The 576,716-nt window shown below is 41.1% G+C and overlaps 6 protein-coding genes, 2 long non-coding RNA genes, 1 other non-coding gene and 1 pseudogene across 27 annotated transcripts; 6 read left to right on the forward strand and 4 right to left on the reverse strand.

Annotated features, from left to right (window-relative positions):
• Positions 1 to 26,860: 26,860 nt before the first annotated feature.
• Sowahb (sosondowah ankyrin repeat domain family member B) lies at positions 26,861 to 32,097 on the forward strand. The gene has a single exon (XM_013141276.2). The coding sequence runs from the start codon at positions 27,024 to 27,026 to the stop codon at positions 29,403 to 29,405; it is 2,382 nt and encodes a 793-aa protein (XP_012996730.2). The 5' UTR covers positions 26,861 to 27,023; the 3' UTR covers positions 29,406 to 32,097.
• A 4,669-nt stretch (positions 32,098 to 36,766) lies between these two features.
• Positions 36,767 to 57,376, forward strand: LOC134475731 (uncharacterized). Its single transcript, XR_010046949.1, has 3 exons — positions 36,767 to 38,126; positions 38,263 to 38,394; positions 52,621 to 57,376. It is a non-coding gene; the product is annotated as an uncharacterized LOC134475731 (long non-coding RNA).
• A 74,463-nt stretch (positions 57,377 to 131,839) lies between these two features.
• Shroom3 (shroom family member 3) lies at positions 131,840 to 446,974 on the reverse strand. Of its 6 annotated transcripts, none has more exons than XM_013141402.3 (11): positions 446,036 to 446,974; positions 321,068 to 321,222; positions 198,689 to 198,811; positions 176,002 to 176,133; positions 164,704 to 167,557; positions 158,847 to 158,920; positions 153,345 to 154,229; positions 152,533 to 153,024; positions 150,443 to 150,593; positions 134,690 to 134,962; positions 131,840 to 132,808 (listed from the first exon to the last, which is right to left on the reverse strand). In XM_013141402.3, the coding sequence occupies exons 1-11, from the start codon at positions 446,177 to 446,179 to the stop codon at positions 132,440 to 132,442; spliced, it is 5,652 nt and encodes a 1,883-aa protein (XP_012996856.1). In that variant the 5' UTR covers positions 446,180 to 446,974; the 3' UTR covers positions 131,840 to 132,439. The 6 variants fall into 6 exon arrangements, with proteins under 6 accessions (XP_012996856.1, XP_063103296.1, XP_063103298.1 ...); XM_063247226.1 differs by lacking the exon at positions 446,036 to 446,974 and adding an exon at positions 424,517 to 436,770; XM_063247228.1 differs by lacking the exons at positions 321,068 to 321,222; positions 446,036 to 446,974 and adding an exon at positions 293,980 to 295,177.
• LOC111753882 (U6 spliceosomal RNA) lies at positions 212,413 to 212,518 on the reverse strand. The gene has a single exon (XR_002788651.1). It is a non-coding gene; the product is annotated as a U6 spliceosomal RNA (small nuclear RNA).
• LOC134475732 (uncharacterized) lies at positions 226,485 to 251,938 on the reverse strand. The gene is made up of 2 exons (XR_010046950.1): positions 228,760 to 251,938; positions 226,485 to 227,078 (listed from the first exon to the last, which is right to left on the reverse strand). It is a non-coding gene; the product is annotated as an uncharacterized LOC134475732 (long non-coding RNA).
• LOC101788783 (eukaryotic translation initiation factor 2 subunit 1-like) lies at positions 327,097 to 342,840 on the forward strand (annotated as a pseudogene).
• On the forward strand, positions 365,689 to 368,567 carry LOC111753829 (coiled-coil domain-containing protein 160-like). The gene is made up of 2 exons (XM_023560622.2): positions 365,689 to 366,032; positions 366,837 to 368,567. Exon 2 carries the CDS (start codon positions 367,055 to 367,057, stop codon positions 368,024 to 368,026), a length of 972 nt encoding a protein of 323 aa, XP_023416390.1. The 5' UTR covers positions 365,689 to 366,032; positions 366,837 to 367,054; the 3' UTR covers positions 368,027 to 368,567.
• Positions 374,191 to 374,625, forward strand: LOC100718345 (phosphatidylinositol N-acetylglucosaminyltransferase subunit Y). The gene has a single exon (XM_003477581.4). It carries the CDS (start codon positions 374,206 to 374,208, stop codon positions 374,449 to 374,451), a length of 246 nt encoding a protein of 81 aa, XP_003477629.2. The 5' UTR covers positions 374,191 to 374,205; the 3' UTR covers positions 374,452 to 374,625.
• Positions 446,975 to 453,985: 7,011 nt separating the features above from the next.
• On the forward strand, positions 453,986 to 544,073 carry Ccdc158 (coiled-coil domain containing 158). 14 transcript variants are annotated; one of them, XM_063247232.1, is made up of 25 exons: positions 453,986 to 454,186; positions 459,366 to 459,503; positions 466,209 to 466,351; positions 469,155 to 469,372; positions 472,021 to 472,130; positions 472,454 to 472,781; positions 473,345 to 473,421; positions 476,028 to 476,138; positions 477,651 to 477,765; positions 490,214 to 490,333; positions 491,157 to 491,354; positions 492,558 to 493,040; positions 499,797 to 499,986; positions 501,999 to 502,151; positions 505,685 to 505,797; positions 508,409 to 508,567; positions 509,797 to 509,889; positions 510,610 to 510,735; positions 524,937 to 525,085; positions 527,647 to 527,706; positions 529,346 to 529,405; positions 532,975 to 533,039; positions 534,232 to 534,387; positions 540,872 to 540,979; positions 543,871 to 544,073. In XM_063247232.1, exons 3-25 carry the CDS (start codon positions 466,282 to 466,284, stop codon positions 543,945 to 543,947), a joined length of 3,339 nt encoding a protein of 1,112 aa, XP_063103302.1. In that variant the 5' UTR covers positions 453,986 to 454,186; positions 459,366 to 459,503; positions 466,209 to 466,281; the 3' UTR covers positions 543,948 to 544,073. The 14 variants fall into 14 exon arrangements, 11 of the variants coding, with proteins under 11 accessions (XP_063103302.1, XP_063103301.1, XP_003477617.1 ...); XM_063247231.1 differs by having other exon boundaries at positions 453,986 to 454,142; XM_003477569.5 differs by having other exon boundaries at positions 453,986 to 454,123; positions 459,366 to 459,507.
• Positions 544,074 to 545,907: 1,834 nt separating this feature from the next.
• Stbd1 (starch binding domain 1) lies at positions 545,908 to 549,749 on the reverse strand. Its single transcript, XM_003477655.5, has 2 exons — positions 549,475 to 549,749; positions 545,908 to 547,769 (listed from the first exon to the last, which is right to left on the reverse strand). Exons 1-2 carry the CDS (start codon positions 549,608 to 549,610, stop codon positions 547,060 to 547,062), a joined length of 846 nt encoding a protein of 281 aa, XP_003477703.1. The 5' UTR covers positions 549,611 to 549,749; the 3' UTR covers positions 545,908 to 547,059.
• Positions 549,750 to 576,716: the final 26,967 nt, after the last annotated feature.

The following is a 576,716-nucleotide window of genomic DNA, read 5'->3' on the forward strand; positions in this document are numbered from 1 at the left end:
ATACATAAACAGCCCCCTAAAATAGAAGACCCAATCAAAACACAGGCAATTGAAATGAATAGACACTTCTCAGAAATACAGATGATAAATACAGGAAATTTGGTCACCTTTCTCTCTGACTGTGCTTCCCAGTCAGGTGAAATCTCTAATCATAAAAAGATTAAATGTAAATGTGTAATGAACTCTTGCTCTGGTCCTATGCAATAACAGGATTATACTGTTGTTGGATTTAATATACTGATGTCTGGATTTAATTTTATTTCTTTAGAGAAATTATATATGTGTGTATATGTACACATCTTTGTGATACTCGGGATTCAACCCACGGGTGCTCTACCACTGAGCTATATCTATCTCTTCCATTTTTTAAAATCTGGAACAGGTCTTACTAACTTGCCCAAGCTAGCCTTGAACTTGTGGTCCTTCTCCCGCAGCCTCCCAAGTAGCTGGGATTACAGGTGAGTATTCCCATAGCTGGAGATGTAAACATTGTCGGAAATCCTTCAAGAACATTACTTTTTAACATTTCATTGATTATGTCTGATTATAGATGTACTATGACATCTCTGCAAGTACATCTTGAAAAAACACAAGGAGAAAGAAATCACATAATCCTGTTATTCAGATAGCAACCATCAATCTTTCTGTATAGTCACTTCTTCTAGATTATTTCCTATGCATGTGGTACGGTTCATAGCTAGATGTACCTCCAAGAGCCTCAAGCACTCACAGGTGACGCTTTTGACTGGTGAGTAGATTCTGAGGGAGTACAGCTGACTAGCTGTTAGAAAAGAGGTGGGGTCTGGTCAGAAGAGGCGGCGACTGGGGGCGTGGTCTGGATGGTTTAATCTCCCTCCCTGCTTAGGTCTGATTGGAAGAGGTGGTCCTGGGGGTGTGGCCTGGAAGGGCATATCTGCCTTCTCAGCCCTTCCTTCTCTCCCTACCTCCTCGACCTGCCAGGCCCAGAGCAGCAGAGCACAGCCATGCTCCTCTGTATGTCAGCCTGCCTTGGGGCCAAGAGCGACTCTGACCTGAAAACATGAGCCAAAATAAACTTCTTCCTTAGTTAGTGGGTGTTTGATATTTTGTCCCAGCAATGAGCAAAACAACTAAGATATATTTACATATATGTAGATACATTTGGGAAAACAAAAGTGGCATTATTTTATAATTATTTTCCACTTTAAAATACCTCAGAATATTTTCCATACTAATGCACACAAGTCAGTTCTTTTAAAAATGTTTTAACTACCTATTAAAATACAGATTTCTGTATTTATTGTTACAAATAACCCTGCAACCATTGACCTAGCATATATATCTTTCATTACTTGTCCTTAGAATATACGCCTGGAAGTGGAATTGGTAAACACTGTAGGAATTTGAGAACAATCCTCAGTGTTTGCTGCCTCCCTCTAACTGCTTCCAGTACTATTTTTTGGGGGGGGGGATCGAACTCAGGACCTTGCGCTTGCTAGGCAGACACTTGTGCCCACTGAGCTAAATCCCCAGCCCCACTTCCAGTACTTTTTATTAACCCTTTTCTATATTTCAGGAGCACTGTACTGTAGGAATGCTCTGTACAGACTGCTACGTGGAAAGATTACAAAGTAGAGATACCCGCTATGGTTCTTGTTATCGTTTTGTTTGGGGGACAACAGAGGCTGAAATCAGCAAAACAGGTGACCATTATAGGGGTCAGGGTGGCACCCAGGGATGAGCTAGGCAGGTCACACAGAAGAGAGAGAGCTCATACCTTCAAGCACTGCCAATGCCAGAAGCAGCTTCATTTGCCAATCTCTGTTGCTCTGCTTAAGCTCGGATGCCTGGGTAAAAGTCTGGTTGGTCTGGCTTGGATTATGTGCCCATGCCTGACCACTGAGTGTCTGGTGCTCACACAACTTTGTTCCACCACAATCCCACAAAGTTAGTTCCTAAAAGAAAGTAAAAGAGCTGCTAGATAAGTGTCTTGCTTGGGCTGCTGTAACAAAATACTGTAAACTGGATGGACTGTAAACAAATTTATTTCTCAGAAGCTTGGAGGCTGAAGTTTGAAATCAGGTGCTAGGGTGGGCCAGGCACAGTGTGGCATGCTTATAATCTTAGCACAAAGGGAGGATGAGGCAGAAGAGTCACAAATTTGAGTCCCGCCTGAGCAATTCAGAGAGATCTTACCTCAAAGTGAATAAAAAATGGGCTGGGGACTTGGCATCATATTAGAGTGCCCCTCAGTTTGATCTTCAGTATGGGAAAAGATGGAAGGAAGGATGGAAGGAAGGGAGGGATGGACGGACAGATAGATGAAAGAGGGTGAGAGTGAGAAAGGAAGAGACAGAGAGATGCTGCAGTGCTAAGTTCCAGTGAGATTCTTCTTCCAAGTCACAGCCACAGAGTTCTCCAGCCTCTTGTTAGTCTGCTTTGGTTTTGAAATAGGGTTTTTCTGTGTAGTTCAGGCTGGCCTAGAACTCTTTGTGTATCCCTGGTTGACCTCAAATTTGAGATAAGCCTTCTGCCCCAGGCTCCCAAGTGCTAGGATCACAGGTTATGCCACCATGCCTTGCTTTCGGGCCTCTCATAGGGGCTGTACCCTCATAACCTAATTAGTTCTCAGCAGCTCCACATCCAAATACCGTCGCATGGGGATTAGTTTCAATATATGAATTCTATTTGAATTAGAATATGTGTATGCTAAGGATATAACTTTAGGTCTACAAAGTTCTGAGGCAGTGATATCTGAGAAAATATGTCGGTAAATGTAATGCAACATTTAATCTTAAGTGGTGGCCTAGGTAAGGCTCAGAGGGAAACTATATTTAATACTAAGTAAAACTCATCTAACCAGGTGTGGTGGTATACATGTTTCCTAGTACTCTAAGAATGCTGAGGCAGGAGGGTCACAAGTTTGAGCCCATCCTGGGCAATTTAGTGAGACCTGTTGCAAAATTTTTTTAAAAGTGGGAGTATAGTTCAGTATGAAGTTGAATCCCCAGTACAACACATGCATACACACACACAGAGAGAGAGAGAGAGAGAGAGAGAGAGAGAGAGAGAAAGAGAGAAAGAGAGAGAGAGAGAGAATTCAGATTCCCAGCTACCAAGTTTCCACATTTGTGCTACATTCATCCAAGATGCTCCAGATGGCATCTTGGGGACCCCTCCACTGTAGCACCCACATAACATATCCCAGCACCTATTCACCTACAACTGCTCCACCTGCCACTGTCAGGTGTCCCCCTCAGCACCATGCAGGAGCCAGTAATTCCTCTTCCTTTTTCCCCCATCTTTTCTGTTTTAGGATCTGGGAGGTAGCAAGAAAGAAACCCCTAAGAGCCATGTTGTATGTTGAATTTTCAGGGAGCAGAGGCAAAAATGGAGCTTGGGGTGCAAGATATTTATTAGGCATCGAACCCGTGAAAGCAGCTGGGTGTGATGGTGCACACCTGTAATCCCAGAACTCTGGAGGCTGAGGCAGGAGGACTGCTGTAAGCTTGACCCAGCCTGGGCTACATTGCGAATTCAAGGCCAGCCTGAACAACAGAGTGAGACCCTGTCTCAAACAAACAAACCCAGAGGGAGAATTTGAACCCTGATGCAGATTCAAAGATGCTGGAGTCAACTAGGTGGGGCTTCAGGAGTGAGCACTGTACATCACAGTGGTCCTCTTTGGGTGGAAATAACCAGGTCATTGTGTCCTCTCAGTCAGTGAGTTTGGCGTGCTCCTGAAAGGGTGACCTCCACAGGGTATGGCTTCGATGCTGAGGTTTGGATAGCAGAAAGAGGTGACGGCTGGGACTGCTTGCTGACTGCACTCCTGAGGCTTCGACACAAACCTTTGAAGGAGATTCGTGCCAAGTATTTTCTGTTTACTACAAGCCACAGAACTTTTTCTGCTTCTCTTCTTTCAGAAGCTGAGGCCGAGGATTGCTGAGTTCAAGGCAAGCCCCTGCCTCAAGAAATACATAAATAAATTAAAAATGATTCTGAATTTACAAGCAAGGTAATAAGATGGCAGGAGTGGTGGCTCATGCCTGTAATCCCAGCACTCGGGAGGCTGAGGCAGGAGGATGGCTGAGAGTTCAAAACCAGCCTGGGCTACAAAGTGAGCTCAAGGCCAGCCTGAACTGCATAGTGAGAACTTGTCTCAAAAAAGACAAAAAAATACAATAAAATAGAATAAGTAAATAAATAAAGGAAAAATAGAAAAGAACATTAAAAAAAAAGATGGCAGAATCCCCAATACCCCACCTTTGGTTTCTCCCATTGGTAATGTGGCAAATTGGTAGAAACACCTGTGAAAATAATGAAATGATGCTGATACATTATTAACTAAAGTTCACACCATATTCAGATTTTCTTAGTTTTTAAATTTATGTCCTTTTCTGGGCCCAGGATCCCCTATAGGACAGCCCCTGAGGTTAGATGCCCTGTTTCCTGTGGCTCCTGTCCACCATGGAAGTTTCTCAGTTTTTCATTGCCTTTGATTATTACCTGGTCAGTTGTGGAGCACCCTAGATGCATATTTTGTAGGATGCTTCTTAATTTGGATCTGTCAGTCAGGTGTGATGGTGTCTGTAATCCCAGCATTCAGGACTGTGGCAAGAGAATCATGAGTTTGGGGCATAGTGAGTTCCAGGCCAGCTGGAAACCCTATCAAAATAAAGAAAAACAAACAGAAACATTCAAAAAAGGTGGATTTTCCCAGCACTTGGGAGGTTGAGGTAGGAGGCTGGCCACAAATCAGAGGCCAGTCTGGGCTATGTACTGAATTCAAGACCAGCTTGAACTACAAGGCAAGACCCTTTCTCAAAAAATTTTTTTAAAAAACTTCTCTGATATGAGAACTTCAGCATGGAGTAATGAAAAAGAATTAGAAAATTTTAAAAAGCAAAATTTCCTTAGCAAATACTATTTTCTACACCAGGATTTTAACATACCTGAAGTTTCTCCACTTACAAAAGTTTCTTTTATTTATTGTGCCTCATAAAGAGATGCAAAAATGCTTTAGTGGGATGCAAATATCCCTTACCTATAAAACTACAATGTAAACATTACTTAGAACCACGAAACTGTTTCAGTGGCAGAGTAATAATTCTTAACTGTTGGAGTCTTACTATTGGATATAGTAAGTGCTTTACATGCTTATTCCTCTTAATTATCAGATTATAAAATGGGGTTTCCCAAAAGCAAAGTAAAAACTGTGCAGGTAGCCATTTATTTGGTGAGACGGTCCCAGAAAGCACATATGAGGTCATGCAAAGTAAGACAGGGTGGGAAAATTTCAGTTAACAAGCAGATGACTCTGGGAATTCAGCCCAGCGGGGATCCATTGTAGGAACTATGAATTAAGCCTCTAACTTGTCCCATTGACTCATCAAGGGCAGGAACATTTGTCCCTCCCTGGAGGAGGATTTCACCCAGGACATTAAATTCCTGGTACCTTTGGGCTGTGCAAGCTCCTGTGGCACCAGAAAAAGCCTAAGGGAAGCAAGGAGACAAGACAGGCCAAGAGGTGGCAGGTGACAGGAACCATCCTCTGCAGCTACCAGGGCTGAGCACAGGGTAGGATGCAGTGACAGTGTTTGCTATGCAATCACTCACCCTGCCCTCGTTGAATAAATTAGAATTCAGAAAGGTTACCTCTGCCCCAGGTGACAGCCCCAGTACACAGGTACCTTCTGAAGATGGTGGAATCAATGACAGAAATTTGGAGCTGGGAAGCATGTTAGAGATTTTTGGTTTTTTGAGGTTGGCTCTTGTTATGTAGTTCAAGCTGAACACAGATTTACTATGTAGCTCAAGCTGGCCTCAGACTCACAATGGTCCTCCTCCCTTAACTTCCCCAATGCTGGGATTAGTTATGCACTGCCACACTCAGTAGAGATTGCTAGTTTTATTCCCTAAAATAGGAAATTGAAGCTGAGAAGTGGTACAGCAACTTGTAAGTCTAAGGCCACAGAGGTGGATGGATTCAGAGCAGAACACAGAAATGACACCACAGACTTGCCCACAAGCAGGGCTCCTTATGCCAGTGCAGTGCTGGTAAATACATGTACTAGTTAAGAAACATAAAAGACACATTTACTTTTATTGCCAGTTTAATGCACATTACATTGGAAAATTAAGTTGTAGAAGGCCCCATTTCTTCTACTAGTGTCATAAGCCTGTGCCTGATGGGATGTTCAAGATGATTACACAGGTGATTATTCCTCCTCATGTTGCTGAATGCTTTCTCCATGAAGTTATTTCCTAAATAAAAGTGTTACCACTGAAATCACATTAGCCGTTAAAAATAAATGAACTGCTTGATAGGAACCACTTTGGGTGAACTAAAGTGTTATTCAATTAGCAAACCAAAAATTGTCTGCATAATCTTATTCATGTTCACAATTTCTTGAAAGTGCTTTGAACAGACTCACATAACTTAAAACATTAGAAAAATAAAATGTTTTCTGTAGGGCAAAAGGCAGTCTATAATGACTCATCATAAGATGACAGCTGCAATCTTTAAAATGTCATTATTCTTTTCCAATTATGATTTGATGAACTAACTCAGTGAAATACAGTTAAATATTCTCCATTGAAATAACACTAAAACTACAGCTTGCATTTTTAGAGAGGAGACAATCTTTTCATTTCATTTTATTTTATTTGTATTTTCAGCACTGGTGATTGAACCCATGAAGTGTTGAGCTGAGTTATATCTGTAGTTGTTTGTGTTTATTTATTTACACATATATATATTTTTAAAGGTTCACTGTTAAAAAATAAATAAATACGTAAATAAAAAGATCTCTGTTAGTTCCGCAGGCTGGCCTTGATCCTCCTGGATCAGCCTCCTGAATAGCTGGTATTTTACAGACTTGTGTTACCATGTTAAGTAAAACAAGTCATTAATTAAAATTTCAATTTGCAAATTAATGCCATATATGGTGATTCTTACTAAATAAGACCAAGTTGCAGTACGTGTTTTTGTCATTTTCTGGTCACTGGGACAAATACCAGGTGCCTGAAATTGAAGGGAGGAAAGGTTTATTTTGGGTCACAGTTTGCAGAGGTTTCAGTCCATCGTTGGCTGGGTCCAAGGCAAGTAAGCCTGATGCAGGAGTAGGATTGAGGAGAAGCTGTTCAAACTGTGGTTGTGGGAAGAAGGAGAGATTAATAAGGGAACCGAGCAGAGAGAGCCACCCTTCCAGGCCGCACCCACAGTTGACTGCCTCTTCCAATCCGATCAGGGAGCGAGATAAACATTTCCAGGCCACGCCCACAATGACCGGCTCTTCCAACCAGATCCCACCTCAGAACAGTAAATCAGCTCTGCCACTCCATTCTGCCAATCACCTTTCAGAAGCCTACCTTTGAGTGTGAGGTATTAGGGAGCATCTCGCTATATAAACCGTAATAGTATGACACTGATATTATTCCTCAAAAGAAAGACCCCGTATCCACACACATTGTCTGGCTTTTCCTTCATTATTTTTAACCACTTTGTAAGAACCCATTATATTTACATCTATTTGGCAAATATTTAGCTGATATAATGCCACATGAATTGCTATAAAGTTTTATCCTCGTCCAAATCTAAAACTAGGGTCTTTGTTTGCCTGCTCCCTGCCCTAAGGAGACAGAAATAACATACTTTATTCCTGCTTTCTTGAATATAGTTCTTTTCATAATGGACTATTTCTTATTCCTTTAAAATCTGTATATAAAAACGTCCAAGAATGTTCTTCCTATCTGTAGGTGTAGAATGTGTTAAAAGACAAAATTACAATAATGTAGTTTAAAGATCTCAGTTGACTTTATTTGTGACTATAGAATCCAGCAATTTTTCATTGCAGATCAAATGTTCGTTTTACTGACTAGATCACTGGAGTTTGATTTTACAGACAGAAAAGGACTGAAGAAAAATAGAAAACAAAGAACAAAAAATGGATCGGTCATTTCAAAATTACCTTCCTTGTGAAAAGAGATGGGAACAATAGAAAAAATAACATTACTTATTTGTTTGTTTTGGTAGTGATTAAAGCAGAGGAAACTGCATTATTATGCCAACTAAAACTGATCTATTTGGGAAATTGTGCTACGCTCCTTCTCTCCTTTGGTATCTCAGGTTAGTTTCCACTTGGTTCCATTTGAACTTCCTGTAAATGATTCCATTTTGCTCTTTTCACCTAATCTTTTGGGACACAGTATAGCTGACAACAAAGACCACCTAAAATTTTTATTTAACAGCCAAAAAGGTGGAGGCTGAAGAGGAGAGAGGGACAGAGCAAGCATGGAAATAATGGGCTCTTCCAAAAAAGTGGGGATTTAGCTCAGCGGCATAAGCGCCTGACTTCTAAGCAGACAGTTGTGAGTTCGATCCCTGGTACTGATAAAAAGGAAAAAGACAAAAAAAAAAAAAAAAAAAAGTCAAGGTAATAAAAAATCTACTGAGGGAAATATAATTTGTTATAGTCATTCCACCATTCACATTTACTTGAAAGCAGTCACTGGTTTGTTTCAAGATCCCACTGAGATTCGTCCTGATGGAAATGAATATAATCAGATGGTGTTCAGACAGAATTACGGTACATAATTTTAGGAACACAGAACTCATTATCTTTGATAAGGTAAATAAGAGAAACTATTCACTTCTTTAAGGTATACCTAATAAACATTTATATGGTCAAGAATGGCTCCTCTAAACCAAGCATGACAGTACACAGATGTGATCCCAACACTCGAGAGGCTGAGGCAAGAAGATGGCTGCGAGTTCGATGCTAGTCTGGGCTATATAGTGAGTCCAAGGCCAGCCTAGACTATGTAGCAAGACCTTCCTTCATAAAACAAACACAGAGAATGACTCTTCTTAAATGTTGTGCTAAAAAAAGCTAAAATGCAAAGTTAAAAAGATTGTTATTAGCACCAAGAGATTTGTCATTCTGTGCTATGCTTATTGCCCTAGTAACCAGGTACCTGGAGCACTGACCACATAGTTATAGATTAACTCACATGTTGCTATACTGTTCTGTATGCATCATCACCTTAGTAACCTGCTTGCTGTGTCAACCTTTGTTCCCTTTGTGAGAGACAAATGATGCTGTGTCAACCTTTGTTTGCTTTGTGAGAAACAAATGTTCCTGGAATTAACCAAGGAAAGAAATTGCGAAACCCACCAACTGCGAAATGCCTCTGACCTCAATCAAAGGGAAACGAAGGTCTTCCTTGTTCCTGTTTCTCATCGCTATGTACGTAACGGTCAATGAGCTAATGGTAATGAGCTATAAAAATTTGTCAAAATTCTAACCCAGTTGCACAGCTTTGCAAAGTCCACCTGCGCTTTGCCGCTGGTGCCAGCTTAAATAAAAGCGCTCTTTTTGTTTTTAATATAAGATGTCTTTTTCTTGAATAACATCTTGGGGCCTTGTTTTTGGGGTACAGCAATAAAATGTCAGAATTTTCTTTTTGTGCTGTGGAAGATGGTGGCCAGGTTAACTCTACCACTAAATGACACATTCACCCTTTATTTATTTTAAAACATGGTTTCACTAAATTGCCCCAGCTGACCTCAAACTTAAAATCCTTCTGCCTCACCTCCCAAATACTGGGATTATAGGTATGCACCATCAAACTCCACTTTAAAATGTTAGTATTTCTGGAATTCAGGGAAAATGAGTGATTAGCAACAATTCTGTCTCTGAGATTCAGAGTCTAGGCACCAGAAAGTAACAACTTTGGGAAGAAAAAAACAGGAAAATAGATCCCTCGGAATTGATCCCCAGGAACCAGGAAGGATCTGACAGAAAAATTAAAACTTACAGAGAAATTGAAGGGACAAAACACAACACCTAAAAGGGAAAGGAGAATCTGCACTTTCTCACCAGCTCCAGGCTCATGGGTGGGAAGAAAGGAAGAATGTGAAGGTGGGGCCGGCATGGTAATGCACACCTGTAACCCCAGCACTTGGGAGGCAGGAGGCAGATACAGGAGGATTGTTGTGAGTTCAAAACCAGCCTGGGCTACAAAGCAAGCGAAAGGCCAGCCTGAACTACATGGCCAGACCCTGTCTCAAAAAGATCAAAACAAAAGGCAAACAAAAAAAGTGACAAGGAGAACTCCAGAGGGCTTCAGGGAGAAACAGGTGGTGAATCAAACAGGCAGATGAGGTCAGCTGCAACAGCTGGAGAGTGACGCCATGCAGGTGCCCACTATCGCTGCTGGAGAAAATGAGTGGTTGCATGGATTCCAAGAGGGTGAAATGTTTGAACCCAGGGCTCAGAGCAGCCAAGGGGTGGCTTCAGTTCAGGGCTCCAACCATTATGTTCCCAGTGATCAGGTGGGGGACACCTATAGGAGACAGCTGTCATCAACCTGGCAAGAGACCACCTGAAGGGCTTAAGCTAAAGGACACAGGCCAAGGCCAGGCTCAGCCCTAACTGCCCTGCTTTTGAAATTCGCAGAATTGCTGCCTTCACCCTAATCTTGCCTGCTGTGGTCTGCATCCAGCATGGGTCTGGGGTCTGCCTGCCTTCCCCAGCTATCAGTGTAAGCAGTCACATTTTGACTCCACACTGCCCCCAAATTGTAGATCCTGGAAGAAAATGACATGGTCATGATCACAGAGAATTTTTTTTTTTTTTTCTGTTTCTGTATGTGCTGTTTTTTTTTTTTTTTTTTTTTATTGTATTGTTTTTTCATTTTCTTTCCCTTTTTTCTTCTTAGCCAGTTTATTGGGGCTTAGGGAATTTTCCTTTGTCCTTCTTTGTTGCTTTTCATTTCTTTTTCTTACTCCTTTTTTTTTCTTTTGTCTTCTTGCTTTTGATTTTTTCTTCCTTTAACTTTTTCTCTTATTTTTAGTCTCTAAATATTTCCTTTTTCTCTTATCTTTTATTTCTTGTCAGTTTTTTCTTTCACTTTTACCTAATTTTATAAACATCTTTCTATGCCCTAAAAAGCTCTTTTGTACCAATTCTAAGTTTAAAGTTTCAGAGATTTCCTCCTGTGTCTCCCCACTCCCCAACCTAAATTTTTAACAGTATAACCATAAAGCTTTGTTAATCTTATAATAGTCAATACTGTAAAATTACTGTTGAATTCTTTTCTGCCATTAGTGGAGATATAGCTGACATAGTTAGTACGTATCAGCTGTTAGCCAGTACCTGGGTTGTCTTAATGTTTACCCAATAATTGTAGATTTCTTCTCTAGCATTCAGGGCAGTGCATAATTGGTTCTTATGGTAAATTAATATCCAATTTGTCTTGGATATTACTACTATCGCTGATTCACTTTATATTAACAGGGTCACGTACTTGTATTTCTCTATAAACCAACACTCAGATTACCTTAGTGACATCAACAGTGCTAAAGTACATTCCCAAAGGACTTGGTTGCTGAGCTAACTAGACTACACCTTCCCTTCACAAATTAACCAAGGTGTTGGATCTTGTGACTCTGACAAAGGATTATAGTTATCCACGCCCAAAGTACATCACTGAAAAGCATAGATTAGGGATCTCTGTACTAGCAACAAAAAGTTTTTAAATTTCAGTATAAAACAAACAAAAAAATAGGAAAAAAAGGCAATAAAATGGCTCCCCAATTTTTCAACTCTTCCTAAGTCAATCTATGGCCACCTAGGGGCAGAATGTCATAAGCCATACATCCAAAATACTAGAAAGAATAATAGAGAAGCTTAGAAAACATACCAAAGGGATACTCAGTGGATCAGAGAAGATAGAGTTAAACATAGGATGGAAGTAATAACCAAATTAGTGCAGGAGAGTTTAGAAGACACTAACAAAAAGCTAGATGAGCTAAAGAAAATAATACAAAATATGAATGACCAGTTTACTATATCACAATTGAAAGAATTAGAAGATAAGCTTTCAAGGATGCAAAGACACAAGACAACAGGAGAAAAGTAGACCCAACAACTGCTAGATAATGTAAAGAAGACTAAGCTAAGAATAATTAGAATAAGTGGAAGATCAGAGCCAGGCGTGGTGGTGCACACCTGCAATCCCAGCACTGCAAGGCTGAGGCAGGAGGATCACCATGAGTTCAAGGCCAGCCTAGGCTATATGGCAACATGCTGTTTCAAAAAAGAAAAGAAAAGAAGAAAATCAGAAGACAATACAAATGGCATAAAAAAAGAAAAAAAAAACCTGTTCACAGAAATAATGGCAGAAAACTCCCCAAGTACAGGGAAAGAAATGAGCACGTATACAACATGAAATAGCCACAATCAAAAGTGAAGCTCTTGGTGCTACATTACCTGCAAAACATGGGAAGTCAGCACAGGGACAAAATATTAAAGGCTGTTAGAGAAAGACAATTAGGCTGCCTAATGCCTAATTAGGACATGGTAGTATACCTCTTTAATCTGAGCACTTGGGAGACTCGGGCAGGAGGACTGCTGTGAGTTCCAGACCAGCCTGGGCTACCTAGTGATTTTCTGGCCAGCAAGAACTGCACAGCAAGACCTGGTCTAAAAAGAAAAGAAAGAAAGATAACAAATCACATACAAATGTAAATCCATTAGAATTATAGCAGACTAGCACTGGGACTTGGCTCCTACAAGAAAAGAAAATTTATAACAGACTTCATAAACACTAAAGGCCAGGAGGACTTGGAATGAAGTGTCTTAAACCCTAAAATATAACGACTTCCAACCCTAATTTATGCATCCTGAAAATCTTTCCTTCAAAATTGATGGAAAGGGCCGAGTATGGCATCACACACGCTCTAGGACTTGGGAGGCTGAGACGGATGACTGTCAACAAGTTTGAGGCCAACTGAGGCTACAAAATGAGTTCAAGGCCAGCCTGAACTGAACAGTGAAACTGTGTCTCAAACACACACACACACACACACACACACACGAGTTGATGAAAAAATAAGGTAAAAATTTGGTCTGTGAGCATAATTTGTTTGTCATCCAAAATATATGTATATCAAAGCAAATTTCTCTATAAGAAATACTAGAAACATCAAGAGAGTGAAAACAACCTACAGAATGGAAAAATAAATCTGCCAAAGGATTAACATCCAAAATACATAAAAAAAACCTCAAAAAGTTAGACCCACAAATTTCAAGAACCAATCAAAATGATGAGAATCTAAAATAAACAGGTATTTCTTAAGTGAAGAAATACAAGTGTTCAATAAATACATGAAGAAATGTTCACCATCACTGGCCATTCAACACATGCAAATTACAACACTGAGATTCCATCTCACTCCAGAAAAATTAATTATCATCAAGAAATCAACCAATAACAAATGCTGGGGACAGGGGTCCTGCATTATAGGTAGGAGAACACGTTGGTACAACTCCTATGAAAATCAGAATTAAAGATGCCTCAAAAAAGTAAAAAGAAATTTCTTTTGACCTAGCTGTTCCCCATCTAACCATCTTCCCCAAAGAGTTAAGGACATCATAGTACACACACCCATATTTATAGCAGCACAACTGATAGTAGCTAACTCTTGAAAGCAGCCTATATGTCCATCAACAGATGAATGGACAAAGAAAACGTGGTATTCATATACAGTGGAGTACTACTTTGCCCTAAAGAATGATAAGTTTGAGTCATTTTTAGGAAAATGGATAAACCTTGAGACCATAATTTTATGTGAAGTAAAAGTTTAAATACTGCACAGCAATATTTAGTTATCCCTCAATGCTTCATAGGTGTGGCTTTGGGAAGTTGGCCAAATCATGGCTGTGCAATACTGGATTAAGGATGTGATAACTGGATCACCCCTCTAATTGGATTAGAATAGTTTTGGGTGTTACTGAATGAATTTACTGAAGAGAGAAGCCCAATCCATGGTGTGAGTGGTACCATTCATTAGGCTTATAGCTTGGATGAAACATAAGGGGACTGAAAGCAGGCAGGCTCACTGCATTTTGCCTGCCCTGCTGTGGACTGTTTGTCCTCTGTGATGCTCCTCTGCCATAGCACCTTGACTTGGAACCAACTATGGACTGAAACCTATACAAACTGTGAGCTAAAATAGACCTTTCCTCTTTTAATTTTGGGTGTGGAGTATTTTGTCCCAGTAACAAGAAATGTAACTAAAACACAATATATAAATAAAAAACAAAATAATAGACAAAAACAAAAGAGAAAGAGAAAACTTGTAATTCAGAAGAAACAATGTATCTAAAAGTATATCTTGAGCCAGACATGGTGGTACATGCCTGCAGTCCCAGCACCCGGGAGCTGAGACAGGAGGACCTCTGCAAGTTCAAGGCCAGGAGGACCTCTGCAAGTTCAGGTTAAGTAGTAAGACCCTGTCTCAAAAAACCAAGTATTGTATTAGTATTAACAATTGTGTTATGTGTTTTATGTGGGGGGGGTTGCCTTTTATTCTGGATGTTCATTTGTAATATGATAATTAACTTTATAAACACTTACAAAATGAATGAATCTAGTGGCAAAAAATGTTAATACTTTTATTTCAAAGAAGTGTCTCAAAGTAGCACAATTGCCTCTTTTTATATTCAAGGACTAGTGCTTCGGTACTAAATACTTTCTTGTAGTGTTTTCAAGCTTCACAGACAGTGTCCATTTAGCAAGTGCTACTTTCTCTGTAAACCCCAGCAGTTCTCCAACACCTGCAGGGGTCCAGCAGTTCCATTCTACTCTAACACTACTCATAGTCCTTGCAGACCCCATAGGTTACACGCTCAGTTGTACACAACTGTCTTCACCTCAGAACTGCAAACTCAGAGGTCAGCAACACTCCTTACTGTCTGGTGTGGCTACAAATCCAGCGTTCTTAAGACTCCTTCAGACTTGATAACTTGTTAAATGACTGGCAGAACTCAAGAAAGCACTGTACTCCAAGTACCATTTTGTTACAAAAGACACAGATTTTTTGTTTTTTGCTTGCTTGCTTGTATTTTGAGACAGGGTTTCACTAGTTCTGTGTCTTACTTTTCTTTTGTTATTGAGACAAAATATCCCACACCCAAAGTTAAAGGAGAAGAGGTTCGCTTAGTTCATAGTTTGTAGAAGTTTCAGCCCATAATTGGCTAGTTACAAGTCAGGGTGGCTTGGCAAAGAGATGTTGAAGAGAACAGTTCATGCATGCACAAAATACCAAAAGCAACAAAGGAGCTTAACAGCATCTTTCTGCCCTTTTATCTTATCCAGACTACTTAGCTCACACCCACGAATCAATCCCAGTGTCTCATGCTCTACATCTAGTGACCTCTGAAAAAGCACTCCCATCACTGATGAGACATTGCAGAGACATCTAGACAAGCCATAACATCCTGGCTGGACTAAACTTGCTACATAGCCTGGGCTGGCTTCAAACTCACCATCCTTTTGCCTCAGCCTCTCAAGTGCTAAGATTATAGGCATGCAGCACTGCACCTGGCATGAAGGATGCAATGTAGACTCAGCCACACAGAAAAGATGCAGAAAAGGGAGAAGTCTGCAGGAGCAGAGGTGTCAGCTTCGTGGAATGAGCGTGTTATATGTTCACCAACAAGGAAGTTGGCAGAACCTCCTTAGAGTTTTTTTTAAAGGTTTCATTATATCACCATGATTAAACCATTAACCACACAACTACATGCAATCTCCGGTCCCTCTCTTCTTCTCTCCCCAGAGGTGAAAGAGTGAATTAAACGCAGCAGTCCTCTGATCCTGCCCTAGGACTTCCTGGTGAAGCCAGACGCTCCCTAGAAACCACGGGCAGGCCTCCCAGGAGTCACTCTACTAGCACAGAACACACATGGCCAAAAAGGGCTTTTATGAAGAACAGAGGGCACTTTTCCAAATAACAAAGGAATCCGAAAATCCCCAAGGTCTTAGAATTATAGAAGGACAAAGACCAAATATGCTGTGTATTATTTTCAAAACATCCCAGTGATGAAACAAAACAAAACAAAACAAAACAGAAAAACGAAACCAAAACAAAACAAAATAAAAACCCTACTGTATATGCAAGAGTAGTGATGAATGGGAGAGAGAAAGCAAGAATATACATACCTGTTTTAACATGTTTGTCAAATCATGGTACAAAATGGAATACGTGATATTTTCCTCAGTTTAGAAATTGAACTGAGGCAGAAAGATTACTGCAAGTTTGAGGTCAACCTGAATTACAGCAAGACCCTGCCTCAAAAAAAAAAAAAAAAAGAAAGAAAGAAAAGAAAAGAAAGAAATTGAAGTTACATTTCATGATAGAGTCGTGTATATGTGTGTATATACATACACTTAATTTTAAATTAAAAAAATGGGCATTTGTTAATGCTCAGTAATGGCAGATTGGGAAAGTTAGCTATTGGGAGAAGACCAGACCTCATAACGATTAGCAGTAGCCCCCAATTCTTCCCTTTCCCCAGCCACCTGGAATCTACTTCCCATCTGTGTGGTTTTGCCTACTCTGCACATAGAGATGAAATCATACAATATATGGTCATTTGAGATTGGCTGTCTTTACTCATGCTGTAGCACAGATCAGCAGTTCATTCTGCATTTTATTTGTTCATTATCTGCCAGTATACTGATGAGCTCTTTCCAATTTTTGGCTATAATGAATAATGCTACTATGAACATTCTTGGATAAGTTTTTGTGTGAACATATATTTTTGTTTTCTATCTTGAGGGTCCTCCAAAGACCCTTGTGTTAAAGGTTTGGACCCAGCTTGGCACTCGTGAGAAATAATGGAGCCTTTACATTGTGGAGTCTCCTTGGGAGGTCTTAGGGTAGTGGTGAGCTTACAGCACACATGCTACTTTGTCAAATGCTCTAAAACTTTTGCTATCACAGCTTTAGGTCACTAGAGATGGTCCTTGAAGGGTAGTGAGACTCCAGTCCTTTCTCATCTTTGTTCTCCAGCCATGCAATGAGAAACTTGTTCACTACACGCTTCTACCATGACGTGCTGCCTTGCCATGGTTCCAAAGGCAGCAGGAACAACCAACCATGGACTGAAGCCTCTGAAACCATGAGCCAAAATAAACCTTCCCTCTTTTTAAGTTAATTATCTCAGGTACACACACTTAGGAGTAGAATTGTGCCCTATGTTATCTCTGTGCTTAACTTTTTGAAGAGCTTCTGTGATACTTTTCAAAGGAGTGGCACCATTTTACATTCCCATTGGCAGTGGCTCTTACATTTCCACTCATACAGACGCTAAAATTATGCCCTTAGTTCTATTTTTTAAAATGATGTTATTGCCCTGGCTTGGGTCAGATGCTGTCCTTGCATCTGTGCAGCTAAAGAGTTACCCAAGAATACAGCCACCCGTGGCTATGAGAAGGAATGTTCCCTGGGGGAAAAAATGATACACAGGCAAATCTAATACATGCCTACCACGGAAACCTAAAGTTTTAGGCTAGTAACCTTCCCTCCAGTGATAATATTGAATGAGTAGAAGCACTTGAATTGATAAAATAACCAGTAGGGTGCTATTGGGGTTCAGGTCATACATATCTGGGGCCTTGTGTAAATATCCTAAAATATTCATGATAATCCCATTCAATAATTTGTCCTCCTCAAAAGGCCAATGGTGCTTTAGTTGATAAACTCAGTTCTATACTAGTAAACTGCTCTTTTTAGGTTGAGAATCTGCCTAGCCAGAACAGTCTATTTCCCAGATTCTCTTTGCAGCTGATTGTGGCTGTGGCATTACCCTCCTACAAGGAAATAGCAATGTGGTATACAACTTTTCACAAGTGTCCTTTGAGAGAGGAGTTACAGCCTTCTCTCTGCCTTCTTCCCTCCTGTTAGCTGGAATGCAGATACGATGGCTAGTGCTGTAACAGTCATTTAGAGGATGGAGTGGAAATCCCATTCAAGCAACAGTAGAACATGGATATGGAAGGAATCTGGTTCCTTAATGATTACAGTTATATCAACTTTGAGATGCCTGTAGTTGCATGTGAAAAAAATAAACTTTTTAAAAAAATTATCTTTTTAATTAAAAACAAGATGAATCCTTTTGTGCTTCTAAGGTTTCCTTTAAAAATTTATGCCCTGCTGGGGATTTAGCTCAGGGGCAAGCACCTGCCTTGCAAGCAGACGGTTGTGAGTTCAATCCCCAGGACCAATAAAAATTTAAAAAAAATTCATGTCCATATTATCTGTTTAAATAACTATGGACAAGCCATAAGTCTGCACCAAGTGGGCCCTGGCTCCTCTTTCCCCAAGGGCAGCTCATTCTTGGTTCTTATAAACTTCTTTTTTTAATATCACTGTTATTGTGCTTTCTGCCACTCTTAGCTAAACCAGATTCATATAAGCTAGGCACCTTTTCAATTGTTTGTCTCCCTTGTTTGGTTTTGCTTTTTGTTTTTGTTTTGTTTTGTTTATAAGTGCTGGAGATACCACCCATGACCTTCACACTGAGCTACAACTCCAGCCCTTTTTTCATATTTCATTTTGAGACAAGGTCTCACTAAATTGCCCAGAATGAGCTGGAACTTGTGATCCTCCTGTCTCAGTCTCCCAGAGTACTGGGATCAGAAGTGTGCACCACCAGGCTTGGCTTTGCTTATATTCTTATGTACTATATACTTTCCCTGTGACTTCCCATAATTCACAGTGCACATAGGTCTGCCTGTGTGCAAGCCACAATTCCCTTGATGCACATACATACCAAAACAAATCTGATTTATTGAGCCCTTCCTGCATGCTAAAGACTATTCTGTGAAACCACTTTACATTGCATTAACTTTATGATTTCCTACATCAAATAAATAAATCCTATTACTCCCACCTCTTGCTTTTTTTTTTCTTTTGTAATACTGGCAGTAAACTCAGGGTCCTGCACATGCTAAGCAAGCACTATACCACTGAACTATAGCCATCCCACATTTTTTATTATTTTATTTTACTTTTTTGAGACAGGATCTCACTATGTATTTCAGGCTGGGCTTGAAGTCATTATGTAATCCAGGCTGGCCTTAAACTCATGGACATCCTCCTCCCTCAGGTTCAGTGCTGAAATTACAAGTGTGTACCATCTCACATCATTTTGACTTGGAAAAGTTAAGACTCAGAAAAATTGGGTGACTTGCTCAAGTTCATACACAGTGTACATGGGAGATGCCCTCCTTCCAGAGCCCCTGTCTGTAACCATCCTTCAAGATACCAAACAATTAATGAAATCCAGGACAAACTGGCAATGTGAAAACTAATAGTCCTTTATGATTAATAAGCAAGAAGGACCCTAATCAGAATTGCAGCTACCTCAATACAAAGTGACGATGCCTCTTGAAACTTGGGAGAAATCAATGTGCATTTACCAAGGATTCTTTTGGTTAGTAGACATTTTGGTAGAGTGCTAAATTAGAATCCTTACCACTGTTTAGATATGTGCCAAATGAAGCATATACATATGAAATGTTAACACATTTATTAGATTGCTAATAAAACATGGAAAAGGGAAAGTCTGGGAAATTGCATGCCCTTCACATGTAATCAATGTAGTCATGTATTTTTAAAAATTAACTTATAGTCTGTCAGGCAACATAGAGACCATATGTAATGATTAAACTAGATGGCCAGCTCCATTAGCCTGAGAGACCCCAGGCACATTTCTGGAGTGTGGCAGTGTGAGTTTTGGGACATGACACTTCTGTGGCTTCCCCTAAGGAGAGGACCTTCTACTATTTCTCCCCTCTAAATGTTTGTTGGACACTTGGATTATAAAATGTAAGTATCTTTGGTTGTTTTTTCAGACAATGTCTTGCTGTGTATTCCAGGTTGGCCTTGAACTCATGGGGATCCTCCTGCTTCGGCCTTCTGAGCGCTGGGGCTGCAGGTGTAAAGACCTGCAGTGGGCTGATAACATCCGAGTATCTTGAATTGACACTCAAAACATTCCACAATCAGTTACCAGTCTATCTTTTATTTGGTTGTTTTTTCTTTTTTTTTTTTTTTTTTAATTTTATTTTGAAAGTATACAACAGAACAAGTCAGAATAAAGCCAACTAAGATCGTACAGTGAAATTGACACAGAACTTCACAGCAGGTTACTGGGATAACAGTAATAGGTATCACAGTATATTTTGTTACCTTTATAATAGTTGTTGTTTCAATCACCTATATCAAAATGATATGAAATATAGAACACTATAGAACTTATCAAAACAGAATATTGAATGGAGCAGTAGCATTAATCAGAAAAGAGCAAAACAGTGATAAAAATATTTGCCTTCAAAGAAATGGTAGAAGGAAGTCCCCTTTATTTGCTATAGTCAACCTCCCAGGAGATGCTCAGATTTCTGGTTCCCATTTGCTAATGGGCGGGGGGCAGGGGGGAGTCAGGGAAGTAGGATATTTGACTCTAGGCCATGTAGCAGTAGGTTCACTATTGCTTAGCAGGGAGGCAGGATGGTCATTTGTTTTCACAGCATCCTCAGTTCCAACATGGCGTGGATCTCAGGAGCTGCTGCTGGTTCTTCCCCTGGGAGACCTGTAGTCTGCCACCCTGCCTCCGCTTACCAGGGAGGGGAGGTGCTGGCTTGGCTTCCCAGAGACCTAAGTTCCAACCTGGCGTGGATCTCAGGAGACACTGCTGCTTCTCCCCCTGAAAGGGCTGCAGTCTCTATTCGGTTGTTTTTCAGTCCACCAGCTTTTACAGAGATGTGAAGGGTTACAATGTGCATGAGGGACAAATAAATAAGAGAATCGTGGTTGCTGCCCTGGGAAGGTCTAGCAGGGAAGAGGCCCAACAAAGCAGGCTGGGGGATTCAGTAAGTTAGAGTAGTGAGTATTTCTCACTGAGTTGCAGCAAGAAATACTGAGTTACACAAGCCCTTAATGCAATGTTGACTCCGCAGTAGTTATTAAGTTGTAGAAGGGTCACACATGCAGTCATCAAGACGACTCCCTTGTTTTAGGGTCAGCTGAATTGAGTTTCTGAAGGAAATTTAAGTCAGTTATAATAAAGAAAGAAGGGAAATGGTTGGAGAAAGACTTTGCTTGACTCCTCCCCGTTCCCTCATTTAGTGGGTTGAAAGACAGGGCCCCCAAAGATATATATGTATCCAATCTGGAACCTGTGAATGTTTCTCTCTCCCTCTCTCTCTCTCTCCTTCTCCCTCTCCCTCCCTGTGTCCCTGTGAGGAATGGAGACAGGAGGGGAGGAAGATGACAACAGAGAAGTCATAGAATCTGTCAGGAGGAAGAAGTGACATGGGGCCGAGTGGAAGCATGAAGACAACAATCAGAATATTTTATGGGAAACAGGAACGAGGGGCTAACTGATGCTGATTGCAGCCAAAACCCGTCTGGCATGAGTTCTGGCTCTGCCGTTTATTGATTATAAATTAGTGGGAAATTAAGTTATCTGGATCTTGGTTTCCTCAACTATAAGGCAGAGGTAATAATAGCTTCTACCTCCTGGGACACTGTTGGGGAAATTAAATATATTAATATGTTTGAAGCACTGGGCTGAAGGTCTGGCATACAGTATGAAATAAGTCTCCTGAAAATATTATTAGAAATAGTAGCAAATTTAGAATTCAGATGTGAACACTGGAAAGAATTTCCAAATCGTTAGTCTAATTCTCCCATTGTACAAATGGAGAGACTGGGGCTTCAACAGAGGGACTGAAAATTGGTCAGATAGAAAGTGATGGCTAGGCACTGAGACAAGATGAGATTAATTATCTGACAATCTGTATTTTTTTCTAGATGCACTACACAGATAGATTTGGGAATCATAATAGGTGATTATTTAATCTGGGGAATAGGGTGGCTAGGGCAGAACCAAAGAATGAGTAGAGAATGTGGAATGAAGGAATGGAAAGAAGCACTAGCAAAGGGACTGAGAGAGAGAGAGAGAGAGAGAGAGAGAGAGAGAGAGAGAGAGAAGCAGACAGACAGACAGACAGAGAGAGAGAGTTATAGAAGACAAGACAAGGTATTTTAAAAACCAAAACTGGCCAGTCGGGTCAAGTACACAGGTTAGGAAAGATAATTTTAGTGCAAAAATGAATGACTATATTTGAAGGCAATGTGCTACAGAAATCAGTTTTTTGAGACATTTGCTATGATGTAAATGTCTATATTCTTCCAAAATTCATATGTCACAACTTATCCTAAAAGTGATAGTATTTAGGAGGTATGACCTTTGGAAGTGACTAGGTCAGGAGGGTGTACCCCTCATATCTGAGATTAGTGCCCTTCAAAGGGCTGAAGTGACAGCATTTCCCCCACACTTAGAGGCACCATCTATGCAGCAGGTCCTCACTGGACACTGAGTCTGCTGGGTCCAAAGCCTTGAACTTCATGGTCTCCAGAACTATGAAAAATAATTTCTCTTGTTTAAAAATCACCCCAGCCAAATGTGGTGGGGAATCCCTGCAATACCATTACTCTGAGAAGATAAAACAGAAGAATTGTGATTTCAAGTCCAGTCCACGCAATTTAGTAGCTTAATGAGACCCTATCTCAAAATAAAAAATATAGAAGGCCTGGGGATATAGCTTAGTGTAAAAGTCTTGGATTTGATCCCCAGTACTGTCAAACAGCCACTGCCAGTGGAATTCAGACCCTGGTGTTACGTGTTGCTTCTGTTTGGTGAGACAGAACCATACATGAAAGGTAACAGAGATCCTATTAGACACAGGCCCTAAATAACTACATGGAAAATAGTTTTCTGCTTCTCTGTAAAAGCTGGGGTTACAGGTGGTGTCACACTTTTTGCTAATGGGGGAAAGTGTCTGTCTCCCAGGGAATCCCTCTACCGGACTCTGGGCTCCAGCCCCACCCCAGCCCATTTCGTCAATTATTTACTGTCTCCCTACTTCTTCAATATACCCTTCTCTCTGCGCACAGACACGGTCATATCTGTTCTGAAACAACAATCTCCGGTTACCTGCTTTGCTTAGCCCCTCTGCGGACGTCTTCCTGCTGTCTTTGTGAATGAGTCTCTCTCACACTTGGCCTGCCTGACCCCACCATCACCCTCTGGGCCCGGCCCCTTTCCCCAGCTCCCTTATGACAGCTCCCCATCCTCACCGCCGCTGACCCAATGGCTCTGCTCTTATTTCATGTCATGTCTTATCTACCTTGGCAGTGTCTCTGGCGAGCTCTTCCTCCTTCTGCTCCTGTGCTTCTGTGACGTGCCTGGCAGTCTCCCTTTCCCCTCTAGCCACCCTTCCAGGTCCCCTCCACAGGTCTCCTTTTCTCTTTCACTGGTAAAGATAGGCCCAGCGTCTGTCCCTTCAGTGTGCTGCTGCCCCGAAGAATTGCGCCATGAAGCACTGAGCTATATACTCAGCCCTTCCTATTTTTTGAGTCAGGTCCTTGCTACATCACCCAAGCTGCTCTTCAACTTGTGATCCTCCTGCCTCAGTATCCCATAGCTGGGTGACGGTCAAGCACTGCCGTGCCTGGCTGCCTGTGTGTCTTTCTTAGCAAATTCATCCTCACCTGTGGCTTAAAGGTCCATTTGTCAATACTAATGTCACACATCCTTGGTTCCCCAAACTTACATCACCAACTGCCTTCCAGATACTTTAGTTGCAGTGGGTACCTCAAATTTAGTATGTCCAAAATGGAATTTATCATTCCATCCATTTCCAAAACAACTCCTTCATGTCCTGTCCTGATACATGGTAACCACTGCCCATCCAGCTACTCTGCTAGATGCATGGCAGTGACCCAAACTAATTCTGCACCCCCCAGGTTACCTGGCTCCCTGGCTTAGCCACAGACTCCTGTCTCCCAGGCCCACCTGCTCACCTCCCTTTCTCAGCCACCATGGGACTTTCCTGGATCTTCCCTTTTCCTTCTCTTTCTTGGATCATTTTTGTGTGTCCTGCTGACAGCTTGACTTCTCTCCTGCCTAAAGATTTGATGTTGTTTCTCTCTTTGTTCTTATTCATATAAAGTCACTTTTTCTTGAACGTCTTTTTGAAGTGAAAAAGTAATATTGTAAAATAGTTTATCAAGCTATTTGAAAGTTAAAAATCACTCTTCAAGTGATCCTCAAATTTTCCTCCCACATTTTTTTTTTTCTAAAACTAGGGAATTTTTTCCCCTGGGTAACATTCAAATTTGTGACCTTCCTGCCTCAGCCTCCTGCAGGGGTGGGATAACCGGCCTGTGCCACTGCACATGGCTCTGCACTTCTTTGAAAAGGCTGTTATTCGTTTACATTTTAATATCTCTGAAATCCTAACATATCATGTAATCAGCACTGCTTTGGATTTGGTTCAGTACAGGACTGTTCTGCCAAGTGTTCTTTTCTCATTAACACCAGTCCTAATTCCAAGCCAGCAATGTCGACCTTCCCCCAAGCCCAGATAGGGTCAGGTTGCAACCCTCAAGAAAACTCTGCATAGGCTCTGCCCCTGCCCAGCCCTGCATCTGCAGACTCCCACCCTTGCAGTTTCTTGTACATCCAAGTCTTCCTCAAAGCCAAGTAAGCCAAGCGGCTCTATTCACAATGATTCCCCAAAATAGCTGTGCTGAACCAGGTCCCTTTGCCTTTGCACTAAGGTGTCTTCTGCCCTTCTCACCCTTTCTACTCTAAGTTGCTTCTTATTCGAAAAATTGTCCTAACCCCCAGGCTCAGGTTCCACTTCTCTCCACCTTCCAGCTATGGCATTTATCTCTGCAAAATCACAGCTCCATGAACATGGGCTTCTCAAGCATACCTTGCTTATAAACTGTACAGTGGCTCCACAGTCTTTTGGAAATAGTGAGGGAAGCAGGAATGAGGGAAGCAGCAAAATGTCCCCTGACACAATTCTAACAAGACAGAGAATGGCAGGCAGGTCTGCATGATGAACCGCCTGGAACTCAGAAATTTAAAGCAATTTGATTTCTTCACTTTTGTTCTTGTTTTTCACTCCTGAAGGCCTATTAACTCCACTCCCAAAGACAAGCTAATTTCAACAACCAAACTTGCTTCCTTGCTTGCTTTGTTTTTTTTTAAAACAAATTCTATACAGTTAAGGCTGGTCTTGAACTCACTATGTAGCTCAGGCGGGCCTCGAACTCACAGGAATTTCCAGTCTCAGCCTCCTAAATGCTGTCTTTCAGGTGTGTACCACCATACCCAGCTCAACAACCACATTTTAAAGACAACTTCCTCGCAAGTCTTTTTAGTGCTTCAAGTACAAAGACTTCTACATCACAACAACCCCTTTGAAACAAGCTCCTTATTTTGAAACCAAATGTTTTGAAAAGGATTAGACGGGGGCTCTTTGCGCTTGCCAGTCTAAAATGCCCACCTGAGCATTCCACTTGGACTGATCTAAGTGTGGTCTCACTTCTGTACTCCCACCAAGATTCAACCCCAGGAAAAAAAATACAGAAGAAAGTTGATGCTTAATACAAAACTTTTGTTTTAATAACTACCCTAAGGGCTGAAGAGTTGAAGAGACATAAATGGAAACATTTACCCTTCAACCAAGCATTAGTTTTAAACTCTAGAAAATGCTCAAAATAGTAAAAACAAAACAAAGAGTTCCCCAGCTTTTCTTTCTGATCTAGATAATTTAAAGCCAATGAATCCAGGAAACAGTTGGGGATTTAAGTAAAACTCAGCTAATGTGGCACACACAGCTGTCCCTAGGACAGGTCCACACTAAAATACACAATCGCAGGAGCAATATGCTTTCAACAGTCTTGGTAAAAAGAACAGGGGCCCATGAAAAAACCAGAAATTGTGGAGCAAAAGAAGGAAAGATGAGAAAGAATCAAAGGCTCGGGGAAATAAAGAATGAGAATAGGAAATGCAGCTGATGTGGAAAGATTCTGAGAATATGTGTGCTATGGAAACTGGGGCTGCGATAAACACCTATCTTGCAACAGAAAGAGATGGGAAGGGCCTACTACAGAAAGAGTTTCAGGCTGAGGTGGGTGAGGGCGGAGATCAAACCCTGAGGGGTAGCCTTGGCTTGTGAACAGGGCTGATAAAGAACAGTGAGGCAGATCAGGATGCATGGAGAAAACAGAAGGAGCTTGCAGTACCTCTCTCTGTCTCTGTCTGTCTGTCTGTCTCTCTCTCTCTCCTGCTCCTCCTCCCTCCCTCCCACTCTCCCTCCCTCTGTGTGTGTGTGTGTGTGTGTGTGTGCTTTAATTCTAATGTCTTTCTGGAGGCTAATGAAAAGCCCCACTCTACAGCTAGTCTCTGAAGGAGGGCAAGGTCCATAGTTCTTCCATGGAGAGTAAGAGAAGCAACCATTCTAACCACATAGGACCAGGAGGGCCAGACCCAGCTGGCCTGCCCTGGTTCAACATTTTAAATGTGTGTGTGGGAATCTTACAAAGCCTTACCTTGAGCAAGAAAACACAAAACAGACTCTACAAATCTCTTCTGTTCAGGAAGTTTCAATTAAACAAAGCCAAGGTAACACCAGGTATCAGATACCTTTACTGGAGACATAACTCCTCCTGATTCTGGCTCCAAGGCAATGAAAATCCAGCAGTAATTTCCTTGCACCTTAACTCCAGATAACGACAGACAAGGTAAAAAGGCAGAAGCCAGCCTCAGTCTGTGAGGTCAGAGGGATTTCTCTTCTCAGCGCAGACTTAGGTGGGTGCGTTTAGACCGGCGGAGCAGCTTCTTTGGTATCTCGCTGTCAGGAAAGGTTTGGTTGGGACGCAAAGTGGATCCCAATGCTGCCACCAGGAATATGAAATCCCTTCCCAAAGGCGGTAGTAAAGGCCCCTTTGGAGAGACTGCAGGGCGCTGGTCTGCCACCGACCCAGCCTTCACCTGTGCGGCGCTGAGCGCAGGGACCCCCTCGGTGGCCTTTGTCCCCGCGTGCCGCCACTCACCTCCCAGCGGCTCCGCGGCGAAGGGCGAGACCTGGAGGGCGGAGGGACGGCGGGGCGGGCCGGGAGGAGGTGTCGCCCAGGCGCAGGTGAAACCGACTCGGGCCTCTCCCGGGAACTTGCGCGGCGGGGACTCGCGTCGCCGGGGGCTGTGTGGGAGCCGCCTGCTCCAGCCCGGGGGGCCCCCGGGAACTGCCGGGCCCCCTGGCGCGCTCGGGGCGCCGCCTGGAGCGCAGGTGACCCCGGCCCGGCCGGGGTGGGGGTGCCGGCAGCGATGGCCCGGGAGCTGAGCCAGGAGGCGGTGCTGGACTTCCTGTGCCAGGCCGGGGGCCAGGTGACCAACGCCGCGCTGCTCGGCCACTTCAAGAGCTTCCTGCGCGACCCCGCCGCTCCCCCAGACCTGCGCGAGCGCCGCCGCGAGCTTTTCAAGGGCTTCGTCAACTCGGTGGCTGCGGTGCACCACGACTCGGACGGCACCAAGCGCGTGGTGCTGCGGCGCAGGTACCGGGACCTCGTGGGGGAGGGGACGGGACCGGGGGCGCCCCCCGGACCGCAGCGGCGCGGAACACGGCGGGATCCCGCGACTGCCCTGGACCAGCCGGGGACCCCGGGCCCCGAGACCCCGAATCTGCAGCGCCAGTACCCTGCATCCCCTGTCCAGGACAGATCTGAGCCGATAACCCAGGAGACCCCGAACCCTGAAACTCAGCGTCTGCAGCGCCAGCGCCCCGCACCGTCTGCTCAAAACAGGCAAGAGCCAGTGACCTCTGGGACCCCGAACCCCGAAACTCAGCATCTGCAGCGTCAGCACCCTGCGCCATTTGACCGAGACAGGCCAGAGCCATTGACCCCAGGTGCCCCAAGCCCTGAAATTAGGCATCTGCAGCGTCAGCACCTCGCACCCCCTGACCGGGACAGGCAGGAGCTGGTGACCTCGGGGAGCCTGAGCCCCAAGACTCCACATCTGCTGCACCAGCACCCTGCGCCCCCTGTCCAGGATAGGTCAGAGCCAGGAACCTCTCACCCTGAGACCCTACACCCCGCAAACCCACACTTGCAGCGCCACCACCCCATGCCTTCTGCCCAAGACAGGCCAGAGCCGGTGACCCCAAGGACCTTGAGCTCCGAGACTCCACATTTGCAGTGGGTCAGCCCTACACCCCTGGCCCAGGACAGGCTAGAGCCTGAGACCCTGAGTCCCCTGCACCCCGAGACAGCACACCTGCAGCTGCAGCGCACACGAGAGTGGGTGTCTAGGCACCAGCAGATGCCTGAACCTGCAAATCAGCGCCCAGTGCGGGCCTGGTCCGTGCTGCCGGATGACTTCCTTCAGCTGAGCTCAGAACCCGCAGTCAGCATCTGGAAGACTGTACAGGCAGAGCCCACTCTGTGCTCTCGGGGTCTCATTCCCGGGGACCCCACCGAGTCCTCGGAATCCTGGCTGGGGAAACCTCCACCTACTGTCTTTCGGAGCATTCGCTGTCAGCTGTCCCTACAGGATCTGGAAGAGTTTGTGGACCAGGAGAGCCATGGCAGCGAGGAGAGCAGCAGTGAGCCCAGAGAGTCCCCCTGGGGCTCGGAAGAGAGGCTGCAGGCTGCCCCCAGGGCCCCAGACCTGGAGGAGCACAGGAATCCAGCCCAGGGCCTCTCTGTACTCACAAAGGAAAGCAATGTTACCCTAAGATCTCAGAAGCTTGGAGGGGGCAACCACTCCTCCATGCAGGCCCCAAGAGGGGCAGAGGAGCCTTTGCCCAAAACTCGGAGGTCATTCAGGAGGAGTCCTCAGCCAGGGAGGGCCACTGTGTCCTCCTCTGATGAGGAGAGTCTTGATGAGGACATGCTGAAAAGGACTCGTCGCCCCCCTCGACCCAGGAGACCTTCCAAGGCAGGACCAGTGCCTAGCCCAAGGGTGGTTGTTGCTTTGACAACAAAACTGGCAGGCACTAAAGCGATTGTGGCTGAGCCTAGTAGGCCACGCAACTGGTGGGTCCTCGATGGGGAGGGCCCCGAAGCCTTGGTACCACACAGACCTTTTGAGCACAAGTCATCCCTGGTCCCCTTAGAATCCAGGGAACATGAATGGATTGTGAAGCTTGCTAGTGGCTCCTGGATTCAGGTATTGGCTTTGTTCTGGAAGGACCCCCAACTGGCTCTGCGCAGGGACTTTCTGACTGGCTACACTGCTCTGCACTGGATAGCCAAGCATGGAAGCCTCTGTGCACTCCAGGACTTGGTCTCGGGGGCACGGAAGACTGGGATTGTGCTTGATGTGAATGTGAAATCCAGTTGTGGGTATACCCCGCTGCACCTTGCCGCCATTCATGGCCATCAGGGAGTTATCAAATTGCTGGTGCAAAGGTTGGCTTCTCAGGTGAATGTCCGGGATAGCAGTGGGAAGAAACCCTGGCAGTATCTGGCCAGTAATACCTCCAGGGAAATACGGCAGCTACTAGGAGCTCCTCAGCCCATTTTCCCTGTACATCCTTTAGTCCAAAAATCTCCTACCAGGAAATCCAAGAGTCGGGAAATATCTAGACACATTACCCGAAAGACTTCCTTGGCTGCACTACTCAAAAGTCAGCACAACAAATGGAAATTGTCCAACCATCATGAGAAATTCCCCACCTCAAGGGAGAGAGAAGAGTACAGTGACTAGTGGTCCCTCTCCCCATGGCTGATCTTTGGGCTTCTCAATGAGAGAATTTGGGGGGAGAATAGAAGAAGATGGAGGAGCTACTAAGGAAGGAGGTCACCAGTAGATGAGGCATCATGTCGGCTTTTGAACCTGTCCTTGAAACCTGGACCAGGAGACAGAGCCAAGCCCTAAAACCTAGGAGCTGTCCTTCCTACTCTTCTGCCAGGGTGGATCTGGGCACAGTAAGTCACACTGGTTTCTACAGCCACAATCCCAGGCCTTGGCAAGAGAAGGGACAGATGTCTAACAACAAGAGACAACTCGAGGAATTGATAAAGTTCAGGCAAAATTGTCTCTGGCTTTTCCTCATTTGGAGAAGAAATCTTGGCTGAGAATGGAAAGCACCAGGTTTAAAATCAGATGGCTTTCTCTTTTTCTTTATGTGCTTTTTGGCACTGAAATGAATGAAGATCATTACTTGAGAGTAGAATTTGACTGAGGAGACTGTGCAGCCCTGTCCTTCTCATCCCACCTGAGGTGGCTGATTTGCACCTCTTCTGGGTGTCTGACGGGAGAAGCAGGTGGTGAGACCCGCTGTGACCTTCACTCTCCACCCTGGCCTTCAGGCCCTGCTTTTTTTGTATCTACCCAAAGGGAACTTTACAAATATAAAAACCATGCAGCTCATTTACATAGTGACAGAAATCATCTTGCGGGGAAACTTCCTGTATAACAATTGGAATTGCCTTTAATAATTTTTAGTAGGTTTCAAAGGCCAAGTGTTGGTCCTCGCAAAAGAGAAACAGTTTCTCTCTGGGGAAGCAATAAGAATATGTGGTAGGGTGAGAATGGTTCCCCATCACAACTTTCCTAAGCTGCTATCTATAATTTTATTTGCACTAAACTTGTTGCCAATTAAGATTAAATATTAGCCTTGAAGTACTGTATACCTAACAGGAAGTGTTCCTTTTAATCGCTTAGTGAGGGGACTGATCTTTGTGGGCCACACAGTGAGGGGTCAGCTAGTTCCCTCTAAACTGCAGCAGAGTGGTGAGATTGCTAAACGTGGATCCAAAAAGGCCAAAAAATTCAACGTTCAGGGGGAAATTGTTAAGTTTTGATGCTAATGTTTTCATATGTTGGGGCACTGCTGCTGCATCCTTTTAAGTATTCTTGTGTTTCTTCTCGTTATATTTCCCCACTAAGAGACAAGCAGAACTTTATAATTTATTATAATATCTTTTTGCTGATTACTGTTAATGCTGTTAATGTATTTTATCAAAATTGTGTCTTAAATGAGTATCAAATGTTTGTGTTTCTTTGTATTTGTACTTTATACTTTTGCTGAAATAAATTTTTTAAAAAACTTTTTAGTACTGGGGATTGAACCAGGGCCTCAGGCAAGCCAGACAAGTGCTCTACCAATGAAGCCCAATCCCAGACCCTATCTTCTTTGAAATTTAAAAAGGGACAATAATTAAATCTGCAGGCTTTTCCCCCCAAAGACCTACATGAAGGGTGAAAATTTGGCAAATGAAAAAAGAGAAAGAGAGGGAAAGAGAGAATGACTGGTGGGGCTTGGTTTAGAGTAAAAGAATGCAAGATAAACAGCTACGTAAACACAGTAGTAAATACCAACCTCTCAGAACCAAATCGATAAATTGAATTATCTAACAATGTTTTTCAAAGTGCTGTGAGATTTGTAAAAGTGGGTGACTTTCCTCCTCTTGAAACTCAAAATCTTATATTTATTCTTGGTTTACTTTATACCTTATCTGGCTCCCAAGGGATCTGTCAAAGATGCACTGTGTTACATAAAGCTTGCGAAGCTGAGCAAGAGGGGAAAAGGTGGCACCAGGACTGAAGGCAGACAACTGCAACACAAGACAAAATCTCTAGGTGCCACAAGTACAAAATTAAATGCTCTGGATTTCAAGAGAAAGCGAGGGTAGGAAGGGAGAGGGGATCAGGAGACAGAGGGACTGAGAAGTCGTTAGGCTGGGAAAATCAGAGAGGGCCTCGTGGAGGCCAGGAACCTTTACCTGAGTGATACTGGCCATCCCAAGAAACCAGCTGTGGTAGTTCTACCACATTCTTGACCTCTGCTTCAGTGTGTGGTTTACACAGCTCCAGTGCGGCTGGTTGATTGCTTACTGGTTAGAACACAGTCCTGGGTCTCAAATTGTTTCTCAGTAGGATCTGTCACATCCCTCCAGCCTTTGTCCACACAGCATGCCTGATCTAGTCCTGTCTTACCTGGTCAGCATGCTGTGCTGGAGAGGGGTCAGGGATTGTTATAGAGTGGACCAGACTCCTCCTGCTGCAGTGTTAGGCAGTCCCGCCCCAGCACTCTGCCGGCTCCTGCCAGTAACTCCTTGCCATTGCCCCAGTAGCTGCACCAGATGCACTGGGTGCTTGTGGCCTGATCCTCTGAGTTTGTCTTGGTGCTGGATTCCTTTGATTTAGAAACCCCATTTTTGTTCTTTTTCTGGCAAAGACAGTTCAAATGCAGCCTGATGGAAAATTCCACAAAGAACACTTCCAAGCAAGGTGTATGGCTCCTTCCCCAGAGTTCAGTGGCACACTTCATGATTACTGATACATCCTGTCCAAGCAAATTGTATGTTTGGATTTTTCTTAGGACTTTGAACACCTATAGATTAAAAAAAATGGTTTCAATTCATCTCAGTATTCCGCCCCCCCCCCCCCGCCCACCACACTCACACTTTTTTTTTTCTTTCTCAGTATGTTGTCCAGGCTGCTCCAGAACTCCTGGATTCTCCTGCCTCAGTCTCCCACAGAGCTGAAACTACAGTCACTGCCACTCTGCCTGGCTGAATATAATGGGTGTCCATGGAGCATCCATCATCCAATATAGTGAGGATTAATTTCTAGCTTCAACAGTTCATTGGATGCCAGGGAAAGAGGCTTGAGAGTATCGTCACTGAACACTCCTAGCACTGTGCCATGGGTAGACCCCTACATTCAGGCTGGAGGATGCAGGGAAAGGGCAATGTTTGGGGCATTTTCTAAGATACCTCTGCTGTAAGTGCTAGAAATACAAAGTTCAATGAAATATTTACATTTCCGTCTCTGCTGTGTTCCTGGACAGTGAAGTCAGGAGATTAAAGGGTAGTCAAGTGGGCCTTGAGGGGCCAGAAGACAAAGATGCTGTGGGAGGCAAAGATGCAAGTGGAAAGGTCATCTAACACCAGTTTGAACAAAAGATTTTTAATGAGATGATAAATAGCTCAGTGTCATAAGTGCCTGCCTAGCAAATAAAAGGTCCTGAGTTTGATTCCTGGTACTAAAAACAAATACATATATTTAGGCACTTTCTAAGAAGACAAGGATTGTGAAAGCTCTTCTCTTAAAACAGTGTTACCATAAATTCAGATGTTTAGGAGGGGTCTTTTTTAAAATTATTGTTTTATTAGCACTTGTTTGCAGTCTGTAATGATTACACTCATTCTGGGGAGTGGGTGCACGTATACAATACATTCTAATTCTTTTTACTGGTCAACTCCCTCCATTCCCAGTTGCCAAAGATTTATCTCCCTGTTTCCTGTTATCTTTGATTTTGCTCTTTAAATTATATCTGGTGCTTCTCCTGTAAGAGAAACCATGCAATAGTTAATCTTGTGTGGCTAATTTATTTCATTTAACATCATTGTCTCAAGGTACATCCATTTTCTGGCAAATGTATGGTCTTAATTTGAATACAGAAAAAGTTTTTTCTCACTTTTAAAATGTAGTTTAAGTCTTTAGTATTCATAATACCTGTTTGCTACCAAACAGTGGTAGGCAACAAAGCAATTTAACAAATGATAAATTTTAATTCTTTTGTTTGTTTTTGTTTTTGAGACAATGTCTCGCTATATAGTACAGCCTGGCATTGAACTCACTATGAACTCACTATGTGGCCTTGAGCTGCCTTAGATCAGTCTCTCGAGTACTGATATTAGAGGTATACACCACCACATTTGACCAGTAAATTTCAGATTTTTTTATTGTAGCTTTCTATTTTTTGTTTTGTTTGGTTTGGTTTGGTTTAGTTTTCCTGGTGATGCCGGTATCAAACCCAGGGCCTTGTGCATGCTAGGCTAGTGCTGTCCCACACAACCACACACCTACCCCAACAACGTGATTCAATATTAAAGATAAACATTAGAAATTGTTGATCTTAGGTAAACTGCTTACACAGGCGTAATCATAAAGTAGTGGATTTCAATGTTACAAATGAACTGTGAATATTAAATACATATATGGTAGTCTCATTTTCTGCTAGGAAAATTGCAGATGTTTACCATCTCAGTGTGCTACACATGGAGTGCAGGGTTCCAGATGCTTTGGTTCCCCTATAATTTTAAAATAAATTTTGGGCTAGAATTCACATGCCATACAATTCGCCTAATTAAAATGTGTCATTGAATGGTTTTTAATATATGGCTAAGTTATGCAGCCATCACCATAACACATTCCTGTACAAATCTGAGAAATACTGATCCAGGCAATGGAGAGCCACTGCAAGTTTAATGCAGGCAGTGATGAAAACAGTCATTCCTTTGTAAGGGGGGTAAACTAGAAACAGACCAGTTACTGTAATACCTTAGAGTAACTCAGAGTAGAAATATAAGGAATTTGACTCAGTGAGCTAGATAAAATGATAAGACTGAATATTTACAGGAAGGAAAGAAATGTTTTGGCTGGAGGGGCTGATTTAATTGATCAGAATTAGGAAGGGGTAGGTAAGATCTAAAAGGGTTGTTCCACTTCCTCTTACCTCTAAAATTCCCTGGTGCCACAGTTAAATCACTACATTTCTGTGGCGACTGAATAGGATTAGGGTGCCCCTGCCCCTAAGATTGTAAATTCCATCTTTATTTAGCAGAGCGTGCTGCTGGGTATGCTTGGGTTTGCCAACATCAAAACAAATTAGAATTTCCAGTGAAAGCTAGATACTATAGTTTCCTGTCCTGACTTGGACCAGACCTGCAACTTCTCAGTTTTCTTATTTGGGAGCTAGGAATAATATTCACAGCAATGTAACAGATGAGTTATTGGAAAGGTGCAAATGAACTAATACAAAGTCCTTGGAAAATGACTGGAGTCAGAGCAATTTCTCATTAAATGGTTGTTATTATTTACTTAAAATATACAATTCACTTAAATTTCTACCTATGCAAATGACAAATTCATTAGTTGATTAAAAGGTGCTGCAAGAACAAAATTGACTATAAAGCCAAGCAAGCTCATTTTCTTACACTGCTACATAAAAAAGTTGCTTGTATTTCTCATTTCAAATGAGAAAGATTATTCAGACATCTCTGACATTAGCTAGGGTTTGTCATTAAAGGACTTATGTCTAATTAAAGTCACATAAACTCACAACAGTCAACTTAGTAGCTCTGGTGTGTCTGGAACTGAAACCTGGGCAGAGCTCTGAAGGGCTGAGAGTGGATTGTCTTCACTCATAAATCTGGAAACTCTAAATTCAACCATGCAAATAAGCTATCAGAATTCAGCTAACTTTGTGACGCCTCATAAAGATTATTGACCTATTGAACTATTCCTCCTCATAAAGAGCAAATACTCTTCTAAATCTAGTAATAATTTTAATGATATTGTTTACATTTACAAACGAAGAATTAGTGTTAGCATTACCAATATTTGTTTTTGTGAAAAAATTTAAAAAGATTAAAACCTTACTTACCTATGATAATCTTGTTGGGTTTTTGTTTTTGTTTTTGGCACCAGGAATCTTAACTCAGGACCTTGTGCTTATCAGGCAAGTGCTTATGCCTCTGAGCTACATCCCTGGCCCAAGCTATCATAATCTTCATAAAAATATCATGACAGCCTTTTTTAGACTTACCTGAAAATTCTTATACCATTATCTATCTCATTTGAAATAAGATCATCTGACTGGGTGTGGTGGCATATACCTGCAATCCTAATACTCAGGAGGCTGAGGCAAGAGGATTGCCATGAGTTCCAGGCCAGCCTGGGCTCTCAGGTGAGTTCAAGACTGGTCTGAACTGCATAGTTAGATCTTGTCTCAAAAAGTGAAAGAAAAAAAGTCATCCAAAAAATGCTAACATTATTTAAAACCCATTGTTTTACAACAGAATCACTAAACGCTTTAACAGATTATAGATATACCAGTAAAATGCTAACTTCTACCCAATCTCTTTCTCCTTTCTCAGTATTGAAAATAAATTAACTATATTACTGCTTGCTTTTCTCAATTAGCATATTCTTACTTTAGAGTCTTGCAGTTATTCTATTTAGGATAATAATAGCTATGATGCATTGGGTAACTCTCATGTGCTTGGAGCCTTTACATATATTGCCTCATTTTATTTATGTATTTAATGTTCAGCAAAAGAAGACTTTTTTGATTGCGTTTTTAAAAAACTCATGATAAGATACCTATAACATGAAACACCATTTAAACCATTTCAAACTATACATCTCAGTGATAACAGCAAATTCGTGATGTTGTATAACCATCACTACTACCTACTTCTGGGATGTTTTTATCACCCTAAAAAGAAATCCATTAAAGACTTGGCCTCTGTTCAGTCCTCTCTCTGGCCCTGAAAACCACTAATCTGCTTTCTGTCTCTATAGGTTTCCCTCTTCTGGTATTTTATATACATAAAATTATGCTCCGTGTTGCATTTTGTTGTTGTAGCAGATATTACTACTCCCACTATCAGGAAGATATTTTTCAAATATCTTTGGGGACAAAGCCATGTTCTTTTTAGACATGCCTAATTCTTCTATCTATTCCTTCTTTTCTTTTTTGAAAACAGTGAACACTCCCAAATCTAGCAGCTGTGAAGAGGTACTTCCATACTATCACTCTTTGTAACTCTGTAATTGTTGATCTTACAGGACTTTAAAAACTTTTGCAGTTGTATTTACATTCCCAAATACACGTGAGGCAAGTGCTTTATGCTGAGCTACACTCCCAGCCACAGTTACCTTTCCAGTGAGTTCACCATACTTTGGTGTCAATCAGGGAAGTGCTATAGGGCATAAATGCAGTAAAAAAGTGTCAATTCCACAATCCTAGATGAGTCTCATTGCCTGAGAGACTGGCCCAGCCAAGGTAGAGCTCTGTAAGGATGTCATCCTATAACCTTGGAATGGGATCCAAAACAGTCACTTTCCTTACTGTTTTGAGGACCAGGGACTTTCAAAGTCTTGTTAAATTGTCTAATGGTGTCTAAGTCATACTATTTAGTTTCTGATTGAAATGGATTTCTTAAAGTGAGCAAATTCTGCTGTAGTAATAACTTTGCTAGGAAAAACTATGCCTTTACAGTGGTTGCTTGTTGACCAGGTATTAGTTTTCCGTCTGGTTGGATGCTACATGCCAAACATGAAATCTCTGTGAGTCTTGATTTTGTGAGGAAAGGAGAGGAGGGAGGAGCAAACATGCCAATAACATCAAGTCAACCTTAGATCTTGGATGGACAGTGCTAAAATGGGCACTGTGACAAATGACAAATGAGTGGCAGCAAATTACAGAGACAAAGAACAGAACACTGATTTTACTTTGTCCTGAGGCCTCTTGGTTTTAACTCTCTGTTCCTAAGAGACACCTGAACTAAGTAACGTTTCATCGTAACATATAATTAAACTACCACCTTTCCATGCTTTGTGGGAAGATCATAAACTAGTGCCCTGGATTACTTAAGCGAGATTGCTGATAGCTGTCATAATGTCTTGTGAAAACTGGGCCCTAGAGCCACTGTTGAAATTTAGGGTGTACTGATTTGTTTAGCAGCAGTGTATCCAGGGTGGATGATCTTTCTCAAACATTTCTCTTCAGGTCTTGGTTCTTACAGGCTGATTACAGAGTTCAGTCAGGAACTCTCAGGGGTTGACACTCAAGACTCCTGGCTACTTGCTAGTGTTTTTGAATTATGTGAAGTTTCAGTGATCGTGTTATTGATACTTGGCATTCCTGTACTCCCTCATACAAATACTGTCGCATGGATGATGGCAGATGAAATGGGCTCTATCTCTATTCTTACACTGAAGAATTTATTATATATATTTAAGATCTCTCTCCAAGTCTTAGAAGGGGCAGAGAGCTATGTGAGGCAGCCAGCTCCACAAATCGCTAATCCCAGGGCACAGCCTGAGAGTCTCTGAGAAGGGAAATGGATTCCTTCTCTAGACACAGGACAAGACAGGTGTCCGCAGGCAGAAGGCGAACAAGGGGCCATGGGCTATAACCCCATCCCCTCACTGAGCATTACCTTACACCACCTTGTGGCCTCCATGCTCAGGTGCTCCCCACTGTTCAGTGCCTTTGAGGCCATGTGGAAAAGCAGAGGCCACAGGTGCAGGGCCTCACCAGGCGCCCTCAGTGATCTAAACGCAGGACCGCACCTCCTCTGCCCTGGCTCCTACCCTCTCTGCTAGCATGGCACTTTCCCCCTCAGATCCACTGTGAGGTAGAGTGGATCCTTGGATTGTGAGTCACCTGTTCTGCAAGCGTTCTGCAAGATGAGCAAAGGTTGGTAATAAATTTTAACTTGGTAAACAAGTGATGTCTTGCAATAAGAGTAGTGCTCCCTCCTTCCTCTCCTCCCTCTCCCTGTCCCGCCCTAGCTCCCTCACTGGGGGAGCATGGGTGATCATCTCCCAGCAGGAAGACTGGTAAGGGAGATGTATCTGCAGAGGAGGAGGAGGAGAAAAAGGCAGAGGAGTCTCTCACTTCAGGTGAGTTTAGGGGGATCTTTAAAACATGAGAAACTGCACAATTTTGTAAAAAAAAGCACTACCCAAATGAGGCTGTAGCAGTGTGTGTGATGAGTCTGTTTCACAATGCAACATCACATTTCTGTGAAATCCTCAGAAGGAAGCCACTGAGTGAAAACTACACGAAAAGAAGATTCCATTGAGCCATTAGACGGCAGTGATTCGGCAGTGACAGTGAAGTGTCACCAGTAACCCTCCTCTTCTGGTCTTCCTCACACTAGCCACAAAGGTAAGTGCAGTTTAATTTGTTCATTTTAAAAAATATTTTCTTTATTATTCTGTATGATATGACAGTATTGTAAGCATTTTCATATGAATATTTTTGGGTTTTGGAATGAATCATCTGAGTTTCATTATTTCTGATAGGGAAATTCACTTTGATATATAAGTGTTTGTATTACGAGCATGTTTCTGGGATAAATTAGGCTCACAAACCAAAATTTTGCCGTAGTTCCTCAAGTTCAATACTCTTATGTCTTTAGTCATTTTCCGAGTTGAGAAAAGAAAATCTTCATAGTTTTTTAAAAAAAAAATCGTACCAGAAATAGAACTCATGACTTCATGCTTGAATCCACAGCATTTATCTACTGGCTTATCCTGGGAAATGGTTCTATATTATGCACTGTTGGTATTCCTAAAAGGAAATGAGAAATTTTATTTTGTTTTTTTTGAAACAAGGTCTTGCTATGTAGCCCAGGCTGGCCTTGTGCCCACAGCAATCCTCCTGCGTCAGCTTCCCAAGTGCTGGGGTTATAGGTATGCACCACCACACGGGGCTAAGAAGTGGGAATTTTATATGAAAGAAATGAATGTGCAGGGGAAGGCAAAACAGCAACTACTCCTGTTATCTGGTAGGTTTGGGAAATGCCTTTAATTAATAAATTATTCTAGTCAATACTGTTACCTCATTTTTTTTATATGATGAAGTTTTAAACATAACAAATAGTGCAAACAAATAAACTCAGTATTAAACTAGTTAGAAAGTCTTTTGTATGTTTCAGAAAAAAGTATAACATCGTTAGGTACTTTGTGCTGATCAGTGGTCACTGTATTCTAGCTGTGTAGAACTAAAGCCAGTCAATAAAAAGTGGTGTTTTATAAGTTTTACTTTTGCCTTAGCTGACATGGGGTTTTGCTCAGCCTGCTCCAGCTCCTGGTTCATGTAAGCCACCCTGCTGTGCTTCTTGAGTACAGGGCTGCAGGCATGAGCCCCCAGGGCCTGCTTTACATCTATTTGATATGTTTTAAAGAATTTAAAGCAGGTGTTGTGGTACATGCCTGTAATCTCAGCACTCAGAAGGCTGAGACAGGAGGACTATGGCAAGGCCAAGGCCAGCCTGTGCTACAAAGTGAGTTCCAGGCCAGCCTGAACTGCGTAGTAAAACCCTGTCTCAAAAAGACAAAATAAATAAATAAAAATTAAAACTATATAAATAACATGTTTCTGCTAAAGAAAAATCTTCAACAGGTAAAGAAAAGAAGAATCAAAAACTCTCTGACTTTACCACCTCAAGCTAATCACTGATAATATTTTGTTGTATATCCATCCTGAGTTTATCACAAAAATGAAACTATACTTAGCCAGGGATGGTGTAGTTCAGTGATCCCAGTGCTCTGTGTATCTGTGGGGCAGTGACGATGTCCGGTCAGGCATGGACCAGGCATGAGGAGCACATTTGCTATGCCTGAGTAGAACCTAAATGGGTGAAACCTGCCAGTACCACTGCACTGGATTTCATCTTTATCCTTTCTATCAGCTGGGAAGCCTGTGTACTTCTCACTGTGCAGTTCAGGCTCCTCTCGAATTCACTGTGTACTCCAGGCTTGCCTCGAACTCTTAGCAATCCTCCTGCCTCAGCCTCCAGATTGCTGCAATTACAGGTGTGCATCATCATACTTGGCTCAAATATTCTTGTTTACATTTACTTTTTTAAACTTATTTTTATGGTTCTGGACATGAAACCCAGGTTGGTTACATTTTTAATGACTGGAAAACATACAACTATATTAATATGTTTGCTTAGCTATTCCCTTACTTTTTGATTTTTTTTTTTTTTTTTTTTTTTGAGGAGGAGGACACTGGGATTGAATGTAGGGCCTTCACACTGAGCCTCGTTCCCAGCCATTTTTTATTTTGTTGTTTTAAAACAGGGCCTCTCTGTGTCAAGCCTGGGCCAATCTTAAACTTGCAATTCTCCTGCCTCAGCCTCCCAGAGTGCTGAGATTATAGGTTTCCACCACTATTTCTGACATGGGCATTTTCTGATCATTACTAATAGAACTAATAGAAATATCTTTGTAAAATTAATTATGAAATTCTTTTATTTATTTCTTGGCTCTTTTCCCAGGTGCATTTTTATAACTTTTACTCTATTTACCAGCTTCAGAGAAATGAAGTCATGTGAAGTGCCCCTAGCAACCACATCTTCGAGAGCCCAGTAGAAATGGGTCTTACACTTTTTTTTTTTTTTTGTCTTTCTCCTTTTTATCGGTACCAGGGATCAAACTCACGACTGCCTGCTTGCAAAGCAGGCGCTTATGCCGCTGAGCTAAATCCTCAACCCCTGGGTCTTACACTTTTAACTTATTTACTTTTTGATCAATTCTGCAGCCTCTACATCGACTTGCCTATCTTTTTTCTTTCTCTATTGAGATTGTCTTGTTAAGAGTTTTAAAGGCCTTACTGCTAGAGACCATAAATGTAATATCTATTAGTCATCCATGGCCATGTGACAAATTAAACTACAGTTCAGCAGTTAAAAAAATCAAACATTCAGGTGCAGTGGCTCCTTCCTTGTAATCCTTGTTGTTCAGGAAGCTGAGGTGGGAGGATCATAAGTCAGAGGCCAGTTTGGGAAATTTAGCAAAATCCGATTGCAAAAGAAAATTAAAAAGGACTATATATGTAGCTCAGGGGTATACTGTTCACCTAGCATGCGTGAGGCCCTGGGTTAAAAGAGGTAAATTACACAAATACTGTCTCACAGTTTCTGTACATGAGAAACATCTTGGTGATATGCTTTGGCATGGAGACTCTCTTGAGGTCACAGACATCAGCAGGGCTGCAGTCGTCCAGGAGGCAGGACTAGGTCCAGAAGATGACTCAGGCACTGCCCCGCTCTGCTGTAGGGAAAGACAGTGATCCTTCCTCAACTATCTCCACAGGATTGCTTGAGGGACCCTCAAATTCTGTTTTGGTTGCTGGATTCCCTTAAAACAAGGGACCCAAGAAAGAAAGCAAGGAGGAGCCACGAGGGCTTTCATGAGGTGGTTGGTCTCGTGGTGAAAAGGAGCGGCCCCCCTCCACCTTTGTTCCGGGCTTGGCTGTCCAGCTACTGATTAATGAAAACAGGCAGGGGATACTCATGGGTGGGAATTTTCCTGTTGCTCTCACCTTCCTTGTCTTCTCCATTTAGTGGTAATGATGCATGGACTATAAAAATAAATAAATTATAAGTCAGTGGGCAGAGCTTCAATGATCTGAGCAACTAAGTAGGAGTAGGTTACACTGTAACCCAAAGCACAAAATAAATATAAATCTGTTGTGTTTCACTGCAATGAATCACTGATGGAAAAGACGAGACAGATCTCTGTTGCAGAATTCCAAATTAATGATGTCGATACTCCGCCTTCAGGGTGTAGCGCAATTCTTCCTGCCTGTAGAGACTTTGATCCGAAACCTACAGAAAGAATATATTTCCAGGACAGGAACTTGACAAACACTTCTCAGTCCACTGATCGTGGTCCATATCAATAGCGATGAGTGATGTTCAGAATATGCTCCTTGATGCCATATAGGGAGAATAGCTTTTTACCTTGCTGTCCTCCTCCTCCCTTGTCTAATCCAATATAACCCATAACCCATAACCCAAGTCTAATCATAAGGAAAGCAGTTGACAGTTTCCAATAGTGGGGCCACCACAATATAGCTGCTGAGTGTTCCTCAAAACTGTCCAGGTCATCAGAAAGAAGGAAAGTCTGGGAAAATATTGCAGCTGAGGAAAACTCAAAGAGATAAGACATCTACATGTAAAACACACTGGGTGGGATCATGCAAGAGAAAAAACATCAGGCGACAACTCTGGAAATGTGATAGCTTTTAGTTTATGTGTCAGTGTATCAATACTGATTCACTAATTACAGCAAATGTACAATTCTCATGAAGATGCTACAGAAAGGGGACTCTGTATGTGGAGATGTGTAATGGTTGATATACTGTCTCAATGAGAGAAGTCTAGAAGCTTAAACTAAGTAACTCAGCAGCTCTACATCCTGAGGTGTAGAGGACATGCCCTTACCCCTCTAGGATGTTGTTCATTGTGTGTCAATTTGAGAAGTTTAGAAGTTTAACTAAGTGATTCAGCAGGGGACCAGGGTCCCTCCTTTGTAAACATCCTCAGCCTGTGAAAGAGAAAGGTAGATGGTGTGGGTGTAAAGGACTCCCCACCCCCCAGGGAAGGTAGCCTGCATGCATTAAAAGGGAAAGGAGGAAGAACTGCTTGCTGATTCTTTAGAGGAGCTCCCTCTCTGCCTTGAGCTTGGATGTTGTCTCCTGGCTTCTGGGGCACACTGTTTGGCTTCCACCTGGCACTCTTCAGCCTTCTGGCGTAGACCTCTTCAGTGTTCTATTGCAGACACATTGGCTTCCTCAGATGGACTTGCACAGGACACTGCCAGGAGCTCCAGACTTTGGACTGAAACTTTCAGCCTCTAGTGTGCAGACACACTCTGCACACTTCCTCATCCAACTCCGGCTCACTATCATAACCCAAGCTTGTAATTTCTTACAATACGATACATCTGTTTCTCTAGTAAACGCTGAGTGACACAGGGTATTTCTGAACGCTATGTACTATCTGCTCAAATTTTCTATAAATCTAAAGCACTCTTTTAAAGCCTGTTAATAAACCAGAGAGACAGAAAAGGGAACACAGAGCCAAGGTGGCAAAATGTTACCATTTGGGGAATAACTAAAGGATACTTTGTGTAGTTCTTGAAACTGAAGTTCTTTCAAACTGAAAATTGTTAAGAAGTAACTAAGTATCCTCAGTTATATCTAAATGTATGCCAATACTTAATCATTCAAAGCAATAATATTAACTAGGGTTGTCCTAGCCAATGGGAACCTCCAATGGCCTGTTAGTGGGCAGAAGTCAGGATCCTGGTAACAGGAAGAGACAGGGCTGCCCAGGGATACCTGTGGGCTGGATGGTGGTTCCTGCCACAGTAAATAAAAGTGCAAGTGCCATCCAAGAAGTATATTCTGGGAGCCACCACAGGTTGAAAGGTTTACTGAATCCGTCCCAATGCTGATGTCATTCCAAATGCTCCAGCGGAAGCTATAATCTGTTATACAGAGATTCCTGCTGCAACCACTACCCCTCCCCACCTATTCCCTAGTCAATGCCTTAGTCAGTGATAAAATGAAAAGAAAGAAAGAAAACATAGAAAAAGAAAGGAAGGAAGGAAGTGAAGGAGGGAGGAAGGAGAGAAGAAAGGCAAGAAGGAAAGAGCTTGTGAAGCATAACAATGCCACAGCATTGCCCACCCCCCCCCCTTGGATTCCTGATGAATCAGCCTACCCTTATCAGATGACTGATAGAGAAGTGGAACTCAGGACTGGCCGCACATGGAATGAGAACTCCCTTTGGAATTGGGGGGAAACTTCCAGCACAGAGCTCCTTTCCTTCTGGTAGATTCCACGTGCAGTTAGACAAGCATGGGGAAGTGCTGGGCTGTGATCCTACAGCCCGTGCTGTCCCACTTTCTTGCCCCTAGGGCACCTCTGGGAGGCCAGTCCTTGCCTGACAGCCAGGCTCCTCACAATGTCCAGGCTTTAAAGTGATAAGACCTAAATGCCAGATAAGATACTATCATTGCACATCCAAAGTCCACATCCAATAACTGAAGAGCAGTGATTCTTGGAATCAGGAAAGAAAATTCAAAATCCTTTTTTGGTTTGTATTTTACAGCAGCAGACCTCTCAAAGGGGCCAGTCCAGAATTGGTAAAAGTGACCGCTCCTCTCCTTTTTCTGTCCAAAGGTGACAAGGCACAAAACATGTAAATATAAGGCATAGACAATGGCTCTCTCTTTATTTTCTATTATTATTTCCTGTTTTTCCTGAAGGACAATCAAACTGATGTGAGATACTCTATAAAACTCCCAGTTTGCAAAAAGTATTTTGCAGGGCAGAGCCCACTGCAGGGCCTTTCTGTGTTAATGACAGGCCAGGACCTGGAAGGTGTTAGAAATTTGTTTTCTACTATTCAGTCTCCAGTTTTCCTACACAAAAAGGGCAGATGTCTGAGTGGCTGTCTGGACCCAGCAGTGTGACTCCCATCCAGAACCCAGGAATCTCATTAAATTCAGAGGTCCTGGTAATTGCTCTGTTCACTCGTTTGAAGACACACATTCCCTAGGCTGTGTGTCATGGAGAAAGGGAAAATTTTACAGAAGAATGTCAATAGGATTTGAACGTTGGTGAGAATTCATTTTCCAGGTGATTGGGATGAAAGTATTTTCTGATTTCGCAGTCGGACTAGGACATCTCTTACAGTACTGTGTCTTTGTTCCTGTGCTTTCAAAATGTAGTTCTAAACAGAAGGGTCATCAGAGAGTTCATTGTAGTTACAAAGGCCTTTAAAAGTTCATGTCATTTGCTTCAATGTCTATTACACCCTTTTAAGTTAGAAAGGCAATAAAACATTTAAAATTTAGAAAATGAAAAAAAGTGTACATTGTCCCACTACCCACCATAATGTGCTTAGTGTTTCAGGATAATCTTGGTATAGTTAGGGATCTTCCCTTTCTAAAATAGTTACAGCCACAGTATATTAGTTTCTATGGCATTAATCTAATTTATTCTTTTATTTGTTTATTTTTGAGTCAAAGTCTTGCTATGGAGTTCAGGCTGGCCTGGAACTTACTATGTAGCTCAAGCTGACCATAAACTTGTGGCAATCCTTCTGTATCAGCCTTCTGAGTGCTGGGATTACTGGCATGGGTCACTATACCTGCTGCAATCTAGATTTTTTTTTTTTTCTGTACTGGGGATCAAAGTCACAACCTCACATTTGCCAGGCAGGTGCTGTGATGCTGAGCTAATATCCCTGGCCCTCTAGACTATTCTTGAACATTTTAATATCTACAAAATTTAGACAGACAATCTTTCATTTCCTATTGATGGATACTGTTTCCAATTTTTAATGATTCTTTATCTTTAGCTAGTGTCTTTATGCATAAAAAACATTTTCTGCATCTATAAGAGTTTCTTTCAGATTTTCAGACATAGACTTATTTAGTAACAGAGTACTGATTGAGCCAAGTATGGTGGCGCACACCTGTAATCTTAGCACTGGGAAGCCTGAAGCAGGAGGATCACAGGTTCAGAGCCAGCCTGAGCTACACAGTGAGTTCGAAGCCAGTCTGGATTTCAAAAAACAAAACAAAACAAAACAGTATCGATTTCCTTATGAAACATTTTGTACATATGAACATAATTTCAATTTTGATATAACAAGCATTCCTTAAATTTTATTAACATTTAAAACCAGTCATTAAAATAGTCAAGCATATTACTGACATAAGAATGTGTGTTGGTTACTTTTTTCTCGTTGCTGGGACAAAATATCCAACACCCAAAATAAGGAAGGAAAGGTTTATTTAGCTCGCTGTGGAGGTTTCAGTACATACTCAGCTGGCTCTGAGGCAGGTGAGCATGGCACAGGGGCAACACTTCAAGATGGCAGAAGACAGCAAAGCAACAAGAACAAAATAGGGGAAGAGTAGTCTGGTCTTTTCCTCTCTTATACTGTATCTCAGGGCAGAATAGCACTCACAAAATCTCTGTGCCTTCCTCTTGCACAGGATGAGGATATTTACAAAGTAAAGATCCTGGCTACCTGGTGAGTCTCTTAGTTAAACTTCTAAACCTCTCAAGTTGACACAAGGTATCAACCATAACAGTATGTGTACATGTACACATATATACTATATATTCTTTTTCAAAAACTTTATAACTCAATAGATTTTGGTTAGTGGAAGAACTGGGCAGCAGAAGCATTTGTCATTCCTGTAGAATATGTGCTGGAGCTGTTGTTTCTCACTCAAGCCTCTCACATGCCAGGCATGGTGCCAGGCACAGTACAAGGCATGACGAGGCATAGGTACCCTCTCTGCTCACTGCCTAGGAGTACATTCATCAAGACAGTGAACCAAGCAAGGATAAAGCAATATGCGAGGTTCTAAGACAGTGCTGACTGCCTCAGATCTAGGTGCATTTAACAGCTGCTTGGCGTACAAAAGGTCTTGAGTTCCACTCCAAGTACCAAAAAAGAAAAGCTCTTAAATACACTAGTTTAAATGTGTGGATTCATCCACGATAAGAAATGGCATGTTCAAATGATCTCAGGGACTGATAAAAATATCTCAGAGAGAAAACAATGGGTCTGTTTCTCAAAAGTTAAATACAGAATTACCACAGAACCCTATAATTTCACTGCTACACATAGAGCCAAAAAGCTGAAAACATATGCACACAAAAATTTTCACAGAAAAGTTCATAAGAGCATTATCTATGACATCCAGAAAGTGGAGATAGACCTAATGTCTACCAACTGATGAGTGCACAAACAAAACATCTGTACAGTTGAGTATTATTCAGCAACATAAAGGATTGGAACACTGATAACGTGCTTGCCACATAGGTGACCTTTGAAAAGATGCTAAGGGAAGAAGTTAGACACCAAAGTTATATCTTGGTTATGGTTACCCCCATTCTGAGGACCCACCCAGGAGTCACATGCATCTTGGTAAGCTGCATCCGTACCCCCTAGTCAGACCCTTTAAAATGGTAAATTTTATCTAATTTTTTTATAGAAAAAAAAAATAACCTGAAGCTAGTACGAACTCAGCACATTTGAAAATCTGCAGACTTCTGAACTGCAGCAAGCCCTGGGATACAGACAATGAATGAGGTGTGGTGAACTGAAAAACAAGTAGGCCAGAGCTTGGGGGTCAAGAAACGACAGTACTGAAGCCACAGCAAAGCCACTGGATGAGCATTTATTAGAGATCTTAAGGGAAGTTGTCAGGGACAGACAGATTATTCTACCCCCTCGTCAGTCAGTCCCAGTGTGATAGTAAGTTGACTCATACACAACCCAGGTTCTTTTTGGAAGGAAACCATAACTGCTCAAGAAGTTGGGGTGGTGTTTATTGAGACAGGGTCTCACTATGTAGTTTGAGCGGGCCTTGAACTCAGTAGATAGCACAGGTTATCCTCAGACTTGAGGTGATGCTCCTATCTGAGCCTCCCACGTACAGGGACTGCAGGCCTGTGTCACGACACCGGGCTGGAGGTTTAAATTTTTCAATGGGGCAGACAGGGATGGTCTCACTGAGAAGACTAGCTTCTCAGTCAGTGTTACAATAAAATATTCTCAATAGAACACTGTACATTAGCTCTTTAAAGATTATTCATTGCATTATAAATCCTACCAGTGCAATTCTTTCCATATGGTGATGTTATGTAAGATTTTCTTTTGTTGTTGTTTGTTTTGGGTTTTGTACCAGGAATGGAAGTCAGGATCTTGTGCTACAGTGTCACTGGCTATAGCCAGTGACGGCCCGGCCCTATATGGTGAAGTCATATAAAATACCAGGGTCTACACTGTATGTATCTCATACACACAATGCTGTTACAGTACTTTCATATATTGACACTTGACATAGAAAACAAGCTAAGAAACCCCTTTGCTTCCTAACAGAATGTTAAGAATCACAGAATTTTTGGTTAAGTTTTTAATAATGGGACAAACTAATTATTAGTGATTATTTTTCTTATTTTATCCTTACTCATTTCATTTAACATAACATAAGGAAGCATATTTAATAATTAGCAGAAATAGCTTAGGTTGAGTTTCTCTCCTGAAACTTCACAAAATTCATCTACGTGCCATCCCAGGAGATAAGAGAACTTTTCAGTGAGACTGGAATAGACCAGACAATGCACCTGTGTGGGAAGGTTTCCCATGCCATTTTTGTTCCCCATCAACACTCACAACCCATCATGATTCCTCAGAAATTTTCTATTTTCACCTAGGCATTCCTGAGAAAGAGGAATGAACGATAATTATTCACAAAAGAGGAATTTAAAACCTATCTCAATCCTGGAATGGTGGCACATGACTGTTTTCTCAGCACTTAAGAGGCTGAGGCAGGAGGATTGCCATGAGTTTGAGAACAGCCTGGGCTACACAGAAAGTTCCTTTCTCAAAATCAAAGCAAACAATAAAACATATCTTGACAAATTTTTTCTCTAGACCCAAAGAACTAGTAATTTATACTCCTGTTTTATTTTCTAAAAGATTCATAGTTCTGGGTCCTTTGATTGATTTTGGGTTTATTTTATATGGAGGTGTTGGTGTGACTGATGGGGTCCTAGGCAAGTTTCTAGGTTCTTGTGCATGATCAATAAAGAATTGGCCATAGTGCATGGCAGTAAGAAAAAAGCAGCAAAGTTTCATGAAGTTTAGTCAGGCTATGCTGAGAGTGTGTGGCTTGTACTGGCAGAAAGGAAACAGCATGAGCAACAAATGTGTTGAATTTAAGAATTTAAAATGTGCCAGGTCTTGGGTGTCTCTCACTGTGTCTTTCAGAGCATGACTGACAATGAGATTGACGGGCTACTGAGTCATGTCAGCTTTAAACCACTATGTAGCTCAGGCTGGCCTCAAACTCACAGTGATCCTACTGTCTCAGCCTTCCACGTGCTGGGATTACAGGCCAATGCCACCACACCTGGCTGCAGGTTTAAATTTTTAATGGGACAGTCAGGGAAGATCTCACTGAGAGGACTGTAACTTCTCAGTTGTCATTACAATAAAATGTTTTCAATAGAATCTATTGCATCTAATGTGCAAATCCTTTCCTATAATTCATTTTGTTATAATTAGATGTGTAATATGCAGTCCATACGTGTGGAACTTCTGTGAGCTCCAAATGAGGAAAGGTTAGTATAGGTCATGCAGGAGGATCTGCAAAGCATGTGTCTTATCTCTAGCTCTGGAGTGCCAGCAAGGCACTCCAGTGCCAGGACAAAGCAAGTTACTGGGTTGGCCCTGGAGTGTAGCCCAGGTTTAGGTGAGTAGAGGGGAGTGGTCCACTGGCCTCAGTGGTATCACCTCTATTGGTGTGAGGTAGCATTCCAACATCATTCTTTGGCAAGTGGATACCCAGTTTTCCAGATCCGTTTGTTCCTACACTGATTTTTCTCAGCACCCTTATTAAAATCAGTGACCATACATGTAACAATTATTTCTGGATTGTATTCTATCGATCTACATATCTGTTCTTTCGCTAGGACCTCACTAAATTGATTACTATAGGTCTCTGTGTAGTTGCTTTTGAAATGAGAAGTGTAAATCCAATTTTGCTCTTCTTTTTCAACAATGCTTTGGGCTATTCTGGGTGATTTGTATTTCTATGTGGATTTGAAGATCAACTGGTCATTTTCTGAAAAAAGTAAACTGTAATTTGGGTAGGCATTGCAGTGAACTAACTGGAGAAGCACTGCTGTCTTAACAATATCAAATCTTTTTTTCCTTTTTTTTTTTAGACAGTTTCACTATATAGCATAGGCTGACCTTGAACTCACCATGTAGGCCAGACTGGCCTCAAACTTGCAGCAATCTTCCTGCCTCAGCTTCCTAAGTTCAGAGATTACAGGCATGTGCCACCACTACCACCAATAACACTAAATCTTGCCATGCAAGCATAGGAACTCTTTCCATTGATTCAAATCTTTTCTGGACTGTGCACAGCCCAACCATTTGCATCTTTGCACTTTGTAAAACCCTTTATAAATGTCTTATTTTTAAACTTTTCTTTTTTAATTTTTTGGTCTCTCATTTATCTCAACTATTACTGCTGTCTCAGGGGAGTGTGACGTGAAACTACTGCCACTGATTGTTTTGGACAAATGCCTCTTGGGGGAAAGCTGTTTTGAGTCAAGTTAAATAAACACTCAGTTTTAGAACTGAGAGTTTTCCCAAAACCTGCCAGGGGCAGCAGCTGATAGTTCTTGGAGGATGATTGGTGGTGGTGGTGGGCTCCCAAGCCTCACTTTCCCCACACTGGCTGCAGGGATGAGGGTCTGGTCCTTGAGTGTGGAGCCGTTTGCCCTCTGGGCCTCAGTGGAGCTGAGGAGAAGGGGAAGGGACGGGGCTTGAAGCTCACAGTGCTTCCTGGATTCAGCCACTTTATTGGTAAATAGGTGCTCCTCTTTATTTGACATCCAGAGTTCTGTCAAAGGCATGCTTGGCAGGTTTACCAATGTCTCATCACTTCTGTGCACAAGCAGCTTTTTAGACGTTCTCACTGCCCCATCCCCACTAATTCCTAGTCCCACCTCTCCATCTCTTACCGCCCTTCATGTTAGAGAAAATCACTCCATTCCTCTGAGCTTCTGCCTCCCCATTTGGAAAAAAAAAAAAAAGAGGACATAATGATTATCCCTCAGAGAACTATAAATATCAAATTACATCAGGAAAAGCACAGCAGTCATGCAAGTAAGAGCACATTGCTGGGTCCTGTCAGCCAGGCTGTGAGCTCCTCTCCGCCCTGCTGCAGTCCCTCCCAGGTCTTGACCCTCCCCCGTGCATGGATCCACCCATCACTCTTGGTGCACAGGCAGCTCCTTTCTTCAGAAGGTATTGACAGCTAACAATCCTCTCTCTCATCCTAGAGTAAAACTAGAAAGAAGTGAGTAACAGCCTGTGTCTGCCTTCACTGTGGAGTGAGGACTTGAGGCAAAGAGCAAGGAAGTGATTTGTCTAAGATCACACAGCTGATTATTTAGCGCTGCAGAGCTGATTGCTGACTCGCTGTTTCCATCCTGTAACTCAGGACCGCACAGGGCCGAGGAGGAGGAATAATAGTACCTTAGGTGTAAGTGTTTTTCTTACGTTTTATTTTTAGAGACAGTGAAGAGAAATGGGTAATCTCACCCAAAGCCATACGATAAAAATATTTAATTTGGAGTTAAAGCATTACTATCTCCTATTTAATAAACATAAGCAAGGAACTTAGTTGATTTCAGGAAAAAAATCTTGTTTAATTGGTTTCTCAGAGGCTGCAGATAAGATCAAACCATCTTTACAGAGTCAAGCAGGAAGTTTCATCAGAAATCTGTGTCGTAAGCTAAGTTTCCAAGGATCCTACCACTGGAGTCCTTTTAACCTGCAAAGTACAAATCAATGCCCAAACAGCTCACGTGATTAATAGGCAATTACCTTTGGAGCAAGTGTGACACTCAGCCTTAATTCATTGGTTTTCATGCTCACCACAGATGCTATTTGTGCCATAATTTTCTCATTAAGCATATTCCTATTTGCTGAGTATTTCTTGGAGTAAGTTTACTTATTTATTTATGGTTCTGGGGATTGAATCAGCCCCCTGTACACACCACGCATGCATTGTACTGCTGAGCTGCACTCCCAGGCCCTGGACGACAGTTGTGGAAAACCTACAATATACTCACCACAGCAGGCTGTGTCACTGAAAGCTCTAAAAGGTTTGCAATCTCTGCCCTGGGATAAGTTTTGAAGAACAGGATGAAGGTAGTAGGTTTTCTGGGCCCTTGAATTGCAAGAATGTGTGTCTGTTGTTTCCGGAGTAAATAACTTGGCCACCTGGACACTTGGATAACAAATATATCCCCTTCTCTGGAGCAGATCAGTTCCACTTGTTCCAGAATCAAGAAGGGATATGAACAGTTTACAAAAGGCACTGTAAGGAAGGCCTCACATCCCATTTCAGGTGTTTCGGGCACTTCTAAACATAAACCTGCTGGGGAAGAGTGAATTGAAGGGTGTGGACAGAGGCTGGGAAAAGACCGATTTCCATGGAACACTAGTGAAGCCTCTGGAATAAATTGCCCCCTTTTTGTCACAACTTCAGGTTCAAAGTTGCCAGAGTACAAAGATCTGAAGCCAGCAATGGAAAGGCCAGCAGGCTGGCACTCCAGCCAGACTCTGGGAGTTAGAACACAAGGTTCATTAACTTGTGAGTGGACACTCCGAGGTTCAGGCATCCCAGGGTCATTTATAATCCATGTCTCTTCCTATGGCATAGCCAGTGCTTGGAGCTCAGCACACCCCACTGCCATGATAATGACAATACTGGCTAATACGTTCTAAGCGCTACACATGTCAGCCTTTACACATATCTTAGGAAGACATAATTGTTATCTCATTCTCAGTTTACACAGGAAGAGTCAACGGTAAAGAAAGGCCAAATTGGTGCAATGGGCTCCACTCCTGGCAAATGGTAAAGCCTGTAATAAAATGGATTGAAGTTGATGTCAGAGAACACACTTCCTCCCACTACAATATACTGACCTAACAATCATAACCTTGTGTCAATGTAACCTTAAAATGTTGCTATTGTGCAGGATATGGTGGTGCACACCTGTGATCCCAGCTTTCGGGAGACTGAGGCAGCAGGATCACTGCAAGTTTAAGGCCAGCCTGAGAGAAGCCTGTTGCTATCGGATTGCCTACCAAAAAGATATTTCGGGGCTACATGGCGGTAGCTTACCGGTAGAGTACTTGGCTTGCATGTGCCCAGGTTTGATCCCTCAGCACTGAAGGAGGGAGGGAGGGAAGGATTTTGATGATTCTCACTATAATCAGTAAACTATCGCTCTGAGATACCTGAAGCACATGTTCCCCCTGGGGCTGGGCTCTACTGCTTCTTCCACCTGTGGTCACATCATCTCTGCCCTCTCAGGACCACTTTAGGTGAAAACACAATTTTGAAAACTATATGCCGTGTGAGGGGAGGATTGATGAGATAATTGCTCAGATTTCTTGCAGCTCCAAAGTTCTGTGATCTCGTGAGATGAGTTGTTAAAGAAAGGTGTTATGCCTATGAAAACCATCTAAATAAATCGAAATGATAAAAAATATCTGAGAGGTGCTGAGGACAAACAGGTACACTCATGTTTACCTGTGAAAATATTTTTGCAGTAAGCAGTGTGTGTGTGTGTGTGTGTGTGTGTGTGTGTGTGTGTGTGTGTGTGTACACATAGGTATGTAACCTAGCATTTCTACTTTTGGAGATTTAACAGTTAAGGATGGTTTTTGGTCACAATTACCAGAACCCTGCTTCTAGAGTTTAAATGTATAGAAGTTTGTGTTTCTGACCTACCAAGAGGTTGAGAGGTAGGCAGTTTCTGGCATGGGCTTGACAGTCAGATTCTGTTCAAGACAGACTCTGGGATCCTCTTGGTCACAAGAAAGCCATCTATGGTAGTCACAGAAATTCACTGCCCAGATTTCTCACTGTGGAGAGAGCCACAGTGGACGGACAGACCATCTCAGCTGTCAGAGGCTCTGACACCAGTGAGGGGACAGAGCAGAGCTGCAGTGCAGCCCCAGGCCTGTAAGATGCAGTGAAGGACGGTGGTGGAACAGCTGGGACAGCTGGGAAAATGTGAATCAGGTCGGTAGAGCAGCATATAGCAGCGAATCAATGTTACTTTCTTGATTTTTGATAATTGTACTATGGTCAGGTAAGAGAATTTCTTATTTTTAGAAATGTACTCACATGCTTAGTGGCAATAGGAAATTGTATCTACAACTAATTTGTAAATGGTCCAGGGAAAAAATATTCCAGGAGAGGAATGGAAATGTTAACATTTGGGGACTACAGCATACAGTTGGGGGTTTTTTTTGTACCTTTTTTATAAGTCTGAAATTGCTTCATAATACAAAGCTAAACGCATCTAAAAATATTGATGTTCACAGTTGAACAAAATTGTCAGGGTCTATAGCATAAAAAAGGGTAAAATGGTACTGTTGACCGTTTGTTTGTTTGTTTGTATAAGACAAGGCCTCACTTTGTAGTGCAGGCTGGCATTGAATTCACCTCAAACTCAAGATCTTCCTGCCTCAGCTTCCTGAATGCTGGGGTTATTGGCATGTGGCACCAGGTGAAAATGGTATACTGTTATCAGCTTACTCCATCTTATGTTTTATTCATTTATCACTTAGATGTCTCTACGTTACCTATTGTCAATGGAAACTTGCTACTCTTCAAAATAAATGAAAGAGAGATAGCAGTTTTTAAGGTCCTGTTTTTGTTAGGAGAAACAGCAATTTTTAAGGTCCTGATCAGCCTCTGATCTCTGAGCACTCTCCAGGCTCTGGCGTTCTAATCTCAGTTCTGTCCACAGGGCTCTGGGTGCTTTGTATTTACCCCAAGGTTAGGATCTCAAAACTCCTCTGCGTTGAACTTCTACTAAGATGGTCTCTTGTTTCCTTAAACAATATTCTTGTCCAGCCCTGGGGCTCTTCCCCTGCCTTGTCACCTGAATCTCCCTCAGGTGGTCAGAAATAACAAGCCAAGTGTTTATCTCTCCAGATGTTTAAGGGCCCCAAAGCGGTAGGAACAAGCCCTGGGAACAAAACAGACAGAAGCTACACTCTCACGGGAAAGCCACATTCTAGAAGCGACAGAGAAAACATGAGATGCATGTTCAACAGGTACCTACGGACAGGTTGCCATCCGAGAGAAAAAGGACACTTGTCTTATGGAGCTCCTGGTCCGGACCCAGCAAGCCGTGTTGGAGTGAAACAGCCCGGGGTCGAGGTTCTGGGCGACTTCCGAGAAACCATTAGAGAACATCTTCCTCCTGGCACCCCATCGAGCGGGCACAACCTGGATGCATTCTTTCCAGGAAGGAGAATAAGCAAAATGTCATTGGGTCTTCCCGGAAACAGGCGACCTAAGCTCCTGTTGGCGGAGTCAGGGCCTGGTGCAGCTGGGCCCCTTGACCTGGAGCAGACCAGACGCAATGAGGCAGGTACTCCTAGGACCAGGAGGCTCAAAGGGTGTGAGCTGTCACCTGCACTGAGGCTCCAGCGAAGCCGCATGGGACCAGTCCCAGTCCCGAAGGGGCCCTGGCTCCCAGCCCTTCTGCCCTTCGAATTAGCAGGGCCGACTCCAACACGACCCTTACTTCACTGATTATTTTTTCCGTCTCTAGTAAGTCCTTTCTTTCACGATAGAGAATCTCAGAATCAAAACCAACTGGTGGAACCGTCTCAGTGCGGCTGTTCTCCCAGTGGGGCACCAACCCATTTGTCTGCAGGAATGAATCGCATCTCCAGGGCCTCCCCACAAATGCCATCACCCTGAGGCTGTGATTTCAACTCACAACTAGCAAGGGGACACGCATTTCAAAGGAAACAGCTAGGTCTCAAAAGCTTTTCTATCATCTCGCTTTATACATGTTCCTTAAAATCATCCTGATGAAGTGATGCTCTCCTGATGCAAACTTCACCTCCTGCTGCAGAGACACTTGGTCAATGCTGTGTTCTGGGGTTTTCTGGGACAGAGATCTACATATTAGTGACAGCCCCAAGGAGCTTTCATAATGTGAGTCGTGTTTATTTACTCTTACCAAGTTCACATTTAAAACATAAGTTTGTGGGCCAGGGATATAGCTCAGTGGTGCCAATAAATAAATAAATTAACTAATTAAAATAAAATCAAGGCGGCAGGGCACTGGGGACTAAGCATGGGGGGTCCTGAGTGAGCTTCATGCTCCGTTACTGAGTCCCAGCCCCCATCCACAAAGTGAGAAGCCGTTAGCATTTTTATTTAAAAATAATAATAATAAACACACATGTAAACATAAATATTTTTCACGACAGTGCGAGGAGTGTCTTTGCCATACTTTTTTGAACTCACTATGTAGCCCAGGCTGGCCTCGAACTCACAGCTGTCCTCCTGCCTCAGCCTCCTGAATGCTGGGATTGCAGGCGTGCAACACCACACCCAGTCCTGTTTTACATTTTTACAAACACCCTTAACATTTGGCCCAGTAAAAGGCAGTTGAGTGCCTTGCAGCTTCTGTACTCACTTGAATTTCATATCTTGGTCACAGAGCTGTTAGATTCCCAGCACCCCAAGGGATGATGAGAGGGGCAAGTCCACAGGGCCCACCTCAAAGGTCTAGGGCAGCCCCCAGGATCCCTGAGACATACTCGGAGACCAGCATTAGAGATACTGCAGGCTGGTAGCAATGTAGATGGGTCCTTTTCTTCCTTACAGGTAAATGCTCCTTACTTGACTCTCCTCATATCCTCCTGGCCTCTAACTTCATGAGCTTCTTCTCACCAAATTCTTTCTCCACCACCATCAGCATCCTAAAATGACAGGGTAACTTTTAGTAAGCAGCTTCTATCAGTCAAGTGCTAGTTATGGGTACCCCATCTCCTGAGCTGGATTCAGTGAACAGCACTTGTCTTGAGCCATAAAATATAATACATAAGAGAGCAGTATAAACGTGGGTGGTGGGTACAGGAGAGGAATTAGCCCTGCACTGTGCTGTCCCCTACACAGCCAATGTCACCGGTACAGTCTGTGCTCCAGGCAATCAAGTTACAGCAAATATAACCGAAAACTGCCTAGTAATGCTAGGGGTTTACCACCTGTGCAGCCACATCGCTAGCTAGCTGTCCAGGGCCGCACACAGTTCCCAGGTCCTGTGATGGACGTACCTGTGACCTACACTAAGCATTCTGTTTGCTGTCACCTTTTATCTCTGGGCTAGCTCCTGGGGACAGGCAGTATTACCAGCCCTACCATACTGATGCAGAAAATGAGACATGGAAAAGACAGTGAAATACCCAAACCATAGAGCAAGTACATTAAGAAAAGAAGAGTCTAGCCGGGCTTGGTGGTACACACTTGTAATCTTGGCACCCAGGAGGCTGAGACAAGAAGGTCACCGAGAGTTTGAGGCCAGTTTGGGCTACATAGTGAGACCTTGTCTCAAACATAACAACAACAAAAAAAACAAAAACCAAAGTAGAATGCAGGAGTCCAATCTAGGACCACCCAACTCTATATTTCATGATTTAATTGTACTTGATCTTTCTAAATAGTAAGGATCTTATTTCAAACTATAATTTTGAAGGAAAATCTCTCATTTTATGTACTCCATGGGCCTTTAAGTTTTTCAGTTTTGTAAACTCAGTGCAAATGGTTACATGTCTTTTGGGAACCTTGCTTTTGAAATTTTATGTTTTCTTTTGAACACTGGGCCACTCTGCAGTGGCTTCAGAAAGCATTGAATCTCTAGCTAGACGCTGGTTTTGGGGAATCCTGATCTCAAATAAATATCCTTTGAGTTTTTATTTTTTGTTTTATTTTGTCATAATTGCTGTTTTTCCCATTTGCAGTGGGTCTAAGGACTCATGTCATGATTTCATTCTTGATGTGACCTTATTTGGAAACAGGGTCTTTGCCAATGTAACCAACTAAAATGAAATCACACTGGATTGCAGTAGGCCCTGAACCCACTGACAGCAGTCTTATAAGAGTCAGAAAAAGCCTCAAGAATGAAGCCAGAGAAAGCAGAGGGGAAGATGGGCTGCATGCCCAGGAATTTGTAGGGCCACCAAAAGCTGGAAGACTCTAGGGGATTCCGCCCTGGAGCCTTCCCAGGTGTATAGCCCTGCATGAACCCCAGCTTCCTGTTTCTGTGCTCTATTCCTACTTGACTGCAACACTGAGAAGGGGTGGTTCTCAGGGTGGTGCTTAGGGACACCTGGGAATTGCCCCCAGAAATGTGAGAGAAATGAATTTCTGTACCTATGCCTGCTCGGATTCCACACTGATCCAGGAGGACACGAGAACCATGTGCCCTGCCCCTAGTTGATGCTAACCCTGCAGCCATAAGGACTCAGCACATGGCAAAACAGGTGACAACCAACAGACCAACCTGATCTAAGAAGAGACCAACCAACATCTAGGAGGAATTTTGCTTCAGGATTTAAAATGGTACCCCATCACAGAGACTGGGTGAGAGGTGGCTTTGGCATACAGGTATGGAGAGGGTGAAAGCTACATAGGAATCTCCTGGGACCCCCTAAAAGGCTGTTATGGCTTGTGTCTAGATGTTCCCCCAAAGCTCCATGTGCTCATAGGTAGGCTTTGCAGAGGTGGCTGGGTCTAGAGTGAGTGATGCTGGGATGATGTGTGTGATACTAGGGTCAAGGGCATGTGATTAGTTAATTAGTTGGGCATGGATTGGTTTGGCATAGTTCTGGGAGTGGGTAATCAAAAGGCCCTCCCGGTGAGTGGCCTGGATAGAACAGAAGGGACAGAAAGAGGGCTTCTATGGTTGCCTTGTTTGCTGGTTTACTGTTTCTGCCCTCCATAAACTGTTTCTCCTCTGTGATGCCCCTCTGCCACGCCACCCTGCCTTAGAGCCAGCCGATTATGAAACCTCTACAATCTGTGAGCTATAATAAACCTCTCTTCCTCCCTAAACTTTGGGCATTGGTTTTTTGGTCTTAGCAACAAGTGACTAAGACAGAGGCCCAGGTTCAGACCAGGAAGATCCTGAGGCCTGTGTTCTGCTGTGACAGGCCAGGCTTGGCTGCTGTAGTTTTCAGGGATGTGGTCCTGGAGAAGAAGGCTTAAGTCTAGTGGTAGATTTGAACTCTGTCACTGCTGCCCACATCATCAGGAAATAGTGGCCTGAGTTGCTAGGCAAATATAAGGGTGACTTAATTGTCTTCAATAAAATCAGAGTCCTCTGTTTTGGTTAAGGGCTGTTCATGAATTGTTCCTAGATATCCAGATATCTAGGTTCCTGGATATCCTAGATATCCAGTTTACATTTGGTTCCATTCTTGTTACTGAATTTACTACCATAGCCAATGTAACATAGTGGTGGCTGGCAACTGGTTTTCTTTCTCTGCTGATATTTACATTGCCAGGGGGTCATAAATAACACTGTGGCTCACTTCCAAAGAACAGCGCACTGAGCCAAAAAATTTGAAAATCCCAGGACAAAACAAATAAACAGAAATCCCTGAAACAAGAAAAAAAAAAAGGCAACAAGATGCCTTCAAATTCTCACATCTCCTGCAAAACCAGTTCAGGAGAATAGACAGAGAGAAAATCATAAGCCATACAGCGGATAGATCTGAAGGAGTATCGATGGAGGTAAAACTGTTCCAAAAGTTGTTTATGAGATGTAAAAGAGATATAAGTAATCAGTTAATGACTCTAATGAAATGATAAAGAAGTCTGGAGAAGACATTAATAAAAAAATTGGTGGCACTAAAGAAGAGATACAGAACAGGGATGCCCAGCATAGAAAAGGACATGAGTCCATAAAAAAGTTCCAAACAGAAATTTGGGACATTAGAAACATTTTATTTATTTATTTATTTTTAAATTTTATTTAAGGAGAAAAAGAAAAAAAACAGAAAAAGGGTATAAGTAATGCAGAATTTCAAAAAAAATAAACAGAAAGAAATCACTAGTTAATAGATTACATATTGTCATCTTAGAAATAGTTGTTCAAGTTACAAAATTAAAGCATATAAAGTGGACATTCAAAGAGTGAGACTGCAAACAATTCTATTCAATGATCCAACAAAAACTCAGTAATATGGTCATCTATCTTATATGCTTAAATATACATGCAGTTATATCCTTTAGAGGATTTTCTTTTCCTCTCTTTTTTACAATGACAATTACATATTTTGGGTTTTATTACTCCCACAGTTCTTATTACTTTTTTTTGAAGAGAATAAAACCAAATGTGACATAACAAAACAGAGTCAGTCAAATCAAAAGGATGGACATAGTACATAATGTAAAAACAGAATACAAGGTGACCAACAATGGTTACCATAATGCCTCTTGCGATCTTAAAAAGAATTGCCTATATCATCAGTTATAGTAAAATTGAACAAAACAGTAAAGAACAAAACCAATAAAACCAAAACACTGGAGACATTACAGGTCTCCAAAAGAAGATAATAGTCAATGGGCGTCATAATGAATCTTATTGTCTTCACAGTTGTTGCCTATACTCTCAAACTTGATACTATCAAACAAAATAGAATAGAGTAAAATCAGTCGAAACAAGATGGTGAGAGCAATACAGGGTTTCAAATCAAGTTAACAGGAAATCAAAGTGGGTTACTATAATATATCCTGCTATTTTTTAATTTATTTTCCCTTAATTAAAAAGATAAAAATAAATAATAGAAAAAGGAGATTTAGATAAAAGAGGACATAACAACAAAACAGCACAGGTCAGAACATAACCTTTTAAGCAAAATAGTGTTTCACCACAAGATATCCCGACATAAAAGTAGTTACCATAGTGTCTCTTTCCTTGAAATCTTTAAGTATAACTTCGTATACTGTAGCATCAAACATATCAAGACAATGTAAAGCCATTAAAGAGAATGACAGTATTACAGGGTATCTAGAACCAACTAACAGAAAATGAACAATGGTTTCTGTATTATCTCCTTGTCTATAAATGTTTTTATTTATATTATCACATATAATAAAATCCAATAAGATACAACATGTTAAGACCAATGGGAGACAGAAGAACAAAAGTTTGATGGGACTTCAAAACAAGATGATATTAAATCAGCACTAGCTATTATGATGTCTTGTTTTCTCCAAAATAGCTGTTCCTACCATCTAACCTTCTCTGCCTCATTTCTGTTGAGCTCTTTTTCTGTCATTAGTTGTCAGTTTGTCGTCTTCATTTTGCTGTCTGCTCCATTCATTGTGGCCTCTCTGCCACTGTTTCTGGAATCTTGGTATTTTTCTCTTTTAGAATATCCTGCAATATTCTCTGTGGATTTGAATTGGTGGTTGCAAATTCCCCTAGTTCCTCTTTATCCTGGAAGCACCTTGTTTCTCCATTAATTTCTAGGAACAGTTGTGCAGGGTATATCAATCTTGGCTGGAGGTTATTGTCTTTCAAATCTTGAATTATTTCACCCCACACTCTTTGTGATTTGATGGTTTGTGCTGAGAAGTCTGCTGTAATTCTGATGGGTGTTCCCTTGTAAGTGATCTGTTTCTTGTCTCTGACAGCTTTTAATATTCTATTCTTATATTGGATTTCTGGAATTTTGATTATTATATGCCTGGGTGTAGTTCTGTTTAGGTTGTAGGTGGCTGGGGTCCTGTATGCCTCATACATCTGAGTATCCTTACCTTTTCCCATATTAGGGAAGTTCTCCTTGATTATTTCTATGAATATCCTTTGCAGCTCATTTGTTTGTACCCCTGCTTCTTCCTTTACATTCTTAATTCTTAAGTTATAGATCCTCTTATCATCTTCTAGCCTTTGTATTGTTACTGCTTGTTTCCTTGTTATTTTTAAGAAGTTTTTCCTTTCATGCTCCCACATTACAAATCTGTCCTCCAGTTCAGATAATCTATCCTTAGTTTCTTTCAAGCTGTTATGCCAGGTTTCAACAGAGGACATTAAAAATATTGATGAATGTATAGGTAGCCACCAACATGAAAACTAAATTTCAGATATAGAGGCAAGAGCTGTGGTAAATGATGAATTAATAACAGATTCCTTGAAAATAACCAAGAACATGAGGGTTCAACCATTCTTGGATGACTCAAAGAGGACTAATATAAGACTATTAAGTTAGTGAAAAATTCCAAAGATAGAACAGTGTGTAAAAACCTGTTTACACAAGTAATAGCAGAAAAATTTCCAGATATAAAAGAAGAATTTAACATACAGATGAGAGAGGTATATAAGACCCTGAATAGCCATGACCAGAAAAAAAAAAACCATTCCATGCTTTATAATAATTAAAATACCAGAAACACACCATTTGAACAGAATCTCAAAGGCTGTTAGAGAAAAGTGAGGAATCTTCTACAAAGGAAAACCCATCAGAATTGTAACAGATTTCTCAACACAAACCTTAAAAGACAAGGAGAGTATAAGACAAAATATTTTAAGCTCTAAAAAAACACAATTTCCAACCTGGATAGTTCTATTTTGAAAAAACATTTTTCAAAATTAATGGTATTTCCATGATAAAACCTAAAGAAGTTCATGCCCACCAAGCCAACGTTCAAGAACCTCCTGAAGGGTGTGCTACATGGAGACAGTGAAGGCAGCATTGCCAAAAGGCCCAATAAAATGAATACATCGGGCAGGGCTAGCAGGTAAGCAGAAGGGAAAGAGAGCAAAGTAGCAATAGGAAACTAATAAAATAACAGACATAAGTCAATACCTATTAGTCATAACTATCAATGTAAATGGGCTCAGCCCACCAATCGAAAGACAAGATTAGCAGAATGAATCAAAAAAAAAAAACCCAATGGTACACTGTATACAAGAAACACATTTAACACAAAAAGTCGTAGACTAAAAGAATGAAAAATAATATTCTACGCAATGGAAACCCTAAAACAAGCAGAGGTGGCTCTCCTATTTTCAGACAAAGCAAATTTCAAGTCAAAGCTGATCAGAAGAGGCAGAGAAGGACATTATGAACTGGTTAATGGAACTATTCCACAGGAGAAAGAGATAATAATTATACATGTGAATAAGGCATGGCCCGAGGCTTTGCCACCATAGGAGGCACATACGTGAACTATTGTACCACACATCTTCACCACTGCAGGAACCTGAGGAAACGAGTGCCTGGCCCAATTCCCTACACCATGGATGGGCAGCCAGTGCAGGAAGCTTCTGGGAGGCAACAAAGGGCTGATTCAGAGAAATACAGGAAAATATCAAGGCGAAAGAGCAAAATACAATCTTAGACCTCTAATCCACCTAGAACGAGGTCAAGAGACACAAGTCAAGAGACATAGAAGTAATTAGAAGCCACAGATCTGACATTTCTAAAAAAAAAAACAGAAGTAAAGAAGCAACGTAGTGCTTGTATCACTAGATTAATTTTACACACCAGTGTCTGATAATCTGGACAGCTATTTTGAAGACAACACGATACATTATGGTAGCCATTTTTGATTTCTTATTTTCTTGTTTCATTTCTTGTATCATTTTCAATGTTGTATTTTGTTTGGTTTTATTCTTTTTAAAATAAAAAATAATAATTGTATATACACCAAATTATGCTGTACCCAACTTTGTATAAAAGATCAGATAGGGCTGGGGATTTAGTTCAGTGCATAAGCACCTTCCTGGCAAGCATGAGGTCATGAGTTTGATACCTGGTACCAAAAAAAAAAAAAATCACATAAACATCAGTGCAGTTATAATGGGGTATCTCAATACCCCACTATCACAAATTAGATTAGCTAAATAAAAGTCAACAAAAAAATATCAAAATTGAACCAAATCTTTGAACAAATGGACCTAATAGATAAATATAGTAACAACCTGTGAACAGAAACATAGGGCAGAATTTTGCTTCCGTTTGCGAACTTATATCAGGTGATGAACACTACCACAGCCATCTTCCCCACACAAACATAAACGTGATCACCTTCCCCACTATTGCACATAATTGTGGCTTCATTTAGTAAAGATCATGGTCACAGGCAGACCTCTGCACACTTGCTCTGAAGATTATTTGTGTGCTTTTTAGCACATACAGGACTTTGATTCACAACAGATGCTTCCAGCTCAGCGTTGAGTGACAAACACAGTCATGGCCATATTCCTCACACAAATATAGCTATCTTCCCCCAGATTGTAAACCAAATTACATTAACAAACTGAGGTACCATTGTATTATTCAATCTAACATGGCTCCAAAAAAAGTGCAATCCAGCATGTCTCCCAGCATAGCGGGAAAAAAAAGAGCAAGAGGGTGCTGATGGTGATGAGAATATGCAGAAGAAGAATGAGAATAACAAGTGCAGAGCAAGAATGGTAAGCAAGAGATTTTGAAGAAGATAACCACTGAATTGAAGAAGAAAATTGTAGAAAGCTGTGAGTATGGTATTTGTGCAATCAGTCTGGCCTCAGACAACAAGATAGTGAAATCTTGACTATTTTGAAGAATAAAGATGCCATCAAAGGAGCTGATGTGGCAAAAGAGTAACAGTGTTAACTGAGCCAAGGACACAAGTGCTGGAAGAGGTGGAAAAATTTTTATTGGTGTAGCTGAATGAGAAGCAGCTGACAGACAATTGCATTAGTGAAGCTATGATCTGTGAAAAATCCAGGAAATTGCACAGTAATTTACTGCAAGAAAATCCCTCTACAAGTGCAAGAAGTGATGAATTTAAAGCCAGTAGAGGGTGATTTGATAAATTTTACAAGAGAAACACAGTCACAGTGTGAATAAAAATAGGCTTCTAGGTCTGACAAGGCCGCTGCCAAAGCCTACAAAAAAGGATTCAAGGAATTCATGAAAGCAGAAGGATACGTCGCTCAACAAGTGTTCAACTGTGATGAAACAGGGCTCTTCTGAATAAAACCTGTGTCCCACAGGAAGAAAAGGCTCTGCTGGAGCCCAGGCTCATGAAGGACAGATTGACCCTTGTTGTGTGAGAATGCAAGCACCAATCTTAAGATTAAGCCACTACCAGTGCACCATTCCAGACCCCTTGTGCATTCAAGGAACAGAATGTGAACAAGGCCTGTCTGCCTGTCACGTGCAAGGCCCCTGCAAAACCTTGGGTCACAAGGTAACTGTTCATGGAACAAGTGCACCAGGTGTCCATATACCGCCCCCCCCCATTAAGAAATATCTTTCTGACAACCAACTGCATGAAAACTTCCTTCTCTGATGGGCATTGCCTGAGAACAGCCTCTAGCCTTGGTGGATATGGATGCCGAGTGTGACTTCATAAAGGTCAAGATTCTCCCCTCAACATGACAGCTCTTCTGCAGCCCATGGACCAGCAATGATCTGCAGCTCCAAGAAGCTGTATACAGCAGTGCTCCTCTCTAGTTTTATAATGTCACTGAAGCAGTATCCTTTATGGAGAGCCCTTCCTCAACCTCGTCGCAGTCTGGAAAGTTTATATTTGTAATCCCATGGAAAAGTTATTGGAATTCCAATAAATTAATTTCGTACCATTTCCAGTACAGCCCACAGTGAGAATGAAGACACTAAGACATATTTACAGTTATGGATAACCAAGGATTCCTAAGTTTGGCTAGGACAAAGGTTCTTTGGAACAAAGGTCTCTACTCAGCACCTAACTTGAATTTTATTAATTCATGAAGAAGAGGGTGGCTTGAGGATGAGTGACTGTGAGGATGGCAGGAGACATGTGAGTGCTGTAAGCTGAGTTAGGCAGGAGGCCTGAAAGCACCTCTGCAATAGCAGAGAGAAGGACATGCAGAAAGATTAATTTGCATAACACAATTGAGGTAGCATTTAATTTTGGGGGTCTGGTGCTTCAGCTCTGATGTGCACACTTTTCTGCCCTGGGAAGTCATAGCCTCTTATCTCGAAGATCAGTCCCAGGTGACAGCCTTGGAGCCCTGGCACTTCTTCCCACCCAGCTCCACCCTGCTTTTGGGAGTCATGGGGTGGAGAAACAGCGACTGTCACCTAGCTTCAAACATTATGCATCAGCACCTCACTTGGTGCCAGCTGAAGGGAAAAGGATATGGCCTACATGGATATAGGGCCTGGTTTAGCCAAAATGGAGATAATTGCTCTTTGTTAAAGGAGGAAACGTTCAAGGGCTCCTCCACAGTCCTTGACTCTGAAATAGTTGTGGAAGAAACAATTTAATGCCCCTGCTGCATCCATCTCATGGACAAAGCCTGGGAAAATGTCATGTGTTGGATCTTTCACACAGCCTGGAGAAAACTGTAAGCCAGAACGTGTCACTGAACATGACTTTGAAGGGTCTGATGCACAGGTAGGTAGTGAAGGAGATGGGGTCCATGGACTAGAGTAGGGGTCTCGACATTGATGGTGCAGATGTAGAGGAGGTTGTTGAGGACCGTAAAGTGGAGATGATGATGGAAGAACTTGATGAACTCCAGGGAGGGCATCAGAAGGCACCTGTTGAGGAACAGCAGAAGAGGAAGACAGTGAGGAAGAGGGAGGCACGGAGGAGGTTAGCCATGATGTGATAAAATCCATTATGGAAAAATGAAGTGAGTGCCAGGATTTCTTTGAGAAACATCACCCCAACATAGCTGTAATGAACAGAGTGTTGACTCTGATGAATGATAATGTAGTCTCTCACTTCCAGCATGGGAAAAAACAAGTGACATTAGACACATTTTTGTTTTGACCCTGCAGCTAAGAGACAAAACAGAGAGGAAACTCTTGAAGGAGATCCCCTCAGAGTCTTCCTCCAAACAGTAACCTCTTCCCATCTACTTCCTCTCCTCCACACCAGAAGTCACCTCCAGCAAGGTTAGTGTTCTCTTTCTTTATACTGCACTGTACTTTGTTTCACATTTTGTAGTTTAAAAAATACATACGGTTTAGAACAGATTTAACCTTATTTATTTTGAACTTTCTGGGAAAATTTGATTCAGTTCACAATCAAAATCAGTTCTTGACCTTGTTCACAGGGGTCAGAACAGATTAATTGTATTTACTTTAAAATTTATGAGGAAATTTGATTTGGTTTGTGATCAGAATCATAGAGTGAATTAAGTTTGTGAACCAAGGTACCACTGTACAGAGCATGCCACCCAGCAAGAACACAATATACATGGGTTTTTTTTTGCCACACATAATACTTTCTCCAAAGTAGACCATATAGTATTTAATAAAGCATGCCTACATAGATATAAATGAATCAAAATTTGCCATGAATATTATCAGATCATAGTGTAATGAAACTAGAAACTAAGAGCAAAAGAAACCACAGAAGTGATGCAAATATATAGAAATTAAACAATATATTCTTGAGTAATGAATGGGCCACAGAGGAAATTAAGGAAGAAATAAGATAGTTCATAGAACTAAATGATAATGCCAGTACAACATACTGGAGCTTACATGACTCGATGAAAGCAGTTCTACAAAGGTAGTTTATAGTAGTGAATCCCTACATCAGGAAACAGAACAAGCCCAAATTAACAACTTAATGGTGCATCTCAAGGTCTTCACAAGGCAAGAACAATCCAAACCCAGAGTTTGTACGAGGAAGGAAATTAGAAAAATCAGGACAAATATTAATGAAATGGAGATTAAGCAAACAATACAAAGAATCAATGAATTGAAGAGCTGGCTCTTTAAATGCATAAATAAACAAATCCTTAGCCAATCTTACAAAAAAGGAAATAAAAGGCACAAATTAATGTAATTAGAATGAAAAACTTGAAATCACAATGGATAGCAATAAAATTCAGAAAATCATTTTCAACTATTTCACAAACATACATGCCAAACAATTTGAGAACTCAGAAATGGAGAGATTTCTAGATAGCTATGAATTGCCAAAATGGAACCAAGAAGACAAAAAAAAAAAAAAAAAAAAACAATGAACAATAATAGACAATGAATTTGAAGCCATAATTTAAAAAAAAAATTGATATTACCTGATCCTAAAACCAGACAAGGATCCAACCAAAAATGAGAATTATAGGCCAATAAAGATGCAAAAATCCTTACCAAAATACTGGCAAACAAAATGCAATGTCATCAAAAAGATTATACACCACGATGAAGTGGGCTTCATCCCAGGAATGCAAGGATGGTTCAACAATACAGTTTAGTAAATGTAATTCATCATATAAACAGAAGCAAGGATGGAAATATCATGATTATCTCAATAGATGCAGAAAAATCACCTGACAAAATCTAACATTTGTTCATGATAAAAACCTTGAGGAAAATAGATATAAAAGGTCTTCATCTCAATCTCAGAAAAACCTTTTATGACCAACCTACTGCCAACATCATATTAAATAGGGAAAAACTAAAAGCCTTCCCTCTAAAAACAGAAACAAGACAAAGATGTCTGTTTTTACCACTCCTCTTCTACATAGTCCTCAAACCATTAGTCAGAGCAGCCAGGAAAGTGAAAGAAATAAAAGAGATATATATAGGAAAGGATGAAGTCAAAATATTTTTTGAAGGTGACAAGATCCTTTACATATAAGACCCAAAAAACTCCACCAAAAGACTCCCTGTGCTGAGAACCAAATTCAGCAGTGTAGCAGCATACAAAATCAGCACATAAAAATCAATAGCATCCCCATACACTAATAATGAACTCATTAAAAAAAATTAGGATAAAACCTATTTACAATAGCATTTTAAAAATTAAATATTTAGGAATTAACCTAACTAAGAAGGTGAAAGTCCTCTTCGGTGAAAATTACATCACTCTGAAAATGAAAATCAAGGACATCAGAAAATGAAAAAATAATTCTTCTTCTTAGATAGGGAGAACCAATATAATCAAAATAACTATACTTCTAACACTGATATACAGATTTAATGCAATCCAAATTAAAATACTGATGTCATTTCTTACAGAGCTAGAGAAAATAAGCCTAAAATTTATATGAAACCAAAAAGACTGACAATACCAAAGGCAATCATGGATTCCAAAAGCAAAGCAGGTGACATCAAAATCCCAGACTTGAAGTTACAAAGTTATGATGATTGCAACAACATAGCACTGGTACAAAAATAGCCATGTAGATCAGTGGAAAAGAACAGAACAAAAACAACCCGAGGCACATACAGCAAGTTGATCTTTAACAAATGGACCAAAAACACACTAGAGGAAAAATAGCCTGTTTAATAAGTAATGCTGAGAAAATTAGATATCCACATGGAGAAAACTGAGTCTAGACCCATATCTTTCATCATGCATTAAACTAAAATTGAAATGGATCAAAAACCTAAATGTTCAAATAGAAACACTTAATCAGCTGGACGATAAATAGGTACTGTTCTTGAAAACACAGGTGTAGGCCAGGTCTTTCTGAAGCTGGCTGGGGAAGTAGGCATGACTTGTTAACTACAAGATCCCAAAACACATGCGCGGAACAGTTCCCAAAGCCCTCCATATGGACTTCTCATGAAAACCCAAGCAGGTTTTCAATAGGATGCCCTAGCCCTGACATCAGCCTCAGGGATCCAGCACCACCTCTCAGGACCAGTGTCTTCTCACAGGCTACCTTGGGATTTGGACAGCACACAAGGACACAGACACCATGAAGAGCTCGCTATCACGGCTTTCTCATGAGAACCTGCCCTGCTTTCTCCAAAGCGTTCTTTCGCCTTGATTTTCCCTTTCTTATTCAGTGCAAGTTTTGCAGGGCCAGTTTCTCTCCCACTTCTCACTTTTACTTTTTCAAATGAATTTTGCCACTGCTTTTTGCTCAATTCATTCAGTTCTTTGCTTGAGATGAGAAGAACCTAGAATCCAGCTTCAGAAAGAGAGAGGAGTAGCCCAGAATCTGAGGACATTTATTTGATAAACTACTTTTAGAAGGAACTACCCAATAACCGTGGCACAAGACATAATATCGAGAATCAACAAATGGGATCTTATCAACTAAAAAGCTTCTGCTCAGCAAGGAAACAACCAACAGAATGAAGAGGCAGCTTATGGAATGGGAAAGAATTTTATCAGCTATTCCCTGAACAGAAGACTAACATCAAAAGTACATAAAGAATTAAAATATATAGTCTAATATATTATAATATGTAAATATAGTCAGCTCCAAAATTAATGACCCTGCTTAATAAATGGGCAGTTGAAATGATAGACACTTCTCAGAAGAAGTAAAAATGGTTAATAAACACATGGAAAAATGCCCATCATTGCTGACTATAAGAGAAATGAAACTGCACAGAGATACCATTTTATTCCCAGAAAGAAAGGTCATCATCAAAAAACAAATAATAACAAATGCTGGTGAGGACATGGGGAAAAAGAGACTCTTCCACATTGTTGATAGGAATACAAATCAGTACAAATACTCTGGAAATCACTATGAAGATCCCACAAAAAAAAATAAAAATAGTAATTCCATTTGATCCAGCTATTCCTCTTCTAGATATCTCTCCAAAAAGAGTTGAAATTATCATACTACAAGGACATTTTGTACAGTTTATAATAGCTAGATCTTGGAAACAGCATATACCCATCAACAGATAAATGAATAAGGAAAATGTAGTAATTACACCAAATGGACTATTACATTGCCATAAAGAAAGACAAATTGAACGCATTTGTGGATAAATGGATACAACTTGAGAGATCATAATGTTAAATGAAATGAGTCACACACAAGTTGAAATATTTCATGGTTCCTCTTATATGAAAAAGAGAGAAAACAAAATAGAAGATAAACAGGAAATGGAGACTTTTAAATACTTCCTTCAACTTGTTTTAAAACTGTTTCGGGGCTGGATATTTAGCTCAGCGGCATAAGAGCCTGCCTTGCAAGCAGGCAGTCGTGAGTTCAATCCCTGGTACCGATAAAAATGAAAAAAGACAAAAAAAAAAGGACTTCCTGAGAACATGGCGGACAGACAGCAGCAGCTACTGAAGGCTCTCTAAAGGCTCGGCTCAGAGGCCAGGAATGATGCGGACTAAGGAGATACGAACCAGTAGAGATATGCTCTGCTGATTCAGGAACGAACTGGGCTGAGAGAATCTAACTTAGAATACAGTCCTGGCGCTAAAATAGGAACAGAAAAATCTCGGTGTGGAGGCTCGACCCCGCGCCATTGGAAACCGCGGTTTGGATTTCCTGCCGCCCGGCGGCTGGCTGCCTCCACAGCGGCTCGGCAAGGAGAGACGCGCAGAAGCTCGGGAACGGGAGTCTGCGAACGGAGTCGGAAACAGGACGGACAAGGAGGAAAACTGACTGGTGGCAAGGTGAGCGAGAAACTGACTCCCTACCACAGTTTGACTCTAGCGGAGGTTTTTCTGGGCTCGGGCAGTCCTGTAAGAGCAGGGCGCGGTGACAACTCCAGCCGCACATTCCCCTCTCGGACGGGATTGGTGAAAGGTGCCTGGCCTGAGTGACGCTGCTGGCGGACTCCCTAGGCTGGCCTAACCCAGATCCCAGAGCCTGACGGTGGCCCGGAGGAGCGACCGACTCCCGCGTAGGCTGCCTCCTCCGCAACTCCCTGGGGCGCAGCAGTGGGCGGGAACAACTAGCCAGCGCAATTTGATCAGGCTGTGGCTGACAGGCAGGGAAGCCGGGCCTCCTATGTAAGATTGCATTTTATAAGGAACAGAAAATATGGGGAAGGGAAGCAACAAAAAAGGCTCCTCGGCCCCCAATCCTGAGAAACAGGCAATAGTGGACACCGCACCAATATACATTAAGCGCCATCTAGAGAGCCTCATAGACCAATTCAGGAATGAAGTTATCAATGACCTGAAGCTAGAAGTATGCAGAATAGTTAGAGAAATGCTAAGCACCACCCAGGAAAAAGCAGATGGTGGAATGGAAGAACAGAAAAAGAGGGGAGAATTGCTTGATGGAGAAAACAGAGAAAGCATTGAGTATGTGAAGCAGGTTCAAAGAGACTATCAAGAAATTAAGAAGTCTATCCAAGACTGGCATAACAGCTTGAAAGAAACTAAGGACAGACTATCTGAATTGGAGGGCAGACTTGAAACATGGGAGAATGAAATGAAAAACTTCTTAAAAATAACAAAGAAACACACAGCAATAATACAAAGACAAGAAGATGATAAGAGGAGCCATAACTTAAGGATTAAGAACATAAAAGAAGAAGTAGGGACACAAACAAGTGAACTACAAAAGCTACTCACAGAAATAATCCAGGAGAATTTTCCTAATTTAGCAAAAGGTAAAGATACTCAGATGTATGAGGCATACAGGACCCCAGCTACCTACAACCCTAACAGAGAAACACCCAGGCATATAATAATAAAAATTGCAGAAATTCAATACAAGAACAGAATATTAAAAGCTGTAAGAGACAAGAAACAGATCACTTACAAGGGAATACCCATCAGAATTACAGCTGATTTCTCTTCACAAACCATCAAATCACGAAGAGCATGGGGAGAAATAATTCAAGCTTTGAAAGATAATAATCTCCAGCCAAGATTGAGATATCCTGCACAACTGTCCCTGGAAATTGATGGAAAAACGAGGTGCTTCCAGGATAAAGAGGAACTGGGGGAATTTGCAACCACCAATTCAACCCTACAGAAAGTATTGCAGGATATTCTAAAAAAAGAAAAATACAAAGAACCCAGAAATAGTGGCGGGGAGGCCACAACGAATGGAGCAGAGAACAAAATGAAGAAGACAAACTGACAGCTACTGACAGAAAAAGAGCTCAACAGAAATGAGACAGAGAAGATTGGATGATAGGAACAGCTTTTTTTGGAGAAAATGACATCTTAATAGGTAATGCTGATTTAGTACCATCTTGTTTTGAAGTCTCATCTAGCTTTTGTTCTTCTGTTTCCAATGGTCTAAACAGGTTGTATCTTATTGGATTTTGTTATGTACGATAGTATAAGCAAAAACCTTTTAAAGACAAGGAGATTATACAGAGACCATTGTTCATTTTCTGTTAGTCGATTCTAAATACTCTATAATGCTGTCATTCTCTTAAATGGTTTTACATTGTTTTGATATACTTAATGCTACAGTATATGAAGTTGTACTCAAGGACTTCAGGGAGGGAGTCAATATGGTAACTATTTTTGGGTCAGGATTATCTGGTGGTGAAACACTATTCTGCTTAAATGGTTATGTTTTGATCTGCCCTGTTTCGCTGTTATGCCCTCTTTTTTCTCAATCTCCACTCCATTATTTACTTTTTTATTTTTATCCATTTAATTAAAGGGAAAAATATAGCAGGATATAATATAGTAACCCACTTTGACTTTCTATTATCTCGATTTGAAGCCCTGTATTACTCTCACCATCTTGTTTTTGACTGAGGTTCCTCTATTCTGTTTTGCTGGATAGTATCAGGTTCGAAAGTTTAGGCATCAGCTGAGAAGATAATGAGATTCATTTAACGCCCATTCTCGTTGACTTTTATCTACTTTTGAAGACCTACAATATCTCCAATGTTTTGGTTTTGTCGGTTTTATTCTTTACGGTTTTGTTCAATTGTATAACAACTAATGATATAGGCAATTCTATTAGAAATAGCGGGAGGCATTATGGTAACCATTGTTGATCACCTTGTATTATGTTTTTATATTATCTATTATGTCCACCCTTTTGACTTGACCGATTCTGTTCTGTTATGTCACATTTGGTTTTACTCTCTTCCAAAAAAGCAATAAGAACCGTGGGAGCAATGAAACCCAAAATGTGTAATAGTCATTGTACAAAAGAGAGGAAAAGAAAGTGCTCTAAACTATATAACTGCATGTATATTTAAATGTATAAGATAGAAAATGATATCACAGAGTTTTATTGGATCATTGAACAGAACTGTTTGCAGTATCATTGTTGGAATGTCCACTCTACAAGCTTTAATTTTGTGACTTGAACAATTATTTCTAAGATGGCAATATGTAATCCATTAACTAGTGATTTCCTACTGCGCATTTTTTTCTTCTGTAAATCTGTATAACTTGTACCCCTTCACTGTTTTTTTTTCTTTCTTTTCTTTTCTCCTTAAATAAAATAAAAAAAAAACTGTTTTGATGTATGCGACAATTTGTTTCATTAGCTCATTGAAAAGAAAGTTTATTATCTTCTTTATAAGAATCTTTTTTGCTTAATGTTCTCTGAGTAGCTACTTTGATAACAATACATAGTGTATTAGTTATTGTCACTCTCTTATTTTGTTATGAATTTTTGTTTTTTTAATATAAAAAACAAATAAAGAAATTTGTGTAATTTTAGGCCACCCATTTGTGGTAATTTGTTATTGCAACCCCAGGAAATACTACCTTCAAGACCTGGTCGCAAACACATCTCCTGTTCATTTCTTCTTGCATCTGTTGGGACCACATGAGCTCTGCAGGCTCACTCATTATCTGTGTCATAGTAAAGGTTTAGGTGTTTGTGGGGTGTGAATTGGTTTCTAAAGGGAGAGATTTTCTCTTCTTTTTTTATAGTCTTGGTGATTGAACCCAGGCCTCTCCACTGAGCTACATCTCTGGAGCCCAAACTCCGTTTAAAAAAAAAAAAATATCTTCGAGACAAGGTCTCTCTAAGTCATCAAGGCTAGGCCTAAACTTGAGGTCTTGTCTCAGCCTCCCATATATCGCACCCAGCCTTTTTAATTTTTAATTAAATTTAATGTAATTTAATTTTTTGAGACAGGGTCTCATCAAGTTGCCCAGGCTAGATTTGAACTTGCAGTATTACTGATTCACGTCCTAAGTCACTGTGAGTACAAGTGTCCACCTTCATGCCTGGCAGATTTGTTTGTTTTTAATCCTCCCTGAACTTCTGCTAGTCCAGTGATGATCATATATTGTTTCACACAAAATTATTCAGTGTATGGCTCTCTTAATTCTTTCATTCCATTTAATGAATCAAATTCAACACATATTTTTTGAATGCCTACAATGTGTCCAGCATTTTCTCTCTTATTTCAGGTTCAATCTATGCACAAAAAGGACAAAAGTCTTATCTTTGCAAAGCTTAACTTTCTGGTGAAAATGTGTTTGCATATTAAACCTCAGGCATCCCGTCCTCAAGGTACCACAGCCTTCCCTATCCTTGATTACCCAGACGCATGTTCCCAGTGCTAGGACCATCCCTGGCATCCTCAGAAGCTTCAGTACTGTCAGAGCCAGGTGAGGACAGAGTGAAGTGACTGGGTGGAACATCGGTTCCCCTGATGCTTCTATCATGAGCCACCCCCCACCCCGACCATCAGTCTCCAGCAGATGCAGATGCAGGTGTGTGGGAGGCAGCTTCTGCCCAGGGTATCTGCAAGCTGGGATACAGGCCAAGGAAACAGGAAGGTGCATGCACCCTGTGCATGGCATTAGCAAAGACCCAAGGCTTTGGTCTTCTTCCAGACTGGTGTCCAGAACCACTTTTGCCAGGATCTGTGGCTCATCAGCTGTACTCCATCACTGCCAAAATAAAGAATTTTTATTTTTCTAAGGAGACAAATGCCAGATACCCAGACCACATGGTAGGGGTATATAAGGCTTTTGCTCACAGGACAGGGCTTGCGTATAGAAGAAAGAATATATTCTCAAGTCTCATTTTGATTTTCACTCCTAGGAAATCTTATTAATATAAGAGCCTGCTCTGTTTGCACCTAATTTGAAGAATGAGAGTGGGTGATGGAGGAGAAAAAATATCATCAGGTGAATACATGATTAAAGAATAAGACCTCATTGTTGGAAAGTATAGTAAAATAGCACCCTCATAACTGTTATTGGGAGAAGATAAAGAAAATTGGTATGAAATTTCTAGTGAACGCAAATATCACAAATATTAAAATGTTCATTCTCTTAAAATGAAATAATTCTTTTTCTCCAGGAATTTATCCTGAGGTAATAATCTTATATTTTCACCAAAAATTCTTCATAAAGATCTTTGCAGTTTTTTTCTGGGGGGGGTGTGAATTGAGATAGGGGTTCCCTATGTAGTCCAGACTGGCCTTAAATTCACAGAGATCCTCCTGCCTTAGCCTTGACAGGCATGCACCGCCACATCCAGCCTTCTTTGCAGTTTTTAAAGAATGAAAAACAATGCAAATGTTCATTGATACAGAATTGGATAGCAATGTTACATCTATGCATTAGATTGTGAAGCATCCATTAAAACAGGTTTAAAGATTTGGGCATGTTAATATAGTACTTTGTAAGTTAAGGGATGATTAAGAGTTTCTTATGACATTCTCTATACCCTTGGGTATGGTTGAAATTTTCCATGATAAAAACTAAAAACCAAGCAATGTGTGGTGGTGCACATCTGTAATTCCAGCACCCTGGGAATCTGAGACAGAAGAATTGAAAATTTGAGCTCCACCTGGACAATGTAGCAATATAGTGAGATATTGCCTCAAAAAAAAGTGTTGTGGATGTAGCTCAGTGTGAAAGTTCTGGATTCAGTTCCCTGTGCTGGAAAACAAAAACAACAAAACAAAACCCCTGCTCAAAGAATGTTTCCATCTAATAGAAAGGTTTAGGAGGTGTTATTAAGTAGAAAAGACAGGTTACCAAGCAATAAATATAGATGTCTAGTAGATCCCATAGGACTGCAAGATGTGTACATATACATACACATATACATGTGGACATCCATACATATACTTTGATATGTAATTCCTATATAAGCATATTTATTTTACATATATTATGCTGCTTCATATTTCCACAGTTTAATGAGATACATAGTTTTACAACCAGCAAAAGTAAGAATACTATAATAAATGCATAGATGGGATTTTAAATAAGGGGGAGACCCAGATGACACTGGGTCCCCACTCCTCACTAAGTGATTTGGGGCACGTGTGTCCCCTTCCCAAGTCTCAGTTTATGTCCATAGTAAGAAACAGTCTCTTTCCGCTGCGTAGGGTTTGTTTTTTGTTTTTTTTTTTTTTAATACCGGTATCAGCAATTGAACTCATGACCACACGCTTGCAAGGCAGGCGCTTATGCCACTGAGCTAAATCCCCAGTCCTCTGTGCAGGGTTTATATGAAGATCAAATAAAGCAATTTAGGCAAAGCTTTTTAACACGGAGTCTAAAGAGGGTCAGGACTCAGGAACGTTGTCTGAATAAGACTTCGTTGCAGTGAGGATGGACATCATCCCTGGAAGGGACTGGCCTTCCATGGTGAGCACCTAGGAAACTAGATAAGGTACACGGAACCACCCTCTCTAACACCAGGCCTTGCGCATGTGGACTTCTGCTCTCTGTGAAAAGGAAATCAAATGCCTTCTGAGCCACAGCACAGGAAGGCACTGCTCCCTAAAATGGAGAGACATAGGCCAGACTTTGTGGAAGTGAGGCAACTGGGGTTTGTAGGGAAGTCACTAGAGCAAAAGAAGGAATGCAGAAAGAGCACTGCCTGAGCACACTCAGGGGTGTACTTGGGCCTCCAACCAAATGCCAGACTGTGGCCTGGTAAGGTGAGAAGCCATAGGACAATGATCAGGGGAGAGCAGCTACCAGGGCATGCAAAGTGAGTGATAATGGGTGCTTACAGAAGGCTGAGACAGTCTAGCTTCAACCAGTGGACATTAAACAGATTCCAGAAAAAGAGATACCTTGGAAGTAAGGCCAAACTAGTTCTAAAATAAAGGGTACTTTTTTTGTGTTGTTATTTTGTTTTGTGAGACAGGGTCTTGTGAGACATGGTGAGTTCAGGGTGATTTTGAACTCACCATGTAGCCCAGGCTGGCCTCAAACTCATAGAGATCCTCCTGCCTCAGCCTCCCTAGGATAAACAACCACACCTGGCTTCAAAGGTACTTTAGATCCTCCTAGCCAATTCTTAAAAATAAGCCTCAAGGGCTAGGGATTTAGCTCAGCGGCATAAGCACCTGCCTTTGCAAGCAGGTGGTCGTGAGTTTGATCCCCGATACCAATAAAAAGGAAAAAAGACAAAAAAAAAATTAAAAAAAAAATAAGCCTCAAAAGCCCTCAGCAAATTTCCAACTAAGTTAATTGCCTAAAAGCATAAAGCACAAGACTTTTTAAAGTGAAACAACAAAATGCAGACATTCAACAAAATAACATTCAAAACATCCAAAACACAAATGTTATTAGACATTTAAAAAGACACAGAAATACAGTCTTCCATTAGAAGAAAACCAGTCAATAGAAACAGATCCAGAAATGATTAAATTAGCAGAAAAAAATTGTGGATATATTTAAGGATTTAAAGAAAATCTCAAAGAATACAATGGAAAAAATGGAAATTAGATTTTTAAAAAATGTAATTTCTAGACCTAAAAATCTGAAATGCACCATTCACCACTGTATAGGCTTAGTAGAAACAGTACAAAAGGAAAGATCAGTAAGCTCAAAGGTGCAGGAATAAAATAGAAAACCCAGAGCAGCTCAGAAAGAAAAACAAAGGTAGTTACTGTGGGTGTAGACAATCTGGAGAAATGTGACACACGTGTCATTTGAGCCCCTAAAGAAGAAAACACAGGGATGATATTTGAATACATAATGAATTAAAGTCTGGATTTGGTTTTTAAAATATGTATATTTACCAAGAAACGTATTAAACTCAACAAACCCCAAACCCTGAAGCAAGAGTTCTATACCACCTGGTATGGTGCTACACACCTGTAATACCGACACTTAGGAAGGCTGAGGCACGGGGATCACACATTCAATCCTGCCTTACCAACTTAGACCTGGTTTCAAAAATTGTTAAAAATAATAATAAATTTAAAAAGACTAGAGATATAGTGTGGTGATAGAGTGCCCCTGTGTTCAATCCCAGTACCAAAGGGAATAAAAGTACCACTTTGAATCTTAATCAAACTGATGAAAACAGATAATGTACTTCTGAAGTCAGATGGTGATGAAGACGTATATTGTAAACCTTAGAGCAAACACTATCGAAATGAAATAAGGAGAGAAATGGGAAAACAAAGAAGCCCTAGAGCAGGAACTCAACAATATAAACAACTGCATTAAATATAAGTGGACTAAATATGGCAAATAAAAGCAAAGATTATCAGACTGGAAAAAGAGAAGACTCATACATGTTGTCGAAAAGAAACACACTCTCAGTATCAAAACAGAGCTTAAAAAGAAAGAAATAAAATAAAATTTATCATGCAAATATGATATTTCATATAGCTTTTGGACAGCTATATGAAAGTGGACTTCAGAATAAAAACCATTAACAATCACAGAGGGACATTAAAGGGTCACTTCAAATGACAGAACTGTGTATATATATATATATATATATATGTCTGTGTGTGTGTGTGCGCGCACAAATACATATATATACAATGTGCATGCCTATATAGATATATATGTACGGTGAATATATAGCAATCCTAAATGTGTATACAGTTAATGAGTTTCAAACTACTCAGAAATGGAGGGGACTGCAAGGAGAAATAGGCAAATCCATAATTATAAAGATTTTAATGTTCTTCTCTTAATAGCCTGTAAGGAGATAGACAACACATTAAGGAAAAAAGATAAGAACAAAAATCAATGGAACAAAAACAAAACTAGCAAAAATAAAGCAAAATCTGAAGTTCAGTGACATTGATAGGTCTCTATTTGGGCTGAACAAGAAAAAGAGAAACCAATATTGGATATGAGAGAGGGGCTTTCAATATAGACTACAAACATTTATGACAATTTAAATAAAATTGAGAACTGTTTTAAAGACATGGAAACTGGGAGTGGTGGTGCATGCCTGTAATCCCAGCACTCAGGAGGCTGAGGCAAGAGGACGCTGCAAGTTCGAGATCAACCTGGGCTACAAAGTGAGCTCAGGGCCAGCTTGAAGTGCATAGTGAGACTCAAACTCAAAAAAAAAAAAAAAAAAAAAAAAAGACATTGATAACTAAAGCATAGCAAATACGGACTGTAATATTCCAGAGGCAGGCCCTGGAGTTAGGCTGCTAGGGTTTGAATCTGTGTGCTTTCTCTTATCACCTGACTTTTCTGGATTGAGATTTATCACTGATTCTGATGGCTCAGATGAAAGAGTGGAAGATTTTTGAGTAGTGCTAAAGCTTTTCCTTGTCAATAAGACAAGCTATTAGTTCAAAAGTCTATTGATAGTTTGTGAAACACAACAGAGAAAATCAATCAACTTCGTAAAGAAAAACGTCCCAGTGAAACCTCTTCTCTGTGCCATGACCCAGCCAACCCCAAACATTACTCATTTCCCGTGCAATTCTGAAAGAGTTAAAGGTCGACCTTGCAGTGTGTTGGACGGATTATGTGTGTTCTGCAGTCAAAGCGCAAGGCTAAGTGATGCTGGAAGCAGGAGGGCTTCCTGGTCAGCTGGCAGATGGGGAAATCCAGCTTATCACCTGTGCTTTCCAATCAGCCAGGAACAGTGTTTCTCCTCCTAGTCTGAAATACTGGAAGTTTTGCCCGCTCCATTTCCTCCCTCCTAGGAATGCTGATGTAGCTCAGTGGTAGAGCATATGCCTAGCATCCATAAGGTTCTGGGTTCATCCCCAGCACCACAAAATATACGTGCATATTTGCTTTCTGCCCCAGAGTCTGAGTCACACCCACAGTCCCTCTGGTCATGGCAATACAGTGGCTTTTCCAGCCTGCTACTGTCCATCATGCTAAAGTCGGGGCTCTCAGCCAGCAAAGACGGGTAGCCAAGGACATGGCCAAAACTGGCTCCTCTTTCTGCCTGGTGAAGCAGCGCTTGTTTCTTCAAAATCCATGGCTCAGAAGTCTTGTTGTCCTCAGCTGCTTTGTTGAGACTCAGTTCCCATTGAGCACCAACTGGGTGGCCATGCCTAAGGCAGAGTGGAGAGCCAAGAAATTACCCACTACAAAAGAACACACACCCAAACATCTGAAGTCAAACATCTGTTTCCTATGCAATGCCCTTCAGAAAGCATGGCATTGTTTGCCTTCCAAATCAGTTCCCAGCAATCCAGGAAGGAAAAAAACCAACACTAGACAGCCACTAGTGTCTGCGGTAAGCTGATTTCTGTGGATTTTTATACCCTGTTCATGCAAAGTCAGGGAAAACTACTGCATAATTTCTAGCCATTCCACATACCTTGAATACTTTTAATTTCACCAATGAAAGCCTATTTCTGGCATCAGTCAAGCTGGTAATACATTAGTTTCCTGTAGAAACTCACATCTGAAATCTGAAGCTGCTCACTGAGGTACTGATAACACAAAGCAGCGTGAGGTCAGGGGCTGGCTGATGGATGCCTGCTTCCTGCCATTGCTACATATTCCCCATTAAGCTAATGCATATTCACATAATAAGTGGTGACATTTTAAAAATAAATTATAGGCATGATAACACCCATGCATAGAGGGCTACAGTACAAACTTAACATAGCTGGATCTGACCATCATTTTTTAGGGCCAGACATTTCTGATTTAGTTCTCACATTTAAATGGAAAAGTTTAAATTAATTAACTTATGGAGCCTGGTGTACAAAATCAAAACGTCAAATTATTTGCTTGTGGTGAGAATGAACTTTTATGCAGCTTTGACATTGGTGAGACAACCTCTTTTCTCCCTGGACACCAATTTAAGTGGAAGTTATCACCGTGAAGTTACTTGCTGTGCATTGAAATATGGATACGAGGAGGTGATGTTTGGCTGATCTGCAATAGTTACAGATACTAGAAATATTCATGTTTACAAGTGATGGTGATTTTTCTCTTATCTGAGTTGACACTACCAGTTTCTGCCTTCACTGCCCTCCAAGCTCCGGTGCCCCACCTCCTTCCTGATATTATAATGGGCCCTCACTCAGGACTGCAATATGATGCACCATATTTTCATTTCCTAAATCACTATGAAATTCTAATATTCACTTTTCCTTTATCAAAGTTTGGAGTTATAGCTAATTGTTTCATTGCCTGTTGATAAGAAAATAACTTACCATATTCAATATGTGTGCTGGTTGAAAACTCAGGGGGCTCATGAATTTAACTAGGAATGATGGAAAACTCAACTCAGAATTTGCTACGTTTCTAGAACAACAGGATCCAAAGGTTTGGTTTAAACAATGTCATGGCCCTCGTCCTTTGGCCTGGCTTTGCTCTGTACTGGTTCATTCCTGGCAGACCTCTGCTCACAGTCGCCCTGTCAGTGCTTGACACATAATCTCCAAGTTTCAGGCCCAGCTGTGAGACACCATCTCTTTTTCTCAGCAGTCAATAAAATGTCTACAGTGACATCTCACAGGCTTGGCTTGCTTAGATTATGTGATCATCCTTGAATCAGTATGGTGTCAGGCAGAAGGAACACATGGATTGTCTAGTTTCATGACCACATGTGAGATCTGATGTTTCTGCATAGATTGAAAGTGAGTGTGAGAAACTGATTTTGTTGCCAGAAGGCAGATGGAGCCCATACAGACAAAACCATTGAAAATCTAGTAGAGAGGCAATTTCCCTTCTCTTATCTCTATGCTCTTGCAAATGCTAGTGGAGGGGGGTTTCCTGTTGTGCTATGTGCAGCGCAAACCAAGTAGTATGGGTGATATAATGTACAGCCTCTTCCATCTGGCACTCAATCTAACAGTGAGAATAGGTGTGTGTGCAAATGGACACAGGCACTAGCAAACACACAAGTAGCCTATGAATAGTACAGCAGACTTTGAGGTTTAGAACAAGAGGAACTATTGTTGCTAAATAGATAGAGGGAAAGTTTCACGGGAAAGGTAGTGCTTGATACTTAAAGGTTAGGTAAGGTTTGAGAGGTGGAGACAAAGGCAGTGACTCTGTGGAGGAGGGAAATACACTGTGATGCCAAAGAGGATGGCTCTGGAAAAGCGAGTACAAAGGGCAGGTAAAGGCACAGGCCACCCCAGCTTAGACAACAGATATAGCAGCAGCTTTCTCACCAGAGCTCAAACGCCTCAACCTCTCTCTCTCTCTTTCTTTCTTCTTCTTTTTTTTTTTTTTTTTGAGAAGGGTCTCGCTGTGATTTCAGGCTGGCCTTGAACTTATTATGTAACCAGACTGGGCTCCAAGTCGTGGGCATCCTTCTCTCAGTCTCCTGAGTGCCAGGATTACAAGCATGCACCACCATACTCGGCTCCTCTCAGCATTTCTGAAAATGTAATTCAAGGTGGTTTTCAATCTGCAGCTTCCTGCCCTGACCCCAGATCTTACAGAACCAGGGCCTTTTGAGAAACAAATCGGCATGCTTTCTACCTCGGGCTGAGCCAAGCCTGATTCAGCCCTACCTGGCATTTTGACAGGCCCCTTTCCAGTCACATTACTAAAAACCATAGAGCCCTTCTGGCTGACTCCTCGCCCTACCCTGTCCTTCCTTTCTGCCTAAGGCTGGAGCCAGAGCACAGGTGTCCTGGCCTCTGGACTCTGCAGGGTTAGGGTTAGGGGCAAGGCCCAGACCTCCGTGGGCCTAACAGAAGAAAACAAGAGCCCTATCCATCCCATGCAATCAGACGATCTCTCCTTCCTAGTAACTGCTCTCTGTAGGTATACAGGTGCAGACCATGAAAGTTGCAGACTTTTTTTGGAAAAAGCCAGCCTGAATGTCCTCTATCTCAAGCTATCTCTAGCAAACTCATGTCCAGCAGTTGGCGGCACACCCCAGGTAAATCACACTGCCAAGAGCTGACTGGGTTCTGCGTGTCCACTAGGTTGCGTACCCCAGCCTGCCCACTGTTGCTCCCAGTGGAGGCAGCCTCTTCTGAAGGAATCCGGATATGCTCGGCCCGTCAGGCCACTGCACAGAGCTCCCTGTACACAGGGCATCTGGGCAACTGCATCTGCACTCCTAGAAAGGAAAGCAGTGGACTCTGCTGCCTGTGTTATTTAAATTGAGTGGCTGATCATTTCAAACTTCCAGCACTGCTGGAACTGAAGAGGGTTAGGGGAGGACACATCTATGAGGGCTCCCTGACTCCTTCTGTGTATGACTGTCACTGCCTCTTGCTGGAAGGCCCACCTTGGCAAGCTGCAGGCCCAGATCCTGCAGCCTTCCACCTCTCCAAGGACTCCCCTTTTCCCTGAGGCTGCCTGGCATCCTCTTCCCAAATAAGAGGGCACCTAGCACTGCTCTGCCCAGTGCTACAGGCTGCCCTTCAGGGCCCAGCCCCAGGGACCTCGAGTCCTCCCATCACAACTCCGCTGTGCCTCCTTTGCAACCTGGGCTTCCCCAGGGCCCAGGCACATGCCTAGGTCCAGGCCATTTGGTCCAGGGCAAGCAAATGCAGAATAGAACTCACAAACCACAGCACTTGAGCGCAGGAGCTCTTTCTCCTGTTACCAGGCCAGAAGTCAACTGTTTTCTTTACTCTGTTCCCTTCACCTGCTCCATGGCATTTTGCTCTCAATTTTCAATCCTTTCATTGTGGTAGAGCAATTTGATTCCTCCTCTGGACTGACTTCTTGCTTTCGGCTTCCTGCCTGTGCGACTGACCTTTGGAATTTCTTGACAGGCTGTCAGAAACCAGCCCAGTTCTTCCCAGCATCTGTTTAAACTCCAGGCTTCCGGTGGCAATGCCCTTTGCGTCTCTAACCTTTGCCTCAGCTGCACCAAATTCCGCGGGGGATTTTTGCGGGCTGTTAGGTCAGCCACAGTGCCCTGGAGCTGGAGGAGGCCCTAGTAACACATTTCCTTTGCGGATGGAGTTGCCAGATTTTAAAGATTGGCACTTGGGGGAAATTTCAAGCCATTACTTCTGCCAGGATGTCCTTTCCACCCCCTGCCTCTCTGCATGGCAATTTCTACCCACAGTCCTAGTGTCAGTGTCTTCTCCAAAAAGCTTTCTCAGTCCCTTCCTGCCTGCCTTAATCTCTCTTCCAGCCTCTGCCCTGCCCTTGTGCAGTTCCTATGTTTTCTTGACTCTAAGAGGCAAGTTTTTAGTTTACCCATTTAAAGTGTAACATCCAGTGATTTTTAGTAGTACAGTCACAGAGTGCTATGACCCACAATCAATTCCAGAATGTTTTCATCACCATAAAAGGAAGTTTTGCACTTGTTAGCTGTCACCCTTCAGATTTTCTATGTTCCCCAGCCTGAAGTCACCTCTGATCTACTTTCTGAGCCTACAGGCTTAGATACTTGGGACATTTCATATAAACATGACCTGCAGTGGCTGCTTCTTACACCTACAATGTTTTCATGGGCCAGGGATTTAGCTCAGCAGCATAAGTGTCTACCTGGTAAGCCAAGGAAATGAGTTTGATTCCTGGTACCAAATGATAATAATAATAATAATAATAATAATAATAATAATAATGTTTTCAAGGTTTACCTGGGTAGTATGCATCAGTAGTATTTCATTTTAAAAACATCTTAATGTCAGGCTAGGGATTTAGCTTAGCAGCATAAGCACCTGCCTTGCAAATGTGTGGTCCGTGAGTTCGATCCCCAGTACTGATAAAAAAGAAAAAGACAAAAAAAATTTTTAAAAAATCTTAATGTCACTGAAATAAAAATGACTTGGTTATGTATAGTTTAATTAGCAGCAATTCTTCTTAGCATGTTCCTTGCAATTGATAAGTGTCAAATTCAGTGAAAAATTGTATTTATGTCTTAATTTCCATCTGGTCACAGTCAGCTTTGAGGCCAAGTCACTTGTTTTTATGTTCCTATCTTGTCTTCTACAGTGTTGACTACAGAAGAATAGCAGCTGGGCCTTAATTATCCTTGTTTCCTTTAAAGCACCTCACACGGTACTTTTTTTTTTTTTTTTAGTACTTAGCTTTTAGAAAGTATTCAGTCATATGAAGAAGCTAGTGTTGCCTTCTCAGATGTTTCTGTTGAGAATAATATGACACAGCAGGAGAAGGGTGAAAAATCTTCATGCCCTGTTGCACACAGGAATGTGTGCAGTGTGCTTGTGATCACTACAGTGGCTGATGATACAGTTAATTAACTGAACATTTGCTGTGTGCCACATCCCATATTCTGGGAGGAAAGTGTTATGTCATAAAGATAGTTTAACTATAAGCCCTCTACCATATAAATGCTGTGCAAAAAAAAGGCCAGGTAGGTATGGTATGAGGGTTACCATGTTATGAGGGGCAGAAGTTATTTAGAAGGGAGCACATGTACTTAACACATAGATGCCGACAAGGACCTTAAGGTCTGACAATCCTAAGATCTGCCACTTCTTGTGAGCTCAGCACATTGAGCTCCCCACCTCATTTCTTTATCTGTAAAATGGATATAATGACAGTATGTATGGTTTGCAAGTGTGATAAGAAATAAATGAGATAAAGGATGCATGAAGTATCTGGTATAGTAATATGTGCTCCAACAAATGGTAGTTGTTCTTGTGAATTTTAGACCATTAAACCTTCAGAAATCATTCTGTTGACCCTCTGTGATTTTAAATACACACACCTGTTCTGTAATTGGACATTGTAAAAGATACACATTTTAAAGTGGGAACCAGAAGCAGGCATCTTGCAAGGGAGAGGTTGAGGAGTGAAATGCTACAGCGGCCTGGAGTTTTCACAAGTCAGACGGGCACTCGGAGGTGAGTTGGGGAAATCCTGGCTTGGGAGCCCCTTGCTTTCTTCTCTTCCAGGGCAGCTCTTCTGCTGTCCAAATGGAGTCTGCAGATGTATATAGCACAACATGTATTTGAGCAACCTGTAGCAACAAAGTCGCAGTCCAGATTTGATGAGCTCTGTCTCTTTCCTGAATATTATATTTCTCTTCTCAGCAAATCTTTATATCTCCTGGGCCACTGGAGCTGTGATCTTCTTTCCTCCGGTGCCTAGCATGATGGGTAAATCATTTCTACTTAACAAATGTTGTTTACCTTTTTACTTCGAACTAACAAGTGTTGTAGAAGAAAGAATAGATGACTAAATTTTGAATGAATAAGTGAACAAACAATGTTATACAGTTGGTTATTCACACAAACTGTATTTATGTTCCAAGAGAGAAATTAGATATAAGGCTTAAAAAGCTAAAAGAACTGTATTCATTCATCCACATTTTCTCCATTTTATGAATAACATCTTATTCATGTCACTATTCAATAAGCAGAGTCACGACGGTTGAGTTTAGTGACTTGGTTTTTTTCTTCCTTGATAGTCACAGCATCCTGAAAACATTGTTTCATTTTTCTTCTCAGATTAGTCATACTTTGTTGGCACCATGGCTACCGACTGTGGAAAGGAGATGCTGAGGACTTGAGGAGCTGCAAAGCACTTTTGAGAAGCAGGGCTCTGCACCTCTCTCCCTCTGGGAGGTAGAGCAAGGGCTGAGCATATGGTCTTGGGACACTGGTCTCTTCAACCTGCATCAGTACAGGAAGTTCCAGGGGCACATGCCAGCAGCGGGTTCTGTTAAATAGGGGCACAACACTGACTAGGTAAACAGAAATGTGAGAGAAAAAGCTAAATGAATCATAACTTAAGCAAGATGAAATTCATTTCTCCCCCACATAAACAGCTCCAGATGTGGGTGATTCGGAACAGGAAGATCGCTCTATCAGCCTTGCCAGGTCCCCATTCCCAGGCTGTGGGCTTCCGGTTTCTAAGCAGACAGCTGGGACCTCGGCCACATATCCGGAAGAGACAAAGAAGCAACCGAAAAGGAGGCTAAAAGCTTACACCCCTTGCCTGCCTTTCAACACTTTAACCACTGCCTCACTGACCAGAACACGAGGCACTCGGCTCTAGAGGAGGCTGGAAAATGAAGTCCCCTGCAGCTCATGCTCAGGTAAAAATCAGCTTAATTACTGAGGAGAAAGGGAAGAATGACTCAGAGTCATAACTATCAGTGCCTCCCTGCAGAGACCAGTCCCCCAATATTCCCACTGACACAAACTCATGCAAGGGTCAGAGACTTTAGAGTCCCCAGAGAAGCACTTGCGTGCTGAGATCAGCAGCTCGCCCTCCCCACAAAATAAACGGCGCACTCGCTTTTCACCCTGCTTCTGAGAGTCCCTTGGCCACTGCAGAGTGCAACCAGGGTGCTTTCTCCCTGCACTGCACCCCTTGGCCATTTTCTTTCAAAACTAGGAAGCCATCTAGTAAATATATTGTTTGGAGTAAGTCACTGAATGTCTCTGTGTTCCATTTTCCAATTCTGTGAAATAGAAATAATCTATATTAGTAAAAAGAAACAAACAAAAAAACATAATAATAATCATCAGGGCCCAAACAAAGCAGCTGCTCAAAAAATGTCAGTGTACAGTAGGAAATATAGCTCAATAGGAGAATGCTTGCCTAGCATGTGTTAGGCACTAGATTTGATCCCTAAACATACACACACACACACACACACACCAAATTTCCCAACCAAATACACTATATGAGAAGATGTTCCACTTTCTCAACCACATTGCTACTTTCTTGAGATAGTTCAAACTTAATTCTAAATTAACTTTTATCTAACTGTGATTTTGTTAATAATACATTAGCATTTATTGAGTGCATTACTAAGAGTGAAGCACTATTCTAAGAGTGTGTGTGTGTGTGTGTGAACTCATTTCAACCTCACACTAGCCATGCTGGTGTCTGGCGCCCACCCTCCCAGTGAGAGGTGAGAAAGCCTCTCCATGGAGCCTTCCATCTGCTTCTTGGCCCAATCAAAGCTTCCTAAATTTATCAGGATGGAAACCTTCCCAGGGTGCAGAGTCCCTCCTGTTCTCCCTTCCTTTATCTTAACTTCCAGTCTCTTACAGTATCCTTTTTACCAGGGTTAATGATCAGCTAGTCAACAAATATTTGTGTTAAGATGTAATCTTTGTCTCATGAGAGTTCATAGTCTGGTTGGAAACAAAAGAAGTAAAAGACAATTCCAGCAAATGACCCAGATATTCTCCTGAGTATCTACTGAATGAATTGAAAGTGGATCTCTCAGGTAAACATTTGTTTTGTTAATTTTTAAAAATTTTTATTAGTATATGTTTGCCATGCACATTGATTGTATTCATCATGGGGAGCTGGCATTAGCACATTACACATCTTAATTCTTTGATGCCTCCTTCCCCTCCGCATTTCTCCCATCCCTCTCTGTTTGTCTCCTTCCCATTTGCAAAAGATCTATCTCCCTTTTCCTACTATCTTTTATTCTTCTTTTTCTTTATACCATGGGCTTCTTATATAAGAGGAACCATGCAATATTTAAGCTTGTGTGACAGGTACAGTATTTGTAAACCAATGTACCTAGCAACATTATTCATAATAGCCCAAAAGTGCAAACAACTCAGATGTTCATCGAAGGACAAATGGATACACAAAATGTGTTTGTGTTTTTCAACTGCAGAGGGGAATGCATTCTGATATAAGTTGCAACACAGATGAATCTTGAAGACATTATCCTTAGGAAAATAAGCTAGACCCAACTGGACACATATTTTGCAATTACACTTAGATGAGTCACCTAAAACAGGGAAATGCACAGAGGCAGGAAGCAAAATGGTGGCTGCTGGGGCTGAGTTACTGCTTATTGGGTGCAGAGATACACTTTAGGAACATGGAAAGGTTCTGCAGATGGATTGTGGTGACGCTTGAACAGCAGTGTGAATGTGCCTGTGTCACAGAACTGTACAATTAATTTTTATTTTTGTTGAGATGGGTTCTCACTATGCTCTGAACTCCTGAATTTAAGTGATCCTTGTGCTTCAGTCTCCTGAGTAGCTGCTAGTACGACAGGCATCACACCTGACTGAACCATACAATTAAAAAATGGTTAAGATGACCAATATTCTACTTTACTACAATTTTTTTAAAGGACAATGGCAATGCAGTGAGGCAAGGAACTGGCAGGTTACAGAGCACAGGCACACAAGCCAGGTGCTTTTCCTGGTCACCTACCGGTCCCAGCACAACATTTTCTGCCTCCTTGGTGCTGCTGCTCAGGTGACTGGAAGCTCCCCTTTTCTGGACCCTGGCAGTGCTGGGTTGTGTGAGCGCTTAGCAGCAAACCACCTCCCTGGTGCTAAATGCTGAGGAAGCTGCCTCAGGCAGCCAGAACACTGGGCTCAGGATGGGACTGAGGCCTTTACAGCTCATACTGAGCAATCCAGGTGAGCAAAGATGGTATCCTGGACTAGGTGTGGGCCAGAGGAGGTACAGAGACTTGAGGAAGGCTTAGGATGCAGACTTGAGAGAATTTGGGGAACTACAGGAAGAGAAACACGAGCAAACAGACTCCCAGAAAAGAACCTCTGGTTTGGGGGTTGGCTGTATGTGACTGATGTGAGCTTCAGGAGAACAAATACATAGGTTAGGACAGATGCATTCTTTTTTCTATTTTGGGGCATGCTGAGTTTAAGGGACTTGCAATAAAGCCAGCAGCCAGCTACCCTGGAGGAAATATCAGTATTAATTTTATTCAAAGAAAGTTCAGAGGGATTCACTAGGAAAACAGATGGTGATTAAAAAACACCAGGATCTTTCTGAGAAACCTTCCAACGAGAATACGGGACCAGATGTGCAGCTTGCATAAGTCTGGCATCTTCCTGTGCAAGTTGAATTTATGTCTATTTTCAGCAAGCTGCCCACGTTCAGTTGGCCTCCCTTGGTTCTTAGTTTCAAAATCACTGATTAGGATCCACAACCATTTATGTGGTCTTGCTGGTTGGGATCCAAACCATCCTTTTCAGTGCTTGAAAGGAAGGATAAGACTATCAGCTGTGGGGGATTATAAAATATAAGCCCTGCTTTTGTTGTCATTGGGAATAGCCTCTTTGTTTTTAAGCTTGACTTGACTTCAAAAGACTTGTCACTGGAGAAAGATTTCCGTTGTTTATTTTTTCTGCATTTAGATGACATATGTTTACTTCCCATTTAAGATCTTTTAGCCTGGCAGCTGCAATCCTCAGACATTATTTTGAGGGATACTAAATCAGCCTTTTTGTCCTGTGCCTGTCTCTCCCAGCCCACTGAGCCTCGAGGATACCTCCATTGAAGTCACTAAGCTCAGACCCAAGGGTTTCCTGCCTCTGCCTAGCCGTTGGCACAGCCAGCCTCATTTTCCTTCCTCCAGTTGGTGCAGCAGAGAACATGGCAGGGTCAGAACCTTGGCCTTGGGATCTCTCCCGTTGCTTATCAGCTGTATGGTGACAAAAACCCAGAACAGGTTGCGTGTACATTTTGTACACTGTGTTGCAATATTCTGAGTATGTTCATATTCAGCATCACATTATCACCTCGCAGGGCTGGCTTTCTGAGCATTGTGGATAAATCTATATCATCATCTTCCTATTTTACACACTCATAAAGGCTTCAGCTGATGAGGAAGAGGGGAGCCCTTGGAAAACTATTGAATATGATCTAAGCAGATAGAGCACATCTAAGTGCACTTCAGTAGCGCAGTCTTTCGGAGAGAGTCTGGTTTTTTCTGTTTGTTTGTCATGTACTGGGGATGAACCCAGGGCCTTCACATTGAGCTAAACCCCCAGCCCTTTTTTATTTTGAGACAAGGTCTTGCTAAGTCGCTAAACTGCCCAGGCTGAGCTTGAAATTTCTTCAACCTCCCAGAGTGCGGGGTTACAGGCATGCGCCACCATACCTGGCTTCTGTTTTCCTTTCCTTTACCCGCCAACAGCTTTGCCTGCATAAATATTAACTACAGTAAAGCTACCATTTATGAAGTGCTTATTTGAGTAGGCTCTTAACTACAGTTAAAACCACACTTCTCAGCTTAGAAAAGCAGATATGACAAATATGTCCATTTTATAGATAAGAACAAACTTTGGAGAGCTTAAAATAGCCAATCTAACCCACACAGTGAAAACAGGGCAGACACGGAACTGTAAACCAGGCTTCATGAAGACCCAGAGCTCTGCCCCCAGCCTTTCAGGTTCCTAGCTCACTGCCTAGTCTGCTTCTCAGTCCAACCTCTTTCTCCCTTCCTCCCCTCCTGCACCCCTCCTTCCCTAAGGGGTTCTTCAGTCCAAGGCTTTGAAAGCATCTGTTTTAGAAACCACAGAGTAAATAAAAGAAACCTAACAGACCCCAGCCAGTCATCAGTGTGAGAAAGGCGGGTGACAGAGGGAGGCAAGGATGAGGGGTCAGAGGTGACAGATGTCCCCACAGAAGAGAGGCGCCTGCCCTGCTTTTCACGTCCCTATCTCTGGGTTTTCCTTTTGTGACAATGATTGTTTCCACCGAAGTCTTCTTTGGCTGGAAGTTGATAGGAGAAGGAGGGAGAGGGGGCCTGCCTAACAGGAAAGGGGGACAGGAAGAGGAGAAAGACCCGGAGAGAAAAACAACTGGAACTCTTCTCCTGGGGACAGGCCAAACAGGAGGCCCAGGCCTGGGAAATCTGCTGGCCTCTTCTTGCAGCTCTTCCCAGCTTCTTAGCCTGTCACCTGGGACTGCGCACTGTGCACACACTAGAGACAGCCCTGCCCCAGCAGATGAGGCCTCCCTGGGAGGAGCCCTGTGCAAAACTGAGAATATCCTTCTAAGCCATGATGCTTAAAAACTGAATCTTGAGGTAAGCATGACTCAGGCCAGCTGTCAGCGTGACCAGCAAACATGTGGATTCTTGGTGCTAGAAGGAGAAACAAAGCACTGAACGGGACAGGAGGACGACTCAGGCTTCACTATTTTGTAGGATCTGCCTCCAGAGGAGCCCTGCCCAGGGCAGGAGCCTGTGTGCTGAGAAGGAATCCGGAAATGAGTTTGACCGAATGAATGGGGGGTGGAGTGAGAGAATCACCTAGGGAGAGTCTTCAAGTCATTCCAGGCTGGTTTTACATTTAGAGAAAATTAGGTCATTCTGGAATCATTCTTGGGCTGTGCATGAGGTCAGGAGAAACTATTTTGGAAAGTAGAATGTATTATGTCACTTCCCTGCCTGAAAGCATCAGGAATGCCTGTTAAACAGGGATAAGGGTCAAGCTCCCTGCTGCAGCCACAACTTTGCTGGAGGCTCTTGCCTTTGTATCACATTCATTGCTGCCCCTAGGCTGCAGCCATGCCAGTCTGCTGGTTCTGTGAGCTCCAAAGTAGGTTCTGCATCTGCTGTTCTCTTGGTCTGGAAAGAAGTATTCTGGGTGAGTGGGTGAAGAAAGGGGAGAGGATACACACAGTGAAATACCACATAGCCATAAAACAAGCCATCCTGTGATTACAGAAATACGGGTGAATCTACAGGACACTGTGTTAAGTTAAATAAGTGAGAGATAGAAAGACAAATGCTGCGTGATCTCTTTCGTTTGTGGGACCTAAGAAATCTGATCTCTTAAAAGCATAGCATAGAATAGTACAGAGGCTGGAGCAGGGGAACCTGAGGGAGACTGATCAACAGGTACAAAGTTCTAGTCAAAAGAAATAAGTTCTGGTGTTCTGTAGCCCAATGGGGTGAGTGTAGTTAGACATAGGTATAGATTTAGATATAGATATAATTTTTTTTGAGATAAGGTCTCACTACATAGTCCAGGCTGGCCTTGAACTCACTATGTAGCCTACACTGGCCTTAAACTCATGATGATCTTTCTGCCTCAGCCTCCTGAGTGCTGGGGTTACAGGTATGTGCCGCTGCACCTGTCTGTAATTGTTAGGTCTGAGAAGGGGAGGAAGGGGAAGGACTGGCCGGCGGTGGCTGAAAAGATAAGAAGTATAAAATATAAGTAACCTTCATTTTGGGAATGCGGGGAGAGACCCCCCGAGCCCCTGGGGCACAGCATCTCCCCCCTGGGGCCGGCGATCTCTCACTGGAATACGTGGAGTGAGGCACATAAGTAGCCTCGGTCTGGGGTGGACCCTAAGGGGTATTAGGGATGCACAGGTATTTTATTGGCGCCAGGGACAGGTTTGGCGCCAGGGACAGGTTTTTAGGGGTGGGGGTATAGGGTTACAGGTAAATCTCTAGGAGCGGGGGAGGCAGGAGCTCCCTAATTCCAGCTGAGGCTTTTTCTGGCTATAGTGTCCGGTCTGGGCCAGCAGCCCTTTCAGTAATAAATACTTTAAAATAACTACGAGGTAGAATTCCAAATGCTCTCACAACAAAGAAATGGTACCTTCTTGGGCTGATGGAAATACCACACAGCCTGATTTGCTCATTACCCATTGTGTACTGTACACTGAACACTGCCGACTGTATGCCACATGCTGTCTACTGCAAACGATCCCTTTCATGTTCTCTTGCTGACGTCTTGCAGGGTGACTTTGCAGTTCCTTACCATGAGATGGACTCTACTGTGGGATCTGGGTCAGACTTTGATTGTGACTTGCTTTTTTTCAATGCCAAGAATCTAACTTGGGTCTTGCACGTGGTAGGCAGATGCTCTACCACTAAGCTCCATCCAGAGCCCTGTGACTTCCTTTGACCAGTGAAACATGCAGCAAGCAGGGACTTTTTTTTTTTAATTTTATTTAAGGAGAAAAAAAAAAAAAAGCAGAAAAAGGGTACAAGTTATACAGAATTTCAGAAAAAATAGGCAGGAGGAAATCACTAGTTAATAGATTACATATTGTCATCTTAGAAGTAGTTGTTCAAGTTACAAAATTAAATCATATAAAGTGGACATTCAAACAGTGAGAATGCAAACAGTTCTGTTCAATGATCCAACAAAAGTCAATAATACGGTCATCTATCTAATACACCTAAATATACATGCAGTTATGTCCTTTAGAACACTTTCTTTTCCTCTCTTTTGTACAATGACAATTACACATTTTGGGTTTTATTACTCCCGCAGTTCTTATTACTTTTTTTTGGAGAGAGTAAAACCAAATGTGACATAACAGAACAGAGTCAGTCAAATCAAAAGATGGACATAATACATAATGTAAAAACAAAATATAAGGTGATCAACAATGGTAACCATAATGCCTCTTGCAATCTTAAAAAGAATTGCCTATATCATCAGTTATAGTAAAATTGAACAAAACAGTAAAGAACAAAACCAACAAAACCAAAACACTGGAGACATTACAGGTCTTCAAAAGAAGATAATAGTCAATGGGCGTCATAATGAATCTTATTGTCTTCACAGTTGTTGCCTATACTTTCGAACTTGGTATTACCAAGCAAAATAGAATAGAGGAAAATCAGTCAAAACAAGATGGTGAGAGCAATACAGGGTTTCAAATCAAGTTAATAGGAAATAAAAGTGGTTACTATAATATCTCCTGCTATTTTTATTTATTTTTCCCTTAATTAAAAAGATAAAAATAAAAAAGTAAATAATAAAAAAAGGAGATTGAAATAGAAGAGGGCATAACAACAAAACAGCACAGGTCAAAACATAACCATTTAAGCAAAATGGTGTTTCACCACAAGATAATGCTGACATAAAAGTAGCTACCATAGTGTCTCTTTCCTTGAAATCTTTGAGTATAACTTCGTATACTGTAGCATCAAACATATCAAGACAATGTAAAACATTTCAAGGGAGTGACAATACTACAGGGTATTTAGAATCAACTAACAGAAAATGAACAATGGTTTTTGTATTAGCTCCTTGTCTATAAAAGTTTTTGTTTATATTATCACATATAATAAAATCCAATAAGATACAACATGTTAAGACCAATGGAGACAGAAGAACAAAAGCTTGATGGGACTTCAAAACAAGATGATGTCAAATCAGCACTAGCTATTATGATGTCTTGTTTTCTCCAAGATAGCTGTTCCTACCATCTAACCTTCTCTGCCTCATTTCTGTTGAGCTCTTTTTCTGTCATTAGTTGTCAGTTTGTCTTCTTCATTTTGCTTTCTGCTCCATTCATTGTGGCCTCTCTGCCACTGTTTCTGGAATCTTGGTATTTTTTCTTTTTTAGAATATCCTGCAGTATTCTCTGTAGAATTGAACTGGTGGTTGCAAATTCCCCTAGTTCCTCTTTATCCTGGAAGCACCTTGTTTTTCCACCAATTTCTAGGGACAGTTGTGCAGGATATATCAATCTTGGCTGGAGGTTATTATCTTTCAAAGCTTGCATTATTTCTCCCCACGCCCTTCATAATTTGGTGGTTTGTGCCGAGAAGTCTGCTGTAATTCTGATGGGTGTTCCCTTGTAAGTGATCTGTTTCTTGTCTCTGATGGCTTTTAATATTCTGTTCTTATATTGGATTTTTGGAATTTTGATTATTATATGCCTGGGTGTAGCTCTGTTTGGGTTGTAGGTGGCTGGGGTCCTGTATGCCTCATACATCTGAGTATCTTTACCTTTTGCTAAACTAGGGAAATTCTCCTGGATTATTTCTGTGAATAGCTTTTATAGTTCATTTGTTTGTGTCCCTACTTCTTTTATGTTCTTAAGTTATAGATCCTCTTATCATCTTCAAGCCTTTGTATTATTGCTGTTTATTTCTTGGTTATTTTTAAGAAGTTTTTCATTTCATGCTCCCACCTTACAAATCTGTCCTCCAGTTCAGATAATCTATCCTTAGTTTCTTTCAAGCTGTTATGCCAGCTTTCAATAGAGTTTTTAGATTCCTGGTAATCTCTTTGAACCTGCTTCATGTATTGTATGTTTTCTCTGTTTTCTCCATCAAACAATCTCCCCTTTTTTTCTGTTCTTCCATTCCACCATCTATTTTTTCTTGGGCGGTGCTTAACATTTCTCTAACTATTCTACTTATATCTTGCTTTATTTCATTAAATACTTCACTTTTGAACTCATCATGTTTTCTGTCCTCATTCTCTTTTGCATTTACCTTTCCTGTATCAGTATTCTCAGGATTGGGGACTTAGGACCCTTTCTTGTTGCTCCCTCTTCCCATACTTTTTGTTCCTTCTGTACAAGCGTATGTAGGAGGCCCAGTTTTTTTTTTCTTTGTCAGTTACAGTTTGTTTGAATCCGCTGGCTAGGTGTTCCCGCCCACTGCAGTGTACTAGGGAGACACAGACTGGGCAGCCTCTGTTGGGCCCACCCCTCCAGGTCAACCTACTGAAGGCTTCACTCCTAGTGTGCACCGCCAGGCACTGGGACCTGGTTTGGGCTAGCCTACTGGGTCTTAGTCCACGGCGTCACTCAGGCCAAGCGCTCTCCATCAATTCCACTTGAGAGGGGAGTATGCGACTAAAGTCACTGCGTTGTCCTGTTCCGGCTAGTCTGCCCAGTCCCAGAATGACCTCTGTTGGAGCCTCCTACTCTATGGAAGAGTCCCCGTTCCTCTCACTCACTAAAGGTCGATGCAGGGCTTCCCCCCAGGCCCGCTCTCAACTCTGTTCGCCGATTCCCACTCTCAGAGTTTTCCCGTCTCTGTCCCTGCTGTGCCGATTCAGACGCAGCAGGGGTGGCAGGAAATTCAAATCATGGCTTCCAGAGGCGCAGGTTCCAGCTTCTGCACTGAGATTTTATCTGTTCCAGTTATAGCACTGGGATTGCATTTCCAGTTGGTTTCTCTCAGCTTAGTTCATTTTTGGGTCAACAGGGTATATCTCTTCCTGCTTAGGATTCCCCACACCGCACCTTACCTGGATTCTAAGCTGGCAATCTCAGAGAACCTCTGTAGCTGCTGTTATTTGTCCGCCATGTTCTCCCAGAAGTCAAGCAGAGACTTTAAAAGTGCTCCCTTGTGGAGGCTTACCCACTCTCCTGTTCTTGTGGACACTGCAGCCACAACCTCATGTATAAGCCCAAGCAAGCTTGCCAAATAATGAAGCTGATACCCCTGTGCCAGTGGGCAGCTGCTCCAGCTACCAGGTAAAGAGCAAGGTAGCCTAAACCAACTGTCATCAGCTGACCTGCTGCTGACTGCAAACCCAGAATATCAACCCCACCTAGGGAGGTCCAGAGTAGCAGGTCATCAGATCTAGGGGCTTGTGAGCAGCAAAACACGATTTTGTTCTAAGCCACCTAGTTTGGAGTAAACAGTTGTTGCAATGAGAGTTAACCAATTCCAGAAGGATGAGGGTGGAAATAGAAGTTAAATGAGAAAGTACATGAAAATTGAAGTCAAAATGAACTGGGAGGAGCCAGGCATGGTGATGCACTCCTAGAATCCCAGCACTCAGGAGGCTGAGGCAGGAGGATTGTTCCAAATTCGATAGCAGCCCAGGCTACAAAGTGAGCCACATAGTGAGACCCTGTCCCAAAAAGCCAAAAAAGAAAAAAAAAAAAAAAACAAAGTGGGAGGTTTTGGCAGTCTTCTTCCTGTTCTCTGGGCCAACACCAGGCAGTACCCTCATTCTCTAAGGCAGCAGGTGTATTCCTACATCTCAGGATGATACTGCAGAGCACAACTTATTGCATAATTTAAAGATCTTCAATAACTATTTGTTGAAAAAAATCAGTGCCTTGGAGATTTTTGCCCAGTGAATTATAAAATAAGGCTTGAAAATCCGCTACTAGGGTTTTTATTGTTGTTGGTGTTTTGTTTATTTGTTTTGTTTTGTTTTGTTTTTGAGACAGGGTCTTACTAGGCAGTTCAGGCTGGCCTTGAATTAATTACATAGCCCAGGCTGGCCCTGAACTCATGACAGTCTTTTTGCCTCAGTCTACCCAGTTCTGGGATTACAGGTGTGTGACACCACACCCAGCCGGTTAACAGTTGAACCTTCAAATTACATGTCTTTGTGCTGTTAATAAGAGAAAGAGATCCATGATTAAAAATTGTATAGCAGATTACTGGTTAGCCAACTCCAAATCCTTTCCCAAATGCCTCTTCACTTGCTGTGTTTTACGATGGGGGCTGGAGAAGTCAAATATTCCATTTTCCTGACTTCCTTGCAGCTAACAGGGGCCACATGATACACACCAATGAGATGGAAATGAAAGGCTACTAGAGTGTTGGTGGAAACAACTTTGTCTCTCTAATAAAAGCAGCTCTGGTTCGCACTGTCCGCCCTGCTCCTTGCCTTCCTACTTTGATGGATATGTGATACCTAAAGCTGATGCGTCAGCAGCAGTCAGCTTTTGAGAGAAAGTCCAGGAAAGTCACAGAGATCCTGGCTTTGCTAATTGGAAGTTCTGCAAACATGGTTTGTGCAACATTTGCAGCTATCTCAGGGGCCGAAGGCAAGGTGAGAGTCAATATGGCAGAGGACTACACCAAGGTGTGGCTGCCAGGAAGTGTGTGTGACTCACTGCACTGTTACTATAGCCATCCACCTCCCTTCCTCAGCACACTTTGTTGTTTTATTTTGTTTTGTTAAGACAAAGTCTCACTATGTAGTTCAGGCTGCCCTTGGACTCATTAGATAGCCCAGGCTGGCCTCAGACTCAGTGCTCCTCCTGCCTCAGCCTCCCAAGTGCTGAGATTATGAGCATGAGCCAGCACGCCTGGCTATTCAATGTACTTTATTCCCATTTGTTGAAGACTTTTAAAGTTTATTCCTCTTACTAGAATAAGACATTTGACTGTCATTTGTCCAAAAAATTATTGTAATAAATACAGAAATCTATGATGTCTAAAATGTGAATGGCACTTTCTTAGCTGTGACATTGTAAGCAGTGCATGACCTGCACAGCCATACCTGGCATCCCCTGTATGTCTTATGAGCCTGTTTTGATTATGTGCTGAAGTTTAGTTTCAGTTTTTATTGATTTTGGTCTTTCACACCAGTATCAGGCCTCCCAAGTTGTAAGTAAATGTCTCCTGTCACTTTCTCCAAATGCCATTGAGTTTGATATAAGGACACTGAGACCTAGACACACTATGTAGCCTGCTAAAGCCACACAGCTAGTGCAAGGCAGAGCCGAGAGGGGAACTGTGGGCAGCCTCTGATCAGTGTGATAGAGAGATCTCCACACTATGGGCCTAAAACCACCAAAGTACATGTGAAATGGAGACTCCTGGGCTTCACTCCAGGTTTTCTGGTCCAAAAGGGAAAGCTTCAACTTTGTAGGACATCATCTTCATCTGGTTTTCTCCTATTACAAAAACACCTGAGATGGGTGAGTCATAAAAATTGACACGCGTTGACTCTCATTTCTGGAGGCTGCGAAGTCCAAGGTCACGGCCGGCAGACGCAGTGTGCAGCATTGGCTTTCTCTGCCTCATAGGCGGCACCGTGTGGTGACCTCAGTGGTGGAGAGCCAAGCACATCCACCTTCTGTCAGGAGGCACCCATCCCACCTGCCAGCCCTAAAGCTGGTTCATGGGGGAAAAGTTTCAATGCTGGAGTGAGGTGAGCATGGGGACCCTTTAATCTTAACTCTGACCCTGCCAGAGTTTCCTGTGTGGCCTTATCTTGGGTTGGGCCTCCACTGTCCCCAACAGGTCCACACAAATGCACACAACTACAGAGGCTGAGATGCACTCTGCAGACTTGAAACCAGCCCAGCCTACACTCCACCATGCCTTCGTGTGTGCCTTGCCCATTCTGGTGGATTCTGTTTATTCTTCCAGGCTCAGCTCCAAGCTAGCTTCCAGGAGAAGCCTGTGCTGTGGCCTCTTCCCCAGACAACATGTCACTCCTCTGAGCTTTCCTTGACACCTCATAGTTAATGAACACAAGCCCAGATTTATGGAGAAGCCTGTGTTTTTCTCCTCTCACTTGCTATGGCTTCAAAAGAGGCATTTGATAAGTCTTAATAAGTGTTTTTCAGTGTTGTCAACTGATTTGAAACAGTACTTTCCTTTCTTTTTTTTTTTATCAGTACTGGGGATCGAACTCACAACCGCCTGCTTGCAAGGCAGGTGCTTATGCCGCTGAGCTAAATTCCCAGCCCCCGAAACAGTATTTTTGATACAAAAAACAATAATGATAAATTGGGTCTTATCTAAGTTTCTCCTAAACAAACTATCCTCAAATATGTGCACATGTAATGAGAAACAAATTAAAAACAAAATCAGGTAATAGGAAGGGGCAGAATGTTGTTTGTTTGACTTATAGAGGAAAACTCAGAACATTTTAATGCTATTAATTAAAAATACAGTAAATACAGATTCAAGGATAGCTTAATTATTCATATTTTATATTTATCATGGAATATTCAAAAGATACAAAAGTCGAGAGCCTAGCACAGAGGTTCCTTTAGCACTTATTGCCCTGCTCCAACAATTATCAGTGTTCTGAGTCTTTTCCTAGTGATGCTAATTCTAAAATACATATGCATTCAAAACAGAGAGCTAAGAACAATTCATTTTAAAACACCCACATGCACAACGTTGAAAAATCAGCCATGGCTTCAAAAGAACATTAAAAAAAATAAGAACATTAATACACACCACCCTGAGGAGGGACTCACGGTTCCACTCTGAGCGCCCTGTGGTGATGGGAGGGTCTTGAGGAATCTCAGAGCAAGATGGGGAAGTCCTGAGGGGGGCTGGGTGGTACCCTACCTTGGTGCTCAAGTTTGCCAGGAGCTGGTTGAGAGCAAGATCAGAGGGTGATCCTCCGTGGGCAGAAGGTGGGAGGGGAGGTGGGCCGCTGAGGGGTTCACCAGGGCCCAGAGTTACACTTCAGGCAGCTTCTCTGGTTAACAGTCTGGTCACGTTGTTTGGTGTGTGTTATGGAGTAATTTGTTTCCTGTAAATATTTAAATACCCTACAACCAATGTGGCCTTAGAGCATTTTTCAATTTTTAAAAACAGTGTTCTGGGGATCTCAGCAAACAGAAGTGACCTGAGATGTTCCTGTCCCCAAGACAAGGCTCTGTGGGAAGCTGGGCTCTACCCAGCTGCCCGCTGCAGCTGTGGTCCAGGTTTTCTCTAGGCCCAGCCTGAAGCTCATGCAAGTGGAGTCAGGTTAGATTCAGGTTGAAGTGGGGCAAAACCAGAAAAAAGGTGCAGAAGTCACCCGGTAAGGTGGTTAGGCAGGCAGCAGGGAAGCCAGAGGGAGGATTGAGAAGAGAGACTGTGAGGGTCCTGGAGAACAGAGTGGGAGAAAGCAGGCAGCGCTTCTCTGAGCCAACAGGAAATCTGGCATAGAGTGTACATGATCAAAGGACTTGCTTTTTTCTCTTTTTTTTTAAAGGAGAAAATAAAAAACAAAAGCCAAGACCTTCATAATTAAAATTTTAAAGCTGGAAAGCAAATCCCAGGATGCTCACAAACACACACCACAGCGCCACAGCACAGGGAGCTCCCAATTGCTGACTCTCACAGGAAAAGTGGAACCTGAAGGCTCCCCGGGGGGTGGGGGGGCTCCCAGGCCCCATGCAGGGACCCCACCCTCTGGGGCTGCTCTGCCTCCCCACAGAGGACAGCAGCCAGCAGCGGGAAGAATCCAGGGCTTCCTGCCTGGCCTGCACCGGCAGGGAAGTGGAGGAACTGCTGACTGGCCTCCTTCCCCCTCCAGCAGCAAAGGGCACAATGGAGTTGACTTTCTGGAGAAAAGGTGGCCTTTGTGAAAAGTGCAGGCACAGCTGAATGCTTGGAATGATGACTCCCTACCGCCTGCCTTTCTGCCTGTCCTCTAGAGTGGTAAGGACATGTTATACTCCAGGAAAGGCCTGAGACCCAGGACCTTGGGTGCAGAAAAAGTAAAGGTCTGGGAGGGCAGCCAAAAGAGAAGCCCACTACCTCCCCGCAGCCTCCTGCCGGCCCAGGATGTGGCCTAGTGGCTCACCCCCAGGTGGGTTCACACAGTCACCAGGGCTTCCCGAGCAGCAGCTCACACAGCAGAAGGTTAGAAAGCTAAACAATATCCAGTTGTGAAGATTTCCTCTCACTGACTCATCCCAAGGGTGTGCAGGAGATGGCGTGAAGATAAACTGAAAGAGAACTCTGGTGCTCAGGACAGAGGTCTGGCCCACTTCCTTTTGAAAGTCTGAATATATTTTCAAGATAAAGACGTCATAACAACCGGACAGATTTCTGGTACTAGCAAGGGCGGAGAGCAAGAGCAATGACAAAGAATCAGAAATGCATTTCTCAGAGACCTAAAGGGATTATGTCAGACATAATTATCAATAATCTTGCAAAATGATTTCTGACTTGTCCTCCCCACCCCATCTGATTGAAGTTATGCAGGGCTCCTTGTGATTCAGAAACCTGTCAACCCCCTCCTGCAGGAGAAAACAGAACACTGGGCATCTGTGTCTGACAAGATGATAGCACAAGCTGCACCCTTTCTGATGTTTATGCATGAAGGGAAGCTGTGTGGAAATGTGGATGAGGCATGGAATTCCTAGATTTTAATAAATACCAAACACAGGAAAAACTAAACGTTAGCGGTTTGGGATGAATAGTGCTCTCTGCCAACTGCCTGCTAAAACATTTTGCTTCCAATTCGAGCAGAAAGCAAGCAGCACAGAGTGCCAGGCCGGCGGGAAGGGAGGCCGGAGGGAAGCAGGACCCACTGCGGGGTGCGCTTAGCCGTACAGCCCTGCTTCCTGCGTCCTTGGGTTCTATTTTTATCCCTGCTCTCCTTACAGCCTCTCTCAACATTCCTCAGCTTGCAGCAAGGTAATGAGGCACAGAGAAGGTGAAGTCTCTCAGCGGAGATTCATGAGAACCTGGTCCTCGAAGAGACTTGCTTAGCTCTTTCTACTTCTGGAATAGGTGCTACTCCATCTCTGGTCAGGCCATCTCAGGGATGGGACAGCAGAGGGGCAGTGGGTACTGGCTTTTTATTCACCCAAGGTAGCACATGCAGCAACTGGCCTGTCCTCCAGATGAGCTTACACTTGAATTCCTTGTACCAGGCTTGTGTGTCAGCAGCTTCCATTGATTAAACCTTTAAAACCTTCCACCGATTAAACACCTTTAAAAAGGTCGTTTATTAGACCTTTAAACTATGCCAGATTTAAAATCTGTCTTGCTGTTGTGATATGCCTTTATCTTGAAAATATATTCAGAGCTTCAAAAGGAAGTGGCTGTTCTGAGCACCACTTTTCTCAAACACAACTACAGAGACACCCTGGTGGGGACAGAAATCACCCTCCAAAACCCAAGGGAAGAGCTCACAGAGGTCTTGGGAGCAGGCCAGGGGATAATAACAGCATCTGTCTATTAAGGGCAGTCTTGGTCCCTGTCTTTGGAGCCATTGTCCCCATGCTCAGTGTTACTAGAGGCCCCATAGTTCTAGATAAGAGCAACCAAGTGTCCCCTTTGCACAGAGCTTGCAAGGACTCCTGTCAGTGTCCCCATAAATACAGCCAGGGAGAAGTTCTAGAGGTAATGTTGTGGAAAACCAGGACTGAATCAGACAGAAGACATACAGGCACTTTTGAGGAGTTGGAAGACAACTCTTTATTATGCTAGCATACTGGGGGAAACTGAGTTCCAAATCACTAGCCCTGCTGGGGTTAAACAGACACATATATATGTTTTAAGCAGGAAGTACAAAAGGCTGATGTAGCAGATTATTTTATAATTGGTTCCATAGGCTGGGTTATATGTCGACAGGCAGATGTGTTCTGGGCTGAAGGGAATTTCTTAAGGTCAGGGACTTGAGTGAGTGGAAAGAATCATTGTCTTAGACTGAGCTGGTCCGTCTCTGGGTGATGAGTTCATGAAACCTTGAAATAAGTTAGCACAACAAGATGCACTTTCCAGCTGAGTTTCAGTTATCTTACAATTTGCAGCTGGCATTGGAATCTCAAGGCTAGCTGAATTGGAACAGGCTGGGCCCACCTTTGCTGCTCTTAATATACTGTCAGGTTATAAATTTTAAAATTTCCTTTACAGTGTCACAGCTGAGGCCATGACTGTGTCTTGATTTCTCCCCTTTTGGTTCCTGAGTGACTTGAGAGGCAAGGAGGGGTAACAGTGGGCAGAGGGTCATCCACAGCCCATGGGAAGGGACTAAGGGGAGACTGAGGCACAAGGAGAAGGGAGTCAGACTATGCCCATAATCCACTGTTGCCACCAGCACAGACCTCTTTTGTGCTGTCGATAAGGACACACACTCAGACCCTCCTGGTCTCAGGCATGGGACAAGTGGGTGACACATGACTGGCCTCAGTGCCCAGGGGCCTTGACCCAAGAACTGCCCACAGTGGTGGCTACTCGCTAATCTCAAATAGTCCTGAAGATGGTAAGAGGGTCTGAATTGTCACAGTGGCTTCATCTTTACTGTTACTGTTGATTTGAAGGCTGAAAGAGGAAGGCAGAGGATATTGTGTCTCCTTGGACACAGCTCTGTTCTTTCTGCCTAGAACAACTCAGGCTTAGGATAGGATCACCTTCCCACAGCCCAGCTGTCAGCTGAAGATAAGTCAAAATGCATTTATTAGCCAGGTGTCCTGACACATCACATGCTTATTATTATCCTAGCTACTACAGAAACTGAGGTAGGAATATCTCCTGAGCTCAGCTCAGTACTAAAGTGCCAATATAGCAAATAAAATAAAAAAGATTCAAAGTAAAATTCCAACTGTATGTATACTGCATCTGCACCATTGTAAAGCAAAAAACATCAGCCAGGAACTCTGTGCATGATATTTACGATGTTTTCTGATTCTTAGCTTGAACCAGTGAGATCCTAGTCCTGCCGTGTATAGAGTAGTGGTGAATCTGGATTAGAATGCAGGCTCTCTGACTCCAAAACTTAAATTTTTTCATCATTGCATTGTAAATAGATGTGCTTTTTTGTAAATGGATGTGCAGACGAGGACCAACTGGAGCACTCTTAAGCCTTCAGAGGTTGGGAAGCATTGATTCAGGACTTGAATGACGAGGAGCCCTAGGAAGGGCTTCAGGGGTGCAGAGGAATCTTTGCTCTTGTTTCACTCATTTCTCTGGACAGAGAGGGCCAATCAGAGTCCTGCCCACATTCTGTGTTACCCTGGACTAACATGTATGGGCCCAATGGCCTGGCTCAGTTCTGCACCAGGGGGTTCCAGCACACAAGCGGGGTGCAGAGAGGCAGCAAGGAGACAAGGGAAAACTATGTTCCACTATCTTTGCATTCATGTGTATTCCACTATCCTAGTATTCATGTGAAAGCAAAAATGGGGCCATGTGCAGCTGGGCAAATGTGAACCAAGTGAAGCTTAGTTCACCACCTGGTCGAGTTGTACATTTTCCCAGCTGGGTCTTTTCAATCTCTTAGACATTAAGCTGTTTTCCTTTCTTCTGTTTATATCCAAACATAGAATTGTAACTCATTCCCAATAATATATGCATGGCTAATTGTGCTTACACCTTCACAAACATTTGATACCCCCATCCTTAAGACCTTCATTCCTATATGGGAAAGGAAGGGGGAGTGTAAAGTTTGTTTTGGTTTACACCTGTGGGTACCTGTGTAGCCTCGTGTGCTCAAAGGAGGAACTTTTGAAAAGTGATTGAATGATGTGAGGGTTACAGCTAAAGGTGGCTTCAGAAGGTGGGGCCTGGTCAGAAAACATGGACCAGAGGGGAACGTGACCCGGAAGGGTTTCTCTGCCTTCTGGCTCCTCCCTCTCTGGCCTGTTTCCTGCCTGCAGTGCTGTGAGCTGCTCTCCTCCTGCCTTGACTTGGAGCCCGCCAACTCTGGACTGAAATTTCTACGAACTGTGAGCTAACAGAAACCTTTCCTCTTTTAAATTGTGGGTATCTCAGGGTTGTGCATCAGCAATGAAAGTGACTAAGACAAAATTTTAAAAAGGAAACAAGAAAATCCTTGCTCTTGAAGAACTTTTAGATCTTAGAAGAGACGAAATTCACAATGCAAACAATTGGGTACTAGAACTGGGATAATATTTCCAGGTTGAAAGTCAGAACTTCTTCCTCTATGTTCTTTTCCTTACCTGGCTGAAGGCAAGGGATATGGCCGAGCGAGAAACTAGACAGAGCTAGCAACCCCTTCTGGCTTCTCTGGCAAAAAAGCCCAAACTTCTAGGAAAAGACTTCCCAAGGACAAGTGATCCTCTTGAAGAGCAGAGACTAACAGTGTTTCTAAAACACCCAGGTTAAACAGAGCCTGAAAACAGGTTTTGTGGGCTCCCAGCTGGTTGCAAGCAGCAATCAGTGGTCAGGTTAAAAATGGTGGTGTGTGGCTTATTGGTTGTGGAATCTATTGGCCAAACCAGGACACATTTGACAGAGAAAGGGACATTGTTGGTAATCAGTGTGACAGTGAGTGTTAACCAGGACTATCCCAGGAAAGCAAAGAGTTAGATATAGCAGGAGGGAGCAGAGGCAGTCTCAGAAAAGATCTGAGTGCCCCATGGCACAGAAGTACCGAAGAGGTCACACCTGCAGTGATGATGGCTATCCTAGGGTAAACTGGGTGACGGTTAATAGATGAGTCCTGGTGTCCTCTTTCCTCTAGACCTCAGCATTGCCTAGGCCCTGGAGTCCTGCACAGGTCAGGGTTGCTGCTGGGGAGGGGAGCAAGCCTAGAAGGAATCAAAATTGACCAGACCCTGGTCCTCTGTCCTTCAGTGTGGGGAGGAAAAGGACAAGAGCAAGTCAGTCATAATGAACTGTCAGCCTGGAGGAGCCAGGACGTGGTCCCTTTCTCAGAAGCAGGAGTTTCACAGTAACAACCAGTGTGTGATTATTCAAGGACTGAAAGAATAAATATGGTCCCTTCACTGGGAAGAATGGTAGGGCTGATTGCAGAAATGAGGCAGAAGGGAAGTGGCTTTTGAAGGGAATCAGTGGTGTGTGCGTGCGTGTGTGTGTGTGTGTGTGTGTGTGTGTGTGTGTGTGTGTGTGAGCAGAGCCTCAAGGGAAGCCCGTGCTGGGCTTGGAAGCCAGGTTTATTATTCATAGTAACTGTGCTGAAGGGAATATGGTCTCTCGAGGGGAGAATCGATTTAGTGAGTGCCGTGGTGCCCAGGGAAAGAAGCCAGGAGAGACATCAGCAGTTATCCAACTGTCTGAACATCAATGTGAGTAAAGTTTAAGTTAAAGAAATGATTCCCTAAGGATGGAATTTAACTCACGTGGGAGGTGACATACAAGAGGACGGGCTGCCTCATCACCGAATACACATCATCCCCTCAGGGTGCTGTCAGTTGTGCTCAGTATCAGTTTTTCTTTATTTAGTAAGGAAAAATTTTGCCATCACAAAATTTTTACCTGACATTTTGAATTTTCAAACATATAACAAAAGTAAAAAGAATTTTACAGATAAAACGCATATATTCACTGTCTAGGTTCAGCCATTTATTATTATAATCGCTGTGTAAGCCCATGCTGGTCTGAACCTTGTGATTCCCTGCCTCAGCCACCTGAGTGCTGGGATTACAGGTTTGCACCACCATACCTGGATAACCTGTTGCTCTTGTGTGATCACGAACATAACCATCTATCCTTCTGCCTCGCCGTCAACCCCTTTTCCTTTTGACTTGTTTTGAAGAAACTGCAGCCGCCACCTAAATTACTCAGCGTGCCTGCCATTAGCCAGGGTTCATTATTTACTTTGGGGGGGGGTTGTAAAATTTAATTACAATAAAATGCACAAAACTTAAGAGTGTATGTGCACTGAATTTTCCTCAAGCATTTTATGGGAAAATTTCCCAAATAGTCATGAAATTGAAAGAATTTCTCAGTAACCCCTTGTATGTGCATCACTTAATTTTATGCCTATCATTTTATTATACTTGCTGTATCATACCCATTCATCTGCTTCCCTATCCATTGATCCACCTAAGATTTCAGGCACTTCAAATATTTTATTTCTTCCTAGGATATATGTAGTTTATCAGAGACAGATATTTGTGTATGGTTTTTTCTTTTCTTTTTGTTTTCATTTTTGAGATAAGATCTGTGTACTTGCTACACAGCTCAGGCTGGCCTTGAACTCGCAGCAGTCCTCCTGCCTCAGTCTTCCGAGTGCTGGGATTACAGGTGTACACCACCATACTCAGCTGCTTTCCCTTGTTTTGATGCAAACTTTATGTACAGTAAAATATTTAAATTTTAAGTGCACAGCCACTGAGAATTGTTTCTATGCTAGAGGGCCTTAATCATGCTAAACACACGCTCTACCACTGAGCTGCACCCCTGAGCTGCACCCCTAGCCATTTGCTGGATTTTAATGAACACATACAGCTGTGTAACTCAAACCTCCACCAAAATATAGAATGTTACCATTATTCTAGATGGGACAGAATAAAGCAGGGGCATCACTTTTAGCTCTACTTACTCCACAGTGATCACATTTTTACTTTTCCCACCATAGATTTGATTTGCAAATAGAATTATATAGTGAGTACAGTAATACCTCAGTTTATGAACTGCATTCTGTCCATGATTCTGGTCACAAACCAAATTGGACAAGAACTAAATCAAATTTCCCCTTCAAGGTCAACATTGAATCTGACGATTGAATTTGATTCACTTCATTGAATTTGATTTGTTCATGACTTCTCCTTGTAAGAATATAGCCAGTTTCCTGTTCTTTTGGTGGATCTCTGGGTTCTTTCCAGTTTGGGGCTTATCAAGCTGCAGTGAGTGTTCTTATCTGGGTCCTATGGACTTAATGTTTTCATATTTCATTGATAAATGCCTTGGATTGGAATTGCTGGGATATAAGCATAGGTGTATGGATAATTTTGTAAGAAACCACCAGCTCTTTTCCCCAAAGGTAGTGCTAATTTTACACTCCATCACTGAGCCAGCCCCACACACCTCGCAGAATCTGGGACTGCTGGTCTTTTTAATTTTAGCCATTTTGGTAGGTGTATGTAGTAATGACTCACTGGATTTAAATTTGTATTTCCTTGATGATAAAGCTTGGTGAGAACTTTTTCATATGGTAGCTGGCTATTTGCATATCTTCTTTCATGACGCATTTGCTCAAATCTTTTGCCCCCTTGAAAAACTGGTTGTTTATCTACATTATGTTGTAGGAGTTCTTGTCCTTGATCAGATATATGATTTGTGAATATTTTTCCCAGTATGTGACTTGCCTATTCATTATCTTAATGATAGTGATGAGCAATTTTCAATTTTCATGAAATTGACGTATGTTTATTGTTTTTTGTGATCAGTTTTGTAAATCCATGCCTACCTTCAAGTCACAAATGTATTGTCTTCTGTTTTCTACTAGAAGTCATAAAATTACAGCTTTTATGTTTAGATCTATGACTAATCATAAATCATTTCTGTGAATGGTGTTAGAAAGGGCCCGGTTTGGTTTTTTGCCCCATGGGAGATGAAAAATCTTTCCAAGGTTTTCTGATTTGCTTCAGAGGCAAGAAAAGCTGGAAAGATCAGAATGATGTTCTTCTGTGTGGTCTTCCTCAAATTCCTCCAGATGAAGATGTTTACTACCCCAAGATGCCAGATTTTGGTGTAGATTGTTTGAATCCCATCACACAGAACCACTATCTCCACATAAGATACAGAATAAGTCTAGAAATTATCGCTTTTTCTCATTTTAAGTTGGTAACCATTTTCCTGTTTCTATCGTTATGGAGTAGTCTGCCTGCTCCAGGACATCACATAGATAGAATCATAGTGTGTAGCATTGTTTTGTGGGGGATTTTTTCACTTGACACAATGGATTAGCATTTGATCTCTGCAGTTACGTGTATCATGTGGTTCTCTTTTTAACTGCTGAGTAGTACTGCATTGTACTGTGCAGCAGTTTGGTTTATCTGTGCACCTGTTGAGGGACATTTGAGTTGTTTTCAGCTTTTTGTCTACTGCAGTTTAAGCTGTATCAAGAGGCTCATAAAAGTCTTTTTATGTAGGTAGGAAGATGCTCATCTTACAATGGGATTATGTCCTGAAATCCACTGTAAAGTTGAAAATATCATAACTCAAAAATGCATTAATTTTCTTTGCTAAATGTCTTTGTTAAATGTCCATTTACATCTTGTTCAAGCTTTTAAAATTGTTTTCATTGCTTAGCTGGGCATTGTAGTGCATGCCTGTAATCCCAGACTGAGGTAGGAGGATTACTATGAGTTTGAGACCAACCTGTGCTACACAGTGAGTTCAAGGTCACCCTAAACTATCTACCAAGACCTTGTCTCTCAATAAAGAAACAAACGAGAAATTGTATCCGTGTTGATTTGTATTATATGTAACATCAAATTTACTTTTTTAATTTACCTGTAATGTATATGACAGGGTTCATATATGTTACAAGGCAACTTGGCATTTGAGAAAGCAGCATAAGCAGGGAAATCCCTCTGTCTTCCTCCTGCCATCTTTCTTTGAGGCAAGATGTGAAATATTTCTTTGACCTTACTCTAAAGTGGGTCATGAGACCCTCATTCCAGTTGGGTCCTCCCTGTATGCAGCGGGAAGCCATGAAGACACAAACATACCTTCCTAAGTTTCCCCTAACTTGTCACCCTTAGATCTCTGCCTCTCTTGTCCAATCAAACTTAAGCGTAAAATTGATTTGCGTTGTCTCCTTAGGCCTTCATTTCTGAAGGCTCTCATATCATGTAAGACTTCTATTAAGAAGCTTTTCTCAGTCTGTCTTTTGCTATAGGGGTATTAGCCACAAGCCTGGCAATACATAAGGAAATGACATTATTTTTATCCAGTAACTATAAATACATTTATATTTATGCATTATAGCTGGACATCCTTTTGTTAGAGGCCTCCGCTGATATTTCATCCAGTTGACCTAAAGAGCAGCTATGGTTCTACTTTTGTTGGCAGGCATATTGTACCTTCTCAGTCTTTCCAGTGAATGTGTGTAAATTTCCAGAGTAATGATGAACATTTTGTGTGGTACCTCATCCTCTGAAAATGTGAATCCCGTCCACCTGAGGAGTCACAGATCTTAGTGACACCTTCTGAAATGCCCTGCTTAGCTTCTTATCCTCAATACATTATCACTTAATTTTCTCTTGTTTGGCTTGATTCCATTTTTAATGAATAAATAATAGTGGTATATGTTTGTGGGGTACAGTATATATTTATGGAGTATATCTCTAACATACTGATTTCAAGTTGGGATGATCCAACCCAGTAATTATCTGTGTGTTTATTTTTGGGACCTCTATCATATTCCATTGGTTAATATATTTGTATTTATGCCAAAACCATGCTGTTTTGATTAGTGTATCATTTTAATGTATTTTGAAAACCAGTATGGTAATGTACTCAGCTTTGTTCTGCTTGGCCAAGATTGTGCTTTGGTTATTTGGTGTCTTCTGTGATTCCATACACTTTTTAGGATTTTTTCTATTTCTATGAAAAATGATGTTGGAACTTTTATAGGGTTGCATTACATTTCTAGATTGCTTTGTGGGCTGGGGATATAGCTCAGCGGCATAAGCACCTGCCAGGAAATCACAAGGTCCTGAGTCTGATTCCTGGTACCAAACCTGGATTCCTGATACCAGTTGCTGGTACCAACAAAAAATAGACTGCTTTGGGTATTAGGAGTCTATAAATGAATGTGACTCTTCCAACCCATGGGATATCTTTTTATATCATCTTAAATTTCTTTCATAAATATTTTATGATTTTCACTATATGGGTTGTTCATGTCTTTAAGTTTACTTCTGTTATGGCTTATGTCTAGATGTTCCCCTAAAAGCCTCATGCATTCTGGGGGGCAGGCTTTTCAGAGGCAGCTGAAACTACAGTTTGTGATTGATTCATGGTCCAGGGCTGGCTGGGGTTGAGGGCATGAGTGAAGCACTCATCCCGGGGCAGGTAGCCTGCTTGAGTGTAAGGGACAAAAAAAGATTAGTCTTTTCTCTTTTGGTCACTGATTTTGCTGTCCTCCACCTCCATGAACAGTTGCCCCTCTGCCATGTGCCACTCTGCCTTGGAGCCAGCCAGTTGTGGTCTGAAGTGAGCTAAATAAACATTTCCTACTTTTAACTTTGGGCACTGGGAGTTTTTTTTTTTTTTTTTTTTGCTTCAGCAAAGTAAGAAAAGTAACTAAGACAACTTCTACATATTTTCCTGCTACTGTAAAAGTTTTGTTTTCTTAATTTTTTTCAGACAGCTTCATATTAATGTATAGAACTGCTTCTGATTTTTTAAAAGTTGATTTTGTGTCCTGTAGTTTTGCTGAGGTTTATCAATTCTAAGAGGTTTTTCGTGAACTCTTCAGAACTTTCTACATATAAGATCTGATAGAGTTTTCGGCGTAGAAGGGAACCATCTGATAGGATTTTTTTTTTTTATTTAAGAGGAAAAAGAGAAAAACACAAAACAAAACAAAGCAGTGTAAGGTTACATATAATACAGAACTACAAAAAAAAGCATAACAGTAAGAAATCACCTGTTAATAGATTACATATTATCATCTTGGAAATAGTTGCTCAAATCACAGTATCAAAGAATACAAAGTAGACATTCAAACAGAGAGACTACAAACAGCTGTGTTCAATGATCCAAAAACATTAATATAGTCAGCTATTCAACATCCCTATACACACTTGCTGTTATATCCGTTAGAGCTCTTTTTTCCCCTTCCTCTCTTTTTACAACAAAATTTACACATTTTAGATTTTATTACTCCTTAGTTCTTATTACTTTTTTGGGGGGGGAGAATAAAGTCAAATATGGCAGAACAAAGCTGTCAGTGAAAACCAAGGATAGACTTAGCACATGATGTAGAACAGAGTATACGGTTATTAACAATAGTTATCAACGTTGTCTCTTGTTTCCTTAAAAAGATTTGTCTATCTCATTAGATATTATAAAGTTGGACAAAACAGTAGAGAACAAGACCAATAAAACTTACACATTGTAAACATTACAGGACTTCCAAAGGAGACAATAGTCAAACCAGAATGGGCATCTTAGTGAATCTTACTGCCTTCAAAGTAGTTGCCTATACCCTCGGACCTGATACTATCCCACAGAATGGAACAGAGTCTAATCAGTCAAAACAAGATCGTGGGAGCATTACAGGACTTCAAAACAAGTTAATAGGAAATCGAAAAGAGTTACTATTATATATCCTAATTTTTTAAATTTTTCCCTTAATTAAAATAAACATAAGAAATAACTAAATAATTTTTTTAAAGAATAATAGTTACCATAGTGTCTGTCTTTTTCCTTGAGATATTTGGATAAAACTTCATATACTATAGCTTCAAATATTTCCATATCAAGAAGCCCGGAATAAAGCCTTTCTAATTAATAAGTGAAAATTTTATAAGGCTTCAAGGCCACATAATGGGGAATCATGATTGCCACATATTTTCATATATTTGAATCATTACTTACATTAGGGAAACTATTCGGTATTCATACATGCGAGATTGATTTATTTCACTTATGAGTATGGTCTCAAGCTGCGCCCATTTATTGATAAATATCTCAATGTGATCCTTCTTTATAGCTGAATAATATTCCATTGTATAGAAATACCACAACTTTTTTATCCATTCCTCAGTTGATGGACACTTGGGTTGTTTCCAAGATCTGGCGATTACAAATTGTGCTGCTATAAACATAGGTGCACATAAATCACTGTGGTATGATGCTTTCAGTTCTTCTGGGAATATGCCTAGAAGTGGAATAGCTGGAATAAATGGGATTTCCAATCCCAACTTTTTGAGAAACCTCCAGACAGACCTCCACAAAGACTGTACCAGTCTACACTCCCACCAACAGTGCAGGAGAGTTCCTTTTTCCCCACATCCTCTCCAGCATTTGTTGTTGTTGGTTTTCTTGATCCTGGCCATTCTTTCAGGAGTGAGATGGAATCTCAGTGTGGTTTTAATTTGCATTTCTCTGATGACCAATGATGATGAGCATGTTTTCATATATTTATTTGCCATTTGCATTTCTTCATCTGAGAATTGCGTATTCATCTCAGATGCCCATTTTTGGATTGGATCTTTGAATTTTGGAGGTCTGAGTTTTTTTAATTCTTTATATGTTTTAGACAAGAGTCCCTTGTCTGAGAGAGAGTTCACTAAAATCTTTTCCCAGTTTGTGGGTTTTCTTTTCACTATGCTGGAGATTTCTTTTGACATGCAGAAACTTTTTAATAAGATGTGGTCCCAGTTATTGATTCTGGGAAGTGTTTCCCGTGCGGTTTGAGTCCTGTTCATGAATTCTCTACCTACTCCTATGTCTCCAAGGTTTCTACCCACTTTGTCTTCCAATAGATTTAGTGTTTCTGTTTTAATATTCAGATCTTTGACCCATTTAGATTTTAATTTAGTACATGGTGATAGACATGGGTCTAGCTTTAGTTTTCGGCAAATGGAGAGCCAGTTTTTCCAGCACCATTTATTAAAGAGACTGTCGTTCTTCCAGTGAACCTGCTTGGCTCCTTTATCAAAGATAAGGTGGTTGAGTGTGTTTGTAGTTGTGGTTGTATCTTCTAATCTATTCCATTGATCTTCGCCTCTGTTTTGATTCCAATACCATGTTGATTTTACTACTGTTGCTTTGTAGTATAATTTCAAGTCAGGGATTGTGATGCCTCCTGCTTTGCCTTTGCTGCTTAGAATTGCCTTTGCGATTCTAGGTCTCTTCTGGTTCCAGATGAAATTTAGGAGTGATTTCTCTAGATCTATAAGGTATGTTGATGGTATTTCTATTGGGATTGCATTGAATCTGTATAAGAGTTTTGGGAGAATGGCCATCTTCACAATGTTTGTTCTTCCTATCCATGAGCAAGGGATGTCTTTCCATTTTCTGAGATCATCTTCAATTTCCTTTTTCAGTGTATTATAGTTTTCACTGTATAAGTCTTTCACTTCTTTCGTAAGAGTAATTCCTAAATATTTCATTTTTTTGCTTGCTAATGTGAATAGTCCAGTTTCTCTTATTTCCCTCTCTGTAATTTTGTTGTTCGTGTATAGGAATGCTATTGATTTCTGAGTATTGATTTTGTATCCAGCCACATTACTGAATTTATTTATTGTATCTAAGAGTATTTCAATGGAGTTTAGGGGGTCTTCTATGTAGAGTATCATGTCATCTGCAAACAATGATAACTTAACTTCTTCTTTTCCTATCTTTACCCCTTTTATTTCTCTTTCTTGCCTAATTGCTCTGGCTAGTACTTCCAGTACCATATTAAATAGGAGTGGTGATAAAGGACATCCTTGTCTTGTGCCTGATTTTAAAGTAAAGGCTTTCAATTTTTGGCCATTTAGAATGATGCTGGCTGTTGGTTTGTCATAAATGGCCTTTATTATATTGAGGTAAAGACCATCTATTCCAATTTTCTGTAGAGTTTTTATCATGAATAAATGTTGGACCTTATCGAAGGCTTTTTCTGCATCTATAGAAATGATCATGTGATTCTTATTTTTGGCTTTATTGATATGGTGGATTACATTTATTGATTTGCGTATGTTGAACCATCCTTGCATTCCTGGGATGAATCCCACTTGGTCATGGTGTATAATCTTCTTGATGATTTGCTGGATCCTATTTGCCAATATTTTATTGAGGATTTTTGCATCTGTGTTCATTAGGGAGATCGGTCTATAGTTCTCTTTTTTAGTTGGGTCTTTCTCAGGTTTTGGTACTAGAGTAATATTTGCTTCCAGGAACGACTTAGGAAGGATTGCTTCCCTTTCAATTTCATTGAACAGTTTGAGGAGTGTCGGCATTAGGTCTTCTTTGTATTTCTTGTAGAATTCTGCAGTGAATCCATCTGGGCCTGGGCTCTTCTTGGTGGGTAAGGACTTAATTACATTTTCAATTTCAGTAACAGAGATTGGGTTATTCAACAGTTTTACATCCTCTTGATCTAGCTTTGGCACTTCATATGCTTCTAAGAATCTGTCTATTTCTTCTGTGTTATCAAACTTTTGAGAGTAGAGGTTTTCGAAGTAGGTGTTGATGATCTTCTGTATTTCTATTGGGTCTGTAGTGATTTCTCCTTTTTCATTTCTTATTACATGAATTTGAGCTTTTTCTTCCCTTTTTTTAATAAGGTTGGCTAGGGGCTTATCGATTTTATTTATTCTTTCAAAGAACCAACTCTTTGATTTGTTGATTCTTTGGATTGTTTTCTTAGTCTCTATTGCATTGATTTCTGCTCTGATTTTTATAATTTCCTCTCTTCTTTTGGCTTTGGGCTTGACTTGCTCTTCTTTTTCTAGCTGTTTGAGGTGTAGCATCAAGTTATTTATTTGTATTCGTTCTGTTTTCCTGATGTGGGAACTCAGTGCAATAAATTTTCCTCTCAGGACGGCTTTCATTGCATCCCACAGGTTCTGGTAAGTTGTATCTGTATTTTCATTTTCTTTTAGGTATTGTTTGATTTCTTCTTTAATTTCCTCTGTGACCCACTGATTACTCAAGAGTGTGTTATTCAGTTTCCATGTGTTTGTGGGATTTTTGCAGTATCTTTTATCATTAATTTCTAATTTCAGAGCGCTATGATCCGATAACATGCAAGGGATGATTTCAGCTCTTTTGCACTTGTTTAAATATGTTCTGTGAGCTAATATATAGTCTATTTTAGAAAATGATCCATGTACTGCTGAGAAGAATGTGTATTCTGATGTTGTTGGGTGGAACATCCTGTATATGTCTATCAAACCCATTTGTTCACAGGTATGATTCAGTTCTGTTATTTCTTTGCTCATTTTCTGTCTGGTTGATCTGTCCCTTGGTGTCAATGGCGTATTAAGGTCTCCTGTTACAATTGTGTTACTGATAATTTGAGTTTTCATTTCTGTTAATAATTGTTTTATATAACTTGGTGCTCTGGAGTTTGGTGCGTATATATTTAAGATAGTTATCTCTTCCTCTTGGAGTTTTCCCCTTACAAGTATGTAGTGACCTTCTTTGTCCTTTATGGTCATTGTTGGTTTAAAGTTCACGTTGTCTGCAAACAGAATGGCTACTCCTGCCTTTTTCTGGATTCCTGCTGCATGAAGAATTGTTTTCCATCCTTTGACTTTCAGTCTGTGAGTATCCTTCTGGGTTAGATGGGTTTCCTGTAAACAGCATATGGTTGGATTTTGTTTCTTGATCCATTCTGCTAGTCTGTTTCTTTTGATTGGTGCATTGAGACCATTTACATTAATGGTTATTACTGTTAAATGCTGGTTAATTGTAGGAATGTTATCTCTCTGCTGTTGCATCTTTATCTTTCTGTTCTGTTTAATTATTTGCTTTGCTTAGTGGTTTTTTCCTTTGTGTATCTAAACTGTCTTTCAATATTTTTTGCAGGGTCGGTTTGGTGTTCATGAAGTTCTTCAGCTGTTCTTTGTCATGGAAGTATCGTATTGCACCATCTATTTTGAATGATAGTTTTGCAGGATATATCAGTCTTGGTTGGAAATCATTTTGCTTTAGGATCTGGAATATTTCACTCCATGCTCTTCTTGACTTTATCGTTTGTGCTGAGAAGTCTGCTGTGATTCTGATAGGTTTTCCTTTATAAGTGATCTGTCTTTTCTCTCTGACAGCTTTTAGTAATCTATTCTTGTGTTGGATTTCTGGGATGGTGATTATTATATGTCTGGGTGTAGTTTTATTTTGGTTATGAGTGTTTGGAGTTCTATATGCTTCACTGATCTTGATGTCAGTTTCTGATCTCATGCTTGGGAAATTTTCAGCTATTACTTCTCTAAATATTCGCTTGACATCCTTTATGTTGTCTCCCTCTCTTTCATTAATCCCTATCATTCTTATGTTATTCTTCTTTGCATCGTCTTGCAGTTGTTGAATTGTTGTTTCCTGATTCCTTGTTATTTTCAAAAGATCTTTCCTTTCCTGTTCACTAGCTGCAATCATGTCTTCAAGGTCTGAAATTCTATCTTCACTTTCATTAAGGCGGTTTTTACAACTTTCAGTGGAGTTTTTTATTTCCTGTATATCTCTGTGCATCTGCATTATGTATTCTGTTTGTTTCTTATATTGCTCGTCTAGGGATTCTATCTTTTTGTTTAGTTCCTCCAATTTTTTATCTGTGTTTTCTTTAGATATATTTAGAATCTCTTTCATTTCTTTTATCATTTCTTCTTTTATCTGGGAGATTATTTCGAGTTTGAATTTCTTTAAAGCTTCCTGGAGTTGTTTGTCAACTTCAGTAGCTATTATGTCCGATATATGAGGTGGATGGGATATATTTTCTTCTATATACATTGCTCCTAGGGTTTCCTGAGATGGGCTGGAGGTTTGAGGTTGTAATTTGGTCTTTCGTTTTGTCATTTTGTATATTTCTGTGTTTCAAGTGTTATTTGAAAGCTTCCTCAGGATCTGTTGAAAATCCACTTCTATGCTTGGAGCTACTGAGCCTCTGACAACGCACTACCCCAAGCCATTGGGCCTGCAGAACCAGTGTCCCTCCTCTGCCTGCTCAGAACTCCGCAGTTCCAGACAAGCTGGGCCTCAGGGACACTGTGCGCCCACCTGCCCCTTGGAAGATCCACAGCTCTTCAATTGCAGCCGGGTTAGGGTGCTCTCCACAGGCCACAGTGCCTCAGGAGCCTGTGATCCCTCCCTGCTTGCAGAGATATCCACAGTCCTCTAGGCAAAGGAAGGGACTTCTGCAGGCACTCCAAATCCGCCCAGCTCCTCCTCTGCAGGCAGATGGCTAGGCGCGGCTGGGCTCGGGGGTTAGTGTAGGCCCGCCCATCCGTCAGGAGCTCAGCAGACTTCCAAGTGTAGCTGTACATGGGGAGGCAGCTGTAGTGGCCTCTAACCCACTGCTCCACTTCACTGCACCCAGAAACCTGGGGGGTCCGGAACAGTCTGAGATTTGGGCAGACTGTGCTGGGCACTCACCACAGGCTGAGGTGCCTCAGGAAGCTGCGATGCCTCCCTGCTTGCAGAAGTATTCAGTCCTTCAGACAAAGGAACGGGCTTCTGCAGGGACTCCGGATCCGCCCAGCTCCTCCTCTCCATCTGATAGGATTTTGGCGCAGCTGAAAAAATAAAAAGTATGAAAAATAAAAGTGACCTTTATTTTAAGAGTGTGGGGAGAAAACCCCTGATCCTCCAGGGTCTTGCATTCTCTACACCAGACACGTGGTGTGGGGGCATTCATGTAGCTTAGGTTTGGGGTGGTGCCTAAGGGGCATTAGTGATGTACAAGTAGCCCATTGGTATTCATTTCCCGCCACAGGTAAATTGCCTAGGGGCGGGAAGATGATCTCAAGATAGAGCCCCCTTGGATCTGCCTCCCAGCTTCACCTACAGTGTCCCATCTGGGGCAAAACCTTTCATGATCAAGTCACCAGAAGAGACAATTTCACTTCCTTTCCCACACTCATTTGAATGACTTTATTTCTTTCTCTTGCCTAGGACTTTCAGTATTGTGTTGAGCAGAAGTGTTGTGAGAATAAACATCTTTGCCTTTTCCCGATGTTTAAAGAAAATCCTTCAACTTTTCAGTGTGGAGAATGATGTTAGCTTTGGACTTGTCCTATATGCTCTTTATTGTGCTGAGGAATAAGCCTAATTGTTTAGAGTTTTTAATCCTGAATAGATGTGGAATTTGTCAAATAATTTATATGTATGTATGATTATATGGATTGTGTCCTTCATTTGGTTAGTATGGTAAATCACATTTATTGATTTGTATGTTGAACCGATCTTGCATCCCAGGGATAAGTCCCACTTGATCATGGTAGACGATCATCTTAAATGTACTGTTAAAAACACTTTACCAGTATTTTTTTTTTTTAGAAGTTTTGCAGTTATGGTCATCAGGAATATTGGTATATAGTTTGCTTTTCTTGTGTCTTTGCCTGGCCTTGCAAAGTGAGTTTTGGAAGGATTCCCACCTCCTCAATATTTTGGAAGAGAGGAGGATTTGTTTCCTTTTTTAAGTGACTGATAGAATTCAGCTGTGAAACCATCTGGTCCTGAGTTTTTCTTTGATGGGAGAATTTTAATTACTGGTTCAGTCTACTTAGTTTTTACTGGTCTGTTCAGATTCCTAATTTCTTGGTGATTCAGTCTTCATTATGCATGTTCCTAGGAATTTATCTGTTTCTTTAAGGTTGTCCAATTTTTTGCATGTGATTGTTCATAGTCTTTTGTGATCTTTTGTGCTTTTGTGTCCTCAGAAATTTTTTCATTTTTGTTTTTGAGTCTTGTTTTTTCTTTAGCTAAAAATTTCTGGGTTTGTTTAGCTTCACTGAAAACCAATGCTTATATCTATTAATCTTTTCTGTTTTTCTAATCTCTGTTTTATTTATTTATGCTCTGATTTTTGTTACTTCCTTCCACTAACTTTAAACTTGGTTTATTCTTTTTTTTTTTCCCTAGTTTTTTGAAGTGAATGTTAGGTTATTTGAGTTTTTCTTTTTTGGTATGATTGTTTTTGACCATAAACTGCTTTTGCCATATCTCATAACCTTTGATATGTTGTTTTATTTTTGTTTGTCTCTAAAATATTTCCTGTTCTTTAATTTTCACATATTTGTTAATCTTCCATGACTGCCCCTGATATTATTTCTACTGTCATAACTTCGTGGTTGGAAAACATACTTGGTATGAGTTCAGTCTTCTTAAATTTCTTGAGACTTGTTTTGACACCTAACCTGTGGTCTGTTTGGGGGAATGTTCTGTATGCACTCGAGCAGAACATGTATTCTGTTGTTACAGAACATTCTAAGGAGACTGAATCAGTAATTAAAATTCTACCATCAAAGAAAAGCCCAGAATGTTCTGTACCTGGCCTTTAGGGCATTTGGGTCTAAACTGTAGCTCAAGTCCAGCGTTTACTTTTTTCCCTTATTTTATGGATGATCTGTCCTGTGTTGAAAGTGGGATTTTGAAGTCCACTAATACTATTGTGTTACAGTCTGTGTCTCTCTCCAGGTCTCCTAATGTTTGTCGTATGCATTTAGGTGCTCTGATATTGGGTGCTTATATATTTACAATTACAGTAGCCTCAATGAATTGACTCTATCACCATTTAATAGTCTTCTTTATTTCTTTTTACAGTTTCATTTCTTTTATTTGAAATAAGTACAACTACCCCTGTTTTTCTTCTTTGTTTTTGTTTTTTGTACCTGCATAGAATACTTTTATCACCTTCTTCTTCAGTCCTTTAAGGTGAAGTAAATCTTTTGTAGACAGCATGTAATTGTGTCCTGATTTATAGATCTGTTCAGCTGCTCTGTGTCTTTAAATTGGCAAATTTAATCCATTTGTCAAGTAATTATTGATAGATAAGGATTTATAGGTGCCTTTAGGTTAATTCTTTTTTGTTTTGTCTATCCTTTGCTCTTTATTGCTTTCTTTTGGTTTGACAGCTTTCTGTAACGTTATGTTTTAAGTCTTTCATCTTTTGTGTACTATATGATAGGATTTGGCTTTATGGTTACCCGAGGGCTTACATAAAACATCTTATAACTGGCTCTTTTAAGCCAGTAATGATTTTGACTGCATACCCACAACCACTATGCTTTTACTCCCTTCCTTCCATGTTTTTTGTTTTTAATATTACAATTCACTTTTTAAAACAATTTGTAATGGTAACAAATTACCATGGCTTTAGTTGTTCTTCTATTAGAGACACAGTTTATTTAGCCTTTGCCATTACACTGTTAGGCTGTTTTGTATTTGACAATGTACTTTTTCCAGTACGTACCATACTTTCATATGTGACTAATTAGAATCTTTTTACTTCAGCTGGAAGAACTTCTTTTAACATTTCTTTTAAAGCAGGTCTAATGGTGATAAACAGCTTTTTGTATGTCTGAGAAAGTTTTTATCACTACTTTATTGTTGAAAGACAGTATTGCTGGATACAGTATTTAGGGTTTGTAGCTGTTTTCATGTTCCTCTGAAATATTTTCTGTCCCTTTCTCTGCTTTCGTGGCTTTTAACTAATATTTGCAAGGAGGCCTATGGTTTGCTATTAAATCCTCAGTTATATCTGCCTCAAATTTTATTATTCAAAAATAAATATTCGGTAAGATTTCTAGAAAAGGTTAGGGATATCTCTTTAAAAAAAACAAAAAGAAAAAGTGGAGCAAAGAAAAGTATTTATATTTTTAGTATGAAAAAGAATCTCATTCAGGGTTTTAAACTTAAGCTTGAGGAAATTTCTTCAGAATTTAAATAACATGAAAATAACTGGTAATAAACTGAGTTTGAACTTTTGAGTAAACCTAGGGAAATGTTTGTTTATATCCTAAGCTTAATTTTGTTTTGTTTTTATCTACTTGTACTGGAAAGGATTTTGAACTATCTTCCTGCCTTTAAATAAATTTCCCCAACTATTTCAATTGGGTGGATATATATTCTGTGTTTTTCTAATCTTCATAAAGGAAGATAGTCATTTAAAAGTCTCACTCCATTGCCTGTGAGCCCTCTTTGCTCACCTACTCCTTTTTATCCATATAATTATCCTACAAAACAAAACCAATTCTTATATTCTGATGAATTAAGGAAGGGAAATAGCCTTCATTCACACTTGGATGTATTTAAGTAACATTGCAGTAATCTTCCTTTGGGTACCTTTCTTAACTTGAATAAGGTGAAATTCTTTTCTTTTAATTAAAAATACATACCTAAACAATTTAAAACATAGGTCTTGCCTTTTGTTTTTTCCCTCCTTCTCACCTTGTTAGTCAGCTTTTCATCACTGTGACAAAATACCTGAGAGCAACCAACTTAAAGGTGGAAAGGTTTATTTTGACTCATGATTGAAGAGGGATCAGGCTGTGGTCATTTGGCTCTGTTGCTTCCAGGCCCACGATGAGGCAAAACATCAGTGTAGGTAGCATGTACAAAAGCAAAGATGTTCGCCTTATAGCAGATAGGCAGAAAAAGGAAGCAAGGAAGGGGCAAGGGGTAGAATCTGGAAGGCCCACACCCTCTCAGGGGCCCTGCCTTCCCTCCTGGTTCATTAAGATATGAACCCATCAGTCGATTAACCCACTCATGAGTTTAAAGCTTACAGGACCATGCATCTCTGCACAGTGGGGCTGTGGGGACCAAGCCTTCAACACATGAGTCTTTGAGGGACCTTTCTACTCAAGCCTCATTCCCAGGTCACCAGATAGCTGCATAACTGCAGTCAGTTTGGGAATAAAGAAGGTCAAGATGACAACCACAAAAATTGAGATAGAGGAAAACAGATACAGAGACACACCGAGAAACACAAAGGGAGGCACATGCAGATGTGTAAAGGCAGAACTCAGAGGTACATGGGCCAGAGATCGACAGACACAGAGCTTACATACGCTCTTAACAGGCCTCAATCATACAGATTCATGGAGCAAGAAAACATAACTGGGAAACTGCTTTCCTTTTGAGCCATTTTCCTTCAAAAGATAGGTTGCCCATTTGATGCAGTGTGACTGTATTTACTGTCTGAGAAATGGGTATTACAAAATCAATGACTGCAAAACTTTACATGATACCACGAGACAAAGCCAGTGTAATAGGACAGAGGAATCTATCTGTTCTAGTTGTCAGTTTATTGCCTCTTAGCTCCAAGTTCACCCTTCAAAGCAAGGTCTGCAACGCTCTCCTGTCTCAGCGTGTGGTCAAGCTTTCTCAGCAGAGGGTGCTAGAGGGACAGCCAGACTACGGGTGCTCCTCTACTTGCCACCACGTGTGTGCCCATAAACCCACTGCAGGTTCAAGATGTCATCCTAAACTGAAAATGGACTAAGTACACTTCACCTACTGAACAATATAGCTTAGCCTACTGTAACCATGCTCAGAGCACTTACATTACCTGCAGTTTGGCAAAATCACCTACCATAACACCTACTTTACAATTAAATGTTGAGTATCTCATGTAACTTACGCCTTATCCATGCTTTTGTACCATTGTAAAGGAACATAAGTGAACTGGGGTCTGTATGTATTCTTGATGTTTATGGCTATAGCCTTGAGAGTCAGGTTATGAGGACTTCTAACATGGTTCTGCCCCAACCATATGCCCTGAATATATGGTGCCTCAGTGACTGCAGACTCAGCCTCGTGGCGACTTTCTCCTCAGTCCTTTAAGTACAAACCTGAAAAATTGCTGTTCCCTCAATGCCCTGAAGGGTTAATACCAGTATCTGCTCTTTTGTTTAAAAAGCAGAATAGAAAAAGGATAGAAATAATACAGAATTTTTTTTAAAAACAGGAAATTAACACTAGTTAATATATTACATATTGTTATCTTAGAAGTAGTTGTTTAGATTACAAGATTTAGGCCTGAAAAAAATGATCTGACTTTTTGTATGTTGACTGCAATTCATAGGGCCCACTGAGTGGCCGCCCTTTCTGCAGAGCCCTACCTGTGTGTTACCAGGCCACTGACTGTGGGTGGGACTGTACTTTGGGAGTCATTTCCTGCTTGTGCAGAGACTATAAACCAAGTTCAGCTTGGGCAAGCCAGCCATCTTTTCTGCTCAGTGAGCCAAAGTCAGTTGTTCAAGGAGATCTGATATCCAGCCCTGAGCAGGGACCCTTTCTGAGACTGTCTTGTCTGTTCTGGGATAGCAGTAGAATTTCTTCGAATGCTATGGCCACTTCATTAAAATTGAATCACTCTTATTTTTTTTTAAAGCCAGTCAAATTTAGCAGTGGGGGGTGGTATACCAACTTTAGTGACACTAATGTTAATAAGAAATTGAATCACTCTTTATATGGAATTTCCTCTGTTTGACTGACTGTAAATCAGTAGCAATACTGATGTGTTAGTAAGTATTATTACAGTTTGTGTCTGACTATCCCCACAAAGCTTCATAGGGTCATGGGGAATGCCTTTTCAATGACAGCTAAATCTAGAGTATGTGACTGGTTGGTAGTGCAATACAGGGATTAAAGGTGTTGGGAATAAGGGTGGGTGAATGGTGGATCGGTCTAATGACTGGAGGGGGGTCACCCCTAATCCAAGTAGACTGGATACAATATAAGGGAGAGAGGCTCCCCCCCACCATTGTTGCTTGTGCTGTCTTCCAAGGCCTTGAATGATTGCATTTCCGCCATGTGCCACCCTGTCTTAGAGCCAGCCAATTATGATCTGAAACTCCACAAACCATGAACTAAATAAACTTTTCCTCTTTTAATTTCAGGTGTTGGGTATTTTGTCTCAGCAACGAGAGAAAAATAACTAAGATAGCGTCATAGTTTATGTTGGTGGCCCCCAGGCCTCATGCATTTACATTATGCATCTGTGATTGGTTCATTGTATAGTGCTTGGATTGATGGTGTCAGTATATATCCACATACGGATGGAGCCAGAATTGATGTAATGGCAGGAAGAAGGCATGTCTTATTCAACCCAAACTGACAGCCACAGGCTTCTCAGTGGCCTCCTGATCATATCAGAGGCTATTGCCCTTTCCTGGAAGTCACTGGAGTACCCTTCCTGGTGTCGTATTGTAAGACTGTCCCACTTGCTTTGCACTGAGAAGTGGCTCTGAAACTTGACTGTGAACAAACTTTCTCAGTGATATCACATGTGCTCAGAACCCTGACTGGCACTGTGCTCAGGACTGCTGTTCTCATGGTCTCCGTGGAAGAGATGGGTAGGAGGAAGTTGGGTGATTTCTGCTGCGATTTTTTTTTAATAGAGGGACAATGCAAAATGGAAAATGGATAAATGCATTATCTTCGAGCTAAAGGCATCTATAAATAAACTTTGAAGGTTGGGTTAGTGATATCTTCAAAGCAGAGGTTAATAAATCCTGTTTCAGTAAATAGCACCTCCACCTAAGAAATTGATTTGAGTCCTCTTAATACCTCACTCATTTCACATGACAAGGGAACGATATCACTGCTGTGAGGATCACTTGCTTTTGTATGTAAAAATAAAAATGTCACCAGAAAGACTGCAGGTGCAAAATGGCAAGTCCTGAAGAATAATCTTGGGGAAAGGGGAGAACTGGAAGCTTTAATATTCCTGAAAAATTTTACTAGGAATGTGTGTAGACACCTTCTGGCTGGCTGCAGTCTGTTTTGAAAGCAAGGGTCCACTTGGAGTCAGCAGGCACAGGTGACTACCAATTGGAATTAGGCTCCAAGACTGGCCAAAGTCTGCTGAAGTGTTAGTTGGATGCACTGTTTATTTCAAAATAATCACATAGTGTAGCAGTTCAGTGTTCTCACCAACTCACTAATTATCTGGGAGATGCAGACCTCTGAATGTGAGACACAAGTGTTTGAAAACATTCCTGGGACATCAAGATGCTGTCTTATTTATATTGATGGAGTCATGATGTAAAATTAAAGCAATAGTGTTGATTGATTGCTTACAAAAAGCTGTTGGATGGTCTGTTTCTAGGTTCTTCAAAACTCATATGTACTAAGGCTGCAATAGGAGAAGTGTTGCAAGTTCAAGGCCAGCCTGAGCCACATAGTGAGACCCTGTCTTTAAAAAGAGAAAAAAGCCATCCATCATGGTTTATGTCTTGGGACTTGAACTTTTCAGCAATACTGGACCTGTTAGGATTTTGGCAAATCTTGGAGATCGACTAAATGTCTTTTGTATAAAGGATGTGCATGAGTATTTGGGGGCCAGGGGTGGAATGTCATGGTTTGTGTCAGTGGTCCCCAAGTCTCATGTAATTATGGACTCTACTAAATGCAGCTTTTGTGATTGGTTTGTTGTCTAGTGCTTGGATTGGTGGGTGATTGCTACACCCACCTAGGGGTGGAGCCAGGACATGATGTAAGGGCGGGAAGAAGGCATGTGTCACTCACTCTTGCCAGTTCCACCTTGCTGTTTGCTCTACTATGAACTGCAGCCCTGCCATGCCACCCTGACTTGAAGCCAACTGAGCATGGACTGAAACCTCTAAGAACTGTAAGAAATAAACCTTTCCTTCCCTTATTTTGGGCATCAGGTATTTTATCTCAATGAGTAAAAAGTAACTAAGATACCATCTATACTGGGGATCAAAACAATAGCTTTGATATTCTTTACCAGAAAAAAGTCAGTAAGTAATTTAAAGTAAACTAAGGAAAAAAGGGACATTTGATATACCTGTTAATCTTATTACCTACCAAGTTTACACTGGATTTTTCTCTGGCTGTCCAAGTTAACACAGGTAGTCACCAGCAATGGGTCAAACACAAATGAGCAAATTAAACTCAGCATGATATGAGACCTGCTCAAAGGCAGGTCTTGTCATTTCCAGGAGCTAACCCCAGCTAGACCACTAACCAAACCGTATAACGTAGACCCTAAAAACTCATAAAACATTTACACACCCAGAGGCAGAACTTCTAGTAAGTGATTTAATCATGGGGACACTGCCTGACTTGTTCTTGGATGGGAGGGCAAGTCTGGTGGGAGGAGGCAGGTCACTTGGGGTGTCCTGAAGGTTGCTTCTTCTTGCAGCTCCTTTCTTCTCTGCTTCCTAGCCACCATGATGTGAGCAGCTGGAACTTCCCCATCATGCAGTTTCTGTTTGAGAGTCAGCTGAATTTGGTTTATAACTATGAACCAATGTAAATTTCTTCTCCTTTATGTTGTTGGTATCAAGTATTTTGTCCTAGTGTAAAACAAAATGCCAAAAAGATTTTGGTATAGAGGGCAGGGTCATTGCTGTGGTTACATAGTCATGTCATTTACAAGTCTTTGTTTTGCTTTTGTTTGTGGCATGGGTTCATGTGTAGTTCCTGCTAGCCTTGAGCTCACTATGTATCCTGGACTGGCACCAAACTTAAGGCAATCTTCCTGCTTCAGCCTCCTAAATGCTAGGATTACAGGCATATGCCACCATGGTTATGCTTCCATAAGCCTTTGGAAGTCATTCACTGGAGGAGTTTGGAAAGGTTTGCAGATGACAGCTACAGAAGCCCTATCTATAAAGCTGTCAGTCATGCTACAGATTCTGATCAAAGCTCAGAGGACTAGAATGTCACAGAAATACAGATAGTGAAAATCAGGCTCAGGTTTCTATTGGGAACAAGGGCTCCATTGCCAGTTGCACTAGAAGGTATGTGTATTGTACTCTGACAAAAAATTTGTCTACATTTTGCTTATGTCCTGAGACTTGAAAGACTAAGATTAAGGGCAGCAAACTAATTGATTTGGCTGAAGAGATTTCAAGGCAGCTCAATGCTGAGGCTGTGGCATGGGCACTGCTGGTAGCTTTCAGCCAGGTTTAAACTAAAAACCAGGAGCCAAAAGGTATTTGAAGTTTTCAGTTTCCCCAAAAAGGAAGGTCTGCAAAGTTGGAGCACAGGAATGCTTGGGTGCTAAAAATAAAGTCATTCATCATCATTACTCATTAGAGAAATGCAAATTAAAACCACACTGAAATTCCATTTCACTCATGAAACAATGGCCAGGATCAAGAAAACCACCAACAACAAATGCTGGAGAGGCTGTGGGGAAAAAGGAACTCCCCTGCACTGTTGGTGGGAATGTAGACTGGTGCAACCATTGTGGAAGTCAGTCTGGAGATTTCTCAAAAAGCTGGGATTGGATGTCCCATTTGTTCCAGCTATTCCATTTCTAGGCATATTCCCAGAAGAACTGAAAGCATCTTCCCACAGAGATATATGTACCTCCATGTTTATAGCAGCACAATTTGTAATAGCCAGATCTTGGAAACAATCTAAGTATCCAGCAACTAAGGAATGGATAAAAAAGTTGTGGTATTTTTATACAATGGAGTACTACTCAGCTATAAAGAATGATAACATTGAGATATTTATAAATAAATGGGTGCAGCTTGAGACCATACTCATAAGTGAAACAAATCAAACCAACATGAATAAATATAGAATAGTTTCCCTAGTGTAAGAAATGATAACAATACTTAAAAGTATGTGGTAATCATGATTCCCCATTATATTGCTTTGAAACCTTATAATGTTTTCATTCATTAATTGTAATGGTTTTATTCCATGCTATTTGATTTTATTGTCTGTGATGGTATGAACAGCTATTTTGGAGAAAACAAGGTATCATAATAGCTAGTGCTGATTTAGTATCACCTTGTTTTGAAGTCCCATCAAGATTTTGTTCTTCTGTCTCCATAGGTCTTAACATGTTGTATCTTACTGGATTTTATTATATGTGATAATATAAACAAAAACTTTTTAGACAAGGAGATAGTAAGATTCACTATGACACCCATTCTGGTTTGACTATTATCTTCTTTTGAAATCCTGTAATGTCTCCGATGTTTTGGTTTTACTGGTTTTGTTCTGTACTGTTCTGTTCAATTTTATTATAACTGATGATATAGGCAATTCTTTTTAAGACAGCAAGAGGCATTATGGTAACCATTGTTGATCACCTTGTATTCTGTTTTTACATCATGTATATCCCCATCTTTTGATTTGACTCTGTTTTGTTATGTCAATTGGTTTTATTCGCTTTTAAAAAAAAAGTAATAAGAACTGTGGGAGTAATAAAACCCAAAATGTGTAATCGTCATAAAAAAGAGGAAAAGAAAGTGCTCTAAAGGATATAACAGCATGTATATTTAAGCATATAAGATAACCATATTACTGAGTTTTTGTTGGATCATTGAACAGAACTGTTTGCATTCTCACTGTTTGAATGTCCACTTTATATGCTAAATTTTGTAACGTGAACAACTATTTCTAAGATTATAATATGTAATCTATTAGTGACTTCCTGTTTTTTTTTTTTTGAAATTCTGTATTACTTGTATCCTTTTTTTTTCTTTCTCTCCTTAAATAAAATTTTAAAAAATAAAAATAAAAAGCCAAAATATTTTGTATCAGGGCAAAGATTTCTTAAGGCAAGCTCCCAACCCCACTTTACAGGTTACAGGATGCAAAAGTTAAAGATTTTGCTTTGAGAAGATAGCTCTGGGCACTCTGTTGGAAAAAGGCCACCTAGGGAATTGGTTCCCTGGGATTTGATTCTGAGTTCAGTTATTTAGTTACTTGTGAGGCCCCTGCAGCTATCATCCAAGGGGTCCTGATTATTGCTTGAGTGGCAGACACCGGTGTCATCCACGTGGTTTTTATCAGGGTACAGAATGCAAGAATTGTGGGGTCAGGAAGGTTTCCATTCAGATTTCAAAGGAAGGTCTAAGGCGGCCAGACCAGGTTCCCCTGAGAGAGCAGTAAGTGAAGCTGTGAGAGTGAAGCCAAAAGTGCAGAGGAGACCCCAGGTCAGAGATGCCTGGAATGTGAAATATCTGCTGAGGAAAGCTCTAAGTAGTGAGTGGACATGGGCAATGCCACAGGGATGGGGCTGTCCAAGCTCTTTGCCTTAACTTGCCTGCATTTGTCCTGCTGAGTTTCAGTCTTTTTTTTTTTTTTTTAAGACAGGGTCTTATCATGTCATTCAAGGTGGTCTTGAACTTACTGTGTACACCAGGCTTGCCTTAAACTTCTGGTGAGTCGCTCAACTCCTGAGAGGTAGGATTACAGATATGTACCACCATGCCTAGTATGGGTTTGCCTTGTTCTGGTTCTATTCTTTTCTATTTCTGTATTTCTCCCTTTTAGAATGGGATGCCATTGTTAGAATTCCATTGTTATGTCAGCAGTGTTTAACTTTATTTTTATAGTAAGAGTTTGCCTGGAGTATGAGACGTTGGGCCTGAACTTTTCAGCAATGCTGGAATGATTAAAATTCTGGTAATTATTATTTTTTGAGACAAGGTCTTGCTATATAGTCCAGCCTGGTCTGGAAGTCACAGCAATCCTCCTGCCTCACCCTCCCAAGTGCTACAATAACAGATGTCCCACTATACTTGGAAAATTATATATATATGTATATATAGTTTCTTTTGAGACAGGGTCTCACTATGTAGTCCAGGCTGGCCTTAAACTGTGTGGCCCAGGTTAATCTCAAACTCATGATGATCCTCCTGGTCCAGCCTCCCAAATATTGGAATTATAAGTGTGAACCACTATGCCTGGCTGGAGAAGGACTACATGCATTTTGCATAAAGAGATGCACACAAGTGTTTTGGGGACTGAGACAAGAATGTTATAGTTTAGGTCAACAGTGTTCCTCACATGCTAGAGGTGGGGCTTTCGGGAGGCGATTTCATCATGGGGGTGATACCACTGACCTGCTATCAGGAGGTGGTACTGGGGCATTGTTTAGAGAGATAGATACTTTCCTCCCCAGGCCCTATCTTCTCTCTCTGCCTCCTGGGCACCATGATGTGAGCAGCTTTCTTCCACTAAACCCATCCACCATGCTGTTTCTGCCTGGGAGCCAGGAAACACAATTGTAACTGACCCAAAGTGAACCTTTTCTCCTCTAAGTTGTGGGAGTCAGGTATTATTTCCCAGTCATGAAAAAAGTGCCCAAAACAGTAAGCATCCAGCTTAACAGGCTCACACCATGGGGTATAGAATCCCCTCAGAGGTGTTGTTACTGAAACATGATCTTGTAAAATTGGTTTTAGGGGTTAGGGAGGGAGTTTTTAATGAAAGTATAATGGGTAGGTTTGACAGTTTAGGAAAATTTTTATAAATTTTTATTTGGGAGGCTGAGGCAGGATGATTGTTGTGGGTTCAAGACCAGCCTGGGCTACAAAGTGAGTTCAAGGCCAGCCTGAATTGCAAAGTGAGACCCTGTCTCAAAAAGACAAAAAAAAAAAAAAGTTTTATTAAAGAAGCCTATTTCATGTTAGTAGGTTGTATTTAATTCAAATTGTTTATGGGATGGTCTGGACTCTGGACTTGCTCCTGGTGTGAGAGCTGTGCCCAAGTGGTAAAGCTGCGGCAAGGCCACACTGCTGCCTCTTCCCAGGGCAGGCACATATGAAGAGGCCCCATCATCTTCAGCTTAACTCTGACACAGAATATCTGCCCAGACCCCAGTATAAGAAAAAACAAGTCTCCACAGTCAGTGTGACTATCTTTGGAATTCTTCATTAAGGTTTTCACAAAATACAAAGCTCAAACATAACAGTCTACGCCCACCATAAAACAAAATCAAGTAAGTGGTTAGCACACAAACATAATGATCTTTTTCATTTTTAAAAATATAAATAACAACAATGTTCAAGGTTTTACAATTCTCTTCTCGGTGTGTTGTCTTTTTAAGGCTTTAGGTTGCAGACCCTTCATTAATAGTTCTTATATCCTACTGTCAGGACCCACTGCCTACCAGCACTGAAGGCCACTGTGGATGCATACCTGAGGGTGACGCACACTGACCCATGCTGCTTCTGCCTGCTAACATGTAAACTCCACTGTTCTCACAGTGTTGTTAACTCTCTACTGCAAATGATAGAAAGGGGTAAGTTTCTAGCAGCACTTAAGCTTTCTGGTCAATCATGAAGGGCAAGAAGGAAAAGCAGTCTTCTTCCTGACAGTACTGTTTTTCCTTTTATCCAGGAAAATCCCACAACCCACATGGTTTGAATGGTGGTTTGTAGTGAAATATTTTTTCAGGTTAAATAGTGTTGAGAGAAGTGGTGATCTTTTGGTTGGATATTTTTAGAAGAGGTTAAAGTGGAGAGGTTAGTGTTGAAAACACACCACTGAATGTACTTCTGCCAACAGGTGTCGTCTGATTGGGGATGTCGTGGGGCACTGTGAGGGCCCCGATCTTGGGAGTGAAGTTGGCGGGAAGGCTCTCCAGCAGACATTTGACCTGCTCCTGGCCCAGCCTGATCTTGTCATCCAGCTTTCGCTGCTCGATGAGGAGTGTTGACTTCATTTTCACGAAATGCTGGTAATCCTGGAGTTGTTCCTCGGAGAGGTAATTGGCCAGGATGTCAAGAACCACCCGCTCCCTCCGATCCAGGTTCTCCTTCAGCTCGCGGGCATCCTCGTGCTGCCCAGCCAGGATCTTCCTCTTCTCAGTCAGTGAGCTCTGTCAGGGCAAAGTGGACAGACAGGTCAGCGACAGACAATGGACAGCAGAGCCTGCTGTCTGAATGGCAGCCTTGCACAGACTATGAAATAGCCACATTTCTATTTCAGTTGTGGCTCAGTTTCTACTTTAGTTGCCAATAAGGAGACTGACACTGTGAAACTTAATTCTCTCAAGTTATAATTTTATATAACTTTTTCCCTGTAAAGTCATTTGGTAGCTTCAAGTTGAGTGGTTACATTAAATGGCTGGGCTAATGACTTGACTTCCAGGGTTTATACTAAAAAAAATAATCCAGAAACCTTGAGTAATATAATAGTGGCTATTAGAAAATCTAAACTTACTAGAAACGCAGAATTTTAGCCTCTGTTTCACCTACTGAATCAAAAACTTCAGAAGCAGGACACAGCTATCTCTTAACAGGACTTTAAAGCTGAAGATCTCCCTAAGCATTAACATTGGGAATATCATATTTCTGATTTCTAAAGAAATCTGTTTTCATTTGTCCAAGTTTCTTTTTCAGGGCTCTGGATCAAAACTTTCTCAGGGCTCTTGTTCAGTTGTTCTTAATCCTGATTTCACATTCTAAATTTTCTACTTAAGCCAATGGTTAGCAAGCATACCTTAAGCTAATTTACTTAAAAATCCTTAACATGGTTTTTAATCTAACATGCTGAATGTCATTTTGAAATTTTAAAAAATATAATATTCAACTTTTCTCATTTTTCAGGCCAAAGTGATAGGGAAAAATTAAGATAGAAATAACAAAATAAGATCCCTTAAATATTCTTCAGTACAATACACGGGATTATCAAAAGCTCGTGCACTTTCGGACTAAATCCCTCTAAACTAACCAGTTTTATGTAATACTGCCTCAGGGAAAGTACACAACTGGTCTATCTTATCTGCAGAGGATTCTTTCCCCTAATCAAAAAGACCTGAAACAGCTTAGAGGCATTGCATTTGAATGAAGCGTCCTTTCAAAATACAGTACAGACAACTCTTAAGCACTTTGAAAAAACTTAAGACATTTTGAGCATCTCAAATGTACAGAGAATGCCCTCAGTTATGTGCATCCACCATTAATGGTGCCAAACCTTGACATAAAGGTATTTCACACTTGTTTCAGGTTAAAAAATGTTTAAATCAGAGATTCAGCTGAATTTCTACTATTATTGCCCAACCATAAATGATTATCTTGAATTAGGTATTTACTGGATGATAGATTCTTCTCTTTCTTACTCCCATTAGACCAATCCTGATAAAAACTCACTGATGTGGTAAGGAGTCAGTGAGATCACACAGGAAGTGTAAAAGCCCTGTGTCTGACACAGAGCACTTGATGGACCTGATCTAATCTGAAGAGACAGGGGTGTCTAGAGGTCCCTAGTGTACCCTCCCAGTTCCCAGGACCCTTTCAGCAGATTCCCTGGAGCTTGGAGCTCATGTTCCTATCCCTTCCTAACCCTCAATATTTTTGTTTTGTCTCCTCTTTTTTTCTTTTTTTTTGTCTTTTTCTTTTCTGTCGGTACTGGGGATCAAACTCACGACTGCCTGCTTGCAAGGCAGGTGCTTATGCCGCTGAGCTAAATCCCCAGCCCCTCCTCTTTTTCTAAATGTCAACACTTACCACGTTTGAGAAAGGAAGGAAGAATAGGAGGAAAGTGACTCTGGCACCTGCCTTTATATCCCCAAGTACTCTGAGCCGTAAGTGCAGGCATCACATGTTGGCATGGAAGATGCCGCCTTCTCTGTCTTATCTATTCTCCCCCAGCTCCAAAGTGCTTATAACTCTGAGTGAAGGGATCACGTCTAATGGCCCTTCTCTTCTGTATGTGAGCTCAGAGAGAGAACTCGCTGAACTGGGTTTAGGCCACATACCCTTTCTTCATCACTAGCGTCTTCACCAAGGCCGCTGAGAACATTCTCCACACGGGCCAAGCGCCCCGAGAGGGACAGCAGAAGGTTCACCACCTTGTCCAGGTCACCTATGAACATCCTGTACTTATCAAACTCATTGGGCTTGCACAGCTCACTGATCAGAGCCTCCACTTCCTCTCCCAGGGCGTTGTTAAGCTTGATGTCCATGAGCAGACTCCCCTTCGCCTCCTGGAGGGTCTCCAGCTTGTGGGTGAGGCTCTCTATGAGCTCAGCCTGCAATGACAGAAGAGACACATGGCAGAAGGCAGCTGGCAGTGTAAGGAGACTCATGTTGCCCATCCCCCATCTATAAGGATGCCCCTAATAGCAGGCCATACTGTCTTTCCTTTTTCCAAATGTCAACTGCCTTTCTCTGGAGCCCACAGTCCTTGCAGGCCAATGCCTGACCTCATGTTTCTGTCATGTTTTCTATGTCATACCTTCCCAGACCACCTGTAAATCATTCCCATATAAAAGTTCCTTTGAGACAAATTCTCATTCAATAAAACAATACCATGGGTGGGTGGGGAGGAAGGATAGTTCTAGTTTTATAAATACAGAAGCCAAGACTCAGCCATGAAGCGATTTTTTTATTTTTATTTTTTTGGTACTGGGAACTGAACTCATAACCTGCCACTTGCCAGGCAGGCACTGTACCACTAAGCTACATCCCCGGCCCCTGTCATGAAGGGATTTGCCCTTGGTCTGAGAGCTGAGTTGAATATTCATTACTACAATGGATAGACACACAACATGAGAAACTCCACTGATTATTTCAGTCTTCTCCATGATCTTGTGGATATGACTTCATCCACAATCAAGTAGGATGTGAAGACTTGGTGGGGTAAATTTACTGAGACATACATGTGTACCATGAGCTAGGTTGCCTTGATCTATGGCCTGTCTGACTCTTGGGGCCACCCTTGTATAAAATCATCATAAATACTGGCACTGGTATCTACAAGAAAGTCAGTACCTTGCTTCTTCTATTTCTCCTACTGTCTCCAGTTTACAAAGCTATGTAATTTAACCTCTTAATTACAAATTTCTGTACTTATAAAACATGGCTACAGAAAATGTCAATAATATGTTTAAGTAAAGGAATGAAGTAAATGTCTCAGTGGTTTCAAGCCTGACCTTGTTCACCTTGTATGTCTGCTGTTACTTTGCAGCATCTGTGGTTTCTGTAATTAGCCTTTCATTCCTTTCTTAACCAGACAGAAAAAAGCCATGATCTTTTCTGGTTAAAATATTTTTTTACCATTATTTTTAAAGGCTCCAGTTTCACGCTTGCATGCGTGCATGCAGGTACACACACGCACACTTTAAGGCTGTCATATAGCTCTAACTAGAACAAAAATTAAAGTCATAACCACTGTATTGGAATATATGGAGTATGATTAAAAAATAAGGTGAATGCTGCTGACAAGTACCATCCAATGGAAACACAAGGAACTTCAACACGAGAAGCACCACATCAAACCTCAGTAACAGCATGTGACAAGTCCAGCTTGTTCAGTGCACTCACAGAGTTGTGAGGTATAATTGACAGAACATGAAGCTTCATTTATTCATTGAGATAGGGGCTTATTATGTAGTCTAGGCTGGCCTCGAACTAACTAGGTAGCCTAGGCTGGCCTTGAATTCAAGGCAATCCTTCTGCCTCAACCTCCCAAGTGTGGGATTATAGGCATATAACACCATGCCTCGCCAAAAAACATATATTTAAAAGTGTAGCATAAATTACAGACTATTAAGAATGGATTAACACTGAAATTTTGTCAGTGTCTTTGGAGTTGCATGATGATGATGTCAGACTGGGCTCAAACTTGCAATGATCTTCTTGCCCCAGCCTCCCAAATGCTGGGTTTACAGGTGTGCACCACTATGTTCAGCTACAGTCCAGCTTTTTAAGAAATTATGTCATGGGAGATTAAACTTGGTTCTATGGTTATGATCCTGAAGCCCAGCTTCTGACAAAGAGATGGAAGGAGAGAAGAAGGTATGTGAAAGGAATTACAATGTGTTATGTAAATGTACTAACTCCTGGCCAGGCATAGTGGTTCACACCTGTAATCCTAGCACTCAGGAGACTGAAGTGGGAGGATCGCTTTAAGTTCAAAGTCAGTCTGGGCTACATAGTGAGAACAAGGTTAGATTGAACTGCACAGAAAAGCCCTGTTTCAAAAAAGACAAAAATAAATAAAATAAAATAAAAATAAAAGGAAAGAAAAAAGTACCAACCCTTCTCAATGAATGTAACCATTATGTATGGCAAACATGCTAATAAAAATAAAAATTAAATTAAAAGTAAAAAGTCCATCTGTAATCAAGATGCAACATGAAGGTCTTGTGGATTTGGGTTTTTTTACCATAATGAAATTGAGTGAGCTTTGTTTGTACCCAGAACACTATAGTTGAACTCTGAATATCCTAAGGGCTTTTTCGAGCCTTTAAGAAATGGTGTGCATGCAAACCCTCAAGTTAAAATGATCTTGGAGTGAAGTATTTCAAGCCCTGAAAGAAAATAACTTTCAACCCAGACTGATGCACCCAGAAAAACTTACCTATTTAATGGCGAAACAAGATACTTTCATGACAAAAAACTGAAGAAATTCATGCCCACCAAATTAACCCTAGAAAGAGTACTGAAAGACATACTAGATAGAGAAAAATGACCACTTTCCAAAACAACAACAGAAATAAACCACCAGGCAGGGAAAACAATTAAACAAGAGGGAAAAGTAGAAAATCAACAGCAGGAACTTAACATGACAAAGTTGAGCCAGTACACATCAGTTATATCCATCAATGTAAATGGCCTCAATTCACCTATTAAAAGAAATACATTAACAGAATGGATCAAGAAACAGAAACACATCTGACTCAAAAGGAAACTCATAGATTAAAAATCCTAAGATAGAAAACAGTATCCCATGTGACAGGAACCCAGAAAAAAGGATAGCTTTCTGTTTTCAGACAATGTGAACTTCAAAGCTAAAAGAGATAAATAAGGCCACTACATACTTGTTAGTGGAAAAATTCAAGAGGAAGAACTAACAATTAAAAATATATATGCACAAAATACAGGAGCACCCAACTATATAAGACAAATACTAATGGATATGAAAAACACACACAAGAACACAATTGTAATAGAAGACTTTAATACCCCACTGTCACAAAGAGAGAGATCAACTAGAAAAAAGCAAAGAAATAACAGAACTGAATCAAATCTGTGCGTATATGGACTTAGTAGATGTTTACAGAGTATTCCATCCAACCACATCAGAATATATATTCTTCTCAGTTGTGCATGGGACATTCTCCAAAACAGACCATATATTAGCCCATAAAACATTAAGTAAATGCAAAGGGATTGAAATTATTTCATGCATTTTATCTGATCATAGTGCACTGAAATTGGAAATTAATGGCAAAATAAATTGCAAAACCTGTATAAATACTTGGAAATTAAATAACCTTCTGAACAATCAGTGGGTTACAGGTAAAATTAAAGAAGAAATTAAGCAATACCTACAATTCAATGAAAATGCAGAGACAATAAATATACTGAAACCTGTGGGATGCAATGAAAGCAGTCTTAAGAGGGAAATACATAGTAATAAATTGTTATAGCAAGAAAACGGCACGAGCACAAATAAACAACCTAATACTACATTTCAAGCTTCTAGAAAAAGAAGAGCAAGTCAAAGCCCACAGAAGAGAGGAAATTGTAAAGATCAGAGCAGAAATTAATGCAATTGAGACTAAAGAAATCAATACAAAGAATCAATGAATCCAGGAGCTAGTTTTTTGAGAGAACAAACAAAATTGACAAACTTCTAGCCAACCTTATCAAGAAAAAGAAAGAAAAAACTCAAATTCACACAATAAGGACCGAAAAAGAGAAATTACTACAGATCCCATGGAAATTCAAATGATCATGAATACCTACTTTGAAAATCTCTACTCACAAAGTGTGGAAAGCACAGAGGAAATGGATAGATTTCTGGAAACATATGAACTACCAAAGCTCAATCAAGAAGATATAATAATTTTTGAATAATGTAGTATCAGCTACTGAAATTGAAAACATGATTAAAAACTTTTTTTTTTTTGTCTTTTTCTTTTTTTTATCGGTACCCGGGATCAAACTCATGAACTGCCTGCTTACAAGGCAAGGCACTTATGCCGCTGAGCTAAATCTCCAGCCCCCATGATTAAAAACTTAACAACAAAGAAAAGCCCAGGTCCTGATGGATTCACAGCTGAATTCTACAAGAAATTTAGAACAATAGGCCAATCTCACTAATGAACATTGATGCAGATTCTCAATAAAACAGAATGCAGCAAATCATCAGGAAGATTACACATCACAACCAAGTGGGATTTATTCCAGGAATGCAGGGATGTTTTAACATATGCAAATCAATAAATGTAATACACCACATCAATAGAGCCAAAAATAAAAACCACATGATCATCTCAATAGACACAGAAAAAGCTTTTGATAGAGTCTAATACTTGTTCATGATAACAACCCCACAGAAACTCAGAATCGATGGTATCTATTTCAATGTCATAAAGGCCATCTATGACAAACCAACAGCCAACATTATACTAAATGAAGGACAAAAACTGAAAGCTTCACTCTAAAATCAGGAACAAGACAAGGATATCCACTATCACCACTCCTGTTCAATATAGTTCTGGAAATATTAGCCAGAGCAATCAGACAAGAGAGAGAAATAAAAGGAATAAAGATAAAGATAGGAAAGGAAGAAGTTAAATTATCAGTATTTGCAGATGACATGATACTCTATGTAGAAGACCCAAAAAGCTCCATTAAAAGACTACTAGAAGTAATAAACAAATTCACAGTGTAACTGGATGCCAAGTCAGCATTCAAAAATCAATAGTATTTCTGTACACAAAAAAACTCACTGAGAAAGTATGGCAACATCACCTTTCACAATAGCATCTAAAAAAATAAAATACTTAGGAATCAACCTAATCAAGAATGTAAAAGACCTATATGCCGAAAATTATATGTCTAAAAAAAGGGATTGAAGAGGATAATAGAAAATGGAAGGATATTCCTTACTCTTGGTTAGGAAAAACCAACGTTGTGAAAATGGCCATACTCATAAAACTGTTACACAGATTTAATGTAATCCCAGTCAAAATACCATTAACATACCTCACAGATCTTGAGAAAACAGTCCTAAAATTCATTTGGAAACAGAAGAAACCTAGAATAACAAAGGCGATTCTGGGCAACAAAGGCAAGGCAGGAGGCATCCTAATTCCTGACTTGAAATTACACTACAAAGCTACAGTAATAAAAATCAGTATGGTTCTGGGAAAGAAATAGACCTGAGAATCCATGGAACAGATCAGAAGATGCAAACATGACTACAAAGACACTCAGCTACTTTATATTTGAGGGGCTAAACGTGTTCACTGGAAGAATAGCCTCTTTAATAAATGGTGTTGGAAAAATGGGCTTTCCATATGCTGAAGACTGAAACTAGACCTTTGCCTATCACCATGCACTAAACTAAAGTTAAAATGGATCCAAGACCTAAGTATTATAACAGAAACACTTAATCTACTGGAAGACAAGGTAGGGAGAAATCTTGGAGATACAGGTTTAGGCAAAGAATTCAGGAACAAAATGCAGACAGCACAGGAAGTACTTCAAAGAATCAACAACTGGAATCTCATCTTATTAAAAAGTTTTGGCACTTCAAAAGAAATCACGCATAGAATGAGAAAGAATTTTAACCAGCAGTTCCTCAAAGGACTTATATCCAGAACATTCAAAGAACTGAAAAACCCCCAAATTCAAAAACCCTCTTCAAAAATAGGTATCTGAGATGAACATACATTTCTCAGATAAAGATATATAAATGGCAAATAAATACATGAAGAAATGTTCACCATCACTGGTCTTTTGAGAAATGCAAATTAAAATAGCACTGAGATTCCATCCAGAAAGAATGGCTGCCATCAAGAAATCAATTGATAACTGATAATGTTGGAGAGCGTGGGGGGGGGGGAGCAACACTTCTCCACTGTTGGTGGGAATGTAGACTAGTGCAGCCACTGTGGAAATCAGTATGAAGATCCCTCAAAAAACTAGGATTAGAAGTTCCATTCAATCCAGCTATTCCCCTACTGGGTATTTTCCCAGAAGAAATGAAGGTCATATCTCAGTGATATATGTGCACCCATGTTCATAGCAGCACAATTTGTGACAGCTAAATCTTGGAAACAACCAAAATGCCCATCAACAGCAGAGTAGATGAAAAAGGTAGTATTTTTATACAATGGAATATTACTGAGCTATAAAAAGGATGATTTTGAGGTTTTTATAGGTAAATGGAGGCAAGTTGAGTTTTCCTCATAAGTGAAATAAGTCAGACTCACATTAGTAAATATCACATTGTCTCTCAAGTGTAAAACATAACACAAACTGGAGTAATAAGATTCAAAATGTATAATAGATTTTGTAATAATGAAAGGGAAGTAAAGTGCTCAGAAGAATATAACTGTATATATTTTTAAGTGTGTAACATGGATAACCATACTAAGTTTTTGTTGTTTTATTGAACAGAAAATGTTTGTACTGTCATTGTCTACTTTTTATGCTTTCATTTTGTAACTTGAACAACTATTTCTAAGATGACAATATGTAATTTATCAACCAGTGATTTTTTAGTGTTTTTTGAAATCCTGTAATATTTCTACCCTTTTTTGTTTTGCTTTTCTCTTAAAAAAAGAAAAAGAAAGAAAAGAAATGGTGCACAGATGGGAAATATCCTGAGAAATGGGCAAATGGTTTCTCCTTCCACCACAACAGACAGTCACATAACACATTTCTTCTGTGAAATAAGATTATGTGGTGTCCTACTCCACCTTACTCACGGGAGCCAGCAACATGTGACTTCCAGCTTTTCCCAAAGTCAAGAGCAACCGTGAGAGGCAGATGTCTTGAACATCTGGACAGAGGTAAGGCAAGTAAGCGTCATTACTCCTGTATTCTGAGACACAATGAAAGAGGCTGACAGCTACATGATGCCAGCCCTGGAGTTTTTAACCTTGTAGGGTCAGCTGTTCAGCCTGTCACTCAACATTACTGGACAATGTCTTCATGTAGAAACTGGATCACAGCAAATGCAAAGAGGTAGGCAGTGAATGAGACAAGCTTATCTGACCACTCTCAGGAAATGCCTGCTCATTCACATTTATGCCATCCACTTCAGCCTCACATCTTGAGAAGTAAAATCTCCAGTAAATGCTTTTTCATTTAAAAAGCAAAGTTTAAAAAAAAAAAAGCGAACTTGTAGGAAAAAAAGGTAGCAGCCTCATACTTTTCATTATTCCTCCAAATATGACGTCCTTTAAAACTAAACCGATACACCTGAAAGGAACTCAAAGCACTGGATAATGTAATTGATATATTTAGAAATGGCCTCAATGGGACTCTCAGTGGTTGGCGTTTTAAGGGACATGTATAACAATTATCAACGTGCACAGGTGCAGCAACCAGTGAGGAGTCTGTGTGCCGTCCCATGCAGGGGTGAGCAGTGGAGAGCAGGGAGTCTCTGCGGCTGGGCTCCCCGACCCGGGTGTAGCGGGCTATGATGGACGGGAGGCTGTGGCATGGGAACGGCAGCCATGGAGCAGGCTCAAGAGCAACGGATGAGGTCTGCCTGACCAGGCTCTGGGGAGAACATAACTATCACAGGAACTTGGTGTGTGCCCTGGGCAGAACAGAAAGACACACAACACACACAGAGTGGCACTCCAAGTTCTGAAAGCCACTTTCAAGGCTGCAATATGACTTCATAGTCAGTCACATTTGCTGGTGTCAGGATCACTGGCGGTCCCCTCAGTCACTCTTGGCTCACTGCTGCTTATTTAAATGGTACACAAATTTTTAAAAACTTCTACCATGCCCTTAAATATGGCTAGTTGGATGGGAAACGTGTGGTGAAGGATTTGAATTACTGAAGACAAAAAGAGAAAGCTGGCTTACCAGTCAATTCTTTGCTAGGTTGTTCTCTGAAAAAAAAAACAAACAAAAACAAAACTACTACTACCACCAGAATTCACTGGGGGGAGGGAGAGGAGAATGCACTCTGTGTGTGTGTGTGTGTGTGTATAACACACTTGTCTCTCAGGAACTAATTTGTAAAACCACTGACAATTATCTATTGAATTTCTCATCTGGCATAAATTGTTAACTTACCATGCACAAAATGAAATGCTATTTATAATGCTTCTTTCTGTAAACACAGATTAACAGGCCTTCCCTCCCACTTTGCCATCTGCAAGCAGAAATACCTTGCAGGGTCCTTTCCTCCCTCCAGCTCACCCTCCAGGACGTGCAGACTCGGCCATGATCTCCCCATCCTCAAGTCGTTTACCTCTAGGTCTCAGCTAGCCACAGCAAGAGGGAGAGTAACACTGCCTACAACTAACAACCTAATTATTAGCTCTTATTCACATCAGGTCCTATTTCAGTGTTGCACTATTCAGTTACTATATAAAATAGTGATGAGCTAGATACTGCTATAATCTCTAATTCACTGATGAGAAAAGTGAGGCAACTATAGTTGTTGAACTGGCCTAAGTAAGAGGGGCCTAGAAGTGGCAGAGCCAGGTTCGAGCCCAGGCTATCAGGCTTCAGGGTCTGGACTTTTAAATACTACATTGAAATAACTCAGAGGACTATTATGAGGAACAAAGTAAGACTTGTGCAAGCACTTTGAAAAACAGGAGAATATCAAATGCATTTGAGGCTTTCTTTTGCTGTTTTAAGATTAGGCCTCAGGCTGCAGAACACCTGCCAGCTGCTTCAGGCAGACACCTCAAGGGATCTCCGGCTTCCTCTGTCCCCTCTGGACTCTGCTTGCCTTCAGCCCAAAGGACCTATGGCAACAGTGATGCCAAGGATGTTGTTATCAACACAGCTGGCTTCTGCAAACTGTCTTTGTCTCCAACAAGAGTGACTCAGGACAGGGCTAAACGGCCAGAGCTGAGAGATGGTAGAATTTAGGTTTCTGCTGGTACCAACAGTGACGACGAGGTAAAGCCTTTCCCACCCATTGGGTTTGCCCTTTCCTTGTACAGTTTTAGCACATTGCTGCTGACTTGGCTGGATTTCAGCTGAGAGATGCAGCGCAGTGTTCATCCCCCATCTCCATCTTCTGCCGTACAACCTGATCAGAGCAGAAAGATCAGGGGGACTTTCTGACTGCTGACTGCAAGTATCATCTAGCACATCTCTTTCAGATGGCATGTTCTCTGCCATTTCTTCTTGGGAAGGCTTGACCAGAAAGCCATTACATCTACTTGGTATGGTCTCTTGGTTCCAGTTATCAGGAATCCTTGATAACACACTACAAATGACAACAGATTTCTTTACCTAAACTCATCTCCTGTCCCATAACCTATCCACCCACAGTCCCTGTTTCAGTTATGACCATGGCCTGGTGCAAGGCAGTCATCTTCAACATCTCTTCCACCCTTCACATTTAATCTGCCTCCGAGCTCTGCCCATTTTCCTTTTTAAAAAACCTCTGTGTTCATCACTGCCCCACTTGCCATCTGCAGCCCCCATCAGCACCTCTTCACGGTGTCCATGATACCTACCCAAAGGCCCCACTAATGTCCTTGGCTGTCACACCGCAGTTTTGAGAGCGACTTTCCTAAAATACAGAATCTTCCCGGTCTCTGCTTACTGATAAACCCAGAGGGGCACTGCTGCTGTCGGTCAAGACAGCAAAGTCCTTTACTGCCTCTCTCCCCAACTTACAATAAAGACCCTCTGAAAAGTGAGCTACAGTGGTGGTATAGAAGGTGCTACAGCAGAAGAGGGTGCTAGAGCAGAAGAGGGTGGGGTGGGGGCAGCAGCAAGGACTCAAGAGCCTGGACCAGAGAAGGGCAGCTCCAAGCTGAAGCGTGTGTTTAGGGAAGGGGTCCTGTCCCTCCTACCTTTCATGCTTCTCCTGTCTGGCCCGAGTGTCCCTCTTCCACTTCTGTCCTGCTTACAGAGCTGCACTGTAAAGTACTGACACAAGTGCTTCAACCCAGGAAAAAACCTTTCTGATCACAGGAACTGAGGGTCCCCTAGGCAGGGGATCCGTGGAAGCCAGAGGCTATGTGGAAGACACGGGCCAAAGGGGCCAGATAGGACAGCCCGAGAGCTCCTTGCACAGGAGCTCACCCAGGTCTGTAGCTTGCTCCAAGTTACACAAGTGTGGGACAGAACCACAGTAGTACCACACAGGTTTGCAGAACTGGTGCTCCAGGCTAACCCTGAGATGGGCATTTGAGGAGACAGACCCCCAAAACAGAGCAGTGGATCTGGGATAACCCTGCTGTTACCACCCCAGCAGGTGACACAGGACAGAACATGTGCTCCCGAACTTAACTAGCCTGACAGCTCCCTGAAACAAAAGCAAACCAAAACAAACCTCTCTCAAACAGAACAGAGCCTAGAGCTTCACAAAACAGCACACACTCAACAGACAAGGGACCAGTAAAATGTGACTAATTCTCTAGGGGGAAAGCAACCAATAGTTGTTAACCTTGAAAGAATCCTGATAGTAGAATTATCAAAGCCTTTAAAACAGTTTTAGTAAGCATGCTTCATGGTAAAAATAAATTCTTTTCAAATTAAAGACAAGTTCTTAGCAAAGAAACAGAAATTCTAAAAATTAGGAAACTTCGAAATACTAGTATTGGGAAAATTAAAAAAAGTTGCTGTCAGTCAAGACAACAAATATAGGAAAGTCAGTGAACCTGAGATCAGATCAACTGAAATTATCCAATGGTGAGGAAGAAAAGGGAGGCAGGCAGAGCAGGGAGGCAGCTGGGGGTGTTACGTGGCTCAGTGTGGAATCCTTGGGTTCAATCCTCAGAACCACACACGCAACAAAACACCCCAGAACTTTAGGGACTTAATGGGAAATATGAAAGGATCTAATATATCACTGAATGCTAAGAGAGAATAATATATGAGAATAAAAAATACAATGGCTAAAAATGCCCTCAAATTTGGTTGGGAAAAGGGGCTGGGGGTTTAGCTCAGCGGCGTAAGCGCCTGCCTTGCAAGCAGGCAGTCGTGAGTTCGATCCCCGGTACCGATAAAAAGGAAAAAAAGACAAAAAAAAAAAAAAAAAATTTGGTTGAGAAATCTACAGAATCAAGAGCCCAGCACACCCAAAACAGGACACATTACATTAAAAGAAAACCAGGTGCATGTACATTATAACCAAACTGCTGAAAATGTGAATAAAAACCACTGCATGCAAGGGGGACACGTATTTTAACAACCATGTATTTCTCATCAAACACCCTGGAAGCAAGGAGAAAGTGGAACATTTTTTAAAGATTAGAAAAGAAACAGACAAGCCAGAATTCCAATGAATGAACATATCCATCCAGGGTAACAGTTCAATAAAGACATTCCTTCTTAAATGTAGAATCTGTCACCAGAAAACCTATTCTACAAAAATGCAAAAGTGATTTTCATCAGGTTGAATGGGCATAAGACCAGAGGAAAACCTGGAAGTGGACAGAGGAGGAGCCACACTGGTGAGAACCACAGTCGTGCCTATCTGGGGGAACGACAGAATGTGCCTGCTGGCCTTCAGGATAGAAAGCTGTGTGTAAGCAGGATCTTTCTTTATGTTGTGGCAAACGTTAGCCCAAAACCTGAAAACTCTAATTATTACATGGTATTTAATTTTTTTATGGTATTTAATTTTTATGAATGTCTAAAGTTCAGACCATGAGAGTATTTCACATTTTAATACTACAGTATTAAAATACTATTTATCATCTAGGATGTACAAGTAGAAAATACAAGTAGAACTGATTTAAAACTCTAGTATCAATTTTTAAAATATTTATTCATAAACCAAGACTCATTTCCATTGATTTTGATTATGTGCCTAGAAATACTAGCTTGTTTATTTATTTGTGGTGCTGGGGATTGAACCCAGGACCTTGCACATGCTAGGCAAGTGCTTTACCACTGAGCCACATCCCCAGCCCTAAGATGATTAATAACAAAAAACATCAGGTAACAAGTGACTGCTTTGCAAAGCTATGAAGGGTTATATATTTTGCCATAGAACAGCCTTAAGGCATGAAGACAGATCAAAAATAGTTTTTTAAAAATCTAAAAAAGTGCATAGATCAGGAAGAAATTTCAACTTTGTATTTTCAACTCTGTATCAAACAGATGCCTTCAATATCACCATTATTTGAAACTCAAGTATGTGTTCACTTTCAAATCAGATATGTTAAATGGCACCAATGGAAATTCTATTACACATTTATAGACTTGCAGTTCATTAAAACAAACACAAAATGTCCCAAGAGTTGTCCATGGCCACAAGATAAAATCTGAGCCTATGTGACCTCTGTGCTCTTCTGCCCTCTGTGGACCCGTCCAGCCTCCTTTTCTACCATATGTGGTCTTTTTTATTTTTCTAAATTTGGTAACTGTTTTTAATCACAAGATTACACATCAAATATCAACCTACTTCGAGCATTTTTCCTTGTGACACTTTTGGTGCCTCAGTGTCTCTCCTGTTCCCAGTGTCCCCTTTCCTCTCATCCTGAGGTATCTTCACGCTAACCTCAGGTTTCACCTTCTCCACATAGCCTCTTAGCTCACTCCTGCTCTTCCACACTCCCCTAGCACAGCACACGTGTCTAGCAAATGACCCACAAGTCTACACTGAGGTCATTCACCTCTCTCCCGAGAGCAGGCTTAGGGTACTCCTCAGGCTGACACTGCCAAGGCCAAGCACTAGCTGAAGCAGAAGGCAAGTTCTCAGTGTTCATGAACCATCTTACACTTAAAAACTGACCTGAATCCTCACTTTTCTTTATAAAACAGGAGTAACCTGCAGCCCCACAGGATTGACCTGAAGGATGAAGGAACTAAAAGAAAGCGCATGGCTGTTGAGGGCTCCTTGACTAAAACATCCTGTTCTCATCTTCTGCCCTCCCTGAACAGCCAAATAAAACTGGAGAGTAAGAGTATTTTCCTGGCACAGTGGCCCACATGTTTCAGGGTGAGAAGAGAAAACCGAGTTCCTTTTCTTCCTAGGGATCTCGGGGAGGAAAACAGAGCTATCTCGCCTTGCCAGCAACAAGGAACTGGCTTCTAAGCATGAACATGCTGGACAGCAGATGCACCAATACCGCATCTTCATATGACATCACCCTAAACAGCTCCCTAGCAAGACAGGACTATGCAGTCACACTGTCTTGCATCTTAAAGTTTAAATACCTCATCACTTGACATTATTAGTTCATCTCCCCACCAGTGTTGGGATTCATTGTTACTTTGATTTTACAAAGAAAAGTGAGGATCTAGAAAATCCAAGCTACTTGCTTATTTCTAGTCAAATTTTAACACCCCCCATTTTTATCTCATGCAGTATATGTGATATCACCCTTCAGTTAAACGGTAAAATCCAACAAAGGAGATCTGTTCTTTGTAATTCAGCAAACATTTACTTGTTTATTTAGGCAATACCAGGGATTGAACCCAAGGCCTTTTCACTGAGCTACATTTCCAGCCCTTTTGTTTTTGATTTTGATACTAAGTTACATTAGGTTGCGGAACAGCCCAGGCCTGTGATGAACTTACCATCCTCCTCTCTCAGCCTCCGGGAGACAGTGTCTGCACATGGACCACCACATCTAGCAACATTTACTAAACGTGCTAGGTATTAGGCCCTGGCTTGCACATCTGTGTCCATTTAAGAGCTTTCCTTTCACTGGTATCCCTTGTGCTCTACCCTGAGGGGGCTTATATCTTCTGAACCCTGCTGCTTCACATAGTGACACTGTGACTGACTTGACACTGTGACTCAAATCACAGTCACTCTTACCCTGATAGTTTCGATTTAACATTAATTTTACTTTGTTTTACGCTCAAACTCAGACACTGGCTAGTTATCTCCAGGCAATCTCATTTTAGCTCAGTTTCAAGGGCTTCATGAGTAGAGGGATCAATTTTTAAGGATTTGGGCTTAAAGAGATTTAAAGTTAATTCTGACTTTACCATTTGTAAGCTGTGTGACTGTAGTGTTTAAGTTTTCTAATTCTGATTACTTTAGTGTAAAATGTGACAATATAGGTATCAGTGGAATTTTGTACAAATAAAGAATAACAGAGCATTATGTAAAATAAAGCAAAACCTCGAGACTAGCAAATGTTATTACTTATTTCCTATGAGGATGAACTCCTCCTACATTGTTTTATATTCTCAGGCTAAAAATACTTCTTGCCACATAATTCTCAGCATGACAGGGTGATAATAAAGTGATGATAAACCCATTAAAACATAAAATTAAGCGGGGGGGGGTAAATAATGTATAATCTGCTATACTGCTACCTTAGTGCAGGTACATCTACAGGCAGAAAACAAGACAAGAATCTCCAAGTAAACCATTCAGAGCAAAAGGTCACAGCAACCTGGCACATGCAGTGGTGTCTCTGTAGCTTCTCCTTTGTGGTAAGTATACAGAACAAGAGCAAAATGGTCCACCGCCAATCACAGGACCCATGAAGTGGGAGCGCTCAGCAGTGCTGGGAGGGATGCAGCAGGTGCTGTGCAGCGAAGCAAGCATTGAGGAGCTAGTTACAGTGAAGGCTGTGTTAGCTGTGGCTTGAGCCCATGAGGCTGCAGTGGTGGAAGGGAGGGAAAGAGGCTGACGGGGGTGACTGTCAAATCCCTCTTGTCCTGCTCCACCCTCCTCCAGGCTTCATACACTGTGATTTCCAACAGATCAGCAAGAGGGTTTGGGACATACTGTAGAATAAATGAAAGCGTTACATAAAGTTTCTACTGGAATCAGTTCCCCTGAAAACCCTTACAGTGAATGCCATGTTCAATAAGAAACAAGCTTTCCGCATCTTCTGCAGCACACGAGCCTGCGATGTTTGGAGAACCATGAGCTCAGGGCACAGCCATCCCTCTGGGACTGTGGAGAAAGTGGAGTGGCAGGAACTTTCTCCCTTGGAATACAGCCTGGTTTAGATTGCTCTGGTATGTGGGAAGACCACGGCAGCGTGGTCATTTTAAAAATGTGTGACATTTAAAATTTCTGTAGGAGTACCAAATGCCAACCACTAAATTCTGATCCTGTGCTTTCCAGCTCTTTGCTGAGGTACTGCAAAGACAGATGGGGAATCCATGAAGGATAATGTGACTTGCTCTCAGAAGAGTTTGACAAGTGGTCTCTTTTTCCCTAAAACAATTTTTTAGTTTCCCATTTGACCATAAATAACTAAATGAAAATGACATGGCCTGTTGGCACTGGCTGATCTGCTGCTGAGTACAGGGCTGGGATCCCTATGTTGAACTAGGAAGCTAGGGGTCTGCGCCTAGTCCAGGCTATGAAATTTTTAAGGAACTACTTAAAACCTATTAGCTTTACTTCTGTCGCCTGTGAAAATGAAAATTTCAGTAGCTTACCGTTCTGCCTACTGTGGGGAAGCCATGAGAAAGCTAGTTAAAGGACGTGAAAATTCAGAGTCTAATGATGGCTGTGGCAAGGTCTGGTGATGTGACAGGTGCCGTCCCAGGACCTCGAGCCTGAAGGGCAGTACCCTGGCTAGTTACCAGGACTCTGAGAAAGCACAACGAGGACACTCCCACTCATTCTTTACCTTTTTCTCATTGACGTCTACCTGCTCCTCTTCCTCATTCACCTCTTCTGGCATTTCTTTGATTTTTTTCAGGAGCTCGGCCTTGGCAGCAGACACACTGTAGTAGGCAGGGCAGTTGACCAACATGCCTGCCACTTCCTTGTCTTCGCTCCTGAAGCGTAAGAAACATACAATTTTTGCATGATGTCTGCTCACTAATGCATTGCTTTCTTAGAAATTAGATGACTTAGTAAATATTTATAGACAAGAATAGGGCTCAGAAGCCAGGCAAACCTGGGTGGAAAAGCATAAGGCAGTGGTGGGGATGGGAGTGGGGATCAGGACTCTGGCAAGTCGCTACACTTCTCACAGGGTAAGTGATAAACTGAAGAATGACCCTGACTCCCTTCTGAAAACACAACATGGAGCCACGACACTGCACAAATTTCAGGGTTTGGGTTGTTTCAGTCTTCCCTGGTTGTCAACAGTGTTTTCTATGTCTGTTGTTGTTGGGACACTTAGAAATTTCTACCTGGAGTCTAACTACTCATATATCTACCTATGTGTTTCTTCAACTGTGGTTATCAGAGTATTCAAGATTACCAACTGGTCTCCTTAGCAGCCGAAACTTCAGCATGGTTAGTTACTGAGTTTCATCCCAACCTGTCAGCACTAACTTTCACCAGAAGATGGCGCACGCCACCCAGCTAAAATCCTCAGGGCTGCCTGAAAATGCTACAGGACCATTTCACTTCTTCAGCAACTGAAGCAACTGCTTGATGGTGATGCTTTTCTAAGGATGCACTTCTAAATCTCTTTGGTCTTTTTACAGTGAGTTGTCAGGAAAAAAAAGGTTCTGTGACCATGCATAGCAGATGAGAGGCCCACCTAACAAATTTATTCCATAGCCCAGTGGTCTCCAGTGAATGAGTTTGCACATTACTTACTTGGACATGTTTGCTAAATATGTGACCCTGGATAAGTCGCCTCACCCCAAGTAGTCTGTTTCCCAAATCTGGAAACTATAGCAGTGGAAAAGTAGATTTTAAGATCTGGAATGAGGAGAGCCTCCAGTAACCTAGAAGATGGCTTCCAAGTACTGTATATCTTTCATCAACAAAACATGGTGCTCTTGCTAGTAATTTAGTTAGGATCACTGACAGCTTTCTAAATTGAAAGCCCAAATTTGGATGAAATGCTGTTTTTATTTAGCCTGGAAGCCGTTAATTGCTAAGTCTCTTTTCAATCTACAGTTTTCATAGAAAATTAAAAAGAAAATATAAACCATTCTAAATCTTTCTCATAGTAGTTCTAAAAAAACTGAAACAAGCAAAAAAAAACCACAAAAAACCAACACTAACCTGAGAGAAACTGAAAGAATGGGTGACGTGGACTAACCATGGTGCTTTCACAGTGTGGTTGGCAAAGCATGGTTCATGGAGCTCGGGAGCAGGAGCTGGGGGAAACCAGCAGGATGCACCCCATTCACATCTCTCTTAATTTTCAGATTTGAGCAAACACCAACTTTAATGCTGTACATGTACATTTTTAGTGTAATAAACCTGTTTCTCTAGACTCCCATTCTTCTTACAAAGAACATGGTTGACCTTGGTTGTGGAATGTCCTTGGTCAAAACTCCCACTTCTGTTTGCTCCTCCTCTGCAGTGAGCCAGGCTGGGAGAGGCTCTCTGCAAGGGCAATACCAAGAGAGAACAGGCAACTGCGCACATGCAGGGTTAGGGCCGTGTGTCATTGCCAGGATAGCAGGCAGTCACTGGCCAGAACATGCACATTTTCCAGGGCTTGGCCTAGGCATGGTCTTAATTCCTCTGTGCTTCACTACCCCCATTTGTAAAAACTGACACACTGACAGGTGTTTTAGAAGGTTCTTATGATGATTAAATGAGAATGTTTATATAAAGAAATTCACAAAATGCTTGATGCAGACAATAAGTTTTAATGACAATTATTACTATTGCTACTTCTGTTGCCAGGCATTTGTCAGCCTGAAGGGAATGTTACTTTTGGGTCAGAGATGTGTGGAGGTAGGGAACTAACACCCATGGAAGGAATCCCATCCTAAGTCCTTGGGGGTACCACCAGGGCCTTACCTCTTGCTTTCACCTGCAGGGTAGCTGAGAGTCCTCTGCATGGCCTTCCTCCTGGTGCTGTCTTCCTTCTGCAAGTTAGTTTCTCGGGGAAACAAACCTTCCATGAGGTCCATAGTCGTCTTCATTCTGGAGTCTGGATCTAAAATGTCTGCCAGAGATTTGTCTTGGTGCACAATTTCCTTGGCCAGAGCCTCTGTTCTGATATCTTCTGAGGTCTTCTGGGGATCAGAGCTGACTTTGTGAGTTCCACCAGGCAGCTCATGGATGAGGCTTTGGGGCTGACTAGGAGCAGGTGGCAAACTCGGCTGCTTGCCAGGAGACCCTGCCAGTTGGGGCTGAACACCCCTGCAGGAGGGTGCGACGGACTCAATGGCCTCTGAACATCTGACAGAAGCTTGGGAACTGGAAGGAAGCAGCTGGCTGCCTCTCCAATGGGCTGCAGCAGGTATGTGCCTTTCCCTTGCAGTTGTCACCCTGGAAAATTGGCCGGAGCTGCCAGGGATGCAAAACAAGGGTGAAAAGGTAAGAGTCAATAGGAGGATAAAGAGAAGAAGGTGAAAGGTGGGAAGGAAGCCACGTTCGCCATCACTCCTGAGGGCACCCTTGAACCCTCCTCACGCACTAGGTCCCCAAGGCCCTTGGTCAGACTGGTGGCTGCTCCCAGAGAGCCATCATTTATTAAGACAGATCTGCCTACTGCATCTCTATTAAAAACCTCTCCATCCCAGGGCTCTCCTGTGGCAAGCAGGAAGACAATCAGGGAAGCCAGCACATGAGAGTCTCCTGTGAGGGATGGAAGCCCACTTACTCACCTGTGGCTGGGCCCCTCGGGAGCCTCAGTGGCTAGCAGTGCCTCAAACTCAGCTTGGGGAGGAGGTAGAGGAAAATCATCTGAACTATCTACTGGGGCTTCCTGGCTCAGTGGAGGTGGGGGTGGAGGGAGAGCATCAAATGTGGGGTCAGAAGTGGCCTTCAGGTTTAAGTCCTTCACAAATACTTCATCCTCGTTCTCCTCCTGAGGCCGGGGGGTGGCTTGCAGACCGGACTCAGATACTCGCAGTGAGATCCTCCCCAGAGCGTCTAGGTCTGTAGTGCTGCAGGGACTGGGAAGGCTCAGCGGCTTGCTGCAGTGCTTTGGGTTCACAAACTCAGGTGACGAGGCTTCCTCAGGAAAGCTGTCCTCCTGTGCCGTGGAAGCCCACTTTTTCTGAGGAGGTGGCAGCTGCTGAGGCCGTGGGACCCATTTCCACATTCCTGCTCCTCCCTCATGCTCTGGGCTGTTGAACTCACAGCTGCTTGGGCTGGGTGGCTGGGCCAGGGGGTGTCCGTTGTTTCTCTGGGTCCTGGCATGGGTGTAGGGGGGCAGAGGCTGTTGCCCTGCCTGATTGTCCCTTCCAGTCTGCTGATATGAGGTAAGTTGTGCACAGTAGCTAGAGGGAACAGGCGAAGGCAGAGGGGAGCTGAGCGGGGCCAGAGATGCAGCCCTCTCCTCTGGGAACTGCCCCTGCACTCCAAGAAGCAGTGGCCTAGGGCGCAGAACTCTGCTGGCCTGCCTCTGATGGTTTGGGGCCCCAGCAGAGTCATGAGGAACTGAGGAGCTGCAGGGTGTTTTGCAGCCCAAACCATTCCGCTGAGGGGTGGGATGATGGATGAGCAATGCCATCTCTTCTTGGCCTCTTTCTGAGCAACTGAGGGACCTGAAACAGGATACAGATGGGCGGTTACAGCTCTGAACAGAGGGCGAACACTCAGCCCACAATTCATTATACAGATAAAGAAAGCATTTAAAGCAAAAACACTATATGTCCAGGGTGCCCTTTGGCACATTAAAGTACCAGAGAGGCATAGGTCCCAACAAGAAAATGTCACATGGAACCTTCCATCACCACCTCATTAGGTGGTTTTGAAGGAAGGCTTCAGGACACAAAAAGGAAAAAAGGGGTCAATTTCTTCAGCTTCAGGCTCTGGAGCTCTGAGGGAAATGACACCTGCCTCGCTGCCTGCCTTATTCCCTCCCAGCAGGACTGGAGAGAGAGGCCTGTGTGCAGAGTGCTTCAAGGCACTGCTAACCTGGAAGGTTTTACTTGTCACTTTGACTTTCCTAGCGTTTTCACATCCTAAACTGAAAAATAAAACGGAGAGAAGATTCACCTATGGGGCTAACAAGCAGTAACTTCTGGAGAGATTGATAATAAGAAGCAAATATGGGGCTGGGGATTTAGCTCAGTGGCATAAGCGCCTGCCTAGCAAGCATGAGGTTGTGAGTTCGATCCCTGGTACCAAAAAACAAACAAACAAACAAACAAATATAGTACATGGTGGTTTAAACAACTGTGCTTTAGGAATCAAGGAAAAGCCAACAATTCCCATTACTTCTGTTACTGTGTTCAGGAGAGGGGAAAAAGGTAAACAAGACAAAGAAAAGCAACAGCAGCACTGCCTGCCTGTGATGCAAGAGTTAATGTGAGGATAAAAATATCCGGCAAATCCCATCATTTAAAAATTCTGAATCCATAGTTTCCTGACTGGCTTAGCCAAGGAATCTGGAGCGCAGATGGTGCTTTTCATCTCACAGATCTGAGTCTCTGAGGGTTCTGCATCAGAAAAATAGTGCAGGGTCTGCCACAAAGCCATCTAAGTACCAAGAGAGGACAGTGCAGGGGAGAGATTGCAAAGAATAAAATAGCTCTTCTCTTGCCTATTTCTTCTTTCTTACAGATGCAGATGGCTGAGTAAAAGGTCCATCTCCCTCTCAGATGCTACTCCCCACTCATCACAGACCCTTCCACCGACACCGTTTTTACACAGGACTCCTCTGCATCTAAGACCAGCTGTTCCACACATCTCGATGGCTTTCCCAGTGTGATGCTAGATGCCTAGAGCCAGGCGATCCCCAAGCTCTTCACTTTCATGTCATTCATTCTGGCATCCACAGTACCTGGCAGAAAGTACTGTACCTGACAATCTGTATCTGGTGGACAAAAGGTGTCTCTTCTGTCTAATTCAGTGAACGTACAGCATGCATGACGCAGAAGGCTGCTGGTTATCACTGCAACCTCTAAAAGGCTTGCCATCACTGGTCTAGCTGCTCTTCAGACTGAAGGATAGGAATTATTTTAAACTTTGTACACTGAAAGATTTGAGTCAACAGGTACCTTTACTGTTGACTGATGTGGGTGCTTTTACTTCCTGAACTTGTATCTTGAAGCTGTTAGAAAAGGGGAGATATCACTAAAATATGCAATGCTGCTTACCCTTAATGATCCAGCCTCATAAACTTTGATGTTTTAAGTTTACATTCAGCCCTAGTTTACATGAGCCACACTCAAGTTGCATATTTTTGAGAGTAAGATTTGGGTTAAATGCTTAGATTTGGTTGAGAATGCTTCTCCATGGTGACTATACTTTTTAGAAAGATTTTAAATTTTTTTAAAAAACAATCTCACTATATAGTAAAGCAACAGATTTTAAAGTTTACAAAAATGATTTTGTTTAAGCCTTTTTTTTTATAACAGGGTAAGATGGCTCAAAGTCTGTTGATCAAAGCTCAAAGTATCTAGGAATTGTAGTATATAAGAACGGATTTTGGGAACAACTTTGTTTGTTTGTTTGACATAGTTTCACTTTGTGCCTCAGGAGGGCTTCAAACTTGCTGTGTATGTACCCCAGACTACCCTTGAACTCACAACAATTCTCTTGCCTCGGCTCCCCAAGTGCTAGGATTGCAGGCATTCCTCACCACAGCGAGCAAGAGCAACTCTCTCATGTGGTTTTTTTTTTTTTTTTTTTTTTTGTCTTTTTCCTTTTTATCAGTACCGGGGATCGAACTCACAACTGCCTGCTTACAAGGCAAGTGCTTACACCGTGGAGCTAAATCCCCAGCCTCCTCATGTATTTTTTAAAGCATTTTTTTTTATTATAGTAAAGCCACAACATAAAATTTCACCTTCAGGATTTTTAAGTGTACAGTTCAGCAGTGTTAAACATATCCCTAGAGTAGAATAGTTCAGAGGACGAGTGTTTCCTCAGCATGCACAAGGCCTTGGGTTTAATCCCCAGGATTCAAAAAAAATGCTCACATGATTGTGAATCACAGCTCCAGAACTTTTACGTCTTACAAATCTGAAACTACCCCCATTAAATAACTCCCATTTCTCCGTCACCTGCCCCTTGCTAATCACCATTCTTGTATGTTTCTATCAATCAGGGTAGGCAAAATATCTCATATATCTCATATAAGTGGAAACACACAGAATTTGTCTTTCTGTGACTTATGTCGCTTAGTATAACATCCTCAGGGTTCATCCATGCTGTACTGTGTGACAGGATTTCCTTTATTAAGGCCAAAAAATAATCCATTGTCTAGAATAACATACTCTCTTATTTACACAGACAGTTACCCATCAATGGCATTCGGTTGCCACCCATTCTTGACTACTGGGAGTGTTGCTGCTATGAACATGGAGGTGCAAAGATCTCTGAGATCCTGCTTTGAAATTTTGGTTCTTTAGGACATATACCCAGTAGTGACATTGCTGGGCTTTTTCTTTTTTCCCACCTTTGGTATAAAGACTTGAATCTAGGGCCTTCACATTGAGATACATCCCCAACTCTTTTAAAACATTCTAAGTCACTCAGGTAGAGCTCAAACCTGCTATCTTTCTACGGCAGTGTCTCAGGGTATGAGGATTACAGGTGTGCACTATGACACCCAGCTACACTGTTGGGTCATATAGGACATACACTGCATTTTATTATATAGTAACTGTATTTTTTAACATTTGGAGACCCTCCATGTTGTTTTCCATCCCCATGAACAGTATACAAGGGTTCAAATTTCTCTGTTCCAACACTTGTCACCTTCTATTTTACTGATAGTAGTCATCCTAAGGGCGCGAGGTGATATCTCATGGTTTTGATTTGCATTCCTATTATGATTTGACATGTTTAGCACCTTTTCCAATGCCTGATGGCCATATATTTACTAAAATTTAGTTTGAGACAAGGTCTTGCTATTATAATTCAGGGTGGCCTCAAAGTCAGCTCGGAGCAATCTTCTGGCCTCAGATTCCCGAGTCCTGGCATTACAGGCACGTACTACCTGGCCCAGCCAGTTCTTTTAATAATGTTTTTGCTCATCATTAGTTTTCCTTGTTTCTGATTTAACACACGCAAACTAACCAGTCCTCAGCTTCACCTTGGAAGGAGCAACAGCGAATGGCTGAGAAGGCTGCTCATGACTGAAGCATTTACTACTCATTTTCTGATCAAGTTGGCTGCTTTTGTCACAGTACTGACTGATGGGAAGCATAAAAGCAGAAAGAAACAGAAAACTGACTGATTAAGAAAAATGAAGAAACTGGCTGAAAAACATCAAAAGTGGCAGAGATGGTTTAAGAACATTGTCAATGGTAAATAATGTAACAGACAGCTGTAGTAAACAGCTCTATGATGCACTCAAGGTGTACATAACATATGTATTTCAGGGAGAGCCCTCAGAAGATTCCTCCACATGAAATCTCTCCATCTGAAAAGCTCAAAAATTCAAATTCTAAAAATTATTATGTTTTTCTACCTAGGAGATATGATTTTAAAGACTAATAAAAACTTTCTTACTGTTTTTGTGTCTAAATTGCTTTTTTTGACACTACTATGGATTGAACTTAGGTCCTTCACACTGAGCTAGCTATATCCCTAGCCCTTTTTAAACATTATTTTGAGACAAGATCTCACTAAGTTGCTAAATTGCCTAAGCAGGGCTCAAACTTGCAAATCTTTTTACCCTCAGCCTCCCAGAGTGCTGAGATTATAAGTCCTGTGATACCCAGTATATTTTTGTGTTTAAAAATTATGATTTTGAGTTGATTGTCTGTTTCACATGATTCTTGTGGGTTTGTCTTGTCACATGAAGCTGTTCATGGAATGTCCCTTCTTTCTCTATCACTTTAGCCACCATACTTGATCTTCTGTTCACAGAACTAGAAGGATCAGGTACACAAGCAAGAGAGTTCACATGTGAGAGCCCCAGGGTAAGCTTGACAAGACAATCTCCATTAATGATCCTAAGGCTAAATTTGTTAAGAGCCAAGCATTTCCTTAGTAGCATACATTCAAAATCTGCTTTGAACAACTGATACTCTTAGAGTCATTTATAAATAAAAAATAACAGTCCCCATGGCCTAAATTGATTGAAAAAGCAGCCCATGAAACTATTTAACACCACAACATTGCATTCCAATTTCCTGTCAAAGGCAACAGCAGTTTGGCCCCTGCAGCACTCATAGGCAGGAGGCATCTTCACCACACATACATACCTGGGTCCAGGGCCAGCCAAGAAACACCAATCCCTCACAAAACCAAAGCCACTGGGATCTTCCCCCAGCTCACCCTGGAAGCACAAGAAAGGCACTGCATTATTACCAAAAAATAGGTGTTTAAATTCACCGAAATAATGGTGATGGAAGAAGGATGAACATTTCAGGGGCCAAGGCAGTATTCTCTCATACTTCGCCACTTCATCCTCAAAGCTCCAGAAAGTGCTCTTAACCCCACTGCACTGAGGAGGAGAAAGGTCCAAGGTACAAAGTAGCAGTCAGGGTCTAAACTTCGGTCTGTGTCACCAGGTGCCCTCCTTACCAAGAGGTTTCCCAAGTAAGGGAACTCTGATGACGATTATCTCCCGAGTTCAAAGAACTGCAATATGTGAAATATGATGATGATAATGAATTCAATGAGCCAAGCTTTTGAAACTGCAGCAGGGAAATATGGGAGTGACAGGGCAGTTATTGAATTTTGCAAAAGCTCAAATGTGCTGAATTACAGTTAGAAAAGGTAAGAATTAGATTTATAATCAGGCTGGGAAAAATTATAATCTCTGGGGAAAATCTCACCTCTGTGCTATCAGTAACTGGGACTTTTCAAGAGTAGCTTCTGTTTTTAGTAAGGGTACACGCTGGTATCCTGAAAGGATTGACAGTATAAACTGATAATGTGAAATCTGTTCCACATGTTTTTATCCATGATGAAGATGATTAATGTTGTTAGTGATGAGAATATATTTAAGTCTCAATTATTTATAATAGGACACTCAGAAAACAAAATTAAATTCAGGTGTGATGTCTAAGCTTTACTATTTTACCATTTACTCTGTCCAAAGTGCTAACTGCTCTTCACTCTCCTTCTCTTTTTTGCCCCAAGTTCGTGGTGGAGGTATTAATAAGCAATGAAAATAGTCAAAGGTGGTCATGGCTAGTGACAAAACAAACAATTGGATATGGTTAATAATGGTACCTGCCCTTTACCAGGCAATTAACTGTGTGCCACAAACTCTGCTAAGTACACTGCAATGCAAAAAGTATGTGTCTAGAATATTAGACACTTGATATTTCTTTTATAATGTATTCTTTATAACAATGTAACTGCACCCCACAGAAGTATTTAGTCCACAGTTAAATAAACTAGGATTCAAGCCAGGATCTCTTCAAAGATCAAGATCTTTCCATAGAATTTCAAGAGATTAAGTGGAAGCTGGGATGGATGCAATCAGACTTGAATACTTTTTAAAAAATGAATTTCACGTGTTCTGATTTGCTCAAACCTCACTCGAAGGAAAGGGAATTTCTATGCTCCAGAAACCTTCTGTTCTTCCCCCTTACTGTTCTTCTGTGTTATGGATGTGCTCCTAATGCAATCAAGTAAATATGTTTTCACATTCTACTAAGCCTTTGTATTTCACCGTGAGAATGAATCTAACATCTGTGTTCAAATGATTGGACCACTGGAATGTCAAGCTTAAACTGATATGTATGTATGTATAACATAAAAGAAGTAAAACCCAGTGACAGGCTATTAAGAAAAAAATGTTAAATTTCTTGTCACTCAAAAAACCATTTGGACAGAAAGAAAATGCCTCCTCAGCCTGGCAGAAGGCCAAGGAAGGTAAATTTCTATTGCATTTCTTGCTTTGATGTAGGTATATACACAGTGCCAAAGACTTAAGTTTCTATAAACTGGTAAGAAACATATACAGTATTTTAGAGCAACAAAGGATAAGGTAGTGGTTATGGGAGAAACAAGTTATACCAACTTGTTAGTCATCTAATTTATTTTTGTTAGTTATTTCAAAACTGATTTTAAAGTTCACAAGTTCTTAGCATATTGGACTATCAATCCTTACTATTTTTAGTAAATAGTATTCTTAAGAATATCCCGATATCTTTGATGAAATTGAAGGTAACAATACTCATTTAATTTCAGGTTATTCATTACAAAATCATTAAAAAGTAAAAATTGAAAGTCCATGTTAAAAAAACCTTTGTTATTTACACATAAATAGCAGTGATGTGTTAAAATGAAACCAACTTATTGGCTGGTATTTTCAGATATTAGGTCTCATCCCATTCTTGTTTTTATTCAAGGAGAGCACGGTAGACGGCGAACCTTTCAGACCTTTCAACTATACCAGCCGGTGGCTGTAGCATACATGCTGTGGGTTCACCACCACTGAAGGAGCTTAAAAGACTCTATAGCGTCAGGTAGTAAAGGGTCAAAACATCACTCCCTTATACCCCTAATGAAATCCTGTATGCTCTCTGTTGCACAAAGATAACGATTGCATCTACCTCATTATACAGGCAACAGGCTTAATTTTATACTTGTAAATGAGTACAATGCTTGGCACACTGTGAAAATTTGATCACTATCAGATTTTTGTAACTTCAAATTTTGTAGAAAGTTGACTTTGTTAATTATGCCTCAGCTTAAAAGAGTACTTACAGAGAGGTATCTTTTTAGTAACTGTATCTACCACAATCAAGCTGCATCCAACATTGTGGTGCCAAGCACTAAGCAAATGCCTCAGCAATTAAATAATGCTTGTCATACCATCTTGAGCTGAATGTGAAGTCTCCAAATACAGTGAGAACTGGAGAAGTCTCTAACTCAGCATCTGGAAACAAATCCTACCAGAAGTCTTATTTCTCCAAAGAGTTTTTTTTATAGTCTCTGCTATCTTTTAATCTATGCAAGGAAGAAGCATAAATTCCTGTCTCTGAAGCAGAATGTTTGGATCTTTTTTTGCAACTTTGGAGGGCCCACAACTTTTAAAGGTTTTCCAAGGTCTCACAAAAAGCAAGTGGAAAAAGCCAAGAGTCACATATGCACTTGAGTTCCTTCATGACTATCTGTTCTGCAATTACACCTTTCAAATGAAGAGAATTAAAAGAGACCAGATGGCTGCAAGTGTCCCACACTGGCTAGGGAGAAGCCCCCAGTGTCAAATATCTGATCAGGCCTCAGGCATTATTTCAGGCCCAAGAATGGTCATTTGTCATACACAGAGGAAACGATTTCCACGATGACCTTACACACTTGCAGGCAGAAAGTGTGTTCACTAACAGAATTTCGAAAAGGAGCTATACCCTTGCTAATAGCTTACATGGGTAGAGTGCATGCTTAGTTCACTTAAGTCCTTGGGTTCAACACTTAGCACTAAACCAAACCAAGCAGAAACACCAAAAGCTTATACAATTCTGCTATATTAGCAGATAACTGGCAAAGCTGATAGCATGCTGGGGATGTCACAAACTAAGGCAGCACTAGAAACAGACTCCGTCTTTTGGTTTTACTCAGGTGTGTAAGCCTCTTCAAAATCACTAAACCTTTAGAATGAAAAATTCTTTATTAAGAAACATTCACAAAAGCTTAATAATAGCACAATTCCTTGAAATTAAAAAAATTTAAACCAGAATATAAGAGCCCAGTTGCTACATGGTGAAGTTTAGTTTCATTTGAAATTTACTGTTTTCTTTTTTAAAAATTTTTAACCACAGACAAGGCAGGCAATGTAAGGAACAAACTTGGCCACAGACCATTCCTTTAGTCAGGCAGGGATGCTTGCTGGGTGGGAAAAGGATGCTCGAGAATTTTCCAGACTATATTGGCACAAAGCAGCACAAAAGTATCTTGTGAAATACCGCCTTCATTGCTTCATTTTTGCCCAGACTAAATACTAGCCAACTACGGTACTCCTAAAAGAATATCTAAATATTGCTCTATGTTCAGCTTCCAAAAAAAGTTTTTCAAATAATATACTTAATTGGAATTTGCATGTGTCCCTTAACTACAAAACCTATGTTTTAAGACTATTTCTCAATTGATCAGGCTTGTGAAACAGAGGGAAAGGCAAGATAATATTGACAGCTGCCCAACTACTTCGCCAAAACAGAATAATGACATTTAATGGGGGTTGAGTTGTTTCCCCCCTAGGTCTTTCTGTAGAACACCAAGAAAGATTAAAAAGTTTGGATTGCTATGCAGAAAACTACTTAAGTCCATCAAGCTAGCTAAAATTTCCTGTTACACGTAAATTTGTGGTGAATTTTAATAGTAGGAAAAAGAATAGCACACTGTTTTTCATTCTGAAGGAAGAAAACAGCTAATGAAATTATAGAATTGCCTCTATTGATTTTTTGCTGGATAGGTTTGTCCCAGAGAGTGTTTTTCTGGGTAATTTTGAGCAGAAAATTGCCAGGAGATACAGTATTTTCTCCCAGTAGACTCATTCGTATCCCTTCCCCCTTCCCCGCCGCGCGCATATGTATGTGTGTGTGTGTGTGTGTGTGTGTTTCAGAAATACTGAAGCAAACCTCCCAGCCGGTAGCTACACAATCTTTCTGTCAAGTAGTTTTCTCCTCTTAAAGTCTCCAATCAGCATTCCGCCACCCTTTATAGCCTGCTTTAAATCCCACCCACTCCAAAAGTAGTTCTCTTGGGGCTGGGGATTTAGTTCAATGGCATAAGTGCCTGCCTGGCAAGCACAAGGTCTTGAGTGCGATTCCCAGTACCACATTTTTTAAAAAAAGGAGTTCTCTTGGACCTCAGCTAGAATTACTCACTTTTCCTCCTGTAGCATATTAGCATATCATTCACGACCATTTCCACAGCACTCACCATACATTCATATTCCTTCCTCAGCTGTGAACTCCAGGAAAGCATGGGCCTTTCCTTCTTATTTCCTTCAACCCCATAATTCAGCATTTTTTAGACAACATGTGCTCTACAAATGATTGCAAAATGGCAGACTTTTCTGCAACCAAAAATAGGAGAACCAGAGAAGGGCAATAGAGGGGCTCTTTCTCTCCTAAGCTAACACACAAATGAACTAACATCTCAGGTGTTAAGGCAAACTAATGACCTCTAGCAAAAGTGAACTGCTAAAAATTACTTATGGAAAAAAATATACTACTAAGAATCAGGAGCTCAGGTTCTGGTTCTAGCTTTGCTTGAAATTTCCACAAGACAGCACTTTATAATTGTTTTTTAGTTTAAAGCCTTTAAATTTCATGTGAAAATTTCAAAGTCCCATTTTCCTACCCCAGTAAGTGGGAGGCAGAGACATAGGTTTGATATGGGCAATATAATGTACTCTACACCACAGGACTGCTGTGAGGATGAATTATGAGATAAGAAATGAAAAGCATAATTAGCCCAAGGGCAGGTACATACCTAGGTGAGGGCCAGGAACTCAACACCAATACCTATCAATAATTCTAGTTATTTTGTAGAGGCAAAGGAACACAAAAGATACAAAGTTAAAATCTTCAAAATAACAGCCACTCTCTATTCATGGCGGAGAGGTTGGATAGATGGAGAGGAGGTAGATAATCTCTGAACTTTTTCAAACAGTGTATTCTTGTACTGATGGGTAGATGATGTCCTAAAAGGGGGTATATATGTGCACATACATATACACACATACACACAGATGTACAAAAATTGATATATCTCTATAATATATGTGTATGTAGACTAACGAAAAAAATCATCTCATGAAAACAAATGCTCACTTTCTGCATTCAAAGAAAGCCTGAACAAGAGTATGTAGTAGGGAGGCAGGTCCCATTAACGCAGTGCCACGGCTAGAGCGACTGCGGCTTGAGGTGGCCCTTTTCCTTCAACTTGCTGCATTCCAACATATCTGAGTATGTTAACCTATTTAAACAGAAAGTTAAAACGATGTATAAAGGAAAATACTTGTATTTCCTTGTACTTGAATCTTTGCCACGTTAAAAATGGAGTAATTTGTTACAATGTAACTTTACTTTCAGTTAATAAAGCAACCCAAACAACGTGCCCACCCCCATTAATACTGCCAGAGCCAAAGGGACCTACCTGGTGCCTGTTATCTGCAGTGGGTGAGGACCTGGACCTTGTGTGGACAGGAACCGCCTTGACTTCCGAGCGCTCCAGTAGGTCCTCAGCTGATGCAGACTTTGCTGCTGGGGCTCCCCGGGAAGATGGCCCTCTGAGGGTGTGGTCCTCATCTGGAGTGCTCCTCGGCCTACTATGTGCTGCAGCTGCACGGAGCAGCTCCCCTGGAGTCCGTGGAGCCTGGGAGTCCACTCGCAGGAAGCGCCCACCCGCGAAGGAGTTGCTGCGATCTCGGGGAGCCCCCACTAAGGGCTCAGCAGCACTGCCAAGAGGGGGGCCGGGGCGCGCGCGGGTCTTGCGCCGCACGTAGTCAGCCAGTGCGTTCTGCTGCAGCCGCTTCAGCTCCGGTCCGGATGGGCCACGCACAGGGCGCGGCCCAGCATCGCCCGCAGTGATGCCCACCTCATGCATGCGTCCTGGCTCCGAGTAGGAGCGCGCCTTCTGCTCAGGCTCAAGGCGGCGGCGCGGGCCTCGGCGGGGGGCTGGTGCAGGCCTGGCAGGGCCACCCTCAGAAGGAAAGCCCTCGGCTGGGGCCCCCTCAGCGGGGCCAGCGCTGCGCCTCTCCCGCGGGCTGTGTGGAGATACCCAGGCCCCCGCGCCTCGCAGCCCCTCGTGAGCTGATGCTGGCCTCCTAGGCGCAGGCGCACTGGGCCCGAGGTCACGGCGCCGGAAGGAGGTGGCGCCCAGAACGCGGGACTGAGCGTCCTTGAGGCTGTCCCTGTAGGTGCGGCTGCAGGGCGGCTCAGGTGTGCTGGTGCCCAGCAGCTGCAGAGCACTCTGGCTGCGAAGCAGTCGGGCGTCCTGCTGCGGTGTGAACTCAACGGGCCCCCTTCGCCATGGGCCCCGGGGCTGCGGCCCTGCTGTCTCCCACTCAGACTCCCTGACAGCGTCATCACCATCACTTCCTGCCTGGGAGCCATGGATGCCAGACTTTGCGTTGGTGTCCCGGAAGTTATTCCCAGGAGCACCGGAAGTTGGGGCTGCTTCGCTGGGCCTGTAGTGATAGCCCAAAGCAGAGCCTCCAGCACTTGGGAGTCTCTGACCCCTGTGCTCTCTCTGCTCGATCATGGAAACTTTCTCCAGCACTGAGGAACGAGACTGTCCGGTGGGAAAGGCCTGTAGGGCTGAGACGCAGCCTGAACTGAGTCTCCTCGTGGTCAGGCCAGAAGTCTGCTGGTGGGCTGGGCTGGGAGGCTCTTCACACCGGGGGTCTGAACTGTGCACAGAGGTCGTTGCACTGGCTCTCCCATCAGGCCGAGTGTAGGAAACTGGCCTGTCTGAGTGGCCTGTGTGGTCACCTTTGCTCTCAGGGCCTTCTACCTTGGTGTTGACTGCACAGTTAGGCCTCCCACTGGAAGATCCCACCTGGGCTCCCCCTCCTAGCTCCAGACTGCTTTGCTTTCTGAAGCTCTCTGGAATGTTCTGGAGAGATGAGAAGGCTGACCTGGCCCTGCCAAAGTTGCCTTCTCGCTCCAGCTTTGGCCAGAGATTGGCATTATGATCTTCCTGAAAATCACGTTCCCAGGATTCCAAAGGCCCGGAATGTCTCTTTTCTTCACCCACCTGCCAGGCCTGAGCCTGAGTGGATTTGAAGCTGTGATGATTAGAATACAGTTTGTTGCTAGGAGCACTCTTCCTCTCACTAGGATGTGGGCTGTTGCCTTGGGGAGGTGTGAGACGGTTGTTCAAGGAGGAATCCTCTTCATTTTCAGGCACTGAAGAAAAATGGACTTTGTAGGGGACATTCTTGGCTGTAGTTTCTGGTTTCCTTTCCACTGGCAACAATGAATTATGTTCTTGGGGCTGGTAGAAGGCAAATCCAGGCTGGCTGGCTCCATTCTGGTTCCCATTCTCATCGAAGGCATCTATTCTGCTGCAGGCTTCCTGTGAGGCTGTGTATGCACTCTCCTTGGCCAGTTCAGGATAAACTGTTCCATTACTGTTTATAGAAGGCTGGGGCACCTGGGCAAAGTGTGGCTCCAGGGAAGGTACAGGGTAGATGCCAGTAGGCAGCAGAGGTTGGCCAGGCTGGGCCTTCTGAGTATAGTTGTGCTTGGGCTTCACTGGTGGGCTGTTCTCTGGACTCCTCTCCAGTACAGTGTGCAACTGTTCCTCGATAAAGGGAGCCTTCAGGGAGCCTAAAGAGTGTGCTGGAGGCCAGCAAAACCGTTTCTGATCCAGGCTTGACAAGGAGCTGGGCCGCTCCCGGTGCCGAAAGGCTGTATAACTGTCACTCCGAGCTGGGGGCAGAGGCGCACCCACTTTGTGTGGCAGGTTGTCTGTGGCAGTCTCTAAGGAACTGGCACGCTGCTGGCTCCAGGAAGAGGATGGTGCTCCTTTGCCCCAAGCGCTATTCTGCCTCTCATCATTGCCCTGGCCATTTGCTGATATTTGGGACTCTCTACCCTGGAAGAGCACAGCTGAAGAGTTCACCTCATACTCAGCGGAGACTCCCTTCCGGGGATCATAGACTGTCTTGACATAGCGAATATCTGCTTGCTTCATCCCTTCTAGGAGGCCACCTCGGGCAGTGAGAGTGTCCATAGATCCTGAGCGCTCTCGGCCAGAGATGCCAGGGGGTGGGTATTCTAGGATGCTAGAACTGGTGGAGAAGGAGCTATATGCCGAGTCCCTCTTGCTGTGGAGGTGGCTGAGCTGGTCAATGCTGCTGGTGGACTTGGCAGGGGAGAGAAGACGGCAAGGTGGGTAGCCTCCACTGGGCTCCAAGCTCTCCATGCTCCCCTGGGAGCTGCACCGGTCAGGACTCCGCCTCATATAAGCATGGTCATAACTGGAGAAGTCACTAGTCGAGGAGCTGAAAGAAGGCGAGTGGAAGCAGTCAGCACTACTGAGCAGTTACCATTTAGCAAGCCTACAGCCATAGGACTAGTGTAAAATGTACTCTTATGCAAGATGTTTGGTTTTTGGAGGGGTGGGTAAAAAGGGCCATATTTGGGCTTTGCTCAGCTCCTCTGAGGCACTAACTGCCCAGAGCTGCAGTTGATGTGCCTCTAATTACTCACTCAGATTTGGTGCAAGAACAGGGCCCACAGAGGAAGTCATGGCCTTTGGGCAGAGACAGCACACTGAGGTGATTTGCTGCGCTGGAGATGACATTATGCATATTACAAGAAATGAGAAGAGGAAGAACAATGATAGGGACTGAAATTTTTTGTTTTGCTTTGTTTTTTTGAAATTTTGTGTCTATTGTTTTGTCTCTTTGTGGGAAGAAAGAGGCTGAGTGAAAGAATAGGCACATGAAGGGATGAGAGAGACTTCTATGCACAAGTATGTTTTTAGTAAGGATCTTTCCTTTTAAAAGAGTTAAAAGCTACACCCCGGCAATCTTCCTACAATCTCAACTGCACTAGAGACAATTTGTGATTAAAAAAAAATGCTAAACACAAAGCTAAGTGACAGAAATACACAGAGAAATTAGAGTTAAAAAAAATAAAAGCTGAAGAAGAAAGTAAGAAAAGAGAAGGAAGCTTTAAAAGAAGTAGCCACAGGAGGATCTTGAGTGCTGGGATTCTATTACCTACGAATGACAGTGTACATTTAGAAGGGTAAGACTTACAAGCTTCTCCTGACAGTTTTCAGACTCTGGCTAGGAAAAGCGATAAAGACTCTCAAACTTGGAAATTTCAAAAAGTTGCCTCAAAATAAAATTACTTACAGTTAGCTAAAAAAAAAACCTCTTAAAACTCAATTAACAAATTCCCATTAAAAAAATAGGCCAAAGGCTTCATTAGACACCTCACCAAAGAAAAGATACAGATACAACTAAGCATATAAAAAGATACTCCCCGGTGTATATCATTAGGGAGTGGCAATCTGAAACAATGGATTAGAAAGGCTGAAATCCAGAGCACCGACATAGATGCTAGGACACGATGCAGAAAAATAGGAAGTCTCTTTCACTGCTGGTGGGAATGCAAAATGAGAAAGTCACTTTGGAGGATAGTTTGGCTGTTTCTCATAAAACTAAACATATTCTTGCTGGGCATGGTGGCACATGCCTATAATCTCAAGCAATTGGAAGGTTAAGGCAGAGGTTATCTGTGATTCTGAGCTCAGTTACATAGTGAGTTATACAGTGAGTTCAAGCTGGCCTGAACTACATAGCAAGACCTCTCAATCCAAACCAAGGTCAGACATGGTGGTACATGCCTGTAATCCCAGCACTTGGGATGCTGAGGCAGGAGGATCGCTGTAAGTTTGAGGCCAGCCTGGGCTATAAAGTGAGTTCAAGGCCAGGCAAGTTCAAGGCATAGTGAAACTGTCTCAAAAAACAAATAAACAAAAACCCTCAAAACTAAAACAATCTAAAAGTATTGTTATATACCGGAAGCATACTCTGCTATATTTTGGATGTGTTTTGTCCCCCAAGGGTGCACATATTGGAAGTTTGGTCCCCAGAGTGCTGATATTAGGAGATAGTGTAGAACCTTTAAGAGGTGGTGCTGGTGGTACATGCCTGTAATCCCTGTACTCCAGAGAGCTTGAGGCAGGAGGATCACCAAGCTTGAGGTCAGACTGAAGTATATAGGGAGATAGTCTCAACCTCCCACAAACCCCCCTCTCAAAAAAACAAGAAGTGAGGTCTAGCAGGAGGCTTTTAGATCGTTGGGAGGGCTGTTCTCAGAAGGCAATAAAATAACTCTAGCAGGAGCTCTAGAAAAAGTGAGTTCTAAGAGCAAGTACAACATCTGAATTGCTCTAGGCTTCCTATTTCAAGGTGTGATCTCTTGTGTCTTCTCACTGTTGCCACACCATTGACCAGGACATCATCAGAAGCTACACCAAAGGGCTGTCCAATCTTGAACTCCTAGCCCCCAAACTATAAGCTGAATAAATCTCTTTTCCTTATAAAGTAACTTGCCTCAGTTATTCTGTTTTAGAAATGTCCAGCTGTTTTAGGTACACTCCTTGGTATTTACCCAAAGGACCCGAAAACTTATGTTCACATAAAAACCTGCACATGAATGTTTATCGCAGATTCACTGAAGTGTGCCAAAGGTGCTTGGAAGCCTAGGGTGCTCTGGAGTAAATAAGCAAACAGATGAACTATGATCTACCCAAACAATGGAGTATTATTCAGTGCTAGAAAAAAGGAACTGCCATTCCATGAAAAGACACAGAGGATACTTAATTGCATATTACCAAGTAGAAGTTAATCCAAACATGCTACATATTACATGATTTTAACTATATGATACTATGGAAAAAGTAAAAATTTGGACACAGTCCAAAATCAGTCGTTTCCAGGGGTAGAAGGAGGAGAGGATGAATAGGTACAGTATGGACAATTTTTAGGGCAAAGAAACTACTCCATCTTATATAATTATGGCAGATATACTTCATTATAAATTTGTCTAAACTCACAGAATGCATAACAGTAGCGATGACCCATAAGGTAAATTGTGGATTTTGGATGATGTCAGTGCAGTTTCATGAATTGTAACAGACATAGTATTGTGGCGGGCATGCTGTAATGCAGGACCCTGTGCATATGTGAGGGCAGAAGAAAGTTAGGATACCTCTGTACCTTCCATTCAGTTTCATTATGAAGTTAAAATTGTTGTAAAAACTAAAATCTATTAAATATATCTGGGCTAGGGGTGTAGTTCTGTGGTGGAAAGTTTGCCTAGCAAACTTTATCTAATCTCCAACAACATAAAACAAAACATACCTATTTATCTAGAAGGAGACCATACTGGAAGGAATAAGTGGTTCAAGACTCAAGTAGCAGTCTCCATATTTCAAACTGTTTTTTAAAGAAAGCTAAATCACTAAGAGTTCTTGCCTAAAAAGTGCACTTTCAAGTGAATAGGCATTGAGGCATATTAAGATTCACCATGGAGCTGTTATTACTATATTTCCAGACATAATCTAAGGAAATATGATAGCTTACTATTCAACTGTGTGATTTGTTTTGTTTTGTTTTGAGACAGGACTCACTATGTAGTCCAAGCTGGCCTTCTGAGTACTGGGATTACAGGTGTGCACTATCATGCTCAGCCCTGTGACAATGTTCTATCACTGGGATATCTCCAGAGAATAAGTCTAAAAGACTAAAAGGATTATATTGAGTCTAAACATGAGTGGTTGGACATGGTTCCCATGTTTATAATCTCAGTTACTCCAGAGGTTGAGATAGGAGAATTGCAGGTTCCTGGCCAGCCTGATCAACTTTGCAAAAACCTTTTCTCAAAATATATAAATGGGTTGGGATACATCTGAGTGGTAAAGTGCACTTGGGTTACCCCCCCCCGGCCCCAATTCTCTCCTAAAACACAACCACTACCACCACTACCACTGCCAAAAAAAAAAAAGCAAACCCATAACAAACAACAAACTAGTGAAAAATGCAATGAAAAGATAACATTTTCAACAAAAGGTAATCAAAAGAGTTAATCAAAAGAATAATTTTTTTTCTATGAGAGAAAATCACCTTACTGAATAGCGCACTCTGCTGTGGAAGGAGACGCTCCCTCCATCTCCAGTTGCCCTCTCAATGGAGAGGCTGTGTTCCACAAGCGTGAGATCACCCAGTTGGAGATAATAACCTATTCTGCTTCAGTGTATCTCCTCCATCAGAAGATTCAAGCTAACACTTCAGGAAAACAGAACCAGGTGGCCCCATAAGGTGGCTGTCTTATAGATAACAGTCACTGCTTAACACATTCCCACCAGTTTGAATCATCAGTAGTACACATAAGACTGTCCGTGTAGTGGCTGGTACCATTGGTGACACATCCAATCACTTTTACTGGTCTTTTTACTAATATAATTTTTTTAATTTATAAAAGTCTATGAATGGACCAAATGTAGTTAGTAGCTTAAATCTGAATAATTATTGCTGAAATAGAATTATTAATATGATTTGTACCAATCATTGGTGGTTCAAGCCAGGAGGAACCAATCATACTCAAATCAAGGCCACCAGGACATGAGACAAAGGAATTATAGCCCTCTCATGAATACGTTAATCTCCCTTGGAAATACTAAGGCTATCAGCATACTGTTACTGAAAGAATAATTAAAATCTACCTTGGAAACACAAAGAGATTAAACTCATGGTTGACTGTGAAGTATTACTAATCCTATCAAAGCTCAACATATAGATGGTGTCTAGAAATAGGAAAGCCTAGTGATGTGGGTTGGGGTCCTCTGTGTAGCAAACCTCTTGGGGAGATTATCACATGAAGTCTTTTGTATTTATTTATTTATTTATGTGGTACCAGGGATACCTAGGGCTTGCCAGGCAGACACTTATGCCACTGAGCTAAAAAAGGCCTTGAAGCTTTTTTAAAAGTGTTCTCCCCTCCTGTCCCAGGAGTGGCCTAATCCCTTGATAACTGTCATTCTTAGCTGCCTGATAACATAGGCTCTCATGTCACCCTCAAGGAACAAGTCCTTCCTGCTCTATCTGGAGCTATCCATTCAATTACTTTTGCCATTTCTGTTCCAAAGATGGCAATTTTATGCAGGGTGAAAACAATTTGGACTGGTATCCTCAGTCCTGCTGTGATTCCAACAAGAGTGCAGGCTGAGCATAGCCTGGTTACTTTTCCATCCTCATGGTCTAGAGCTCTGCTTTCTGCTCACTGAATGTCAGCAGAGCAATGAGCTTGTCACTGTGACAAAACCCCACCAGACGGGTACCATGGTGTCTTAGGGTCTCAGGCCTCTGTCCCTGCTGTTCCCCAAATCCAGAATGCGCTCTTCCCCTCTCCCTGCCTTGCTTCACTCAGTCTCTGCTTCAGAGAGGACTTTCGGAACTGACTCAGCAGCTCATGCTTTCCTTATGCCATCACTGTCCTTATTTCCGTCCTGTCACTCAGCACTACTTGCCTTCATAGCGCGTGATTTTGGTTATGTGAAAGAGACTTCAATGCTATCCAAGACGGCTAACAAACTGAAGCACACACAATAAATATTAATTCTGCGTGGCAAATATATGTATTATATGTAACTATTTTATGTGCTTAAAAGTATTTTTGAATATTTAAAACATGGAAAAGAGCATGCGAATGTATGAAAGCATTTTCTGAAGTGTACACATATAACATCAATTTCTTGAATAATTAAATATTTGGAAAATACTGGCCTAAATAAACAATTTTATTTACTGTAAGACTTCTGAGTCTTTTACAAAGTATTGTTCATCTGCTGTTCTCTTTTCTTTTTCTCTTTCCTTTTCTTTTTGAGATGAACTTTTGCTAACATTACCCAGGCTGACCCTGAACTGTGGATCCTCCTTCCTCAGTCTCCTGAGCAGCTGGGATTATAGGCATGTTACACTATTCCTAGCTCAGCTGCTGTTCTAAAAGGGAACATACTAAACCAAGGATGGCAAACCTTTTAGAGCTTTCATTGATAACAAACAGCCCACTGCAGCACAAGTGCCTTAGGTTTGCCATCACTGTACTATTTTCTCTATACTTATTTGACTCTAGAAATGTTTTTTTTTTTTCATGGAGAATCTAATCATGGATTATCACTCTATGGAATGTACTCTGAGAAACAAATTTGTATAATAGAGAGAATTTTCTCTCTTGTTCACTGTACTCCCTATACCTAGAAATCTCTGAGATGCAGTAGTGGGTGCTCCTGTTTGCTAAATGAATGAGTCATTGAGTAAGTACTGATAGTTTAGCATTTTGATAATGTTATTTCAGCCTGTGTCAGAGGGCTGGCCTACAAGACTTTTCAAGCTGTCTTAAGTATTTTAATAGCTTTACATCATTGTGTGAGATTTCTGTACGGCAATGAAAAGACAGTGTCAACCATCTGGCAGGAAGCAATTGAAATAAAATTTCAGTAACATTCTAAATCCAACTCAGCTCATTCACACTTACAAGTGTCCTAGGACATAAAATAGTTACATAATAATACATATATTTGCCACACAGAATAATATTTATTGTGTGTGCTTCAATTTGTTAGCCGTCTTGGATAGGACTGAAGTCTCTTTCACATACACAGCTTGTGTAGTGCTGTGTGTGCAAGGCTGGGTTCCATCCCTAGGACATGAAGATAAAAGGAAGGAGGTTGATGACCTCAGCATCTCTGTCCTTCTCTTTCCATGTGGACTCTCTCCTGACCCTTCCTTCTCCGCTCCTCACACTCCTGCTTAATGGGAACAGATCCATATACTCAGGCCTGAGGTTGGGTGTCAGAAAGAAAGCAACCCACCTGACACACCAGACCCTAGTTACTCGTACTCCTCGTAGCATTCCTAGAGCTCATCTACAAAGGCAAGGGCCACCATTTGACCCAGGAGCAAGGCCCAAGGTAAGAGGACTGCTCTGCCCAGCTGTGGGCCTCAGGCTGGAATGAAAGGAGGCCAGGGCAACTGGTGGAAAAGAAGAGGGCACACGTGCCTGCTGTAATCTGAGTTTTCCTGTTCTTTAGTGTGGACACCTGGAGGAGACAGAGCCACCTGCGTCCACCCTCTGGAGGCTGGGTGGGGAGGGAGAGGCATGGCTTCCACCACTCCCCAAGAGTTATTCCAAGCATGGAGGGCAGTATTTTTATTTCTGTATTGGGAGCCAGCACATTTTTAAGTCCCCAGTAAAACTTCATATTTAAAGCTTCCAAAAAGGATAAGGGTTAAAAAGCCCCAGCAGATTCCACTGTTCAGGGCACTCTGTTAATACATACTTGCATTTACAAGCTTAGGCTAGTTCACGTCTTAACTTTCGAGTTCATTCCAAATTTCACTGTGCCAAATTTCAGCATGACTATTGTAATTAGCTATCATTTACTATTTATTATACAACAGGAGTTGCACGTTATTTTATTTAATCCTTACAATAATCAAGTGACACAAGTCTGATTTCATTTTACCAAAAAAGCAGCCAAGATCAAAGAGGTTAAGTGATCTGCAGTAGCTGATGAGAGTTAAACCCAGGTGAACTTAAAAGCCAAGTACCTTGGGCTGTGCTGTTCTTCAAGCTCCCACTCCTCACCTTCTCAAGGCTGTCAACCCCTTCTGGGATTCCTTGGCAGGAAGGGGCTTAGGGAGAGGACCTACTCTCTGATAACAGATAGCTCAGATGGACATGATAAATTCCTCAGAGCAACAGGGCCACGGCAAGGGAAAGGAGGATCTTTAACAGGGCGGGTCACCAGCAGTCAGCTCTTACTCTAACATACTAGTCTACGGCTGTTCTGCGTCCACCAGCGAGAGATCCAGGGTTTGGCCCTTGACCTGACCAGACAAAAGCTTACAGGGCTATGACTGGGTCCTGCCCTTGTCAAATGCATCGGATCCAGGTGTAAAGTAATCCTTCCAAGAGCTAGGCAGAGCTGCTCCCCACCACACACTCCAGTACTCACATCTCATTTGGACATAGGGACCCTTATTCTCTTAACCTTCCTACACCCCTACAATTTCCTCTCACTAAGCATTTCCCAAAATGATTCTGGATAGATGCCCGTTTGGGTCTGCAGTGGGTACAGGCGACCCAGACTTACTTTTGTCTTTAATGTGTCTCAGTGTCTGGGTGGGCTCCCTTTCCCCAGTTTCACTCAATTGTGTATGGTATGATTTCCATACACAATACCTTCTCTTACAACTCCCTCTTTCCTGACCGAACTCTTCCTGGGGCCACCAATGACAGAAGAGGAGGATGGATTACCTAGCAACTTAGCAGCTACATGCAAGAGTTTTGGAACCAGCCTTGGGTTTGTCATGACTGGATCATGGATCAGTTGTTCTACCTTAAGACAACCTTTTTCCAAGCTTCAATTTTGTATCCTATAAAGCAAGGCAAATCACACTCTCAGCTTTAAACAAGTGAATAAAAGATGACAAGAGATCACATATGCACTGAACACTCCTGCTTATTTTAGTTGCTGCTGTTGATCTAAGATAAACTGCATTTGGGGAAAAAAGCAAACTGTTCAAAAGTATGAACAGAACCACTCAAAAAGGAGATAATTTTGGCCAAAGCCGATAGGATGCACAAGCACTGAGCAAGAAGTCTGTTGATTTTTCTAATGTAGTATTATAATGGGTAATTGAGAAATATTTGGTGAGCTCTGTAACTGGTCAAGTGGTCAGGCAGTGCTTTAAGTATTTCTTCTCCCTTCAGGCTGATCTAGCCTGTGACTCATTCTAAGGGAAGGGAGAAGGAGGAGGGTAGAGGGTGAAGACATTATTCACAGAGCGAGGGCAAGAAGGAAATGTTCTTTTCTGGGCACACAATGTCTGGAAGGAGCCCCTCAATCTGAGCGGCAGCCACTTACCTGGAATGGTAGCTTTGGTGCCAGGGGGCACTCATCGTGCCCTGAGATATCTGCATCATGCTGCCTTCTGATGGGTGCTCCTCGATTTGGGCCGTGTGCCACGAATGAGGGCGGCCCGTGGGTTCACTGCGCCTGGGGAGACATAGGAGAGGAAGCCCAACGTCAGTAGCCTCCTCGGCTGTCTCCTCAGAGATGGGAAAGTAACCTAGAGAGTACTGCAAAGAAGACTCTTCGTCACTGCGGCTCTCTGCTCAATTTTTCATTTCACTTCTGATACTACCATAATCCCAGATTACACAGAAATGTTACAAAATTAGCATAAAGAGTTCCCACATTAATTTAGACTTCCTGCCTGCTAATATTTTATGCTTTTTAAATGCAAAGCATGGGGAACTTTTCAGTCTTTTCAGGCCTCTTTATGTGTAAAAAATGGGAGCACTAATCCCTTTCCCCAAGGGACTTTGGAGAGATGCAAAATGCTTTCTGGGCCTTTTGACGTCCTCTGTCACAACCTGGTGCTGGTTAAGTGAAACTACTCTTACTTTCTTGTAAGAACTTCATGAAGACGAGCAGCTGCCTCGTGTTGACAAGGCTCCGAGAGGCACAGTTCAGAGGACAAAGTGCTCTCCAAAACAGTTTCCCATTTTGCAAGTCAGTGGCTTCAACTTTTCAACACCCAAGAACTGACCAGACCAAGGGGAAGTGGGAGTGTCCTTCAGTCTGCAGGGCTGGGAGGAGTCTGGTGAGAAGACTACACTTCTGCAGAAAGGCAGTGTCAGGCCACAGTGAGGTGATCTGTCAGACACTGCCCGCTGAAAACACTGGCGCAGGGAGACTGCAGGGGGAAATTCTCTGCAGCTTAGAAACACTCCGTGGGATCTGGGAGCCCACTCGGAGATGGTGAAAATAATAGCTGCAAATTATCCCAATTCACTGTACTTGGCCTTGAGGCTAAAAACCTACCCACCTCTTTGCTGTGAAACACAAATTAGCTTCTGTAATACAAATGAAAACTCCCTCTTGATGCCAGTAAAATTCATCTGTTAAGCAGGTCAGCATAATACTAGACCAGGTGCCAGCAGACTCAGGGTCTCGCTCTGACTGTCATTAACTTGCTGTATGACCCTATGGGAAACCACTAGGGTCTATCTATGGGAAACCACTAGGCCTCTACTATCTAAAAAGTGAAAAGATTAATCGAAGAGACTGAATTAAGCTCATTTTAATCTTCAATAACTTTTTTGTTGGTTTTTGAGACAGGATCTTGCTATGCAGTCTACACTAGCCTTAAACTTGCTATGTAGCACAAACTGGCCTCAAACTTCCTGTCTTCCTCAATTCTCCTGCCTCAGCCTCCCCACTGCTGGGATTACAGTATAGGTATACACTGCCACACCTAGATAATTTGAAATAATTTTTTTTTTTTTTTGTCTTTTTCCTTTTTGTCGGTACCAGGGATCGAACTCACGACTGCCTGCTTGCAAGGCAGGCACTTATGCCGCTGAGCTAAATCCCCAGCCCCGAAATAATTTTTTAAAATGTATAAAGAGCCAGGCATGGTAGTGCATACCTATAATCCCAGCACTCAGGAGGCTGAGGCAGGAGGACTGCCATATGTTCGAGGCCAGTCTATGCTAGTGAGAACCTGCCTCAAAAAATAAAATAAAATAAAATACTTTATTTTATTGGTGGTACATGCCTGTAATCCTAGCACTCAGGAAGCTGAGGCAGGAGGATTGCTATGAGTTTGAGGCCAGTCTGGGCTACATAGTGAATTCAAGGCCAGCCTGAACTACATAGTAAGACGTTGCTCAAAATAAGAAAAGAGAAAAAAAAAGGACTGAGGATATAGTTTAGCAGCACAGAGCCCAGTCTGGCAAGCAGGAGGTCCTAAGTTCAATTCCTGGTACCAAAAATAAAAATAAAAATAATAACAACAACAATAATAAAATACAATGTATAGAGACACTGAAGGGCTTCTCCTGACAGATGATGATTTTCAAAATATCCACACATTTTGACTCTTGAAGGAAGACTATGGTGATAGGAAAATCACTGTATGAAGCAAGAGAAAGCAGTGCATACAACTTTTTAGTAGTTATTTAGGCCAAGAAAAGCAGGAAACACTCAGATCTTTCTGAAGATGGGATGGCCTGGTGCTGTGCTGTGGACAGGTCAGAGGGTATTCCCACAGGGGGTCACATGGTGAGGCTTAGCTCCAGAACAGCTAAACAAGGTGGCAGAACATCTAAGAAGTGGAGCCTGGGGACAAGAACTAGGGCACTCACTGGGGGCTGTGCTCTGAGGGATCAGTGGAGTTCTCGCCATTCCCACAATAAGGGGTTGCCATAAGAAGGATACATCTGACCCCTGATACTCTTTAGCTCCTGTCTCACCCTGAGGCCCTCACCAGGGTCCAAACCCAGGGCTACTAGGCTGCCAAAACTGGGAGCAAAATAAACCTCTTGGGCTCAAGTGATCCTTCTGCCACAGCCTCCTGAGTAAGTAGAACTATAGGCATATGCTTCCATGCCTGGATGTAAACCTCAATATGTATTAGCCAGCCTCAGGTATTTTGTTATAGTAATAGGAAACAGATTATTATAGCTGGCATGAGCATAAAAGCATCAGCTCTGAGACAGGACAAAGATTCTAATTTACATTTTTAAATCAGATCCCATTGGCTTTTATTTTTTGAATTCTAGGTATAATTCCTCATCACTCTGAATTGCCTCATTTGTAAAAATGCAGATTATAGCAGTCTATTCAGGATTTTTGAGATTAAAAATGTGCCTGGCACATAGTAAGAGCTGAAGAAATGTTAAGTATTATTATTGCCAGTCGTTCATTATTAAGGAATTTATAGAGAGGCTGGGAAGACTCACTCATCAGCTCTGTTGAAAAGGATGGACAGCAGAAGGGAGAAAGAAGCAGAGGGTAAATGCCGGAGGAGAGAGGAGTGGGCAAGAGTTGTTGGTGGGGATGAGTCTCCCAGCTCTAGCTCCTCAGTGGGGTGCTGATGGCCAATCATCAGAGAGGCTGGCCTCAGGCATACTGTGGACACAGCCTACAGCAGGCTGGCCAAAGGCAGGAAGCTGTCAGGATATTAGCAGGATATACACAGGCCACAGAGAAATAGACCTTCCCCACTGGGAATCTACAAAAGAACCAACAGAAGTAGTAGCACAGCATGGAGCAGAGAGATGAGGGAAGATGCAAAATCAGGAGATTAGTAAGCCAGTACGTCTTTTGTTTGGCTCCTTGCCCCTGTAGCTCTCTATTGCTCACAGCGCATCCTACATAACCCCTGCCTTTAGGTTTAGCACGGCCCAAAGTTGATCAGCCTTTTCTCTGGAAGGCCACCATGGAAGCCGTCGGCTATGACTCAGGCTGATAGCATTCTTGCAGCTAGTTCCACTCTGACCTGGGACATCCAGCTCCCAAAAACCAGCTGCTGTCTCTTCTCCAGCTCTTGGAAGGCAGCTGACTTCTCTTCAGCGTCAGCTCCCCACTAACTCATCACTCTGGTTTGCCACTTGGTTCTGTCCAGTAATAAGCAATCTCTCCTCCTCGTGCCTCCAGCCCTTTGGAGGATGTCCAAATCACAGTCAGGAAATTTGGGAGCCAGGGCTGAAACCCAGTTATAGATATGACTTCAAACTGGACATGGTGGCACACATCTGTAATCCCAGATCTCAGGAGACTGAGGCAAGAAAATTGCCATGAGTTCAAAGCCAGCTTGGGCTACATATCAAGATCTTAAACAGACAAACAAACAAACAAACAAACAAACACAAAAAGTATCTTTTGCCTGAGACACCCAGTGGCATTTCACACAGATATCATGTCTTCTTCCTACTCCATGTTCTGTCTACTTAAATGAAGGGGTTGGCAGGACTCCTCTGAATAGCAGGATGTGAACTCAGTGTGGCAGCACTGTATAGCTGAGAGTGGCACTCTACGTACCCCTCCACAACTTATTCCCTGCCTGTACTGGGGATTGAACCCAGGGCCATGCACATGTTAGGCAAGTGCCCTACCATACCTCTGCCCCCACTCTCATTTTTAGATATGGTCTTGCTAAGTTGCCCAGGCTGGCCTAGAACTTGGAATTCTCCTGTCTCAGCCTCTCAAGTAGCTGGAATTACAGTCATGCACCACTATATCTGACTTTGAGAATGACTTCTTGGTACCTTCATCATCCAGCTGTACCTGCCCGTGCCTAACCCAAAGGCTGGGTCTGAGAATATTTTTCTGCCCAAGGGTAACAGGCCCTGGTGAGTCCCACAGGTGCTCCAACAGGAGGAAAGGTTTATTTTAAATCCTAAAGGAAGAAAGATTTATTTTGGCTTACAGTTTATGGAAGTTTTAGTCTGTAGTTGGCTGGCTCAAAGGCAGGGTATCTTAGGGCCAGAACAAGAAACCTAATTGTAAATAGTGATATACTCATCATACCAAAGGCCCCTGTTTTAATGCATGAATCCATTATTGTTTGGTTTGGGTAGTTTCCAGTTTTTCATAAAAATAATATTATGAGAAACATTCTTGAACATACATTTGCTGTGTCTCTCTGATTAAATTCATATACATATAGCAAAACCTTTAATATTGTACCTAACAAGTCTCATGGAAAAAGTATTGAATTTTACCAAATGCTTTTTCAGTGTCCATTGAAATAATTATGTGATTTGTATCCTTCATTCTGTTAAAAGTGTATGCATTAACTGATTTTATATGTTGAACCTCCTAGCTCTGAGTTTTTAAATGGTTTGTAGAACTCATTACTGGGGAAGCATACGGATCTGGGCTTTTCTTTGTTGGGCTGCACTTTTTCTCTTCTTCATTCTAATGACTAATTTAATCTCTTTCCTAGCCACTTGTGTGTTTACACTATTTCTTCATCATGTAGTGTTAGTGGGTTTTATGTTTCTAGGAATTATTCTAGTTTCATTCACTAGAGATTGTTGTGAGGTGTTCATAGTTTTATGATCCTCCCTATTTTCTGTGGCATCAGTTATACAGTTCCCTCTTTCATTTCTAATTTTATTTCAGTAATCTTGTTTTTTCCAGTCTAGCTAAACGTTTGTCAATTTTTGTAATCTTTTTACAAAACCAATTTGGCTTCATTTATATATATTTTTCTTCTCTATTTTATTTCTATTCTCATCTGTTATTTCCTCCTACCTGCTAACTTTCTGTTTATTTATTTGCTTCTTTTTTCTAGTTCTTTAAGGTATAACATTAGATTTTTCAATATTTAAGAATCTTTCCAGTTGCTTTCGAAAACTGCTGCAGCACTTTGAACAAGCACACTTACTTAGCTTCTCGCCAACACTTTGTAATTTTTAGTTCTAGTTCTAGTCATTCTAATGGACATGTCATTTTGACATTTGTTTTCATTTCCTTAATGATTACTGATATGGAACACAGTCTTCTTGTATAAACTCTGTGTGCATTTGGCCTGTTTTTTTTTACTTGTGTTGTTTGACTTCTTTCTGTTTAGCAGTAAAATTTTCTGTACAAGTTTAAAAAAGAAAAGGCAAGGTGTCATGGCAGAGGAGACTTACAAAAGAGAAATAATCCATGGTGTGGCAAGGAAGGCAAAAGGCAGCAAGCACCAAGCAGCAGCAGCAGCAGCAACAGCTTCTTTCTATCTCTATGGTCTATCTAGGTTGTAAAATTAGTGCCTCAGGGTGGGGCACCTTTAATCCCAGCATCATGCCTTTAATCTCAGCTTCACATACCCTAGACACACCACCTTTGTTTTTTTTTTTTTTGTCTTTTTCACTTTTATCAGTACCAAGGATCGAACTCACGACCGCCTGCTTGCAAGGCAGGTGCTTATGCTGCTGAGCTAAATCCCCAGCCCCACCTATGACCACATGAGGCTTTGCGGGGGACATCTAGATCTAAGACACAACAGTGTCTCTTTTAAATTCTTCAGTACTATCTCAGTATATATTATAGTAACGGAGAGCTAATAGAAAACCAGTAGTGAGGAGTAGATCATTACTGTCACTGTTCCTGAGATAATGTAGAGAAGCCTTTGGAATGAGCTTATAAGAGAGATGTGGAAGTGTGGAGCAGTGACACAGAGAAAGCCAAGAATGCTGCAAGTGGGACTTAACTGTTGATTCCTAACAGGGTTCAGAAGACAGTGCACTGACAGAATTGTAAAAGTCAGGAGCGGCTGGTGAGGTCTCAGGCAGAAATGAGGACTCTGGTGAAAACTGCACTAGAGGTCACTACTGGTGTTAGCACTTTTAATGCATTCTGTCTTTGGAGAGGCTTAAAGACAGTGGACTAGTTTATCCTGGTAGAGGAAATTTCAAGGTAGCAAAGCAGATTCTGCCAAGGGTATTAGTGGCTGCTTTTGGAGAAATTTACGATGACAATCAAGGACAAAGAAGAGCAGACCAGATAGATGTAGAAAAAGTGTAGCTTGGCAGAAAAGGAGCACACTGAGTTTCAGCCAAAGAACTTACTGATATGCTTGCTAGTGCTATTAAACAGAAGCCAAACCGGGCATGGTGGTGCATACCTATAACCCTGGCACTTGGGAAGATGAGGCAGGAAGACTGCTATGAGTTTGAGGCCAGCCTGTGCTACATGGTGAGAACCTGCCTCAAAAAATACTATACAATACAGTACAATAGCTGGTTGTGGTGGCATATGCTTATAATCCCACCACTCAGGAAGCTGAGGCAGGACTGCTGTGAGCTTGAGGTCAGTCTGAGGTACGTGGTAAATTCAAAAACAGTCTGGACTACCATAGTAAGACCGTGTATCAAAACAAAACAAAACAACAACAACAAAAAAAACATGCCAGGCTCAGCAGCAGTAGTAGTCACCCATAATCCCAGCACAAGGGAGGCTGAGGCAAGAGGATATCAAGTGTAGGAATGTAACCCAGTGGCAGAGCATTCCTGTGTCTGATTCTCAGTACCACAAGAAAAAATAAAAGGAAAAGGAAATCAAGTGCTTTGTATTGGGACCAAAGAAGAGATGCTTGGAGGGACTCCAGCAATAGCCATCATAGCATCAAAGGTTTGGAAATGCAAATGTTTCAAAGACTTTCCAGGGAATGATCTTAGAGAAATGCTCCCACATTCTTAATTGTACCAGCACTCCTCAAAGGTTCAATTCCAAAGTTCCCTCCTACACTCCAGGCAAACATTGAGTCACTGCTCACCGAGGACTACCCAAGCCCCCACTGATGCACCGAGAGGCTGTTGCAACCCCAGCTCAAGAGGGCTCAGGTGCAATCTGATGCCCTTGAGATGCTTGTTTTATAGCCATGGAAAGACTGTCATAAGAGCTCCTAGTCAGAAGCTTCCACTAAAATCTCAAACAAAGCCTGGGCACAGGGCAGGGGGGACAAGCAGTATGTGGCAGCCCAATAGGGTGCTACGTGGAACTGTTACAGTAGAGCTGATGCTGTAATAGAGACCCAAGAAGACAAGGATGCCAGGGACATGAACATCTGGTAAAGAAGGCTGCAGCAAGTGTGTGCAACCTGCCTCAGAGAGGCCAGGTGGGCTGCAAACAGCAAGGCCACAGGCATGCCCAAACCCTTGCGACCACAGATTTTGTCCATAGATGCTGGACATGAAAATTTAGGGTTTAATGTTTGCCCTGCTGACCTGTCGACCAATCCTTCCTTTGTAATGAATGGAAATCTTTACTCTGTGCTATTATATCTCTGAAATATGTATTGTGGCTTTTTCATTTTTATTACAAAGAGTTTGTCTTAAGTCTTGAAGGGGACTTTGGACTTGGGACTTTTGAGCAATGCTGGAACAGTTAAGACTTTGGGGACTCTTGATGATGGACTGCATGCATTTTGCAACTGTGAGATGGACTTGAGCCCTTAGGACCAAGGGTGGAATGCTATGATTCAACTCTTAAGTGTGGTCCTACGTGTTATACATTTGTTCCCAAGGGTGACACTGCTAGAATGTGGTAGAAACTTTAAAAGGTGAGGCCTAATGGAGTGTCCTTCAGTCATTAGGGGTGTGCCTGCAGTGAAAGCTCATCAGGTCACTGGCCCTCTTCTCTTCTGCTCTTTTGCTCTCCAGCCATTAGGCAATGGTTCTGTCATGTACTGCTACCATAGCTTGCTGCCTTACCACAGGCCCAAAAGTCGTCGGGCCAAACAATCAGGACTGAAACTTCTGAGACTGAACCAAAACAAACCTTTGCTTGTTGTAAGTTGATTATCTCAAGATTAGTTTTAGTAATGGGAAGCTTTGACTGACACAACCATGGAAGATTTCTTCGGAAGACTGAGAGAGGAAACAGGAAGGGGCAGGTATCCAGGCAGAAGACACATTTACAAACAAGGCAAATCAGCTAGAGAAGAGATATGGAATACAGACACCAGTGGGAGAAGAGGAAGAGTCATGTCACGCAGCTCAGGAACCTTTGCCAGGACAGGCACACTCAAATCTGAGTTTCCGGAAGATGCTGCTAACAATGGAGAGAATAAATCTCAGAGAGACAAGACTGGGTCAGCCAGGGTAGGAGATAACATGAGCCTGACACCACAGCAGTGACAATGATGTGAAGAGGTGACATACCTTAGAGTCCCAGAAGGACAGAAGTCTGAGCCTAGGGACCTCCTGGATGGAGGTGACAGAGAACAAAGTACAGTAAGGGGCAAGTATGGCCTTTTTGTTTCTAGTGTGCAGCAGAATGTAATGTCATGAACCTATATAAAGAGGTCAGGATGAAAGTGGACACTCAGAGTGGTGTGTGTGACAGGAGGATGTGCCTATGGGGTTTCCAGTGTAAATGTTGGGGGCACCTGGAGGGCTGAAGTCAAGGTTGCATCCAGAAAGTTAGGAGTCACAAAACACTTGACCTCTCAGAGAAGTGAGTTGCTCAAGGAGAAGTATAAAAGACAAAGGAAGTAATTTAAGGGTGGGTCTCTGACAACTACCACAATTTAGGAGACAAGGTGTCTGGGAAAAGCCCAGGAAGGAGCTTCCAGAGAAGAAGAAGAAAAAGAGTATGGCAAGTTTCCCCGAGTGCCAGGAGGCAGGTGAGGGGTGGGAGACTGCTGACCACCCCAGCTGCTGCTGAGGCATTCATGTGATGAAGGTAGGCGCATGTCTGCTGAGGTGGGCAGCTGGTCTCTGCTAAAGAACAATGTGAGCAGACATCTGAATGTGGCAGATCTGAGCTTGGAGATGAAATAGAAACAGCAAGGGCAAATCACCGTTTCCAAACCTTGGCCCTGGAGGAGAAAACAAGAGTGGCAGCCACAGGGCTGCAGGAATCCAGAGAGTTAAAGTTTTGTTCTGAACAGAATGAGACATCTGAGCAAGATTCTATGAGACAGAGGTGCACACATGCCCAGCTGAGGGTCTGTAACATGGAAGGATGGCACACTACAGGACATGAAGAAGGGAGGAGTGGGGTTCTAGGGCTCAGATGTAGGGCACTGCATCATGGAAGGGGAAAGGAAGGGCCTCAGAGAGAAGAAAGAAGAGGTAAGATGCCGATGAAAAGGTGTGGATGAGATGAAGTTGAAGGGACTCCACACTGATGTCCTTTATGCTCATTATGAAGCCCAGCTTAGAACAAGAAAAGACAAGGGCATTCGGGTTCCAGAGATTTAGTAAATGAGGACTCAAGAGTTGAAACTGATGAGAAAGATTTAACGGAATGAATCTTGAAGGGACTTGTAATCTACAGGGGAGACAACTTAAGTAATTTCTATATTAAAGATAAAGTAAGTGTTTTAGGAAAAGTAAGCCCAAGACTTGCAACTCCAGGACAAGGTCCTAACATAAGACATTTTTCTTTGGAGATATCTGAGAAGTGTCTATTTTATTTACCCTGGGTGAGATACCAGGTTTTGTCCAGGTCAAATGACTTAAAAACAGGGCCATTCTGAAACAATCAAATCAAAAGGTCTTAAAAATTTTGTTTTTGCACACAAAATACATGTTGGGGGAAGACCTCAGAGATCAATCTTGTTCTGTAAGATTTTTTTGTACTGCATACATACTAGTTAAGTGATGCCATAATGAAGAAAGAATGAAAAAGATTATTGAAAATAGCTTAAGTCTCTCACCTGCCCATGGAGTGTTAGCCAGCACACTGAACAGCATTTTGGCAACATTTAGCAAAAAAAAAAAAGTATTTAAATAAAACATCTATCAAAAAATCAAAAAACAACCTAAATGCCCATTAACAGCAAACTTGTTGAATTGGTGTGGTTCTTTCATATAATGGGACACTACATGGCAGTCAAAAGTTATCATTCTATACACGTGAAAGTGGGAATACCTCCAAAATGCATTATTACGTGATAAGTATGATACAGAACCATGGTATAATACAGTACACAGGGGGAAACATACATAATCGCATGTGTTTATTAATATGAAGAGTATTTATGGAAAGATATTTCAGAAGTTAAAAATAATGACTACATCTGAGGAAGAAAATTTATGCCAACTAAATTTCATTTTGTAATTTTAAGTTTTATACCATGTGCATGTATTATCTATTGAAAAGCAAAACGTTTTTAAAATAGCTTCCAATTCACTGTTATCTCGAGGAACCCAAAAATGTTCAACAGCTGTTTGTTTATTGACTTTTTCAATGATGCAAATAATGTTACCAGCATTCCTAAAGAGTACAGCATGCTTTTATATTTTGGGATCACTTTGATCTTTCAGAAGATAAAGAAATATTTTCCTAAAGTACATCATATCATGACCACATCAGTAAGAATCAGAAGATGATTTTATTTTAAACTCAGCAAATTGAATTTTTGTGTGGGGGTATGATTCAAACAAAGGCCATTTGTTGCATTCCTGACTCCAGACAAGGAAACTTCACTGTGTGGGATGGGCAGCCCGTGGAGCTGGAATTAACAAGGCCACAATGTCTTCCTAGATAATCTTCCCTGAGCAGAGACTTGGGAACATACAACATGCTTCTGAAAACCTGGCCAGGATCTACTCAGGTATTTCCAGAAGTATTCATCAATTCCCTACCAGGCACCTTCTACCTTACTAAATTGTGCTGGAGGTTTGTGAGGTTGGGGTTTAGAATCTCACTGGTGAGAGAAGGTGTGAAACAAAATCAGGGCATTATTCATTTACTCACAAAAATGTCTGCCACCTCCTGAGCACCATTCTGGATACTTGGCAAGGATTTCCTTGCTTAACCTGTACACCATCTTAACAACCCAGAACTAATAATAAGGGAAATGAGGCAAGTAAGAGAGACTGAGCACTCTGCCACTGTCCCAGGATGAGGGCTGACACCTGGAGCCCAAGCTCTTCCTGTCTGAGCTGTGAGCACCATCTGGGCAGGGTAGAGAAAAGGTAGCCAGTGAGCAACAGATAAAAAGGGAGAGTCCATAGAGGTATAAGGGCTCTGCAGGAAATGAAACTGCTTAAAAAGACAGTGTGGATGAAGGTCCCTGTTTAAGTCAGGAAGCTGCACAAATCCAGATAACAAGAATTAGCCAACTATACAGCAGCTAGAGGAATAATTAGCATTAGAAGGAATGGGGCCTGATAGGTCCTTCAAGGCAAGAACGAGTGGGGGTCATTCAGAGAACCTAGCAGAGTGTGGCTGCGGCCTATGAGCAAGGAGCAAGTGGCAATGAATTCAGATCATCTTCAGATTGTATGGAATGTTCTGGAGACAATTTGAACATAAGCACTCAAAGTTCACATAAATAAGGTCTGAAGTTTGCTTTGCTAGCAGAGTGGGTCTTCAAATTCCCACGAAGGACTGATATATTTTGGATGAATGCAGAAAGTAACAAATTGTGACTTGGAAAATATTCTAAACGCTAGAGCCAAGTTTTGGTCAGGTGTACAGGCCATCTGGGTACATTAATACCCTAACCATGACATGAGTCAAATATGCAAGAATGTACAATAGATGGGGGCAGCTGGCATCACACAATAAAAATGACCATATTACTTACCCACTATTGTCTAAGGCACAACATTACAGCAGAGGCTAAAAGCTGGCATAACAAGGTTCTAGTCTACCCTGTCTCCCTCCCCCAAAAAGAAAAAACCAAAAAACAAAATATACTATATCAATATGCTAAATCAAGTCTATCTGAATTAACATTTCAAAGATTTTGGCTGAGGGCCTTCACAATACCCTAATCAAACACTATGTGCTGAGCAGAGCAAAAAGCATTGTTTCTTGAGGGTTTTGCAGGGGGACAGGGTCAGTGTCACTAATATTTTCCCTCTCTTTTTCCTCATTCTTTTGTTTTGAGATAAGTTCTTGCTATATTACAAGGTTCACACTGAACTCTGAGACTCAAATGATCTTCCCACCCGCACTCCAAGGAGTTGGACTACAGGCATGGGCCCCTGCGCTCAGCTATTTCCAAGTCTGTTTTTTAAATTATTAAACACCTCAAACATAAATGCAGGTATGGAGGCACATTCCTGTAGTCCCAGCACCCTTGGGAGAGTGAGGCAGGAGGATTCCAAGTTTAAGCCCAGCCCAGGTAACTTGGTAAGACTTTGTCTTAAAATTAAAAATAAAAAAATGGTCTGGGGAGATAGCTAGTGTGAAGACCTGGGTTCAATACGAATACTGCAAACAAACAAATAACAACAACAAAATACATATGTAAATAAAAGTAGAGTGGTGCCTTGGTCCATGCACTTAATTTGTTCTATAATTCCAGAAAAGATGGCCATGCTTGTCCTCATGTGCAAAAGGTAGCTTTGGTTGTGTTCATCACTCAATGTGGAGTTCACAAATGACACCACCGTCTTGATTCATATAAAGACTATGCATCTATTCATCACAAAATTTTATCAACTTTTAGTATCTTCCCTGTGTTTACTTTGGGTATTTTTCGAATAGAATATTTTAAAAGAAGTCAATGTGAAGTCTTGCTCCCCACCTCTGTTTCTCTTGCACCTAGAATTAACCAATGTAGCTAATGTCTTGTAAGGTCCTGTGTTTGAGCCCAAGGACCAAAAGAAAAAAAGCAAATATGAACACATATTGTCACTTTACCACTTAACAAAAGGAGCAGTACATGGTGTTTTTCCCCCTTGACTTTTGTATTCAACAATATTTAACAGAGATCATTTTATATATGTGCTTCTGAATCCTTTTATCTGCATGCACCATATTTATTTAATGAGACCCTTTCATAGACCTTTTTTGTTTTCCAGTCTTTTGCTCTTAGTAGTAGCGCTATAATAAATATGTTCATCCATGGATTTCTATGTAAGTCAATACACTGGCAGGAATTGTTAGCCAAGGACTGGATGACTCAGAGGGCAAGTGTACTTGCAATTCTGACAGTAATTGATAAACTACCCCTTTCACACTTAGAAAAGGAAAAACAATTAAATGTGACTGTACAGGTAACTGGGGGATTATAATCACTTCTTCCTTAGCATAGAAGAAGAAATGATTTGCACTTGAACAACAATGCCTATTTTGGCAATTTCTGTTAATAGGAAAATTATAGGCCGCAAATATTAAAGAAGAAAATATATAGCAATTGAAAACTAGGACCAAGCCAAGTGACACAGATTTATAACACTGTACTCATAACCTAGTTCCATTCCCTGGGAGAGAACCCCTCCATGTTGAATGTTTTCTACACGTCTCTCCTGGAGACACTGTTTTGTAACACGGGTGGTAAAGATGATATGTTTCAGAAATCCCTTAGCCCTGATTCTGTGACTCCTCCTGAGATTCCTCCTGAGATTTCTGTCAAGGAATATTGCCAACTTTCAATGGAGTTTTTAATTTTCTGGTAATCTCTTTGGATCTGTTTCATGTATTCTAGATTTTGTTTATATTCTTCATCAAAGGTTTTCTCTTTTTTCTGGGTTCCTCCATTCCTTCATCTGTGTCTTCTTGATATGGGCTTAGCATTTCTTTTATTTACCTTTTTATATCTTGCCTCACTTGAATTAGAATTTCAGTTTTAAGTTTGTCTATGACATCATGAAGGTATTTCTTTATGTCTGCTGATGCTGTGTCCAATATTGCATATTTGTTGCCCTGGATCTCTTCTGTATTTACCTCTCCTGGACTTATTTTCCCTGGGTCAGCAGCTGGAGGCTTTTTCTTGTTTCTTTCTTTTGTCATGGTTCTGGTTTCTTTCAGACAGGTGTATGGTGGAGGTCTCAGGCCCTTTCCATATTGCTTACAGTTTTTCTGAAGCATGCTGGCGAGGGGATTGCTGCCCTCTCCAGTTTCTGTGAATTGCACATAGGGAGGATGTGGGCTGGCCCCTCTCCTCTGAGTCAGTCAACCAGCAAGTGCCTTCAGCACATTAGTCTGTGCTGTGTGGACATCACAGGTTCAGGACAGTTTCGTCCCTGGCTATTGGGTCCTGACCAGGGGTGTGACCCAGCCCAAGCAGATCCCACCAGTCCTCTCTGGGCCAGGAGAGGCCGACTGATGCCACTGCAGTTCCAGGTTCAGGCCCATCCTGCCCAACTCCAATACGTTGTCCAGCTGGTCACCACCTCCGCAGGACCCAATTCCTAGCACTCACCTCAGGTTAATCGAGCTCTCCACATTGGTTCCGCTATCCGTTGTGCCACATCCTCCCACCAAGGGCCTTGGGCTCACCAACCCCGGATTTCAGTGCTAGGGCAACTTCAGTGGGACCATGAGTTATCCGACTCCACGGTGCGCCCAGCACAGCAAGGGACCGGCTCCCGTGAGAGTGCGTCTGGTTCCAGTCTTTTGTCCACATTTTTCCTTTCTTTGTTTCTTTTTTTTTTCTTTTTCTTTTTCCTCAGTTTCTTGCTGGGTCATGAGAATTCCTCTCCTTTCATCTGGTCTTCTCCATGGTGTTAAATTCTAGCATCTTGAGTTATTTTCTCCAAGAGGATCTCTACCCTGCTACCTATTAATCTGCCATCTTCGATATTCCTCAATATCTGTGTTTTTCAAAAGTGAGTCAGCACAGCCTACTGGTGAAGCGCATGCTTAGTACGTGTGAGCTCTGGCACCACCCTGGCAGACACATACAAAACAAAACAAAACAAAAACACCCAAGTGGCTATGTGAGAGCCAATGGATCCTTCCACAATGTAACTTCACAACAACACACAAAGAGAGAGAAGGTCTCTGGAAAGAGACTTTCTTTTAAAATATCACATCCTTGTAATACGTCCTGGGGACTTTTGGCTTCCACAACTGAATCACAACAGTGATCCTGAATCTAATATTAAAGCTGGCATAAAAGATAAAACTCCTTCCCTTGTACAGTATTTTACCCCAGTCCTCCACACCTATCCCCATGTCCCTTTCCCTGACTACCTCAGTTTTTCTCTGCCCTGTCCTCCATGCAAGAATACTTTTATTGATTGCCACACAAAAATACTACTGTAAAACAGAGGGTCTAGCAACAGGGGTGAGTGTTTTTCACTTAGACACTAGTGGGTGATGTTGAAATGCTCTTTCTCTCGAAGTTCCCCTCTGTCTGCTCTCCTCCTTGACACTGGTACACATGGAGAAGCCAGAATGTACAACTGTCCTTCCCACAAGCAACAACTGCATACAAGTCATGACAAAATTTGATACAAAAAGTGTAGTATCTGTGATCTGCAATGACTTTCAAACCCAATTAGATAGCATATACTAAAGAGGATGATGTAAGCTCTAATAATTTGTTTCTCAGTTCTCAAATTGGAACCAGACATTTTGTTTGTTGGAAGAAGGAAGAAGGGACTAGCTCCTATTGATTTCTTTAGGTACCAAATACAATGACTTTTAGAATTTTCTTCCCTGCTCACTCTCTGAGCTCTAGTATATGCGAGAGTTTACATGGGAAATTACTTAATGCTGCTTTGTATCTTCCATACAGTGACACAGGCAGATACAAACAGACCTACATGGATTTTAGAGAGGCTGAGATAGGTTTGGAGAACTAAAAAGATTTTATGTGCCCCCTAAATCACCACTGCTGCTTTGGGAGAAGATGCCTGGAGTATTTCCCAGAGGACTCCTGAGCATGGATAAATGATGAATAGCTCAGCAGGCACCGAGGACAGTGGACAGCTCTTCCCTCCCACCCAGAGGACTGGAGCAGAGGCGTAGAGAAGGTGACCTATGGTGCGACTGTGGCTGGAAACCTTTCTAAACTCCAAAATGGTCTCCTAAGAGTTTAAAGGAATCCAATTTCCAACCAAAATACTTCAAAATCAAGCTAATTAACTTTTACACAGTGCTAAAGAATACATTATATTACATTTGTTGAGTCAAATAAAGAGAAGGTTGTATATTCTGTGTGCCCAAGACCTTGGCTTGGGTAATGCTTTCTTTGAAATACCATCCATGAAACAAAAACAAACATCCTAAACCTCTGACACTCGAGAAACTGCCTTCTCTCTCTTAGTAAAATCTGATGCATAGTGTTTTGTTTCCTCTTTTCTGTTTCACTCGTTTAACAAAGGGGCTGCATGTGAGACAGAGACAAAACAAGAGAGGGCACAAGACATTAATTCTAGTGAAAGACCCTAAACAGTGGTCAAAAGAAGAACTGATTTCTTTTTTTTTTTTTTTTTTGTCTTTTTCGTTTTTATCGGTACCAGGGATCGAACTCATGACTGCCTGCTTGCAAGGCAGGTGCTTATGCCGCTGAGCTAAATCCCCAGAACTGATTACTTTAAAATCATAATGGAAAAGAAATTATTGATTAAATAGTTTCCAAATATTGGAACATCAATAAAAAGAACGGTGAGGATCTTGAGGTGGAACAGTTGAACACAAAGGCAACACACACCAGAATGCCTTTTCTGGTTTCTCCATTCCTACCTTCCATTGTTTCCATAAGACATTTTATAACAGGGAAGAGACAAACATCACCACCACTAACCCAGAGCTGGACACTGGGAGAGAGAATAATAAAATCAGAAGAATGATCTCTTAGTCACTTTCAGATAAGGGAATGCCAAATGAAACCTGAAAAACCAGCCTTGTGACCGCTTTATATGTGGGTAGCTTATAATATAAGCAGATCACATGTTTTTTTACTGTTTATGTGCTATAATGATAGCATGAATGCTTACAATAACAAAATAAATACTCCAGTCAGCTGGAGATCTGGACTAATTAGCCTGACTGCCACACCCGCCTGTTCTCTCCTGTATCTGACTTTCTCTCACTCTCAGACCAGCCCTAGAAGCCAGCACTACTGTTAGGCATAACTTTAACAAAAATTTCAAATCAAGATTATATAGGATAAAAGTAGATTTCAAAGGATCATGCAAAAGAGAAAAGATAATGAGCAATCAAGCCACCAGCTACGTTAAGAGTGAAGTAATATACAATTAGAAATCTCAGTCAACACTTCCTTTCATGTACTACTGTAACTTCAAAGCTAAATGAGAAAACACCTTTAAAAACTGAGAATATACTCACACCTTTCTTTTCTTTTATGTTTTGGCAAGATTCTATTTTTGGGAGCAGTTTTAGGTTCACAGCAAATACAAGCGGAAGATACAGAGATACATCCCCGCCACATGCATGCTGGGATATCTCAGCAGAAGCCTCCACAGTAGAAAAGCACAGAGAAAAGGCTGGGGGGTAGTGGTAACACCCATAACAACATTCATGGGCCAAGAAGCAGCAACAGCAGATGTAGAATACATGTCATGGGAAAACCAGAAGGAGAACAGAGAAGAAAAAGATCCAAAGAATATCCAAAACAATAGCTGAAAATTTCTTCAACATGTCAGATCCTCAACCACAAATCCAGGAAATTCAGAAGCTCCCAAGCAGGGTAAATGGCAGAAAAATTGTACTTATCATTCCACGCTATGAAAAATCACACATAAAGAACAGAGAGCCCAGCTGGCTGTGGAGGCACATGCCTGTATTCCCAGTGCTTGGGAGGCTGAGGCAGCCATCAGTTCAAGGCCAGCCTGAACTACATAGCCAGATCATACCTCACAAAACAAACGAACAAACAAACAACCCCCCACACACACCAAATAAAGAGCAGAAAATCTGAAAGAAGCCAGAAGAAAATCCCTTTTCCTACAGAGGAGCTGCAGTAAGAATTATACTAACCTTCCTCAAAACCTTCAAGCAAAAAGAAAACACAGAGAAACAAATTATCAGCCTAGAATTCTTGTACCCCATGGAATTATCCTTCAAGAGTGAGGCAGATACAGACTTTCTCAAACAACTTGGAAGAAATATTATTAGCATTCTTTAGAGAGAGAGAAAATGACATCAGAAATGTCTACATAAAGAAAAGAAAATCATCAAAGGCACAACTGAAGGTCTGAATTTAAAACAAAAATTTTCTTTTATACAAATATTGACAATGAGAAAAGTGAGAAACTTGGCTATTAGTCTATGGGGACTAATCCCTCCAGTGAGGAACAGATCTAATTATTCTGAAATTCCCCAAGAAATACAGAATTAAAAACAAAGCATTTGCTAATTTGAATGAGATTTTTTGTGACTCTTTAGAGAATAGGCTTAAACTTAAAAACACCGCTGGTTATTTTTCTTTAAAAACAGATGTACCACAGCATCAAAAGATACCTATTAAAGCCTCATTGCTTAGGAACCCTGCATGAAAGACTCTGAATTTCATTCTAACAGTTTGGACTTACCTTGTGGCAAATAGAAACATCCTAGACAGCCACTCTCTGGCCAATCCGATGTCATGTTCAGTCATGGGATACAAAGCCATTTCACCCTGCTAGAGCTTTTTGCACCGTTCAGAGTGACAAAGTTTCCCAAAATTTGTGTGCCCACAATTAGGAGGCTCAAATCACCTCAATCCACCGAGGGGGAGGGATTCTCACTCTTGGTCACCTATGTAAATGGGCCAGTTACAATTCAACCCCTGTTCCAAAAAGGAAAAAAGAGAAGGTGGCCCTTGTAACTTCCTGAGAACCAGCATCTTAGATGTCTGCACACAGCTCAAAAATGCCAGACTTCTATTTTGTGGGCAGGAAGAGGAGGAACAAGGGGAAAATCATCTGCTGATAAAAAGCACCAAACTGAAATCAGAAAGTTTTCTTTAAAGATCTTTTCTGCTAAACTGATACTGTCACCCACATACAGAAATGCCACTGCTTGCTAAAGTATGTGTGAATTACTTGGAAGGCTGCTGAAACAGCTGCTCTGTAACAGTCTCTCATGAGGCTTCTTAAGCAGGGAGGTCTGAGCACCAGGCTCAGGAAAGCAGAAAATGCCAGTGGGACTAACCCTGCTGCTCAATGCAGAGAGAATTAGGAGTCAAACTCTGAGCTTCTCTCACCCATTCATCTTGGTTTACTTCACAGAACAGATAACGTATCATCATGCATGGGTGAATGCCTAATAACAATCAGTTATTTTAATAAGATGACCAAGGTTGAAAGAATAAGAAGTTTATGGAGGAAAGCAGTGGCTTGGAGATCTCCAGTTGTATGCTAGAACATTTTGGCTCCTTTACCAACTCACTCAATATCCTAGCCCAGTGCTTGATGGAATTTAGGAAGAAGATCCTGTCAAGGTATGTTAGATTGTACGAATTCTTACTGATGATTAGGATAAGATAGAATTCAGAGCTGTAAGCAGGAAAGAAGGATGGGATTAGATCTGCAAGAATACTAAGCCTAAGGCCCGAAAAATGGCTCTCTAAAACTTGGTTATTTGTCTAGACTTTAAATAAATATGGACAAGAGCTTCTTCCTCTTACTCACTCCTTGTCCTTTTAAACAAGTAAGAAAATCTTTCCTATTTTCTAAATGAACAAGCATCACGACCTGCTGAACTTCAAGTTGGTTCAAGAGGTAACCTCAGCAGTTTCCAACTCCAAAACCAGTGTGCAGAGCTCTGTGACCTGTCCACTACCGAGCCCCCAGCTCAGCGTCTACAGGTCTCTAAGACAGTAAGCACATCAGAGTGCACTTCTGCTACATGAAAAAGCAACACATTAGCACCTCATTCTTCTCACACTTCAAAACAGGATTCAGACCAGAGCCAGCCTGAATAGCACCTGCTGGACAAAACTGGAATAATCTGAGCAACCAAACGAGCCAGAAATAGCGGTAGTGGCTGGTAACCCAAGGATAGAAAAAAAAATGAAAGCATTCTTCCTGATACAAATTAGTATTAGAATAAATAAATGAGGAAGGACAGTTCTTCCTCACAAAAGAATTCCAATTAATAAATGTAGAAGGGATAAAGGAAATACAAAATCATTTTTAGAATATTACAGTAATAGTTGCCACAGACAGTATTAGCTGATACAAAAATTAGTGAATAGGGTATTTGCATAGCTTCAAAGTGCTCTCCTGACAGACTTATTAATTACAAAGAGACAAACAGTATACTTACAATGGGGAAACATGGCAGACTTCTGTCACCATGCTATCAAAGCTGTCATCTCAACAAAGCCCTGCTGCCACATTGCCCCTGGTGTGATACACTAGGAAAGGTACAGTTGGAAGGAGGAACCTTGATCTAAAGCTGAGAAAGCATCAAGATGCCCTCAGACAGAAGGCATTCTCCAAAATACCTGGCCACAGATTTGACTCGCTTTTAGAAAAACAGATGCATATTGAGACCACAATGTTAAATGAAATAAATCAGATGTACAAGCTTAAATATAGTGGTTTCTCTTGTATGTGAAACCCAAATATAAATAAAACAGTAAAATAAAAGATAATAGAACAACGAGGAGATCAATCTTTTGCAAATGGCATAGAGACCAAGAGATGGGGGAGGGAAGGGAGGAAGGGAAGTAAAAAGATTAACATGTGCTACGTACATGTGCCAACTCCACACAATAAATGTGATCACTATATACTGCAAACACGTACTAATAAAAGTAAAAACTTTTTAAATGTCAAGATCATAAGAGCCAAAGAAAGAATGAGGAACCCAGGAGACTAAGGAAATACAACAAACACAAGACAAACACAGAACAGGTTCCCAGGAAAGAAAAGGAATGTTAGTGGGGAAACCAGTACAATCTGAATACTGTCTGTAGTCTGTAAGGTCTCAGAGTCTATAGTATTACCAGTTACCAATGCTAATGTCTTAGTTTTGATACTTTGCACTATGGCTATAAAAGATGTTACTATTTAAGAAAACTAGGTGGTTGGTGTTGGGAAATCTCTGGATTATTTTTACAACCTGCTGTGAGTCTACAATGGTTTAAAAAAAAAAGTAAAAATAAAACAAAAACAACAAAAAACAGGACTTAAGATGTTTCTGAATATTACTGGGCGAGGACCACTCAGGTGTCCACATTCAGTCCCACATCAGTAACATCTGGATTATTGAGACACCTTGTGGAACAGGGAAGAGTTAGGAAGTGAACTGTAATAAGGGAATCTAATTTACTAGTAGATGTGGAGACAAGACAGATACAATAAAATTCTTAGTATATACATAGAGAAAAAGGCCAAGGAAGAGGATCTGAGCAGCAGTGAGGGATGCATCACATCTAACTCATGATTTCTTACGAAGAGGACTGACTGTCCACCTGCTCCCTGTTACTCCCTTCATAGACAGTGCTGTCTGCAGTCGGCTTGGACTATGCCGATGAACACAACTGCAGCCAGTTTTAAAGACAGTTTCTTGTGGCTAGATACATATTTCAGTTCATTTGTTTGGCAACTTTTGGCAGCAATGGGGAAGTTTTTGGAGCTCAGTGCACCAGCTGCGGCACATGTGCCATAGGTTTGCCACCACTATTCTAGGGTTTGCACTGAAAGTTGTTTGAATTGTTTCAGGCTCATTCTCAAGTCTACGTGATTTATGCTGTTCACCTGCAGGCACTCTCTGTTCCTCTTGCCTTTCTAGTCCTGGTAATGGCCATGGTAGAAATGTGACTCTCTTCTCATTTTCCCCTGCCCCACTCTCACCTATTGATCCATCTAAATCCATCCCAAATCTATTTCATCTTTGGTCTCATCACCAGTGGCTTGGTTCAGATTCTTGGTCATTTTCCTCTCAAGTGAGAGGGAACTTTCTGAACTGAAGCACTGTGGCTATGGAGGGGGGGCGGGGTTGGGCCTGGTCCTGGCTCCCCAAATCTAAGCCCAGCACCTCCTGGGTGAATGTTCTGAGTGTGGCCTTATCGCACCAATGTAACAGCCCACACAATACCTCAGCATGCTCAAACACAGAGGCATTTGGCTTTACTCAGGCTTGCAACCTGGCACACACAGGGGAGTCACTGCAAATCAGGCTATTCTCAAGATTTTCCTCAGAGACAAAGAAAGAAGTTTTACACATTTTAGTTGAATGGTAAATTAATTTTGTTATACAAATTCCCTTACCACTTCCAAAATATAAAACTTTGAATAGGCCAGGCATGGTGGTGCACATCTATAAACCAAGCATTCAGCAGGCTGAGGCAGAACTGCCACAAGTTCAAAGCCCACCTAGACTATATAGTAAGACCCTGTCTCAACACCCCCCAAACCCAAAAAATTAAAGTTTGAAATACCACTTTAAATGTATAGTAATTTTAAAATAATTATGAATGTAGTTTTTAAACCATGTTTGAATCAAATTATTTGAGGGATTCCCAGATCACCTCCCAGGAACCTGAGAGTTTTCAGAAATCTGAGTCTGACCTCCTCCTTCTGCCTCACTTGTCTCTAGGCAGCCCACATCATGCCCCCAGTTCCCTCTCGGGCATTCAGCTCTTTTCGGATCGGTCAGCCCTGTACTCTGTGTCTCTTACCTGTGCTTCAGCCGGAGTTTCACCCCTCCTGACCACGATGCTTTCCTGTGCTGGGGGCCCGCGGTGAAGTGCTCTGCGCCAGAGTCACCAGGACTTGCGTGGCCTGGATCCGCACACACGTCTCTGTCCAAAACAGGAACATAAGAAGCTGAGCATGATGGTCGTGTTCAATCTCACACAAAAAACACAGGAAAATGGAGCCAGGAGGCACAAGGAAGCATGACTAAGTTCAGTGTCCTAAGAGAGAAAGTCCATAACTCAGGTCATCTGCCTTTCATGTCTATGTTACTGTATGAAGCAATAAAGTCTATTTCCTAATCACAGAAATTGATTTCTTCAGCATCTTCTAAGGAAGATACACTAACTGTTATGAACATAAACTCTACTCTAATTCAGTGTTGATAATTAAGTGAAAAATTGGACTCACTAAAACAAATGGTCAAAGTGGTTCCCTGAAATGTAGCCATGCTGCCCAGCTTCTCACTCTCATTTCGGGGGGAGTGGCTCCCAGTGTCACAGCCCACCATCCGTGGGTGGCAGCTAAGAAACTCAGGCCAGCCCTTGAGTTGGAGTTATTTCAGATTGTTTAGATTCCACTGTGCTGGGAAGCAAGCCTTTTGTGTGTCCACTTCAGTCCAGCTCCTGCCCCAGTCCCCGACGCCATTCCCATAAGTCTTTCCTCCACACTCCCAGGGAGCCACAGAAAAATTTTAAGCCCCACATCGCCAAATGTGTTCTGCCATGGGAACAGGCATACTTCTTCTCCTCAGGAGAGTCCTAGGAACCAAATTTCCAAACACTTTTCATGCCTCTTCGTTATTAGACTGTCCCCTGCCTCAGGCTTTGAAGTGGGTTTTTCACTTTGCCAAGTACAGTGTATGTTTTCAATTTCTGTCTTCAAGGGTTTTCCTAAGCCGCTGAGATCCAACCTGTGAGGCCGCCCCTCTGCATATGCCTTGCCTGGGCGGGAAAGGGATTAGTGAACAGCTGTTAGGAATAAACCCTGTCCATCTGGCCTTCTATTTCCTGGAACCCAGAGTAGAAGCCAAAGCGCTCTCTTTCTTAAACCCTAAGTCAGAAAAAAAAAAAAATCTCTTATTTTAGGGAATAGGGGAGATGACCAGGTCAACAAGGGCTTCCATTTCTAACCTAAATTTTCCTGTTTACTTTAGCTGTATAGTTGGGACACAGCTTGAGTGTGTCACCAGACCAAAGAGGACGTGGTCTTTGTGTGATGGTAGGACCTCTGACTGAAAGGACCTATGGCAGCTTAAGGCCACTGACACTTCTGCCCCTGGAGGTAAATAAAGTAGTCCTCCAGGCAGCAAGTCTGACCCCTGCATCCCTCTCTGGCTGCCTGTTTAGAGATGGGATCCCGCTCTTGTGCTCACTCCTGCCATGGTGCAGCCCTTCAGGCTCTGATGCACCCAAGAAGGTCCTCACAAGTGGCCACACCAATAGGCCTACCCAATCTTGGACACCTGGTCTCCAGAACTATGTGCTAAATCAAATTCTTTTCTTTATAAAGTTAGTCCACTTTGGGTATCTCATTACCGTAATGCAAAACTAACTTCTGTGGTATTCTATGCAAGACCACCTCCCTGTATGTATTAATTTTCTCATCAGATTTAGAATTCTTAGCTTTTCATATATTTAATATAATTTTACACTTGAAGTCAGGTTGAGCTTGTGTCATTATGTCCTAAACAGTCCCAGTCAAGCAAACTCTGATCCTCACAATATTTGTCCATAGTAAAGTAAAAATAAGATACCGATGGTACACTAGTTAGGAACAGTGCTGCTGACTGGCTTTATGATGTCCTCTTATATATGAAATAGTGTGAAGGAACAACTTACATTGAGTTGTTGAGAAACAAACACTTCAGGTGAAATATTTAGAACAGAGCCTGACTCTTACAGGACAAACGTTCAGTGAAGTAGTCATCCTTACCATGCCTATTCTGCAGAAGTTCCATGGAACTTCTTGATAACACGTATTACCTGTCTAACCTACCACCCAAGTATGATAAAGACTTAGTAGACTAATTTTTTCAGTACTGACTTACTCTAGTATGTTCATTTTAGAACCCCTTTCAGCTAACATGTAAAATAGTTGCAGGTAAAAACACCTATTTATTCTGGGAAGAACAGAAGAGCCTTAGCCAGGGAGAGTTAACACATCAAAACCTTTTACAGAATTAATAACTGAGTTATCTTCCACTAAGAATTCTCAGGGATTCCTCTAAGGCACCAACCCAATGACTACTTGGCTTAAATTGAGGGGGAAAATAGACTCTAATGTATCTTGCTATCCAATATCCAAATATAAATATTATAGAAATGGAAAAACCACTTCCAAGACTTCCCTGCCCATCAGCTGTTGGGCAGCAAGGGGAGGGCTTTTTCCTTTCCCGGTCTCCTCTGGACCCTAATGCTGAAAGAAAGCACTCAAGGCCAGGCTACAGCTTTCACACAGCCTCTGTGGCTTTTAATCATTTCCTCATTTTTTGCCTAAACCACAATTATTGGCTCTGTACTTTCTGCACAGTGGCTTGGGCAGAAGCTGAGCTCCTTTCTTTTTCATTTCCTCTTTCCTAGGACACATCCTGAGAAAGGTCCAGGGGTTCTGGTGTCACAGTGAAGGGCAAACAAATGGGAAGGAGAACTGAAGTCCAAGGAACATGGGATCATCCCACCTTTTTAAGGATTTTCTATCCATGATTCCTTGGCGGATTCCTCCATCTTGCTTTCCCAGATGTTGAGAGTTACCCCAAAACTTTTTTACAAAGATGAAAGCAAATGAGGTTTTTTTAAAAAAAAAAAAAAGATCCATTTTCTAAATGGACAAACTGAGATACAGAAGTTCTGTACTTCGGCTCAAACCACACATGGCATTATACTCCCTTGGGACTAAAACCACTGACAACCACTGACGCTTCTTCCTTTCAGCTTAGTAGTTTCAAAAATGTTCAGCATATGGCACAAATGTTACAGGCCTTAGGATGACTCACCCATATCTGCCACAGAATTGTGGCAGTGGGGCTGTCATTGAAACATTTTACTAAATAAGCTTATTTTTACCTCAGAGATATCCAAAGCTGTATTCTGGAAGCCTTGGAACCAAGGAAATAGCTGCAAGTGCAAAGTAGTGGAATGAACCACAAGGCTCCCAGCTCTGCTACTGTCGTCAGGTCCCTGGAAGTGTCCCCTCCCCTGGGCAATGATCGTATCCTTCAGGGTCCAGCCTGGACCTCATTTCTTCTGGCCAGCCTCACATGGGCAGTTGGGGCAGGGCAGGAGGTGGCCCTCAAGGTGCAGAGAGCAGCACACTACTAAGAGGCGCTTTTCCTAGCCCTCAGTTCACATTCTCTTAATTGCCCATTTGCTCGTCCCTCTTCACTTTGCAACTAAGATCAGCAGGCACCTGGCATGGACAGTTGTTCAGTCAGTATCTGAATGACGAAGTACTGCTAATGCGCGACATATCTGTTCCCGTCTTCCCTCAAATCTCCAGTTAACTCACAAGTTAACTTTCTGGCTGCTGGGGGTTGCTGTTGCTCACTGTTCTCCAGACTCAATATCACAAGTACAACATGAACTGGGAATCTAATCTGATCTGAGAAGGCTTTGGCAGAGCTAAAAAACAAACAAACAAACAAACCTACTGTGATCTACAACCATAGGAACCTGCTGTCTCACGTTTCTTTGCCCAGATAATTCAGAAACAAGAAAGCCAGGTCAGCCACCTACATACTTCTATGCTAAGTACATTCTAATACCTGATACTCATAGATCTTAAATACACACTCGCTGCATTAGTAAGTAGTATTTTAATAGAGGCCATTAACTGCTTTCTGAACTGAGTTTCAGCCAAACAAGAAGAAAAAGATCCAGATGATTCGGTTCAGTGGCTCATTTAAACACTGTAAAATTTAGGGAAGGATAGGGGAAGCAGATCAAAACACACAAGGAGCTCAGCCTACGAATGTGGCTCCCCAGATCTCTGTAGTGGTGGGTTGCTATTGAGTTTCAATTTTCCTATTTTTTCCTTTGAAAGGAGAATCGTGTCTGTTTGCTGTAGACTATTTCCACCATGGGGAAGTGCTTGGTCTTATCTGTTAGCATCAGCTATGTCTCATCCAGCAGGGGACAGCTCCCTTGCGGGCTTCTCTCTTCTAATCCTGTGCCGTTCCAGCCCACTGTCCACCTATCAGCCAGCACCTTTCAAAAACATAAAGGCATCATACCATTCCCTAGTTAAATCTTGTCATTTCCACTTGCACTTCAGATAAAATTCAAGCACCCAAACTTGGTCAAGTGGGCTGGTCCCAGCCTTCCTCCATCCTCTCCCCGGATCCCGTAACCTCATGGGCATCTCTGGAAGTTTCACATACACTTTTCCATTCAACTAGAATATTCTTCCCAGCTTACTGCCTGGCAGGCTACTACTTCATCCCAGGTCCAATATCACCTCCTTGGAGACCACCTTGCCTTATTTGAAGCAAATACTGTTTCCCTTCCTTATCAGCACAGGGCATTGTACCTAATACTGCTTTATCAGCTAGACAGAAAGCTTGGCCAGGTCAGGGTCGACATCTGGCTTAAATTCTTTAGTTTTGTTTTCACTCAGGGTCAGCGTGATGCATGGCTCATGGCAGACATACAGTACACATTTGTTACATGAACTACAAGGGGTCATACACAGAATATTTATGCAATGCTTCCAACATCTTAAAGATATTAAATGATTCACAGTACATTTTGAGGAAGGTAAGGTCTTCTCTTTCACTAGTCACTTCCTGGAAGAGGCTGCGAATCAATTTCTTTGCAAGAATAAAATTCAACCCTATCTTTTGGTTCATCTCATTGGCACGGGGTTTCTTGGGACAGAGAAAACCAGTGTTGGGGCACAAACAGCTGGCAAAACTCTGCCTGGATTTTCCTGCCATGTATTTGGAAGTAATCACAGTGACTTTTGTGATTAAGTAGGAAATGAACATTTACACACTTTGTTCAATTTGTTCTCAAAACCCCTTGGAGAAATTCCTTTGGATTCCTGCAGGGAATATATATATGTGTTTTCAGGACAAATGCCCAATTAAAAGCCACATTCTTGTTTTTCCAAGTGTCTTTTTTCTTTTTATCCTCCTCCCTGCCCTTCACACACAAAGATGCCCTCATTATTGCTTTTATTCTGTCATCCCCTTTCCTTTGGGTAGTTCCCCAGCACTTTCTCCCAGAATCTCTAGGAGGCAGACAAGATCTAGAGTTAGGCTTAAGAACTGCCATCCTTAGGTGCAGAGCTCAGTCCTTTGCCAAACATAGCTGCTCTTCATTTTCTGCAGGCTACTTACCAAGGTTTCACAATACATTCTCCAGGAAATGCTCTTTCTCTAAAAGAGAAATTCTTGTCATTGACCTTTTGCTGTCTACATATTTGAGCCTTACCCTTTGGTTCACTGTCCCTTCATTACTCTCCTTTTTTGCCTAGTCATTCTTTCCAATCTGGGAAGCTCACCCTGCATCCCCTCAGGCCTGTATCCTATGTAGTTTTCTTACTCACAGGCATGGTGCTTGCTGATACTAAAAGACCACCTGCTCACGTACCCTGGCCCCACAGCTTAGATTACTACAGGAGGGCCACACAGAGCCCTCAGCCGTGACAGATGTGCTTTGTGCATCTCAAGCCTGTGTCCATTTGCACCTGCTCTGGATGTTCCTTTTACTCAGCTGACTGCACCTGAAACTTCTCAAATAAATGCAATTTATACGAATGGCACTCAGCATATTTCTGATTCTTCCTGTTTCTTTCTGAAACCATAAATTTAGCTATCTCTAGATCTTAGCCAATGACCTCCAAGTCGACCTCACACAAAGAGGAAAAGAGAGGACAGGAAAAAAAAGCCAAATGACTAGGCAAATCTTTTAACCTGCTTAACAAATATTAATCTGTTTATGGTTTACATTGACTTTAATCCCTTCATCCACTGCACCTTTTGCCACTGCTAAACCAGAAGTTAAGAAAATCAGTGACCCTCAAGAGTTTATGGTCAAACTGGTGCCATCACTATGCTTTGTAGCCCAAAGCTACAAATACTCAGAGCCTACATCTAAAAATAACTCCAATTTGTGGCACGTTCCAAGATGTCTGTGGACAATGGATCCTGGAGATAGGTACTAGGGTTCCAGTTCGGTCTCTATCATCTAGTAAGTACTGGGCCTCAGGCATGGTGGACTTAACCTTATGCCTCAGCTTCCTTCTCTAAGAATAAGTATGCCTGCATCAAGTGCAGTTAGGAATTAACTGGTCTGTACAAAGCACTTAGAACACACCCTGAGCAATAAATGTTAACTTCTTATCAGTGAAACTGAAACCCGCATTTATTGGGCATGGTGTGCTGGTCAACTTTCTGTCACTGTAACAAATATCTAAGATAAGCAATTTATAAAAGGAAAGGTTTACTTTGGTTCATGATTTTAAGCATTTTAGTCCATGGTTAGTTGGCTCTGTTGCTTTCGGGCTATGCATGGCTGGAGTATGGAGCAAGTTGAAGTCACTCACTTCATAGCCAGGAAACAAGAGAGCGAAGAGAAGGGATGGGCTGGCACTGTCCCCTTTACGGGCCCACCCTGAGTGAACTGAAGATCTTCCCCCATGCCCCACCTTCTATGTCTACCAGTTTCCAACAGTGCCAAGCTGAGGACCAATCCTCTAACACAAAGGCCAGTTCAGACCCAAACTACAATAGCACATGGTATGTACCAGATACTGTGCTTTGGAAACAGTAACTAGTTTACCACTGAACATAGTTAGTTATGATTCCCATTTTACCTATTATTTTAAAACACAGCAAAAGGGGCTGGGGATTTAGCTCAGCGGCATAAGGGCCTGCCTTGCAAGCAGGCAGTCGTGAGTTTGATCCCTGGTACTGATAAAAAGGAAAAAGACAAAAAACAAAAACCAAAAAACAGCAAAGTTAAATAAAACAAGCAGTAAGACATACAGCTAAAGGCTAAGTCCTTACCACTATCTCCTCATTAGTACAACTGACCTTTGAATATTTTTTCTTGGTAAACTGACCTTTGAGTATTTTTTTCCTGGTAATCGGCCAGTGACAAACCATGTGCATCTCTTATTCATTCTCATCACCTGTGGCTGTTTGGCAAAAAGATGGGCATCAAACCAGCACCAACAAATATATCAAAAATACTCTGAAAGGTGGTCTTTTTTCTATATTTTGCAGCTTATTTACAACTGACACTACATAACATAAAACTAGCTCTTTTAAAATCTAACATGAGCCTAAGCATTAAATCTCTCCATATTTTAAAAGGGAAATCTTCAGGAAGTGAAAAGCAAGCTTGGGCAGAAGAAAGAGTTCCTCCTGGCAAATTCCAATATCCACAGAAATTACTTGTTGGAAGAGGAAGCAGGTTTTTTGGAAGCCCAGTGTTAGTAGAGGGTGTGGAGTGACTCCTGAAAAAGTTTACTGTAAGCCTTTCTTCTACCCTTGCTCTCTGTTCACCAGTGTAACAAGTGGTAGCTCCAAAGAACCATGCAAACCTCTGTAGCAGAGAACCATAATTCCTGACTTTTAATATCAGACATTATAGTATATAAAGGAGTTTCCCATACATTATTCCATTTTACCCTCAATAATCCTAAGGGCTCATGAAGCAGGCATTATTTATCTCCATTTAACAGACGTGGAGGCAGCCTCATGGATGGAAAGTTATTTGGCCAGGAGTTATAAAATTGAACTGGTGCAACAGTATCCCTAACTCCAATTTTTGTTCTCTAATCTTACTTAATACTACCTTTGAATTCTACAGTCCTAAAAATCCTTTAATAAAGATGGAAAACACTTAATACATAAAGCTGTGAAGGAAAAATTTAGAAGATAGTAGAAAGTCACTAGAAGTTATATGGGATACTCTATTTCCTGAGCACAATTGCCCCTAGATCTGGAGAAATGAGGGCAGAATTTGAAGGGTTCTCTTGCACCCCACCTCTGATATTAGTCTGCATGCTCGCCCGTACAGAATTTCTTAACACTGGTCACACCACTGAAATGAGGCAGCATGTGTTAAGACAGATGTTTCATGCTAAGACCCAAAAGCCAGGCCACTTGGATAGCCAGTCCAGTCACCCATCCCAACGACAGTCACCACGGAACACACGTTCAAGTAGGCTTGCAATGGTGGCAAAACAGACACCTTTTTGAGTATAATTCCTTTTGTGGAATTATAAAATTAAAAGAATGAAAGGCAAAATAACTTTATAAATACATCACAAACAGTGATAAGTGCTGGGAATAGAGTACACGAGACACTTGGCATGTTTTAACCTAAAGTGTGACCCTGACTCAAAAATATAAAGAATTAACCTTAGATTAAAGAATTAAGATCTTAGTTTTGAAACTATGCTCACCAGTGTTGGCACTAGGCAGGGATGGCCCATCAATGGACATTCTTCCTGGCTGTTTGAAAAAGTTAGTGCACAGGTATTTTCTGTTCTCAGGCCCAGAGGGAAGGAAATAGGCATGGCGGAGAGACTGAGGCTTGGGACTCCAGGATATCTGTAGGAACCAGACTTTCTCCAGTCTATTTGCAAATACATTGCTCCAGCCCTGGACTTGCCTAGAGGAAAGGGATGGATGTTAAAAATGTAAGTGGAGGTGGTCATTCACTGGAAGCAAACAGGTCCCTTGCTCAATTGAGGAATCTTAGCAAAAATGAACTTACCGCCTAATTTGGGAGGGAGACCTAATCCTTACTTTGCCCAAGAGGATTACCAGAGCTCATAGAAAGGAGCTCACATGTGTCACCTGTGACAAGTGCATTTATGTTGACAATACCCAAGATTTATTCTGATGTTTAAGGTAGATAAGATACCCCATTTATTTAAATGCCCCTGAATCTCAAACCTACATGTTTCCAACCTCTGCTATCACCCACAACAGATGCTGACTCCATAGCTCTCCCCAGCTTTTGCTAAAGTCTAAGGAAGCATAATTTAAATGGATGATGAAGTACTGAAATGAAGCCACTATGCAGAATGGTCACCGTCTGCAGTTGCCAATTGTCCTTGCAAGGTATTTGTAACTGTGGTTCCATGGGCTGAGTTTCTACTTATGCTTGTTATTTTACCTTTCCCTTTGTTACTATGGCCTAATAGTAATACAGGGTGGGGTTTTTTCTCTTCTTTTTAATCTGTATGTTCCTATGTACCCTAATACTAGAATTTCTGGGCCCCTTCATATGTCCTATAAGGCTTAAAAGCCAAGAAATAAACAAACAAACAAAAATCCTAAATGTTTTGGATCTTACAGCATTTTGTATTTCGGGGTGCTCAACTGGTGCTCAGCTGGTAAAGTCTATGTGAATATTCCAAAAGACTCCAAAATCAGAAACACCTCTGGCCCAAGCATTTCAGATAAGGGATATTCAGCTTATATATGGCACATAGTAAGACAGACGAAAGCTGGCTCTTGTCTAGCATGGATACTCAAATCATCATTTAAAAACATTACAACTGGCACCTACATTGGGTTTATGGTATATAAAGCACTTTTACTTAACAAATTTAGTATTTATAACAATTCTATGGAAGCATTACAGGAAACAAAGGCACAGGCGATTTCAGTGATTTATTCAGTATCACAAGGAAAGTGGAAATGTAAAGCCCTACCCTGTGACAAGGCTCAAGGGAGCAATGGGACCACCTTCTCCCATGGCCACATCACCCATGGCTGTAGAGCTGAAATCTCAAGAAAACAGAGGCGTTTACCCAGGAGATGCATAATTCTTCTAGTACCATTCTCCTCAAAAGTGATGAGTTTTGTGGTTTCTACTTGTCACTGCTTGCCCTTCTCTCACTACCAGGACTTAGATTCCACCCGTAGTTATAAGTTCTCATCTCTACTCTAGAGCCAAGTAAACTCCAAATGTAAACGGATTCAAGAGCCAGTCCCAAGGCAAAGTTTTGGCTAGTTTTGCTCTCTCTCATCTGAAATCTCACACATACTCCCCTAGTTTCCACACACTCCCCTAGTTTCCAATGCTTGCCTCCTCTTCCAGGATTTGAAAACCTGTCTTTGATACCAAGAGAGAAAGGCCTGGCTAATAATGACCAACTAATGTTGGATGGCATGCAGGGAAAGGGAAGGACAAGCTGGCAGGAAAGGAGGATTCAAACTGCCCATCTGGACAAGCAGTCCATCCCTTTCCCTGGGCCTCAGTCAGGAGCTTGGCAGGTCAAGTGACAGCTGGGACAGGTCAGCCTAGGGCAGGCAACCCTGTTGGCCGTTCATCAGCCCACAGGTCTCTTCCCACTGCAATCCTCACACAACAAGGTTGGGAAAGGTACCAAACCCAGGACAAAGAGGAGGTACTGGACTGTGACTCCATTTCATGAATCCAGCTGCAGCTCAGTGGCCTCCACCCCAATCAGTCCCCTGTCTCAGTGGGGAAGGCTGCCCCCCTCCCACCACATTCCAGCTGCTACCAGTGAGGAAGTAACCATGGGAACCAACACAAAGACTGAATGTCAGAAAGGTGGTGGGCAACTGGGAAGGGGCTGAGAGTGATGTCCTGCAATTCTTGACTCTAGCCATGTCTATCCTGTGAGCCAGAGAAGCCCAGTGTGGAGCTTGCATTCAGCAATGCAGCCTACACAAGGCCTCCAGGATGTCAGGACAACTGGGAGAGGAGATCCTTGTAGGATCTTTTTCCAGAATCCTCTTTTCTGAGAGTAACGGTTCCCTGAGCTAAAAGGGCTCATTTGCATGGACAGAACTGGTACAGAGCAGAATTCTTGCAAACACAGGGCTGCAGGCAATGCTTTGCAAAGGGATCCTCCCTGCACCACCTGGCTTCAGCCCAGTATCTCCAGAGCTACCTACTCTACACATTGTGCTTTTCTGATAGGTATGAGAATAGGCCTGTGAATAGTTGAGCAAGGTCCTGGGATTTCAGTTTTCTGGTCAACCCTGCATTACAAAGGAAAGGGTAGGATGTCACATAATAATCAGTACTTATGGATATGGATAAATGAAAAGGGTCCTATGTAAAGAGGTGTGAGTATTCACATTGTATTTACTTGACCACACCTTCTTTCTCTCTGCATTATTTCAATAAATTGGCCAACACGATTCAAGTTTTCAAGAAGTCAGTTCAGTTTTCAACCTACCATTTAGGGTTTGTTTAAAGTTTTAATTCAAGGTTTTCCAGAATCTGGGAGTTGAAGACATGCCAAAGGAGATGAATAATACAAAATCTACCAGGTCAATACCTGACTTTTCCTCTTGGAATCATGGTGCTCTGGAGCACATTTCTTACCCTGCCTTCTTGGAGAGACTGAGAAGAAATGTACCTTCTCCACACAGATGTCACAATGTCTAGGTCAACTGTGACTGTCACATTTTGGGCTCACAAGTTGATTGGCTTACTCCTTAATTGGGGCTACTGGGGTAAGACCTGGAAGATAATGCCAGAGAAAGCTGTTTGACAAAAGGACTTCTGAGAGGTTGGGGAAAGAATCTGTCTCCTCTCCAACAGGAAAAGACAGAAGATCCATTAACCAGGTAAGAAGACTCTCAGGGAGTCAACTAGTTCATTCTCTGTGATCTCTCATCTCCTGCAGCCTGTAAATGCTACACAAGCAATTTCACCTAAAAGACAATGGTAATTAGCATTATGGGCTTCATTAATCACAAGACAGGGTGGCACTGGCTTCTAAACCCTAGCATGTCCGTGACCTTAGCAAACTACTATCTTCTTTGTTCTAGGTTTCCTCACCTTTACAGAAAGTAGTATTTTTTGTTTTGGTTTTGGTACGAGGATCGAACTCAAAACCTCATGCTTGCCAGGCAGGTACTTATACCACTGAGCTAAATCCCCAGCCCTAAGGGAAGTAATGTTAGTGTCTAGTCCCAGAAGTCAGTCAACAGAAGAGCAGTTTTGATGAGGCTTGACTTGATAAACGTGAGCAATTCACACTCACCAGGTGCCTTCCTAGTGATTTTTACATGTATTTTATCATTTGATCTTCTAACAACCTTAATCTCCTAAGCATGAATACCTTTCTCAAGGTATTATCATCACTATTTTGCAGAAGCCTAATGGACGCCCCAAAAAACTCAGCAGAGCTCAGTTTCAATCCTCAATCATTCTATTCTCATTGTTCTACAACACCCAATAGCTGTTCTGTAAGAACATTTTGTTGTCAATTTTAGTACAAATAACAAGTGCAAATCTTAGCAAGAAATTCCAATGTTTAAAAAAATAATACTATTTTTTAAGGCAGGTTTTTCAGCCTCCACTGTCAGCTGAAGGCTTTGGAAACAAATCACAGAATACAGAGAAAATTAGAACTAGCTAAGAACAGCGCTCTGCTGAGGAAACACTCCATCAGAAACGCATACACATTCACTATCAAAGTCAGAGTAGTCTCTGTAAACGTCAGGTACAATGTCTCATTGTTCATCACTGAATTCCCAGAGGCTAATAAATTCTCAATAAGTTATAAGTGTTTCCTAAATAAATTAAACCAATCCAACAATAAACATCTCTTGGAGTTGGCAAAGTATTTAATATCTTTCCGACACACTTCATTGAACTCAAAGCAATTAGAGCTTAATAGATTAAGTAAACTATTGTCGTTATTTGCTAGTCCTTCCAAAGTATTTTCTTAAAAATTCAAGTTATATTATTAGCCCCTTTTTAAAAAGCATAATATGAATTTGATACAGAGATCAGGAATTTTTTCTAACCAAATCTTTGAAAAAAGTACAGTATGTAAACATTTCAGCTGGATTCCCAAAAGATGCTATAAACTTAGTTTGATAATTCATTTTTTAATGCAAACTAAATCAGTCCTTAAAAACAAGGCTTTTCAGGGGCTGGAGGTTTAGCTCAGCGGCAATAAGCGCCTGCCTTGCAAGCAGGCAGTTGTGAGTTTGATCCCCGGTACCGATAAAAAGGAAAAAGACAAAAAAAAAAAAAAAAAAAAACAGGGCTTTTCAGGGCCAGGCGTGGTGGTGCATGCCTGTAATCCAGTTCTCTGGGAGGCTGAGGCAAGAGGATCGTTGAGAGTTCGAGACCAGCCTCTGTTACAAAGCGAGCTCAAATCCAGCCTGAAATCCTATCTCAAAAACACAAAACAGAAACAAAAACAAAACAACAGGGCTTTTTATAAAGGATATGTCCTTTCTCTGGGGTTTACCTTTAAAGACAAAGCCATACCCCACTGATATTTTGATTGGCAAAAACTACATTTAAATTTCCTACAAGCTCAAATAAAAAGACCTATTAAATGAAGCTACTGTAACACCACACACATGTGTTAGTTACATCCTTAATAAACTTAAATAAGTGAGATGATATTCACAAAAAGTATAAATGTTCTAATCTCCAACACCAAAATACGTGACTTTTACTAAACTATTTTTTTTTCTACTACTTCTGCCTTTAATGTATTAAGCACTTTCATATAAGAACTTGTCTGCTATCATACAACACTGACAATATGGCACATATAGTAATGGTTGTAATCTGAGGTTATCTTCTAAGTATGACCATTTTGGCCCCATTTGGTTCTCTCTGTTTCAACCCAATGGACAAGTACAGGCATATGTAATGTTAGAGATTGCTGAATCCAAAATTCATTTACAGAGGACAAGCTTTCTGTGCATTTCTACACAGTGTACAAAATGTGCTAACTTAAAAATATGGGACGCTTCACGAATTTGCGTGTCATCCTTGCGCAGGGGCCATGCTAATCTTTTCTGTATCGTTCAATTTTAGTATATGTGCTGCCAAAGCGAGCACAACTAAACTATTTTTAATCATTATCAAACTCAGTCTTCACAACTCTAGAAAGGAGATGTATTCTTTTTTTTTTTTTTTTTTTTTTTTTTTGTCTTTTTCGTTTTTATCAGTACCAGGGATCGAACTCATGACTGCATGCTTGCAAGGCAGGCACTTATGCTGCTGAGCTAAATCCCCAGCCCCAGGAGGTGTATTCTTAATGCCAGGGTTTTGAGACTCCATAACCTGCCCAAGGTTGTATGTGCCCAGGAGTAGAGACAGGATATCCATTCTGTTTAACTACCAAGTTCCTTTTTTTGTTATTTTTTAACCTAATTGAGATAATGCATACGTCTTCCAAATTCAGTTCAATAGGGTTTGATAATTGTGCCTACATGATTACCACTGAAAGCAAACAAAACATTTGCATACTCTAGAAAATTCCTTTGTACCTCTTTTCAGACAAACACCCCACCTAGAGATAATCACTCATTCTGTCATGATTAGTTCTGCCTATTCTAGCACTTCATAAATTGAATTGCTTGTATATTCTTGTGGTTAATGAAATACTGTTGACTGTTTTGGTTGTTGTGTTTGCTGTTTTGTTTTGAGTGTCAAGAGTTCATTTCTGTTGACTGCTGAGTAGTATTCCGTTGTATGGATGTACCACAGTATGTCCATTTTCTGTGTTAATAGACATCTGGTTATTTCTAGTTGTTGGCAGCAATCATGAATAATGTTGCTATGAACATTCTGTGCAGGTCTTTTTTGTGGACATTTGTTTTCATTATCTTTGGGTAAATACTTTGCTGTGGAAATCATAAGCTACATATATTTGACTTTACAACAAACTTACATTCTTAACCCCTGCATGCTACTGGCTCAGAATGATAGTAACTTATTTACATGTTTTATTCTTCTTATAAGACAAGTTTCCTGACAGCAGAAAACCAATTACCCGCTCCTTGGGAGCCTCCTACGTAGCAAATGTGTGCTGAATAAATGAATGACCATTGTTCACACTGTTATTTCTTCTCTGGGTGTTACATTAGAATGAGAAAACTCATTGTAGTGTGCCTGGAGACACACAGTAAACTGAAGGGTAGGAAGCCCAGTCACTGCTCACCATTAAGCAAGGTGAAAAACTGCCTACCCAGGAGACTCAGACTTCCCTCTTTTTTCATAGAACCTCCTCTAGAAGTGAACCTTTTTGAGGTCCTACAGGAGAAAACAGGAATAGCAGTCTCTGTTCAAATAAAAGGGAAAAAGATGTCACTGTGATGGAGGCCACACCATAGTTAGGACTACAGGATACTTCTGTCACACAGCAGGCAGAGCAAGCACAGACCATGAAGTCCTGACCTTCTGCAAGTAACCAGCAAAACCACGGCTCGGCCAGAGGCCATGGAGCCTCCTTTCCTAGGATTTACAGAGAAGAGTTGGTTTCTGTCGGTCTGCTATGAGTTCTACATGAACATGAAAAGCAAGAATAAATTTTGAGGAGAAAAATGTTAACTTTTAAAAAATGTAATCATGGGCAACCCACTCAGGACCCCTTCTGTCTCTCTCTCAGACAGATGACTTCTTTCTCTCAATAAATATTTCTGCTCTTAAAAAAATAAATAATGTAATCACAAAGAAACAATAAATGCTTGAATAGATCTGCTCACTGTGATTTGAACCATTAACACACTGTATACACACACAGAACATCACAAGGTACCCCCAAAATATGTTCCCTGTGCATGTGTCAATTAAAATAATAAGTGATTTTTAAAAAGTAAGCAGACTTAACAAGATAAGGTACAAAAATAACACAGGCTTAAAAATGAAGACTGTAAACCAGCCAGAGTTGCAGTAGCAACTACTTGGGAGACTAAAACAGGGGGATTGGTCAAATTTAGGAGTTTGAAACACCTAAGAAATACAGCAAAAGCTTGTCTCTAAAAGAAAACAGAAAAGGCATGGTATTTTCAGGCTCACCATCCTTAGTCCATTCTCTCTCTCTCTCTTCCTCTCTTGTTCTCTTGCACACACACATACATTTCCAACCTTTGAGGCAACACTTTCAATACCCATAAATTGATTCCTTTGCTTTAAATCATAAAATGCATTCTGTATTCAATCTATAGCTTCCTATAAAGCAACCAAATCACTGTAAGTTTCTTGTCCATAAAAGAAAAAGTTTGGTCAGCTCTAACACTATCTAAAACCTTTCTTATCAAAAGATTTCACACAAAGCAAAACAGTTTCATCTCCCTCTCCGCTCAGGTGCTTGGGGCGCTCATCATTCCCTTCAGTCCAACATCCCCAAGGATAAACATGAGTTCAGAATTCCTCAGTGCTGAGGTTTTGAGAGGCAGTCTCTTCCTTTCTTCTGCATGCACATCAGAGGCAGATGGCTGTTTATCCCATTCTTACAATCTCCAGGCAAGTAAATTCTCTACAATATCCCTTGGTAACCTTCTCCAGGGTTTTATCAAGGGTCTGGTGGGGGAAGTTCTAATACGGACCAATAAAAATATGAATTCTACAAGCAAGCTATATGCACTGGAAGGCTGTATGTATTTGGCGTTTTGCCTGGGCCCAGGGAGGGCTGTATTTACAAAACAGGCTGTACAAACAGAAACCGTTTGCCAGGGGCAGATGTGGAAAGTTGATTCAAGAGAACTGGCTACAATAAACTGTCCCAAACCAGAAACCATGAGAGTTATTATTAGTTATAACACTTGTTTAAAGCAAATTTTTTTTTGTCAATTCCTATTTTCAGTTCCTGAACCAGGTTTGTTGGCACGGGAAGAAAAACATGTATAACTGCAAAACTGTCAAGTGCTTAGGCTTCTGTGAAAAGATGTCTTAGTAAATGGAGCATGTTATTATGTTTACTTCTTTTCCTGATCTGTATATCCCACCTTTTCAGCAATGATCCTGTAATACTTTCAGAATCAGGGGCAAAAAGATGCTTTAAAAATGAAAATAGCCATCAGAATTTCAAAATCTACAGAAATTTCTGGTGAAATACTGGGGAAGGGGCATTTGTCTGATCAGTGTACTTTTAATTAGAAATCCTTTAAAAATTAACTAAGAGAAATATAAAATGCAGGAAAATATCCGAATGTCACAGAATTGTCTGCGTGGAGACTGGGTACAAGTAGGGGCCGTCTGCTCCCAGCGAAAAGCGTTCTTGCACATGAACCCTCCACCTCAACTCTTAAAAGTGGGGGAAGGAATAACGTACACCCGAGAAAGGGCAACAGATCCCACCCCACCCTCAAAGGATGTTCTAAGTATTGCAACTTTATCACCAGCGCCCTCCCCCAGCAAAGAGTTGTACCCCTTGGGTACCCAGAGTGCAGCATCTGGGACGCAAATCCATTTACATGCTACCTGACTAGCAGAACACATTAGAAAAAGTAATTGCCTTAAAATGTGTGTGTGTGTGGAGGGGGCAGTGTGCACTCCTCAAGCACGCCAGGCACCTTTGGCACAGGAACTAATCCAGTAAGGCGAATAAAAGCAGGGCGTTCCACACTTCGGAGAGCCTTGGCTGGAAATAATTTGTCAAAATTAAAACATTTCGCAGGCCAATTTCGTTTGCTGTCAGTAATCAACAATTCTTTTCCAAGTGTCAGGGACCGGCCCCCCCCGCCCCCCGCCCGGCGCGCCACCTGCAGGTCTGCGGCTGCAGGGTCCTGGACACCCAGACCACGAAGCCCCCAGCACGCCCCTCCCCCGCTCGCCTTTTCCGTCTCCGCGTCACCTTCAGCCCCAGCGCTGCACTCACCATCTGTGGCTGTCGTGCCAGGTCCCCACCTCGTCGCCCCGGGCACCACGGGGCTCCGCCCCCTCCTACACCCGCCGACTGGACTTCGGCTACCCACAATGGCGAGGGCGGACCCCGCTGTGGGCCGCGGGCCGGAGGTGCGAACCCCGCCACCACTGCTCCAGGCGGCCGGCGGCCAGCAGAGCTCAGCCGTGCACTACCGCGCAGCGAGCCACCAGGTGACCCAGCAGGACCCCGCGCGGATTGGCCGCTCCGCCGCATTTGCATCTCAATGGCGGGGCGGCCCTAGGGCGGGAGAGCCGGCCCGGCCACGCCTGCCCCACCCCCACCCCGCAGGCTGAAGGACCAGCAGGGCTAGGAAGAGGGGTCTTCACTTGTACCGCCCCATCCACGAACGAAATCCAAAAACAAAATACTGGACCAGCTTAAAGAAGCCCACGCCGCGTTTCCCCGGCCCTGCAATTAGTAACTGACCAAACAGAACAGGCATGGGGCAAGGTAAAAAGTTCACAGTTTAAATAAATAAATAAGCTCGTCTTCCGAGGAAAATAGCCATCTGCCTCCCTGGTCCGTTCTTTCCGTCAACTTGAAAGCGATTTAAACTAGAAAGTGATTGAGATCTCCTTTCCCACCGGGTTTATAACAAACAGCATCACTCTGATAAGCCAGAGATGGGATTTCAGTCACTACGTCTGTAATAGTCCTGGAGACTTTTTGATTTAGCTTTGCAAACTTTGGGGTTTAGGCAGTATATACATTTGCATTTGTGATACCGGTTCCTGGTAATAATCAAATGGAAGAATCCCCATTCCTTTCAGTTTCAACACTCTTCAAAGGTTTTTTTCTGCCTCTTTCAAAGCGTATAGGGTTTTTTCCCGTGAGAGAGAACCCCTTTTAATTGTGTTCACATATCTCCATAGATTGCAGTTACAATAAGGGTTGAAATTGCCTTTATTTTTTACTCAAGCAGAATCCTGGTTAAATTTTTGAATTCTAAATTTAAGGTAATAAATATGCACATAGCCACAGAGGTCCCCTAAGTGGGCAGGAACTGGGTACCTGGGTTACAGCCTGCAGAACTGATGCCATTTCTTGGTTGCGCTCTTGGTTACATCCTGGTGCCCTGCAGGAGCTGGCAGCCACACTCTTTACTGAAATCTTCACTGACAGTGCCCCGACCCCTCCCTGGAGCTACCATCCCACCTTAAGAGTTGCATTTTGCTTTAAATGTGTTATGGGAAGCACATACACACCTGTCACAATGTCTCTGGGTACTGCAGTGCTGCTCAGCCTTGAAAGCAGGGAGCTGGATGTCTCCTGTATGGTGTCCCAGTGTTCTATGGCAACCCAGTATAGGAGGAGGCTGGTATTGTCCAGAATGGAGGCTCTAGAGGAGCGTCAACTCTTGCAGTGTGTAAGGCAGTGTTGTCTCTGCCACTACAGGATTTGGGATATAAATACTGGTTGGAGGATATAGCCGGGAGCTCAGCAGTAGAAGGGCAAGGAAGCCTTTCCTGCTGTTGCATTGTTCCCTTTCCTGAGTGCTCAGGACCAGATGAAATCTCCTAAGGCACAGAGTCTTCTATACCTTGGGGATTGCTGCTTGAAACTGATGATTAAAAACACCTGGTGTCCAAACCTTATCTTTTATATAGCCTGTATTACCCATGTGAAATTCATGTCTGTGACCAGAGATACTTGGGCTAGAGGTTTTGGAGGAACAGTTTTACTTATACCTGCAATTTGAAGGTACCAGACATGTTTAGATGGAAGGAAAGCAAGCTGTCTCACGAGATCAAGGGCAGACGGAAAATGAAATCTCAGCAGCACTATGAAATGATGCCATTGTCTCTGTGTGAGCGGAGAGCAAGTTCCCTGACCTGGGGCCTGGATTCTCCTGAGAAATGGTTTGTCCCTGTTTCTGCCAAGCACAACCAATGAAGTACTCAAAGTACCACCATGTGTCCAGTGTGCATATGTACAAATCAAGTCCAGACACTAAGGATGTTCTCTGTGAAGTCATCCTGACCTTTAGTTCCTATAGTAAAACTGCTTTTGAGGTGATGCATCGCTTTAAAATTCAGAGTTGTTTGTTTTGCTTTGTAAACAAGGTCTTGCTATATAGTACCAGCTGGTCCCAAATTTACAATCTTTCTGCTTCAACCATCTAAGTGCCTAAAAATGCAGGTGTGTGCTCACTACATGTGGCTTCAAAGTCTTTTTTAATTAATGAAAAAAATGGTTAAGAAACAAAACTTTATGAAAATATTACAATGTTTTGTAAAGAAGTAACAAATAGGAAAAAACAATACAGCCTACTCTTCAGGCATTTATGGCCAGTCTAGAATGTGACATTTGCATTTTTGCTTTTATTTAAAGTCATGATTCTTAACATCTTGAGATATAATTCATATATTGTTAAAACTTACACTTTTAAAGGGACATACTGGCAGGAAAGGGGTTGGGGCTCAAAAATAGGACCTCTGTGCACCCACAGGCTACGTGCCTTTCCTCTCTTTCCGTGAAAACCCAAATTTCAGCATGAGGGAAAGATGACAACCTTTTAAAAATATTTAAACTAGCTGGGGATATAGTTCAGCAGCACAGCACCTGTCTGGCAAATGCAAGGTCCTGAGTTCAATTCCTAGTACCAAAAGCAAAAACAAAAATAAAAATAAAAATAAATTGAATAAATTAAAATCACCTCACATTATAGTGTAATTCAGAATGATGTGACTCTTACAGATATGTAACAATCATATACCATTATATATATTGTACTATAATTAAGTTCTTATTAGTAAGGAGAAACATGTAAGAATGAGTATCTTTCTCAAACAAAAAGCTCTAGAAATTTTGGATTTCTAGCATACATCTCTAAATTCTAGATTCAACACTTATTTTTTGGCATTATTTCATTTTAATTAGGCTAGTAGAAGCTAGATGTATAATCCTAATACCTAAGGAGGCTGAGGTAGAAGGATCACAAGTTGGAGCCTAGCCTGGACAACCTGGCAACTTGGTGACTTAGTGAGACCTTGTCTCAAAGTTTAAAAATATTTCAAAAGGACTAGCAGTGTATCACAGTGTGAAGGCCTGAGTTCAAACCCTAGTACTACCAACAAATTAATTAAAAATATTTTTAATTAGGCCAACACATATGTAACAACTTTATAATGAGTTAGTCTTTTTTTATATTGTAGTAGTATAGTTTTATAATCTATTACTTTAAAATGCTAAGCTAAATTGCATGTAGAAAGTCCATTATCCTGTCCTTTAACATATTAAACTCAATTTTACTTAGACATAGGTTACCATTAGTCCTTATCAATTTGGTTTGGCATTCCTTCTAGATCTCAACTAAATAAAGTTATGATGTGAAAAATATAATTATGCGAAACACCAATCTTGTGTAACAGTAATAGCGCCTTTGCCACAGCACACAATAAATTCCCTGGCTCATTTCTACCTTTTGATGCTGATGCTTTAGAAAAGCATGCTTGGACTACCGGCAGATGGGGGAACAGCCAGATCCAAGCCTTTCCCCATGAGTCAATGCCATTTGCAGACTGCAGGAAGAGAGAACAAGGTGATACCAGGAAGCAAGCCCTGTCTGCTTCCTAAGAGAAAACATTAGGAAGAAGCCAAGATAAGCAGCCTTTTCAAATGGCTGCTTGAGTTTCATATGAATGTTATAGAACTTCTAATGTAATACTCATTTTAATAAATATTTTCATTATTTTCTTTTTAACCAGTCACAGCAAGAGAAGCAAGTATGCTTGTGAATGAAGCATTAAAATGGAAACATAAAGTAAGGAAGTGCATTCAAGACCATTCCAAATCTTACAAATGGTTTTGTGAAGTGCTCAACTTCGATGAAGTGGGGGAACCCTATAGTTTTGTTTGAGTTTCTCAGTTCTTCAACCACCTTTTATTTTTACTTGTCTTTTTTTGAGACAGGGTCTCACTATGTATTCCACTTGGCTTTGATCTCACTATGTGGCCCAGGCTGGTGATCCTCCTGCTTCCACCTCCAGAGTGCTGGGATTATGGGTATTGCAACACCAACCCAGTTTGCCCTTGAAGAGTTCACGAATCTCCCAGTCCTCTAAAGTGGCACCTTTTTCAGCCTTTTACCTTGTCATCTTCAACTGCAGGCAACTAATTGGTATTTAGAAAGGAACCTCCAGGTTTTCTGTTCTTTGTAGCCTAGAACTAAAGTCCCAAGAAGCTGTAACTGACCCAACTGTTTCTCAGAAAGTTATATAAATCTATGTGGCTGTTTCTTAGAGAGTGATGAAAGCTTTGCAAAGTGAGACTCCAAGGATGAATTTAAGGAAAATTCACTCTCATTAATGAGGCATCTGCTGGTACAGGGACTCCCTGCAGTATGGCATCATTTGCTAGATCAGATGTGGCATCCTCTTTCAAACCAGTAGAGCTTTAAACAGAAGCAAAAATCTTAGGGGAAGAGTAAAACAATACCTGTGATCCTAGGGGAAGAGTGGCACATACCTGTAATCTCAGCACTGATGAGGTTGAAACAGAAGTGACACAAGTTTAAGGCCAGCTTGGGCTAAACAATCAGCTCAAGGCCAGTCTGTGCTACAAAGCGAGACCCCATCTTAAAAAAGCAAAGACAAAAAAATCTAGCAGAATGATAGGAATGTAGGACAGGATGATAGTTCACTCTTCATGGAGATGTGGGAGACAACACTGTCAACGTTTTGGAGTTCACCAAGGAAGTAACAGCCACTCAGGTGGGCAGCGCAAGTCACTAAGGAGACGAGAATTGACAGCATTCTTGTCTTTGTTGAAAGACTAGAAATACAATCTTTAAACTGAAAGCAACCTAAATATTCATGTAGAAATGGTTACACTAATTATGTCATATTTACAAAGAGGCGAGGCTGTATATACTGGCATGGGGTAATGACCACAATGGCCAGTGAAAAACCTTGCCACTTGTTGTTTACATGCACATTACACAAAATGCTCACTATACATTTTTATAAATGTCTAAGTGTCAAGAGAAATATCGGGAAGAAATGTGGGCTTCTAGGGAGATGAGTTTTATGGGACAAAAATTTTCCTTTTACTTCAAACACCTCTCAGAGCTTGAGGATTCTTAAAAAGTAAGTATAATTTACTCACTAACAATGTAAGAATTTCATGCTATCCATATGGCGCATGTCTGTAATTCTATCACTGAAAGGCTGAAGCAGAAGGATCACCACAATTCTGAGGCCAGCCTGGCTACATACTGAGTTTGAGGGCAGCCTGAACCAAAAAAAAACAAAAAAACAAAAAAAACACCAAAACATAAAATTTCAATGTTTGGGGCTGGGGATTTAGCTCAGCGGCATAAGCGCCTGCCTTGCAAGTGTGCGGTCGTGAGTTCGATCCCTGGTACCGGTAAAAAAGAAAAAGACAAATAATAATAATAATAATAATAATAATAATAATAATAATAATAATTTCAATGTTTGATTCCTTTTACAAAAAAACTTTTTTTCTCCAATGACTTAAAAAGTATTGATTTCTGAAATAGTTTAGCTAAATAAATTAACTTTGATTAATTGAATATTTTACTTTTGTCTATCTTTTCTGTCTTGCTTTCTTATGCTGGGATATAAAATAATCCAAGAACAAAGCCAACAGCTGAAACAGACAGAACTGGCATGGCTTGAAAATGGATTCATTTTCTGGTACTCCAAGGCTAACGTGGAAAAAAGAGGAAAAAATGGACAATGAAAAATAGACAAATGAAAGAGAGAAACATGAAACAAAAGAGGAAGGAAGAATGAAGGGGAAAGAATAAGGGATGTTAGCTACTGAGTAAAAAGGATTTCTGAGATAAAAACACAACAGGGAAAAGCCGGCTGTACACATCGGTCACGTGAAAAAGGAAGAATGTACACCAGGCTGTTAATATCCATTGCTTGGGAGAGGTTTATGAGAGAAATGATTAACTTTAGCATTTTATTTATTTTATATTATAGCATCTATTACAATGTCAAATAAAAAACTTAAAATATATGTAGATAGATGTTTGCAAAAGAAAAAAATACAGGTCAGTAAACCTGCCTTGATTGTAACTTGGGTGTGTCATAAAGGTCTTAACCTTTACCCTTCTCCTATGTTCATAGCCTAAAAGATATTTGTTATCAGAGCTGCTTATGCAATATATAAGACGTGATTTTAAGCAAAAATTTAATAGAAAAGTGTGGAATTCCACAACTTCTCAGATTTATATACTACCAGTGTCTTGGATGACCATGCCTAGAAAGTAAACAAAAGCCAGCCAGGACTGCACTGACAGGAATCTCCAGAAGCAAAGCCACTGCTCATATATGCACCTTGCGCGCACTAGGCATTGCTAGCTCACCAGCCACTTTATACCCTTTTCTAGATACAAGGAATTGATGTCTATGCCTAAAGTTATTTGACAGAAAAAGGTAAGAAAAATATTTTATGTATTATTTAATTATACCAACAAACCTTCAATTTCAGGTGACAGAATACAATTCAGGGAGTTTCAGACAGGCTTAAAAGAAGGGAATTTTCCCATTCATTATTTTTCTCTTCCTTATCTTCCTTTCTATCTCCCTGACCCAGTTCAATTCAGCTACCAACTATCGCTCACCTGCCATGTGCCAAGCACTGAGGTCCAACCCTACCACGAGGGAGCTCAGTTTAGCAGAAATTCAGATTTTCACAGAAGTGGGACAGTGAAAAGACTGCCCTAGATTCAACAGCTTGTCAGCTGAGGGTAAGGCAGATTGATCTCACTATACATCAGTTCTTCCTCTGTAAAATAAGCACAGTTATGCCTCCCAAAGGTGGCTATCAAGGAGATTATATTGGATAATCATTGGGTGTGTGTGTTTGAGGGAGGTGGTAGTGAAACACTGGCTACTCTTATTCCCTCCATTCAATTCCTGAGAGCCTCGTTTTCCCCCTGCTGGTATCATCCACTGATCAGGAAGGGATGACTCATCAGGACTCAGCACAGAGACGATCAGCTCGAGGAGGAAGATGAAACATACTCAATTCGAGCCAGTCTTTCTACCCAAAGCCATTATCATTTCTAGTGACTAAAGTGAAGAGGTAGGAGAGTCTGAGGGAGAAGAAGGGGCTTTAGGAGCTTGGAACAATGCTGAGTCCTCAGTGAGGTTTTCACAAAGGCTTGAGATAGGGGGCAGGCAGGCGCAACCCAGCAAGTCTAAAAAGCGTGGTCTGAGAGTCAAACCAGTGTCTGCACAGTGCACCTGGGCTGGAAAGAGCCTCATGCTTTCCACTAATCCTCCCACCCAGGGTGGTTCAGGAAGGGCAGAATGTATCTACTGGAGCCAAGACGGTAAGAGGTGCCACCATCCCAGCTGGGAGTGAACAGACACCAACCAAACACTGGCATGGAAAGATGGTAACATGGAAACCAAAGGTGCAATTTCACCTGCCCCCACTAACACACACACACACACACACTCCCCACTCTGGACTCTGTCCAAGCCTCTTACACTTCTTACAAACTCACTTGCAACGCTAGGAGCTGGAGGAAACCTTGAACTGCCTCACAAGTTTGTCTCCTCACTGAATGAGACCTTAAAATAGAAATTAAGATTAGTTTTTTTAAAAAGGAGAAATGGTTACATTTCTCCCATAATTGTGCCTGTGGTTCAGGGTGTGACTCAGCTCTGCCTGGTGCATGAGAACTCAAAAATGGAAGCTATCTATGATGATTCAGATGAATAGTTCTGCATCCTGGTAGCAAGCGGAGGAGGAGTTGTCCATGTCAGAAAAGGATATGCTGGCAATGTTTGAGACCACTCCTGAAGGAGGTGCGAGAGCAGGGAAGGAGGAGTTCAAAGAAGTATCACAGGTCCCACAGTATCATATAGCACAGGGCAATTGGTTACTGCAGGTACCACTTCTGGGGTGCTCTTGGGTGGCAACAGATGTGCACAATAAGCAGATGATGGAAGAGGATGGCCTTTGAGGACACTTTCAGGATTCAGACTATCTCATAGGCAAAGAGAAATACTGAGACATTTATATCAGTGTCTCGATCAGTTCTGCACAGTGAAGAAGTCTCAGGACTGCAGGTAAAGGATAAAGGGAATGGGGGGGTGCCAGGCTCCTGAGCTACACCATGAGCCCTGATGAGAAAGTGGGCTTCAGTTCCCGTGGCAGCGATGTGTCGGGGCTCTGAGTACAGGCTGGGGAAGCAGCACACAGTGAGTCCTGTCTGTGGCACTGAATATGTGACATCTGTGAAGAGGGAGCAAACACTGCAAGTGCGTCAGAGTTGCTGGGGCTTTAGATCTAATGCTTCACGTCAGGCATTTAGAACAGTGCTTGACATAAAATGAACAGTAAATTTGCATAGGGGTGAATAGGGATTATCAAATTATTGTCAAGTCCTCCATTCCAGGTAGCCATTTAAGTTTCTGTCATCAAGCCAAGTTTCAGGGCAAAAAATCCACTTTGAAAAATCACTTGTAAAAGGAAGAAGCTGAGATCCAATTCAGAAAACATGACCTCACTAGGCCTGAAGCTGATTGTGGTAGTGACGACAGGAAAGTGTTTTTCCTTTTCAACCTTGAAGCTCTCAAAAGGGCTAACATGAATGACCAGGAGCTGCCACCTCCCATCAGAGGCCGCAGCCTTCCGGTTGGGGGACGGTATGTGAAGGGCACTGGCTCTTTGAAAAAGGGCTGTGATCTAGGTGACAATGAGTGCTGCCAGCCCAGGATCCTGCAAGGTAAAACCCCAGCAGTGACAGGTCCTTAACAACATAGGTTCAACTGAAGGGCACTCAAATCTTGGTTTGTCCTTGTGCCCAGCAGGAATGTACACAGGGCAGTGTGAAGACAAAGGGCACAAGGGCAGACAGGATGGAGCACGACATTACCTAGGGCTCAAGCTGTGCTGGAGCAGAAGGGGAGGAGCTCTCTCCTGTCGAGACAAATGAGGATTTTAATTGAAGACCTGAGAGCTAAAATCTTTTCTGGGACATAATCCCCTATGTTCTGATGGAAGCTATAAATCTCTTTTTTTCCCCAGAAAAATATTCATATTTTTTAAGACACAGATGAAGATAACAATTTGAGGGAAGTGTACGGAAAGAGAAGCATAACCAATTTAAACACAGAATTAGTGCAATTCCTGTTCTCAGCATACAGTCATGGAGTTTGGTTCTAGGACCTTGCCTTCACCTGCAGACTCTGGAATCCACAGATGCCCATAAAGTGATACTGTGTTTGCACATAATCTAACACAAAGCCCCCCCATAAACTTTGAATCATCCATAGATTTTTTAGAATACTTAATATGATCAAAATACTATGTGAATTATGTAAATTGCTAGTATGTTGTATTGTTTAGTGAACGATGACAAGAAGAAAAGTTTGTACGTGACCATTTTGGACTCAATGTCACTGTCCTAACTGCACTTCTGAGCTGTGACTGGATGATTCCAGGGACACAGAGGACCAATTGTTCTACTTCCCTCTCTGAGAACCTGCCTGGTGACTGGGCAGGAGACAACCAGAAAGACAGGGCAAGAGATGAGAGATAAAATGTAAGAAATCCCAGACCAAGAGTCGACCTGGAGTGGAAGACACTGTCTTGCCTGCAGGGTAGGCAGGGCAGCTTTGAAGCCTCTGAATCCTGATAAATAAGGAGAGAGAAGAATTGGCAAAGGAGACAGGTAAAACTTACAAACTGATGTGCAAGATGAAAAAAATGGCAGATGGAAATCTGTCTTAGTAACTAGAGGATCATGTTTTTCCACTGCTTGGAACCTATGATGCACTGCTTCCCTGCCCGACTCAGCAAAGATACCAACAATGACTATTTTGTGGCAATGCAAACATCAAGAACAAAACCAACATTATTTTAAAAAAAAGCTTGCTCACTGATTTGGTATTTCAGATTTTGCATTGTGACAGAACTTAAAGTGTTTTGAAAGAGACCTCGAATTAATTTTCTTTATAGCACCAAGATACCGATCCTACCAACTAGTGTTTTTCTTCCCTAAGACTCTGTATGAAGTCTTGAAAACATAAATAATTTAGGTATTTAAATATCATCAGCATTACCATGATTGTTGCATTAAGAACAATCCAAGGGCTTGGGGAACAATTACTTTAAGAGGTAAAAACAAAGCTGATGAGGTAAAACTAATAAGGACTTTTGAAGTACAGACAAGTTCAATGATTTATTGCTACTAAGGTTCAGACAATAGGATATGGAATGTGTACATGTTCTTCAAAGGGGCTAAACCTTATTTGGTGCTCCAGGTTTTTAAAAAATTCTCCTTATCTTCATCTGTAAATCTTAATATTTTGTTTGAAAATAAAAATTTTCCACTAGTCAGTTGGCAGCTTCATTGGTCTTGCAGTACTGGCTTCTTTGGCATTTAAAAGAGAAACAGAAGAATTAAACATAATTCTTGTTGACTTTTTTTGGCAGTCTTACATTGCTGTCGTAAAGAAGCAAAATCACCTCCCTTTGTTCTTTAAATACCTGTAAACAATGTGGTTCTAAAACAATTTTAGTCATCAACCATCATGGTGACTCTTTCCAGAGTAATTTTCTAAGTTCTCTTCTGCTTGCCTCAAATCACAAGTTTTATTTCATACTTTTACATATAGATTCCACACGGAGGAAAAGTCCATCTTTACTTTCCAGTTTATTTGTTTTCAGGCACAGCATTCTCCCAGTAGGTGTCCAGGAAACTGTGCTACTCCAAGCCGGATGTCAGTGTTATTTCACATACTTTAGTGTTCTTGCCTAGGAACCAGAAGATAAGATGTAGAAGAAAATGTACTTTTAAAGTTCTTACGACCAGTGCTTTTGGGAGGCATCCAAATTGTGCTTGTCTTGGCCAAAGGCAAGAAGATAACAGAACCCTGAGCGGATCCCATAGGCTGCTAGCTGTCATTGCTTCATGGTGGAAATGACAAACATGGACTTGCTCAGAAAGCTGAGCTACAACCCAGAAGTCACAATAATTAATAGCCACTATTTATTTGCTCCTGAGATTAGTTAGCCACACATCATGTCCCTGGCTTTATAGTATTTCTCATTCTTACAATAATACCTCAAGGTAGCTATATTATCAATCTGGTTTTCTAGAAAAGAAAGCGAAGCTCAGCTTTTAAGTAACTTGCTAAGGTCCACCAGTGACAGGGGCACAGAATGACTCCAATCAAAGAATCAAAGAAGTCTGACTCCAAAGCTACCACCTAGATCAGCAAGGTACATTTCAGGTTAGATTGTTTTATGAGGACAGTTATGTATCTATTTTCTATAAGCAAAGACTCTCTCTTATAAAGAACATTTAAATTTGCCTAGTTCTCTTCTAACTGGTACAATTATAAAGACAAGTTTCAAAGAACTTTTAATGAGTGGAGTAATTACCATTTTTGCAAGCATGTCCTGGCTTCCCTCTACCCCCAGTGTCTACTGTGGCAATGCTTATAGACCTCCTTGGACCTGTAGCATGTATTACTTTCTGGAGACACTTCCCTGATCCTTAAACAAAAGAATCTCTCTCTCTCTGTGCCAAGGGTTCAAAACCACATCCTTCAATCACCTGCAGAGCTCTTCCCTATTTTATCTTTAGTAAAGCTGTAGGTACCATTAAAACAAAAGTCCCCTCTCCTGATCCAGCGTACCTTTGTTCCTCATCTGGGACCCCACACTACACAGCACATATGGATGTGATTGGATTAAGATCTCCATCTTCTCCTTTCTACGAGTCTATGTTGTCCTCCTTGTCCCCCTTTGTTTATGCAAGTTTAATTCATTTCAAGATTGTTCCTCATTTCTGTTAGACATTTCCTCTACATTTTCAGACTACATTTCTGGTGCTTATCCTAAACTACTGGATGCCTATGCATGCTCTGTCCTCACAGATAGCTCTACTCTTGGGAAGAATCCATCTGAATGATACTATTATTATGAACTACTTCCATTTTTTGAGCAGTGTCCCAAGCATTCTGCTGAGGGCTTTTCTTTATATTCTTGTTTAACTCTCTTAAAAACTTTAGGGCCCTGACTTTGGTCCTCAGGCTGCCCAGCAGTCAGCCTACTCTACTGTGAAAACACATTTCTGGGTTTGGATAACCAGACAGTAAAGTTCTTACAGTTTAAGATCACATCTTTCTTTCTTATTGGGTCTTGGTCACAGCTAATACAATACACAATAAAGAATGGGGCCAACACTAAGCATCCCACCTGGATTTTGAAACTGCCAAGTTCACAGAATAATGCTTTAAAAGATCATTCTGTATCACTGATTATCAAGTGAGAAAGAACCCTTCCCAAACATGAAACTCCCAGATTAAGAATTTGACTTTTAAAAAACCCCATCATATTATCCCTCCTCTTCATAAAATGGCTAACGCTTGGCCTGTGCCAAACACCTGGCTTTGGTGCCCCTTCCCCCACCCACACCTACCCTGTTTACCTCTGGTCTGTGTTCATAGTTGTGTCCGAAGTGAGCACTGGTCTCTTTCCTAAGTGGAGGAATGAAAAGACCTGACAGGACTTAGAAGTTTCCCCAGAGGAAACTGTCTGGGCCGGTGATTTACATCCTGGTTTTCTTATTAACTAACTGCCAGACTTCAGAAAACTGGAGCCAACCCAAGCAGGCCCCAGCAGCTGGTGTGAGCTATGAGAACAAGGAGTGGGGCGTCCAGGCTGCTGGACAGTGGGGTATGGGGGGTAGGTTGGCAGACGGAGCGGGGACAGGCTTCTGGAAACTTGTCCTCTGCTCCTGATGAGCAGAATGCTTCTGCTGCCACAGTCACAGGACAGTCGCCCTTAATCCCGGGTTATGGGGAGAGTCAGGGAGGCTGCTAAAATGTTAAGGGCATGAACTATCTCCTCCATCACTCATCTTAAAACACACAAGAGACAAGAAATGATAAATAATGCTGAGAAATATAGCAAGTAATCACTGTGAAAAACATGTATCTGTTCTCTTACATTAAAAAAAGAAAATTGAAAACCTTTGACTTTATAACATATGATACATTGAGAAGCCCATCTTTTTCATTTTTAAGCAATAATAAACTGGGGCAGGGGGAGCTATGCCATGGTGTAAAATTTCACTTCTGCAGGATTGAAAAGCTCTGGTCTGTTTTACAGCACTATGCACGTACCTAACACTACTGAACTGCACAGGTAAAAATGGTGAAGGTGATACATTTTATGTTGTTTTTTACTACAATTAAAACATTTTTAAATTTAAAAAATAGTAAAAAAAAAAAAAAAAAAAAAAAAACCCAAGAGAAACAAAAAGGAAATAGTTAAACTCAACGTGAAGAAGCAAATGTGCCACTATTTGGCTGCTATTTCTAGCCCAGCACACTCCCCAACCCACACTGTCTTTCCTCGGAGCAGTTACACTTAGGTATTTTTACTGTTTATGTGCACAAAATGGTGGTGGTGGGGGGAAGATACAAGTTTACAGAAGCAGAAGGAAGAACTATGGGTGATCTCCCAAGGGAAGTCCTTACTGGCCTACAGGGTATTTTAAAAATTATACAGGGTAATGGGTAATGGTGAAAGAAGCTTTCAGGTGGAGATAACTGACTGTATTGTACCCCTACTACATGACAGCAATGCAGGAGTCTGCGGGAGACCCAAGGAGCCACAGACCTAAGAGCTGGGGACAGAAATGCCGAAAGGCAACATGGGAGGCTTAGGAAACCCAACTCCACTTCTTTCACTCACCTACATCCCATCTTTTCTTTTGTTATCCAGGTGGGAGGCTAGGCTATTTCTATAAACTTATTTAATCAGCAGAAGGAAAAATGACCTTAGTTGGCATTTTTATGTTTCGGAAATGGGGTATTTGTTGATCAAAGTAACAAAGAGCAAATGTTTTAATTCTTTAGTTGTGCAAAGTTGGAGAGGGTCTTTTTTTTTTTTTTTTTTTGAATGAGGCAATGAGACAGACTACGATATTTTCTTTCTTTTTTTTTTTTATCAGTACCGGAGATCGAACTCATGATCGTGCACTTGCAAGGCAGGCGCTTATGCCACTGAGCTAAATCCCCACCCCTGCAAATGATATTTTATTAACAAATTAATACTATATATACTTTAAAAATAAACAATAATAAAACTGAATTTTCTTTGGGGAGTAAGTCAATATTCAAATAGAAAACTTCATACAATTTGGTCTCTGTCCCTAATAAAACCCACTGAGGTATGTGTTAGAGAAGCAGTGCATCCTTTTTAAAAATTAATTTTATAGGGGCTGGGGATTTAGCTTAGCGGCATAAGCGCCTGCCTTGCAAGCAGGCAGTCCTGAGTTCAATCCCCGGTACCGACAAAAAAGTAAAAAGACAAAAAAAATTAATTTTCTAGCTAATTAATAATTTTGCAGTGCTGAGGATCACACTCAAGACCTTACTGTCAAGCTCTCCAGCATGGAGCTACACTCCTAGCCCCACAATTTCTCTTCTTTCTTTTCTTTGTTGTCTCTAATTTGAACAGAATGATGCACAGTAAAAAGAATTTGATCAAAACATTTGAGGCAATATATTCTCTATCAACAATAGGAATAAAATTTTTTAAAAGTTTCTCTTTAAAAATACATTAGATGATGCACTCCTGTAATCCCAGCACTTGGGTAGAAGAGACAGGAAAATCACTGCAAGTTTGAGTCCAGTCTGGGCTACATAGTGAGTTCAAGGCCAGCCAGAACTGCAGAGTGAGACTGCCTCAAAAAAGTAAACAAACAAATAAATAAATGCATTAGTTTCTCTCAGTCAAATGAGCTTTAGATATTATATGAATATTTTAATTTATCATTAATCTACTAATGGAATTAAACTAGAAGGTTTTGCCATGTTTCTTTTTTGGAGAAACTTGTCTTTCCTACTGTGGCCTTCACACAAATAGCACACTCAGCTCCCGCTTCCTAACTCTGAGTGACTCTATCCTTTAAGGGAGGAGAACCTGGCGTCATGTAAGTAAAAAAATCAATGCCAGACACATCTGTTTTTCTCTGGAATGACAGAGTTAGTCTTTCCTGGTGTTCATTCAAAAGCCATACTTTATGAGGACCTCTAATGCCAGGGCACTGTGTAATAATCGGAATCTACTGGGCAAGTTGGGGCCCTTTAACGGGAAGTGAGGAATTACCAAAGGACTCTATACTGAGATCCCAAGGCTAAGTGGGAGCAAGGCCAACAAAAAGAATGGAAGAGAGAAAGAGCTGAGAGATGCAGGAAAGGAAAGACACCTGCAAGAAGCAAGTGGCAGATCTAGCCTGGGCACAAAGGCCTCACAGGCCCTGGACAGGAGGTCTAGTCCAGGCCTGGTTAGGAGTTTGAAGTTTGTCCAGAAGCCAGTGGAAGCCATTGGAAGTGTTTTTTAGCAGAAGAACTGGATTATATTTGCATTTTAGAAGGGTTGCGCTGGTTTCAGAGAGAAGCAGGGCCAGAGGTTGGGAGTAGTTAGGATGCGACCACAGGAGAGCACCCTAGAGGTGACAGTATCCTCATGGGAGAATGTAGGCCCCATCAGGCCAGGGAGCTCGACAGATCTTGAGATTCAAGCATGTAGGACAGTATCTGGCATACAGTAGGAGCTCAAATAATTGTTGAACAATCAGATCAGCTAACCCCAGCTGGACATGGTGGTACATATCTGAAATTCTGGCTACTCTGGAGGCTGATGCATGAGGACCACAAGTTTAAGATTGGCCTAGGCAATTTAGCAAAACACTGCCTCAAGAAAATAAAAAGGGGATTTAGCTCAGTGCTGCCTGGATTCAATCCTCAGTATAAAAAGAAAAGGGGGGGGGGAGCTAACCTTGGGTAATGCCTGAGAAGATTAATAGTGGGACCAATGAGGAGAATCTTTAGAAGTAAAGTGAAAGATATTGTTAGTATAAAGACATTGTTTAAAACTTCTTTTTTTGGGGTTGGAGATTTAGCTCAGCAGCATAAGCACCTGCCTTGCAAGTGTGCAGTCATGAGTTCAATTCCTGCTACCGATAAAAATGAAAAAGACAAAAAAAAAAAAAAAAAAAAAACTTCTTTTTTGATTTCAGCAGTCACATTTTTCCATTCTTTTCCGCCTTTCCAAATCACATAAAAGTCTGTTATTTTCCAAATAAAATGCTCATTTTTAAGTGTGCAATTCAATTATCATTAAGTGAATCTTGAGGTTTGCTTACTCATTTTAGGAGATTTTCATCATCACCAAAAGCACTTCATTGTCACTCTGCTCCCACCAAGGCTCAGACTATCATGGATCTCCCTTTATTCTCTATAGATTTGCCTTTTGTAGATATTTCAAATAAATATGACAATAAGATACGTAATTTTGTGTCTGGCTTTTTTTAGGAAGCATGTTCCTGAGATTAACTCATGTTCTCTCAGGGACTGGTAGTTCATTCTTTTCATTGCATTGCACTGTACCAATAGACACCCGTTTACCACCTGATAGATATGTGGGTTATCCTCACCTTTTGTGTATTGTGAAAAGTACCACTTTGGACCTCATGTAAAAGTCGGAAGGAGGGTTGTGACAGAGAGGCCTTGTTAGTTTTGTTAAGATGTGGGAGGTGGCAAGAACCAGGAAAGATGCTCAAACGTCAGGCGTGAGCAACAGGGCAAGTGATGATACCCAAAGCACGGATAAATGGGACAAGTGGAAGAGGAAAAGGTCTGAAGAGAGAGGTGACCTCAGTTGCGGGCAAGGTACCCAGAAGACCTGGCGTTGGTTTTCACAGATGGCAGGAGCAACTGTGGATTTGGAACCTTAGCTTAGTTTCCTTGAAGTGTCTCATACAGACCCGTTTTTATGCAGCTTGTTCCATGTATAACATTTATATTTCAGTCATCATAAAATTTCTGTGACTCAGACTTTTCTCTGTATAAATCTGATCAAAGAAGAAGTCCATACAACATCATTTTTAATGCTCATTTCAGTTTGTAAAACAATTATAGTCAGACCCTCTGTTTTCTCAGTGCTTCATTGTTTAAAATTGTGCAAAGTACAATAAGGTAAAATGTACTGTCCTAACCACTTGTAAGCCTACTTTCCAGTTGCATTAAGCATACGTACACTGTCTAGTTAAAATTGCTACCATTCACTCATAAAACTCACTTTACCTTGCAAAACTAAAACTCGGTACCCAGTAAATAATTATCTAATTTCTCCATTCCCAGCCCCTGTCAGCAACCATACTTTCTTTTTCTATGAATACGACCACCTTAGGTGCCTCGTGTGTGTGCAGTCATACAGCATCTGTCCTTGTGTAACTAGCTTCCTTCATTTAGCATAATGTCCTCAAGCTTCATCCATGTTGTAGCCTGTAAGTGGATTTCAGTCCTCATTAAGATTGAATAACAGGCCATTGTATGTAAATATCACATTTTGTCTATCTATTTATCTATCAATAGACACTTGGATTGCCTCCACCTTTTGGCTATTGTGAATGATGCTGCTACGAATGGGGGTGTGCAAATCTCTTTCTAAATCCCTACTTACTCAGTATTTCCTTTGGAGAAATTAAAAGATATACTGTCTGTTAGATCCTTCTGACACTTCAACTCAGCCAAGCCAAAAAACATGAGGTATCTGAGTAACAGGTACCCACATGACTAGCCCAAAACTGAAATTGCAAATCTCCAGTTACACTGAGTGAGTCAGAATTTTCTATAGCTTTAAGAAACACTGACTTTCCTTAAACTCTAGAATATACAAAATTGCACTTTTATTTTCTCTAAAGACTTTAAAGATATTGCCTTAAATCAATGAATACTCCAGCTCAAAACTTTCCTTATAAAATTATCTCTTTCCCCTGTCATCCACAGGGTCCTGCAAGTTACCCTGTTTGGTGTTGTGGTAACAGTGTGCAGCTGGAATTTCCCAAGGTCCCACAAGCTCTCTGTAATACTCTAGGTCACGCAGGTCAGCACTGATACAGCAGAATTCACCAGGGCAGCGCTTATCTGGGAATGAAGCTATGATGGGGTCAGGATGTCACACCTGGTGGCAGAAGGAAAGATTAGACACAACACCAGAGAAGGGTAGGGGAGGCTTTGAATTATGTGTTACAAACAATGGACACAAGGATGGTCCGAGCTTTAACTTGTATCTGTTTCTTTAAAAAATTTTTTTGCTGCTTTCTGTAATGGACAAAGTAGGCAGCTCGTGGAAAACATCAGAACAGGGCATCATATCTGTTCTCTTAGGTTTAGGACAGACTAACGAGACATGCCAGGAATTATGGTAATTATGCCAACTCCAATAGCCATAAAACACAAGAAAACACTGGATTAATTGTTGTGGGAGATGTGACAAAAAACAGCACTTCAGGCAAGCCTGCAGGTTTCACTGCTGCCAGGGCAAGAAAGCCACATGGACCAGGGCCTTCTAGCACCTTCTCTCCTCTGAGCTGGTTCTCTCAATGGGCAGGGAGCTCTGGAAATGCCATTGCTTCCTGGTACACTTTCCCAATGCCCCACCCTCAAGTGGTATGGAGGGTGGGTGGAGAAGTTAAACATAGGCTATCAGTGGCAGCAAGATAGCAGATCAAAGATTCCTGGACATTAGCCAGGCAACACTGCATGCCAAGCTGCTGCCAAGAAGGGGCTTCACTATTTGAGGCCGAAGGCAGGGATAATTATTAATCAAGGACATAGAAGGTTTTGGGACCTTATATAGGCAATAAACTCATCACTCCTGTTTCGATGGTATTGGCAGCATATGAACCCAGGTAAGAACTGTACAAAACCTTGAGGCTCTTTGAGGGTAGGAAACATTATTTCTGGTACCAGGGATTGAACTCATGACCTTGCACTTGCCAATCAGGTGCTTACACCACGGAGCTAAATCCCCAGTGGTAAGAAACCTTTCCAAGAAATCTTGAAGACCTCATTTGGGAAGCCCTTAAATCCAGAGTCTGTGGGCAGTGGAAATGGAATTGTTTTTAAATACATAGAAAACTTCAGTTTTGGAAGGTGAAAAATTTCTGGAGATCCACTTCATAAGGAACAACAACATGAACATACTTAACATTACTGAAATGTACACTTAAAGTGAATTAAGATGCTAAACGTAACATTACATGATTTTTACAATAAATGAAACAACAAAAGCAAAAAACTCATAGACCAGGACCAACTCCAAACCAACTGAATTGTAATCCCTGGGTAGGGGTGGGGGATTCTGTGCTCCATCCTTCTCTTTAGCACTTTAGCATTATTTTTTTAAAGCTCCCTTGATCCTTGTCATGCCCAACAAGAACTGATAGTTGAGTTCACAACTATCAGTTAGCTATGAATTCTGACTATATGAACCCCCAAAATTATTCATTTATCACCAACTATAAATGTTTCATGGAGCTATACAGTTTCTTCCTAACAGAAATGGTTTAACAAGGTCTTTAGATGAGAAACTGCTTTTCTAAATAAACTCTTGCACTTCACAGATACCAAAAGCTTTTTTTTTTTAAAGAATTTTCTGATGTGTAAACAAACCCAGGAGAAAAGGAATGTTTTTTAAAATGACATGAATGCTGACAGCCACAAGAATCCCATGTGGCACCTTGCTATAGTCCTACAAAGTTAGTGTTCTTTCTTCCAACAAAGACAGACTTAATGCCAGGAAGTAGCTTATTCTCTTTGAAAATCTGGCTTATTATCTCCAACTGTCAAGAGCTGAGAGCCAAACACTTGGTATGTATTGGCCAGATAAGAAATTGTTTGAATAGTCAGACAAGGTGTCCCAAAGCTACAGCTTGGGGTGAGGCAGGTATTGTGACTCAGGTTCCTATAGAACCAGAAAAAGGAAGTGGAGGAAGAGATTCAGGAGGGATATGGTCCCCTAAAGTGCCTCTGTCCTTCCCAGAGAGTCCCTCCAACCCTATCATTGCCTTTTGGAATGTGGGTATTCCCAACTTCTTAGAACTAAGACAGACAGCAGCAGTTTTTATATAAATTCCAGAAATTCAATTGACAACAACAAGCAGAGCTAGGAGTACAATCCAGAGATACAGCAAGTGCTAGAATACACTAGGTCCTGAGTTTGATCTCCAGGGCCAGAAAAAATAATAAGTGAATTTTTGAGCTGAATATGATGGAGTATCCCTGTAATCCCAGCTACTTGGGAGGCTGAAACAAGAGAATTGCTTGAGCCCAAGAGTTTGAGAACACCCTGGGCAATGTACTAAGATTCTGTCTTACAAACAACCAAATGGCCAAAAAAACAAAACAAGCTTTAGGAGCCCTGGCTGCTTTGTAACCATTATGACCACTGCTTTACTCACAGACCAGCACATGGATTCTAGTCATGACTTGTTAACTTTGCAGTGAGCTTTTCTGGAGTTCACCTTGCAAAACAAGGGGGCTTACAAGATCAGATCGATAATTCTTTTATTCCATATTGGGGGAAGGCAGGGACTCCAGTCCAGTGGCTTTCAGGCACACAGGGGCACACTAAGCAGACACCCCTGAGTTTTAACACTGAAGCCAGAGCATGACAGAGCCCATGAGCACTTTCTCTCTACCACTGGTTTCAAGCTGGCAAAGTATTACCTTTTGAGGACTCAGTTTAGCCAAAACTGTTCAGCTGAAATTGTTTGACTTGGATAATTTGCTTCAGTTAAAATAAATTCATCCCTTTTCTTTTCTTTTTTTTTTTGCACTGATGGGGATTAAACCAACCAAGGTATATTTCTAGCCCCCAACTATTTTTCCTTACTTCCTTCACATAGCCCCATACTAGTGCCTTTGGATCCCTTAGACTTATGCTTTGGTACCTGTCTTAGGATTCTAAACAGAGCCAACAACTATATGTTACATATAGTCTTCTCAGTTTGTCCAGTAGGTGTTTCCAAATCTAAGCAACCAATGAGGAGTGATGTTTTGAAATGCAGACTCCACTCTTTCAAAAGGCATCCAGATGGCCAGATGGTAGGGAGAGTAAAGAACTCATGGCCATGTGCCCATGCACCTGACAGCACCCTGGGCCAGCTGTTGGCTTCTTCCTTAGAAAACTCCACCTGTGTGTGGAGGAGTAGAGCACCAGGTCTCCTCCTGGTTAGTAAGTTCAGGTGGAGAAGCTCTCACTAGGGTGGAAGAGAGGGCTGCAGGGTGGGTCCTGGGTATTTCCAGCAAGAATTAAAAAGAGACAACCCAGGAAGACAGAGCACTGGGACCAAGCTGTGCTGCTTATGCCTGGTTGAGAAAGAGAAATGGAATCTGAATGAGATTCTGTTTCAGAAGAGTCTTTTTTTTTTTGGTTTGGAATAATTCCATAATTTGAAAAAGTTTTACCAGTGAGTCAGTAATGGATTTGGCTGCACACATTGCAAATCAGTTTCTCTATCTGTTTCCAAAAGAAGAAGAGGGAGAAGGAGAAGGAGAAGGAGAAGGAGAAGGAAAAGGAGAAGGAGAAGGAGAAGGAGAAGGAGAAGGAGGAGAAGAAGAAGGAGAAAAGATTTACAATGAAATGATACAATCTGCCACTGAATCCTGGCTTTGTTTTTGTGTCAGTGAAATATGCCTGGTTTCTCTGTTTTGCCATCTATTTGGTTTTGAGACTGAGACATGTTTGATATTCTGGCTTGAGTTTTAACTGAGAATATTCACTTGCTTTCCCATCCAAAGATGCCTGCAGTAGCCATGACTCTGACCCTAACACAGACGCATGCATGCCTGCACACTCAGCAGGGTGCTGGGAGGTGCCCATAGCATCCTGCAGGAATGACTGACAGAACACTCTATTGTAAGTCACAGTTCCTGTCATGCTCTGTGTACTTCATTTAACAATAAAGAAGTCTTCAAAGATGTAGGATGAGATGTCTTATTCACCCTTCCTTCTTAATGCTTCATAGTAGGTAAAAATAAGAAACTGTAGCTTTGCAGTTTCCAATCATGTTCTCTGTGGGATGGGGCCCGGCAAGTACGTTTTTCTACCTGAGGACACACTGGTCATTTATTTCTCGCTCTCATGCCCTTCCCAGAAGCCCCCTTAGACATTCCATCTCCTGAACCTCAGTGTTCCTTTAGATATGTCGCTGGAGTTTCTGTAACAATAGTTAACCCTGGTGAGGGCAGGAACAGAAGTTACCAAAGCCTGTGGTTTGAAAACCTGTAATTTGGTTCTCAGCTTCCTAGCCTCACAGTTTGGTGGATACTAAGAAGATGTGGTCTGTGCTTTTCTAATTTTTACAATTTGTGGGATTGAGGGAATGTATTACACAATGTATGGAAACATTGGTAACCACAAAGCAGTCATTGCCATCAATTTCGTTTTATCAGTATAGAAAAGGTTCAGAAGTAAAATGATTTCCCCTGGCTCATGCATTCAACAGTATATCCTAGTTAAAACCAAGGCCTCCCCACTGCCTGACAAAGGTAGATATTAGACTCCACAGAGAGGACCCATGATGTTCCCAAATGACCCTAGGCCACACGCAGGCAGCCCTGATGTGAGGACACATGACTGGGAAAGGTCCTGAACCAGGCCAGTCTGCAAGTACTAGGCAGTGCCCCAAGTACCAGCTGCATTCATGTGCTGGTCCTGGATCAGTGTCACCTTTTGTGTCTGTATCAAGAAGCCCAACAGTCACAGTGCTAAGAAAGCTCTGCTATCATTAACACACGGGCCAATGGATGTCACTGTTGCACCATAGAATTGGAACCTAAACCCCCAGGACACTCACTGTTGGTTACTTTAAATGAGCATAGCACACTCCGAACCAAAAGGAAAGAATTTTAAATTGCTGTGTGGAGAAAACAGAGTAAGCCGCCACAGGTAACTGGAGCCTGAGAATCTTCCCTCTGCATCCAGAACCACCTCTCACCACCATGAGAAGGAAGGCGATCCTTAGAGATAAACACCAGTGACGTCTTCTGGCAGTTCTGAGAGGCCTCCAGAGCTGACATAGGTCACAGGCCGTCATTATTCCTAACTTCCTGACGATGATAACTGTCACTGCTGTCAGACAGGCTTAACTGGCCTTTTGGGACACTTCCTCAAAATATAAGTAAATTAGGCAAGTAATCCTACATTGCTGTATCTTGGTTTTGCTAGGAGCTTTGAAGTTTAGATTTGGAGAAGAGAAGGTTAAAGGAGCAACCCAGGGAGAAGTAACAAGAATTTCTTTGTGTTTATCTTAACACCCATAAATTTCTGCTTTCAGTCTAGTGATTTTCTTCCCCTTTTTCCTGCTTAATCGTCATTCTTGCTCTTTGTCACATTTAATAATTTTGGGCAGAAGGTCTTATTAGTCCAGAATTTAATGTTAAGGCTAAAACAATGATATAAATTACCAAATCCTTTAACCATGTTTTAACTGTTTCCTTGGCTGTGTCTGAAGACACATGGTGCACATTTTAACACAGAAGCAAAAGGATGGGCCAGGGGCCCTAGGGGGCCAAGGCTGAAGCTTGGATGGGTGACATCTGCATGGAATATGGGTAAGATATTTATTTTCCTATTCATGCAGAATATACAGAAATGTCAATATATTGGTATAATTTTCAATAGAAAACATCAAACTTAAAAGCCAAAGGTAATCAAGTCTACTCCCTAAGCAAATCCATTTCTACCAGTTAGATACAACATACTCCACCAAAACTGTACAGTACAACATGCTAGAAAGCAGATAGCCCCAGTTCTCCAATCCCAGTTTCACACCACTGTGTGACTTCCAGCTAATCACCCTTCTCTTTTGAGCTCATTTTCTCATTCACAAAGTCAGGATGATAAGAAGTCAATAGGAAAGCACACCAATGTTTAGCCTCCCATGCTAGGGTGTCACTGGTCACAAACCTGGGACAGGAGGTGAGTCTTGAGCCCTCACTCTTTTTTTATTTCCTGTATCAGAAGAGTCACTAGGCCAGGTACTGTTTGACCCCTGAAATATTTCTCAAATCTCCCCCTGCTACCGTCAAAGACTTGACTGTCTCTCAGCCTCTTCCATGGTTTCCATGATGCCATTCTGTGACCTTTTCATGCATACTGTGCATACTGACCAAAGCAACTGGTGTCAACAAGAACATGTCACTCCCTCACTTGAAACTCTCCAATCGATGGCTCCTACCTCCTAAAGTCCAAGCTCTCCGAATGGCACACAGTCCATCCTGTCCATCTCTCCAGAATCGTAACACTCTCTGCCCAACACTCTGCACATCTCAGGCTTCCTTTCACCTATTGTAGCTGCTCTGATGACTTGGTGTTCTCGCTTCCTCCACCACTCATCTTTGAAGGCTCTTTGATGCTGCCAGTATCTGCCTGAAACAGGGCCAGGCACTGCCTACCCTTGAGCATTATCCTTTTCTCCCAGTCCTGCGCATGCTCATTTTATTGCATTCACCACGCTTTTGGGTCATTTATTTATAAGGTTTCCTCCCATACTAGACTCTTCTCTTTAAGGCACACATCATGCATTCCCATCACCTAGCACACGTTCAGGGCACACAGCAAAGGCTCAATAAAAATGAAGGCAAGAAGGTTGACTCTCCAGGTTATGCTTTTTACAAACAGCAAACCCCATCACAAACCTGTCACGTCTGGGGCAGTGTTTCACAAGCAGGGACTACTATGCTTGCAGCGGACAATCCTCAATGTGAAGAGATACTTCAGTTTTCACAACTGGGGTAGATAATGCTTCTGACATCTGCTGGGAAGGAACCAGGGATGCTATTACGCATCCCACAGTGCCCAGCACAACCCCACAGCAAAAAACCACCTCATTCAAAATGCTCACAGTGCCAGTGGCAGAAATGACAGGCTCAAGATAAATCATGTATGGGGCTAGGAATTTAGCTCAGCGACATAAGCACCTGCCTTGCAAGCAGGTGGTTGTAAGTTCGATACCCGGTACCAATAAAAATGAAAAAGACAAAAAAAAAAAAAAAAAAGATAAATCATGTAATTGAATGTAAGTTTGTTCGGCAACCCTGCATAACCCTGGTTCATTCCATAACATCAAGACCTAGGGAACCTAGGGAAGTTCAGTCTTACTTTTAAAGCCAGACAACAAACAAAGCAAAAGTAAAACATGGTGCATGGCCTTCTCCTTCCTCTCCTCTCTCAACACACACATACATTCTGTTATGGATTATGTTCAACTTAATGCCAGCTGGATTACATCAGCATGGCACTGAGCGAAGATGCTCCACCTGAGGAAAGTTGCCAGCATAAATAGGTGGAGAAGGAGAAGGAGGGTGTTGAAACATTAATGCATTATTGCATTGAGGCATGGTGGGTTCTCCTATGAGTTGCTGTTTGAGCCGTTGGCTATCCTGGAGAAGCTTTGGTCCTCACATCGATCATTACTTCCTGGCTCTGGAGGGGAAGACATGTACCACTTGGTCTCCAGGATGAACTTGTCACACTGGCTTCCTGGCATGTACCCGACTGTGCTTGTCATCAGAGGAGCTCGGAGCCTCTGTGTCACTGAGAATGGCTGTGGTGCCTTTCAGGAAAGCCCTGGTCTTTGTTGTAAGTGTGATTTCTCTGCTCCAGCATAGAACCCTCATCCCACCAGCAAAGCTCCTTCACCCCACTGGCATGGACTTTCTGGCTTCCACCGTTGACTTTTGGGCCTTCCCGGCACGGATCCGTAAAAGAGACTGGTGTGACTCCTTCTTGTGGGCTCTGGTCCTCTAGTTTGACTCGTGGGAGGCACTGTCATGAGTTCTGAGTTTTTATCTGGACTCATGTGGGACATTGCTGTGGGATTTAGGCCCTTGACTAAATATTCTATGTTTTTGGTGTTGCAGATAGATTTTCTGCATTTTTTGGTGTTAATTCCCGGTGACCATTATTAAAATAATATTATAAACTCCATGTCCTGATTCTAATTGTTCTCTGTACAACCCCTTACTACAACACATTCCATGTTCCATGTCCTCATCCTTGCACAATCAGCTACAATGCCTGGATCACACAGGTAAGCAAATGGATATGGCCCATCACTGCCGTGGTTGGGAATTTTAAATATGTAAGGACTTATATGTATTTCCCACCCTACATGAATTTGTAACTCAGAATAGCCTTTCCAGGAAGACTTGCTGTTCCTGGGATCATAGGGAAATGCAGGTTAAAACTCTTCAGTTACAAAGTTTTTTTTGTTTTTGTTTTTTGGTACCGGAGACTGACCTCAAACTTGCCAGGCAGGCACTTATGCCTCTGAGCTAAATCCCCAGCCCTTCCCAGGTAAGTTTTATAGATCATCTAACATAGCACAGGTAAGACAGGGGACTCAGCTGGCCTACTTCTCAAGCACCTGAGAGTTGCACCAATCGTGTATAACCTACAATACCTGTCTGCACTGGGCAATGATTCTCATCTGTGCCTCCAGCCTCCTCAAGGCTGGACACAGGGAATGTGGTGAGGGAGGCCACCTAAGGCTCCAAATCAGGACATGGGTTCCAAGACCACCACAGTGACCCTGCCTGTAATCCAGCTGCATGACCCCCTGTCTGAACCCGAGGCAAATTTATGAGCAGTGTCTCCTGGTTATCTTTAGCTCCTCTTTCAGTTTGTTTTCTTATCAGTCCAGATGTCTTTCCCATTTGTGAGAATCATCTTTCTTGTCTTGGGATTCCCTTTCCCTTTATCTAGCTCAAATTATTAAACTGCCAGCACCAACTGCCAACACAACACATGAGCTCTGGTTCAGCACACACAGCACAAAAATACATGCATACTTTTCTCATAGCTGAACTGAACATTTGATTCTAAAACAGTTCATTCACCTTAGAATTTTCAAGCTAAGGTTATATACCCTGAAAACCTTCAGGTAACTTTGAGTTTAATAGGAGTGACTTGTTAGTTTTACGGTTAGAAAACTTTTTCAACCCCAGAAAATAATTTGGAAACCATTAAAACCACATCCAGCTGGGTACGGTGGTACATGCCTGTAGGGAGGCTGAGACAGGAAGACTGCTGTGAGTTCAAGGCCAGCCGAACTACACAGCAAGATGTTGCCTCAAAAACAAAAACAACCTCAAAAGTGAACAAGCAAACAAACGAAAATCATATTCAGGTGAAAGTTCAAAGGTAGTAAAGTTGAAGAGTGCAAAGTTCCCTTTGCAAAACCCTGGTTTGCCAGGTAGATAGCCAATGTTCAAAATGGGATGGTTTATAGTAGAGAATTTCTCACTGGCCACACTGCCTTTAAATGCATCTTGAGAATACAAGCAAATCTGTTATGAAGACGCTATGCTCTCTAGTTTATGGCTATGCTCTCTAGTTTAAACAATTAATTCATTTATAATTAAAAAACAGAAAACACAGCATTAGCCTGCTCTCAGGTTTCCTGACTACCCCCAAAGTGGTGAAGGCTTTCCCCACGGACAGGCAAGTATGGCCAGAAGCCTCACACTTGCCAAGCCTAAAAGCTTTTCTGGCTTCTTCCTTATGTGGAAAAACTATAAACTCAGTGTCTGTATCCCCAAAATCATATGCTGCAGCCCCGACTTCTCTGATGGCAGGCTGTATTTGGAGATAGTAGTGATTAAGTTTTAAGTGAGGTCATAAAGGTAGGTTTGATCAGACAGGACCAGTGTCCTTATAAAGAAGAGACACTAAGGCTGGGTGTTGCTCAGTGATAGAATGGTTTCTCAGCATGCACAAGGCTTGGGGTTCAACCCCAGAGAAAAGAGTCGGAGACAGAGATAGAGACAGATAGAGAGGCAGAGAGACAGAGACAGAAACTAGAACTCATTTTCTCTCTCTCCAAGCAAATTCACATAGGAAAAGCCACAGGAGGACACAGTGAGATGCAACCATTGGCAAGCCACAGAGAAAGCCCTCATTACAAACCAAATCTTGCAGAAACTTTGATCTTGGACTTTACAGCCTCAAGAACTATGACAAAATAGATTTGTGTTGCTTAAGCCACACAGTTGGTGGTATTTTGTCATGGCTGCTCCTATAGACTAGCTTAGATGGTTATAGTGAACCATCCAAAGGAGGACACTTCCTACCAAGGTCAAAATAATCACTATCATGGTAACCACCTGACCACTGTCATTGTGTGCAACCCAAGTTATCCAAATGCTAGGTTTTAGCACTAAATCGTTTTGTGGCACACACACCCCTGTTCTATATATACATTATTTTTTGGTTGCCCTCTTGGTATTTTTCTGGATCATTAATCTAATTTTGAAAAAAAAAAAAACACCAGTTTCTCTTTTACAATGATATCCCAAATATATGGAGCACACTTCTCCCCAAAAAACTCAAATGACTTTATTGAAAATGTCCCACTGTGTTTGAAGTCTCAGAATCTAGGTAAAAGGCTAATTCCGCTGCCTCATTTTTCATTAAAAATCATTTTACTTTCTTCCTAGCATTTGATGAAAGAAGCAGTTCTTTGATTCAGGAAGTCTTTTTTTAAACTGACTTTGTTCTTTTTAATCCCAACTACTCTGGGCATCATTTAACTCCTTTTAATAGAAGGCTCAATTTCCTTTTTTCCCCTTTGAGTATTGGCTCCAATATCCTCATAGTCGCATCTCTTAATTAGCCAGGAGAAGGCCACTCTTCTAAAAAGAATCTTACCCGCACGGTATCAGTGTGGGTCTCTGAGATCTGAAGGGGCTGCCGGTGGGGATAGATTCATCCCCCATCAAAATGCATAAGTAATTAGCTGGTGGCATGTGACTACGTTTTCAACATAATTACTGTACAATTACACATAGTCACTCTTATCTAGTACATTCCCTGGTATAGTTAGTTCGTCTTTATTTAAAATTTGTCTAAAGATTTTGTCTTCTTTCAGCTAACCAGTGGCTGATGGGCCCTGTTAATCTTAACAGTGGTTTTCCCATATGAAATAATATCTGTAAACTCTCCTATACAGATCCCCCCAATCATAGGGTTTTAGAAAGTGATACAAAGACATGTTATGCATTTTTCCATCTTCACAAAGTTTCAACCCCAGGATGCCTGGTTTCTCCCAGCAACAATTTGTTCAGAAAAGTAATTTCTAAGGGTATAATCAAATCTTACACAGTCCCAGTTTTTACTCAAAGAAAGCTTTTTGAAGTAAATCTATCCTATCACTTTGCTTTTACCCTCTTCTAGTGTTACAATTGTATCTGGAGTAAGTGTCCAAGTCCTGCCTGTTGACAGCAGAAGAAGGGACTAAGCTTTTTAAAGGTAACAAAATGCCCTTCTCTTTAAAGGCCAGCTATTTAGAATCCCTGGCACAAAGAAATACTCTACAATATTTTACTTCTCACTTTTAAGAAGCCCTGGCATTTGGTACATTAGGGATCCTTCTACTCAGGAAAAGTTAAATGGCATTATTTTTAACATAATTCCTGTCTGACTGATGGAACAGTGGGTACTACTAGCGCACACACTCACACACACACACACCCATACACACACATAAAAGGCAGGTAAGGAGGATGCTAAAATATGCTAAATAAAAAATCTATGTCCACAGTTTAATTTTTCCAGTAATATTAGTTGAAGCAAAAGAAACTCTGACCAATGTTTTTTTCCCCTACAAATGTTCCAAAATAAACCTCTTTGTTTTTTCTTCTTTTAAAGAACTAGATGAAGCTGAAAGTTCAGCATATCTCACACAAGGAAGCCATGAAGAACAGAGAACTGGCTGTCCTTATCTACATCTGTCGGCAAAGGAAAGTGATACAGGCACTTTGGGACACAGTCAAGGAGGGGAATCACAGCAGCCCTGGATTCTACAGCTGCACATGAGAATAAAGACATGAATTTGAAAAGAAGTGATGGCTGTGCTCGAAAGCCTGGAAAGAAGTAAAGTGGAGAAACTACCCAAAGTTTTGCATTTGGTTTGGGGACAGCAGGTGACAGAGGTCATATAAAGCACACTGTTATAAATTGACATGTTCTGAAAATGAGAGCTGCTTTTGTACTTAGTGAGTTCACTTTCCTTGACAGTGTAAAAATGGAATCTACTTGACTACCATGGAAAACTTGTAAGATAGATCAAAAAGAAACTGAACTTCTTAAAGTTTCTAATCCTAAAGCTCTATGACAACACACACCTTCAGGAGGGTGACATCATGGTATAAATGAGATGTATCATGGTATAAATGAGATGTATAAATGAGATATACTCAGTCTTCATCTCCAGATGCTTGAAACAGAATTTCTAAAACCTTAGGAATTTTCCTAAATGATGAGGTGAGAGAAGCATTGTGTGTATGTGTGTGTGTGTGTGTGTGTGTGTGTGTGTGTGTGTGTGTGTGTGTTTTTGTTTGTACCGGGGATTGAACTCATGACCTTGTACCTGCCAGACAAGCACTTTGTCACTGAGCCAACCCCAGCTATATTTATTTTTTAAAAGCCCATTTTGCTGTCTATATTCTGCAATCTCAGCTACTCAGAAGGCTAAGGCCAAAAGACAACAAATTGTTAAGACAGTCTAGGAAACTTAGTGATATTCTATCTCAAAATAAAATAAAAAGGCCTGGGCATATAGCTCAGTGGCAGAGCACTTGCCTAGCATGCACAAGGCCCTGACCCCAATGACCAATGTGGGGGGAGCTTTCAATTTCCTCAGTCTATGCTAATGAGGTGAGAAGGGAGCCTGGTTGCCAGAAAATCAACTACATATTTAGAGGGTGTAATTTTCAGGTCCACAGCCAGAGACCTAAAGAATTCGTAAGGAATAGACTCACATATCAGTATCAGTATGTTGAGAATATAGAAAAAGTGTTTTCTATTTAAGGAGAAATAATTTGACACAATAAAATTTGTTACCAACAAGTCATTCAAATGTTGATGTCTTCTAGGCTCCATTGATGTGGGAGTTGATCTTGGATAGCTTTACGCAGCTACCCTAGCACAGAGCTAAGGAGAAAGTCACAGTATTCTATTGAAAGAGACTTTAGATTAAGCCAATCTGGTTCAGTTTGACAAAAAACAAAACAGAAAACGATAACAAGAAGAAGAAGAAGATCCTTTTAAAGTTGCTACACTGAGATTTCTTATCTATGCTTATCTACTTAAGGAGGCTCTTTGGAAATCAGTGTGGGTTTTGCGGGCTAGATAGACATAGCCCTTCTGTGCTCATCTGCCAGGGAATGTTGGGCAACTCTCCATTCAAGGTCTCTACAGCGGTAAAGATACTAAATAAGGGTCAAGTACAAGAGGCCTCCCCTGGGGACACTGAGGGGCAGTAAGTCAAAGTGCAGGCCCACTTATGGCTACAGTGCAGGGGCCACAGAAGACAATCGCAGAAAGGAAGGGGCACACAAATCCCCTTTCAGTTGCTAGAGAAGTAGTAGAGCTTTATTGACCAACTTTTACTCTACCATTGATCCACAGGTTGCTATGGAAACCCCTGCATTTTAATTAGCTCGAATAAAAGACTTGTAAAAGTGATACAGAGACCACGTGCTGCTAAATATACAGGGTTTGGAGACACAGAGCAAGGGTTCAGGTTCTGACTTTCTAATTTTCAGCTATATGAGAAAATTACTTAACCACTCTGGGTATTGGTTTTCTCATCAGTAAAATGGGGCGAGGAATAGTTGCTGGCTTATAGTAAGCACTAGCTAAATGCTAGCTTTTGTTATTTTCACAGAAACAGAAAACCGAGTCCCATTTGAGCTTGCTTTGCCTTGAGTCCTGTCAAAGGTGCAAAAGGAACAAAAGTGGCCTTGAGGTGAGAATCTAGGTCACATCTGTCTCTGCTCTGCTGATTGGAAAAGAACATGAACCCTAAAGTGAATAAAATAACATACAGACATGGTCAATGTCTCATTTATTAAATGAAAAAGCAGTTACAAAACAGTTTCATCAACCTTGGGAAAAAAGATTAATATTAACATAAATAATAATAAAAAGAGAGACAGAGAGAGAGAGCTGGAAGAATTTACATTCAGCGATGGATAATGATTTTGGGGTCCAGTATGATTACATTATCTTGCAGTAATTTCTGCAAGATTTGAATTTTTATAGTGAATATTTTTCCTATGTAAATGAAAAGATTAATGTTTAGGACACAAAAGAAAAAGCATATTATCTTACTACAAATGTTACAGTGCACTGATCTCCTTAAACTGATACAGGAAAGGGCTCTCTGATCGCCTTTCAAAATGATGATCACACACACTGCTTTTTCGAATCTCTCTCATCACACCACAAATCCTCCCACAAACTTATTGAAGTGGGTACTTGTGGTTAAGCCTTGGACCTGTGCGGCCTTCCATCCTGTTTGAATCCTGACTCTGCATTTTATTAACTGCCTAAGCTTGAGCAAATTATTTAATCTCTCTGTGCCTTGGTTGATTTATCTGCCAAATGGAACTAATAGTACTACTTCAAAAGGATGCATTGATATGCTGCATGTAAAATGCTTAGACAATGACTAGCATTTAGTGAACCCTCAGTAAAATGCCTACATGTGGTATTTTTAACACTCATTTGGAGAGAACATGCTGGATACAAATGATACATTTATCTCAAGCTTTCCCACCCACCCAAATACCCCAGAATCTTGAAACCCATTTCCCCGTGTAACTTCATCCCATGGTTTGTGGATGGTTGCTGTACATGGCTTTTCAGGACCCTTGCCTCTAGCACCACCTGCTCTGGCCTGTCTTGTCTGGCACTACTGAGTTCAACTCCTTTGAGTTTTCCTTTTATCTCTGAGGCTTGGTTTAAATTGCTTCAGTGGTTTCCCATTACTAAAAGTTTTAATTTCAAGCATCGTTGTTTGTCCCTTCCCACGCTGGCCTCATATGTGATGCAGGACTTTCAACATCAGTCTCCTGTTTCAGCCACGCTGGTCACAGACTGTCCCCTACAGGAATGTTCCCTGTTCTAGATCTTTGCCTCCAGCAACTGGCTACTGTCACTACTCATCCCATCTTCTCAAATCCCAGTGGAGTAGTCCTAGAGCTAAGAAAGCTGCTACCTGGGGATTGTGTGGGTGTGGATCGGGGTAAAGCCTTGCATACGCAACGCCCTGGCTTTGATTCCTGGGAACACTGATACAAGCATACACACACACACACACACACACACACACACACACACACACACACAAGCTCAAACCCACAGTTATGTGTATTTCAAATTCTCACAGAATCTCACATCCTGACCCTAGTTCTCATGGAGAGTTAATTGTAGTCACCCTTGCCCTGTTCTGTGGCACTGGGAGTGAAGGTTGGGGTATCACACATAAATTTAACATCAGTGACTAGGCTTTAGGGACCTAGAGATGAAGCAGGTAAAGTCCTCGCCCTCAATGAGCTTACACAGTCTACCAGAAGAAACAGAAAGTAAGAAAGTAATTGCTAGATCATGGCCAGCCACGTGACACATACAAAGCACACCCCACTGCCAAAAGGTGGAAATAATCACAAAGAATTATTCAACATTTCAGACACCAAGTGTGTGGCTCATCTTTCGTTCTCCCAACCAAATCTGCCCTTCGTCTGGCTGATCAAAAACACAGAGCCGGATCTGAAATAGTTTAACATCCTGTCCTACTTAGGTTCTCAAAATGACCAGCTCTGACCGGTTTTCCCTCCCCAGCACTGGCCTCTCCCTGGAGTATATTTCCACCTTCCTTTGTAGTTAATTCACCTCTATCTGCCTATTTATTTGTTTAAAATGTGAACCGACTGGTCAGGTATAGTAATCTAATTCTGTATTTTGGTTTGAGTCCAATGCCATTCAATAAATAATGGTGTTTGATGTATCTTCCTGCTGCTTTCACCTGAGATGAAGCTGGAGTCCTAGGAAGCAGCAAGGGACAAGGAGTGAAGGACGGTGGAGCTCTGGAGACAGGGAGGCACATCTGTCCAACTGCCCACCACAGATTCTACACCTGTGTGCTGGTTTGGCTGGGTGAAGCCTGTGCCATGCAAATGTCATTCCACTGGACTGGGGAGGGTGTGCCTTCTTCCCAGGTAGTTTTCCCTGATTCAATCTGGGTAAAAGTACATAAAGGCGTTGTCCCTGTGGGCACTCAGGTCCATGTTTACTCGCCTTCATTAAGGAAATTCTCCTTCCTGTGAGTGGGTGGTTCAGGGAAGGGTGAGACTGTCCTGGCCCAAGGGAGAGAGAGTACAGAGAAGATGGGGAGACTCTAAAATAAAATCCCACAGATATCAGTCCCTCTGTCCTGTCCATGTAGACGACAGGCAATAGGGATACAAAGATAAATATTAGAGGCCCTGGCTCATGAGAGATTCTTAACAAATAACACCAAACCAATGATTTAAATTTATGCTTTACCTTTACTTTGATTACCCTTTCCCACTGGAGTACACACTGTACATTCCGTATAACAAATATTATCTAGCATATTTCAGCCTGTTGAAACAAATATCAGCCTGGGTTCAAAGGATAGTTGAGCGTATTTCCTACATTTCAGGCTCTCCATTTTCCTCATTTCTAATGTTCTCTTTGTCCACCTATATGTCTATGTGCCATCCCACCCCACTTTGACCTACTGGCTGGTTTCTCCTGGCCTCCTAATGGTAATTCAATGCATGCTGCTTTCAGACAACAATGGGCAGTGTGCCTTAGCCTCCTGCTCTCCTGTTTAGAGCTGTAATTATTTCTCAAGCAGCAGAGGGCTAGAGAAAAGTTGGGGCAGCTGGCTAGTTCTTGCTAGACCACTGGCTTCAGGCTGAGTAGCATGTGCCATAGTAACTCCAATTTTCCATTTGTGGAACGGCCAAGATGCTGACCAGAGACACAGCAAGCTCATAGCTGGGAAGGATGATACTCCTAAGAACACAGGAATACAACGAGGTGAAACTCTGAGTTTATGCTTCCTCATGCCAAACCTCTGGCTTTCCTGCTTCTGTGATTTTGGCACATTCCCTCCAAGGAAAAGGCTGCGTAATGTGCATGACTTGTCTTCTCAAGCACAGACTCCCATATTTAGCATGGGGTTGGCACAGATAAAAATACGGGGCTGCAGCTGGCTGTGAATCAAACACCGCCTGCAGGTGAGCACGGAGCACCTGGTTCAGAGAAGTACTGCTGATGCAGGAGAGGGTTGGGGAAAGAGCTGGAGCCAATTTAACTACCAGTTTGAAAAGAATCATGTTACCAGTGGAGACACTGATCTTTATACTTAAAAATGCAGAAAACTGTATAGATTTCAGCTACAAGAAATCCTCACACTCAAAACTCAAGATGCCCATGAATTATTTTTCCCTACGTGACACACAAAACAAACCCTTTGAGCTCTCTTGGAGAAAACCTCCCTTTAAATTTCCTTGTAATAACCTGTCAGCTGACAAAAAATGTTAGTCACGTAACTGAAAAGAGCTTCCATAAGGCAAAACACGGGTTCTATAAGCAGAGTAGGAAATAGCAAATCACCCCCAATAAAGTATGGCTAGCCATGATTACTCTTTTGTTGTAATGTTCAACCCTAAGAACAAACAAGGAGGTGTTATTTCTGATTAAAATAGAAAAGCTTTAAGAAGTAAGGGTCCTTCAGAGAAAAAGGGGATTAAGCAAAAATCAGCCCAAAGGTGGATGCAGAGTGCACCTAACTTGACCTGTGGTACCGAGCACTTTCTAGTTACCTGCTAGGAGAAGTAAGATGAATGAATGCCAATTTCACATTTGTTTCTCCCCAGAAACCCTCATGCAAGTGCAATTACCAGAAAAAAACCACAGCCCATACAGCTCTCACTTACGAATTTCGTTGTCTTCTTGAGTTCTGGGTCCCAAACCTGGGAAACATCAGAGCCAGGCAGCCACCCTTGCTCACCACCATGTCCAAGGCGGTCAGTAGCGAGACTGGTGTGGAGACGAGCACAGCCCAGAGGGAAGAGGAAGAGCTCTTACTCACCATGCACTCAGCTGGCACTGGCTATAAAAACAACAGAACTCCCCCAGGTAGCAGCACCTCCCAGCCACCCTGCCTCATCATCAACTTGCAGTGAGAGGCCCTGCTGCAGGCACGAAAGGGAAGAAGCTGGGACCGGGGAAATGGCCAGCAGGAGACTCGCTCTTCCACTGAGAAAAGTTCATTTTTGGTGGGCTTTGTGATAGCAGGATTCTTCCTGGAAGCAAAGTGCGAGGCAGTCACATATACATGTATAGGTCCCTGGGAAAGGACCTAGCAAGTGTTCCTTTGGAGTCCTTTAGAATAATGTCCCCTTGAAAACAGCTATCTGCTAAGGACTGCCAGCCAAAGGTGGGAGCAGTTCAGGGGGTTTCTGTGACATCTCCAAGGTAAACAGCACTGACTTCCAAACATATGTGGACAGTGGTGATTCTGTCTTCCCCAAGGCCCACTTCAGTGTCTACACATGCCAGGGGCTACAGGTCCAGGACCAAATGTTCCTCCATCCCCAAAGCTCAAGGCACTTGAATGGTTGCCAAAAGCTTTAGTATTCAGAAGTAGTAAACAAACCTCTCTCTTTGTTTCAAGATGGAGTTTCACTATATAGTACAGGCTGGCCTTGAACTCACTGTGTAGCTAGGCTGGTCTCAAACTCCAAGTGATCCTCCTGCCTCAGCCTCTGGATTGCTGGGATTACACGTGTGCACCACCATCCCGGGCCACAAACCTCTTTCCTGATCTGATTCATGGAGGGCTCATTCCCTAGGGTCAGATTGCAAAGAAGCTGTGCAGATTAGAAGCGAACATTTATTTCTAAGCAAGAAAGAATCATTTCTTGCTCTTGATTTTGCTTTAAAAAAAAGAATTAGCTATATCACCTTGTTCTTGAAGGCCACTGTAGAGCTTTGCAGATGCAAATTTGGAAGAAAATGAGGAGGGATAGTTTTCACAGATAGACCGTGCCATTTAAAGTCAACCTGGCCCTACTGCATACTAGAAAACTAACCTTCAATGGATCCTTTGAAAAGCAGATTTTTGACTAAAATATTTTTTTATTTTAACATCTGTGATTGAAGTAAAAAGGTAAGAAATGTACTGGAAAAAAATACCAACCAACCAAGCAGCCAACCTAACATCTCTTGTAAATGTAAATATACATTAGCCAATTCATTTCTGGATTAGCTGCATATTTTTAAAATCAGGTGTCATGGTGCACCAACTGTAACCCAGACACTTGGGAGTCTGAGATGAGAGGATCACCAGTTTGAGAGCTCTGGACAAAATAAAGACCTTGCCTCAAAAATAAATACATGAATAGATAAATAAAGTCAGAATGACCAAAGCAGAGCTCTTTTGACTCACCTAGTATGTATGGCTCAAGCTCTCCTTTCACTGCTCCCATAGATGTCCTCCTGGTGTCCAGTGCCCCCCTTTCTATCTCAATGCCAATTGGGCTGTGTAACCTGTCCCCCAAATTGTCCAGGTACCACTCATGGCACAGATTCAGAGCCATGACATCTGGCCGACCTGCCTTCCTGCCCGGGAGGCAAAGCCACTTGAGGAGAGGCGTGGAATTCCATTTCTCACATACTCCCTTTCCGGGAAACCTCCCAGCTTCAGATTCCGCCAGACTGAGTCTGGGCTTCCATCTCTAATCCCTAGGCCTAGTGATGAGGGTGTTTCCCCAACATGAGCCACTGAAAAGTTTTGACCAAAGACATTCTGGCAACTTCCAAAGCTTGACGTCATCCTTCGAGCACATAGATTAGTCACTCTAGGTAGAATCTGCTACCAATATAGTTTGTTTCTCCTTCAGCAAGTCTCTCATTGCCTAGCAAAGCTGAGATTCTGAGTTAACTACTAGCTCCAAAGGACCCAAGCACAAGCTGCTCCTCCAAAACCTATCAAAGATACACTGGATTTTACACAGGAAAAAAAAGAGAGAGAAAAAGAGATGGCATTATTCAGAAGAATCTCCTTGTTTAAAGAGTCCTTTCCTTCCTCTAAACATAGTAACACTTCTGACCGACTCCTTCTTCCTCTCTCACTGGTCCACTCCTGACTACATGAGCAGGCCAGACCTCATCCCCTAAATGCACACTCTCATCAGATCTGGAAGGACAATGGGACCACAGCAGCTGCCAACTGCATCCCCATGACCAGGGCTCACACGCTACCGGCTGATCCCCCAGGATGTCCCGCACCTCTTCACAGAAGTACCGGGATGGTTTCCTCTAGGTAGAAACTCCATGATTACCTAAAATGACTTTTCTCTCATCAAAGAATTAATTCAAAGACCATTGTTTTGGGGGCAATTATAAGCTGATGGGACTGCTGTGCACATTAGAAATTGAGATTTTAAATAAATGGCAGTAGTAGTTTTAGGGCAAAAGGAAGGCGTTCAGAGACCCTATTACACTTTATGTGAAAGTGACCATGCAGAATGTCCATCAAACAATCACCAACCTATTTCCTCTTGGGTTCCTAGTAGTTGAGGATTTGATTAAAAAGTAGGGATAGTTGGGGTACTTATTTTTCTTTTTTTGCTTTTATTTTTGTTTTTTGAAACAGGTTCTCACTATATAGCTCAGGCTGGTCTTGAACTTGCAGTGATCCACCTACCTTAGCCTCCCAAGTGATTACAGGTCTCTGCCACCTCATTCAGCTCTAGGGGTACTTATTAAACAGGTACTTACTTCTGTGTTGTGATCAAAAGATTTTAAAATAGCTGAGTGCATCTTCAAATATATGTCATATGATGCTTCAACCAAAGTAGTGAAGAATGTCTTCAAATTTTAGATTTCCCATAAAAGAAAACAAGCTTTTAGTAAGGGAGGAGGCACTTCCAATTACACATTCTGCTCATTTACAAACTATGTTAAGAGCGAAGTACTCAGCCTCTACAGAGTATTCTTGGAACCATTTGAGAGGACTCAATTTGGCAGCATGAGAAGAAAGTATCCCCAGTTCTTGGTTGTGAAGGTCTCCAACAGTTCCACAAGAGTCACCAGGTCCTACAACATCTCAAGATGGATCTGATAGCAGAAGCCAAATGCCAGCAGCTTCTTTGGAGATGTGCATTGGCTCTCACCAGCCCTGATGACCCAAGGCACTGCGTATCTGAGAGGCCTATGTGCTGGCGGAGCCACCACAGGAGTTTTTTTGAACACTTGAGGGGACCCAGCTTCAGGAAAGTCACAGGAATTCAGAGGGAAAAGAGCTCTGAGGGCTTCCCAACAGTGACCTTGGGGTAAGCCAAGAGCTCACCTGTGAAAAGATAGTGTTCCTTTCTTTGAAGTCACCACTGCCTAAATCCATTTGTAGAATTCCAAAGCCTAGTGACAGGCCAGGCTGTCTCTGTATTATGCCACAGAAATGAGTGTTCATCACGGGATGAGAACCCACTATTCCTTTTGTAACCCAGGTCCCAAAATGAAGATTAAAAAGCGTGGGGTCCCTAGGAGAAGAGATTTCACCTTCTCTCTCTAAAGGGAAGCTTGTAATCCCCAAAATGGGGTTGATCCTTGAGAGAACCTTAGGGGGGCAGAAGCAGGTGCTGCCGTGGCACAGCCACAGGAGGGGAAGTGGTACAACTACAAGGCCGCAGAGAGGGCCACTTGCTTTCAGTGTGGCTCTCTGAACACATCTAATTGCAGTCTTCTAGGGTAGATTTGGAAGCAGAAATTAAGGTTGGACAACAAACTCAGAAAGAATAGAGTTTCATTTTCGGTATTTAGAATAATCCTGACACATAGTAGGTGCTTAGCAAATATCTATGGGGCAGCACATGGATGCTACTTCTTGGAATTCATAGATAGTTGAGCCTGCTTGAAGAAAGGGTGCAAAATTGCCATACAAAGGTTCTCATGGGAAGCATGGACTGCCAGGTCCACTTTTGTTTATAGTATGTGTAAGCGTGGTAATACGTCTTGCTACATCTCTCTCTCTCTCATTCAGATGAACATATTTCCTGCTCATGCTGAGTAATACAGTTTTCTTTTTAACTTGGGAAATAAAGTCAGCTTTTGAAGAGCTAGTTAACACTCGTATCTACATGTTTAGAGATTGTCCTTCCTCATTTGAAGTTGTAGTTGGAGGATGCTTTCTCTTTTTGTAGCACTGCAGATGAAGAGCTGAGAGTTTGATAAATTATAAACCTAATGACGCTTCTACCTCCTCTAGCCAGTCATTAGCTGTCAGGAAATGATCATTGTTACTTAATTACAAGATGAAACTAACCATTGAGAAATGCTGAAAGGGATGTGATTGGCCAAGGTACTGGGGACTAATCCCACAGGCATGCCCTCTGCGTACCAATTAAAGCTGCATCACCCACGATAAAAAGCTGTGTGCCACTGGTTGCATTCTATGTTATCATTTTCAGGTTAGAACAACACAAACAATACAGGCTAGGTAACAATTCCCAAGTCCAATGAGTGCTAGGTTTTTCTGGCATAAAGAAGAAGGGATCCTTTTCTGGGTATATTATTCCTCAGGAAAGGCCCTTTATTCTCAGTTTGACTCCACCCAAAATAAGAGGCAGTCTTAAAGAAAATAAAAACAACCAATCAATCATCAATATTCATGGCTGTCAGAAAAAGCTTTCCCACCCCCAAAAAATGTACACACACACACACACACACACACACACACACACACATAAATTTATTTATTTTCTGAGACAGGATCTTCTATATAATCCAGACTAGCCTCTTCCTCTTTCTCCTCCTTCCCCTTCTGTGTAGCCTGAACTGGCCTCAAACTCACTGTTCCTCCTGTCTCAGCCTCCAAAGTGATGGGATTACAGGTATGTGCCACCACACTCAGCTCTCACAAGTTAAAAAGAAAAAAAATTAAGGCCTGGGTATATAGCCCAGTGTAAAACCTTGGGTTTAATTTTCAGCAAAACACTCATACACACACACACAGAGAGAACTTATTGTTTTATTTGAGGGTAGAGCTATAGTAGTAGCTAAGAAACCACTAAGAAACCAGCCCTAAGAAACCACTGTCCAAGCATGGTTAGGGCAGCACAAATGACCCTGCCCCCAGCAAACATAACAGATCGTATTTCCTAAGAATGTGCATTAGTTTTAACTATTTTAAAGCCTAAGACATCACAGTCTTTCTAGAAATGCTGCCTGTAGTCCTACCTTACTTCCAAATTCCAGCTAAAATGATAATGGAACCACAATGTGAATAACACACTTGACCCATTTTGTCATCTCTCACTCCTATCCCTCCCAGGGGCTGCACTTCTCCATGTGACCACACTTCTCCACCTGGTCGAGGTTATAAGTTGTGTTTCTCCCCTGGGACCCTGAAGCAACAGCTCTTATCACAACTGAGGAGTTGGTCCCTTTTGCTATCCGTACCACCACACCCCCTCTTCTAACTCACTGTTCCTCCTACTCAGCTTCCCTCTGGGTTGCTGTGCCTGTGCCAGAGCTTAGTCTTCATATCTTTTCTCTTTCCTACTGACACTGTCCTCAGGGGAGTAATTCCAGTCTTGGACCTTAAATATTACTGTCATGTTTATGACTCTCCACTTTAACTCTCTCTTTGATTCTAAAACCTTATATACAGTCACCTTCCCAGATGTCTGACTGGTACATCAAACATAACATGTCTAAAATAGAACTCCTGATTCTGTCTTCCTTAAGCTACCAACACCCCTCTCTATATCTCTCCCTTGCAGACTTGCTATTCTCATTTTCCTGTTTTCACTCATGGTTTCATTATTATCCCCATTGTTCAGTGTCTCCATTATTATTTCTCTAAATCCTTTTATTCAGCTCATCTGTAAACCAGTTGATCCTAGTAGTCTCAACTCTCAACCTTTAGGCATCTTCTCTGCTTCTATCCCAGGCAAACTACCCAGTGTCACTTCAATGAAATCAACTCAACAATGTTTTTCCTTGCTTAAAATCCTCCAAGGATCTCATGCTACATTTAGAATATAATTCAGCTCTCACCAAGGCCTATGACTCCACACTGAGGAGCCCCCAACCTTTCATTCATGATGCTTCAGTCACACTGTCCACCTTTCATTTCCGCCCGCATTCTAATATTTCTCACATGTCAAGGGGTTGCTCTTGATTTTCTCCAATGCCAAGAAGGTTCTCTACTTCCTCATGACTGGCTCCTTCTGATTGTTTAGGCTTTGGCTGGAGTCACCTGTCTTTTTTGAATTGTCTTACTAAAGCCCATCCACTCACTCTTCCATGACCCTGTTCTATTTTTTTATAGCATGTCTTACCATCTGTATACATGTATGAATTTATTTATTTTCTGTGTGCCCCTATGACAATGTAGGTCCCATGAAAACAAGTGCCTCTTTTATCTTATTCATCTCTGCATTTCCCATGCCTGCTGTGCAGTCTACTGAATGAGTATATTATCTCTAAGTATAGCAGTTTGCAACTTGCATATATGTAATGGTCCATAGGAACTCAATGGCAAATCTAAACAATTCACCAGTAGCTAAGAAAGTACTGAAACCAAGGGGAAAATTGAAGTGGAATATATGTTCAGTTCTGTGTTCTTTCAGCCTTTTAAAGTATCTTCTTCAATCCCTGATCAAAGGCTGATGGCAGGTCAGCCACATGGTCTTCCTTGTCCTTCCTCCTCTAGCTTCCTAGTCTAACAGAAAAGTGTCATTTTATCATGAGTGACTGGGTGAAAGAAAAGGTTTTTCCTGTGCCTCAGCTTCCTCAAACCCAATACCAACTCCTTGATTTATCAAAACCTGGCCTGAGGAACACAGAAGGCTCCATAGAACACTTCCTCAGAGTAAATATGTTAAGTTATCACCTGTGGCTTTCTACAAGGAGGGATGAAAATGCCAAAGACAGTACACAAGACAGCTCTCTTACCTGAATATTTGCTTTGAAGAAAATACCTGATGGCAAAAATAATCTTTGACTGTACCTCTCCGGTGTTGCTTTCCTGTTTCATCTAATGAAACTCACGCACTCCAGAAAGTGCACCAAAGAGTACTGAATTAAAGGCAGATCTGCTGTGTGCTATATATAACCATTCAGTGTAGATTGGGGTAAGTCAATTAAATTCTCTGGGCCTAGCTCCTTTATCTGTAAAACAAGGCCCTTTCAGCAGATGACCTCTAGCTCTAAGTGTGCATGATATGGAAACATGTTGAATCCAATAAATACAAAATAATTAAGCTTGTTGGTGCTATTGATTAGATTAGGGCTGCCCTATTATAGTTAAAAGACAATAGAAGGTAGGGCCAGCTGGTACCACAGAATTAGCTGAAACTGGATGAGACTTCCAGGGGTTGGTGATTTCCAGTCGAACCACAGTTATCACTTCATGATAACTATATATGCTCCATAATTCACATCCCCAGTGTAGTTCCTACTCCTAAATATGAGATTTATATATTAAACTGCCTCATGAACATAGTTAAATCCAATTTCAAAAGCTTAAAACTCATCTACCTGTTCAACTTGTCATCTTCTCCATCTTGGTTGATGGCGATTCTATCCTCTTGGTACTCAAGCCTAAATTCTGAACTTCTCTTTTCCTCTGGTCTCACATTTAATCTTCCAGAAGATATCATTGCTTCAGTCTTCAAATTAAAGCCAGACCCAAGGGCATTTCACTATCTCTACTGCTATGATCTACACCCAAGTCACCACCATCTCTCTCTTCCATTATTGTTACAACATCCTCACCCTTGCCTTTTTTAGTCTTTTCATAGCCAAAGTGATTCTCCCAAAACATAAATAAATTATACAATTCTCTGCTTGCAATACTTCCTCACTGCACTCAGAGACCAGACAGTCCTTCCTATGGCCTGCAGGTCTTCTTATGATTCACTTCTCCCCACCTGCCTCTTACCCCTTTGACTTGAACTGCTGCTGTCTATCTGCATTCACTTTGCAGACACATTACCTCAGCACTTCCTCATTATCTAGGCTTTCTGGAAAGATTCACAACTGCTTCAATTAAAAATCCCATAGTTCTTTTTGTGCCTGGTGGTACATGCCTATAACCCCAGAACCAGGGAGGTTGAAGCAAAAAGGTCATGAGTTTGGGACTAGACTGATACATGAGATCAAGGCCAGCCTGGACTAAAGAGCAAGACTCTGCCTCAAAAAAATGGAATGGAATGGAATGGAATGGAATGGAATGGAAAGAGAAGAAAAGGGAAGGGAAGGGAAGGGAAGGGAAGAGAAGGGAAGGGAAGGGAAGGGAAGGGAAGGGAAGGGAAGGGAAAGGAAGGGAAGGGAAAGGAAGGGAAGGGAAAAGAAGGGAAAGGAAGGGAAAGAATAGGATTTTCCATGATTCTGCAAATGGCTCTGTGGTTCAAACTCCAAGAGTGGTGAGCAGTGATAGCCCATCAGCTGCACTGTCATGGTGGTATACACAAGGGACAGTACTCTAAAATGATAGCCACAAACATCTAAAGGCTGAGAAAACAATGGAGATTTTACCACAAATGAAAACTAGGCTGTTGAGAACATGAGCTTTTAGTTAAACAGCTGAAGCATCAAATCCCATAATTATTAGTGATCTTGGTCAAGATGTTTCACTTCCTTGAACTTCGATTCCTCCCTCTGTAAAGAGGGACAACAACAATATCACTTGCCCATCAGGGTGTTGACACGATTCAGAAATGAAGCAAATAAAATCAAAATGCATGGAGCTGACTAAATAAACAGCAGCTACATTAGGTAACTCTACTAAGCTGAACTAAGGTTATATTTCTTAATCTCAGCAATTAATTTCCTCTTTTGGGAAAGAGAGAGAGGATCTTGCTATGTAGTCCAAGTTGGCCTTGAACTCACTATGTCACCCAGGTAACCCAGAACTCAAATCCTCCTGCCCCAGCCTCCCACGTACTGCTTACATAAAATTGTGCCTCTATTTGAAATCTATACAATGACATCTCTGCCTCCACCCCATTAGGTGCCGAGTCTTGCAGAATTATGAAACACACCAGGGTGCATTCTGCCCCTCTGTTCTGCGTCCTTCATCAATGAACTCAAAGGTCAGGGGATTTTTCTTCATGTAAAGCAAGCTAAATGACAACTAGACTCAACTGAGCCTTCAACAAATTTTTGCTGCATACCTACTGTGTGCTTGGCACTGTGTGAGGCTCTAAAGTGTGCAAAGATAAGGAAATGTTTTCAAGTTACAATCTAAAGGAGAGAAAGATATGCTTACTGTATGATGTGGTTAGATAGAGGAGTAAGCAGAGAGATGTTACAGGAACACTCAGCAGGCTCTAGGGAAGGGAATGTGTGTGCTCCCATTAGACAAGGCCATGTATCCCAGCCAGGGCAGGAGAAGGCAGGGTCTGCCCAAGAACTGAAAGTGGCCTGAGAGACCAGAGTGTGAAGGAAAGGAAGGCAGGAAGCTATGGTCAGGGCCAAAGCTAGAAAGCCAGCTCACATACTGTGCATTGATCTTGACCCTTACCTTTACCAGATGTGGAGCAGTAAGGGCTTTAAGTAATTCAAGAAAGGAAAGATAGAGAGAGGGGCTGGAGATATTGCTCAACACAATGAGCACCTGCCTGGCAAGCACAAGTCCTGAGTTCAATTCCCAGTATTAAAAAAAAAAAAAAAAAGATGGGGAAAGGAGATTAGATATTGCTGCTGAAAATGGACAGATATGTCTTATGCCCCTAAACAAGAAAAATATTCTCTTGTATTTTATTCTGACCTATCTATATAAAACCAAGTAGCTAGCTATTTGGGGTTAGGTAAAAAAAAAAGTTTTAAAACAAAAGATCTAAGGCTTGTGGTTTCCTATCAGGAAATTTTAAAGCAAGTTCAATAGCATCTATTGGAATTTTCTTTGAGAGCAATGGAGCTGAAAACTCCATACTGCACTGTTATTCAGATACTGGTTTGGCTTCCTAAGGACACAGACACCTGACTGGTCATCTCATCTAATACAGGAACTGCATTCCCAGAGCACTATATAGAATTAGGGGTCTCACTATATTTGTACTTTCCTTATACAATAGGACATCTTTTCAATTCCAATAATGATGTGATAACAGTATCACACCAAGATCGATGAAGGAATAAATCATAGGCAAAAATTATAAATCATATGCTCTTATCTAATTCAGAAGAGTATTAAAATTCATTTCAGGTCACATAAAAGATTTCTGCAAATCTAGCAAGTTTTATCTGGCTTTAATTCAAACAACATTTCCAGTTTTCCATGTTACTAAATTCAAAAGAGATTTGGGTAGCCCTGAAATCTGTGACACAAACACTTACTTCATATTAGTTCAGATGTTGACATACTGAGTCACTGTGGACAGTTTTGAGTAATTTCTGTTTGGCTTCTGAAATGCAGCCCATGATGATCACTCTTTAGAAAAATATAACAGAAGAGTCGAATGGCACCAGGTCTAATGTGTAGTGGTGGTTGCCCTGCTGGGAATTCTCATGCCCCCACCCACCCTTGGGAACCTGAACAACAAAACAGGACCCAAGGCCTCCTGTAATGATGGAGGCTGGAGCAAATGTTGCTTATGCTTCATCTCCCGGGAAACCCAGAAGCTTCCCAAGAATGAAGGGAAGGGAGCTAGGCAGACAGCTGAGCAGACCAGAGCTATAATACACTGTCTTTTGCAGACAACAGTGCTTCAGTGTCAAAGCCACTAGACCAGGGGCAGTCGCAGCAGCCAAAGAAAACCTCTATCAGCAAGCACAAGACAGTGTCACAGACCGGTGGCCAGGGACAAGGGAACATGAATGCAGCAGGCTGAAATGCCTGAATGCAGAGTGTGCCTGCAGTCGTTTCTCACTGTGGCATTTTAATGAGATGTAAAGGAACATGTGAAGGTTTTATGATCATTTTATTCATGTTAAAAGTAATGGGCCACCCTTTTATACTTGATGGTACCCAAAAGAATGGATAAACTCTTGAGAATGGCAATTTCTCTCCATTATAAATAGATAATTGAAAGCTGCTTGCTTAGAAAAACTAAAATGAGCTAAAGTCAAAATCTGGGCACATTAATTACAAATCTTAGCATGCTGAAAGTTAAAAGCAAGAGTATCAGTTTTTCTTAGAACTTTACCTAAACTTTCTCCAGAGAATATCCTAGAAAGAAAATGCAGAATCTTCAATTATTGCAGATCAGAATGCGAGAGAAATATATCTGCTCCCCCTCCCCAGATCTCTAATTTCCAGTTCCAAGAGTATTCTTTCAGTTCCACATTCTCACCTCACACTGCTGAAGAACACTTTAGTGTTTCCTGCAAAACCAAAGCTAAATAAGGAGACAGAAAAAGATTTTAAGGAACAATAATCTCAAAGGAAAATAGTTCGTAGCACAATTGTCATTTAATGAAAACAGAGTTTTATTTAGGAATTCTCTAATGAATAACACGTTTTAAAACAGCACCTTTCTTAAAGGAAATACTTGTGTGGATGAGAAAAATATAGAATGTTCTTTCCTTAAGCCCTGGGCAGCAATTATCTTGTTAGCTCAAGTCAGACTATAAGCTGTGAAGTAATCAGGTAGAGAGACTGGCTTTACATGGCAATGTTTCCAATTTGACTAACACTTATGGTCTTTGACCTTAAAAGTCATTCGGGGCTGGGGATTTAGCTCAGTGGCATAAGCACCTGCCTTGCAAGCAGGCGGGCGTGAGTTCGATCCCTGGTACCGATAAAAAAGGAAAAAGACAAAAAAAAAAAAAAAAAAGTCATTCAAGGCCATCAGACATTCTTAAAGGTATGTACTGATCCCTCAGCTCAAAAACTGTCCTCCATAGGCTTCTTGCCTTGTGTCCCACAGCCTCAGGACAGTGAGAGGTTCAGGGTATAGGGGAAGAAGGAAGGAAGTAGGGGAAAGAGGAAGACAGCACCAAAATACATTTCCTGATGACAAAACGCCTCCAGTGAAGTCAAAAGCATAACATATGTGTTATAAGGAGCTCTTTCTCCTGAAATAAACAAACATTTCACTAAAAGAGTATAAACAGAGGTGAGCTATAAATCAAACTCTTCTACCTAATGCATTCTTAGTTTCTTTCTGAGAGCAAATTCCAGCCAGAAATGGTCTTTCAGAAACCCAAACACCTTAGAGGTTAAAGGAAAGCAGGAGGAGTTGTTTTCCTGACAGAGATAAGATCACTGGGCCCCTTTCCAGTAAGTAGCTAGTGTCCTTCCACTTGACTCTCAGAACCGTCAACTGAGGGGGAAATGTCCTTTACCCGTCACTACCAGCCACTTAAGTAACCACAGTACATGGAACAGTAAAAATATTCATGTCACCATTATGAGTCACCCTTATATCTGTTATTCTTTGTTCTCTTGGAATACTTTCCTCAATCCATGAGAAAACATGTCTTCTAGATCCTATTTTTTGGTTCCTTCTCAAACCAAACTTCCAATATAATCAATGCTGCTTAAAGACAGTTCTTGAAAAGTGAGAGAACATTTACCTGCCTGGTGAAACTAAAATTAACTGGAAACCAAACAGGAACTTTAGTAGGAATTCTACAGTGAATGGTTAAATATTTACAATAAAAGCACTAGTTCAAATGAAAACAAAGCTCAAGTGCCTGGCTTCAGTCCCTACCTCAGGAACCAGGAATGTTCCCTTGCTGAGAGATGCCATTTTGTTGACATTCAAGTAAAGATTTGGCTCCAGCAACAGAAGGTAGGAGTGAGAGCATGAACTAGAGTCCCACAAGCCAGTATCATAACAGATGAGCTCTTTCCAATGCAGCTATCCTTTAAAATGCAAATTCATAAAGAAGTGCCTAGAAAATAAAAACATAATTTTCTATAGGAGTGTCTCAATAAGAATGCATCAATCTACTCATTCAATTGCCTGAAATTAAATACATTATCAAGAAGAGAAATTTAAATTACATTAGACCTAAAGAAAACACTGGAATTGTATTCTTCATGCAACTGGATCCCACATCCCAGCTGAGATAAAAGGAAAACCAAAGAATGAGAAAAAGAAAAATCAAGCTTCACTCAGACTGCTGTATAAACAATAAATGTCATCTGAGTAATGACTTTGATGATAACAATAGGCAATATACTAACCATTGTCAATTTCCTATTATCTTGTTTTTTAAATTCTGCATCTTTGTTTTATTGTTCTCTCTCTCCCTCCCCTCCTCTCTCTGTCTCTGTCTCTCTCTAAAATAAAGTAAAAACTGCCTCCTTGAGAACCTAGGCTAAGAGAAACCCAAGTGCCTGGCCCAATCCCCTACAATGGAGACAGATAGCCAATAAGGGAAGCACCTGAGATCCCACAACCAGCTTGTCTGGAGCAAACCAGTAAAATGTCAAGATAAAAGACCAAAAGGCAATCTCAGACCTCCAGCCCACACAGAACAAATCCAGGAGACACAGACATAGAAGATATTGAAAGCTGAATACATGAAATTTCTGAAAGGATAGCAACTGAAGTAAAGAAATTACTTTATGAGGCTGTAAAAGAAATCAGATCAGAAATAATGTCTTAGGTAAAAGAAGAAATGACAAACATAATAAAAGGGTTATTGAGCATATTTAAAGAAGATAAAGATTTAAAAAAAAAAACGAGCATAGGACAATGAAGGAAATCCTGAACAAGCATATGTGGAGAAGAATTGGAACACATGAAACATTCAAAGAGATAGCAGGGAATTTAAAACTCCATTGAAAGTTGGCAAACCTGCTTAAAAGAAACTGAAGATAGACTCTCAAACCTTTAAGACAAGATAGCAACTAGCAATCATGAAAGGAAAGACCTCTTTAAAATAAAAAGAAATCAGTAAGATGACACACAGAACAATAATTTAAGACTGACAGTTGTCAGCAAAAAAGTAGGGGTCAACACAAATGACATAAAAAGACTACTTACAGAAGCAGTAGAAAACTTCCCAATCATAGGAAAAGGACCTGACACACAGATAAGTGAGGCCTACAAAACTCCCACTAGCTATAACCAAAATAAATTTATACTCAGACATATAATAATCAAGATCCCAGAAATTCAACACAAGAATGGAATATAAGAGAAAAGAAACAGATGACCTATAAAGGAAAACCTATCAGAATTATAGTAAACTTCTCAATACAAACCATCAGGTCAAAAAGAGTTTGAAGTGAAGTGTTTCAAATCCTGAAAGAAACCAATTTCCAACCAAGATTGATACTCTGCAAAACTATCTTTCAAAATTAATGGAAAAACAAGATACTTCCATGACAAAGAACAACTGAAGGAATCTATGACCACCAAACCAACCCCACAAAGAACACTGAAGGAGAGATAAAAATGGCCATAGTCATTATGGTAACCATTGTTGATAACCTTGTACTCTGTTTTTACATCATGTACTCTGTCTATCCTTGGTTTTGACTGACAGCTTTGTTTTGCCATATTTGACTTTATTCTCTTCCAAAAAAAAAAAGTAGTAAGAACTAAGGAGTAATAAAACCCAAAATGTGTAAATTTTGTTGTAAAAAAGAGAAGGAAAAAAAGTGCACTAAAGGATACAACTGCAAGTGTGTTTAGGGATGTTAAATAGCTGACCATATTAATGTTTTTGGTTGGATCATTGAACACAACTGTTTGCAGTCTCTCTGTTTGAATGTTCACTTTGTATGCTTTGGTACTGTGACTTGAGCAACTATCTCTGAGATGATAATGTGTAATCTATTAACTGGTGATTTCTTACTTTTTTTTTTTTTGTAGTTCTGTATTACTTGTACCCTTAACAGCGCTTTGTTTTGTTTTTTCTCTTTTTCCTTTTAAATAAAATTTTTTAAAAAATGACCATAGTTCCAGGAACAATGGCAGAAGAGGACAGCCAAGCAAGGCAGGCAGTTGAACAGAGGTGAAAAGTGGAGAACAAACATCAGGAAAACAGCAAGGCAGGGACAAGCCAGAGCATGTTGACCATAACCATTCATGTTATGGCTTCAATTAGCCAATAAAAAGAAATGCAGGCAGAGTGGATCAAGAAATAAAATCCAGTGATAGGCTGTATACAGGAAACACATTTAACTTAAAAGGAAATTCAAAGACTGAAAGTCAAAGGACAGAAAACAATGCTCCATGCAAATAAGAACTCAGAAAAAAGCAGGGGTAACTTGCCCACCACCACAGAATGGATAATAAAGATATGGTAGATATAAAGAAGGATAATCATAAGGCTCTCATAGCTAAATGGATGCAACTTGAGATCATGCTTATGGGTGAAGTGGTTCAGATTCACATGGATGAACAGCATGTTATCTCCCTAATATAAAAAACTGAAGGAGTTAGTGGGATTCAAAATGTACAATGGATATTGTGAAAGCAAAAGAAAAGGTGGGAGTCATTGTTAATTTCCTATTAATTTAATTTTGAAGCCCTGTATCATTTTCATTGTTCTGTTTTGTTTGATCTTATTATTTTGTTTGATTTTATTGTATCTGGTGGTATGGGCAACTATTTTGAAAATAACAAGATATATTATGGTAACCATTGTTGATTTCCTGTCATCTTGTTTTGAAGCCCTGTATTGCTTTCATTGTTTTGTTTTGATTGATTTTATTGTTTTGTTTTGTTTAATTTCACTATGCCTGGTGGTATAGGAAGCTACTTTGAAGATACCAAGAGGCATTATGTTAGCCACTGCTGACTTTCTATTATCTTGTTTTGAAGTCCTATATCACTTACACTGTTTTGTTTTGATTGGCTGTATTCTGTTTTATTTTGTTTGGTTTTATTATCTTCAAAATAAAAAGAAAAAAGAAAAGAAAAATAACTAACTAAATATATAATAAATGTCCTCCACAGCTCAATATTCCAAGTTTGCTTTGGTGCAAAGATGGTGGCTTAGGAAAATATATGAAATAATGCATATTGCTTGTGTTTTCTCTTCATCAGCAAAAGTTAGTTCAATTTATCTGAAGGAAGCTGTGAAAAAGGTCAGTTGGGTGTCCCCAAGCAGCTCAGTGTCTGGAATAGTCCAAGGTGTTCTCAGCTTCCTCTGCCTGGTGCTGGCCTGAGGAGAGGCCCTCTGCAGGGCTGGAACTTCCCAGAATGAAGGAAGGCTGTTTTCCCTTGTTTGTTTGTTTGAAATACTCGGTAATAAGAAGCTCTTAAAGCTGGGGATATAGCTCAGTGCATAAGCACATGGCTGGCAAGTGCAAGGCCCTAAGTTCAATTCCTAGTACAAAAAAAAAAAAAAAAAAAAAAAGCTCTTAAAGATGGAAACAAAAAAAAAAAAAGGAAAAATCCCACTGAAAGAAGCTTTTCAGGCCTTTTTTCTGTGGTAAGGGGCTGCCTCATGTCTTCACCCTTTGAGACGAAGAAAGCTGAGAAGCCACAAATAATTTAGAAGTTATTAGAGTGAACAAAGAGGCACTTAATGAGACTTTTTCTTGGAATAAAAAATAAAAAAGGGGTGGTGACATAGGTCAGTGCAAAAGCCTGGGTTTATCTCTAGTACCACAAACAGAAGTATTCCAAACCACATTATTAGAATCATAGAATCTCAGGTTAGATAAAAAAACAGGAACTTCATCCCACATAAGCTCCATATGACCCATATGAACTTGAAATTTTTAGAATATTTTCTACCAATGTATTGTTTGACCCTGATCCAAAACCTCTTCTATTTTCCAACAATCTAAGCAGCATGAAATTTTTCCTAATGTCAAGCCTGACTTCTGCCTCCCATTAGCTTCTCTTCCTTCTCCATGTGTGCTTTCATCCCACTTCACAAAATGCTCTTCTCAGGAAGTAAGAGTCAAAACAAGCCCTCTGAATCTTCGCTGCCATGAAAAATGTGCCTGGATGTGATGACCACGCAGCATGAGAGTGAACTCAGCAAGAGCTGCCAGGAAGCAATAGCTCTGACTTACCTGATGCACCACATAACCTTTCATCTCATTTCATTTCATTTTATTATTCTATTTTAGTTCACCTTCTGTGGTGCCAGGAATGGAACCTGGCACTTCAGAGTGCTAAGTACATGCTCTACCACCACGTGCAGCCCCAGTCCCCATTCAACATTTCATACACATATCTAAAACTCAGGGACCATACTGTTCTTCCACCCTATTACCTGCTCCAAACTCCAGTGAATATGAATGTGAAACACCTCTGTGCAGTGCAGAGCAACCTCATCCAATGGGAACAGTGATTATCTGAAAGAGAGGTGCTTCTCTCTTTCAGAACTGGGACCCCAGAATCATTCCCATCCCAGGAGATTCTCCATCATGTATACCTTCCCACTTGGCATAGCTCCAATCATCGCCTCAAGCTTCTAAAGTTTATAGCTGCAAAACAGCTGCTCAGCAGCAAGATGGTTTACTTCACCTTCAAACAGGATGTATAAACATCATGATAAACGAGGAAAGGCTCAAAGTCACATTCCTCTAGCAGCTCCTTGGAACATACTATGTCATGGCATTAACTGCTATAGATCATTCACCTCAAATCAAGACTGAAACTCGCCAGTGTTCCTGTCAGGCATCTTCCCATCCAGGCCCTGGGAGAGGACAAATCAGTCAACATTAACGGCCACACTGTACATCGAGACTTGAAAGCATGGATTCAAGTCCACTAACTCTATTTTCAGTAGAAGGTGTTATTAGCAATACATACAAAGAAAATTACTCTTAGGAAAGGTGAAAAAAACGTTAGTTTCAAAAGAAGAAAAATGTCAGTTTCTAACATCAAGAGTCTGGGCATGTCTTCAAATGTGCTTGACCTTTCTGTGGTCTGTGGTGTTCATAGTTTCCCTGCATACCGAGTATTGATTTTCAGCCAGCTTCCTCCTTTGCACCATGATAAGGTCAACTGATCTCAGAGGGCAGCCTGGTATCTAGGTGTGACACAGAGCTGAGCTCAACTTTCTGATAAGGGAGAACAGGGAATGACAGAGGCCATTTGCAGAAAAGCATACTGACCCACTCACAGTTCTACCCTTACTCAAGACACAACTCATCCATGGACTTATCTAAATCTTGGACAGCATTAGCAAACAATCTGACAGCCAGGCTTCTTTGAGTTGGCTTGCACTATGCAGGACCACAAAATGCTTTGAATCTATGCATTTTATTATTTGGGTTCATTTTCAAAAAAATCCAGATTTCTGGCCATGCTAAATCTATACTTCTTCAGAACAATAACCTGCCAGAATTGAGAAGCAGCTGCCTGCCTACGTAGGACATAAATCTTCCATTTTGTGCCTATAATGTTCTGGAAAAATGTGCCATTTGGATTTTGTATCTAGCAAATTTCTTTCGTGTTTTTTCCTTGGTGTTGTAACCATGCAAGCTTATAAATCTGTAGACATTTGGTCCAAGGCTGTTAACTGTTTCCTGTCTGCACAATACTGGGATTGGCCTTGAGTTCCATGCTGATATAACTTAGTGATTTGCTGGACACTAGTGATATCACATTGTTCTTGATCCTAATTCCTTAGTAGTAAGGTTAGGTACACAGTATGGCTAAAAATAACCTCCCTCATACACCTTTTACTTTGACCCAGAACCTTTCTTCTTTACCATCAACATTATAACAAGAAGAGCCAAGAAAGTTAAGATATGGAGTTCAGGTCTGATTGAGTGATGTCCACCAAAGTCCTATTTGATTTTCCAGCTTCCATGTCAATCCATCCATCTGTAGTATATTCCAACAACTACCTGAAAGCCTTTTTATCAAAGAGAAGAAGGTGCTTATGAAACAGATGAGACTCTTTTTCTTTATAAGTTATCTCAGGTGTATTGTTATAGTGATAGAAAGCTAATACATTATTATTCCAACTTTTTGTATAGAAAGCTATTCTTAATGATAATAGCAATTGGTTTAAAATGTGAAGACCACTAATGCTCTAGTCAAAAGCAAACACGTTTAAACTTGACACTATTTCCCTTAAGAGCTTCTTAGCATCTCATAGTATTGAGCTTTGGGACTGATAAGCAATTTAAAGGAAATTAAAGTCACCACTGGCTAACACATTATTAGGTCTTCAGATTGTCCCTACAAAATTTTACATATAGTTTCTATATTATGAGCTTTATATTTTTTTTTTTGCTAAACAAACTAATTCTATACCTAATATTATATATGTGTGTGTGTGTATAATATATATGTGTAACATATATTTCCTTCTGATGTAATATTACTGCCATATCTAGAAGAGAAAATTGTACTTCTTAAACAAAGATGCCATAATTCCTCTGGAGAGGATTTAGAATAGAGAAATAGAAACCTTTGAGGTTTGTGACAATATGGGGGCAGAAGAAGGCAGGGTATTTGGATCAGTAAGGACTGTGCCTGACTTAAGTCTCTCCTAGAAAAAGTGCAAATATTGTTCCAGACTACTCTGAGAAGCAAAGTCTACCTTATTCGACACGAGTTTCAGCCTGTGTTGTCCAAACAGGCTTCCACGGTCACTGGTGCAGACACTGAGGGAAGAAGGTGGTAATTCCTCAAGTTTCCCAAAGAAACTAGAAGTTGAGTGAAGCAGACAGGCAAGCTCCCTCAGTGAGGCACAGCTGAGACCTTAGTGCCTATCCCAGAGAGTTCCCGGCATGCTCTGTGCATGCTAGGTAAACAGAGCACTGTGACCTTGGACTCTTATCACTAGAGAACAAACAAAAACACCAAGAATCTTGCTCTAAAGTAAAGCCAGAAGATAAACTAAGCAAAAACTGAAAGTCTTCATTAGTTTAGAATGCCAGCATGCTCCACCGGCACCCAGAACATATTTCCAGCAATGACTTAATGTTACTGCCACTTTCTCTCCTTTGCTAAATTGATTCAATAAAGAACTGTCTCCCCTCTGCCCCTTCACCTCTGTAATCACTCTAAGGAAAAAAAAGAAAAAATCCATCATTCCCCAAAGAAATACCCAAAAGACAAGATCACTGGAATTCTACTGAGACCAATCCATCAAGGTCTGGAAAAAAAAATTCCTCCTACTCTTCAGAAGCACAGACTAAACTCTCCCCCCACCACCATGCCTGTGTGCGTGTGCGTGTGCGTGTGCGTGTGCGTGTGTAAGTGGGGGACAAAGTCAACTGGAGCTGGGAAACTGAGACAAAAAGTGACCTTGAAAAAAATCACCATAAAGATCTAGAGGTGGTGCACACCTGTAATCCCAGCAGTAGGGAGGCTGAGGCAATAGGATCACAAGTTCAAAGCCAGCATGGGCTACACAGTGAATTCAAGTCCAGCCTGAACTACAAAGGGAGACTCTGTCTCAAAAACCAAGACAAAACAAAAAGATCTAGAGACAAATAGTAGAGCAATATTATGCAATAATGTGAGTGCACTTAACGCTACTACATTGTATCTTCAAAATGATTAAAATGGGCCAAAGATTTAGCTCAGCTATGTAAATGCCTGCCTAGCAGGTGTGAGGTCATGAGTTCAATCCCTGGTACCCTCTCCCACTGCAAAAAAAAAAAAAAAAGATTAATATGGTCGATTCTATGTTATGCATATTTTACCACAACTTTTTTAAATGAGGGGAAAATCACCTATAATTCTTAAGTCAAGTCCTTTCTCCACTATACCCACAACAGGAAAACTAGCAGGTTAAGGTTGTTAAAAGTCCTAACAGTTTCTCATTTCGACAACACAAGAGCTACTGAACTTGGACAGAAGCAGTACACCAAATCACCAACTACCAGGACCCCACGCTAGACCCTTTTCAGATGGGACTGGCAAGCTTGCCCACTATCAAGGCGCATCTCAGGGAGCCCCTGAGCACCACTGCCTCTGGGTCTTTCAGGCAGCAGAGTTGAAGACATGTTTTGGAGAGGAGCCACCCTAGGGTTGCTCTGCAGGAGTGCTCATACCAGGCTGAGGTACAGAAGCAAAAGTGAAGAGTTATGGACAGCTTCCCAGGAGATCACGGTGCTGGAAAGAACACACTTACAGGAGAGACAAAACAAGAGCCACAGAAGTGCAGCAGGGTCTGTGGCTATTTAGGAAATACATAAAGTAGATGGTATAAAATGAGGAGACACACTTATCTCTGTCTGTGTGTGTCTTCTATCTTTGATGTTTGATATCTTTATCTTCAAGTGAGAAAAAAAAAAGCCAGTATTTTAAAGATGACTAAACACTGCATTCGGAAACTACTGCCACCTCTTAGCTATTCAAAGTTATCAAAAAAGTGAACAGCTGTGGTTTTGCTAAACAAATAAAACCTCTCCACAAAATGACGACATTTATCTCATACCTTGACAGCATATCACTCAACAAGGATAAAAAATAAACACTTTCTGGTGTGAGGGTGGCTGCCAGTGGCCACAGAGCCACACAACACAGTTACGATCTTGGGTTCTGGCCCTGTGGTACAGGGAGCCAGGTACTAGCTTGATCACTTTGGTTTGACAGCTGGTGATTGAGCAGCATGCCCTTGAGGTTACAGCCCCAGTGCAGTCTGCAAAGAAAGACACAGCCCTGTCAACTGCTACAGAAAATGCTTCTTCCTTCTTGACTTGGGAATTCTTCAAGGCCCTCACCCTTCACTCTCCTCAAACTAAATAAAAATATAGCAAAATGGTCCCAAATGGCAAGAGCTGCCTGCAACAAGTTGGAAACTTAAATTGAAGGGGAAATAGGATGTTTCCCCTTGTTAAAACCCAGATTGGGAGCCAGGGATATAGCTTTGTGGCACAGCATCTGACTAGCAAGCACGAGGTCATGAATTTGGTTCCTATTACCTAAATTAATAAAATCAATCAATTAATCAATCAATCAATCAAACCCAGATTGGTTAGCATTTACTGAAACAACATAAATGAATGCTAACTCTTCCATTGTTAATTCCAGAAAGAGTTTGCAGCTCTGCAAGCCCCTGAGAATCCTAGACTGCATGGTGGTAGGAAGTAAACTGTGTGGCCGTGGGCACAGAGCCTCATCTGCTCTATTCTGATGGGCCATTGAAAGTAAAAGCTCGTATTACTGGCTGTTCTGTGTAATCGGAAGACATGCTCAGAAACAGACCCTGGAATGTTTTATATGGACTCCAAGGTACTAAGAAGCTAGAAAAATGATGATGTGGTTTCATAGGCTGAATGTGCTTCCAGAAATCCTGTCTGTTGCTACTGACTCAATGGTTACTACATTGTTTCTCAAACTTGAGCAAACATCAGAACTACGCGAAGAGATTGTTAAAACCCAGATTGCTGGGTCCTACCCTGGAGTGTCTTAAATTGTGATAAAATACACATGAGATTTACCAACTTTTTTTTTAATATGCTACAGACTGAGCTACAGGCCAGTGAGCTACCTGCCCAGCTATCTTAAAGAGTGTAGTTCTAAAGCTATAAGTATGTTCACATTGTAGAAAATCCATCTACTTGGTTCATTTTAAACAGTAATTCTCCATTTCCCTATTCCCTCACTCCTGGCAACTGCTGTCTATTTTCTGTCTCCATGGATTTCACTACTTTGAGTGCTTCACGTAAAGGGAGTCATTAAACATTTGGGCTTTTGGTTTATTTTTATTGTTGCTATTTAAATTGTATTGTTGTTTTTTGAGGCATGGCTTCATTACATAATTCAAGCTGGCCTTGAACACTTGTGGATCCTCTTGCCTCAGCCTCTGGAGTGATAGGATTACAGGCACCACCACACCTGGCTTGTCCATTTTTTAAAATGGAGCTTTTTTTTTTTCTTCTTTTTTTAAATTTTATTTAAGAGGAAAAAGAGAAAAACACAAAACAAAACAAAGCGATGTAAGGGTACACGTAATACAGAACTACAAAAAAAAAAAAAAAAAAAACATAACAGTAAGAAACCACCTGTTAATAGATTACATATTATCATCTTGGAAATAGTTGCTCAAATCACAGTATCAAAGAATACAAAGTGGACATTCAAACAGAGAGACTGCAAAAAGCTGTGTTCAATGATTCAAAAACATTAATATAGTCAGCTATTTAACACCCCTAAACACACTTGCTGTTATATCCGTTAGAGCTCTTTTTTTTCCCCTAAAATGGAGTTTTGACCAGGGATGGTGGCAGACTCCTGAAATCCCAGTACTCCGGAGGCAGAGGCAGGAGGATCGCTGCAAGTTTGAGGCCAGCCTGGGCGACATAATGAGTTCAACGCCAGCCTGGGCTACATAGTGAGACCCTGTCTCAAAAAACAAACCAAACAACAAAAAAAGGAGTTTTGTTTCCATTGAATGCTAAGAGTTCTTTTTGGATTCTAGATATTCTCTTATCAGACATATGATTTACAAATATTTTCTCCTATACCCCTGAGTTTTACATTTAGACCCAGAGAATTTGCATTTCTAACAAGTTCCCAAGGCATGTTACTTGCCAAGGATCAAAGATTGGGGAATGACTGCTTTCCTTGGTGATAGTGTGAGAGACTTTGTTTATTCATTTGTAGTGCTAGGGGTGAAGTAAGATTCGCGCATGTGAGGCAAGTGCTCTATCTCTGAATTTCATCCACTCAGTACTTTAATATTAACTCACTTGATCCTCATGCCATTATTCCTGCTTTACCAAGAGGAAATGGGTCCTCCAAGAGGTGAATTAAGTTGCACATGGTTATTCCACTGTATAATACAGCAGTAGTCCCCCACTGTAGGCCTGACTGGCACTGTGCCTCACTACAACATCTTCATCCAATAAATCAGATGAGGGTCCCAGAGGACAGAACCTAATGACCAGGTGATACTGATCAAGCTTCTTTTTTTTTCCCTCCTCCTCCTCTCCCCCTCCCCTCCCTCTTCTCCCTCCCCCTCCCCCTCTACCACCACCACCACCTCCTCCTCTTCCTCCTCCTCCTCCTCCTCCTCCTCCTCCTCCTCCTCCTCCTCCTCCTCCTCCTCCTCCTCCTCCTTCTTCTCAGAACTAAAATACCAAACCCCTTTCCTCTGGTTTTATCAAGATGAGTGGGAAGAATAAAAGAACCCTGCACCAGGGCCATAAGAAGGATGGCAGTGGGAGGGGACAGGCTTGGAGCAGCACAGACTGACCTAATGAGAAAGCTCAGTGTTTGATTTGGCAGATGAGGCAATGCCCTCTCCCAAGCCTTCCATGTCTAGACATCTTCCGACAGTAGCTCTGTGCTCCATTTCACAGCTAGCCCCCAGGGGACTCTTCTGTGTGTGGAGGAGGAAAGGACTCTCCCCAGGCCATGCAGCCAACATGGGGTATCAGCCCTTGAAGGCTCCCTAAGAGGGCACTGCATGGGGTGAGCAGCCTGAGGCCAGGGACAAGCACATGACAGCACGAGGCAGGCATCACCATCATTGCCATAGTTTAGCACAGACAAATGCCAGTTCTATCCAGGCTGGACAGATCTGGGACTATCAGTGGTCTCCCAGTAACTCATTTCCATGGATCACAGAGGACCAGTGGTAACCCAGTAATCATCATGTATTTTTTTTTTTTCCTCTTTTTCCTTTTTATCGGTACCGGGCATTGAACTGATGACTGCCTGCTTGCAAGGCAGGCGCTTATGCCGCTGAGCTAAATCCCCAGCCCTAATCATCATGTATTTAAAGACTGAGGGTAAAAACAATTCTTAGCGAATTCTTCAACTTGAGTTCCTAACTCATGTCACTGATGACCAAGCAGTGACATAGGAACTGACAGGTAGCTGAAAGCAGGCTTTTTAGGTCTGCCTGGAAATTATCCTATACAGGAATGAGAAAAAAAATCCACTCCTCTCAGAACCCAGTCCCAAGTATGATCTTGCAGAACCTGGTGCTTTGTGTTAAACTTCACACATACTGCAAACTCAGTAATAAGGTGGTGATGGTTATAAATAGAGAAAAAATGTGGAGGTCCCCAGTGAAGACCTGGGCTTTGTTTATCTTCAGATACTGACATTCCCTGGAGCCAACACAACAAAAACAGAATTAAGACGCAAAGGAATTCAATTGGGGTCTTTCCTTTGCTATCCCAAGCCTGGGAATCTTTTCAAATTTAAATGAATATCTGTCAAACTAATTAAGAGAAGATGCAATGCTCTTGTTGTGTGCTCATTAGAGAATAACTTACTGGTCTTAAATTCCTCAGGGAGTGGGAGGGAATGCTCTCTCCCCTCTTGCTTAAGACTCCTGCTTTGTTTATTTCCAGTTTGGCCTGTTCACCTCCTAAACTCAAAAAGACCACAAAACATGCGTTGCATCAAATTTTCATTCCATGAAACAAATGGATAAGATGAGATGTCGCAACTGATGTTTTCATGCGGGGGGGGGGGGGGGATGACAGTTGCTTGACAGTTTTCTCAGCACTTTTGCAGATTTTGATGGTGAGGCTTGGGAAACCGCTTTGGGAACAGATCTCTGCCGCTTGTGTCAGAGTCATGGTAGAATTTAACATAGCAGCACCACTACCTGTATGTTCATACAGCACTTACTGAGCTCCTGCCAGCTACCTAGTATAATGCTATGTATGTAGTTTAATATACTATGCATGTACTGTAACCATATTCCCAAGATGGTGTGGTGGCACATATCTGTAATCATAGCAGTCTTGGACCCGAGGCAGTAGGCAACTTAGTAAAACCCTGTCTCACAATATAAATAAACTCCCACTAACTGCAGGCAGAGATTTTTACGCCCATTTTCCAGATAACAAAACCAAGTTTCAGGACAGTGAACTTGCAGCACGCTGGTGAGAAGCAAAGAGAGTTGTAGGAGTAACACATTCCAATATTTGTTTCAAATATTTAGTTGTTCTAAATATTTTGGAAATCTGAAATGGTACAGTGATTCCATGTCTGAACTACTTAGCCATATTAGAATTTCTGCTAAATGGCATATTGGGAAATCAGAACTGTTCTCCATCTACTTTGTGGGGAGGGTCTTTTTGTTTTCCTATTTTCTTTTTTGGTACAGGACTTGAACTCAGGGGCTTGTCTTGCCAAACAGGTGCTACACCACTGATCTGTATACCCATCCTATTTAAGAACCTTTTTTCTTTTGCTTGCTGTGGGATGTATTGCCACTGAAAAAATATTCACCTCCTTTTCAGGTCTTCCCCCTTACTGCATGGTTCTCTCAACAAACTAGGTAATTCTATTTGACCATTTCTTCATTTTTTTTCTTTCCTCCTTTTGCTATCTGCTTCTTCAAGACTGTTGTAATTTCTGCTTGCCCAAGTTAGGGGAAATGGATATAACCTGTTTGCTCTGTGACTACTGGGATAGAGTTGAATATGTGGAGGCCACAATACCTGTCAAATTCAAATTTAATGTAGGGCATTATTTTTGTAACTTTTTAAGAGTTCTCATAATGAATAGTCTTTTCTCCCAATATCATGCAATAAAATGGAGCTTCAAGAGCTCTCTCTTCTGGGCTGGACGTCACTGAATTGTTTCCTGGGTACATTTCAGCTCTTGATTTCTCCACCAGTGTTTTTAATTAAAGTTTACTCTGCTATCACTGTCAAGGCCATTAACTCCACCACTGCACCCACACCATTGAAGTCATCATGAATAGGGCCAACTGGTCCTCCTACAACAAATCTTTCTACACATCTCTCATGCTGATGCTTTTATCACCATGGGGATGTTACTTCTAGAGCCCATGTTTGACTTGTATAAAAGGGTATTCAAATCCACATTGGCTTAATGTTTACTAGCAACACTTTGTTCAGCACTATATCAAAAGTACGTTGACTTTGACCCTTGAGGAATCCAATTCAGAAAAACACATTAAATTGACTTTGACATTTTAGAGACAAAATGTACCCTGGAGATCAACTAGTTCACATTTTTGGTTTATAGATGAGTGACTCCTTAGACTTTATATCTGGGCAACTATTTGTTTATTAGAAGTTCAGGCCACACACATCAGAATATAATTCACAGATCTCTCATTTTTGAGTGCAGTATCACTTTTGTCTCATAAAATTTAGTTTCACTATTTCTACCTTCTTAATCTTCTCCTTTCCTATACTGCTTTATGGGGTTAGATCTCAAATATTTCAGACTTTAACAATTACCAGCATCCATGCTTGAGAAGCAATGATTTCTAACACTTTTCAAGGTATTCATTAGCTGGTTCTCATTTTAACAAGGAAATTCAAACTGTCAAGAGATCATTTTGATCAAGCATCTTTGCTTACTGAAATAACACAAGCAATTTAGATACCAAGCTAAATGCAGATAAGCTCAAAAGCAATCATGTGTCTTTACTTAGGAGGGCAAGTGAGATATTTTTCTAGGAAATAAATTGAAAAGCCAAAGCTATAAAGCCATCTCCACCTATTTGTGTACAGCATTTTGATTTTATCATGCTTTACAAAGATAAATATAATAAATACCACCTGTCAGCAACTTGGCATAAATATACCCATAATATATTTAATAGCATCCTTTGAAGCACAATCATCCGACACCCCCAAATATTACTGACATAAGCTAAATGAACAGAAAGCTTTTTCTTTCACAGAGGCTGTGGCTCTGCTGCCGGCTCTGCTTCCTAAAGTGTAATGGAAGGCAGGGATCCCCATTGTTGGTCTTTATCCAGTATTTCCTATAGTCACATTGCATACAAAGTCAGAGCCTTTGGCCATAAACTAATAAACCTCTGTCCTGTTAGTTCAAAAGCATGGATTTCTAAAAGACCCCTATTAGCCAGGAATAGAAGTACACACCTGTAATCCCAGCTCTCTGAGGGAAGAGGATCACAAGCTCGAACCCAACCCAGGCAACTTAGTGACTGAGTGGAACCCTGTCTCAAAAATTTTTAAAAATGAGAAGGGAGTGTATCTCAATAGAAGGCTCTGTGTCCAGATTCCACTGCCAGTACTTCTAAAAAATAAATTTAAAAATCATCACCTCAGGGTGATAATTAAACGAGATAATTAAAACTAGGTACCTTTAAACAATACTGGACTTATGATGACCCAGCCATCATTTCCATGCTTAGTACCAATATAAAATTACAAAATACAATGCAACAGTAGTTATAATGATAATAAAAACCACTAACAAAAATAGCTCTAGAGTGTTTCCTGTGTGCTAGTTATGTGCATTAGCCCTTCTAATACTTGTAGTCACTCTGAGGAAAACACTATGACTGTTATCCTCATTTTGAAGGTAAGCACTCATAGGGAGAAGAACTATCTCAGGTTGAGCAGTCATGGAGAGTGTTGGTGGCATGACCAGAATTTGAACCAGGCTACTGGGCTCCAGAGCCTACCCTCCTGAATCATGCCTATCTGCAGAGTGCTCCATGGTAGCATCTAAGGATGCATGAGCTTTTATCACAACTAAAAGTAATGTAATGTGGTTTCCTGTAGGCCACGTAAGCATCTCAGGTAATGGTAGAGAGTATTACTCTTCGCCCTGTGCAAAAAGCAACCGAGATCAATGCTGACATTGGCAATAAATCGCTACTACAAATGATGACAATATTTGAATGTTAATAGCACAACTTGGCTAGTTGAGCTCCTGTTTTGCTCCCTGAGCCTGTGCTGAAGGTTTGAGCATGAACCCCTAAATGTGCTCCACACACATTAGTGAGGACTAAGCTGAGCTAAAGGCAGCTGGGACTCAGATGAAGCCCTCTGCTTTTGCTTCCTTTGCCTAAATCCAAATTCATGTTGCCCTTTTTTAGCAAGGTGCCCCATTGCGTCCCCATGCCAGGGACAGAAGGACTACTCTTGCCAAGATGCTTCTGCACCACAGATTTTACCTTCTGTTACCATGCCCAGAGATTTCCACACTTCCTTCTTATTTGAAGACAGGGGGGAAAAAGGACAAAATTACAAGCTAGGGGTGTAGCTCAGTGATAGAATGCTACTAGCCTACCATGTGTGAGGCCCTGGGTTTGAGCCCCTGCACCACACACTCACACACATACACACACACACACACACACACACACACACACACACACACGACAAAATTACCTCCCCCAGATTATTTTAAAGATCTAATTTGTGTTTTCTAAAGTCATTTCGAGGTTTTCTTATAGTGTCATGCAGGGCCCCTTCTATAACTGGTGCTCTGAATCTACTTTGTGGGAAAACTGGCCCATTTCAAAGTCTGAGGACCGGCACCTAGGTCCAGGCACTCCATCTACTTCAACCCATCCAGATCACGGCCTCGCAGAATAAGCCCACTAACTAAGCCTAAACTCTTTTTCCTTCTTCCTCATGGGGTAAACAAGTCCCTGAATTTAACCTGTTCCATTCTAACAGCTCATTCTATGTGAGTCCCAACTCATCTAAGTATTAATAAAAGTTATGGGCTTTTTCTCTTTGAGAAAAGATTACTTACTGTCATTAAATTTTGTTTTGCATACTATATACCAATACATCTTCACTAGTAAGCCCCAGATCTGGCTAATCTTTCATAGATAAAGAAAAACCTTACCACAGGGAATAAAACCATCAAAATTAACATATGGTTACAGTAGTTATTATGAATTTGTATTTGTATATTTTTTGTTTGGCTAATTTTTGCTTTTTGAGATACTAGGGAGTGAACTCAGTCCTTTGCACTGAGCTACAACCCCAGTTCTTTTTTTTTTTCTTCGATTTTTTGTGTAGAGATAGAATCTCTTTAAGTCATTAAATTGCCCAGGCTTGGCGTGAAAATGTGATCCTCCTGTCTCAGCCTCCTGAATGATGGCATTATACTCATGCACCATAATATCTGGTTGTGTTAGTTTTGGACATTTTGAAAACTTTTTTTCCTAATCAACGGCATAACAGATTTAGACTAGTATAAAAATACAGACTCACAGATAAGGATTCAGTAGCACAAGTGCCTGCCTGGCAGGTACAAGGTTAGGAGTTCAATCCCCGGTACAAAAAAAGAAAAAAAAAGGAAAGAAAGCAAAGAAAATGTGTAAATATACAGACTCTCTACTTTGCCGAGTCATCAATAAGGTTGATTCTCATGGCTGCTTGATGAAGATTCTGTGACAATCAAAAACAGTGACACTTCGTGCTTAAACATGCACTCCTACTACAGGCCTGAAACAAGGCCTGCTCCTGGATTCCCACCACTCCCCTTCCACAGCCGAGATGGAAGCACACTGCTTCAGTCACAATGCAGCCTAACAGCATTTTAAATGTGTGGGGGCATTTACAAAAAATTTCCATGTCACACCTATGGGCAATGAAAACTGGCAGGGCCATCGGGGACATTCCAGAGCCATGACAAAAGTCACAGTCATCAAGTGTTTTATCAAAATTATTTCTTGATAAGAAACTTAAAGCACATTTCTTTGGGTGCTCTAGCTGCCAAAGATATGGGCTGGTAGTTAGCAGTAAATATTCTTTGATGAATTATTAATGTAATTGCCAGGATAGCGTCCATGGCTACTTGGCTGCATGAAAACCAAGAACTCCACAGTTCTTTTTGCCTGTGGTTCTGTTGTCTAGTGATGAGCTTCTCTGTCCTAGTATGTATGTCCAAATGTGGAGTCTCAAGGCATAGAGGGAAGGAGCAGGTTAGGGGTGTCGCCTGCCCTCTGGCTTGCTCAGCACGGCACCCCTTTTCCTCAGGCCAGGCCAGCCCATGAGGATGCATATACAGTTGCCGTATAACTGTTGCAGGCCCACGGAATCCCTGAAGGCTGAAAACATAAATCCTACCCTTTGTGGATGTCTGAAACTAGCTTTAACAATAACAGCAACAGTGACTGCTTCTGCCACCACTGCTTGTGACCAGCACATGCCCACAGGCCGTACACCAAGCACTTTACTTTCTTGTTCCTTAATGTCCCTCAGCTCTGTGAGGTAGCTCACTGATGAAGTTCACAGAGACAAGGATTCTGCCCAAAGTGACAGAAGGGGATGAACTTAACTCAGACCTGAATATTAACCACCATGACAGACACAGGGTCATATGAGGAACACCACTGACGTGTCCATCATCAACAACCAAGCCACGCCAAACCCTGCTTTCTCTGAAAAAAATGGGAAAAGCAGTTGGGGTGCTCTGGATTTCTTTCATTTCATTCCTGAAGGAGAGAAAAAGGGTGATGAGCGAGTCTTCTGGAGTGGAGGTCTGCTTCCTGTCCTCTCTAGAATGGCCTGGTTTTCTGCTGTATTTAAAAACACCCAAGCCCAAAAGATGGTCTGGTTTCTTTTCTCAACCACTGGCCATTCTCTGTAGAGACACAGCTCAAGACCAGAGTGTTTTTCCTCAGGTGTAAAAGTCATTACTGAAGTCTTCTTTTAACCTTTAACCACAAGGCTTATATAAGGAACTTTTTGTATTATTATTCAACAATTAACTCCTTACCACACACTGTGTCAAAGTTCTGGGTTTATCAGCCTTGGCTGGCTGGCGATAACCTGCCACCAAACAGCTGAAGCCAGAAACCAGAAGCCACATTGTTCCCCTTGCCCCAGCAGCTGGTTGCTCTCCAGATAGAGCTGGCCTCTGTGTCCCCCGCCCAGCACCTGAGGCTGCCCTTGGGCTGCCCTTCCCTCTCTCATTTCTTTTTCTCCAGACCCACCATCTTCAAAACCATCTTCTAAAAGGCAGCAAAAAGCAAGGGTCCTGTCACTCAGACCTGTCTTGCAGGTGGTAGATGGCTACCGAATGCCAAATTAATGCTGCCCTTCCTCTCTCAGACTTGTCACTGTGCAAGCTGGAGGCTTTCCAGTGCCTCCACCTCCAGGAATTTGGAGATTAGACCATGAGATCTGCTTCCTCAAATTACATAATCCCTACTCAAATAGCTAGAAGCCAGATCTGATTTACCAATTATTTCATTAACCTATGACTAAAGAGTACAAACATCTTGGAGTTCAACTTCCTGTCCCCTCCTGACAAATTCACTAATACACCTGCCACTGAATAGTCTGCACTTCACTTTTGTCTCCTCCCATCTTGATCTGCCTAACAAAAGTCACCTGCTAGAGGGAAGGGAACAGAACCTGGGGGAGTCTCCACTTTCACAAAAGTTTAAACCTTTTCATAATAAATGTAAAGATGCATTTCAAAAAATGTAAAAAGAATTAACATACTTCCCAAACCACAGCCTGGACAGCTTACATTTCTGCCCGCAGTAGTCCAATCAGCCTGTCCCTGATGGCCACAGGTTTTGTTAACTTCACTCATCTCTCCTGCTCACTTCTCACATCTGCCACTAATTCTCCACTGATGCAACAAAGCTGAGCTCTCTTTCTCTTACTTAAGTCAGCCAAAGGGAAGAGAGAAGCCAGACCCTAAGTCCCCATCAAAGGCATCTGTCATCTGAAATCCAGTCATTCTGCGTATGAAAAATATACTTTTCCATTGGGCGACCTTTGATGTAGTCATTTGTCTCCCTGTTCACACCTGTTCTAGCAGGACTCAGCCCGGATGAAGCCCCTGCTGAAGGGGTGAGGCAGCCTTATGAGTGGAGCCATAGAGATGGGTGAGTGGGGAGAAACCAGACACAAGCTGTGTTAGCCAGGTGACAAGGTCTAGAGCTGGAGAAGGCTGGGGCACAGGGAGAAGAGCCCAGCAATGCCTCTTGCTGATGGGTATGGAAGAAGAGCATTCCAGAAGCCTGGGGAAAATGTGTTGATTATCATTGCAAGTGGGACAAGTAGTGTTGACTCCATAAAGAAATTTAAGTAAAAAATAATTTCTTGTGAAAGCCAAACAGAGATGGCCTTAGAGAATGAAAATGTCAGTTCTTCCTCACTGCCACTGTATTACATACAGTGGGGGAGTCTTGCTCAATAGTTCTCTTAATGACATCTGGATACCTGGTCTATTGATCTGCCGGTGAAAAACCACATCCCTCACTTCTCTCTGAGACCAGTAGAATTCACAGCAGGCAGTTCATGCAGAAAACAAGCCAGAGTGGAAAGCTTCAGGTACACCTCATCCCAGGTTAGGGCTGCAAAACAAAGACAGCTCTGCCTTCCCCTACACTCCGGCATGGCGAATCCTGTCAAAGGATTCCAGTTTGCCTGGCTTGGCCACACTCCTCTGAGACAGACCCTGTGATTGAGAAGGCATGGTCTCCTGTCTGATTTTCTCTCAAATGTAATTCTGATTCCACTGCAGTATCAGATGACTGTGTACTTGGGAAGGTGGGTTCTTCTGTGGCCCTAGAGGATGAACTGTTCTTGATCTACCCAGTCACGGTAATCTGACTCCCAGGCAGTTCCTACTGTAGGCATGGTTATAGCACAATCCAAGTAACAAGATCTGACCCAAAGCGAAATTGGCAAGGGGATTTTTGAGAAAATGTTCCTTATTCAAATGAACATCAAAGGTATGGCCTGCTCTGCAAGTGCTGTGCTGCTGAGCTATACCTTCACCTCCCTCCATCCCTCAGTCTCATTCTTGATAAAATGCACCAAACTGGGACTCTTTTCCTTCCTTAAAGAGATTGTATGAAGATATTATGCCTGTCACTGTTGCAGCCTCACTCTGACCATGAGGAGCAAACTGATGATGAGAATCATCCTAGGAAGGACTGTAGAAGAAGACAGACACACCTGGAACCTTGGTGACATCACCGTGTCACCATGTTGAACAGGCAGCCAGTCTGCAGGGAGAGTTACAAAGCTGATGCTCTTGCAGTCCACAGAGCCAGTAAGCAGTTCCTGCTTTATGAATAATCAGAAGGGCTGACGGCCATGGAGATCCTACTACCTGCCAGGCAGTCATCCAAATGCCTTAAGCAAATCACCTTTTTGAATCTATACAACCCAACACAGTAGCTACTTTAATCACTCACTCCTTTTTAGATGGGCTGACAAGGTCTAGAAGCACTCATTTATCTGATATCTTGAATTTAGCCATGCCAGTTTTGTGGCTCAAACCCAGGGATTCCCAATCCAGAGCTCTTAACCCCAGGGTTGCTGTTCCTGGCTTTCTACAGTTTAATTTCATTTACTTATTTATTTATGTCCTGGGAACTGAACTCAGGACCTTGCACTTGCCAGGCAGGCAGTGCCACTGAGCTATATCTCTGGTTGAATTTCAAAAGCTTTCTCATTGCTTTTTGTCTCTCTCTTTTTTTTTTCTTTTTTCTGGTACCAAGAATCGAACTCACGACCACCTGCTTACAAGGCAGGTGCTTATGCCGCTGAGCTAAATCCCCAGCCCCCTTCTCATTGCTTTTTGAAGAACTGTCTTTTTATTTGAGCTCGTCTGCATGGGTTTGTGCTCACTGCACCCAAATATCTTCTCAGACAGACTCAAGCTTTTCTTTCTACTCCCTATGACACGTCTGTGAGTCTCAGTGTCTCTCTGTAAAGGGCAATGAACCCAAGTCACACACGAACGCCATGATTCAGTGGAATTTCTGCTTCTCTGTTCTGCTCCTTCCCTGTTACATGAGAGGTGAGAATTTGACATCGGGGGCTCTTGGGGGTGTTAAGTGCCATCATGATTCGATTATTCATTAAAATATCAGTGAGCACAGAACAAGGATAACATGTTGACCCTGCTTCAAACAATATCCTTGCCTCCTTTCTTAACTTTTCAAAGTGAAAGTTTTTACATAAGAGGTACCTTGCAGTCACAGCTGTCTCTGTACTCTGGAGCAGAGGAAGGCGTTTCTATGACCTTCCTACTGTTTATTCACATCACACCCTCACTCTCTCATTCATTCCACAAATATTTGAGTATCTGTGTGCACCAGGCACTACGCTAGGCACTGGGTATCAACAGCTTGTGTTCTCTGCCCTCATAGAGGGCAATAAAGTGTAATGATACACCCTGAGACTTCTTCCTCTAAATCAATAAGAATGAAAAAAGAACACGGGGGCTGGGCTGCAGCTCAGTGCTGGAGTGCTTGCCAGCATGCGCGAGACCCTGAGCTCAAGGCAAAGATAAATAAAAAAGGGAAAGCAGAGGGCTGGGTGAATGGTTTTGTGGGGAAATCAAACATGGCAGTTAGGTGTACAAACCCTGCTGGCAGAAAGCATGGTCAAACCCCAGCTCTGCCGCTGTGGGACGCTGGTGAGATACTTACAGGTACCTCCATTGTTTAACACACAAACAGGATGAAAATTACATCTTTGTCATTGGATTCTTATGTTAGCATCTTTTGTAAGTCATCTAGAACATAGTAAGGACCAATTGTTCAAGAGATACAGTGAACTCTAGTTCTCTCTGAACATAACTGGGACACATGGAACAGGCCGAGATGTGACAGAATCGCAGGCACACAGCATTCATTGTCAGTGCTGGTGCACCAGCACTTCAGGCACTGCGACCGCGGTGATCACCATAGAAGGACGATGCCCTAGGCCACTGCCCCTCATTGAACAGAGCCTCTGCAATTTCTTAATTCTTGCTCTCAGAACTCCTAAACTAGTATGTCAGTTAAAGAGAATTTAGGATGACTCTTCTAGAATTTGGCTTTTAATGAGATCTTGGAAAAAGAACTCGCACATTTGGAAAGGCCACTGGAGATCAAACTCTCATAAAAAAAGAGGGGGCCTCTGGTCACTGATAACCCAGCCCCCAGCCCGGCTCTCATTCCCAATGATGAGGGTGCACACCTGAAGACAGACGTGAGCCTTTATTGAGTTCTCATCCTGGTTCCAGAGCAGGGATAACCCTTAGTAATGGCTGTGGCACATGTGGCAGTACATGCCTATAATTCCAGCTACTCAGGAGGCTGCAGCAGGAGGATCACAAGTTCCAGGTCAGCTTGGGCAACTCAGCAAGATACTATCTCAAAATATAAAATGAAATGGGCTGAGGATATAGCTCACTGCAAAGTCCTGAGTTCCATCCCAGGACTAAGAAAAACATAGTGACAGTTGTCACACGCTTAGAGACAAAGATCCCCTCTTTTCTCCAAGCTGGTGGACCTAGTCATCACTGCTCATGAGTTATAACTGAATTTTTCAATTTATAGGAGGAGGTCAACAGAATCCAGACACTTAAATGTGAGGGTCCCCAGGAAGATCGTTTTGAGACAGAGCCTTTGAACTGCCCCCAAAGCAACCTTGCTTCTTCTGAAGTCCAAAAAGGAAAATATACTGACTCCTTGTTTTCATTATATCTGCAACAAGTTTCTCCCAACCTCCAGAAAGGAACACATATCAAAACTTAAATTTGAATTCATTTCAAATTCGTGTGAATTCGGTAGATTTCAACAGAATTTTGTAGCTGAAATTGAAACCAAATGTCTTTAATACACCAGTACTTGAAGAGTATGGACTTCATACATTCAAAGAGAAACAACTGTTTACCTTAAACAAGGCCAGTTTTTAAAAAGTAAGTTTTTTCCCTGTATCTTTGCAAAGATATGGAGTCAGGTCCTGATTAGCAGATAGAATTGAATTCTTAAGAAGCCACGGTTAAAAGTTTAATTCTCATAAGGAACAATCCAAAAACAGCAGAGCCATAAACTTGGAAATCTTAGAAGCCAACCTCTTATCCAAATGCCTGAGCTCCCAGACCAGCGACTACCAGGCCTCTCCTGGGGAGTTTCCAACAGGGACAGCGCCCCCTTTAGACAGAAGCCTGTTCTGTGCCGTGTGCTCACATTCTTCTGTCTTTAAAACTGCACAGGTGATGGTAATAAAGGAGCACACAGTTGGCAACAAGTATGGAAGATTGTCTGAGGGCTGGCCCTGTGCCAAAGGCCACACATTACTTCATTAAATCCTCATGCGAGGTCTCCAAGATAGCTTCTGGGTTCACTCAGAGGAAAAGCCAAAGGTGATTAGTGGCCCACAAGACCCTGTTAGCCTACCAGCTCTCGTTTTTCCTCCTCCATTGGGATTCCCAGCTCTTCTGAAAACACTCAGCTCCTCTGGGCCTTTGTTTTGTTTATCCCACTTAGAGTATTAGGAATTCAGCTTTATTTTCTGAGTTTTAGCTAAATTGGACTTTTTTGTTTCCCAGTACCAGAAATCGAACTCATGACCACACACTTGCAAGGCAGGCGCTTATGCCACTGAGCTAAATCCCCAGTCCGCCCCTGGGCCTTTGTATGTGCTGTCCTCTTTCTGCAGTGGTCCGAAGATATCCATGACTCTTTCTCTTACTGCCTTCAAATTTTCTGTCAGACAGCATCCACCCCTGCGTCCTTTTCTTACTCTGCTTTACGGAAACAGAAGTATCCACTTCATATGATGCACCTCTCTGCTTATTATGTTGGGCTATAGATAAGATCAACTTCAAATTTAACCACAACTGGCTTATTTTTGGGCTATCTCTGTCACTTGCCTAGAATGTGTGCCAGGAATTTTGTCTATTTTTTGTTCACAGCTCTAAACTCAGTACCTGAGACACAGCTGGTACATGATCCTCCTTAAGAACATGGTTATGTTTTACACAGGAGGCTCCAGGCATAGAGAAGATAAGTGGCCATGCCTGTCACAGAAAGCAAGAAAGACTTTCTTAGGAACCCGAAATTCGAGAAAACACTTAGGGCATGTCCTTTTCCTGGGGTCGGTGGTATTCCTTTGGGCCATGAACACAGCACACAAGGTCTAAATAACTCACAAGCACTAGCAATGCAGGATACACAGCAGGATACCAAAGGTATTCATTGTTCAAAAACTATATACCTAGGAGAGACAATCTGGAATATTTTCTGACTCCATAAGAAAAATGTATTTCAAAATTTTGAGGGACTGTGCCAAACAAACTAAAGAATAAAGGAGATATGAAAGTTCTCATGAAAGTGTTTTCCCAGGTTGTCCAGTGGCAAAGAAGGGTGGCAAAGAACCCTCCTTCACAGACGCCATTCACATCCAAGGTTCCATGGTCCTTTCACATGACTATATGTAACCTTGGCAACAATGCAAAAATTCAGCTTGCAGGTGAGGATCTGCCCTCTGAGACTTGTACACCTTCCTTCCTAAAATAGTCCTGCAAGGGGCAGAATGGAAATGAAATCTAATTCTTCAGTCTCTACCTGGGTTGCCGGCCCTGGCTTCAGGTGGTTTTGAAATTTTATAGTGTTTTCTATCCTGAGAAATAACCTGTTTTTGTAAATGGCTATTTAATGCCTCATCCATTAAAAAATTAAAAATTACAAATCTTACTTCCTTTCTGCCCTCTTTTGCAGAGGTCTGCTATTCCCTAGATCCAAGAGATTCCTACTGGAGGAAACAGATAGGCACAGTAGAATTAGTGTCTTTGTCTGACGTTCATTTCACTAAATAAACACCCAGCCTTATAAAGCTCACATTATCACAGAGGAAAAAAATGGAGCTGCTGACTGTTGGCTAAGAGAAGCAAATACCAGGAAAATCTTAAGACTCTGACCACATTTTTCTTAACCATATTTTTGCCAATTATTTTGCCCACAGCATTGAAAACTTGTTTTCACCTGCATTCTTTTTTCCAAAAGGAAAAAAATTCTATCCTGTGGAGGACAGGGAAAAAAGTGAAACCTCAAAACCACATACAAATTGCTCATTTAAAGAACAAGAATTAAGGATGTGGGAGCTTTTCTTCCTTAAAAGCTTGTCATTCTGTAGAAAGAATCTGAATCCTGTTCTGATTCTTCTTGGGCAATGGAGCAGTTTTTGGTTTTGTGTTAGTTAATTTTAATTAAAGGAAAAAAAAAAAAAAAAAAAAAGCAGGGCCAGGGTGCTCCATTCTTGAGTTGCTGTTGCTATGAGACTTCCTGGGCCACAACAGATGGCCACAGGAATAGTTCTCAGGCTCAGTGGCAGCGGCTCAAGCCCTCGCTCAGGCATACCATTAACATTCCTGAAATGCTTCACCTCTAGACTGGCTCACCCTCTCCCGGGCTGGCCTCCCTGTCAAGGGGCCAGGTTTAAAATTCGTCAAAATGAGGTGGATCAGGCATCTCCAGGGAAAGGCGATATCTCCCCCAACTGTCTTTCCCAATTAGAGTTCCCAGCAAAGGTTACCAATCAACTACCAGGCTTCTGGACCATTCAGGTGATTAGATAGCACACACGTGTACAATCGTCCAGTCGAACTCAGGCCACACTTCCGGCCTGATACATTTAATTGTCTCCCTCCCTCCCAGAGTACAGTGATCAAGTTAAGAGAGCCTCAGCCTGGAGCAATTTTAATACTCAGCCTGGGGGAAGGTGTGAGGATTCCTAATTTTCCCCTTTACTAGACAGAAGCAGAAGGGGTACTGAGTGGCCTGAGTTGGGAACTCCTCTCTAACTTCTTGGCACTGTTGGACAAATTAAGTCTGCTCCACCCCTTTTTTCTGTCTTTCAAAGCAGGACAATGATACTGATGTATTCAGTGTCAGAAAGAGAAATAAGTGAAATATGATTAATAAATAAGAAACCATAGCATAAACATAAGCTCACTAAGACTGACTCCCCTTTGCTGTGAAGGGGAAGACGAGGGGGTGCTGGAGCATGCATCCACCTTGCATGGTGTGTGATCCCCACTGCAGGTCTATTCACCAGTGGGAAAAGACAGATTCTGGTGGTCAGGGGCTCCTAGTAGCTTTATTGCTCCCGGTATTTTGGTTCTTTGTTTAAAACAAATAAATAAATGACTTTAAATGGCTGTAGCTGTTCAAAGTGGAGCTCATTTAGAGTCATCCCCAGAGTTTCTGCTTTAAAGTCAGGCTTGGGGCACAGAAGCAAAGTCTATGTGCCTGTTGCTGTCAGGGATTACCTGGTCACCTAGGGACCAGCAGCACCCTCCTGCCAGGAAGACATACACTTTCCTGGACCACTTTTCTCTGGATAAGAATAGAAGATGTCACAAATTCTATGCTGCCATTTTTATTTTTAAATTAAAATACTATCCAATTCAGAGACAAAATGACTCAAGATCACTTAGGTTCTTGCCTTTCCAAACCTCCCAGCTGTCCTGAGGCATAGCTTCCCACTTGTCTCAAAAGGTAATCATTTAATTCGCTATGGCTTTTGTTCTTTATTTTAAAAACATGGTTTTAGAGTTCTAGCCAACAAGAAGTACCCACTTTTCACTATCAATCAGCTGCATTTTCATGCAGCCCTCTGTGTGTGTGGGGGTGGTGGTGGTAATTGATGGTGGTGAGGACTGCACTCAGTTCCCAGGTCTAGGGCCACTGAGCCTCAGCATGCTACTCTCCTGCCCATGGGTATAGCTGGGCACTGGGTAATTTGGAGCTCCCTGGCCTCCTCGGCTCAGGAAGGAGAGGTGGTTGACATTGCCTCCCATTGCAGAGCTGAGCACACAGTGTGTGGGGGAGGGGAAGAGGCTGCTAAGTGCTGAGATCCCCACCTCACAGGAAGGGACGCCACTGCACAGCCCACAGCTGGCAGGCATCCCGCTGTTCCAGGAAGGAGGATTCAAAAATGGTCACCAGGGAAACAGTTAGTTTAAACAGTAAGTTTAATACTCCTGCTCTTCCATCTGACTCTACTGACACTGCTCTCAGAATGAAATACCTATCATCTCTCCTACGTCCTAATGACTGCATGGCGTTACACCTATAGGGTCTCCTGGTACCCTGCAGATATGCACATTCTACATTCTTAATCTGAACCAGGAAAGAGGGGTATTACCATGATTTCCTTATTTTTTAAGTAGAGATAATGTTTTCCAACTACCTTTCTTGTCTTTCTGCACTATAAAAGATAGTGATGAGAGGTACAATTGTATTTAAGCCTTCTCATATAAAAATGACATCATTTTAACCCAGAAAATCATCCTCAATTTTTATATTCTCTAGATTGTAATTCCTAAGGGTAGAATTTTGAAATACAAATCAATGCTAATATTCAATATCTACTTAGATTTCAAAGATCATTTCTTTTTAACTTGGTTAACGTTTATAAATTCACTTAGCTTTATCTTCCTATTTACATACCAGTCGATATATTTAAACCATCACCAAGCCTATATGTACTATTTACACTCAAATGATACCTAAAATGATTGCTGAATACTTGTGTGATGATCACATTTCATTTCTGGAGTTTTTATTTACCAAAGCAGTCATTTTTAGAATTTGTATGCAGCACTACTAATGTGTTGATATTATAGGAAAATGATCTTACAAAGACACATTAGCTGACAGCTGAAACAGATGGAAATTTTCAAGTAGAGTAACTAGAAAGAGGAAGAAAAAGACATCTTGCAGGATGACCAACAGAGATTTCCAGCCAGTGCTTTTGACACTTTCTCTGTCTTCCCTATTGCTGATTACTCCTTGACTAGAATCATTAGCACCTAGTAAATATGTTCCTTTTGAAATTAGTAAGGTGAGAAAGGTCCTCTTAGAACCTGTTTGGATTTATGAAGAGACCTTCCCCATTTATAAAATGTTTGCATATTTTAAAATTTAAAATTCAGAGGAAAATTACTTTCTCCGCATCACAACAAAACAGCCTGAGTGAAAACACTACTTGCAAACCATTTAACATTTTTACAGATCTTTGACTACTAAATCCTCAAATAACAAGTATCCTAACAGTAATCCATGCTACAATGGTCTTTGAAGAATTTGTTAGTTGATTTATAAGTAAACTAAAATCAGTAGAAAGTAAGCTTAATCAGAATCACAGCTTCACATTCTTAAGCATCTTAATGCATGCAGCTGATGGAAAGCGAGCTTGGGCAAAGGGAGCAAACCAGGACAATCAAAAACTCCTTGGCAAAGTGAAATTCACTAACTCATCTAGGTTGGACAAGTCTGAAACAGAAAAGCTGCTTTTATATCTCAAGAGAAAAACGTTTAAAAATAAGAATAATCAAAAAACTGGATTGTAAGTCACAGGGCAGAACAGCTCGAGGAACTCACAATGTTCAGCCTGACGAAGAATTATTTTATCATTGCCGGCGTCTTCAAGGGTGCAGGAATGAACCAAGTCCCTCTGCCCCCTTCACATCTGCATTTACTCATTTTGATGCTATGGCCACCAGCTGGATAACTTAGTGGTTTCATCATTAAAGCTGACACTCCACAAGTTCCCTACCTTTCTTCAGTTTTTCCTCCCAATGCTGGCATTTCTCGAAGATAAAGGCAGAAATAATACCATCAAAAAATAACTAGTTTACAATGAACTCACCTTGCAGAGGTCTAAACCCCAGCTGTCGCTGTCCTCAGTTATCTGCTGGTCTTTTCTGCCCAGCGAGACACACTGGGCCAAGCTGGCCCACGAGGGGGCTCAGTGCTCGGGGGAGGTGACCCAGAGGCACAAATCTGGCGCAGAAAGAATCCCGGGGCCAGCTCCAGGAAGGCCAGAGCTAAGACACAGGTGTCTGTCACCGCCCAGGCACCTCTGATTAGCCAAGTCCGAAAGGCAGTTCCAGTTCCCCTCTCGCCAGCCAATCGCAGGCTGCCGGCCTGACAGGAGCGGCCCCCAGGTACCGGGAAGTTTGTCCACCCAGCCCGCAGAGGCTGAGAACCAGTTTCTATCCCTCCACTGACTTTCCTGAGAGTCTGTCAGCTGTGGTGAGGAAAGTTTGTGGGTTGTGCAAGCACCCCCCTGCCCTTTGCAACCCTGGTAGCTCTGGGGTCCTCTAACTCGCAAGCAATCCGTGTGCTGCAATGACAGTTAAAGAGGAGGTAAAGGAGAATCCTTTACTGTGCTGGCAGCCACTCAGCGCCTTCTCAGCTGCTCCTCTCCCTCCCTGTTGGTCTCCATGCAGGCATCTCAGCTGCAGATTACGTTCAATTTTTAATGAGTGATGGTTTTTGCAAGCACATTTCTTACTTGGGAGAAACTGGGAAAAGGCAAGGGAGACACAAATAAAAGAAAGATTTTTTTTTTTTTACAGTTGTGGTTCCCAACAATGAAATTTAATATTGTAAAGACTGCTTAGAAAAACGAAAACAAAACCCTGTATTTTAAACCTCAGTAAAATGAAGTGCAAGGCACCTTTGTGGACAGGACCCATCACAGGCTCCCCAAAGAGCTAAAGGAACTTTACATCTATCATCAGAGTCGCTGAAACAGCTATCCTCTGCAGCTGTAAGGATAAGTAGTGTTTGATTCAAGCTTGGTATTTGCCCCAGACTGTAGGGGTCAGCTTAATAGTAACCACAGACACAAAGACAGAGCGAGAAAAGGAACAGTGCACACAGAAAGAAAATGGGGCTCCAAGTGCGTCTGAGTGTGGAGGATGTGAATGCATTTTCATCAGGCAAGGACTGCTGTGGCGGGAAAAAAGAAATAACAGGATCCACAGGTCATTTCTAAATTCCCTTGCAAAAGAATCTTAAGATTTTGAGACTGTTTTAAGATGTGGAAAGAAAGCAAAAACACGCGCATGCGCATGCGCGCACACACACACACACACACACACACACACACACACACACACAGGACAGAATTTTGAAGTCGCGGGTCATTTTACTCTATACACGATAGTTGTCACCACACCAGACACCAAGACACTCTAACACATCTTGAAGACATCAGTACATTTTAAAGGTAAGACCAATTTCAAAGACTGCTATGCTAACTAGAAAGGCTGTTTCTCAAGTAAGTTCAAGGCCTGCCTGAACTGCATGGAGACCCTGTCTCAAAAAAAAAAAAAAAAAAAGAAAGAAAGAAAGAAAGGCTGTTTTTCCAGAATGGTCCACTTGAATTCCACAGCTATTTATATCTCTTTCCTGTGAAGTCTAAGGAGAAATCAGATCTATCCATATGAGGGTTAGGGTGGAGTACAGATTTGTCTACCAGCAGAAGAGAATCTTCCATTAGATCCTGCAGGGAAGAAGTATTTTTTCAAAGGCAGCTTGCTTTCTTTTGAGGAAAGCAAAGTTCTCATCCCATGCTTGTGTTTTCCTCCCCTACCGTACAATCTCCCCAAATGCATCTTCTTCCACCATACAGCTACTTCCCATAGGCCAGAGTTCAAGAGCAGCAGAGATACACAATTCATGTTTAATGTGTCAAATGTAACAGCCTCCTGCTGCTGACCAAGATCCCATCTCCACCCTGCAGAATGACAAATGGTTATGCTTCACATTTGTTTATCCCACCCAGCCATTTAGTGTGGGAATGCCATTCCCTCCAACGGTAGAACATTCCCAGGAGTTCAAAGCAGTGGAGTCAACTCCTTCGTGTCTCAGTGAGTTCCTCAAAGTCCAGCTCTGTTCAGCCTAAGCTCACTTAAAATCTACTCTTCAAATTCTCTGGAACAACATCCTGGACAGATTACTGGCTCCAGGAAGTATACATATCACATATGTCTGCACTGGTACTATGTGACACAAAGAAATCTCAGTGTGATTCTTTAGGGAAGCTAAAACATGCAGGTAAGCAAAAGAGAAATTAAAATTATATGGAAGCAATTTAATCACCTGTCCTTTCAAAAATTATGAAATGAAGAAGGGAATCATTGTGATATTCGCAAAGAATAGATTCCTATTGGTAAAATTAGGTTGAACCATATGAAATTGCTGATATTTGACAATTTTTGGCCCACTGTAATACAATCCCATGTGATTTAACTTATATTTCACCACTATGTAACTAGTGATTACTATATGTCTGTAGCTAATGTTATATTCTCTAATCATCACCACCATTCCATAAAGTTAATATCACAATTACTGCTCCAACTTTATAGATATGGGAATTTAGGCTTGAAACGGTTAAGAGTAACTTGTCAAACACTCCACAGATAGCACACCACCGAGCTAGAATGAATACCCAAAACTTCACTTTGAGATTTGACCCAAAACTTCACTTTGAACCACCAGCCTCAATGCTGGAGGCTTTGACATACACTGTATGATTCCATTCAGTTGACTGAATTTTTCCAAGCCTCAGTATTCTCTACTTTGAAATGAACCCCCATCCAACGGGAGACTGAAGGCACTTAGCCTGGTGCCTTGCCCATGGGAAAAGTTTAGATGTTGTGGAACAATGGTGATGCAGGCTGGATGATTGATTTCTCCATCATCACAACCTCAACTGAGACAGCATACTGTATGTCCCTATTACCCTTAGTGGCCAGGCAGACACTCATGGGTAGAGGGACAGTAAATTCTAGGGTCCTCAAGTCTAGAAGCAAAACCACTATGGTTTGGATGTGGTTTGACTGTATCTCCAAAGGGTCATGTGTTGGAAGTATGGTAATATTAGGAGACGGCAGAACCTTTTAATAAGTGGAGCCTAGAGTGAAGTGATTGGGCCCCCACGGCTGTTACCTATGTAGTTCTCATGTGACCCTGGTCAGTTCTTAAGAGAAAGTTGTTAGAAAAGGGCAGGCCTGGCCCATTCCCATTGTCTGGTTTCCTGCCTCACCATGAAAGCTGATGTGATTTAACTTGGCCAGGGAGGCCCTCACTAGAGCTGGTACCACATGGTTTGGATTTCCGTATCCAAACTTGTCAGCTAAATAAAGCTCTTTAGAATCCTACCAAGCCTCACATACTTTGTTACAGCAATGTTAAATAGACTTATACAGACACCCTTCACAATCAGTACTGACTACTCTGGTATGGAGGAAGTTCTTTCCACTGGAATGGACATGACCCCCACCTCATTTAGAAGAGAGACTATCCACACAAACACTTCCTACCTCTCTACTGACCAATGCCAGGTAAAATCCTACCCGGAACCCCATCTCCCATTTCTTGCTTTCTCCACTTCCGAATTCTATTGAGCATCAGGAATGCTTTCACAAATATCCTGACTTCTCATTTGCTACCTGCCAAGCTTCTTTGGGAATCAGGTGTAGAGGACTGAAGAGTATGATGATCTGATCTGGAAGCAGCACTGTGGAACTCTCAGACCAACCTCTCCCTTCTGGTTCTGCCACTAACTGACATCGAACGAGTCACATATTGTGTTAGACTCTACTCCTTATCCTTGGAGAAGGACCTGGTCCAGAATGTCACTAAATTTCTTCCCATCATAATATTTGTTAGTGAAGGGTAAGGGGATAAAAAGGAATATACCAGATAAATTTTTAAGGACGTGTATGATAGTACATTTTAATCTTGTTTTTCTTCTAAAGAGTAGTCCATCTACTCTGGAACATCCTGTTTTTCTTTTGATTGCCTGTTAAAAAAACAAACCAACAGAGAGAAGAGTTTTAAGTTACACTGCTGATAAACTACAGCCCAAGATGAACAGCCTTGATTTCAGAACACCAGATTTGTGCTGTTGTTTTTCCTTAATGATCTGCAGGTGTACTTGCAAGGTGCGTGGTTGGGATTAGAGAAAGGGGTCTTTGATGGGAATGCTACACAAACATCAATTCCTTTGTGTCCACCTATAGCAACTATACTCTTCTCTAGGAGTTGAAAGGTGGGCTGATTGTCTGTGTGGGGTAGACTTGGATGTTTGTCGGGCACTTACTTACCAGGGCTTGTATTTTTATGACACACTCTCAAAGCTCAAAGAGCTTTCTATAGCAGGTTTTTCAAATTAGAAGTTTATCCTTGGGGGCTAGGGATTTAGCTCAGTGGCATAAGCGCCTGCCTTGCAAGCAGGCTGTCATCAGTTCAATCCCTGGTACCGATAAAAACGAAAAAGACAAAAAAAAAAAAAAAAAAAGAAAGAAAGAAAGAAAGAAGTTTATCCTTAAGACTCCTAGGAAGAATGTAAGGAATTTTATGAATGGAGGATCAGAAACAGGGTTGTAGCCTCGAATCAGCTTTTATGATCCTCCAGCACTCACAAACTCCCAAAATCCTGCACCACTGACATTTATGTATGGTGTCTATTGTTTATTGCCCCTGCTCACAGGAATGTTAGCTCCATGAGGACAAAAATGTTTGCCTTTGATGGTGGCTCATTCCCTACAGCAAAGGCTGACAAATACCAGGTTTCCTAACAAATAAATTAAACTTCATAAAATCAGGCAGAAGATTGAAGCAGCTGGTATTCCACATACCTCACTTTCAGACATCTCACTGCACCTTTAGAGGGAAGAGGCATTGCAGAACAGATCCTGACAGCAGGATGGTGACAGCCACTGAGGTGATGATGATGTGTGAGGTGGGCAAAGGTGTCAAGTAGTAAATTTTTGCAGGGTTCAAGATTAGTTTAGCTCAATGCCACAAATTCCCACAACCAAGCTCCAGACAGAAAGAAAATTGGACAATGAGCCAAGATAAACCGAATCAACTCAGTTTCTTCCTCCTGGCCCATTTTTATTTCATGTCTCTGGAAATTGTGTTTGTTGAAGAACTTGAGTGTCCAAAGTGATCAGATTTTTAAGGCTGCTCTAAGGGAAGGGGACACACAGCCACTGAGTCCAGCTCACTTTACACCTGGGTGGACATGTTTTATGCCAATCCGAAAGCACTCTGATGTGAACAAGGTTGGGAGATAATGCCAAGATAATGCTTGGCATCATAAAAGATGTCAGTGAAGTCCAAAGTATTATTCCACAATACCTTTCCTGTTTGATAATTGTAGGACATAAGCTACACAGGATACAGAAATCAAAAGGCATGATATTTTTCCACTGCTGACGTTACTGATGACAGGTAATACTTTCGATTTAATTCTGCCTCTATTCTCCTGACAGAAAGTAATCATATCACCCTTTTTTTTTTTCCTTTTTTTTCACATCTGCTCATTCTTTGGGAAAAACCAAAGTACCTCCTCAGTAGGATGTTAGAGGTCAGAAGGCAGTAGCTAAAGGCACTGAACTCAATCAACTAAATTCAAATTATTATTCAATGCTGAAAATAAGGGGAAAGGAACTACATTTACATTCAAAACTCAGCCTTTTGGATGAAAAAGTTCTGAAGAAAGAAAAACAATAACAGCACGATTAATAGCTCATTTTAATCTCTAAGAACACCACACAACTAATAGAATAAGGCATAAAAATAGCAGCATACATCACTTACATCGATTTGTGAATATGTACCTAGTTACTTAGCAGGGTGCTCACTAGTTACCAGGCAGGATACCAAGTACTTACAGATACTGTGTTTTAACCCTTTCAACAATCCTACTAGAGAGATGCTACTATTATACCCATTTCATAGCTGAAGAATGTTAGGCATCAGAGAGGCCACAGAATTAACAAGTAGTATTAAGTACTCAAAACCAGGTGGACTGGTTTCAGAATACATGCCCTTAAACACTTCAGTGCATGTGGGATTGGCTGTTTGATGCTCCAGGCATTTCTCTGGATAGCAGGATTCTCCAGGACTCTCCATGGTGAGAATATGCCCTGCCTCTCCCGCCACTATCAGCAGAGCAGATCAGCCAAATGGCGCCAGCCAGCAATAACACGAGAGGATGTCAAGCAATTAGCCTGATGATAATTTGGTATAATAAAGCCTGCTTTGAATCGTAACTTAAAAGTGAGCAGAAAGAGAACGTTTTCCCTTTTTCTTTTCCTAATCTACATCTTGTGCTGCAAAATGTAGCTCAAGGTAGTTAAGACTGTGGGGCTAGCAAGGCCATATGACTTGAAAAGAAACGCGACACAAGATACACATTGCAAGAAGACAGCACAGGGTGCGGGCTCTTTAGTCACCCAGTAAACGTGTCACAAGTGCTCACTAAAAAGGGCACCAGGAAGGTCAAAAAGGGAAAAAACATGCCATTTCCCTCTCCGGTTTAGTATTAGAATCTATTCACTGGGCCACCCCTGGAAAAGGCAGTCCGGACAGTTGGTTGGAGATGAGAAAAGTAACTGATCAGCCTGCTTCTGGGGTACTAGACCGGCAAGGTGCAATGCCTCCTGGGGCAGGGAGAAGAGGAAAGTAGCCACACAGCAGGTGTGAGACCACAGGAAACAGAGGCCCCAGGGAAGCCCAGAAGGGGAGGCCCCATCCAGGTGGAGCCTTACAGCTCACAGCTGATTCTTCCAAGGGCCAGACATCTAGATGATATAAAATTTCCCTGTTAATTGTGGATTCAGCAAACATGTGCAGGCCAAATATTTGTGTAAGATGTCATTTTCTTATTCAAACAAAAGCTGGGAGTGGTGGTGGCACACACCTGTAATACCTGAGAAAAGGCTGAGGCAGGAGGATCACTGAGAATTTGAGGCCAGCCTGAATTGCATAGTGAAACCCTGTCGCAAAAAGACAAAAAAGAAAGAAAAATCCAACAAAGAACATTAATAAATTCATTGAGTGGGCTTTTTTAAAGTTAAAATTGATTTTTTTCTTTTACTTTTTCCTCCATAGGTGAATAGTAAACAATCAAGGTACACTGCCACAGCAGGCAGCAATGTGAAGGAGCAAGTTACCATTCACTTCAAAGACATGGATCTCAGAAACATTATCCTGAGGACAAAGAGCAGGCCTTAAAGGACACATCCTGCATTATTCTTTTTACAGAACATTTTAAAAACCAAAAAATACTATAGGGAGAAAGAAGATTAGTAACTGCAAGACCCTGGAAAGGGTACAAGAGAGGGGGAACTCTGTTGGGGTAATCAGTATATTCTATTTTGATGACTATGATATGGCTATGTTTTGGTGGTACTGGGCATTGAATGCAGGGCCTTCACAGTGAGCTATATCTCCAGTGTTTTTTATTTTGTGACAGCATCTCACTAAGTCACTAAAATAACCAGACTGGGCTCAAAATTGTAGTCTTCTTGCCTTGGCCTCCTGGGGTGTTGGGATTAAGGCATGCAGTACCACTCCCAAGTAAAACTGACTAACTTTAATTGTGGATTTGGTGTGCGTAGATCTCGATCCTTACGTGCATCTTGCTCAAATCAATTTAAAGGCCAGGATGTAGCTTGCCTAACATACATAAGACTCACACTGGGACATGTGACCTGTCCCTTGTCCCTCACCGAAGGGACCCCTAAAGTACACAGCCAGCTGCACCTTGAGGAATCCCACTGCAGGTACTTGGCAGCCCCAGGATGTGCAGGACATGGCCAAGGCCGAGCTCACAGGTCACCCAGGGTTGACTGCTTCTAACACAGCACACCTATCTGTACAGAGAACACCAACCAATTTGTCACTGAGATTATAACATTGGAAACATACTCCTTTAAAGCAAACACTGATACTGCAAAACCACCTTCAAAAAATATGAACAGCTTTATTATCCTCATTTTATGTTCATAGGAGATTGTACTGCTCTCAAAGAATTTTTGCTATTCTTAGTCGAGGTCCTAGAGATAAGTGAGTCATCTTCTTGCAAAGTTGGGAGGAGATATCCGGAAAACACAGGTAAATTTGGATGGGGACCTAGGAAAAGAAGGGAAGATTTGGGGTGGGAATAGAAAGCAGCTGGGCACAGTCAGGGGCTTCATCAGGGCACTGGCACAGGGCACAGAGACCCATCAGCTTCTGAAGCTGAGTTTGACATGAGCAGAGCCCACCCTACAGGATAGAGACTTCCAGGCCTGTGTGGGCAAGCCAGCAAGGCTTACTCTGTTCTCCATCCTTTACCAAGCATCGACTACTATATCTGAAAGTGAAATGATAAAATCTCACTGGAATTCTACAATGTTCTCTTATAAAACAATGAACATTCCAACATTTTAATATTATTTTAATATTTCAATCACTTATAAAATTATGGAACAAACCGGTTTGGTTTGGTTCTGAATAGGGTGTGGTAGAAAATGATAAGCCTGCGCTTGTGTCACAGTAAACCCCAGAGCCCTGCCACATCTCCCCTCTGCCATGCTGTTTTCCCCATTTGTTTTCACTGGCATGTGGACTTGGTTGCATTGAAGAAGTGAGATGAGATGGCCAGGTTAATTTATTTACGGGAATGCCAATCAGTGCTGCTGGGAAGACAAAGGGCACCAGTGTGTGTTGTAATGAAGCAAATCAAACGAGAGCCCAACCTTGGTCACCCGGAGGCAGAGAAACTGCTGGCTTGGTTTGTATGATCACAGAAAACCAGCTCAGTTGGACACACTCCGAGTAAGTCAGATGCTGGAGTTCAAGTCCACATGCAGCAGATGTGTCCCCTCAGCTGGCCTGCCTTCATGATCACCTACTTCTCATCTGTAAAACTGAATAGTAACTGAAATAGTAACCTATTTCCAGAAGTTCTTGTGAGATTAAATGAGAGGATGAATGTACTTAAGATCCCCAAAGTTCATATTTTTAAGTTTATTAGAATTATTTGTTTAAAGATTATAGGCTAATGTACAAATCAAAACTGATTCCTGCAAGTAGCACTCTAAGTGTGACTCAAATGAATCCATTTCAGAACCTACTATGAATTCTATGGATATGAACACCCAGCATCCACCTCCTGTATGTTCAGTGTCAAGTGCCCCTGTTCTTTGACCTTGCATCCTTAAACTTAGAATGTTAACCCCAAGAAATTACATTTCTAACACAACCCACATAGTCTGTGCATTTAGGAGCCAGGATCCGGAAATATACAAATTATGACACAAAAAGACATATTGCAGGGCTGTTTTGAACACAGAAAAAAACAGACTTTTCTTGATATTTTATTGGAAAGTCCCCAAATTAAATTTCCAACCAGACAAGCCCTTGTAAGCCCACAGGTTTGTAGACAGGACAAACACAAGATATGTTCAATAAAGCAAAATTTAGCCCTGTGGGTCTTTGATTCCTGAACATGAGCTTACTTTTCTCTTTATTAGTATCTCCTGGGTGACATGGAGTTTCTGACCTCTGCCCCTGACTTTAAGACAGAGCTAGAAGGGTGAGGGATGGTGAAGGAAAGGTTGAAGGCTTCGGGAGGGATCCTGAGGCATGGTCACCAGCTGCTGTACCAGGTGGCCTTTTACAGAGGGTTCCCACGGGGTGATGCTGGTCCTCACACCACATTAGGTCAGCACTAAAGGTATCAGATGTAAAATGCTGCAAACAGAGTGACAAGGAGGCCATTCTGCTTAATGACCTGTATCAGAAAAGTCTATTTTTAGAAACTGCTGCAGGCTGCTATACCCTTGGAAAGAAGGTAAGCTACAAGCCATTGTTATTTCAAGAAATACATTTCCAGTTGGGTCAGTCCTAGCACTCTAGGAGACTGAGGTAGGAGCTTGGGCAATTCAGCAATTTAGCTGAAATAAAAATGGCTGGGTAGCCACCTACAACCCAAACAGAGCTACACCCAGGCATATAATAATCAAAATTCTAGAAATCCAATGTAAGAACAGAGTATTAAAAGCAGTCAGAGACAAGAAACAGATCACTTACAAGGGAACACCCATCAGAATTACAGCAGACTTCTCAGCACAAACCATCAAATCACGAAGAGCATGGGGGGAAATAATTCAATCTTTGAAAGATAATAACCTCCAGCCAAGATTGATATATCCTGCACAACTATCCCTAGAAATTGATGGAAAAACAAAGTGCTTCCAGGATAAAGAGGAACTAGGGTAATTTGCAACCACCAATTCAACTTTACAGAGAATACTGCAGGATATTCTAAAAAAGGAGAATACCAAGATTCCAGAATTAGTGGCAAGGAGGCCACAATGAATGGAGCAGAAAGCGAAATGAAGACAAACTGACAACAAACGACAGAAAAAGCTCAACAGAAATGAGGCAGAGAAGATCGGATGGTAGGAACAGCTATTTTGGAGAAAACAAGACATCATAATAGCTAGTGCTGATTTAGTTTAGTATCATCTTGTTTTGAAGTCCCATCAAACTTGTATTCTTCTGTCTCCATCGGTCTTAAAAGGTTGTATCTTGGGGCTGGGGATTTAGCTCAGCGGCATAAGCACCTGCCTTGCAAGCAGGCGGTCGTGAGTTCAATCCCCGGTACCGATAGAAATGAAAAAGACAAAAAAAAAAAAAAAAAAAAAAAAAGGTTGTATCTTATTGGATTTTATTATATATGATAATATAAGCAAAACTTTTATAGACAAGGAGATTATACAGAAACTATTGTTCATTTTCTGTTAATTGGTTCTAAATACCCTGTAATAATGTCATTCTCTTGAATGGTTTTATAATGTCTTGATATGTTTGGTGCTACAGTATGTTAAGTTATACTCAAAGATTTCAAGGAAAGAGACACTATGGTAACTATTTTTATGTCAGGATATATTGTGGTGAAACACTATTTTGCTTAAATGGTTATGTTTTGACCTGCGCTGTTCTGTTGTTATGCCCTCTTTTATCTCAATCCCCCCCCCTTTTTAATTATTTACTTTTTTCTTTTTATCTTTTTAATTATGGTAAAAATAAATAAAAAATAGCAGGATACATTATAGTAACCTACTTTGATTTCCTATTAACTTGATTTGAAATCCTGTATTGCCTTCACCATCTTGTTTTTTTGTTTGTTTGTTTGTTTTTTGTCTTTTTTCTATTGGTACCCGGGATCCAACTCACAACTGCCTGCTTGCAAGGCAGGCACTTATGCCGCTGAGCTAAATCCCCAGCCCCCTCATCATCTTGTTTTGACTGATTTTCCCCTATTCTGCTTTGCTTGATAGTACCAAGTTCGAAAGTATAGGCAAAACTGTGAAGACAATAAGATTCATTATGACGCTCATTCCAGTTGACTATTATCTTCTTTTAAAGTCCTGTAATGTCTCCAATGCTTTCGTTTTATTCTTTACTGTTTTGTTTAATTTTATTATAACTGGCAATTCTCCTTAAGATAGCAAGAGGCAGTATGGTAACCATTGTTGATCACCTTGTATTTTGTTTTTACATTATCTATTATGTCCATCCTTTTGATTTGACTGACTCTGTTCTGATATGTCGCATTTGGTTTTACTCTCTTCAAAAAGTAATAAGAGGGGCTGAGGATTTAGCTCAGCGGCATAAGCACCTGCCTTGCAAGCAGGCAGTCGTGAGTTCGGTTCCCGGTACCGATAAAAACGAAAAAGACAAAAAAAAAAGTAATAAGAAACGTGGGAGTAATAAAACCCAAAATGTGTAATTGTCATCGTACAAAAGAAAAGAAAGTGCTCTAATGGTTATAGCTGCATGTATGTTTGGGTGTGTAAGATGGATAACCAAATTACTGAGTTTTTTTGGATCACTGAACAAAACTGTTTGCACTCTCACTGTTTGAAAGTCCACTTTATATGCTTCAATTTTGTAACTTGAACAACTATTTCTAAGATGAGAATATGTAATCTATTAACTAGTGATTTCTTACTGTTTATTTTTTATTTTTTATTTATTTATTTTCTATTGGTACTGGGGATTGAACTCACGACCACCTGCTTGCAAGGCAGGTACTTATGCCACTGAGCTAAATCCCCAGCCCCAACTGTTTATTTTTTAAATTTTGTATTGCATGTACCCTTTTTCTGTTTTTTTCTTTTTTCTCCTTAAATAAATAAATAAATAAAAATGGCTGGGTATGAAGCTCCATGCAAAGGCCCTGGGCTGAAAAAACAAAAACAAAACAAAACAACCAATTCTGTGCATTTGGGTTTTGTTCTCACATGGATGTGAAGTTTATAGAACACAAGAATGATCCCCAAACTCTATCTGAACTTGAAATTTGAATTTTGGTCACTTACTGGGGATTTAGTTCCGGGGCATAAACACCTGCCTGGCAAGTGCAAGATTGTGAGTTTGATTCCCAGTACAAAAAAAAAAAAAAAATCAGGAAAAGAATTTTGGTTACTTGCACTATAAGGCCAAGAAGCATGGTACTAGAGACCATCTTTTGAGAATTATAGTGAAGTTGATCAAATTGACACTGATCTCATCCTTTTGTGTCTTATACAGACCACGCAACAGGAACAGATGCAGAGGCTCACATCACCGAGGTGGTGGACTCTCCACATCTGCTGTGTTGCAGGTAGCAAGCATAAGGGGGGTTAGAATCATGAGGCCATTTTTTAATAGCAGCCTCCTCCCAAGTGTGATGTGGGGAAAGTGTAAGGGATCTGCAGTGTTAAACAGGCACCAAAGCTGATGCTTATGGGAGTTGTTTAAGGTTCACATTGAGGTAAAACTGACACAAGAAGATTGGAAAGAGGAAGGATGTTTCAGAGTGAGAAGGGAAAATCATCATACAAAAAACCAAAACAAAACAAAAAAAGAAAATTCTTACCTCAACTAGAGTTCAGAGATTTGACTATAAGAATACTCTTTCAACTGTTATTTGGAGAAAAAATACAAATAATTTTAAGGCTCTGCCAATAAGGAAAAGTAAAATAAGTTATGAAGCACTCATACGTTATGTTTTTAGCCAGACACTAAAAATGATATAAAATTTTAGTAGTAACATGGAAAAGGGAAGCCCACAAAACAAAAGTAAATAGACAGCACTTTGTGATAGGATCTCATTTTGTTTTGTTTTGAGATAGGGTCTCACAATATAGTTCAGACTGGTTTTGAATTTTCTTTGAAGCCTAGGCTGATCTTGTACTCAAAGTGATCCTCTTGCCTCAGACTCCCAAGTGTTGGGATTATAGGCATGTGTCATCACACTTGACTAGATCTCATTTTTGTGAAAACTATACCCAACGCTGAAGGACTATACAAATAAGCATTTAATAAAAACACACAAGGTTCAATATTGCATGGTTTCTCTTTTTTTTTTTTTTTTTTTTTGCTTTTTTCCTTTTTATCGGTACCGGGGATCAAACTCACAACTGCCTGCTTGCAAGGCAGGCACTTATGCCGCTGAGCTAAATCTCCAGCCCCACATGGTTTCTCTGATATGAGAAATCCAGAGACTAAACATATTATTAAAAAGCAAAGTAAAGGACAGATAATACAAAAAGGGGATAAACCTTTTGCATGGGAAGAGGATCAAAAGATGGAGGGAGAGACAAGGGAAGAAGAAAAAAGAATTAAGATGTTATATACGTGTACCAATTCCCCACATGAATGTAATCATTATAAGCTGCAAATATGTACTCGTAAAAATAAAAACTAAAAAATAAACAAGGATTTAAAATAAGAGGCAGAGAGTATAACTTGCGTTGCAGGAGCGAAGTCCTGGGCTCTGTTTTCAGGACTGGGATAGACGAGAGAGGTAGTAGAAAGATAGAGAGACAGATAGACACATAGATACATGAAAGGACCATCAGACTACCCAAAATGATTAGTTTCCTGCCAGCAGTAAAAAATGAAAAGCCATGCAGTTTAAGTAAAAAAAAAAAAAAGACAGCTCTGGCCTGTGTGGCTTCCACATTTACAGATGCCAGGAGTTCGCTGGCTCGGTGTTCAGGCACCTGACTTACTTCCTCATTCTGCAGGTTACCAGACCTGTGACCTAATGTCAGGTCCTTCCATTTTCTCAGAGCAGCCCAGAGCTGCTTCTGGAAAAATATTTTCCAGGGCCAGCCACTCAAAGCCCCTCAAAGCCCTCCAACCACAGCCATTTGCAGTCGCCACTTCCCATTGTTTTTTGTTTTGTTTTGTTTTTCATAGACTTGATTTTTTTCTACTTTTGTTTGAATCCTCACTGGCAAGAATCGTAAGCCCCAATTCACCTGGAATTGTGCTCTTTTACCCACATCTTTGGAGCTCTGGTGTAGTAAAATGGTCACCACCAGGAAAAAACTCAAGGCAGGCAGGCAGGCAGGGCTGGCAAAGCTCGTAAGACAGTAAGTGTGACCGATCACAGGATACAGGTGCCAAATACTTCTCAGGACCTCATAGGTGGACTTCTCCAGAGAACCTATGACACATGGTGTGAATAAAAAGACAGGACTCAGGGTGCACTTGAAGTGATTGGTATTGTGCTTCTTCCCAATAGCTTGCTTTGGCTCCCAGGGGGAATTTTGTTTTGCATTTTTTTACTTCAAATAAATGTGAGACTTTGCCATTCTTGCCTGTTTTGTTCAATTATTTTTGTTCCAGATGTAAAAACCTGGAAACTCGGGGCTGGGGATTTAGCTCAGCGGCATAAGCGCCTGCCTCGCAAGCAGGCAGTCGTGAGTTCGATCCCCAGTACCAATAAAAAGGAAAAAAGGCAAAAAAAAAAAAAAAAAAAAAAAACCCAAAACAAAACAAAACAAAAAACCTGGAAACTACCTCCAGACCCTTGCATCTCCAAATCCAGTAACAAGCCCATTCCTCTTTATACAGGACGGACCTGTCCTCCTCATCAGGCGTTTACTGAGTATGGCCACCAGCACCTGCCCAATTATCAGTGCTGCTGAGATTATTAATGCAGATGCACAAAGCCCAATTTTGCCTTTGCCAGTACTGTCTGTCTGGTCATGGTCTCCATATGAAGTAGGCATGGTGTCTTCACTGCCCAGATAAGAGAAGTGACATATGGAATCACTGGCTGAGATCTCTTGGAAATTTCCAGATGATGCCAAGGTCCCCAATCCTTGTGTGGCACTGCCTGTCAAGGGGGAGAAAGTGGTGACTCACAAGCCACAGGTAACACTGACTGCACACAGCATGGCAGGTCCTGCCACAGGAAGCTGCCCTAACTCCGAGGACCTCATTCCCAACCACAGGCTGGGGATGGTTACCTGGCTGGCTGAGTGCGTGTGCATGTGCATGTGCGTGTGCCTGTGTGTGTAAGACAGACATATTGGAGGAATGAGGGTGCTGTCATTTCATAGCAGGGAAAACTACCTTCAAATATGGTTTTTCTCTGTTAAAGGGCACAGGGAAGTGTGGTCAGTTAGGGATGAGACTATACACCATGTTCCATGGGGAACAGAGACAGAGGGTGAGCCCAGTCTGCCTTCCCAATGAGCTCCAAATGCAGGAGATGCGATTGGCCCCGTTTGGTAAGGTCATCTTAGACAGCAGCTTACAGTTGGTTATTAGTGCCACTCAGCAAGGCTCTGGAGTAAATGTAAGCTCAGCGGTGATGTCAGGCAGGCCCAGGGGCACACAGATGCAAGGGGGTGCATGGTCCTGTTTATCCCACAGGACTCAGTGACACACTGCGTGCCAGGAACCACCCAAGCATCACCACACTGAACAGAACCCCTGTCATCAAAGAGTTTGTATTCTGAGAAGAAGAGAAAGAACATGTGACTGTGTAAGAGAGAGACAGGTGGAACCAGAATGAGGAGCTTTGAAGTCACAGAAACAAGGGGCTGTGATTTGAGGTTGTATGGGGGGACTAACATTTGAGCAAATACCCTAGTGAAGTGAAGGAACAACTTGAAATAGGGTAATAGATAGTAATATTTATTTATTTTTTAAGAACCACTTTTGCCAGGCATCGTGGTGCACAACTGTAATCCCAACACTCAGGCTGAGGTAGGAGGATCGCTTTAAGTTTGAGGCCAGCATGGGCTACAAAGTGAGTTCAAGGCTAGCCAGAAATGCACACAGAAACCCTGCCTCAAAAAGACAAAAACAGTTAAGAAAACACTTTAGAAATACGTACACATCCACAAGTGAAAAATGATTCTCATTCACTGTTTTGCTGTTTTGAGGTATTAAGGGCGAAGAACCACAGGTTATGAAAATGTCACCTGGGACAGCTCCGTGATAGGCCACTTGAGATGTCCAGGGCTTGTGGTCCCGTCTGTTTATACTCAATGAATAACAATAATTAATTCCCAAGAGGGGGGTTAAAGAAACATTTCAGAGTCCTTTCAAGATGTTCCTCAGATCATAGCTTTCATAAAAGCAGCTCAGCAATCTTCCCAGGTAAACACCAGTCCCCAAGCATCATTTTATGCACCCCAGCACCCACCAACCACCACAGGGGACTCAAGGTTGATAGTTGAAGAAGCAGTAGTACTTACGCCACTGAGCTAAATCCCCAGCCCCCAGGAAATTGCATTTTTCAAACGCACCCACAAACCAGAGCACAGGCCTCTAGCCTAACTAAGCAAGGTAACCACAAATATGTTGGTGACAGAGACGAAGGCACAATCTCACCAAGAACTAACTAACCAGACTGTTCAGAGCTCACCATATGCTAAGAGGCCCTCGGCAACAGAGCCACAAGGAGGCAGCCAGGAGCAAACACAGGCCTGAAGTAGCTCCTTCAGTAAGCAGCAGTTGGGGAGTAAGAAGCCCCCAGTTTACCTCAAGGCAGGATGGGCTGGGGCTCTTTTTCGCCTGTCGAAGGCTGAGGACCCTCCTAGAGCCCTCAACCACCCCCAAATGTACACAGTGCATTCAGCCTTTCCCCAGGACCTTCAATAGAATGCTTGTAATATTGAAGTGAATAAGACACAAAAACTTCTAATCCTGAAGGAAGGGCAATGGTACACAGTGGGACTGTCCAGAACAGGAAAACCTGGTTTTCCACTGAGCAGTACGTGGTGGGCAGTGTTTCACAGTCTTTTCTAGGAGCCTAGTCTCCACCTCTTCCCCCAAGAGAGGTGGAACTTGGCTAAAACAGCAAAGTATGATTTGGAAAAGTCAGGCACTGATGAAACAAGTGGGCATTCTGTAAGGACAGACAGGTGCTGGTTGTACTCCAGTTCCCATGAAATGGCCGTTGTGTAGGACATACTGTCCAAGGTGGTTTGCTTCAGTAGCCCCAACTACTTAGGAGGCCAAGGCAGGAAGATTATTTGAGGACAGCAGTTTGGGGCTAACATGGACAATACAGCGAGACCCTGTCTCTTACCCCTGCCCCTAAACTGAGCTTCAAAAATCAAGTCACACCTTCACATAGCAGCAGTGAGACACAGCTCCTAGCAATGTGACCGTGGGGGCCCCAAGCAGCCCCCCTACTCCTAGACAGCACAGAGCCCCAGCAGCAAACTCTGTGTTTTGCTACTTTTGTCCCTGCTATCAGCACGGCTGTGTTCTCCCCCACTTCTCCTCCTCAGCGACGCCCCTGGCTGCCCTCCCTGCATCCCCTTCCATCCCACCTAGCTCTCTCCACCTACTCGCTCTTCCCTTTATCACTTCAGCTTGAACCAGTGGCGCCCAGACTCTGTCACATATTAAAATCACCCAAGAAGCTTTTACGACTTGCAGCAGCAGGAATACACCCTGTACCAAGTAAATCAGTTTCTGGAGGAAAAAAACAAGGCATCCCTAGGTTTTTGATGTTTTTAAATTCCTAGGTTATTTTAATATGCAGCTAAATATGAGGAGTAGCTTTAAGCCGTTTTAACTCAAGGACACAGAATTCCAAGAGTTTGGGTCACATTCTAAACCGGAGCCATCCTCATTGACTAGTTCTGGCTGAGGCATCCACACCTGGAGCTGGGGAAAAGGATCCCCCATGGCTTCTGTTGTGAGCTCAGAACTCAGATCTCAGATTCCAAAGGCTAAGACACGTATTTGAGTGCCATTCCTTCAAGGTAATGTGGTAATGCCAATCAGGCACACATTTGTCTGAAGTAGAGACACATCATCCCAGGACTAAAATCAGGTCTGTTCCTGGGGTTCAGCACATAGCCAGTGAGCATATGTAATCACTGAGTAAAAATAGCAGTTATTATTATATCTGCCGGGGAAAAAATGTCCCTTTTCTCATTACAGTAAAGGGCTCTTATTGCATACCTCTCAGGAAACCCAATAACGTTACATGAATTTTCCATGGGAAGGAACAACTGGTTAGGAAATCAAATACTACACTTCTATATGGTGACATTTAAGCCTGGAACTCTAGGGAAGCCAAAAACTGCTGTGAGTCTGGTCCCAGCAGGATTGAAATACCTCCTCAAAGAATACAAGCAAATTCTCATGATGCCAGGGCTCTTGGAAAAGTTTCTGAGGGTCAAAGGCCTCTGCAGCTGCCTCCTCCCCCTCGTCTGTCTCCACCACTTGCTCAAATGGAAAAAATGTCTAGAGGCTAAGTTAGCACAGTTCTCAGGGCCGGATTTCCCCGGGGAGTCTTCCAGTTCCAAAGCAGGGCGCAAACCATATCCAGGGCTGGGCATCCCCTGGCCCACAGGAAGAACTTGGAAGCGCAAAAGGGCACAGAAACAGAGGGTGGAGGACAGAGATGCTGACACCTGCCAGGGTTGTGCATGGGGAGGAGAGATGGCCCTGGAGTCATGAACAGCTCTCAACGTGTAGTTGAGAGACTTCCACTGTCAACCGCTGTCCACACAGCCCTGCCCCTGTCCTCTGGTCAGCAGGGAGCCTGTTCTTGGAACCTATATTTCCTACTGGTATCTGCACTCTGCATAGTGAAGTGGCCACTCATAAGTGACCTCTGGGCACAGTGTAGGTGAAACCCTTGAGAGTTGAGAACAGTCTGCAAGCCAGGCATGATGCTGCATGCCTGTAATCCCAGCATTTGAGAGGCTGAGGCAGGAGGATGGCTGTGAGAATGAGGCCAGCCTGAACTACATAGTGAGACCTTGTCTCAAAAAGTCAAAGTGGTGAGGGGAGCAGAAACTCGCAACAGCCTATAAAATGATCATTATGCCTTTTCTATTTGTCTCAGCTTTTATGGCCTGCTCACTTGATGCTCCCTATCTGCCTATGCCCGACTCTCACTGTACTGGGGATCAGAATCTTCAGTTCTTTATAAATGTACATTTTGAGTCAAGGTCTAGCTGAATTGCTCACTCTGGCCTGGAATGTACAACCCTCCTGCTTTAGCCTCCAGAGAAAGTAGGATCATACTCCTGCTGGTCTTTGGTCACCATGTCCAGCACTTTTGACATCATAATTTCACCAAAGGTAAAACAGCATGCTGACCAAAGAATTTGTCTTTCCCTGCTCAGCCTGGGTCCCATATGCCCATCGAACCTGATCAGTTAATTCAATCTGATGAATCCTTGGAATAAAACTGTACCAGGAGGTCCAGGCCCTTTCCCAGGGGTCCCCTTCCTGCAAGGGCCCCTAATTGCTAAGTCTTCTGGAGCCCAGCCTCCCACCAATGAGCTATAACCTGCTTCAGGATCAGAACTCTTGCAGTGTACATCCTCTAAATCCTTGTTCTGAAGCCAGGGTCCCTCACAAATACCTTTCCCCTTAGGAAAAGGGTTATATAGCTAGGTGAGGTGACTCTAACATCTAATCCCAGCTACTCAAGAGACTAAGACAGGAATACTGCAAGTTCCAGGCCAGCCCTAGTAGCCAAACCCTATCTATCTCACTTTAGTAAGATTTCACATGTGTACACTTGTGGTATCCAGGGTTGAAACCACAACCTTTACATTCAGCTACATATCCAGCCTTTTGAAAAATTTTTACTTTAGAAACAGCCTAAGTTTCTGGGTTGCCCAAGCGAGGCTTGCATTGCGATCTTCCTGTCTCAGCCTCCTTGAGTGCTGGGATTACAGTTACATGCCACTTCGCCTGGCATATATATGCTTTTCAGGGAATGATCAGACCACTGGGGCATGGACAAGCTATGAAGGATGTGGGGAAGCTGCTCTATTCTAAGAAATTATTTTTTACTGCAACCATGAGTTGGAAAAGGAATTAATCTGCCCAGCCCTTTTTACTAATAGCTAATAGAATTAAGTTTGTATCCATTAAGTAGGCTTTTAAAAGCACCTCTGCTCATTACAAGATACTAAGAGAACTGACTTGCAAATCCTGGGTGGGTTATGAAACTCAGTGCAGAAATAAAGGGTCAGAGAGACCTGACCTAGTAGCAGCCACGCCATTCTGTTCCAATCATGTCACCCTGCCAGATGGAAAGAGCAACCCTTCCACCCAGCGTTGAAAACATGCGCTGCTCCCTTGAGGGGAGTGTGGGCCCCAGAGCTGTGGCGATCTCAGAGATTAAGGTGGGACTTCTCAAAGAGGTGCTTTTCTTTTCTTTTTCTTTTTTTTTTTTTTTTTTTTGTCTTTTTCTTTTTTATCGGTACCAGAGATCAAACTCACGACTGCCTGCTTGCAAGGCAGGCGCTTATGCCGCTGAGCTAAATCCCCAGCCCCTAAGAGGTACTTTTCTTAACAAATACACAATTTAATTTTTGTTGGTTCATGCTATAATCACCATGCTAAACACTGTACCCACATATTTCTTGTTTGAGCCTCACAAAGACTGGATGATTTGGCCAAGAGCTTAGTATGGTGGCACAAACCTATAATCTGCGCACTGTGGGATGCAGGAGGATTATGAGAGAAAAAGAGAGACAGATAGACAGACAGAGACACAGAGACAGACAGTGAGACAGAGACAGAGACAGGGACAAGGAAGAGAAAAGAAAACGAAAATGAAAAAACAAAAGGAGAGGGAAGGATTTGCCTAAGATCACAGGGCTAGTATCTAGTCCCCTAAGACTTCAAGTCCAGGCAGTCTAACTTCACCACCATTTCCTGCATCCTCTCTGACTTTTACATGGCTTGCAGGAGATGTGTGAAAAGCGCAAAAGGAGGTCACATGCCTATAATCCCCACACAGGAGGATGAAGCAGGAGAATCTAGAGTTTCAGGCCACCGGAACTACACAGGGAAACCCTGTATCGAAACAAACCAAAAGTACAAAAGTTATCGTGAAATAAGCTTGACAATTTTTCTTCACCAACTACAAACAAAAATTTACTGATGCCAAACTTAGCAATAGGATGCCATTTGGCAAAAATAGTACCCAATGCAGAAGGCAGGCAAGGAAAGTTGGAGAAGTAGCAGAATTGAGATCAAGGATTCACTGGATAAATACCACTCTGATGATCTAATTCTGGATGGGAACCTGAGTCCAAACTCAAGGTAAAAATCTGTGTTTAGGTCCGAGGATGTAGCTCAGTGGCAGAGCACTCCTCCAGCACAATTAGGGCGATAAATTCGATTGCTAGCTGCATTTTTAAAAACTTTTAGATGAATATATAGCATTAACCCCAACAGTCTGTCCTGGAGGGGAATGGCAGCCTCCTACTTTTCCAATGTAAGTTATAGGTTATCTCCCAACAGCATAATAGTGGTCCTCAGGCTAAAGCACCTTGCACTACTGAGGGATGGTAAACCAGGACACCTTTTCTTTAATCTAGTAATTTCCACCATGAAGGTCACCTGACCTCCAGACAAGCTTTTATGCACATCTGCCCACAAAGGCTCTGTGGATTTCGGAGAGGAGTTGGAGTATTGACTCTATTTGTGTGTCTGTGTCTGCTTTCCTAATTAACTCCCGTTGTGTTGTCCTTTCATTCCCCAACAGTTTTCCTCCAACTGGAAGATGTTTATTTTTCTTTCCAAAAGTCCTTTCTCTGCCCCAGTTTCTTTATCATTTCTTCCCTAGCATCCATCAGCAGCTGTGAACCTTCCTTTGTGTGTCCCCAGGCACAGGCACATTCTCTGTCCCTGCAGTGGAGGGAGCCGACTCTCTCTAGGGGTCAGTAGATCTGCTAAAGTCTTTGACCCACAATTCACTTGAGACTTTGCATTTCTTCTGTCACTTTAGCCTTTTAAGAGGGTGTTTCTACTTTTGTTTTTAGTCATTGGCTAAAACATCCACCAAACTTACATAAATGACATTACTGTGCTCTGCATTCTTGATATTTTTAATGATGGCTGTGGAAGTCCTTCGGGAATATAACCCTCACCTAACAAAAATAAGTTTAAAAGAGGCAGGTAGAGCCAGGATACTGACATAAAAATTTTGACTATATATCTGATTTCTCCAGAAATCAGACTTCTATTGCCACTGAGTTTCTAAGAAGTTACCCTGATTTTTTCTTTTAAGTATGGAGTTTATTTAGGAAAAAAGAAGGCCAATACACGAGCTATCACAAGTCATTCTGTCATGAGTTAAATTGAAGGAAATGAAAGCTCCGGAGATTGATGTATGGCAGAGTATAAAAAGACTTCTCAGGCAAGTGAAAGCTCATATTAATCCCGACCAAAAAGCTTCTGGGATCTCTTGAGAGTTGGAGAGCGGACAGCCAGCCATGCCTCTTAATGTTCACAATCCCTGTCGCTAAGCATGTGTGAGAAGTAAAGACAGGTTCTTTTTCCTCAAACTCAGAAAGTTCAGCTATTAAAAACATATAATAGATCAGGTAAGACAAACTCATTGGCATCTTCAGACAAAATCTTTCCCACACCAGAAGCAAAGAGTGCAAGACTGCTCAGTAACCTTATCGATTTCATTAGCATATCTAAAGAAAGAATGTGTCAGTCAGAAAGGGGATTTGGTGTTGACAGACAGAGAACTGAGGCGGCATGATTCCTTGGAGTCCAGGGAAAAAGGCCCTGAAGTCCCCTAATAGGCAGGCAGTCCATCTGGTAGTCAGAATGGGCGCTGCCACACGCTGGCCCCCATGGGTCAGTTCTGAGTCTGAGTCACCACCATGCAAACTCCTGAGCATAACTGAACTTACAATTCCTTTTCCTGTGGTAATAAAGGATACTGAGTTTTGGCTCATTTGGGATACTTTTCCCACTTGTGTTTTTCAAAATGAGTTAATGCACTGCCACTCTGGATTATATCCTTCACTTGCCTGTGAGGTTTGATCATGTGATCTGATATTCCTAAACTATGAGTTCTTTGATAGTCATAACCTTTAAGCAGGGCAGCTCTTGAATGGTAGAGTTTGTCATAGAAATAAAGAGGGCTTCTGGATAACCAGAAACCAGCATATTGGATAATATGGCAATACTTGTGCATATTGCCACATGACTCTTGCTAAAAACAGTCCAGATAATGATGAAATTGAAAGGTTTGGCCCAGACAGGACACTGTAGCCAGGAAAGCCACAACCGGAAGCAGGAAGCCCCATCTTGCCCTGCCCCTAGGAAGTTACCTGTGACGCCATCTTCCCGCCCCTGGGAATTTACATATGGCGCCAAACCTAGGACCAATGGGCTACCTGTGTATCCCTAATGCCCGCCTTAGGTTCCACCCCAAACCGAGGCTATTTACAGGCCCCCACGCCACGTGTCCGCCGGAGAGATTGCCGGACGCCAGCGGTGGGGGTGCCGGTCATCTCTCTCCGTGTTCTCAGAATAAAGGCCACTTTTTATTTTATATTTCTCATCTTTTGTTAATATTTTTCATCTTTTGGAAATAACTCTATCAGAAATACTGCACATCTACTACACATTTATGCTTTATTCATTAAAATCCTTATAATGCCCTTTTGAAACAGGAATTATTATTTCTATTTTAACGAACGAGGAAATTGAGCTTGAGAGAGATCTAAGTTCACATAATTTGCCAACAACAGAACCAGATTTCAACTTTAGGACCATCTCTCCAAAAGGCCTGCTAGTAATAATTCAAATCTCATACATTCACCAACTACACAGCACATCTGGAAAGCAGTATGACTACACTTCAGGGCAGGGAACAGAAACCTTTCCAAAGTTAATCCACCAGCCATAATGGGCCATCAAAGACACATTAGGAATGTGCAGTCCACCAGCTGCCTTCAATAGATAAATGCCAGTACTCTCAAATTGGTCTGCATTCCAATACCAAGCTGAATTCAAATCTTCGGCCCTTTTCCATACAAAAGGAATGGGCCTAAGAGTTCTGAAACTTTCTACTCATTTGTTTGAAAAGTCAGTCCCATTTTTGAAATGAGCACGTGTTTTACTCAAATCTTGACCTAGAGGAATAAGCCTGTGAGCACAGCTGGCCAACAACATAAATAATAGCAGAAGATCTTTTGTTACTATGGAGAGCACTGGTGTCCCAACCTTTTGGCTTGTACTGAATGAAGAATTGTCTTGGGCCACATATAAAATATATAATAGAATTAATGTATATAGGGAACAAAACTTCCTTTTAAAATATATTTTAACTTATTATTTTACAGTCATACAACAAGCCCAAGTTTGATGATCACATCTGCTTAACAGTAATCATCCTGTCTTTACAGGGACACTCACACATAGATGCATTGAAATACTATCATCTGTAATTTTTTTTACATTTGCTCACCAAGCCAAACATGTTCATGAAATGTCCATAGGGTTTCAATCCACAGCCTGCACATGGTGAGCAAAGAAGGCAGAGTTTGTCCTGTACCTATCTGGTCCCAATAAGGCATTCCGTTGTCACCTGCACAGTCTGTACATGAGCACTATGGAATTGAGTAATGAATCCTTTGCTGAAAGTAACATTGTAATGTTAAAAGTGTACCATCTTGTGAGGCCACATTATTAGCTGTGCAGGGTCATATGTGGCCAAAGACTGCAGGGCACAAGAGGGGGTGCCTGGTGCAGAATATTCCATTTAACCTGTCCAATCATCTTGTGAGGAGGTTGTACTTTCCCTCACCCCTTACTGAGGTATAAGTGACAAATAACCACTGTCCATAGCCAGTGGGACTGTGTCCCAGTCCAGAGGTAGATGGCGTGCTTAGCATATCCCAGGCCTTGGGCTTGATGCTTGCAACTCCTCCTCTCAAACTGTGTATGTTCAAAATGGATAATGTTATGATTTGATATATGTATACATTATGTTATAGTTACCATAATCAAATTAATCCACAACAGTTACACTTGCGGGTATGAGTACAGTAGCCACTTAAAATGCACTCTCAAAGAAGGTTCCAGAGGCTGGGGATTTAGCTCAGCGGCATAAGCGCCTGCCTTGCAAGCAGGCAGTCGTGAGTTAGATCCCTGGTACCAATGAAAAGGAAAAAGACAAAAAAAAGAAGGTTCCAAGTATACAATACAGTATTATTAATTCTATTACCTAGGCTGTGCATTTGACTCCCAGAACTTATGACTGAAAGTTTATATCCTTTGACTTTAGCCTGTCTTCATTTCTCCTATGCCTATTTCTTGGCAACCATGTGTTCCACTCTCAAATATGAGTGAGATCAGAAGATTTTGTCTTTCTGTGCCTGGATTATTTCACTCAACATAATATCCTTCCATTTCATCCATGTTGTCAAATGATGTAATCTCCTTCCTTTTCATGACTGAACAATATTCTGGTATATGAGTATATTATGTAATGTATATACATATAGTATAGCATATAATATATGTATTCAATATATTATATGCCAAATATTGCACATAATAGTATACACAATATATGCATGGTAGATAATGGTATACGTGTACATAAAAACTATGTGTTATATATAATCCTACAATACATAGTACTATATATTATATATACATATATACTATATGCATTTTCTTTACCCATGCCTTATTTGATGCATATTTAGGTTGTTTCTTTATCCTGGCATAATGTGTTTTAACCCTCACTTAAAGATGAGGAAACTGAATCTTCAGTGAGGTTAAGGAATTATTCCAAGGCCAACAGCTGGGAGACAATAGCCCTGAACTGCAGACCCACGGCTGATCTGACTTGGGCAATTTTGCATGGAGCCACTATACCACTGGCAGCTGGAGAAGCAGGACCAGACATGTTGAAACTCTAAGAGAATCACCAGTGCCTGGGACACAGCAGATCACACCCTCAGCTTTGACTTTTGTGGCTGGGAGGGGCTACTATTGCCTGAGTCAGGGCTTGTAATGAAGACAGCAGTGAACGGTGCCACAAGCAGCCATCTGTGGCATGAAGGTGATCCTTTGCTTTCCATAGTCTGAAAATTAGGGCGCAATCTATGACTTATAAAGTTCTAGCCAACCAGAACATCCTCAAATGCCATAACCTTAGCTGCCATATAAGGCACATAAAACCCGATCAATGCAGAAATAGCCAAAATGTGTGGGCCTGGGGCTTAGTAGGTCAAAGCAATGACAGTCAGTGACACAATGGAGCAGGACCAGGCAAGCTGGATTGTTCTGCTTTTCCACTTAGCAACTCTGCTCACTGCAACAACTTACTTAACCTTCAGGGACAGTGGAGCTAGTGAAGGCTATCGCCAGGGGTTCTCGTGTAGATCACATGAGCTAACATATGTGAAAGTCTTTAGACAGTGCTTCCTTTGTAATATTAAAAACGTAAAAAATGTTAATTCCCTTCATTTTTTCCATACAAAACCCTTTCCAACAAGAGATGGTTTGTAGGAATGCAAGGCTTGTTACATTAAGACATTAAAACTCATCACAAGCAAGCCTTTTCCAACAGAAGAGTCTCTATTCCTGAAACCATAAGACAACCCAAAAGTGGAATCACCTGTTCTGATGAATCTGTAGCATAGCTGTGGCTAACGGAATAGCATCTAAATCTCTACTACACCAATCACATCTCCAGTCCCAGGACATGCAGCATCTTAGAGCTGATGGCATCTGGGATGAGTGTCATTTTCCATCACCCAGATGTTGGGAGGTAATAGGAGCCCACCCTGTGACAAGCCAAAGCTTACTAGGAAATGGAGAGTTTCCAAAGACAGGCACACAGTGTCTGCTATGTCTCCACCCCATTTTCTCCTCACATGCAACAAGTGAGCAAAAAGAATGAGAAAGAAAAAAAGACACACGACCCCCCCACCCACCCACACACACACATATGTGTCTGAACTAAGTTACCAACCCTGCACTCTTTCCTACAGGTCAGACAGTTCAGGGAGACTGAGATGACAGGAACAGCAGGATGGAGGTGAGGCACCTACCTGCGCACCACCAGCCTGAGCGTCTTGTAGGATCCTTTCACCAAGGAGACAGCCTCTCTCCGCGAGCTGCTCAGCGCCACCTCGTTGATGTGCACAACCTCGTCCCCAGCTTGCAGTTTGGAGCTCACCAAGTCAGCTTTGCCCCCTTCTTCAATCTGCATAGAGACAGCCACAAGTGAGCTTCTGTCCCAAGGGGGATCATCTGGCTGTCCTGAGCCCTGACTGGACTCCTGCAGAGACCTCTGATGGGCTGTGGTTACACCTGTGCACCCACCCAGAGGGTAAGGGTGGAGAAGATAGGGTCAGGTTCCTGTCTCCCACAGCTGCCAGTTAGTTACTAGCACCCAGCTTCCCAAAACAGGCAGCCAGGAACACTACTGAATGGGCAAATGGATGCAGCTTCCATCCAGGGGCCACTTCCCCACCCTTTATTCTCCAGCTCCCAAAGTCTATTTGAAGCAACTCTGTTATTAATTTAGAAACTAACTGGTTTTATCTCACCCTTTGATCTAAAAATATAATGCACTGGAGAAATAAAATGATGCAGATGTGGGCTACTATTCAGCACTAAAAAGAAATATGCTAACAAGCCATGAAAAGACCTGGAAAAACATTAGATGCCTTTTCCTAAATAAAAGAAGCACCCATGACATTCTGTGTGAGGCAAAACTATGAAAACAAAAGATCTGTGGTTATGAGATCTAAGGAAGAGGACTAGATGAATAGCTAGAGCATAGAGAATTTTTAAGTAAATAAATTTATTCTATATGATTCTATATGGTATGTGCATTGAGCACATTATCATTTGTTCATCTGTCAGAATCTACAGGTTGTATAGCACCAGTGAACCCTAATGTAAACTACTGACTTTGGATAATGACCTATCCATGTAGCCTTCACAGCAAATGTACCACTCTGTGAGGGATGTTGATGATGAGGGATGTTGATGGTGAGGGAGGCTGTGCAGGGGTGGGGAAAGAGTCATATAGTATATAAATCTCTGTGCCTTCTGCTTAATTTTACTATGAGCCTAACACTGCTCTTTAAAATGATCAAAGTATGTGACAAGGCTTATATCTAGGTATACACCCCCAACGTCTCACGCGCTCATAAGTGAGGCTTTTTAGAGATGGCTGGATCAGGGTATGTGGTACTGGATTATATATGTGATAACTAGATTAGTCTGTTGATTGATCTAGCATGTTCTGATTGTAGATAATGTGGAGGCTTACTCTAGGTGTGGATGGCACCAACTAATAGGCTTGTAGCCTGAACGAGATAAAAAGGGAAAGGAAGGCTCACTGGTAGCTGCTTCTTGCCTGCCATGCCGCAGTTTCTCCTCTGCCCTGCTGCCCTTCCTTGAAACCAGCCAACTATAGGCTGAAACCTCTACAGACTATGAGCTAAAATAAACCTTTTCACCTTTAACTTGTAGTTGTCAGGTATTTTAATACCAGCAATGAGAAAGTAACTAAGAGAGTAAGGTATATGCATATACAAATTTGCCAAATTAAGTTGTATTACTAATATGCATTAATGAAAAACAAAAGATGTAAAGAAGAAAACTACAATTTTTTAGAAGTCTATTTTAAAATTATAATTCATTCAGCAAAGATAATAAACATTTACAGTAGTCTAAAAACTGTGTGGCTGCTTGGGCTTTAACAATGGACAAAACAGAAGAAACGCCTTTGTTCTTCCTCCTGAGGCTACAGTAACAGATGGAGGAAGGGGAGTGAACAAGAAATATAACAGGTGAGTGAAGTGGCATAGTAACTAACCACGTGCTTTAGAAACAGAAGAAAACACTGCTGTATCAGCAGCCAGATCCTCAAGGCTCCCTGTGCAATGTCAACAATGATGAAAGGGAAAAAAATGGATCAAATAAGAACAACAACAACAAAAAAGAGTAAACAAAACCTGACCTACAGGGGGTGATCAAAATATACAGTAAATGTCTGTATTTTTAAAAGAATATTTATTACAGTAAAATACACTATTAATCTTCCTCAAAATAATCCCCTTTGCTTCAAAAACTTATCCTAACCCCCCTGCCACTTTCTGAAGCAGTTCTTGATGTCTCCTTTCATGAGTGTCTTTATAAAGTGTGATTAAACATAAGAAGAATTAAGACATGTTATGTACATGTACCAGCTCCCCATGATGAAGATAATCATTACGTACTAAGAATATATGCCAATAAAAATAAAACATTTTTTAAAAGTTATGGTTAAAAATACAGTGAATGCTGCTGCCAAATGTCAACCAACAGAAAGTCAGGCTAGTAAAAAATTACATTGTGTTCTCATCCACCGCATTCACTGGCTTTGGCATGATGTAAATTCTGGCCCTTCCCCAAAGTCAAAATGACCATGAAAGATAAATGTTTTGAATGGATTCAGGACGTCAAGGCAGCCATAACATTGCAAGTAAAAACACTGAAAAAAGAAGGACTTCCAGAAGTGCTTCAAAGAGCAGCAACAATAATAGGGAAGTGTACCGGAAGTAAGGAGGGACATTTTGAAGGGAATTACTGGAAATGTGCCTTTTACTGTAATAAGCTTTTTTTTAAAAAAATTTAAAGATTCACTGTATTGTTTGATCACAACGTGGATATTCTTTTCTCCATAATTATTTTCCAGAGCTGCCACATGTTCAAAAATCTTCAACAGATATTAAAATATATGAAAACAGATCAAACAATGACATATATTTTAGAATATACTAGTCTAAATTTGTAAATTTGGTTGTTGCTTCACTTTTAGCAACTGAAGTAATTTAAGATAAAATTAATACTTTTATTAATTTATTAAATTATTGTATATATATTAATTTATTACAAAGGATGGGGATAATACCCAAAATTTATAAGGGCAAAAAGGAACTGCTTCATCCACTCTATTCTCTCAAAGTAACAACTATTTGCAGCTCATTAATGAATTTTCTTTGTTCCTTTTTACAAAAATGGCGGCTCACTTTACACACATCCTCAAAAATCTCTTTTGGCACTAGACAGAGAAGCATCAAAGTCAGGTGGTTAAGAGTTGGAGAAGTCACACAGACACACGAAGTCGGGGCGCTATTTACTTTCCTGGTGCCCCAGCCTCTTTCCCCATTAAGATGGATCGAGGAGTCCTCCGCTCTGCAGAGCTGCCCCAGCAGCAGGCAAAGAGGCCGAAAGAAGTGGGACAAGCAGTTCCTGGCTTCTTGTAAAACCTCCAAAGTGACAGTTATTATTTTCATAAATTACAAATCATGAAGACAGTGCCATTGCTAAAGTCACCTAGACATACCTCTCAGTTACTTGCTGCATGATATTTACAGTGTAAATGTAACCCAGTGGATGTACCCATCCTGGGGGAGACTTTCTTACTCTTCCTTTTTTCCCAACCCTTACTTGGAGGTCAGGTTCAAATTTCATCTCCTCCAAAGATTTCTAGGCATCTCTTCAATACCCACTCCATTCTCTTGCCCCTGCAGTCTATCCTTTAAGAAGCAATCCCCAGGCCGAGAGTGTTACTCAGTGGTATAGTACTTGCCTTGCATGCCTGAAACCCTGAGTTCGATCCCAAGCACTGCATGTCTAAGTAAACATATAAACAAAAAGTAAGCCCTCTTTCCCTCACTTTCAAAGAATCAAATAATGCATAAACCGATGCAGTGGTGTATATCTGTAATCCCAGGAATTCTGGAGGCCCAGGCAGGGGAAGACAAGTTGGTTAGGGTTTAGTGATACTCTATCAAAATTTAAAAGAGGTGGAAGTGGAGGGCTAAGGATGTAGCTCAATGGTACGGCACCCCTGGATCCTATCCCCATTCCCGGGGAAAAAGAAGAGTAGTACACAGAACGTAACATGCCATCTGAGTAAGTTACTGTTTTTCTAGTACCGTAACCTTCTGCCATGGCAGATTCCCACAAAGCTCTTTGGTCTGGGTCTCTCTGGCCTGCGCACTTACTCTCCCTGCCCTGCAGGGTGAGCTCGGAAAACTGAACCGCAGAAACAACCGGCCCCTTGACTCCCACCAGCACTCCCCACGGAGCTTCACATATGGGGCCTCACCTTAGGATCCAACAGCATTTCCAGAGCAAGAGTGGAAGGAAAAGTGGGTACAGCACCAGACACAACAGACAGGCTCTACTCGAGGTGCTGCTTGAGGGACAGCATCCCTGTACAGAATTGTCAGCAAGTTCAGTAAAATGAGACCTGGGAAATGATCCACAGTCACAAGACAAAGGAAGCCAAGAAAGTTCGCTGTGTTGTTGATATTATGTCTTTCTCACAACTGGTTTACTATGAAAGCAAACATTATAAGGAAGAGTGCTGTAATGTCACTGTTATTTAAGGTTCTTATAAACAGATTCTATAACCTTTTGCATCTACCAATTTTCTCACAAAGTCTTCACTTTGCACTAAACTTTCAGGGTTCAAATGTGTATCTTATGCTTGCTTTAGCAGCACATATACTAAAACTGGACCAATACAAATGCGTGCATTGATCTTGGCTTGGTGACACACTCTAGAGGCTGAGGCAGGACATCATTTGAGCCCAGGAGTCTAGGGCCAGCCTGGGCAGCATGGCAAGACTCCCTTTCAAAAACGAAATAGAATCAAATACTCACTTTTTAAAAAGTCAGTTAATACAACCGATTATGAAATTGACAAGTGGAATGAGGTTTTGAAATAGGTTTTTCGTTTTGATACTGCAACCTAGTGATTCACACATACTTAGCAAGTGTGCTACTGCTGCGCTACATTCCCAGCCCCAAATGCCATTTATTTATCAAACATTGGTTGGGCATTTCCTACAGGATTTTGGGGGAGGGGTTGCTGTTGTTGTGTATGTGTGTGCACTGGGAATTGAACCCAGAGCCTCCCACATGGTAGGCAAATACTATTCCACTGAGCTCCAGTCCCCATTCTCCCTATCTTTTTTTTTTTTTTGGTGCTGAGGTTTGGACCCAGGGGCTTCCATACTGAGCAACGTTCCTAGCCCTTATTTTTGAAAGCCAAGGTTTTGCTAAGTTCCTAAGTTGCTAAAATTTCAGGCGGGCACAAACTTTAGTCCTTCTCCCTCAGCCTCCTAGAGTGCTGGGATTACAGATGTGTACCACCATGCCCAGCTTCTCCTATATATTTTAATGCTCAAATCTCTCCATACTATTTCTCAGTGGTCAATGCTGTCTCAGGGTTTCAATTATCATCAAGAGATGATTTTTAGACCTTTTCTCCAACACTCATCTTTTGCATAAGCTCCATTTTTTCTCTCTCCCTCTCATTCTTCTATCTATATATATATCTATATATTGCTGCTCCTCCTCTTTTTCCTCCTCTTTCCTTTTCTCTGTTATGAAAGTTCTCCTTATCAGCCCAGACAGAATCCATCTCTCTTTCCCTCCCTTTCTCTCCCCTCTAGTTTCTAGTTATCTTGAGCCAACCTTCCCTCACAGAATTTGCCCCTGGCACATCTGATCATCTTTTGTCTTTTCTTTTAGATTTTAAACTCTTGAGCCTAGGAACTTTGGGAAATACTCATTCTTTCATTTATTCCACAGTTATTCTTTGAGCATCCCATTGTTACTCATTGTTCTAGGCCTGGGGAAGAATCATGAAGGGAACAGACAGTATCCTCTTCTTTCCTGGAAGTTTACATTCTAATTATTTTTAGTATATTTCACATCTTTTTATTTTAAAAAAACACACACTGGAGAAGCTACAATGATTAAAAAACAAGCTGGATTCTTTCTACTTGAAAGGGCACATCTATTGATCCATATCTATAACTCTCCCTGGAAGGTCAGGCACTTTCTAGTGAACAGGAGTAGCTCTGGGAAGTCCCTTGGTGCTCAGATTCATCCAGAACAAGAAATGAATCAGGGGGCTGGGGATTTAGCTCAACGGCATAAGCACCTGCCTTGCAAGCAGGCGGTCGTGAATTCAATCCCTGGTACCAATAAAAATGAAAAAGACAAAAAAAATTTAAAAAAAAGAAATGAATCAGATTCAGTGGTTATGTTCAATATAGACATTATGGGGAAATCTGATTTGGACCGCATCCGCCTCCAGTTTGGTTTGCAACAAGAATCGGGGAGAGAATTGAGTTTGTGAATCAAGATGCTATACTGAAGCTAACACCATAACAAAATCCTAAGTTTATGTTGGTTATTCACATGGTTTATCTATTGTTATGACTTTGCTTTAAAAAGTATATTTACAAAATATTTCACAATAATCTTCTTGAACTATTCATCGAAGAGTATTATACTCCTTCTAACCCCGTGCCCTGCTGATACTGCCTGTCAACAGGATTCAGTGAAAAATGAAGCATATTAGTTTAAACCTTTGGACCTTGGACCAATACTTGAGAGGTCACTGGCACTGTTTGTTCAATTTCACCTGCATAGAATTTACTTATTCCAAGAATGTGACTGTCACCGGTTAAAAGATCCCTAGGCTAACTAAGGAGGAGTATGTACACATTGGAGCCTGCAACATAAGCATGCTTTTCCCCTCAAATCCTATGTTGGCCCACACCCATAGGAACAAATTGGTTTTGTCTTGATAGCCAATTGTCTTTTTTCTAACATGTGAAGAGTTGGTATTTTACACTGTAGTAATATTTAGTGTTTGATTTTGTTTTGTTTGTACTGGGGATCGAACTCACAACCTCATGCTTCCAGGCAGGCACTTGTGCCACTGAGCTAAATCCCCAGCCCCACTGTGCCCTATTTAGCACCTGCCATCATGCCTGCCCAACAGAGGTATCAATAAACATTGATTGGACAACCACTGGAGAAACTGAATCTAAAGAAATAGTCGTGGGAGGTATACACACCGTAAGAAGAGTCCATTGATACGGAGGTGGCAGAAAGTGGTGTGTGCCCACGGCGGCAGCTGGATGTGGTGCTTGAGGAGCTGAATGCCAGGCCCATCTCTTGCCCTTTCACCCTTCTACACCCATAGAAAGAGGAAGAATGATGCTGCCCCCGGGGGCACTGGTTCAATACTGCGCCTCTGCCTCCAGCCCTGCCCCTCATGTCTTCCCAGCCTGCCTTCAGTTACAGCATCACCTTGTCCTCAGCACATCATTAGTGGTCACCCAGCATGATTAGGTCAGGCCACTGTCCTTTCCTGACCCTGCTGCCCATGCTTGGGGCAGGCACTCCCTGGTTGTGGTGGGATCTGGTGGATGTGGCCTCCTAATCTCCCCACCTTACACTCCTCTGCCTGGAGGCTCCTCACTGCCCTCCAGGGGGAAGTGATGTGTGTCTTTCCAGGCATGAGCCAGATACTCTCAGGCCTGGGTCCTTGTATGGGTCCCACAGCTCAGAGTGCTTTACCCCCTCCAGGTCTTTATACAAATTCAAATATAGAAAGGCTGGGAGATACCTTTCCTAAGCTATCCTCTCTCCCCACCCCACATTGCTGCATGTTAAAACCATGGCCTACCCCAACCCACCTCTCTAAAATGCCAATCTCCACTAATACTACTTATCTTCCGTCCTATTTTTATTTTTCCTTCAGCTCTTACTTTGGCCTCCCCAATCCCCCACCCGCCCCCATTCATGCGTGTAACACTCAGCAGGACAGACATTCTGTCCTCACCACCACCACCACCACCACCACCCAGCCTGGGCCTGAACATCCAGGTTCCCAAAGTCATTGAGGCTCTGGCCTCGGCCGAAGTTCCCAGGATAGTGCCCCTGTTGCTTGGCTGTGCAAGCACCTCCCACAGTGGCTTCACCTGAGCTCAGAGACAAGTTCGACCCTAGGACCACAGGAGCCCTGAGCTGTGTGCAACTTTGCAGGCCCTGGTGAGCCAGGCTGCCTACAGCACCTGCAGGGAACATGCCTCCTTGGGCCCATAGCTCCCCAAACCCGGCAGCTCCAAAGAGAACACCTCGCTTAGAACCCTGGCTCTGACAGTCTGGATGAGTAGAAAGACAGGCAAGAAGAAACCCCATTTTTATTGATTAAACACCCATCCACAGTGTCAACATGGAAAATCTGCAGTGTGATCTGTCATGGGATTTCCTGCCTGGAAATCACCCAGGAAAGGAAATCTAATAAAACACATCTTGGTGTTGAAATTTCTTCCCAGGTTACGTGATCCTTTTAGGGAAAATGGAAATAAAGTACTCCAAGGAAGGAGGGGGGACAGTTTTTCACTTATACATTTTGCCTAGTGTCTGTCTCCCCAGGATGGTCAGCCCCATGAGGGCAGGGACTTGTGCCTCTCCCCTCACTGCTGGGTCCTCAGTGTCCAGGAAAGCAAGGGCCACAATGATAGATGCTCAGTAGTAACTGCGGGAATGAAGGAAGCCTTGTCATCACAGCAACCAGCACCTCGTGTATTGCGTCATCTCTGTCACAAAGGCTCTGAGGGATTATAACCACTCCTGTATAGCTGAGATTACTAAAGTTCGGGAGTAAAATGGCTGCTCAGGGACACACTGCTGGATGAACAGGAGAACTGAGAGCACAATTCCTGGCTCTACTTCAAAGCCCACACTTTCCAGCCTGCTGCATGCAAAGAACCCCCAGATCCTTGTCCCCGACTGAGAGTTCTTCACCTGTTTGCCTGTTCCTTCCCATGCTGAGGAACCTGACACTCCACATCTCTTCATCCTGATCTTTCTGCTGCAGGGACCCTCAGTTCTGGGCTCTACCTGTCTGGGCCCATGGACTCCCCAGATGGTTCTGATCTCAGCAGTAAGCACCAAAGGCTTTCCACTTAGGATTGGCTCTGTCCGGAGTTTAACTCAAGTCATGCCCATCCTGTCCAGGTCAGCCACAAGCGACTTTCGGGGGAAGAATAGGTCTACACTCTGGACTGATTAATTTTGCTTCCTGTTGGGCTGCAGCATGGTGACACAGTAGGAGCAGAGCAGGTAGGTATTTGGTAACTCACAGTTAATGCACAGCAATGTGCAATAAGTTTGCTGTTTTGTGCACTTGCTGATTTAAGGAGAAATTTGCTCTCTGATATATGCAATAATTGCATTAAAGCAATGTACAAGATATACAAATATAAAAACATAAGTAGACAAATAGTTAAGATTCTTTCTCAAGAGCTGAGATGTAGCTCAGTGGCAGAGTACTTGTCTAGTATGCACAGGGCCCTGGGTTCAATCTCAATACCACACAAAAATAAATGAAAAAATAGTCTTGGGGCCAGGAATTTAGCTCAGTGGTGTAAGTGCTTGCCTCACAAGCACAAGGTTGTAAGTTTGATCCTTGGCACCAAAATAAATAGCATCTTAAACTAAATTATTTGACTGTTGCTTGCTTGTTTAAGTGTTGCTTTCTTTCTTTCTTTTTTTTTTCTTTCTTTTTTGTACTGGGACTCAAACTCAGGACCTCATGCTTGCTGAGCAGGTGTTGCACCCACTCAATCCCTGGCTCTTGCTTTCTCTTCATTACTCACTAGCTGCAGGGCATTCTTGGTTTTGAATTGTACATAAAATAGGAACAATAACATACACTAAAGTTCCTCCCAGGGTCCATAACCAGTTCTCAAGTTCTACTAACTTTATCAGCATTTTGGAGTAACCTATAACAATGTTGGACCTTAAAATAAAACACAGAAACGTTTCTGTGAGTTGTGCTGTGCGATACAGGATACAGTTGGGGTCTTTCCATTACCTCTCTGCCCCTACCACCATCTAAGTCCTAGGTTTCCACAGCTGAAGATTCATTTTCTGAGCCATTAAATGGCATGTGTTACAGAGAAGAAAGAATAGTCAACTGGGACAGGAAACCTGTAATCCGGACTGTCCCTTTTATCTACAGGACCCACTCATCTATCAAAACTGGATATTAGTGTCTGTTTTGCCTTTTGATGAGACAGTGCCTGACCCACATAAATGAATGTCCCTTGCAATTAAGATGACCAACAGGGAAAACTCCACAGTTTCATTTAAACTGGAATACATACCATTTAGTATTAAAAATCAGAGGCACACTTTCTTTTGTTATTGTTTAGCTAGGAAATGCATTATGTTTTCCCAAGTTTTACAGTACAGCTGGCAGGCAAAAGAACAAAGAAGGAGACAGCATGGTGTATAAAGCCACAGACCTCTGAGTCAGATCAACATGGTGTGAATCCTCCTTCTCATACTGGATCATCTTGAGAGATGATCCAAACACCTATCTCCTTCCCCAACCATGGGATCAGTAAAATACCACACAAAGGTGGTGTGAGGATCACCTGAACACAGACACAGAAAGCTTCCCCACATACCGAGGCCTCCACAGAAGCGTGCTCCACGAATTGTATGGTTTCCACAAGAACACTGCTGCTGGCAACAGCAGAGCCAAGGGAAGAAGCATATTGGGAGGGGGAGCAAGGTTATTTTCTAAAGTCAAAGAACGAGAGTTAACTTGATTTATAAATGAAACGGGAGACAGGTTTTCCTTCAGAAGGAAGTTTTTGTTTCAGAGGGAGATCCAGGGTAGGCAGTCACCCGGTGACACCCTGTGGAACACCCAAATGAGCTGCAGCCTAGGAAAAACCAAGACACACCGGAAGTTCTTAATTTACTGCTCCCTGGGCAAAAGGAACTGACCAGAAAGGGAGGATAACCGTCAAGCTTCACTGAAGCAACTTCCCTCACTGTCTTGAAAAAAGTTCCCAGATTCATCTTCCCTAAAGTGCTGAAGAAAAAAGCTTGAAGGTAATTAAAAAGTTGAGTAGTCAGTACTTATTTCCATTCATTTATTATCCCCTGCCTCATCTTACACAAGATCTGAGGCGACTCCTTAGAAATTCAAAAGAATAAAGGAAAGCATGAAGGGAGTCTACACAAAAGGAAAACAGTAATAAAATTCAAAGAAAAGATTTACTGCAAGAAATACGTTCCATGTGCGGGATTTTCTTTATCTGTCTGGATATTCATTATCTAGGTTTCCACAGTTACAGTTTCTTAGGCAGGCAGTCTTCTTAACTCAAAATATTCAGGAATGAAGAAGTCAGCTGGGAATGCAGGCCACTCACACAGCCCTTACAACAGTTGGCACTGGCTCCTCTCTCCTGCCAGCTGTATGGATATTGGGTGGTGAACAACAAATCTATGAAGCAAATAAAATGTAAATCAATGGCATAGTTAACTTGAACATCTTTTGAATAGGCAAAATATAAAGAACTAAATATGGATCTATTTTTGACTTTTATAAAGAAAATAGGACCAAAGCAGTCAACCTGATTCATTCTTCATTCAAAAGACAAACACATGGGTATAATTGCAACTTAAAAATCTTACTTAATTAATTAACTTACTTATTTTTACAGTGCTGAGGAATCTCGGATATGCTAGGCAATCACTCTCCAAATGAACTACATTCCCAGAGCAGTAATTTAACTTTTTTAAAGTAACATAAAATATTTTCATAGTCATTTGTTTTGATTTATAACTTTGTATAATTTTAAATCATATTTTGGTCCCCATTTTAAAGTAAATTTCCTTAGGCAGACTTCATTTGGTTCCAATTATTTGCAAACAATAAAGGCTACCTAGCATATAGAAAAGGGCAAACTGAGCACTAAACTTCTTAGAGGCAAAAGCAAAAAGGAAACATGCTTTGATAGCAATGTCCTGGGACATAATATGAAAATAGAAAGTCAGGTGTAGAACACTGGGAATGATCTACAGAAACCACTACTGGAGGCATAAACCCCTGGTGGATGTCAAAACGCCCAAGGTTGGAGACCAGCCTTTCTAAATTGCTTTGTACTTTCTTGAGCAGTGTCACGTGTTAAGTGCCTACCATACACAGTGCTATTATTGCTACTTAGTATTCCTGAGTTTCTACCTTGGCTGCAAAAGAAATGTTCTCCTTTGCCGAATCTTAGGCTAGAACCCTTGCAGCTGGCTGAAGATGAAACCATCTTTGGGCAATGTGTTTTGAGCAGCAGAAAGCCTGTGTCACCTCTGCCTCTCCAGGTTTCCTTCTCTCGTGACACAGTGACTGGCGATGTTTGAGATGCTGATCACTCTGTCAGCTGGGGTCTAAGTAATAAAATAGGCTGCTCCACCATGGACGTATGGAATGATCAAGAAATAAACCGCAGTTTAAGCCATCTCAGGCCCCTTTCTTCTCCAGACAGATCAAAGACTGAGGCAGGCATTTTCCTTACATTTAAAGGTATTTATGTATATTTATGCCACTTCTCAAATGATTTCAGCATCTTAGTCTGTTTATTCTATTTTCCTATGAAAGGCCCTCAGAACTGACCTGGTTTATTTACACTGTCATGTTTTCAATACTTAGATTGAAATTCTGCTGTATTTATTCAAGGATATATAATATACTTTGTGTATGCAATTTTTATATATATACATATATGGTATCTGTTGTTATATGCATGGTATTACCAATGAGGAACAGGATTCATAGAATAACAGTTAAACTAACACAGGTATACATGTAAACATCCTACATTTTGGCTAGCAATTTCCAACCCTTTATCATATTTATATTGGGCTGGGGGTATAGCTCAGGGGCATGGCACTTGCTTGACAAGCACAAGATCCTGGGTTTGATTCCCAGTTCCAAAAAGAAAAAAGAAAAAAGAAAAGACCATATTTATATCAAAGTTAAAGATGTATTAAAATAATCAGAATTTTGTTTCTCCTATTCTTAGTTTGAGAGAAATTCAAGAGGTTAAAAACCAAAATCAGTAGCAGCAAGAAGAAAAATGATAACTATCTGTTATTTTGAAAGTGTGCTCATATCCTTCCCACAAAAATGCCTTTGCTATAAAATCTCTAGCACTTAGGGGAAAGGCAACATACAGTGTGAAAAACTGGATAGTTCTAAATTCATAGGTGCCTATCAATCTTAGGCCAGATATTCTTTTGCTTCCTAAGGAAAAGTCCTCCTGAGCCAGACAATCATTCTGAGGCTGATTTTATCCTCACAAACTTTTTGTTTTCCAGAGTTTCCCCCACATTTTTATTTATGATATTGAGAAATTTTATGGGTTTGTACTTTTGGTTTTAACATCAATATTGGAACTTGGCTTGCAACAAACAGGACTGAAATACAGTATGAGAAGGGTGGCTATCCATGCTGTGATCTCAGAAGGACTGACTTCTTCGTCTCTGCAAAAGAATCTCTCATAGTGGCTGAGCTAGAAGGAATCAAGGTAATCAAACTCACATGGAGGTATGGAAGGCCCTCTCCTGTCAAACACAGCAATAGTATCCTCATCATCACTGTGAACCACAGAAGCTGCACGAGACTGATTCCAGAGGCCTGAAAGATACCTGAGCAGTAACTTGCAATGGGAGTTCCTCCCTCTCCACTCCCAAAAGGGCTTCGATTACTTTTCCTCTAAGGCCATTTGGTAGCTAAGCTTCCCCACCAGCCTGCAAGCTTCAAGCTGGGCCCCAAGCTTAGAAGTTGGATGACCTTCAGCAAGATATTTGATCTCTCTGTGTCTGTCTCCCTTCCTGTGCAGTAAAGTTAACAATACTTCATAGGATTGTTGGGAAGATTAAATAAATTACTAAATGCAAAGCATTTAGAAAAATGTCATCTCTTATATGCTCAAAGAATGTTAATTTCAGCCTTTTGTATTTGCCTCCATAAATTAGAAATGCTGAAGCCTCTTTTCTACACCTCACAACAGTATTTGAACAGGTAAGGTTAGAAGCATTTTATGAAACACTTAGAAGAAGTGCTATGTGCTATCTTTAAATCTCTTGGTCACTAAAAAGTGAGAGGAGGAGACGTTTATTTTGGCTCATGTTTCAGAAGTTTCTGTCCATGGCCAGTAGGTTTAAACACAGAAAAGGTGTGGGTGAAGGGCCTGGCTAGAAGGAAGCTGCTCACATCACAGCGGCAGGGAAGCAGACAGAGAAGGAACGTTTCAGGTCACCCCAGTGACCACCTCTTCTAACCAGGCCCCACTCCTGCCAAGTCTAAGATAGCACCTGTGGGCCAGTTCTCTTCCAATCACCTCACTCTGAGTGCCTGAGGCTCTTGAGGACATCTGGATAACACAAAGTAAGCAAGAAGAGTGACTCTATTGATCTGGAAGCCAACTTAATGACTTCAACCATTTTCTAAAAGGCTTCTCTGAGCAGATGCCAGGCCCTGGGAATGCTGGGGGCTGCGAATAAAACTGGAGAGCACGCTCAACACAAAGGCAAAGGAAGAAAAAGAAGGAAGGGAAAGAGCCATCTCTTCCTGCTGTGCCTGCTATCTGGAGCTGCAGTATCCTGTTAAGTCTCAACACAAATGAGGTAGGTAGTCAATCACCAAATGAAGATCAGCCACGTCATGTAAACTGTCCAAAGTTATACAGTTATAAACAGCAGAACCAAAATTCAGACCCAGAACTGTCAAAAGTCAAAGTCCATCCTACACTATTCCACCCAAATCTAAAGCAGGAAGCACCAACTCTTTAAAAAAATAAAGCCAGAAAAGTGATGGTGTAACTCAACAATGCTGCCAGCAGGATGCTCATGATCAAGGAAAGATCGCTTGCTGATCGGGGTCACCCTCCTAGCTTCTGGAGGGTGATACGGTCTGGGGAAACTACTGGGAAGGACATCTTAGTACAGCGCTGGAGGCTTGACCATTGAGTCCCCTCTTCATGGCCAGCTGTGTCCTCAAAGATGGGTCCTTCCACACACACACACACACACGCACACACACACACACACACACACACACACACAAGCCTCTGTGAACTTTCCATCAGATTCCCTCCTACTACACTTCTTGTAGTAGTCTGCAAACTGTCAGGCCACCTCTCCTATTCCTTGGAGATTTCTCCCCCTTACTGTCAGGTCTACTGAGACTTTGCTTTCTATATCACCTCAAAAACAGAAGCAATCGGGAGACAGTTCCTCCTTTGGCACTGCCACGTGGAGCTCTGTGGCCATATCTCCTGTATCTGCTTTCAGCAGCTTGAGTGGTGCCAGCTCCTCCGTGTGTGCACCTGGTGCCGGCGTCTCATCACCTACTCAAGAGCATAGCTCTAGGGATTGCCATCCAGCACTATCAGCTTCCCCCTTTATTGGTGTGTTCTTGTGGAGGAAAAAACATTCTCTCATCATGAGCTAATGTTCTAGGCCCACATCCCAACTGTCCTTCAGCCTTCATCTCATCTGGACTCTACGCTCCTATGTTCAGCTCCCTGCTCAGGAATGTTATTTCAGATTTTACAAGGCTGTAATTCAGCGCCATGTGTGCCCGCCAGGTCTGCTCCTATGGCAAATAGCACTGTCTTACCTAACATTCTAACTTCTCACACCAAGCATTTTGAGATCCTTCTTTTATATTACACACTGAATCCCCAGCACAACCTCATTGCTCCGCCTTCAAAATATGCCCCCAGGGCTGGGGATGTGGCTCAGCAGTGGAGCACCTGCCTGGTAGGAGCCAGGCTCTGGGTTTGCTCCCTGAATCTCCTTAGTATCTACACCAGTGCTTATGTGCTCTGACCTAGCAGTGTCTCCCGGTCAGGCTGCTTGGTGGGACTTTACTCAGGGTCCCTGCTGCTGTCTCCCTGCCCCTCATCTTACTTACCCCACTTGCCTAAGAGGCTCAACACAGCATCCAGAGCCATTCTTTCAAAACCAAGTTAAAAGGCATACCCTCAGCTCTAAAGTAGCTCATAGCTTCCCAATCCACTTCAAGCCAAAGCGCAGAGACCCTCCAGGATCAAGCCATCTGCCCCCTTGTACCTCTTTGATCTGCTCCTACTAGTCCCCTACCAGGAGCTACTCCAGCACCCCCTCCGGCTTCCCAGAGAACCTCTGAAGGTATCTGCTATGTGCTCTTGCACCTGGTGGGTGCTCTGTTCTGTGCCCCTTCCCTAATAGCCACAAAGCCCACTCTCTCCTCCTTCATGCCAACTGCACTATTTATAAGTTTAGCAAAGGCTATTCTCAGTCCGACACACGGGACAGTCACAGAAACCATTGGAGTAGGGTTAGAGGAAGATTGGAAGATTGGAATCAGAGAGCGAGAAGGGAAAAGAAAAGGGACATTTAAAAACTGAGTGTCACCTAAGGTCAGGGATTAGTTGCTTTATAATTTGATTTAATTCTCACAACCTACAGGATGAAGATGATTATATCTATTTTTCAGAGGAGATTACAGAGGCACCAAAAGATTAAAGTGATAATCTCAAAAAATCTCTAGTGCATGGTAGAGCTAGGTGTCTAACAAGAAAATCTGTCCTCAAAACCTATCCTTAGCCCACTAAGTCACAGACTTCCGGCCTCCTGAAAAAGGAATCTGTATTACAAAATTAAAATATTTTCAAAGATAAAGAAATCAATACATCCCGTTTCTAATAAGTTCTTCACCTCAACTCCACTCTAAAATGAAACCTTCATGCACTGCACTGAGTTAATTAGATTCCATAGATTCCTGGCAATCTTTCAACTCCTCATCTGGAACCATTTTTGCATAATAAAAATTCCATCTAGTGGTCCCACACAGATGCTTGCTGGCAAACTGACTTCTATCTGCTGCTCAGGAGGCCTGAAGACAAGATCCTGCCAGGGAACAAAATGAAGGAAGCTGTCAGTGGCCTTATTCCACGGTGCCATTTTCTGTCGTTCCATTTGTGTGGCCCATGTATTTTGAAACCTAACGCTCCACAGACTTCCTTCAAGATAAGCTGTCACCCTGAGCCTCGCTGAAATGTCGGGGTGTCTGGCTTTCCCCAGACCACAATGCTGCCCCTCTCCCCACCCACAGTATCTTTCAATTATCAGTCTGGCATCTCTTCCTCCCCCTCTGGCTTATTCTTCTCTCTTGACCTCCTGACATATGTATTTGCTTTCTCCTGTCTGGAATTCTTGTCCAAACTAACTTCACCAAAGCCCTCAGTGCTGTAAGACAGAGATGGATGTGGGGAAGGGGGGATAACAGAGTCCCTCACACGGTAGTGTTGCTAGATTACTCCCAGGTACCCACCCTCACCTGCCCTCACTTTATCGCCATGGCTTACTCCTTAAATGTCATGGACTATGGGGAAGGGACTGGCTTCTGTCATGGGCTGGTTTTCTGTAAACAAATCAGCTCAGTACAATGGTTAATTTAAAATAGTATACAGATCGTGTTTGTACTTCTTATAGCTGAGTTTGAGATGAAATGGGGGTCCAATATTTATGGAACTCTAAACGTTTTTTTGTTCATTTTTGTTTTTTGAGACTGGGTCTCACTATGTAGTTCACTTGTGACAGTCCTCTTGCCTCACACACCATCACACCCAGCTAGAATCTTCAATTTTATTGAATGTCATCAGTATAGGAAAGGGATCTAGGGATGGGGAAAGATGAGGGTAGGGAGGGGAACAGGCAGGAAAAACAATTCAGATGTGCTATGTATATGTGCCAATTCCCCAAGGTGAATATGTTACAAACATATACTAGTTTTTTGGTTGAATTCAGAGCCTTATGCTTGCTAGGCGGGTGCTGTATCACTAGGGTACATCCATGGCCCTGCAGGTTTTTGTTTTTATTTTTATTAGTGTATGTTTTCATATATAATGATCACATTCTTTGTGGGGAGCTAATTCATGTACATAACACATCTTAATTTTTTCATACCTTTTCTTCCCTTTCTTCCCCTGTTCTCCATCTCTTGATCCCTTTCCTATTTGAAAAAGCTTTATCTCCCTGCTTCTTGTTATCTATTTTTTATTTTTATTTATTTATTTTTGTCTTTTTCCTTTTTATCGGTACCGGGGATCGAACTCACAACTGCCTGCTTGCAAGGCAGGAGCTCATGCCGCTGAGCTAAACCCCCAGCCCCTTATCTATTTTTTATTTTGCTCTTTATATTTGGTGCTTCTCATATTAGAGAAACCAGGTGGTATTTAAGCTTGTCTGATTTATTTCACTTAACATTATGGTCTTAAGGTGCATCCATTTTTCTATAAATGTCTCGTTTACCCTTTTTTATGGCAGACAGCACTCCACTTGGTGTAAATACTAAATTTGAAAAGAAACTCTAAAAAGCTATCATCAATATAACTTTAACTTGCAGATGAAATTATTTGTTAGGTGCTAATCCAGTTCAAGGTCACAGGACTATGAAACTGCAGAGCAGGCATTGGCAGCATAGCCCCCAACTCCCAGTGCTATGCTGGAAGATTCAGGGGTGGACCAAGACCCATGGACAGCAGGGCTCCAGGAAGATGCCCACCCCCACTCAAACAGCTGCTTCCTGGGTGTATGCAAGTTCCTCAGAAACAATCTGGCATAGATAATATTTCATTTTTTTCCCATAAAAAAACAATTGATTACTTTATACTTATTGTTTTATATGCTTATTGCTTTATTATTTGTTTATTTATTTTTGTGGTGCTGGGGATGGAACCCAGGGTCTCGGGCATGTTAGCTACGAGCTCTACCACTGAAATTCATCCCAGCCCCTCTATTTTTTTAAATACAGCCCTACAGTACATGTCGCTTTCCAACATTCTATACCCACTGAAAGTTCATCCTCTGCTTCCCCACAGCTCTGTTCTCTAAGATTTGGTCTGAGCTCCCAAGGCAGGGGTCCCTTGATGACAAAGAGGACAGTCTGCCAACAGGCTGTGGAAGCCCGGAAGCAGTGGTGTGGATTCCAATGGAGCGTCTATTGGAAATCACTGATTCCTCTTTAGAGTTTTTTTTTTGGTACCAGTGATCAAACTCATGACCTCACATTTACCAGGCAAGTGCTTAAGCCACTGAGCTAAATCCCCAGCCTCCCTCTGTAGATTTTTAAAGTGTTTGTTTCATTTACTTATACTTTTCCCTCACAGACTTGCCACTACTCCAACCCTAGTATATGTGAATCTCCCCAGTATGCATGCAGTAGGACAGTATGCTATTATGAAACTAAAACAAAGCAAAGCTAGCAATAACTCATGATTTGCTGTACAAGGAAAAGTAATAACCCCAACCATGATGCTGCCTGGATACTGGAAATGAAGCATATGCAGGCTCTCAAAGCTGAGGAACTTATTCTTCTCTCAGGGGTACAGGGCTGAAGAGTTTGCACTTTTTCAGCTACTTACTGCAGAAGGAAGTCCTGAAGAGCGAGCTGACAGACAGAGCTAGAGCTGTTCCCAGACCATGTAGGATGGCCTGACCTTCCTGGAAAGGACCTGCTTGTTGGATAGTTTTGTCTGTGGTTTTTAGGCTTCTCTCTGTGTGATGGGAGTAGCAGGATCTTTTAGATACTTTCCATATGCTAGCTACATTATATGGCTGGTTGAGCACTGTAAGAATGAGATATCCTGTCCCTTGGTCACCATAAAGTGCTGTGCAGAACACCTCCCAGGAATCTGCTATTTAACTCTTACAGCAAGACCATGAGGAAAACTCTACTAATGAATGACTGAGCAAACTGAGATGACGAAGGTCTACATATGACATCTCCTCAAGGTCCACACCTGTACAGAGGGGAAGCTCAGGTACATTCAGGATTAAACATCTTAGCAGGGTTAAGGAAGTGGCTCACATGACATTAAACCAAGGCTATGCTTCCAAAGAGTGCTTCTTTTAAATATTTATTTTGCAGTACTGGGGATTGAACCCAGGTCTTCACACTGAATTACATCTTCTGCCCTTTTTAAAAAATTTTTATTTTGAGATGGCATCTTTCTAAGTTGCCAAGCTGCACAGATGAGGCTCGAATTTGTGGTCCTCCTGCCTCAGCCTCCCTGAGTGCTGGGATTATAGGCGTGCATGATTACACATGGCTTGGATTTAATTTCTGTGAGGAGGAGGTTGCTGGGATTGAATTTATGGCCTTGCAAATGCTAAGCACATGCCCTATATAGAACTATATCCTGATACCTGGATTGTGTCTTCAATGTTCAGTATTTTTAAGGTCACCCTGGGACTAACATTTTCAAGGAAATTCTGCAGTCTCCTTGGGCTATAGTGTAATGAGCAACAAGGACAGCTGTTAGGACTGCAGTAGAAAGATAAGGGGCACTGTGTCATGCTCACTTGATGGCCCTGGGGCAACCTGACAAAGCAAGTATGGTTCTCAGCAAAGTTTTTTCTAATCCATGGAATCCACTGAGAGGCTGGGTATGAAGTGTTCCTCCCTACTCCAGCTCCTCAGTATCCAGCTTCCCGAGTGCTCTGGCCTCAGGTACTGGGACACATACAGGCAAGAAGCTTCTATTTCGTGTATCACGTGTGAACTTGGGTCTCATTCTCCATGCTTAGTTCATCAGAAACCAGGACCAGGTGGGAAGTGAAAAGCACAGGTGCTCTCCTCTCCACCCAGAAACAAACTCTTTCCCTGGGTTTTCTTCTTCCAAATTGTTACTTTTCATCTTTTGAATGTTGCCTCCTCACTTGGGAAGGTGGATTCGATATCCACCCAGAAAAGACAAAAAGCAACTAACCATATTAAAGATTGTACAGTTATACACCTTTGTGTTGCTTGTTTTTGCAGTTGAGGATTGAACCCATGGGCCCTCGCATTGACTTGTATCCTTAGCCCTTTTTACATTTTTAATTTAAAGAGAGGCTCTCTGTGAGGCTCCAACTGGACTTGACCTCCTCAGCCCCCAACCTGCTCACCAGTACAAGCCTTGCTGTCCCCAGGGTACTCAGCTCAGTATCAAAGCACAGGATATTGGGAATGAGATAGGATAGGATAAGAAATTTTGCAGGTCCTGGGGACATTTGGAGACACCTTAAAATTTAAACTGGACACTTAAAGGACTTTGCTCTCTGAAGTGCAAGACTGCCAGAGAACTTTGACCACAGACATTTATTAAAATCTTCCTGTTAAACAAGTCTGATCACTCCGATTTAAGATCATGGCAGGGGACCCTAGTGCAAGACTCACACACATACCTCAGAGTGCCAGGTCTAAATTATAGATTTTATTAACACAAATTTCCTGAGGTGGAAGATGTAGTGATAGTAGATGTACGGTCCATAACTGAAATGGGGGCTAATGTCAGTTTGCTGGAATACAACATCAAAGGCATGATTCTTCCTAGTGAATTATCCAGGAGAGGTATCGGTTCTATAAACAAACTCATTTGAATAGGCAGGAATGAATGTGTGGCTGTCATTAGCGGGGACAAAGAAAAAAGGATACATTGATTTGTCAAAAATAAGTTTCTCTAGAGGAAGTAATCAAATGTGAGGACAATTTCACAAAATCCAAAACTGTTTATAGCATTCTTTGCCATGTTGTTGAGGTGTTACAATATATCAAGGATGAACAGCTGGAAAGCCCACTCCAGAGGACTTCCTGGGTCTTTGATGCAAGTACAAGAGACCTGGTTATGGTGTCTATGATGCATTTAAGCATGCAGTCTCAGATTCCTAAATTTTGGATAGATTAGATTTGAATGACAATGAACGGAGGTCCTCATTAATATTATTAATATTGACCCCACAAGCTGTCAAAAGTTGAGTGGACACTGAAGTAGCTTGTTATGGTTATGAAGGCATCAATGCTGTGAAAGAAGCCCTGAGAGCAGGTTTGAATTGTTCAACAGAGACCATGCCATCAAGATCAATCTAGTAGCTCCTCCTCGGTATGTGATGACTACAGCAACCCTGAGAGAGCAGAAGGTCTCAGTTCTCAGTCAAGCCATGGCTGTTATCAAAGAAAAGAGTGAAGAAAAGAGGGCTCTTTTCAGTGTTCAGATGGGTCCCAAAGTGGTCACAGATACAGACGAGGCTGAGCTCATGAGGCAGCTGGAGAGGTTTGAGACAGAAAACAGATGTGGATGGCGATGATGATGCCGAAGAAATAGAAGACAAAGCTGCAGATTAACTTTGTGGGAAACAATCAAATTTGAGGAATGTGAAGTGGTCCTTCCTGGCTATAAACTCTAGACTTGAAAGTTTTCCAGTATTGAAAACTTCAAAGCTGAGTATTTTTTTTTATTCCAAGTATTTAAATGTTTCAGCAGACCAGAACATGAAATGCCCTCCCAAATGTCAGCCATTCCATTGAGCATTTTTTAAGGGAGTGGCTTGATTTCCCTAGATACAAATCTCTTAGCTAAAAACAGTCCTAAAACTGGGTTTGTAATTTCCATTTCTTATGTCTTCAGATTGGCACCCTTTAGTTAGTGCCTCTGTGAAATTTGCCAGAGGCACTCAAAGCAAACAGTAACAATCTCAATCTTTCTATACAAAATGTGTTCAACTAAACATCAAATAAATTCTGGGATATTTAAAACAATAAATCTTCCCACCTAATGTGCCCTACCTTCCTATAAAAGGAACACACTTCTCTTTGTTCGGGGCCATTGCACTCTCTGCCGGCCTGCACCCAGGCACAATAAATTCCACGCCATGTTGCCTTTACAACAGCCTGGTGGTTTCTGCTGCACCCCACCTTCCCCAACATGTTATAATCTCACTAAGTCAATAAACTGCCAGAGCTGAAGACAAACTTGCAGTCCTCCCAGAGTTGTAGATTTATAAAGATCCATCACTTTGTCTATTGTTTTTAGTTTGTTGGTTGGGTTTATTTGTTAAGGTATTGGGATTGAACTCAGGAGCTCATGCATGTTAGGTATGGACTCTACCACTGAGCTGCATCCCCAATGCTTTTTTTATTTTAAGCCAGGGTATCACTAGAACTTGCCATCTTGCTGCCTCAGGTTCCCAAATAGCTAATATTACTATATGCATGTATATGAAATGTTAACGAAACTCCCACTCAATCCAATGGAATTATTCTCTATTAAGTGATGAACTATGTGCATATCTATTAACAAGACTCTGGAGGCCTCGGAGCAAAGCCATAGTTGTGAGACAATTCTCTCAGCAACTGATCCCAGTGCTGTTCTTCGGGCCTGAACTTGCAGGTCCCACCTCATGAAACAGGTCCCCAGATAAAGCGGGCAAGTGACATAAAGTTGCAACAGCATACTCTAGAGGCATATTCAGCCACGCCTCGCCCAGTGTTTATCACTGTGGCTTCCAGAGAGGCCCATAGCTGGAACAACAGAAGCTGCTATCATTTTCCCCATAATGCCTTCCCATTTAACCTGCAAGCAACAATTGTTTTAAAAAATGAGGATCTGAAAAAAAGCAAATATTGAGTCTCCATACATCACTGACCTCAAGAGAACTGGACAAGAAGACTCAACAAAGCGTAAATTGTGCCAAATGTACTTGCAGGGGCAAAATTAGTGAGAAACAAAGCTTAACTATAGCATAGTATTCAAATGTGTAAGAACCTCTATTGTATTACTAAACTTGAGAAAAACCTTCCAAATCACCCAAAGTTAAGGTGGAGACACGTAGAGCAAAACTACTAAGTAGGATTTATAACACAATTCAATGCAAAATTATGTAAGCCTCTGTTCCCAAACTGCACAGAGGAAATTCTCTTTTTTGAAATCTTTGCTGGACTGAAAGAAAAGCGAGAGAGTTGGGAAGGAGAGCAAGAGGGTGAGTCAGGGCAGCAGCTGGAAAGTCCAGGCCCTGAGGTAGGAGCTGCGGGTGGTCTGAGTCTCTCAGAACTGGACCCCAGCAAGACTTCTGCAAGGACACATTCCCCCAGAGAACCCTCAGCCAACATGAGTGGCTATCAGAGGAGTGATGGGCAAGGCAGGTCCAGTCAGAGAGCACACCTGAGATGCACTCAGCACCTGCTCTGTGCTTGCACTCTCCTCTACCGTGCTTTCATGGAAGAGCAGAACTAGCGGGAATTTGGGCAGAGAAATAGCCAGTGGGCCAGGAAGATTTACGGCCCCTGCAAGAACCCAAAGGCAGCGTGGCCTGTGGGCATCAGTTGTGATTGGCAATAGAGATGAGATCCAGAAGCCAAAACCATCTCAGGAGTCCTCCCCAAGGGAGAGTCTCACAATTGCTCTTCTCTTAATGTCAGCATCATAGTAAGAACTCCTGGAAACAATACTGTCCTTAAAAAGAAAATTAAAAAAAGAATGAGGGCAAAGAGAAGAATCTTAACTAGACTAAGATTTTACTGAAGAAAGGCTGCTTTTTGTTTTTGCCAGGATCAAGCTCATGACCTTACATTTGCCAGGCAGGTGCTATGCTGCTCAGCCATACCTCCAACCCCTAAAAGGCTCGGATATAAGATATAACTGAATTTATCTTCAATCAGAAAGACATAGTTTTCTTTGCCAAGTGGCAAGTTAACTTAATTCTAAGATAATGAATTATTTCTTAGCCCACCTGACATTTATGATTGCAAAACTTCATTCCTGCAACACATTTCAGTTGATGCATTTTGTTTTTTGAGACAGGGTCTTGCTATGTTCAGGTTGACCTTGAATTCTCACCAACCCTCCTACCTTAGCCTCCTAACCACTGAGATTACAGGTATACACCATTTATGCTCACCTATTTAGTTTTACCTTAAATTTAAGAGTGAGATGTTTTGTGCTCATTCTAAAAGAGTTTTAATCATCAGTGCAGAAGCCAAAAAAGAACCTTTCAGGAGGTGTGCAATGGTGAGCATCATAGGCGCCCTCCATTCACCATGAAGTGGCCATGGCACCTACATTGAGAGGGATGATGCCACCTACACAGGAACTGAGTTGGGAAAGCCAGACTCAGCCTCAGCACTAGACACTTCCTGGCCAGAGAAGTTGCTTTAGGAAGAGCCAGACAGCTCTGAGGACAGGTCTCCTCTTTGGGAGTGTGGGAAAGAAATGCTCTTTCCAAGAAGAGACATAGACCCTGGCTTAAATGAAAACTGATACCATATGAGGCCAAGGAAAAAGTGCTCAGCCAGTTCCTAACTCAGCTCAGTACCACAACCGTTAGTACATCTGAACATTCCACAGCTGACCTAATCCAGCTCTTTTACTGTTTACCCAGTTGGAGTTCAATTTTCTGTTGCAATCAAGAAAGCCCTGAACTATTACATGGGAAAAGGCCACCTTCTCAGTTCCTCAGTCTATTTGGACAAGGCTGGCAGCACCCTGCAGTGGGTGCCTCATCCTCCAAAGCCACCTGTTGTGGAAGGGAATCTTGAGAAAAGCCACCCAGAAATGAAAGCGATGGGAAGGCCAGTGCAGGCTGAGAGAAGCAGCCAACATGTTCCTGTGTGCCTGCTGGCCACCATCAGCAGAGTCTTGGTGCAGTTCTGCAAGTCCAGAGAAACCCACCCCATGCCGCACTGCCTCCCCAGGAACCTAGGTTAGATAAACCCAGGTGCCTGGCCCATTTCTTTACACTGTGGATGGGTAGCCAACATGAGAAGAACCTGAGACCCCCACAAGCCGCTTGTCTGGAAGAACCAGACAAAGGAGCAAAATGCATTCTCAAACCTCCAGCCCATTCAGAACAAGGCCAGGAGACACAGATATAGAATAAACTGAAAGTTGCACACCTGAAATTTCTGAAATGATAACAACTGAAGTAAAGAAACAACTTCATAAGGCTATAAAAGAAATCAGATCAGAAATAATACTCAGATAAAAGAAGAAATCACAAACATAATGAAAGAATTACTGAGCATATCTAAAGACAGACTTTTAAAAAAGAGGAATATAGGAAAATAATCAAAACCTTGAATGAACAATATAGCAAAGAATTAAAATGCATGCAACAGATTCAAAGAAATAGCCAGGAAATTAAAAACTCCATTGAAAGCTGGCAAAACCACTTGAAAGAAACTGAAAACAGACTTTAAGACCTTGAAGACAGGATTGCAGCTAGCATCACAAAATGAAAGATCTCTTCAAAATAACAAGAAACCAGGAAATAACAATTCCAACAGCTGCAAGATGACACAAAGAAAAATAATTTAAGACTGACAGGTGTCAGTGAAAATGCGGTAGTCAACAAAAATTGATGTAAAGAGATTATTTACAGAATAGCAGAAAACTTCCCTAGCATGAGGATCTGATGCACAGATAAGAGAGGCATACAGAACTTCAACTAGCCATAACCAAAATAAATCTACACCCAGACATGTAATAATCAAGATCACAGAAATTCAGCAAAAAAATAGAATATTAAAGCTGTTAAAGAAACAGATCACCAATAAAGTAAACCCAATCAGAATCAGGACTTCTCAACACAAACATAAAAAGTCAAGAAGAGCTTGGAGTGAAGTGTTTCAAATCCTGATAGAAAACAACTTCCAACCCAGATTGATGTACCCTGAAAAAACTATCTTTCAAAATTAATGGAGAAATAAGTTATTTCTGTGACAAAGAACAACTGGTGAAATTCATGATCACCAAACCAATCCCCCAGGCAATACTGAAAAATTTTCTAAAAAGAGTTAAAAATGACCACAAGAACAAGAACAGAAACAGATCACCAACTAGGCAAGTAATTAAACAGAGGGGAAAAATAGGGAACCAACAGCAGGAAAATAACATGACAAAGACAAGCCAATGCATGTTGACCATAACCATTAATGTAGATGCCTCAATTCACCAACAGAAAAAGCACTGGCAGAGTAGGTCAAGAAACAAAATCCACTGATATGTTGTATACAAGAAACACATTTAACTCAAAAGGAAATTAATAGACTGAAAGTCAAAGAAGAGAAAACAATATTCCATGCAACAAGAACCCAGAAAAAAAGCAGGGGTAGCTTGCGCACCAACCACAGAAGGTACAAGAAAGATACAACAATATTTTTATACAGTGGCATGCTATTCAGCTATAAAAAAGGACAATCTCGAGGCTCTCATAGATGAATGGATACAACTTGAGATCATGTTCATAAGTGGAATGGTCGGACTCACATGGGTAAACATCATGTTGACTCCTTAGTATAAAAAACTGAAGGAGTTAGTGGGATGTACAATAGATCCTGTGAAAGTGAAAGGGGAGGAAATGGCTAGAAAGAGAAGGAACAACTGGGACCAGGGAAAGGAAAAAAGAAAGGAAGGAAAAAATATATATATACATATATATGATAGGTCATTATATTACTAACCTCTGTTAGCCCAACAAAAAGAATGATTTATGCGGGGCTAGGGATTTAGCTCCGTGGCATAAGCACCTGCCTTGCAAGAAAAAAAGAAAAAAAAAAAAGAGAGAGTGATTTATGCTTTGTTTGATCATTTTTTCATGAATATATCTGGTAATCTGAACAATATCTTTGAAGACAACAATACGCAACATGTTAACCATTTTGTATCAATATCTTTTCATTTTAAAATAAAATTAAAAAAAAAAGAAAGCAGTAGGAACTGAAGAGCATATGCATTCCTTGTTTCCCGTAGTTCAAATTTATTGTCCCTCTGTGTGTCACTCCTCTGGTGCCCCCTTCTTTCTTCCTTAGAAGAGGGGGAAGTGAGGAAGGTACAAAGGCGGCCTCTGTAGTGGTTCCCTGCCCTTCTTGGGTGGCTCACTCACTACCATTTAAAACTAAAAAGTGGCTCCCATTCTTCAGGAATGTAGAGTGGTTCCCTAAGAGAGCACTCTATTTCGCACATTCCACTGCTAAGTCACCCATGTCCCAGTGACGCAAACAGAATGAAACAGTGCAAATCACTTGTCTGCTGTGTCGTAAGCAGCAGAGTTGGCAGCTAAGTGATTGTCGCACCCTCCTTTCTCTGGTTCTCTCTTGCATACTGGTAGCTCCCAGCTCTTCTGGTCATGTCCCAGACCAGAGTTTAGAAGTGGCTGTGGACAAGGCCTGCCTGTATTTTCAAAGTGCAAATATTTGCTTTATAATGTGGCAGTTAAAAATAGCTAGTCAGACACTCTGTTATTGTCCCATGAGGTGAGGTGAGTACCCAACACTTTCTCCTGAGGCCCTCTCTCCCACATGCTGTTATTTCCTGCCTGTGGGGAGAAACCGGTCATATTCAAAGAGGGCCACCATTTTTAGAAGTCCCATTTACCTTTTGCCTTTGGGGGTAGGTGACAAATCACATGCTGGCTAGTGCATGGGGGACAAGGGCACAGGTACTAGCATTTTTTTTTTTTTAATCCCAAGATATTTGGCTCGAGGAAAGAAGGTCTAATTCTTAATCTATGGGGTCACAAGGAAGCCTGGAGGCCCAGCTCCAGCTGCTCTAGAGACTTCAGAGCAGGGACAGGATCAGAGCAGAGAAGCTGTGAAAGTGTTTCCAGCAAGCTACTGAGCTATTGGTAGAGGCTGTGCTGCATTTAACAGAGGACTGGCTCCTTCAAGCCTTGCAGCAGGATGGGTTTAGTGTTAACACCTTGCTACTGAAAGCTACATTAGAAGAGGATCTGCGCTTGGAAGAATGATATCTAAAAACTTTTCAAACTCTGTTGAAAGAACTCACAAAAGCTACATTAAGAAAACAAACAATTGAGACTACGGCCCTTCCAGGCGGAGAACCACCAGTGTCTCCTGAGATCCGCACCATGTTGAAACTTAGGACCCTGGGAAACCAAGCAAGCAGCTCCCCTCCCTGGTAAGCAGCGGTGGTGTGGCAGATTGCAGCCCTTCCAGGGGGAGAACCACCAGTGTCTCCTGAGAACCAGGCCATGTTGGAACTTAGGACACTGGGAAACCAAGCAACCAGACTGCCTCCCTGCTACGCAATAGTGAACCTACTGATGCATGGCCTAGAGACAAACATCCCACTTCCCTTACCTCCTTCCCCTGTCCCCTCGTTAGCAAATGGGAACCAGAAATCTGAGCATCTCTTGGGAGGGTGACCTTAGCAAATAAAGATTTCCTTCTACCATCTCTTTGAAAGCAAACATTTTTATTACTGTTTTGCTTTATTCTGATTAATGGTACTGCTCTATTCAATATTCTGATTTGATAAGTTCTATAATGTTCTGTATTTTACTTTATTGGGATATACGTGATTGAAAGAACTATTATAAAGATAACAAAATGTACTGTGATACCTATTACTGTTAAAAACAAACAAACAATCCCCTTCAAAAATGGGCAAAAGACATAAGGAAACATAGGCCCAAAGAAGATTTATTACTGTAAACAAATACATGCAGAGATAGATACTCATCATTAGTCATTAGGTAAATGAAAATTAAGTCCACAGTGAGATGTCATTAGAGCAACTAAAATTAAAAACAAAACAACAAAAACAAACCAGTAGCACCAAATGTGGTAAGACATGGAGAAAGAGTATCTCCCATTTATTGTTGGTGGGAATGGTAAAGGTCACAGCCACTCTGGAAATAGTCTGGTAGTTTCTTGATACACTAACAATGTACTTTCTACAGCACTCAGAAAGTTTACTCCCAGGCATTTTATCCCAGGGAAGTGAAATAGCCACACAACCTGTACATGAGTGTTTGCAACAGCTTTATTTGTGATAGCCAAATTCTGGAAACACCCAGTGAGTTCCTCAAATGGTAAGTGACTAATACCAAGGAATACTAATCAGTAAGTATATATATTAATCAGTATGTTTCTCCAAACGATAAAACTGTCAATAGAAAACAGGTTAGTGGTTGTGATTGCTGAAGGTTGGGGTAGAGAGGTGGAGGGAACTGATTACAACCTAGGGGAAGCTGAGGGAGATCTTCATGGTGATGGGATTGTCCTCTATGGTGAATGCATGCTGGCTTCACAGATCTATATACAGACAAAGTGGCATGGAACTACCCAGACTCATTGTACCATTGTTACATTCCTGGCTTTAATATGGCACTATAATTATGGAGCATGGGACTATTGCCTACACTAGGTCACTACTAGTTTTTCCAACTTTCTCTGTCTCTGGCCTTGAACTCACAGTGATCCTCTTGGCTCAGCCTCCCAAGTGCTGGGATTACACTGGTATGTGCCACCACATCTGGTTTACTTTCCCCAACTTCTGGAATCTAAAGGTTTTTTTAAATGAAGATTTTTTTAAAAACTCTCCTGAGGGTCTTTGGGCCCAAGTCAATGCCATGACTTTCTCTGGTTCTGGCTCATCCGTGTCAGTTCACCAGCTGTTCCCCATCACTGTGCCTGTATTTCCCTCAGCAGGGGTCCTCTTTGTCACCTGCTGCTCAAGCGGCTCCAGTGAAAATGTGCAACCTGAACATAACAGAGTGGACAACAATGACATCTGCAAGGCTGTCCCAGACTGGACTTGTGCAGGAACGCTGGGTGGACGTGACTGCTCTTTTAGTCTTACTCAAATCTGGAAGGATGGAGGTCAGGGAGTCTGTGAAGGAAATCCAAATGGCATTGTCACCAGGAAGCAGAAATAGGAAACGGAAAAAGAAGTCAGAAGTTAGTGTCTGTCCAAGGAGCTCATTTTCAGCCCCACAGATAGCCTGGCCAACCTCTGCACCATTCAGTCTGGGCACAGCCTCTTCTGCAGTGGCCGTGGAAGGGAGCCTGCAGTGGGACTGTAATGTCAGTACACTCAACAGTTAAATGGAGTCCACAGACAGATGGGCTTCTCTCACATAAACAAACAAAAGGCTTTTACAGGCCACCCGCAAATCCACTCATATACCAAGGGGACTCAGGAATCCCCACCACGAATCTGCTGAAGCAGCCCTTGGGAGGGTCACTGCTGAAACCTAGCACTAGCTACACAGGTATACCTGAAGGATGGGGCAGGTAGAAGCCAGGTTTCACTAATTAAGAGACTGAGCCCGAGTCAACCCTGCCAGGTCTCCATCCCTACCCCTGAATTCGCATTCCAACTGTTGCTGGCTGCTGATTGACTGGCTTCTGAATCCTCCTGAGTAACCCCCTTTACAATTTCTCCTACCTAACTTGTTCTTGCCTGCCCCACCAGGTTTTCCTAGCTGGGACCCTGCCTGGTCTCTGTCTTCTCTCTTGACCCTCACAAGGGCCTGAGAAAGTCAGTGTTCCTGGACTGCTCTCTTCTCTAGGCCTCTGCCTCACTATCTCAATGAACACAGGCTCTTCCCACCTGTGCTCTGACCCAAGCCCTTAGGTCTTGCTTCATCCATTATCACTACACCTCCTCTGCTTCCTCTTCCTCCTTGTAGCACATCCAAACCTCTCTTCCTCTTCCTTAAACAAAACTTAGCCCCCACCCTTCTGCCTCTTCCCAGGCTCCTCCACAGCCCCAGTCCTCGGAGGTGCTCTGGTTACTGTCTCTTTCAAGCCCCACCATGACTGCCCCTGCTCTGGTATCAAAAGTCAATTCTCTCCAAGCCACTTCTGCATGACAGGCCTCCTGCCTTTCTGCCGCCGCCTCCTCATCCTCCACTGTTTCCACACACACGCCCTTTGCTCTTACCACCCCTGCCAGCTGGCAGCTCCCCACACGCCTTGCCCTGCAGCAGGCTCCGGAGAGGACTCCAGAACTGGCTTCTACTGGGTGTCACTTCTGGACGCGCTCCTAACTTTGGCAAGCTGAGTTCCTGCGGTGTTCTTACCCTTTCCCTGACATGGTCGCAAGGTCTATCTCTGCTCCGTATCACTGACAGCCTACAGGAGAAAGGTACTCTTTCTTTCTTTTCCTCTTTCTTTCCATAGCACTTCCCCCAAGATTTTTAAATTTTTAAAATGTTGCAAATATTTTAAACATAGGAGAGAATGGTACAACTATGTTTGTATGGATGTTTCATCAAAATTCATCACTTTGGGCAGAGGGTTTTGGATAGTAGAATACCTGCCTAGCATGTACGAGGCCCTGGGTCCAATATCCTGTATCACCAAAGATAAATAAAAATAAGCTACCATATATTAAAACCTTGGCACTTTCTTCTTTATAAAATCAATAAAAGGTTTATACAGATGCTTCTTGACTTAGGATGGGGCCATGTAATGACAAAACCCGTTATAAATTGAAAATATCCTAAGTCAAAAATGCTTTGTAGGCAGGTGTGGAGGTACACTCCTGTAATTCCAGCAGGCTGAGGCAGATGGATTGTTGCAAGTTTAAGACCAGCCTGGGCTACAAAGCAAGCCCAAGGTTAGCCTGAACTCAGAGCAAGACCCTGACTCAAAAAGTCAAAAAATAAAAAATTTTACAAAGCACTGTATGCTCTGACTCTACCGACCATCACAGCTGAGCAGCCCAGTACACAGTACACATCGACCTGCACAATCAGTGGCCGCTGCAAGTGCTGTTACTCAGCCTCTCCAGAGCAAATGGCAACATGCATCATCAGTCCAAAGATTGATCAAAATTTACAATTTGAAATACAGTGTCTACTGAATGTGTACTGCTGTGGCGCCAATGTAAAGCTGAAAAATCATAGGTCAAGGCCATCTGCATACTATCTGGGTTGAAGAGTGTTGTCCCAAATTCATACCTGTTCATGATGTGTCAATAGGACCTTATTTGGAAATAGGGTTTCTAAAGATTCAATGAAATTATATGAAGTCATGTTAAATGAGATTAGGCCCTAACCTTTAATAATGAGAGAGAAATTCGGAGAGAAACACATGGACCAAATCATATGAATATGGAGGCAAAGGCCAGAATGCCCAGCCACAGCCAGGATATCACCAAGCACCGGCACCTTCCAGAAGCTGGAAGAGGTAAGGAAAGGTCCTTGTGTCTGTCTGCTTTCCATCTCTATAATATATACCTGATAAAATAAACTTGTAAGGAGGAAAGGGTAATTTAGGGCCACAGTTTTGGAGGCTTCGGCTCACAATGGATTGGCACTCTTACCTTTCGGCCATGCCAAGGAAGCACATCATGGCAGGAACCCATGGCAAAGCAAAGCACCTGCCCTCATGGCTGGGATGTGAAAGAGAAGAAACAAGGGGGCAGGATCCAACTACTATGCTCTTCAAGGTTACCCCTTCAGGGACCTGAGGACCTCCTACTTAGCCCCACCTCCTAAAGATTCTGCCCTTCCAAATAGGGCCCAGGCTGGACACCAAGCCTTTGATCACAGGCCTTTGGGAGACTGTGAAGACCCATCCATAGTACCCACTCCAAGATCTGGACCACTGCCACTTCACTTCAGACTCTAGAACTTCAGAGAATAAATACCTTCCCTCAGCTTGTGGGACTTCATCACAATCACCCCAAGAAACTAATACAAGAACCTTACATACATGTAGATACAATGTTGCAGTATATATAGCAAATATACTCATTATAACATACAAAATAAATGTATAGTGTGAAATATAAAATAGTAATAAAACTACTAATATAGATATAATCTTTCACTGAATCATTTGAAAGCAGGCTATTGTCATGGTATTTTTACCTCTTAATATTTTAGAATAAGTCTATTAAGAATAAATACATTCTCTTATATAATTATATCATCATACTAAAAAAAATGGTACATTGGCCTGAATGTAGTAGCCTTAGACTTTAATCCAAGTCACTTGTGAGGGGGTAATTATGGAAATACTGTCTCAAAATTTTAAAAGTAGGGGTCATAGCTAGAGAGGTACCTTGCTGCTATCTGGTTACAATTCCTAGTATTAGGAGAAAAAAGTTATATTGACACAATACTAGTGACTCTTACAGCTTTTTTAAAAACTCAAAAGCAGATAAACTACCATTCATTCTATTAAAGGATCATATTTCTGTTGTCTTCTTTTTTTTTTTTTTTTTTTTTAAATTTTATTTAAGGAGAAAAGAAAAAAAAAGCAGGGAAAGGGTACAAGTTATACAGATTTACACAAAAAAAATGAACAGTAGGAAATCACTAGTTAATGGATTACATATTGTCATCTTAGAAATAATTGTTCAAGTCACAAAATTAAAGCTTGTAAAGTGGACATTCCATCAATGATACTGCAAACAGTTCTGTTCATTGATCCAATAAAACTCTGTGATATCATTTTCTATCTTATACACTTAAATATACATGCAGTTATATAGTTTAGAGTACTTTCTTTTCCTCTCTTTTGTACCATGACTATTACACATTTTGGGTTTCATTGCTCCCACGGTTCTTATTACTTTTTTGGAAGAGAGTAAAACCAAATGTGACATAACAGAACAGAATCGGTCAAGTCAAAAGGGTGGACATAATAGATAATGTAAAAACATAATACAGGTGATCAACAATGGTTACCATAATGTCTCCCGCTATCTCTAATAGAATTGCCTATATCATTAGTTATAATACAATTGAACAAAACAGTAAAGAATAAAACCGACAAAACCAAAACATTGGAGACATTGTAGGTCTTCAAAAGTAGCTAAAAGTCAACAAGAATAGGCGTCATAATGAATCTCATTATCTTCACAGCTGATGCCTAAACTTTCGAACCTGATACTATCCAGCAAAACAGAATAGGGGAACATCAGTTAAAAACCAGATGGTGAGAGTAATACAGGGCTTTGAATCAAGGTAATGAAAAGTCAAAATGGGTTACTATAATATATCCTGCTATTTTTTTCCTTTAATTAAAAGGATAAAGATAAAAAAGTAAATAATGGAGTGGAGATTGAGATAAAAGAGGGCATAACAATGAAACAGCGCAGATCAAAACATAACCATTTAAGCAGAATAGTGTTTCACCACCAGATAATCCTAACCTAAAAGTAGTTACCATATTGTTTCTTTCTTTGAAATCCTTGAGTACAACTTCGTATACTGTAGCATTAAGTATATCAAAACAATGTAAAACCATTCAAGAGAATGACAGCATTACAGAGTATTTAGAATCGACTAACAGAAAATGAACAATGGTTTCTGTATAATCTCCTTGTCTTTAAAAGGTTTTTGCTTATACTATCGTACATAATAAAATCCAATAAGATACAGCCTATTTAGACCATTGGAGACAGAAGGACAAAAGCTAGATGAGACTTCAAAACAAGATGATACTAAATCAGTATTACCTATTAAGATGTCATTTTCTCCAAAATAGCTGTTCCTATCATCCAATCTTCTCTGCCTCATTTCTGTTAAGCTCTTTTTCTGTCAGTAGCTGTCAGTTTGTCTTCTTCATTTTGTTCTCTGCTCCATTTGTTGTGGCCTCCCCGCCACTATTTCTGGGTTCTTTGTATTTTTCTTTTTTTAGAATATCCTGCAATACTTTCTGTAGAGTTGAATTGGTGGTTGCAAATTCCCCCAGTTCCTCTTTATCCTGGAAGCACCTTGTTTTTCCATCAATTTCCAGGGACAGTTGTGCAGGATATCTCAATCTTGGCTGGAGATTATTATCTTTCAATGCTTGAATTATTTCCCCCCATGCTCTTCGTGATTTGATGGTTTGTGCAGAGAAATCTGCTGTAATTCTGATGGGTGTTCCCTTGTAAGTGGTCTGTTTCTTGTCTCTTACAGCTTTTAATATTCTGTTCTTGTATTGAATTTCTGGAATTTTTATTATTATATGCCTGGGTGTTGCTCTGTTTGGGTTGTAGGTAGCTGGGGTCCTGTATGCCTCATACATCTGAGTATCTTTACCTTTTGCTAAATTAGGAAAATTCTCCTGGATTATTTCTGTGAGTAGCTTTTGTAGTTCACTTGTTTGCATCCCTACTTCTTCTTTTATGTTCTTAATCCTTAAGTTATGGATCCTCTTATCATCTTCTTGTCTTTGTATTATTGCTGTTTGTTTCTTTGTTATTTTTAAGAAGTTTTTCATTTCATTCTCCCATATTACAAGTCTGCCCTCCAGTTCAGATAGTCTGTCCTTAGTTTCTTTCAAGCTGTTATGCCAGTCTTGGATAGACTTCTTAGTATCTTGGTAGTCCCTTTGAACCTGCTTCACATATTCTATGCTTTCTCTGTTTTCTCCATCAAACAATTCTCCCCTTTTTTTCTGTTCTTCCATTCCATCACCTGTTTTTTCTTGGGTGGTGCTTAGCATTTCTCTAACTATTCTGCATACTTCTAGCTTCAGGTCGTTGATAACTTCATTCCTGAATTGGTCTATGAGGCTCTCTATATGGTGCCTTATGTGTATTGGTGCGGTGTCTGCTATTGCCTGTTTCTCAGAATTGGGGGCCAAGGAGCCTTTCTTGTTGCTGCCTCTTCCCATGCTGCCTCTTCTTCTCTGTTCCTTATATATGCAAGCTTATATAAGAGGCCCAGCTTCTCTCCCAGTCAGCCACAGCCTGATCGAATTGCGCCAGTTAGGTGTTCCCGCTCACCGCTGCGCACCAGGGAGTTACGGACCAGGCAGCCTACGCGTCTCCCCTCCCGGCCACCGTCAGGCTCTGGGATCTGGGTTGGGACAGTCTACCAGGTCCGCCGGCAGCGTCACGCAGGCCAGGCACTTTTCACCAATCCCGCCCGAGAGGGGGATGTGTGGCTGGAGTCCCACCGCGCCCTGCTCCCGCAGGACTGCTCGGGCCCAGAAAGTCCTCTGCTGGAGTCAAACTGTGGTAGAGTGTCAGTTTCTCTCACTCACCTCACCATAAGTCAGTGCACGCCTCCCTGCCGTTCGCAGATTGCCGTTCTCAGAGCTTCTGCACGTCTCTCCCCTTGCCGAGCCGCTGTAGAGGCAGCCAGCCGCTGCGCGGCGGGAAACCCAAATCGCGGCTTACAATGGCGCGGTTCCAGCCTCCACACCAAGGCTTTTCTGTTCCTGTTTTAGCACCAGGACTGCATTCCAAGTTGGCTTCTCTCAGCCCAGTTCGTTCCTGAGTCAGCAGAGCATATCTCCACCTGCTTATGTCTCCTTAGTCCGCACCATTCCTGGCTTCTGAGCCAAGTCTTTCAGAGAGCCGCCGGTAGTTGCTGTTATCTGTCCGCCATGTTCTCCCGGAAGATTCTGTTGTCTTCTTATTCTGCAACATTTTCTTGCCCTTTTGCCTCATTTTTCCTTGCTACACATTAATATTTTTTAAGAGTTCATTCAAACCTGGATTTATCTGATTGCTTCATAATTAGATGCAGGTTAAATTCACTTGGCAAAGAGCAATAAGGGTGATACGTCTTTCTTAGTGTATCACATCAAGAGGTACAACATAACATTTGATTTGATTATAACATTTACTGGTAATGTTAGATTTGATCATGTGTTCAAAGAGGATTGTGTCTTATTGTACTCCCAATACTTACAGGGTTTGTGAGCCCTTTATTGACTGAAGGAATCAATGAATGAATGAATCCATAAAGTCTTATCAAGTACAGTGGTCTATATCTGCAACTTACTATTCACCCACATCATCTCTCACTAGTCATGGACATCACTTGGTTACAGTGGCTTTGCCATCCCCACTTCTGCAATGTTAATATTTTGCATGATGATGTGAAACTATTGTGTAAGCAGAGAGGCATTAGCTTATATTCAACTGTTAACCTAGGTGCTTTGGAACATAGTTATCAAAATAGCTCTGTAGAATATTATTTTTTTTAAAACTCTATCTTATGACTTAAATGCCATAATTGTCTTCAAAATTTCATAAACCCCTTAAAACCTCAGGGTATACTGGCTTATTGACTATAAGTCAATTTCTACTCACCATGTTTAGTCACAGGCACATATTTTTCAAAGATATTCAACTTCAAACCCTTGAAGGCATCTTTAAGAGATTAGATCATGAATGATTTTCAAATATCAAAGGCTTTTGTTACAGAACCAATAATGAAGCCACATGATGTAGCTAACCCTCTTGAACATGTAACTACCAGCAGCTGCAGATCCATACATGGAAAGAGTGACTCCTGATTATCATAACATAAGTTGGTTCTCACACAGTGAGAATTCTCCTGCATGATAGGTACGGCCATAGTTTTAGCGGCCCACGTATTGGCTGGGGCGGGGGGACTGTGATGTTTGGACTAGCTGGCTTAGTCTGAGTTAACTCCACATATCCACTACGGGGTAGGCAAAATCACATTAGTAAAGCAAGTGAACAAGCTCTCCTCACTTCAGTGTTTGGAAGTTAAGATAGCTATGACCGAGGGAGACTCGGTTGTATTAATAGGAAGTTACTAACTAGGAAAATGTAGCTCACAGCCCAGCAGCACTTGCAGGACTGTACTTACTTCAGAACTTCATTCTAGGAGTTACAAGTACCACTTGGGACACAGTGAAAGGAATGTCACCTAGCAACTGAATTAAAAGGAAAGGCTCAGGAGCCAAAGTGTCTGGGTTCAAGGTTCCATTCTACTGCTCATCAGCTATATAATGTCTGCCACATTTCTTGACTTTTCTGGATCTGTTTTCTCATCTGCAAAATGACATAGTGTCTTATAGAGTTGTGAGAGTTACAAGAAAATACATACACATGCACTTATATAGTTTAGAATATATATATATACACATCTATGTATACATAATACAATGCATACATGTGTGTTGTCCTAGCACATATATACACCCAGGAAATTTTGGCTATTGCTGGTGTTTTTATCATCAACACTTAGAGAAAATAAAGCAAGGGAAGATAAAAGGGGACTTGTAGGGACATGCCTGCTCTCTTCAAAGTGTTGAAATCCTGCCAAGAAGCTGAGAGATTAGATGATTTCTGTTTGACCCTGGAAGCATATATAATATCAAAGAGTATAAATTACAGGAATTCAGATATGGGCTCCATATGCAGAGAACATCATTTTAATGGCCAGAGTTATATAAAGATCAAAGCCTTGCTCTGAATGGGAGGCACCCCACGTGACTGAGGAATTCAATCCCACCCTGGATGATCCTTTGGGATTTAAGAATTAGCTGTGTGATTGAGTTAGAAGACTCAAAAGAATGTACTCTGTAATCGGATACATCAGCTAAACCATCAAGAAGAATTTTAAGAAATTATTAAAATCTAAGAAGCCCAAGACAAATAGAAATGCCTCTGTGGCAATCCTGCCGTTTCTCACATGTCACAGATCTACTCATCAGTCGCCCTTCTGGTTTCCACCTAATGCCCTCCAGGACTGAGATTCAGTAAAGAGACTGCATTCTGGATAACACTTAAAATACACATACACAACGTATTGCGCACCACATCCTATGAAATTTAAATCCTAAAATTCATCCAAGTGTCTGGTAGAAACCATACACAGCCAAAGTTGTCTCAAGAAATCTAGGAAGGCACCAGGTGACACCTGCCTCTCCCTGACCCAGGCACAGTTTGCCTCCAGAGCTGGAACAGATCCTGCTTCCTTGGTTCAGCCCTGGATAGGGGAGTTGGCTTGAAGTCAAATGCCAAATTCTGCAAAATATTACAACAGTGAACTCTGCAGAGAGAAAAGCTGTTGTTCCAGTGGAGATGAGACCTCAGGAAATCCCCTAACCCTTACTTTAGGACGTGTCCTCAGGCTGCATTGTCTGGACGCTTACATTGCTATTTTGTCTGTTTCTTCTCTTTTTCCTATTTCTCCCAGTCACTTCATTAACTGAAGCCACTAATGTTAAGTGTACCCTCAGCCCATAAAGGAGCAAACCATAAAGGGCTGAGTCCATGATGCCTTCTCCCTAGTCCCTAGAGATGATTTTTGTTTATGCAGCATCTTGTTTCTTCTGTAGAAGGCACCCGTTATTTGGGGACACTGTCTTCCTTGCCTGTAGCCAGGGCATCTAGGATGCCACCAGCCATATGTTTCACTGGCCACATGTGTGGGATTGTGGCTTAAAGCAGCACCAACTCGAAGCCTCTGATGGGATCCCTGTAGCAGCTCATCCTGGAGGGCATGGCCTGGCTGAACAAAAACAATGAACAAGGAAGTGGACTTGGGGGGAAACAGGACTCCTGCCTTCTTTTTGCTTAAGTGCCTTTTTAGGGCTTGTAATAAAAAGAATTCTACTATAATCACCAAGAGTTTGATTGCCAGACCTGCCCAAATTTCAACGTTCTCCAGTACTGTTGGGCGCAGGCGCTCAACATACCATAACCCACCCGGGACTAAGGACCACGCCAGCTTCCGCAATGCGCTACGTCCCTCTTTAAATTAGCCAACCCGTGCGCACTTCGTGCTCACTCCATACTCTGTGGCAACTCCTGATTGGCCACAACTGGATATAGTAGCCGGAGCCTGCGTCCCATTCCCGCCCTGCTTCCTCGTGGCAGCCTGTGATTGGTCACGGCCAAATATATAAACCAGAGCCCACGTAAATAAACTAGCAGTTAACTGTCGCCCACAAAAGCGTCTCCTGTCTCCTGTTTAATTGGAGCTGCGCCGGTCAAGTACACAGAACCAGGCTTGGGCATCCTCCTCACACTTGTAGGAGCATGTGTCTAAAAACATGTTCAATGTCAAACAAATGCCATCAGGCTTTGCCAAAGATGGTGAGATGTTTCTGAACCTTTCAAATTTAGACTATTCCACAGTTACCCATGCCACAGCCAGCTGTTTGTTATCATGGTAAAGTTGTAAAAGGTTCACCATCACTGAATTATTAGAAGGAAGAAAGGAGGGAAGGAGGGAGGGAAGAAAAGGGAAGGAGAAAAACTTGTGTCTTAATGAGATCTCATTTTGCTTTCTGCCTCTGCCTTTCAGAGGCACTGAGAAAGGCTTTTATTCACCACAGCAAACCCTCATTGAGTGCACATTCAATGTCAGATACAGGGTTGTGGTAGTTAAGTTTCATTACATCAGCTTGATTGGTTTGGGAGTCATCTAGACCTTGGACTCCCCAATGTGTGATCTTGGATACAATATCTGGTCCCTGGTCCCTTTCTCCCTGGCATTGTTCCCTGCTCTGCTTCCCAGTCACCACTGTGGCCTTTTTTGTTTTTTGGTCTTTTTGAGACAGGGTCTCACTATGAAGTTCAGGCTGGCCTTGAGCACATTTTGTAGCCCAGGCTGGTCTCAAACTTGCAATGATCCTTCTGCCTCCTGAGTGCTAGGATTATGAGCATGTGCCACCATGCCCGACTTCCACCATGGTCTTCTGCAATGATGTTTCTCTCTTGGAGCCAGCTGACCATGGACTGAGCCTCTTGAAATCATGAGCCAAATAAACCTCTCCCTCCTCCTTTAAATTCTGGATGTTGGATACTGTGTCCCAGCCCCGTAAAACTAAGACAGGGAGGGACGATATCATTCAGATGGAGAAATGCAGTCCCTGATACCAGGGGCACCTCCCAAAAAGGATCTTTGAGGCCTGAACCTTCTCAAAATACCTTCTCTCCTTGTATATCAGAAATCAAGATAATTTGATATTTGATATGAATCTTAAGAGTCTATTTCCCACTCTTCATTGGAAATACAACCCATATCTAATATAAAAATAATCATCTCATAGATTATATAGATTAAGGAAATTACAATTAATTCATTGCATTTGATCTGGAAGGAAAAGGCTTCTTTCCCCATTCCTATACACACTGGGTGTTCTTGTGCCAACCTCACCCCTTACACAGTATGGCTGGGAAGCTTTCCATAAGTAAGCAGCCCAAAGTTATATGGTAACAAGTTCTGGTTTAAGGTCCTGTCCTCAGATATCTGGCTTTTCCTTTCTCCTAGCATATATGTATTGGCCTTCATTGCCCCCAGAATTAGCAGAAGAGAACCCATGGTATTTCAGAAATTTCCAAAATGACAAGCAGCCTTTGACTAAAACCTTAATGTCAAAAACAAAAAAACCCACCATTCTAAACATGCCCTAGTCAGTCAGCAAGCCAATCAGGAGTGATTCTATCTTCCATTTGCATAGATGAGACTCCTGAGTCTTATCTGTCTTATAATGGGCAGGCATTTCCCACTATAAAAGTTCAGCCTCCTTTTGCAACAGAGACAACCAGGCAGTGGTCATGGCTTTCCTGGAAGAGGCAAACATTTAGACCCACTGTATGACTTAGAATGAGAAAGTCACCAGGCCCATGATACACAGCACCATGCGTATTGAAGACATCTGTAATGATAATGAGAAATTTCAAAGGATGGGAAGGGATTGCTCCAAGGGAGAACCCAACTCGTCATCTGGTTCTGGATATAAGGAAAGTCTGGTTGTAAACCAGGCTCTCTGCTAGGCTAGCTTAGGGGGCTTTCCAAACCTCCCTGCCAGTATTCTTTCCACAGATTTTCTGTTCATGACTTTGAGCCCCAGAAATGGAGGGGGCAGTTATAGTTCACAAAAGGTCCCAGGACCAGAAACTTAACACAACAATACTGGAAATACAACTCAACTGTCACTGGCTAGACAGTCCCTTCCCCAGAGGCTGACACTAGCAATGCACACTGGGACTCTGGGTTTCTGGGATGTGCTCACTGCATTCTATCCATTAGCATAGGGGAGAAGTTTTTTTTCTTTTATACTCTTTTTTGACGCATGTGACCACAGTGCTCTTATCTAAGAGTGTCAGCTGATCCAGGCCACACCACACAGGGAAGGATTCCCTGGGTTCCTGCATCTGAGGACCCTGCAAAGGAAGCCCAGTCCTTCCTACCATCAGTATCCTCTCTGTCTATAGCTCCACCTGCTCCCAACACTGAGAATGAATGGGTGGGGGCATAGCGTGGCTTGGACCACTGAAAGGTCACTCAGCCAGGGTGAAGCATGGGTTGAAGGAGACAAGATCAGAGTCTAGAAAGCCTGTAGCAAAGCTATTACAACTGACCAGGCGAGAGAGTAAGAGGGACTGAGCTGGGACAAAAGATGGAAGAAAGGGCATACACTTGAGGCAAAATCAGAAGCCTGGGGGGTTAATCACTCAGAAAAAGTAAAGAGAGGAAAGACAGTTGTCATCTCCAAGAAGGCCCAGAACCTCAGAAGGCGCATTGCTCTTAGTCCAAGGCTCATTCTCACGGCTGTGCAGTAAGCTCTTTCCCACCCTCTGTCGTTACCTTTGTTTCAATAGGAAAGGTCATTTCTGATGATAAGAAGTGATTTACCATGTTTTCAGTACATGCCAGGTCCCACATCTATAGACTGAACTTTCTACCCATCTGGAGTTTGAGAATAGGTCAAGACCAATTCTTGCCAAAGACCTCACGTTATTTACCTATAAAATTATACTAAGTAGGCAAGAGTGATAAGTCCATACTAGAGAAGAAACACCACCTATTGGGCTTTTCAATGTGATCCTAAAGGATGAGATTAACATTGACAGTGGAGAACCTGTGCCTAGGTTAGTCTCAGTATGAGTCACACAGTGTGAGATGCAAAAGCCAACTCTGTACTGACTGATACCTTCTATGTCCTATAAGCAATTCAAAAATCTGGAAACAACAGCTAGTTTGTTGATTTGAAGTTCAAAGGCAATACTTCACAGGCAATGGCATTCTAAAGACCACAGCCCAAAGGAAACTCAGAGACTTATGCGGGACATTTTTTACTGGGTCAAAAATCATGAAATTAGCCTCTTTTTCTCTTCTTTTGTCTCATTTTCTTTCCCAAACCACTGTTTTCCCCCCAACTTTTCCACTGTCTTTTTCTCCTTTGCTGTTTCACTTGTCATGTTAACTGGATTATATTTTAAATGTTTATATACATGTATATATGTATGTATGTGCATATTAGCATACAATGTATACAAACATGTGTAGGCACTGGGAATTGATCCCAGGGCCTCATGTATACTATACCACTGCACTTACTGCACATCTTGAACACAAAATGTGTGTTCTGAATAAAATTTCATGCTTCATATTTTACTGATATAATTCACAAAACAAAATTAAATTCATATACATAAAATCTGCCTTTTTTAATAACTGTGCAGTTCAGTAGTTTTTAGCATACTCTCAGAGTTGTGCAATCATCCATACTATAATTTCAGAATATTTTCACCTCCCCATATGGAACTCCATAGTCTTCACAGTCCCTCCCTTTTCTCACTCACATCTTGCCCCCAGCAACCATTCATTGACTAGTCATAGATATTCCTATGACTAGCTTGTTCTACATTTCATGTAAAAGACACAATACAATATGTGGCCTTTTGCAGCTGACTTCTTTTCATTAGCATGGTGCTCTTAAGGTTCCTCAATGTTGTAGCCTGAGTCAGTATTTCATTCTTGTTATGGCTGAACAATATTCCATTGGATAGATATACTACACTTGGTTTATCCATCAACTGTTAATAGAAATTTTAATTTCTCCACTTTTTGGTCACTTTGAATTACGCTGCTATGAACATTCATACAAACACTTGTTTAGACGTGTTTTCACTTTACTCCGATACATATCTAGTAGCAGAGCACTCATGATGCAAATCTATATTAATCTTTCTGAGGAATTTTCAAACATTGCTGTAAAGTGTTACTCTGCTTCAAATTTTTCATTTAACTATAGTACCCTGCTTGTAAAAGGCATTTGGTTTTGTTTGAATTGGTTTGGTTACCAGGGATTGAACCCAGGGGTACTCTACTACACAGCTACCTTCCAAGTGCTTTTTATTTTTTATTTTGAGATAGCATCTTGCTAAGATATTTAGGGTAGGCTCAAACTTTTGAATCTCCTGCTTCAGTCTCCCAAACGCCACCAAGGCCAGGCGTTATTGATTTTTAGCAAACCCAAGGGCTCCACCTACCACAGGAAGTGTAGCAGCAGAAGACTAAGTGACTAGTCAATGGCTATTACTGGCCTGTTCTACATTTCATGTAAATGACATGATATGTCTTATAAGCAATTCAATATGTCCTGTAAGCAGTGTATACAATGTATATTATTATATGGTGATATAACTCACAAAAGGTCCCAGGACCAGAAACTTTTCACAACAGTACTAGAGATACAACTCAAATGTCACTGACTAGACAGTCCCTATACAAAAGGTCCCCTTTCTTATCATTTTTAAAAAACCAATCCTATATCATTTGTATATCATTTTTTAAAACCCAATGTGTATCATTTTTAAATATCGTTTTTTTAAAAACCAATGTATTATCATTTTTTAAAAACCAATGTCTGACCAGAGAAGAAAAATCAAAATCCCAAGTTCCTTCAAATGTGCCCTTATTGGCAGTATTTCCTCAACACCTATCAAAAGGTCAGATTTCATCTCTGAGGCTGTATGTCAATGCCATTGCAATCACTTCTCTTTCAAAGCTTTAGTCAGTGATTACCTAGCTCTCCATCTTCCCTGAAACCTGATTTACCTGTGAATTTGATCACCAGACAGGGTATAATTTGCCCCTACCCATCAGAATTCGAATCAGCACCCAGCTGCCGTCCTGCCCAGGGCCCAGTGTGGTATGTCTTTATGTGGAGCTTCTCTTCCTTCCAGAGTCCATGTGTCCATGGCGACCTCTGTGAGGAAATCAGCAAAGGCTCAGCATGGGACAGTTCCAAGAACTCAAGGGATGCCAGGACAAGTCCAACACAAGGTCAGCTCTACACCAGCCCCAGACAGGGAAGCTGAGAGCCCCACAGGGCTAAGGTGACTTAGTGCCCCTGCAGGCTTGTGGACAGGCAGCGAGCTCGAAGCTTTTGACTGGACTTGTTGACATGAATGCCAGCAAGTTGTGCATTTGGGCATTTTTGTGATATTGCCAAGGAAGTCCATTATGATCCAATCAGCCTTCTTTCTTCCCTGTAATCAGCAAAATATTAAGCACACTCCACCCAAGCTCTTCTTCCCAATGCTCTCCATGGTTAGTAGTAATTCTGTGGCAAGGTCTTTCCTAAATTTTCTCCAACTTTCCCTCCATGAGAGTCTTACTAAGATGTAAGGCACTTCCTGGGTCCCACTACCTACCACCCCAAGCCCTTTAGAACCTTTAGGCTTTCTCCTCCCCACACCACTAATTTTAGTAATTTAGGTGTCAGCTACCAAAAAGGCCTTTCTCCTCCCACACCACTAATTTTAGTAATTTAGTGATTTAGGTGTCAGCTACCAAAAAGGCCACCAAATTCAAGGGTAAATCTGTCCCTGCAGCCCCACAGCCTGCAGAGGCGACTAACTAACAAAAGCTTGTGAACATGGTGGCATCTTAGGAAGCTGAAGGAACTTAGAGAAAATGGTCCACATTCCTGAGCTACCTGTTTTCGGCTGCTGCTTCTCTGGATAGTTTTTTGCTCTTACCACTTAGCGGGAAGTAAAGGAAAGAAGGAAGAGGCTCTCTGGAAATCAGTTCTTTGCTTTTGCCCCGCTGTCCTTTCTCTCCTCTGCAAATCCCTTGTGATCTCAGATGCAGGCTCAGGATGTGAGCAGAGGCCAGGCTGGCTGAGCTGGGTCACAGTGACAAGTGGTGAACAAGAGGCTGCCACCTGCAGGTGGTGGCCAGCTTCAAGGAGGAGGAGACAGCAATCTCCAGACTGTGCCAGCTTACGTCAGAAGAGGAAAGCAATAACAAGCAGTAAAAGACCCTGGATGTGAGGGAGGAAACTGGAAGAGGTACCCAAAGAAATGGATGCTAGAAGAAAACAATGGAAGGAGAATATGTTTGCTCCTTTTTTTAGTGCAAAGGATGTTCTAGAAGAGGCCTCCCAGCCTGAATCCTCTTCTGAACAAATAGCTATAGACAAAAGCAGGAGAATGGGAGAAATTAATCATTTTTCCAGTAGAAAGTTTCAAGAAAAAAATAAATTTAAGAGGAAAGAATATATTTCCCAACAAAATGAAAGAGACTTAAAAGGGAGGAGGATAAACCTGTCCAAGAATGAAGCAGATACAAATTCTTCCTCCTGTGACTCATTTACTTTGAATGTTGGGTGTGAAGAAAACTTTAACAGAACCCAAGACCCCTCTAGCAGGTTCAAAAGGGAATTACCCTCCTTCCCACAACGAGACCTGAGGAAAAAACTGACCAAAGAAATGTCCCCCAAAATTCGCCTCAACTTTTTGAATGAAGAGCTGGAAGAACTCAATATGAAATGTAGAAAAATAGAAAAGGAATTTGAAAATGCTGAAAAAGAACTTTTGAACTCCAAAAAAGAGGTCTTGGCCACATCCCAACATTTTCAAGAAATAGGGACAGACACTTTGAAGAAAGACCGGGAAGTTCAATCTTTAAAACATGACTTATCTGAAAAAGCAGTAAATGTTAAAAATTTAACCGAAGAGCTCCTGCAAGCCAAAAAACTTATCCACAAGTTGAGCTTAGAGAACAGAGATTTAAAAGAAGCTGTCAGGAAACTCAAGCATCAGACTGAACTAGGAAATGCACACCTGAGAACAGACGTGAAATCATATTACGAACTAGAAATGGAAACGATTCGCAATGAGCTTGATACCATCAAGAATGAGCTAAGATCTGAGAAGAACCTGCAGGCGAGAAATACCAGAGCCCTGGGGTTGCTTAGAAAATACCTTGCTGCAGTGCGGAGGCCACCAGGTGCCTCTGAGTGCTTCCCTGGCTTCCCTCGGGGATTTTTTTAAACTTAAAAAGCCTTTCATCAGGCAAGTCACTGAGTCAAATCAATGTTTATTATTCTGTCTTTCTGTAGTACTCAACATGTGTGCAATAGAATGGGATTTTCACTTTTGGAGAAGCAGAAAATCTATAAAACATACATAGCTTACCTTCAAAGCATCTGCTTTCTCTTTCTGATGAAGTTCTTACAAGACTCCAAAGGGAAATGAAGCCTCAGAATCTTATATATGCATAATATATATATTTAACTCAAAAATACACAGTGATTCACCAGAGCATTTATGAAATACAAATCAGTCATTTTGTGACCTTGTAAGCAATATTCTCCCATCTGTGCTCACTGCAGTTAATAATAAACATCTTGGTTATGTGTATAAGCATTTTTTTAAAAAAAGGAAATGAGCTGAATGCCATAAGTAGCTAGAGTCATCTGGCATACGTTTAACCATTAAACAACTTCTTCCTGGTATCAATCTAAGTGTCAGTTTCCTTCTGCGCAGTGTGTTGACCTTGTAACTTGACCTTGACCTTATCTTTATAGCCCTTCCATTCTACTTACCATTCTATTTAGCCTTGCTTAGGTCAGCTTTTGTCTGGAAGTTCCCCAAATTCTCTGCAGAAAGGTCATCTTTTTATTTAGGCCTCAGGCCAATTCCCTTTGGTCTCAGGTTGAAATTCTCCTGGGGGTCACCTGAACTGCACCCCACCCTCCCATGGGATCTCGGAACCACCTTCTCCAGATCCAGGGGACAAGCCCCCATCTTGTTTCTATAGTGGGGTTTCTTTTCTGGCTTCAAGGTCAGCCTCCCCACTTCTCCCCACTCCTTCCCAGCCCACATGATCAGGATCACCAGCCCTAAGCAAGGGACAGAGTGTTCCCCCACCCACAGATCACCAAGATCTTCTATCTACTGTTTGTGACTGGAATGCATCTGAACAGACTGGCAACCTGTGGGTGTTTAATTTGAAATTGACTTCCCTAGGAGAGCAGTAACAAGCACTCAAGCCTCAAATTCTCCCAGAGCCTGAAAAAGGAAGTTTTCACCTTGTAAAGCACACAGCTGCCACCCTGCTACTTAGGCCCCCATGTTATCACAGCACCAAGAAGTAGGACGAGAGATTGAAAAGGCCTTGAGGAAGAGAAAGGTCAGAGAAAGGGTGATATTGAGTGGGTGCACAGGAAGAGTAAGACAATTCTGATGATAGTGGCACAGCACTACGCTAGGATTTAAACCCTGGCCTTGTGGAAACCACTCAGAGCAGGCAGAGATCTTAGCCTTTTGGATCCTTTCTTTTACAACACGTGGGAGTTAGCACCAGCCCATCCTGGCTTCAAGAGCCCAGTCTGCTGCTGCCCCCTCGTGTTGAAGAGAGGATTCTAAACTCAGAATTTCTGTGGCATTGAGAAATTTAGGTTTAGAGCCAAAGGAGATGGATCTAGAATCTCTTTCAACTACGTCCTTTCACATGTAAGGAAACCGAGATCCACAGTGAAGCCAGGGTCTCCTGCCTACTCCTGAAGTGCCACACGCCCTCTCAGACAATTATACTCGCATCGTGTGCACCCACACATATCAGTGCTTGTGAATTGTGCTTTCAATGTTCCCAACAGCAAAACCAAGTCCATCCAAGTCATGCACATCTCATTCAGTGAAAACATCCCCAAGGGACCTTGGTCTTGTGTGACAGGCCATCAGTAACAACCAGACCAACACTTAGCACTCACTGTAACTCAGGTACTATGCTAAGGACTTTATGTATAACTCAATTTTCCAGCCACCCTATGAAGCCCTAGTATTAGCCCTATCTTGCATTTAAAGCAACTAAGGCTTAGAGAGGTTAAGTGACTTGCCCAGAATCACACAGATGTGGAGTGAATTCAAACTCAGGTCTGTCAACTCAGGTCTCTGATTTACTACTGTACTGTATTGCACTGACTTTCCTCCTGCTAGCTTCACTTCACAAGAGAGGGACAGACATAAACAGAGATTCCGTGAGGGCCCATTCACTCACTATTGTCCTCCATCTACATCCTGAGACCTCCCTTCTCTTACTTCCCAGAACTAACACCAACTATGATTCCCAAAGTGTAGTCCCCAGACCAGCAGCTTCATCACAGCCACAAACTCATCAGAAATGCGCCATCTTGGAAGCAGATACAAGGCCCTTGAATCTACTGTGACCTGGGTGCTGGTCTTTCCAGTCTCCATAGTTGTGAACAATAAATTTATTTTAAATTTTTATAAATGACCCAGTCTAAGTAATATGCTATAGTGTAAAGACTGACTAAAACAGATATATTCAGATAACAAAACATCACTGAAAGAAATTAAATAACTAAATTTGTGGAAGTACAGTCCATGTTCATGGATTAGAAAACACAGCATGACCGGGCATTTAGCTCAGTGGCACAAGGCCATGCCCAGCAAGCACAAGATCGTGAGTTCGATCCCCAGTACCAAAAAGAAAAAGAAAACAGATGGTTAAGATGACAATATTCCTCAGATCGATGTATAAACTGAATACAATCTCTATCAAAATCTCACTTGGTTTTCTGCAGAAACAAACATGCAGATCCTAACATTAGTATGGAAACTCAAGGGACCAGAATATCTTGGACAGTTTTGAAAAACAACAAAACAAAACTTCGGATGCATACTTTCCGATTTAAAACATACTACCAAGTTAACAGCCACCAGGACAGTGTGGTACTGGTAGGTCAAACATAAAATGGAACAGAACAAAAGGGTCCAGAAATAAACCCACAAATTTAGGGTCAATGATTTTCAACAAGGGCACCATGAATAATCTTTTCAATAAATGCTGAAAAAAATTCTAATGTTACAGTGGTTTGCATAGGATTTGAGAATAGCCCCCAAGAGTTCACAGGTTGAAATTTAATTTCTATTGTAATTTTCAGGGTGAAAACTTACTGTGATTATGATGTTTAAGAAGCGATGGTGTTGGGAGGTGATTAGGACTAGATAAGGTCATCAAGGTAGAGCCCCGTGATTGAGTACTGATGACTGTAGCAAAAGAGAAAGAAACAGAGGATACAGATACACACCTGGACTCTGCCAGCGGCCATGTGATGTCCTGAGCCACCTCAGGACTCCACAGCAAGAAGATCACTGCCAGACATGACCTCAAACCTCCATCACTGTGAGATATATGTATCTTATTTTCTGCGGAAAGTTACTAAGCCTCAGGTAGTTGTTATAGTAACACAAAACACCCTAACAGACCCTTACCTCATACCATATTTTAAAAACTAACTAAAAATATAAAGGTCTAAATGTACAAGTCAAAGCTATAAAGTTTCTGGGAAAAAAATGCCTAAATCTTCATGATCTTAAATTACACAATAACTTCTTAGATCTGATTGTAAAATCATGAGTAACAAAATAAAAACTAGACAAATTGAACATCATCAAAATTTCAAATTTCACGTTTGAAATGACAATTTCAAGGAAATGCAAAAACAGCCTGAAAGTAGGAGAAAATTGTTATGCATCCTAATGCTAAGGAACTTGTATCTAGAATCCATAAAGGACACTTTGAAAATGAAAGAACAACTGAAGTTTTAAAAGCCAAAGGATTTACAGACATTCCTTTGACAATATATTAATGACCAACAAGCGTGTGAAATAATGTTCAACATCATTAACCATAGAGAAATACAAGTCAAAAGTACAATGACTGTACATTACTACACAGATCCTATACTGTATGCATACTGCATTATACACGTTATAAACCCTAAGGAAGAAATCAGGAAAACAATCTCAGCCACAGTAGCTTAAAAAACAACAACTAGGAAATAACCTAACTGAGAAAGTGAAAGTTTTCTGTAATAAAAACTATGCTATTCTGAAAAATAAACTGAAGAGGACATCAAAAATGGCAGGCCCTGTTCCTGGACAGGCAAAACCAACACTGCTGAAGGATCACATTATCAAAAATGATATATAGATTTAATACAATCCCAACAGATTCTTCACAATATGAAAAACATAATCCTAAAATGTATATGGAACCAGAAGAGACTCAGAATACACAAAGCACCTCTGAGCAACAACAACAAACCAGAAGACATCACAATCCCAGACAAGTTATTATAAAGCAACAGAGATGAACTACCTGGCACCGGTACAGGAACGACCTGTGGTTCACAGGAGCAGAGGATGCAGAAACAGCCCCAGGTGCCGTTGGTCAACTGATCTTCAGCAAAGGAGCAAAGCGCACACACAGGAGAACAGGAAAGACAGCCTCTTTAACGGACGGTGCCGAGAAAACTGGCTATCCACATACAGAAGGATGAATTTAGACCCGCAGCTCTCATCTTGTATTAAAATCAAACCAAAACTGATCGAAGGCCTAGATATAAGAAGAGAAACACGTAATCTGCTGGAAGATAAAATACAACTCTTGAAGACACATGTGTAGGCAGGGCATTTCTAAACAGAACTCCAAGTGCACAAAAAATAATACCAGTAGTCAACAGATAGGATTGCATCAAACTTCAAAGCTCTAGACAGCAAAATAATGAACCAGAGCCAGGGATATAGCTCAGTAGCACAGCACTTACCTGGCAAGTGCAAGGTCATGAGTTAGATTCCCAGTATCAAAAAAATAGTGAAGAGACAACTGACAGAAGGAGAAAAAAATTTGGGGGGGGCCATCTACTATTCAGACAGAGGACTAACATCTAGCATACATAAAGAACTCAAAAATATTAGATCCTTAAAATAAAAGATCCAGTTAAAAATGGATAATTGAAATAAACAGAACATTCTCAAAAGAAAAGACATAAATGGGCATTAGTTACATGAAAAAATGTTCAGCATGCTTAGCCACTAGAGAAATGCAAACTGGTAGGAATGTAAACTAGTTCACCCACTATGGAAAAAGTATCATGGAGATTCCTCAAAACTGGAAGAAGACATTCCATTTGACTCAAATATACCTTTTCTACGTATTTTCCCAAAAGAGTTAAAGACATCATTTTGCAGTGACAGACATACCCATGTTTATGGCAGCAAAACTCAAAATAGCTAACGTGCTGTATGCTCATCCACAGATGAATGCACAGATGAATGCGTAATATATGAGAAACCCTAGATACAAATCATTTAAAGAACAAAATAAAAGGTAGATGATAGGAAATAGGCAGACTTTGATTGCATGGGAGGGGGACCTGAGATTTGGGGAACAGAAGGGAAAAAGGGGGGAAAGAAGTAAAAAAAAAAGATTAAATTGCAATATGGATATGTACCAATTCCTCATACGAGTGTGTTTACTATGTATTGCAAACATATACCAATAAACAGTGAGAAAACTACAGAAACTAACAATTAACACCACAATACACTACAATAGCTATATTAGTAATTTAAAACTAATAATGCTGCCAGGAGTGGTGGCACATGTCTATAATCCCCGCACTTAAGGTTAAGGCAGGGGGACTGTTGCAAGTTTGAGAACAGCCTGCACTACAAAGTGAGCCTAAGGCCAGCCTGAACTGCATAGCGAGAACCTGTCTCAAAAAAAAATGTGCATTGTAGAAAATGTGGAGAAACTACTTAGTATCTTTATACCCTGATCATCAGACTGTAAAATAGTACGGTGACTTTGGAAGACAAGTTTTTTGATAACCTATGTCAGGTCAATTTTGCTGTTAGTTGGGCTCATGAATCTACCTGGTAATATATTTGGGTTTATTTACATGACATTATTCAGATTCTCTGCATCATTTTTTATGTTTTGGTCATATAGAGACAACTAATCTCATTCTTTCTGACCACTGTTGCATAAAGTTATATGAAAATTTCATTTTTATTTTTAATGTGATTAGTTCATTATTATTTCTTTGCCTCATTTAATACTTAGACTTAAAATTATCTGACATGTATCATGTGAATCTAGATTTTTTTGTTAATAGTCACATTTTATGCTTTTGTTCATACTTTTGGTCTGAACTAAATACATAATTAAATTATTTTATATAGATGAGTTATAAGCCAGGTGTGGTAGCATGTACCTGTAATCCCAGCACTTGGGAGGCTGAGGCAGGAAGATTGCTCCAAGTTTGAGGCCAGCCTGCAATACATAGTGAGACTTTGCCACAAACAAAGAAAAACAGACAAAACAGCTACATTTTCTTAACACATAAATGCTTTAAAACATGGAGGCAGGTAGTGGGTGGGGAAGAAGAATGTTTCTGTCTCTGCCTACCCTGACCATGCTTATTCCACTGGTCTCCTTAGCGGGCCTGTTCTACTCGGCCTCTGTGGAGGAAGACTTCCCGCAGGGCTGCACGAGCACGGCCAGCCTTTGCTTTTACAGTCTGCTCTTGCCCATCACCATCCCAGTGTACGTGTTCTTCCACCTGTGGACCTGGATGGGTATTAAGCTCTTCAGGCATAATTAAGGCAGCCACAGCCAGGATGGCTACCTGTGTAAGTCCTAAGCACCTGTCCCCGACAGCTCAGCGGGGTGAAAATACTGGAGACCCGTTTAGTTTGGAGGAAGTTGCTTTGCTTTGCTTTGCTTAACTCGGGTTTAGAACTAAGAGGCTTAAGCTGCAGAAGCTCTGACTGGACTTCCGTTCTGCCCTTGTTTGTTGAAGATTCTGACTGCTGTATCAGAGAAACACAACAAAATGTCATGATGGAGATTAACAATAACAAAACAAATCCAGAAAAACCCATATGTTATTAAAAGCATGGTGGTAAATGTAAAAAGAAATAATTAAGAGCAGAGTGATTGCCTTAGGGAATTAGAATGAGACAAGAAGAAACAGAGAGAGGAGAAGCCAAGCTTCTGGAGCCAGGCTGTCTGGGGACAGTGTGGTCCACATAGCCTTGTTTCACCGTCCAGATAACAATCACAGAGTGAATTTACTGGAAACATAGTATGTGCTAGGCTAACTTTGTGTGTGTGTGTGTGTGTGTGTGTGTGTGTGTGTGTGTGTGTGCATGTGTGCATGGTAGGGTAGTTGGGGTAACCAAGCATGGGAAAAGGCTATAATATCAGGTCCTCGGGCTGAGTCAAAACATCTTAAACAATTTAGAAAAGGCATCTGGTAAAATTCAATACAGTACCTATTTATGATTTCAAACAAAATCTTGAGAAACTAGGAATGTTTAATCTTCTCAAGAACTTTAAAAGCAGGTACTATTGTTCCTGCCATTTATTGTTTTTTGGTTTTTTTACTTTGTGGTATTTGGTTTCGACCCAGGACCTCTGCAATGACCTACAGTTTCAGTACTTTTGTTTTTGTTGTATGGGATAGCACTAAGTTTGAAATTGTTTGGGCTGAGTTCTACTTTGAAAATTCTCCTGCCTTAGCTTCTCAGAGTGCTGGAACACAGGAGTGCACCATCATACCCAACTTCAAATAAGGAACGTGAATTCATAGAGGTCATAAACAGCAATGTTACGTCTGGTTCCATGACTTCAGGTTTCCAATTGTTTGGGTCACTTTGGAACATGGAGTCCTATGGAATAAAATACTATACACTGAATTCTCTCGTGTCCACAAGAGGGTGCCAAGGCTCTCTACATTCAATCCCGTGTTAAAAGGGTGATATAGTTCCCAGCTGCTTAAACACACCCACAAAAGTTGTGGACCCTGCAAGCTGGATCAGAACTGGTTCAGAATTCTGAACCTCTTCATGACAAAATTCCATTGCCTGCTATCTCACTGTTCCACCTTCCGTGGGCACACACCAAGGCGGTGGTGAGGAGCGATGGCCTAACCAGCTTACCCGGCCCTCCACGCGGCGCCGGGCTGCGTGGGTGACATTTCAGTGGCTTCCCCTGGGGGAGAGAAATGAGACCAGGGATGATTCATCACACTCTGGGCAAGGGGAGACAGTGTGTATATAATTTAGAAATATATCTATATTAAATTTTGCATTTGAAAAATATTGTTTCTATTGCCACAAATATTAAACTAAGGGGTGAGGTAGGTTTTTTTTAATGCTTATAGAAAAGAGGCAGGAGCTGAAAATACTGAGGTTGTGTCTCATTTCAACCATTTGGGATGGAACGAAATATTTTATATCACAGAGCATCCAGATCGTGTACATTTACTTCCTTTTCATGTTTGCTCCTACATCCGTGGTAAAAAAAAACCTACATTTGCCTAGGTTTTGTGTTAGACGTTTTGTGAATAGGGGGATGGAGCAAAGCCCAGGGGAAGGGTGATCACATTAGATCTTAGAGCTGAACCAGTCAGAAGTGGACATCTTGGGCACCTAATAAAGAGTCAGCACTCATTCATGCTTTTGAACAAAATCTTAAGAAACCAGAATAAAAAGAATTTGTCAGACTAATAAAGTATATCTACAAAGTTTTCCAACATACTGTCCTTTAGAATGTATAAGATTACAAGGAATAGAGTGACTATACAAAAATCAATTACATACTAACACAACAGTAACAAGTAGAATAATTTAAAAAAGCAATATGGTTTAGTGTAGTAAATTAACACCTAGGAATAAATCTAAAGAAATATGTGTAAGAACTCTACACTGATAGCTACAAAATACTGTTGGGTAAAATCAATTCCACATTCATGGACTGAAATACTCAATAATGTTAAGATGATAATTTTCTGTGAATGAATCTAATAATATTTTTATGGAGACACAGTCTCACAAAATAGATTAGGTAGGCCTTGAACTCACTATGTTGCCCAGGCTGGCCTCTAACCCATGGATATCCTCCTGCCTCAGCCTCCCCAGTGCTGGAATTACAGGCATGCACTGCCACACCCAGCTTCCATGAATTAATCTATAGATTTGCCACAATCTCAATCAAAAACACACTTTTTACACAAATTGACAAGTTATTTCTAAAATACATGTTAACCTCCCCCCCATTGCTTTTGTGGTCTTCTGCTGCCATGCATTGTTGCCCCTCTGCCATGTACCACCCTGCTTTGGAGCCAGCCAATTATAGGCTGAAACCTCTGCAAACTGTGAGCTAAATAAACCTTTCCCTCTTAAAAAATAATAAATAAAATATACATAAAACTGTAGAGGACCAAAAATAGCAGCTAAGTCAATTTTAGAGAACAAAGTTGGACAATTTCCACTTCCACACAGGAGGATTCATTGAAAAGCTGTAATAATCAAGACTGCGCTGGGACAGGAGGGGAAGATGACAGATTGATAGGTAACAGGGTAGTGAGCCTCTCTGAGAAACACGACTCAAACATTAGAAAGCAAAGAAGGAGGAGTAAACACTAATGAAATACAAAGGCTATTCGCAGAAATAATTAAGGAAAACTTCCCAAGCATAGGAAAAGGAAATGATACTCAGATAAGTGAGGCATAGAGAACTCCAGCCAGCTACAACCAAAACAGATCAATACCCAGACATATAATAACCAAGATCTCAGAAATTCATCACAAGAAAAAAATATTAAAAGTGGTCAGAGAAAACAAACAGATCATCTATCAAGGAAAATCCATCAAAATCACAACAGACTTCTCAATACAGACTATCAAATCAAGAAGAGCTTGGAGTGAAGTATTCCAAGCCCTGAAGGAAAATGACCTCCAACCCAGATTGATATACCCTGTAAAACTGTCTCTCAACATTAATGGAGAAACAAGATGTTTCCATGACAAAGAGGAACTGTGGGAGTTCGTGACCACCAATCCAACCCTACAAAAAATACTGCAGGACATTCTAGAGAGAGAGAAAAAAATCACCAGGATACCAGCAACAGTAGCAGAGAAGCCTCAATGAATGGGGCAGGCAGTGGGATGAAGGAGAAAAGTAGACAATCAACAGCAGAAAAATTAGCATAGCAGACATGAGACAGAGAAGACTGGCTATAATCTCTAACACAGATGGTCTTGATACACTAACAAAAAGAAACAGGCAGAGTAGATCAGGAGATAGTGTCCATCAAGACACTCTGTATAGGAAATATACTTAACGAACTGAAAGTCAAAGATGAGAAAACAATGTTCTATGTGACAGGGAACCAGAGAGAAATAGGGACAGCTCATCCAGCAGCTGCAGATAGGTTGGAAAGTCATGACACTTTTGTGCAGTGGAGAACTACTCAGCTATAATGAAGGAAAACCTTGAAGCTTTAATAGGTAAAGGAATAACACTCAAGACCAAGCTCAGGTTCAGAACCACTTAGGTAGATGGTGGGTTGCCCCCTAGTCTAAAAACTAAAGGAGTTAGTGGGACCCAAAATATACAAAGCACCCTGAGAAAGGGCAAGGGGAGGAATTGTCTAAAAAAAGAAGGCAGAGGACATTGTTAATAGTGTATCAGGATTTAAAAGCCACATTAGTCTTATCACTCTGTTTAGTTTGATTTTATTCTGTTCCAGGCTGTCTATTCATACTAGATTTGAGGGCACAGACAGCTATACCAAAAATAGCAGGATATACTATGGTAAGTATCCTTAATTTCCTATTAACTTAACCTGAAGCCCTGTATTATTTATAGTCTTAATATGACTGATCTCATTTGAATCTGGTTTGTTAGACTGCTGTTTTGTCTTGACTGATTTTATTCAAATTTGGTATGTTTCACAGTATCAAGTCTAAGAATAGAGGCAACTACTCTGAAGATGACAAGATGAATAGGATACCCATTCCAGTTTGATTAGTAACTGCTTTTGAAGTCCTATAATGTCTCCAATTCTTTGTTCTTATTAATATTGCTATGTAGTGTGCCTGATGATATAGACAATTCTATTGAAAATAACTAGAGTAGTAATCATAGTAACTACTATAGATCACCTACTATTGTGGTTTTATTTATTTTTTTAAATTTTATTTAAGGAGAAAAAGAAAAGCAGAGAAACGGTACAAGTTATACAGATTTACAGAAAAAAAATAAACAGTAGGAAATCACTAGGTAATGGATTACATATTGTCATCTTAGAAATAACTGTTCAAGTTACAAAATTAAAGCTTATAAAGTGGACATTCCAACAATGGGACTGCAAACAGCTCTGTTCAATGATCCAACAAAACTCAGTAATATCATTATCTATCTTATACACTTAAATATACATGCAGTTATATCTTTTAGAGCACTTTCTTTTCCTCTCTTTTGTACAATGACAATTACACATTTTGGGTTTTGTTGCACCCACAGTTCTTATTAGTTTTTTGGAAGAGAGTAGAACCAAATGTGACATAACAGAATAGAGTCAGCCAAATCAAAAGGGTGGATGTAATAGATAATGTAAAAGCATAATACAAGGTGATCAACAATGGTAACCATAATGCCTCCCGCTATCTCTAATAGAATTGCCTATATCATCAGATATAATAAAATTGAACAAAACAGTAAAGAACAAAACCGACAAAACCAAAACATTGGAGACATTACAGGTCTTCAAAAGTAGATAATAGTCAACCATAATGGGTGTCATAATGAATCCCAAAATCTTCACAGCTGTTAACTAAACTTTCAAACCTGGTACTATCAAGCAAAACAGAATAGAGGCACATCAGTCAAAACAAGATGGTGAGAGCAATACAGGGCTTTAAATCAAGATAATGGAAAGTCAAAGTGGGTTACTATAATATATCCTGCTATTATTTTATTTATTTTTCCCTTAATTAAAGGGATAAAAATAAAAAAGTAAATAATAAAATGGAGATTGAGACAAAAGAGGGCATAACAGCAAAACAGCGCAGATCAAAACATAACCATTTAAGCAAAATAGTGTTTCACCACAAGATAATCCCGACATAAAAGTAGTTACCATATTGTCTCTTTCCTTGAAATCTTTGAGTATAACTTTGTATACTGTAGCATCAAATATATCAAAACAATGTAAAACCATTTAAGAGAATGACAGCATTACAGGGTATTTAGAATCAACTAACAGAAAACGAACAATGGTTTCTTTATAATCTCCTTGTCTATAAAAGTTTTTGCTTATACTATCATACATAATAAAATCCAATAAGATACAACCTGTTTAGACCAATGGAGACAGAAGAACAAAAGCTTGATGAGACTTCAAAACAAGATGATACTAAATCAGTATTACCTATTAAGATGTCATTTTCTCCAAAATAGCTGTTCCTATCATCCAATCTTCTCTGCCTCATTTCTGTTGAGCTCTTTTTCTGTCAGTAGCTGTCAGTTTGTCTTCTTCATTTTGTTTTCTGCTCCATTCATTGTGGTCTCTCTGCCACTATTTCTGGATTCTTCGTATTTTTCATTTTTAAAATATCCTGCAGTATTCTCTGTAGAGTTGAATTGGTGGTTGCATATTCCCCTAGTTCCTCTTTATCATGGAAGCACCTTGTTTTTCCATCAATTTCCAGAGATGATTGTGCAGGATATATCAATCTTGGCTGGAGATTATTATCTTTCAAAACTTGAATTATTTCCCCCCATGCTCTTCATGATTTGATGGTTTGTGCTGAGAAGTCTGCTGTAATTCTGATGGGTGTTTGTTCCCTTGTAAGTGATCTGTTTCTTGTCTCTGACAGCTTTTAATATTCTGTTGTTATATTGGATTTCTGGTATTTTGATTTATTATATGCCTGGGTGTAGCTCTGTTTGGGTTGTAGGTGGCCAGGGTCCTGTATGCTTCATACATCTGAGTACCTTTACCTTTTGCTAAATTAGGAAAATTCTCTGGGATTATTTCTGCGAGTAGCTTTTGTAGTTCATTTGTTTGTGTCCCTTCCTCTTCTTTTATGTTCTTATTTCTTAAGTTATAGATCCTCTTATCATCTTCTAGTTTTTGTATTATTGCTGCTTGTTTTCTTGTTATTTTTAAGAAGTTTTTCATTTCATGCTCCCATATTACAAGTCTGCCCTCCAATTCAGATAATCTATGCTTAGTTTCTTTCAAGCTGTTATGCCAGTTTTCGATAGACTTTTTAGTTTCTTGGTAATCTCTTTGAACCTGCTTAACGTATTCTATGCTTTCTCTGTTTTCTCCATCAAACAATTCTCCCCTCTTTTTCTGTTCTTCCATTCCACCATCTGTTTTTTCTTGAGTGGTGCTTAGCATTTCTCTAACTATTCTGCTTATGTCTAGCTTCAGGTCATTAATAACTTCATTCCTGAACTTGTCTATGAGGCTCTGGAGATAGTGCTTTATATCTATTGGTGCTGTGTCTGCTATTGCCTCTTTCTCAGGATTGAGGGCCGAGGACCCTTTCTTGTTGCTGCCTCTTTCCATATTCTTTGTTCCTTATATATGCAAGCGTATACAGGAGGCCCAGCTTCCTTTCCTGTCAACCACAGTCTGATTGAATTGCGCTGCCTAGGTGTTCCCGCCCACTGCAGCGCACCAGGAAGTTGCAGACCAGGCAGCCTATGCGGGGCCTGCCCCTCCAGGTCAATCTACCTTGAGGCGCTGGGTTGTGCTAGCCTACTGGGTCTCAGCCAGCAGCGCCACGTAGGCTAGGCACTGCTCACCAATCCCGCTTGAGAAGGGGATACGTGACTGAAGTCACTGCAGCGCCCTGTTCCCGCAAGTCTGACCGGTCCCAGAATGTCCTCTGTTGGAGTCTCCTAGACCATGGAAGAGTCCCAGTTTCTCTCACTCACCGCAGGTCAATGCACAGCTCCCCGCCCATCCTGCTTTCAACTCCATTCACCGATTCCTGTTCTCAGAGTTTTCGCGCGTCTCTCTCCCAGACAAGCTAATGTAGATGCAGCGCGGCGGCAGGAAACCCAAACCGCGGCTTCCAATGGCGCGGGCTCCAGCTTTCACACTGAGGCTTTTCTGTTCCTGTTATAGCACCAGGATTGCGTTCCCAGGTGGTTTCTCTCAGCCCAGTTCGTTCTTGGGTCAGCAGGGCATATCTCCACTTGCTTATGATTCCTTACTCCGCACCATTCTTGAATTCTAAGCTGGGTCTTTCAGAGAGCCTCCGTAGCTGCTGCTATCTGTCCGCCATGTTCTCCCGGAAGTCACCGTATTGTGGTTTTATATGTCTTTTTCATTTCATGTTTTTCTAGGAATTTGTTTTGTCTTTTTGTTTTTCCCTCTAATACAGAAAGGATAGGTATAGAGATAGAGATTCACACAGGTGTAGAACTTCTAAACAGTTTACAAGAACAGATTATATAATGCACAATGTAATGAATGGATACTCTGAAGAAGACACTGAGATACCCAGTGCTGATTCCATAGCATCATAATATAAAATCTAGTAGTGCTATTGTTCTCTGTTCAGAGTGATATTAGTCAGCTTTCTTTTGTTTAATTTCAACATACATAAAGATATGGACAGCTGTTTTGAGGAGAAAGGGAGACACTATAGCAGCCATTGTTGACTTCCCTATTGTTTGATCTTGAAGGCCTAAAGTGGCTTCCTGTTCTGATCAGTTTAGTACTATTTTGTTGGTTGAATTCACTGTGTGTGAAGATATGGACAGCTATTTGGAGGAGGGCGGGAGATGGTATGGTGGACAGTGAAGATCTCCAGTGATCTTGCTTTGAAGTCTGTGTTTCTTGGATTGTGTTATTATGGTCTGTTTTGTTCCATTTTGTTTAGTTTTACCCTTTTTTTTTTAAAAGACTGTGCCATACTGCACAAACACAGATAAGCTCCCTAGTAGAACAGAGTAGGGTTCAAAACGATCCACACATATACAATCACTTGATTTATGAAAAGTGTCTCATTGCAGTAAACTGATAAAAGATGCTAGATCCACTGAATAGACACAAGAGAAAAAATATCAGGACTATAATCTCATACTGAACAGCAAAAATCACTTCCAGATGAAGTACAGGTAGAAATATGAATGATAAAAAAAATCAAGAAATATGAACGATAAAACCATAAAACATTTAGATTAAAGCACAGCAAAATATTCTAATGTTACTGGTGTAGCAAATATATCTTTTTTAAAAAATTAAACATAGTTTAAGGACATAAGAGAAAAACCCTTTAGCTTTTCCTGCTCTCTACTCTCAACTGCAACACAACGTGCCACGCTTGGGCATTAGCAATTCTCTAGCAGAGTCTCCAGTAGACTCTAACTCAACTGAGACTCTAACTCAACTCATTTCTGATAACTGTTGACCTGGAGATGGCACAAATCCCATAGGCTGGGGGCTCAGCCCTGTAAGACGGTCACCCAGTTCAGATGCAGCTATAAACACAGGTTGTCACCCAATATAAAGGGGGGCTCCCACAGTCCCCTTCTTGGATTTCACTATTTTGCTTTATTAAACCAGCTCATAGAATCCAGAGAAACATCCTACTTAATCTTACTGCTTTATTAGGAAAGGGTATGATAAAGGATAGAGATAAACAAATAGCATGTAGAAAGGAAAGGCCCTAAGTGCAAGAGCTTGTGTCCCCATGGAGTTGAGGTGCAACACCCTCCTGACACACAATGTGGTCACCAACCTGGAAGCTCTCTGAACCCTATCGTGAGGAATTTTTATGTAGGCTTCCTCCTGCAGGCGTGATCAACTGTTAGCTCTCTGCCAAATGGGGAAACCTGAAAAACAATAGTAGCTAACACTTCTTATATGCTAAAAATTACCAACATATTCACCCTTTTGTTTGCTGTACATTTCTGTGAGATAGATTATTGTCATCTCCATTATGTAGATGAGGAAATGGAGGCACAGAGAGATGAGGGGTGCTGCTTAAAAGCCTCACAGCTCCTGCGAAATGAAGACAAACTTGGACCCAGGTCATGTGACTTCGGATTCCATGTCCCTGTTTTTTTTTTTTTTTTCTTTTTCCTTTTTATCGGTACCAGGGATTGAACCCACGACTGCCTGCTTACAACGCAGGTGCTTATGCCACTGAGCTAAATCCCCAGCCCCCTCCATGTCCCTTTTTTGACATTAGCTTCTGTGTTTGAATGTTGCTTGCCCTCCTCTGCCTGCTGGGGTCCCTAAGCCACCTGTCCACCTGAGCCTCAGCCCAGCCTGCGCAAGTAGGCCTGTGGCCTGCAATTGTGAAAAGCCATCATCCCAGTCTCTGGAGGCCACCAAGCACAACAGGAGCAGCACAGGAGAAGGCTGAAGACTTCAGACCATGCCACCCCGCTGCTCAAATCCTCCTGGGGCTACCCATCACATGCAGAGGAAAAGCCCAACTCCTTGAGTTGGCCCAGGGATCTGGCACAATGTGGCTGCCCACTCTGTTCTTGCCTGCTCTGGTCCAGCCACAAATGGCCTCTGTCTGGGTGTGTGCATGTGCCAGGCCTGTCCAGCCACAGGACCCCTGCCTGTGCAGCACCCTCTACCTGTATATTCCTGCCTGGAGCATCATGCTGTCTCTCCCTCTCCTTGCTTTCCTATTTTATTACTTTCATTTCCATCTCTATTATTACCTTTTTCTGCTTGCTTTGAGACAAGTGATTTTCTTAAGCCACAAACTATGGGAATTACTTGTTACTTAGTGACAGAATTTCAAAACACGAGGAAAACTAGTTTCTCTAGAAACAAGCTAGTTTAAGAGGTTTCAGGAGAACCTGGGGTTAAAAAAAAGCCATGTTTGTTTGGCCTGCTGTGAAATCAGAAATCAAGCAATGTTAAGATGAGTAAGCAACTGTTTTGCTCAAAGAGCTGAACTGATTTACCTATGATTGATCACACAGCTCAGTAGAAACAGATCTGAGAATAGGACTGGACACTCCGTTCAATGTACACTCATTTATTTGCTCTACAAATATTTACTGAGCACATTCCTTTGTGAGACACAATGCCAGGAGCTAGGATACACAGCTTAGGTTACATTGCATCAGGCAGAAGACTGTGACCAACAAATGACTTTATTTTTCTGTTTGCTTAATTGCAACTGTATGGAATTACAATAGAATATGGTGCTTTGAGTGTATGAGACACATTCGGAAATAATCTGGAGAAAACAAGACACCTAAGCTAAATCTGAAGGTGAATAAGAACAAACTAAATGAGAGTTGGGTGCCATGGCACATGCCTATAAGCTCAGCACTTGGGGAGGCTGAAGCAGGAGAATCATAAATTCAATGCCAGCTGGGCTACATGCTAAGTTCAAGTCTAGCTGAGACTACACAGCAAGATGCTGTCTCTAAAAACAAAACAAAGCAAAAACAAAACAAAAGAAAGAAAGGAAAGGACAGAGGAAAGAGAGAGAAGGAGAGGAGAGGGGAAGGGAGAGAAGGAGGGAGAAAGTAGAGAAGAGGGAAAACAAAAAGAAAAGAATGAATTGAATGAGGACAGGGATGGGGACCACCCCAGCAAGAGGAAAAGCAGGAGTCCTTTCTACGGCACAAGCTGCTCCTCATATAACACCGTGGCCCTTCAATGCCAGATCAGCAAGCTGGCTAAGAAATATGCCAGGGGAAGAAGAGAGGTCCACTAAGGGTAACTTCTCTTGATTTAACAGGAAGGTCACCTAGTCCAAGGTGTCACCTATGACACCTTGAAAACAGAAAGATGGCAAATATTTAGACTGTTAACAAGTGGCTTAGATCCTATATCACCAAGAAAGAGGCTCTCATTAGGAAATCCTGCGTGTTTAATAACTTGTATGTGCCCACAATGCTCCCTAGGGACCCCCTCTGGCACAGTGCTCAGCAGCAGGCAGTGACAGCATCTCCAGGCCGTGGGCAGGTGAGAGCTGAACGCAGTATGACTCTCTTGGTCACTGCCCCAGTTCGGTGCGCAAATGTCCCTGAGGATGGCCCAGTCATCTCTTTAGCATGCAGGGCTCTGACCTGCCCAGCACACCAGGATCCAGGCCTCCGTGCCCAGGACACAGCCTAGCCCACCGTTGAGAGACCTGTTCTCACCCTCAGACCTGAAATTCTTACCGCCCAACTCAGCACCCTTGCCAGCTTCCGACTTTGTCACTTGTCCTCTGGGTCATGTTTGTCACAATCTCCTGCAACCGTATCCTATGTTTGGCTGGTTGATGCCCACATTTCCTCCCAGACTAGTCAACCCCCACCCTCAAGTCTTCTTCTCACGCCAGTCCCATCGTTCTGTCACAGCTGCATTGTGCTCACTTCCGCTTGGATGCCCGAGGCTGCTGACTGCTGAGGAAGACAATACCATGGGGCGTACTGTGCCCAAAGTGCCACGGTCTCCTGTCTAAGCGGACAGTCAGGCATCGCTTCCATTCCCACCTCACACACACCCTGCCTCAGTCGTCCCCCAAACTTCTCACCCATCTCATCTACTCTCTAAAAACAGGAAAAAAATAAAATAAAATGCACGCACAGTGCCGGCACTGGGGACTCCCTGCTCTTCTACTGTCGGGGAGTAAATGAGGGGGAGTCCTGGAGCCAGAGACAAGGACCCCACCAAGGTGCTTTCCTGAGTGACATCCTCACAGGAAGTCTGGAAGGCACCAGGGACACAGGATGGCTCAGAAGTTGTGCTGCGGCTCCAGCTGAAGTTTTTCCTCAGCATGACCCTAACGAGCTCTCTGGAACATAAACACCACACAGAGCTGTTTATCCTTTTGGAGGTGAGAAGGCCACAGCACTGTGCGCTTTTATCAGTCCCCAGCTCTGGACCAGTCCCCAGGGAAGCAGAGGGCAGTTTTCATGACAGAACGGCTCTATCAGCAGTCAGTCCTATAGCAGCACAGGAACAGGGACATTGGCCCGGGCAAGGGGACCTGACACATCACCTGCAACAGGAAACACCACGTCTAATCCCCCCACCTCCAGCCAGTGTAGAAGCTATCTAGGCAGTGTAAGCTTCCAAAAGGGCCACTGCTTCCCCTTTACAACCCTGGAGCTCTGCATACACAGAAGCAGCTCTTCTGAAGCGCTCGCTGTTTTGTACTCAACAGTGCCTCTAGTAGAGGGGATTTCATCAAGTCAGTTGGATAAGTGTATTTTTAATAGGACAGCCATCGCCCCCTGACTGAGATCGCACAGATAACAAATGTAAGTGAGCTGAAGAACTGGCTGCAATCCAACATCCACATCTCCCATTATTGGGCATTAAAGACACAATACAGTGACATGGAGTCATCCCCCAGCAAGCACTATGAAGAGCCCTTCCTGCATCTTGTCTCAGGATAAACAGCCAAAAAGCCAGAGTTTGTGGCTTCCCTGGAGTTGCCAGTGTTGGGGGTCCCAAGAAGACACCCTAGCACCTTCCTCGGGGATTTCTCAAGCGATGTGTGTGTCACTATCAGCATCTTCTTTGTCCCATTCACCCTTTTGCTTCTTTCAACACAAGAGCCTTGTCCCTTGACGTGCTCACCAGGTGGCAGAGGTCACCCTCATTTCTTCAGCTCAGCAGGCCTCTTGTTACCAGCGAAACATGGATAACACCCCAAGGTAATAAGTGACCCTGTTTGACGCACAGGGACAAACCCTGTCACACACAATGTCAGTTCTTCACTGCTTCAGGCAGCTAAATGCTGGGTGAAACCCTGTTGCACCTTTGTCCCTGCATCTGTGAGGAAGGTTCTTGCTTTTACGGACTTAGGGACACACTGTGTGGAAGAAGGGTGTACAGACAATAGAGTAATGAGCAGAAATAAGACCTAAAAAGACGCAAAAGTCTGGAGAAGAATTTGAGAAATTTGGCAATTACTTTTCTACTGAGAAACAATTAGTCTAGCGAGGAGAAAAACCAATCCTGGGGCCCCTGCCAGCAGAAACCATTTTAATCAGGGAACAAGGAAAGGAGAAAAACAAAGACAGGCCAGCCACTTGTTTCAGACCCAGGATCAGGACCCTAAAAAGCAGCTAAGATGACAGTTTTGTCACATTTTCACTTTATGTTAAAGTCAGTAAAGAGTGAAAGAGAAAGAGTAAAAGAGATACTGAGGGATTAGTGAAGAACAAAAAAGGAAAGGAGGGCCTCTCCCCATCTGGGTTCTGAAATGGACCTTGTCCTTTTTGTGCTACACCATCCCTACACCACCCCTACACCTGCAGCTTAGGCTGGGCTGCACCGCCAACGGCTCCTCCCAGGATTCAGGTTGCTAGATTTAGCAAATAAAATACAAGACTCCCAGTTACATGTGAATTTCAGGGCTAGTGTGGCAGTGAGCTGTAACCCCAGTTCTGTGGAAGCTGAGACAGAAGAATTGTGAGCTTGCGTAATCTAGCAAGACCTGGTCTCAAACAAGAAAATTTCAGACCCAGTACACAATGAGTAATTTTTAAAAGTACCCTGTACAATATTGAGACACAGTCATACTAAAAATTCTTGTTTATCTAAAATTCAAATTGAATCAGATATGTTGTGTTTTATCTGAGATCTTTATCCAGGATCTCACCATCAAAGCTAAATGTGTTGAGATTCTACTTTTAGCAAGAGGATTGTTTGCCTGGCCTTCTGTGTCCATGTTTGTTTTTCAAGGGGACCTAAGGCTGCTGCAGAGCATGGTACTCTGTGTTAGTAGAAACTGAGTTCATCAGCACTGGATCTTACACAGGAGTTAATAAAACATTGCACTGACAAATATGGAAGCTCAGAAACGGTTTCCCTGGGTGGTAGCTGCCAAAGTTGTGCAAAAATCCATAGAGTATATTTTTGTTTTCCCTTTCTCTTTCACAAGAATTTTATCATAAACTTTGTGTATAATACATGAAGCTTCAGGAACCATATGTTGACTTTGGTACTAAACTCTAAAATAATTTTCGCAAACCTAAAAATCAAATAGATTTTTTAAAAAGTGCAATAAAACAGTTGGATTTTGTGGGATCTAATTTGCAACGTACCTTTTGAATCTCATTTTGCAACTCTGTGATCAAACTACTTTTCAATCAACCTATCTCTCAGCCCTTCCCGGAAGCATTCTGTGCTTGCTCCGACTCAAAGGCTGCCCAAAGCAGGCTCTTCTGTGAGCACTCACTGGTCCCTGAGCAGAGCAACTCTTCCTGACAGCAGGCACCAGTGCTGGCCAACTAGAAGGTGGGAGGTAGCCAGTGAAAAGAGCACCAGTTCTGAGGGAAGAAGATGCTTCTCCTAGTTCCTGGTTTGCAGCTAGGGACTGTGGGAATGCTTAACTTATTCTTAACTTCCTAACGAGCTCCATCATCATTTGAGAAGTGCACAGCAGTGCTGACCCCTAATGGGCTGAGGCTCCAGGCCAGGCTCTTTGACCATTACAGACTTTTGTTTAAAAGCCCTCACTTTTTAGGAATGATATTGAAAGTGCACTCCTCCACCCCTTTTTCCTGTTTTGGAAACTCCTATTATTTTGGAGGCTTCAGTAGACAACTCTATCATTCTTCATGTGGTATTTTTCCAAAATTAAAGTCCACACTTTTTAATGTATTACTGTGATGATGATTAGTGCTAGGGATTGAAATCAGGCCCTTGTGCAGCTGGACAAGCTCTCCACCACTGTGCTAAAGCCCCAGCATCCAGATTAATGTCCCAAAGAGGAAACAGCCATGCTCGGATCTTCCTAACGTCTGTGTCAATGTAGGTAATAGACTACCCACCTAAAAGATGGCTTGGACTATGCTTTTTGGTTTTGTTTCATGTGATAAGGGCAAAGTAGGTGACCTCATAGTCCCATGGGTCCCTCATATCAGGGTTCTGATATGGTCTACCTTGGTCTGCCGCTCAAGACTGCACAATGGGTGCACAGCCCCCTAGGTCACATCTTTGCATATGAAACTTCAAGCAGAGAGGTTTTTCTTACTCAATTTTTATTATCAGAGAGAAAAATCTTTTAGTCCCACAATAGGTATCCATTTGTGTCTCGTGAGCCTAGGTAAGTATCCAGAGTTTTTAGTTTTTGCTGTTTGTGGAACAGTAAGTCTCCAACAGTAAGCAAAGAGCTGTCATTCTGCCCATGGAATGGTACACATTGCCTGTCAGCACACAGCCATTGCCCCGCACAATCCCAAAATGTCACCACAGGTGTCAGCTCCTGATCTCTCCACTTCCAGCCATGGCACCAACCATTCAGGAGATCTCAGAGGTGCCACAGCCTCCTGCCTTTCCCTCATTTCCATATCTAGTCTCCAAGACCACCCATCCTTCACAGGGAGCCTTCGTGCCTCGTCCCCTTCACACTGTGACCTGGCACATTAATTAAGGCTCTTATCACTTCACAGGCAGACTAATGAGCAAAAACCTGCCAAACCAGCCAGGTACGGTGACACATGCCTGTGATCCTGGCACTCGGGAGGCTGAGGCAAGAGGACTGCCACAAATTTGAGGCCAGCCTGAACTACTTAGGAAACCCTGTTTCAAATATCCCCAAAACAAAACAACAAAAGCCAAACTATTCCACTTCTATCTCAGACTCCCAAATTCTACTGTTTTCTAGGTCATCTGTTTAGAGAACATTCAAGGATTCCCCCCTTAACTTCAGTAGACATCACAAAATCTTACTCTATTCCTTCAGGGTGACCATGATGGGCTGCAGTGGTTAAAAAAGTGAACTTGGTAGTTAAAGGGCTGTTGTGGTATTTAGCCAGTGTCCTTACTTTCCATGATTAGGATTTTCTACCCCTAGAATGCAGGGGTTAAAATAGAGCACACAGGCCAAAAGTCCAGAAATGCAACAGCAAGTTTGCTGTTCTTGTTAAGTACCAGGACTGTACTCTGTATTAGGGTACATAGGTGGGTAACACGTACCAGATACTTGCCTTTAATTAACTTGGCTTCAGCTACTAAAATACAGTTCAACTCCCAGTGGCCCAGCCTACCCCCAATTTGCCACTGGGTTTCCAATTTATAAATCAGGGGCTGGGGATTTAGCTCAGCAGCATAAGCGCCTGCCTTGCAAGCAGGCAGTCATGAGTTCGATCCCTGGTACCGATTAAAAAAAAAAAGCACCTCCAATTTATAAATCAATCTTTGTCCTTCCCTGCCTAAGGAAACTCCCAAGTATGACTCCCTTTCTGGCTGTGCGTGACCTTAAAGAAAGTTTCTTTCAAACCCCAGGTTTCGTTTCATCATTAGGAAAAGTTCTCCCTTGCTTCGGCACCCCCATCCCTGCCTCCTATCCTGACTCACTTCTTCAAAGCACATCTGTGGTTCTAGCAGCTGCCAGCATTGCTTATTCACCCTCATCTGATACTTATGTAGCTTCACAATGCAGAAATGAAAGGACCTGGTGAGCAGCTGTTTCATGATACCACAGTTAGATTATTCCTGCAAATTTTAGGTCCTGGAGATCAGAGGTCATACCAGGGATTAATGGAACACAACTTACCTTTTCTCTTTCTATGGTCTTGTATCTTAGCTTTTTCATCTTCAAGATTTGGCTGCTTTTAACTTGGTTTCTTTGCCGGTTTCCAGAAACCAGTCATTAAAGAGGACAATATTGTATAGAAAAGCATTCATGCTCAGTTTTAGGAGGTGGGGGTTTGTTTTAGTTTGGTTTGTTTGGTACCAGGGATTGAACTCACAACTTGTGCGCTTGCAAGGCAGGTGCTTATGCCTCTGATCTAAGTCCCCAGCCCCCCATCTGTTTTAAAAAAGAATCAGGTATCCCAAAAGAAAAGCTAGACTTGTGCCTGCTGACACTATCTGGCCACAAAAGAATTCCATATAATTAAGGCACCCTTTGCCTTTCAGAATTATCCAAGTGGCAAAAGGATTGGGAAAAGCCTCAGTGGCCTGTGCACTTTGGCAAGGTGCCAGTTCCTCCAGAGCTCTAGTTGGGGCATCCTAGGCAGGCACAGAAGTATCTCCAAGCTTCTAGTCTGCACACTTAGCACGATGGCTTTTGACAGTGAACCTAGACCACCCGGTTCACATCATGGCTGTATGACCTTAAGCGAGTCCCATTTGTGCTTCAGCTCTCTCAACTAACTTGAGGATTAAGCTCACTTCCCTCCTGGGATGGCTGTGAGATCTGCATGGGTTAACATGCGTACCATTCTTAGGACAATGCCTGACACATGATGAAGAGCTACACAGGATTGAGCTCTTGTTGATATCACTAATACGTTCTTCCTGGGCTTGGCCACCTATCAATAGCCTTGATGGCTTGCTGGAACACTTCTTAAATAGCCCCTAAAGTTCTCTATTCAGGCCAACCTATGAATCAACCAGTTTCATTCTGGGAGAAAGAATTCAGGAAGAATTCAATGGGGAATGGTGGATGTGATGGGACTAACGCTTTCTTAGGGTCTCAAGATCTGGCCAGTAGAATGCAAACTGCTTTGCTTAAAGGGGAGTCCACATATTACTCCTCTCCACTGAGACAATGTTCCCCTTGATAGTCAAAGTACATCCCTCACTGCGCTCTTTATAATCTGCTACCCAAATGCACATTCGGACTTCTTCACATGGTTTCCCATAGAAAAAAAAACTCACTGCAAACAGGTACTAGGGAAAATAAAAAGACACAAAACTCAGACTCCTCCCAGGTCCGCTCATCCTAGGAAGACCCCTTTAAAATAATGCTCACTTTGAAAAACTGTCACCTCAGCATCAGTGTGGGAAGTTACTAGCATGAAAATATGGTCTTTTTTTTTTTTTATCTTTCTGGTAGCCCTATTTTCACTGTGTGAATTCCTTTCTCTTAAAAAAAAAAAGGAAAAAAATAACATGTTAAATAATTTCCCTTTGATTCTATAAGTTCTATCATCTTTTTTAATCATCTTTAAAAATAACTCTAATAACACATGACTAGAAGCTAAAGTTAGGTTGAAAAAAGCCAACTGCAACTTCTTCATAGTGTCAGGGTAGACAACACAATTTACAAGGGGCACAAAAGGGGCACACATACTAAAAGTCCTTTTCACTCAAAGACTAGAAAAATAGTTCGGCTGAATTATCTCTGTTCTCTTAGTCCAGTAAGTGGCACTAATGCAAAGCAAAAGAGTTGAAAGAAAGAAGGATGCAAGGAATTAAGACAGCCAGGGCCCTAGAATAATCTGCAGTTGGCTCCATCCATCCTTTGAGAGTTGACTAATGAAAACAGGGAACCTCTGTTTCCAGTCTATAGTTCCAATTCTTAGTGAATACTGTCTCAGTTCCAATTGCAGTAGCAAAATAATAAATCAGGGTAGATTCAATGTAAGTATGACCTTGTCTAAAGACACTAAATGTTTAGTACAATTCTATTTTCTGTGGTTCACCTACTGGTTCACAGAACAGATAGGAATCGGGAAGGGGGGTAGCTGGAAGGTTGGTGCAGGGCCCACAAGTCTAGGCCAAGCCAGACACATACTGTTAAGAAGAGGACTTTGAATTCACGTGTTAATAAGATAACAATTTCTAAATTAGAAGTTGCCTTTGTCTCTAGCAATTCCACACTGAGATAGATACCTAAAAAAGCAAAAACATGTCCACACAAACACTATGCATATGAATGTTCATAGTAGCATTATCCATAATAAGCAACATACAGAAGCAACCCAGATGTCTTTTAACTGATGATAAATAAAATGTGGTATATCCATCTACTGAAATATAATTTGGCAATGAAAAGAAATAAAGTGTACATGCTCACTGAACACAGATAAATCTTGAAAACCCAAAAGCCCACATTGTGTGATACCGTTTATATGGAATGTCCAAAATCAGCAAATCCATAGGGACAATGTCTGGGGCTGGGAAAGGGGAACAGGGAGAAACTGTTCATGGGAATGGGTTTTAGGGAAGTGAGATGAATAAATGCTTTACAATTGAGTATATTGACAGTTGTACTACTCTCTGAATAGACTTTTAAAATCTGAATTGTATTCTTTAAATGACTGATATATGAATTCTATACCAAAAAAGTAAAGGATTTTAAAAGTTGATTTTCTGTCATTTCTTTACCCAATGGTTACTTAGTACAAGTTAGAGGATTAATAAATATATAAGATACACAGTGGACCTTTGTTTTTCAAAAGGTAACTTCTGGAAACATTTCCAGACTGTCAACTAAATGGTTACCACTAGAGCTGAGATGCTGCACAAGTACAGGGGGGTCATCCCCTTGGAAATCTATGTGAACTGCTCCCAAGGGTCATGCAAAATACAGCACACATGGTCATGTGTGTTAGTCCTGATGCCACCAAGAAACCAGCAGGTGATGTTCTTCCCTGGAACTCTCCCTTCTCACTTCACCAAAAAACACCCCCCCAAACACACACACCTGACAAGAAGGACTGAACTTGGTATCACTGGAATGGAATATAGATAATGGTTGGTCAGCCAAGCTCTGTGATTTATTCCCAGTGAGTATGGTCAGCACTCATGAAGATCTACAAGGAAAAGCCTCATGATCAACCTTTACCCTTACTTACTCCTTCTTTCAAATATTTATGAAAAAGGGATAATCCATCACATGGTCATAAATTGTCAGTCTTGTTTATAAGAAAATAATCTCTTTCTGCATACTTCAGATGCCATTTGCAAAATGTATTAACTCTTATACATGGCCTGTTCTGGACTTTTTCAACTAACAACATACAATTTTTTGTGCTTTTAAAATAGAAATAAACTGGGCGTACTGGGTGCATGCCTATTATCCCAGCACTTATGAGGTTGAGGCAGGAGGATCTCCTGGAGTCAAGGCCAGCCTGGAATACATAGCAAGGGGAAAAGAAAAAGAAAGAATAGTGGGCAATGCAAATACCTACACATATTAATCAAACACATTTGTGTTAATTTCCGTCCTGACCCACAGGGGTAAAAACTGCTGATCCTTAAGCAAAGGATGGCAACCACTTACTTTCTTTTCTGTCTCAGCAAAGTTGCAAGCACCTAGTGCTATCTAAAATTTAATGATATGAAAAAGGAAACAGAAAACAGAAACATCCCATTTGTGTTTAAGGAATAGGAAAGCAGAAAATAAAAATGATCAAACTGTGACCCTATTAGGATTTATGCAAATATGACAATAAAGGACTTAGTCCCTACAGCCATTTGTCCTGTTGTTTTTTAGCATCTTTTTTTTTTTATGTGCTGGGGCCTGAGCTCAAGGATCCCCACAGGCTGAGCATATACGCCACCACTGACCTACAGCCCTAATGTCTGTTTAGTTTGGATTTTTTTTTCTATTGTTATGACACTGTCTACTAAGCAATGAACACAGTTGGAGCTATGATCACATTATTCTCTCATCTATTCATTTTCAAATGTTCTAGGAAAGAACAAAGGGAGGATACCTAAACCTTTCTAGGGACTGAAAATAAAACACAGATCACATCCATTCTCTAAAAATACTGCCTTTTTAGTCTGATGTGAAGGTCACATCAGACTGGCCAAAATTAACTCCACCCTCCCAAATCCTTAATGCCAGGACACCTCAAATGCTCACGACTCATCCCTTTTTAATGTCCAAGCATCAAAGTCTCTAAAAAGATGAACAGATGTACTTTATTCATTCATAGGAGTGAGGTTTGTGAAAACATTATGAATGATTATATCCTCACATATTTACTTCTGAAATAAAATGTTCAAACTACTAGACATAAAACTCTTCTTTCATAACTTTTTCATCAGTTTTTCCACTTATATATATGGAAAAATGCTCAACTAGGAGCTTATCTATTTTCCAGCACTTCTTTACATTAGCCAAAAAGAGCTGCAAATCCCTTTTTCAAGGTAGTAAACAGGCAGAGTCCAGGCCGTCTGCAGGCAGCAGGTATCAGTAGGAGTGAAGAGGTGAGGCTGTAGGGAGGGGCAGGAAAGGTGATCCCTCATTTCCACTTCCATCCCAAATTCTGAGAAAACACAGGGCATTGAAACAATATGGAAAGGTGACCAGGACGTGTGCCCTGTGTGATCCGAGAGGAGCCCCACACTCATATTGCCTGACATGAACTGTGATGGCTCACACTGGGCTCCATCCGTCTCCTAGTAGATCTGGGGTTACGTCCAAGTCAGTGGGGCCTGCCTAATGGGCTCTGGAGGGCTCCAGTCCGGTCCTTCAGAAGGAAGTGAAGCAAGGGGAGGAGGGACAGGGGCACAAAAGGGCTAGCGGAAGCCTGTTCTCATGTGTCCAGCCCACCCACCTTCTTCCAAGCCTAGAGTGCCATCACAAGTTTCCCACTTCCCACTAACAGAGGTTGGGATCTCTGGGTCACTGGGGCTCAACTGCAGCACTGAAACCTGGTTAAAATCTCCAGTGTTAGAAAGGAGCAGAAATCAAAGGCTGCTTCTACTGAGCTGGGATCAAGTCTCTTGAACTTATTTTTTATTTGCTTTTTGTTTTGTGTAATTTTTTGTATCAAGGATGAATCTCATAACCTCATACTTTCCAGGTAGATACCATGCCACTGAGCTATATCCCTGGCCCTGTGTCATCTTTCTATAGTCCCTTTTTATAATGAGCTTTAGTGTTCCCCTAATATAGAAGAAAATGCCCACTGAAGGTTACTGACACACATAGCATCTATGCTTTACCATATACTTTCATAGTATTTCTCCCCAAAACAAGTATAGGTAACTTTATAGAAAGAAAAATATGTGTATATATACACACACATATTCATATATGTCATCAGTCATACAAACCATGTATTATATATATAAGATAAAGTAGGAAGATCATGACAATATAAACATTTAAGAATACAAAGTGTGATTAAAAATAGTTAACGCTTAAATTTTAAAAACATTTATTACAGTAAAAGACACATTGCTACTAATCCCCTTCAAAGTACTCCCCCCACCCACCCCTTCAAATATACATATTCCATCTTTCTTGCCCCTTTCTGAAGCAGTTCTGGAAGTACTCTTTTGTGAGTCTTTAGTTGCACTGTAGCGGCTGCCTTGATGTCCTGAATTAATTCAAAATATTTTCAAAGTCATTTTGACTTTAGGCAAGAGCCAGAAGTTGCACAGTGTCAGATCTAGTGAGTAAGGTGGATGAGGACTATGCCATAATGTCTTTACTTCACAGAAACCGCAGTAAATGACTGATCAAAGAAGGGTAAACCAACATACAGTGAGTTTTTGAAAAGTTTATTATAGTAGACGATACACTGCCATTAATCTTCCTCCAAAGCCCTTGCTTTGAACACATTTATCCCATAGTTCTTGGCAACGTGTCTTTTACTGTAATAAGGCTTTTCAAAATTTAACGTTCACTCTTTCTTTTGATTACTCCTTGTATTGTAAATGAAACTGACCATTAAGAATGGCTTTGAGCACTAGCATCTCAGGCAAAAACAGAAAGAAGATCATATGTTATATAATCCTGGACTAAGGTAATGGCCTGAATGTTTGTGTGGGGAGGAGCTCCTTTCAATCACCACTTATCAAATTCCTCCAAATCCTATTTAGTTTAGGAAATGTTCTCAATCTCTCTGTTTTATTTCAGCCATAGAATTAGCTAAGATATATTTCATTAAAGTTCTCTGTCTTTAATCCTTACTTATGAAATGCACAGAAACCAGCAGCCACACACATTACAGAAATCAGCAGCCCATTCCCAGCCTCTTCATCTTAATGTACAAGGTCACACATGGGATTAAGAGATGAAAGGAGAGGACATTTATCCTGATTTTTAATCTTTTGTTCTACTTGAGAAAAAGGAAGATGTGACTCCAGGAGAACATGGCGGACAGACAACAGCAACTACCAGAGTCTCTCTGAAAGGCTCGGCTCAGAGACCAGGAATGATGCGGACTAAGGAGACACGAACCGGTAGAGATATGCTCTGCTGACTCAGGAACGAACTGGGCTGAGAGAAACCAACTTAGAATACAGTCCTGGCGCTAAAATAGGAACAGAAAAGACTCGGTGTGGAGGCTCGACCCCGCGCCATTGGAAACCGCGATTTGGGTTTCCCGCCGCCCGGCGGCTGGCTGCCTCCACAAGCGGCTCGGCAAGGAGAGACGTGCAGAAGCTCTGGGAACGGGAGTCTGCGAACGGAGTCAAAAACAGGACGGACAAGGAGGTGTACATGAAAACTGACTGGTGGCGAGGTGAGTGAGAAACTGACCCCCTACCACAGTTTGACTCCAGCGGAGGACTTTCTGGGCTCGGGCAGTCCTGTAAGAGCAGGGCGTGGTGACGACTCCAGCCACACATTCCCCTCTCGGACGGGATTGGTGAAAAGTGCCTGGCCTGCGTGACGCTGTGGGCGGACTCCCTAGGCTGGCCTAACCCAGATCCCAGAGCCTGACGGTGGCCTGGAGGAGCGACTGACTCCCGCCGTAGGCTGCCTCCTCCGCAACTCCCTGGTGCGCAGCAGTGGGCGGGAACACCTAGCCAGCGCAATTTGATCAGGCTGTGGCTGACAGGCAGGGAAGCCGAGCCTCCTATGTAAGCTTGCATTTTATAAGGAACAGAAAATATGGGAAAGGGAAGCAACAAGAAAGGCTCCTCGGCCCCCAATCCTGAGAAATAGGCAATAGTGGACACCGCACCAATATACATTAAGCGCCACATAGAGAGCCTCATAGACCAATTCAGGAATGAAGTTATCAACGACCTGAAGCTAGAAGTATGCAGAATACTTAGAGAAATGCTAAGCACCACCCAGGAAAAAACAGATGGTGGAATGGAAGAACAGAAAAAGAGGGGAGAATTGCTTGATGGAGAAAACAGAGAAAGCATTGAGTATGTGAAGCAGGTTCAAAGGGACTATCAAGAAATTAAGAAGTCTATCCAAGACTGGCATAACAGCTTGAAAGAAACTAAGGACAGACTATCTGAACTGGAGGGCAGACTTGTAATATGGGAGAATGAAATGAAAAACTTCTTAAAAATAACAAAGAAACAAACAGCAATAATACAAAGACAAGAAGATGATAAGAGGAGCCATAACTTAAGGATTAAGAACATAAAAGAAGAAGTAGGGACACAAACAAGTGAACTACAAAAGCTACTCACAGAAATAATCCAGGAGAATTTTCCTAATTTAGCAAAAGGTAAAGATACTCAGATGTATGAGGCATACAGGACCCCAGCTACCTACAACCCTAACAGAGAAACACCCAGGCATATAATAATAAAAATTCCAGAAATTCAATACAAGAACAAAATATTAAAAGCTGTCAGAGACAAGAAACAGACTACTTACAAGGGAACACCCATCAGAATTACAGCAGATTTCTCTTCACAAACCATCAAATCACGAAGAGCATGGGGGGAAATAATTCAAGCTTTGAAAGATAATAATCTCCAGCCAAGATTGAGATATCCTGCACAACTGTCCCTGGAAATTGATGGAAAAACGAGGTGCTTCCAGGATAAAGAGGAACTGGGGGAATTTGCAACCACCAATTCAACCCTACAGAAAGTATTGCAGGATATTCTAAAAAAAGAAAAATACAAAGAACCCAGAAATAGTGGCGGGGAGGCCACAACGAATGGAGCAGAGAACAAAATGAAGAAGACAAACTGACAGCTACTGACAGAAAAAGAGCTCAACAGAAATGAGACAGAGAAGATTGGATGATAGGAACAGCTATTTTGGAGAAAATGACATCTTAATAGGTAATACTGATTTAGTACCATCTTGTTTTGAAGTCTCATCTAGCTTTTGTTCTTCTGTCTCCAATGGTCTAAACAGGTTGTATCTTATTGGATTTTATTATGTACGATAGTATAAGCAAAAACCTTTTAAAGACAAGGAGATTATACAGAAACCATTGTTCATTTTCTGTTAATCGATTCTAAATACTCTATAATGCTGTCATTCTCTTAAATGGTTTTACATTGTTTTGATAAACTTAATGCTACAGTATACGAAGTTGTACTCAAGGACTTCAAGGAAAGAGTCAATATGGTAACTACTTTTGGGTCGGAAATATCTGGTGGTGAAACACTATTCTGCTTAAATGGTTATGTTTTGATCTGCGCTATTTCGCTGTTATGCCCTCTTTTTTCTCAATCTCCACTCCATTATTTACTTTTTTATTTTTATCCGTTTAATTAAAGGGAAAAAAATAGCAGGATATAATATAGTAACCCACTCTGACTTTCTATTATCTCGATTTGAAGCCCTGTATTACTCTCACCATCTTGTTTTTGACTGAGGTTCCTCTATTCTGTTTTGCTAGATAGTATCAGGTTTGAAAGTTTAGGCATCAGCTGAGAAGATAATGAGATTCAATATAATGCCCATTCTCGTTGACTTTTATCTACTTTTGAAGACCTACAATGTCTCCAATGTTTTGGTTTTGTCGGTTTTATTCTTTACTGTTTTGTTCAACTGTATTACAACTAATGATATAGGCAATTCTATTAGAAATAGCGGGAGGCATTATGGTAACCATTGTTGATCACCTTGTATTATGTTTTTATATTATCTATTAAGTCCACCCTTTTGACTTGACCGATTCTGTTCTGTTATGTCACATTTGGTTTTACTCTCTTCCAAAAAAGCAATAAGATCCGTGGGAGCAATGAAACCCAAAATGTGTAACAGTCATTGTACAAAAGAGAGGAAAAGTAAGTGCTCTAAACTATATAACTGCATGTATATTTAAGTGTATAAGATAGAAAATGATATCACAGAGTTTTATTGGATCATTGAACAGAACTGTTTGCAGTATCATTGTTGGAATGTCCACTCTACAAGCTTTAATTTTGTGACTTGAACAATTATTTTAAAGATGGCAATATGTAATCCATTAACTAGTGATTTCCTACTGCGCATTTTTTTCTTCTGTAAATCTGTATAACTTGTACCCCTTCACTGTTTTTTTTTTCTTTTCTTTTCTCCTTAAATAAAAAAAAAAAAGATAATGACAGCTACTATGAAGAGAATAAGAGACATTATGGTAGTCATTATCGACTTCCCCAAAATCAGTCTTGAAGACCGAAAAAGCCTGCGTCACCCTGTAACTATTTGATTAGTTCTATAATGTTTGGTATATATTCAATGTGTGTGAAGATGAGAACTATTTGGAAGAAAACTAGAGACAGTAACATATACAGTGAACATCTACAATGGACTTGCTTTGAAATCTGTTTCCTTAATTTGTTTCCTTATGAACTGTTCTGTTGTGCTTTGTCATGTTTAATCTTACCTTATTTAAGAAAAAAAAGTATGTAGGACAGATAAGCGTATTAATAACTTTCTGTTGGATCATTGAGGTGAACTGTTGAAAGTGTCATTATTTGAATATCACTTTGTATGCTTTAATTTTGTAACTTGAACAACTTCTAAAATGACAATATGAAATTAATCAACTAGTAATTTCTTATTGTTTATTTTTCTGAAATTCTGTATTATTTCTACACGTTTTCTTTTTTCTCTTTAAATAAACAACATTACAATCACAAAAAAAAAAAAAAAAAAGAAAGAAAAAGGAAGATGTTTCAGCCGACAAACCAGCAAAACAAAAGATACAGCAAATATCCAAGAAAAGAAAGAAATTCTATGGTTGGGCCTTTTGATAGTCTGTAAAACTGAAGGAAGGCTAAATATGTCCACAGACTTATTTGCAGGTCTAACTAAGTAACAGAAAAATAAAAAGATGCAGCTAAAGGAGAAAAATGAGTATTTATAACTGAATTGGATTTTGTTGCCACTAAACTGGTTTACAAGAAATGCAGTAATTTGTAAGTGGATGTGCATTTAAAAGACTATACAAAACATATCCCAAGCCAGGCCTTGCGTCTTTACTGGAAGGCATAGAGCTGAAGTAAATGCCTTTGAGGGGAAAGCATGAGATCTTCTCTCCTTCTATATGTAACACATAAGCTTTCTAAACTAATTAGGCAATGGACTGTTTCAAAACAAAGAGCTTTCAAATCATTCTAAAAGAAAATTGCTGCCTCCAGATTCAAATCTCATAGTCCTTTCCACAAGCTAGCTATCCCCACCTGTAGTACTCAGTGTCCTACAATATGCCTAGAAATACTCCACTGGTAGAGATGTCCTAAGGTTATATAGCATGGCTCTGTGGTTCATCAGGATAAAAAGAAACAAAACAAAATGAAATGAAATGAAATAACACAGTAATACACAGGACTGTTTCCAGTGATTTCTAGAATGAGATTTGAATGGTACTGTTTTGCACTGATTACACAACATGAATTCCATGTAGAAAACAAAAGGAGAATTCTCTACTGAATGCCTTCTCATTTGCTGTAACTTTTTCCTTCACTGTAGAATGTTAAATTAATGAAAGCTGGTGAGCATAACCTTGAATTTAACATATTTAAGTAAACCTGTCCTTCTGAAGCACTGTTGAGAAAGTTAAGTACTATTGTTTTATTTCAGCTTCTAGTTTGCTGTTCAATAAGCTGACATTTGTTTTATAAGATTTCAAATGTTCTATAAGGCTCTATTTAAAGAGCATTGTGGGATTTTATATATTTTCTGCATTTAATATGTTATTGTATAATACATTTCTTAGAGATTTCAAGTACTGGGGCTGGGGGTTTAGCTCAGCAGCATAAGCACCTGCCTTGCAAGCAGGCGATCGTTAGTTCGATCCCCAGTACCGACAAAAATGAAAAAGACAAAAAAAAAAAAATTGATACAAGAGATTTCAAGTACTAATGACCCATTTCTATAATGAGTTAACTCTTCTACCAACTATGCAGAAATTCACTATGGTAAGAGTTTTAAAAATCCTTTGTCTCTAATCCAGGAGTCTTGTGTTTCCTGTCTGTATCCATGGAAGTGTGGAAAGAGTCTTAGTCTGTTTTGCATTACTAAAACAGAACCCCACAGACTGGGTGCTTTATAAAGAAAAAGAAATCTATTTCTTATAGTGCTGGGGGCTGGGATGCCCAAGGTAGAGGGAACACATCTAGCAAGGAATTTTGTGTTATGTCATCCCATGATAGAAGGAAGGACAGAAGAGCTAGAAGAGGCCAAACTAGCTTTTATAACAAGCCGACTCTCAATAACCAATGCATTCGCACAATACAGACATGAATCTATCATGATGGCAGACTTTTGGTGACCTAATCACTTCTTACTAGACTCCCCTCCTGACACTGTTGCCTTCGTGATTAAATAACTTTGAAGGCCACAGTCCAATGATAAACAAACAGGTTAACCTGTTACCTTAGCAGTAAGATAAATTCTAAAATCTTTCACAGTTCCTGAAAATCATCATTGAATTATGCTAATATAGTGTCCTGTTGAAACGTGGATGGATCCAGCAATATGTTTTCCCTTTTCTGTTCTCCAAATCAGGAATATAGATGACTGAACATGATCAAAATCTCACTTTCATTTTCTAATTTTATCACTTTTGCCTATGCAATAAGAAGATACATATATAAAAAAAGAATAAAAAAATAAATAAAAAAGAAGATACATATATAATTTGCCTTGGTTACTTTGGTTGTCAATGGAATGAAATACCTGACACATAGAAGAGGCTCCCTTTTAGAAGTTTCAAGCCTGGTGTAGTCAGTGACATAATGGAAGGTACTGACACAAAGGAAAGCCGCTCCAATGATGGTAGCCAGAAAGCAGAGAGCCAAGAAGGGAGCCTGGGAGAGCAATTCACCCTTCAAGGCCACACGCCCAGTGATCTGCTTCTTCCTGCTCGCACACTAATGTCACATTTAGCTCTAACACCCCCATGATTCAATCACCTTTCAAAAGCCCAACTTATGAGCATATGAGGCTTTGGGGGGGCATCTAGATATAAATCAGAACAATACATTGTATTATTATGATAGCATGTATAATTCAAAAGTATCAAAGTTAGGGCTGGGGATTTAGCTCAGTGGCATAAGCACCTGCCTTGCAAGTGGGCAGTCATGAGTTCAATCCCCGGTACCGATTAAAAAAAAAAGTATCAAAGTTTATTCAGGAATATATCCCATATCTTTTTTATTATATTATAATTAACAGCTTTTATTGTAGATATAACGTATACAATGAAAGTACATACAATAGAAATGTACAAGATAAAAACTGGAGGTCAGGTGTAGTAATGCACACATGTAATCTTAGCACTTTGGGAAGCTGAGGTAGGAGAACCATGAATTCAAGCCCAGCTGGGCAATTTGGTGACTTAGTAAAGCTCTATCTCAAAATAAATAGAAAAATTTTTAAACAAAGCAGGGATGTAGCTAAGTGCAAAGGCCCTAGGTTCAATGCCAAGTATGGAAAAACAAAATAGAAACTGGATGTCCTTGGCAAATTTGGGTGCCAGTTTTTAACAGGAGTATGGTCAAGAACTCACCATTAACATCAACTCCTTCTGTTTACGGCCTTATTGACAGTAACTCCCTCGGTGAAGAGTACTGGTCTCATTTGTAGAACACAGGAGTAACGACATTAGGTGAATTAAATTCTGCCTGAAATGTGGCATGCTCAATTGCCCATGGTTGGCTTGGTGGCTCTGACAAAACAATGAATCCATCCTGAGCCTAGAGAACACATCCTTGGCAAGGGCTCCTGGGCATTTTCAGCACATTAGGCAAGTGGGGATGTGTTTTCCAAGACCTTCGTTAGCAGTAAAAGTAGGAACAGTCTATTGGGCCATGTAATTATCCTTTCATAGCCAGGTCAATCCTGTCCCAGGGACTGTTCTATAAAATTTGGCAACACAATTGCAGTGTTCAGCTCTACAAAAAAGCCACTCTCTCAAGAAGGGTATTTTAAAACATTAGTCTTGTATCATGGTTGTATACCACATTCATTATTTTATTTTGTTTCCTAATTATTTTACATTCCAAAGTATTCTTCTAATTTGATGTTAATTTTTTATGTTAATTTTATTTTAACTCCAACAGCAGCTTGCTTCTAATTGCTATGTTTATAACACTATTCCACAGGCGATAATGTACAACACTTTTTTTGATGGTACTAGAAGTTAAAATTACGGTTTTTGCATTGAGCTCCATCCCAGCACCACCGCCCCCAAAAGTTTGAGACAGTCTTTTAAATCACTAAGTTGCCGAGGCTAGGCTTGAACTTGTGATCCTCCTGTATCAGCTGCAGTAAATGAACATTTCTTACCTCTTAAAATTTAATTTATATTGGTACATATTTGCCATACATGATGATGACATTCACCATAGGGAATGTGTACCTGTACATAATATATGTTAATTCTTTTTTTTCCCCACTCCCTTTTTCTCCCTTGAAATCTAACCCCCATTTACAAAAGCTTAATTTCCATGTTTTCTGTCCCTCTCCCTAAACTCACCTTCATTTTCTCTCTCTTAAGAACCAGATTTCAAATATCTAGAGCTTTGTGGTTTTCAAAGTACCTTTACACAAAAACTCATCTGATGTCACAGAATCCCAGTGAGGGGGACAAAGAGTCAAAGGACAGTGTGTATGTGTGTATGTGTGTGTATGTATGTATGTATGTATGATCTTTGCTTTAACTCTAATAATAGTCATAAAGTAATCAATTTTAAAATGAAAAATTATACATATGTGATCACTACTAAAAGTTTATGACAACTAACTGATTGTGTCAATTTGAGTAAAACTGCCCAAATAAGTTGGATCAACATAGCTCTGGGTGTGGCTGAAGAGACTTACTGAAGACTGATAACCTACCTTGGGTGTGAGTGACAGCAACCTTTGGAATAATAGGGAAATGAAGATGGGAGCCCCACTTCTATTTCTTCGGAGGAGCTCCAGTCTTCGCTTTCACCTTGGACATTGTCTCCTGACTTCCAGAATAGACGGTTCAACTTTCTTGTGCAGATCTTTCAAACTTCCATTGCAGATCCTTTGGTCTCCACTACGGAATCACAGTATGGACACAGTGAGCCCCAGGCCTTCCACTGGAGCCTTTAACTCTCCAGCGTGTAGACAGACCTTTTGCACTCTTCCACACCAGACTCTGTGGGTTACCATTGTAAACCAGTCTTTTAAATTCTTATATTTTAGATATTTTGCATTAAATCTGTTTCTCTAATAAACATTAATTAATACAAATTCCTAAGGGGAAATTATAAAAATCCTACTCCAGAGAAGAAATTCTACAATTTGTTTGCTTTTCTCTAAGAATTATGCAGTGGATGTCTTTGTGTATTCACACCATGAATACACACTGTGAACATGAGTATTTCTACAAGTACAAATCCAAAAATTGGTAATACTGAGTTTAAGAGAATGTGAACTTGCAATTATAACATGTTGCCAAACTACTCTCTCTGCAGATGTTGTACCAATTTATATTTTCACTAGCAGTATGTACAATGTATGTGGAATGCTTCCACTTCCCCCACTTTTGCCAAATCATGACTAAGAAGGTAAGAAAAAATTAATCCTAGCTTTCTAATGAGACCTTGTTACTCTGCCTTGTAGTTGACAGCACACTTTCCCGGAGGACTGTGTGTTGTCTTCTAAGCTGTTAGCTGGGTCTGGTTCCCCCTAGACTGCTTGTCACTTCGTGCTGTCTTACGTGAATTCAAATACAATCTGCTGCCTGTTTTTCCTTAATGTTCCATCTCCTAGAATAACAGAGTCAGTTCAAATGAAGCCCAAAATCTTTGCTGTCATTTTCAAAGTCAGGTATTAGGAAGCCATACTCTCCTTTTGGAAGTCACCCTTACAGCCAACTCATTCCCAGAATTCTGGTCCTAAAATTCTCTAGGCAGGCAACTAAGGGTTCAGAATGTCTCAAAAACAATCAATTATTCAAATTATGACCCGGTTTATGAAAGGTGGGACTATGTATCTTCATTTCAAGTCTTCCCCTTTCACCTTATCGAGTTCCTTGATCACCCATGGCCACTCCAGTGACTGCATCTCTAAAATCTCTCTAGTCCTGGTTAGGACTGGTACATCCTGGTCATTAGCGGTGACTCCAAAAACCTGGTTTTTGTTGGCTCTAGACTGGACCTATTTATTTGGCTGTCTCAAGAGCTAGTTCTTCTTACCCATATTTCTTTCTCCTTTATAGTTCTGTGATCATTCTTCCTCTACTAAAGTCAGACAGGCCAGAGTTTAGATCCCAAAGGAACCATGCATATACCGTTCGATCTCAGAAATCCCAAGTTTTTCAGCTTACTTACTTTCACTAAATTCTAGTTTAACTATTGACAAAAAGGAGATGACAATCTCTTTCTGAGTTCAGGACAGGCCAAGATAATACACATAAAAACATGTCTAGCACAAGGGTTTGTACATAGCATAAATGCAACGTATACTAGTTTTCTTCTATTCCTTGGGTAGAGAAGCATAAATACTATCTTATTAAGATCTTAGTTTCTCTAAAGCTTATATGATCACTGAGTTCTCAGCCCCTCACATAGGGCTATTCCTTGTCTTTTATTATTACCATAATGTAAAATTAAATGAATATAAGAATTCCTTTATTGACCTCACGAGCTGGTTTTTGTGATTATTAGTTTTTTTCAAGTTGAGTACATCTTGTAGAGTTTCTGCTGATTTAGTGCTAAGCCTTGTTACTATGACAAGGTGAATGTTTTAGATTCTTTTGTGATTAAATGCATTATTATTGCTGAATGAAAGGCTAAAGCATCCAGAAACAGCAGGATCTCTAGTTCTGTATTAGGTTTAAAAAATGTATTATAGTTGGCAGTGACTCTGTGCCCAAAGCTTACAGACCTGGCTTTTAATCCTCGCTGCATCAAACCACCATACACTAGTTTCTGTAACTCAAATCTCTCTAATAACCATTAATTATACATCTTAAATATTTATAGAGCAAACTAGAACATGATAAAGGAAGAAAATGCCAGTGCAGGTGCTGCAGGAAGACAGAAAAACAACTTTGCCTTCTGTTTATCTGGTTAGGCTGAGATAATGCCCACTACGGAGCTGTCCATCACTGTGTGGCTTAGGTCAGACAGGAGCCTGACCCCAGTGCCCAGGCGAGAAAGGGTAAACAATGCCAAATTTAATTTTAACTGACCTTTGAAAGGAAAAGAAAATATTTTCCAACAAGCATGTTGAGGGGATCACACAAACCCCACATTTTTCATTTTTGACACATTAGCACTTTATTATATAATATAGGAAGCAAAAAGAATAATGTAAAGACTACAGAGATTAACAAGTGTGTAAACACTGCTGAAGCTCTTGGTTGCTGTTCCAAATCTAGGAATTTAAACTCTTTTCTGGATCTACTTGAAAAGTTTATATTCTGAGGCTGGGTTATAGCTCAGTGACAGAATATGTGCTTAACATGTGTGAGGCCCTAGGCTCAATCCCTAACACCGCCAAAAATTAAAAAAAAATTAGAATACAAACTTCAATACAACAAAAAAAATTAACTTTAAAAGGTGATCCTTTTTCAATTGGAGTACAGACATTTTTCTAAGGGAAGAAAACCTCAACTCTAGTCAGACCTTTTATATATGACATAATTTAATTAGTTTTTTATAACATATTTTATTGTTAGGAAAAAGCAAAAATTATGCTCCCAAAAGCCAAGAACTCTTATGTTTGCTTACAATTTAATATTCAATGGATTTCAGAATTTTTTACACAACTAGTTAATTTTTGTGGTCATTTCAGGTCTACTTAGAAACTGATGCCAGGGTGGAACTCAATATGTGAGAAATTAATTGGAGGAAAGAGATGTGAAGGATAAAGGGCAAAGGATCAAGCCTAGGAGGACAGATCCTGCTGACCCAATTCTGTGAGGATAGAAAAGAAGGAGGCATAGGAGAAGGACTGTCGAGCTGCAGGGCAGCTCTGAGCAAGGCATGGCAAGCTGATGGAAGCTCCAGAGCTAAAACTTCCTGGCATGGCAGGATCAGGAAGGACAACCTGGCCTCCATGTCCCACCATGCCCAGCCAGCAGCCAGAAGCAGCCTAGGGAGACAATGCAGCAGACCCAAAGGCGCACCATCTCAGGCTGTATGTCAAATATCTTCTAAGCAGTTTGTTTTGAAGGGAGATCTAAGCAGTGTGTCTCTCTGGGTACTATAGATTTTTAGATTAGTGAGCAACTTACATCATTTTTGGAATGTGAGTGGTATGCATATATTTGTACTAGCTCTTTGGATAAACAACTGATATGGATATGCTTTGCCAGTAAGATTTTACTGAAGTCTTAATCTTTTTATGTAGAAAAATTAAAGATTCTGTAAGTCTTTGAAGAATTCTAGATATTGCTTCTAAATGGGTGCTAATTCTGGAGCCCAAACACCACTAGAGATTGAGAGCCAGAGGAAGACTTATGGCGCTCAGCAATAAATGAAGTTTTGACCTATGAATATCCTTCATAACCACTCCATGGTTGTGTCTTTAGTTCTTTAATGTATTGATGATTTAGATCTTCTGAAAACCTGGTCTCATCTTCACACTGACATGGAGAGAAAGAGCTCCTATTAAAGGAAAGCCAATTGGAAGCCCTTGGAAGTACCTTCACCACATGCAGATTGTAAACTGAAAGTAATTTCTCATATCGCGGGCATCCCACAACTGCCAAGAGTGACACCACCACTAAGACTTCAAAGATGCACTAGTTTCTCACATTCCCATTTAATGTTCTGGTTTTACCTGCACTGAAAATGTATTCACCTTGGATAATCATTATGGGTTACTATACACTTAATCAGGCAATGCCAAGAATAGCTGCTGTTCTAGATATGCTAACTTCAGCAAATCAACACAAGTGTCTAGCATCTAGTACACTACTGATCTTACATTTTTGTCCCCTTCAAACCACTGTCAAAGACACCATAACTCGTTAAAGCTCTCTAAACACTGTGTCTTGAGTGTCTTGATATCCTCTGCATTTCATTAATTCATCTAAGTTATGGTACTAGGTGAAAAAGGATCAAGGACAACCTTTTGAACTGTAGCTGGTCCTAAAAGCTTACGACAATGGGCTGGGGATTTAGCTCAGCGGCATAAGCACCTGCCTTGCAAACGCGTGGTCATGAGTTTAATCCCTGGTACCGGTAAAATAAAAAAAATTTAAAAATAAAAAGCTTATGACAAATATCCTTAGCAGCAAGTAGGATCAATTATTTACCAACAGTAAATAATTCTGAGTTTTAGCAATGCAGTCAGTCACTTAAAATGATGTTTTCATTTCAAGTACATGTGGTGAAGTAGTGGACTTTAGTAATTGCTTCTATTCATGTTTATTGTTTGTTATTTTTAAAAAATCCAAAGGCTTATCTTTTAATGCAGGGTACTGAATCTCCATGTGGCCATACAGTTTTGAAGGTGTCATAGCTTCATTGAATAGCCAGTTGCCATGTATTATATAAAGCAGACTTGGATGTGAATCACCTGAAGGATTGAACCCATAATTTAAGTAGGACTTAGTATTATCTTGTAAGTGGTGTTTTCTGTTTGTTGATAGTCTTCGATTCTTCTGCTATATCATCATACGCTTTGTCCTCTTTCACAGAAGCTTTTCGAGGACATCTATTTTTTACTCATGATAGCTAGGATTAGCTGTGGGTTTATCAATACTGTATCAGAAAAAGTGTGCAATGTGGGAAAGAGGTATTAATAGGAATGATAGTATGCAGGCCCTACGCATACTAAAAAAAGTATTGAATTCTAACTCAAAGCCTGTCATCAGATGCAGTTTAACTGTCATTTGCCACTCACTGATTGCGTTTTGATATGAGTCTGCAAATAACTGATTTATTATGGTCTGTGTATAGACAAACACTAATATAAATCTCTATATAACCACTCGCCAATGCTAGCGTCACCACCTCAGCTCCACCTCAGATCATCGAGGATTAGACTTTCACAAGGCATGTGCAGCCTAGATCCCTCACATGCAAACTTCACAGTAGGGTTCATATTTTTATAAGAATTGAGTGATGCTCACCTGACAGGCAGCAGAGCTCAGAGGCATGCAACCAACAGGGAGTAGTCATAAATACATATGAAGCCTTGCTCTCTCCCACTGCTTGCCTCCTGCTATGCAGTCCAATTCCTAACACACCATGAACTGGTGCTGGTTCCAGAGGTTGGGAATCCCTGCTTTAGTGGGATTATACCTCTTTCTCTATCTAGCCTTGTCTTCCCAATTCTCTTGCCACCTTTGATGACTCTTTCCTAATTTGGTTTGGTTTGGTTTGGTTTTTTCATTTGACTCTCTCTCTTTTCTTCCCCAACTGTTTCTAATTAAGTAGGTAATACTAATGATACTAACTACATGCTAACTACTTTCCTAAGAGATTTATTTGCATAGATTCATCTAAACTCCTAACAACAATCTCATGAGGTAGTTACCACTTTTAATCCCATTTTTCTAAACCGGGAAGCAGAAAGGCAGGAAGTTTAAAGGACCTGCCAAAGAAGCATTGTTAGTAAGTCACAGAAGTCAGTTGTAAGCCTCAGGTTTCTGGCTTTACAACTTGTTCTCATAATCACTGTTTTATTCTAGATTTTATGTAAAAGGGAAGGATACCTGTGTTGTGTATACCTGCTTCCATCCTTTTATGCTGCTATAACAAAATACCTGAAAGTGGTATAAAAAATAGGAGATTATCTTTTACAACCATGGAGAGTAGGATGTCCAAGAGCAAACTGTGGGTGGAGTACAGTCTGGTACAGACCATTTCCCTTGAATGGCACCTGCTCAGTGTCTTCATATGGCAGAAGGAAGAAAAGCCTGCCTAGAACCCTTGAGCAATATCATAACAGCACTGATCTTATTTATGAAGGAAAAGCTCTGGTTACCCAGTCTCCTCCTAAAGGCCTATCTTTTAACACTATCAAATTAAGTCTTAGGCTCCAACATATGAATTGGGTTGGGAGCACATATACATTCAAAACACTGGAATATCCAATCATAAATATTCTAAATAGGAACTTGAGAGAACACTTTATATCTTATGCCTAAGTTAAAGTCACTGAAGTGTATACACCCCTCAACATTTTTGCTTTAATAAGTAATGAAAAGTCATTTCTTTGATATATTACACCTTCTACGTTCAAATTTAAAATTCTTTTTGTTCGTTTGTTTTTTGTTTTGCTTTTTTTGAGACATGGTCTCACTGTGCAGTTCAGGCTGGTCTTGAACTTAGTGATGTAGGCCAGGCTGGCCTTGAGCTCACAGTGATCCTCCTGCCTCAGCCTCCTAAGTGCTGAGATTACATGCATATACCACCATTACTCAAATTCAAGTTTAAATTTCTAAGGATAATAAATAAGAAGTTGGTTTTAAAAGACTTCTCAGAAGATGGTAGGGTGATAAACAGCAGAGAATCAGCCTTAGAAGACTTGGCATCCAGTTTCTGGAATACAGCATACAAGAAACAGAAGAAGGAGGGAAGTGAGTTCCCAAGACCTAGCAAGAACCTGAAGTGAGAATTGAAATTTCTCTCTTCTCCAGGACAGCAAAGAGAGAGATTTCAATACAAAAGAAGCACTTTCTCTCTGAGCCCTGATTCACTGCACCGGAGGGAGCAATTTGAAAATGTAGATGCACAGTGACTATTGGTGACCCAATAGGCTTCCAAAGAGAAATGCACCAGTGGAACAGAGGAGAGAATGCAGTAGACTATAGTGGTTGGTGAGTTATTCAGGTTCAAGTGTCCCCCAGGAGGTGGTGATTGGCCAGCTGCCATCCAGGAGAAAGGCCTACTGAGCTTAGAACTGAGAGCAGCAGCAGGTTGACTCTATTTCTCTATTTTTTCTCAATGTTAGGGTGAGGCAGAACTGAGTTCATGTCATCATGATGTCAAGGAAACAAGTCTAAACCAGCAGGGAGCCAAGTTCAAGCTGGCAGGAGGCACATGGAGTGCTGCAGGCTGAACAAATCAGATTTTAGCCTCACAGACAAAAATCAGCCTGAACATCAGTGGAAGGAAAGGTGTGAGCTTCCTGGGATTATCCATTACCACACCGCAAATCTACAGTTTGCTTAGTGGGACTAATCAACACAGATCTGGGCTCTGTCTGCCCACTCTGTCTACCACTGACAGCAGAGACACATCCTGAAGTGAACACTTTTTTCTTCTTTTTTTTTTTTGTACTGGGGGTCAAACTTACAACCTCATGCTTGCCAGGCTGGTGCTTGTGCCGCTGAGGTAAATTCCCAGCTCCTTCTTTTTCCTTCTTCTTTTTTTTACTTTTCTTTCTTGCTTGTTTTTGTTATTTCCTTTTCTTGTTTCATGATTGTTTTTAGTTCATGAACATTACTTCTAGGTTTTTTTTTGTTGATCTATTGTTTTTGTTTTTATTTCTTTCTTTTCTCTTTTCCTCCTGTCTTCTTTGCTAATTCCCCAAAGTTCACATAATCTTCCTTTGTCTTCTACCCTTGCTTCCAATCTCTTCTTCTTTTTCTATTTCTCTATTTTTTTTCCCACTGACCCCTTTTAAATCTTTTTACCTAAGGGTAAAATCACCATATTGAGGGCATACTAACTGTACACAATTTTCTAGTTTGTTATACATTTTGTTTTATAACCACAAAATAGTTCATGTAAATAGTTATAATGATATGTCATTTTATTTATTTATTTATTTTGGTACCAGAAATTGAACTCAGGACCTCATGCTTGACAGCTAGATGCTGTTGCCACTGAGCTATATCCTGACCCAGCTTGTCATTTTCTAGGCTATGTTTGATGCTACTGTAGTTTAGCCAAGGTGACATAATTCTAATCAGTTGTTCTTCCTGGTATGCAAGACTGAGATTGTATAATAATCATAAAAAATATGATGGGTCAGTGCAAAAGATCAAGGGGCTGGGATAAGTGGCAGCAACTTTTTTTTTTTTTTGTCTTTTTCCTTTTATCGGTACTGGGGATCGAACTCATGACTGCCTGCTTGCAAGGCAGGTGCTTATGCCACTGAGCTAAACCTCCAGCCCCATGGCAGCAACTTTTCATCCCCAGTAAATTAAAGAGATAAGCTCTTGTGGCAAAAAAAAACTACCTGTCATAAGCAATTTATAAGCATCAACCCAGGAATTAAACTGAAAGAAAGAAAGAAACAAAGAAAGAAAATAAGAAGACTCTTAAACAACATGCAACCCCAGACTTTCAGCTCACCATAAACAAACCAAAGGGCGATGACGTAATACAATCTGAAAGCCACCTGCCACCTACCTAGACTCTCTGAAGTGGTAACAGCAGAAGTAACAAAGCAGGTAAATGAGGTTCTAGAAAAAAATCAAATGAGAAATAATTTCTCAAATAATTACAGAGATGATGGCCATAATAAAAAACATGGTCAGAGACTCTAGAGGAGATACAAGTGAAAAAAAAAAAATAGAGGAGCTTAGGAAAATGATGGGAACCGTAAATGCCCAACATTGCAAAGAATCTATGGAATCTATGAAACTGATTCAAACACATATCCAAGAGATTAAAAATTCCACTGAAAGTAAACACAGCAAAATGAGCCAATATGAGGACAGAATATCAAGTATAGACAAACATAGACAGTATTGCAGCTAGCGATCACAAAAAAGAATTATTTCTTAAAATTAACAAGGGACCATGAAAAATCAATCCAACAGCTGTTACATGATGCGAAGAATAACATAAGATCAATTGAAGTTGATAAAAAAGCAGAAGATAGTGCAAAAAACATTTAAAAAACTGTTTATAGAAGTAATGGCAAAAAACTTCCCAAGCATGGAAAAAGAATCTGACATACAGATAAGTGAGGTATACAGAACTCCAATTAGCCATGATCAGAAAAAACAAAATCTACACCATGGCATATAATAGTCAAGATTCCAGAAATTGAACACAAGAACCAATATTAAAAACTCTTAGAGAAAATAAACAAGTCACCTGTAAAGAAAATTCCATCAGAATTGCAATGCACTTATCAAAACAAACCCTCAATTCAAGTAGAACTTGGAGTAAAGTATTTCAAGCCCTAACAGGAAACAATCTGCAACCCAGACTGATGCACCCTATAAAACTATCTTGCAAAATTGATAGAGAAATAAAATACTTCCATGACAACATCTGAAGAAATTCATGCCCATGAAACCAGCAGTCCAAAATGTTCTGATGGAAATTCCAGAAAGGGATAACAAGGACTCCACAAGCCCCAACAGAATGAATCAACTAGGCAGGGCATGTAATTAAACAGAGGGGGGAAAAAGGATACCAACAAAAGCAAAATAACATGATAAGGGTAAGTCAATATACATCACTTATTAGGATCAATGTAATTGTCTCAATCCACCAATCAAAAGAAACAGAATGGCAGAAAGGATCAAAAGGCAAGATCCAACAATACACCACATATAAGAAATACATTTAGGGGCTGGGGATTTAGCTCAGCAGCATAAGCACCTGCCTTGCAAGCAGGGGTGTCGTGAGTTCGATCCCTGGTACCGATAAAAACAAAAAAGACAAAAAAAAAAAAAAAGAAATACATTTAGCTGGGCATGGTGACACATGTCTATAATCCCTGAACTCAGGAGGCTGAGGCAGGAGGACTGTTGTGAGTTCGAAGCAATCCTGACATAAATGAGTTCAAGACCTTCTTGAACAATATAGTGAGACATTGTCTCAAGAAAACAGACCAACAAACAAAAAACAAAAACAAAAACCAAACAAAAAACCCCACATTTAATTCAAAAAGAAATTCAAAAACTGAAAGTCAAAGGTTGGAAAACAATACTCCATGGGATATGAATCCAGAAGAAAGCAGGGGTAGCTATACTATTCGCAGACAAACTGGATTTCAAGCCAAGACTGATCAAGAGAGACAAAAAGATCACTACATCCTTGTAAAAGGAACAATCTAATAGAAAATATATATATGCTAATATTGGTTTCTTTAGAATTTTTATATCTTCCTGATTCCGCTTTGGTAATTCACATGTCCATTTCTTCTATACCAGAACACTCAACTATATAAAACAAATATTAATGGACACGAAAAATCAAATAAGCACTAATACAGCTGTAACAGGGGACCTCAGTACTCCACTGTTGTAAATAGATCAATAAGAAAAAAAAATCAACAAACAAGTTTGGTTCAGAACTGAACCAAACTTTTGAACAAATGGACTTAGCAGATGTTCAGAGTGTTCCATATCAACACATCAGAATACACTTTCTTCTCAGCTGTACACAGGATGTTCTTACAAAATAGGCCACATACTAGCTCATAGGACATGCTTAAGGAGATGCAATGGAACTGAAATTATTCCATGCAGCTGGGGCACACCTGTAATCCTGGCACTTGGGAGGCTAAGGCAGAAGAATCACTGAGATTGGGGACAGCCTGAGCTACAAAGTGAGTTCAAGGCCAGCCTGAACTGCATAGCAAACACTGCCTCAAAAAGACACACACACACACACACACACACACACACACACACACACACACACGCTAAAAAAGAAAGAAAAATAAACAAAGGAAAGATTATCTCATGCATATCATCAGACTATACTGCAATGAAATTGGAAATCAATGGCAAAAGAAACCATAAAAATTTCATAAACACATGGAAATTAAATAACAGCTCCCTGAACAACAGATGAAACTAAAGAAGAAATCAGACAGTCTCTACAATTAAATGGCAATGCCAATACAATGTACTGGAACTTATGGGACACAATGAAAACAATCCGACGAGGAAAATGTACAGCGGTAAATTCCCAAATCAGAAAAGCAGAATGAGCTCAAATGAACAACCAAAAGTTGAACTTTGAAGTTCTAGGAAAAGAAGAGAAAGTCAAGCCCAAGAATGGCACAAGAGAGGAAATTATAAAGACCAGAGCAGAAATCAATGCAAATATTACAAAGTAACAATGAATCAAAGAGTTGGTTCTTCAAAAGATTAATACTGATAAACCCTTAGCCAACCTTATCAATAAAAAAGGAAAGAATCAACTCCATGTCTTATGGAATGAAAAGGGTGAAATCACAAGAGATCTTGCCAAAATCCAGAAGATTATCGATACCCACTTCAAGAACCTGTCAGTAGTCTATTAAGATAGAAAGCACAGAAGAAATGGACGTATGAATTACCAAAGCCGAATCAAGAAAATATAAAACTCCTAAAGAAACCAGTATCAGTCAGTGAAATTGAATATGTAATTAAAAACCTACCAATAAAGAAAAGCCCAAGCCCTGATGGATTCATTGCTGAATTCTACAAGAAATTTAGAGAAAACCTAATGCCACTACTTTTTAAACTCTTTAATAAAATTGGAAGGCAATCATTGTGACCGACGTGGTGAATGAGCGCTAAAACTGGAAGGGAAGCAATATCCTCAAATTCATTCATGATAAGTAAGAATTATCCTGATACAAAAACAGAAAAGAATCTACCTAAAACAGAGAAAAATCCAATCTTTCTAATGCACATAGATGTAAAAATCCTCAATAAAATACTGGCCAACAGAATGAAGCAAATCATCAAGATTATACACCATGACCAAGTATGATTCATCCCAGGGATGCAGAATGGTTTAACATATGCAAATCAATAAATGTAATATACCATATTAGCAGAGCCAAGGACAAAAACCATATGATTATCTCAGTAGATATAATCATATTCAATACCTATTCATGACCAAAAAAACCTATGGAAAATTAGAATAGATGGTCTTTATCACAATCTGATAAAAGCCATCTATGACAAACCAACAGCTCACATCAGACTACATGGACAAAACCTAAAAGTTTACACTCTAAAATCAAGAATACAAGGATGTCTACTATCACACTCTTTTTTTTTTTTTTTTTTTTTTTTTGCAGTACCAGGAATCAAACTCACAACCTCACACTTGTCAGGCACATGCTTATGCCACTGAGCTAAATCCCTGGCCCTCACTATCATACTCTTTGTTCAATATAGTTTTGGAAACATTAGCCAAAGCAATTAAACAAGAGAAACAAATAAAAGGAATAATAATAGGAAAAGTTAAATGATTGTTATTTGCAGATTACATAATATTCTATTTAGAAGACCCCCAAAACTCCACAAGCTGTGTATGGTAACACACACATGTAATCTCTACACTCAGGAAGCTAAGGCAGAAGGATGGCTCTGAGTTTGAGGCCAGCCTGGGCTACATAGTGGGAGCCTGTCTCAAACAAACAAAGGACTCCACCAAAAGACTTCCAGATTTAACCAAATTCAGTAGGGTAGCTGGATACAAAGTCAACACTCAACAGCATATCTATGCACAATAACAAACTCACTAAAAGAGAAATTAGGGAAACAAAACCTTTTATAATAGCATCCACAAAAATGAAGTACCTAGGAACCAATCAAATGAACAAACTAAAAATACCTTTACACTGAAAACTACAGTACTCTTTTTCAGAAAAAAGGATATCAACGAGGATATCAGAAAGTGAAAGATATCACTTGTTCTTGAGTAGAAAGAACCAATATAGTGAAAATGACTAAAATGAAGAGGAGAGGAGGGGTTGAAGGAGAGTAAAGGAATGGGGGGAAAATCACAAATTATATCATGTGCAGGTACAAATTCTCTAAGATGAACGTGATCATTATGGATATCTAAAACTCTACCAGTAAATAAATAAATAAATAATACCAATAAAATCTAATGTAAAAAAGACTATATTTTCAAAATTGTTATACAGATTTAATGCAATTCCAATCAAAATATCAACAGCATATCTCACAGAATTAGAGAAAATAATCCTAAAATTCTTTTGGAATCAGAAGAGACCTAGAAGAACAAAAGGAATTCTGGGCAACAAAGGCAAGGCAGAGGGTGTCACAATTCCTGGTCTGAAATTATACTACATAACTACTATGATAAAAAAAAAAACCAGCATGGTACCAACATAAAAACAGACCAGAGGATCAATGAAACAGATTAGAAAATGTACAAACAATTCCAAACACATTCAGTCATCTTATCTTTGACAAAGGAGCCAAACCCCTTCACTGAAAGAAACAGAGGCTCTTTAATAAACGGTGCTAGGGAAACTGGATTTCCACATACCAAAGATTAAAACTAGCACATGATCTTTCTTCATGCACAAAACTAAAAGCAAAATGAACCAAAGATCTAAATATTAAAATAGAAACACCGAATCTGATGGAGATAGAATACATAGAACTCTTGAGGTCACTGATGTAGGCAAAACTTTATGAACAAAACCCTAATCACACAGGAACTATCACAGAGAATCAACAACTGGGATCTCATTTTACTAAAAAAGCTTTTGCATAGCGAGAGAAACTACGAATAGAGTGAAGAGACAACCCACAGTATGGGAAAAAAGTTTTATAAACTGTTCCTCAAAAGACTAAAATCTAGAATATAAAAAGAACTAAAAAGCAAAAATTCATACTTTCCAAATTTAAAGACCCAATCCAAAAATAGGCATCTGAAATGAAGACACTTCTTTGATGAAGAAATAGAAAGAGCAAATAAATATATGAAAAAATGTTTAACATCACTGGTTATTTGAGAGATGCAAATTAGTGAGATTCCACCTCACTCTAGAGAGAATAGCTATCACTAAGAAATCAACCAATAACAAATGCTGATGGGACTGTGGAGAAAAATGAACCCTTCTCCACTGTTGGTGAGTGTAGACTGGTACAATCATTGTGGAAATCAGTGTGGAGATTCCTCAAAAAACTAAAACTAGAGGTTTAATTTTACCGAGATATTCCTTTTCTTGGTATCTTCTTGAAAGAATTAAGAGCATCATATCACAGCAATATATGTGCACTCATATTTATAGTGGTGCAGTTTGTCACAGCCAAATCCTGGAAACAACCCATTAGCTGATGGATAAAGAAGATGTGGTTCTACACAGAGAACTACTCTGGAGTACCACAACAGAGGGCTACTCAGCCTAAAGAAGGATAAGCTTGAGATATTTCTAGGTAAATGGATGCACCTTAAGACCATACCTTAAGTGAAAAAAATCAGACACACGTTTAAATACCATGTTCTCTGATGTGAGAAACAGGAAGTGTAAATAAGGACCAAAATGTACAATAGGTATTTTTAAATGGGAAGAAAATACATTCAAATGAAAAGGAGAATAAAAGGGTTTGGGCCCAGACAGGACACTGCAGCTGGTAAAGCCAAGGAGCTCCTATCTCCCCCACCTTTAGGAATTTACCTCTGGCACCAAACTAGTACCAATGGGCTACCTGTGCATCCCTAATGCCCCCTCAGGCACCACCCCTAACCTAAGCTACATATAGGCCCCCACGCCACGTGTTCCACAGAGAAATCGAAGACCCCAGGGGTGGAGATGCCGAGCCCCGGGGGGTCAGGGTATCTCTCCCCGCATTCTCAAAATAAAGGTCATTTATATTTCATACTTCTTATCTTTTCAGCCGCCGCTGGTCCCCCATAGTTCTATCATATGGTTCTCTGATGAGGAATGGCAGATGAGAGACTCCTGGGGCTGGTAGACTCCTGGGGCTGGTTCCCAGTTTGAGTCCCCTGCCATTCAGGACCAGGACTGGACTGCATCCTGCATTAATTCCTCACTTCTACACTCAGGAGCTGTAACAACAAACAACACTGACCCAATTTACCACAGGTGAGCAACTCCTGGAGAGTGCCACTGGGCCAGGCCCCAGGCAACTTTTCTCCCCCTTTCCGTGGGTTCCCGTGATGCTCTCATGGGAACTTTCTCTCAGGGTCTTTCTGGGCAAACTTTGTCCACTCTGGACCACCCACACTGAGAGACCCTCACATTCTTCAGAGCTTTTTAAGTTCTCACAGCAGAGCTGTTACTTAACCCACGTAAAGTCCACTCATAATATTGGTGACGGCCAATTATTAGGAGTTTTGGAGCCATATAACCGATCAGTCTGCAGTAAAAAAAAGTGATGACTTTAAGCCTGGCAGACCACGGTCTGTTGCCTCATCTGATTGTGACCCCATGGGCTAAATCCCACACCAGATTTTATCTCAGGGACCACTTCCTGTCCCCCTCCCAGAAACCATACCTATCTATGGCTTATCACACTGCTGACAAGCTTACAAAACTCTCTATCTTTAAGCCTTTGTTTTGGGAATGTGTCCTTTCCCTCCAGCATCCCCATCCCTTTGTCTTCTTGCTGCTTCCCCTCCTCCTCGCCACGCTGCCAGCGTCCCTTTGTTTCCCGTGCGTGCCAACCCATTCCCCGCCAAGATGAAAAATGAGCCCAGACAGTGTTCAGAGATACTCAGGGGTCTTCTTTGGGCAGTTTTGGACTCTCGCACTGCCTCCCAACTCTGCGCGCAATGTCTCAGCTCTTATACGGCCAGGTCCACGCGCAGTTCAGCATTAATACCGTGCCCTAATCCACACGCCCTGCGAGTGGTTCAACCTAAACATGGCCACTCAGTTCCACATCAGTCCCGTTGGTGGCCGCACGCCTCTGGGAGCAGCCCCAGCTTCATGCTGTGTGGGGCCGCCTTCCAGCCCCGCTGCCACCACCGCCACCACAAGCCTGCCAGCACCTCCTCCACCTTGCACATTTCTGGGGGCAGTCCCTGCACTGCCCTCCATACGCCATTGTCGCCGCTGCCCTGAGTGTTTCCCGGGCTGTCCCAGCCCCTCCCTCCCCTGTGCGCCATTGTTGCCTCCGCCTTGCACATTTCCAGGGGCAGTCCCAGCCCGCCCAATGCTCACCCCGCCTCCATGCTAGGCGTGCTCTGCCGGTGCACCGAAAAATAGCAGTTTGGCAGCTCCACTCAGACATGCTTTTTTTACAATTGGGCTCCGCTCAAGAGATGCTTTTTTTTTTTTTATTACAATTTTATTACAAACCATTTAATCAAGGTTAGTGGCCACCTGGTAATTTTACCAGCCTTGTTTATCAATCAAAGCCTCCACTAATCTCCTGTTTTAATGACTAAAATTAAGAGATATTTATCAATTCCTTTTGCTATGGACCATCAGTAATGTTGTATGTTGGGCTTATTGCCTGTATTGTACTGTGTTGTCGCCAATCTCCTGTTTAACAACTAAGGTTATAAATTCATTTTGCTGGGAACCACTAGCTCTGTTCCAAGACAATTATAATTTTATTTGTCTTGGTTCATAGTACTGCAAATAACAGGCTTAAAATAATTAAATGTGTTCAGAATTTGACAGTATTAGATCACTTTTGGTAGATTTATTCATAAGCTTGGTAAACTTTTACTGCAAAATGTTTCCATTAAAATGAGATTATACTCCAAAATAGAAAGGGCAGACTAAAGCCTTTTTTGTCAAGTATATAATTTCAGTAAAACAATGGCCTGCCACGTGACACCCTAAAAAAAAAAAAAAAGAGCGGTATGCTATACAGATAAAGCCTGCTCTCTGATCTAAAATGCCAATATTAAACTCCTACATACTTACTTAATTCTACTGTAGTCCAAATCCCAAACAAAAAGGCAAAACATGACCTTCAAACTCCACAGAGACCTTAGTATGGCTTTTCATATTTTCAACAACAGAAATAACACTTATGACACTTGGAGTTCTGAGACAGGTAAACCTACACAAGGTGGAGCTGCCTGGCCCCCCCACCATGGACCACGCTCAAATGCAGCAAAAGACATTGGGCAAGAGAGTGCCCCATCCTGGCGTTCTTTGAAATCTTACTCCAAGGGCTGCTGGACTGTCCTAGCCACCAGAGAGTGGGTAAGCCATCCTAACTTCTAGCCCTCACAGGAAATGCCAACACTTCCAGATTCGTTACTGACAGAAAATTGCCAAAGACTGAGGGGGCTCAGGGCCAGCAGCCCCCTTTGTGGGTGTCTGTCTCAGGTCCAAGTCACACTAAAACTCTCAGGTAAGACATTCTCTACATTTGTGGACATAGAGACCATATGTACAGAGTTTTTCCTGAGTTTTCAGGCTGCTATAGTAAGTCCTCAATCTCTATGACAGGGTATTGATGGTCAACCTATGCCATTTATAAACAGGGCCTATTTTGTGCAGGTCCCAGTCCTAAATCTTAAAATGCCTTTTATACAGGCTGACTTAGACACACTGAGGCCTCAACAGCTTCCACCTGTTATCACTAGTAAACCTCTCCTCAGTGATATAAGACTACCTTCTTCTTTTCTTATTCACCAATTTCTCAGGCAACCCTAGTCAAGGCTGATAGATAAATTTTGTCTTCTCACTTTGTTTATACTTTTTCAGGATACATAAAAGCCTTTCCCACAACCAGGGAAATTGCTGTTACAGCAAATCATTCCAAGGACTACAACCAGGTTACAGTGAGCCATACCTGCCTGATATTCTTGGCAACCTCAACAGTGATCAGAGTTGCTAGACTGCCATTCTGGTTTCGCATCACTCAGGCCCTAAATCTAACCATCCTTTTCCTACTCATCTCTGCCTTACCAAGGCCTCACAGCCACAACTCACAGGCTAAGTCATGTTTTGTTATCCACTTTGGTTCCTAATTTCTTACGTTCTATTAATGATCATTTTTACAGCAAGACTCTTACCAGTATTTCCTACAGACTCCAACATCATGTATACCAGAGACAAGCCTTACCTACCTACCCTTTTAACTTTTACCCTTTCAGATGGGGGAATAAGCACCTCTCATAACTTCACTCCTCCTAACCCCATGTTTAATTTTCAGAATTCTGCCTTACTGTGGAAAAGCTCCTACCTCAATGTAGTCCTGATATAATGACATGTCTAAATCAAAGGCACCTTTCATTCTACCTCATCTGGGTCATTAAATATGACAGTGCCATGTCTCCTCATAACATCTTGTCTCTTTGTTTTTCCAGTCTAACATACGTGCATTCACCAGTGAAGTTGTCCTGGCTAAAACATCTGGCACCAGCTTCTACATGGACATCAACCGTCATCCCATGGACTCCCCTACACCCCTGTACAGCGCCCTCTGCCAGCAGGAAGCAGCTAAAGAGAGAAAGCTTTGCTCCTTTTCATAATAATAATCATAAGACGGGATATGAAAGGGTTTTGGCCCAGACAGGACACTGTAGCCGGTAAAGCCAAGGAGCTCCTATCTCCCCCACCCTTAGGAATTTACCTCTGGCACCAAACTAGTACCAATGGGCTACCTGTGCATTCCTAATGCCCCCTCAGGCACCACCTCTAACCTAAGCTACATATAGACCCCCACTCCACGTGTTCCACTGAGAAATTGCAGACCCCGGGGTGGAGATGCCGTGCCCCAGGGGGCGGGGTGTCTCTCCCCGCATTCTCAAAATAAAGGTCATCTATATTTCATACTTCTTATCTTTTCAGCTGCCGCCAGTCCCCCACAGTTCTATCAGAGAATGAAGGAGGAGGGAGGGAGAAAGGAAGGAAAAGACAAGAAAAAAAAGAGAAGAAAAAAATGGAAACTGCTTTTATAAATAAGGAGGGAAAGGGGGATTGCTGGGAGGGGAGGGGAATGGCCAAAAAACAGAAGCAGCAAGATGTATCATGTACATGTACCAATTCTCCATAATGAGTGTTATCATTATATATACCAATAAAATTAATTAAAAGAAAAGAAAAAGGCCTGTGTTGTGGTTTAAATCTAGAATGTCCCTCAATGCCTCCAGCATTCAGAGGCGGGGTTTTAGGAAGGCCAGCAGATCAGGGAAGGGAGAGTGCCTCAGTGAGGAGTCACAGCCAGGAGCGCTGTTAGAAGGTGGGGCTGGTCAGAAGAGAGGCTCTCTAGGAGTGTGACCCTTTCTCTTTCCACTTCCTGGCTGCTGTGGGATGAGCTTGTCCCTGTGCTCAGGCCCTTCCACCAGCGTGTTCCTGCCTTGGAGCCAGCCCATCAGGAACTGTAAGGAGGACCAAGTACACCTCTTACCTTTACACTGTGGGTGTTTTGTCCCCAGGATGGGTAAGAAAATAAGACATCTTCACGCATACTAACCCTATTCGAAACTCTCAGTAACTCACCAGGTTTCCCATCCATGCTTTCCAGATGAAGACAAAGCCTAGGAGAGACTGGTGACCAGCACGATGGTATGGCCACCGCTCCCTCCACTGGTCCCAAGGGCAGAACTCTCAGCTCCTTTGTTCACTCTTGCTTTGTCCCAGAGAAGACTGCGCTGCATTTTCACGCTGCAATAATACAACCTTAACAAAAGCATGGAGACGTGGGGAACCAAGAGAGTTCAGTTTTGGGGGCCTTAGCACAGGCTGCAGCGTGACTCAGCACTGGGGGGGAAAGCCTCGCATGGCAGCGTGTCTGCCTTGTGCGATTTTTCTCCATTGATTTTTTTTTTTCCCCTTCACTGCCTGCTCCAGCCTGGACTCGGTTAGTGAATGAGGCCTGGCGGCAACGCGAAGACAGAATGAAAAGCTCCCTGCGAGGCGCTGTCAGGGCGGCTCAACCTGGGCGCCCCGCACTCTGGCAGGCGGAAGAATCCTTTGTCTTCAGACGGTGACAAGAGGAAGAAAAAATCCCAACTATTTGGCTGTGTAGCATCGCTCAAGCATGCCTTAATGGGAAGGGCTAATGAGGAATGTAGGCTTTGAAAAGTCCAGCATTAAAAAAAATCCCAAAGGGTCTCACTGTATGATTCCACACAATTATAATTAAGAGGATTCAAACAACAAATCAGAGATTATGTTATCATTTTACCCAGTGTGATCGCTGTGGAACCTGCTTTCCTTTACTGGCTATGTTCAAAGAGACCTTGGCCTGTTATAATCAAATGTGTACCAGAAAACATCCCTATTCTTCCTGGAATCTATGGGGGTAGCAAGAATAAGAGAATAAAAGAAAAGGCAATTTTAAGCTACCAAATGAAGTCCAGCTGCGCGGGGCCTCCCCAGCCCCTCTCTGGCGTTGACCTATTCACGGATCCCTGCTCCAGAGTTTATCTCGACCCAAAACTGGTTTCAAACTGCATCTAGAGACACAAAGATTCTGGGGTGCAAAATTCACTTATGTTTCTTCCCCAGGGATTTTAAAAGCACTCACCTATAACACTGTGCTTCATGTCTGATAAAAATGCTTCTAATTAAAAGGACTAGGCCTACAATACTTCAAAAGTGTTTGAGGGGAGATTGTATGTAATAAGGTTATCTCAATGAAACTTTTTCCAATTTCTTTCTTTTTCTTTTTTGTGAGTACATATATGGCTGGGAAGGGAAAATAATGGATACACGTAATTTTTTGTTTTTTGTTTCTTTTTCTGTTTGGTGATGCTGGGGATCAAACCTAGGCCTTACACCTCCTGGGATGGAATGTGATGATGGAATGCAAAGCTTTCCTAATTTTAAAAGTCTTTGCTAGGGGAGGGGTCATGGGCAGTTATTGCTTAATGGGTAGAGACCCTGGGTTTAGGAAGATGAAGTTACAGAAATGTAGAGAGTGGTGATGGTTACTTCACGCTGCTGGGTTGTACACTTAAAACAGTGAATATTGGAAACATTCGTTTACAATAAAAAGATTGTCACTTTTTTAACAAAAACCATTACAACAACAAGATTACAAGTTCATAACTTAAAAAGATTTAAAAGATGAAAACATAAATCATTTAAAATCCCACTACTCTGACATACTTTTAATACTTCTGTAGATATTCCCTCCCAAATTATGTTAAATACATACACAATATTTAAACGTGAATAAATAAAATTAGGATTGTATTAGGCATATTATTTAGCAATCTTCTCAGTCAATATGTGAATATAAATATATTACATATATATTTTATCACTTTTATCATCATTTTCATTGGACTCATAGGTGATTGGGTATAGTTGATGATAAATTTTTCCATATATATAAACATCCTTGTACCTGCATCTTACATGATTGCTTTTTCAAAATAACCCAGAAGTAAATAATTGCTCACTATGCACATCATTAAGAGTTAAATGCCAGAGATGGTGGCACAGGTCTATAATCCTAGCACTCAGGAGGTTGAGGCAGGAGGATCACAAAGAGTTCCAGGCCAGCCAGGGCTACATAGTGAGTTCAAAACCAGCCTGAACTACATAAGGAAACCTTGTCTCAAAAAAAAAAAGAGTTAAAGCCAGATATGGTAACTGATTTATGCCTGTAATCCCAGCTCTCTGGGAGACTAAGGCAGGAGGATTGCAAATTCAAGCCCAGTAAGGGAAATATAGCAATTTAGGGTAAACCTGTCTCAAATAAAAAAATAAAGAAAAAGAAAAGGGCTGGGATGTACAGTAGCTCAGTGTGAAGGCCCTGGATTCAATCCCTAGTTCTCCCCACATATACATTATGCACACACACACACACACACACACACAAATGTTTGCATCCTTTGCCAATTTGACATTTGTTTTTGTTTTTTTGATACAGAATCTCACCTTATAGTTCAGGCTGGCCTTGAACTTGCTGTACAGCCCAGGTTGCCAGCTCCTTCTGCCTCAGCTCCCAAGTGCTTGGCCAGTGCCAATTTTGCTTTCGCATGTAAGCACGTGTGTACATGTGTGTTTCCTTCTTTATATGTAATAGCTCTTTTTACATTAAGGATCTTATTGACATTTATCATATAATTTTAGTTTATGGAACTTTTGCCACAAAGATGTTGTCAGTTTTTTACTCAGTTAAATCTACCTTTTTTTTCTTTCCCTTACAATGTTTGACTTTGGTTGTCATGCTTTCCTTCACTCAAATGATATAAATATTTACCTGTATCTTTTTTAATACTTTTATAGACTTCTCTAAAGTATAATATAATGAAAGTCACATATGAAATATCCAGGGCTATTATCATATGCAATAGCTAAAGACTGGAATTTTTATCTTCTTCATCTAACATCAGGGATAAGATAAAAATCCAGAAATTGCATATGTAATCAGTTGATTTTCTACAATGGTACCAAGTCCATTCAATAGGGAAAAGAAAATTTTTTTCCCAACATGTGATCCTAAGGAAACTGAATATCCACACGCAAGTTAATATACTGGACCTTGCCTAACATTATATATAAAAAGCAAACTCAAAATAGATTAAGGGACTAAATATAAGAGGTAAAGCTAAAAGGGCTAGAGTATAACTTAGTATAGAAGTGGGAAAAAAAAAAAGCTAAAGCTGTAAAACTCTTAGGAAGAAGAAAAAAAAGAAAAAAATGACATTGGATTTGGCAGTAAAGCTTTTGACCTGACACCAAAATCAGACAAGAAAAAAAAAAAGGTGTACTGCATCAAATTTAAATTGTGTACATCAAAGGGTACAAGAGATTACAGAGGCCAGTTATAGAATGGGGAAATATTAGACTATATGAAGAATTACAACTCAACAACAAAAAGTAAACACTCTAATTTTTTATAAGCAAAGGAATAGAACGCACATTTCTATTAAAAAAAATACACAGATGGCCTTTATGTACACAGAAAAAAGCCACTAATCATTAGGGAAGTGCACATCAAAATTACATTGACCAGCACTCTCCAAAGCTGAAGCAGGACAACTGCAAGTTTGATCCCAACCTGGGCAATGAAACAATTTAGCAAGTTCCTATCTCAAAATTTAAAAATTAAAACAAAAGGAAGCGAGATGAGAATGTAGCACCGTGAAAAGACCTTAGGCTCAATCCCAGTACCACCTAAAAACAAACTTCACTGAGATGTAGCTTCATCTATACTCATGAAGAATGCTATAGCCAGGTATAATGATGTATGCTTGTAATGCCAGTGCCCTGGAGGATAAGGCAGGCTTGCCGTAAGTTTGAGGCCAGCCTGAACAACAAAGCAAGATCCTGTCTCAAAGATAAATAAATAAAAAGCTTTTTTAAACTATTATTAGAGAAAAATAAAAATTGGAAACAAAAAGTCCTGGAAAAGATACAGAAATTGGAACCTTTGCTCATAGTCAGTAACTCTGTAAAATGATTAGCCGCTGCTGTGGAAAACAGTATGATGGTTTCTACGAAAACTAAACGGGATTACCACCACATGCTCCAGCAGTTCCACTCTGAGGTACTAAAGAAAGGGCCTCAAACAGACATCTGAACTCAAGTTCACAGTAACATTCACAATAGCTAAAAGATAGACACAACATACACTTTCATAAACCAGTAAATGGATAAAAACAAAGTGTGGTATATCCACGTACTGAAATATGATTCAGCCCCCCAAAAAATGAACTTCCAGCAGAGTGAGATAGTGCACACCTATAGTCCCAGGTTCACAGGCGGCTGAGTTAGCAGTATTATAGGCAGTCAGATAGGGCTGGGCCCTCAAAGGAGCCAGTGCAAAAGTTCAGGTACCTTGCAGCCTCGGAAGAGACACACACTTCTCGCTGTGGGCCAGATCTCAAGACAAAAAGCAAAGCAAATAAGCCCACATCCTAAGGATCAACCAGTAATCCAAATAGTTCTCTGTCGCCCTGAGGAAGTCAGGAGTCAGCATCCTAACCACTACCAGGAGAGTCACTGCTGTTAAGCATTCTTGCTTACTATGTGACTGGCTTCTCTATTTGTTCTTAATTTAATAAATTTTACCTGAACAATTAATCTTATGGGTTGACCATAGTTCTGTCCCACCTTATGCCCACCTTGCAAATTCCCATTTTTTCCCCATATTGCATCTAATCTCATGATTTTAATATTTAAAGTCCCTAAAAAGATAGTCTTTGGCAACCTGCTTGGGACCCTTTTTGTCTCTCAGACAGAAGCTTTTTTTTCTCTCAATAAATATTTTCTGCTCTTAACCTCTATTGCTCCTAAAATTCATTCTTCGACTTTTAGAGAATATGAACTCCTATCATACACATAGTAGCTGGGGAGTTTCATTCCCCTATATCGATACCACAGCAATATAAGTGCACCCATATTTATAGCACACTGTTTGTAATAACCAGATCATGGAAACAACCTAAATGCCCATTGATTGAGGAATGGATAAAAAAGATGTGTATTTTTATACAATCAAGTACTAGTCAGTCATAAAGAAGGATAAACTAGGGACTTTTATAGGTAAATAGATGTAACTTGAGACCATACTCATTAGTGAAATAAGACACATGTGTAAACATTGTATTGTCTCACTAGTGTGAGAAGCTAAAAGAAACAAAATACATATATGTGTATGTATATAATAAACAGTTCAGATAGTTATACTACTGATTTCTCTGAAGAGAAAGATTCCTACTGGTATTGTTCAGAAAACTGAATGCAGATGTCTGGTACTCCGGGTGAATGACAATGTGAAATGTATATACCACTACCCTGATTGATATGTTTTGAAATTTTTTTTTCCTGGTACAGAGATCAAACTCATGACTTCCTGCTTGTTGGACAGGCACTTATGCCACTGAGCTAAATCCCCAGCCCCTGTTTCAAAATTTTGTTGTTTTCTTTCTTTTTATTCTTGAAATAAAATGAGTTGGGAAAAAAAAGAATTAAATGGCTCTAGTTTTTATCTCTGGGCATTACTTTAAAATCTAACCTCTCACTAACTAAAGTTCTTTAGGGCTGGGCATGGAGCTGAGGGAGAGAGTATTTGTCTAGCATGCCTGAGGCACTGGGTTCAAGCCCACCATCACAAAACACTTTAAAAAGTTCATCTTACATCATGTCCTAAATTTTTATCTGTGTAGTAAGTGCACTTCCAAACTTTTAATTTTGTTTCATGCCTTCACTGGCTAGCTAATTTCTTCCTGCCTCTGTTGGGTATAACTTCCACCCAGGGAATCACACAGGTCTAAGGTTACAGTAAATGCACAGGGACAGAGCCTTACACCAATACTGGGGGGATATCCTATCCCCACCCTACAACCTGCAGTTCCCAACCAGAGGCAACCAGATGGAGATCTTTCACCAGTAATTAGTTATACCTATGCAGAAATTCATATAAAAGGAATAATTCAGTATGCATTCTGTTGCACCTGCTTTGTTTGTAGAAAGTTTCCAGTTATACATCAGAATGTATTGATCAAGCACTATCAATTACATTTTTATGATTCTTTGTATATTAGAACTCTATTACGTTTTGTTTTATGACCGGCGCAGCCCCCCAATGAGACAGAGGACGCTCTTGTGGGTAACAGGTAACTGCCGCTTTATTTACGCAGGCTCTGGTTTATATATTCGGCCGTGACCAATCACAGGCTGCCACGAGGAAGCAGGGCGGGAATGGGACGCAGGCTCTGGCTAATATATCCAGCTGTGGCCAATCAGGGGTTGCCACAGAGTCGGCATGGGGCAAATACGGAGTGAGCACGAGGTGCGCAGGGGTTGGCTAATTTAGAGAGGGACGTAGCGCATTGCGGAAGCTGACGTGGTCTTATCGTCCCAGGCGGGGTGTGTTGAGCACCTGCGCCCGACAGTTTTATATTGTTTTGTTTTGTTTTTTTTTTTGTACGATTCACTGATTTTTTAAAGATATGTTTACAGAGTTGTACAACCATCACCACAATATTCTTTGAGAACATAAAATGACAAATTTCCAGCACCTCAAAAAGAACAGTGGGACTGAAATGTGCTCAGTGATAGAGAACTTGGTTAGCAAGCTTGGTTAGCAAGCCCTGGGTTCATCCTCAGCACAGAAAAGAAAACAGAGAGAGAGAAGGAGAGAGAGGGGTAAGAAAAAGAGGAAAACCTCATACTATAGTTACTGTTTACTCCTATCCCTGGTCTTAAGTGATCATTAACCTTGTCTCTTCATATTTGCCTTTTCTGGATATCTCATATGAGTGGAGTTATATGAGTTATTTTGTGTCTAGTTTTTTTTTTTTTTTTCGCTGAACATATTTTTTGAGGCTCATCCATCTTGTAACACATATTAGTACTCAGTTCTTTTCCATTATATGCCATTATATGCCAAAGAGTATCCCATTATATGCCAAACCACATTTCATTTATCAAGTCTATGAACATTTCCGGCCAAAGATATAGCTCAGCAGCACAACACTTGCCTGGCAAGCACGAGGTCCTGAGTTCAACTTTCCAGTACCCAAAAGACAGTCTATGGACATTTGAGTTTTTTCTACTTTTTGGCTACTGTGAATGATGAGGCTGTGGGTGGCCGAGTATCTTTGTTACAGATACACGTTCTTATTTCTCCTGGGTATATACTTAGGAGTAGAATTGTTGAGTGATAATGGTATTCTGGTAACTACCTGTTTAACATCTGAAGAAACAGTTGGCCAATTTTCCAAAGTGGCTGTACTATTTTACATTCCCATTCCTTCAGTGTAAGGAAAGGTTCATTTTAATCTCTCTAAAATGACAACATAAATAGGACAATCCAAGAAATTCTAAGAAGAATCCATCTTTTTCCCCCTGCTTGAGAGACGGGAGATGGTTTTTTTCCATATAACTTTCTAAATCTCTTCTTTTTCACAGTTTCCCTGGACCTAGAGAAGACATGAATGTTTCAATGATCAAAATCATGAGTTAAATTGAACATTACCTTGCCAAGGCCTCCCTTGTCATGAAGAAACACTCTTTCCTGTTCATTCACAGACACAAACCCAATTTTTAAGAATACTCATTAAATCTCTTTCATACAAAGAATCAAACAATTACCTTCCTCACCTACTTGTAATAGAAGTATAGACTGCTATGAAAGTTCTTTAACTGAAAAGAGGAACAATGTCTTTTACATTATTTTATTGAAATATGAATGTACAAAAGAGAAGACTAGGACCACATTTAGTTCCTTGAACTGCTAATTTCATTTAACTGACAATGAGTTCTATGACACAAAATCTCATTATTTATCCATGCAAGATCAAATTGAAGGAAAAAAAAGATCAAGTTGAGGTTTTAAGCAGACATACATCACATGAAGCTACCATTTATCAGTCTACAACAAATTCAAGCAAAAAAAAAAGAAAACTGAAAACAGACAAAATAGAGAGTCAAAGAATATTCACATTATGGGTAAATAACCCCTGGAGAAACTACATTAGGAGATTTATTGTAGTAAATTTTACAGTAATACAAACTCTAGAAGGAAACTAAGATTTAATGTGAAAGACTTAGGCCATTACATCAGGGTCCGGTAATTGCATTATGTTCTACTGCCCACTTAGGTAGGAACCTCTGCACAGTCACCATGTTACACAGTCAAATATTCAAGACCCATTTTTATTTTTGTACTGTTTGTAGTATGAAAGGAAACAACAAAAAATTTTGGGGGGAAAAAACTATCTTCAGAGAAACCCAAATGAATAGTTTTCTGTCTATTCTCGTATTTTCCTTAACAATTAACCTATGACCAAAAGAGAGACTAGATCATTCTCCCACAGGAGAGGGAGAAATTCTTGACCCATACAGAGAAACGATGGTTGAAACCTAGTAGGGTCAATCAACCACTTCAGTGGAGAAAAAGAGACAAAAAGGCCCATCCTGTGAGAGACGGAGGACGAAGAACTACAGAATGACATTTGGGGATGGATTTCTACTTAGGTTCCTAACACCTAAGAAAAGACTGGGTCCAAGACACCCCATGACTCTTTCTGTTTGCACTCTTGGCAGAGTAGAGAGATCACAGACTGGAAACACAATGATCTTCCTCATACTTCAGCTTCCAGCTTCCATGCAGTGAGCCCTCTCAAAACAGTGCTTGGGGGATATGAAGAATGCAAAGTGGGAAGTGGGCAAATGAGGTCCGGATGGGAAGGCAGTAAGCACTGATGTGTCACCCAGCCAGCTACAATGGGCGGGTGGCAGCTAGAGACAAATTCTGCAGGCAAAAGCCTAGGAAAGGTTACAACTCAAGAGCCTCTGCAAGTGAGGGATGAGAGAACCGGGCTGTCTATATAGCACTCCAGCCAGCTATGGTGGGGGGCAGTTTGCTCTTGATAATACCCATCCTGGAACCAAAGGGAGGCAAAATAAAGCTCTTAAGCAAAGAACTCCAGTGCTGATGATTGGAGGTGCAGACTACGTGCACAGCACTTCCTGGCTCCATCATGTCTAGGAAACCTCTTTCCTCATGTACAGAAACCAGTCTCAGTCTAACAAAATAATAAATGAGAAAATTTAACATAATACGCGCTCTGCTATGCAGAATAAATGTAAATAATGTTGTTATGTATTTTGTCCTTTTTACCATAAAGTCCTCCCTTTTTTATTTAGCTTTCTCTGTAAAAGCAGCACGATAGTCGCAGCACTTTACAGTACCTGAATTCAGAAATTTGTAACACATCTTGGCCCAGTGGAAGGAGTCTATATCCAACTATTCTTCAAGGTCAAATTCACTGACTTGCGTATATAGGGGAAATTATGACAGCAATTCTTTCAAAAGAGTGCCAAATATTTATTGAATTGGAGACTTTTAGCCAAGAGCACCACTATGCAAAGTATGAATGCAACGGTGAAGGATAGGACTAATTCCTTTAACCTTCCTCCTGCTGTCTTAGACTTAGGTCAATGGCTGCTTTGTTTTTGACTTGCTGCTTATTAGTAAATACTCAAAAGTAAAAATATGAAAAACAAACAAAACACTCAACAAACAAGGCACAAGAGAAAAGTGCCAGCTATTTTCCACCTTCCTTTCCCCCCAAATTCACTCATTCCCCATATTCTTTCAATTACCTATCTCAAAACCCAACATGTGTATTTATTTCTGGAATCCAGCCATATCCTGGGTCTGAATTCCAGCAGTTCATTTCCCAGTTTCCAAGAGACAAGTCCTTAATACAAACTTCTCTGAGGACACACACACACACACACACACAGACACACACAGTGATGAACACTTAAATTATACTCACACAACTCTCACTATTAAAATTCTTAACTTTTCAAAGGAAAAGAGAAGAACAATTAGTTCTACAAATGCAATCTGTCTTCCTGCCTTCCAGGAAATGTATGGTTCAGGACACAATTTAATATCCAAAGAACTAGGCACTTAGTCTAACTAACTAGGAGTACTGGCTTCCACTTAAATTGTCTGTTTTGTTCCAAAGTCATGTCATAGTTATTTTTAAATTTTGAGTTCTTCAGAATGTTAGGATCTTTCTGAAACAGGATTCCAGAAACCAAGAATGGGCCAGGAATGAGCCAGTTGAGCTCAGACCATAGCAGGCAGCAATGGCTTTAAGAATGATGGTTGTACGTGGAGTTTCCAGGGTTACACAGAGTGCTATTAGGAAACTAAGAAAGTTCATGGGAATGGAACTAGAGCAGGTAGAATGGGCATGGAGAGAGTCAAGCAATAGCACAAGTTAGAACAACATAGCACATATACCACATTGTGAATTCAGCAAGAGCTAGAAAGTGCCAATGAATGAAAATAAGACAAGATTCGGTAAAGCAGACATCCTGCATGAAAGACTATGTGTTGTCGTCCCCAGCTCATAACCGGCCTCCTCACCAAGTTGAGTGGCATGATCTTGAAGAGTTCCAGCAGTCTGCAGCACAAATTTGTTTCCCTATGTTAGCCAGAGTTCACACGTGTCAGCATTAAACTGTCTAATGTTTATTTAGTATTTCCCCTTGGGTGCCAGGCCTGACTTAGGGATTGAGGTTTTATCATAGCCTACCCATGGGATGAACCTGTCTAGCCTGAACAATCAGAGCAACAAACCGACACAAAGCAAGGGTGCGACGCGACTGGAGGGAAGAGTAGCAGGAAGCAGGGTCTGCGAAGATGTGGAGGGTCACACTTGATTGCTGGTATTGACACACACACACACACACACACACACACACACACACACGCCCTCACTCCCTTAAAGATGTCACCAAGCTGCCCCATTTCTCCCCCCAGGGACTTCTGGGAAGATGGTGGTGCTAAGCAGCAGGGAAAACAGCCTCTCTGAGAGTAACTGTCCAGTCACTGGAATGTAGCACCGTGAGGAAGACAAAAAGGAAAGAAGTGGGTCCTTTGGACCCAGGAAGAATCTAAAGTACAAATTGAAGCCCACAGAAAGAGTGGGGAAAAAAAACTTCGAGGAAGAAGAAGGGAGTAGCCAGCAGCTCCTTCGCAGAGACAGGAACTCACCGGCCAGAGGAGCTGTTCGAACCTGGGGAAGCAAGGTCACCGTGAAGGTGAGGGCCGGTGACCCCGGAGGCCGTTGCAGAGAGACTCAGCAATGGAGGGGAGTGGGCAGATGCGGAAGACTGCACTGGTTGGTGCTGTTGGTCCTGGTATTTCATGATTAAGATTAACTAAGGGTCACAGAAAATACTGTGCCACAGTGCCAAAGAACCAGGAGTAGGCCCAAACAAGCAACAACTCCTCATCTCCAACAAACTGAAGAGGTAAGATCTTCCAACAGATTCAAAACTCAAAAACCAGCTACACCTGGAAGATATCTCAGAGAAATAACCATCACCCAAGGATGCTAACTACCCACCAATAAAGCAACCCACCATAGGCAACGTACAAGCATCACCCCAGGAATTAATCTAAAAAGAGAGAGATAATAAAATGAGAAGACACTTAAGTAAAATGCAGTCCCAGACATCCAGTGTGCCAAAGGCAAATCCAGGGACAATGAGGTGGGACAATTCAAAAGCCTCCTACAAGGTTTCTCTAAAGTTGAAACAGCAAAGCAATTGAATGAGGCTCTGGAAAAAAATGAATTCAGAAATAATCTCTCAGATAACTACAAAGATTACCAAAATACATACCACACTTAGTGATGTAGAGAAGACACAGACAAAAAAAAAATAGGCGAGCTTAAGAAAATTATGGAAGATCAGCATAAGAAAGAAAGGGAACCCATAAATCAGATTCAAGCAGATATACAGGTATACAGGAGAACAAAAACTCCATTGGAAGTATTCAAAGCAGATTAGGCCAGTGTGAGGACAGGATCTCAGATATTGAAGACAGGCTTATTGTTAGCAACCAGAAAAAGAAAGATTTCTCAAAAATAGCAAGGGACCATGGGAAATCAATACAGCTAGATAAGACAGGAATAATTATTTCTCCACCAGTTAAATAGGCCATGGGGTAACACAGACAGAAGGCTTATTTGGAACTACAAAATAACACTGCAGTTTTTGGAATGAGTTTTTCCAGACTGAATGTTTTTTGTTGTTGTTGTTGTTTTTGTCTTTTTCCTTTTTATCGGTACTGGGGATCGAACTCATGACTGCCTGCTTCCAAGGCAGGCGCTTATGCCACTGAGCTAAACCTCCAGCCCCCCAGACTGAATGTTTAAAAGATCATAAATCTCATACTACCTCATTTCTTGATTTTCTTTCCAATTTCTTTGTCTCTGAAGTGTAAGTAATAGTGGACTCTCACAGTGTTGTGAAGCTCCTGGGACTTGGGGTGTCCAGCACAGAGTAGGACCATGGTGAAGTTAGGCACCTCTCCTAACTCTATCTTTTAGAAGGCCTCAGCCTGATGTAGACCTAGTAAGTGCCTAAGAAGAAATGTACCTGGGGGAGAAAAGAGAAGCTGGCTTTAAGAGCCACCAAAAATCTCAGAAGCCAGCAAAAATATTTAGGAGCCATCTTTCAGTACATGTAGTTGGTCTATCATCACAAGGGAGAGATTCACAATATGACATCCCTTCATCTCCTTCATTTAATTCAGCCCCTCTATGGGCTGAATTAAAGTTAAAATTAAAGATGTATCCAGATCAAGGTCTTTTCCACCGCTTACAATGCTCTGTGCATCAGACCCTATCTAGCTTTCCATCTTCCTCTCAGGCCACTTTCTCCCTGCTTATCATGCTCCAATATCACTGACTTCCTTTTGGTTTCTGGAATATTACAAGACTTTCTTGCTTTGGTTCAGATTAGTTCTCTTGGATTCTTAGACCTCTTGGAATGTCTGATTTCTTTTCCTCTATCAAGTGGAACGTCAAATATTATCTTGTCTGAAAACTCATCTCTAATCGCCTATTTAATGTAAAACCTGCTCCCTAGTGTCCTAGAGACACTACCACTCTGGAACATTTCATGGTGGTTTGTCTTTGTTTTCTGTTTTGCTATACCTTGAAATTATTCTGCGCATACATAGTTGTTGCCAGTCTTTCTACTACACATAAAACTCAACAGAGGTTGGGCATTTGTTCAGTGTGAGGTGGCAACTGTGGCCACAATACAGAAAATAGACCAAGTGTTGTCTTTGTTATATGAGTTGCCTATTTTGACTGGATTGCTAGTATCCTGACACACTATGCACACCAGTCCCTCCTATCATGGTCCCCCACTAGTCTATACTATCATAGCTTACTAACATCTGGATCAAGTTTTGTCAAAGCACTATTGCATAGTTTAATGCAGTGTACAGATACTTGTAACAACTCCACTGGGTAAGAATGTTCCATTTTCAAGGAGGCTCAGGACAATACTATATTAGCTGCATTTGTGTTTATCAAACCAAGAAATTTTATTTTTACCTATGTTATTTAAAGTCAATTTCTAGCTATCATACTCACATACTTAAATTTATTAAATATTTCTCTGCCTCTATTGGAAAAAAAAAAGAGGCTCAGGAAAGCTAAGACACTTAGCCATGGTGCCAGAGCCAATAAAGACCATGGTAGCAATGAAACTTGTTTATGGACTCCCAAACCTCCTACCATTGAAATACGTACTTTCCTATGCTGGACACCTTTACCCAAAATGAAAAAAAATTAAATAAAATAATAAGAATTACAAACATCAAAGAGCATTTAAAAGTAAAAAATTAGATAAAATCTCCAAGAAAAAAATGTAGTTCAAATGCAGAAGGCTCTAACAAATAAATGCAAAGGAATGAAAAAATGCAATTGACGTAAGCACAAATTCTGACGGTTCAGCTTCTCTGTCTGCCAAGTTAGGAACGTGGGAAGGCTGGAAAGAACTATCACTTCCATTCTGCAGATCAGACATGCCAATGGTGTCCTGAGGTATTTTTTATGGGAAACCACTAGAAGAGAGGGATCAACCCTTGGGGTTAGTGGTGAATCATTGCTTCGCTTTGTTTCAGGGAGAAGCGCCCAGAGGTCAGGGTGGGAAAGGCAGATGGGCTCCTGGGATGGACCAAGTGGGAGTGCAGCGATTCTGGACAAGATGCTCACTGTCTGGAACCACATCAAAGGCTGAGATGTGGGAGAATCTGTCTATGGCTTAGTTCAAATCCAAAATGTCCTTTGAGGTTTTGTTTCTGTAAGATTGATAGAAAGTCTCTCATTATGTGTCTCCAATCACTGTGGGCTCACTAAAGTGAGATGAATATGTCTTCAATTAAATTGTGTCCTCTGCACAGGAGGCAAAGCCTTGGGAATGCCCTGGCTTTAAAATAAGGCAGAATCCTTAGTGGCATGAAGATCCACTTGGCACATCAGCATGCTACTTGAAAAAAAGCTATGCCTAACAACACTGAAAGGCTCAGCAAGTTTAGCTTGTGTCTCAAGGCACGTTAACACTTTAAATAATGCCTAGGTAACTTTTTAAATATTAAACATCTGCGCACAGGAGTTTTCCCCCAATCTAATGCAAATCAATAACTGTTTACCAAATATTATATGTGTGTAAAAGCAACCCATTTGCTTTTGTTTTTAAAAATAGGCTTTTTCAGTGTCCTATGTGCACACTGCTCTAGACAGCTTTCTAACACAAGACTTTAAAGATCCTCTCTGCAATTTCACTTTTATGAAATTGTTTTGCATAATTTAATCATCGTGGATAACAGAAAAGAAGGAAGAAAGAGGGAGAAGGGAGGAGGAAAGAGTGGAAGGGACAAAATGGCAGAAAAAAAGAAGTAAACGAAGATTTTGTTTATTTATGTATGTATGTATGTATGTACGTATGTATGTATTTTTGAGACAGGGTCTCACTATGCAGTTCAGGCTGGCCTTGAGCTCATTTTGTAGCCCAGGCTGGTCTTGAACTTGTGATGATCCTCCTGCCTCAGCCTCCTGAGTGCTGTAAAAGTAGGTTTTTAAATTCTAGACATTAACAGTCTAATAGAGGAGTTCAGATGCCACAATCAGAAAGTATTTACTCCTTTGCCAGCTGGGGACACACATACACATACAAACACACACAGCTTGTGTTTGCTAAAACAGAAATACCTTGGCAAATAAATGAACTTTGTGCCTCAGTTTTCTGTCTGCATAATAACAAAACTGAATTTCTGAGACTCCTCACAGCGCTAAAATACTTAGCATTTGCTGAGGATTTTAATGAGTGGCATTTTGCCAAGGAAAAGCAGGATATATAGCACGAATAAAATCCATGTGGCCTTGAAGAGATTACAGTTTCACAGGATGCTAAGTGCAAACTCCTAATTAGAAGCCACGGAGAATGAAAGTGCAGGGGAAGTGGGAGGAAGGAAGGATCCATACAAGTGAGACAGAAGTAGCTGGAACACAAGGGAAGAAACAAAGTGGTTTAAGAGCACCCAAGAAATGAGCCTTCCTGCTATGAAGGGCGAAGAATATTAAAGAGAGAAGTAAGAAACACACAAAAACTCAGAAGGATTTGTCATAGTAAAAGTCAGAATACTGGAGCTGGGGATTTAGCTCAGCGGCATAAGTGCCTGCCTTGCAAGCGCGTGGTCGTGAATTCGATCCCTGGTACTGATTTTAAAAAGTCAGAATACCAGAACCAGATGTAGTGGCACATGCCAGGATTCCCAGCCCTTTCGAGGCAGAGGCAGGAGGATCACTCTGAGTTCCAGGCAGTCTGGGCTACAAAGTGAGTTCAAGGCCAGCATGAACCACAGAGCAAGACTCTAGTCTCAAAAAAAAAAAAAAACAAAATTCAGAATACCAAGCTGTTCTAGTATGACACCTAGGAGAGGATGAGGAAGATAACTTCATAGTCACTAATTTAGTTTCTGGGAGCTGCCTAAAATTCTATTTCAATTCAAACTCAGGGACTGTGGCTAAAGATCTGGTAAAATGGGCTAGTGGCTGGGTATGGTGGTGCATGCCTGTAATCCCAGCACTTGAAAGGCTGAGGCAGGAAGATCACCACATGTTCGAGGCCAGCCTGGAACAGGTAAGACCCTGTCTTACAAAACAAAACAAAAACACGAGGGCAGGCCCTTTTCCTTAAATTGCAAAGTCCACATTTGAAGAGCCCTAAAAAGTACTTTTCCATGTAGAGATGCCAATGAAAATACAGTATGGCCAAGAGCAGTGAATGGCCCTCTCACTGCTTGAGAGTCTTGAATACCTAAAAGAGTTGCTTGAGCAAACAAGTTTTGTTTGTTTGGTTTGGTTTTTGGTTTGCTAGGCAATCTTCGTGCCTCAGGCTCCTGAATGTTAGGATTATAGGAGTATACCGCTATGCCCAGCTAGCACAAGTATTTTATAAAACCTTATGGAACTAAGTATTTTTAAACTTTTTCTGTTCCTCTAATAGATTTGAAAACATATAAGATATAAATTTCATATTGTACCCAGATAATAACTCTAGCATCAAGACAGAGCCAACTGTGTGGCAGGCAACGGTGACTGAAAGTCGACAGCTCAGAGACTCTACCACCAGAACACTAGGGTTCAAGTTCCAGATCTCCCACTTACTAAGAGGGAGAGCTTCAGTGAGTTAGTATCCCACTCCTCACTGGTAGCTGTGGGGTATGCTATTGAATACAGAGTTGTGGAAATGAAATGAACTGGTGGCATACATCTCCTGAGATACGGAGACACAGACTGCACTCAGTTAAGTGTGGACTGATGTGGCTGTTGATTGCTGCTATTGTTATTACTTAATTGACCAGCCCTGGGAGGAGGTGTGTCCCCACTGCAGGTGCAATTGCTTTTCCCACACAGAGTGAATGAGTCATAATCACAGTACTTTGCCAACTTCCTGAACTATTGAATTGCCGAAGGACTCACATATAATCACCATTTTTTAAAGTTATCCTTTCTTTTTGAAGTTCACAGATGACAGAGGCTCTTGCTGGTGGACCCCACCTTTCCTTTACAAGGCCATTAAGTCCCAAAGAAAGCAATTACAAAATGATTTCTTTTATTTCCACCCTTTGTGGTTCTTTTCCCTCTATTCATTCTCCTGCCTCCTTTGCAGCAAAAGAAAAATGATACTTGAGGCATTATACCATTTGTCACCTGTGACCTGGCAGTCCCAGTTGTATGTGCCTTTCATGTGTGTGACTCAGTGTATGCTGTCCCTTCTTTTCCCCTGAAGTGGGGGCTCACCCTGCTCCCAGAGAAGAGGATGCACTTAGTTAGCAGTACACAAGCTAATGTGCACTTTTTCCATTGTCTCAAATGTTCAAATCCTCTAAGGTAGCAAAATAAGGCCCAGGGTCCCCAAAAATATCCACGTTCTAACTCCTGGAACCAGTGAATATGTCAGTTATGTGGCAAATGGGAATTAAGGTTGCTAATGGAATGAAGGTTATTAATCAGCTGATTTTAAAATAGGAAGATTATCCTGGATTATTGTGGCAGACCCAATAAAACCACAGAGGTCTTTAAAGGTGTAAAGGGGGCAGTTAGAGGTTGGAGTGATGTGAAGTAGGACAGGCCTAACCAGCTGTGGCTGGCTCTGAAAATGGAGGAAGGGGGCTATGTGCCAGGGAATTTGGACTCCAGATCTTCTGGCCCCGAGAAGCAAAAGAAGCGGAGGAAAGCCTCTCTCCTGCAGCCTCCAGAAAGGAACACAGCCCTGTTGATCCTTGGATCTTAAATCAGTGTCCAGCTTCTGACCCACAGAACTGTGAAATTAGTAAACCTAGTTGCTTTAAGCCATTAAATTTGTGGAGATTGGTTACAGCAGCAACAGGAAACTAATACCTATTCCATCTCCAAAGATCTGCCTCGCAGTTTAAAAAGCCCATTGCTCTGTTTCAGCTTTGCTAGTTAATTCAATAAAATTAGTGAGCATCTACTGAGTGAAAGGCACCATGCTAGGTCCTAGAAAGGCACAGTGAATAAGACAGAGCCATTTTCCTCAACAAATATGCATACACTCAGACTCTGGGGTAGATGTAGCAGAAATGAAAATAGCCCTCACTAAAATGGCTCAAAGGCTTCTGTGAAAGCAATCAACCTAAATAAAATATGATTTGACATAGGAACTACAGGGCATAGCAACTGTTATGATTTATATCTAGGTGTCCCCCAAGAGCTTCATGCACTCATGGATAGGGCTTTTGGAGGAAGGTTGGATTATGGCAACTGGCTGACTTGCTTTTTTAGGAGGTAAGGTCTTGTGGGAGGAGGATAGTCACTGTAGCTGTGACTTGGAGGGTTCATGTCTCCTTGGTTCCCTTCTTCACTCTCTGCTTCCTGGCTGCCATGAGGTGAGCAGCTCTCCTCCACCATGCCTTCCTTGCAAGGAGCCTATGGACTAAAACCATAACCCAAAATAACTCACTCCTCCTTCAAATTGTGGGTGTCAGGTATTTGTACCAGAGACAAGGAAAGTGACTAACATGGGAGTATAGAAGAGAATCATCAGACTCAGCTGGATGGCATCAGAGAAACTTCAGAGAGAAGCAGTGGAGCTTAGGTGAACAAGGTTTCAATAGGTAGATCAGATGTGGTGTGAAGTTCAGGAGCTCTGGAGTGAGGTGACACTGGAAATGCAGCTGGTGCAAATGAGGATCAGAATTTTAAATTTTACTTTATTTTTATTGCCTTTAACTGAATTGGAAATCGTGCTAACTGGTACCCTTATGGAGCCTGCCCTTTCTACCTCCTCTTGCTTCTCACTGAGTGGAACGCAGATATTACTAGAAACCATCCTGGTCCAGGCCAACAGGATGTCAGTCCAGGATGGAGGTCAGGACACGACGAATTTGGGTCCCTGACAATACAAGAGGTCATCTTTCTTTTGCTTCTGCCCAGAATGCTATGCAGATGGTATAGAAACTCTGATATTGGTTAACCTACTGTTATCTTGGGACTTTGTACAGCAGCCAAATCTGTCTCTTAAAATAATGGAAAGCAACAACTGTAATCTTGGCTAAAATGTTTTTTTTTATTCCTTCTTTGGAGCAGACACTATGTTAAGTACACCCACACATTTAATGCTACACAGACTACCAAGGTAGATAACATGAGCCCATCCTTTAGATATTGTGGAAGTTGAGGGGTACAGCTTAGTAGAGTTAGGAGCTGACTTTTCTGGCAGCAAACAGCATTCTAGCAAGCAGATGCTGTTTTAGTCACTTTCTTGCTACTGGGGTGCAGTACCAATACCCACAATTTAAAGGAGGGGAGATTATTTGGGCTCATGTTTCTAGTTCATGGTCAGCTGGCCTAGGGCAGATGCAGCATGGTGGAAAGCACTGCTGTAGGGGAAAGCTGCTCACATCAGATGGCTAGGAAATAGAGACAAGGAGAAGTCAGGGAGGGAGAAATGCCCTTCCAGTACCAGTCTCTTCTGACCAGACGCCACATCTGGTACACAGCCCCTAGCACCTAACTGCCTTTCAAAAGCTCCACCTGTGAGTGCATGGGCTTTGAGGGACTATGGATTCAAATCATAACACGCGTATAATATCATAAAAGGTCAGACAAATGACCTTTTATGATATTATACGCATGCAGTCAGTTTTAAAATGTATAGAAGTTGGGCAAAGTGGCACACACTTGCAATTCCAGAACTCTGAGAAGTTGAGACAGGAAGATCAGAAGTTTGAGCACAACAGGGGCAACTTTGTGACTTAGTGAAATCCTGTCTCAGAATAAAAATATAAAGCTGGGCATGAGGGCGCATGCCTGTTATCCTAACAGGATAGGAGGCTGAGGCAGGAGGATCATTGTGAGTTTGAGGCCAGCCTGGGCTACATAGTGTGTTCAAGACCAGTCTCAACTACATAGTGAGGCTCTATCGCAAAGAAACCAAAAAATTAGATAAATGAATAAATATAAAAAAGGACTGGAGGGGCTGGGGATTTAGCTCAGCAGCATAAGCGCCTGCCTTGCAAGCAGGCAGTCGTGGGTTCGATCCCTGGTACCGATAAAAACAAAAAAGACAAAAAAAAAAAAAAGGACTGGAGATGTAGCTCAGTTTGAAGACCCTAGATTCAATCCCCAGTACTGCAAATAAAGTAAAATTTAGAATAAAATTCAGGGGTATGTTTGCCATAGACATCCTCAGTTGTTTACCTAACAGCCATTCCGCCTTATTCTTATAAAAAGAACCTCAAATTATTCAAGCAGTAAGCATAGATTCTTTGACTTCATGAATCTATTGCCAAACCCAGGAGAGAAATCCTAAATGGCCCAAACTAGCCATGTTTTTACCAGTAACTGGTGTAAGGGTAGGCATGTGGCATAATTCTAATCAATGAGATGTAAGCAAAAGTCTGAGAAAAACAAAAAGCCCCAAACAAAAGGTCAAAACCTGCCTGGAATGAAGATGCAATGCTAGAAGTACAGCACCCATCATGCAACTACACCCACAAAAGCCCACATCATCAGAATGCAGAGGAAAGAGCTAAATGGGGTCCTTGATGAGGTTACTGAGCTGTTGTTCCTTGCCTGGACATCCTACCTCTAGACTTCTTGCAATGTGAGAAAAATAGCCTCAGTTTTACTCAAAGCCACTATGAATTAGGTTTTTAGTTTTTTACAGCTGAAGTCCATCTTAACTGACACACATTATGCAGATATTATCTCCTGTTTTCCTTGGAAATTTAAGGGAAAAAAAATCCCTGCATTCACAGGGTGTTCTGCACTCTCTTGGCTGGTGGCTGTGAAATTCAGTTCCCAGTGCCTCATTCTGAGTCAGAATCACTGGTCTCTCTCATAACACATACTTTGGTGGCTCTGAACAACCTCACCGAACAGCAGAGCTCAAATGCAAATCACACCATCTTCTTCCCACCCTCAAAGTGAAAAGAAATGCTCTCCCTCAGCGACACACATTCCCTGGGGAATGCACATGTCTGAAAGGCTCTAAAGTTCTGTTGCACCCGACCGTTAATATTCTGATATTTTAAAACACATACTATAATATGCAGTATTCACCTCTGTAGTTGAAGAGAAACTCTAACCCTGCTGTGTAAGGATTCATTCCACGGTCATAACTTACTGTACTCACACGAAACATTTAATAACACAGGCAGTGAATGATGCTCTGCTTTTGAGTTCCTATGAAAGTCAATTTAACTTTCCTCTCTGTGCCTAAAATCAACAAGTGATCTTTGAGCAATTACTGGAATTACAAACAAATTTAGAACATTCTTTAAAAAGCTAGGTTTTTCCAGTGGAAGAAGGAATGGGCAGATGTTTCTTTCTTCCTAACCATATACCATGCCACCACCTAACCATGTTGCTAACCTGTAATCTGATTTGTAACCCAAAAGCTCATGGGCCAAACTGAGCCTCTTCCATTCACAAAAAGAGAAGATTAGTCATCAAAGGAGCACATTTTTCCTGGGATCTTGCTGAATAACTGAGCTCAGACATATTTCTCTTTCAAACACCAACTTATCCAAAATATTTCCAGATAATCAGAAAGATATGAAACAGCAAAATTAAGATTCAGGCAATCTTTAGGAATATTTTGCGTTTTTGGCAAACATTGGCAAAAGTTTAAAAACTGAAAGAAAGAAAGAAACCCTCAACTTGAGTAAACGATCACAATGAAAGGAGAAACCCTCACCTTGGAGATGATCAGTGGCTCTCCGTGCTCCAGGCCACCTTTCAGGGTGAAGCCCCAAGGAGCGCCTCCTTCCAGCAAGGCCTCCAGGTACAGGTACCGAGCCCCGGGGGGCGCTCGGGGCACCAGGCGCTCTCGAGTCCTCATTTCGCTAGGCCCATGGTGCGCGGGTGCAGGTGAGGGGCTCCCGCGGTCCAGTCGTAGCGCCGCTCCGGGACCAAGCGACAGCGCAGGGACACTAAAGCGGCCTGACGTGCAAGTTCCTTCCTAGCTTCGCCTTGGGACGCTGTAGCGAAGGGAGCTCTCAAGCCGACGTCTCCAAGCGGGAATTGTCCCTGGGGTCTCTGGGTTCCCTCCGAAGCCCCGACTGGGGTCCATTTCTCCTCTGCATTTGTAAAACCTCTTCCACGTTTACTCTGGAGGTGGCCTTTAATTTACACATATACACATCACTTTTTCTGTGATTTTAGAGAAAATTAAAAGTCTCTCCTAATCTCGGAATAAAACGGCCCAAACTCATTTCTTATTGATGATCAATCCTTTCTTCCTCTGCCAGTAAAATTTATCATGACAATAGCCGCCTCCCTGCCCAGGGGTGCGGAGAAAGCGCACTGCACTGCCGCGCTGTGGTCCAGAATTCTCGGCAGCCCCGGACACCCAGAGCTCTGCTCACTTTTTAGTTTTTCGGCAGTTAAGTTTTCCGCTTGCTTCTTGAAAAATAAAAAGGTTTTACAAGATGTGGAGAAAAATTTTAAATAAACCGTAAATACTCAGTGAAAACAACAAAAACAAGGGACCTGATGTCTTGTCTTCGGCGTTTCAGTAGTAATCAGCCCCAGGGAAAGGAGTGGATTAGGCGCAGCGCGTTGGGAACCAGCTCGCCACAAAGACCTGACAATCAAAGCGGCCTCGCAGCCGACAAAGCCGAGGAAGCTGAAAATAGCGCACGGATTGGCTGATTACCTAGAAAGTAGTTGCCAGAAGAGCCCCGCCTTACGCCGACTAAAGCAGAACTTCAGCGAATGAGATAGAGGGATCGGAATTTTTGCACTCTCCAAGAGATCCTGCCGCCCCGCCAATGCCTAAGCGATTTGAGGGAACCTGGAAGTAGAGGTCAAGGTGTAGGCGAGGGCTGTTACTTTATCAGAAGAAAATGTCGCATATAATATATGAACAGCCGCTCACCTTGAAATAAGACTCCCTTGTCACTTTTCTGCCTGAGTTAATGCAAAGGCAAGGCAGGCTTCCCTCTTTGTTACCCACTCCAAAATGGTTTATTACCCATTCTTTAAATGAAAAAAAAAAGTAATATTTCATAAGCAGTAGGCACTCAAGGCTGAATGTTGTTCTGATTTCAGGCTAGCCATGTAATTTTGTAATAATAATTGTGCAATATTTAACATGACTTTATATTCAAAATTTAAACAGTCCAAGAGACTTGTAGCTTTTACCCAGAAGCTTCAGCCATTGTTATCAGAACAAATAAAAAGTATCTTCAAGGAATATGTTTACTAAAACTTGTTTGTTTGTTTAAAAATATGTAGTAGCTGGGTGTGGTGGTACATGCTGTATTCTCCAGTACTCAGGAGACTGAGATGAAGCACACAAGTTTAAGCCCAGGCTGGGAAACTTAAGAGAGACACTGTCACAAAATAAAAAGAGCTGGGCATGTAGGCACATGCCTGTAATTCCAGCACTTGGGAGGCTGAGGCAGGAGGCTCCTTGTGAGTTCCGGGCCAATTTGGGCTGCATAGTAAGTTCAAGGCCAGCTTGGAATACACAGTGAAACTCTGGCTTGGGGAAACAAAAATTAAGTTGGCATGATGGCACACATCTGTAATTCCAGCTCTCAGAAGACTGAGGCAGGAAGATCCTTGTGAATTCAAAGCTATCCTGGGCTCCAATCTGCACTACATAGTGAGAACCTGTCTCAATAAATAAGTAACTAAATAAGTATAAAAATAAAATTTAAAAAGGAGCTGGGGATGCAGCTCAGTGCTGTGTGGATTCAATTCCCAGGACCAAAAATAAAGCAAGTTAAAAACCACTGTGGAGTATAATAACAATTTAATTTTGTGTTTGATGGAACTTAAACACCACCATCCAAATCAGATGCCCCTCAGTACAGCTGTACCTGGGGACACAAAGCACTCTCAGCCCTGCTGTGCACAGGGCTCTTTTGGGCAGCCATGAACGCTTGAGCTCTCTTAAGACTTGTTCTTGGCAGGGAGCACAAGTGCTTGTCATTGAACCTCTCCTTCCTGTGACCCTACTCCTGCAGCTACCACTTCTGTAAGCCCGTAAATGCCTGTTTCTTTTTCTCTTAGGCCAGCAGAAACTGGGATTCTGCTACCTGCCTGGAGCAACAGGAAACAGAACCCTTCCCAGTTCCTGCAGGTTTTGGGAGAAAGGCTAGGTGCTGAGTTCAGTCCAGATGTGAGGCATCTCACCTTTTCTCTTTCTGCTACTTCCCTCCTGTCTTCCATCTCTATTAAGTATCTCCTGAGTTACTGTTACTTTATTAATCAGATTCTTCCCTTCATGACAGATACACCTGACCGGGTCTCAACTGTACTTTCTGCCTCTGTAATAAAAATTCTGAATGTTCCTGAGTTCCCAGAGCTCTGATAGTCAGCACACAGCACTGGACCCAGAAAGCCGTGTGGAGCCTGCCAACAGTGCTCTACACCACGCAACCCCTGCATGTCCTCCGCCTGATGACTATCTTGACTTTTAGAAACAGTACATCAAGGCTGGGGATTTAGCTCAGCGGCATAAGCACCTGCTTTGCAAGCAGGTGGTTGTGAGTTTGATCCCTGGTACCAATTTAAAAAAAAAAAAAAAAAAGCACATCATGCTTTTGGATAACATCATTTAAGGAAAAATTAAGTTATTTTTATGTATGAGTTTTAATTTTATATGTTTGCTAATTTCTTTTTTAGTTTGGTAACATTTCTTTTTTTGCCTTTTCTGTGGCGAGGATGGTGCCAGGCATGGAACTCAGAGCTTCATACACACTAAGCATACCCTACATTCCCATTCTTTATTTTTGCTAGTATTTTTTTGTGGGAACTGGGAATTGAATTCAGGACCTTGTGCTTGCCACTCAGGCACTGCACCGCTGAGCTGTATCCCTGGCTTTTGCTAACATTTTAAATGTGTTTTTTCAACTTACTGATTTTTTAAAAAAGTGCTTCTAAATTGAATATTTTAAAAACTGGAAAAAAAAGTCACTAGATTATCTCTGAAAATAAAGACAGAGTGACATCTAGTGGCTTCTCTGGCTCAATAAGTATTCATTAAAATGTTATCAGAGCTGGACTGGACGTGGTAGTGATTCATGCCTGCAATTGCAATTGCAGTGCTTGGGAGGCTGAGGTACAGGGATCACTGCTAATGCAAGGCCAGCCTGGGCTACATAGTGAGTTCAAGGCCAGCTTGGACTACAAAGCAAGAGCCTGTATCAAACCAAAAAAAAAAAAAAAAGTCATCATAAATAAGAAATGGTTAAAATATACCTTTGGAAGTTTATTTTGTCTATCTTAGAAAAAATACCCCAGAACAATCCCAGGTTGACAAAAATCAACCCTATTTCAAAGCATGTGTAATTTCTCCAGGTAATCTTCCAGAGACAGAAAAAGACATGTGTCCCATACCCTCTTAATACTAGGAATCTACCCAGTGGCCTTGCCTAACTTCTGAATATTAGGAGGGAAACCAATTGCTTCCTTCAAAAGCAGCATGCTTGGAAGAATCTAAAAATGCCAAGATTCATTTCGACTAATCAGGACCTGCCTGCCAGAACTGCCCTTAAGAGTGCAGAATGTGGCCAAAGCTTCAACACATCTGGGATTATATGGGGAGGTGTGTGAGTGTGCAAAGTACAGTATCTGCCTCACCAATGATTTTTTTTTTTAGAAAGAGTCTTGGTGTGTAGGACAGGCTGCCCTTGAACAACTATGCAGTGCAGCCCAGCCTGCAATTCATGGCAATCAACCTGCCTCAGCCTCCTGAGTGTTGAGTTTACAGGTGTATGGCCACCATACCTGGCTGTCACCAACTATCACAGAATAATCACAGCACAATCAATTCAAAAGTCAAATGTCTAACTATTCCCCAAGATGATAGTAAGTTACATAAACTGCAAATTAATAAAATTAAAATAAAAACAAATGAAATGTGCTTTTCTTCTTTCCCCTAGCCCAAAAGTGAAGGCTGGCCCAAGGGATGATGTTTATTTTTCTTTATATTTGAGACAAGGCCTCACTAAATTGTCATGGCGGCCTTGATCCTCCTGCCTCTGTCTCCAGAGCTGAGACTATACGCATGTGCCATGGTAACTACTGGGTTAGAAGTTTCACAGATGTCTGTAGCTGTCAAAGCTCATCATGGTACACTGTCATGGTCCTCAGTCACAGGTCTGTGAACCCTATTGTCACCTTCAAGGTTTGGCTCAGCTCTGCTGACACCACCACACTCCCGCCTTCCCAGCTACATTTGGCTCCCTAGCATGAGGACAGCGTTTAGGATGTTCAGTTCACTGGTGCTCCAGGTTTATAGCTGGGGCTCAATACTTACTGAACAAATTGAAGGTTTTTAATTACATTTATTTTCTTCTGAGTCTGTGGGGGAGACCATCAGAATTTTAACTATGTAGTCATTACTATTTTATGTACTATCTACTTGTAAAAATTATTGGAGATGCTTTGTCATTTATTCCTCTCACATTATAAAACTGAGTTACTTGTATTTGTTTGGCTTTATACTAGGCCTTGGGGAAATATAGCTGCCAGATAAGGCACAAAATAAAAAAGTCTGAAGCTGTAATTGGGAAAAGAAATTTATCTATACCAAAAATCCAGGCTACTCGGTGAGTCTGGTTTTACACTACATTACTCATGGGTTCCGCCCTTGTTAAGCTCTGTCAGGCCCAGTGTGGCACCTGCCCAATATAGCGCTGGGACCCAGGAGTGACAGCGTGTCCCTCTAATACTGATTTCTGCGTTCTTCTTCCAAGCCTGAATTGAATGTCCTGTTTTTCCACAAACACTAGCATCTCCCCAATCAGCTGTCAACATTTCATTCTGTCCTTCCCTTCAAACTCCATCCCCTAGTCAAACCTAAAAAAAGCCCAAAGGGTTGTCTGCCTCAGTAGAATCTTGCACTCTTCTGTAGCATTCCCCTGCCTGCAATAAAGGCCCTTTTCCTTTTCTACCTATTTCCCTACTATGCCAAGAAAACCTAACAATTACTTTTTGAAAAATCTTTATTAGAAGACATTTATTTAAGGTCTAAGTAGGAAAGGAAATACAATGGTTAAACTAATTTTCTATAATTTACCTTACATGCTAAGCAAAAATCATTTATAAAACTGGTTATTTTCAGTGAGCCAAGAGTTTTTGAACTAAGCAAATTGTGAAATAAATTTCCAGTGATCCTACATTTACATCTGAAGTCTACATATACAGTGTTTTTGTTTTTGTGTTTTTTGACAGGGTCTCACTATGTAGTTCAGTCTGGCCTGGAACTCAGTATGTAGCCCATATTGCCTGGAACTCTCCAGTGATCCTTTTCCCTCAGCCAGTCATATGCTGGGATGACAGACGTGCACCACCTTGCCCTACAGATCGAGCTTTTTAACTGCCAATCTCTTCTCCACTTGGATTGACAACATTAGGAAAGACACTGGTTTCTTAAAGACAGACCTGGAGCTTTTCGCTGTCTTCTAATGCCCAGCATAGTGTTTGGCCTGGAGCTGAATCAATGAAAGGAGACAAAATGAGCTAGGACTCACACTGACTATTACCCGCAGTTCTGGGTGACTTGGACCCTGTTTGGACAGACAGCCCCTTTCCCCCAAATCTCTGTTTGTGGTCCCCTGCTGTTCACACTGCACTGGCCTCTTGGCTGATTCTCTAGCACACCAAACACAGGCCAGGAACTGCCAGCCTCACCTCATTCAGTCTCCCTCCCGAGACTGCAGCCTTGGCTTCCACACTGCACTGTCTCCACACTCAACCAGCCATGCATTTCAACTCACCTGCATGGGCATTGTTCATCCCTCTGACAGAATGAAAGGATGTGCACCTAGTTAGCGGGGGACTTTCCTGTCTTATTTTCAGAATCTATATTTGGGATGTGGCAGGTGTGCCTCAAATATTTGTGGAATGCATGAGTTGTAAAGAAACTCTGAACAGGGCTAGGGATTTAGCTCAGAGGTCTGGTGCCTGCCTGGCAAGTGTGAGGTTGTGAGTTTGACTCCTGGTACCAAAAAGAAAAAAAGAAAGAAAGAAAGAAACTATGAACCCCTTCCTTGATCTTTAAATTCTTTTAAAGTAAGTTAAGAAAGTGGGAGTTTGTTTTGTTTTGTTGTTCTGTGCATGCATATGTGTGTGTGTTCCTGTCACAGAGAATTAAATCCATGGTCTCTCAATCGACATATACCCAAGCTACACTTCCACCCCCCTTTTTAAAAAATTTTAACATGTGCTAAATTCCCCAGATTGGCCTCATACTTATGACTCTTGTGCCTCAGCACGTGGAGGAGCAGCTGAGATTATAGGTGTGAGCCACAGTGTCCAACCAAGAAACTGTTAATTATTGTTAAAATACCATAAAGCAAAAATACAAGACACTTGAAAATGCAAACTCCTTTGTAATCATATCAGATGCACATTTCTTATACATAAATGTAGGCTCAGTTTTATGCTATTCTAATCAACACATATCTTTTAATTAAAGGCTTCACAAAGAAAAGGAAAAAACTTTGTCCGTAGTACAAATGCAAAATAAGACACCATGGAAATCATGAAACATTTTTATACCTTAGAAATGTACTCATGTTTTGACAGAAAAAAAATAATCAGAAATTCCTTTTTGTCAGCAGGGCATGGTGGCACACACCTCTGATCCCAGCATTAGAGGAAGATGAGGCAGGAGGATTGAACAGAGTTCAACTAGGCCAGCCTGGACTACATAATGGGTTCAAGGCCAGCTTAAACTACACAGTGAGGCCTTGTCTTCTTATCCCGCCCCCACCAAGTCTGCTTTTTGTCTAGCCTCAAAATCTAAACCATTTACCTTTCTATTTAATATTTATAAGCTCATTTCCTGTTAACATGCTTGATTCTATAAGAAATTCTAGATGTCTGAGAATCAATAAACGGAGTAAAAGTATGATAAAAAAGTAAACATTTTAATACTATTTTCATTGTATATGTATAATAAAAGGTTTATTAATATTGCTAAACAATTTCCGCATAAAAGTAACTGCTCTGGGGCCTGCATACTGCGGTAGATACCTAAAAGAATTAAAAGGCACAGGCTAGCCACATGATTGTAATTCCAGCACTCAGGAAGCTGAGGCAGGAAGACTGCCACGAGTGTGAGGCCAGCCTGGCTACCTATGGGAGCGGAAGGCCAGCCTGCACTACATAGCGAGACCCAATGTCAAAAGAAAGAAAAAACAAAAAACAAAACAAAACAGGCACAGGCTGCATCTCTGAGACTCCCCCTCTTCTGGGTACCTTCCACTGGAACCTGATCTGCGTGTGCGGCCTCACAATGGCGCGTTCCCAATGAGGCGACAACAGGGAGTCTCTGAAGCTGGGGCGAGACCCTCCTCACAGGCAGAGATCGGATCTCCGGGTGACAACCCGCCTGTAGCCGCGCCCCAGCCCGGCTCACCCGCCAGAGACTAGGCTGACTGAGGGGCGGGCCTCTCCGCGCGCGCGCTTGGGCCCTCGGGGTCAGAGGCAGGTCGGCGCGTGCGGGCGTGGGTCAGGGATAACCCTGCGCTCGGTTTCCCGGACGACGGCGTCGGGGAGCGCAAGGTCCCGCCCCGGCCCCGCCCCCCGGCTCCCGCCCCTCCAGAAGCTCCACCCCGCGCCCCTCTAATCTCGCCCCCTTCCCCTGGGCCCCGCCCACCCCGTAACCCCGTGACTCCGTGGCCCCGCCCCGCCCCGCCAACGGTCGCGGGCCCGCGCTGTGCGAACCCCGCTAGGTGGCGCGCGGCGGGGCGTCGGAGCGGCGCGGCGGGCTCGGGCGCGGGGCAGCCGTCCTTCCCCGGCCCGCGGCGCCCGCCGAGATGCGGTACGTCTCTTAGGACGAGGTGCGGCGGCGGGCAGCGGGCGGCGCGGCCTGGCGGGAGGCCTGGTAGGCGGGGCTCGAACTGAGGCTCTCGGCGCCCGCGGCCGGATATGCCCGGCGGTTCGCGTCCCATCGCTGCGGTACCGGGCCGAGGACCCCGCAGCCTGCTCAGAGGTCCAGGGTGTTTGGGGAAACCCCGTTCCCACGGCACGGCCGGCCAACGCCTGTCCTGAGGGCACGTAGGGGTGACGGGCGGCCTTTTACCCAAAATGGGACTCGTTTTCTTACTGTACCGGTGTTGACTCCAGGACCTTCTCACTGAGCTACATCCTCGGCCTTTCTAAATTTTTTATTAGGACAGGATCTCTTTAAATTGCGTGGGGTGAGCTGGAATTTGTGCTCCTCCTGCCTCAGCCTCCCAGAGTGCTGGCGTACAGGCATGCGGCAGCTGTGTTAAATGCTGTGCGGGAGCCTTTTTCATTTGAGTTCTCAGTAATAGGCTTTTGACTGTCTTTCTCCACTTAAGAGCATTAGTCAGAAACACGCGTTCTTGGGCAGTGGTTGAAGCTGTGGTAAAGCACTTGCCTATGAGTACCGAGTCCCCAGCACTGCATGGGGAGAAGCCTGAAAAGTCTCCGTCTTTTTCCCCACAGAAAACTCCGCCCCGGGTGCGCGCCTGGGCTGTCGAGGTTTTGTTTGTGCATTGGGACTGTTCTTTTCGGTCAGGGGAAAGCAGGAGTGAAATCAAGTGGGCTGTTGGGCTTGAGGCTGCTACTGCCCCCTGTTGCTTCTCTGGGAGATTCTGTGGGAAAGGTCCAGCGCATCTACAGAGCCCAGGGACCAAGCAGATGGTACTACCTGTGTTGTGTGGTGGTGCAGGGATGGGGAAGTGGTGGGAAAAGTCTGGCCTTTTTGCCGTACTTACTTGGTTTTAATTTTTAACACAGTTATCTGTGTTGTGGATAAAATGATTTCACCATAGAAAGATTATCACACGCCCAGAATAAGTTGGGGACACCAGTTTGACATAGATGCACTGTTGTGCTTTCACAGTGAGAACTGTTTAGTATGTTAGGGGCACCCACATTAAAACTCCACCATTAAGGAAATAGGAGGTCCTTTTGTGTTCTGCTTGTCTCCAGAGTCGGTGACTCCAAATTGTATGATCTAGTAGGCTGAATATTGGCATCAAAAATATGGGTCCTAATTCCTGCAGTTTGTAAATGTTGTATGGGGAAAAGGGTGCATTTCGTATTAAGCCAGGGATCTTGAAATGGGGAAGATAAATTTTCTGGATATGCCTTCAATACAAACACTGCCCTGGGAAAGAGGCAGAGAGAGGATTGTACAAAGTTGGTAAGTATGGGGCTGAGGATTTAGCTCAGCAGCATAAGCACCTGCCTGGCAAGCACAGGAACATGAGTTTGATTCTGTCTTTTTCCTTTTTATCGGTACCAGGGATTGAACTCACGACTGCCTGCTTGCAAGGCAGGTGCTTCTGGGTACCAAAAAAAAAAAAAAGTCATTAGGTGTATCATTTCTTATTGCTGGAACAAAACACCATCACACGTTGAGGAGGAAAGGTTTATTTTAGCTCACAGTTTGTAGAAGTTTCAGTCCATAATCAGTTGGCTCTAGGGCAGGGCAATATGCCGTAGGGGACAGCAGAGAAACAATGCATGGCAGGGCAGGCAAGAAGGCAGAGGGTTTTATTTCATCCAGGCTACAAGCTTATTAGATGGTGCCACCCACAATCAGTATAGACCTTTCCATTCCCCACACCTAGAACTATATTAAACCAATCAGTGGATTAATCCAGTTATTATACCCATGATCTAGTGACCCCAAAAGCCCCACCTGATAGGGCTTATGGGGGGGCATCTAGTACAAGCCATGGCACGCCATGACCCAGGGAATGGGACTGGAGAGATGTGCCATATGTGAAAGCATACTGGTGGCCACAGAGCTAAAGGAGGAATGATTTCCTCCAGGTCCCTCAAGGAGAGCAAAGTCCTGGGAATGTCTTGGTTTTAGCTCGGTGTGACTGATTTTTGAACTGCCAGCCTCCAGTACTATGAGAAAACAAATTGCTGTTATTTTATTTCTTTTTGGTACCAGGATCTTGTGCTTGTCAGGCAGGTGCTATGCCATTGAACTGCAGTCTTGGCCCATGGTATTGTTTTAAGCAAACGCATTTGAGGTGATTGTTTTAAACAAACAAGTTTGAGGTGAAGTTTATGGCAACTACAAAAATCTAATATATAAATCCGTGCTCATAAATCACTTAGAATCCTATATGAATGAATATTTTAGATGTAACAGTGGAGAACACTTTATATTTTCCTCAATCCTGTGAATCCCAAGGAAAGGATTTAAATAGGGAATTTAAAAAGAAAAGAAATCAGGTAGTACATAGAAAAGGCATAGACTGGCATTCAAGTCAATTTTTTAGACTTCTGCTTTCCTGTTAATATATAACTATGTCTGTCTTGGCTAATGGGAATAAAGCTGAAGAATGACAGTACCTGTCAAGGTGGCACTCACCTGTAGTCTCAGCTGCCCAGGAGGCTGAGGCAGGAGGATCACAACTTCAAGACCAATTTGGGCAACTTAGTGAGATCCTGTCTCTAAAACATATAAAGGGTTGGGGATATAGCTCAGTAATATAGTGCCTTTGGGTTCAAGTAGCTGCCCCCCCAAAAAAAGTGACAGCCTTTACCTTAACCTTAACCAAGTCATTGGATATCTACTAGGTGCATATCTACTAAGAGATGGAGACACTTAGGGATTGAGGCCTAGAGGAAAGAAGGGATGGGATAGTACTTGCAAGTGTGAAAAAGCAACCTCTAGTCATTTGGGATGAAACCCTTTTGAGGTCTCTACAAGAAAAAGCAGTCTTCAGGTTTGAGTCATTTCGAGGACTCAGGCAGGTTGGTTACACTTCCCATGTTCCCTCCATCTGCTTTCTTTCAACACTGCTTTTGGAGACATACTTTACACGCTATAAAGTTTCCATGTTAAGTATACCATCCAGCAATTGTTAGTAAATCGCAGTGTTATGTAGTCGGCACGATTCTGTTTTGTTTTTTTTGAGACAGGATCTCACTGTTTAGTTCATGTTGGACTTGAACTCAAAGTAATCCTCCTGTCTCAGCCTCACAATTCTGTTTTAGAACACTTCCATCACCTTAGATTTATTATGTCCATTTACAGTCAGGCTGTTTACACCTCTGACCTCTTCAGATGGAGGTTTGTTCTGGCTGTGCTAGTGATGTTGGACAGCCCGAAGCTCCTTCCCTGTGTTCCTTGCCCAGCTGCTGAGGATTGTAGGCCCCTAGTGGAAAACCTCCAGTAACTTTGTTCTGAAATTCGAGTAACTCTCAGAATTCTTAGTATGGTTCTTTTAAGACTGTGGCCACCTGCTAGCAACCTCACCAGCATCTCCTAGGAGTTCAGGAAACATGCTGGTGAACACTAGGTTTTCTTGGGAACAAGGTGCAGGTGGCATTCAGAAGCAAACTTCTCCTCCCTTGGTATCCTGCTCTTCCCACCCTGGGCCTTCCCATATAGTGTTTCCTCTTAAACTATACTAGGCTTCGGTTGGGTTCAAATGTCACCTGCTCAGAAAGGACCCTGATCTCCGCTCTCTGGAGTAGCTTTACCCCATTCACATGATAGACTACCCTGGTTGTTGTCTCCATGTTCCTAAACCACTCCCCAAAGGCAAATTTTTGATTTTTTAAAAATGTTTTTCCCTGTTAGAATATAAATTCACAAGAGAAAAGACTTGATTAGTGTTGACCTTAGATCAGTATTGATCTTAGTATTCATAAAAATGCATTCCATGGTAGCAACACATTGTCAGCCATCAAAATGCCAACAACAGTAATTAATAGGAATTAATGCTTGCTCTGTGCCAGGCCCAGTTTAAGGTTATTTGTTTGTTTGTTGAAACAGGGTCTTGCTATGTAGTCTAGGCTGACCTTGAACTCACAATGGAGCCCAGGCTGGCTTCAAACTGGCAGTGATCCTCCTGTCTCAGCCTCCGCAGTGCTGGAATTATAGGCATGTGCACCATGCCTGGCTCCCAGTCCTAATTTTTATGTGCACGAATTATGTAATAGATGCTTACCACGTTTGCTCTGGAAAAGGTAAAGGGCATATGTCAAAGTGTAGTCTCATTCAGTTATTTTTTTCAGAGGCATTGGGCAATTTCCTTATTAGTGTGTTAACTTTAAAGATTCGGATCAATGAACATTGCCATCAGCAATATAGTATTAAATCTCTTTCCCCACATTCCTGTAAATTGGAGGGGAGATGTGTCCTCTGGGAAGGAAATGAGGCTCTCAAAGGACAGAATAAGTAAAAACAGTCCTAAAAGGGCAATGGCTCAGAGAATGAGAGCAGAGTGTGTGGGAGCCATGAAATTGGCAAGGCCAGGTTGGAGCCTAAGAGCTTTAAGTGCTCGTCTTAGTTTCAGACAGAGTCTTTGAGCAGGATTTGGCAAAATGGCCCTACAAAAAGAGGAAACTTAAAAAATAAATAAATAATTAAAACTTTAAAAAACTTTTAAAAAAAGAAACTTTTTTTTTTTTTGAGACAGAATTTTGTGATTAGTTCAGGCTGGCCTTGAACTCATGGCAGTCCTCTTGCCTCAGCGTCCTAAGTGCTGCAATTGCATGCATGTGCCACCATGCCCTACTAAAGGAAACTTAGTAATTTTAAGAAGCTGACTCTAGAAAGAGCATTTTGAGGTATTTTGGAGAAAATCTGACAAGAGTTAATGAAAGCAGGAAAAACTACAATCAAGTTGCATATTCAAGGATTTCTGTCTTAGGGTTTATGAACACACTTAAGTCTTCTTTACTAAGTTATGAAATATTACAGAGTTAGACTCAATAAAATGTGATGAATTGGATGTGGATGTGGAGTTTGAATAGATGAATAGTTGAAGACATTGCATTGTGTAACTTGAGGAGTTGAATCTATGGCATCATTGTCTGAGAAAATCAGAGAAAGCAGGTTTGGTAGGAAGATGAGTACAGATTTGGAACACAAAGACTAAGACAGCCATGACCATAAACCCTAAAAATGATGTTGAAGCTAAAAACGCAGTAGAATTTATCTAGAAACAAAAAGACTAGTAACAGTAGCCTGGGACATGTTTTTGTCTGGCTTTGCTGGTGACTAAAATGCCTGTGAAAACTGATCATATTGAGGTCTTTTTGCTGAATGTTTTCCATAGGAAATCATGGAATGTCCAAGTTGGAGAAGATTTTAGAGATCTTCTGTCTAACATTCTGCCTGAGAAAGGACATCAGTGACAGCTGCCACCCAACACCTGCTCACCACCCTCAGCTTGCCCTCCTCACGGGGGCGCCAGGCACGTGTGTATTAGACATTTTGGGGTTTTTTTGGGTACCGAGGATTGAACTTATGACCTTGTGCTTGCCAGGCAGACGCTTATACCGCTCAGCTAAATCCCTGGCCCGGCACGTGTGTATTGAGGGGCTCTGGTGTTTGGAAAGTCAGTCTCCATCTTGAACTAGAATCTACCTCTCTTCACTCTGTTCAGTAGTCCTAGTGCTGCATATACGATATATTTATTCCATTTTTAGAATGTGACAAGCCCTTACTTACATTTCACTGAGGTATTTAAAAAATCCTGCCTGTTGATCATCCCAGGACACTTGCTTAACATTTGCAGACCTCTTCTGACTCACCAGAAAGGAAGGTCTTTACCTAGTAACTTGTCTAGGCCAAGCACAAGATTGCTTGCCCAGACAAAAGTGAGTGAAAAGCAGTTTAAATTATCCCAAGGTACTCAAATGGTCTAAGTCAGTTTGAACTATACATGGAGAAGGATCAGGTCTGAGAATATTGGTATGTGCCCACAGGTCTACTTCTTTTGATAACTCCTGTAGATTTGTGCCAACAAAACTAGCATTGGACCAACAAGGAGTGCATAATTAAATATGTTTTGTACAAATACAGGTTAGGTAAGGGCTATGGACTATTAATTAGAATAGACTTTCTTATAAAGTGAAAAATAAGATTTTGTTGCTGCTGGTACATACAAGTGTTTAAATTGTCAAGACAATTTAAGTGATAAAAATGAACTTGTGACTTGAGCTTTTGGAAAATAAATTTTAGTCAAATAAATATGTACTAATAAGCAAATTTAAATTTTTCAGACGTTAATAGAATAATTGAAAAGAAGAATACCCAAAAACTAGAGTATCTTTTATTTTACTTCTTATATTTAAAAATTATAAACGTATACAATTGATATACTAGTTTATTTTGTCTGTATTTAATTTTGGAAAACCCGAAAGCTTGCTTGTGCTCTCAACATTAGCCAGCTAATTCCACATTATTTTACATGGTCCCTGTGTTTGATTAATGTAGTAAACCCACTTTGTTTCCTGTTCATAGACTTAAGTGAAAGTTATATCTTTTTTCTAAAAATAGATATAGCTGTTTATTTTGGAAAAGTTAGTATATACACTGCTTAAATATAAAGCTAGTATAGTTATTCATGTTATTACTATTATATGCTAGTGTACACATTCATATCAAGGCAAGTGTTCTGCAGGAAGGTCTGTGAGTGAGTTCTCTCCATGAACCTTTACTCTCTTGAGGTAGTCTTATAAAGGGTAGATACTATCCTTAGGGTCACAGAACTAGTGGGTCACTGACCTAAGATGTGAACCTAAATGACATTGTCTAGAAAGAATATGACTGGAGAACAGACACTGAAGTGATATGAATTTAATAAGCAACTAACTTGGGTAGTAAAGTGCTATTGAACATTAAATGGCTCTCATTATGATTCTGAGAGTGTACCAGCCCAGAGATATTGTATTTGAAAGTCCAAATATGTTGCATATGTACATCCTGGAATGCTTCTAAATTTTCCAAGGAAACATGTCTTAAATCTTGTTCTAGAGAAGTGTGCACTAGTCCTATAAACTAGTCTCAGGTTTGGTCCTCATCCTAGGGGCTTGAGTCATTAGTTGATGAACTTTGAAATCTAAATAGAATATGTTATGCAAATATATCAACACCACACAAGGAATGTAAACATTATGTACTCTAAACATTTAAACATGTATGTTTAAAGAAGAAGGAGATGAAGTGGATGGAGACGGGGAGAAAGGGAAGAGAAGAGAAAATGGATTTAAAAAGAATTAAGATATATGGTGTACATGTATCAACTTTCCACAAGGAACATAAACATTACATACTACTAACATGCACTGATATAAAAAGTCTATTCTCTGTCAAAATATTACTTGGAGTCTACATTGCCTTGCTGTGGAAACCATTCATTCTGTCGTAGTTTTGGGAAAGGCCCACCTTCAGTAGCAGCCCCAAGGGAAGGTGAGGATTTCACACCAGGGAAGTACAGGTTGTCATGTGCCTTAGCCACTGGAACCTAGGAAGAAAGGATGATACCCAGAAGATGCTTTAAGCACTTGGCTAAACTATGTAACAAAAAGTAAAGCCTACAAGCCATTTTCTCCTGAAAGTCATGTCTTTGTGGTCTGTGATTTCCAAGAGTTTTTTGCAACATTCCAGTCAAATAGCAGAATATTTGCATAGCTGGTACACATTAGAAATGTAAGGATCCTTTCAGCATGAATCTACTCATAATTTTAGATGAGGCAAAATTGTTTATAACAGACCTTGGGCAATTAGAAAAGGCCATCATCTCACCTCTGTATTTCAGTAAGATTTGAAATAAACACAAGTTCATGTTATCCCCAAATCAACTAAATGCAGAGTTTTAACAATTTTATTATGAGGCAAAATTCTATTTATTAAAAGAAGGATATTTCAATAAATATAGTGTGATGAAAGTGGAAGATGCTAAATGACAGCCAAATCAAGAATATGGTCAATCTAAAATAGTGAAAATCCAAACCATAAATAAAATTGCTAGTTTTATCAGTTTTAGGCTCATAAAATAGCTGTCAGCAATGGTGAATGGAGGTATTGAACATCTTTACAAATAAATGGCCATTTAAGAACTCTTGTTTGAGTAAATTATGCTGTCTTCTTTATTCATTTTATAACAGATTTTTTTTGAACAACAGTACTTTCTGAAGGCCCATTGCCTCACAGCCTGAATTAATTTCTTGTATTCACCATCTTTATTTCCAATGATACCATGGCTGCTATGTCAGACTGCATTAAAATCAAACTTTCCCTTTTCTTTTCTCTCTTGTCCAATTTCTTGTTTTAATTCTGCTCACCTTGCTCTTAGTGTCTCTTTATGCTTGATCCTGTCAAGCAGAGTTAATAAACTTACTTTTTCCTCATACTGTGCTGTGATTTTACCTGTTCAGTTGATTCCTTTGTGCTTTTGAGCTATCTGTGATTTATGATAAGGGAACATAGTAGTTTGGATTTTCTTGGTGTTATTCATCATCCTGAAAAATTACCGAGTGCATTACTTTCATCTGTAAGTAAAATTATACTAACGTTCATGATGAAACTTGTGGAAGTGAAAAGGGTACTTTTTGGCTTCCCAAATGGCACTTTCTTCTATTTAGAACATTTCAATTGCCTAGCAATCTTGACTAACATTCCATTCGTTATGATTCTTTATGGACTATTTCACTGCCTACTACTTATTTTCTAAAAGCGATGGTACAAGTTACATTAAGGTAGAATTTATTTTCTTTTGTAGTTTTTGACAGATAGCACTTCAGTAATCAAAAAAAAAAAAAAAAGAAATTGTGAAAAAAAAGAAAAAGAATCCTACCAAATTAAAACTGTGTGGCTCACAGGTTGTTTTTTTTTTTTAGCACTATGTTTAGAAACATGAATTAATGTATGAATTAATGTATTCCTCAATCCATCACTTTGTTGGTTCTTTGTTGACCTAGTTCTATTTGGTTCTACTATTTGTTTAACAATTTGTTTTTAAAGAACTGGGGTTTTGATTCATTAATTTTATCTGTTTTTTTATTTTCTACCTCAATTTCTGCTTTTACATTTATTACTTTGTATATGTGTTTTCTTTTTTGTGTGAGACATTAATGCATCTTATATTTACTTTTATTTCTTTAGCAGTGGTAGAAACCGAACCCGTAGCCTTGCACATGCTAGGCAAGTGCTTTACCGCTGAACTATCTTCAGCCTAATTTTTATGTGTTAAGGATGGGACATTTCCCCGTTTTCCTCTATTCACCATATGTATGTGTACAGTGGGGTACTGGTGATTGAACACAGGGTTTTATGCAAGCTAGGCAAGTGCTCTGCCACTGAGCTACATGTCCACCTCCATCACACTTTTAATTTTGAGACAGGTTTTACTAAGTTAATCAGGCCAGCCTTGAATCTGAGATCCTCTTATCAGCCCCCTGAGTCCCTAGGATTATAAATATGCCTGAGCACACCTAACTTTTTAACAGCTTTTTAATGTGTCTCACAGATTGTTTTGTGGTCAATATTTGTCAGAAATTCTTTATTGTCTGTTTATATTTCCCTTATCACATAAGGATTGTTTAATAGCAGGCTTCTTATTTCTAGAGTTACTATTGTGAGGTTTCATTTTTTATTTTTGGATTTATTACATTGTAACTCGATATTATAGTTTATAACATTTCTACTTAATAGAATTTACTGATCTTTTATTTGTGCCCTAGAATACGATTGATTTTTATGAACGCTCCATGTGTGCTTTAGAAGAAAATAAATGTTGTGTTACCAAGTTTAGGGCCCGTATTTCCAGAATGTCTATGTTAGTGGTTATTTCATCTGAGTCTCTTGTATCCATGCTTATTTTTGGGACATTTGGCTTATCTTCTATCATGTTTATGTTCTTCTCCCCTGGTACTAGGGATTGAATCCAGGGCCCTCACATTGAACTACATCCCCAGCCCTTTTTTTCCATTTTTAAAAATTTTGAGATCTTGCCGAATTGTGTAGGCAGGGTTCAGATGTGTAATTGCCCTGTCTCATACTCTCAGCTATAATCCAAGTCCTCATAGAGTTGTTTTTTATGAGCAATCTGACAATAACTTTTTTCAGTAAACAAGTTAACTGTCTCTACATTTATGACACAAATCATGTTTTTTGTAATTTCTGATATTTTGTGTTCATATTTCTGCATTTACCTTGTTTAGTACCGATATATATTGTATTTTTTTCTGTATTTGATGTTTTGTCTTTACCCTTTAAAATTTTTTTTCTCATTTAAGAAAGTTTGTGTTTTTATTTTAGTGGTTATTTTTATTTTATTATTTTATTTGTACTCTATTTTAGTGGTTACTTTTGAGTTAATACTTTTTTTTAGTTAAAAGTCCCTTTTCTCTTAAACTTTTGTCCATTTTAAATGGTATTCTTTAATCCCTGGCACTGCAAACTCAATCAACCAGTGACACCTTTCGACTGCTCCTATTACATCTGTAAGAGCTGTGATCCATCTACCTCCTATTTTTAGTCACATCTTTTCTGCATTCAGAACCTTCTCACTTCCTGCATTATGGTGTTGAGTACTCATAGTTTTCTTTAGCTTCATAGTTGTTTGTTGGGGGAGACTGTCAGAAGAAAAGGGTTTACTTGCCATCTGCTTTTGCTCCTCTTCACTTTGTGGGTGGGCTGTGGGCTGAGAGCCCACTCCCTGCAGCTTCTCTTATGCTGGAGGAGGGTGAGTGTGTATTACCTCTGTTTCTCGTGCTGGTTCCTTAATTTCCTCTCCCCCTTCCTTTTACTGCCACATCTCCACAGGAGGCCACCTTTTCTCTCACACTATGATTTTCCTCAAGAAACCAAATTGTCCCTGACTATGAGGGTTATGGACCTTAGATTTTCACCTGTGCTTAATATGTTGCTTTCTATTATTCCCATTTTCTGGGATGAAGCTTTCTGAAACCCTGAGTCTTTTGGTAATCTCTCTCTGCTCTTTCTCAGCCTCTCCTACCTCTTCCCACCACCATGACACATACTTCCATCACAGTGGTGGTAGGTGGGCTGGAGAAACTGCTGGGAAAGAAGTTTCCTTTGTGTAAATGATGTGAATATCAGGGTAGTCTTTGTTGTTCTGATGATGCTGAGGGAATGGAATGCAAGTACTTTTATTTGTTCTCCCTGTTGATTCTATGATGGTTTGGGGAGGAGAAGGGAAGACTTGGAATCAAGCCACCATCACTGTTTTCCATACCTAAAAATTCTCTTAGAGCCTAATTTAAAATTAAGAGTACTGTTTGATATTAAAGAAAATGTTCAATTCGTATTACTTATTTCTGTTTATTTTTTGGTTGCTTTTTTTTTTTTTTTTGACTCGTAGTTTTTACTAAGGAGATATTTTCTTCCATTATTTAGCAATCTAACTTTTTCTTTGCCAGGGTGGTAGCAGGGATAAAATTTACCTCACACTTATCAGGCAAACACTTGAACCACTGAGCTAAATCTCCAGTCCCCTCTGTTGTTACTTTGTTTTGTTGAGATATATCTTGCTATATGGGTTCAGGATGGCCTTGAACTCATTGTATAGCCCCAGACTGGCCTCAAACTCATGATGATCCTCTTTCCTCAGCTCCCAAGTGCTAGGATTACAGGCATGAACTACCACACCCAGCTAAATCTAACTACCAGAGACATTAGAAGGAAAAAAACTCTGCCCAAATCAGAGCACTAATTACCATAGTAACTGAAGTATTGGTTTTTGATTTTTAGGTTTTTTGTTTTTGTTTTGGGGGATTTTTGGTCTTGTTGAGACAGGTCTCACTATGTGGTTCAGGCTGGCCTTGAACACACTTTGTTGCCCAGGCTGGTCTCGAACTCCTAATGATCCTTCCTGCCTCAGCCTCTCAAGTGCTGTGATTACAGGCACGTACCACCACACCTGACTTTTTAGATTATTTTTTATAATCCTCTTGGCCATTAATATCAATGATTTTCACAGTAAAGTCTATTGATTTGTTAATTTTATATATTTGTATATGTATGTCATAACTTTCTGGAGTGAAAACTGTTACTAAATTACAGATATTAACAAAGTCAGTTCTTGTTATCCTGTGAAGCGCTTTTCACATAATACCTTATTACTAATGATTGAATAATTTGTCTTTGATAGACAAGAACAACAGAAACAAAACTGGGAAGCATTTATAATTCAGGACCTCTAAGAAGAGGTAGAAGTAGTTAATATGGAATCAAAACCATGTGAGTCAAATACTGAAGATCTTTTATCAAGTAGTGGCATCACACCCAATGGAGGTATGTACTTTCATAAAACAAAATGGGAAGAATCAGAATTAAACAATCTTTGCAATATTCAGTTAAGATGTTTTGTTTTTAAATACAGGATGGAGAACATATTCACAAACGTCTACTGTTTGCTTATAATCCTGGTTTTTGAGGAAGAAATTGCTGGGTCTTTTAAGTATTTCTAGCATACACCTGTATTACTTTTGGGTGTAAAAATTGTTTCTGTGTTGAGTTGCTCCAACCCCAGCACACTCCTCATGTTTCCTTATGGCCTTTTCTTCCTGTGTGTCTTGTCTCCCCCAAATCCGAATTCTCTATCACCTTAACCCCTTTCCTCACCCACTTGCACGTCCAGCCAGGTACTGAGACCTCTTCCCTGCACATTCCAAAAGTCTCCTGGCTCCAGGGATGGGGATATAGCACAGCGGTACAAACGCCTGTCTGGCAAGCGCAAGGTCATGAGTTCAATTCCCAGTACAAAAGAAAAAAAGAAAATCTGGCTCCATACTTCACTCCCCATCCCATTTCCCATTGTCTGGTTCCCTGTTACCTCTACTCCTAATTGTTTAATTCAAAGGTCCTGGTTAGGAAAGAGACAGAGATGGAATAAATAGATGGAATTTAATATAGGGAACACAAGGCAGGGAGAGCTGCAAAGGCTTCTAGAGCCCTGCAATTGGAAGGACCCCTGGAAGAGGAGCTAGGGGGCAAGCACAGAGCAGTGTGCCACACATTGAAGCCAGATGCTGTTGTAGGGTGGAGCGGGAGCAAGGCTCAGCTTTTCCTCCCTCTTGTTCTGCCAGCTCGAATGCAGCAAACCTCTAGGGGACCTGAAAAAGGAGTCTGCACACCTGTCCCCACTAAAGCAGGCGGGACTGAGCCTGGTCCTTTGTGGTCTCTTGCTCCTTGCTGTTTTCCCTGTCTTGTCTCATCTGTCCAGCTCATTCTCCTGGAGTGGCCAGTTTCATTCTCCTGGAGCAGTCAGAGTTTGTCCTCAGTAGCAGACATGGTGTTTACGAATCAGCTTAACTTTTATTCCAGCACTATTATTGTGTAAAAGTTTCTGCTTCTCAGGATGCATGTACCATCCTAAAGTGCCATTAACACTTAGGCTCTGTCCCCATACCCATCCCTTTCCTCCTCCACCTACTGCTCACATTGTCAAGGCATTGCCACTTAGCCTCAGCCTGTCCTCTGCTTGGGCACACCATTATCCTGTGCCAGCATTGTCCTGGTGACTCATCTGACAGTTTCACTCGAAGCTTCTTGCCTCTTCAGTTGCTATCACCTCGATCCTTCTTTAGCTGCTTCCTCCCTAAGTGTGGCTTTGTTACCAAGAACTGTTGGACTTGTGGAAACCAACCTTCTATCTTCCAAGCCTCTCACACATTCCTAGAGAGCCTCTGTTTTTCTGCCTAATGAGGGTAGTGATTCTCAACCATAGCCTATGTCAAAATAACTTTTTTTGAGACAGGATCTCAATGTGCATTCCAGGCTGGCCTTGAACTTACTGTGTACCCCAGGCTGGCCTTGAATGCATGGTGATCCTCTTGTCTCCACCTCCTAAGTACTAGAATTATAGGTGTGTACCACCACAATTGACACTTTTTGAGATTTTAAACATTTAAGAGGCTTATACTCTCTGGAGTAGAGAGTAAGCATCAGTGGATTTTTTTTAAACCTGTCCAAGCATGTAGTGGTGCATGCCTATGATCCCATTTAGTTGGGAGGTTGAGGCTAGCCTGGGCTACTTTGCAAGATACTGTCTCATTGGTAGAATGCTTGTCTCACATGTGTGAACCCTAGTGTTCAGTCCCCAGCATACACTGCCCCCTAAACACACAACTCCACAAGTAACAAAAATTGAGAGCAACTGATACAGATTCTGCCATTTTTCTTTCCTAAGTTACCAGTCTTCTTATCTGTGCTTCTTTATTATTATTATTTCAGCCAATTAAATGCTGATCCTCTTTTCTCTTTGCTCTTCGGTCGGGCTCTTCTAGGAAAACCCAACTTCTATTAGACTTATTGTCCTCTCCATTGGTATACTGGGCTTCTGGAAGGTTCTGCTATAGAAAATACATGGATTTTCCACTTGAAAATCATAGTCTTCTGTCTCAACCAGGTCCTCACATGACTGAGAAAAATGTCTTATGATCCTATCCAGGTGTCTTTCCAGGATTGTATAGTGTTATATAATCCTTATTTCAAAATTACACTGTTTGAGATGAGCCCAACCCCCCCTGCCATGACCATGAGGCCCTTCCTGGAATGTCCTGCATTTTAATTCTCACATCTGGTCACTATTTTCTGACTGGAACACACCTGCCTCAAGTGTCCCCATCTTTAATTATAGTGCTCCTGCTGCCTATAGTATCCCCTTTCCTCTCCTGTCCTCTGGACTGGTTCTTTTTGTTTGTTTTTGTTTCTGTTTTTTTTGATACAGGGTCTTATTGGGCAGTTTAGGCTGTCCTTGAACTTGATATGGAGCACAGGCTGGCCTTGAATTTATGGTGATCCTTCTCCCTCAGCTTTCTGTGCCCCCATGCCTGGCTGGACTGTTTGATTCTTGTTCCAAGTTACTTAAGGTGCACCCTACATAAGTAACACATTGACACCCTCCTAGCCATGTCCTCCTATGTCTTCTGCACCTCTCTGGGAGAGCTGTCAGTATTGTTTTACTTGCCTGTTTTTATCTTGCATTTCTTTAGGGCTCAGAAGGGAACCACTTAGTCAATGTAAAGTTGCTTAGTATAATGTTTATCACAGTTATTTTATGAATAAAGTAATTAATGAATTATTCAACACTTAGGTTCCTCAAGCCCATTTTTTGTGTCATCTATTCGTGGTACAGTAATTGAAAGCACAGCTTCAACTGGGACTTTGACACAGATTCCTATTTTCCCTAAATATGAAGTAGAACTTGATTCTTCTAGAAAAATCACTGCTTATCCGGGGAAGGAACACATTCAACGTGTTCTGGAAGAGTATTCACATCAAGTCAAAGATTTGCAGAGAAGACTAAATGAAGTGAGTTTCATTCTTCTCTTCTAGCACCTGTACTGTTCTGGGGATAAAAGGGACACGCACTGCCTTTCAGTAAATCTGCTTTTCCTAGATGAAAATGTTAGCCACAAATCAGTGGGTCAAACTAACAAGCGCTTTCTAGTTGACTTTTCAAAATTGAGCTAATGAAAAGTCTATATAACTATTTTCCTTTGTTAATAATTATTTATAGCCAGGAATAGTATCATACACCTGTAATCCCAGCACTTGGGATACTGAAAGAAGGGGATTGCCATGAGTCCGAGGCCAGCCTGGACTCAGTGCTGAGTTCAGTATCATCTTGAACTACATAGCAAGACCCTGTTTCAAACAGCAACAAATTGTCCATAATCCCTTGGTTTCAAGATGTAATCTTTTCTGGGGGGGGGGTACTGGAAATTGAACTCAAGACCTTGCATTTGTCAGTTAGATGATTATGCTTCTGAACTATATCCCTGGCCCTCATGTTATAATCTTAATAAAATTCAAATAGCTTAGAATGTTATAGCTAATGATATTCATCTGCAGATAGAATAATAAATATTTCAGGCCTGCTGTCCTCCTATCATGAACTGGTTTCTCTTTATAAATAAGAGGATATGCTTTTAGATGTATGTGTCTACATACTGCAGCTAAATAGAGTTTAGAAGTTTGCCAGAAATATTAAGTGAACCTCATTGCAGAATTACACTGGCTTTACTGTTGTGTATTGGGTCCCAGTGTCCACAGGCTAAAAGTGACTCACTCTACCCCCAGCTCTTGCTGATGTAATCTCTCCTGGGTGCCTTTGGCTATGTCCAGTATCCATTCTCCACTGTGCCCTCAGGTTCAGCAGCACCAAATCTTGTTCATCTCTGATGTCCCTTGTAGTGCTCAAACTCCATGCTTGATGTAGGCCACTTCCTCTTCCCTGCTGACTGCACCCTAACTGCCCACCAAGGCTCAGGCATTTTCTCCTCAGAATCTGGTCCTCCAGTTGGGGTGGGTGTGTTCTCCACACAGTCACTGCCTTCTATGCCCATGTTGTATTGTTTAATACATTGTTTAATACACCATATTGTACTTATTGCCACATTGTTCTGTCTCATTGATGGTGAACCTTTGGAGCTTTCAGTGATAACAGACAACTTGTTGTGCCACATGTGCCACTGCTCTATATCATCAGACCTTCTGAGCACTTTTAGGGAAAAAGCCCTATAGTTTTGAAAATTATGTACTACCATATTATGTACTGGGCATTCAATGCTGAATATAATAGGACTCCTAAGGAGTTCATTGTTTTCGCAAGGAGCTGGTTATGTAAACAAACAGTGACAACCCTTTATGACAGATATATTAAAGAACATATATAGGGACAAAGGAAGCACAGAATACTAGTGAGAAAAAGAAACTATGTGTGAATTTATTTTCTGTGTCCATTTCCTGGCAGAGTTTATCACTCTTAAGTGGCTCCTAAAAAATTTTAAATCATGAAATAACAGGGCTGTTTGGCTACTTGTAGTATTTAACATGTACCTCCTTTGTCACAGACATGGTGCTAGGTACTGGTTAAGTAAAGATGCAAAGATATCATGTCTTAGACTTACACTGGGAGATCTGTGGTACAGTAGGGGTAAGGAATGATGGTAAATGTAGTTGATACTTTATATGTCTTCTGTCACTTTGCTTTTTGGCATTTGACCAAGTAATTATTTTCCTATTTTGTAAAGATTTCATTTGGTGGTGTCAGTTATCAAATTCAGGGCCTCATGTATGCTAACGCGTGTGCTCTACCTCTGAGCTATGCCCTTCGCCCATTGTTCTGTTCTTCTTTTTTACTTTGCAATCTTTTTTTAAAAAATTCTGGTGCTTGAATGCAGGGCCTTATTCATTGCAACCATATTTTTAATCTCTAGGACTTCCTCCTCAGTCTTTTTGGCATAGCATTCTGTTTTTTATAGCTATAATGTCTCCTAAATTTCTCAGCACATAATCATTTTTGGAAATACTCCTTTGTTCTTTGCATTATCTATCTTTACTTCTGAGTGTTTGCTTGTTCAGTGTTAGTGGCTGGTTTTATTTCAGAATCTTTCAGGGTTCAGTAGTTCTGTTTTTTTGTTCAGACTATAGGATGAGTCAATAGATGAGCTGATGGCAAACTCACTCTTTATGGGCAGAACTTGATGGCCCTGCTTTGGAATAATGAGGTGAGGCATCAGCTTTTATATTGGGAAGTTCTGCATTGCCTGATTTTAGAAAACTTTAATTTCTCTGTGCTGAATATGTTGATTTTTGGGTGGTTTTATATGTTGCCAATATCTTAAGTGTGGTAGAAATAAGAGTGACTTTTCTATATATATATATTTTCAACTAGTTCTGCTATTTTGAAGGAACAAAATTTGTTCCCATTTTCATTTGTCTTAGATTTGTTGCAAGGTAGAGGATGGGTGAAGAGAGGCCAAGCTTGAAGTGAGGAATCTACTTACAGTGTTCAGTCCTCTAGATGAGAGGTGATCATCTGGGGTATGAATAGCAATGATGAAGGAAGTACCACATATATAGCAAGAATTAGTAGTAGCCTTCTGGAAATTACTAGCTAGAAGGATCTATTTTCGTCTAATGGAGATTAATTTGCTTGACTTTTTTACCCCCAGAGCAATGAACTGCATGAGAAGCAAAAGTTTTACCTAAGGCAATCAGTGATCGACTTGCAAACAAAACTTCAAGAGATGCAGATGGAGAGAGATGCCATGGCTGACATCAGGTTGGGATTTGTTACCTGAATGTTTTCCCCATTGATAGTGGTAGGGATCTAACCCAGGACCTGCTGTGTGCCAGGGAGGTCTACTACCACTGAGCTACATCTTCAACCATCAAGTTATTTTTATCTCTTTTTTTCTTTCTCTTTTTATTTATTTTTACAAACACTTGTGTCAAAGGCTCTCTTTCAGTAGATTGCAGTGAGGAAACTGCTCTGCTATGTATGAAACCCCTAGGGAGTTGTTTCTAAAGTTTTACTCTTTAGCAAAATCACTTGTATACATTACTGTTACCAATATTGTTTCTCTTCTTTCATCAATTACATAGACGAAGGGAGAGTCAGTCTCAGGAGGATTTGAGAAACCAGCTTCAAAATACAGTTCATGAACTTGAAGCTGCCAAATGCCTGAAGGAGGACATGCTAAAAGACAGCAGCACACAGATAGAGCAGCTCAGAAAAGTGATGCTTAGTCACGAAGGAGTCCTGCAAGAAATCCGGACCATCCTAGTTGACTTTGAAGAAGCCTCAGGCAAGAAAATACAGGAACAAGACAACATGTCTACCATGCCCTTCCGAAGCTTGGGCACAGCTATTAGTAAAATCCTAAGAGAATTAGACACAGAAATTTCTTATCTGAAAGGGAGGATATTTCCAGTAAGTGGTGAGAAAACTACTTCAATTTTATATTAAAATTCATTAAGAGAATAGTATTACATATGTAATTTTTTAAAAAAATTCTTAAAAGTAAGGCTAGTTCTTGTTTTTGTTCTTTAAAATAATAGAGGTTACTTTCACAGTACTGTTGACCTGCTCTGGTACTGGGGATTGAACTCAAGGCATTATAATGCCAGGCTCAAAGAGCCCTACCACTAGGCTAAATTCCATTTGATTTTTTATTTTGAGGCAAGGTTCATTAAGAGAACCAGGGTGGCCTTGAACTTGTGACCTTTCTCCCTCAGCCTCTTGGGTAGCTGGGATTACAAGGCTGTACTACCATGCCCTGCCCACATCTGTCTGGATAGGAAATTACTTTGATTTGTCTGTACAGCTTCATTAAAGTGTAATCAGAGTAAAAGATCTAGTAAAATAATAGAATTTACTGGAATTCAATATTCTATTTGCATCTAAAGCATTTAGTTGAAAATCTACAAATTTAGCAAGCTTTAGATTTTTGGATACCTAAAACTATCTCTCTCTCTCTTTTTTTTTTTAACTAGGTAGAGGATCAACTTGAAACATTGAAAACTGAATCACAGAACAAAATAGAACTACTACTGCAACAACATCAAGACAGGTAGGTTTCTGACTAAGGTATGGAAAATCAGAATGAAACCATACCACAGTTCTATAATCACTTAAGTGAAATTCCAAAAGTCTAAAAAGCTCTGAGACAGATCTTCTTCAAAAGTTTGTAGCCAGCTCATGTTAAAGAAAATAATTTTTCTGACCCTTGTTAAAGCTGTAAGAAAGGCTTAATTCAACAGAGTTTTTCAGGAAGAGAAAGAGACCAAGGTCAACTCTCAGTGTGGGAGGGCAAGTGGGGAACCAGTGAATGGGAAGTTATTATGCAGAGACACCTAGGGATTTCTGCCCAAGGCAGCCAGGGACTGAGTTGTCCGTGCTGGTGAATGAGGAGCCTCATTGATCAAGCTTCAAGGATGGAAGAATCTTACTGGATAGAATTCTTGCTAGGACTGTGCTGGGTCAGAAAAAAGACCAGAGCTAAGCCTGATGCTTAATTAAGAGAGGGCTTAGAGGCATCTGACAGGCGTCACTTGTTTGTTGGCAAAACCTGACCAGAACTAACGCTGAGATTCTTAGTTTTTATGATTTAGTTTCGACACTTATAAACTTGTATTTGTAATGTGTTTGGTACACAGGACCCTTCCCTAGATCTTACTTATAGTGTCATAAAATATACCGTACTTAAAATTCTCTTTTTGAGGCTGAGTTACCCAGGCTGGTCTCAAGCAAAGTCTTAGGCTCCATGATCCTCTTGCCTCAGCTTCCTAACTAGCTGCAACTACAGATTTGTGCCACTATGGCCTATTCAGCACTTTATTTTGTTATTGTAAAATTTTAAAATTCTGCATTTTATAATCTAGCTAGCTCTTTAAAAATTTAGATAAAGTATTCTGGACTAAAAGAGTAGCATATACTGTGATGAAAACAGTATGGTGCTGGCCAAAAAAACAGACACGAAGATCAGTGGAGCAGATTAGGACATGCAGAAACAACTCCAGACACACTGTCACTTTATCTTTGACAAAGGTGCCAAATGCATTCACTGAAAGATAGATAGCCTCTTTAATAAATGGTGCTGGAAAAACTGGCGCTACACATGCCAAAGATTAAAACTGGGCCCATATCTTTCACCATGTACTAAGATAAAATTGGAATGGACCAAAGATCTTCATATAGAAACAGAAGCATTGAATTTGCTGGAAGATAGAGTAGGTAAAACTTGTCGGGGGCTGGGGATTTAGCTCAGCGGCATAAGCCGCCTGCCTTGCAAGGAGGCAGTCGTGAGTTCGATCCCCGGTACCGATAAAAAGCAAAAAGACCAAAAAAAAAAAAAAAAAATTTAAACTAAAACTTGTCGTAGGCAAAGACTTTATGAACAAAACTCTGACTGCATAAGAACTATCACAAAGAATCAACAACTGAAGTCTCATCCTATTGAAAAGCTTTTGCACAGCAAGAGAAACCACCAACAGAGTGAAGAGACAACCCACAACAAGGGTAGAAATAATGTTTGCCAACTGTATCTCAGACAATGGATTATATCAAGAACATATAAAGAACTCGAAAAAAATCATTCCTCCAGATTTAAAGACCCAAAAATGGGCATCTGAGATGAGTACATACTTCTCAGATGAAATACAAATAGCAAATAATGTGAAAAATGTTCAATGTTGCTGGTTATTTGAGAAATGCAACTTAAAACAACACTGAATGAATTTCCACCTCATTCCAGAAAGAATGGCTATTATCAAGAAATCAATCAAAAACAAATGCTAGCAGAGCTGGGGGAAAAAGGAACTCTTCTCCACTGTTGGTGGGAATGCAGACTGGTGCAACCACTGTGGAACTCTGTGGAGAGTCCTCAAAAAGCTAGGATTGGAGGTCCCTTTTGACCCAGCTATTCTCCTTCTAGGTATCTTGCCAAAAGAATTTAAAAACATCATACCACAGTGATGTATGTGCACTCATGTTTGTAGCAGCACAATTTGTAATCTTGGAAACAACCTAAATGCCCATCCACTGAGGAATGGATAGAAAAGATACAGTATTTTTATACAGTGCTGTACTACTTAGCCATAAAGAAGTTTATCCTTCTTTATGGATAATCTAGAGACTTTTATAGGCAAATGGATGTAACTTGAGACCATAATTATAAGTGAAATAAATAAGACACACATATATAAACATTGTATTGTCTCACTGGTATGAGAAGCTGAAAGAAATAGATAGATAGATAGATAGATAGATAGACAGACAGACAGACAGACAGACAGACAGACGGACGGATGGACGGACAGACAGACAGACAGACCAACCCACCTCATACAAAGGATTTCTCTAAATTCACTGAAGAGAAAGATTTGTGCTGGTATTGTTCAGACAGTTGAATGCATATCTTGTGCTCCGGGTGAATGATTTGGGATGACAATGTGCAATGTATTGTTGCTCCTTGATTGACATACTTTGAAATTTTGTTTTAGTTTTTTCTTTTTTTTCTCCTTGAAATAAAATGGATTTTTTTTTTAAAAAAGAGAGTAGCATATACAAATCTGAAGCAAAATATTAAATTTGAGAATGTTTAAAATCATTTTAAAAGTAATTCATAGTCAAGTGAAATTTTCTCTATCAAGTAACATTACCACATTCTTTCTATAGGATTGAACAGTTGATAAGTGAACATGAAGTTGAAATAACAGGACTTACAGACAAAGCTAGCAGTGCTCGGAGCCAAGCCAACAGTATCCAAAGTCAACTGGAAATTATTCAGTATGTGTGTGCTGGGGGTTTGAGATTGGATTGACAATTGAAATTGATCTTCATTTAAAAATATTATTTTAACTTTCTGTCCTAAGATCTTTTAGCCATTGTTTATTAATTGATTCCATAAGAAAGTATAGCTTTTCTAATACTTAAATGAACAGAAAAGGTGACTTAACATACAGATAATATTATCTGACCATCTGACAAGTATTATTGTAAGTATTTGGATCCCCTAGAACTGGCTTCCAACATTGATTTGTTCATATTTAAACTGATAGAATAAAACAAACAAATGCACCACACATGTATTTGTGTATATATGTACATAATACATATAAATAAAATAATGTACACATATGAAAGTTGGTTTTTTTGTTTTGTTTTGTTGTCTTTTTGAGAAGGGTTGGCCTATGCAGTTTGGGTTGGCCATGAACTCACTTTGTAGCCCAAGCTGATCTCAAACTTGCAAGGATCCTCCTGCCTCAGCCTCCTGAGTGCTGGGATTACAGGCATACACCACCACACCTGGCACACATATAAAAGTTTTATAATATGAACTAGCATGTTAAGATTTGTGGAGCAGGTACTGAAGATTTAACCCAGGGCCTTGTACTTGGTAGGCAAATGCTCTACCACTAAGCTACATCCTCAGCTTTTAAAAAAATTTTTATTTTGAAACAACTTCTTGCCAATTTCCCAGGGTAGACTTAAACTTGGAATCCTACTGTCTCAATCTCTGTGCCCAACATACTACAGACTTTTTCTGTGAATATTTTCAGTCATATACAAAAGTAGAGAAAAAACAGTATAGTTACCATTTTTGAGCTAAGCATTTTTTTTTCTTTCTCTCTTTCACTTTTTCTCCTTTTTGTGCTAGGGATTGAATCCAGAGAGCTTTGTGGATACTATCTATTGTTGAACTCTGCTCCTATCTCTGAGCTGCAACTGTTTTTTGTTTTTTTTTTTTTTTTTTTTTTTTTTGGTATGGGGAATCAAACACAACCTCATGCTTGCCAGGCAGGTGCTATACCACTGAGCTATATCCTGGACCTTTTTTGTTTTTTCTTTCTTTTTTTTTCTTTTTGTTTTTTTTGTTTTTTGTTTTTGAGACAGGGTCTCTGTATGTAGCTCAGATTGACCTACAACTTGCTGTGTAACCCAGGATAGTCTCAAACTCACAGTGATCATCCTGTTTCAGCCTCCCAAGTGCTGGGATTACAGGCATGAACTATCATGCTTCCCTGAGTTGCAACATTTTTTAAATGAAAAAAGTTTTTGTTTCGGTACCGGAAATCAAACATGACCTCGTGCTTGCCAGGCAGGCACTTGTATCACTGAGCTAAATCCCCAGCCCATGAGCTGCAACTTTTAAGAAGCAATTCCAGATAATAAAATACAGTTGGCTTAGTAATGCCTTGTAAAATAATTAGAGGTAGTGTCCAAAAGCTAAAGTACTTGAGTATCACACGTATTCTTAGTTTGCTATTTGCTTTTATATTCCTTCCCAACCAACCCTAGAGAACAAGCAAGAAACCAGAATTCAATGTATATGCGTCAGCTCAGTGACCTAGAATCTACTGTTTCTCAGCTGCGTTCTGAATTAAGGGAAGCCAAAAGGATGTATGAAGACAAGGTAAATTTAGATTTTGCTGTTGTGCTTCTAGCGACTGTTATATACAAAATTAGCAATATATTTTTAATAGTTTATTTGAAAATGATACCTCTGATTAAAATCAGTTTATGAACCGGAGTAGGAAGATGTTAAATTATCTCTTAAACTGTAGAGAAGCAATTTTTATTTAAACAGTATGCACAGATTCATTCTTAGAAAAATATTTTTGCACATTTTAAGTTTTTAAAAATTAAATTCAAGGATTGGGGATGTAACTTAGTAATAGAGCACATGCTTAGTATGTGTGAAGCCCTGGGTTCAGTCTCCAGCACCACAAAGATAAACAAACAAGAAATTTAAAAATAGGACCATAATATTTTTACAAGTTTTAGCTTTAGCAAATATTTCAGTACCAACTAATCTACCCCTACCACTCAGTATTTTGGAGACCTACCTCCTCTCTAACTTAACCCTTAATCATTGGCTAGCAAACTGAATTTTAAGATTAATAGGGAAATAAGTCATTTTTCATCAGTCTTAGTAACTTTTTACTTGTTGCTGAGACAAAATACCTAATGCCCAAAATGAATGAAGGAAAGATTGATTTATTACAATTTTGGAGGTTTCAGTCCATACTCAGTTGGCTCCGAAGGGCAGGGTGGCATGGCAGGCCACTATTCATGGCCAGCTACAAACAGAGCCAGTAGGAGAAAGAGACACACTTTCCTCTTGCCATTACATTGTATCCTGTTCCACCCCTAGGTGGGTGTAGCACTCACACCACCAATTCAAGCACTAGACAACAAACCAATCACAAATGCTAGATTTGGTTGAGTCCATAATTCATGAAGCTTGGGGGCCACTGACATATACCATGACATTCCACCCCTGACCTCCAAAGACTCGTGCACAACCTTTACACATCTCCAAGAGGTGCGAAAGTCCTAACAGTTTCAACATCTCTGAAAAGTCCAAGTCTCAAGTCTACTCAAGATCTATGGCAAAGTCTTAACTGTGACCCCCTGTATAAATGAAACAATGTTAAACATTTCCAAAATGCAAAGGCACAAGATAAACATTACCATGCCAACAGTTACAAATGGAATACAAAGCATTGGAAACAAAGCAAGTCCGACATCCAGCAGGTAGAAATTAAGTCCTAGAGTTCCATACTCAGCATTTGAAGTAATCTGGTTGCAAGCTCTAAAAGGCTTGGGTGATTCCACCTCCATGGCACTTCCAGAGATTTCAGCTTTGGCAGCTTCTCTCTCTCAAGCCCCCTCTGCTCAGTTTTTGCAGCCTCCCTTGGATGATCCACGTTCCTGGGTTTTCCAAACTTTTGGGGTTCCCACTGCATCTTTGGCTTCACCCTTATATCTTTACATATTGCCCACTCAAGATTACACTGCTTGGCTTGCCAGGCCTTTTGCAATCAAGGTGGAAGCCATCTTGCCCTCAGAATTTGCACATTTTCCTTGCACCTAAAATCAGTGCCATATGGATGCCTCCATATTTTGCTGCCAGCTGGAGCAGTAACCAGTTGGCTATAGGGGTCAAGTGCCTAGATTTCTGGGCTCTGTGAACCTGCTTGTGAGGAAAAGTTTCTCCTATGTCATTGCCATTCTGGAACCTGGTATGGCTGCTGCCATTTTAGAACCTCATATGGCTGTTGCCATTTTGGAGCATGGTGCTCTGAAGCTTTCTTCTCTGAACAAATTCTTTAACTTTTGCAGTTTTGAGGCTGCAAAGGATGGAGACTGACTGCTTCCTGGGATGTCCCCTGGCCATCTTTTTTATTTCTCTGTTCTTTCTCAGCAATCAAAAAGTCTCAGCTCTGTCTTTACAGTCCACAGCTTTACTGGAGTTTTCTTTCTGGCCAAACTCATAGCATTTTATATTATTCTGCTGGTCTCTTTGTTCTTGATTTGCAACATAAATCTGGCTAAAAGCCCCCAACAATAGCCATGCCAGTGTCTCAACATTAAACTGCCTTTAAATTTCTTTTGCCAGATTAATCAGTCCTCTGCCCTTAATCAGGCAAAATCTCTGGACATGAGCAGAATGCAGAAACACTTTCCACCAGGCCATAACACACATGGTCTAGAGTCCAACAACCAATACAGTTCTTCCCAACAGAAACCTCCGAAGTCTGGTCTTTACTGGCAGGCTTTCTATCAGCTTCCTGGTCTCCGGAGCTCTGAACATACCCTCCCATGCAAAACAACCTAAGCTGTTCCAGTTCTATGCATTCAGGTGACATCTCTGAACCTTTCCAAACTGCCAACAAGCCATTTCCAAAGGCTTTTGAGGCACATGGTCAGAAATAATCACAGCAATGACCCAACTCCTCTGGTACCAAATTCTGTCTTAGTTACTTTTTACTTGTTGCTGAGATAAATACCTGATGCCCAAAATGAAGGAAGGAAAGAGTTCTTACAATTTTGGTGGCAGGGTTGCATGGCAGGCCACCATTCATGGCCAGCTGCAAACAGCAAGAATGAGCGGGCAAGAGAGAGACACACACCTTCCTCCCTCCATTACATCATATCCTTGCTCCACCCTTAGGTGAGTGTAACACTCACTCCACCAATCTAAGCACTAGACAAAAAACCAATCACCAATGCTAAATTTGGTCAAGTCCATAATTGCAGAGGATTGGGAGTCACTGACATAAACCATAACATCATCATAATTCCTCTTAAAACCAGATATTAATTGATATTTGATACTATGTTTCTATTTTTTTCCATAAATAAAGAGAAATTATCTAGTATCACCAATCATTTATCCAGGGTTTAAGTTTTTATTAATTTCAACTATTTGTAAAACAGTAAAGATTCTTACAATCAAAGAGCTTCTGCTCAAAGGAGCTTATGCTCTGCATTCCCTGTGGGAAGGGTGACCGCACGTGATGTTTGTCTGGGGCTATTTCAGTTTATGCCTTCCGTCCCATGGTCCTGTTTTGTGAATGTTACCTTTCATCTCCAAGTGTCCCAATTGGGCTCACGAGACTGTTTTGGCTCACTTTCAAGCATGGAAATTAGACCTTAGCCTTTAACTCTTGTGGCAAGATAAGAATGATGAAGAAGTTAGACAAGGTTTTACTAATGCCTAAGCAATGAAGAGTAACACGAAATTATGTAATATAATCTCACTTACAGATCAGATCCTCTGCAGCAGTGTCTCTTTAGATACTTTTAGCTGTTTTTGTTGTCTGTCTTGGTTACTTTTCTTTTCTTGCTAGGACAAAATAATCAACACCCAGATGCAGGAAGCAAAGTTTGGCAGTTTCAGTCCATACTCAGCTGGCTCCAAGGCAGGGAGGCATAACTAAGGGAGTCACAAGAGATAAGAGTGAAAAGGGTAAAAGGGAAAGGCATGTGTTGTTCCCTCCCTTTTATTATTCTGCCCTGGATAAGTGCATCACTCACTGGTCTCCGGAGCTATGAATTAGTCACAAATGCTAGACTTGACTGCTTTTGAGAGGCTTGCCTCCCACCATGATGCATGTGGCTTTGGGGAGACATTTAAACACAACCCATAATAATATCTTTTTGAGTCATGGTTTCACTGTGCAGTTCAGCCTGCTCTTGAACTCACTTTGTAACTCTGATTGGGCTTGAACTTGCAGTGATCCTACTACCGCAGCCTCCTGAGTGCTAAGAGTATAGGTATGTACCACCACCTCTCCAGATTCTTGATCACTGTTTAAGAAATGCAGTTTAGTTTATAACCCAATACATGCATGAAACTGAAGCAAGCTTTACAAAGCAGTGTGTGCCTCTTTACATGTTATGTGGACTATTTCTGTTCTTGACCCCCTGATGCTGTCTTGACCCCTTCACTTGACCTTATGATTCACTGGTGGGGATGCAGTGAATAACACGGACCCATAGTCTAAATGCTTCTTCACTATGGCTGCCTCCATCTTACACTGCTAAAGGACTAGACACAAGAAACAACAGCCCAGGAAGAACATTCTTTCTTTTCTCCCTCTCTGAGGCCTACTTTCTGTGTTCTAATGTCTTTTCTCAGGACAAGCTTCTTTCCTGAAGATGAACAGCAGTAATGTCCATCCCATTCTGGATAGACCAAGCCCACCCAAAGGGTGTAACCCCACCTCACAGGGTACAAGCAGAAGAATGGTCATGATGCCAATGCCTCATGGGCTCAGAGGATTCTGTATTGCTCTAGAGAGGAAATAGAATGGTAGTGGTACAGCTCAATATAATAACATATCAATGAGTAATTGCTCAGACCATTTTGAAAATATATTATTTGCTGATGGATTAAACCCTTTAAAATGCCACAGTATATTAAATAAATTTCAATTCACTTGTATTTTCTTACACAATTTGTAATTTCTGTAGCTTTTTATTACATGGTGACTTAGAAAAATTAATCCTTCATGAGAATCATCCATTGTTTGCTAATTTTCATTTGTGCTGATCTATAGTATCATGTTGATCAATTCTAAATGAAAGCATGATGGAAATTTTAACAAATAATAAAATACCCATCTAACCATGCAAAGGAGGTTTTTGGGTTTTTATAAACATTTATCTCTTTGGCATTCTAGAAGCATAAGAAGCATGACTAAACTTTTCATATGGATGTTTGGGGATCATATAGATGCAAACATGATATGAGGACCACTATTTTATTTTGCTCTAATGTTGAGAGTCTTCCACAGAGCTGGCACCTAATTAATGGTTAACTAGGCTCCTAATAGTAACTCCTTTTAGTTTAGCTAAATGCTGAGATATATTTTGACCCTGAGAGATGACTTTCTGCTGCATTAATATAGAGGGCAATAATATACTTTTGCCTGGAAGGGCTTTAATAATATATGGTATAACTAAATAAGGAAAATCAAACAGATTAACCAAGAGGATTTCATTCAGGGGATCAGTCACAAAAAATTCTATTGTTATAAAAAATTTTTGGTTTTTTTTTACAATGAATATAAAATATTATAAACAAAGTCTGCTTACTTTCTTGTATTTTTATATACCTTGACTTTACACGGCTAAAACCTATTAAAACCATAAAAATCTATTTTATTTTCTTGTGCTTCAGTGCACATTTTACTGTGTACCATCCAGATAATAAAAAAGAATGATATGAAAAATATATAAAAGATGCGATTAAAAATGAACGTTGTCAAAAAAAAAAAAAAAAAAAAAAAGAGCTTTGTCAGTGGTTGACTAGGTGGTGCCTCCTGCGGGCCCCTGGCCTCCTTGCTGCTGTCTTCCTGGTGGGAAGCGCCTCCCACACGGACTGGATATCAGTGCAAGCCTGAAAAAAGTAATTTCTTCCTCCTGAGCCATGGCATATCAGTTATGCAGAAATACTGCTTTGGGAAAGAGTCTTCAGGATTAGGGTTTGATAAGGCTGAAAATTCAGCGTTGGCTCGGAGGGTCAGGAACAAAGTCAGTTTCAGGGATTCTCTAGATATGTACAGATTCTGCGGTAATATATGGGCTTTTGTATTGAACAATGCTGAATTCAGAGAGATGACAGAACTTATTAAAGTGGATAAAGTGAAAATTGTAGCGTGCGATGGTAAAAGTACTGGCTCCAATACTACAGAATGGATAGGGAAAAGAGTGGCTTTTTAGTGCCATCTGCAATTATTCATCACTTTTTGGAGAAAGGTAAAGATTATTTTAGAATTTATTCTAGAATTACAAAAATGACTACATTGTGCTATACTATCAGAGAATTCTTGCAGAAAAATGCTTATAACTCTATCCTTTTACATTCCGTTTGTTGTAAAGCATGAAAAACATAACTTTCTAAAATGGCAAACCAATGGTTGTAGCCCTCCTGAAAACATTCATTAATAAACTCATTTTAAAACTCAATGTGAGGGCTGGGGATTTAACTCAGCAGCATAAGTGCCTCCCTGACAAGTACAAGGTTGCAAGTACGATCCCTGGTACAAAAAAAAAACCAAAACCAAAAACAAAAACAAAAAACAATGTGAATAATAAGCAGGCAATATATAGATGTTAGATAAGCATTTTTGAAAGAGTACCATGTTCCTTGCAAAGGAGCTTGGAAAACCCATTCATTTGAAAAAAGTCATGTGAGAATAGGCATGGTGGTGGTATATACATCTGTAAAGCCAGCGCCCTGGCCAGTGTGGCAGCTTAGCAAGATTCTGTCTCAAAAATCTTTTAAAAAGGGCTGGAGGAGTAGCTAAGGGCAAAGAGTCTGCATTTAATTCCTAATGCTATAAAAAATGAAGTCATGTTAGTTTCATCAGTTGTAAATTTTATCAGATGAAAAACACTGTTACCAAAAGCCATTTGTAAGAATTTTTCATAATTAGTGTTAGTCAAAATTTAGGCCCTCTCACTATAAAGGTTGAAAACTCGTTAAGAGAGAAGTATGTTGATAGTAAAATTACTGTGAGTCTAGAAATTATAATGCTTTCTAAGTAGATTATGCTTTAGACATCCTGTTAACTATAAAATATCTTACAGAAAGGAGGAGAGGGCTGGATTTATAAGCCTGTTTGGGAGCTTGAAATTTGGTAAATGGTTGCAGTTGATGGTGCTTGCCGGAGAGAAGCATTATGCTGACTAGGTGCCAGGGTTTCTACATGGATTACTGGCTTGACCTACTAATTGGAATGATAGTTCATGCCATTCTCCAGGTACCCCTACAGCTGTCATCTCAGCATGTTAGTGTAAGCCTTGGCTCCCTCATTAAATTAACGGTCATCCTTGCATCCTTGGGCACACATACATAATCTGTGTCACCTGTTCCCCTGATCGTTTCTTCATCTTCACTACCAACCATCGCATAGCCTATGTAATTAAGCTTGAAAAAGGGTCAGAGCCCAAGATTTTTATCCTTCTTCCTCTGCTTTTCACATGATTCCTATCAGAATCAACATCCTGCCCTTGAGGCAGGAGGATCATTGTGAGTTTGAGACCAGCCTAGGATACAAAGTGAGCTCAAGATGAATCTGAGCTGCATAGCAAGACCCTATCTCAAAAACACAAACCAAAAAAAAAGTCCTTGCTATCTTTCAAAACTAAACCCAGTTGTAGCCAGGTGGAAGTTATTTTGGTCTCTTCCATTTTAGCCTCTCAGATTTAATTAAATACATGAAGAAACACTTAAAGGAAAAAACATATTAAAAATGTGATTTAGCTGGGATTGGAAGTCCCATTTGTTCCAGCTATTCCACTTCTAGGCATATTCCCAGAAGAACTGAAAACATCATACCACAGTGATATATCTGCACCCATGTTTATAGCAGCACAATTTGTAATAGCCAGATCTTGGAAACAACCTAAGTGTCCATCAACTGAGGAATGGATAAAAAAGCTGTGGTATTTTTATACAATGGAGTACTACTCAGCTATAAAGAATGATCACATTGAGATATTTATAAATAAATGGACACAGCTTGAGACCACATTCATACACAAAATAACACATGTATAAATACCGTATAGTTTCCCTAGTGTAAGAAATGGTAAGAACACGTAAGAGTTTATAGTAATCATGATTTCCCATTACATTGCTCTGAAGCCTTATAATGTCTGCATTCATTAGTTGGAATGGTTTTATCCTAGTTTGTTTGATTTTATTATCTGTGATAGTATAAACAGCTATTTTAAAGAAGACATTAGAATAGCCAGAGCTGATTTAGTATCATCTTACTCTGAAGTCCTACTATGCTTTTGTTTTCTGTTGTCTTTGGTTCTGCCCTGTTTTATCTTATTGGATATTATTATGTGTGATAGTATAAACACATTTTCTATGGAAAATGAAGCTATAGTAGCAGCCATTGTTCGTTTTCTGCTATTTGGTTCTGAAAGCCCTGTAATGCTTTCATTCTCTTGAATGGTTTTATACTGTTTTGTTATGCTTGATACTATCGTATATGAAGCTATGCTCAACTATTTCAAAGAAAGAGACACTATGGTAGTTACTGTTAATTATGGGTTGTCTTGTGGTAAAATGCTGTGTTACTTGCATTGTTCTGATCTGATCTGCTTTATGTCCTCTTTTGTCGTAATGTCTTTAAAATTAAAAAAAATAAAAAATGTGATTTGTTCCAGATGTGGTGGAATATGCCTGTAATTCCAGCATTTGGGAGGTCGATACAGGAGGATACAGTTCACGGCCAACCTGGGCTACATAGTGAGTTCAAGGCCAGCCTGAACTCTACACAGTGAGATCTGTCTCAAAAAAAAAAAGTAGAGATTTGTGAGAAAAAGAAACTTAAAGGATGTATTGATATTAAACATTAGTGTATTATTAGAGGCAGTATTAATATTTTTCCTGAGGTCAGATTTCTACACTTAAATAGTATAGTATAGTGGGGTGTAGTTCAGCGGTAGAGTACATGGGTTTGATCCTTAGAATTCCTCAAAAATGTTGTTATTGTTAAAATAAAGTGTTTACTATTTTAAAAAATTGGCATTGTGACAGATCTGAACAAGACTGTCCCAAATAGAATGCATGAATTAAAAGAAAACTCATTAAGGAAAGATGTTTCTCTTAAGATTAACAAAAGTATTTCCATATTGGTGAAAATAGAAATTGCGGTCAGGGAAAATTTTAGATGTAGCTTTTGTAGCTGACCAAAGTGTTTTACTGTAATACTGTTTTCTGTTCATTTCGTTCCATTTTAGGAGAACCTCCCAGAATTCCCCTTTTCTAATTTGGATCAGTAGAAGCTGTCACTATTGGCTCAGTGGACTGAGCTTTACTATTAACTTTCACTTTTTGACAACAAAAATACTTCATGATCATAATTCTAAGTTTACTTTGCTACTTTGAAAGCATTTGGGGCTGAATTTCTTATCCTGAGAGTGAACATTTCAGGGCACTGGTTGGAGCAAGTCCCTGTGCGGAAGAGGCCATGCAGACACTTGGCATAGTTGCGCGAGTGCTCCTGTGCCGGCCTGCAGCAGCCCCTACTGGGCCATGGCTGTGTCTTTTTTTGAGCACAGGAAAAATGAAAACAAAAAGCACCCACCAGGGCTGGGGGTTTAGCTCAGCGGCATAAGCGCCTGCCCTGAAAGCAGGCAGTCGTGAGTTCGATCCCCAGTACCGATAAAAAGGAAAAAGACAACAAAAAAAAAAAGTAAAAAAAAAAAAAAAAAAGCACCCACCAATATGACACCACCAGAAAACCACCAATAACAGAATCTTAACAATTGGTAATATCCCTGAAATCAACGTGACATTGGAATGAAAGCTTAGTACTTATTTATCCTGTGATCCAAACCAAAAAATGCATTCATAGATGGTGAAAGGGAAAACCAGTGCCATTACCTGAAAAGAAAAGAAAAAGCTTTTGCCGTATCTCAGATGTTAATTTTTTTTCTGGACATTTTAAAAGGCTTTTCTTTCAGTATTTTTCATGGCTGTTTTTATCAGCTCAGCTGCTACTTCAGTAGTTTTCCTTTTCACTCTCCATTTATCTTTTTGATTGATTAATTCATATAAATATTTTTACTCTAAAAAGTGAAAGATAAAAGCAGAGCTATAGCAGCTGAGTCAGTACTGACAATGACCAAACCAGTGTTCCTACAGGGGTCTGGAAGGGCTACTTAATGAGCAGGTAGATGAGAAGATGAGACTTTATTAGCTTGCCCCCTTTTCTTTTTTGTGTTCTTTCATTTTGATCTCACAGATTTTACCATCAAGTTTGATGTTATGAAATGGTCAATCCAGAGTTTAAAATAAAAGTAAACCTAAAAAAAACCCTAAAAAAGCAAGTCTTAAGTTTTCATAACAGAAAAACAAATAGCATTTTTGCTTGAGAATAGAAATGCTTTGTGTCAAGCCAGATGTGCGTAGACCTGTAATCCCAGAATTTGGGAGGCTAAGGCAGGAAGATAACCATGAGTTTGAGGCCAGGCTGGGCTACATAAACGAGTTCAAGGCCAGCCTGCACTACAGAGGGATACTCATCTTAAAAACCAAACAAAAAAAAAAAATTTAGATCAAGCTGAGAGGTGAAATAAATGTTTTTTTTTTTTTTTTTTTTTTTTGTCTTTTCAATTTTTATCGGTACCAGGGATCAAACTCACAACTGCCTGCTTGCAAGGCAGGCGCTTATGCCGCTGAGCTAAATCCCCAGCCCCGAGAGGTGAAATGTTTGCTTTAGTCATCTGATTAACTTATATTGTTTTTGGTAAAAGTTTATATATCAAAAGATAGATGAGGAACGCAAGATTTCAGGTGTATTGATAATGTTATTGTATAAAATAGTATTAGAAACAGAATCAAGAGGAACACAAGAGATGATCTAGAATATCAAATTATACACATCCAAAAAAGTTGAGGCCACAAGGTTACCTGATAGAACCTGAGGCATTTGGCTGTTAGCCTTATCTTTACTCCTCAGATCACCCCTCTCCCCAACCTGCCCACTCCGTGCCCAGCACACACTGTGGAACAGAAGTCTGGTTATTCCACGAGATATTCTAGATGTCTTCACTAAGAGTGTGCTGTCTTAGTTCCTGATAATGATAAACTGAAGACACTGTGTCTACTGATACTGTTCATTAATCTTACTCTGGAAGTTACTTATGCTATCGTGGTTAAATTTTTAAATGAGATGGATTTTTTTGTGTGTCCCAAAAGGAGAACAAAGATGAAAGTTTTGGTTTTGTTTTGTGTTACAGATAAAGCCAGGGCCTAATTCATGCCAAGCATTGTACTTCTGAGCTACATGCCCAGTACCAAAGTTCTCTTGTATAGGATTATTAGAATCTAGGAACATATTTTAATCAGTAACTTAATATGTTATGCACAATTAATTCTTTGAAATACTTTTTATACATGACATACACTCAAATATAAAATCAGTTTAAATATACAGCCAATGTAAAATATTAAAATTAATATCTTGGACCATGTAGCTAGGGTACCATACTCTAGGTAAATGTGAAACTTTCGATAATCTTGTATTAGTATTTAAGTCACATGTGTATGCATAAATACATAGAGATATATAACTTCATGTGTTTATCCTTATCAGAGATAGTTACATATATGTATGCATATGTGGTATTATTATATATTCAACTGTATGTTGAGTTAATGAAGACTTTAAATGAACCAAGTAAAAATAAAGTAGAAAATTACATCTTTTTTTTTTTTTTTTTTTTTGTCTTTTTCCTTTTTATCCGTACTGGGGATCGAACTCATGACTGCCTGCTTGCAAGGCAGGCGCTTATGCCACTGAGCTAAATCCCCAGCCCTAAAGTAGAAAATTATCAAGAAAAGTTTGTCTTGGTTTTATGTTCTCTCGTTTAAAAAGTTTAATCACAACACATTAACCAAACTAAGCTTTATTCATGACAGAAGATTTGAGAGCCTACCACCTACTGAACAGAAACCTTAAAAATAAGAAGGAATATGTAGCATTTGTGCAGATATAAAAAATTTCTTATTCCTAGAAATAGAATAGTATTGTAGATACCACAAACATCAGATGTCACTTCATAATAGTACTAACATGTGACCATTATTTTAACTTGTCATTACCTGAGTTATGATTTTGTGTGGCTTAGAGATCTCAACCAGCTGACACTGTACCACGGGTGCCCATCAGCAGTGAAATACCTCTGTCCTCTGCTCATGTCCTACTGGTTGGGGACTTAGAAAAGGAAATATTCTGTATCCCTTTGTGCCTTTCAATGAAAGAAAAATAGGCTTATAACAGTCCTTCAAAATTAGTACTCTTATTCTCATTTTATATTTAAAGAAAATGAAGACTGAAGTAGTTAAAATACTTCAGCAGCAATAAATAAACTGTGCAGCAATATATATATTTTGTCAAACTATAAAATGTGCATTAGCTTTCCTTTTCAAAATACAGTGGCTAACATAGCTATCATTATTTATTGTTTTATATACAGTGCCTTTTATTCTCAAACCTCTGGTGTTCTAAAACACAATAGCTCTCTAATATAATCCATTTTGTTGGTGTGGGCTCTACAGCATGTTATTTATGTCACAATAGCTTCCTTAAAGACTAAATTCCATGTTGTCTCTCTTGAGTACCTATTGCATGCATATGCTCAGTCCATGAAGTTAAATGGACTATAAACATGTAATTTATAATTTTTTGAATTATTATGGATTTATCTATAATTTTTATATACAAATGTTTTAATAATTAATAAATAATACTTTTTTGAGGTTAAAAAAACCAAATTACAGAACATATCTTGATGATAAGTTTTGACTAGCATAAGCATTAGAGAGAGAGATGTTACAGACAATGGTCAACTCCAGCAGTATCAAATATTTTATTTTGGTTAATTTCCCTAGCTAAATACTACATAGATCTTAAGTTTAGAAAACTTTTCAAAACATATCAAAATAATCTTTTACTTTTGCCTTCCACATAGTACCATTTCCCAGAGACTTTGTTTTCTGTGATCCACTGACAGATTATTTTCAACTTGTGCTTTTCTTTTAGATAGAAGAGCTGGAGAAGCAGTTAGTTTTGGCCAACTCAGAGCTCACTGAAGCACGCACAGAACGGGACCAGTTCAGTCAGGAATCTGGAAATTTGGATGATCAACTTCAAAAACTATTGGTAAGGTTATACTCTAAAATATGATAATTTTGCGAAGCTTTTCATTAAAGTGTTTTACAAACTAGTTTTCTTTATAAAATTATAAATTTATAAAATATTTGTGTATAGGCAACAATATTCTAGACACTATTCATGTGTCACATGTAAAATATAATACTGTATGCTTTTTTTTAAAAGTTCAGTTATGGTGTGGGGAGAGGTGATCTTCAAGCAACCAGAGTCTTTTGTTGTTATTGTTGTTGGTTTTTGTTTTTTTTGAGACAGGGTCTCACAATATAGATCAAGCTGGCCTTGAACTCACTATGTAGCCCACACTGACTTGAGGCAATTCTGCTTCATCTTCCTGAGTGCTGGGGTTGTAGGTATGTATCACCACACCCAGCTGCCATTTCTGAAGCAATATGACAAATTACTATTGTTATTCCTTTAAGCTTTGGAACATTTGTCGATCACAGGAGTATACTTGGCAGGCAAGACAACGTCTTTGTTCAAAAATCCAAGACTTAAAAAGCAGGATGATTTCTTAAATCTAAGGCATTTTCCTCTTCTTTTTGTATTATTTGAGGTACAGACCCTTGAGATTGACTTGTAATGCTAAAATTTCTTTCTTTCTGTCTGTCTTTCTTTCTGAGACAGGGTCTTGCTATACAGTTCATGGTGCCCTTTAGATCACTTTTAGCCTAGGCTGGTCTTGATCTTGCAGTGATCCTCCTGCTGCAGCCTCCTAAATTCTGGGATTACGCATGCACCACCATGTCTGGCTAAAATATTAATTTATTTTTCTAGAAACTCATCACATCTCATCAAGCCTTTCTTGTTCTAGGCGGATCTGCACAAGAGGGAGAAGGAGCTGAGTCTGGAGAAGGAGCAGAACAAACGACTGTGGGACCGTGACACAGGAAACAGCATCACCATTGACCACCTTCGGCGGGAACTGGATGACCGGAACATGGAGGTGCAGCGCCTGGAGGCCCTGCTCAAGGCCATGAAGAGCGAATGCCAGGGCCAGATGGAGCGGCAGGTGGTGTGCGCGGCCTCTCCTGGGTGGGGGGAGAGATCATGCATTTCATGTCTACTGGCTGAAACTGTGTTTTTGAAATGGGGTCTCAACCCAGGATAGTCTCAAACTGCTTTGCCCAAGGGCTCTTTCTGACTTGACCTCTCTGGTTGCTGAGGCTGCAGGTGCACCACTATACTTGCCTTGAACTTTTTTTGTGTTTGGGGTTTATTGTAAGATCCTGTGAACAATTTCAAAAAAGTTGGGTTTTATTTCCCTATTTTTGACTGTTTGCTACATGAAACATGTTAGTATTATTTCAACTGCATATTATTGAAAAACTAAACTCTTATCCAGATACTTGTCATTTTCACATACAAATTGATAATTTACAAATTTCTTGTTTCTAGTGCAGACAAGTAGCAAACTATTGGGAAGTCCAAAGAACGCAACGGTTGGAGGTTTATAGCCAATATATTTTGGTTTGGGGTATCTTCCAAAAGTGGTGGCCCCTTATCCTTACCCTGTCCTGCACTAACAGGCTGCTGAGTGCCTTCCATCAGAGCGCAGGAGTAAAATATTAGCAGTTTTCTTCCATGTCATATCCCTGCGGTTCTGTGAGAAAACAGTTCTATTGCTGGTGACAGCCACAGAGGCATACAGACCACCCCATGTTGGGAAAGTCACATAAAGTATCCAGTCTTAGCTTTGAGGCAGGCAAAGCCATTTCCCTATCCTCTGGCCTACCGTGGGCAGGAAGAAAGACAGAGCAAGTGTAAGCTAGAATACCCTTTTCCAAACCAGCACCATAAGATGCAAATGTGTACTGCGTAACAGTGCTTACTCCTTTTTCCTCCCAGGTAGGGTTAAGAAATGAGACAGAGAGAAATAAAAAATAAGAGCAGATCTTATTTCCCTCCCTCCAACCATCACTACTGTAATTTTAATCTAAAGTAACATGGAAATGACCTCAGAGAGAACTTCCCAAGTTTCCCACCCTGGAAATCACTGTGGAGAAGCATCATTATTTCATTAAGGACTCCGGCATGGTGTGAAAGTACACAGAGGTCTACACAGGGTGTCCATCTAAGTTGTGATGGTGAAGTAATAGCGTATCTGTACTTTATCCAATCCAGTATTTCATGGCTTGCAGTTAACTTGTCCGAGCCCCTGGGTTGCCTATACTTGTCCTCGCAAACTCAGAGGCTCTGTCTCATCTCCCATCAGATGGCAGCAATACAAGGGAAGAATGAGAGTCTAGAGAAAGTGTCCTCCCTGACCGCACAGCTTGAGTCCACCAAGGAGATGCTTCGCAAAGTGGTGGAAGAGCTGACTGCCAAGAAGATGACCTTAGAGAGCTCAGAGAGGACAGTATCAGACCTGACAGCTTCGCTGCAGGAGAAGGAGCACGCCATTGAGGCCACCAATGCAGAGATCACCAAGCTTCGCTCCCGGGTGGACCTGAAGCTGCAGGAGCTGCAACATCTAAAGACTGAGGGGGAGCACCTGCGGCATGCACAGACTGAGTGTGAGGCCCTGAGGCTGCAGATGGCAGAGAAGGACAAAGTGATTGAGATCCTGCGCCAGCAGATTGAAAACATGACACAGCTGGTGGGCCAGCACGGACGCACAGCCGGGGCCATGCAGGTAGAAAAGGCCCAGCTGGAGAAAGAGATAAATGACAGGAGACTGGAACTGCAGGAGTTTAAGGTTTGTAGAGTTCTGTGTTGCTTTAGCATCTGAAATTTCTTTTTTCTCATAAGCAAGTATGACCTTATTTAGTAAAAAGGAATTTCAGTTTCTGTGAATCCTTTGAAATGGGAAGTATTCATATCTCTGTACACATGTGGGTTTTTTTGGGGGAAAAAAAATCCATGCTTTTATCAGATTTTAAAAGGAGAGACCTAAAATTGCGAATTTTCTAATGCTTAAGGTTTTCTTGATTATAGTGTTCTAAATGACCAAATTCCCCATGAAAAGGACATATGAAGGCTTCTCAGTGGCCAGTCTTACAGTGAAAACTTTAGAGTAGGTTTGCATGCAGGGCAGAACATATCAGGCGAGAAAGGTTGTTCATCTGCCTTCTTGCCAGGGAAGATAAGTTGCTAATGTTCTTAAGGCAACAAATGCAAGAATGTTACACTCTAAAAATTAAATCAATTCAATCATTACAAAACTTTCTGAGGCAGGTGCTGGTATTATCCCACCTTAGAAATGAGGCACCTGAACATAACAATGTGAAATAACTTGCTTGAGAGCAGCATGGCTTTGGGACTGCATCCCAAAGTATGTATGGGCTTCTCAGTATCTACAGGGTTACATTTTTAAAAAAGTATTACATTAATACACACATTGCCATTAATTCCCCTTAAAATACTTCACCTCACTCTAAACACATATACCATTGTTTTTTCCATTTCCTGAAGCAGTTCTGGAAGTTCTCTTTCATGAGGTTGTTTTGTTTTGTTTTGTTTTGTTTTACAAGATGTGACAAAAAATATAATTAAAGCTGCTGCCAAGTTGCATCCAGTGGAAGGCAGTCTCATGAACACATTACATTAATGTGTTCCTCATCCACCTTATTCACTGGATCTGGCACTGTATGAGTTTTGGCTTTTCTCCGAAGTCAAAAAAGACTGTGAAAGGCAAAGATTTTGAGTTGAGTCAGAACGTAGAGGCAGCCACTAGAGCACAACTAAAAACACTTATGAAAGAGGACTTCCAGACTGCTTCAGAAAGTGATAGGAGTGATGGGTAAGTGTGTTTAAAGACAGGGAGACTATTTTGAGAGACATTATGGCAGTGTGTCTTTTACTGTACTACTTTTATTTTAAAGTTTAAACACTCATCTTAATTTTTGTATTTTAAAGGAGGGTAAAATTAAACAGAACAAAACAGATCATAAGGAAACAATTTTAAGAAACAGATTTCAAAGCAAGACCACTGGAGATCTTCATTGTCTATCACATTGTCTCTTGTTTTCTTCCAAATAATTGTCCACATCTTCACACACAGTGAATACATACTGAACATTATAGTACTAAACTAATCAGAACAGGATGATGAAGGCTTTTTAGGTCTTCAAGACCAGACAATAGGGAAATCAACGATGGCTGCCATAATGTCTCTCGTTCTCTTTGAAATAGCTGTTCATATCTTTATGTATGTTGAAAGTGTAAGAAACTAGACTAATAGCACTCTGAACAGTGAATAATAGTATTGCTAGATTTTATACCATAATGCTACAGAATTAGCACTGGGTATCTTAGTGTCTCTTCTTCTTCAGAGTATCTGTACATTACATCGTGTGTTATATAATCTGTTCCCATAAACTTTAGAAATTCTACACGTCTGAATCTCTGGATATATACCTATCTTTTCTGCATTATAGGGAAAAACAGATCAAAAATAGACAAAAAAATTCCTAGAAAAACATAAAAAAAGACATAAAACCACAATACTAAGTGATGTACAGTAATTATTATGCTGTCTCTTGATATTTTCAATAGAATTGCCTACATAATCAGGCATAATATAATTGAACATAGCATTACATAGAAATTTTAATAAAAACACAACTTTGGAGATATTGTAGGACTTCAAATAAGATCAGTCATAGTAAGACAATCTAAGTAATACAGGGCTTCAGTTTAAGTTAATTAAGGATAGTTACTGTAGTATATCCTGCTATTTTAGGGATAGCTGTCTATGCCCTCAAATCTAGTTGAGTAGACAGACTGGAACAGAATAAAATCAAATTAAACAGAGCGATAAGACTACTGTGGCTTTTAAATCCTAATACACTATTAACAATGTCCTCTGCCTTCCTTTTTTAGACAGTTCCTCCCCTTTCCCTTTCTCAGGGTGCTTTGTTTATTTTGGGTCCCACTAACTCCTTAGTTTTTAGATTAGGGGGTCAACCCGTTATCTATCTGAGTGGTGCTGAACCTTTTTACCCCTGAGCTTGACCTTTACTTAATAAAACCTCAAAGTTTTCCTTCCTTGTAGTTGAGTAGTTCTCCACTGCACAAAAGTGTCATGACTTCCCAACCCATCTGCAGCTGCTGGATGAGCTGTCCTTATTTCTCACAGGTTCCCTGTCACATAGAGCATCGTTTTCTCATCTTTGACTTTCGGTTTATTAACCCTCTTTCAGGGTGAGTATATTTCCTGTTCAGAGCATCTGGATGGTCGCTATCTTCTGACCTACTCTGCTGTGTTTCTTTTTGTTAGTGTATCAAGGCCATCTGTGTTAGAGATTATAGCCAGTCTTCACTGCTTCATCTCTGTTCTTCTATTTTTTCTGCTATTATTTGTCCACTTTTCTCTTTCATTCCACTGTCTGCCCTGTTCATTGAGGCCTCTCTGCCACTGTTGCTGGAATCCTGGTATTTTTTTCTATCTCTCTCTAGAATGTCCTTCAGTATTTTTTGTAGGGTTGGATTGGTGGTCACGAACTCCCACAGTTCCTTCTTATCATGGAAAAATCTTGTTTCTCCATTAATTTTGAGAGAGAGAGAGGGAGTTTTTCAGGGCACATCAATCTGGGTTGGAGGTTATTTTCTTTCAGGGTTTGGACTATTTCACTCCAAGCTCTTCTTGATTTGATAGTTTGTGTTGAGAAGTCTGTGTTATTTTGATGGATTTTCCTTTACAGGTAATCTGGGTTTTTTTATACCACATTTAATATTCTGTTCTTGTGGTGAATTTCTGGGATCTTGATTATTATATGTCTGGGTGTAGATCTGTTTTGGTTGTAACTGGCTGGTGTTCTGTATGCCTGATTTACCTGGATATCATTTCTTTTTCCTATGCTTGGGAATTTTTCCTTAATTATTTCTGTGAATAGCCTTTGTAATTCATTTGTGTTTACTCCTGCTTCTTCACTCACATTTTTTATTCTTAAGTTATAGATCCTCTTGTTGTCTTCTAGCCTTTGTATTGTCACTTCCTGGTTCCATGTTATTTTTAAGAGATCTTTTCTTTCACAATCACACATTGCAAATCCATCTTCAAATATTGAAAGACTAACTTTAGTTTCTTTTTTATTTTAAAAAAGATTAAGATAAAAGAGGATATAACAAAACAGGTCAGAACAGAACAATTTAAGCAACATAATGTTTCACCACAAGACAACCTGACATAACAGTAGCTACCATAGTGTTTCTTTCCTTGAAATATTTGAGTATACCTGCATACACTATAGTATCAAACATAACAAGACAGTATAAAACCATTCAAGAGAATGAAACTATTGCAGGGTATTCAGAACCAACTAACAGAAAATGAACAATGGTTACTATATTATCTCCTTGTCCATAAAAAATTCTATTTATACTATCACATATAATAAAATCCAGTAAGATACAACATGATAAAACCGATGAAGACAGAAGAACAAAAGCTTGGTAGGACTTCAATACAAGATGATATTAAATCAGCACTAGCTATTATAATGTCTTGTTTTCTTCATAATAGCTGTTCATACCATCACAGACAATAAAATCAAACAACCCAGAATAAAACCATTTCAACTAATGAATGAGAACATTATGAGGCTTCAAAGCAATGTAATGGGGAATCATTATTACCACAAACTTTTATGTATTCTTACCATTTTGTATACTAGGGAAGCTATTCGATATTTATACATGTGGGTTTGATTTATTTCACTTATGAGTATGGTCTTAAGCTGCATCCACTTATTTATAAATATCTCAATGTGATCATTCTTGATAGCTGAGTAGTACTCAATTGTATAAAAATACCACAGCTTTTTTATCCATTCCTTTTTTATCCTTATCCTTAGGTTGTTTCCAAGATCTGGGTATTACAAAGTGTGCTACTATAAACATGAGTGCACATATATCACTGTGGTATGATGTTTTCAGTTCTTCTGGGAATATGCCTGGAAGTAGAATAGCTGAAACAAATGGGACTTCCAATCCCAGTTTTCTGGGGAATCTCCACTGACCTCCACAATGGTTGCACCAGTCTACACTCCCACCAAGAGTGCAGGAGAGTTCCTTTTTCCCCACAGCCTCTCCAGCATTTGTTGTTGTTCATAGTTTTCTTGATCCTGGCCATTCTTTTAGGAGTGAGATGGTATCTCAGGGTGGTTTTAATTTGCATTTCTCTAATGAGTAATGATGATGAACATTTTTTCCTGTATTTATTTGCCATTTGTATTTCTTCATCTGAGAATTGTGTATGCATCTCAGATGCCCATTTTTAGATTGGATCTTTGAATTTTGGGGGTCTGATTTTTTAAAATTCTTTGTATGTTTTAGACAGAAGTCCTTTAAGGGAGAGTTCACTAAGATTTTTCCCAGTTTGTGGGTTTTCTTTTCACTATGCTGGAGATTTCTTATGACATGCAGAAACTTTTTAATAAGACGTGATCTCAGTTTTTGATTCTGGGAAGTATTTCCCATGTGGTTTGATTCCTGTTCATGAATTCTCTACCTAACTCTCTGTCTTCAAGGTTTTTACCCAGTTTGTCTTCCAATAGATTTAGTGTTTCTGTTTTAATATTCAGATCTTTGATCTATTTAGATTTTAATTAGTACATGATGATAGGCATGGGTCTAGTTTTAGTTTTCAGCATATGGAGAGCCAGTTTTTCCAACACCATTTATTATTAAAGAGACTGTCGTTCTTCCAGTGACCATGTTTGGCCCTTTTATCAAAGATAAGGTGATTGAGTGTGTTTGTAGTTGTGGTTGTGTAGTTGTGGTCTAATCTATTCCATTGATCTTCAGCTCTGTTTTTATTCCAGTTCCATGTTGATTCTACTACAGTTGCTGTAGTATAGTTGCATCTCATTTTAGCCTTTCATCCACGTTTCTCCTTCCTTTCTTTTTCTTTTTCCTCAGTTTCTTCCTGGGTGGTGAGAATCCCTCTCCTTTTGTCTGGTCTTCTCTATGTTGTTAAAATCTAGCATCTGAGTTGTTTTTCTCAGAGAGGCTCTCTACCCTGCTACCTATCAAGCCACCATCTTCCTGAATTCTCCAATTTTTAGTTTTTTATCATACTGCTTTAAGTTAAATATCTGGATTTTAATATCCCTTCCACTTCCCTCCACAGTCTGGTGGGAACCACAGCCCTGGAAGGTATGGTTTCCCTTGTCCCCTTATGCTTAGGGTTGGGTACACTGACAGGAGAGGAGAACATGAGCCTTTAATAACTGCAGCTCATCAAAGCTGGCACCTTTCTTAGACAAGGAAGGACAGAGTGTCTATCAGCTGGTCCAAGAGGTGAATAGGAGCAGCATGTACCCAAGATGTGTGGTGAGGCTACCCCAGGGGGATCATACTGCTTTTCCCACACACCTCATAAGGCCAGCTGGGTTTCCTGTGGTACTAGCAACAGCTGGTCAGAGGTCAGCTAGCCCTGTTTAGGACATTCACTGTACAGGCCCATCATAAATAGGCAATGGGACAAACCTGGGCATCCCCCCATCCTTTTGAAATAGCTAAAAGCTTGCCACATGTTTACATTTCAAATACAGCATTGGCCTCTACATGTGTGCTACTATTGCAATAGTCAAATTGCATCAGCTAGCACTGTATTCTGTATAAGCCAGACACACTGAGCTGTCTTAGTATTGGGGCTACAGTACAGTCCAAGTTCCCAGATGCCAGCCCAGGGCTGGACCTGTGGGTAGACCTTTCTCAGACAGCATTAGGCTGCTGTCTAAATACTTCTCTGCATGACACCCCATGTCAAGTGACAGCCTCTACCCAGTGCATTCTCAACCCCTCTCCTTTTTTTTTTCAATCTTTCTTGTCTTTTACCTGACATTAAATATGTTTGCTGTTGTCTGTTCTCACTGCAGTTGTGCATGAGGACAAAGATATTATTTAGTTTATTGCTGTCCAGGCCCAGGACTACGATATGGCAAGTGAGTCACCTGTTTGGAGGTTCCATTTATCTTACCCTAGTGCTGGCCTTGCTTCTTCTTGCTTAGTGCATATTTTTGAATGAATGAATATGGAATAGAAATAATGAAGGCTTATGATAAGTAATAACGGGGAATTGATATCTAAATTTAAAAGCATAGGTGAAGCCAGGTGCATGCCTGTAAATCCAGCACTTGAGAGGCTGAGGCAAAAGGAGCACCATGAGTTTGAGGCCAGCCTGGGCTACATAAGCAAGTTCAAGGCCAGTCTGGAGAGACCCTAGCAAGAAGGAAGGGGAGAAGGAGGAGGAGGTGGAGGAGGAGGAGGAAGAGGAGACAGAGGGGAGGGGCAGGGAGAGGGGAGAAGAAAAGAGGAAAGGAAAGGAAAGAAAAGAAGACAGAAATAAAGGTGAAAGATGTATTTTCTTCCCACTTATTATCAGTGTTTATAACAAAATTTAGTGTCCTGAGGAATAATGAAAAAAAAGTGAAAGAGGTACAGTACTAATAGTTTGAACTTGTGCATGTCCATGTTTTTTACTTCTTTATCTCTGCCTTATGTTTAGATTTTAAAAGATAAGAAAGATTCCAAGATTCGAGAGCTTGAGGCCAGAGTGAGTGACTTGGAGTTGGAAAAGGTGAAGCTGGTGAACGCAGGGTCTGAGCGGCTCCGGGCAGTAAGGGACATCAAACAGGAGAGAGATCAGTTATTAAATGAGGTGAAGAACAGCAGGAGCGAGCTGAACAGTCTTTCAGGTATATTGCTTCAGTTCCAGTTCCAGCCCTACTTTAGTATAGAGTCTTGCCGGAGAAGGCCCCCATAGTTCCAAAAGAAAGATGTCTCCACTGACACTGCAAATAGAGATGGAAATGCTGCCCCCTCCAGGAAATCCTATACTGAGCTTCAAGAAAAGACAGAGATAGCCAGATGCCAAGAAGGCAGGTGCTCAGCACAAATCATCTTGTTTGCACAATTTTGTTTTCATAGAAGTGGAAACCTTGAGTCCTTTGAGTCAGACAGTTTGATTGGAGGCTAATAATGAAATGACATGTGCAGAACTTATTTAGTTTATTGAGGGGAAAAACTTAAGTCCTTACATTAAACCATGGAACTACTAGTTTATGATTGGTATGGTCTGGTATCGCATATTTCATATACACACATGCTCATACAGTCATTAACTACATCAGATACTCTTCAGTTCTAGAAAGACCTCAGTGCCAGAGTCTAATAGAGAGTCAGACTCATGTAGAGAGGGGAGCGAGGGATTCATAGTACAGTGGACATGTGCCACATGTAGAAATAGAACTGACACAGAGAATACTAGCCTCTTAAAGGAAATGACTTCTGGGTCAGGCTTGAAAGAAAGAAAGGAGTCTGGCAGATGAATAAGGTGGAAGAACATTCCAAGCAGAGACAACATCATGCTCAAAAGTGTGAAGACATGAAAATCATAGTACTGACCTCAAAAGTGTTTGTTGGAGCAAAAAACACAAAGGAATGACGTAGAGCCAGAAGTATGGAGCTAGCAAGGATGTTAAATGCTATAGAAGCCTGTTGCAGCAGGTAAATAAAGGAAGGGGACACCAAAGAGATAGAGTTCCACCAGTTTGAGAAGTTCCAGGAAATACAATGGAGTCTTGAAGGAAGGCAGTGACAGTGAGAATAGAAAAGAAGTTAGAATATTTTAGATGTTGGCTCAATATGACTTAGTGATCTGAGGGTGAAGTCTAACTCTTGGGTTCATACTTGTGGTGCTGGGAAGACAGCACAACCAACAAATGAGGAGAGTAAGAAAGAGGCAGGCTGGAAGGCTAAAGTGTGAGACATGCATGCATTGGGCACTTGGCCTCAGGTGGCACTGAGGCAACTATGTGGACATGTGTAGGTAGGTGGAGCTATAGCTTTGTTTTCTTTGTATATAAATCTATACTTCACTTACATAGATAAATATAGATGAGTGAGTGTGCCTGTCCTAGTGTATTGAAAGATGAATTTGTACCAGGTATTTTGCTAAAATACAGGTAAAATGATAAGACAGAACTGAGAATGTAACTTAGTGGTTAACCACTTACCCAGCATGTGCAAAATCCTGAGTTCACTCCCCAGCATCTTAAAAAAAGATAGGTGATACTTAATTAAAAAAATAAAAAATAAGCCAGCTGTGAGGGACATGCTTGTGATATCAGCACTGGGAGATGCTGAGGCAGGAGGAGCACAATTTCAATTCCTACCTGGGCAACTTAGTGAGATCCTGTCTCAAAATTATTTTTTTTAAAAGGACTAGAGATTTATCTGAGAGATAGTGTACCCCTGGATTTCGTCACTAGTACCACATACATAGAATGAAATGATAGAGAGAACATAAAAATAAATTTTAAAAAGGATATATGATAATCTCAGGTTACTTTATTTTAATGTGATGGAGATTCACCGAACTATAGATTGTGGTGAAATCTGTTATGGTGGATGTATGCATCCAAGAATAAGGTTTGAGATGAAAGATAAGTGAGCTAATTGCAGTAGTTGGTGACAGACAATAATAAAGGGGTAGAGGAAGGTGATCCAGTCAAGCAGATAAGAAGAGAGTCCTGCAGATCCCTGGAAATATTTATGTCCATCTTATTTGTGAACAAATGGAGTTGTAGCTAAATGAGTTCCCTTCCATATTCTAACACTCTGTGCTTGTTATTTTCAAATAAAATATTTTTCATATCAGTGGTGTACAGAAAAGTAACCATCAATTATTGATTATTGTTTTACATAGAGGATTATGAAGTTTTAAAAAGGAATTTTCGAAACAAGAGTGAAGAAATGGAAACTACTACAAATAAACTGAAAATGCAATTAAAATCCGCACAGTCTGAACTAGAACAAACAAGAAATACCCTAAAGTCAATGGAAGGATCTGACGGTCACGGTATGCTATTTCCTTTCTCTGTTTTAGGTTCCTTTGCCTTTGATTTACTGAAATAGAGAACCTACCACCTCTTAACTGTGCCAGGTGGTGTGAGAAATGCACAACCATAGACACTGATGGTGGTTGTCAGGTAGCAGTAATTCTATTCAATTTTTAAGGAAAATGTTTAATTTAATCCCTAATATCTCTAAAATTCCTGAACTATCTGAATTTTTCTTTTTTCCTGTGGCTGTTTCAATAATTTAAACAAATTTCAGCATATGTAAAAGTTAACCAATTATCTTTAAGGTATAAATACAAGTCCTTAGTAATCTTGATCCAGCCTCTCTCTTTGCCATGTGTACTACCTACATCACCTGTAGATTTATGGTTAACTAGCAGTGTCTGGTTGCTTTGCTGTGATAAAAATAGGAAGGACTCTGAGTTCACTGAAGACAAAGATTTGTGCTGGTATTGTTCGGACAATTGAATGCAGATGTCTTGTGCTCTGGGTGAATGATTTGGGTATGACAATGTGCAGTGTATGTGCCATTGCTACACCCTGATTGATGTGGTTTGAAATTTAGTTTTAGCTTTTCTTCTTCTTTTTCTCCTTGAAATAAAATAAGTTTGGAAAAAATAAAAATAGGAAGGAGCCCTGGTTATGGAACTGCAGGATGAGGTGTACCTTGTCATCACCTGGATGTGTTCCCTCTTTTTCGTCCTGCCCCCATTGACCCAGATAAGCATTATCTTAGTGATATTAATGAGTGTGATCTCTGCCATAGAGAGTTGCGGTGCTCTGTCCTTTCCAGTTGTCCCTGTCATTGTTGGTATGGCTGTGTTAGTATGTTACCACGCTAGGTCTGAGAGTTCCTCAAACCTAACCCACCCTACTGTGAATCAACTCACTGACTTCCGTCACAAAAAATGAACTTTTAAGACAATTCAGAAAGAGATATGCATAGTGTTTGTTAAGCAAAGACAGAAATTATAGGACACACTTGAGGAGCATGGGAACCTGCAAAGAAATGAGATACATTATAGTTTGGGACTGGACACATTTATACTTTTCTCAAGTGAGTGAAAAGTTCGGGGTGGGGGGAAAATGCCCACCTCTCCCCCTCACCCTCAGAATGGTCTCAGCCCAGGTTCAGGCACAGATTTTCTTTTTCTTTTTCTTTCTTTTTTTTTTTTTTTTTGGTAGGTGATTTAAACATTTTCTGGCTTACTCAACCTGTTTACTTTCTTAATTGGGCCAATGTATGGGTTTCTAGTGATGAGTTTGTGGACAACGTATGTAAATCTGGTCAAGGTTTGTTGACAGTGGGGCTGTCCTCATCTCAGGATCAGGATCCTATTCCTTACTTCCTTAATTGAGCCCATTTATGGCCTTTTAATGATGCATCTGGTAGAAAAGCAGTGTAAATCCAGCCAAGGAATATTGATATGAGGCTGTCTTGGTGACCTGGTTAAATCCTAGAAGCTACAGTCTTCTTAAAAATACAATTTTTGGTTATGATTTCCTTGTCTTCTTTCTACCTGTCATTTCTTTTATCCTTCCTCAAGTTCACTGTAAGAATATTTACCAAATTAAAGTACACATTTCTCTGAGCTGGGGTGTAGTTCAATGGTTGAGCACTTGCCTAGCATTCACAGTGCCCCTAGGTTCAATCTCCAGCACTCAGGAAAAGAAAAAAAACCCCACTAAAGTATAATATTTTTTAGTTATCAGTATTTTTTAGTGTTAAAAGACTCATGTGTTTTGGTAGAACATATACTAAAATTGGAATGATACACTGTAGTTCCAGTACAAGGATGACATGCACATTCTAAACTGCTTATATTTTGTTTGGTGCTTGGAAGTTTGGCTTTGTTAGTTGACACTGACAAAATAGTGTCTGGAAAGATTGTCTAAAAGGTCCATTCTGGTTGCAGATCTGTACCCCCCCCACCTTCAGGGAGCATCCCTATCTCAATACCCTCTGACATCTGCCTGACCACTGAGTTTCTGCTACACTTATCAAGTTAGTGTAATCTTTGTATTTGCATTCAAACACTTACTTTTATTCCAAAACATTTAAAATGTGCTTATAATCCCCATACTCTGAGAAGTTTTATCAGGAGGATCAAAAGTTCAAGCTCAGCCCAGACAATTTAGTAATTTAGAGAGACCCTAGATCAAAATAAAAGATTAAAAAGGCCTGGGTGGTAGCTCAGCATGATGGTCCTGGGTTCAGTCCTCAGTACTGTCCCCCCAAAAGCAGCTTAAACTAAAAATGATTGAGATAATTATGATCCGCTAACTCAGACCAGAATTCTTCCAAGTGATAGACAAATGTTAGACTTTTAATTTATTAATAAATTAATGTACTGTACTTGTATTAATCCTGTTTTTTTAAACATTCAATAGAAGAACAACATTTTGCTAATAAGTCATACCTTTCATTCTAATAGTTCTTTTTTGATTTTTTTTTTCTTGAGACAAGGTCTCACTGTGTGGTTCAAGATGGCCTTGAACTCACATTAGTCTTCCTGCCTCAGCCTCCCAAGTGTTGAGATAACAGATGTGCACCACCATTCTTGGCTAGTAGTTTGTTTTTAATGAATGGTATGTCTTCTTTTTAACCTGTCAACTATAACGAGACCCATTGCAAAACAATGCTGTTTTCAAACCTCAACTGACATTAAAGAAAGAAAACCATAGGGTTTTCTGGTTGAATTCCTAAGCAAGGATAAGCTTCATGTATCTTTGCATGTTTTAAGTAATGTTTTAAGTCTTCTGTGTCTCACAACCATCTAGAACCTTCTCATCTTATCTCTAGTTTTCCAAAAGTAATCAGATGTTTCTAATGGCAGTCCAGCCACTAAGACTGAAGTGAGTTGTAAGCACATAACACCAACTGTGAGACTGACAATTGAATGTTTGTGGTATTACTGGAATCTTTAAAAAGATCAACAGCAAGTGTTTTGTGGTATTTTAAATGTCAGTTTCTCAGAAAAGCATTTTAGTAAAAACTAAATATATATTATTCCTTATATCACTAGGTATTTTTATATATGTATTTCCTATACATATGAGTTTGGTCAGTATTATTGTACCATTGTAAATATGGCAGCTTACAGTAGTCAGTGAAATTAATTCCAATAGCAAAAAGCCATGAGGCATAAATTTTACCAGCTCAGAGTCTCTAAGTAGTTGCTGAAAATTGTTATGTTCCAGTATTATGAATCCAGAAGACTTTTGTCCCTTGAAAATGTCCAAGTGCTCTGAAGAATCTTGTCACCTTCCTATAAATTATAGCAAAGCACAGGATAAATCTCAATGACCTCTTAAACTTTATAAATATTAAAAACTAAAGCAGAGCTGTATATGGTGGTGCAAGCCTGTAATTTCAACACTTGGGTGATGAGGCAGGAGAATCACTGCAAGTTTGAGGCCAGCCTGGGCTACATAGTGAACTCAAGGTCAGCCTGGACTACACAATGAGACTCTGTTTCAATAAATAAATAAATAAAGCACAGTGTTCTTTTTTCTCTCCTCCCATTCCCAGCTATGAAAGTGGCAATGGGTATGCAAAAGCAAATCACAGCCAAAAGAGGTCAGATAGATGCCCTTCAGAGCAAGATCCAGTTTTTGGAAGATGCCATGACCAATGCAAATAAGGTAGGCCATTGCCTGACAGTGGGGGACACCAGCATGTTTGTTCATTAATATACTGCAGGGCCAAATAGAACACAGCAGAGATGCAGAGTGTAGGCGGGGAAAGGAAAGCTTATTTAGGACTGAGAGAGCAGAGGCAGGTTCCTAAAGGAGGACTAGAGTAGGACATCTAGAGTTTTAATTACAGGAAATGGTCAAAGGACATGCCTGATAGAGGAGGAAATGATTATAAATCAAGTACATCTGGAAATCCAGTTCTGTTACACTGTGACATGTCTGTTCCTAAAATCCACTATTTTGTACAGAGTTGCACACAGGTTATGGAAACAATGTAATTAGCAACATCACAGTAACACAAATTGCATCTGGGACAGAAAAAAGGAGGAACCTAGTGAAAGTGGTAGTGCAGCTTTATACATGTTAAATAGTTAAGAAATATCACAAGTGCAACTCTTTATCTTGAAAACAATCAGAAGTATGCTGTGGAAGTATCCGTGAAAGATTATACCTTATATATTACTATAAAGGGTAGAAGGAGGATTTTCTAGAATACTAGATGTGATGGATTATGGCTCATAACTTAAGGTAAAACGAGGCACAAGGCATGTAAGTGTGTGAAGTGTGTGCATGAACATAGGCTTGTCATGTATTCTTATGTAGGTCTGTGTGGTTAAATGCACATTCTGCATTGACTTCGTGTTTTCGTGAAGAAATCTAGTATTCTGGTTGTGCATAAGGCAACATGAAATTTGTGCTATATTCAAATATTCTCTGATGCAAATCACTTTGGAGCAAATTTGCATTTTTAAGATTTATTAAAGAATCAATCATAATGAAGGTGAAAAAGTAGAAAAAAGTAAGTACAGCTAAAGTAATCATTACCCATGATGAGCAGCCAGAATATAGCTAAATGTTAGCAAATATTTTACATAGAAATTTGTGCAATCATTTGATGAGCTTGGTTATTTCTTCTTTCTTTCTTGTTTCCTTTTTTCCTCCCTTCTTTTTCTCTTCTCCTGGACTTACATTTTCTCTCTCTCCTCTCATTATTTGCCTTTAGGAAACTAAATCAGTGCTTATCCTCCCTGATGCTAGTTAGGGCTGTTAAGAGGTGACTGCCTATTTCCAAACAACAAGCCTGACTCTTGGCCCAAAAAGGAGAGTGTTCAGCATAACTCATGACATTCTCTCAAACAAAAGGGAAGAAGCCTGTGAAATTAGTTTGCCTTTCTTTCTAAAGCATATTCTGATCACCCTAATCTGAAGAAGAAAAGTTGTTTGCTAGAGATGTGTGTGCAGTGGCAACCCTTTACCTACCTTAATTATTTTGAACATTTTTCACTGTGAAAAAACTATGGCAGCTCAAAGAAATACAGACTCAAAAACCTGATTCTATATTTTACCTTTGTCTGTTTCATGGTGCTTTTTTACTGAAAAAAACTAATTATAGAACTTTTGTTTAAGGCTTAAGACCATTTTATTAGTAAGCTCATTTTTATCACTGTCCTGCTAAATGACTTGAAGACAAAAACTCTGTCTCATTTGTTTTTATGTCACAGAATCTATAATGTATATTTTAAAATGAATAATCTTGAAAATAAAATAGAAACTTACAAGGAATAACAGTAGAAAAGGAAGAGGTTAAATTATCACTGTGTGCAGACTACATGATATTCTTTTAGTACTTTAGTTTTGTTTTGTTTTATTTTGTTTTTTGGTACTGGGGATTGAACTCAAGATCTTGCACTTGCCAGACCAGTGCTTATACTGCTCAGCCAAATCCCCAGCCCCAACTACATGATATTCTATATAGAAGACACCAAATACTCCACCAAAAGACTTCTAGATTTAATAAACAAATTCAATAGCATAACTGGATACAAGTCAACATTCAAAAATCAATAGCATTCCTGTACAAACTGAGAGAGAAATTAGGGAAACCGTCTTTCACAATAGCATCCAAAATAAATGACATACCTAGGAATCAATCTAATGAGAGAAGTAAAGGAGCTCTACATTGAAAACTACAGAACTTTCAAATACATTAATCATTTTTAAAATCTCTTATTTAAAATAAATTTCAATAAAGTTTAGTACATGATTACTCAATCACAGTACCAGTTTGGTATGTGATTACTCAATACCAAAACACTGTCTCTTTTGTTGGACACATGGTTATTTTATATTCTGTAAATCAAAGGTACCTAAAAAGTAATTAACTGGATGCAGCGATGCATGCTTATAATCGCAGCACCCTGGGAGGCTGAGACAAGAGAATCACAAATTAGAGCTCAGTGTGGGCAAATCAATGACTTAGCAAGACCCTGTCTCAAAATAAGAAGACAAAAGACAAGGTGTAGTTTAGTTGGAAGGTCCTAGATTCAATCCTCAGTACAAAACAACAACAACAAACTAATGACAATACAAGCAGTGATACAAATAGAGTATATGTAATAACACAATTCTGGCAGCTCTCACTTTTCCTCACAGTAAATGGCATATGAATTAAATATTTCTAATTTAAGATCCCTTAACAAAAGTTTTATTTTTCATATCTCTCAGTATCTACATCAGCAAATTATTTCTGATAGTTTTTTCTCTTCTATAATTGTAGGAGAAACATTTTTTGAAAGAAGAGAAGAATAAACTTAGCCAGGAACTGAGCACTGTTGCAACAGAAAAAAACAAAATGGCAGGGGAGCTGGAAGTTCTGCGGTCTCAGGAACGCCGCTTAAAAGAAAAGGTTGCTAATATGGAAGTTGCTCTTGATAAGGTAGTTATTAACCACAGAAGGCAGGTAATTATCATCCAAATAGTTATTAACTGGATAGAGTTTGCATTAGTCACTTTCCTATTACCAGAACAAAATATCCAGTACCCCCAGTTTAAAGGAGGAGAGGTTCCTTTTGGCTCACAGTTTCACCCCATTGTTGGCTGGCTCCAAGGCAGAAATGGTACCATGAAAGGCATGGCAGAGAAAGACTGCTCACCTCATGGCAACTAGGAAGCAGAGAGAGGAGGAGGAGCTAGGGATAAGAATAACCTTCCAGCTCACACCCCCAGTGACCAACTTCCATCCACGCCCCACTTCCAAACGTGAGACTTTGGAGGGGCCTTTTAAATCTCAGCCTTAACACTTTGAATGAAAGTTCTGTGTAAGTAGGACTGAACCTGTCAACCTGTATTGTGTCCTATTTAGTGTAAGGCAAAACTCTTATCATCTAGAGGAGGCTCTTCTGGCATCAAAATAGTCACATTGCACAGTTTGCCAAGTTACCTTTTCTAGTTAACACAGCAGAGGGCCAATAAGTAAAAATGCCTCTATGAGCATTAACTTACTATTAAAGAATGACCTGGGTGTGGGTCTCTTTTTAATGTCATTAAACTGATAAGGCTGTACTGATGTCTAGCCCCTGGTGGAAAAGTACAGAAGTACAGGTAGAAGACACAACTTGAAGAATGGGAAAGATCAATGACGCTGTTTATCATTACAACTTACTAGAGAAGAGTAAATGTAATCTTCCTGTTATGTAGAAACTGTGGAAGCCTGAGGTTCTACCTAAATCAATCTTGATTCCCAAGAAAGAAGAGCCTTTGCATTAAATAAAACCATCCGTCATCACACTTTGCCAGTTTTGCTTCTTAAAACATGCTTATACTGACTCACGAAATTTCAGTTGCGGTTATGTTTGAATGAATTTTTATAGTTTGCTAATTTTCTGAAGCTGTTTGCTCATTCCATCCTTAGGCTAGGCATACTTTTGAGTACCCTCAATGTACTAAATGCCATGTAGATATCGAGGATGCAAAGGATAAAGATCCAGTAACAGATCATTAAAATGTAGTATACCAGGACTGGGTGGTTGTTATCCTGAAAGAGATGGCAGCTCTACATTTTTAGGTCTATAACACAAAAGCACATAAAGAATGAAGGTTAAAAATAACTAAAAACCTATTTTTAAAAAGATGGAGGATAAATCACTTGTGGTTGCTTGATTGTAGGCATCTTTGCAGTTTGCAGAATGTCAAGATATAATACAGCGTCAGGAACAGGAATCTGTACGCCTAAAACTTCAGCACACTTTGGATGTAAAAGTAAGGTTTTTTCCATCATAAATAGTAATTTAAGCAGATATGATGCATCTGCCTGATACTTATATTTTCTTTATATACTTTATGTATATTTAAATGTACTTTCAGCATTATCTGATATTAGCAATTATAAAATCTGTACAAACATTGTTACTCACTCTACCAATCTTTTTCACATGTGATAACAAATTGAAGCACTGCATTTTATTCTCAGTTGATAATAAATGAAACATAAACAAGTTTTATAAGTACCTACCTAGGGGTCACCTCATCGAAGTGTCTTCAGCACATAGGTGTTAAGCAAGTGCAACACCCTAGAGAGCTAGGGTATTTGGCTTGTTTGGGGAGTAGTAAAACTGATGTAATCCATAAGAGGGATATATTTTTTAAAATAGTACACTGCTCTGAAATGTGTATTTTGTTTTCTATTTTTTTTTTGTTCATTTGATTTTTTTTTTTTTTGAGTCAGAGTCTCACTGTATAGTTCAGTCTGGCCTGGAACTTGCGTAGATAGCCCAGGCTGGCCACAAACTCACAGCAGTCATCCCACCTCAGCCTCCTGAGTGCTGGAATTACAAGCTTGCACCACTATGGCAGGGCGCAAACATGTTTTAAATTCTTGGTAATGCATTTTGTCTGTGAAATTGAAAATACATTTTGATTTCATAATTCTTTGCAGTTGTAAATTGGCATTATATTGCTCATACTTTCATTGTTTTCCAGGAGCTTCAGGGCCCTGGATATAACTCAGATTCTTCAATGAAGCCACGCCTGCTCCAGTCAGCCTCTGTTACCCGTGCCCATTCTAATGTACCGTCTTCCCAGTCTACAACAAGCTTCCTCTCACATGTGAGTAATGCTCTTACATTAGAGCCCAGAACTGACATGTAAATAATTTTAATTTGGGGAAATTTTCTTTAAAATGCATTTATAACTAGCATTTTGGTTACTAGATTTTAGATTTGTACATTTTCCTAAAAATCCATTGGCATCCAGATAAATGAGAATGCCTCTTTAACTATTTGGTGTTTTCTTAAAGAAAACATAATGAAAATATTCAGTGGGTGGGTCAGGGATTTAGCTCAGCAGCACAGTACCTGCCAGGCAAACACAAGGTCCTAAGTTTGATTTCTGGTACCAAAAAACACAGATAGATAGACAGACAGACATCAGTTTTACTACTCCACAAACAAGCTAAGCACCCTCGCTCTCTGTGTCTTTGCACTTTCTTAACACCTAGGTGTTGAAAACACTTCTGTGAGGTGACCCCTGGGCAGGTACTTATAAAACTTGTTTATGTTTCATTTATTATCAACTGAGAATAAAGTATAGTGCTTCAATTTGCTATCACATGCAAAAAAGATTGGTAGAGTGTATAACATATATATATATATATATATATATATATATATTCAGTGGGTTTAACAGTAATTATCATAATAAAGTATTTAATAGTGTTCAATTCTTTGGTTATTTCCATCATAAACAATTTCAGATTACAAACCAGTACCAAGGTAGCTAAAATAGGCATCACTTCAAATGCGAAGCATGGGTTGGTGGTATATGTTATACCAAGATGAAAGCCATTCAGTGTAATTGTATCCTCATGTACTTATTTATAATAAATCGTTTCTTAATCATATATCATTTTTATTTCTTCCAATTAAAATGTTAATAACTTTGGAATGCTTTTGAGTTTAACCTTTTATACTTTTACAACTCAAGAAAAAATATGCACAGTGTAAAATTCAAGCTTTATCCCCTTTGAAGATATATAATTTTCTTATAGCCAGTATTTAGCTCTACCTCTTAAAAAAAAAGAGACTCCGTAAATCACACATGAAAATGTTTCTCTAGTTAAATCTTATCTTTTTAAAAAACTTTTAAAAAATTTTAGTAGTACATGTTTGCAACATACACAGCTTACAATCATCTTGGGGAGTGGGTATATGTATGTGATATAGCTTGTTTCCCTTTTTTTTTTTTTTTAACCGGGGATCAAACTCACAGCCGCCTGCTTGCAAGACAGTTGCTTATGCCGCTGAGCTAAATCCCCAGCCCCAGCTTGTTTGCTTTTTTAAAATCCCCTCCCTTTCTATCTCTCTTCCCTCCCTCTTCCTCTAATTCCCCATCCCAATTTTCATTCTTGTTGATGTTATTAGTTTTAGCTTTTGTTGTTATAATGTTTACATTCAATGAAGTTATTAGGTTCCTGTGTCTATTTTCTATTTATTTCCCCTTTTTCTCTCCATTCTTGCACTGTGTTCCCTTGTACCACTTCCGTATTGCAAAAGGTCTGTCCCTTCTCCTGTTGTCCCTTTATTCATCATTTATTATTCTCTTTGTGGTCTGCCTCATCCAAATGAGAGCTACCAAATGGTATTTCAGTTTGTGTATTCTGATTTTTTTCACTCAACATATTTTCCAGGTGTATCCATTTTCCTATAAATGTCTCAAATGTGTCACTCTTTATACTCAAGTAAATTCCATTATATATAGATAGCACATTTTCTTAATGCAGTTATCTGTTGATGTTATAAAGGTTGCTTCTAGAATTCAGTTATTATATGATGTTTTATGCTCTTTGGGGAAGATACTTAGCAGGAAGAAAGGTAGTCCTATTGAATTTCTCATTTCAGTTCTTTGAGAAATCTCTGTACTGATTTCCCTAATCATTGTTCTAGGTTACATTCAAACCAACATTAAAAGTTTTTTGCCACAGCCTTACCAATGTTTGCTATTGCTTGATTTCTTAATAATTGCTATTCTTTTTTTTTTTTTGGTACTTGGGATGGAGTTCACAACCTCACACTTACCAGGCAGGCATTTGAGGTGCTGAACTGAACTCCCAGATGATTGCTGTTCTTTCCAGAGTAAGATGGAATCTTAGCATTGTTTTAATTTGCCTTTCTCTAAATGGCCAGAGAAGTTGAACTTTTTTTCATGTATTTGTTGACTTCCTCTGTAAAGTATCTTTCATTTCTCTTGCTTATTTTTTGACTGGGTCTTTAATTTTACTTGGCTTAATTTTTCTTGAGTTCTTTATATATTCTAGATATTAATTCTTTGAACAATAGCTGACAAAATTTTTTTCCCATTCTGTATGTTTTCTCATCACTGTACTGATTGTTTTGTTTTTTTGTCTTTTTCATTTTTATTGGTACTGGGGATCGAACTCACCTGCTTGCAAGGCGGGTGCTTATGCCACTGAGCTAAATCCCCAGCCCGTACTGATTGATTGTTTTGCTGTACAGAAGCTTTTAGTTTGATATAATCCCATTTCTTCTTTTTGGCCCTTAATTAATTATTTATTTTTGGTACTGGGGATGGAACTCATGACCTCACACTTGCCAGGCAGGTGGTCATGCTGCTGAACTAAATTCCCAGCCCCTAATCCCATTTCTTGATTCTCATGGCTTATTTGTGCTGTTTAGAAAATTTTTTCTTATACCTATGTCTTCTAGTATTTTACCTATTTTGTCTTCTAGTAGGTTTAAAATTTCTATCTTAATGTTTAGATCTTTGATCCATTTTGATTTTAATTTAGTATATGGTGAAAGATAAGGGTCTAGGCTCAATCTTCCACAAACAGATAACCAATTTTCCAAGCATCACTTGTTAAATAGGCTCCTTTTCTCCAACATATGCTTTTGGCCCCTTCGTTAAAGATCAAGTAGCTGCATGTGCCTAGGATGTTTCCATATCCTCTGTTCTGTTCCACTGATCCATTTCTTTGTTATTGTTCCACTGCATTGTCACTTTTATCACTACTACTTGGTAGTATACCTTGAAGTTAGGTATTGTATGTGTGGCAACTAGATCACCAGTACTGTCTCTCATTATCCATACTAGTAGTTATTACACCCATATCTTTTAAATGAAAATTATGTATTATAGATAGTCCTTGTTTAACAACCTACCTGTTTAATGACTGTTGAACTTGACCAATCTTAAACCTGTGGCATAGTTTGATAGTTTACAAAGAAAATAACAAATGCAAAATATCACAGAAAAGTTTTCTTAGAGGACTGGGACTGGAGCTCATAAGAGATCATTTACAGCAGAGGAAAAACAAAATGTTTCTGCCCAGTGAACTATGAAAAAAAATTGTGGAGAGCTGGGGATTTAGCTCAGTGGCATACACATCTGCCTGGCAAGCACAAGGTCATGAGTTCAATCCCTGGTACCAAAAAAAGAAATTGTAGAACACACTGGTGAACAGGCAGGCACAGTGTCACAAAGACCTATTATGACAACAGGAAAACAAAAGATGATGTCAACTGTGCCTACAAGAAAGAACAGCGGCTAGGGGTTTAGCTCAGCAGCATAAGCACCTGCCTTGCAAGCAGGCGGTCGTGAGTTCGATCCCCGGTACCGATAAAAATGAAAAAAGACCAAAAAAAAAGAAAGAAAGAACAGGAAAATAAAACATATGTGCTATCAGTGTGATACTTGTGTGTGGAATATGCAGTTGTTGTGTGTAAAGACTGCCTTGGGTGCAACAGTTGAAGCAAAGCTTACTTTTATAATAGAGTTCTATTGATATTTTCATTATAGTTCATATAGGAATTTATTTCTGATGTTACCTTTAGGTTTTGCAAGCAAGTACACCTGTGATGTGAAAATGTTGATGTCTATTCTAAGAACTCATTACATATTTGATAATTTAGTTTATTGATATCTTATTGCCCTGCTAAGTGCATGCTGTACAGTATAATAGGATGCACCTGACAAAACAGGAAGAAAAGAGAGGTGACAAGAAAGGCCTGCTAGGAAAGGAAATCTAAGCACATGTGTTGTCAATGTAAGCAAGATGTGTACATGGAACATGCAGTTGTTATGTGTGAAGACTGCTTTGGGCATGACAGTTGAAGCAAAGCTTATTTTTGTGGTAGATTTCTATTGGTATTTTTATAGTTCATATGGGAATTTATTTCTGATGTTGTCTTTTAGGTTTTTTAAGCAAGTATACAGCTGATGTGAAAATGTTGATATTCTAAATGCAAAGTACATACTAAAAATGTAATACTTTATTGACATTTTATGTTCCTATTAACTACACACTATATAATAAGAATCTCCTGATAAAACAAAGACCACTGAGACATTAAGTATGTCCTACAAAAAGGCCAAGAAAGCAAAACACATATGGTGTCAGTGTAAGCACTACATATGTATGGAACATGCTGTGGTCACATGTGCAGTAAATATTTTTTTTCAAAGTGCTATTGGTATTTTCCTCATAGTTCATATAAGAATTTATTTGTATTGTTCTTTTTTAGGCTTAGTATACCAAAAAACATTTGATGTTGAAAATTTTGATGCTTTTTAATAAACAATAATTACTAAAAATTCAATATTTTATGTATTAGGGTTTTACTAGAGAAATATATAATACAAGATATACAAATATATAAGAAATTATAAGATTGGCATTCGATGGTCAGGCAGAGTTGGATGAGGAAATGTGCAGAGTGTGTCTGCACTGGAGGCTGAAGGATTCAATCCAAGGTCTGGAGTTCACTGCACTGTCCTGTGCCAGTTCATATGAGGAGGCTGGTGGGTCTGTGATGGAAAGCTGAAGACTATAAGAAGAAGACAAAGAGTCTGCTCTGGAAGCTGGGATTCAACGTCTAGGTGTAAGGCGAAGATAAGCTCCACTGAAGAATGGAGCAGCTGAATTTATATCAGGAAGCCAGCGCCACAAGCTTCAGCAGGAGATTGAAGAGCACATCATCCTCCCCACCGGAGCCAGCAAGTCATGCCTAAAATAAGGACCAGAGCTCCCCCAAAGTGAACCACAGCCATTATCAGTGACAGCAAGGTCCCGAGCCTCTCTGTCAATGTAAAGAGTTAAGTTCTGGGCTGGGGGTTTCGCTCAGCTGCATAAGCACCTGCCTTGCAAGCAGGCGGTCGTGAGTTCGATCCCCGGTATCGATAAAAGTGAAAAAGACAAAAAAAAAAAAAAAAAAAAAAAAAAAAAAGAGTTAAGTTCATATCAGGAAAGAAGCTCAACAAGCTCCTCCAGGAGAACCAATGGTAACAGGACAACCACCACCACCACCTTCTTTCCTTTTTTATGTTGGCAACAATCCTGGGGGGGGGGCATCCACACCCAGCACCAAGCTGATTCAGTTCATCTGAGTGTTACAGGGTAACCGCTAGTTGTCATTCCGCCACACTTTATTTTCGTGATTTTTTCCTGCTAAGTATTCATTGTTTAATATAATAAAACTCAAAATTAAAATTAATAATTCATAAAAAGAAATATTCTAAAGAATAAACGTGGTCTGACAGACTCATATTTTTGCATTTTGATAACAAAATTAAGTCTTATTCTCCAGGGTTTAAAATTTCTTAGAAATGTTTACTTGTCTTTCAGAAAACTTGTTATCCAGGTTACTTACAGTCCAAGACTTGACTGTTTACTCTTTGTGTCCATCTTTTTTAGGATTCACTGATCTTTCTGGATGTGTCAATTGATACTATCATTGACATCAGAAAATTTTCATTCCTTACCTTCTCAATTCTGCCCCATTTTCTTTTTTCCTTCTGGGACCCTAGTCACACATACTAAAAAAAAAAAAATTTTTTTTATCAGCCAATGTGTCTGTACAGTCCTTTTTTCCTATTGTCTACTGTATTAGTTGCTGTCGTAAAAATGGTCAGATGAGAATTCTCTTGGTTTCTAGTAACGATGTCATCTAGTCTCTTTGTTGCCATTTTTCACTAATTGAGTTGTGGATACCTAATATGAGAAGCAAGAGATAAATCTTGGTTTCTAGATCATTTTTTTTTTGGACTGGTGACTAAGCTCATAGCACAGATAGTCCTGTATCACCTCAGCACTTTTACAGATTGCAGTTACTCAGATCAAGTCTTTTGATCTCAAATCTTAAACAATTATCCTCTACCTCTAGTATCATTTTTTTTTAATTCCAGGTTTATCTCTGTATCGCCCTGATTTTGTCAAAAGCTCCTAGCACCTTCTTAGCCCATCAACTGCTGGAAACCCTTATAGTATAGTGACCTGAATACCTCACTTCTCTGTTTTCTTTGTTCTCTACTTCAGTCCACAATTGTGCACTGTTGCCAACTCTCTAGTGGTATGAGGGGTCAACCCGAGGCCCTTATATAAGCTGGGTGAGCATTCTGCCACAGCCACACTCCCAGCCCAAAGCAGACTTTTAGAAAAGTTTTCTGAACAGAAAAATGATACCTCTATAATTATTACTTATATATTAATTTTGTATATTATCTATAAACTTCTATTGAAGATTGTAAAACCTTAGCCCTCTTTTAACCCCTCACACATATATGCACGCACACATACACACACACAATTTGTTTCTCTATGTAACACCCACTCCATGAAATCATAAATCTTGGTTAAATTATGTTGAGCATTTAACTTACTATGACAAAATATTCTCTAGCTAGGTTGTACAGTGAACTATGATTATTTTTTATTTTAGATTGAATAATTGCTTTACTTTCTAGCTTGATTTTTAGATCCCTAAACCTCCAAATTATTCCAGTTTAGTATGAGCCAGCAGGTTAGATGTGTCAGCTGCTTATCTAGCATACTCACATCTTGGCTGTGCGATGTCGACCCTGTCTTCCTGGTCTGATATGTGTTGGGTGCTCTGGAGACCTCTGCATGGTTGTTGCCCTCTTGGGTTTTCTTCCCACTCCAACCTGGCGAACTCCTATCATCCTTTTTCCTGTTTTGAGATTTTGTTACTTTCTTCATTTTTTTCTTTCTTCCAACAGAGCTTGTAACTCGGTGGCTCCCTGTTTAAAGGGCACATTTCATTCTTTATAAACCTTGCCTTTTTAAAAAAGCCTTTATTCCTACTTAGTTTTGTTGCTGCTGTGCTTGCATATGACCAGTCTTTTCTTAAATCTTGTAGAATCTTTTCTTTACCTCTGGCTTTCCTTTCACAATGATCTCTGCTAGGTACTTAGCGAGTTCTTGTGTTCTTTAGTTCTCAGAAATTTTCTTATATTACTTATTTGATCATTTTTCCCCCTCCATTTTCTCAGTTCTCTCCTGGAATTCCTGTTAATTGTCTATTAAATCTTCTGGATTGATTTGCTTAATTTTCTTTAGTTTTAACTCCATTTTTTGGTTTTGGTTTTTGTTTCCACCTATTGAGAAATTTCTTCAACTCTCTTTCAAACACCTATTGATTTTTTGTTGTTGTTGTCACATACCATTTTTATTTTCTGGGAACCTTTTCTGTGTACTTTATGTCTTTGTAGATTTCTATTCTTTCATGGATGTAATACTTTCTCTTTTCTGTTTAAGTTCAACTTTTTGATAATTTCTTCCAATTCATTTTTTATGTCTTGATATCTGTCTTTCAAGTTAGAAAATTTCCTTCGGTGCTGGTGATCCTTGGCATTCCATCCATATTTAAGGTTGATGAACTCTGAAACAATGAAAATGATTCAAAGCTCTGTGTAAGGTTGTCATGTTTGTCAGCTGTTAGATGGTTAAGTACTGCTTTTGTACTGAGGACCCCAGAATTATCTATGTCTTTATCCTTGGACCAGTCATTTCCCCTGAAGAGAGACTCCTTTATTCCTGTCTGAACTGTAAGAAGTCATGGAGGAGGGAGTCTGGAATACCTGTCTGTCCGTCTCTCCAGTTCCCTGTAACACTCATACTTCCATTGCAACCTTCCTCTTGCTGTGCCAGATAGCAGCCCTACATAGTCTAAAGTCCTTTGGTTCACCATTACCCAGAGATCAAATGGAAACGAAATAATTGCCCCACTTCATGAAGAGAACATCTACAATCCTAACAATGTTTTCTGCAGACTTCTAACCAGGCCTGCCCTTTTGCAGCACCTGTCTTACCTGGCCTTCAGGAACACGCAAGGTTCTAACTTGTAGCCAGAGGGACCTCTCAGGTGCAGAGCAGCTGGCCTCTTGTTGCCTACTTCTCTGCCGGTGCCGTAAGTTTTAGCTTTCTGTGTTTCTCTAAGTCAGTTCCAAATTATCCATTGCTTTCTCTCTCTCCCCAAATTTTGTTATCATTATTCATTCTGCGGTCCCTTTTCTTTTGTTTTCTTTCTTTTTCTTTTCTTTTTTTTTAGTACCAAAGATCGAACTCATGATTTTGTGCTTGCCAGGCAGCACTTGTGCTGCTGAGCTAAATCCCCAGTCCTCCCTTTTCTTTTCTTTGTTCTTCATTCCTTTAAAAGTGTTACTTTTGTTGGGCTTTGAATAGAGGAGAAATAAATGCCAAGTGTCATGTTCAGAAGTAGAATATTACTGTGGATTGTTCCCCATTGCCTTTTTAATTATCTTTATCATTTGCCTTCATGATAGTCTTAGTTCATGATTCTTAAAAATTCATGTGCCAGGCACTATACTTCTGTAGATTGTCTAGTTTATGCCCCCAGCTACTCACATGAAATGCTATGATTATAATGCCTAAGATAGGGAAATTAGGGCTCAAGAAGCAAACTGATTTATAGAGTTCACACAGCAGTACCAGAAAAAAAAAAACACCTGTGTGTGCCCATGCACATGTGTCCATGCATTAAATTACTATGTATACATATATATGTAATTAGTGGCTAGATGTAAAAGTATTTTGACTTGATATAGAAGCATTTTAGATTGTTTCAGATAAAGGCTATTTCAAAATACAAAATAAAATATTTTAAATGATACATTTTTGGTTATATAGCAGTATGTGTGTGTGTATGTGTATGTGTGTGTGTGTGTATTGTATGCTTGATCTTTACCAATGAAGTACCCAAGATGGGGTAAACAATTTTTAGCACATTGTGACTTTTCTCTTGTTTCCTACTCATCTGTTCCTAATATATTAAATAAATAGTGTTTAATATTCCATTCCTACTACAGTCTTCTAAAACAAATGTAAGTATGAGAAGATGAATTTGGACATATTCAGAATAGTCAATTCAAGCTGAATGAGATCAAGCTTTTATGATTAGCTTTTTCATGTATCTTCTTGGAGACTAGACATAGGAATCATTCAGAAGTTATACATTCTCCTGAATGTTACTAATCTTCCATAATGACTCCTAAGTGTGCCTGTTATGTCCTCAAAGCTATCAGAGGAAATAGCACTTGGATAGGTAAGATGGAGATATAACATTAGAGATATAATTTAGTAGTAAGTTTAGAAACAAAGCTAACACAAAATTATTTCAGAGTAAAAATGTAATAGGAAACTAATAAAATCAGAAATCTTATGTTTAATAGTAGCATAAGTTTGTAGTCTTCTCCTGAAACTAAAAAGTTGAAGAAGGTTTACTCTAAGAACAAGTGTTTCCTAGAAATAGCCTACTGTGTATCCTAAGGATCACAAGATTGGGGCAGGGGACAGCAAGATCCTTTGCTGGGTTCTAGTAACTTCAGGAGGAACTTATGTTCTGTTCTTTGCCATACAATATTTTAGAGTTATTTCTTAGTTATTTTCTGATTTCAAAATGTGTGTTTTGCTCATGTTATAAATAAAAATGCATTCCATATGTAATTTTTTTACATTTTTAAAACATTTCTTTGTCTTTTATAGGCATGTGCCATCACATCTGGCTCCATATGTAATAAACTTATATTAGAATAAATGAACAAAAAGATTACACGACATTCAAATATTGAAAGGAAAGATTGATAACTGACTAAAAAACTAAGTTTCCTTCTTAAAAATCAAAAGGAAATCACAACTAGATTAATATTTCTAATAGATAAAAGATTAATATCTATAATATATAGAATTCTTACATGTGTAGATAAAGAGAGTGCACACTACAAGAAGAGCTTACTAAAGATGTAGATACAAGCTGGGTGTGGTAGTGCATACTAAAATCCCACCTCCTAGCTACTTGAAGGGTGGACAGGGTAATCATAAGTTCAAAGCCAGCCTGTGCAACCTAGCAAGACCCTATCACAAAAGAAAAAGTAACAAGGGCTAAAGATGCATCTCAGTTCAAGATCCTGGGTTCATTTTCCAGTACTACCACCCCCCACACACACATAAAAGTGCATACAAAATTCACAAAGAAGAAATGCAAATTAAAAGTAAATATGAAAATGTTCAAACTTGTTAAAAGTGTTCAAAGCAATAATTACATATTAAAGCAAAAAAGCACTGCCAATTTTACCTATACTAGAGTTAGTAGATAATGGGAAGAGCATAGTTTATTGAGTGCCCCAGTATACACAGTGCTGACCAACAGACACATTGATAATACTTTCTGTTGTTTTTTTTTGAAAAGTCCATGATTTTGTTCTTTTTCTAAATTAATAGACTTAATTTCTTTAGAACAGTTTTAGATATACAGAAAAATAGAGTAGGAACAATATAAAGAGCTCCCATAGACTCCTTGGCCACCATGCCCCTGTCTCCCCTATTATTAAATCTATCTAAAGCATCAAAGTAGGACTGAATACAAGTAGGACTTTGTTGTTGTTGTTGTTATTCCTAACTTGGCACTAATTTGGTGAGATGTGTAGGGCAGTAGTGGCAAACTATGGCGTATGTGTCACAGCAATCACACAGAGCTTCTCTGTCAATTTGCCCTTCTCTGTTGACATGCCAAGCCAAGTCACCCCACCAACGTTTGACAAATTATCAGCATACATACAACAGCAAAGATCACATTAATTATGCAAAAGTATGGCAAATGCACGTTTGCCTTTCAATAAAAAACTGTATCATTGAAAGCTCTGTTACTGTGTTTTTAGGACAAAAGATGTCAAAGTATGAGTTGGTTTTCTTCTAAACTAAAACCTCAATATTCAGGCTTAATTGTCATGTTGGCACTTTGTGATGAATAAGTACATTTTGGGTTACAGTTAGGTGCTCAGTCTCTAAAAGGTTCACCATCACTGATCTAGGGTCAGTGTGAGAACTTTAGTTTCCATCTATATATACACAGCAATTTGGCAGGAACAGATATTCTTGAAGATGCCTTGAGTCCCAATGGCTGGTAATTATATAAGCATCTTATTCTTATTTCTACTCACAGGAGAACCTCAGCAAACATTTGCAAAGAACTAGTAGCCCTACCCTTGACTTTGGCATATAATAATCCAAATTTACAGTATTTACTAGGAATTCCACTGAGTAAAGTAGTCTGGACTTGTTAGCAGTGATAGATAAAGAAAAAGCAGGCACTTATTTTTGAGTAAGTGAAGTATTTTAAGGGTCAGTTGAGCAACTGACTTTCTTTGTCTGTTGAAGAGCCCCACTGGGCTTTCATCTCACTGATGAGCAGATGGCCTGGTAGAAGTGTTGCCGACCACCGCATAGAGTATATGGTCATTTATTTTGGAGTACTGAACCAGTCTTACATACATGAGAAGAATGGTAGGGGAAAAGGACATAGTGGAGGAAAGCTGCCCAACCCCTGCAGCCAGGAAGCAGAGAAGGCAAGAGCCAAGGACAGGAGTGCACCATTCCTGGTCACATCCCAGTGATGTGCCTGCATCTGGGCCCATCTCCTAACAGCACGTTCAGTCATGGGCTCATCAGTGGATGAATCCACCATGAGTGTGGCACCCCTATTGCCTAGTCACTTTCCAAATGCCTCTGAATACATGAGACTTTTGGGGGACATTTCAGATCTAAACCATGATAATGTTTATCTAGCTTCCTTGGTCTTTGATGACCAAGCAGAGGCTAAATATGTACATTGCTGATTTGCTGTGGAGAAATTCCATCATTACTTCTGATTGGGGATTGGTTTGGATTTAGATCTTCAGGCCCTTCTAACCTTGACATTTTTGTAATTTTTATATCAAGCTAAAAGTATGAGTTATGTGTAATGGAGTGTTTAGAGACCATGCTGATTAGACCAAGTCTTTATCTCTATGATTATATTGTGTGTTAGAAGAGCAGCACACATTTCAGAAGTTCAGAAAACGAGGATTAGGATGAGGTCAATGAGAGAATGTTGTTGGACTGATTATGATTAATTATTAAGTGAGTGGTAGAATTGGATAGGTTTTAAAACCCTGTGACCTGGGGCTGGTGTGTAGCTCAGGGCTAGAGTTCTCACCTGTGCAAGGGACCTGCATTTGGTCCCCAGTAATATAAAAAAAAGCCACAAAATATTGGTCTTGTAAAGCACCAATTACTCTTAAAGAACCTGGGTATCATGAAGATGGGGATGATAGTTATATGTATATAGATTGTTAAATTGGTAATTTCTAATAAATGTCAAGGACTTAAACATTTTAACATTATCAAGGCCTATTAAGTAAACTTCCTAGAAGATACAAAGTTCAGGTTACAGCTAAGGTGACTTAAGATTGGAATATGATAACATTTTCCTTACAATCTTAATCACTTTCTTGTCACTGGAATATAATACTTGGCATACACAGCTTAAAGGAAGAGAAGTTCATTTTGGTTCATGGCATAATTTGTGTTCAGCTGGCTCCAAGGCAGAAATCACATGGCAAAGGCCTGTAGCAGAGAAAAAGCTTCTCACGTTGTGGTAACCAGGATGCAGGGAGTGAGGGAAGTGAGGAGCAGAGAAAGAAGTGAGGCCCTTCAGTTCACAGTCAGTGACTGCTTCTTCCAATTAGACTCTACCTCCCTACAGGAAGTCAGCTGTATCACCTCTCCGAGTGCTGAGTTAAAACAAGACCCTACGAAAGTGCTCTCATTCCCTTCCAAATGCTCAGCTCTGAGCACAGCAGAGTTTTGGGGTCCTTCTTGATCAAAACCATAACATTCACCAGGTTTATGAGGTTTTATTGCACACTGGATATTATTGTATGAGGGCTAGGACAAGAACAAATGTTGAGTAAAACTGGATAGTTTTCTAGGAGACAAATGTTTTTATTTATGATTAAGAAACTGTTTCACATATTTATGCTTAAAAGAATGACGTCAAATTTAGTACAGTAATACAATCTAATTTCTGAAACCTCAGGCTCATCATGGCAATTTACAGGTAAGATGACCATTGATACCCTGAAAAGACCATTGTTTACATACTGTGCTTTTAGTTGGACAGCTCCTGAGAGCTTTAGCTCAGTGTTGGATGTAGTTTGGGGTGGGGGTGGAGGGAAACCCAAAATCTAGTGTTTTGTACCACCTTGTGTTAAAGGTGAAAGTGTACAGTGGGGCAGATGCCTCAGCCAAGCAGCTCAGTGACACATTGGGCAGCTTCTGATGGCTGCATTGGCTCCCTCTCCATGGGCCTCCTAGAAGCACATGTGTGTCTTATTCCATCAAGAATGATCACTAGACAGCTCTATGTCAATCTGAAGATCTTAGGTTTTTCTCAAATACCTGCTAATAGAGTTTGAAAATGTTTGTTGAATTCTCTGTATCTCAGTGGTAGAGTGGTTGCCGAAGATGTACAAGGCCCTGAGTTTGATTTTCAGCACTGGGAATTATTGGATGTCTCTTTTCTCACCAGTGAAACTTCAGGGGTAGATTTGTACATTTCTAAAGATTTCTGTAGCTTTCTATTGTCTTATAACATTAGTTCAACCCAAAACAAAGTATCAATATTATTTTTCCCAGAAGTAATTCAGAATATTTAGTAACATGGTAAGGATGTTTACACTACATTGTTAGAATTAAAACTTTTAAAATAAATGTTTATAGTTTGAATATATATACATATATACACATAAACATGCATACAACTGTAAATTAAGTACTCTATTGATTTTTTTTTTTTTTTTTTTGTAGTACCAGAGATTGAACCGAGGACCTTTGCACTGAGTTGCATCCCCAGCCCTTTTTAATTTTCGAGACAGAGTCTCACTAAGTCACTAAGGTGCTAGACGGGGTTTAAACTTTCCAGCCTCTTGCCTCACAATCCCAGAATTCTAGGATTATAGGTGTATGCTGCCAAGCCCAGCTTCTCTATTGATTTTTGATTGGTTATTACTGGCAATCCTTCTGTGCTAAGATTTCAGGTGATTTTTATTTTCCTCTTGCGCTTCCATAATTTCTATTTACCAGTTGAATTAATCTGCTAACAGAAAAAAACAAATCTGAATAAAGAAGGGTCATTATTCTGCACATTGTTTTAACTCAGCACTCGGCAAAGACCGCGGCACTGAAAGAAGACCCTACGAAGGACCTGAAACAGCTTCTGCAGGAGCTGAGAAGCGTGATCAATGAGGAGCCGGCAGTGCAGCTGAGCAAGGCGGAGGACGAGGGGAGAGCGCCGTCACTCGGGGCCTTGTGCGTGGCTGTGTAGGGTGGCACTCAGGAGGGGAAGGCTGTGCATACAGAACTCTTTGGAATGTTGCAGATCAAACAACTTTGGAGAATATCTGAAGTTGTCAGGGGAAGCAAGTAAAAGTGGAGGAGTTGAGCAAAAGAAACAATAGCAAGGGGCTGGGGATTTAGCTCAGCGACATAAGCGCCTGCCTTGCAAGCAGGCAGTCGTGAGTTCGATCCCTGGTACCGATGAAAAACGAAAACGACAAAAAAAAAAAAAAAAAAAAAAGAAACGATAGCAAGAGATACTCACAGTGGAAAGTGTTACTCAGAGTTACATTTCTATAGTAATTTATAATTCCCAGCACAGTTCACATCCTAATCTCATTTGAATATCACAACCACCACCTGAGGCCAAAGTTCATTCATCCCATTTTATAAATGAGAAAAACACCAGTTTCACAGGTTAATTTGATTGTAGCACACACCCTAGGACTCCAAGAGCTTTCTGACATTCCAGGTATGAGCCTGCAGGAAAGACCTTGGTTCCAGTTGTCTTCAGTTAGTAAAAGACCAAAAGGATTCAGCTAGCTCACCCTCAACCTAACTGTAACCCTTAACTCTCTCAGCGAATAGCTGCAGATATCTGTGGTGTTTTCATCTTCTTTTCAAATAATGCTTTTTAAATTGTGTTTTGTGTGATCATTTAGATTAGTTATCTTAAGGCATTTTAATATGGTATATATTTATTTTTAGTATTATAGCCTTTTTTGTAATACTTATTTCTGGTTATGCAGCAGTTACTTAAATGTTCAATTACTATATACTGTCCCAAGATGCCAAAATATTGGCTGGATTTATCTAATTGTTTTTAATATTAATAATAATATCCCTATTGCCTACCATAATTTACATTATCTGAATAACATAATATCAGAAATATTCCACTAACGACTCCTCCATCAAAGAGTATTTTCATTTGAAGAACACTTGCATTCTTGTCATGACTACAGTGTCCCTTCTCAGCCAGGATAGTATTAGCCCTTTTGACAATTATGTAAACTTAGGCATAGGTTAACCTACCTGCTTCTAGAAAGCTAAGGCAAAGCCAGGAGTAAAAGTCCCAGCCACTGGTTCTCAGCACCAGTCATTTTATAGCACTCCCATGCTTCCTTGTCAGCTTTCTAGCACACCAGCCACTAAAGATGCAGTTGAACTGTATTGAACTGCATTGAACAGAAAGATATTTAGTTCTTTCCTTCAAAGGATTTGTTAATTTTTTGTAATCGTGCAAATGACCTGTCACTAAAAACTAAACACCTAGTGCATAAGACTCCAGGGAAAGAAAGCATTTTTGATTTAATAAATTCTACAGGTAGCTTTTTGTTCAATTTTCTTGGAAACCTAAAACCCACAGTTGTCAGGTGTGGTGTACACCTGTAATCCCAGCACTTGGGAGGCTGAGGCAGAAGGATCCTTGCAAGTTTGAAACTAGTCTAGGCTACAAAGTGAGCTCAAGGCCAGCCTAAACTACATAGACTCTGTCTCAAAAAGACAAAAAATAATGAAATAAAATAAAATACAATATTTAAAAAAACAGTTACATTGCTGGGTACGGTGGTGCAAGACTGTGATCAGGACATTGGAGGCTAAGACGGAAGAATCATAAGTTTGAGGCTACCTTGGGCTACATAGTGAGTTCAAGGCCATCTCTGGACTACATAGAAAGAGTGTCTTTATTTTCTTTATTGTTGAGACAAAATACCCAAAATCCAAAGTTAAACAAGGAAAGGTTTATTGTAGCTTACAGTTTATAGAGATTTCAGTTCATAGTTGGCTGGCTCCAAGGCAAGGTGGAATAGCAGAGGGGCATCGCAAGGCAGAAATAGTCCATGGCGAGCAAGCAGGAACAGCAAGGCAGCAACAGTAGCAAGAGAAGCAGACTTTCCTCTCTCCTTTATAGTCAGTCCAGGCTTACACACTGTTGATTGGTGCTGCTCACACTCAGGATAAGGAACACTTGCTCCCAACATCACACCCTGAATCTCAGCATGGCACATCCTAGATCCAGCCATGTCTAAAAAGCCTCACCTATGTCTATGTGAGACTTTGGGGGTCATCTAGAAACAAATCATAACAAAGACCAGGGTCAAAATATGAAACAAACACCACCACCAAAAAACAGAAACAGAAAAGAAAAATGAAACACATATGAGCCATTGGTTTTTTTTTTTTTTTTTTTTTTTTCCTTTTTTTGGTACTGGAATCAAACTCAGGACTTTGTGCTTGCTAGGCAGGTGCTGTACCGCTGAGCCATATCCCTGGCCTCATCCATTGATTATTTTTAAAACATGCAGCTTTGCCAGATGTAGTGGCCCACACCTGTAATCCCAGTATTTGAGACACTGCAGCAAGAGGATCATGAGTTTGAGGCCATTCTGGGCTACATAGTTCAGTGCCAGCCTTAACTACATAGTGAGGTCCTATGTCTCAAAAAAAAAAAAAAAAAAAAAAACTACAAAAAAAATCAAATCTAGAAATTGATCTGCATGTAATTAACTGAATTATATTTGTCTACACAGGGATGATAGGGTAAGAGATTGCATTATGGAATCAAGCCTGAGATCAGACATATGCCATAGGTAAGCACAAGTTATAATTCTGATTAATTAATTTCCCAAGGACATTTATGTGGCCTGGTTAAATGGGATGGTCTGGTTCAGTGATTTTCATAGAACTTGGCAGACATTTTGGTCCATGAAGGAAAACTGTTGTATTTTTAACTGATTCTAAAAAAAGATTTTAAGTAAATTTACAAATTTACTTTTTAGAAATCAACTCTATAAGACATTTTCTGTTTTTTTGCTGATTATATTAGCTTTGTTTCACTATAATGAAATATGTGAAGTAATTAACTTATAAGAGAAAAGGTTTATTTAGCTTATAGTTCTGCAGGTTCTAATCCAATAGGGGGCATGGGTGGTGTGGACTGGATAGCTGAGCTAAGTGCTCACCTCACTATCAAGAAGCAAAAAAGACAAAAAGGATTCAGGATCCTACAGTCTCCTTTGGGTCTTGCTCCCAGTAACCCAAGGATTTCACCTCCTAAAGGCTCTACCACTGTCCAGTAGCGCCCCTTGCTAAGAGCTTCTGGAGGACATTCAGTATCCCAACTGTAGCACAGATGTTTAACTACAGGGAGCTGTGTATTCTTGGGGAGGTAATGATTTTGTCTACATTTACACATATTTTCAATAACTTGATTAACAATTATGAAGAGTGTTCTGGGATATGATGATAATTTCAATGTGAAGTTATAAGAATAATCTTACTGAAAATAGCTGAATTTTTAAGTAAAATCATTAAAAAGAGCAGAAAGCAAGCCAGCTGTGGTTGTACATACTTGTAATCCCAGCACTCAGGAAGCCGAGGGAGGAAGATCACCACAAGTTCGAGGCCAATCTGGGCTACATGGTGAGTTCAAGGCCAACCTGAACTAAGTAGCAAGATCCTGCCTGACAAAACAAAACAGCAAAAAAAAAAAAAAAAAAAGTAGTCCATACCCTGAATAAGATCTTTGAAAGACAACTTAGAATAGACGTTAGCCCAAAAGGCCCAAAATTAACTTGAGATTTAGGGAAGTCGCAGAGGCCGTTGCTTGGAAATGTTGGTAGGTGCTTACTGCCTGCTGCAGTAAGTGTGAGGACCCTTGGACAGGCGCTGAGACACTTCTGACTTGTCATCTGTCTCCTTTACTGCTCTGTTACACTCTGATCAAATTAGTTTTCTCCTGACTCCGTAAAATTCGTATCTTTTATCTTCGAACTTCTCTCTATACTATTTCCTCCACCTGGAAGAGCCCCAAACTCACTTTTTGGAGTCTATGTCTGCTTTTTTTTTTTCCTTTGGTACCAGGGATTGAACTCACGACCACGCACTTGCAAGGCAGGCACTTATGCTGCTGAGCTAAATCCCTGGCAGGAGTCTGTGTGTGAAAGTAATGTTCACATGAATAATTCTGTTTTATCGAAAGAGTCATTCTTTATGACCTAGCTAGCTAGCTAGCAGATGATGTCATTTACCCTGCATAAAAATAAATTGGGCTGAGGGTGTAATTCGGTGGGAAAATGGGTGCTTAGGGTGTTCATGGCCCCAGGTCCAAACCCCAATACCAAAATAAATAAATAAAAAACAAGAATAAATAAATTTCTCTCACAAACCTTGTTAGATGGTAAGAAAGTAATGTGTGCTCTTTAATTTCTTCCATCCTTCTACCAACAGAAGCAACAACTCACTAAGGGATTCCTTGGAAGGCAGCAAGTCAAGTGGAACCCTCAGCAGGTGAGAAGTGATTGTACCAGCCTACAGTTTACTACTATGTGCCAATTCAAAAAGGCAAACTACACCCCCACTCTCCACCCTCACCCCACCCCACCCTACCCCACCTTGCGATGTGCTGGGCCCAAGTACAACAGTGAGTAGAACTTGTGTGGGCTCTGTGTTTGAGCTATTTACAGTCGGAGCTCTGTTCACTGACTGATAGCGTGAAGAAACCTAATTTTTATCTTTCCTATTTTCACAACTCCCCTGTATATCCTCATGGTTTCTGTGTTTGCAAGCTCTGCTTTCAGCTCTGCCACCAGAAGCAATTCAGTGACTATCATTCAGTAAATGAACGGAATCAGATTATACATAGCTTCTCACTGCCTCTCCTACCTGATTACAACACAGAGAACTCAAACCTCTGTAAATATGTTTCTCTCAGCCCAAAACAAATAGTCTTGATTTCCTCCTTTGGTATAACCACTATCAACTACATATTATAATAACCATACTATCGACTATATATTTTTATTTCCCTCTTTTCTGATTGTTTTAGAATCATCTTTTTATCTCATCTGATCTATGTTTCCCATGTGTAGATTAGAAGTGAAGGCTCAGATTACTTAAAAACTTCCCGAGGTCATACATCTTGTAGGCAGAGGAGATAAAGGTTGAACTCAGTCTGGCTGGCTGCAGAGAAGATGCTGTGATCATCACTGTATGCTGCTCTGGGGACCTGGACTGAGTATTCAGGGAGGAGCTCAGTCAGAGGCAAGAGAGGAGCTACTTTTTCGAGGAACTGGTGCTCTCCTGGGACTAGAAAGATCTGCTTCCTTTAGCAGAACGATTCATACTGCTGTCTTATCATGGAAAAAAAATCTACATTCTTAAAAACACTGAACATTGTTTTTACAGTTTAGCAGCTAAATAAAAGACAGCTAGAATCTCATAACTGTGATGTTTCTAATCTGTTGTGGTATTGACCTTCTGGGAACTCCATTGTATATTTGTAAAATGGAGAATTAAAAAGCGAAGAGCAGAGCCAGCATGATGGTACATATCTGTTATTTCAGTGTAGTGTCACAGCAAGGGATTTCCCACAGTGACCCTCCTGTTCTCTGGGGTTCTTGCTCTCACCCTGGTGAGGAATGCAGTGGTGGGGCAAGGCTGACTCAAAGCCAAAGATCCCCTAGTTCATCCAGCCCAGAACAAGGAACTCAGAAAGTGAAAGGAATGTGAAGCAGATTATACATATAATATTGCAAAGGTGGGAACAAAGCCATCAAGCTACAAGTTTGTTTAGCTCCAAAGTGGGGTCTACCTTGCTCTGACCATTTTTATAGGGGTTTAAAGCCAAGCAGTGTCTTAGCCTTTGTTGCTGGAGTAAGCTTGTTGCTACAGAGGGCTAAGGTTTTATGGAGTTTTAGGGGGTTTCCCATATATAAAAAATGGGTTTGTAAGAATAACTGTTCTGCCGGGTATGGTGGCTCAGACCTGTAATCCCAGCAGTTGGGAAGTTGAGGCAGGAGGATCATTGTGAATTCCAGACTAGCCTGGGCTACAAAGTGAGCTCAAGGCCAGCCCGAACTGCATAGTAACACTGCCTCAGAGAGACAAGAAAGAGAGAAAGAAAGAAAGAAAGAAAGAGTAAGAGAGAGAGAAAGAAAGAGAAAAACAAAACTGTTCTGTTCTTCACCTGTAAAGGTTTCACAAAGGGCAATTTGCAATAACTAGGTGGTCATTTCTGTAGCCATCTATCACACCATGTTTGCCATGCCCTATGTCTCTGCCTGTCTCCCCTTCTCACTGTCCCTACATTCCCCCACTCTGACTGGATCATTGTTGTGCTATTGGAAGGGAATAGGTAGAGGTCTTGTCTTTACCCCCTTGAGGATTGATACTTAATTGGCTTTTGGGCTTGTTGCTAGGGGCTTGGTCCTGTGGGCTAATAGGGGAATTGGAGTGGCATGGCAACCTGCACTAGGAAGGGCAGTGTTCCCTGGACAGAGGCAGGTGTCAACACCATAGGCTCTCAGCTCCAAACCACAAAGCTGCTGGAAAACTGCTTGTTGCTTCTAGCCCACAGAGCCTGCATTTTCTATCTTCTAAAAAAGGCATGTCATTTTGAGCTGACTTTTGAATGTCTTAAGAAATTTTTGATGTGCTATAAGGTTTGGGTTTTTTGCATATGGATATCCAGTTATTCCAGTTTACTTATTAAAGGTACAATCCTTTCTCTATTTAATTGCTTTTTCATCCTTGCCAGAAATCAATTCTCTGTTATGTGGGTATCTATTTTGGTACTTCGTCTTGGTACTTTGGTGGTTTGTCTATCTTGATATCAATGCCATTTTGTCAGGATCGGTGTAACTTTGTGATAAATCATGGGGTTGGGGAAGTTTGAAGCTCTAATTTTGTTACTTTATCAAATTTGTTTAGATTATTCTGAGTCTTTTGTATTTCTAAAGAAATGTAAGAATCAAAGTGTTAATCTTTATGAAAAATAATGTTGGCATTTTGATAAGGAATTATATTTTCTGATCTTTATTATTTCTTTATTTTTTGTTTTATTCTGTCTTTTGTTTTTAATTTCTTAAAGATATGAGAATATTTTATAACTTTCTTCTTTTCTAAAAATGTACTTGGTGTTTAAAACAAATGATAAAAAAGGCTTGAGTCTTTTAACCTTTCCCAGGGGCAAGTTCAAGCCCAGCTTGGGTAACTTAACAGCGTAGCCAGATCCTTTCTCAAAATAGTAAAAATATTTTAAAAAGAGCCAGGGAAATAGCTCAGTTTGAGGGCCCTGGGTTCAATCACCTGTAATAGACACAGATGCACACACACATAAATCTTGTATTACAGTGACAGTAACTTTAATCTCACAGAACCCCCTGAAAGACAGCTAGCTACCTTGAAAACTCTTATAATAGTCTCTGATACCCAACCTACAGAAACCTATGTGGTTTATTTTAACTTATTGATTTGATTAAACTTTAAAGTTTTATAAATATAACTGCTAAGGCTAAGAGAATTTTGTTGTTTTGTTTCGTTTTGTTTTACTTTTGAGGCAGGGTCTCACTACCAGGCTAGCCTTGAGCTTGATTATTAATCAAATTATTAATCAAACTATTAATCAAATGGCCCAGGCTGGTTTAACTCATGGCAATCTTCCTGCTTTAGTCTCCCAAGTGCTGGAATTACAGTCATGAGCTACCACACCTGGTCGTGTTGTTGTTATTGTCTTTCGTTTCTTTGTTTTTAAATAAGTCATTAAGATTATTATTCTTAGAATCCATGAAAAAAGAGATTTGGGTGTATAGCTATTATTACACAAAAATGGATTTTCTAGCCAAGATTATATATTATTCCTTTCATCCTGAAAAGTGTTCATGGACACTGAATACAAAAAGATAGAGCAACTCTGTATCTCCCTTGTGGGTATTCAGGACTTGTGTGGTTAGGGTCATGTTTGCCAGCCCAGGGGTGTCATTTCAGCCCCTCACATGTGCCAGGTGCCTGGCTTCTGTCTACAGCTCTCAGGCTGTGTGTGAACCAGAAGGCTCACGTTACCATTCTTATGTTTCTAGGGAGCCGGTCACGTTACATGTTGCCCTGGAAGATCCATCCAACTGCTTCACATACCCTTCTACAGGTGAGTTTCCAATGTAAACAAAGAAATGAAGCCTGCTTAGACCCCTCCTGTGCTCCTGTTTTCATGAACATGAAGCCCAGTCCTGACCTAGCCCATGAGTCCCATTAACTCTGGGCTTGTTTCCTGCCTCTGCTCTTTTCATCTATCTGTGTTGTCCATTCTTGAACTCTTTCTGAGCTGCCTGGCTGCTTCCCTCCACCACTACCAAAAAAAAAAAAAAAAAAAAAAAAAAAGTGGAAGGAAGGAAAGGAAAGGAAAAGATAAAACAATAGACATGACTGAGATCCTAGCCATAGAGAAATTTACACAAAGGAAATTGTTCAAACCAGGACAGAAAACAATTACAAGATGTGTTAGTTTTAGTAGGCAATGAAAAACCGACACATAATTCATTTTCTTACAGAACAGAACAAAATAATTGGAAAAGAATGAAGCCAAAAATAATAGTTATTCAACAAAAATATAGTTATAAATCTGGGGAATAATAATGTAAGTAGAGCTGGACATGGTAGTGCACTAGGGAGGCTGAGGCAGAAGAATCACAGTCAATTCGAGGCCTGCTTAGGTTATATAATGAGTTCAAGACCAGCCTGAACTGTGTAGGGAGACCCTGTCTCAAAACAAAACATGTGGGCATGGTTGCACACTCCTGTAATCCCAGCACTCAGGAGGCTGAAGCAGGAAGATCATTGCAAGTTTGCTACAAAGTGAGTCCAAGGCCAGCCTGAACTTCATAGTGAGACTATGTCTCAAAAATAAAACAAAACAAAACAAAAAAACATTCAGGCCACTGCAGTTTTTTAGTAGGAAAAAAAAAGACAAGATAGGAATTTCTGTGAAAAACTGGAAAAAAAATAGAAATCTAACATTAAAAGTGCAATTTCTTTTTTTTTCTTTTTTTTTTTTTTTTTGTCTTTCTGAGATACGGTCTCCCTGTGCAGTTCAGGCAGGCCTTGAGCTCACTTTGTAGCCCAGGCTAGTCTTGAACTTGCAATGGTTCTGCTGCCTCAGCCTCCCGAGTGCTGGGATTACAGGTGTGAGCCACCACATCCAGCTAAAAAATGCAATTTCTAAAATTACGGGCTTACTGAGGGAATTAACTACATTATTGTGAAAGTTTTACTTCTTCAGAGATGCAGTATATTATTTTTAATGAATTCTGACTTTTACGCTTGTTTTTACAAAATTGTAGCAAGCCCACCTGTGAAAAATTCAGCTTCTCGATCATTTGCTTCCCCTAAAAAGTCTCCAGTACATTCGCTGCTCACAAGTTCAGCTGAAGAGTCAGTGGATTCCACACCACAGTACAGATCCACCAAAACTGTCCCCTCACCTGATTCTGTTAAAGGTAAGATTCTGCCTGATACTGCTGATGGGACTGATCGATTCCTTATTCTTCTGATTTGTAAAGTCTTTTCAGTGCTCACGGTCAATAAACTTGTGCATGCTATTCTCTAATAGCATGCCAGCTAACTTACACAGTCTTGTTTAAATAAAATAGCTCTATGTACACATATGTAAAATGTAGGAATTAGATGTAAAGGTTCTATTTTTCTCTGCAATGAATAAGGAACATTTTCCCCTCTATTAAATAGGATTATAGGTCTTTTATGTACCATGACTGACTTTTCTGTCTTACCTATATTCTTTTTTTAAAAATTTTATTTAAAAGGAAAAAGAGAAAAACACAAAACAAAACAAAGCGGTGTAAGGGTACACGTAATACAGAACTACAAAAAAAAAAAACCGTAAGAAATCACCAGTTAATAGATTACATATTATCATCTTAGAAATAGTTGCTCAAATCACAGTATCAAAGAATACAAAGTGGACATTCAAACAGTGAGACTGCAAACAGTTGTGTTCAATGATCCAACAAAAAACATTAATATGGTCAGTTATTTAACACCCCTAAACACACTTGCTGTTGTATCCTTTAGAGCTCTTTTTTTTTTCCCTCTCTTTTTTACAACAAAATTTACACATTTTGGGTTTTATTGCTCCTTAGTTCTTATTACTTTCTTGGAGGAGGAGAATAAAGTCAAATATGGCAATACAAAGCTGTTAGTCAAAACCAAGGATAGACATAGCACATGATGTAAAACTGAGTACAAGGTTATCAACAATGGTTATCAACGATGTCTCTTGTTTCCTTAAAAAGAATTGTCTATCTCATTAGATATTATAAAGTTGAACAAAACAGTAGAGAACAAGACCAATAAAACTTAGGCATTGTAAACATTACAGGACTTCCAAAGGAAACAATAGTCAAACCAGAATGGGCATCTTAGTGAATCTTATTGCCTTCAAAGTAGTTGCCTATACACTCAAACTTGATACTATCATACAGAATGGAACAGAGTCTAATCAGTCAAAACAAGATCGTGGGAGTATTACAGGACTTCAAAACAAGTTAATAGGAAATCAAAAAAAGTTACTATTATATATCCTGCTAATTTTTTAAATTTTTCCCCTTAATTAAAACAAACATAAGAAATAACTAAATAATTTTTTTAAAGAATAAGGGAGAGATTGAGATAAAACAGGACATAACAATATAACAATACAGGTCAAAGCATGACTGTTTCAGCAACCTAGTGCTTCACCACCAAATAACCCGACTTAATAGTAGTTACCATAGTGTCTGTCTTTTTCCTTGGAATATTTGAATAAAACTTTATATACTATAGCTTCAAATATTTCCATATCAAGAAGCCCAGTATAAAGCCTTTCCAATTAATAAGTGAAAACTTTATAAGGCTTCAAGGCCACATAATGGGGAATCATGATTACCACATATTTTTATATATTTGAATCATTACTTACATTAGGGAAACTATTCGGTATTCACACATGCGAGATTGATATTTGAATCATTACTTACATTAGGGAAACTATTCAGTATTCACACATGCGAGATTGATTTATTTCACTTATGAGTATGGTCTCAAGCTGCGCCCATTTATTGATAAATATCTCAATGTGATCCTTCTTTATAGCTGAATAATACTCCATTGTATAGAAATACCACAACTTTTTATGTGCACTTATGTTTATAGCAGCACAATTTGTAATTTCCAGATCTTGGAAACAACCCAAGTGTCCATCAACTGAGGAATGGATAAAAAAGTTGTGGTATTTCTATACAATGGAGTATTATTCAGCTATAAAGAAGGATCACATTGAGATACTTACCTATATTCTTTAAAGCACACTCTCCTTCAGTCTCTGCATGTCTAGGTACTAATGTTTATGATACAATGTTGTCAAATTTCTCATTTTTAATTTTTTGAGGAAGGCACTGGGGATGGAACCTAGAGCTACTCTAATGCTGAGCTATGAAGAGAATAAAACCAAATGAGACAAAATAGAGTCAATCAAAACAAAAAGATGAACATGGTACATGACTTAAAAACAAAATACACGGAGATCAATAATGGCTACCATAATGCCTCTTGTTATCTTCAAGAGAATTTCCCATATCATTAGGCATAATAAAATTGAACAAAACAATACAGAACAAAACCAATAAAAACAAAACATTGGCGACCTTATAGGACTTCAAAAGGAGGTAATAGTCAAAGCAGAATGGGTATCGTAGTGAATCTTACTGTCTTCAAAATAGTTGCCTGTACCTCCCTACAGACTTGATACTATCAAACATAACAGAATAGAATAAAATCAGTTAAAACAAAACAGTGAAAGCAATACAGGACTTCAAATCAAGCTAAAGGAAATCAAAAATGGTTACCATAATATATCCTGCTATCTTTGCAATAGCTGTCCATGCCATCAAATCTAATACAAGTAGACAAACTAGAACAGAATATAACCAAACTAAACAGAACAATGAAAACAATGTGTGTTTCAAATCATAATAACAGATTAACAATGGCCACTGCCTTCCATTTTTAGACAAGTTCTTCCCTTTCACTTTCACAGGGTGCATTGTACATTTTGGATACCACTAATTCCTTTAGCTTTCATACTAGGGAGGCAACACAGTATTCACCTATATGACTCTGAACCCTTTTACCCCTGAGCATGATCTCAAGTTGTATCCATTTACCTACAAGAGCCTCAAGGTTTTCTTTCTTTATAGCTGAGTAGTTTTCTGTTGCATAAAAGTGTTATAGCTTTCTAACCAATCTGCAGCTGATGGGAAAGCTACCCCTACTTTTTCCTGGTTCCCTGTCACATAGAGCATTGTTTTCTTATCTTTGACTTTCAGTCTAAAAACCCCCTTTCAGGGTAAATGTATTTCTTATATAGAGCAAATTGATGGACCCTATCTCCTGATCCACTTTGCCTGTCTTTCTTTTTATTGGTGAATCAAGGCCGTCGTTATTAGTGATTATAGCTAATCTTCTCTGCCTCATCTCTTCCATGCTATTTTTCTGCCTTTGTTTGTCTACTTTTCCCCTTTATTCCACTAGACAGTTCAGTGAGCCTCCTCTGCCACTGTTCCTGAAGCCATGGTCTTTTTTCTCTCTCAAGAATGTCCTTCAGTATTTTTTGTTGGGTTAGTTTAGTGGTCATGAACTCCCCCAGTTCCTCTTTGTCACGGAAGCATCTTGTTTCTCCATTAATTTTGAAAGATAGTTTTTTAGGGTGCATCAATCTGGGTTGGAGGTTATTTTCTTTCAGGACCTGGAATACTTCACTCTAGCGTCTTCTTGATTTGATGGTTTGTGTCGAGAAGTCTGCCGTGATTCTGATGGGTTTTCCTTTAGACGTGATCTGTTTCTTTTCTCTGACAGCTTTTAATATTCTGTTCTTGTATTCAATTTCTGGGATCTTGATTATTATATGTCTGGGTGTAGATCTATTTTGGTTATAGCTGGCTAGAGTTCTGTATGTCTTACTTAATCTGAATATCATTTCCTTTTCCTATGCTTGGGAAGTTTTCTTTAATTATTTCTATAAATAACTTTTGTATTTCATTTGTGTTTACTCCTGCTTCTTCACTCAACATTTTTTATTCTTAAGTTATAGTTCCTCTTGGCATCTTCTAGCATTTGTATTGTTACTTCCTGGTTCCTTGTTATTTTTAAGAAATCTTTCCTTTTGTGATCGCAAGTTGCAAACCTGTCTTCAAGGTTTGATAGTTTATCTTTAGTTTCTTTCAAGCAGTTTTGCCAGCTTTCAATGGAGTTTTTAATTTCCTGGTAATCTGTTTGAATCTGTTTCATGTATTCTAAATCTTTTTTATATTCTTCATTGAAGGTTTCCCTCATTTTTCTGTGGTCCTCTATCCTTCCATCTGTGCCTTCTTTAGAGGTGCTTAGCAATTCTTTTATTATGTTTCTCATTTCTTCTTTTACCTGAGACTATATTTCTGTTTTAAGTTCTTTAATAGCTTCTTGAAGTTGTTTCTTTATTTCAGTTGCTGTTGCTTCAGAAACTGCAGCTGTGTGACTCCTGATCTCTTCCACGTTTATATCTCCTGGACCAGTACTGCTTGGGTTGGAGGCCAGAGGCCGCCTTTTGCTTCTTTCTCTTGTCATGTTCCTGGTTTCATCTGTACAAGTGGGTAGTGGGGTCCCTGGCACTTCCTGTGTTGGCTATAATCTCTCTGAAGTGAGACTTTGATTTTTCTAGCCTGTGCTGGCTAGGGATATCTGATGGTGACCACTGGGTATGTTGTTGCAGGGCTGTTGGTGGCTGGTGGAGTGCGAGCAGGTACAGAGCAGGCTGGTGCCTCCCTAGCTGGTTAACTGCAGGGAGCCCTCACCAAGTTAGTAATGTGTAGGGTGGGTGGAGCTGATTTGGGATAGCTTTAAGGAAACCTCGGCAGCGGCCGTTGGATTGTGCACAGGGGCAGAACTCAGTCCAAGCAGTTTCCACCAGTCTGCTCCAAGCTAGGAGGGACTGAATTAATCCAGCTGCAGTTCTGGCTCCAGGCTTATTCTTTCCAACTTCAAAATGGTGCCTGGCCAATTACCCACTCCCGGGGGAGGACTGAATCCCCCACACTCACCACCAGCCAATGCAGTTCTCTGGTCTGCTGCTCCCCTCTGCCACCATGTCTCCCTGGAGAGGCCTTCGGGCTTGCCAGCCACCAGCTTCACTGTGAGCATGTGTCTCCAGGTTCCAGCAGTGCTTCTCTCACAATGGTTCCAGCTCCAGATGAAAGTGCCGCCAGCTACCACCTTCTTCTGTTTAAATTTTTTCTTTTCTTTTTTTTTTTTTTTTTATTCTTTCTGTGGACTTCAATTTTCACTCTAGGTTCTTCCTGGGTCAAGGGATTCACTTCCTTCCTTCTTGTCTTCTCCAGAATGCTATATTCCAGCATCTGGACTGTTTCCTCCCAGAGAAGCTGTTTACTCTGCTGCTTACTGTTTGGCCATCTTCCCAGGATCCTTCCCCTTTTTATTTTTATTTTGACAAGGGTCTTGCTAAGTTGTGCATTGCTGGCCTTGAGCTTGGGAGCCGGTTACCTCAGCTTCCCTCAGTGCTGGAATTATTGGCATGAACCTTTGTACTTAGCTTCTTTTTTAAAATCCTAAGTTCATGTGTTATTTGATAAGATGAGTAAAAGAATTATTTGATTTCCACGAAGTGCCTGATAAATACATGAATGTTAAATGTAAGTATGTTAACTTAAAATGTCTCTCTCATGTATGACCATGACCAAGTCACAGCAGTGCCCTGTGGCTTCATCCCATTGATGAGGAGAAACCAGGTGAGTTATCATATTGCTGTCAAGTTGGTATTTAGTCTTTTGAAATTCTATGCTGTGCACATTTCTAGATCCTAAAAAATGTAAATCAGAACTTAATCACATTTTTAGTAGGTTTTTAACTTTTTGCATTGTTTTTCCTTCTCATGTCTCGAAGCTATTCATTTATATATAACTTAAAATTTTAAAGTAAAAATCATTTCACTTGATCTTAGCCAAAAGGCTGAGAAACAATAAAAGTATCAAATTACTTATCTCATGAGGCAATGGTCACTGCTGCAGTAGACCATGCTGCTTGTCTCCTTGGTATAACGTTTGTGTTACATGAGAACATGGCATGTTGCTCTCCATCAAACATATATTTCATATCACTCATGTGAAAAATCTACAAAATTGTGCCTTCTCTTGAATTAAAAGTGTCTATATAATTGCCTTTAATATTAATATCTGTAATGAAAGATGTATTTGATAGGAAAATGAGCCAGCAAAATGTTTTTGTCGACATTATATAGTTATTCAGGGTTATCAAATTAAAATCTTTGAGTATTGGAGATATATCTCACCTAGCATGTTCAACACCCTACATATTCAATCTCCAGCACCACAAAAGGAAAAAAACAAGAATTGAAATCTTTGACTCATCAAATTAAGTACTTTTACAGATTGGCAAAATTTTTCTTACTTATTGGCAAATATTTTCATGCCTAGATCCTCCTCAATTCCTACAGCCATGTTTGTTGTAGGTTCCCTGAGGCATCATACAGCACTCTTCTGTCAACAGGACCATGCTCATTCAGGTGGCAGCACCTGGCATAGATGCCACACACTCCAAAGTGGTGCCAATGTCTGAGTTAGGTCCGGCTTCCACACACCCTAGGCTTGCAGAAGTCTTCAGGTTTGCTCTGACCACTGACCACTGCTGAGTGGCATCACACTGGAAGTATTCTTCTCCCCCAGCCCATTTATTCCTCTGTAGCTAAATAATAGTGAATTGGATTGTTTTGAAACAAAAATCAGATAGGCCAGTGATACAATGTTTAGACAAGAGACCTTTTCTTCATTTTAAAAGTGTTAAAAGTTTAAAGTTCTTTAATCTGTATTTAGATATCAAATAGACTTTTAATATCACATCTAAGCAATTTTCTAATAGATCCACAGTCTCCGCCACTAGAAACAACAGGGAAAACATGCAGGAAACTTCAGAACAGACTGGAAAGCTTGCAAACCCTGGTAGAAGATTTGCAGCTGAAAAACCAAGGTACAATGTGCATTTTTGGAGAGGGCTTGTTGTTTATAATACTTCCTTTCCCTTCAGTATAAGCCTCTGGTCTGTTGTCCCATTCAAAAGGTATTGAATTAGCAATTCAGAAACCTTACTCAAAACATGAGGATTCGAGCCCTAATGTGTGGAACTCTGGGCAGGTCATCCTGCTGTACTGTTAACAGCCCTCATCTAGGGCTGAGTACCTTTTCATGTGGAACTTTCACACACACACACACACACACACACACACACACACACACTTTGTTATTCCTGTTGCCTCTAGACAAGCATTTGTATGATAGTCGCCAAGGTAGAATTACAATCCATGGTCCAAAAACAAAATAACTGGACTGGAGATACAGCTCAATGGCACAGGGGCCTCCTGGAAAGCACAAGATCCTGAGTTTGATCCTGATACCAAAAGCAAAACAAAATGAAACAAAACAACTGTTATTTAGTTGACATGTAATGTAAATGAACAATAAAGGCAGAGGAGACTATAACACCTAGTGAATCACACAAAAAAATCACATCTAAAACTACTAAAGCCGCTGAAACGGAAGCGCATAGAATCACAGTGATGGGCAGGCCTCTGGCTCAAGGTCTAAGCACTGTGGATATGGGAGAGCTATTGTATTTCCTCCTTTTCTGACATAATGTCTTGAATCTGGGAGTCTTTGTCAGAGAGACCCATATTAGAGTACATATGTTATTCTACCTTTCCATCCCTAGATAATGTGAGTTGCTAGGTAAATGGAAAGAAACACTTTTCTTTTCTTTTCTTTTCTTTTTTTAATCGGTATCGGGGATCGAACTCACGACTGCCTGCTTGCAAGGCAGGTGCTTATGCCACTGAGCTAAATCCCCAGCCCAACAAACACTTTTATAAGAATATTTATAAAGTAAATTTGGTCTTGTTGCTAATGAGAGTTGCTGCAAGCATTTACTGAGCACTTCCTGGGGCCCTGTGGTTTCTCCCTGTGGTCCTCAGTGACCCTGGGAGATGGGTGTTGCTGTTATTTTCATAGGAAAATGAGGAGATGGAAGAGAAGAGCAATGTCAAAAAGTTTTGTGTCACACAGGGAGTAGTTGAGCTGGGATCTGATTCCTGGACTTTCTGACTCCAAAACTCACATTTTCTTAATGTTCCAAGGTCATACAGTGCTGTGCTTTTATTCAGAAAATTCCAAATGCTTTTTGGTAACACCAGCTCCCTATGTATGTAAACATTAAGAAAAAACATTTCATCTTTAGTTTATTGTGAGATAGTTTTTACTCCTTAAGGAAGATGTATTATTTCATTGGCCCTATTTTTAATTCACACTTTGACTTATATTTCTGAGTTGCCTGACCTGTACCATCTTCTAATAATCTAAACAGAAGACATGTTATATTTGCCTAAAATGTATTAAGTACTTTTATATTGGATTTGGTGCATGGGTGGGAAGTTTCTTGGAAATTCTGGACAAATTTTTTTTGGAAAAAATTTCAGAATAATTTATCAAAATGTAAAGTACAGGTCTTGGGGTGTATTGCAGTGATGAAGTGTTCACGCAGCATGTGAAGAACCTGGACTTCATCACAGGCGCCAGAAGCAGCAGAACTTTCTGTACCAAAGTACATGGACTCTTTGGGTCTCAAATTCTAATCTTAGCAATTTATTTTATAAGAAATGATAGTAAAACACACAGAAGTCTATATAAAAAGTATTCACTGGCCGGGCATGGTGGCAAATGCCTGTAATTCTAGCACGCAGGAGGCTGAGACAAAAGGATTTCTGTGAGCTCAAGGCCAGCCTAGGTTACAGAATGAGTTCAAGACCAGCCTGAACTGTATAGCAATATTCTGTCTCAAAAAGCCAAAAAAAAAAAAATAGTACTTACCATAGCATTATTTATAGAGAAAAATAAGAAATCAACCTTTAAAAAATTTTATTTACCAATATTTTGGTGTATCTATGCACGACCAAAACAAAACATAAGAACATAAGAGATGTTGATATCTGGTTAAATGAAAAAAGCTAGCTTACACATAACTGTATTTGTGTAAAGAAGAAAACTTGTCCGTGTGGACATAAATTTCCCAATGTCACAAAGAAAACAAAAGAAACTAGACTTTTGAAAAGATTTCTGGCACAGCTTTACTTCTGCAGAAGAGTGTGTGGCTATGGGACACAAAGCGAGCCAGAGCACACAAGATAGGTGCTGCATTTTATTCCCTGATGCTGGTATCACCTCCCACTCCCATACTGGGAGCATAGTCTTACAGTCCATTTGATTGGCTAATTTTTTAGGTGTCATAGTGTCTGGGCACAACAGATCTTGTGACTCAGGAATCTCTGTCACACAAAAATTTATAGCAAGTGGACTGGTGCATGCCCCTTTGTGTTGTCTTTCTAAAGAATAACAAAACAAGCACGTGTACATTTTACGAATATAGCGATACAAAATGGAGTTACCTTAAATTGTGTGTGTGTGTGTGTGTGTGTGTGTGTGTGTGTGTGTGTGCACATTGTGTGCAGATACTCCTCGGCCTATTTACAGAATGAACTCTGACTCTAGCAGACGGGAGTAGAGATGAAGACTGATGTTTATTTCTCTTTGTACCCTCCTGAAGTCTTTAAATTGTGTATTCTTTTGTATTATGTTCATCTGATCTTATCCTGAATATTTGAAACTGAAAAAGTAGGTGTTTACCCTTATATATGTCCCCTAATACCAGTCTTTTAAAACAAATGCCACATTGTAATGTTTAAGAACTTCTTGAGATTTAAATTCATTTGTTGTATGGTAGTAAGCAGATCACTTACTATGTACATAATAGAATTTAAAACGTAAGATAAATAGATTTTGCTATTCTAACTTTTATTTCATCAACATTTTCAGCAATGTCTTCCATGATCAGAAATCAAGAAAAGCGGATACAGAAAGTGAAGGACCAGGAAAAAATGCTACTAAAATGACACCTGACTCGCCTGTCTTTTCAGAAGGATGATGCCCCATCCATTGTGATGTTACTTATAATTAGTGCCCTGTGTACTTTTTTCTTTTTATGTGAAAATTTAATAAAAGGTACTCTGTCCCGTAAACTCTGTTTTGAGAATTTTGAAATAAACTATCCTTAATGCTCTCCTGCTAAGACTTTGAACAGTACTAGTAGGATTTAAAAGTATCCATACAGTATAAGTATTAATTGGTGCTAATTCCAGTATATTAATTGTTTTTATTTTCCCCAGCTTAACAAATAAAATCCCAGGTAAAAGTTCCTTTCACATAAAATGACGTGCTATAATGCCCCAACAAAAGGACAAATCCCAGCCTACAGACAGGGCTTCTTTCTGTGACCTGAACTCAGTGTTTATTCTAGCAATATCAGAGAAGGTAATCAGATAACAAAAGTTATAGGGCCTTGGTCAAAACTCTTAGAAGTTTCTCTTTTTGCATATTAGTAGCTAAAGGAAGGAAATATTTTTGGTTCTCTTTAGCAAGCACATAGATAAGTTCTACACTGAATTAACTCAGTCTGTCTTACATTGTAATAAATTAGGAAATTTTGTACCTGAACCAGATACATGAGACAAGAAAATCAAAGAAATGTTTCAGTTGTGGCAGAACATCAGGTACAACGCAGCAGGGAGCTGCCTTCCAGAGCACACACCCTTCTGCTCCCTAGCACAAGACAGTCCCTGAGGAACACAGGAGTTGCTGCTTGACTGGAAGCTCTGGCTCCAGACCCACCTTGTGCCCAGCTGTGGCCTCTGACAGGCTGTCACCATCAGAATAGTGGGGACAGAGTGTTGGGCACACTTTGAGGTCCAGAGCACTGATAGGGACTTGAGGGTTTTCTCACGTTTCCTGATCACCAGTTGTGAGCAGATCGGGTGAGGCTAGGGGGTCTTTAGGGAGGGCAGCAACAATAGCGGAACAGAGCATGGGGATGACTGTGATGCAGGACCCAGCCCTACGCCAGGCTGTGCTCCCTGGCAAAAGAGCAAAACTGGCATGTGGTCTGACAGGAGGCAGCCTGGGACTGCGTGTGCACCCAGGAGAATCCTGTGCTGCTCAGGACTGCAAGTATTCAAGGCATACCAAACTTTAAATGATGACTTTTTCAAGTGTAAGTTTTAATAGTCTGTATCTCGTAAGTAAATCTTTAGTGATGGATTAATTTTTACATCAGGTAAATAATGAATAGAATCCTAAGGAGATTGTTATTTAAATTGTTTCATCTTTATTCTCTCATAGGAATGCTAAATTTTATAGATGAGTACTGTAAGCATAGTTCTGTGAAGCATTTTCTAATGCTGTTTGTGGCTGGGTTTGTTCTTTTTAGCAAAGACCATCTTTCCCAGATTATATATTGTTCTGTCAGTAGAGACTATGCTTACTAAAGGCTATTTCAGCAGGTAAGATACATTTTCAAGGACAGGCATGCTGAATTTCCCACCAAGCAAAGGTATTTTGGTTTTTACTTTTTGAGACAGTCTTGCTATGTAGTTGCAGTTGCTCTAGAATCTGCCATGTAGCTCAGCCTCCTGCCTCAGCTTGCAAAGTGCTAGATTACAGGTAAAAAGTAGTTTTAAAAGAAATAGAAACATCTTCCCCAAATGAAGGAGGAATATACTCTTCATAGTCTTCATCTGTAACCTGATATTTGCTTTTCCTTTGTGCCTGTCGTTTAGTGGGAGAAAGTATCACTGTTTTATTTTAGATCTAAACTCCTATGATGTTAAAAATTAGTTCTGCTGGGCATGGTGGTACACACCTGTAATCCAGTACTCAGGAGGCTGAGGCAGGATTGCTACATATTTGAGGTCAGCCTAGGCTACAAAGTGAGTCAGAGGCCAGCCTAAAATGCATAGTAAGGACCTGTTTCAAAGAGACCAAAAAAAAAAAAAAAAATTAGGCAATTCAGACATTGCATAAAGATATTAAAATTCAGGTTTTATTATTTATTTACATAAAGCTAAGTGTTTCTTTCTTCTCAGAGCAATGGTACACTTCCATATCACTGTCTTTACAAATTTGTCACCCATGAGGCTACAGGTATGAAAGGAGAGGGAAGACAGTGACAGAAGGAAACAGCTTCTATAGGACCTGTGTCCCTGTGTGGTGACCTGCTGGGAGAGGTGGGCAGAGAGCAGGCACATGCTCAAGGGGCTCTGGAGTGATGATGGGTGCATCGCTCTGGGAGCCAGCTGGACCTGTCCCTTGTATGACTTTCAGGCCACCTCACTCAGCCCACACTCTACCCCCATTCGCGTCCCCTTTGTTCCTGGGCTGTCACCATAACCGGCTCCCTTGATGATGAGCTCTGATTAGGCTCCTGTTGCTACACCAGCATTAGATCAGTAAGACAAGAACATACTTCCTTCGACCCACATCTGATGGGTAAAACCAGACAAAAACCACTGGGGAGTCTTAGAGCTTTAGCTATACCCTGTGACCCAGTGTGGTTTCATCCATACAATTCCTTATGGAAATGCATGTAGGAAAGAGTATTTTGTAAGGCTGTTTTTTCCTTTTTTTTTTTTAAGGGAGTACCGGAGAAATGGGGGTTGGGTCTGTTCTTACTACACTATCTGGACTAGCCTGGATCAAGATCCTGACACGTCAGCCTACAGAGTAGCTGGGGTGACGGTGTGTATCACCATGCCCAGAGTTATTTCATCAGCTTCAAAACAGTCCTTAGCTGTTTCTCATGAGGCTTGCGTTACTCCCTCAGCCAAAGGAGCCCCTACAGGCTCCAGGTTGAACTTGTGTGGCTGGCTGGTTTTTGTGCTCCTTGGCCAGAGTCCACACCTGAAGTTCAGTCAAATCACTCTGGAGACCTAACCCCTGAAGAAATGATGCATGAGCACAAGTGGATCAGCCAGTGCCACAGGGGAAGACATCTGTGTCCACTGGAAGCACTTCTACACAGATATCTCTGCACATTACACAAAAGCCACTTGTGAATTTGCAGCAGCTAATGGCTAAAGTCACTCTGTCTTTATTTTAAATTATTCAGTGTGCTCCACAGCCTGACCCTCCTCCACTTTCTGCTGCAGCCTGCCCAGCACTCGGTAGACTGCGTCAGTGCATCCCCCACCACCCGTGAACCACCTTGTCCTCGTGGCCGGTCACCAGGCGTCTATTGCTGCATTCTTCCCAGCGGGCAACTCCCCCATTCTCCACCAGCACAAACTTCCACTCCACCACCGTATCTGCCGGCAGCAAGACAGAATGAGACCACAGCCCGTCCTTGTGATGGAGGAGTGGGATGTAAGTGTCCCACCTGCCAAGACGCTCGTGGTCTCCAGTTACTGCAATGAACTGCACGTCTGTGCTCGTGAGGTAGTGAACCTGGAACCTGACGCTAACTTGCTTAGACTCTGAAGACACTTGGGCTGCACTTTTTCTTTTCCCGTCCACTTCCCAGTCTCTTGCTGCCACAAGGCTGCTCCTGTTGTCATGCATTTCCGGGCTTAGGTTTACCCCAGAAACCTCCAGGTTGCCACCCAAACCCACATCTCCCCAAGATGAGTGCCTAGACACCATTTCCCAGTCCTCCTGGCCAGCTGGGTCCTGAGTATCCAGCTGTGTCTGGTTCCCTTTCTTAGCTCTGTCCACGGGTGGGCTATTAAATGGCAGCTTATCTGCAAAACATGTGGCTGCTTTAGCAGGGGTCTCTTGTCCTTTTTGGAATTTCTTTTCTCCCACATGAGACTCAAGGCTTTCATTTTCTGAAGCTTCATTCACTTTGGTCTCAGAAATCAAATGTCCATTGCTTTCTTGAAGATGCTCTAAGAAATAAAAGAAAAAAATGTTACATTAGTTCACAAAAAAAGGAAATTAAGCTGAGAAAAGGTTACCATTAACCTTTATGACTATCTGCAGTCCACAAGGGCCTCTCCATTGAAATAAATATTTAATTACCTATATTCCCTGCACTGTGCTGAGAATATGCATGTACTGTATATCTAACAATGAAAGACACATCCGGCAGCATCATGTACTGTGTGAAGCAGTGACAAGTTGTAAAGGCAGAAGTGTAAGCCTGCCCTGGGTCTGGTACAACCCGGAAATGCTAGTAGGCAGCCAAGTGGAGGTGCTTGAGTCCTCTCACCCAAAACTGCTGTCCAGCACGGGGCTGTAGCTCAGCAGCAGCAGCATGCACACTCAGTCTGAGGCCTAGGGCTCAGTCCTCAGCATAGAAACAAAACAAGTCCAGCCGCAGGGTTTAAGGGTTGTATGGCTCCCTACACTCGAAAAGAACCCTATACCCCTACCCCCACCCCTCGACCTCAGCCCTGTCTCCCAGTTCAGCAGAGCTTTCACAGGGAACAGCAGGGGAAGTGACAGGCAATAGGTGGGGTACACAGAGGCTCCTTGCCACCAACCCCTCCTGCATCAGGACCCCCTCTGAAAAAGCAAAAGGATTTCCCATCCCTCCCCATTCATACTTTTTTTTGTAAATAAATTCAAGTCCTATAGAGACTTTATTTCTCTCTTATCAACCTCACTGACAGTCCTGGCAGGTCCCTGGTAGGCGGGAATCTCCAAGGCCAGACAATCATTGACGTGAGCTATGAGAAAAGGGCAAATTTTGTTTCATTTTGCCTCTTTTTAATGGTCAGAGTTGAAAGTGAGAGGTTATCAAATATTACTCCCAATTCTTGAACCTAAAACATGCCTTCAGAAAAGATCAATGAACTTCTGATTCATCCCACACCAATCGCAGGAAAGGCACAGGGCAGCGTTTCATGTGGCTACAAATCATTAACACACCACTAAAAATAAAGTCCACAGATGCTATTTGCGCTGTCAGGCTGCCGTCCAGGCCCAGGCAACTTGCCATGGCGGCGCGGGGTGCGGGAAACACAAGATCCGAGCCAGGGCGTTCTCTGACCGGCCATCAAGGCCTCAGAAACGTCCAGGGTGAAACCGCCTCAGCTCAGGGGCCCCAGTGAGTCTCTTCCTGGGGATCAGCCCACCCTGAGCTGTTGCTGCAGAGGGCCTACAGCTCTGAATCACTGCCTAGTGCATAACCCCGGAGTGGAGTCCGAACTGAACTCTGCCCGCCCGAAGGCCGCAGGAGGGAGCAGGAGGCGCTCGCAGCTCCGCGTTCAGAGGCCCACTCTGGCGCGGGGTGTGGGGCCCGAGGGTGGGGTCATGGGCGGAAGAGGGATGTTAGGGTGGCCTGTAGCTCAGCAGGGTCAAGCGCTACCTTAGCAAGCGTGAGGCCTGAGTTCGAACCCCCAGTCCTACCAAAAAAGAAAAAAAAAAATTTTTTTTTTTAAGTTGCGGGACGCCCGGGACTGAAGTCCTGGTTCGCGGAGGCCCTGACGCACGACTGCGCGGAGTGCAGGTCCCGGGCACACGCAGAGGGCGGACACGGGCAGACCCCAGCCGAGGTCCGCACCAGATACGGCCAGCCGGCCCTCTTTCGCCTCTTGCGCCAAAGTCAAGGCGCCGGGCAGCTGGGGTCGCACCGGGCTGGGGACGTACCTGAGCCTCTAGCGTCCGCGGCCTCCCGGGGAGAGGCGTCCTTGCCCGCGTCGCCGGGGCCGCCCCGCAGCAGCCACACGAGCAGCGCCCCCGCCAGCCCCCCGCCGACCAGCAGGGCGGACCAGACGGCGCCCATGGCGCGGACACACCCACCCCGCGCGCCGCCGCCCCGGTCGGGTCAGGACCAGGGTATCGCCCGGCCGGCGGAGGCCCCGCTCCTCTTCCCGCGCCTCCGCTCCCCGCTCTCCGGCCGGCCGCGGCAGCCCGGGTGCGGGACCCGGCTTCCTTCTGGGGTCCCGCCCCGGACCCGCCTCTCGCACCGCCTCTCGGGCGCGGCCGCGGCCCGGGCTCCGGCCGGCGAAGGGGGAGGGACTCCGGAGGAAACTGCGACCGGCCTCACGCCGCAGCCCCTCGGCCTGCGAGATGAAAGGGCGCCCTGAGGACCTGGGCTGTATAAACGCCACTCTTCTCACCCACATTCAGGGTCCTGCGAAATGCGCGCCCTCTGGCGAGCCAGGTGCTGTCCAGGGACGGAGTTCCTGTAGATAAGCATGTTCATAAAAACAGAAACCTTTTATTAACGTTCAGGAGTCAAATGTTTTATATTCGTATTTCATAGAATTCTCACCAAACAACTGCAACCCTGTGAACTATGAGACACATTTGTCCCTTAGCAAAGCGGCGCTGCCAGCTGCTGACGGCCACAGCTGGCGAGTTTTCGCCTCCGAGTACTTGCTGGCGAGGCTCCCTCTGGCGGGACAAATTCCTCTGCGTCGCTTGCTGAAACAGCTGCTGCTGTTGGGAGCCCTCGGTTAGGGTTAGGGTTAGGGATGACGGGCAGGGAAGACGGGAGGACTTCTGTATGTGTATTTTAACTCAACCTAGGCAATCTCCTTTCGTCCAATAGATTTGCTCCTCAACCAATTAAGGTGGCGTTTGGGATGAAGGTGTCTAAACTGTAGCATGTGTCCTTTAAAATAAAACCGGAAACATAAGTGTTACCCAAATTCTGTGAACCACTCTAGCAATCATCAGATCCAGATGTGGTAGGATCCTCTCACAGGCAGAGGAGGCCTGGAGTCCGGACTGGCTTTTGAAGGGAGTGGGTCTTGAAGAATTGAGCCTCTTTTTTCTTTTCTTTCTTTTTTTTTTTTTTTTTTTTTTTTTTTGTCTTTTTCTTTTTTATTGGTACCAGGGATTGAATTCAGGACCATACACTTGCAAAGCAGGCGCTTATGCCTCTGAGCTAAATTTCCAGCCCCAGGAGGTGAGCCCTTTAAGTTGTGGGATCTGACATAAGTTGAATACGGAAAATTGGATTCAGTTGTAGGGTAAGAACCTAGTTTCCATGGAGAGTTAGGGAATTGCTTGGTGTCCTCCACCACCATCTTATAGTGACCAGAAGTAAAGTTTTGAGAGTATGCAGTAATTTCCTTGCTGCTCAGGTGAAATTCAACCCCATCTCAACCTTCAAAAATCTCAACACTGCCCTAACCGGCTCCTCCTGGTCTTTCTCTATCATTTATCTGCCCTGTGGCTATGTTGGAATTCTGCTGAGATCTTCTTGGTTGCTCAACACATGTCCTAACACCACTTCCTTCTTCGAAGTGAGTTCCTGAACTCATCAGCCCTAGTGGCATCCCCAATCCTCAAATTGATTGGTCACTTTTTGAACTCTGAACTCACACTGTAACTTTCTTAGAGAAAAATACAATGGACTCTTGAGTTATGACACATCTGACAAACAATTTGGGTTATGATTGGAACTTTAGTCTGAATTTATAACCAAAGTCTTGAGTTATGACCTGAATTCTGGTTGCTTGGGGCTCCAAATGGACTTAGACACAGATTTAACCTTTAAAGAGTTCTGGAAGGAACATTACAGCATCCTTTTCTGTATGAGGTTCATTGAGAAATCCTGGGCCAATGTTTCTCTGAGGACACTGAGATCAGCCTATAGAAGGAGAGACTTTGAAAGCTGTGTGGAGGAGCCTGAGTTTTCACTTGACAACTTGAGTCACAACCAGCTCTCCAGAGTAAATCAGTTCCTAAGTCAAGGTCTACTAGGTGAGGTCTTCCCTTGAAGTATAAGTATTTTTGTAGCTTGTCTCACCCTGCTTTAGACTATGAGCTTTCTGAGGGCTAAAGCTTGTTTATTTTTCATATTCCTGGAAATGCCAATTCTATCATCAAATAGATCTGTTCTTATTGGTTTTGTTTAGCTAATACTATTATCTGCCAGCATCTGCAGTGCTGTATAGGGATTACCACATGCAATAACTCCCCAGGGAATCATCTCCCCAAGGTCACTCAGTTGATGAGTGATCAAACTAGGATTTGAACCCAGTATTCTGACCCCAGCACCCATGCTCTGACACTTGAGCTATTTTCAATCCTGATGGCTGTTAAACCAAATTTTAGGATGTACATTTTAGAAGTGAGAGCTGGGGATAGCTCAGCAGCATAAGTGCCTGCCTGGCAAGTGCAAGTGTGTAGGTTCCATCCCAGGTACAAAAAAAAGGTGAAGGCACAAATTGAGGCGTAAGACACTCCAATGTCACCCTTTTGGAACTATCCCAACATTTACAAGGGATTTTAGACACATTCTTGCTTTGTGAGTCATCTCTCTCTGCAAGCCCTGCCTCCTTAGAGAGATCTGTGTGTCACCCAGCACCTGTCCGCTGCTGTCAAAGCTTTGCTCCTGGGCCTCTTCATTCGGCATTAGCCATAAGCAAAACCTCTCTGCAAACCAGTCACGTTGGAGCCACCCGGCTTCAGGTTTCATCGAGACATTTTCTGACTGCAACTGTTTGCAAAACTGACTCATCTTAGTTCCAGAATAGATACTAAGCTAAGCCAAGCCACCATTCTAAATGACAAAACCTTTAGCAAAAGAGAATCTGTGTTGGAAAAACTGGCTCTTTGTGTGGAGGAAAAGACAAATCTGGGCTAGTGCTTTTTACTGTAAAAATTGATAGATTGGGTTATGATTGGAACTTTAGTCTGAATTTATGACCAAAGTCTTGAGTTATGACCTGAATTCTGGTTGCTTTATTGGTTCAATAAAGTCCTAAATTTAAAGGGTAAAACTACAAAGCTGGTAAAACAAAGTCAGAGAACCATCACTGTGACATTGCCTTACAGAAAGAAAAAAAAATTAAATTGAATTTAAAAAATTCTGACATCAAAATAATGCTTTTTTGATATTATGGCATCCAATGAAGTATACCATAAACAAAGCTACTGGATAAATTCAGACTTCAGGGAGATGTTTGTTTTATCTAAGACTGACAATGGATTAACCTCCAGATATACAAAGAAATCAACATGAGATACAAATAAAAATGGACCAGGTGATCTTTTCCTGGTGCCTGGGCACTGATACTCACAGGAATGTTAGCTGAATGAAATGAACAGATACAGCATGATCCAAATCACTGGTAGTCAAATAAATGCAATTAAAACAGTGATGTTGTACCATTTTGCATCCATCAGAGAGGCAAATATTAGAAAGAATTTGTGGCACTCTTTTTGGGAAAACAAACAAGTACAGTTTGAAAGGATTTTATATAGTCAAATATACATCTATCCTGTGACTCAGTAATCATTTTTCAACAGGTACAGCCCACAGGCCACCCAGCCACATATGGAGGGAAAACAACTAAGGAAACGTAGTGGTACCATAAGAGAGTGTCCTGTAGAGTGCTTGGGGTCCCACCTAGGAGGGGCTCAAGATGTCTTGATTGAATAAATGAACATCAGGAAGGGTAGAGTGCTAAGAATGTATTACCACAATTATAGCAAATACATGCCCAGATATCCCCCCTTCTCCACACCCTTCTTTTTCTCCCTCTCACTCTTCTTCTCTCCCTCCCCTCCTTTCCTTCTTTTCTCCCTATCATTTAAATCTAAAGTGTTCCTCCAGATTCTCACATGTATAAAAGGTGATTGAACCATGGGGTGCTCCATCACCAGTGGATCAGTCCATGGGTAAATCTGTAGCTGCCTTGCTCTCTGGAGGTGGGCCTGGCTGGAGGTGGAGCACCTGCCACATACCCTGGAAGGACATATTCTTGTCCCCAGCTCCCCTCTTCTTGCTCTGCTTCCTGGCTTCCATGGGGTGAGCACCTTTTCCTCCGCCAGCGTGGCCCTCTGCCATGCTGTTCCTGCCCTGGAGCAGGCTAACCACAAACTGAAAACGTGAATCGTTCTGCTTCAAGCTGTGAGTGTTGGGAATTATGTCACAGTGACAAGGAAATGACCAAGACACCTTCCTTTATTCCTTTTTTCTCCCTCCCTCCCTCTGTCCTTCTTTCAAGTTGACTGTTATCTTCTTTGGAGAAAATGAGGTAAATGACACAGGACAGACCTAAGCAAACCCCAGTGAGGACAGTTTGGGGTGTCATCTACCTCCTGTTCCTTGTCTTCTTCCTTTTCAATGGTAAACTTTAACTGCTATACCCACCCAAACATGGCACTGCTAATATACTTTGTTAGCTCCTAAGTTTTGTCAAAACAAAAGCAAAATCTCTCAGTATGTTAGGGTGAGTTTGTATGATATTCAGAGGTAAACCTAGAGGGAAGATGAACCCAAAAAATGAATTTCTAAAAGGAAAATTTCACACCCTAAGCTCCTGCTGGGCAGGGTCTTTACCCCAGCCTCACTTGCATGTGCAGTCCTGCCAGCTCCCCTCATGTGGAAGGCAGACCCTGGGGTGCCCAACAAAATGTGCCAAGTCACAAGGAAATAGAGGAGACCAAAATCCTGTGTTAAGTGTTCAGGCTCACCAGTAATTAAAAAATTACAAATGAAGACAAGATACTAATTTTTACTTATCAAACAGATAGCATTTTTTAAAAAAGATGAAACTCGATGTTGGCAAAGAGGTTAAGGAAAAGGAACTCTTTATTTAATCTGTGAAACAGGGAACAATTGGGGCTGGAGATTTAGCTCAGTGGCATAAGTGCCTGCCTGGCAAGCACAAGGTCATGAGTTTGATCCCTGTTGCCAAAAAAAAGAAGGAAGGAAAGATACAAAATCAGGGCACTTTAGTTTTATATATCCAAAGCCTTAAGAAAACCAAAACAGGGCAGGTACAGTTGCTTCATGCCTGTAATCCCAGCATTCAGGAGGCTGAGACAGGAGGATTGCTGCAAGTTGGAGGCCAGCCTGGGCTACACAGTGAGTTCAAGGTCAGCCTCAACTACATAGTGAAATCCTGTCTCAAGCAAACTAAAGAAATAAAACCAGAAACAGAACAAGCAATTGTATGAATGTGTGTTCACTCCTGATACAGAGTTTCAACACCTGGAAATTTTAACTATTCACAGGCCAAAGTGTGGTGGGCACTACATAAAGTAGTAAGAACAATCTTGTCTGCATTACCAGCACCGCTATGCTGAGAAAATGCATTGAGGCAGGGACACCATGAAAAGCCTCTTAGGACCTCATATCGGAACCCACACTTCACCGCTTCTGCTGTTTTAAGAGGAGAATTAAGATCTGCTGGTTTTTTCTTAGTACCAAGAATTGAACTCAGGACCTTGTACTTGCCATCAGGTGCTTGTGCTACTGAGATATATCCCCAGCAAGATCCACTTTTTGAGGAACAATGAATCAAAAAATATGTGAATGCCAGGCATGGTGACACACACCTCTAATCCCAGCTGAGGGGCTGAGACAAGAGGATTATTCGAGTTCAAGGTTAGTCTGGGCTACAAAGTGAGTTCAAGATCAGCCTGAACTGCATAGTGAGATCCTGTCTCAAAAAGACAAAAAAAAAAAGAATTTGTGAATGTATTTTAAGAAGAAAACACACCCATCATTTAGCCACAAGTTATTTATTTTTTTATTTTAAAGGGAATAAAACAAAATAATAAAATGGAACAAGAAACAAAACAGTGAAAATAATAGTTTTATTTTAAAGAGGATAAGACAGAATAAAACCAATTAAAACAGGGCCTTTGCCTGCCAAGCACTGCCACCAGAAGGCCCCTTCATCCATGTGCTCAGTGCAGGTCGAGGGAGACAGAGATCCACCTCTGCCTGCTGTATGTGGCTACCAAAAGGCCACGCCCTGCAGGCGGCCAGCCTGGGCAGAGAGAACCGGAGATCTGCCTTCACCCTCAGGGAGCTGCCACCAGAAGGCTCCTGCCTGCAGGTAGTCAGCAGGGTGAGGAACATACAGCCAGGTAAGCCCTGTGCATCCGCAGGCCACCATTGGAGGCCCTTGGCTCCCTCAGGCAGCCATCACTTACTAGCACAATCAGACAAACAGACCTCTATGTGTCTGCCACCCATGTGGGAGTCCCAGTATAGACACGCAGGCAGAGAGAAGCAGATACACCTTCATGCACCTTGATCATCAACGAAGTCACAGTATAGCTGCACAGGTCTAGAGAAGCCCATTCCATGCCCTGCTATTTCCCTGTAAATCTGGAATTAGAGGAACCCAGGTGCCTGTCTCATCCCCATACACTGCCTAGGGGAAGCCAACAGAAGTACCTGGGGCCCCAAAACCAGTTTGTTGGGAGGAACCCTTGAGAACGTCAAGATGAAGGAGGAAAAGGCAAACTCAGACCTCTAGCCCACACAGAATAAGTCTGGGAGGTACAGTCATGGAAGAAAACACAAGTCACACACCTGAAGTCTCTGAGAGGACAGCAATTGAAGTAAGGAAACAACTTCATGAGATTGTAAAAGCAGTCAAATCAGAAATAATGTCTCAGGTAAAAGAAGAAGTCACAAACATACTGAAAGAATTGTCCAGCAGGTCTAAAGAAGACAGAGACAATAAAGAGGAGCATAGGAAAATGAGAGAAATCTTGAATGAATGTAGAAAGGAATTACAATGCGTGAAACAGATTCAAAGAGAGATGCAAGAAATTAAAAATTCAATCAAAAGCTGGCAAAACCACTTGAAAGAGACTGAAGATAGACTTTCATATCTTGAAGACAAGATTGCAGCTAGTGATCAGGAAAGGAAAGATCTCTTAAAAATAACATGGAATCAGGAAACCACAACCCAATGGCTGCAAGATGATGCAAAGAAGCATAACTTTAGAGTGATAGGTGTAGGTGAAGAAGCAGGGGTCAACACAAATGAAATTAAAAGGATATTCACAGAAGTAACAGAAGAAAACTTCCCAAACATGGGAAATGGATCTGGCGTGCAGATAAGTGAGGCATATAGGACTCCAACTTGCCATTATTAAATATAAATCTATACCCAAACATATAATAATCAAGATCCCAGAAATTCAGCACAAGAACAGAATATTAAAAGTTAGAGAAAAGAGACAGATCACCTACCTATAAAGGAAAGTTAATCAGAATCACAGCAGACTTATCAACACAAACCATCAAGTCAAGAAGAGTTTGGAGTGAAGTGTCTCAAACCCTGAAAGAAAACAACTTCCAACCCAGATTGATCTACTCTGCAAAACTATCTTTCAAAATTGATGGAAAAATAAGATACTTCCATGATAAAAGAATAACTGAAGAAATTCATGACTACCAAACCAACCCTACAGAGAGTGCTGAAGAATATTGTAGAGACTGATAAAGATGACCATGGTTCCAAGAACAGCAGCAGAGGAGGATCACCAAACAAGACAGGCAACTGAATGAAGGGGAAAAGTGGAGGGCTAACAGCAGGAGGACAGCAGTCCAAGGACAAACCAATGTATGCTGATGGTGACCATTAATGTAGATGGCCTCAGGTCAGCAATAAAAAGAAATACAGAGAGAGTGGATCAAGAAGCAAGAACTATTGATACACTATATACAAGAAACACATCTAACTGGAAAGGAAATTCATAGACAAAATCAAAGGAGAGAAAACAATTGTTTCATGTGACAGGAGACCAAAAAAAAAAGCAAGAGTAACTTGCCCATCAACTGCAGAATGGATAAGAAAGATACAGTATTTTCATGCAGTGGAAAGCTGCCCAGCTATACATTAGAATAATCTCAAGGCTCCTGTAGGTAAATGGATGCAACTGGAAATTATGTCCGTGGCTGAAATAGTTCAAACTCATATGTATGAACCCTAGCATAAGAAACAGAAGGAGCTAATGGGATCCAAAAGCAAAATAGTTAATGTAAGAGCAAAGGGAAGGAAATACCTGGGAGAAAAGGTGTAAACTACTGTCAATTTCTTATTGTCTCATCTTGAACTCTTGCATTGCACAATTTTGTTAGGTTTGGCTTTGCTCTGTCTTGTTTTGTTAGATTTTATGTCAGATGATAGGGCAGCTGTTTTGAATATAATGGGATATTTTATGGTAATCATCGTTTCCTATTATATTGCTTTGAAGTCTTATAATGCTTTCATTCATTTGTTTGATTGGTTTTATTCTGTTTTATTTTATTTTGGTACCAGGGATGGAACTCATATCCTAGTGTGCCACACAGGTGCTTATGCCACTGAGCTAAATCCCTTGCCTTGTTTGATTTTATTATGTGTGATGATATGAATAGCTATTTTGAAGAAAACAAGACATTATAGTAGCCATTGCTGATTTACTATCATCTTGTTTTGAAGTCCTACCATGCTTTTATTCTTTTGTTTTGATTGGTTCTATCCTATTGTGGTTTATTTGATTTTATTTCGTGTGATGGTATAGACAAATGTTTTGAGGAAAATGAGATATTATATGTTCATTTCCTGTTTTTTGGTTTTGAAGTCCTGTAACACTTTCATTCTTTTGAGTGGTTTTATATTATATTGTTATGTTTGATGTTAATGTGCATGAAGAGATGTGCAACTATTTTGAAGAAAAGAGACATTATGATAGCCACTATTGATGTCCAGTTGTCTTGTGAAGTGCTGTGTTGCTTGCATTATTCTGTTGTGATTTGCTTTGTTCTGTTCTTTTTTGCTTTATTCTCTTTAGAAGAAAAAAAAAAAGAAAGAAAAAAAACAATCAAAACAAATCAAAAGATACAAAACTTGGTTTGAAATCAACAATAGTTACCATAATGCTTCTTGATGTCTTCAAAATAATTGCAGATAACTTGGAATGTAGTAAAAATTGAACAGAACAGAATAGAATAGAAATAATAAAACAAAACAATGAATACAATAAAGGACTTCAAAATAAGCCAATGGTAAATCCAAAATTGCTACCATAATGTTTCTTACCATCTTTGAAATAGCTGTTCCTGCCATTGGATTTGACGTAGTCAAACAAACATAACAAACAAACAAACAAACAAAAAAGCCAACCCAACAAAACAATGGAAAGGATATAGGACTTCCAAAACAAGACCATAGGGAATCAACAATGGCTACAGCTCTCAGAAACAGATCCCCCTAGATGTCACACTGTGTACCACTGTCCTCTGAACCTATGATCAGACCACTGGCCCTAGACCTGCAGTGTTAGTGAAACAGCAAAGCACCACAGGCATCCAATTGCATTTCACCTCCATAGCTACCGTCACAGCCTGTGTTTCTTGGAGAAGCCAGTCACTTATGGAGGAGTGGTTGGTACTTCTTGTTTGCCAACTGGAAGGGGCTGGAGTCTGTTCCAGTCCAGTGGCAGCCCATGCATAGTACTGGTTCCCAGACTGAGCTTGCTTCCTGGTGTGGCCTTCTCTCTACCCCCAGTTCGTGAATGGCCAAGAACAATATTGAGTTTCAGAAACAAGACAAAAAGAAATCCCGCATATTTGCTATGTTGCATATTGTTATCCTTTAAGTAGATGCTCAGACTACCAGCTTTAGACGTGCAAAGTCAATCAAACAATACAAGCAAGAAGTTGTTCTTTCACTTTAATCACTATCATCTCATGCTGTGTTCCCGCCCCCATCAGTTGGTTGCTTGGTGGGAGGAGTGTGTGATAACTCGGACCCCGGTATGAAATTCAAGGAAGCAAGAAATTAAAATTTGGGAAGCAAAGGCTTTATTTTCAGGCCTGGTGACACAGCCTCCAGGAGCCAATTTGGAGACTGCGCACCTCACAGCTAAAAGTCAGGTCTTTTCATCTTGTAAATCCACAAACAGCTGCTGGTCACACAATGTAAGGAGGGGGATGGGGGTGTGACGCACTACAAAGCAGAAACGGCAATTGCAAGTCTCCCTGCATACTAGCAAGTTTAGATAAGAAATCTTGTTTTTCTTAGCAAAGAATAAAGAAGTCTAACAGCAATTAACAACCTTAGTTACCTTACTTTAGCAACACAACTGTTATTTGTAGAGGGCAACAATGGTTAACATATCAATTAGGTAAGATTTTACAATTCTTTACAGAGGAGAGCATTGATTAACATATCAATCCTTTACTCAGAGGGAAAAGGAAAACACACATATACAGTAAGGCCAAGTTACAGGTATTGCTATGATACAAACGAAGCTATTTTTGTGAAGAATGTACAATCTAAGACAATCTAATGTAATTAACACAATTTGTGATGGGCCACCAGCTTCGGCGCGATAGTTAGGGGGGCTTAGGTAGTAACATAACAGAGTGGTGCTCTTCTGTCTCCCAGCCGACATGCCTGCTCACTCACAGGAGGGCAAAGTTTGACTTCTTTGTTATCCTCTCAGCCCACAAGACTGCTGCTAGCCATGAATTATTTACATTCCTCTCAGATACAAAATTGGCTTACAAAATCTCCCCCAAACTTTACCCCTTGATAGCATCAACCTGGAATCCATAATGGTAGAACGTAGACCAGTTTTGAGTGCAGAGGCAGACTAGGTGTGAGTGCTCAGTACGCTTATTCTGTCACCTTCGCTTCCTTGCTTGTTCTTTTCCGCATTTTACTATAAGCATCAGAGAGAAACTGAGTGGCACCTCAGTATTTTATATGAAAACCTTGGCAACCTCATCCAGCTCACTGAATGCATTCCTACTTTCCCCAGGTGATAAAAAAAATTTCCTGCTCTTACACTATGATTAATACCAAAGACTTCTGTGATCAAATGTGTGAGAATTACACACACACATCAGTTCTACACCAAACACCAGCTGCATGTCCTCTAACTCAGATTTCACAGGCTGAGGGTTGTCCCCAGGACTCCTCTTTCCATTTTAGATGCCACTCTCTCTCCCTGACTGGCTATAAGTTTAGGTTTCAGAGCTCGGTGGTAGATGTGTGTTTAGCATGTGTGAGCTCTGGGTCCAATCCCGAGCACCAAGGGTAAAAATAAAATAAAGCAAAATTTCACTTGAGCTCACAGCTTTTTCAGATCTCTTATAAGATACAACATTGACCAGGAAAGAGTGATGCCCTCAGGGCTGGAGATTTAGCTCAGCGGCACAAGCATTTAGCTGGTAAGTGCGAGGTCATGAGTTCGATTCCTGGAACCAAAAAAGAGTGATGCCCTGACTGCTGAGAGAAGGGCAAGCAGGAAGGTGTAGGTGGCTTTGTGTGCCCCAAACACTTAGGCTTCTAAAGTATCGCTGTCAGGTCTGTCAGCCCAGAAAAGGGTCACAGACCCAGCAGAAGCGCCAACACAGCCCTGTCTTGACAAGATGTGAGGTGACTTCTGTGAGAAGCCTCAGCCTGAGGACTCCCCAGGGAGCAGATGGAAACTGCATTTGAACTGTACGGTGGTCCGGATTCTCCACAAACCCATCCTGCTTCCTCCCGCAGAGGACAGGTTTGCATCACAATCTCAGTCTCCCTGCCTTTTCCTATCCCTTCCCCTAACTCAGCTCATGAACACCAAATCCCATCATACTGTTTGCTTTTCAGCAGAACCTAAACTAATACAGTTTTCCTCACCGAGAAATTCTTCTGACATACCACGGGGTGAGCATTTCCCATCTTCCATGAAGACTCGTGATACTTGTGGAAATACTTGCTGGGAAGTGAGAAAACCTGTTCTCTTCACCCCCAACATCTTTCACTGGCCTTGAACCTTATAATGTGCTGGAGATAGCTTATGCCATCTCCAGTGTATTGACAAATTATCCAGTTCACTGAGCTTTAGTGAGTTGATAAATACAACATTTTTTAAAAAACTTTTGAGATAGAGTCTCATTATGCAGTTTAGGCTGGCCTTGAACTCACTTTGTAGCCCAGGCTGGCCTCAAATTTGCAGTGATCCTCCTGCTTCAGCTTCCTAAGTGCTGGGATTACAGGCATGTGCCACCACGCCTGGCAATACAACCATTATTAAAACTTAATTTGTACTTATAACTAAATAAATGATGTGTATAACAGAAGCAATAACTCAAAAACCTATCACTCCCTGAGTATTTAACAACTTATCATTTACACACTCAGTTTGTATCTGGGCGTGGGAAGTACTATATAATGGCACTTCTCTCTGGATTCTGGAAGCCAGATTTACATTTGACCTTAGCCAAAAGGCTGAGAAGTGATAAGAAGGCCAGATTTAGACTTGCTGTTTCAGCTCATTTCTTTAGTGACCTGAGGAGCTGCCAGCTTCAAGCATAGCATGAAGCCAGAGGTGCCTTCCTAGCTGGCCCAGGAAGCTTGCCCTGCAAGCAGTGAGGGCAGTGTATGCCCAGCACCAGCACAGACACAGCTGCTGAATGGTGCTTTAGCATCCAGAAAGGTGGAGCATACCACAGGCCTTCAGCGTTTTGCAGCTGAGCCACAAACTCTAACTTTTAACTATTTTCTTTTTGCGAAACAGAGCTTAGCTTCCTGCTGGACATTTGCAAATACAGCAGCCTGACCATGAGAAGCAGGTAACCATGTGACAGATATCCATCATAGATGGGGTTATCTGATCCACCAAGCCATATGTCAGCTAACATTTAGAGTGTGCACACACACCAGGCTCTGTTCTCAGCACTGTAACACATCCTCTATGCCTCACCACATTTCTGGGAGATAGTGCTCCAGGTATTGAGCTAGTCCTTATTTCAGATGAAAAGACTGCAGCAGACAAGACAAGGGTAAGCAATTTACCCATGGTCATATACTCAGTGTATGGCAGAGCTTGGTGAGAACCCTGACTACCAGGCTTTAAAGTATACATGTTTGTTTACCAAACTGGACTCCTTCTTGCGATCCAGTGGAAGTTTTCTATACAGTATAAGATTGGGCCTGAGTAGAAATTAAAGACACAGCAAATTGCATGGTGCATCCACTTTGTCACTCTGCTGCTTCTTCCTCAGGCTGCACCTCAGGAAAATTCTCCAAGTCCAGCTGACTGAGCAAACGATCCCCACAGGGGGAGAGCACCAGCCACAAGTAGACAATGGCAACATTTCTGCCCAACTCAAGGGTGGCTCTGAGGATTAGCAGAGAAGAGAATATTCCAGAAGGCAGGATTTCACATGTTTCTCTTTTATGGTTTGAATATTTGTACCAAAGCTAATACCACTGGGAGGTTTTTAAAAGGTTGAAAATTCAATCTGATACTTAGAGGTGAACTGGGGAGGCAGTTAAGGTTAAATGGGCTCACAGGGATGGAGTCCTAATCCAATGGCACTGTGGCTGTGTAAGAGAGACCTGGGCTACTACATTCTTTCTCACACACAATGCCCTATGCCACCTCGCAGCTCTTCCAAGTCCATGCCAAGAGGATTCACCTCAGCAAGAAAGACCTCACCAGATGAAGCTCCCAGGCTTTGAACTATGAGCTGAATAAAACGTTATTCTTTATAATTTTCTCAGTCTCTAGTATTTAGTTATAGCAACAAAAAAACAAACTAAAACCTATTTTGTTGACCACTACATCTGAGAAGCAAAGTCACCTGTGGTACAGATATGACCACTTCATGGTCAGGAACTGAGGGTTTAGCTCAGCAGTCAGAGACTTGGAAGGACCAGAATGAACACCGGACTGGTGACAGGGATGTTTGAGGGGGAGCTAGACAGGGCCGTATCATTATGTATCCATTTAGTTTTTTGTGGTGCCCATCAAAAGGCCATGGATGAAGCACTCAGTAAGCAGGAGAAAAGCTAGCCTTTTGCACAAGTGCCTCCTTCCTCCTCTGGCATGCTTGCATTGCCCAGTGACCCTGGACCAAGGTGGCCATAGTAGCAGAAATTCAGGCAACTTGGATTTTCCCTCACCAAAGCTAATCCACCTACAACTTCTACTGAACATCTGGTTTTCCAGGAATTAAGTTAATCTTAAATCCCTGATATGCAATGGGCTTAAACATAACAAAGCCAGGAACAATACAGCCAGGGAAAGGCATGCATTCTCTCCAATTTATCACTGCCAATACCACCTGATTCTTGGCACCTGAATGCCAGAAGCCCAGGACCAAATGCTAACACCTTTTCCAGCTAGCCTGGTGGATTGGATGCTTCTCCCTGGCTGTTTGGGTCAGCTCTCTCTTCATCTTCCTAACCTGTATGCATTTTGATGTGTTGAAACATTAAGAGAGTATGGGGAATGTGATCTAGAGATTTCCATCCTGTTTTGTAGAAGAAGATCACAGTGGATGTTAAGTAACTTCTGTGGGAGACTGACAAGCTATACTCTGGAGAAATGAAGATCTTGCCCCTCCAACCCTACTCCCTGAGATATGCAAAGCTGGTTATATTGAACCAGATGTTTCCTTAATTGGCTAAAAGAACACAATTGAGTCCAGGTGAGAATTGCTCCCCACTGCTGATGGCTGGAATGGGGGTTCCAGCAAGCGATTTCAGTCTAAGACATGAGATAACAACTCAGCTAAAGCCATGGGGCTGAAAAAGAATTATATCTCCCTGCCAGTAAAGATGCCAGTCTTGCATACATCAAACTTCCTTACATTGCTAATTGGAGAGCCTTTGTACCTGGTAAAAAGTTGCTGTTTCTCATTATAGTCAATGCCTGTAAAGTTTCTTTTCCCCTAACACTCTGTTGGAACCCCAACCTACTTCCCTGATTGACATCAGTAAAAGCCACGAGCCTTTGGACATAAGCCCTTTTGTTTCTCAGAGAACACCGGATCATCCCAGAACTCCTGAACTGCAGTACATTCTCTTTGTCTTTCTTTTGCATCCATGTGCCATATTACTGAGTGGGAGAGCTAAAACTTCCTTGAGGGTTTCAGTAATTTTGTTTATAGACTACCACGGAGCTCTTCCATCACTGTGAACGAAGCTCTACTCTATCTTTACTGGAAGAGCAACTTATTCTGGACTTGGATTGTCTGACCTGTCTTCACAAATTTCTGCCCACACTAACATTTATACACTCACTAAACGCTTAGTCACTACCATGTTATTCATGTAACACTGGTTCTCACTAATAAACTAATTTTACAGCAAAAATGATAAAGTAATAGTCTGTCACTCTGGTGACTTCATCAGTCTGAACTGTCTGGCCTCTTACAAGGTTAAGTACAGCCCCAGGGTGTGAGACAGAACCCTCCAGAATGCAGCTTGGGTCTGCCAGCTCTGTTTCCTCAGATTCAACTAAATGCAGATTGAAAAAATTCAAAACAACTGTGTCCGTTCTGAACATGTGCAGACTGATTATTCTCTTAATACAGTATAATAACTATTTGCATAGATTTTACTTTGTATTAAATATTATAAGTATTGGGGATAGTTCAAAGTATAAGGGAGGATGTGTGTAGATCTTAAGCAAATACCAGGTCATTGCATTTTTTTTTTTATTTTAAAGAGAATAAAACCCCAAACAAAACTGGATAAAGCCATCAAAACAAAGCAGTAAAGGTGGTATAGAACTTCAAAACAAAATAATATGAAATCAACAATGGCTACCATAATATATCTCTTTTTAAAATTTATTTATTTTAAAGATAGTAAAACCTAACAAAACAAAACAGAACAAAGCCAATCAAAACAATTCAGCAAAATTGGTACAGAACTTCAAATCAGGATATGGGGGAAATAATAATAGCTACCATAGCATATCTTGTTATCTTCACAATAGCTGTCCATTCCATCAGGTATAGCAAAATCAAACCCAAAACAAAACACAATAAAACCATTCAAAATGGTATATATTGAATAAAGCAAAACAATGAATCAGAACAAACCAAAACAGTGAGAACAATATTGGATTTCGAAGACAAGATAGAAGGAAATCCCCCCCATATTTGCTATATTGCATATTGTTATCCTCCCAAGAGATGCTCAGATCGCTGGCCTCAGGCCTGCAAAATCAACCCGGCAATATAAGCATTTAGTTGCTTTATGTACCTTAGTTGCTATCAACTCAGCCTGTCTTCCAAACCCATTGGTTGCTTATAGGGGCAGGTAGGGGTGTTTTGATTCTCAGCCATTGAGCCAGTAGGCTCATGGGAAGTGCAGTCTGGCTACTCTTCCTGGAAGCCACACATGGCTTCCACTGCTTCCAAGAAACGCTGGCTAGTTGGCTTTTTGTTGGATCTTCCCAGTCCCAGTGTAGCCGATTCTCAGGGCGTGCTGATTTTTCTCTTTCTGAAGGCTGTATAGCTTGCATGGCTTACTGGAAAGGCTGGCTAGTTGGCTTCTTGTTGGATCCTCTCACCATAATATGTCTTGCTATCTTCACAGTAGTTATCCATACTATCAGACATAGCAAAATCAAACAAAACAAAACAGAATAAAAATAATCAAACATAACCCTGAATAAAACAAAACAATAAATCAGAGCAAAATAAAACAGTGAGAACAATGCTGCATGTGGTTATCTTCAAAATAGTTGCTCAGGTTACTAGACATGTGGGTAAAACCAAACAGTAAAATGGAACAAAACATGGGATTTCAAAAACAAGACAGGCGGAAATCCCCCACAGTTGACACAGTGCACACTGCCACACTCCAAGTAGATGCCCAGACCACCCGCCAGGCCTGCAGAGTCAACCAAACAATATGAGCATCAAGGCATTCCCTTCCCCTCAGTTGCTAAAATCTCCCCTGAAGTTCTCCAAATCAGCAGACGGATTGGGAGAGGGAAAGCTCTTCTGGTTTTTCAGCCTGCACACTGGCGCACCAGCTGGCTCACAGGAAGACATGATTTCTCTTATGCCTGAGGTTCTTTCCAATCAGCGTGGCAGGGTTTGCTTCATGGGAAAGCATGGTTTCTCTTCTACTACTGGGTCATTTTAAATGAGGGGCTTCCAAGACTTCTGAAAACATCCATATATGCTATACAAATCCCCGAAGGACTTTGCTCACTGAAGCACCAGACATTTGGAGAACTTTTGTCTGCCTCCACTCAGGCACAATAAACTCTACAGCATGTTGCTTTTATACCAGCCTGGTGGTCTCATTGGTCTCTGCCTTTTGCCATTCTTTAACACTAAGACTACAAGGTAAAGTCAACCTGTCCTACACTTGAAAATAAATGATGGGGAAAAAAGAAAATAAATAATGAAAAAACTGGCCAAGATAGGAAAAGTTGGACCAGGTTGACTTTCCTGACCAAAATGACTAAAACAAAAACAAAAACAAAGCATATGGAACAAGAGTTTTTAAGACATTGAAATGTTAGCCAACAGAGAACTTATAATTATCATTTCTCAAAAACTCCCTTAAAAAGGAAAGTTTTTACTTTATTCTGTAGTGTTCTATGTCTTTCCCAGAAGTGGAAGTCCCCTTATCCTACAATGCTTTTGTAATGAAAATAAAGAAAAGGTTTAAATTTAAAAAAAAATAAGGGCCATTTCCAAAGTTGTCCCTTAGCCTTTGGGCTGGGATTGCATGATTTAAAAGCTTGGGAAAACAATAATCATTCCGAGATAGAGGCTTCGTCAACGTGGACTCCTCATGCTATATGAATAACTGGAAATAAAAAGAGCTCTCAGGTGTCAAGGAGCAATGAACCATCACTAAGCAGAGTACACTGATTTGGAGTCATGGAAACCAGATGACCCTGCATCCAGCATCCAGCTTCAGACTCTTTGTGAATAAATGGTTAAGTCACATCACCAACACACTTCATGCTTCCTCTGAGGCAGAGGAGCAGAAACCATACCGGGGACCAGCAGGGGTGACACTGGCACTGCACTGACTCACAGAGGCACCAGTACCGGTGGCTTCAGTGGTGGCATCTGGCATCCAGTACTGATGCGACTCCCATGCTGATTGCCTCATACCTGCCCAGGGCACCAGCAGAGATGATGACACTAGCTCAGTTTTGAGACATGAATTTTGGTATCCTCCCAGGTCGGGTACATTGCACAACTTGTCTTCTGTTCATAAAGGTATTGTCTGGGGCCCAATGTCCTGTTTCTAAATTCCTTTCTTAATTATCCCGCATGGGTTTCATAGAGGAAGATGTAGAAGCTTACATTTCAATGAGTAGAGAGTGGTGACTACTGACTCAGGTAGAAAGTCTTGGTATTTTGCATGTTTTTTTTTTTTTTTTTTGCTGGTTTATAGTTTTTTATTTTCCTAATGTGAAAATTAATATTTTTATAAAATAATTTTTGGAAACTAATTAAAATATGCACATCATCTTTAATTTTAATTACCCTTTCTGACGTATGACTTTATATTATAGGTTATACATTTATTACCAAGGCTAGCATGCATTTTACAAAAGGAAAAGGTACTACAGTTAGCTTAACTGAAAGAAAATGATATGTTAAAGGAAGAGGAAAAGAGGTAACTCATTCAAAACCAGGAAAAATAATAATCAGGGAGAATGTAGTAGAGTAATTCTTCCTTTATTTATGAATATATTTGTGAATAGTTGATATTATGTAATATTCACAAAAATACAAAAATCTGAGGTGACATTTGAATACTGATCTCATGGTTGGTAAAGTATATAAAATATGGCTTAACTGAAGCAGAAAGCTACTGAGAAACATTTATAAGTATTAGGCGTTTATACTTACGTTATTGGCAAACAAAAATCTTACAGTCCTTCCCATAGCTGTGTCCATACCCAGATTCACATTCCCCCCCCCCATGCTCCCCTTGCACCTCACAAAGCTGCACACTGTCTTCACAAGGTGTTTCACGGTTTTGGAAATCCCTGATGGGATGCACTCCGCCCCGTGCACATGCCCAGCCCAGCCCAGCCCATTTCTGCACGGCCTTAGGCTGCTCTCCTCCATTGTTAAAAACTCATGGTCCATCTGCGCAGCAAGGGAATAAAGCTGTGGGCGAGGCAAGGGGTGAGTAATACGCCAGCAGATGAGGGGATGTGTACACAAGTACGAATGCTCGTGTGACATCTGTAAATTATGCACACACAGTATGCACATACCTTGTGTGTAAAAAAGGAAATGAATGTTCATATGTAAATTTAAGTGCTGACTAGGCATATACACATATGTGTGCATGTTTGCAGACTTAGAAATCTTGTTCGCTGTGATAGGCTCCCTCTTTTAGTTGAAAACTTACTAATAAAATAGAGGCCATGAGCTGAGTATAGTGGTACGTTCCTATAAACCGAGAAGTCTGGGAGGCTGAGACAGGAGGATGACAAGTTCAAGCCCAGCCTTAGCAACCTATTGACTTAATGAAAACTGTCTCAAAATTTAAAAAAAAATTTTTTTTTTAGAGGCTGGGGATGTGCAAAGCTCAGTGCAAAGACTGGATTCAATCCTCAATACAGGAGAGAGAAAAAAACCCAGTGGAGATGTAAAATCAAAAGCCAAAATGCTCCCACACAGGGGACAGTGGACAGATGTGCGGCTCGTTACTGGCTGTGGCTCTGGTTCCAAAAGCTCTGGTTTCTTGCCCTGGAGACAGGGTAGGCCAGATGCCTGCTCCAAATTCCCTTCCACTCTGCCCCCACCCTTGCAGTTTCAGGTGGGCGGGGCTCCAGGAGGAGGTGGGCCCAAGGGCGGGGCAGCAGGGTGAGCTGGTCTGTTTCCATTTGAGGCATAGTTTGTGGGACCAGGATAAAGCCACACACAGATCGCAACTCTGTATCCCCAAGGTCTGGCTGTGGTGGATGCCTTTGGGAAAACCTTGTGTTATATGTTGCATGGTTTGGCACTGGGCGTTCAACCTAGGTAGCACCAAGTGCTCTTTTAATATTTTTGGGTTTTTTTCCTAGACCAGAAGTCACTAAAGTTCTCCAGGCAGGGCTAGAACTTGCAACCCTCCTTGCCTCAGCTTCCTGAGTAGCTGGCAGAGAAACACCTGGCAGAGAAGTACTGGGATTCTGTCAGGGTAGTAACCCCTTCCCTTCAATACCTGTGTACTACAAAGCCCTTAGCTGGGCTTTCAAGTGACTTTACTCACTCTCAGCGTCCTGTAGCCCTTGCTTAGAACAAAATTCTAGAAGGCCGCTGTTCCATGAAGGTCTGCAAGGACTCCTCCCGAGGAGTTCAAACAACGTGTGAATAAACAGCCAGCAGCTCTTGGTGAAGAACGCCCTTCTACATGACATTCTTCTGGTTTACGTGTGTGTAAACAGTGTGCATGAGGGAAGCCTGTGGAAGCCCTCAACAGCTTCCACTCTCTCTCTTTTCCGGCCCCTCTTCTTACCGTGTATTAGGCAGTGGTTGGCCTGGTAGCTGCAGCCCAGTCTATGGAAGAGCAGTGCTACCCCCACACTTTACAGATCCTAACCAGAAGAGCCTGACAATCTGTTGAGCAGTCCAGCATCCATTTGTTTTTTTCACATTGAGTTGAATTGAAAATTTGCATGTAGTATTTCACGTCATTGCAATCCAATGCCTTAAAATCATTTCACCTTCCAAACTAAATCAAAATAGAGTTTTTGAGTTCTCAGCAAAAAAGTGCTGCTGACAGTGACTGTTCCCTCCCAGGACACTTCTGCCTTTGTGTCTTGAGAGTTGGGGCTTCAGAGGTTAGGGTGCCCTCTAAAGTGCATGTGAGTACCAAGAAATTCTTTCAAAACTTGGCATAGGATAGTTCTATTGTTTTGAATCCTCCCTATGTCTAACCTTTTAAATGAATTTTTACAGCTGGGAATGGTTGTGCACGCCTGTGTTCTGAGCACTTAGGACACTGGGGCAAAAAGATTGCAAGTTCAAGGTCAATCTGGGCTACATAGTAAGATTCTATCTTCAAAAAAACCAAAAAAACCCAAATTTTAAGCCAGACATGGTGGTACACACCTGTAATCTCAGCACTGGGGAGGCTGAGGTAGGAGAATCATTGCAAATTCGAGACCAGCCTGGGGTACAAAGTGAGCTCAAATCCAGCCTAAGTTTCATAAGGAGACCTTGTCTCAAAAAGACCAAAAAAAAAATTATAATAGTTTTAAGAACCGCATTCTCTACATTTAAATACAGTACTGCTTCCTCATTAACTGACTATACCCATTCATTAACTGACTTTAACATGTTTACTAGCTTTTGTCATGAAAATGAATTATGTTTTGGGAAATTCTTTAGGAATTTGTCTTTTTGGAAGAGAAAAGACAGTGCCTCCTGAGAACCGGCCATGCTGGGACTGGGAGGATCCAACAAGAAACCAACTAGCTAGCTTTCTGGTAAGCTGTGTAAACTGCACAGCTTCCAGGAAGAGAAGAGTCAGTGCTTCCCATGAGCCTACCAGCCAGTGGACTGAGAATCAAATACAAACCCTCACCCCCACCCCCACTCCCACCCCCACCCCCCTAAGCAACGTGCTGGCTGGGAGGACAGGCTGAGTTGATAGCAACTAAGGTACATAAAGCAACTAAATGCTTGCGTTATCTGGTTGATTTTGTAGGCCTCGGCCAGCAGTCTGAACATCTCTTGGGAGGGTGACAGTATGCAATATAGCAGATATGGGGGTTTTCCTTCTATCTTGTCTTTGAAATCCAATATTGTTCTCACTGTTTTGCTTTGTTCTGATTGTTTTGCTTTATTCAATATTCTGTTCTGATTGGTTTTATTCTCCTTTGTTTTTGGTTTGATTTTGCTATTTCTGATGGGATGGACAACTATTGTGAAGATATAAGATATACTTATGGTAGCTATTGTTGTCTTCCTAGTATCCTGCTCTGAAGTTCTGTACCAGTTTTCCTGCATTGTTTTGATTGGCTTTGTTCTGTTTTGTTGGGTTTTACTGTCTTTAAAAAAAAAAGAATGAGTATTTTAAAATATTTTTTTCCAAACAGAATATCTAAGCATTGTAAAGCAAAAAGTTTGTGACTATTTTTGTTTTTAAGTATTTAAGTCAAAAGGAGACATTACTTTTAAAAATACAGTTGAGGCCAGGGATATAGCTTAGCGGCATAATGCCTGCCTGGCAAGTGCAAGGTCCTGAGTTCAATTCTTGGGGTGCCTCCCCAAAAAAAGATTGAGACAATTTTATGTTACACATTAAATTTGTAAACTTCAGCGGTTCCCAAACTATACAGTGAGAAATTCTACTAAATATTGTCTATATTATTTTGATACTTCTATAAGCACACTGTGCTCATAAATATATGTCAGACCTCATACGTGAAAAGAACTTATACTCAGCACTGAAAAAAGGTAAAAAAATAACCCTCATTCTTAGTTCTCCAGAGGAGAAATTTGATGAATGAATACTGATGAGTGATAAGCCAAATTTGTACAGTGTTTTACTTTTCATTTCTGTTGTCTGGGAGAAGTTTGGGTCAGTGGAAAAAGAGAAGAGACCCATAAATGTCACAGAGTCCTGTGAAGGTGTTGTGTCAATGTGTATAAACTTCCATGCTGTCTTCTCTGTACTGGGCACTTGTACACAAGACATGGCAGGCACAGAGTTTATTGGGAATGAAATTGGAGTGCACACTTGTTTTTGCCTTTGGCTTTCGATTTTTGTTGCAGGATCTTGCTATGTAGATCGGGCTGTCCTTGTACCTGCAGCAGTCCTTCTGCTTCAGTCTCCTGAGCACTGAGATTACTGTGAAATGCACCACCACCCATAGCTAGAGGATATCTTTGCTGCGTGTGTCTATTGCTTACAATGTCAAACTGTGTTTAAACCTTTGCCCCTTCCTGCGATTCTATTGAGTTGTGTAAGAGAAATATGCCAGTGGCAATTTTGAAATCTTTGCCATTTTTGCTGATAGGAAGCATGACTTCATTTCTATTCTGAGAGCTGTCGTGGTCCTCCCAGTGCCTTGTCAATTTAACTTGCCCTTGGAACAATTATCCATGGAATGAATTGTTCCAAGATGATAGCAGTACCGAGGACGGTGGCCACATCTTTGGAGACATTGTGTTGACCACGACACCAGGCAATTTCAGGTCTTGCTTCTTACAAGTCATATACCATGTTCCTTGCTTTTCTCACTGCTGAATTCAGTGTGCAAGCAGTAAGGTTAGCGGAACCCCTGCACTACCCCAAGACCCTGATCACCCTGAGCACAGGCAATCAAGTCGCAGTAACGCACATATCCGCCTCCATAGCTCCTTCTCCAGCTTCTCATCTTGAACTTTCCATGAGGCTCTGGGATGAACCAAAGGTTCTTCTGCTCTTTGCTTTTTCCATGAACCAATACTCAGGTGCCACGCTGCACACCTCATCTTTACCCGCAGCATGTTATTAGGGTCCTATAGAAATTAATGGACTTCCTGGTGTTTTGGCCTTTGCGGCTTACTTTGTCATTTCAGTAATAACCCTAAAATAGTATCTATGGCATAAACGGATGGTTTGTCCTTGGCAAAGTATAACATGAAGTTTCAGTGTGCTTTGACTTTATAGAAAAAAATGAAGCATTCATAGCTGAGAAAAATCATGTAATGGTGGAAGACAAGGCCTTGAGGTTGAAATAGATTCGAGTTTCAATCCAGTTTTCCCACACTCAGCTCTTGCGAGTCCACACGCACGTTCCCTCCATTCTTTATCAGTGAAGTGGAGATAACTCAGCGTTATTGTGAAGACGACAGGAGAGAATATATGAAGTGGCTGGGAACTGAACCACAATAGCATATTTTGCCCAAGCATAGTGATCTTGAATGATAATGTAACTGTTACATTCTCTGACTACCTTCGGTCCAGCACTCTGTCCAGTCTTGTAAGTGCTGTCCTGCTTTTGACCACACCGCTCCCTCACAAAACCTTCGGACTCTAATCCAAAGAGGTTGAAAAACAAGGAGAAGAAGGAGAGGAGCTGTCACTCCTCCTGTCTTCCTGCCATTCCCCAGCATGGCACCAAGCCGGGAAAGGATCTGCTGTCATTTACCCACGTTTAAACTACGTGGGGTGGAACCAGATGTGACTGTCTCAATGGGTGAATGTGGCAGAGTGCACCAGACGGAAGTCCCTGCCAGAGCCCGTCTCAGCCTTCTTGCCCAGGCACCCTGATGCCCTGTGGGTCCCCCAGGCTCACACCCACCTCTGCTCCAGCACCCTGCATTCCCTGTCATTCCACTGTCATGATACTTTCCAACACGCTCACATGGGTCAACACTTCCTATCCACATCACTTTGCCTGCAGTGATTTGCCAGGCCATGAGCCATAAAAACTGCAAACCTTTCCCAGCACTTTTTCCAAGGACGAGGTCATGAATTCACTTTCCTCACTACACATATAATCTGATGTGCTTTTCATCCTTGGATTGTTCATTTTCTCTTCTCACTAAAATGTAACGTTCAGATTGCTCCCTGAAATATCTCCCTGACATCTAGAACAACACTCAGTACATAACAGGTGCTCCGTAAATATTTGTTGAATAAAAGTCAAGTTTCTTAACTGTGGCACTGTTGACATTTGAGATTAGGTCACTCTTTATAGGGTGAAGGGCACTGTAGGACATTTAACGGCATACTTGACCTCTACCAGCAAGATGCCAGGAGCAGCCCCTGAGTTGTGACAACCAAAAATGTCACATCCCAACACTGACAAGCATATATTTCAGGTCAGAAGAGGGCAAAGGGGACAAAATCTCCTTCCGTTGAGAACCACTAAATTGAAGGAAGGCAAGAAGGGGATCGGGAAGGAAAGAAGGAGAAGAAAGGGATCTGACAACCACACACTAAAGAACTTGAGTTCTAAATATGTCGTGTGGTTGGTTAATGGTTGATCTTTCAATATTGAGCACAAAGCTAATTTCCATGAAGGCTTCACTGAAACCACCCTCTCTCCATGCTTGGTGGAATCGATGATTCCTTCCTCTGTCCTGCACACACATGACATTATTTCACTATAGTTAATGATTTACCTGTTGACCCCAGTAGACAGGAAGTGCAGTCAGCAGTCCTTCAGCTGTATGTCATTTGCTCCCAGCACTTCTGGACAAGTTACTTAGAAATGTTTGCTGTCTGACTACATAAATAAAGGGATGCATTGATATACCTCAAAGAAAGATCTACTAAAAAAGAAGGTACTGAGTGCTATGAAAAGTTAGAAGCAAGAATAAATGCCAGGGGTACGGCTCAGGAGTACAGGGCCTTCCTGGCAAGCATGAGGTACAATTCGATCCCTGGTACAAATGAAAAGGGAAGAAGAAGAGGAGGAGGAGGAGAAGAAAAAGAAAAAGAGGAGGAAAAAGAGGAGCAGGAGCAGGAGGAGGGAGAGGAAAAAATAAGTGTCATTCAAGGGACCTGGAAAAACCCATGTATTTATTATTGATCATAAACATATACTAGGGGCTGGGGATTTAGCTCAGCGGCATAAGTGCCTGCCTTGCAAGCAGGCAGTCGTGTCGATCCCCGGTACCGATAAAAAGGAAAAAGACCAAAAATAAATAAATAAATAAACATATACTAATAAAATAAAAAGAAGATCATCAAGGTGCAGTCCTGAGAAACCTATACGAAGCAGAAAAATAAAAATGAAACTTACATTTCCAGAACATGGATTACATTTACCCTCCGGACTACCAGATCGTTGTCTTTTAACAATGAAAAGAAAAAAAACAGAAAATGAAAAACAATGGCTTGCAAGACACTAAACCTCAGGTAACAAGGGAAAGCATCCTAAGAAACAAGCAATAAACAAGATAAACCCCAAAACTGCCTTCAGCTCACTTCCTTGAGTTTCCAGGTCACACACAGAGTGGAGGGCTCTGGGAGGGGCCCAGGGCACTCAAGTTGAGAAGACAGAGCTGAGAACCCAGGGAGACAGAGGCAGCTGAAGTTTACAGCTCAGAGGAAAAGAGATCTGCACAGGGAGAGTCCATCAGGGGCCCTTAGAGCACGCTTCTGCATGCTGGGAAGAAACTACCCCAAATCAGGGGAAGAACCAATGCAAACAGCAAGAGGAGAAATACCCACGAAGCCAGATCAGTGCCCTCTTCCTCCAGGAAAACCTAACGATTCACAGGAGACTGGAAAAAATCAACTTTCAGGTCTTGGCCAATCATAGGGAATAATTAGCCCTAGATGGAACGTTGCTTTGGTCCCTCTCAAGAAAAGAATTATTTTTAGTAATGAGGATTGAATCCAAGGGCTTTGTAGAAGGTTACATCCTCAGTCTTTAAAAAAAATGTATTTTTTTAAAACAGGGTTTCGCTAAGTCACTAACTTACCTATTCATCTCAAACTTGTGGCTCTCCTGCCTCAGCCTCTGAGAGTACATGCATGTGCTACCACACTCAGCTCCAACAAATTCAAAAAGAAAGATCCAAAAGAATCCAACTTCAAATAACTTGATTGTATGTCCAAAATATTGAAAATATAATACCAAACATTATGGGTAAAAACAGAGTAATAATATACTTTTTTTTTTCAGGGAAAGATACCCTCCCACACTCATTCAACTTAGGTAGAGTCTGTCGATAATCCACACAATGTGACATATATATTTGCAGAGACACACTGTGTGGAAAAGTAAAAAGACATCCCAGGGCCCATTCTACTTCTCTCTGTACCACAGTATGTCATTTCTCCTTTAGGGTAAGAACAGAAGGAAACTGAGCAATGTATTAGTACTGAGGCAAACTCAGTACTAATGGCCAAGAATGATGGTTTGAAAACAGAATTACATAAGCCAGGGATTTAGCTCAGCAGCTCAAGCACTTGCCTGGTAAACATGAGGTCACGAGTTTGATCCCCAGTATCCAAAAAAAAAAAAAAAAAAAAAAAAGATGGTCAACACTGAGACTCCACTTCACCCCAGAAAGAATGGCTGTTATCAAGAAATCAACCCATAACAAATGCTGGAGGGACTGTGGGGAAAAAGGAACTCTTCAGCACTGTGGGTGGGAGTGTAGGCTGGTGCATCTACTGTGAAAATCAATGTGGAGATTCCTCAAAACAGTAGGACTACAGTCCCATGCAACTCAGCTATTCCCCTTTGGGTGTCTTCCCAAAAGTAGTAGAAACATCATACCACAGCGTTATGTGTGCGCCCATGTTTATAGCAGCACAATTTGTAATGGCCAGATCTTGGAAATAATACAAATGCCCATCAACTGAGGCATGGACAAAAAAGATGTGATATTTTATACAATGGAGTACTAAGCTATAAAGAAGATAAACTTCAGTATTTTATAGGCAAATGGATGCAACCTGAGACCATATTCA

Source organism: Cavia porcellus, unplaced genomic scaffold (assembly GCF_034190915.1).
Source record: "Cavia porcellus strain 051 isolate PalLab524CR breed Dunkin Hartley unplaced genomic scaffold, mCavPor4.1 scaffold_4, whole genome shotgun sequence".
In the NCBI taxonomy this organism is placed as follows: Eukaryota; Metazoa; Chordata; class Mammalia; order Rodentia; family Caviidae; genus Cavia; species Cavia porcellus.

What these genes read in the sequence shown, in the direction of transcription:
- Sowahb (XM_013141276.2), top strand. Translation starts at nt 27,024, where the DNA reads ATGGCCCGGGAGCTGAGCCAGGAGGCGGTGCTGGACTTCCTGTGCCAG.
- LOC111753829 (XM_023560622.2), top strand. Translation starts at nt 367,055, where the DNA reads ATGGATGCTAGAAGAAAACAATGGAAGGAGAATATGTTTGCTCCTTTT.
- LOC100718345 (XM_003477581.4), top strand. Translation starts at nt 374,206, where the DNA reads ATGGAGGCAGGTAGTGGGTGGGGAAGAAGAATGTTTCTGTCTCTGCCT.
- Shroom3 (XM_013141402.3), bottom strand. Translation starts at nt 446,179, where the DNA reads ATGAGGACTCGAGAGCGCCTGGTGCCCCGAGCGCCCCCCGGGGCTCGG. An exon ending in AGCCACTGATCATCTCCAAG is followed by an intron (nt 321,223 to 446,035) that starts GTGAGGGTTTCT and finishes GTCTCTATGCAG; the next exon opens with ATTGAAGAAGGGGGCAAAGC. An exon ending in TTGGCTGGCCCTGGACCCAG is followed by an intron (nt 154,230 to 158,846) that starts GTATGTATGTGT and finishes ATCCTGTTTCAG; the next exon opens with GTCCCTCAGTTGCTCAGAAA.
- Ccdc158 (XM_063247232.1), top strand. Translation starts at nt 466,282, where the DNA reads ATGGAATCAAAACCATGTGAGTCAAATACTGAAGATCTTTTATCAAGT. An exon ending in TGGAAGTTGCTCTTGATAAG is followed by an intron (nt 508,568 to 509,796) that starts GTAGTTATTAAC and finishes GCTTGATTGTAG; the next exon opens with GCATCTTTGCAGTTTGCAGA. An exon ending in AGATCAGACATATGCCATAG is followed by an intron (nt 527,707 to 529,345) that starts GTAAGCACAAGT and finishes TTCTACCAACAG; the next exon opens with AAGCAACAACTCACTAAGGG.
- Stbd1 (XM_003477655.5), bottom strand. Translation starts at nt 549,610, where the DNA reads ATGGGCGCCGTCTGGTCCGCCCTGCTGGTCGGCGGGGGGCTGGCGGGG. An exon ending in CGCGGACGCTAGAGGCTCAG is followed by an intron (nt 547,770 to 549,474) that starts GTACGTCCCCAG and finishes TTTATTTCTTAG; the next exon opens with AGCATCTTCAAGAAAGCAAT.